The sequence below is a fragment of the Spermophilus citellus genome, assembly GCF_964194105.1.
Source record: "Spermophilus citellus genome assembly, chromosome: 2".
Taxonomy (NCBI): Eukaryota; Metazoa; Chordata; class Mammalia; order Rodentia; family Sciuridae; genus Spermophilus; species Spermophilus citellus.
Genome location: NC_138183.1, coordinates 194455340 through 194860503, shown reverse-complemented (window position 1 = coordinate 194860503; position 405164 = coordinate 194455340). Strand labels below are relative to the sequence as shown.

Below are 405164 nucleotides of genomic sequence, written 5' to 3'. Positions count from 1 at the left end.
TCATTCAATTGGGAAACTAAGGCTCAGAAATGTAAGAACTCATTCAGTCACAAAGCCAAGCAGTGGCAAGGCCAATACTAACCATTAGCCCTGAAGTTTCCCTGCAACCACCAATCCTGCCCTTGTTCTGTGCTTTTCTGTGTATTCTCCACTCTATCCCGGGTTGGGGAATGGGCTGGTTGGATCCTGGGGCTATATTCTGCTACTGCCATGTCTGTTTCCTGTTGCTGCTGCCTTTGGGGAGCTTGAAGCCCCCACATCAGAAGGCCTTGGTGAACATCCTCCTGACTCTACCCCTGCAGTTTCAAGAAGAGGAGAGGTCACTCAATTGGGGGTGCCCCTGAGCAGCGATACCAGAGCATCCCTGTGTGTGTGGCTGCCCGACTTCCTACTTGGGCTCAAGATGTCCTGGTAAGGGAGGAACTGGGCCACATGTGTGGGGGCCAATATGGGAGTGCAGGCACTAGGGGTGTCCCGAGCAGTCCAGGCAAGCAATACCCCCAGGACCAGCAGGAGTTTGTCTCCACAGGCCATGGTGGGAACTGCTCAGGCTCTTTACAATGGGGGCATAGACTGGAAAGGGAGATGGGAGGCTGAGAGAGTAGGTGGCCCAATGAGAGTGTTGGGAGGCTGCTTCAGGGGACCAGGCAGAAATGAAGATATTTGCTGGGGCTAAGTTTGAAAATCAGGATTTGGGCAGAGACCTGGGGTGTGGATACCAAGCCAGTAGCAGGCTGTATGTGTGCACAGGCACATTGAGAGTGAGCTTGTGAGGGGGCACAAACAAGCATATGTGGGGAAGGCCCGGGTCACCAACCTCCCCTTTCCTCACAGGATGCCCACCTTTCTGAGGTCAATGCTGTATGTTTTGGCCCTAACAGCAGTCTCCTGGCCACTGGTGGGGCTGACTGTCTTATCCACCTCTGGAATGTGGTAGGAGGTAAGGACCCCTCCCTGCAGCCCAACCCAGTACTTTCTCTAAAGATCTACTCTCAGCTTGCTCCTGGGTGGGCCTCTTTGTGTTTGCCTCTACCTGGAACATTCCTGTGAGCAATAGCTAGAGAACCCCTCGGCAGGAGCAGGACTCTGAGGATGCCTCTCCAAGGAAGGGAAGAACCCCTAGGCCTGCAAGATGGGGAGGGCTGAGTGCAGATGGGCCTCTGTTGGGGGAGGGGGAGGTCCCTTATCAGTCTTACAGGGACAAACCTTTGAGGAACAAGTCCTTGGGTTCACCAGGCCATCACCTCTTTTGGTATCACTCCACCTGCCAGAAGTCAGGAGACAAACATTGACTGTCCATCTTGTGCTAAGCTCTATGCTCTACAACTGGGTTAGGGACTCAGAGCCAACCCCTGGAGGCTTCCTAGAGGAGGCAAATCTCCAGCTGGTCTGGCCTGGCTTGCTATGTGACCTATGGACAGTCCCTTCTCTCTGGTTTTCTCTAGCCCTATCTGGGAAATGCCTAGCTTCCCCCTGAGGCCCCTGCAGTCCAGACTGTAACTGTCCTCGGTGATTCTGTGCTCTAACTTAAGAGAGACTCCTGTTCCCACTCTGGGTTCCAGTTCCTCTATTTTGTGAGTGACCTCATTTCACCTGTTCCTTTCTCTGCTCTCCCCCTGCCCTGCCAGGTCGTCTGGAGGCCAACCAGACCCTTGAGGGAGCTGGTGGCAGCATCACCAGTGTGGACTTCGACCCCTCGGTGAGGGGACTTTGCCCCAGTAGCATGGGATTATCCCCCCACACCCCAGTCTCTATACCAGTGGGCAGAGGCTCCCATCAGTAACAGTATCCAAAAGCTGGGTCCTTGGGCTCTTGCATATACCACTCCTGCTGGCCTGAGGCTCCTTTGTCTTCCTTGATGACTTGGGCCATGGGAACCTTTAAGGCCACCCCTACCATAGTTCACTGGACTGAAAGATGCTGCCTTTGGCCAGGCCTAGACTCAGACCTCTAACACTCCCCATCTCTCCAGGGCTCCCAGGTTTTGGCAGCTACTTACAATCAGGCTGCCCAGCTCTGGAAGGTGGGAGAGGCACGGTCCAAGGTGAGACCTGACTGGGAAGGCAGCCTAAGGGTCAAGGGTCCTTTTTCAGGATGAGGGAGGTGCTATTATGGGGTCTTGGCCATGCCTTTGATCCAGACTTGGGATGGGGGCAGGAAACACTGTCTGGACACAAGGACAAGGTGACAGCTGCCAAATTCAAGCTAACAAGACACCAGGCGGTGACTGGAAGCAGAGACCGGACAGTGAAGGAGTGGGACCTTGGCCGTGCCTACTGTGAGGATCAGCTCCAACTCCACCTCCCATCCCCCCCTTCCCTCAGATACAAGGGAACCTACCCTGCTTTCTGGGAGTGGCTCTGGGATTCAAAGACATTTTGGGTGAAACCTTCCAAGGTCATCCTTCTCTGTGCCCCATTGGTGTTCCCTATCTGATTTCTTCATGACTTTAAGCTTTGGGTAGATGAAGAAGAGATGGACTGAGTCCTGGGCTGGGAAGATCTGGGTTCTAGTCTTGGGAGAACACTGCCCCTTTTGGACCTCAGCATCTCTACATATCTACTGTGCTAGCTCCTGACAACCCTCTGAGACCCTGGGCTCTACCCCTTGGTCCCTAGGTTCCAGAACTATCAATGTCCTTTCCTATTGTAACGACGTGGTGTGCGGGGACCACATCATCATTAGTGGCCACAATGATCAGAAGATCCGGTTCTGGGATAGCAGGTGACAGGCAGACTGTGGGTGGCTGGTGGACCTGGGGTCAGAGTGCTGGAGTTCTTGCTCCTTGGCAGGAAGGGTCATGGTGGTTCCTTGGGGGAGTGAAGCTATGGGGCTGGCGCCACCAGCTGGTATCCTCTGTTGGGCACAGCTCCTTGAGGCATAGCGCCCCTGGGAAGCTGTGCCACTTTCCTTGTGACTTCTCAGTCCAGTACTGACTGCCTGGGCTTTACAACCAAGATGGACAAACAACTTTTTCCATTTTATTTCTACTTTTTTTCTGGTGCCAGAGATTGGACCCAGTGGTTCACTACCACTGAGCTACATCCCCAACCCTTCTTACTTTTATTTTGAGACTGAGTGTTGCTAAGTTGCCCAGGCTGGGATCTTCCTGCCACAGGCTCCTGTGCAGCTGCAGTTATAGGTATGTGCCTCCATGCCTGGCTACCACGCTTCAATAAAAAAACCAAGAAATGTTTTTAGTTGTTTTTTGAACAGAAGAGCCCATCATTGGGTGAATGGTTTACAAATGCAGAGCTGGAGCCAGTGCAGGGCCCATGTAGGCTGGTCTTGCTGGTGCACAGGGACTGCCCTTTGAAGCCCTTCCTTCTCTCAAGTTTTTCAAGACAGACTTTTCATTGCTTTTCTTCCAGTGTTTATTTTAGTGATCCAAGGGTTTCAAGGGCTCCTTCTCAAATCAAAGTCTGACCAAGTTCCTCAGTGGAGGGAGCTGGGTGTAGGGATAAGGGAGATTAGTTACTGGAGAGACCTGCCTCTGGACTTTGTTGGTTAGGAAGGGGACCATACCTAGTCCCTTCTTTTCAGGAATGGCTTGGGGGACTGTTCCTTACCCCTCTCTCCTCAGGGGTCCCCGCTGCACCCAGGTCATTCCTGTGCAGGGCCGGGTCACCTCCCTGAGCCTCAGCCATGACCAGCTGCACCTGCTCATCTGCTCCAGAGATAACACACTCAAGGTCATCGACCTCCGGGTCAGCAATATCCGCCAGGTATTCAGGTACTAGCCTCTGCCTGTTGACCCTGTGGCTTTTATTGGGGCAGCTGTGTTTCTCTTTTCCTGTAAAAGTTCTCTGCCTTTCTTGACCAGGACCTGCTGAGGTACCTGACACCTTATAGAGATGGGGCTCTCAAAGCCCCTGGTTAGGGACAGGACTGGCAGTGATTTCCATTCTGACCCCAGCCCTGTTTGTCTTTAGGGCTGATGGCTTCAAATGTGGTTCTGACTGGACCAAAGCTGTGTTCAGGTGTGTCTGTGAGAGCTTGCCCATCCTTGAGTACACCCCACCTGGTCCTTGTGTGTGTCTTTACCTGAGTCCCTTTCTCTTGTTCTGCTGTGGCCACTGCAGCCCTGACAGAAGCTATGCACTGGCAGGCTCCTCGAATGGAGCCCTTTACATCTGGGATGTTGACACTGGGAAACTGGAGAGCAGTCTTCAGGGCCCCCACTGGTGAGCAGACACTACCCTCCTACTAGTCCTGCCTGACACCAGGTTCTAACATCTCCCAGCCCCTGTCTCCAAACCTTCACCCCCCCAGCCCTTCACAGCACCCAGGTATCCTTCCACATGTGTTTTATAGATACCCACTTTACAGATGAGGAAATGGGCTCACAGAGGGCCTCAAACTATCTAGGTCCAATACTGGGGGGCAGAGCCAGGCTGCAGACCTGGCTCCTGCTGCCCCTTGAACCGTACTCTCCCTCTCCTCAGTGCTGCTATCAACGCTGTGGCCTGGTGCTGCTCCGGGAGCCACGTGGTGAGCGTGGACCAGGGCAGGAAGGTTGTGCTCTGGCGCTAGGACTACGCCCCCTCAGCCTGGGCTGGAGAACAGCTTCCCTCCGCTTCACAGGGCTCCAGAGCCCACAGGATGGGGGTGGCTTCCAAATTTAATGGGGAAGAAGGCCCAGAAGGACTTGGCCTGTTTGTTTAAAAACAGTGTTCTTGTTTAAAAAGTCTTTTTAAAATATGTATCTCCTCACTTTTCCTTTCTAAAGTTGGGGGGAGGGTGACTAACAAAATTGTCTGTTTGCATCTTTGCAGCATTTGTGGGGTACAGGGAGACCTGGGCTGGGGGCTCAGGGAAATCTGGTTTGGTCTCCTTCCTCCTCCTGCATAGAGCTGTTTTGGCAGAGCCAGCCCAGCCTCTGCCTAGGGACACAGGTTGCCCAGTTTAATCATGCAAACAGCATGAAGAACGGCTCAGGGTAGCCCAAATCAGTGCCTTTCAGAGCCATGGAAATGTAGCCTTGGGTCCAACCTGGCCCTGAGGCCAAACCAACACAGTGGGCTGAAAAGGGAGCAAGCAGCCCATGGGGTCCTGGTGGAAAGGGTCCTAACAAACAAGAGTGATATCAAAGTATTTGGTACACTGGGCAAGCCTTTACACTGGCCCACTTTCCTCCTCCAGAGGCAGGGCCCAGGTAGAGGAGGGCAGCTTAAGCCTGGGCCTTCATTTACCTTGGCATCAAATTTCACCCCCACAATATGCCTCAGTCCAGGCTGAGCTCACAGGGCAGAACCCAGCACCCCACTTCTTTCTGTAGCCTAGGGCTTGGCACAGGTCAGCGAAGACAGAAAGGTATTGACCAAATGGCAAAATCTACTCTCATTGCTCCCAGATTGCCTACTTCTCCTGGCATGGCAGTCCTGAACTCTGGATGCCATACCCAGCTGCCTCCTGTCATCTGTGCATGTGACCTCTGCCCCTCATAGTACCAGATCCTGAGGCTGCTGTGCCTCATGCTTCTCTCCATCCCTGCTGCCACTACAGGCCGCCTTCTAGACTCACTGTCTCCTCCCAGTCCCCTACTTGCCAGAGCCAGTGACTTTCTAAGTTGCCAACCCTTTGAATTTTCCCTGCTGCCTTCAGAAGAACCCCTCAGCTTGAAATCTAAGCCTTTGGAAGCCACCCTGTTGGCCTGCATCTTCATTCCCTTGCTATTCTGAATGTGACTTGCATGTGCTTTTCTCTATCCAGAATGTTCTTGTCCCTCCCAGCCCACAATTAAAATTCGTCCTTCAGGATTCCCCCACTGACAGCCCTTTCCTCATCTACCAGGCGTGGTCCTACCCTTTCTTGTTTGTTATCAGCCTCCCTCCATTATAAGCCATGGAGCTCTTGAAAGAGGCCAGGATGGGAACAGAATGTTCCCTGGGATTAGGCCTGGCTCAGAGAAACCTTAGGGAATGTTTATGAAGTCATTAAGTTCTCCTATGCAGGCACTCTGTGAGTTCAATAATCTAGCTCCCTTCACCCCTGCCCCAGCTCTACTGCTCTGGTCCCTAGTGGCCAGCAGGGGTCACCAGCTGTCTGGTCTCTGAGGAGTCCTTTCACCAGCCTCCCCCCAGAGACTGACAGCTGAAAAAACCAATGATGTCCCAGTGGCCACCATTACTAAGTACTTAACGTGTCAGCCTCCAGTGTACTTCCTGTAATTTCATTTGTTCCTCTCAACCAACTTGTGATATGGTTATCACCTATTTTACAGATGAGAAAAGATGAGGCTCAGAGGTTGAGTCAAGATCACACTTGCACACACCTGCATTGTGACTGCATTCATCATACAAATGTCAGACTTTAGGCTCCCTGGGCAGTGATGCACCGTGCCCCCCACCCCCTTCAGCCACCACAACTGCCACCACTACCAGAGTGGGGGTGATTCCAGCTTTGTGTCTAGCTGGGCTCCCTCCTTTCATCCTCTCTCTTCAATTCTGACCCTTAAAGCCAGGAGGGTTAGTGTCCTTCAAAGTGAGGGGCAGGCAGGAACACAGGGGAGAAGGAAACTTGCCGTTCAGATTAAGTGCCTCACTGGAAGGCACAGCTCAGCAGATCACAGACTGCTCAGACAGCCCAGGAGATGATGGGACTCGCTCTCTGGGACGGCAGTCTCCCTGACGCCAGCTTCCCTGAAGGCCTTCCTTCCACTTATGGGGGTAAGCCTGATCACACACTGTGGGATGGTGTGGTCTCATGGAGTACATGTCCACCTTAAATTTCTGTGCTTCCTGGAGGAGCAGATCTGAAAGGAGAGACAGGCTGGAGGGAGAGGCCACAGATGCCCAGGGCAGGTGCTCAAAGGGGCTAACGATAAAAACCTGTCTAGGCCTTTCAGAAGTCAGTGCTCAAGTTTTTTTTTTTTTTTTTTTTTAAATATTTTCTTAGTTGTCAATGGACTTTATTTGTGGTGCTCAGAATCGAACCCATTGCCTCACACATGCTAGGCAAGTGCTCTACCACTGAGTCACAACCCCAGCCCTTTTCTTTTTATTGGTAGCGCTGGGATGGAACCTAGAGCCTCATGCAGGCCAGGCAAGTACTCTATCACTGAGCCACACCCCCAACCCTAGTGCTTGGGTTTCTAGTACTCAGGCATTTGGGTGCTGTCTGCCTGAGTTTAGGTCCTTAGTCAAACTGGAACCACCTGTACACTTGCCATATACATGAACTGATGCCCAAGGGAGGGCAGGAGCTTGTTCTGGGTCACACAGCAGAACTGAGGCAAATCACAGTGGCTTCCAGGCTCTATATTGCCATCTGTGAAACTTCCTGTCCCAAGGCTCTCCCCACCCCATCAGCCAGGTGACATAGCTCTTCTGTAGGCCTAAGTGCCTCCAACTGCCCTGCCTACTCTGAGGCCTTAAATGACAGATGCCCTTGTTCTGGTACCTACTACCCCTTGGTCATCTCCTAGCCCTGGCTCCTCTGTTTTCTTGAGACTCCCCCACCTTATGTGAGCCTGTTTGTGACAGGGGCTGAACTCCTGTGCCCAGAACATAGCCTGGTACAGTAGTTTGCTGAATGGACAGAGTAACAGAGCTGGTTTCTGAAGGAATCTTGACACAAGGTATGGACCCACTTGTGAGAATGTGTGAATATTTCCATCTTCAGACACACGACCTCTGGTTTTAGGCTTTCTCTGAAATAATATCTTCAGCTCATCTGTACATTATCTTATTTGATCCTTTTGGACTTTAGGAAGTTTGCATTACCTTCTCACTCCTACCTTCAAAGATGAGGAAAATGAGGGCTAGAAAGGTGAAGGGCTGAGCCTCAGCCCCTCAGGGCAAATCTGAAATAGCTCAGGGCTTGCACATAGTCTGTTCCCCCCATTTCTTCCTGCCCCTCCCAGCAGCCAGCTGTGGCAAATGTTTGGTACAGTGTGGAAGGGGTGTGGACCCTACTCATGGGTTCATTTCTGCAATTCTTCAGGATAAAACACTTCAGGAAGATATTCCCAGATCAGAGTTCTCAGAAATAGACATGGCAGAAGGACTACGTGTGGTTTTTTTTTTGGCCACTGGGACCAAGGGAAAATAGTCCAGGAACAAGATGCTCTTTGGCATTCATATGGTTCTTGGCAGATCAGGCAGGAACAAAAGCAAACACAGGAAGAACCTAGGTGGAAACTCAATTGGTTGTGTCAAGTGGTGGGGTTTCAGGACAAACTTTAACTCTCTTCCTTTTAATCTAAAATTTCTATTATTTGGTTATATTTCTGTCAGGAAAAACTTTACAATGAACAAAACAAATGCAAAGGTTTCAGAGCTGCCAGATTTTGTCATAAAGCTACTTTAAGAGGGCTGGGCAGTAACTGGAACCAAAACCAAAAACTGTGGCTGGGTTCCCTCGGCAGGGACTAGTACAGCCTGGGATGTCATTACAACCTGGAGCACGACAGTTTGTCCCAGTGGATGAGTCCAATTGCTGGAATTTTCTTTTCAATTTCTTGTTATTCTAAGAAGTCTTCAGCCATGGCTGGACAGTGTTGGTGGTGGAGTGGTGAGCATGCTTGCCTTCCAAGAAGCCTATCTACATGGTCTGTTCTCAGCTACGGTGACCTGCTGTGTGATATTCTTACTTGTATCTTAGAATAACTGAACTGATCCAGAGTAAGAGTTGGATAAACTCTTGGAAATCACCTCATTCCATTCCTTTTAAAGTTGGGGTTGCAGCAGCTTGGAGGGAGGATCACTCATTTAACAGTGTCAGGGCTGAAGCCAGATGACATCACATGGATTCTGTGTGGCTCCTGGACGTGGGCTGGGTGGTGGGGTCAGAGAGGAAGTGCTGCAGATCATATGCTAGGAGTCTGGCTTGACTGCATCAAGCTTGTTCCTAAGATGAAGGAGGCCAACGGTTAGCTGTGACACTGGGATGGGGCAATTAGCTGAACTTTGCCCCTGGTCACAGACTAAGCCTCCAGTGCTAACAGCCGTCTCAAATGTGAGCAACCTGCACTGCAGGGAAAGCAGAAGATGGAAATATTCTGTGTCCCAGATTTATGGCTGGACACCTCACACATATCCCTTCACACAGGCCTCTTGAGGGACCTGTGTGTTCCTGTACAGCAGGAGACTATCGAGGATCTCAGTTATGAAGGTGAGGACCCAGGAGGTAGGAGAAATGATGTGAGGAGTTTGTGGAGACCACCCTGTGCTGCATACTTGATATATCCTTCTTGGGACCAATAAAATGTCCTTATACACTCAGTTCATTACTTCTTAGGATGTAGCTATGGGAAAGGGGAGAAGCATCCAGAATGACCACATCCAGGAAGCCAACGGTTACATCCTCCAGGCTCCCTCCTTAGCTCACCAGCATGCTGCTGCCCTTTCTTTCCAGCATGTCTCATAATATTGTCCTCATTGTATGTAGCCATCTTCTTTCCCCACTGGGAAAGAACCTCGAAAGCAAAGACCATTACTTATTTCTTTCCATCTTTAGGACCCAGGATATCATACCTGGCACAAAAGTGGTCTCAGGGTCTGTGTCCCACAGTGTATTTACTTGCTCTCTGAATTTGTTAAGTGCCGTAAAGGAGGGCCCAAGAGTATCTTTGTAAGAAACATGGTATTTTTGGAAAAGCCTGTTGAACCAAACCTTTTTAAAAGGAAACTTGGAAAACTTAATTCCATTTTTTATTATTCAATATTTTATACATAATAAATACAAATTTTTTACAGCCACTGTAAAGAAAGCGCATCTGCACAGAGACTCTTTCTGAGCCCTGCCCTGTGCATGGTGATGCTGGGTTACATGTCCTGGAGGGAGGGATTATTTTTTTAAAAAGGAGGCATATTTTTACAACTTTGTTTTTAAAAATAAAATTAGCAGCTCTTCCAAGAAACATTTTAAGATCTAACAAAAGACTTCAACAACTTTCTGAAGTTGTGAAAAATCCAAATTCAAGGATAATTTGGCTAGCTAAAGAAAGAGTAGAAGACTGGGTGGCAAGTTGAACTGCTCTATTTAATAAGCACTTTTTAGATTTGTAACATTTCAGCAAATTGTAAAATATTTAAAAAACCACCCTTTTAATTGCTCTTTTAAACTTAAGAATAAGTTTGATAAACATAAAAAGACCTCAAATAGATCAACAGCTTACAAAATGCAAAAAACCAAAACCATAGAGAACAGTCAAGGGTATCGTTACTGAAGTGATCAAATGAATAACTGAAAACTTCTTCGGTTCTGACCCTACATTTTGTCAAAAATCCCACGGGGGTGTTTGGTGAACATTTCAAGTTTCTAAAGATTCTTAAGAGGGATGGGATTTTCAAAGCATAATACAACTTTTGGATTAAATTCTAAAAAATCTGATTTCTTAGCAAAAACAGAAAAGCAACAGGCAAGCCTCCCTTAGTCCCTAGGTAATGCACTCCCTACCTTCCATGGGTGGAAAGCCAGAGCCCCACGCTGTTCCCAGTGCTGCAGACTGCTGAGCACCCCTCCCACCCCCAGCTCTCCTTGGACTCGAAGAAGGCTCCTCTTCCTCATCAGTCTGCACTTGTGTGGGATGTGCAGTCAGAGTCTTTTCTTGCTCAGGAAGCTAGTTTCCTCCACAGGCCCACAGGTTCTTCCTTCCTAGGAAGCATCAGGGAGGACCTGGAGGCTGTATTTTTCATGAGTGACAGCTTGTCTATACCAACAGCGACCAGGCTGTCTGGGTCAGTGCACTAGCCTGCGAACAAAATAGTGCTAGGGACCTCCCCGATAGAGAAGCTCAACAAGCAGGCATGTGTCCTTAATTTATCAGACACTCAGGTTCTAAAGATATTGGTCAGAAGAGTATATGCTGTAAAAACTGAGTTGAAAAATGTCCAAAGACAAAAAGAACATTAAACCGGCTCATTTCAGAACTGGAAGCTCCATCTCTGCTGTGGCCGTAGCCTCCTTTCTATTAGTCTATGTGATGGGCAAGATGTGGCTACTAGTTTAGCCCCCTCCAGGTTAGCCCCACTAATACTAAATGAATGGCATAAATATTAATACAAAGGACACTGTTATTATTTTAAATCTGTTAGTTGTGGAAGAGATGTGCGTTAATGCAACTGGCGCTAATGCAACGGGCAGTCCACTTTTTCCTGGTATGGTTTCACTCTTCATCTGGGGACGAACTTCGGGGAGGAGCCAGCCTCTCCTGAATCCCTCCTTCTGTTTCCTTTTGGAGCCAACAGAATCTGATTAATACTTAATCAGATGAGCAAAAGCCACTTGAAGAATGATGAGATCTTTGCCACATCCTTGTGGCCACAGTAATATACTGTACGAGCACACACATGATCAGAATTCTGTGACTATTCCCTGGAATGAGGCCTGGACTGGAATCTCCTATAAAAATGGACCACTGTTAGGCATGAGGGCTGCTCTCCTCTGCTTCTAGGGCCCACTAGGATTTGTGCTATGGTAGGAGAGATGACATAGAAAATGACAACAAAAAAAAGGCACAAAATATTCAAAACATGGGAGGAGTTCACCAGGCCACCCAGTCACAGAGAATCTGCCTTGGTTTTGCTCTGTTCAAGAGTCACCATCATGCAAAGGTGCCTAAACAACAGGATGGGCCAAACTCCAAGCCTGGCCTTGATTGTAGCGGTAACAAAGGGCAAGCCCATAGTCACACCAGTGTGATCTCCACATCCTCCATCTTCTCTGCTGGCCTTCGGTGGTTCTGTGTGGGTGGAGGGGGAGCCGCTCGGACCTGAGTAAGGAACAAAGTCTTGGTTTGTAAGTCAGCTTCCAGACTCAGGCTGGAGCATCTGCAAAGTCCAACCAGTCCTCTATCCAAGGACATGGGCACGTACTTTCAGTGTAAATTTCCCACCCCGAGAAGCAGGTACTGTTCTGGATGAAATGTCAAGCCTACAAATGAGACTGCTGCCTGGGCTAAAAGCCCTGGGCATAACAGTTACTGAAGCCCTAAAATCCTTCTCCAAAGCTAAAGCCTGGAAGTGAAGGCAAGAGCGCAATACTTAGGGAAATAAGACATCTCAGCATGTCTTGGGAGTCAGTTCTAAGAGAGAAGGCTGGAGAGGCAGGCTGGGGCAAGAAATGAAGGGCCTTGTTGAGACATGTTATAAGAAATCTGGGCTTGGGCTGGGATTGTAGCTCAGCGTAGAGCGCTCGCCTAGCATGGGTGGGACCCGGGTTTGATCCTCAGCACCACATAAAAATGAAGGCATTGTATTGTGTCCATCTACACCTAAAAAATAAATATTAAAAAAACCCCTATATTAAAAAAAAAAAGAAATCTGGGCTTTATTCTGTAGGCAGGGGAGTCTTTGGTGGATTGTAAGGCATATCAGATCCATGAAAAGATGTCTCAGATAATAGTTTGGAGAAGAGACTGGAAGTGGGCAACAGGACAAGTGAGCTGACAACATAGGAGACTTTTCAGTCATCAGAATGAAAGCTGATGTGAACTGAACTAGATACCAGGAATGGTGGAAGCAGAACAGTGAAGAGTTTTGAGACCTGTATCCAAGGTAAACCTGGCAAGACCTGGTGATGACTGGCAGGTAGGCCGGGAAGGTCTGAGGGATGCCGCCAGAGCACTGGTAGGATAGAGGATCCATTCACCAAGACAGGCAAAATGGAAGAAGGAGCATGTCTTGGAGGGAAGGTAATTCACTAATTTTTGCTGAGTTTTGGGCATTGGTCTCAGACATATAAGTTGAGATTACCACAAGTCTGAAGCTCACTGAGAGACATGATTCTGGGATTTGGTTCTCACAGTCATGGGAATAGATAACTTGGGGAGAATATGTTGAATGACTTCAAGAGAAGCAGTCTAGGGACAGGACCATGAAAAGTATCAGCAGAGATGGAGAGAGGAGGAGAAACCTGCTAAGGTCAATGAAAAGGAAGAGCTGGAGGTATAGAGCCAGCCAGCAAAGTGTGGTGGACAAGAAAATTATCCCCGATTTCTCCATTTCTACTCTTACCCACCAGCCCATGTTACTAATGCCTCTTGCTTGGACAACTGCTCCATCCTCCTAATGGCTCCTGTATCAGTTCTGCCACCTTTTATTGGTCTCCACTTGGTAGCCATAAATATGTGTTTAAAATACAAAACTAATCACAACACTGCCCTGCTTAATACCTCAACAATGGCTTCCAATCACATTTAGAATCAAGACCCAAGTCCCTGCCAGGTGTGGTGGCCCAGCCTGTAATCCCAATTACCCAGGAGGTTGAGGCATGAGTGTCACAAGTTTGAGGCCAGCCTGAGCAATTTAGTAAGACTCTGTCTGAAAAAATAAATAAATAAAAAGGGCTGGGGCTATAACTCAGTGGTATAGTACCCCTGGATTTATTCCCCAGTATAAAAAAAAAAAAAACTTATTAAGACCCAAGTCATTAATAAGGAACTCAAAGCACATCTGCTTAATGAATCAACCTAGTGGTTCAAGGAATGGTGATAAAGGGTCAAGGAAAACAGAATTGCAAAGGGTCCACTGGATTACCAGTATGAAAGCCATGACCCTGAAGAGGAGTGGTAGTGGAACTAAGATGGCAGTAAAGTGAAGGGTGAGCATAGGTAACTATTTGTCAGAATATATCCCTGAGAACAGGAGTTCTTTGAGGTCATTTAGTGTATTTCAATGCTCCTCAAAGAGGCAAATACAGGCCTGGAAAATAGATTCTTAATAAACACTTGCTAAAACAATTGTTTCAATATGTTACAATTATACTACTTCAATGTTCCTAGAGCTTGAAATACAATTGAAATACACCTGCACAGTGGTTATCTTGTGATCTTACCATGTCAGCGAGAAGTGTTCCAGTATAAACTAAATGATCCAAGATGAATTGACTTTAGAGCTGTAGAGGCCGTTCGAGGTGGGAAACAGTAGATCGAGGTGGGAAACAGTAGATACTTTTCTGGCACATAACCCACTTAGCCTTTTTAATCACCCTTTTTTAAAATTTATTTTTTAGTTATAGGTGGACACAATATTTTATTTTTATGTGGTGCTGAGGATTGAATCCAGTGACTCATGCATGCTAGGTGAGCGTTCTACCTCTGAGCCACAACCCCAGCCCCTCAATCACTCTTTTTACCTTCCCAAATTCATTTCATCCTTGTTTGGCAACACACAGGGGCTGATTTGGATTTGGAAGAACTATGCATTCTATAACCCTGCCAGCTAGGAGACTTACAGGCCGGAGTTTGCCATATGAGGTCTCAGGAGTATGCCTTGATGCCTGTGAGAATCCTGGTGACTCAGCATGGAGGCTGTTTTCTAAGGGAGAGAATTAAAAAGCTCAATTTATGTGGTGTTGTGCAATAAAATGCACTCAGACCCTGCCCAGAAGGACCCTTACCATTTGTTGAAGGAGACCGGGGGAAGAGCTGAGCACTCCTCTTATCCGGGCTGGGGTAAGGACTGCTGGGAGGCTGGTCATACAGTGGTAGTGGAGGCAGGGAGGTTTGCGGCTTGGGGGAAGGAGAGATCTGCATCGAAGAAGGCAAGGTTACCAGGTGCTCTTGGCCTCAGGAAAGAGAGCTGGCTGCTTCTCTGCTGCTCAACACACATTCCTTTTCTCTGGGACTAAATTATGACTGTTAAAGCTTGTCAGCCTTTTGCTTGTCAGCAAATGGACCTAAAATAACTACCCCAAACTGTTTCATGATGCATTTAACAGTTTCCTATCATAGATCTCATTATATTACTGATTTTAGTTTATCTTCAAACAGTTACCAAGTCAAACCATTCTCTAAGCTTTTCTTTTTTAATTGAAAATATGATAAATTAGTCAATTCAACAAAGCTAAGGAAGAACAAAAAAGGGGCAAATTGTACTGTTTTTACATATGAAGATACAATAATTGGCTGAGCTTCTTGTACGTGAGGCTAAGGTATTATCACGCAAACAAGATTGGCAAACACTTTCTTTATTCTTCTACCTGCCAGGCTGCTGTAACAGATCCCCAGAGAAAAACTGAACTGACTAAATTAGGACTTCCTGTAAATGCAAGTTTCCTACTGATGAGCAAAACCTTACAGCCCCTTTATTGTGGGACAGGGGCTCTGGCAGGCCCTAGGCTATGCGGTAGGGCTCTGAGTGTGATGGAACGAAGAGCCACCTTAGAGTTGTACCACATAAACTAACCATGGACATAACACATTCTCTCTCTGATTTGTTTTTTCTCTCTCCACCAAACCAACCTTTGATATGCTATATACAATTTACTATTTTGGTTAATGGATTTACAGAATGCAGAAGAATGAAGGCATAATAGGGTCATATCCCACAAGGGTCTGACCGTCAAGTCTCTGGTTTCTGAAATTTAGCTATATAGACATCTGGCAATTGAGGACTGGAACACGGAGGGTGAGGCAGAGAGACTACAACCCACTTTTGCCTGGTTCAAGAGACCCTAGGGAGTTATTTTCTTTAATCATGTTTTAAAGCAGCTGTTCTTTTCAGCAGTGCTGGGGATCAAACCTTGAACGTACTAGGTAAACATTCCACCACTGAGCCACACCTCCATCCCTTTAAACATTTTAAAATTCAGCTCTTCCCACTCTGGTACCTGAATCTCTTTCATCCATGGAGTATCACCATTTTCTGAGGCTGAAAGTTCTTCCACTAGCACCGATGGGAACACTCCAATCCGCCCATTGAATTCCCCTTCCCAGAAGCCATCGTCATCTTGGTTCTCTTTGTTCAAGATACGAATGATTGCTCCCTCAGGAAAAGATAGCTCATCATCTGTCTGGCCCTCATAATCATAAAGTGCTTTCACAAAACAGACTAGAAAGCAAGAGAGAGAGAGACAAATCTGGTTAAGAACAAAGACAGTCAAGGCTGCTTTTGCAACCACCCCTATGCTCACATGACAACTCAGAGAGCACCACTCAAAGTTGTAATTTTTTTACTCACTGTGATCAAAACAGGGAAACAAAAGACAGGAAGAAAGTGCTTTTTAACCTACTGAAGGCTTACTCCTAGGGTAATACAGTTTAGGTCAAATGTGACCAAATAAAGAGTGCCTTGTTTCAGTCTTTACCACTGGCATCTCCGTTGAGGCTGCCTGAAACGAGTTCTGCTTCCGTGGAATTGCTGGATGTGTGTGACCGACTGTCCAAAGCGGCCAAGGACTGCAGCATGCTCAGTAGGCTGTTCGAGGTGGGAAACTGTAGGTACTTTTCTGGCACATAACCCACTTGGCCAACTTTATTTCGAGCCTGGGTAAAAGACATGGTTACAAAACAGGTTTGCACACACAAAGGTTTGGACCGGACATAATAAGAACCAAAACAAACTCCTAAAAATGTCACAAGAGGGGCGATATGAGCAAAGGAATATACCTTTACCCAGTCTTCCATATCTCCATCTTCAATCACTTCTAACACCTCATGTTCCTCAATGGTCAACTCATCTGGTTGAGAAGCCTGCAATGGAGGATGGTCATGGACAAAATTAAAAAGGTTAGATAAAGAGCAGATGTGAGCTGGTCAGAACAAAAACTGGGGATCAAAATATTGAAATGATTTTGAGAAACATAAAAATTTTAATGCTGTAAAACTATCATAATGAGGTGAAGTTTTACTCTAAAAAAATGAAACAAAATAAAACTGCAACTAAAACTGGATCCTCAGGAGGCAATCAGGTCAGTGATCAGCACTGTGCTGGAAGTGAAGGATGTGGGTTCCAGCTTCAGCTCAGGTACCTAGTGGTAAGTTACTCAGCCTCCATTTCTTCAAAATGACAGTCCTGCCATTCTCTCGAGGATGGGGGAGTTAATGTAGGATGAATAAGCACAGAACCATGATGACTTGGGAAGCACAGGCAGAGGAGAAGGCACTGAAACGGAAGTGCTACCAAAGGCTACCATGCAGGTGCATGGAAAATGTAAAGGGCTATGTACATGGATTGGATGGAGGTTAAGCAATGCCGAGGGTTGATCTGGAATTGCTGTAAAATAGTGGCCCAAAGAGGAAAATTGTGGGACAGGCCATGATTGAGATCAGGCAAAATTTGGATTATGCTCCAATATTAGTATGGAGACTGGGTTGATCCTTGGAGGTTCTACACAATCTGATGGCTTTATTGTCCCTGATAGCACCAGTCACCAGATTTTCCCTTAGAACCACAAAACCTGAGAGGAGACTCTCAGAGGCTCCACAGAGGGGTTGGAGAGTCTGTTTGGCTTTGCTTCCTAAAGAGCCTTGTATGTCATATTAACAGGTGGGCTTGTGAGTATCTTCTGGCTCTCTAGTAAAAGCCTTAAAAGCTTCCCCCAAGTCCCAAGATCAGTTAAAATTGTCAACTGAGACCATATAGTTTTTCAAATCTCACAATTTCAAAGTGTAAAATATCTCCAAGTTACACAAGCAAAAATTGGGCAAGAAAGTCAGTCAGTTTCTAAGATTCACTTCACATTTCACAAGCTTTAAACATTTCATCAAAACCCAGATTCTGATGCTACCATAGCTCCTTAAGACAAAAACAGTTTTGAAAATGGATGATAAATCAGAGAATACTATAAGACTAGATTTTCTCCCCTCAGCATTAGGGTTTAAACCCAAAACCTCACACATGCTAGGCAAATACTCTACCACTGAGCTATATCCCCAGCCACTCCAAGACCAGATTTTAAGTAAATTACCTCTTATGTCAATATATGAAACCCACTTATTTACTTTTTTTTTAAGTGTAAAAGAGGATTTATTTAATTGAAAAGAAAAGAGACAGAACTCCCGCAGGATGAGAGGGGACCTGATAGAAATTGTCTCATTTACTCTTTTTAAAAATTTGTTCTTTATAGTTATACACGGCAGTAGAGTCAATTTTGGCCTCAATTATTCTTTTTTGAGGACAATAATTTAGTTCTTTATTATTTATTGGGTTGTGGACGTGCAGCATTCTTTGTAAAAAAGAAAAATCAGGCTTAATGCATCTCAAAATTGGAATTAAATGAGTTAAGTCTATATGATAAAGATTCTCTATTAAAAAAGAAGATGTTTTATAACATTTAGTCTGAAGAGTGATAGGTAAATTATTACTGTTCTTGAAATAAAAAAAGCCAAATAGCTTGGAGGATATTTTTTATATGATATTTTTTATATAATTAATTCAGCATATACAAAAACAGCATCCTACAAAAGACAGCATACGAGAAGGCCATGTGACACTGCCAAGATCATTAGTCAACAGGAGGTAAATATGGGCAATTTCAGGATTTAAGCATTGGATAAATTGTTGAATGAGATAATTAGTGTTGGTCCACATTTACTCTTGATAGCTTTTTCAATGGAATTTCTTTGCTACTCTGAAACCACACTGTGTCCTGAATATACCAGTAAAAGGTACTTCTGTAGTAAAGCCGTTTTCCTAAATTACATGCCAAGACTTAAAAAGTCTCAACACAACCAGACTAGTCTCTACCCTGTGTGAGAGCAAAGAGGATATGTTGCTGTCCTTGTGCAACAGCCATTGAGGCCCAGTGCAGCAGGAGTCTTCTAGCAGAAGCAGACACTAGCATGACCGTGCCAATGCCACACACCAATGACAACTGTTGCACAAGGTTGTCCTCTACATGGCAATCAAGACCTAGAGTCTGGTCCCCGTGAGCCTCGGGATACCCTGGACCAGCACACTCTTCCCTGTGGTCTAGGTGCACCATGTCTCTCTTGCTTCTATGCTTATACCCGGCTGCTCCTTTTGTCTGGCCTGCTCTGTTCCAGCTTTCCTGTCTGATGAATGGATTAGATTATTATAGGTATAAAAGTCTAGTTTCAGTCTTGTTTCTATGGGCAAGAGACCATCTGAGTCTCAGTTTTCTTTCTTTCTTTTTTTTCTACCAGAACATAAGTGCCATAAAGACAGATTTTTGTCTGTTTTGATCAGTGCTACATCACAGAGCCTAGAAAGTGCAAAGTATTTGTATACAGAGATGCTCAAGTAATTGTTTGTTGAATAAATGGTGTTTTCTGATAATATCTTCTTTGTAGGGTTATTGAAGAGATTGAAATGAACAAAGAAGCAGTAGCTTCTCATGACTTGTGGCCCAGCTCTCTTTCTCAGACCACTGGCAATGAGCCAGTTGCTTCTTCCTTTCATTAAGACTCCATGAGTCCATCTCACACTGACTACCATGGTGCTCTAGCTCGCTGCTAGTCCTTATGAGTTCCCTATTAGAATGACTTAAGGCGGGGACTGTATTTCTCACTTATTCCAACTACGGGCAGCAAGTGGTCCCTATTAAATATATGCAAGGTCTCACAATGTCTCCTTAAGTCCTAATATGTTTCAGTCTGTTACAGAACTCCATAGCAAACTGTGAGGTATTATAAAGTAGAAGATAATGAAAGAACACTTTTGTGTTGTTGCAGTACTGGGGATCAAACCTAGGGCCTCACACATTGCTAGGTAGGCACTCTACCACTGAACTATATCCCAAACCCTGAAAGAATATTTTGTATCTAAAACATTTTCTATATTGTGGCTCATTTCCTTAGGGTGGATATTAATAAGGTTAAAAGTTATGAATACTTTTAAAGCTTTTGAATCTGAATATTAAATATAGCTTTTCTGTGTTCTCACCAGGTTCATTTAGTCCTTTTTTATTGGTGTAGGCCACAGAAATCATGATTAGGCTCAAAGTCAGTCTCTTTCTCTTTTTTCCATTCATTGCAATGGAGTTTTGCTATGAGGATGGCCTTGAACACCTCGGTTTCAAGCCATCTTCCTCCTGCTTCAGCCATTCCAAGTAGTTGGGACTATGGGCCTGGGCCACTGTGCCCAGCTGATCTCTCTCTATTCTAATTTATCCTCCTGAGTGTCTACACAAAGTCCAGAGTTATCTCCTTAAAGTCCAGAATAAAAACCAAACTCCTGAGCCTAGTATACAAGGCCCTTTATTATCTGACAGCAAATGCCTTCAGATCTTCTGTTATTCCCCACCTCTCAGTGCTCCTACACATCCAAAAGTAAACTGTTCTCAACACCCTATCCTCTCATCCCAGTTTCCATATCTGCTTTTCCCTTTGCTTAGAAGGATCCTTCCTTTCCCTATCCTCTCTCTCTACCTAGAAAAGTCTAGATTATGATTTCATTTAAATGCCATCTTGTCTGTAAAATTTATTTAACTACTCCATAGTCTGTCTATTCCTGGAAGGCAGAGATAGTGTCATATTAATTCTTATATCACAAAAGTTATCACATATTGTGCACTCAGTTTTAGCTCAGTGATTAACTGACTAAATAGATTGTTTTGTTTTTTTTTTGTATTGAGGATTGAACCCAGGGGTGTTTAACTACTGAGCCACATCCCCAGCCCCTTTTTATATTTTGTTTAGAGATAGGGTCTCACTGAGTTGCTTAGGGCCTCGCTAATTACTGAGGATGGCTTTGAACTCATGATCCTCCTGCCTCAGTCTCCTGAATTGCTGGGATTACAGGCATGCACCACTGCACTCAGCCCTAAATAGATTCTGATAGTCTGGTTTCACAGAGACGTATCTGGGATAGATCAATGGAGGTACTGTGATAGATCAATGGATGAATGTGAGCTGTTTTTTTTTTTAATATTTATTTTTTAATTGTAGTTGGACACGATACCTTTATTTTATTGTTATCCCTTAGCATTAACCTTTTCCCCTTGCTTTCTCTATCAGTATAGGGGCCAGAGAAGGATTCATTTGCTCATGCCTTCCTTACGTCATTCATTTATTAATTTCACAATTATTAATCCAAGACCCACTGTGTGCCAGGCATTTTCCCAGGAGCTCATGACACAGAAAAGGTACAGACACAAAGTTTATACTTTCATAAGCCTTTAATGGGGAACCAGGCAAAGAAATATGAAGACAAGTAAGACTTAATCTGGCTGGCACTAAGAGCTATACAGTCATGTACCACATAATGACATTTTGGTCAACACTGGATCACACATATATGGTGGTCCCATAAAATTATAATGGAGATGAAAAATTAAAAAATAGCATTGTAGCCATCATGATGTCATAATATAACATATATTCATATGTCTATGGCATCACTAGTGTAAACAAATCCACCATATTATGTATAGTATATAATATTTGATAATGATAATAAACAACTAGGTATTAGTTTATATTTAATATACTTTTTTTTAAAAGAGAGAGGGAGAGAGAGAAAGAGAGAGAGAGAATTTTAATATTTATTTTTTAGTTATCGGCGGACACAACATCTTTGTTTGTATGTGGTGCTGAGAATCGAACCCGGGCCGCACGCATGCCAGGCGAGCGCGCTACCGCTTGAGCCATATCCCCAGCCCCTTTAATATACTTTTTAATCATTATTTTGGTGTGTAATCCTCTACTTACTAAAAGAAAAAGTTTACTGTAAAACAATTTATGCTGGCCAACAGTAGCCTTGTACATGTCATGTTTATTGCATCTCTGGATTGCATGAGTTTATCTTGTGCTTAATTTAATCTCATGTTGTTTTGTTTGTCATGGTCTGATGAACAGAAATAATATATCTCTACCACACAGGCTAGGTGTCTATTAGGCTATACCATCTAGATTTGTATAAGCTCACTCTACAATGTTTGAATGACGATAAAATCACCAAATGCTGCATTTCTCAGAACATATTTCCGTAGTTGAGTGACAGATGATGAACATCAGTATGATGAACAAAACAGTGTTATGGGATAGAGTAGTAAAGAGCTATGTGTTTAGGTGGCTGAGGTGACCTTTGGAGGTTATTTGAGTTGAACTACAATGAAGATAAGGGCAGTCAACAGAGATATGGGGAGACACAGTTCTAATCAGAGGGAACAACAAGTGCAAAGATGTGTACTCAGGAAGGAACCTGGTACTTTTGAAGCCAGAAAGGCAGCCAGAGTGACCAATGTACTGAGTGTGTGAAGTGGAGGAATGGCCTGACATAAAGCTGGGGAGAATGCCTGGAGTTCGATCAGGCTAGACATTACAGATCCCAGTGAAGAGTTCGGGCTGGGAAGGGTTTTTTAGGAAAAGGAATGGAATTAACATTTAAAGCTTAAAAAGGGTTTTTTTTTTTTTTTTTTTTTTTTTTAAGAAAAGGGAATGGAATTAACTCCTTTATGTGTCAAAGATAATTCTAGCTGGAAAATGGATTGTTGGAAAGCTAGTGTCAAAGAAGCCTAATTATGAGGGTTCATCCCCATCTTATAACAATGAAAGCAACGGCCTAGACAAAGATGAGAGCAGTAAATATGGTGAAAAGTGGATATTCAGGATATGTTTTGGAAGCGGGCACAACAGGACTGGCTGACAGACTGGATGTGGGAGTGAGGGAAAGAAAGGAACTGGAAAATTGAAACACCATTTACTTTGTGTTGAATATAAAGTAATTGGAAAAGCAGGAAAGGATGAGAGAGAGTAAGAACTCTTATACCAAACCAAGTTTGGAAATTCTGGCATCTGTTAATCCAGATTTCCTGCTCAATATGGACAAGAGGGAATTATATTAGGATGAGTAAAGGCAAAGTATTAAAAACTGCTTTGTGAAACAATTTTCTTTTGATATGAATTTTGAGGTTCATTCTAATGGAGGGGTTATGCCAAGCAGGCAATAAAGAGTAAGGGTAAGAGCTGTATTTACTGAATATACTGTATTTACTGAACTAGGTACTATGCCAAGTGCTTTGCTATAAAGGTAATCTCTCATTTAATCTTCACATTTATTTTACAATATTATCCCCATCATGTAGATAAGGAAACTGAGGCTCATAGAAATTAAGAGGCTGACTAGTGTAAGCTCATATAGTTCATAAGCAGTGAGACAGGATTTAACTCAATCTAATATCAGAGCTTAAACTCTTCATCATTACGTTTCGTTGCTTTAGATATTAACTGAATACTAACATTATGCTAGGCGTCCTGTGAGAAGCTGGGTAGACACAGTCACATGTATCTTTAGGTTTGTCACAATTTAATATCAGCAATATCTTAATACAAACCTTGTAGGAATAAACAACTTTGCAGGTGAGTGGATAATTTCTTAAGGTACCAGAAGGACTGGAACTGCTGTCATCAAAAACATCCATATTGTCTTCAAACTCTTCTCCTTCTTCTCTTTCATTATCTGCATTTAGCTAGAAAAAAATTAAAAACCATTAGCTAGTTTGCTTGCTTCAAGAAAATGTCTGGAAACAGGAAAAGCACCTAAAATTGAACTGTTTCAAAATGTTAATTTACTTATTCGATTATATAGGTCTGTTCATGCATGCATGTTATAAGATGGAGATCATTTTTACAATCAAAAGTAAAATATGTTTCAAATAGAGAAGAAATATTTATTAGTATCTTTCACTTTTTATTGTTAAATACTGACTGACAACAGGCAACAAAAGAATAAAATAGCTTTGCATGGTGGTGCATGCCTGTAATCCCAGTGGTCTGGGAGGCTGAGGAAGGAGGATCCTGAATTCAAAGCCAGCCTCAGCAACTTACTGAGGTTCTAGTGAGACTCTGTCTCAGAATAAAAAAATAAAAAAGGATGGGGATGTGGCTCAGTGGATAAGCACCCCTGGGTTTAATCACTGGTACCCAAAAAAATTTTTAAAAAGCTAAAATAAAATAAATTGGACCATCGAAATTAAAAATTGTTATGCATCAATGGACAATAAAATGACAGGATCCCACAGAATGAGAGAAAGTATTTGCAAATCATATATCTGATGTGGGATTAATATCCAGAATATATAAAGAACGCTTAAAACTCAACAATAAAAAACAACCCAATTAAAAAATAGGCAGCCAGGTGCAGGGTGCACACCTGAAATCCCAGTGGCTTGGGAGGCTGAGGCAGAAGGATTGTGGGTTCAAAGCTAGCCTCATCAATAGCAAGGGTGGTAAGCAACTTAGTGAGACCCTGTCTCTAAATAAAATACAAGGCTGGGGATGTGGCTCAGTGGTCAAGTGCCCCTAAGTTAAATCCCCAGGATCCTCCCAACCCTGCAACAACAAAACAACAACAACAAAAAAAGGGCAAAGAACCTGAATGGATATTTCTCTAAAGAAGATATATAAATGGACAAGAAGCACATGAAAAGATCCCAACATCTTTAATCATTGGGAAAGTACAAATCAAAAAACCATGATATACCATTTTATACTCATTAGGATGGCTATTTTCAAAAAGCTATTTTCATTAAGTGTTGATGAGGATGTGGAAAACTGGATCGTTGTGTACACTGTTAATGTTACTGTATATAGTACAGCTGGTGTGGAAAAACAGTAGTATGGTGTTTACTTAATAAATTAAACATAGAGTTACATATAATCCAACAATTCCATTTCTGGGTAGAAACCCCAAAGAATTAAAAGCATGGACTAGAATAGAAAATTGTAAACCAATGTTCACAGTAGTAGTATTTACAACAGCCAAAAGGTGGAAGCAACCCATGTGTCCAGTAACAGATGAAAAGACAAATAAAATCGGTACATACATACAATGGAATATTACTCAGTCTTAAAAAGGAAGGAAATTCCAACAATGTTACCACAAGAATAAACTTAGAGGACAGTATGCTAAGTGAAATAAGCCAGTCACAAAAAATAAACCCCATAATTCCACTTATATGAGATATCTAGAGGAGTCAAAATCATAGAGACAAAAAGTAGAAAGGTGATTGTCAGGAACTGCGGTGAGTAATGGGAAGTCATTTCTGCAAGATGAGATGGATACTGAGGACAGTGCCACAACACTGTGAAGTTTACTTAATGTCATAGAACTATATGCTAAATAATAAACAGGTATAACTAAATGATAAACAGGTATATTGACACAAAAGGAAAAGTCCCCTGTGCAGTGTTACACAGGAAAATATATATTTTTCTAATCTGAGTTTCAAGGTATATTACCCACCATAGCTAAAAGGCATATTAATTAAAGTAGTATTGGATGTTCAAAATGTATTTATCTACAGCACCATTTGTGCTATATTAAATATAAATAATATTTACACAAGCATAGTTGTCAGTCAAGGGAGTGCAGGACAAAGAAAACTGAGGGATGGACTGGGGTTGTGGCTCAGTGGCACATACAAGGCACTGGGTTCAATCCTCAGCACCACATAAAATAAATAAATAAAATAAAGGTAATGTGTCCACCTACAACTGAAGGACGGAGGAGGGGGGGAGGGGGAGGGGAGGGGGGGAGGGGAGGAGGAGGATCACTAATACTTTTAAACTGACTCCTCTTAAAAAATTCTAAGAATTCCTAAATTTTAAGAATACCTAAAAAATTCTAGAGACCCGCAGGGAATTCTAGAAGAATAAACGACATTTTTCCTGCCACATTTACTGCCACCACTTCAAACGTCCTGACATAGTTTCATTTATAATTATTACTGAAAATTCTCCACAGGTCAGTGAGGTAATCTTGTGCCTGATCTTATAGTTATTCATTTGTAATCCCTCAGGCCAGTGGCAAAATAAGTTTAGATCTTGACTTCTCAAATCTCAGACTTCAGATTCTATTGTTTTTTCCAACAGGGAATGGTGTCATACAAAAAATAAGGATGATGTTCTAGAAATTTCCATAACACTAACTTAAAAAAAATATTTCAACTACTATAAGACATTCCCTTCACACTCTAAGAAAGGTTATAAACATTTAAAAAATGTGGGTATTACATAAAATAAAAAAATGCTCATACATTTATAAAAATGAAGGTAGAACAAATTTCTAAAAAATATATATAAAATGTTAATATTGTACTGTGCTATGGCACTTGGAATCAATTCAAAACATTTTAACTTGGCAACAATGGTTGACACTAAACATTCTTTTCCCTGCTCTATTTTGAGTTCATTTTTTGGTTCTTATGGAAGGGAATGAAAGGCTGCAGTGACAGCAACACATGCTTCTGCACTGCTCCAGCACCTTCCGAAATCATATTATCTCAGAATAATTTCTTCCTTTTCCCCTCTTCTACCCTCACAAAAATATTTAGAAATTTTTTTTCTAAATATTTTTGTAGTTGTAGATGGACACAATACCTTTATTTTATTTGTTTATTGTATGTGGTGCCAGGGATCAAACCCAGTGCCTCACACATGCTAGGCAAGTATTCTACCACTGAGCCACAGCCCTGGCTCCAACCCCTCACCTTCCCACCCCGGCCCCGTGGTGGAGGAGATGGAAGTCAGGGTCTCCTACATGCTACCTCTGAGCTACACATCAGCCCCCTCCTCTACCCTCTTGACTCAGCATTTCTAAAATTACATTCTTCTTCTATTATCTAAAGAACTGCACTCAATTCTTTTTCTTCAGGTCACTTGACAGAACTTCAATCAAAATGATTTTTTTCTAGCTGTAATAGTATTTTTCCTTCCTTAGATGTTGTAAAATGCTTACTGTTATTGCCAGAACAGATAAGAAGAATCTTTTTGAGTTGGTTTTAGTAGCGGTCTTCTTGTACTCAGCAAAATAACCTCAGATGGGCACCATGGGCTTTGCAGTACTCTCTAGGAAGCAGTGGGCTCTGAGTCTGTTGGACTTGAGTGTGAGAGCTGACCATGTCACCTCCTGTGTGACCTTGGGCAAACTACTTAACTTCTCCATCTCAATTATCTCATATCTCTAATGAAGTTAATGACTGCTTCACAGGGTACCATAAGGATTAAATGAGGTAATACATTTAAAACCCTTAATGCATGCTTGCTGCACAGGAGGCACTTAATAAACCATTAGCTTTTATTGTTTCTATGAGGTAGGGAGAATCTAGATAAAGAATCTGATAATACCCAATACAGGGGAAGGCAGCTGCTTGTAGAAAATCAACAACAGAACCTCTGAACTCCATGTGGACAGAGAAGTGATCACAGTGAACATTATTCCAAATATGACACAAAAAGTTATGAAATATATGAAAAAGTATCAGGAAAATGGATTCCTGCTTCCAAGCAAGATGGAATATCAGGGACTAAACTAACTAAAAACTGTTCAAAATATATGGAAGAGGGCTGGGGTTGTAGCTCAGTGGTAAAGCGCTTCCTTAGCATGTGTGAGGCACTGGACTCAATCCTTAGCACCACATATAAATAAATAAATAAATAAATGTATTGTGTCCATTTACAACTAAAAATATTTAATAAATATGTATTTATAAATATATATGTGTGTGTGTATATGTGTGCGTGTATGTATGTATATATATAGTTTTAAGGAATTCAGGAAGGCCAAAGTGGCTGGAGTTGAGACTGCAGAGTGATGAAGAGGAGGGTGGCAGAGAGAGACAGAGATAGACAGATATCATGGGAAATCTGCAGAGGACACCTTCAAGTATTCAGCTGAGTACTGATCAGTACATGTTATGTGAAGAAAGTATGTGTGGCTAAGAATAGAACCACCCAAATAGATTAGAGAAAATGATCCACAGATGTTACACAGATTTGACAATAATTCCTGTTCTCTCCTAACAGAATAGAAAACCTCAGAAGGCTCAGGGCATCAGGTGGAGTTCTCAGAAAACCAGTAAGGATACAGAAGAACCAACTTGACTTAACTGACATTTATAGAACATAACACCTAACAGCAGCAAGTACATGAGAAACATTTACCAAGATATACCATATACTGGGTCACAAAACAATTTAGTAGGATTCAAGTATGTCAAGTATGTCGGACTACAACAGAAACAAATTAGGAATCACTAACAGCTGTGTGTGATGATGCAAGTAGACTGTAATCCCAAATACTTGGGAAGCTGAGGAAGAAGGATCACAAATTTGAGGCCAGCCTGTAAAACTTAGTGGTCCCTGTGTAAAAAAAAAAAAAAAAAAAAAGCTAGGTAGAGGATTTGCCTAGCATGCACAAGGTCCTGGGTTCAATACATAGTAAAACACATACACGTGCGCGCGCACGCGTGCGCACGCGCGAAAGGGGAAAAAAAAGAGATCAGTAACAAAAAATATCTGGAACTGGGCATGGTGGCATACCACACCTGTAATTCCAGTGATTCCAGCAGCTGAGGCAGGAGGATCAAGTCCAAGGTTAGCCCAGGCAACTTATTAATATATAAAATAAAAAGAGCTGGGGATATAGCTCAATGATAGTGTGCCCCTGTGTTCAATCTCCAGTACTGACAAAAAAATTATGTAAAAATGATTTAGAAAACCCAGAACAACTTTGAGAACATCTTTAAGAAGGTGGGGGAGCCAGGTGTGATGGCACACGCCTGTAAATGCAGCATTCAGGAGACCGAGGCAGAAAGATCGTGAATTCAAAGCCGGCCTCAGCAACTTAGTGAGACCCTGTCTCAAAATAAAAAATAAAAAGGGCTGGGATATGGCTCAGTGGTTAAGTGCCTCTGGGTTCAATCCTTGGTACAAAAAAAAGTTGGAGGACTTATCCTCCCTGACTTCAACATTTTATAAATTTTGGGGGGATGGTGTTTATTTCTACTCAACAAAATCCAACCTGTTACTTGGAATACCTTAAGACTCCTAAACAGTCTCCCTCTTCAAATCCTATCTTCACAGATAGTATAGGTTGATTCCAATCACAGTCATGCATTGCTTAGAGATGGGGGACTACATTCTGAGAATGCATTGTTAGATTGTTAGGGGTTTTTATCATGGTGTGAACATCACAGAGAATGCTTACACAAATTAAGAGGCCTATGTTACTACATGACAATTTTTTTTCTTTCTATATTAGATGACATAATTCTTAGGGGACCATCATCAGATGGGCACCCATTGTTACATCTTGGGAGCAAGTTTTTACCCCTCACACATCAGATCACACACTAATCTCTAAGGTATATAAAGAACTCAAAAAGCTAAACACCAAAACAAACAAACAAACAAACAAACAAACAAAACAACCCAATCAATAAATGGGCCAAGGACATGAACAGACACTTCTCAGAAGAGGATATTCAATCAATCAACAAATATATGAAAAAATATTCATCATCTCTAGCAATTAGAGAAATGCAAATCAAAACTACTCTAAGATACCATCTGACTCCAGTCAGAATGGCAGATATTATGAAGACAAACAACAATAGTGTTGGTGAGGATGTGGGGAAAAAGGCACACCCATACATTGCTGGTGGGACTGCAAATTGGGGCAGTCAATATGGAAAGCACTATGAGATTCCTTGGAAATCTGGGAATGGAACCACCATTTGACCCAGCTATCCCTCTCCTCAGACTATACCCAAAGGACTTAAAAACAGCATACTACAGGGACACAGCCACATCAATGTTTATAGCAGCACAATTCACAATAGCTAAACTGTGGAGCCAACCTAAATGCCCTTCAGTGGATGAATGGATTAAAACTGTGGTATATATACACAATGGAATATTACTCAGCACTAAAAGAGAATAAAATCATGGCATTTGCAGGTAAATGGATGCAGTTGGAGAAGATAATGCTAAGAGAAGTTAACCAATCCTCCCCAAAATTTTATAATTTTATAGGACTTAAGACAGTGGAGTACTGGCATCAAACTAGACAAAGAGATCCACCAATGAAACCAAACAAATGTTGAGAAATAAACACTAGTGGATTACTGGTTGACTAATGAGAGATGGGAAAGACAGATTACAAAGGAAATGAGGAAACCTCTGGGGGGTAATAGATACGTTCATCATTATAATGGTGGTGGTTTCATGGTGTATACATGTGTCTGTATGTATTAGACTGTGCACATTTAGATATGTGCAGATTATTGTATGTCAATTTTATGACAGTAAAGCTGTTAAAAATATTAATAAAACTTGGGAATTTTAATGTCATCTTTCATACAGTACTTGATGCTATAAAACCATTAACTACATTGGAAATGGGACATTCAATGATTATTCAACAAATGCTTCAGAAATGAAAAAATAATAAAAGAATGCACAGCTATTAAAACATCATAGAAGTTAGAGGAAGAAAGGGAACTCAGAGATGGTGAAAGAATTGATAAAGAGCAGGACTTCAGAGGGAGTTATATTTTGGTTCAAATGTCACCTCTCTTCATTTATATGATGTGTGCCTTCAGGAGGTATTTAATTCTCCCAAGTGTGTCTCCTCAACTGTAAATACACTCAGGATTTTTGTGCTCATTAATTAATTGTGCACATATATATAAAATGTATGATTGTATTTAGCAGAATACCTGGGTCATAATACACTCTATCAATGTGAACTCCCTCCGTTGAGTAGTAATGCACCTGTCAGAACTAGAGTAAATGGCTTATTCTGAGGTTCAGATAAATATTTTTAACATGTACTATGTATAAGAAACTGTGTCAGGCACTTTATTTTTTTCTTGTAAGAAAATAAGTTAATTCCTTTATTTCATAGAAATCATAATTGATGAGATAGTTTTAAGAACTTTGAATTAATAACTTAATTTCCTAAAAAAGTCATCATAAACAAAATAAAGTTGATAATAACAACACAGTATTCCACTATGTAGAGATAAATATCATTACTTTTTTTTTAAATTATGTTGCCTCTGCTGCTTTCAAATTTGCCTTTTCTGTCTCAGGAGTAACTGGGATTACAGGAGTTTGCCACTGCATTCAGCTCATTATCTTTTCTGATGGCTTTTCTTCTAGTAATAACATATATGTACATACATTTTTTATAATTTATTTATCCTCACATTTTTGTGGTAAGAGCATATGACATCTACTTTTGTTATATTTTTCATAAATAACATACCGTAATTAACTATAGCTACTTTGCTGTACAATAGATCTCCTCATTTATTCTTTTCTAACTATGATCATATTTTCTTTAACCATATACCTTCACCCAATCATCCCAACCTCTAGGAACCACCATTCAACTCTACTTCTGAGATAATTTTTTTAAGATTTCACATATAAGAGAGAACGTGCGATATTTATCTTTTTTGTGCCTGGATTATTTTACTTGACATAATGTCCTTTAGATTTATCCATGCTGTAATGAATGACAGGACTGCATTCTTTTTATGGCTCAACAACATTCATATATATATATATATATATATGCCATATTTTTAATTAATTAATTATTTGGTACTGGGGCACTTAACCACTGAACCATATTCCCAGAACTTTTTATTTTTAAATTTACAACAGGGTCTTGCTAAGTTACTTAGAGTTTCACTAAGTAACTGAGGCTGGCTTTGAACTTGTGATCCTTTTGCCTCAGCCTCCCAAGTTGCTGGAATTACAGATATGCACAATTGAGCCCAACTAAATGCCACAATTTAAAACCCCGAAATCTGATGATGGATGTTTAGGTTGATTCCATATCTTAGCCATTGTGAATAGCACTGTGATAAACATGGGAAAGTAGATAACCTCCTTCAACATACTGATTTCATTTCTTTTGAATATGTACCCATTAATGGGATTGCTAGATTGGCACTTGTTATTATGGCTATGCAGAAAGTCAAGGAACATAGTATACATCCCCTCAGAGTGAGATTCTGTACATCTTTTCGCCTACCTTTTGGCTGTAGCTGTCATTAAGTGAGACTGGTTCTCTTGATCTGTGGACACTAACTTAATAGACATATTCAATTTAGTAATTCTCAGTACCTAGTGAAGGGTCTCATAAGAAGGACTGGCTCAAGGCATACTTACTGAAGTAAGCTGTTCCTACTGAGGATTTGTTAGTTTCACTAAAAGAGTAGGCTCTTTTGAATATGGAGTTTAGTTAAATAAAAATCACGATTGCTCATTTGGAAATACTGTAAATGCAAAAGCAACTGAAGATTTTTGTAGGCACATTCTACAAACTGTTTCCAACAGTTTGCATTTATAAAAATCCGCTGTTTCTTTTCATTGGGATTAGCTTAAACGAAAAACAGATTTTCATATTCAAAAACAAAAACCTCTATACTGCAAGAACTATTAGGCAATACCTGGGCTGATGGAACTAAACTGCATCTCAATGGTTAAAAATATTTAATCTACTAATAAATTTGAGAGGTTTTCCATTACAAAAAAAGATTAATTTCCTTGCATTTCAATCATACTATTCAACATGGTCTTCATAATGACTGGAGTCAGAATTTCTATGTAACTTCTCATATTCAATCGTCATACTCTTAGGGAGGCTACACGACAAAGTTGATTGTTTGCTTTTGTTCAATATTTGGGGGAAGTGGCTAAAGATAGGGAAGACAAGTACACAGTATTAGCTATAATTAGAAAGTTTAAGAAAAAAATATTAAACAAGGACTACAAATCTCTGACCAACTAATCCCACTCTGAAAATCTGTACTACAGGAAAAATTCTCAATATGGAAAAATACAGTCACCTGTTGGTATCCAGGTTGGCTCCAGGACCTCTCATGGATACCAAAATCTATCAATGTCCAAATCTCTAATATAAAATGGCATAGCATTTGCATATTAAACAACACACATTCTCCCATGTATTTTAAATCATTGCTTACATTGCCTAATACAATGTAAATGCTATGTAAAAAGTTGTTACTGGGGCTGAGGTTGTAGCTCAGTGGGAGTGCTTGCCTAGCATGTGTGAGGCACTGGGTTAGAATCTTAAGAACCACATGTAAATAAATGAAATAAAAGTCCAGTGACAACTAAAAAAATATTTTTAAAAAAAGTTGCTATACTATTTTGTTCAGGGAATATTGATAAGAGGAAAAAAGTCTGTATATGTTCACAATTGAAGTGATTTTTCTCCCAATTTTTTTGATCAGTGGTTGGTTGAATCCATGGATGCAGAACTCAGGGATATGGAAAGCCAATTATATGTGTAAAAATGTTTTATATTATTTAAAATAGCAAAAATTTGGAGGCAGTCTAAATAATGAGCATGTTAGAGAACATTTAAGTGAATTTTATTATGCCTTCCTAATGTAATACTGTACAGGCACTGGAAGAATAATTATGAAGATCATCCAGTGACAAGGCATGTTAGGTTGGAAAAATACAAAATTAACTTAATTATGATAAATATATTAAAAATATATATATCAGTAATGAATATATTTCAAAACATGTTGTATACCATAAATATATATAATTTGTGCTTGCCAATTACATGAAAATGAAGAAAGAAAAGAGGAACAAAATATACCACATTGCTATCTGTAGTGTTATGGAACTGTTGGTCATTTGCCTCCCCATTCTGTTTTCTAATTTTTTTTTTGTAATATAGTTATGTGACTTTTCCTATCATAAAGTTAATATAATTTCAAAAGTTAGGTTGTAAATTGGTTGTGGATTTTGAGTAAGGGAAAACAAAGAAAAAAAAAGGAGGGATGAATGACATAAAGACAGACTGGGTCACTGGCAGCAATTCAAACACAGGAAGCTCTTCAGTTACCCACCAACTGAACATTTACACCAGCTGACTGTTCTCCTTTTAAACAGTGTTGCCATATTCTGAGATTCTTGTTTTTTCTTCCCAGTTTTATATTCTGTACCACGTATGAAGCAGAAGACAAAGAGTCAATACCCAAGTATAGTTCCTTCCTTATTCTATAAGGTAAATAGACTGTATATTGAAAAAACATATTTTATAAGGCAATTTTCAGTTATACTGTTAATGTCTACCAGTAGTATCAATCACATTTTCTAGATGACTAATGCTTTTGTTGGCATCTATAATGGAAGAAAATATTTGGATGCTAGAATGTGTGCTTCTGCTTTACATTTGTCAGCCAGCTAGCTGTCAGTGTGAAGAGATACAATCCTCTCTAAATTATTTTAGAGATGTTATTCAAAAGCAGGTTAAATAAATATTGGGACCTCATTAAACAATTTTGTGACTGAATCTCTCTTTAATTTATATTGTCAGTAGATCTTCTACAAAATATAATCCCTCAATGAAGAGGTAAGACATAGGATTCCCAAGACTGACTAGATAGAAGGAAAATGTGGGATGAGATTGCAAAATACTTCCTTCACCAGAGACTACGACATGTCTCTAGATGAGCTGATGTCTACATACCACTAGATGCACATCTCCTTCATTTCCCTCCTTTATACCCAGGAGCCCTTCTTCTTTATTTCTTGCTAAAATTCTTCAAGGACTACCTTCAAATGACATTTCCTGCATGAGGCAAACTTCTTCTAACTAGTATTGAGCTTTTCTGGCTGCATGTCACAGAACTATGAGATTTTAGAGCTGGAGATCTTAGAATCATTTAACTTAACATTCTCTCAGAAATCCAGAAAGAAGTGACCTTTCCCAAGGTGTGCTGATGATAGAGGTAAGCAATTTCAAGCGGCCACACAGTGGCCCAGTCACACACTGCTACGTATCACTAAGGTCTATGAAAGTCTTGTCTGCTCTCCCAGCTTGTAAGCTCTTTGAGGAGAGAAACAAATTTTATTTACCTCCAATTTGCCTGGAAGTAAGCACAATGTGAGGTGATATGGACCTGCTCAGGTGGTTTAGTCAGAAGAGGTGCTAGTCCAAGGATAGTCATGGGTTTGATTGGTTAGAAACAGTGCTGCTGCTGTAGAAGCCAAAAGCAAGTTTGTGCCCAGAATTTGCTGACATTATAAACCATACAACAAAGTAACCTAAAGCAGATAGGAATTAACATCTTTTAAAAGATGCAATAGGAAGAAATATTCCATGACATGAAGTAACTCTGTTCTAATGAAAACATGGCAAGCTCTTCTAACCCCAAAGTCATTGGGTGATGTGTGGTTTTTCCCCTGGACTGAATTACCATTAATAGTGAAATAAAAATAAACCTTCAATAGATCTTGTTTTCTTAAATGTATACCCAAACACAATACTTTTTAAAAGTGCAAGTGTATGCCCATTAAAAAAATCAGAATGTTATGTGAAAAAACTGACAAAACTTCTAAGAATGTTTTAAAACTTTGGCCAATTTCTCTATCAAGGACGCTTTATTTCTGAAGGACACAACATTACAAATACAGTAGAACTTGGGAGATTTTAGCTTTTAATTTGCTACTGTTCCACCCACCCACCTATGTATCCATCTTTTTCTCCATTTCTTCCTTCAACAAATATGAAGAATCTATTATGTGCCAGACATTTAGCTGTGCAGAGCAATGAACTAGGCAGATATGGCAATTATATTTCAGAGAGGAAGACAGACAATAAACAAAAGAAAACAAAGAAGAGAAGTACAAACTGTGATAACACCATTAAAGAAATAAACAGGATGAGAGAGAGTAATGGGTAACAAGGTGGCAGTAGGAATTAGGTCTGACTAGAATGCATCACATATCCACCTATGTAGTATTAGGGAAATCAATGAACTTTTCTGATACTTAGATCTTTAACATGACAAACCAAAGTTGAATGGATGACATCCAAGTGGAAAGACCTTTGGATGTGAAGTAAGAAAACTTAAGCTTGTGCCCCAGCCTTGACTGTCAAACCTCACCTGCAGTCTCCCTCTGAGACTGCAGGTGAGGTTTGAAATCAAGTATGAGAGCTTATGGGAGCTGGAGTTACCTTTACACTGAGCCTCCACACTGATGAAAATTTGTTTATTTTAATTTTGAGACAGGTATGGTTATGTTGTGCAGGCAAGGTGTGAACTCCTGGACTTGAGCGATTCTCTTGTCTCAGCCTCCTGTGTCACTGAGACTACAGCTGTTTGCCACCACACCTCACTCACACTTCTTTAAGATTTTACAACTCTGAATGTTTTTCATTTTCACTAAAGATGACCTCTGAAAACTTCAGAAAGACTAGGTTAAGTTTTCTATTCTACTACTTCTAGCTAAGAAGTACATTTACTTCATGAATAGAATAAATAATGAGATTGGTAGATAATCATTGATAACCCCATTAGTGACAATGTATTCTTTTTCTGCACATTAAAAAAAAATTAACAAACTGATTTTATCTTCTCTCTTCTTTTTCCTGTACTTCTTTTTCATCCTTTAGTGAAAGCCCATCATATCCAAGAAAAGAAACCATACCGAGTGTAGTGTGCCATTGCTGGTGGCTGCAGGAGTGCGGGCCCACCGCTCATTTTCCAGTTCTTCCATTACTTGGTTCATGGCACTCTTTAGCCATGTGTCCACAGAAACGCCAATCTGCTTTAGCAGGTCTAGCCGGGCTTCAGCTTTCAACTTAATTATCTAAGGAAACCAAGAAAATGATCAGAAATCAAGGCATTTTCCCCCTTTCATTATTAAATTATTTCCTATTTATTTATTTAGGACAATCTTGATATTCACAAGCAATTCTTCTTGGGTATAAAAGGTAATTTATCATTTGCAGAGAGGAGGAGAAAGGAAAAGAACATAAACACAAGAGCAGTCCCCTAAACATGGCAATAGCATACTTCTTCTTTCTATCTATCTATTGGGGGTGGGGGTATGTGCTGGAGATTGAAGCCAAGGTCTTGTGCTAGATAAGCATGTGCTCTACTACTGAGCTACACCTCCAGCCCTTGACTGACTGTATCTTCTCAAGAGCATAGTACTGATGACACATCAAATATAACTTATGAGGGGCTGGGGTTGTGGTCAGCTGTAGAGCGCTCGCCTAGCACATGCAAGGCCCTGGGTTCGATCCTCAGCACCACATAAAAATAAATAAAATAAAGGTATAAAAAATTAAAAAAATATATAACTTATGAATAGGAAAAATGCCATAAAGCCTGCTTTTTTTCCCCCCTGTTAATAAGGCTACCCCTCAGAACATCCTGAAATCCAGTATTTTCAGCCTTATAATCCAACTCCTGGTCTTTTTCTTTTCCTCTATAATCCATCTTTTACAGGCTGTGCATGGTCTCATCATGTCACTTCCCTGCTAAAAACTTCTACAACTCTGGAGTGCCTACTGAATATAGAATTACCTAAATTTTAACATGGAACAAGCCATCTTTCAAATTCAACTGATTTCTTCCACTACTTTCCATACATCCTGTGCTCCCACACTACTATGTGCTGTTCCTCTAATATATCATGTGCTCTCATGCCTCTGTTTATGACAGTCCCTCTGTGTATAATATCTTTTTATTGCTTTTTGATGTCTGGTGAGTTCCTACCTTTCAAGATTCATTTCAAATATTATCCTTTCTCTGAAGATCTTCATGACCACCCCACCTCCTTACTCCACACCCCTTTCTCTGCTCCCAAGGCAGGTTATACAGACCCACTCAAAATGTGGTAGCATACACATTACTTTATACTCATCTGTGCAACTGCTGACCTTTTAAATATAACTAGGCTCCTTTATGACTGGAGCACTGACATTCAGTGCTATTCTTCTGATAAGTGTTTGATAATTTTTTTGAATGAGTATCCTATATAAAGTAACTTCTATTGCTCTTCTAAGAAAAGATTTTACTTTGAAGAGATATACTACTTCAGTTGATATTAATCTTAAGACGCATTCAGTGCCACTGAGTTAAAAACTACTGTTTCCTTTCAATAACCACTTTTTAATAATAAATGATCTCACAAGCTTAAATAACTTATTTTTTAATATTTATTTTTTAATTTTTCAGTGGACACAACATCTTTGTTTTATTTTTATGTGGTGCTGAGGATCGAACCCAGCGTCCTGTGCATGCCAGGAGAGAGCGCTACCGCTTGAGCCACATCCCCAGCCCCAATAACTTCCCTTTTGATTTGGCTGCCTTTGGTGATTGTCTGTTGATTAATAGTCTTTTTGCTTTTAAGTTATGATGCAGCTGTCAGAAATAGTAGGGATTGGAAAAAAGTTCCTCTTCTACAAATTCAAGAAAGGGAATGACTGCCTCGTCTTTAGTCCTTGTTACAAAAAAAACTTACTAAACAAGTGACTATAAAACCAATTTTAAATCTGTCTGAAACAGTGACTGCTCTGCTACAACAGGCACGCCTCTGAAAGTCATCCTCCAATGACAGCTCCATGCTTCTCTGATTGACAATCATCTCCAGCCTCATCCAGTATTCAGGCCTTTACTTCTGCTTCAGGTAGTCTGCCATCTCCAAAAACCATGGCTGGGAGCAGGGGGTGAGGTGTGCAGCTCAGTGTAGAACACTTGCTTAGAATCAAGTTCTGGGTTCCATCTCCAGCAGCAAAAACACTGCTCCCTCCAACCCAACCAAACAACTGACCAAACAAACAAACCCCAAACAAAACCTCCACCCATGCTAGGAGTGAGTGAATCCCTAAAACATTCCCAGTCTGCCAATCCCTAAAATTCATGCTTTCCTAAATCCTACATATCAGCTCTTGCTTTGTTTAGAGAGAATGTTTTGTAAAGATCATTCTGTTCAATAAATGTAATTCATCATACATCAATAGACTTAAAGATAAGAATCATATGATCATCTCAATAGATGCAGAAAAAGCATTCAACAAAATACAGCACCGATGTTCAACACACTAGAAAAACTAGGTATAACAGGAACATATCTCAACATTCTAAAAGCTATCTATGCTAAGCCCCAGGCCAACATCATTCTAAATGAAGACAAATTGAAAACATTCCTTCTAAAAATGGGAACAAGACAGGGATGCCCTCTTTCACCACTTCTATTTAAAATAGTTCTTGAAACACTGGCTAGAGCAATTAGACAGACGAAAGAAATTAAAGGGATATGGATAGGAAAAGAAGAACTCAAATTAGCACTATTTGCCAACGATATGATTCTATACCGAGAAGACCCAAAAAATTCCACCAGAAAACATCTAGAACTAATGTTTGAATTCAGCAAAGTATGAGGATATAAAATCAACACTCATAAATCAAAGGCATTTCTGTATATCAGTGACAAATCCTCTGAAAGAAAAACTACCCCATTTACAATAGCCTGAAAAAAAAAAAAAAACCAAAAAAAAAAAAATCTTGGGAATCAACTTAACTAAAGAGGTGAAAGACCTCTACAATGAAAACTATAGAACACTAATGAAAGAAATTAAAGAAGACCTTAGAAGATGGAAAGATCTCCCTTGTTCTTGGATAGGCAGAATTAATATTGTCAAAATGACCATACTACCAAAAGTACTGTACAGATTTAATGCAATTCCAATCAAAATCCCAATGACATTCCCCATAGAAATAGAAAAAGCAGTTTCTTTTTTCTATTTTCTTTTCAGCAAAAGAAACATCAGTGAGGGGAATAGAGAGCCTAAAGAATGGGAGCAAATTTTTACCACATGCTCATCAGAGCACTAATCTCTAGGTTATATAAAGAACTCAAAACCTCTGACACCAAAAAAACCAAATAACCCAATCAGTAAATGGGCCAAGGAACTGAACAGATGATATACAATTAATGAACAAATATATGTAAAAATGTTCAACATCTCTAGCAATTAGAGAAATGAAAATCAAAACTAACTCTTAAGATTTTATCTCACTCTAGTCAGAATGGCAGCTATTAAGAATATAAACAGGGCTGGGGATGTGGCTCAAGCGGTAGTGCGCTCGCCTGGCATGTGTGTGGCCTGGGTTCGATCCTCAGCACCACATACAAACAAAGATGTTGTGTCCGCCGAAAACTAAAAAATAAACATTAAAAAATTCTCTCTCTCTCTCTCTCTCTCTCTCTCTCTCTCTCTCCAATAAGTGTTGGAGAGGATGTGGGGAAAAAGGCACACCCATACATTGCTGGTGGGACTGCAAATTGGTGCAGCCATCTGGAAAGCAGTATGGAGATTCCTTGGAAAACTGAGAATGGAATCACCATTTGACCCAGCTATCCTACTCCTCTATACCCAAAGGACTTACAAACAGCATACTACAGGGACACAGCCACATCAATGTTTATAGCAGCACAATTCACAATAGCTAAACTGTGGAACCAACCTAGATGTCCTTCAGTAGATGAATGGATAAAGAAACTGTATATGTATGTGTGTGTGTGTGTGTGTGTATGTGTGTATATATATACACACATACACACACACAATGGAATATTACTCAGCATTAAAAGAGAATAAAATCATGGTATTTGCAGGTAAATGGATGGAGTTGGAAAATATAATGCTAAGTGAAGAAAGCCAATCCCAAAAAACCAAATGCCAAATGTTTTCTCATATAAGAATGCTGATTCATAATGGGGATGAGGAGGGGAACATGGGAGGAATATACAAACTCTACATAAGGCAAAGGGAAGGTATAGGAAGGGAGGGGGCATGGGGGTAAGAAAGGAAATGGAATGAAATGGACATCATTATTCTAACTACATATATGAAGACATGAATGGCATGACTCTACATTGTGTACAACCATAGATATGAAAAATTGTGCTATATATGTAGTATGAATTGAAATGCATTCTGCCGTCATATATAACAAATTAGAATAAATTAAAAAACAAAAAGATCATTCTGTTATTTAGCAAGTAATAAATTCAGCTTAATTGGGCTGGAGATGTGGCTCAGCAGTAGCGCGCTCGCCTGGCATGCGTGTGGCCTGGGTTCGATCCTCAGCACCACATACAAACAAAGATGTTGTGTCCGCCGATAACCAAAAAATAAAATATTAAAATTCTCTCTCTCTCTCTCTCTCTCTCTCTCCCTCTCTCTTTAAAAAAAAATTCAGCTTAATTGTTTCACATATTAGAATGGTGGTCTCTTTCTTTTAACTTTGAAGTTTCCAATGAGAGAATTCTTTTTTTTTTAAATTTTATGTATGTATGTATGTGGTAGTGAGGATCAAACCCAGTGACTCATACATGCTAGGCAAGTGCTCTACCACTGAGCCACAACCCCAGCCCCCCAATGAGAGAATTCTGATGACCCTCTCTTGGTGGCTTTCTGTTCGACTCTCACAGATTCCACTCATAATACAATTTTAGTCGACCTCTTCTTGGGAAGTTGGTATCAAAAACAACCTGATCTCTGATTTGTTCAAGTGGGGTTTTATGGCTGAATTAATGTTGTTATCTTAAGAGATTTTAAAGCATATAATTTTTTTAAAATGGAGGCGAAATTCACCATCTTAACCATTTTAAAGTTCAAAATTGAATGGTTTGGGGTATCATATAGATTGTTATATAAAGTAATTAGAGTTTTGGCTTAAAGGCACATCACTTGGTAAATATTCTTGAAAAATTAGCTTTTTTGATCGCTCATCAAAAAATAAATTTAATATGTAATTAAAAGACAGAAAAAAAAGAATCTTTACCTTTCTTTTGTCTTCCCTCCCTCCCTTTTTTGGTAATAGCTTTATGGACATATAATTCATATACCATAAATTCACTCATTTAAAGACTATAATTCAATGGCTTATAGTACATTCATAGTGCACGCAATCATTTCTGTCAATTTTAGAACATTTTAATCATCCCTGAAATCAGCTCAGTATGATTGAGCTATTACTCATTCCCTGCTGCCCTGAGCAGCCACTAGTCTGCTTTCTGCCTGTATAGATTTGCCTCTTCTGGATATTTAATATAAATTAAATCATAAAATATGTGGATTTTTTGTGATTAGCTTCTTTTACTTAGCATGTTTAAAAAAAATTTTTTTTAGTTATACATGGACACAGTATCTTTATTTTGTTTATTTTTATGTGGTGCTGAGGATCGAACCCAGGGTCTCACATGTGCGAGGCGAGTGCTCTACCGCTGAGCTACAACCCCAACCCCTCACTTAGCATGTTTTTAAGATTAATCTCTGTTGTAACATATATCAGTACTTTCATCTTTTTAATGGCCAAATAATATTCTGTATTTGTCAACTAATGGACACTTGGGTTGTTTCTATTTTTCGACTATTATAATGTAGTTATAACAGTCATATACAACTTTTTCTGTGTGCATGTTTTCATTTCTCTAGGGTGTATAGATAGGAGTACATTGCTGGGTCATAAAGCAACAACCTCACTTGCAGAATCACTGTTGATCCCACCAGCAGCATATGGTTTCTCCATATCATGGCAAACAACTATTAATGTCTGCCTTTTTGGGGCTGGGGATATGGCTCAAGCGGTAGCGCGCTTGCCTGGCATGTGTGCGGCCTGGGTTCGATCCTCAGCACCACATATAAACAAAGATGTTGTGTCCGCCGAAAACTAACTAACTAACTAAATAAATAAATAAATAGATATTAAAAAAAAAAGTCTGCCTTTTTGATTCCAGTCATTCTAGTAGGTGTGAAACTCATGGCTTTGTTTGCATTTCCTTGATGACTAATGGTGTTAAGCATCTTTTCAAGTGCTTATTAGCCATCTGTACATCATTGGAGAATTATCTATTCAGAGTCTTTGCCCATTTTAAAATTGGGCTGATTGTCTTGTTATTTTTGTCTTTTTATGATGAGTTTTCATGTATTCGAGAAACAAGTCCCTTATCAAGTACATGATTTGCAACATTTTTTCCCATTCTGAGATGTTGTTCACCTTTTTGACTGCATCCTTTATTTTTATTTTTCTGGATTGAACCCAGGAGTACTTAACCACTGAGCCACATCCATAGCTCTCTCTTTTTTTTTTTTTTAGACAGGGTCTCACTAAGTTGCTGAGGGCCTCCATGAGATGCTGGGATTACAGGCGTGTTGCTACTACACTTGGCTTGGCATCCTTTAAAGTATGAAAGTTTTTAATTCTGACGAAGTTCAATTTATGTAGTTTTCCCCCCACATTTTTTGCTTGGGCTTTTGGTGTCAAATATAAGAAACTAATCCAAGGTCATGGAAGATTTACTCCATGGTTTCTTTTCAGAGTTTCATAATTTTACCTGTTACATTTAGATTACTTTGGAATTAATTTTTGATCTGATGTTAATTGTTAAAATAATTAATTGGTAGGCCATGAGACAAAGGTGGCTCCAGTGTCCTGGATTCCTATGTAAATAAATAGGAACCCAACTCAGTGTAAAGGGTAAAATGAAAAAAGCTTCACCAGTCAAAAACTGCCAACTACCTTCTAACAGGAAAGGATCTAAATAAGGCTACTGCTCCACATTAACCAATCAAATATTTTCTTTGTTTTGCTTTCTGGTTCATCCTACAAATCCTCCAAGCACATGCTTAATCCCAGTGGCTCGGGAGGCGAGACAGGAGGATCACTGTTCAAAGCTAACCTCAACAGCAAGGCTCTAAGTAACTCAGTGAGACCCTTTCTCTAAATAAAAATACAAAAAAGGGCTAGGGATATGGCTCAGTGGTTGAGTGTCCCTGAGTTAAACCCTCAGTATCCCATCCCCCAAATCATCAGTGTACCTATATGAGAGAAGATCATAAGACACCATTTCAGGAGGGGTCCTATCACATGCCAGTAAGAATGAATGCTGCATAGAGAGGCCAAGAAGAATCTGGATAGGCCTTGCTTGGTTTCCCCACTCAGTCTATTAGCACTAGATCATACTCTTTTGTCCAATAAATTTCTACGTGGTTGTCCATACTTCAATCATGTCTATGCGATGAAGTCTCCATAAAATGAGAAGGTTGGGAGAGCTCATGGACAGTTGCATGCATGGAGGCTTGCAGGAAGGTGAACAAAAGCTCATTTTCATGTTGGGATGGTGGTGTACAACTCCATGGGAATGGAAGCTTCTGGACTCAGGATTTTTCTAGATCTTGCCCTATATACGTCTTCATCTAGCTGTTTATTCATATCCTTTAAAATACCCATTATAATTGGTAAATGTGTTTCTCTGAGTTCTGTGAATGGCTCTAGCCAATTAATTTGACCTAAAGCAAGGGGGTTGTGGGAATCCCAACTTTTAGGCAGTTGGCAGAAGTTCTGGAAACCTGGGCTTGTGATTTGTATCTAAAGTGGGGGCAATCTGGGGCCAATCTATGGGATCTGATGCCATTTCCAGGTTGATAATGTCAGAGCCAAACTAAATCACTGCCAGGTGTCTATTGAAGAACTGAATGCTTGCTGGCTGGTGGGAAAAAAATTCCTGTATATTTTGGGATCATGAAAGTGATCTGTGTTGTGAGCATAGAGCAGGGGGAATTAGTTTGGTTTGCTTCCTCAAAATCCTCAAGAGATTCCAATTGTTTATTTATTTATATATTTGGTACCAGGGATTGAGTTTAGGGGCACTCAACCACTGAGCCACACCCCCAGTCCTATTTTGCATTTTATTTAAAGACAGGGTCTCACTGAGTTGATTAGCACCTTGCTTTTGCTCAGTCTCCCCAGCCATTGGGATTACAGGAGTGTGCCACCACACCCAGCTCCAATTGCTTATATTTTAACAATTGCTTATATACAGAATTTTCCAGTGTTTTCAAATCAATTTTGATGATATGCAAACTGATTACAAGCTTTGGAATATACCTTTCTGTAAATTTTATGGTATTCCAGATAATACTTAACCAAATCATTTTTAGAACCTTTAAAGCCTTTAAAATAATGTTTTAAAAAAATCTAGATCTTTTTGGATACATAATCTTATGGTATTAACACAGTCAAGTACCTTGATTTTAATACAAAATTTAAGTAAGTACAACCAAGTGTTAAACCACAGTTCAGTTTATGAAATTTTTGACAGTTTTATATCTAATTTTTACTTAGTTCTTTTGCTTTGAAATATAATTTCTTTAAGGACAAAAGATTATGGTCTACTGCAATCTTGCTATTTAGGATAGTGCCTTGTAGGAGGGAATCAGTAATGGTAGGTAGTAGTATTTGCCACTTTATATTTTCTATCTTAAAAAACTACTCCAAACACCATTTATTATATATACTAGGAATTATATGATCATATTTTTTTCATTTAATTCATAGATTAATTCTGAGGTGGGTACATTAAACTCCATTTAACAGATAAGAAAAATTATTTAACTGCGATCATACTGATTTTGGTAAATTTTTTTTACCAATGGTTCCTAATGAATCATGCCTTCTTGTCCAAGTGGTCCCCTCCCATACTAATTCTGGGCTTGTCCTTGTGATTTGGTTTGGCCAAATCCATTTGCTAGAAGCAGAAGCTCACTGATAAGGGCCATTCAACTTTGTTAGGGAGGCCAATTTTACCTATGTGAGGATGAAAGAACACACAGGAAAGATCCAGCCCTTCAGGCAACTCTATGGCTGAATGTAGTGCTTAAGTAATATCAGGAAAAACCAGTAAAAGAAATGCAGTTAACATCCAGCATAGTAAAAGGCAATAAAACACTGCTGCTTTTGCTATAAAGTTAGGGATGGTTTTTAAAGGCAACAACAAATTATTGTTTGAATAATTTAATTTTGGTATGTTTGGGTATTTTCCAGGTATCATTCTGTTACTGATTTTTAATTTAGTTCTGATGGGTCACAGAACTTACTTTGAATCTTTTTTTTCTTTCTTTCTTTTTTTTTTTTTTTTTTGTAGATGTAGAAGGACAGAATGCCCAGAGTCAGTGTGGGAGGGGACTGCTTAGATAAGGCGACATGTTTCATTAGGAACCACTGGTAAAACAATTTACCAAAATCATACCAAAATCAGTATGATCTCAGTTAAATCATCTTTCTCATCTGTGAGATGGAGTTAAATGTGTCCACCCCCAGAATTGTTCTATGGATTAAATAAAAAATATTTATGGTTATTTTATGTGGTGCTAAGGATTGAACCCAGTGCCTCACACACAGCCCTGTATGTGAATCTTTATAAACTTAGTGAGACTGATTAACAATCCAGTATATGATGCAGCTGAATGGTACATGTGTATTTTAAAAGACATACATTCTACTCTTGTGCATCAGAATAGTCTGTGAATGCCAATTAGGTAAAGTCGTGTAGTAGCGTATAGGGTGAAGTCTTTCCATAGTCTTACTGATTTTCCATCTCCTTGTTCTATTATTTGCTGAAAAGGGGTTATTAACTTTCCTAACTGTAGATTTGTCTTTTTCTTCTTTTAGTTCTGTCAGGGTTTGATTCATGTATTTTGAAGTTATATTGTTAGTTACACAAATATCCAAGATTATTGTTATCTTGATGAACTGACCCTTTCATCATTATGAATCATCTTTTTCTTGGCCTGAAATCCATTTTGTCTGACATTAATATACTCATTACTGGTTTCTAATGATCAGTGTTTGTTTGCCTGCAGTAAGCAATAGCTAAAATTTCTGCTTAGTTTTTTTCTTTCTTTCTTTCCTTTTTTTTTTTTTTTTTGCCTTTCAGCCAGTTATTTCCTGGCAAGCTCCTTAGAGTATGTTTCACATAAGGACTCAGGTTTTGGCCAAGGATTGGATGGTAATTTACATGCAAATTTTAGGGCTGCCTGATGTCCATCCTCAAGTCATTAAGAACAAGGATCTCTGCTTGTGCTCTAGTGTGCTGCCCTTCACAGTTTAAGAGCTGCTTAATGCAAATGTCACCAGTACAGGCCCATTCTTTGAAATGGCGATTCCTCTTTGGTTTTAACATGCTTTGGGTCATTTTCCAGCTCTGTCAAATGATTTTTGTTTTAATGTTTTTATCCCAGATTAATAACTGTTATACAAAACAGTGAGCCTTTTATAAGCTAATCCCTCTACTACAGTTTAAATCTAAAATGCTCCCTAAAGGCCCATGTGTTATAGGTTTAGTTCCCAGCCTGGTATGATTGGGAGGTGGTAGAAACTTGTAGGACCCAGTGGGAGGTCTTCCAGTCACAGGGGGTATGCCTTTGAAGGGGATAATGGGACCCTACCCCTTTTTCTTGCTGTCTTGTTTGTGGCTTGGTTATGAGGTAAGCAGCTTTGCTCCATCATGTGTTCCCCATCATGACGTGTTTCCTCACAACAGGCCCAAAGGCAGTGGGATGGGACAAATGAACTAAAACCTCAAAACTAGGAGCAGAAATAAAGCTTTTCTCTTTACCTTTATCTGGGCCCCCACCCCACCCCACTAGTGCTGGGAATCAAACCCTGGGCCTCAGAAATGCTAAGTGAGTGATCTGTCATTGAATTACAATGCCAGCCCCCAACCTTTTCTCTTTACAAGGAGATTATCTCTGGTATTTGTTACAGTAACAGAAAACTGTCTAATATACTCCCATTACAAAAAGCAAAAACTGGGGGCTGTGGCTGTGGCTTAATGGTAGAGCACTCACCTAGTGTGGGGGTGAGGCACTGGGTTAGATCCTCAGCACCACATATAAATAAGTAAAGCAAAGGTATTGTGTCCAACTACAACTAAAAAATACTTTTAAAAAGGCAGAAACTGCTATCGAGATATATTCTACATTCAAAAAGAGTTGCAAAGAAGTCTAAAAATTTTGTTCAGTTGTAGTTCTGATACTGCTTAATATGTATAAAAGGATAAAGCAGTTCCATAAAAAGAAAGAAAGGGGCTGGGGCTGTAGCTCAGTGGAAGACACCTGCTTCACATGTGTGAAGCACTGGGTTCAATCCTCAGCACCACACAAAAATAAATAAAGATAGTTAAAAAAAAAGGAGAGAAAAAAAGAACTGAGATTTTCAATGTAAACACGAAAAAAAAAATCAAAGAAATTTAATAAAATCCCTCTAACTTTAAATTTTAATTGGATATATCAAAATTAACTCATGATCATAAAACAATAATAAATGCATAGCACTAAATCTAAGAAAGAGGGGCTGGGATTGTGGCTCAATGGTAGAGCGCTTGTTTAGCATGGGCGGGATCCGGGTTCAATCCTCAGCACCACATAAAAATAAAGGCATTGTGTTGTGTCCATCTACATCTAAAAAACAAATATTAAAAAAAATAAATCTAAGAAAGAACAAAAAATAAATGATGCTCACAGTAATAAGCCCAGACCTTCATAGCCCAGACATTAGTGTCTAAATTTCATTCTCTATTAAAAGAAATCTGAGGGCTGGGATTATGGCTTAGTAGTGGAGTGCTTGCCTAGCACGTTCGAGGTGCTGGGTTCGATCCTCAGCACCACATAGAAATGAATGAATGAGATGGAGGTGTTGTGTCCAATTACAACTAAAGAAAAGAAAATGAAAAATAAAGAAAGAAAGAAAGAAAGAAAGAAAGAAAGAAAGAAAGAAAGAAAGAAAGGAAACAAAAACAAACAAACAAATAAATAAATCTGATCTCCTTGGAGCTAATTCTAAGTCTGGGCAGGGAAAATATAAGGTGAGCCTATGAAAGCTTGTTGTGCTTAAAAGAAAGTATTCAAACTATTGGGGGTAACATCAAAGGGACACAGAGACAGTCTGAATGGACTCCAACTTTAGATAATACAGGGCCAAATTTAGATAATATGGGATTTAGAAAATGACAACTGAATTAATCTAACAAAAAATGAACAAAAATTCATAAGCTGAAAATATATAGGGTAAGACTCCATGAAGAGACACAAGGATAACTACCAGGAAAAGAACACCTATAGCTGGGCGTGGTGGTACATACCAATAATCTCAGTCACTGGGAAGGCTGAGACAGGAGGATGGTAAATTCACAGCCAGGCTCAGTAACAGCAAGGTGTTAAGCAACTAGTAAGGCCCTGTGTCTAAATAAAATACAAAATAGGACTGGGGATATGGCTCAGTGGTCGAGTGCCCCCGAGTTCAATCCCCCATACCAAACCAAACCAACCAACCAACCAACCAAATAAACAAACAAAAATACCTATAATAGGGGCTGGGGCTGTAGCTCAGTGGAAGAATGCTTGCCTAGCATGTATGAGGCACTGGGTTTGATCCTTAGCACCACATAAAAATAAATAAATAAAATAAAAATAATTGAAAAAAAAAAAAAAAGAACACCTACAATTGAAGTAAGAACTAAAAATTCTTAGAGCTTGAACAAGGCTCAGAGATGTAGCAGTTCTGTCTAGACTGAATTAAGGCACCTTGTTTGATACTGGCATTGGTTTAGGACTAAACTAGCTCTATTGGAAAGGTGACTCAAGACCAGCCTAAATACAGCCTCCAAACAAGCCTCAAAGGGCAACTCTGATCTGCTGGTAACTGGTCAAGCAGTCAAAACAAATTCAATAGTTAGCAGGAGAAAAGAGAATCTGGACACTTAATAACCAAGCATTCACAATTTCTAGCATTCTGTAAAAAATTCTGGGCATTTGAAAAGCAGAAAAATGTAAGAGCTATACCCAAGAAAAAAATCCTTTAAAATTTAAGAAAGGAATAATACAAATCTTACACAAACTCCTTTAGAAAATAGGAGTTGTGAAAATTTACTAATTGATTTTATAAGAGCAGCACATTTTTTTTGGGGGGGGGAACAAAAATAAAGACCTATTATAGGCCAGTATTTGTCACGAATACAGATACAAAAATTCTTTTTTTTTTTTTTTTTTTGGTAGTGGGGATTGAACCCAGGGGCACTCAAACACTGAGCCACATCCCTAGCCCATTTTTGTATTTTTTAATTTAGAGACAGGGTCTCACTGAGTTGCTTAGGGCTGGCTTTGAACTTGTGATCCTCCAACTTCAGACTCCTGAGCCACCAGGATTATAGGCATGCACCACTGCGCTTGGCCAGATACAAAATTTTTTAGCAAATATTTGTCAACTGGATACATAAGTAGATAAAATGGATAACACATCATGATCAAAGGGATTTATTTTAGAAATTTAAGGCAGGTTTAACATAAGAAAATGAGTTGATATACTTGGCTGTTCAAAGAGAATAAAAGAGAAAATGAAATTAATCTCTTAAGTAGATGTTAAAAAAAAAAGATTTGGCAAAATTCAACTTTTGTATTCATGCCAAAAGGAAGAAAAAAAAATATACCCAAAACCTAAACCAAAACCTTCTCCTTAATTTGATTAAGGACACTCAGCAAAAAATCTAGAACTAATGTTACATCTAATGATGAAATTCTAGATGCTTCTCCTATCGTCAGGAAAAAGGCAAAGATGTTGGCACTTACCATTTCTATTCAATATCCTACTAGAAGGTCAACCCAGTATATCAAGGCAAGAAAAATAAAAGGCAAATATGTTGAATATGAAAAAACAAAACTATTATTGGTAGATAACACAATCATGAAGAGAGATTACCCTAAGCAATCTACTAAAAAGAACTAATAAGTAAATTAGGCAAGGTCAAAGAATACCAGGTTAGTAAATATAAAGTATCAATTTTATTATGACATACTAACAACCACCAATTATGAAAAATTTAAAAGAACAATTTATAACAGCATCAAAACCATAGACTTGGGGATTAAATCTGACAAAACATGCCTGAAACCTTTACATTAGAAACTATAAAATATTATGAAAGAAAAATAAAGACTTCTTAAACAAATGGAGATTTCTTCATTAATTGAAATCCTCAATATTACTGAGGGGTCAATTTTCATCAAATTGATTTATTCAGTACAATTCCAATCAAAATCCCAGCCATCTTTTTTTTTTTTTTTGTAGAAACTGATAAGCTGATGAAAATGAGAATAGTCCAAACAATTTGAAGACTTATAGTAACTGATCCCAGGACTTATTATTCTAAAGTCATTAAGACTGGACACCGTATAAGGATAGACATATAGATCAATGGAACTGAACACAATCAAAGGAAGATTCACACATACATAGTCAGTTGTATTCAGTAGAGTTGCAAAAGTAATGAGGCAAACTGCTGGGAAAACTGCATTTCTATGTTGAAAAGAAAAACCATGACTGTTAACTCAAACTGGACCTCAACAACTGAAATAATTCTTAGGATCATAGCCCAAACAGAACACTAAAACTACAACACTTTTTAGAAAACATAAGAGAATAAATATATTACAACTTTAGTGTGGGCCAAAAATGTCTTAAGATTTAACCATAAGAAAATACTGATAAATCAGAGATCTCACCCAAATTAAAAATTTACAATATAGAAAATGAAAAGCAAGCCAAAATCTGACAAAAACATTCACAATACATATATTTGAAAAATGATTAGTACATAGAATTAAGACTGACCCAAATTTTAAAAATGGGTAAAATACTAAAAAGGATATATGTTTGGCCAAAAAATTATAAGACTCAGCATCTTAGCAATCAAATGCAAATCAGAACCACAATGAAATATATCGTATATCCACTCAAATGGCCAAATATAAAAAAACCAATGATACTAAATGCTGGTGAAGGAACTGGAACTCCCATATCTTTTTAAAAAATATTTATTTATTTATTTTTTTAAGGTGTAGACGGACACAACACAATGCCTTTATTTTTATGTGGTGCTGAGGATTGAACCCGGGTCCCCATGCTAGGCGAGCGCTCTACCTCTGAGTCACAATCCCAGCCCCTGGAACTCCCATATCTTGGGAGTGTAATATGGTACAGTCACTTTGGAATACACGTTGGTAGTTTCTTATAAACACACACTTACAATATGATTTAGCAATTCCACTTTTAGAGAAATCAAAACATGTCCAATCTTGTGTATTACTTGTATACTCTTATAAATAAAGAGTAAAAATCTGGAAATAACCCAAATATATATGTACAGGTAAATGGGTAAGCAAATATATGTATCGAAAGGAAGACACTGGATACAAGAGTACATACTCTCTTTCATTTAAAGAAAATACAGAATAAGTAAAGTTAATCCATACGATAGAAAACACTTCCGTTGTTACCTGGTCACAAGAGAACTTTCTGAGATGACAGAAATATTTTATATTTTGATTGTGGTGGTGATTTAGGCTATATATTTGTCAAAGTTCATTGAATTATACATTTAATATGGTTATATTTTACTGTATATATAGTATATTTTGATAAAGTTGATTTTAAAAAACCCATCAGGTCAGAACAATACTCAAGGGAGAAAATACCTATTCACCCCACCAGAGATAATGAATACTTCGACAAACACAATGGGGTAAAAAAGAACCTTTACAGTAGAAAGACCCAGTAGCACCACCTTAATTAAGTGACCACTCATATCATTAACTGCAGACAACTTGATTCTATATGATTCCTGATGTTATGGAAAACATGGCATCACCACTGAAGCATTCCAGCCTAAAATCTAACCTGCCTCTAACTAGGCTGGTAGACCTAACTTCCACCTTACAGAACAAAAATAATGTGTCAGTCTAATAAACGTTTATACCAATATTGCAAAACATAATATAGATGTTAAATATAGATGTAAGTCCATGTTTATTATTCTCTTTTCTGTATGCTTGAAAATTTTTGCAACAAAAAATTTAAAAAATGATTAGTTCCCTGGTGTAGTGGCACACGCCTATAATCCCAGCATCTTGGGAGGCTGATCTCTAAATAAAATACAAAATAGGGCTGGGGATGTGGCCTATTTTAGTAGGCATTAGTGGTCGAATGCCCCGAGTTCAATTCCCCATACCAAAAAAAAAAAAAAAAAAAGTGATTAGTCAAGAGGTCTGCTAACATTAAGAGTACAGTGAAACTGCACAATAACAGGCTCTAACATAATGTAAGTTTGGACACAATGTGATTGGAAATTGTTTTTATAGTAGGTTCAAACTTGTCATTTCATTATCCTTGTAATAATGAGGCCTTACCTTTTTACATAACTGGACTTTTTTTATAACATTACATCAAGGGTCTTAACTATTTTTGAGTCACTGAGGGACAAGAGTAGCACAGTAATTTTAAATTACTCATGTATGATAACACTCTATGAGATGACAATTTAAGATAAAACAGGGCTGGGCATAGTGGCACACACTTGTAATCCCAGCAACTGAGGGAAGAGGATTGTGAGTTTGAGGCCAATTGCAGCAACTTAGCAAGACCCTATCTCAACATAAAAATAAAAAGGCTGGGAGCATGGCTCAGTGGTAGTGTGCCCCTGGGTTCAATATCTCAATCCCTAGTACCAGGTGTGGAGGGAACTTGTATCTATAAAAGTGTACTTATATAAAGAATAATTTGATATTTTTCTTTTGTTAATTCACTGATACTATATAACTGAACTCTGGATTTTTTTTTTTTTGTACTGGGGATTGAACTCAAAGGCACTTAACCACATCCCCAGTCCTATTTTGTATTTTTATCTAGAGACAGTATCTCACTGAGTTGCTTAGTGCCTAGCTTTTGCTGAGGTTGGCTTTGAACTCATGATCCTCCTGCCTTCGCCTCCAAAGTTGTTGGGATTACAGGTGTGCATCACTGTGCCTGGCTGGACTTTGGTTTTCAAATTCACATTTAATTCAGATCATAGAGTCTAGTGAACCTCTTGGACAAAGGATAATGTAGTCTATAGTTCCTCTTACAGATCTTACACCAAAGGAGGTTACTAAAAATGTCCTATTTTTGATTTCTCACATTAGTTTTCTCCTTGTTGTGTTAATCATTTCATTGTTCAAAAAAACAGAACTCGACCAACCCAGAAAAAAGGTATAATGTAAACTAAAAAACATTCTGAAACAATATAAGTCATGAACAGACTAGACTACTATTTAAAACTTTTGATTTCTTGACAAGCTACTTTAAAGAACACACACACCTTTTTTAAAAATATTTTTTTAGTTGCAGATGGACACAATACCTTTATTTTTATTTAAATTTATCCATCTATCTATTTATTTCTTTACTTTTAAAAATATTTTTAGTTGTAGATGGACAGAATAGCTTTATTTATTTATTTATTTATGTGGTGGTGAGAATCAAACCCAGTGCCTCACATGTGCTAGGCAAGTGCTCTACCACTGAGCCACAACCCCAGCCCTCATCTTCTTTTTATTTATTTATTTATTTATTTTTTGTGGGGGTACTAGGGATTGAACTCAGGAGCACTCACCACTGAGCCACATCCCCAGTCCTATATTGTATTTTATTTAGACACAGGGTTTCTTAGTGCCTCACCATTGCTGAGGTTGGCTTTGAACTCGTGATCCTCCCGTCTCAGCCTTAAGATTGGCTGGGATTACAGGTATGTGCCACTGCGCCTGGCTCACCTTTTTTATTGTAGTAAAGTATATGTAACATAAATTTTCCATGCTAACTAACCATTTGAAATGTATTGTTTAGTGGCATTAAGTACATTCATACTGATGTGCAGCCATTACCACTATCTTCCAGCTCTCTTTCATTTTGCAAAACGGAAAGCCTATACATTAAACAATAATTTCTTGGGAGTCTGAGGTAGGAGGACTGTGAGTTCAAAGCCAGCCTCAGCAACTTAGAGAGTTGCCCTAAAGCAACTCAGTAAGATGCTGTCTCTTAAAAAACAAAACAAAACAAAACAAAAAAATATATATATATGAATGAGAGCTGGGGATATGGCTCAGTGGCTGAGCACTCCTGGGTTCAATCCCCAGTACTAAAGAAAACAAAAAACAACAATTTGCCATTCTCCCTCTCCCAGCCCTTGGTAACCTCCATTCTACTTTTTGCCTATGAATCTGATTACTTTAGGTGCCTCATCCAGGTGAAATCACACAGTATTTGTCTTTCTGCAACCCTGATCTCTTCTGGTTCTTATTTGCATGGAATATCTTCTTCCACCCATTTATTTCAATCTGTCTGTGTCTTTGGATCTAAAGTTGAGTCTCCTATAGAAAGCAAATTTCTGCCAATTTCTAAGTTTTGACTGGACAATTTAATACATTTACACTTAAAGTAATTACTGATAAGGAAGGACTTCTGTCTTCCTGTTTGTTTCATATATGCTTTATAGCTTTTTAGTCCCTACTTCCTCCTGTATTATTGTCTTTTGTGTTTAGTTGATTTTTCAGTGTCATGTTTTAGTTCCCTTCTCATTTCTTTTTGTATATTCTATAGCCATTTTCATTGTAGTAACATGGGAATTATATTTAACATCATTATGTTTTAAGACTCTAAGCTATTACTTTTTAAATAGTTATGTAAAAAATAACATAAATGATGAATGTGTGTGTATATGACAAAAGGCATTTCAAAAAATTTGAATTCCTAAATACCATATTAAGAACATTATTGGCTGGGGATGTGGCTCAAGCGGTAGCGTGCTCGCCTGGCATGCGTGCGGCCCGGGTTCGATCCTCAGCACCACATACCAACAAAGATGTTGTGTCCGCCGAGAACTAAAAAATAAATATTAAAAATTCTCTCTCTCTCTCTCTCTCTCTCTCTCTCCTCTCTCACTCTCTCTTAAAATATTAAAAAAAAAAAAGAACATTATTATTAGCTGGGCATGGTGGTGCATGCCTATAATACCAGTGGCTTGGGAGGCCGAGGCAGGAGGATCGAAGCAAGTTTAAGGTCAGACTCAGCAACTCAGTGAGGCCCTAACCATCTGTTTCAAAATAAAAAATTAAAAGGGCTGGGGATGTGGCTTAGTGGTTAAGTGCCACTAGGTTCAATCTCTGGTATCAAAAAATAAAAATAAAATTAAAAAAATTAACGTTTCATTTAAACAGTTGTCTTATTTCAAATTCCTGAATTAGAGGCTGAAGACGTGATATAGCTCGTACAAATACTCCTGTGACAATCCAAAGATCATAACAGTAAAACAAGAGTTTGTCCGTCACTATTGGTATTATTTTTTGTTGTTGTTTTGTTTTTTGGTATCTGGGACTGAACCCAGAGAACTTAACTGAGTCACATCCTAAGCCCTTTTTATTTTATTTTATTTTATTTTGAGACAGGGTTTCGATAAGTTGCTTAGGACTTCATTAAGTTGCTGAGGCTGGCTTTGAACTTGTGATCCTCTTGCTTCAGCTTCCTGAGTCACTGGGATTACAGGTGTGTGCCACCATGCCCAGTGAGTATAGTATTTTCATCAGTATCTGGAACATAGCTGATGCAGTTGTTGAATTAATCAGTTAGTAAATCTGCCCCAAATTAACCAGACAAGAATTAAAGCTCTCTAGTCTTTGGAAAAGCATTTTTTATATTTTGAATTTCTTCTAATTGGAAGTTTCTTTAACCTATTACAAAAGACCACAAATGACTTTTATTCTAATTAGCAACACTGAATGGAGACATAATATAGGAAAGACTGGATAAAGCAGATTACTCAATAAGGCTCTTGTTAGCAGGAATTAAAAACCAAACATGAAAGCTATAATGCAATTTTAACCACCTTTCTCTCTCTTGTAACTGTTACTTATAATCAGGTAAAAAGCTATTGAGTAACTATGCAATTCAGAAAAACCAATGCAAAAGATATACAGGCAGAGAAAAGAAAAAGGGTATGTACAGAAACAATTAATGTCAATCTCTTTTGTTTTCTAGTCTATCAAAAAATTTCATTATGACAATCTTGTAAGCATTGCCCCAACACACATGCCCTCCTATTTGCCAGCTAATTTTAGCTGGGAATTTTTTTTTTTAATTCTCTAATATGAGGAAACTGAGAGATCATTTTAAGATAATAGAATTAATTACATTTTACAGACACTCAAAACTGAGATAATCTGACATTATAATTTTAGCATATTCCATATTTTGGAACGAAAATGATCTTTGAGAATGCAGACTTAAATGTATTAGGAGAGATGAGATATTCTGTTGTGGGAATCTCACTTTATATTTTTAGTTTTAAGCTAACAGTGTAGTTTAGCATACTCATACTCATGGAAATAAAAGGTCAACTGGCCTTTATTTAGACTGACGGCTATTAGTACTACTACTATAAAAGATGTGGTAGTACAGGCACTAGTGGAGTTAAGGTACTAGATAGTGATACCATGAATGGAGTCTGGAAATGGAAAATATAAGTACAACCCCTTCAGAAAACTTCTGAGACTTGTCCTAAGGTAATCACTTCTGTTCCACTAAGGTGGTAATACTGGCTTCATCCAGAGGGAAGAGAAACAAAACAATAGAATAATAATCTCTTCTACCACAAGCCAGTATTTCCCAAACCAGGCTAGGGCCCGCCAGCAGTACTTGGCCAGCACCAGAGGGTAGTGGTTTAGCCATGACTCTGAATTCAGAGAGGAAAATGGCTGCTCACTGCACACCCTGCCCTTCTCACTATGGAGGCTGTGGGTCAGACTATGCCAGGAATGAAGCAGAGGAGAGGTTACCGGAGCTTCTTTAGACCACGAAGATGGCAAACCCATTCTGGTTCAAATCACTTCCATGGGGCTCTGTCAAAACCACGCTCATATACCCTGTGTTTGCCTCTGTTGCCTCACCCTTACCCTACAACCACTGAAGCACTTTTTCAAAACCTCTAGAGCAATAAAGGGGTGTTTGAAAATCACTAGTTTAGATTACCTTCAGCCAATGCCAGAATTCCTTGTACAGAGTCCCTGACAGATGCTTGCCCAGAATCCTGAGCCCTTACAGTGTTGCATTATGTACTTATTCTGCCACTCAGAAGATCTGACTCTTAGAAAATATTTCCCAACATCAAACTGAAACCTGCCTCCTTCCTACCTTCATATTTTGGTTCAAGTTCTGTTTCTTGAGGTTGCAAGCCACAGATCTATGTTATTCCCTTTTCCCTGACTAATTAAATTAAACACTATTCACTGGCCAACACCATCCTAAGTCCTACCTCTGCTCTGACAACCCCTCCCCCAGTGCTCCCTGTGTCCTCCACTTCCTGAAGCATACTTGTATGGCCACTCTTTGGCACTTGTGCTTCACAGTCTTGGTTATCTTTGGCATTCTTTAGGCTTTCCTAATAAGAACATAATCTCTTGAGGGTTGTAAAGTCTTGGTCTTTTTTTTTTTTTTAAATGTCTACCTCCATATCCCTTCATCATGCTGTAGCAGAGTAGATGAATACACATGTGTGTCCTCTGTGAACTGGCCCTAACCACAATAGTTTACTTACTTTCTATCACATTTCCTTACAAAAATCTGTTATTCTAATCACTTTCAACTGCCAAACTCTACCCTGTGCCTACCCCCTTTTGCTAATACTTTCTTGTTCTCTCATTTTGACCTCTCCTCCTCTAGGGCAAGGAGTATTAGCCTGGGATTGATGAACTCTGATGCTGTACACAACATATACATTTCTTTTTTGTGGGAGAGGTTCCATAGTTTTTACGCAACTTTCAAAAGATCTCATGACTCAAAAAAAAAAAAAATTACTTTTATAATGCCCTATCGCTTCTCAACCAATTCTCTATTACTAAAGATCCAGTTCATTCCCCTGGATTCAGAAACCATCCATATAAGGGAGATTTTTTTAGGTTCTAAATATATACATATATAATTTTATATATAAACATAAATATCTCTACCATTAACATGATTATCATTTTACTTTGTGAAACTTTAATATCTTTATTGTGACTTAATTCTTTTGTTATGTAATTTTCATGATTATGAACTCTTCACAGCAGGTTCAAAGTCTGCTATATGTATACTTTCTACAAAGCAGGCACTCAATAATACTACTGTGGGCATAAATTAAGATGGTGATTCCCCTTCAACTTAAAAAGTGTAGGAACTCAGCTTCAAAGGTGTACATCACAGCTGTGACACTGACTGGAGTTGGGCAAAATGCCATAGTTAGCTGCCCCCTTACCTCTGCTTTACGAATATTTTCTCTAGCTTCATCTATTTTCTGTTCCAGTTCTGCTCGGCTTTGTTCTGATACAACAACTCCATGGCATTCAAGTTCATTTAGAACCTAAAGAGAAAACAGGTACAGAAAATAATTCTCCTTCTCATCTTTGTTCCTTGAGTGATTATTTGAAAGATTTAGTAACTAAAACCATGATTCCTTTTTTAACAAATTATTATCCTTTCTTTAACTTGTGATTTTGTTTCATTTATTTATTTAATTTAAAAAATCTGGATTATAGACTCTGTAAGTTGCAAAACTAGTACACACTCCCTTCACCCAACTTCCCCCAGTGGTAAAAATTTATATAACTTTACATTAGTAGTTTCCCTTTATCCTCAGGAGATTCTTTCCAAGACCCTCAATGGATGCTAAAAATGCTGGTAATACTGAATTCTAAAATTACTATGTATTTTTCTATAAGCCCTGCAACAATGCTTCTCGGTGGAAGAATTAATCTGTTTTATGTCATGATGCCTTCTTTGCATCGCTAGTCTTGTATTCTGTCGTTATTAAGTAAAATAAAAGGTTAAACAAAACACTCTGATATTATAACAGTTTTCCCTTCAGTTTTGAAGACTGAACCCAGGCCTCACTCATGCTAGGCAAATGATCTATCACTGAGCCAGATTCCTAACCTCAAAAAATTAATGATTTCTAAAAATATATTCTTGTATTTGTTCACTTTACTAAACCATCATTGTCAATTGGGTCTTGGTATTTTGGGTACACATATTATTAATAAATAATGATGGATGTACCTTTTCCTAATATTTAAATCTCTTAACTGGTTTTCTTTAATTAATACATTGGCTAATCCTATATGACACTGAAAAGTAGTGGTGATGATAGATGTTGTTTTCTTGTTTTATCACTGTAATAAGCAGCATGGCTTTGAAGATGTAAATACCTTGGTGTCTGAAACTGTGGGTATTTATGATGTAATTTGCAGAAGTATTAGAGTTAGGAACCTTAAAATAATGAGATCATCCTTGATTACCTAAGTGAGTCCAATATAATCATGTGATATCTTTCAAGCAAAGAATTTTCTCTGGCTAGAGTAAGATAAGAGATGGGTAGAAAGGAAATTAGAGATTCTAAGCAGAAGGATTCAGTGTGCCATTGCTGATTCTGAGATGTGGAAGCACAAGTGCAAGGACCAGGAAGAGTAGCTTCTAGGGGCTAAAGACAGCCTCCAGCTAATAGCTGGGAAGGAGACAGGGAACTCAATCTTGTCTTCTTCTTTTTAGTTGTAGATGGACACAGTACCTTTATTTTATTTATTTTTATGTGGTGCTAAGGATCAAACCCAGTATCTCACATGTGCAAGGCATGTTATTATATATATATATTTATCATTTTTACAAGTTTGTCATACCTTTGTCTAAAATCAACAGACCATATATGCGTGGGCCTACTTCTAGACTCTTCATTTTGTTCCATTCATCTGTAAGTATATCCTCATACCAATGCTAAAACATCTTGATTAGTATAGTTTTATGTCTTGAAACCAGGTGGAGAAAGCCCTCCAATCTAATCCTTCTTTTTCAAAATTGTTTTGGCTATCTTAGATGATTTGCATTTTTACATATCTTTGAGAATTAGCTTGTTAATTAAAAAAATGCTGGGTATTTAACCTGTATTACATTGAATATATGGAGAAAACTGGTATTTAAAAAATAGTCTTCATATACTGGGCGTAGTGGCGCAAGCCTATAATCCTAGCAGCTTGGGAGGCTGAGGCAGGAGGATCTCAAGTTCAAAGTCAGCCTCTGCAAAAGTGAGGTGCTAAGCAACTCAGTTGAGATCCTGCCTCTAAATAAAATACAAAACAGGGCTGAGGATGTGGCTCAGTGGCAGAGTGCCCCCGAGTTCAATCCCTAGTACCCATCCCTCCAAAATAAATAAAAATAGATTTCATATGTAGTTAAAGTCTATATATGTGTCTTTATGCCAGAACTGCACTACCTCAATCTCTGTAGTTTTATAAGCTTTGAAATCATGAAGTAGGAGCTCTCTAACCTTATTATTTTTCATGACTATTTTGGCTATTTGGGGTTTCTTGAGATCTCATATGAATTTTAAAATGGCTTTGTCTTTTCATGTAAATAACACTGTTCAGATTTTGAAGGGAACTACATTGAATTTGAAGAACATTTTGGTATTAAGTGCCATTTAACAATTTCTGCAGCTATCTGGGAGGTTGAGGCAGGAGTATTACAAGTTCAAAGCCAGCCTCAGCAACTTAATGAGATCCTGTCTCGAAATAAAGAAAAAGGGCTGTGGATGTGTCTCAGAGGCAAAGTGCCTTTGGGGTCAATCTCCAGTAACAAACAAAACAAAACAAACACATCAAAAGAAGCCCCCATAAAACAAACCCCAAACAATATCTGCCTTCAGTTCCATGAATACTGGATATGTTCCCAATGGGATTTTGATAGGAATTACATGGAATCTGGACATCATTCTGGGAGTTACTGTCATCTTATCAATACCTTCACTTAATGAACATGAACTGTCTTTCCATTTACTATGCCCTCTTTAATCTAACATCAATGTTTTTGTAGTGCCCAGTGTACAAGTCTTTTACCTTCTTGATATTTTCTTTTTGGTGTTACTAGAAATGAAACTGCTTTCTTAATTTCCTTTTTTTGTTGTTGCTGTGGTACTGGAGATGTATTAATTTCATTTTTTGCAGTGCTCATTGTTAGTATTTAGAAATGCAACTGATTTTTTTGTTTTTATTTTGCATCCTGCAACTTTGCTATAACTGCTCTGGCAACTTTGCTATAACTGCTCTAGAACGCCTATGTTGAGTAAACATGGTGAAAGTGAATATTCTTATCTTGTTCTTGATCTTGAAGGAAACATTTTTGATTTTTCATCATAGACAATCAATTACCACCACCCCCCATCCCAATATCTCATACTAGGATGGAACCTGGGGACTACTACTACAGAGCTACATCCCCAACCTTTTTTTTTTTTTTTTGTTAAATGGTCTCAATAAGTTGTCCAGGCAGGTCTTCAACTTGTGATTGCCTCCTCCCCAGCCTCCTGGGTAGTTGGGATTATAGGTGTATATAACCACACCTGACAACTGTTAAACATTCTTTGTATTTTAAAGCTGACTATGAAGCACTGTGGTTTGATTTTCTTTGTGTTTTACCTTCCTCAAGTTTACTGAGCTTTAGCTCTTGGTTTATAATTTTTATTAATTGTGGACAGATTTTAGAAAAAAAAAAAACAGGCTTTGGGGGATAAGAAGTGAGTGTATTTTGCATGTCAGAGGTATGTGAAGTTTTAACCATAACTTTTAACCATAAGGTATACTGTGGCAGACTATGTTTTTCAAAAAGTTGTTACTACATTTCTCATTCTGCATGTTTTTCCAACTTTGTTACTTCTCCACCAAGAAATAGAGTGTATGTCCTATCTCCTTGAACTATGGACAGGCCTTTGTGATTGTTTCAATAAAATATGATTCAACAATCCCAATGATGTTTCTGAGGCTAGGTCAGAAGAATACACAGGTTTTATTTTTTCACTCTTGGAACTTATATCTTTGGGGCTTTGTGCTACCATGTAAGCAGTATAGCCAACCTGAAGCCACCATGTTGGAGAGATCATGTGGAGAGACCACACAGAGACAGAAGTGTGTAAGAAGCCCTAGCATTCTAGTTCCCAACTGTTTAGATCTTCCCAGCCTAAGAACCAGTTATTTTGGGGGCTGGGGCTGGGGCTCAAGGGGCAGCATGCTCGCCTGGCATGCGCGCGACACTGAGTTCGATCCTCAGCACCACGTACAAATAAAGATGTTGTGTCCACCAAAAACTAAAAAGAAAATAAATATTAAAAATTCTCTCTTTCTCTTAAAAAAAAAAAAAAGAACCAGTTATTTCACATGAGATGACACCAGCACTGGCCATTATCTGATTATTATAAAGTGATAACTGCCAAGTTGAGACTACCAATACCCAGAATACTGAGAGACATTATTAAAAAAAATGCTTTTTAAATTTTTTTTTTTTTAAGCTGGGTATGGTGGCAGATGACTGTAATCCTGTGACTCAGGGGACTAAGGCAGGAAGATCCAAGTTTGAGGCCAGTCTCAGCAACTTAACAAGACTGTCAGCAACACAGTGAGAACCTATTTCAAAATAAGACACAAAGCTGGGTGTGGTGGCACACACCTGTAATCCCAGTGGCTCAGGAGGCTAAGATAAGGAGGATGGTGAGTTCAACATTGGCCTCAGCAACTGAGCAAGACCCTGTCTCTAAATAAAATATAAAAAAGATGGGTGGGGATGTGGCTCAGTGATTAAGTGCTCCTGGGTTCAATCCCAGGTACCAAATAAATAAATAAAATAAAATAAGGTTTGGGAATGCAATTCAGTGGTAAAGCACTCTTGGGTCCAATTCCCAGTTTAATAATCAAAAAACCAAAACCAAAACAACAACAACAACAAACTCAAAAAACCCAAAACACTGTCTTCTGTGAGACAAGTGAAATAAGATGTCAAAGTGGGCAAAAAAATACGTGGGATACAGCAGCAAGCAAGGCCCAATGTTGAAAATATTAGTTTATGATTAGGTTGAAAGTGAAAAAATAGCAGTGTATGAGATGGACCATAGGAGAGTAAAGAGTTAAAAAAAAAAAAAAGAGCCTAGTTCAGGAATCTAAGGAATTTAAATATTTAACCATCGGATAGAGAAAGAACAACCCATGAAAGAATCTAGACAGGGAAAACTGGAACAATGCTGAGTTACAGAGGGCTGAAGAGTGTTTTAAGAAGAAGGGTGTTGTTAGTTATGATGAAACTTGACTGGTTAAGAAAAACGAGAGATCAAGTGTCCACTTTGGATCTTGCAACAGACATCACTGGTTTATGATAAATTTAGAAGGAAAGGAATGATCAGAAGGAAAGCAAGGCAAAGCTTAAACACAATGAGCTGAAAAGTAGGAGGGAGGTCAGGATGTGTAAGTGTGGACAATTCTTTTAAGAAGTTGGACGTGAAGGCAAAGAAAGAGGATATAGATACTAAAAATCAAACTAAAAACAAACTACTATATTTAAAATAATTTTTTTGCACTTGGAGTTTAGTCTTGAAAATATATTTTCATGGAATTTACAATTGTGTCTTCAAAAAAACTTGTCTTGAGAGATGAAAGTCTACTTTAATTTATCATATGTATGCCTCTTCCCCTGCCCAACAAACTGTAATACACCATCAGTAGTCTTTCTTAGGCAATTTTATGGCAAACAGGTGAATTAATGTGTTGCTGCTACAAGGTTTACAGAATTTTTAAGATAAACAGATAAGACTATATTGTTGAGTTTGAGAAAGAACAGAAAACACAGATATGGGTGCTTTTCACATTAATAAAATTTAGCTCCTTAAATGGGTCTGACACTTGGCTTAAGCTGAATGTGACCAGGATTCTACTACACTTACCCGTTGTTGATGAACAATGTTTTTGTGCTCACGTGCCACACGTGTGGCCCATTTCCTAGCCTCTTTATTTAGACTGTGCTCCTCTGTGGTCCCAGTTTCTGATTCTAATTGTCGACTCTACAACACAAGAGAGAACAGAGAGAAAAATATTGTTATCCTGATTGCAACTATTAAACTCAGTAGTTAGACCAAAGGGCCTTCACTTAGCACTTAAAAAACAAGACATACTGAGTATACTGGCACACACCTATAATCCCAGCAACTGTGGAAGCTGAGGCAGGAGGATCCCAAGTTTGAGGTCAGCCTCAGCCTCCTGAGTAGCTGGGATTAAAGGTGTGTGTTACTGTTCCTGGCAAGAAAAAAAAAATTTTTTTTTTTTTTTGATACTAGTATTGAACACAGGGGTGTTTAACCACTGAGCCACATCCCCAGTCCTTTTTATTTCGAGACAGGGTCTCACTTAGTTGCTTAGGGCCTTGCTAAATTACTGAGGCTGGCTTTCAATTCACAGTCCTCCTGCCTCAAGCCTCCTGAGCCACTGGGATTACAGGCATGTTTCACTGTGTCCAGCTAAAAAATAATTTCCTAAATACAAACTGTCCAAAGAGGATTTTTAGAATAAAAAGAGGTATAATGAAATGGAAAGAATTTTATAGACTCACTTGCAATTTAATCTTTTCATGAATTCTGAAGTCAGGTCACAGAAGACATGTGAAAGCTCTTTATAACATATATCTTAATAAATAAAATATTATACAAAGCAAACACAGTCCAGGTGCTAAACAACACACAGAGCAATATTCTCAGCCATCGTCACTATCAAAAATCCTACCATCCAGGCACATGGTAATCCCAGCGAATCAGAAGGCTTTGAAAGGAGGATTCCAAGTTCAAAGCCAACCTCAGCAACAGTGAGGTACGAACCAACTCAGAGAGATGCTGTCTCTAAATAAAATACGACATAGGGCTGGGGGTGTGGCTCAGTGGTCAAGTGCTCCTGAGTTCAATCCCCGGAACTCCCCCAACCATCCCCCAAATCGTATCAGTTAGGCTATAGTGTAGATCACTATCTTTTGTTTTTAAAGATGGACATAATATCTTTATTTATTTTTATGTGGTGCTGAGGATCAAGCCCAGTGCCTCACAAGTGAGAAGCAAGCACTCTACCACTGAGTTATAACCTCAGCCCCTAGATCACTATCTTTTAGAGTGGTCATATTTACAGTGGTTGATTATAGTGAAGGAGCTGCAGGTGACTGCTTCTTTTTAAATGATGACTAATTTAATTTTTAGTTCATTTTTTAAATATTTTCCCTTTATTCTTTTAAAAATGTATTTGAAATATATAAAAGAATGGTAACATATAAGAGACATGAAGCACCTAATTTAAAGAACATTGGTATCTTTTTGAAGCAGAATATGAGAATTAAATAATTAAATAACAGCACTATAGCTTAGCTCTGGAAAAGCTCACTTACTCAATTTGCTTATTTGTAAAGAAGCATACATACAATCTCAGAATAACATACACATATACACACAAACAAATTAGAACTTGAAGAGGGATGCTATAAAAGGTTAGGTGTCAGTTTATGAATTCTGTTAAGGTACAGGAAGGTCAACTAAATTTGATTCTTGAGATCTTCAGAAATAGAATAATTTTAGAAATCATGAAATATTAGTAAAAATGTTTCAGAAGCACGTTGTTCTTTTCCTGCAAAATAAATGTCAATCTAAATACAAGCCTGTGCTTTTGAGTTCTATTTCCTTTGGTTGGAATTGTTTTCCTATTTATTTATTTATTGTGTTGTTCATAAACAAACTCCTAGTCTCATTTCAAGTGCTACCTTTTCAGGAAATCTTCCCTGACTTCTCCAGATGACTAAGGGGCTCTTTTACTTTGACTATACCCATTATATTAATTAATCAGTTTGTTAGAAGTCACTGAGTCTTCACTATCAGGCCAACATCAAGCCATGCCAGTGCTGCGCTGGCTTCAGTTTGCTCTTAGGCAATCTGAGGGCCTGAGCAGTGTTTCACCTAGTTTGGGGCCTCACACAAACACAGAAATGTCCTTAGTAAATGCTAGTTACGCAAATATAACTGAATGCCCTGATTCCAAAGTGAAGGCCAGGGTACTAGATTATTAGGACTGTGCCTTCAGAGACAAAAGAACAAACTTATTTTATTAGAATGAGTTTCTGACTGATGAGAGTCAAAATTATTCTATGTGGGTAAGAACAGAATGAAGAGGGGAGAAAGAGAACTAATTTACTGAGTGCCATGAATTTTAGCACAGGTTCTCAGAGCTGACTTTAGAATTGACATCTTTTCTCCACTCATCCAATTAAAGGTCATCTAATATAATCTGCTGTATGTTTAAATTTGCACTCTAAAATCCATTTAAACATGAATAAAGAAGGAATAAACCTGAATCTCCAAATTTAGTGACTTCTGCAAACTCTTACTTTATGGAACTTATTAGATATTTTAAGAAGCAGTCATTGAAATCTAAAATACATTTATGTGTCACCCTGGCTAACTTAATCCCGTTTCTCCAGGCCTTAGTTTCCTTACTTATAAATCAACATGTCTGGAGATGGAATCTCAGGTTGTCAGCAACCCAGCAATAAATTTTAGAATAAGTAGGATCATTTCTTGACCAGAGAGAATAATGTTCTCTGGATAACGGTCTCAAAAATTATGGAATAAAAAAATTATGTTCATAATGCTACTGTAGCAGGGTGCAGTGGTGCAGCCTATAATCCCAGCAGCTTGGGAGGCTGAGACAGTAGGATAGCGAGTTCAAAGCCAGCCTCAGCAATTTAGCAAGGCCCTAAGCAACTCAGTGAGACACTGTCTCTAAATAAAATAAAAAAAAGGTCTGGGGATATGGCTCAGTGGTTAAGTGCCCCTGAGTTCAATTCCTAGTACTAAAAAATAAAAAATAAAATAAAATAATGCTACTGCTCTGAGCTCCAGATATCTTTCTAGCATTATCTGGGAGTTTAGCCTAACCAAAGAGCAAAAGGGTCCCAATAAAAATTTAATAATATTCCTGAAATATAAATTTATTTGGAATTTAATGAGTGCTAGAGATTAAATTCAAGTTTGGTTAGTATAAATCTATTTATATGAAGTTGTGTATCCATATCTATATAATTTTACCAATGATTACTTTGAATGTTGAGAATTTGGGTGGAAACATAATTTCATTTAGTTCTCAAAACAATCCTAATACACAGAAATTATTATTTTCAACTTATCAGTATAGAAATCTAGGCTCAGAAAAGGTTATGTATCAGTTGGGCAAGATGGTACATGTCTGTAATCCCAGCTACTTGGGAAGTTAAGGTAGGAGGATCACAAGTTAGAGGCCAGTGTGGGCAATTTAGTAAGATCCTGTCTCAAAACAGTGAGTGTGTGTGTGTGTGGGGGGAGGGGGGAGAAGAGGAGAAGGGAAAGAAGGAATAGAAGAAAAGGGTTGTTTTTTCCCTAAAGCCACTCAACCACTAAGCAGTGGGTCTAGAGCCTGTATTGAGACCCTGCTGGCTCAGATTCCATGCTGTCTGTATATGCTTAAACTGTGTCACTAATTGTACTATTTGGTTAATACTAATATTGATAACACAGAGACAATAATATTAAAAAATACACTGCTAAAATATAAGTTTCCTTTGAATGAAATTTTGGAAAGGTTTTTAATTAGAGATAAGACATTTAACTGATTTTTCCTTAAGGAAAACAAAACAAAACAAAACAAAAAAACCCGAACTGGTTCAAATGAGTTTGAGAAGGCTTTAAAAACTAGCAATGTTAAGTTTTTAAAAATTTCCAGTCCATTTAGAATAAAATATTAAGATCTTTAAAAAATTATAAATTAAATAATTTTAAAGAACTAAATAAAGGAAATTAACATTCTAGTACTTTTGATAAATCAATTTTAATACATCTCAACTATTTTGTCCTCAGACACCTCTCAAGATTCATTCCCATCCTCTCCCTCCATTCCTTTTATTTGGGATTGAACCCAGGTTGTTCTACCATTGAGCTATATCCTTAGTTCTTTTTATTTTTTGAGACAAGGTCTTGCTATATTGGCCTTGAACTTGTGGTTCTCCTGCCTCTGTCTCCTGAGTAGGTGGGATTACAGGCATTTGCCATTGTACCAGCTTAATTTAAATTCATTTTAAAGTTACTATAAGGGCACAGAAGGTTCAGACAGATATCTGAGTCCTTACTTTTCAAATCTGTACCCAAAATGTGATCATCTGAAAGAGAAAAAGTGATGAATGAAAACCACTAGCACAGTAAAATACTATTTTTCCAACCAAATTTCGAAAAAAGATAAAATCAGGGTTGTTGTACCATGCCAGGAACAATCTCATTAATCCTCATTTAAGGCAAGTTCTTTACCACTGAATTACATCCCCAGCCCTCATTAACCTTCACTCAAAGTGTATGTACTAATTGTATTTTTCAGTTCATTGGTGGATATTATCAAGTTAATATCAATCCATCTTATTTAAAATTTTTTTTTCTTTTTGTTTTTAGTACTAGGGATTGAACCCAGGGATGCTACCACTGAGATACATCCCCAGTCCTTTTTATTTTTATTTTGAGACAGTCTTATTATGTTGTTGAAGCTGAACTTAACTTTCAATCTTCCTGCTTCAGCTTCCTGAGTTGCTGGCATTACAGCCCAATCTACTAATTCTTTTTGATGTTTTCTAATATATTCAATAAAGTTAACTTTTATTTATTCTCAAGAGGTCCCTTTTGTCAGGAATGCTGGTACGCTCCTGTAGTCCCTGCTACTCAGGAAGTTGAGGCAGGAGGACAGCATGACTCTATGAGTCCTGGACCGGCCAGGGCAACATAGGGAACAGAGTGAAATGCGCATCTCAAGAAAAAGGGGGGCAAAAAAAAGTAAAAAGACCTGGATCTCTGTAGGTTTGTGCTTGGAATGCAATAATAGGTTCAGAATCTATAATTCTGGAATTCAAAATGCTCTGAAAATTACAAAGATCTTTTTTTGTTTTTTTAAGTTTAGAACTCATTTGAAGCAAAGTGAGTTAGTCTTGAACTAAGGAGATGTTATTTATAGGCTTTTATTCATTTAACTTGGTATGAATATTGAAATGTTTTACTGCAAAAAAAAAATACTGTGTTATTTGATCATCGGGTGCTTCCTCATGTCCTATTCAGTGTGTAATGATGGTACAGGGATTGCTTCTGAAAATTTCTGAATTTTGAAACAGATTTGGCCCAAAGCCTTTTTTGGTAAGAGTCTGTAAAACCTAAAGTCACATATTTTAAACATTACACACACCTTGGAGAGGAGGTGGAGCAGTGTACTGTCAAAGACATGTCTTAAGCTTATTCTGATCAAGCTGGGACAGTAGCACCTTCACTGCAGAGAAAAGTGGCAGTTCAACTGCATAATTGGATTGTGTGCCTAGTCTTTCAGGTGAATAAACTAGATAATTAGTGTTGCGATCTGAGCCTTGAGGCAATTCTGGAAGACTGGACAACTAGGTAAAAGGATGTACAGTACAATTCCATTAACGCCGATGAGAACTCTGATAAAGGAGTACCATTCTCTTAGGTCAGAACAGTTAGAATAGCAAGGGCAAATCTAAGCAAAAATTATATCCCTGAAATTTCAGTGACTCGAGAGGCTGAAGCAGGAGGATTATAAGTTCAAGCAACTTAGTGAGACCCTATCTCAAAATTAAAAATAAAAAAGGAGAGCTGAGGGTATAGTTCAATGGCGAAGTGCCTTAGGGTCCAATACCCAATATAAACCAATACACACACAGAGACACACACAAAAAATCCCCAAACCCTGTATGTCAATACATCACCAAGGCATCTATTCAAAGCTCTCTGGATGCTTAGAGAAGGAACTAATCCAGGAGAAAGGTGACTAATCCAGCAGAGGGCCTATCACATAGATGGTAGGCTTTCTATGAGAATCAAATAAACCCTTTCTGGAAGGCTGAAGAAATGAGAACAACCCCTACTGAATGCCTACCTGTCAACACTGCTGATTCTACAAAGTAGCGCTCGTGTCTTTAGCTGCAGCTTTTCAGTTTTGGATGCCACCTGCCACATACACCTGGCACCTATTTACTGAATGGGAAGATTTTCCACAGAATCTCTATCATCATTTTTCCTGTTTATGAGACATTGCTATATAAATACAAAATTACCACCAGTGGAAAGAGCTACCCATAACTGAGATTTTTTTCCCCCTTTTGGTACTGGGAATTGAACCCAGGAGCATTCTATCTCTGAGCTATACCTCAAACCCTTTTTTAAAATTTTATTTTGAGACAGGGTCTCTTTAAGTTGCCCAGGCTGGCCTTCAACTTGCGAACCTCCTGCCTCCTTAGCCTGGCAAGGATCACAGGTGTTCACCAGTTACACCTGGCTTACGTAACTGAGAATTTCCAGGTAAATTTCCTACAAGATATATTAGCCCAATATGGTTCTTTATAGACAAGGGAAATTCTTGTTGAATATTTAATTTTAATAAATGCATAAAAAGCTCCACTTAAGGTTTAGGGATATAGCTCAGTTGGTAGAGTGCTTGCCTTGCATTTAAAAGCCCTGGGTTCAATCCCCAGCATCACTAAACAAAACAAAACAAACCAAAACAAAACAAACTCCACTTAAGCAAACCTTAAATATGCAGAAGTCCTCAAACAAGTGGACTTTTTACTTAATATAACTGTTAATCTAGAGAAGGAAGAGTTAAATATCTGGTGGCCAGAATAACAGGAAAATACCATGTATCAGAAATGTTATGTCAGCCTTTTTGCCACCATTATCTCTGAAGATCTTGTTAATTACAATTCAAGGAAAGTAAAGAGGAAAGGGTTTTCACATTCCCACCAGGAAACTTGAGAGAACATTTCCTTGTTTTCCTGCCTCTATAGATCATACTTATCCAAGTTTTATAGACGTGAGTTTTCCATATTTTTTTCTATCTCTGGTTGACCTTGTGCTTTTTCATAGGATGTGAGAAACACTTTGAAGGACTTATGTTACTGGTTCTGCTAACGGAAGGCGGGCACTTATGCAGGACAGAGATGCTGAAAAGTGCAGGTCATAGGGAGGTAACTGTCAGCTACTGCCTTTCAGGCTTATAAAATGCTAAGAAAGAGGTTAATAAGATTTACTTTGGGTAATACAATAAGAGAACAGAAGTCCCAAGGGACTTGCAGTAATCAGTTTAACAAGGAAGTTAAGTACTGCAAGATTTTGTAATCATTGTAATATCGTCTATATTTGATATTTTGATATTTCCTGAAGCAATGAGGGGCAAAACCTAAAACAAAAAGGAAAAACATAAAGATCCATCTAGCTCTTTACTATGTGCCAGGCATTGAGTCAAAAGTTTAATTTCATACCCAATAAAATAGTCATTTTATATACAAGGAGAATGAATCAAAAAATTTAAAAATATATAATATAAACAGCTAGTTTTAGATACTAAGACCTAGGACTTGTTCTTGTATAACACCTGTATGAATATCTAACACCAGTATGACCTGTGTGACAGCTGAAGGACTCTCCAACACTGATATTCTAATCAACGTACTTGTCAATTCTAAACAGAATACCTGTTATTTAGGGAGGTGTTTTAGGACATATTCCATATCCTCCTCAGAATAATTTTGTTTTTGTTTTTTTTTTTGAGTGCATATTAAATTTCTTTTTTTTAATTGTTGGTCGTTCAAAACATTACAAAGTTCTTAATATATCATATTTCACAATTTGATTCAAGTGGGTTATGAACTCCCATTTTTACCCCGTATACCGATTGCTGTTTCACATCAGTTACACTTCCATTGATTTACATATTGCCATTCTAGTGACTGATGTATTCTGCTGTTTATCCTATTCTCTACTATCCCCCTTCCCCTCCCCTCCCCTCCCCTTTTCTCTCTCTACCCCCTCTATTGTAAATCATTTCTTCACTTGTATTATTTTTCTCTTACATCTCCTTTCCTCTTATATGTAATTGTGTATGACCCTGAGGCTCACCTTCCAATTCCATGCGATTTCCCTTCTTTCTCCCTTTCCCTCCCCCCTATCATCCCTGTTTAATGTTAATCTTCTTCTCAAGCTCTTCGTCCCTACCCTGTCCTTGGTTACTCCCCTTATATCAAAGAAGTCATTTGGCATTTGTTTTTTAAGGATTGGCTAGCTTTGCTTAGCATAATCTGCTCTAATGCCATCCATTTCCCTCCAAATTCTATGATTTTGTCATTTCTTAATGCAGAGTAATACTCCATTGTGTATAAATGCCACATTTTTTTTATCCATTCGTCTATTGAAGGGCATCTAGGTTGGTTCCACAATCTTGCTATCGTTAATTGTGCTGCTATGAACATCGATGTAGCAGTGTCCCTGTAGCATGCTCTTATTAGGTCTTTAGGGAATAGACTGAGAAGGGGAATAGCTGGGTCAAATGGTGGTTCCATTCCCAGCTTTCCAAGAAATCTCCATACTGCTTTCCAAATTGGCTGCACCAATTTGCAGTCCCACCAACAATGAACAAGTGTTCCCTTTTCCCCACATCCTCTCCAGCACTTGTTGTTGTTGGACTTCATAATGGCTGCCAATCTTACTGGAGTGAGATGGTATCTTAGGGTGGTTTTGATTTGCATTTCTCTGACTGCTAGCGATGGTGAGCATTTTTTCATGTACTTGTTAATTGATTGTATGTCCTCCTCTGAGAAGTGTCTGTTCAGGTCCTTGGCCCATTTGTTGATTGGGTTGTTTGTTATCTTATTATCTAATTTTTTGAGTTCTTTGTATACTCTGGATATTAGGGCTCTATCTGAAGTGTGTGGGGTAATGATTTGTTCCCAGGATGCAGGCTCCCTGTTTATCTCTCTTATTGTTTCTTTTGCTGAGAAAAAACTTTTTAGTTTGAGTAAGTCCCATTTGTTGATTCTAGTTGTTAACTCTTGCGCTATGGGTGTCCTATTGAGGAATTTGGAGCCCGACCCCACAGTATGTAGATCATAGCCAACTTTTTCTTCTATCAGACGCCGTGTCTCTGATTTAATATTGAGCTCCTTAATCCATTTTGAGTTAACTTTTGATATGATTCTATACCTAACAGACCCAAAAGGGTCTACAAAGAAACTATTAGAGCTAATAAATGAATTCAGCAAAGTGGCAGGATATAAAATCAACACGCATAAATCAAATGCATTCTTGTATATCAGCGACAAATCCTCTGAAACGGAAATGAGGACAACTACTCCATTCACAATATCCCCCCCAAAAAATAAAATACTTGGGAATTAACCTATCAGAATAATTTTGCATTAAAAACTCATTTCTGCAAAGAAAGATGTACTCTGCTCATTTTTTAAAAAGAATTTTTGACCTGTTACTATCATCTGATAAATGGTAATGAGGTATAAAGAAAGGACACTTTAGAAATCAATAACACAATATGGAAATATAGACAATAGACAAGAAAACCTCCTTTCAATATTCTTTTTTCTTGGGGGGGGGGCTGAGGGGACCAGGGATTGAACCCAGGGGTGCTTAACCACTGAACCATATCTCCAGGTTTTTGGGTTTTTTTTTTTTTTGTATTTTATTTAGAGACAGGTCTCCCTGAGTTGCTTAGGCCCTTGCTAAGTTGCTGAGGCTGGCTTTGAACTCTTGATCCTCCTGCCTCAGCCTCCCAAGCCACTGGGATTATAGGTATGTGCCACCGTGCCTGGTTAGCTCCTTTCAATATTAACCACAAGATAGCTACTAGGTCACATCAAACAACACTTTCCTTTGGTCACTGTTACTTGTAATCATCTTATGGTTAATATTATAAATACCCCAGTCTATGGCTAGACAGACATGTGGCTTCATAAAACTATCTAGTCAGTTCCTTTTGGCATATCATTCTAAAGAATGAGTCAAAATAATCATATATTAAGATAACATGAAAGGGAATTCGATCAGTCAGAAATAAAAGATAAGCCAAATAAAAGGCATAATAATTCCAAGCCTTAAATAAATTCCTATGCTAATACTGTGACTATATGTTTTTAGTTGGATGTTTTGAACTTTTGTAGAACACTGCAATTTGAAGTGGATTATCTGAAAATTTTTTTCTCTTTAAGTTTTAACATAGTATATGATAATAAGTTATATTTTATTACAGTAGTAACATCCTATGACTTTCCTACATGTATCTTACCTAAATTTAGAGAAAATATTAGCAAATAAATATTCTTAATTCAAATTTTGATTAAGAACAATACTGTCCTACTTCTGCAATGGATCTCATCATATTTTGTCCTACTTGAAAATATTCCATAGTTCTCCATCTAACACTGTATATAGAATTACCAAACATAAAATCTGGTTGCAACATATGCCTATGGTATTTTAAGTTTCTCTTTCATCCCAAGACTATTTGCCTTCTCAGGAACAGGTCATATACTTACAAATGTTTTAGCTATAAACTTTCTAGTTGAGGGACCCTGATTAGGGGAGATGAAAAACAGCACCTAAGACATAGGGCTGTCATGAGGATTATATGAGTTAATATAGGTCATGTAATTAGAAAAATGTCTAGCATAAAATAAATGTTCAATGAATGCCACCTATTTTTTTGTTTGCTTGTTTTCAATTGCTGTCTTAACTTCCTGACATATTATTCCTCAATCTCTAAAAAATAAATCTCAATTCAACTCCAAAAATCTAATCCAATCAATCCAATAAAAAGAATGAACAAAAAAGTTTTGAATAGACATTTCCCAAAGTAGATATATAAATGGCTAATCAGCTCATGAAACATTCAACAATATTAGTCATGGGCAAATGCAAATAAAAACTACCATGAGATATTTCACAATCACGAGCAAGGCTATAACCAAAGAGACAGGGCTGGTGGGGGGAAGAAGCTCAATGGTGGAGTGTCAAATGAAAAAAAAAAAAAAAACCTACAAATAACAATCAATATTGTTGGCGATGTGGAGAAATGAGAATCCTCACCCAATACTGACGGAAATATGAAATTCTGCAGTTACTCTTGCAAACAGTTTGGCAGTTTGCTAAACACTTAAACAGAAATTTACTATGACCCAGTAACCCAAGAGAAATGAAAACACATTCATACAAAGACTGGCATAGCAATTAACATAGTAGCATTATTCATAAGAGCAAAAGTGAGAAACAACCTAAATGTTCACCAACTGATGAATAGATAAACAGATAAACAAAATGTGGTTTATTCATATGATGGAATACTAATCAGCAATAAAAAGGAACAAAACATACTGCTACATTCTACAACATGGATGAATCTCGAAAATATTATGTTAAATGAAAGCAGCAAAGCATACGAGACTACACATATTGTATGATTTAATTTATATGAAATGTCTAGAAAAAGCAAATCTAAAAAGAATAAAACTAGAAAGAGTGGTTGCCTATATCTGGGAGTGGTGATGTGGATTAACGATAAATAGACATGAAGGATCATATCAGGATCATGAAAATATTCTAGAACTTATTCATGATGATGAAACATAATTTGGTAAATTCATTAAAAATCATTGAACACACCTGAAATGGGTGAATTATATGATATGTAAATATGCCTCAATAAACTTATGAAAAGACAGCAAGCTCATCTAGCCTGAGGTCTATAGTTCAGCATGTCATAGCTATCCTCAGCATTTAGTTGAGTGACTGGAACGTACAGTAGGGGTTAAGTGTTTGTTGAACTGAGATATGTTTCAAAACAGAACCAACAAGAGCAATTTCAGAAACACACTGAAGATAGAGGTAAGTGGTACTTCCTACATGTCCAAGATTCAGCTGGCAGAAAAAATGAGTTAATGGACACTGACTTGTATTCTCTTCATTTCATGCCAAGCTTTGTGCTACCGGCTCCAAGAAGTAAAACCAGAGAAGCAAGTAAACAATGGCTCCATTCCCACAAGGAAAAATACTGGTCCATACTGAGTAAAAATACTTGCTTGGGAATTTGTTTGTTTGTTTGTTTACTTATTTATTGGCACTGGGAATTGACATGCAAGGCAAGCACTTTACCACTTAGCTATATCCCCAACCTTGTAAATTTGTTTTTTGTAAGCAATAAAAATGCTTAATTTATAACACAACAAAAATTATACATAAAATATTTTATAGTTAACGTTTTCAAAATCATTATAAGGATTTTTATAAAACCACAGGTATTTATTGTTTTCTATTATGAAAAAATTAATGGCTTCTAAAAGTTTCCAACATTTTTTTCATGAAACAACAGCATAACAGAAAGAGCATTAGAACTGCAATCAGAACAGCTATGTGTCATTCATTCCCCACATGACTGGGCAAATCTCTTTTCCTTCTTAGGATACAGTTCCCTCTTTATTACAGCCAAGATTAGCTCTTGGGTTCTTCCCACACTCCTGTTGGGAAAACTAAGGTGTTTCAGACAAAAGGAAAAATGAGAAGTTCAATCTATTTACTATACAAAGTAAAGGAAAATCCTAGGTTATAAGGGAAAATCAGAAAGCTACTGCTGATGCATTCAGGGGCCCTGTATACAGACAATTATGACTCAGTCCCACACCAGGTCCCACCCTTCATTAACATGCAACCCCAGACATTCCATCCCTCCCACCCTTGACCCATACCCCGATATACCTCAGCTATGGTCATTCTCAAAGCACAGACAGGGGAGAGCTCAATATCCACCAGTTGGGCAGCTCTTAAACTCTACCCAGTAAAGATTGCACAAGGATAGAAAACACAGCACAGAGTTAGAATTATAAGGAAAACAGGAACACAACAGCTAAGAACATTTAGCAGTGTTTAGAAACAAAGATAGAAGGGCTTAGGGCTACAATTGGCCTTTGAAAGTGAGATGATTGATTTTTATGTGGCAAATAGGCAAAAATAAAATACTCTCTAGTTAGTCACAATTTTAAGTAAAGTTTGATAAACTTGTCCGTGCTCTGTTTCTTCTAAGGCTCTACTTCATTCATCCCAAGCTTCAAAGAAGTCAAATTATAGGATAATATCACTGAGTTGTTAAGAAAAATCTGATTTGTTCAAAAGGTCACTAATATAAATGGCAAAAGCCATTATCTAAGAAGCAAATACTAATTTCCTATATTTCTTTTTTTCCCCTAAATATTTCTCTTATTTTATTCTATCCTTTTTGCAGTACTAGGGACTGAACCCAGGCTCTTGTACATGCCAGGCAAATGCTCTACCACTGAGCTACATTCCCCAGTCCTGTATTTCCTTATATAGCTATTAACAGGGCTATTCAAAATATAAGAAAAATAATGAGGATGTCACCAACAAATACATTTCTATTAAAGTGATATCATTAAACTCTGAAAATATATCATACACTCCCTTCAGATTCTAAATTTACTAAAAGAGTTTTTGAATATAATTTAACTTCCCTCTTGGTTCGCCTACTTTTAGAGAATGTATTAGAATGCCAATATTACTTCTCATTTTGTAGAAGCTAAATTTCATTATTTTATGTCAAAAAATTCATATGTTTTCATCATTTTAGAAATTCAAATAATGGCAAACATTTCTCGTAAACTTAAGAAAATGTATAATTAATGTAAGTTCTCTAAAAGTTGCCAATTTGGGGTTTATGTTAACATTCTAAAATCTTAAATGAATTATCAAAGGCCCATAATTGCTTTCTAAAGCCAGCTAAAATATCTCTATGCCCATATATATTATTACATTATTCATTCTACTCTGGTTAAACTTTAACCACTGGGTTCTTTGAGAGGTATAACATAAAAGAATTTCATGTACAGAAAGCATAATGTACATCTTAATAAATCTGTTGAATAATTTTTCTTCTTCCCTCAGTTTTCAGATTTTCATTACTTTTGTTTCATAACTTCATCTTATTCAGTAGGAAGTTGTTAGTATAAAGACACTGGGTGTGTTCCTTACATGGTAGACAGAAGAAATGTCATGGTTTCTCTACATCTTCATAGTGTTGTTACAAAATTAATGAGATACACTCAGCTCTCCCTGTGTATTCCAAGGATGATAACTATGTAAGCACAAATATAATTAAAAAAATGATAAGAGAATCTGAATTCCCCTTACAGTATCACTGTCACAGGGCTGGAACTGGAAGGGTTGAGGTTTGTGAAATACAGCATTCTCTTGTAAAAACAGCTGAAGATTATAGTCCCGTACCACCTAGAGAGAAAATAAGATATCTTTAAGTCTGGAATAAGGTTAAAATGTCCAGTAATTACATTCTAAAGTCTAAGATTTACTCAGCTGGTTTCTATACAAATGAGAAATCATCCAACACTATGTGATCAAAAGGAAATGATAATGTTATGCCTTTTTTTTTAGATAAGAACTATGTAATGTTTTGAACAACCAACAATAAAAATTAAAAAAAAGAGTTATTACTTCTGTGTCCTATTTTCTCAAGAATTTAAATTTGAAAGTACTAGTTTAGCAACTAGCCCAGATTTAAAGACTAAATAATATGCACTACTTTAAGAGAGCAAGATGACATGAAAAGCTACCCTGTGTAATGGGTGTGTATGTGTGTGAATAGGGAAGGGAGCATATTGGTTTCTTAGTTTCTCCCAACTCTGAAGTTTGATGGGCTCTCAGAAGTCTGTTTTACAAACTGCCATTCACTAGGAAACTGCAAGATAATCCTATCTATAGCACAAAATAATACTGCCAGAAAATTTCTTGTACTTTTTCCCAGTAGTTTGCATTCTAATCATGATCTTAAAATACACTCAGAAACCCTGTGCCTAATAGAAGAAAAAGTAGGCCCAAATATCCGCCACATCTGCTTAGGACCTGACTTCCTTAACAAGACTCCTAAAGTACAAGAAGTAAAATCAAGAATCAATAAATGGGATGGAATCAAACTTAAAAGCTTCTTCACATTCAAGCATGTGAAGAGAGAGCCTACAGAATGGAAAAAAGATCTATCAAACACACCTCCTCAGATAGAGCATTAATCTCCAGGATATATAAAGAACTCAAAAAACTTAACACACACACACAGAAACAAAAAAAATAACCCAATCAATAAATTGGCACACAAGTCACAGAAAAAGAAACACAATCAATCAACAAATATATGAAAAAATGTTCATCATCTCTAGTAATTAGAGAAATGCAAAACTGCACTGAGATTCCATCTTACTGGAGTAATCAGAATGGCAATCATCAAGAATATAAGCAACAATAAATGTTGGCGAGGATGTGGGGAAAAAGGTACACTTCATACATTGTTGGTGGGGCTGCAAATTGGTGCAACCACTATGGAAAGCAGTGTGGAAAGTGGAACAACCATTTGACCCAGTTATCCGACTCCTAGGTTTATACCCAAATGACTTAAAATCAGCATATTACAGTGATACAGCCACATCAATGTTTATAGCAGCTCAATTCACAATAGCTAAATTATGGAATCAACCTAGATGCCCTTCAACAGATAAAGGGATAAAGAAACTGGTATATATACCCAATGGAATATTACCAAGCCTTAAAGAATAAAAAAACTGTGATATTTGCCAGTAAATGGATGGAACTGGAGAACATCATGCTAAGTGAAATAAGCCAATCCCAAAGAACCAAAGGCCAAATGTTTTCTCTGATATATGGATAATAATTCACAATGGGGGAGGGGTAAGAATAGAGGTATTTTGGACTAGAAAGAGGGGAGTGAAAGGAGGGGAGAGGGCATGGGTATAGGAATGATATTAGAATGAATTGGACATTATTACCCTATGTGCATATATGATTACATGATCTATAATCATAACATCATGTACAACCAGATGAATAAGAAGTTATACTCCATTTATGTATGATATATCAAAATGTATTCTACTGTCATGTATAACTAATTAAAACAAATAATTCAGAAGACAGAATGAAAAGGAATATACATAGAACAGCAAAATAAACAGCATAGAAAGATGGTCTCGAAAGTGTGCTCTGGGAAAGAATGGAAATAAGCAACATTTGATTATGCAGAAACCCAAATTGCATTTTTCTGCACTGGTTACTCATCTTTCATGTGCAATGCATTACACCTCATTAGCAGTTCTGCCTGAGGATGGGCAGAAAGAAAAAAAAGTTCAAAAAAGTTCTGTAATTTTACCTTGGAAATCTGGGAAAAGGATGGACTACTTGAGAGAATAATGTAGTGTTTTGTATTTTATTTACAAGTGCAATCCCAGTTTTCCACTGCTTGCCTCCCCCCCATTCAATCATCCATTTATAGAGCTTACCAGGTCCAATGTTAAGTGTAGGAATGACAACAAACAGGGTTAGTATCTTCCAGTAATTTAGAATGTGGAAACTGGAAGAACCAAATAGATTACACAGTTCCAAATACACTATGGAAGTACACAGAAGGCACAGGGAGAGCAAAAGGGGCGATACTGAATTCAGACGGAAGAGGTGAGACGGGGTGAGGATGATGGGGAGGTTCTGGTCAAAGAATACTCACTGAGAAAACGTATTCTCAAAGGGAAATGTATTTTGTTCTTTTCGTGGGTTCTAATTTTAAGCTAGAATAACTGAAAGCTAATGATCTAGCCCTCAAAGCCTCACTCATTATCATGAAGAAAAGCTGGGAGGCTCACTAGCCAAACAAATCCTCAAGCACTATGATGGGTGGGGCAAGGGCAGACTGGACAGGTCAATTCTTACAGACTTTAAACTTTTTGTTATAGATAATTTCAAAACACATATAAAAGTAGAGACAATAGTAATATGTATCTCCATGTGCTCATGACCCAGTTTTCAAAAACATCCCCTCATGGACAATCTTGTTTCATCTATAAATTCATCTACTTCTTCTGTCACTAATTATATTGAAGTAAGTCTCAGACTTACTTCCATCTCATCTATAAACATTTCAATATCCTATCTAAAAGAATAGGGGTCTTAAGAAAACACATTCAGTTTAAAATTTACAAGACTAACATATCAATTAGTGTTCAAATTTCCCTATTCTTTAAAAGTTTTTTGAATTAGGATCCAAATAAAGTCAGTCCCCAGAGCACAACTGGATGTTGTTTATAATGTAGAAGCTGGGAGAACTAAATAGGTTACACAGCTAAAGCACACTATGGAAGCACATAAAGGGTACAGGGAGAGCAAAGAAGGTGATACTGAATCCTGACTGAAGAGGTGAGATGGGGTGAGGAGTGGTGGGGAGAATCTGGTGAGGGAAAGCTGATGTTGCTTAAGATGATGTTCTTTTCATACTTTGTAAATTTCTTTCTTCTTTTTCCTCTCTTGCAATCAATTCAATTGTTGAAGAAGCCCATGTTTTTGTTTGTTGAGTTTCTGAGTCTGAATTTTGTTGACTGCATCCTGGGAATATTTTACTTCCTGTTTTTCCTTAAATTGGCTTTTGAATCTAGAGGCTTAATTAGATTCAGGTTTGTGTTTGTTTGGGTCTGCTTTGTTTCTGTTTGTTTTGGCAAGGTGGGCTTTACTTTCATGAGAAAGTTTGCCCTGACTGGCCTCTTTTTATGATATTAACATTTATAGTGGGCTGAAGGTAATTTCCCAAAAGATATGCCCATGTCCTAATCCCTGAAATCTGTGGATGTTACCTCCTTTTGAAAAAGTGTTTTGGCAGAAGTAATTAAGAATTCTGAGATAAAAGCATGCTGGATTACCTAGGTGGGCCCTAAATCCAATGATAAGACATTAAGAGGGCTGGGGAATTGGCTCAAGTGGTAGCGCGCTCGCCTGGCATGCGCGGGGCGGTGGGTTCGATCCTCAGCACCACATAAAAATAAAATAAAGATGTTGTGTCCACTGAAAACTAAAAAATAAATATTAAAAAATTCTATCTCTCTCAAAAAACAAAAGACATTAAGAAAATTACACAGACAAAAGGAGAAGACAATGTGACCACTGAGGCAGAGAGTGAAGTGATGTGGTCACATCGCCTCAGACACCCGAAGAGGTAAGGAATTGCTTTTCCCTTAAAGCTTTTGGAGGAAGTACAGCTTGCTGACACTTAAGATTTCAGATTTCTAGTCAAGGAAATGGAAAAAAGTTGCAAAGGAGTCCTGCGTACTTAAGATCTTTCTCTTTCTTTCTTTCTTTTTCAGTTTTCGGTGGACACAACATCTTTATTTTATTTTATGTGATGCTGAGGATCGAACCCAGCGCCCCGCGCATGCCAGGCGAGCGCGTTACCGCTTGAGCCACATCCCAAGCCCTCCTGTGTACTTCTTACCGTCAGCATCCTGCATAGCTATCACACAATAAAAAGCTAGAAAATTGACATTGGTATACATATACATTGGTATACAACATAAAGGTTATTTAGATTCCACCAATTATTCACTTACTCCTTTGGGTGTGTTCATTTATATGGCTCTATGCACATGTGTAGCTGCATATAACCACAAACCATAGTCTAGATGCTAAACTGAACCATCACCACAAGACTCCCTTGTGCCCAAATATCTTCAAATTGGGTCTTCCAATTTGCAGCATGTGAGTTTCTGTTAATACATAGTTTTGCTAAGATTCATTCTTGTCTACATTTATTTTTGACAGGTTAAATGGAATCTCATGATGGTTTTAATTTTTATTTCCTTGATTATTATTATTTTTTAAAAATAGTTGTACACGATACTTTTATTTTGTTTATTTTTAAGTGGTGCTGAGGATTGAACCCAGGGCCTCGAATGTGCTAGGCAAGTGCACTACCACTGAGCCACAATCCCAGTCTTTCCTTGATTATTAACAAGGAAAGCATCTGCATTAAGTAGTTAGAGCTGCCACAACAAAGTACAACAGACTGGGGAGCTTAAATATCAGAAACAGATTTCTTCAGAGGTTAAGAGGAAAGAAGTTCAAGATCAAGATACTGGCAGGGTTGGTTTTTACTGTGGGCCATTCTCTATGGCTTAGAGCTGCCACCTTCTTTTGGTATCTTCATATGGTCTCTCTGTGCCTGTTTAATGTCCTATAATTCTCAACTTCTTATAAGGACATTAGTCATACTGGATTAGACCCACCCAAATGACTTTATTTTATTTTAATTATATCTTTAAAGGTCTATCTTCAAATATGGTCATACTATGAGGCACTAGGGGTTAGGATTTCAACATGAAATTTCCAAGGGCCACAATTCAGCCAATAACAATATCTTCTTATATTTTTTATGGTATTTTTTTCCCCAGTAATATTCATGCTGTTTGTTTTATTAGTAGTTCATTCCTTTATATGGGCAAAGAATTTTTCACTGCATGGATATACCATGCCATATTTTACTTATTCAACTACTAGTTGATAAACATTTGAGTTGTTTCCACTGTTTGACTATTATAAATAATGCTACTGTGAACACTCATGTACAATTTTTTGTTTTAATACTTTAAGTTTTCAATATTCTTAAGTGTATTCCTAGGAGTGGAAGTTGAGTCATATGATAACTATGTGTTTAACTTTTTTTAAAAAATTACTAAAGCCATCCTAGTGGGCAGAAAATAATATCTCACTGTGGTTTTAATTTGTGTGTTCATAATGACCAACAATTGCTGAACGTTTTTTCATGTGCTTATTGCCTGTACATCTTCTCAGAGGAAATGTCTACTCAAGTCTTTTGCCCATTTTTTAAAAAATATTTTTTTAGATGTTGATGGATCTTTATTTTATTCATTTATTTAAATTCGGTGCTGAGAATCAAACCCAGGGCCTCACAGATGCTAGGCAATGCTCTACCACTGAGCCACAACTCCAGCCCCAGGTCTTTTGCCCATTTTAAGAATTGTTATTTTGTTGTTGAGTTGTAAGAGTCCTTTATATAAATCTGTTTATAAAATCCTTAACAGATAAATTTAAATATCATATGTGCAAACATTTCTTCCATCTTTGGGTCTTTTTTTAAAAAAAATTCCTGAATAGTGTCCTTTAATGTGTTAGAGTTTTTAATTTGATAAGTACAATTATCTGTTTTTTTTTAATTTTTCTTTTTTTGTTTTTAGCTGTTGATGGACCTTTCTTTATTTATATGCGGTTGATAATTAAACCCAGTGTCTAGCCTCACGCATGCTGGACAAGTGCTCTACCACTGAGCTATAACTCCAGCCCGCCCGTCTTTCTTTTTCTTTCTTTCTTTCCTTTTCCTTTCTTTCCCCTCCCTCCCTCCCTCCCTCCCTCCCTTCCTTCCTTCCTTCCTTCCATGTTGGGGGATCAGACTCAGGGCCTTGCACATGCTAGGCAAGTGCTCCATCACTGTGCTATATTCCTAGCCCTATTTTTAGTCTTATGCTTTTGATGTCAAATCTAAGAATACACTATTAAATCCAAAGTAATAAAGACTTACTTCTATATTTTCTCCTATAGTTAGATCACTGATACACTTTGAGCTAATTTTTGTGCAGCAGAGGTTCGACTTATTTCAACTCTGTTCTTTTGCACTTGTCCCAGAACTTTTGTTGTAGATATTATTCTTTTTTCTTTGAATGGTCATAATACCCTTGTGGAAAAATCAATTGTCTACAGATACATGTGTTATTTTCTAGAATATCAATTTTATTTCATTAATTTATATGCCCATCTTTATGCTTCTACCACACTCTATTTGTAGTATGTTTTGAAATTTGGAAGTGTGAGTCCTCCAACTGTTTATCCTTTTCAATGTTGCTTTGGTTATTTAAAGTTCCTTACAGTTCCATGTAAATTTGAAGAGTGCCTTTTCCATTTCTGCAAAACAGGTCACTGGAATTTTGACAGGGATTGCATTAAATCTGTAGATCATTTTGGAAGATATTAAAAATTAGCGATATGAAAGCCTCAAATCTACAAACATTTATTATAATCCAATTATTCAGTTCTTTTTTCTGCATGCGTGCGGCCTGGGTTCAATCCTCAGTACCACATACAAACAAAGATGTTGTGTCTGCCGAAAAACTAAAAAATAAATATTAAAAAAAAATTCTCTCTCTAAAAAAATTTTTTTTCCTGTGTATTTTATTCTTTGGATACTATTGTAACTGCAATTGTTTTCTTAATTTTCTTTTTGGAAAAGAATTATCATTAGTAGCGTGTAGAAACACAATGGGTTATTCTGTTTGATTCTGTACCCACAAGATCAAACTTTGCTCAATTATTTTATTAGCTATAGTAGTAATTACATGAATTCTATAGTTTTCTACATATAATCATGTCATCTGAAAGCAGAGGTCATTTTAATCCTTCTTTTCCTTTTCCTTACTTAACTGCTCTAGCTAGGACTTCTAGTACAAAGGTGGATAGCAGGAGTGAAAGCAGGCATTCTCATTTTGTTCCTGATTTTAGGGTGGAAATCCTTTCAGTCTTTTATCATTCAGTATGATATTAAATATGGTTTTCCACAAAAACTATCAAGGTGTGGAAGTTCCCTTCTATTTCTAATTTGCTGAGTTTTTCAACCCACTAAAGGGGGTTGAATTTTGTTAAACGTTTTTTCTGTATCTACTAAAGTGATCAAGTGATTTTCACCTTATTTTATTAAATTTACTTTTTTGGTTAATCCTTAAGGTATTAAGATTAGTAATATTAGAGAATTTAACTTTCAAAAGAAATACAGAATAACATTGTTATTTTATGACTTGTTCAAAGAGCTATGTTATTCACCAGTAGGAGTTTCCTTATATAGACAGAAAACAATCACACATAAACTATTAGGGCCAGTAGAGCTAGTTTTAGAGTTATGATCCCAGAGAAAATAATCTATGACAACATCTGCTTCAGTTACATACAAAGCATCTCATAAAATATGAAGGAGAAAAGCAGGCTTCATAAATAATTAAAATTTAATAAAAGCTCCTAGACCCAGCTGTTTTCATTTAGAGGATGAAAGATATAGATAGCACCTTAACAATTATAGTGTGTTATGTCAGTATGACTTACCCCCCAAATATCTTTGGGAATATGTTACATTTTAGACATGTTGGAAAAATAGATTTTTACCTCAGAAGACAGAGTAATAATGATGTACAGTAAAAAACCTAAAGACTTTCAAACTTCCCAGTGGGTTATCAAATCATCTGGTTGCCTTCAGCAGTTTGACAAGAGCTCTTTATAACAGAAAAGCACAAGGCATAAAACTTGTAGGTGCAAGCTTTTCTCATTTGGAACAAAAGGGAGCCTCTCCCGGATATATCATTCTTGTTAAAATTTTATTCCCACCACTTTCACCCTAATCGTAAGAGCATCTCATTAATTGCTCATCCCTGGGGAACAAAACACTCACATTAGGAAAGGCACAAAATGAAAGCTTATCTCTTTATGTATCCAAACTAATTCATAAATTCTTAATATATTTTAAATTAAAGTAACAAACTACAGAAATAATATAGCATAGTATAACACAGTAGAAAAACATAGAGCACTATGTGCATGTGACCCTGGGCAAGTCATATAAACTACCTGAGTCTGTGTTCCTCTCCATCAGATAAGCATGTAAATACCAATGACATGGGTTTCACAGTATGAGATGTAGATGTGCTAAAGAAAATCCTAGGAAATTAGGTGTGTGTACAATATTAGTGACTTGTTATAACCATGTTTTCTAAACTACCAGTACTGTACCCAAGCTAACTTTTTCTTGGAAAAAGAAATTTCAAAAAAGTTTAAAAGTATAGAATAAAATTATGAATAAAAAATGTTTTCCAATAAAATTAGAAATGAAAAATGTCACCTTACCATATAGTTGCACTGAATGCAAACTGTAAAATTCACTTCTAAATAATTCATGGGTTAATATAGAAATAACAATAAAAGCCCTACATATCACAGAGGGAGAAATTTTTTAGCCTTAAATGGGTTTACTTGGAACTTGAAAACAGAAAGACTGAAAATAAAGGTCCTAAATAGGAAGATAAGCTTGAGAAAGACAAGAACATAAACTTTAAAAAAAGAAATAATGTAGATAAAGGTAAAACTTAGGGACATAGCATTGGGAAGCAGAACAAAAGCTGACTCTGACAAAGATGAATAAAAGACTGGTATGTCAGATCAAAATAAGAAAGCACAGGCAATATTTGAAATAAAAAGAGAAATAACCAGAGGCAAAAAAGCGTATGAGAAACTTATGCCATCAAGTCTGGTAACAACTGAAATAGACAACTGTTTAGAAAATGAGGGTTACCAAAATGTATTGAAAAAGAAGCAGAAAACCTGAATGGACCAATAATAAAAGGGATTTGGTAAATGGTCAGAAACTAAGCACTACATAGAAGGAATGAAGTTAAGATGCTTCCTTTAAGACTTAGAAAATGGAAAGATCGCCCATGTTCTTGGATAGGCAGAATAAATACTGTCAAAACGGTCATACCAAAAATGCTATAAGATTTAATGCAATTCCTTTTTTTAAAAATTATTGGTTGTTCAAAACATTACAAAGCTCTTGACATACCATATTTCATACATTTGATTCAAGTGGGTTATGAACTCCCATTTTTACCCCGTATACAGATTGCAGAATCACATTTTAATGCAATTCCTATTACAATTACAATGACATTCTGCATAGAAATAGAAAAAGCAGACATGAAATTCATTTGGAAAAATAAGAGGCCCAGAATAGCCAAAGCAATCCTTAGTTTGGTAAGATAGTGAAGCAGGAGGCATCACAATACCAGACCCTAAGTTATACTCAGACCTATAGTAACAAAAACAAATGGTGCTGGGAAAACTAGAAATACATATGTAGCAAAATTAAATTAAACCCCTACCTCTCACCCTGCATAAAACTCAACTCAAAGTGGATCAAAGACCTAGGCAAGACCCTGTGCCTACTGGAAGGAAAAACAGGCACAAATCTCCATCATGCTGGGTTAGGAACCGAATTCCTCAACAAGATTCCTAAAGCGCAAAAAATAAAATCAATACTAAATGGGATGCTGTCAAACCAAAAAGCTTCTTCACAGCAAAGGAAACAATAAAGAATGTGAAGAGAGAGCCTTCAGAATTGGAGAAAATCTTTACCATCTGCACCTCAGATAGAGCATTAATCTCTAGGATATATAAAGGACTCAAAAAACTTAACAAAAAAAAAAAAAAGAAAGAAAAGAAAAAAGAAACAAAAACAAATAAACAAATCATTAATGGGCTAAGAAACTGAACAGACACTTCACAGAAGAAACACAATCAATCAACAAATATAATTGTTAGAGATGTCAAACAAAAAATGTTCGACATCTCTAGCAATTAGAAAAAATGCAAATTAAAACTACACTGAGACTTCATCTCATTCCAGTCAGAATGGCAATTACCAAGAATATAAGTAACAATAAATGTTGGCAAGGATGTGGGGCAAACGGTATACTCATAGACTACAAATTGGTGCAACCACTCTGGAAAGCAGTATGGAGACTGCTCAGAAAACTCGGGAGTGCAACAACCATTTGACCCACCTATCCCACTCCTCTGCATATACCTAAAGGACTTAAAATCAGCATACTATAGTGATGTGGCCCCATTAATGGTTATAGCAGCTCAATTCACATTAGCTAAGATATGGAACCAACTTAGGTGCCTTCAACAGATGAATGGATACAGAAAATGTGGTATATATATACACAATGAATATTACTCAGTCATAAAGAAGAATGAAATTATGGCATTTTCCAGTAAATGGACGGAACTGGAGACTATCATACTAAGTGAAATAAGTCAACCACACACACACACAAAAGGCTGAATGTTCTAATATGTGGATGCTAACACACAATGGGGTGGGTGGGAGAATAGCTATTCATTGGATTAGATAAAGGGGAATGAAGGGAAGGGAGGGGGGCACGAGAATAGGAAAGACAGTAGAATGAATTAGACATAATTCCCTATGTCTATACATGAATATGAGACCAGTGTTAACTCCACATCACAAGAATGGGAAGTTATACTCCATGTATATATAATATGTCAAAATACAGTCTACTGTCATGTACAACTAAAAAGATCAAAAAGTATTTTTTTCCCTGGCCCCCACAACTTTACACATGCTAGGCAAGCATTCTCCCACTAAGCTATATCCCCAGCCTGGCCAAGATGCTTTTACAGACTTTTTTTTGACATCTTCTTGTGAAAAATTTAAAATATGCACATAGTAAAATAAAAAGAATTTGATAATGAACACCTAGATACCCATTTTGATTCTGCAATTAATATTTTACTTCATTTTCTTTCACATACTTTTATCTATCTATCCATCTATCCTTCTTTTTACATATGAATCCTTCTCTATTTTTTTTTTTTTTTTTGGATTCAGGGGGTTAAGAATATACAAAATAGATACTTGAAGATGGCGGCGGGAAGTGAGTAAGCCGCTCCGTGCTCCGCGCCACCGTGCCCGCAGCGTATGTTGCCGCGTCTTAAAAGATGAAGTAATGATCATTAAAGGAGATCTGTCGACAAAGACTCAGCACCGTGTCAAGAAAGGGGCCTACGTGGAGTGAATCCGCCACGACTCCAGCCAAGGTGGAGTGAGTCCATCACGACTTCAGCGCGAGCAGTAAGGCTGCAGCCCCCGAGCTGCCCGGCTCCCTCGGCCCCTTCTCCTTCTCCTCTCCGCCTTTCCGCTTTGCTTCTCCCCCGCCGTCTCTCCTCCCACGCTCAGTCCCTAAATCTAGATCTCAATTTCTTTCCCCCACCCCGCCCGCTCTCCCGCATGTCCAGTACCCGGCCCGTGCGGGCCCCGAGGCGCTGCCTCCCCTCCCCCAACCTGCACCCCCTCCCTGGGAGTCCCGAAGGCCATAGCTGGGCCTCCGCCACCACCGCCGCCACTGCCGCCGCCGCTTCCCGCGGAGCACCATAGAGCAGACTCTTCACCGTGCGAGTGAGCTGCCGAGTTAAATGGAACAGCTGATAAGATGAGTGACAATTTAAAATCTAAGTGATCCAACATGGCGGCGGACGCGGAGAGATCAAGTCTCTAACCCCTACAGCTGTGCGAGCATAGGGAGAAGTAAACTGTCAAAATACTGTTCGCTCAGGACCACTAGGCACTATTGAGCTGAAGGGGACCCCGGGCGAACAGTCTGCCCCTCTCAGAACACACCGAGCCCGGATTGGGCTGCATTCTAGTTCTGGTTCGCCTGCTTCTCGTGACTCTGCACTAATGATCCCGCTGAAATAACTAGTCGGCCCACCTGAACTCACAGAGGTAAAAGCCAACTGAGCACGATAGTCAGACCCAGGGTATCCCTCTGATGACAACAGAGGTCCCTTGCACCAGCTACCAGGGTAGTTGCTACCTGAGGGCAAACAAATTCGCTGGGGGTCCTCAGCCCCAAGCCTTACAAACTTAGGGTCTGAGGGAGGCAAACAGAAAGGGTGTGCCCAGGCATCCATGGAAACAGGGCTCCCAGGAGCAGCAGACCCGGCGTGTAGCCAGTATTGTGGTGAGCGTCACAGGTGAGCGGGGCCTGGCTTGAGGAACCACAAGAGAAGGCACTAGGCACTCAGGATTGGAGACCCGCACAGTCTGGGAAGAAGAGTTGAGGCACAGTGATTGGTTCCCACCCATCAAGAAGAGAAGCCTGGCCCAGTGGGCATAGCTCCACCTACTGGAAGAGAAGTTAATTGAGCTCTATGACTGCATTTATTATTATTATTATTATTATTTTTAAATGATTATTATTGGCATTTTTTTTAAATTTTATTTTCACTTTTTGTTGTTGATGTTGTTGTTGTTCTTCAACTTTCTTATTAATGGTTTCAATTTTTTAAATTCTTTTTATTCTATTATTATTACTATTATTTTTTAAACTTTAATTTCCATTTGTTTATTATCATTATAATTTTTTTTGTTTTAAATTTTTATTTTATGTTTTTTCTTTCTTTCTTTTCACTTTTTTCTTTTGTCTTTTCATTTCTTTTCAATTTTCTTATTCCCCCTTTCTTGAATTCTACCTGCCTACACTCACTCTCTTTAGTGACTTCTTCCCTTCCCTTCTAATACCTCTCCTCCCAAGCATCAAATAAATTTATAAGAGTAAACAGTAACTCAGCAGTCAAACAGAACAAGAAGTATCATGAGCATAAAAAAGCAAGGAAGAAAAGGAGTACAAACAATGAAGGACAGCCTAAATATTCAGGAGGACCTGGAGTCATCAGAAAAATGGCCATATAAAGACCTCAAGGAACACCTTAGACAGATGGAAAGGAACCTTAAAGATCACATTGAAAATGAGTTACATAAACAGATAAAAGAAGAAGTTAAGCATCTTTATCAGGAGATAGAGATTATAAAAAAAATCAAACAATAATTCTAGAAATGAAGGAAACGATAAACCAAATTAAAAACTCAATCAAGAGTATCACTAACAGAGTGGAGCAAGTAGAAGCCAGAACGTCAGATAATGAAGACAAAATATATCATCTTGAAAAGAGTGTAGCCAACTCAGATAGGCGGGTAAAAAATCACGAGAAAAACATCCAAGAGATTTGGGATAACTTAAAAAAAAACAAACTTATGAGTCATCGGGATAGAGGAAGGCACAGAGATTCATACCAAGGGAATGAGTAACCTGCTGAATGAAATAATTACAGAAAACTTTCCAGAAATAAAAAAGGAAACAGATATACAAATTGTAGATGCATACAGGACACCGAGCACACAAAATCACAGTAGACCAACGCCAAGACACATTGTTATGAAGATATCCAATATACAGAACAAAGAGAAAATATTAAAAGCTACAAGAGAAAAGAGGCAGATTACATTTAGGGGTAAACCAATAAAGTTAACAACGGATTTTTCATCACAGACGCTGAAAGCGAGAATATCCTGGAACAACGTATTTCAAACACTGAAAACCAATGGATGCCAACCAAGAATTCTGTATCCAGCAAAATTAAGCTTCAGATACAACAACGAAATAAAAATCTTTCATGATAAACAAAAACTAAAAGAATTTGTAGCCAGAAAACCAGCATTGCAAAGCGTCCTGAGCAAAACTCTACACGAGGAAGAAATGAAAAACAATAACCAAAACCATCAGCGGGAAGTGCCTCGGTAAAGACAGAGGACGGGGGGAAAGCTAATCATGGAGAAACAAACTAAATTAGAAAAAAAAAAAAAAGAGATAAATAATCAAACATGGCAGGAAGTACAAACCATATAGCAATAGTAACTCTAAATGTTAATGGCTTAAACTCTCCAATAAAGTGACATAGGCTGGTAACATGGATTAAAAAAACAAATCCAACAATATGCTGCCTCCAGGAGACACATCTGATTGGAAAAGACATACACAGGCTCAAGGTAAAAGGTTGGGAAAAAATATACCACGCACACGGTCCTCGTAAGCAAGCAGGGGTGGCCATTCTCATATCGAATAAAATCGACTTCAAGACTAAGTTAATCAAAAGGGATAAGGAAGGACATTATATACTGTTAAAAGGAACCATTCACCAACAAGACATAACAGTTATCAATATTTATGCACCAAATAATGGCACTGCGACGCTCATAAAACAAACTCTCCTCAAGTTCAAGAATCAAATAGACCACAACACAATAATCATGGGTGACTTCAACACACCTTTCTCACCATTGGACAGATCCTCCAAACAAAAGTTGAATAAAGAAACTACTGACCTCAATATCACAATCAATAACCTAGACTTAATTGACATATATAGAATATATCAACCACCACCAAGTGGATATACTTTTTTCTCAGCAGCACATGGATCCTTCTCAAAAATAGACCATATATTATGCCATAGGGCAACCCCTCAGTAAATATAAAGGGGTGGAGATAATACCATGCACTTTATCAGATCATAATGGAATGAAAGTGGAAATCAATGATAAAAGAAGGAAGGAAAAATCCTACATCACATGGACAATGAACAATACGTTACTGAATGATCAATGGGTTACAGAAGACATAAAGGAGGAAATCAAAAAATTCTTAGAGATAAATGAAAATACAGACACAACATATCGGAATCTATGGGACACAATGAAAGCAGTTTTAAGAGGGAAATTCATTGTCTGGAGGTCATTCCTCAAAAAAAGGAAAAACCAACAAATAAATGAGCTCACACTTCATCTCAAAGCCCTAGAAAAGGAAGACCAAAACAACAGCAAATGTAGCAGAAGGCAAGAAATAATTAAAATCAGAGCAGAAATCATGAAATTGAAACAAAAGAAACTATTGAAAAAATTAACAAAACAAAAAGTTGGTTCTTTGAAAAAAATAAACAAGATCAACAGACCCTTAGCCATGCTAACGAAGAGAAGAAGAGAGAGAACTCAAATTACTAACATACGAGATGAAAAAGGCAATATCACAACAGATGCTACAGAAATACAGAAGACAATTAGAAATTACTTTGAAAACCTATATTCCAATAAAATAGAAGATAGTGAAGACATTGATAAATTTCTTAAGTCATATGATTTGCCCAGACTGAGTCAGGAGGATACACACAATTTAAACAGACCAATATCAATGGATGAAATAGAAGAAGCCATCAAAAGACTACCAACCAAGAAAAGCCCAGGACCAGATGGGTACACAGCAGAGTTTTACAAAACCTTTAAAGAAGAATTAATACCAATACTTTTCAAATTATTTCAGGAAATAGAAAAAGAGGGAGCTCTACCAAATTCATTCTATGAGGCCAACATCACCCTGATTCCGAAACCAGACAAAGACACCTCAAAGAAAGAAAACTACAGACCAATATCTCTGATGAACCTAGATGCAAAAATCCTCAATAAAATTCTGGCGAATCGGATACAAAAACACATCAAAAAAATTATGCACCATGATCAAGTAGGATTCATCCCTGGGATGCAAGGATGGTTCAATATACGGAAATCAATAAATGTTATTCACCACATCAATAGACTTAAAGATAAGAACCATATGATCATCTCGATAGACGCTGAAAAAGCATTTGACAAAGTACAGCATCCCTTTATGTTCAAAACATTAGAAAAACTAGGGATAACAGGAACTTACCTCGACATTGTAAAAGCTATCTATGCTAAGCCTCAGGCTAGCATCATTCTGAATGGAGAAAAATTGAAGGCATTCCCTCTAAAATCTGGAACAAGACAGGGATGCCCCCTATCACCACTTCTATTCAATATAGTTCTCGAAACACTGGCCAGAGCAATTAGACAGACGAAAGAAATTAAAGGCATAAAAATAGGAAAAGAAGAACTTAAATTATCACTATTTGCAGATGACATGATTCTATACCTAGAAGACCCAAAAGGGTCTACAAAAAACTACTAGAACTAATAAATGAATTCAGCAAAGTGGCAGGATATAAAATCAACACACATAAATCAAAGGCATTTCTGTATATCAGCGACAAAACTTCTGAAACGGAAATGAGGAAAAACACTCCATTCACAATATCCTCAAAAAAAATAAAATACTTGGGAATCAACCTAACAAAAGAGGTGAAAGACTTATACAATGAAAACTACAGAACCCTAAAGAGAGAAATAGAAGAGGATCTTAGAAGATGGAAAAATATACCTTGTTCATGGATAGGCAGAACTAACATCATCAAAATGGCGATATTACCAAAAGTTCTCTATAGGTTTAATGCAATGCCAATCAAAATCCCAACGGCATTTCTTGTAGAAATAGATAAAGCAATCATGAAATTCATATGGAAAAATAAAAGACCCAGAATAGCAAAAACAATTCTAAGCAGGAAGTGTGAATCAGGTGGTATAGCGATACCAGATTTCAAACTATATTACAGAGCAATAGTAATAAAAACAGCATGGTACTGGTACCAGAACAGGCGGGTGGACCAATGGTACAGAATAAAGGACGCAGAGACTAATCCACAAAGCTACAACTATCTTATATTTGATAAAGGAGCTAAAAACATGCAATGGAGAAAGGATAGCATCTTCAACAAATGGTGTTGGGAAAACTGGAAATCCATATGCAACAAAATGAAACTGAATCCCCTCCTCTCGCCATGCACAAAAGTCAACTCAAAGTGGATCAACGAGCTAGATATTAAATCAGAGACTCTCCATCTGATAGAAGAAAAAGTTGGCTCCGATCTACATATTGTGGGGTCGGGCTCAAAATTCCTTAATAGGACACCCATAGCACAAGAGTTAATAACAAGAATCAACAAATGGAACTTTCTTAAACTGAAAAGTTTTTTCTCAGCAAGAGAAACAATAAGAGAGGTAAATAGGGAGCCTACATCATGGGAACAAATTTTTACTCCTCACACTTCAGATAGAGCCCTAATATCCAGAGTATACAAAGAACTCAAAAAATTAGACAATAAGAAAACAAATAACCCAATCAACAAATGGGCCAAGGACATGAACAAATACTTCACAGAGGAGGACATACAATCCATCAACAAGTACATGAAAAAATGCTCACCATCTCTAGCAGTCAAGGAAATGCAAATCAAAACCACCCTAAGATACCACCTCAGCCCAGTAAGATTGGCAGCCATGATGAAGTCAAACAACAATGAGTGCTGGCGAGGATGTGGGGAAAAGGGTACTCTTGTACACTGCTGGTGGGACTGCAAATTGGTGCGGCCAATTTGGAAAGCAGTTTGGAGATTCCTGGGAAAGATGGGAATGGAACCACCATTTGACCCTGCTATTGCCCTTCTCGTACTATTCCCTGAAGACCTTAAAAGAGCATGCTACAGGGATACTGCCACATCGATGTTCATAGCAGCACAATTCACAATTGCTAGACTGTGGAATCAACCCAGATGCCCTTCAATAGATGAATGGATAAAAAAAAAAACGTGGCATTTATACACCATGGAGTATTACGCAGCACTAAAAAAATGACAAAATCACGGAATTTGCAGGGAAATGGATGGCACTAGAGCAGATTATGCTTAGTGAAGCTAGCCAATCCCTAAAAAACAAATACCAAATGTCTTCTTTGATATAATGAGAGAAACTAAGAACAGAACAGGGAGGAAGAGCAGGAAGAAAAGATTAACATTAAACAGAGACATGAGGTGGGAGGGAAAGGGAGAAAAAAAGGGAAATCACATGGAAATAGAGGGAGACCCTCATTGTTATACAAAATTACATATAAGAGGTTATGAGGAGAATGGGATAACAAACATGGAGGGAAATGAATTACAGTAGATGGGGTAGAGAGAGAGGATGGGAGGGGAAGGGGATAGTAGAGGATAGGAAAGGTAGCAGAATACAACAGTCACTAATATGGCAGTATGTAAAAATGTGATGTGTAACCGATGTGATTCTGCAATCTGTATTTGGGGTAAAAATGGGAGTTCATAACCCACTTGATTCTAATGTATGAAATATGATATGTCAAGAGCTTTGTAATGTTGTGAACAACCAATAAAAAAAAAAAGAATATACAAAATAGACATATGACAAGACTTAAAGTACCAGGGTAGTAATGTTTATATTTCCCTATCACCTTTGCATTTCTAATGTTTTTCTAATAGATCATTAAAACTCTAGGATATTGAAAAGAATATATACATAAGGAGGATAAAAAGTGTGTGCCCCTTTTCTTTCCTGTCTTTGGAAACTGTCATGCAAAGATGGATACTCTGATCCCTTTACAAAAAAAAAAAAAAGATATAGTCAGTTCCCACTTCCCCTGCCAAAAAAAGAGAATTGAACAGGATCTTTTAAAGCAGCAGCTACAAAACGCATACATTTTTATAAATGTATGCACTCAGTCAGGAAACATTTACTATGTATTTCATTTATTAGGAAGAATATAACATTTACTAATCACAAGAATAATTAATCTTTCAAAAGAATAGTTTCAGTACAAAAAAATTTACTCTATCAGAACCTAAAGAAAAGAAATTACATATATTTTTTTCTACACACATTGGGACATGTGAGCAAAGTTGACAGATCAGTATTTTTAAATGAAAAGACTAGTGTTGAAGAATAACAGCATACAGAAGGTTTAATATGTCAAAAATCAAGATACTGTAGTATTCAATCTGAAGTAGGAGGATGTTTCTGTTCCCCTGTGGATGAGTTAGAAGGATGCTGTCTCCAGACAGTTGCCTTTAAGCATTCTTCTAGTATCATTAGTTTCTTTGTTTTGTTTGTAGCAAAAACACGTTGAATTCTAAAATGGTTAACACCACCCACTGCAGTGAAGGTACTTTACCTTGCTGGAGTTCTCTAACAAAAACTGGAATGTGTTCTGCACAGTTTGGCATGTTTCTAGCTCAGTCCGGCTGAAGGCTATTAAATAATCCTTGAGGTGATCATACACATTGCCATCGAGAGCCTAGAATAGAGGTGCAAACAAAAGCCAAAAAAAAAAAAAAAATTGTGATAAAGTTGACACATAATACCTCTATGTCTAGAAGAAAAGTATGAAAGTTCAGTTTAAAATCTATTAATAATAAATGCACAGGATATAGACTGTTGAGTAAGAATAATGTAAACAGTTAACAATCACTTGAGAAATGCTGAATCTCTCTAATAAAAAAGCAACTACAAAAGGTAAAATCCAGGGGCTAGTTTTGTGGCTCCTCAGCACCACATTAAATAAATAAATAAATAAATAAATAAATAAATAGATAGATAGATAGATAGATAAATGAATAAATAAATGTATGTATTGTGTCCATCTACAACTAAAAAAAGATATTTTAAAAAAGGTAAATTTCAACACTGCTAAAGCTGAAAGGAAAACAGAACATGACATGGAGACAAAAACTTCTGGTTTCTGATCTTTACTCATCTGCTTATTACAATTTCTCTAGATACTTTATGTCAGAGGAGGCACAGACATTTAATACAATAATAAAAGCAAAGAATCCAGGCACAACTCTTGGAACAGTTACTCAATAAAAAATCTCCTCCATTTTTCCTCATCCATTATTGGTAGAATTATAAATTAGCATATACTTACCAAAGGAAGGTCAGAGAAAAAATAATAAAAGTATTTTTTAAAAATGACTCAGATTCTATTTTGTTTTCTATCTCTATGACTATTTTGGACAGTTCACATAAATGAAATCATATAATATTTGGCCTGGCTCCTGTTACTTTGCATAATGTTTCAAGGTCCATCAATGTAATAGTATTTCATTCCTTTTTAGAGCTAAATAATACTCCACCATATGGATGTACTCTTTTGTTTATCCATTTCATCAGTTGATAAAAATTCATTCCCTTTCCACTATTATGAATAATGCTGCTATGAACATTCATGTACAAGTTTTTGTTTGAACACCTGTATGGAGATTGAGCACACAAATGAAAATGTTCTTGTCATTCATATCTAAAACAGAGTCCAGAGGTCATGGGAAACACTCAGGTTTCTAATGATTGTTCCAGGAACTTCCCTGGCAGGCTAATCCAGCGAAACCGCCTCCATTAAGTCTGCATTTTCATAGATTTCCTCTGTCCCAATGAAACCACTAACCTTTCCTTTGTTTTCTGGACATATCAAAGACCATCCTGGCCTGTGTACAGGTATCCTGGACTGCAATCCTATTTTTTTTTTATTACTCCTAATAAAACCTTTTTTTGTTTTGGAGATTCGTCTCTCCATTTAACTCTGACAGTATTTCTCCCGGGAATATACCTAGAAATGGAATTGCTGAGTTACAGGGTAATCCTCTATTTGTCTGTTTGAGAAACTGTTAAAACAATTTTTCACAGTGGCTACACCTGCCCACCAGTCCATGAGGATTCCCATTTCTCCAAATTCTTGCCAACAGTTTTTATTTCTAGTTTTGGTATTTTGTTTTTTAAAATTATGAAAACCATTCTAGTGGTTGGGAAATGGTATCTCACTGTGGCTTTGGTTTGTATTTCTCTAATGACCAATGATGTGCTTATTGGCCATTTATATGTCTTTTGGAGAAATGTCTATTCAAGCCCTTGACTCATTTTTTAATTGGGTTGTCTTTTTGATGTTGAATTTAAGCATTCTTTACATATTTTGGATACTAGACTCTTGCAAGATATGTAATTTTCAAATATTTTCTCCCATTCTGTAAGCTGTCTTTTCACTTTCTTGATTGGTGACTTTTGATAAATGAAGGCTTTAAATTGATACATTCTTGCTTAGCTATTTTTTTTCCTGAAGGTATTTTGGTGTTACATATAAGAATACTCAACAAAGGTTTTAAATTAAATTCCATTGGTATCTTATGTTTGGCTATTGCATTAACCTTTTTTTATAAAATTGATTTTTAATAAAAATTCTGTCCCCAAAGTAATAGCAAATATTCACCTTTTGAAGTGATCATACCACTAGATGGCACCATCGAGCACTTGAAATACAAGCAGCACAGATATCTTTAATACAATATCCATGTTGTTATGTAATATGACCAGAAACTGCTGGTGTTAAGTTGGAATAAAATTCCTACCTTAAGACATGCTTTTTTTAAAAAATATTTATTATTATTTTTTTTTAGTTCTCGGTGGACACAACATCTTTGTTGGTATGTGGTGCTGAGGATCGAACCCGGGCCGCACGCATGCCAGGCGAGCGCGCTACCGCTTGAGCCACATCCCCAGCTCTTAAGACATGCTTTTTACAAACTTTTTTTAAAAAAATAGAAACATTTAACTTCTGATGTAAAGGTTCTGGCTTAGAAATGCTGGTAGTGGGTATCGATAAAGTGTTTGCAGGAAACCACTGAAGTCTTTTTTTTTTTTTTTTTAACATACCGCAAATGATAAAACAAGCATTATGAGTTTTTAAAAGAATGACATGCATTTTAAGGTGAAACACACACACACACACACACACACACACACACACACACACACAGTTCTTGTGACCTCAATACTGAGTACCAACTATGCCTAGGTCTTGTGCTAGCTCTATGGGTCCAAGTGATAAGAAACTGGAAATTAAAAAAAAAAAGTTTTTTGTTTGTTTTTGCAGTGCCTAGAAATCAAACATAGGACTTCATACTTTCCAAAGCCTGTACTCTACTACTGAGCTAACCCCGCAGTCCTCAAAGTCCTTTTCTTACTTCTCATTTATACCACTATAACAATCTCCTGTGTCCCTTCTCACTAACCCACTTGCACACTAAAATCAGGAGGATGTTTTGAAACTACTTATTTTACTTGACTGCTCAACACTGTCCACTCGCTACCTATCACATTTAGGATGTTTTTTAAAAATTCTTTATCATGGACTACATGATTTGACTTGGTTTATGTCTTTTGCTTCCTCACTTATTACTCTCTAATTCTTTTCCTCATTACACTTTCTGTACAACACACATCTTTCAGCTCCACCAATACTCCTTGAGCTTTCACACAAGCTTTCCTCTGCCTTGATTACCCTCAGCCCTCCCTTTCTGGCTCACTCTTACTCATCTTGAAGAACTTCACTTGATCATTATCTACTCTGGATATCTCTGTTCTCTTTCTTAGCTATTTTTTTTTCCTGAAGGTATTTCTCTTTCTGCTTCATAGCATGTTACCTCATGCTTATAATATTTGTCTGTCTTTCCTTGGGATCTACATGGAAGAGAGATCATGCCTGTCTGTTCATCACTACATCTTCTGTGCTAATTATGGAGTCTGACATATTAGTACTGCTCAATAAATATTTGTTCTACAAATAACACATGGATCAAAATTCACAGGATTGAAGAAGAATGCACCCACACAGAACCTCATAACTGAAAATTTAAGCCTAATGATGTTATAATTAGCAAAATTTTAGAAAAGACACATAAGTAACTGATCTCACAAAATTCTAATGTAGTGTTTTCAAAACTTTATAGTATAGCATCTGATGTAGAATCCCATGGCATAATACATGACTTTGCATGCTTCCTTCTTCCCAGAACAGATTCTGCTTCCCTGAGCATAGGGGCAAGCTCCTAAGACCAAGCTGGTAATGCAAGGCAGAACTTAATATCCCTGCTCTCTGACTGCAGTTACTGGGCACAGGCAGGCACTTGATCTAAATTAGAGCATCCTGGGATAGAAGCCGCAACAAGTCCAAAATGGCCTATCTTTCACACCACATGACTATTCTCACCTTGTAGATATTTATTCATATTTGTCTAGGAGGGAATTAAAACAACTCATAAAGAAAAGCTGTGATGAGAAATCTGAGAGTAAAGATGGCAAGGGGGACTAGAGAGAGATCTGGGCAGTGTCCTGGGATAGGGTAGTTCCTAAAAGCAAGCTCTTCTGTGATTTGTTTACAGTAGCCAACACATTCCCATTTTTAAAGCTACTTTGAGTTGAGTCTTTGTTACCTGCAATCAAAAGAATCCTCACTAAAGATAAATGAATGACAACTGTAGCTTATATCAGCCATATCTAAATTGTATGTTTTGGTTGTATTAAAAGGAAAAAAAAACAAAAACCCTTGATTCACATAGATAATTGCAAATAAAATTAATAGTTTGCTTTTCAATATTCCTTTATCTAAGCGGATCTAATACCTTAAGGCAACAATTTTTTATTTCAGAGATGAATAAAATGTAATCCAAAAGCTGCATCTATTCTTATAAATTTGAAGGAAGAACTATTTAAAGCTTATGCTAAATGTAAAAGTATCACAACTATAAAAGTTTGATAAGGACATGCATAGTAAAGATGCATCTGTGTCTTGTCTAGCATTTAGACATTTAACTAAGACATAAGAATGTTCTCAAAGTATACTTGTTCAATTTAAAATTAAGCAGATGTGCACAAATTTTAGTTCAAAGAGACCTGTGTAAAGAGTCATAAAATTTTTTAAAAATGCTCAGAAATTGAAAGCATTCTTTCAAGGTTTATACAAATACTGAATTAACCTGACAATATCAGTTCCTTGGTTGTTTTCCATATGAAAAATTTGGTAGGTAACTTAACCAAATGTACATTTTAAAAAACAGTCAAACTGGGTACAGTGGTGCACATCTGTAATTCCATTGGCTCAAGAGGCTAAGGCTAGAGGACCACAAGTTCAAAGCCAGCCTCAGCAACTTGGTAAGCTACTCAGTAACTTAGTAAGACCTTGTTTCAAAAAATAAATAAATATATATTTTTTAAAAAGGACCAGAGATGTGGCACAGTGGTTAAGCATCCCTGGGTTCAATCCCTAGTACAAAACAAACAAACAAAAAACAGCCAAACTTGTGACTGACTACCTAATACAAATTCTTAAAAAAGGAGAATTCTGTAATATTTAGGCTGAGAAACAACGGGACCCGTAAACAGCAATATATTTTAATGGTCCAATGGTGTTTTTGAAAAACAAAACACCTGAATTTGAATGCCTTCAGTAGCCATGCTCTTTTCAGTTAGCTAGCTGCACATCACATGTTATCCATACACCTTAACTCTACCCTCTACTCATTCTATCTGCTTTATTTCTAAAATCAGTTGAGTTTAGAACCAAAACCCATAATGATAAATATGCAAAATAGTAAGAAAAATTGGGAATAGTCTAAAGACATATGAGAAACTTAGAATTCTACGATGTTTCACTGAACATTTAATTTATAGGAAAGTATAAATTCCCTGGAACTTATTTGAAGAGGAAAATTATGACGAGTTAGAAATTTGGAGAATTTTTTTTCTAAGCATTTGATGCAATTTCCCCTAATGTGAGAACAGTGGCCTCCTTATTTTCAGTTCAGAAAGGTCATAGAGTCTTTAGTCAGCATTATGCTAAAATCTCCTGAATCTCCTTAATGCAGCCTAGAAAAACAAACTCTTCTTTTCTGAGAGCCATGAGTATTTCTAAAATAGTCTTTGGTAAAAGTCAAGGAAATAAATATCAAAATGATAAATGTGAGCTGTCTTGAAATTCTACAGTCCTCCTTTGCTGATGTTGGAAGCAAACACTGATTGCCTGTATGCTTTTGTTTATCTTTCTCAGAAGATCCCAACTGTACCTGCAGAGAAAGTAGCTTCTTACCGATTAAAACAACAACAATAATAACAACAACAAAAAAATCAAAGCAAGTACTGGGCTGCTTTGCATTACTGTAAATATCTGAACATGTGGCTGAATTTGTCAATTGATATAAAGTAAAATTAAAAACACATCACCTAATTTTATACTTGGTTGTTTTGTTTTAGATCTCTGAGCTACATAAGAGTTCTGTGAAAGAGGAAGGAAATAGGAAAGTCTCTGTCTGTGACTTACAAAGTCAACAAAGAAAAAAATCAAAACTGCTTTTCTAAAGTCTGTGTTGTCCACTGTCACGCAAGTGAAGTCAGACGCCGAAAGATCTGCGGTACTGCTCATGGCCAGGCAGTCTGCATGTGCTACAACCACATGATGCTGAGGCAGCAACCCCAGTGCGGCACATCCAAGAGGAAGCCTGAACGACGCACACCTGCATTCAAATCCCAGTCCAGCTCCTACTAGCAGTATCACTCTACAAAGACTCTTTAAAAAAAAAAATGGGCCAAGGACCTTTATTTTATTTTTATGTGGTGCTGAGGACCGAACTCAGGGCCTCGCAAGTGCTAGGCGAGCGCTCTACCCCTGAGCCACAACTCCAACCCCTCTACAAAGACTCTTAACCTTGAGCTTTACACACCTGGTCCGATGGAATAATAAAACTTAACCATTTCTACCAGAGAATTTTACCAATTTTCCTATAAAACTATGTAAGGTTGGGGGCTTGGTTGTGACTCAGTGGTAGAGTGCTTGCCTAGCATGTATGAGACACTGGGTTCAATTCTCAGTACCACATAAAAATAAATAAAGTAAAGGTCCATTGACGACTAAAAGAAAAAAAAAAAAAAGACTGTGAGGAATTTTGGTGACAGGCTTGGTTTGAGTCTACTGTGTACTTGAATAGTATAACTTCTAAGTTTATTTCCTTATCTATAAAATAAAGAGAATAATAACAGTATCTTCTAATTAAGTCTCTTAAATAGGTATTTTCTATGCTGTATTTTAATTCTCTTATTTCTTTTACTATAATTTTGGAGCTGTATTTGTAGTGGTTGACAGGGATTATAATTAACATCTTCACTTAAAACAATCTGTTTGGATTAATACAAACTTAATTTAAATCCCATACAACAACTCTGCTCCCATACGACTCTATTCCCTCCCTTCTCTGTGCGATTTATTGTCATAGAAATATATCTTTATACATTATAAGCCCATCAAAAATGTTTAATAATTATTGTTTCATGCATTGTCCTGGGGACTGAACCTAGGGGCACTTAACCACTGAACCACATCCCCAGCCCTTTTTATATTTTATGTAGAAACAGGGTCTCGCTGAGTTGCTTAGGGCCTTGCCAAGTTGCTAAGGCTGGCTTTGAACTCACAATCCTCTTGCCTCAGACTTCTGAGCCACTGGGATAACAGGCGTGTGCCACTGCGCCTGACTCATGCATTTTCTTTTAAAGCAGACATTACATTATCCACTCTTTCTTGGTCTAGATAACCTCATTATGCTTGCCTTTAAGTTCACAGATTCTTTCTTCTGCCAGCTCAATTTTGTTGTCAAAAACATTCAGTATATTTTATTTCAGTTATTATACTTTTGTATGTGAGTGTGTGGTGCCGGGAGTCAAACTCAGGGCCTTACAAATGCTAGGCAAGCACTACCAGTGAGCTACACCCCCATCTCAGTGATTGTACTTTTTAACTTCAGAATTTCTATTTGGTTCCCTTTTAAAATTTGTATCTCTGTTAACATTTTATGTTTGGTGAGATTCATTTTTATAATTTCCTTTACTTCTTTAGATATGGTTTCCATTAGCTATTTGGCTATAATAAAAACAGGTGCTTTTAAATCTTCAAACTAATAAGTCCCCCGTAACTTCCGCAGGGACAGTTTCTATTGACTCCTTTTTTATCCTCTGTATGGGCCATACATCCTGTTTCTCTACATGTCTCATTTTTTTTTTTTTGTTAAAAATGAAACATTAAAATAGCAGCTCACCAACTGCATCACCCCAGCAGCAAAGAAATGCACTTCTTTAGCAGTAGTCCTGATGACCCATAGGTAGTGAGGATATGTGCACAGATGTGGAGCTGGAGCAAACAGACCTGGAGGGCAAAAAGACCTCATACAGTTTTGTTCAGGTCTTCAGGTGTCTGAACCAGAGAAATGTGAAGATAAGACAATAGGTAGAACTGATGCAAACAGAACTATTCTTGACATTCCAATTTAGTCATAGAATTTTCTCATATCTATCTTTTGACTGTATTATTTACATGGCATCCTTTCTGTGTATTTTTGACGATGAAGTACTGAAACTCCAGAAAGTACTTAGCATGAAGAATATCAAGTCTTGTTCATGAGGCAATATCACTGATGCTGATCTAAACGTTCCTTTTAAAAAAATTTATTATCTAATTATAGTTGGACACAATACCTTTATTTTATTTATTTTTATGTGGTGCTGAGGATTGAACCCAGGGCCTCGTAAGTGCTAGGCGAGTGCTCTACCACTGAGCCACAACCCCAGCTCAATCTAAATGTTCTTTACATTGAAATTCTAAAGAGTTAATATACGTTTCTTGGACATGTGGAATCATTAAAGGAAACAAACCTATCCTCTTATATGAAACAACAATTTCTGGTTGGTGGTCTGATTCTTTTTAGACCCACAACAGCCTCCATCCAACAGGAACAATATTAGGCAGATGGTGTACACATGACAGCTAAATTTCTTTGCATCTGCCAAATCTGTGCAATTTTGGGATACTATGACATAAAAGAACCTGTGATAAACACAATATTTAAGTAATTATACCCAGCAATTCAATTCAATAAAATATTTCTTGAGATCTTAACTGTGTGTCAAGAACTATGTTGAAACTGAATTTGTATTTGTTTTAAAATAAATAACCATGAGAAATGCTCCAAGTATTAAAAACAAGCATGTAATAGGATAACTTTAACTACCAGGGGTGACAGAAGAGAGGCATCTGGACAAATATTAATATTTAAGGAAGATTTTCTGGAGAAAATGATCCCTGAGTGCACTCAATATAGGTTGAGCATCCTTAATCCAAAACTCCCAAATCCAAACTACTATGAAATCTGAAATATTTTTAATGCCACGATACTAAAAAATTGTGGATTTGGGTGAACAATTCAGATTTCCAGATTAGAGATGCTCAATTGGGAAAATCTATGCAAATATTCCCCAAATCTGAAAAACTGCAAAATCTAAAATAGTCCTAAGCATTTCAGATAGGGCTTCTCAATCTGTGTCTTGCGAGGCACTATGGGAAATACAAAACATAAAACATGTGAAACAATTAAAGAATAATATAGGCTGTGCACAATGGCACATGCCTGTAATCCCCATGGCTCAGGAAGCTGAGGCAGGATAGTTAGTTCAAAGCCATCCTCAGCAACTTAGCAAGGTCCTAAGCAGCTCAGCGAGACCCTATCTCTAAAATATATAAAAAAAAAAAAAAAAGGGGCTGGGGATGTGGCTCAATGGTTAAGTGAGCCTGGATTCAATCCTTAATTATGCGGGGTAGGGAGGGGAGGTGTGGTGTCTGAGTTACTAAATATGTAATGTAAGGTATTTTAAATTTTAAATTTTACTTTTTTGATATTTAGTTATTTACAATACCAAATCTTTCAAGTTCAGAATCTATTAAAAAAAAAGAATTTGGTTTTTTTTATTATAAACGTTAACATGTCTATACTAAAGTCAATTCCAGTAAAAAAAAACTCTGCTTGCTAAACAGTATTTGGATCACAGAAAAAAAAACAACCATTAGCTAAGGACATTTATGAAAGAAGGTCAAGAAACACAGGATCCATTTCTCAGCACCAATGACAGTAATTCCTCCCTAAAAAAAAAAAAGAAAATCACAACTAAACATTTTATTTTTCCAATTAGTAAGACTGATGCTGCCATAGACTGTGTGTCTCAAATACTTTCTAAGGAATGGGCTTAAAATTCTAAAACAAAAAAAGTTCAATTCCTTATTCCAAAGTTTAAGGTATCTACAATTCTAACTTAATTTTGCTAAAAGAATTATGGAAGTTTATTTAGATGTTAAAAATTGCCTAATTGGTAAAAATCATTTCAGTTTCTCTGTTAGATTTTGATCTCTTAGAGAAATTTCCCTGACCTTTAGGAAATCTATGAAGCAGGCTGGTGGTTCTTTCTATAAGCAAGTAGTAAAGTTCCAGGGGGCTTCTCTGAGCACATCTGTGCCCTGCTTACACAGCCCCTCTGGCAGGAGCTCCTAGTGTGACAACATAACAGCCTCATGTAGAAAGTGTACAGATTCAAGCTGAAAAGGCATTTATGGCCTTACATAGATGATTTTTGGGCTCGAATTTCACAAAAGCAAGGGAAATAAGTTTCAGCTCTAACTAAGTAGGAAACTGCTTTGCCATTAGTGTTAGCCTTTTTTTTTTTTTTGAGAGAGAGAGAATGAGAAAGAATTTTTTTAATATTTATTTTTTAGTTTTTCGGTGGACACAATATCTTTATTTTATTTTTATGTGGTGCTGAGGATCAAACCCAGCACCCCGTGCATGACAGGCGAGCACGCTACTGCTTGAGCTATATCCCCAGCCCAAGTATTAGCCTTTTCAACTCATTACTATTTAAGATTTCAAAGACTGAAATCCTGGAACAATATTTATTTATTTATGGTACAGGGGATCGAACCCAGGGCCTCATACATGCTAGGCAAGCACTTTAATACTACTAAGCCACATCTCCAACCACTCCAATAATATTTAAATGGTGCTTTGTGTTTGTTTATGCTTATCAGAAAATGCACCACACTGTTAATACTAAAAAGAACTTTCATAAAGCATATTGATATTCCTGTTGATAAACAGGTTTAATCAGAAACATGTTGTTTATAAAATGCAGTTATACAAAATATCATTTTATTTGCTAATAGTCACTGTATCATCCATGTCTAAAATAGCATCTAAGAGAATATAAGTATTTAAAAATGACTTTAGAGGGCTGCAGATATAGCTCAGTTGGTAGAGTGCATTCCTTGTGTGCACAAGGCCCTGGGTTCAATCCCCAGCACCACACACACACACACACACACACATACACACTCACACACACACACAAAAACAACCCAACTTAAAAATGACTTTAAATGTCAATTTGCTTAGTATCATTACTATGTTTAGCATTAACTTTCAATAATCCATTCCCTTTCTCTCCTCTCATAATTGGTTAGAAGAGTTGTTTAAATATCCAAAATAAAAATGTTTAACTTATAAATAATCAAAAATTAAATCTTTATATTAAAATGTTAATAATAGCACATGTTCATTCAAATTGTCACACATACACTTTTTTTTTTTTTTTTTAATCCTAGGGACTGAACAAAAGACAAGAAAGGACATACCAAGGTGATAGAATCATTTACTGCTGTGCAGTGGGGTTATTTTCTGTACTCTGCAAATTTTCTTTTGTTACTTTAGTAACCAAGTGAAAAATATATCAAATGAAAAATACACCTTTTTAAAAAATTAAAGAAAATCAAATGATACTTTATTATTATTTTTTGCTATACAATAGTATGCTATATGATATGCTATTTGCTTTATTTTTATTGTAGTTATCCTAGTAAGTGAGAAAGAATAGTTAAAATGGAAGCAGCCAGTTAAGTTTTATCAAACCCAAGAAAAGGTAAGGTTTGAGAAAAAGAGAGTGGCTAATTACCAAATGCTGCTGTGAAGAATAATAACTGTAAAAGGTAATAATGCCATTACTACTGACACCGTGAGAACAGTTTTATTGGTACACTGGGAGTGGAAGCCAGCTTATTAAAGCAATCACAACCAACTTCATAAAGCCTAGCTAAGGGGCTGGCTCAGTGGTAGAGCACTTACCTTGCAAGAGTGAGGCACTGGGTTCGATCCCAGCACCACATAAAAACAAATAAAGGTGGGCTAGGGTTGTGGCTTGTGGTAGAGCACTTGCTTAATACGTGTGAGGCCCTGGGTTCGATTCTCAACACAAAAGGAAGGAAGGAAGGAAGGAAGGAAGGAAGGAAGGAAGGAAGGAATGAATTATGTCCATTTACAACTAAAAACATTAAAAAAAAAACAAAGGCATTGAGTCCATACACAACTAAAAAAAATATTTAAAAAAAAGCTAAGAAAGTGAATCAGAAGACAGAATCTTAAATAACACACATCCTTGTAGTCACACTTCCCAAGACACTGAGCTCAAGATACTTTTGGAGATGTTCAACCAAAAGTTCATGAACCAAGCAGATCATCCTAAGCTTATAAAAAATGATTACAGAAAACAGAAAGTGACTCCAGACTCATTTGGGGGATTTGCATGATTTTGGAACAATACAAAGTAGGCAAGGAAAATTAAAGATGAATTCTACTTATGAAGGTAGATATAAAAATCCAAAAGTGGGTCTAATTAATTAATTAATTAATTTTTGTGGTACTGTGGATTGAACTCAGAGCCTCACTTGTGCCAGGTAAGTGCTCTACCACTGAACTATAACCCCAGTCCCTGAAAAGTGAATTTTATTTTACTTATTTATTTTTCAGTACTGATACCTAATTCAGAGGCACTTTACTACTAAGCCACATCCCCATTCCATTTTTTTCTTTTTCTTTTTAGTTGTTGTTGGACCTTTATTTTATTTATTTATATGTGGTGCTGAGGGTCGAACCCAGTGCCTCACACATTAGAAAGCACACAACCCCACTGCCCCAATCCTTTTTATTTATTTGTTTGTTTGTTTAGAGAAAGGGTCTCACTAAGTTGCTAAGGCTGGCCTTGAACTTGTGATCTTCCTGTTTCAGCCTCCAAAGTTGCTGGGATTACAAGTGTGTGCCACTATGCCTGGCTGAAGAATGAATTTTACATCATTGTTTAGTAAGATTTATTCTAAGAATGAAATATTCTGATATAGTATGAAAAATAAAAATCACACGCTCTTTCTTAAAAATGCAAAAAACAAACGACTCTTACCCAAGGCTCCCAAACTCAACAACAATACATTATAATCAACTGATAACTATATACATAGAAAAATTAAACAGAATCTAAATATCTATTAGAACTAGAAAATTCAACAAAGATTGCATTTTAAAATAAATCTACTGAGGTGGGATTTCTGGCTTGGCAGAGTGAATAGGTTGGCATACCCTGCCCCCCAAAATGAAACCCTATAAAACTGGATAAAATTGTCAAAATCTGCCATTACAGGCTCTGGAAATCAACCAAAAACTGAAAACTGCTGAACTTTGTGTAAGAACAGAGACTATCTGTGGTATTCCTGCCTAGGGCAGTTCTCCTGTCTGTTCTATATGGAAACAGTCCTATCAGAATAAAGCTGGCAAAGAACTAGCAGGTTCATTGCCAAGAGGGACTGACTTGATTTGAAGCAGAGGGTGAAAACTCATTTCAAGCGAAATAATGAGGAGTACACCAGAAAAGGCAGTGGCTCTGCTGGACTAGGGCTGTGGTCCCAGTTGGGATGAACATCTGACCAACAGCTGGATTTAACACAAATCCAGGGAAATAAAAGCCATGTTTTCCACTAGACCCTAACTGACAGAAAGGCCACTTGTACCTGCAAGGGAGAAATGAGAGAACACAGCACAAAGTAAAGGCAGTAAAAATAAAACAACCTAAACTTGGAATGCAGTCCTCAACTAATAAATGGACCCATGAGTGAAAGAGGGCAAAGGCCTAGTGCACTGTTTGTGAGTGTTAAAAGTACAGTTTGGGACCAATCTCTGGCTGACTGCCAAGCAATGAAGCACAGGGAAAACCATGGGAATGAATACAAAACTCCAAAATAAAAACAATAAAAAAAGAGCAAAGATACTAGTGGCTGCACACTGCAGGATAAAGAGACTCTGAAAAATTAGCCTGGATAAGCAATAAAGTAACCAACTAAACAAAAACAACCTCAGGAAGGGGTGGGAAATACAGATATTCTAAAACATATAATCTCAGCCTGGCATGGTGATGCATGCCTGTAATACTAGTGACCTGGGAGGCTGAGGCAAGAAGATCACAAGTTTGAGGCCAGCCTCAACAACAAAGCAAAACCCTAAACAACTTAGTCTCAAAGTAAAAACTGAAAAGGCTAATAGTAACCAACTAAAGTAACCAACTAAACAAAAACAACCTCAGGAAGGGGTGGGAAATATAGATATTCAGTGGCTCAGTGGTTAAGCACCCCAGGGTTAGATCCCCAGTATCAAAAAATAAAAATAAAATTATCTCAAAACCCCCCCTTTTTTTAAATAAGAGCTATGCCAAGAAACAGTAAACTGTTATCCATACTCAGAGAATAAAGAAGTTAATAAAAATTGATATCTGTAATTGATATATTTGTTCTAAGGCACATAAAATATTGTAAACTGCCTCATTAAGTACATATGAAGATAAATATTCAGGCTTTAGTTGTTATTCACTGTGATGCTGACAACTCTAACTTCTAATTGCATGACAAAGAGTTAAACATAAACAACTATATAATCAAAACTTATTAGGCTCAAAATGTCAACATCTGACAATACCCTCTAATTCAAGTCACTGGAAATGGGTATTATGAAAATAGCATACTTTACATAAAAATATGATGGATGAACCCAGTAGTAGCTACCATTCACAGAATAGCTCTTCTGTGCCAGTATATTATCTCTAATTTTCACAAAATCCTGTAAGGTTGGTAACATTTTCATTTTACAGAGCAGGAAACTGAATCTTGAGAAGTTAGGCATAATAGCCAGAAGAACTTCTCAGGCTCAACTAAACATTTACACTCAGAAGACTAATCTACATAGAAAGATATAGGACAAAAATTATAGCCTGCCAGAAGGTAGCTCCAGGTATTCCTTTTTTTGTAGGAACAGTCTCTGCAGCAGTCTACGCAGTAGCTCACACAGCTACCCAGAGTTATTTTTTGCACCCCATCCCCATTTCCCCTGCCCCAGGTGAGGTTCAGGTCCAAGAAAATGAGACTTACATTAGTGGGTTTGGAAGTCATTCTAGTTTAATAGCCTCTTCTCCCACAGGGCCCAAAATCTCTTATAACAATGCTATAGGTATAGATTGCAGGTCTCTGCAAGGGACACGCTGTTACCAGAGTCAATGTCCTCAGGCAAACTCAATGATATGGTCTTTTAAATATTTACAGTTTTCCCATTAGATACAGTTTACTCAACAGGCATGATTTTTACCAAGCAATGTTGCCTAGTAACATTTTTGACATAGAACATATACCAAGCCTTTTCAGCAAACATTTTCAACAGGGGCAATGGGTCAAAAATTGGAGGGGCAAAAGAACCTTATATGTAACAAAGATCTGTGGTCCTCCAAAGGGTCATGATACATAAGCAGATACATGATCTATCTGTGGTACCAACATTTCAAATGGGGTGATGATAATTAGGGGAAAAGTTCTTAAGCTCTTTAGGGAGCAATAATATGCTTGGATAACAGATTTAAAACATTAACAAATGGCCAAATTACCAGGCAGAAGGGAAAAGGTTTTTTTAAACCTTTACTCATATTACTTGGTCAACACTACACAACTAGTAAGAAACTTACATTCAGGTTTTCATGATTATAAAGCCTGAGCATTTTCCATTGTATCTTATGCCTCAATCAAGAGCTTTAAACTTAGTAGAGGACCTAAATCCTATGTTTACATTTATTTAAATTTTCCATAGGTAAGAAATTCGATGTATCATAAGAGAGACTTGAACTCTTCTCTTCCATACATATACACAGGCACCAGTTCAGCCAAGAAAAGCAGATTTAAGAGGTTTTCCAGAGCTATGACTGAGCTGTAGAAATTTCTTTACAGGTTCCCATTTCATGCCACCCAAACTTTGATCTGTACTTAAGTGGTATGACTAGACCTAAAGCTAAATTAAATTAAATTAATTGTGCTCAATACAATTTTATGGTATCATTATGAATAATATCGTAAATTAACTACTGCTTCTTATAAAGTATTTCAATTACTTCTAATTATTGAATGTTTTCTTTTTTTAATATATGTTTTTTTAGTTGTCAATGGACCTTTATTTATTTATTTTTATGTGGTGCTGAGAATGAAACTCAGTGCCTTACACATGCTAGGCAAGTGCTCTACCACTAAGCCACTCCCAGGGCTTTGAATGTTTTATTTCTGAACATTTCAGTTGCTTTCAGTGATCCCATCTTGATTATACATGTAGACAAATAGTTTCACATACATTTATTTATATCCTTCAAATAAATTCCTAAGATATAATTACTGAAGCAAAGAATATGGTTTGTTTTTATTTAATGTTTTAACTGATACGTAAAAACAAAAATTATACATATTTATGGGATACCCTATGATGTTTTACTAAATGTATACATCATGTAATTTTTAAAATCAAGGTAAAAATATCTATCTCCTAAAACATTTATCACTTCTTCATGGTGAAAACTTTCAAAATCCTTTCTTCTAGCTTTTTGAAATGGTCATCCTACTATGCAAGAGCACACCAAAACTTCTTCCTATCTAATGATAACACAATATCTGTTGACCAAACCATTCCCCATTCCATTTCCTCTGTTCCCCTCAGAAAAATAGGATCCATTTTAAGGCATGTGACATGCAGTACCAACAGCGCCCCCGAAATGCTGTATCAATTTATACTCTCACAACAACAGAATATGAATGTATTAACAAATTTTTAACTTACCTTTTTAATAGAATTGATACTAACATTGTCATAATTTCCATTTCTTTGATTCTTGGGATAGAAGATTTTCAGTCATTAGTTTTTAAAAATTGTTTTTTTATTGAGATGTCCCATTTATCACTTCTTCATTTTAGTATCTTAAGTTGTACAACTACTGCCAGTATCTAATTCCAGAATGTTCTATCATCCCCAAAAGAAACCTCACACCCATTAGGTAGTGACTGTTATTTCCCCTTCCCCGAAGCTCCTGGCAATCACTAATCTACTTTCTCACTTTATAAATTTGCCCACTCTGAACATTTCATATACATGAAATGAGGCAACATGTGACCTTTGGTACCTGGTTGCTTTTATTTAACATGGTAATTTTAATGTCATCTATCTTGCAGCATAAATCAGTATTGCATTCCATTTTATGGCTAAGTAATATCAAATTATATGGATGTAACACATTTTGTTTATCAGTTATATAACACATTTATCAGTTAATGAATATTTTGGTTGTTTCTACTTTTTTGGAGGTGTGGTACTAGGGATTGAACCCAAGGGCGCTTTACCACTGAACTTCATCCCTGGCCCTTTTTATTTTTGAGACAGGGTCTTGCTAAGTTGCTGAGGCTGGCCTCAAACTTGCAATTCTCCTGTCTCAACCTCCTGAGACGCTGGGATTACAGGTGTGTGCCATCTTCATCTTGTCATCAACATTGTTGTTCTATTTTAATTCTATCCATTCTAGTGAGTGTGAAGTGGTATTTCATTATAGTTGGGTTTGCCTTTTCCTAATGACTAATGTTGTTAAACATCTTTTCATTATCTTTTTTGGGAAAAAAAATCTATTGAAATTTTTTGTCCATTTTAACAACTGGGTCATCCTTTCATTGTTTAGTTGTAAGGCTTTGTTATATATTCTAACATTAGACTCTTATCAGATATGTAATTTTTAAATAGTTTTTTCTGTTCTGTGGATTTTCTTTTCCCTTTCTTTACAGAGCTTTGATGCACCAAAGTTTTTAATTCTATAATCTGTTTATTTCTTCTTTGTTTGATTGAGCTTTTGGTGATATCTGAGAAAGTACATTCTAAGATCACATGGACTTACACTTTATTGAATTTTATAGTTTTAACATTATATTTCGGTCTTTCATCTTGAATTAATTTTTATGTATGGTATGAGGTAAAGGTCTAATTTCTGTTGAAAGAATATCCTTTCCCTCATTAAAATGCCTCTGTTAAAAATCAACCCACCATTGATATATAATCATTAGTCTTTTGAATTTTTTTTAAACCTGAATTTGTAGCTTTTCTTTGTTTTGGAATATTTTAATTTTTCTTATTGACTTATAGGAATATTTTAATTCCCACATTATCATGTGGTTTATCAGATTAAGAACATACATAGTGGATGTATAGAATCTCTTTATTGTTGTCCACCAAAATCTGTTCTTTCTTTCTTCCTGGGTACATGGTGGGACTGCATTTCCTAGCCTCCCTTGCTGTCAGGTACAGCAATCTATCTAAGTTCTCCAATACAATGTGAGCAGAGTAATATATGCCACTTTCCAGACTAGATCTTTAGAGAATAGATATTTGTTTATCTTTTCCTCTGTCAACTGGCTAGAACCCAAATAAGTCAGTGAACAAGATTTAGTCAGGGTAGTGATGAGGGAAAGTGGAAGAGCCACTCTGCTACCTGGGTTCTTGAATAGCTTCAGGAGGAAGAATCTAATCATATGAACTGCTAATCACCTAAACTACTGCATGAAAAATAATGAACATCTATGGTGTGTGAGCCACTGCAGTTTGCATCTCCATGTTTTAGCTGATCCTAATTAAAAGAGAAGTAGTATCTTGCAGTAGGATGTTGCTGTAACAAAAAACTAACATAGAACACATCTGCTAAGCGGCAGACTAGCAAGTGGTATACAGGTGCAACAAAAGATTGAGAAACTAGTAATACTTGTTATACCATGGCAAAACATCTGTCACAGTGTTGTCTATGATAACAGGGAAAAATAACCAGGGATATAGAGTGGCACGATAGGCCAGGTTTCTCAACCTTGGAACTTTAACTTGGATGTACTTATTGCAATGCTTAGCACTTACTTCAGTATATGTTAGATGTTGTTGTTACTATTGTGACACACTTTTATGATTCAGGATGTCAAATCTATTACCATTTTCCCATATATACTACCCTTTGCTAGAATTCTTAAAAATCTCATCCCCACACCAAGACCAAGTAAACATTCATGCATGTTTTTCTCTATTAAATTTATCTTCAACAATCCTATCACTTACTTTAGCCTGGTATGATAAAAAGACGAACATTTTTCTTTTTCTATAGAGTCTCGACATCATTTCTTTCATAATCTGTTATTATTGCAGGGATTTGAAATCTACCTTTTCACAGTCTCTAATAAATTCTTTTTAAAAAGGTTTTAAATTTTTTATTAGTGCATTATAGTTACAATATTGGGATTCATATAAATTCTATATCTTACAGCAATTGATCATGTTTGCTGTGGAAATGAGGTGAGAGTTCAGAACAGCAGATAAACGTCTTATTTTCATAAAGCTGATAAGAATACTAAAAGCCATAGGCTTCTTTCACTTAAACGATAACTTTTCAGGGTCCACATGTTGTTGATATTCTCAATATGTACACTTTAGAGCATTTTTATTTCAGGCAAGAACCAAAAAAATCCCCAAAGCTTCCCTTTATGTCTATATGAAGACAAAGATAGGAAGGAAGAGCAACCATGAGTCTACTGCTGGAAACTCCCCATGAACTGTCAACTTGTACTGGTTTTACTTGGTCACTCAAATGAGGCAACTCTTTCTTCTCTATTTTAATGCCAGAAATAAATACTTACACATATATAAACTCACTGAGGGAAAATACTAATCTAATATTAGCCTTTAGCACTTTTAGGGCAAAAACAATTCTATATTTTTTTGTTTAATTCTGTTCACCTTACACTATTTTGGTAAGAAAATTTGGTTAATATACATAAGAGCTTTTTGATATAGACAAGACATGAAGTTATGTTGATTAAGAAGATGGTGGAAGATGAGGGAAGGTAGAAAGAGAAATGAATAAAGAATCCCTACTATGCAGGAGGCACTTACACATATTTACAACTCATGAGAAGGATGTCATTAGCTGCATTTCCATGGATGAATACATGGTTTCACAGATTAAGAAGCATAATAAAGCATTGGAAGCCCATTCCTTTCTTCTAATTTTTTTTGAAATGTACAGTACAGTCTTGTTATCTATAGTCACCCTCCTATGCAACAGCACCAGAAATTCTTAACTCTTATCTAACTACAGTTTTGTGCCCAGGCAACAACTTTCCCCAACCCTGTCCCCTTCTCCAGCCTCTGATAACCTCCACTGTACTATCAACTTCTATGAAATCAACTCTTAGATTCCACATCAGTGAGATCATATGGTACTTGACTGCCAAGAGCCTACAATTTGTCACATTATCCTAGGTGCTAGAAATGCTGTGCAGAGAGAAAAAGACAGAAAGTCCTCCTCTGCATATTATGTCAGAGGTTGCCATAATGTAATAAACACAGTGAAGGGATAAAGCATGAAGATAAGATGCTATCTTATACTGATTAGTCAGGGGAGATCTTACTAATAAAGTCACATCTGAGAAATGGAGCTGAGTGGAGTAAGGGAGAAGTGAGTTATGTGGTATCTGAAAGAAGAGCTTGCTTAAGAAAACAGCAAGTTCAAAGGTCCTGAAGTGAGAGGCACTTGGTGTCAAACAGTCAGAAAGCCAATATTGAATTACACTGAAACAAAGAGTGGTTGACAAAATAGGACCCCGTAAAATTTTTAATTTTAAACTGAAGAGAAGAGAAGCTATTAGCAGGTTTTGAGCAAAGGAGTGACAAAATCTAGTTTAGGTTTTAAAATGATCACTTTGGCTATTGTGGAAGGAATACATATTGAAGGTAGGGGTGGAAGCAGAGAATCAAAGAGAAGACTTTAAGTATTTGCAGATATAATAATGGTGGCGGTAGTGGAGGTGAGGAAAAAAATGGTTCTACTTAAAAGAATTACCAATGGTATGATGTGGGGTTTGGAGGGGGGCAGCAGGATGATTTCTAGCCTAAGCACCTGCAAGGATATAGCTGCCTCTATTAAGAAAAGAATAAGAAGTTCCAACTTTCTAATTATGGTCGGTTCCCTGGACAACCATCTCGCCATCCAGGAGCCCACCAAGAATGGTCTCATTGGAACAAATGATGCTCCCATTACCTAAGAAAAAGATTTAGAAGTTCTGTGTCAGGAACTGGGGAAAAAGACCAAATACAAGAACAAAAGATTCTCCTAGTGCCCTTGTCTCAAGGGTTTTAAACACCTGGGTGGCATGTGTGCAGAGATCAAATATATATTTTATATCATAACATCACAGTGTGTACATAAATAATTTCCCAGAAATGGTACAAGAAAAGTACACAATAAGCCTGGAACATTTAGACCAGAAAGAAAGAATGATGGGAACACAGTAAAGGACAGAAGTCAGCTTAAAGAGATTCCTGTTGGTTGTGTATGGGACACTATGAACATAAATATAAATAATAAGACCAACAAATTTCAATCCATGAAAGAAAATAGAAATCCATGAACACAATGATTAAGAAATGAATGAATGCATGAAGGGATGAGAGGGGGAGAATAAGAAACTTCTACCTTATAGTAGAGTTCCAACTAAAAATTGTAGAAGGAATGATGAAAAATAGAAAATTACTATTTGGTAACCATCATAAAAGTGGTTGAGTTCAGGAGGGTTCACTTAAAGCATGCTAGGGCTGGTAGGTGGAGGTCTGATGAGGAATACAATTGGCATAGTTTCCTCACAAAATATTATTTCTTGGTCTGTTTGGATTGTGTAACCAATATCATTAACTGGAAGATTTATAGACAACAGAAATTTACTTCTCATCCTACTGGATGCTGGGAAGTCCAAGATGGAGGCATCAGCAGACTCAGTGTCTAGTGAGGGTCCACTCCCAGGTTCACAGACAACACCTTTTCACTGTGTCCTCACATGGTAGAAAGAGCGAGGGGTCTCTCTCTCAGGCCTTACAAAGGCATGAAAGCCACCATGAAGGCTGTGCCCTCATGACTTACTCACCTCCCCAAGACTACCTTCGAATACCATTACTTATGTATTTTTGTGAAACACATTCAGATATAACATGATTACATAGGAAAAAAGATGATTTTATAGTGGAAGAAAACACAGCAGATACCAAATTGACTAGGTGATCAAGAGTAACATCACCAGGAATGAGACAGGTGATTATATCATTTATACACCTCTAGATATGGTATACTGAGAAGACACAGTATCTTTTCTGAGATATTTTTGCCAAGAATGCATGGCCTGAGAGGCACCCAACAGAATTGGAGGCTGTATACTTTAAAACTGTCAAAGTTATGAAAGACAGGATAAAAACTAAAAAACTTAAAAAAAAAAACTCTTCCAGATGGAAGGAATCTAAAGAGCTACACAATTGAATTAACCAGAAAGAGATATTTTTGAACATTTGGTAGAATTTGGATTTGATATGTAAACTGGATGATATTTATATAATGATGCTGATTTCCTAATGTGGATGGTTAGGTAGAATAGCCTTGTTTGGAAGCGATAACATCTAGAGTATTTAGAGATGATGAGGCATCAAGTCTGCCATTTGCTCTCAGACAGCACATGCCTGTAATCCCAGTGACTTGAGAGGCAGAGGCAGGAGGATCACAAGTTCAAGGCCAACTTCAGAAATTTAACAAGACCCTGTCTTGTCTCAAAATAAAAAATAAAAAGGGCTGGGGAGGTATTTCAGTGGTATAGGGGCCTGGCATTCCACCCCCAGTAATGCCCTCCCCCTCAAAAAAAAAAAATCAATATAAAACAAAACTCCCACCATTCAGAGAATGGTCTCTTAAATCTTCCATGTTTTATGTATAATCACTTAAAAGTGACAAAATTTAAGTAAAACTATCTTCAACCAAATCTCCCTAAGGAATAAAGTTTTTAGTTGATTAAAAAAAGCAATTCAGAATCTTATTTTTATAAAAGAACATTCTAGCCTACTGAAACAACTAGCCTGGATGCCATCTATGAAAGTAAGAGTACTGGACTTGATTAGTCCAGTTATTTTTCTGCTTCAGCACATCTACAGGATATGATGCAGGCTCACAGTAACCCTTTGCATGTATGTACATGAGTTGTGAATCTTTCTACTATTAGAAGCTGGGACGCTCCAGCCACTTGAGATTCATAGGCCTAACTAGTCTGTAAAATTCTATCACTACTCTTCACTTATTTTTGAAATCTTAATCTTATTTTAATTGTTATTCTTCCATTTCATATATTCTACAGTCTTTATACATCAGAGAGACGCAGCCCATTCTGAGATTAACAATCAAGACTGTTAATTTAGATTTGCTCCCACGGTCACAGTCAGGGGCACACTAAACATGGGCTTGCTTGCAATAAACTGCACATAGCCATTTCAAAGAATCTGCTCCCAGTAACTTTCTGTGTTTCCTGAAAGGAGCAATCCAAGTCAGTCCCTGTTTCAACTGAGATCTACAGATTATGTAAATCACATGATGATCAACAGAAGCTAAGACCATGACTGCTAATGGGGCTGGCCTAGGAATCTCAGAATACTTCTTGGCCCAGTATACTAACAAGATGCCATTAATTTATTACAACAGGCACATAAACTAAAATCAATTTGCCATCCCTATTCCTTTAAAGCTGAAAAGATTTCCAATAAAAATATTATCCCCCATTCTGTAACCACCAAAAAAGTTCTGTCCTGATAATATTGAGGTAGGTGTGGGAGAAGAGCATAATATAAAGAAGAGGATAATAAAGAATCCCTGCTTTTGAAATATACTCTGATAATAAGAATTCCCAAGTTATATGAAGGCCAATCAGAAACATGGGGGTCAAAGCAGAGTAAAGTGTGCTTAGGGAGGGAGGTACAAGCACTTCTGTCATCATTTTTTCCTACCTTTGATCTAAAGCACTTTTGGCTGGTCGCACAGGGGATACAAGATGACCTAGGAATGGGGAGGTACTACACACATAAAGAAGGTGTCTTAGCACTGCTCATTTGGTGCTTCTCATCTTCAATACAATAACTTTGGACCCTTTTTTTCTTCTTTAATGTCCAGTTTAAATACAAAGCTTCTGCCTTTCTAATTTTTAGCTGCTCTATGGGTATATCATATCTAGGTGTTTCCAGGTCATTTTGAACTGTGCATTTAGTCCTGTTTTAAGTACAGGAAGTATGTGTAGTTGAGAAATAAACACTTTTGAGAACTGAATATTAAGAGACTTGAGGATAGCAATATTCTCTGCTCGCTATTTACCCAAATCTTTCCAGCAAGTTACTAAGTAAGCTACCCTAAACAAAATGCAAAGTTGATATCTCTAAATATGCTGTTGTTTTTGTTTAATCATATGTTAAGAGAATTACAAGCAGTCAAATATATCTTATGGTATTATGCAACTCAGTTTATAAATTGCAAGTGGTACTAAGGTAAGAGCATGTCACTTAACACTTTGTCCTCTGCATTTCAATTCAATGTGTAAATACTAAGCTCTCTGCAGTAAGAGGCTGATTCTGTTCCATCTCTAAAAGCATCTAAAGCATTTAGGTAGTCCTTAACAAGTACTATTATTGAAACATTCAATCAGATCTTCAATTTTAGTGTTAGGAGTTTCTTCCAGCTGAAGACAGTAATAACATTATTTAGTATATGGCAGAAGTTACCCAAGGTGAGAACAAGGGTCAGCTGGGAGAATGTGTAAGATCAGAATTATTTTCATAATAATACTAAGACATCATCTGCATTTTCCACTTTCATCCTCTCACAAGCATGTAGTGGAGTTTTACAGAGGCTAGAAAATAGGTGAGGACACATAGACACTCTGACAGCTAGTGAAATCTGTACCTAGGTATTCTTGTGTCTAAAAGATTTCTCAATTTAAATTTCAAACACATTGAGTATCATTAAGCAAACCCACATCTATAAAAGTTCCTTGGGTTCTCAATGATTTTTAGGAGTATAAAGAGGTCTGAGACAAAAAAAAAAAAAAAAAACAAACAAATAAAAAAACTTAATAATCACTGGTATAGGCTGTTGACAGTCAATGTAAAATTGGGAAAATGTACAGAATATATTTTATATAAGCTAAGTGATGACTCTATTTATACTTTGAGATTTTCTTCCTTCAACCATTGTCAACTAAGGACATAAACTTTAAGGTTTTCCCCTTACTTTTTTTAGTAAAAATGTGCCTTACATAAAAATGACAGAGATAACATGACTTCCTACCAACTTCTGGAAAAGATGGTTGAACAAATACCTTCACAATGTAAAAAGGTAGAGGTAATCACCAGGAGTCATCAGAGATTAAATAAAAGTCAAAACAAAATGAGACCATAATGGACCCTATCTATCTATCTATCTATCTATCTATCTATCTATCTATCTATCTATCTATTTTTGTGCTGGGGCCTAAACTCAGGGGCACTTAACCACTGAGCCACATCCATAATTCCACAATTATTTTAAACTTTTATTTTGAGACAGGGTCTTGCTAAGTTGATGGGGGTCTCATGGAGTTGCTGAGGCTGGCCTTGAACTTGCAATCCTTCAGCCTCAGCCTCCAGAGTCTCTAATATGACAAGCGTGTGCACTATGCCTGGCTTCATTTATTTTTTAAATATTTAGAGTTACTAGACTGTAGATCTGCCAAAGAAATGAAATATCCTCATTCATCAGGCATTAGTGGAAATGACCCTGGACAAAATGTAGTACTGCAAAGTGGTTAGAAGAAAGTACATGGGAGGTAGGCTGGTTTAATCCATGGTTCAGCTGTGTCACTGCCTGCCTGCCTGTGTAACCTGGGCAAGATACTTATCTTTTTTTGTTTCAATTACTTCTTTGATAAAATAGGGATAATGATAATAGTATCTATTCACAGAAAATTGGTAGTAAATAGTTTAGATGAGCACCTGACATATACAGAGTGATCCATGTGTACTTTTTATTAAGTCTGTCTTTGTTTCACTGGTATATCTTAAATATTCAGAAGAGTACCAGGTACTAGTAGACTCTCAACAAATTTTCTGAATTCATAAATGTCTAAGCACCTTATAATAATAATATTATAATAATAACTTTTACATTTATTGTGTGCTTACTGTATACTGGGTCGAGGTAGAAATGCTTACTATACTTTACCTCTCTGAATACTCCCAAAGCAACTAGGATACTTACTAGCAGCTTCATATTATATACTAGTTATCTGAGGCTTTCAGAAGGGAAATAATTTGCCTATGTTCACAAAACTATTTAAGTGATAAAATCAGGAATCAAACAAAACTTGCCTTGCTTTAAAACTTTTCTTCTTTAGGCAGTATGTTATATTTGATTGTGAACAAGATTTAACAGAATGTGGATTAGATGAAAACTCTGTACTGTTGATAGGTTTCACCACAAATAGATTCATGCATTAATATACTTAACAGATACATATGTTGGTACTATGCTAAGCTCAAGCAATACAGCTGTGAGCAGAAAACACACAATTTTGTTTTTAAGAATTTGTAGCATACTAAGGGCAGGAGGTAAAACAAAAAAAAAATAATCAAGTATACAATTACAAGTTAAGAAGAGTATTAAAAAACCTGATGCTAGGAGAATATAAAATAGAGGAATGTAATATAGTTTGAGGAAGGCTTTCCTACAGAAATAGGTTAGAACTATGTGTGAACCCTAAGACTTAAGAAAGTGTCCCTAGTGTATGTAAGGCCCTGGGTTAGATTCCCAGCACTACAGGAAAATGCAGGAGTTAAGAAAGTGAATGTGAATGACAGTAGAATGAATTGGACATTATTACCCTATGTGCACATATGATTACATGACCTGTGTGACTCTACATCATGCACAACAGACGAATGAGAAGTTATACTCCATTTATGTATGATGCATCAAAATGCATTATACTGTTATGTATGACTAATTAGAACAAATAAAAGTTAATTAAAAAAAAGTGAATGTGATAGCGAGGAGGCACTTGGTATAGGAAGGAGATTGGTATGGTTGAGAAACTAAAGAGAGTCACTCATTGAAGGGTAAAGAGTAAAGGGAGAGATCTGAGATGAGAATAAAGAGACAGATAGGTAATAGTTAATAAGTGAAAATAATCCAAATGTTAACCAACTAATGAATGGGTAAATAAAACGTGGTATATCATTATTCAATCATAAAAAGGAATAAATAGTAATACATGCTACAACATGAACTCTTGGGTTCAATTCCCATTACCAAAAAATACATGTGTGTGTGTGTGTTGTGTGTGTGTGTGTGTGTGTATAAAGAACTGAAAATCGGAACTCAAAATACGTATTCCATGTTCATACAGCATTTTTCACGATAGCTAAAAGGCAGAAGGAACACACATTTATCAGTGGATAAATAAACAACACATGGTATGTAAATACAATGGAATATTATTCAGCCTTATAAAACAATGAAATTCTGACATATACTACAACATGGATGAACCTTGAAAACATTACGCTAAGTGAAATAAGCCAGACACAAAAGGATAAATCATAATTCTACTTATATGAGATACTTAGAGTAGTCAGATTCACACAAAAAACATAGTGAATATGATGAGATATCATTCTTGTGATTGTGTTATCATAAATGGCAAGAAAAAAAAGATTATCTGGGTAGGTTAACATAATCACACTAGCCCTTTAAGAGCAGAGAGTTTTCTCTAGCTGGTAGTAACACAGGAAGTAAGAGATTCAAAGTGGGAATGCATGAAATGGATTTGACATACCATTGCATTTTATTGTATGTTAACTATACTTCCCCAAAACAGATTTTTTAAAACAAGTTAATTTCTTCAAAGTTCTTACTCTTGTCACCCTATATATTACTCTTTTTGATGGATACAATACCTTTAATTATTTTTATGCGGTGCTAAGGATTGAACCCAGTGCCTCACATGTGCTAGGCAAGTGCTCTGCCACTGAACTACAACCCCAGCTCTATATGCTTCTCTTAAATAGTTCTATGAATGCTCAGCTTCAGTATCCCTCACTCACTGTTGATTCTCCAGCAAAGATACTCAACTCAGAGTCAAGCTACAATGTCTAAGCCTGTTCTGATGAACTGGCCACTGCAGGGTATAGATTACTAGGTTCTAATTTACATTTTTAAAAGATTAATTGGTAAACTCTAGAATGAAGATCATCTAGATAAAACTTAAAATTTTACAAGAAATTTGTTAGTTGGAATATCCTTTTTTAGAACATTTGTTTCCAAACTATATTTCAAGGAACTGTAGTATTCAGCACAACACCTCAGGAACCACAGAAAGAAGTAAGGGAGGTGGCACAGGCAGGTGAGAGGAGTGGGAAACACACACAAAGAGGAACACGCTCTCAAGTTTTACAACCAAATAGCTTTCCCCTTCATCTGCTTTATGTATAAAGATTCCATATAGGAGTCTGAAAATATTTGACTCCTAAAAATATTTTAAAACAACTGTTTTTGAAGTTTGATAAGACTGGCAAAAGACTCTCTTTGTGTCACAGGGAGCCAAGCATAATATGATCAATATAGCAGGAAAAGGATCTACTGTGTCATATTCCATAAGCCCCTGGAGAGCTGCTCCAGAGAATCATAACCTTCTTATTTGTGGCTCACTGATGGCATGGATCATATTCAATTCATTTTTGTATCATCAAGCGCCTATCACCAAGTAAAAAGTCAAATGCAGAGTTGAGTGGTTACTACACAGAAACCTAAAATATATATTATCTGGCCCTTTATAGAAAATGTTTTCCAACTTCTGTTCTATTATAAGGTGTAAATAAAGGTCTAGAGTACAAGTGAAAATGGAATTACTCCTGAAATAACAGAATGTAATTATAGCTGTAGTTATCAAGAAAAATGGTCAGTAGGGTTGACAGTGGACAGAAGAAGTCACAATGGAAGAAAAACAAGTAAAAACTAAGCTCCAGAGCACTGTTGTCCAGTAGCGCTCTGAGACAATGAAAATACATCTGCACAGTCCAATATGGTAGTCACTAGCCACTTGGGTTTCTGAACACTTAAACTATGGCTACTGTGACAATAAAAAGAATTTTAAAATTTATTCTTTTTTTTCAGATTTTATATATTTATTCAGGAGATTCAAGTGTAGAATGAAGTTCTTTTGGCACCATGAAATCCAATGTTTCAAAATGTTTTTCCTCAGCAATTCTGTAACTTTTATAATCCTGAAGAGATTCTCTTATCAGAAGTTTTCATGCATTCAGGTATTTTGCATAATGATTAATTATAAAGGTGGCAATGGAGTAGTAGCTATGATCATAGCCCTCCTATCATCTACAAACAATAGAAATTTTCTTTTCTATATAGGCAGCTATGAAATTATCAGGGAGTAAATGTCCATCTAGAAGAAACTGGTCATTTTTCCCTTGTCCAACTGAGAACCTGGACAGGACTTCACAAGATGGGTTGCATCATATTCCTTTCCTTTATTTTGATCTGTTCCCAAATATTTACTAAAGGTTTTTGTGCTCTATGGACACAGCACTGGGTTGCAAACTGGAGCAAATGCTGACACAGTTTTGTATTTTCCAGGATTTTTCAAAGGACAAATTAGAGCTCCTTGACCTCCCATAAAGTGGCCAGAAATAGACAACCACTGGGGGTCCACTGAAAAACTGGTATTTATGAGTTGGGAAGCTTCTTCGTTACCTAAGAGTACATTCTATAGTTACTTTTCTAAGAATCTTCAGTGATATTCACATAAAACCCAGCCATCAGTGCAGATACCCCATCTCTCCATCTTCTCCTTTAGTATTACAGCTATGAGGGCTAGTATCTGGGAGCAAATGATAAGGCTGTGTTCTGAGGCAGCCTGATAATAATGAGATTTTGATATAAAATCGTTCTGTGCAAATTAAACCAGGCAACCAATGTAGTACAGGGCACTTTCCACTTTCTGCCTTTGGTGGTAAGTAGACAGAAAATTTCATTTTGCAGTTCAGATCAACACTGTCATGTTCAAAATGTTCTGCAATACCCCAAAGCACTTGTTGCTGGAAATCTGTTTCAACACCATTCTTCTCCTATTCAACTATTACTTGCTCTGTGTGTGTGTGTGTGTGTGTGTATGTGTGTGTGTCTGCAGCAAAGGGCAGACGATCCTCTGGTAGTGATAGCTGTAGAGATGGCAGGACTGAAGAGGCAAATGCCAAGAGACAGTAGGGCCTCAAAACAGCCACCTGGCCTCGTCCACTCTTGGGCCTGCCCCCTCAACCTAATCCCACAGCTTCACCCTCCTTGGGCCCAAAATTTATTCATTTTTAACTAACTTACATAGTCACAATGTACCTAAGGACTGCCATATTGGACATTACAGTTTCTAAGCCCTGGAAGCTAGATTGAGAGTACTCATCACCTGAACCCTAGGATGGGGTGATTACTGGTGGAAACCATGGGGAGAGGGGGGAGGAAATGAACTGCTTCTAATTTAGAAAAGTTTCTGCCACAGATGGATAAAGCATAATAAATATGGATAACGTTAAGGACAAGATTGCAGACAGATTTAAGAACTATATAGTATTAGCAGAAACTGGGCAAATGATTATTCTCCCTAAGAAAAGGGACTTTCAAAAAGGATGTAAAACAAGAGAAGCAGAAAGCCAAGTTTGAAATCTGGGGACTTCCATGCTAATTCATTAAGTGAAAAAGTATTACTAGATGAAAGAGAAGTATACCAGCTAGAGATGGCAGAGATACCAGAAAAGCCAGAACTCAAAAAAGATGAGAGCTATACAATCTAAATATGAATGAGGAAGACTTTTTGGAATAATTAATGCTTAGCTAGAAAAGCCAGAAAAGGGACTTGAACACCAATAATATTTTTCTCTTTATTGACTACTCCCCCCAAAAAGAGTCTGCAAAAGATACGCCAAATTATCATATTTTCTAGATATTATATGTCAGATAAAGTTTTTAATTACTTTGCCCAATTATCAACTAGTCCAGACATGTTTAACTTTCAATGAGAACAAAAAACATTTGTCTAGAAATAAGCTCCCAATATTATTAAGCTTTTAAAGTCTTTCATTAGATTGACTAATGCTATCTTTTCTACTCTGATGTACTGTGCCTTATTTTTCTTCATCCAAACCACAAAGAAAATATTGTATGAACTCTTAAAAAGAAAAATATTTTACAAGATCATGTTATTCAAAAGAACATTTAAGGAACAACTATCTCATTTTCCAGCAGCCAGTTAAGTTGCTCTCTATAGATCTGATTAAACTGGTTATCTCAGGTCCATGGTTTAGCAATAGATTTTTATTTATTTTAGTTTGAAGTTAAAAAAAAAAACACTAGCCTGACAATATACAGACACAAAGCAATATATATTTAGTATCTGTTCTAATCAATACTTGCTTAAGGAATAAAAAGTATGCCTTGGGGAAGCTGTCCAAATATTTACATTTAGATAGAGGCATGATCATCATTTTAAGAATAATTAGAACAGGAGAGAATGTGCAATGTTCAACAAATAATTTTATTCTATAATTCTCTCAGAATTCATGATATTCACTATATACTACTATATTCACTATATACTACTGCTTATTATATTATTTTTTACTAACAAGGAATGGTATGGGGGTAAGAAAACACCAGAGTGTCTAGGAAAGAACACCGAGACCTTAAGTCCTGGCTATAATATAATAACTGGATGTCACTGAGTCTCTGAGGTTGATCTGTTAAATAAGTTTAATAAATAAATTTATTAGGAAATATATTATAAAAACTAAATAAATAATGGTTTTTAAAGCACCTGTAGTATCTTATAATGCTAGGCACCTAAATAGTTGCTCCATTCTCACTCCCAAAGTATAGGTAAATGGGAGACAAGGTACTCATCATGTAGTCATAGATCTAAATAAACTGTAACTATACTAAGTGCTACAAAGATGAGATAAACCATTTTCATGGTTGGGAGGAGTAACCAGGTCAGGGAAGTGTTCTTCAGAAAACAACCCAAGGAAAGAGATCTGAAGAAGTGACTTCAGAAGACAGCACAGGGAGGGTGTGTATATTGGGCAGGGGGGTAGGGTGAAGTGGGAGTGGGGTGGGATGGAATGGGGTGGGATGGGGTGGGGTGAGGGGAGGGGGGTGAGGTGGGTGAAGGGGGGTGAAGGGGGTGTGAGGGGGTGGGGTGGGGTTTGACAAGTTCAAGAGGAACCAGCTAAGAATATCAATACTGGGGCTTCCCCCATAAATGGTCTACCAGATTACCTACAGTGAAGCTCCAATTTGACAAATCCTACCTCAAACTAAGACAGATACCATATAAGCATATACAAGCAGAAGTAACTTGAAAGTTAACTGTATTACTGATAGTACTGGAGTTAAAAAAGTCAATATATAGTCATATTCCTTAGAAACCTTGTATAAAAAAGGAAGATTTAGGGAACAAAAAGGAATAATTAGACAATAAAACTATTTTTAAAAAGTTAAACATTCAATAAAATAGTTGAAGAATTCTCTCAGGGATAGAGCATAATAACAAAAATGGAAAATAAGAGAGAAAAGAAATTTTAAAAACCAGACCAGGAGACTCAACATATTAATAGAAGGAGTTCCAGAAAGAGAAAAACTAAAGGAAGAAGTAATCCAAGAAATCCAAGGGTACACTAAGAATAGTCCATAATTTCTAAAAACGAAAAGCAAAAAATGAAATCGGATACAAGAATCCAAGAACCAGGATGGCTCTGAGTTCTCAAGCCATAGAGGAAACAGGAAAACAATGGATTATGGATTCCGACATTTGCAAAAACAGTTTTCAACCTTTAACTGTATACCCAACTATAAGCACAGAATAATGACATTTTCAGAGATACAGCACCTCAAAAAAGCTTACTTTCTATACCTTTCTCAAGAAGGTACTAAGAAAAAAGAAGACATATGATACAAAAAGCTGAAGATCCAGAGAGGAGACAGCAAAAGGAGATCTCAGGACAACTTGCTAGCATCAGACAGAGGGCAACTAGTGGCGTGTAACTCCAAGACAGACATGATGAGGTATCATCACCAAGATCCCAACAATTGTCAATATAGCAGCAGAATTTAAGAACTATATGGAGAAAATAGAATAATCAATTGTTTTGGTGCCTAAGAGGGCAGAAGGAGATGAAATATGTTCCAAAGCCAAGACCAAAGATCAGCTTTGCAATAGAAAAAACTCTTGTACTTAAGTCTTCAATACAAAATCCTCTACTTCTAAACTGTCCATATAATTTTAAAAAAGATTCTAACTAGGGCATTATCACCTTAACATCTACTCAGAACAATAAGCATTTCTAAATAAGGTACCCCAAAACTGTGGTCAATTCAGTGATGGAAGCCAATAGAGTGATGGATGGGAGTTTTCCAATACTGCAGATCCACAGAATTAGCCTGAGGAAGAAATAAGTTAGTCACACTACATTTTTAAGGATCTTCTGCCTCTATATTAAATCAATACTCTAAAATGTTTCATGAAACGAAAAATTAGAAGCATAATCTACCTAATGCTGATTAAAAACAAGCATGGGGACTTCAAAGGAAGTTCAAGAACACCTAATAATCTGACACTTGGTCAGGTTCATTAACTTTCTCTTTGTTTTTGGCAGAGCACAGGTCCCCCAAATAAGGTATTTTTTCCTGGTTTATTGAAGGACATCTTCTTTTGGTGTAGATTCAATTTTGAAAACATAGGATTTGGGTTAGAGATATAGCTCGGTAGTAAAGCACTTACCTAGCATGCATGGGACCATGGGTTTGATTCCCTATACCACAAAACAAAATGGGTTGTTTGTTTGCTTAAGTGGTGCTAGGATTCAACCCAGGGCTTTCTACATTCTTGGTGCACACTCTTATCACTGAAGCTACCCTCAGACTAAGATTTTAGTTTTGCTGCTGTTTAAGCTAATATTAGCTCATTTTAAAATTTTCATGGTAGGGGACACCTGTGCCATTATAAAAACTAAATGCTATCGATGAAGAAATCAGTCAGTAAAGCAAAACAGAAAGTGAAAAGAAGGCACAGAAATCTAGTCCAAACTGGGTCTTTGATAGGCTGGGTTATTAGAATGACTATCCAAAAATATCTAAGAATATCCTCTTTGTCATCACAAAACCAGATGTCTGTAAGAGTCCAGATCCAGATACCTATATAGTTTTTGGGAAAGCCAAGATTTAAGTTTTACCTTGGCAAGCACATTTAGCAGCTGCTGAGAAATTCACAGTTCAAGGTGAAGCTTTCTCAAACATTGAAGAAAACACACAGACTCCAACTGGTACAAGAAAAGAGTGAAGACGCAGAGGTTAATGAAACAAGTAAGGAAGCTAAGGATACAGAATTGGTCATGTCATAAGCAAATGTGTTAAGAGAAAATGCGGTCTGAGCCCTGGAGAATAACAGTTAAGAATATTATAAGTAAGGAAATGCTACAATAGAATTAACAATGTATATATCTGAAAGCCAGAACCTTTTTCTGGTGTTTCAAAAGGGTAACTACATCTTGGTTTGAAATTTGTACTGTTTCTATCATTTAAAAAGTCATGGCTTCTTTTGGATGAAAAATAAAAGCTGGAATTAAGCATATTAAATGTGACAGAGTTTAGCAACTAAATGCTGTCTATGTTTCTAACAACTCTGCTAATGTTTCTAAAGCCTTAAACAGCCTCCACTTACAAATCAATGGAACGTTAGATCCCACCTTTGCCAAGAGCCATCTATGAGCCATGGGTAAACTGAGCAGTGGTGGAGCCATTAGGCAGGGAAGCCTGGTATCAGGAACTCCCAGTAGAAATACACTGGTTTGAGAATGCTTGATTACATGGCCCCCTGCCTAAGCTACTGCTCAAGTTCTAACTCAGCTCTGGAGAGGGAAGTGACTTCCTGAAGCCAGACAGCCTCTGGAAGATAGGTGCAGATTGTCAAATACCAATCAACCTGTTTACTGCAAGACCTACCACACCAAGAAGAAAGCACCAAATAAGACTCCTCCCATTAAAACCTTATCCCTGCCCTTGATGTATTCCCCTTTTTCAGTTGTCCAGTTCCAGCTCCTATCAAGACTGGAAGACCCATCAGACGCTCCACTTTTTAAACTCTAACCTTTAGCTCTGTATTTCTTACTGATTACTTCAGACATTTTATTTTCCCAGGTGGCTCACATCTCCTGAGCAGGAATCTGCTTTGTCTGGGTGTAAGACACCTCAATACACCTTAAGGTTTAATGAGTTACTATCTTCATGGTTTTCAGAGATTGGCAGAAATACTAACTGCTTTTGTGCTAGTTGTTTACAAAAAAGTAATGCTTTGCTATCTTGTTTACTATTATCCTAGCATGATCCTACCCTATGTATACCTTGTCCAGTTACCCACCAATGGCAACCACGGACCTCTGGACTACCCTTAACTGTCCATGCCCCACCTGATAGAGAATAAAGATTTCAGGTCACTCCCCACCAACTTCTTCCTCTCTCAGAAAGAAGCAGTTGGAGATATCTTGTCCATTTTTTTTTCCACAGAAATGGAAAGTAGAAATTGTCAGAAGAAAAATGTAACAGGGGCCCATTTTGTGCTTTGAATATAACCCTTGCTGCTCTAAAAATAAATATTCACAGGGACAAAAAATCGTTTTACAGACTGAGCATCTCTAATCCAAAAATCTAAAATCTGAAACACTTCTGGTCCCAAGCATTTCAGATAAGGGATACTTAATTTGTAGATTTGTAGATTATCAGCTTTGATCTAATGGTAGACATATACAGGATATAGGGAATCAAATGCTGTGCAAAAAATCATCTTCAGTAAATGTATTGTTTGAAACAATACATTTTCCTAAAGCAGTCATGCTAGAATGAATGAGAGGCCAATTCTCAGATAAGTCTGAAGCACTATGAAACACCTAATAAGATGCTAACCTCTATGTCCAATACTCTTTGGGGAAAGGCACATAGAGTTCTCATCTGGATATAAAATAATTTCCTGTCTCATTATTCTAACCTATGTTCTAACCAGCAGAAGTTGCAACAGGACAAATGGCAGAAAAGGGGATTTTTCAGGCAATAAACAAAAAGGAAAGAAGAAATTTAAAAAAATTTTTTTTTTGTTTGTTTGAGATGGATACAATACCTTTATTTTGTTTATTTATTTTTATCGAACCCAGTGCCTCACAAGTGTTTGGCAAGCACTCTACCACTGAACTACAACCTCAGGCCCGGAAAGAAGAAATTTTGCAATAAGTTACTTCTTAGTCCAGTTTGACATCCTCCAACATTCCTGCCTTTTGCTAGAGGTCTCAGGAAATGTTCCATCTTTACTTTCAAATAAGGAACTTGTAATTTCTGGATAAAGCTGATCTCTTTTCCTAGAGCCTCTGTAGTAAAAAGACTGCGCCATTTGTAACCCCATTTTTAATTGTTGATTTCCTAAAACAAGCAATTTAACTATAGCAATACATGTGTTGAAGAGTCATTAAGAACTATACATTTCAGAGTGATGTGTTGAAAATATAAGAGAAAGATAGAATAATCCAATGTTTGGGTTCTTAAGAAAACAGGAAAGAAAGAGATGCAATCCAAAGTGGAGTCTGTCTGCCTGCAAGTAGAGGCAGTGGGTTAAAATGGTTTTCTTCTCCTCCCCTTCCCCCTTTCCTTTACTTCTGTGAAAGTTCAAAATAAATACAAAATAAATACATATCCTTTGATGAGGAAAGACCAGGATATACAAATTGTAATCCAATCTTCAGTATTTCAGAGTAAAACCCAGAGTAGAAGACATCTTCATATAACCACCAGCATTTTTTGTTTGTTCAACTCAAAAATCATCAAATATTAATGCATAATTTCACCTACTAAAGATAAAATCATGGCACTTGGAAAAAATCCAAGTGTTTTTAAAAACAAAAAATAGCCAAAATTCTGGTTAATAAGTAATTCAGACTTTCTTAAGCAATACACTATAAAAATATAAAACACACCTTTTTATAAAAATATTTTCATACTATATACTTTTTTTGTAAAACCTGTTTTTAAAAAACTATTTTGCAGAAAATAACAAATAACAGTACAACCTAACAAAAAATAAAACTATGCTGAAATACCAGCCTTTCTCTGATAATTCAGAAGGTACTTGAAGATTCTATCTAGCTTCAATATTTTACTGAGTCTAAAGACCTGAGTCTCAGGAAATAGCTCAGAAGCAGTTTCCCAGCTTAAGAATTATGTCACACTTTATATATCAATCTTATCTTTTATATATCAATAGTCACTATTTAGCAAATATCCTCTATGTCTAAGGAATAATGCAATCCTTTACTGTGAATTGGCTTTAAACATTAAAAATTAATTCCAAATTACTTGAAAACAAAGGTCAGTCACCAATACTGAGCACATTCTAATGAAATAGAAAGTAGCCTTGTTAGTATTCTATATTCAATCCTCTGTACACTACACCCAGCTCATGGGTTGTTTGTTTTTAATGAAACAAAATTATCACAGATATTAAAACTGTATTACCTTCATAATGTTAACTAAATCTGTTTGATAGTAGCGATCCTGATGTGCATTTGCTGCTGCTAGTGTAAGAAGATAATCATTCCTTGCATGGGTAGCTTTGGAATTACACTCAGATCGCCGGGCTTTTAACTAAAACATAATAATAAAAGGAAAAAAATCAGTGCAAACTGATACTGTATGGAAAAACAGCAATTAATGGCTCCCCACCAAGAGTAAAAATAACAATGTGGAGAAAACATTTACATGTATATAAAAATTATACTTCACTATTAAGAAATGAAATAGTACCTGAAAACATGGGGAGAACATTTTTAAACCTTTGTTATTTATACTTAACATAATTCCAAAGTTTTCTACAGAACTGAAAAATATTTTTTTGAGTTTATTGAGATGGGAAAATAACGGTTCTAAATAAAGGTTCCTTATTTTTGAAGACATGGGTAAATCTGGAGGTTTTAGATACTAGTATTTTAAAAATCAACAATCCAAATGTGTCAGAAGAACTTCCTGTTGGTGGGGAGCCTGGCAACAAACTCTGGTCTCTAAGCTTACTTGACAGGTACTCCAGTTTGAGGGCCCCTCAGAAAAACTCACTTGCACCAGCCCAGAAGACCTGGTCAGAGGTCTAAGTCTGAGTGAAATGATTCTACAGCGCTTCTGAAAGCCCCTGCACTTTGTCTCTTGGACTAAGAGTTAAATATACAGACTACGTGAGTTGTAATGCATCCAAACCTACCCCTCAAGCAGTCTTGGGAAGCAAGCTATGTCCAGTGTCCACACCTGGGTGAAAAATCCCATCACTGGGAAGGAAAGTTCCTCACTGGGTTAATGACTTTGAAATGCTTCTCTAAAGTAGAAAAACCCCACTTCCATTCTCAAAAGACCCAAACTTTTAAAATATAAGGTAAAGTTTCTCAATTGTGAAATACACCTTCCAAAAACTCACCTTTACACTTGCTTTCTGTAAACTGATTCTTGATTGAAAAAGACTAAGTTTAGACCTATATAAAAATAGAAAAGAATGTTTAATAAAATTATATCATAATAAGATTACTAAATGTTATAATTACTAAAAAAAATTAATAACCCTTTTCCAAGACACTGTTCTAAAGTGAATTTACAAATGAAAAGTCAAAAGTGATGCTTATTTGCCTTTATTTATATATTATATATATTTAATATTATAGGAAAATAAAAATACTGGGATTAACATATTTAAAATACCCTTAAAAATACAATTTGACCAAGAAAAAAATCAAAATATATTAGTATATTCTAATAAAAAAGAGTCATCAAACTATATGTTATTCCTAGTATCATATAATTCCACACACTTCAGTTCTTTTACAAAAGGTCAGAGAAACCCCAGGGCAACCAACCTGGGGAGACCAAGGCTCTCAGAGCTATGTGTGTCAGGTGGTACAACACCAGAATGCAATCTATAGGTTCTAGAAAGTCCTTCTTTTGTTACTCCCCTCATTAAAAATGATTTGTGTTTGGGTTCTTGCCTGCCTGTGTGCCCCCCTCCCTCCTAAAGCTAATCTGAACTTACTAAGAAGGCCCTTAAGACTCTCTGTCCTGTAAACTTTTGTTCTATTTAATCTTCTCCCACTCTGGTGTTCTTACCTATCTCCCTTGATGCCTAAGTTTTGGAGGGGAACCATAACTGTCAGTCAGCAGTAGTATGCTGCTTTTACTTAAAGGCTAGAGATAAGTATATAGACAAAGTCAACAAACAGATGCTAAGGAACAAGCAACACTCCCACAGCCATGATTTTTTTGAAGCTGAAATGTTTGTCTTAACTGCAGTGTCATGGTGATTGCCATGGGAGAGTTCAATGCATGCACTGGCAGCTATGCCTCTTAGTATGAAGCAGAGTTGCAGACCATTTGGGACTAGAAGGTGAAGCAGCCAGTCTGTGCACAGACACTGTGAAGAGGACAGCAAAAGTTGCCTCTTGCATTTCTAACAAGAGAGAAAATATTCAGGGATGAACATACAGTTTCCTAACTCCTCCCCACTGCTTTAAAAAAAAATGGGGTCTAAGATATTTCTGTTATTTCCTGCCTAATTGTATTCCTGTTTTATGAGAATTTTTTGTTTTTATTAATCATATTTCTATTCATTTTGATGTAGGAAAGCTAAGATTACCTATATTAAGATTTGAAAGTACCTGTCAGGGTAAGAAAGACTGTGCTTGAAGCACTGTCATTTCTCCTTTTTTAATAGTCATTATCCAAATAGGCTGACTTGCACATGGATTGTCCAACATAAATTATAGATTTAAACTTATGGCGTCTGCTTCATTTGCTAATCTGCATACACTTCTTGTATGGTATTTAGGTAGGTATTAACAATAGAATAAAATGTCCTTGAAGATGACAATTTAAAAAAAATAAGGATTTTTAAAAACCACATACTATACAAATAAGAAACTATACTGTGTACTAGTCTTTACCATCTATCCTTCAAATGTTTTTTTTTTTGCCACATTTTTTTATTTTTATTTTTATTTTTTATTTTTTTATTGGTTGTTCACAACATTACAAAGCTCTTGACATATCATATTTCATACATTAGATTGAAGTGGGTTATGAACTCCCAATTTTACCCCAAATGCAGATTGCAGAATCACGTCGGTTTATCCTTCAAATGTTAATGTTCCTTGGGTCTCCAAATTCAAATTCATATCTCATTGTATATATGACTGCATCCCTATAATTGATGGACATCCTATAACCTTCAGAATTCAATTCTCAGTGCCAAATTCTCACATAAGAACAGATATTTGATCACCTCCCAAATATATCCATGTAAGTGTCTCCCAGGCTCTTCAGAATTTACATATCCAAAATGGAACTTACCATCTCCTTCAGACTAACCCTCTTCCTCCTGTAGTCTCTCCTAATGGGCCTATCATAGCATCCATCAAAACTATGTTTACTTCAGTGCTCAGTCCCCTTCCTGATTTTCCTACCTCTGCTTAGAAAAAAACATACTCATTCTTCTTCCAAGAATCTGCCCAAGCATCATTTCTTCTATAAAGGTTCCTTTATCAACAGGCAATAGTAATCTCTCCATTTTCTATGCTTTCATAACAGTGTTTTCATATTACTACTCTAAGCAATTAGGGACTAGGTGAGTGTCTTTAGGTAGGTAATTTCTTTGAGTTTACTATGAATAGACAAATGATAAAGTTACTTTTTAAAATTATACGCTCTAAATTCCTTGAAGGCACAAAAGCGCACCTAACTTATCTGTGACCCATAGTGCCCAATACAATGACTAAATAAATATTAACTGAATTAAGACATAGAACCATTTTTTTACTCTGTAGTTGAATTAATTTTCCAGAGAAGTTATACACTGAAGTAAAATGTCTCACTTTGAATTTGGCCACATGAGAAGGCAGTTCCTCGTGATCAGTTCGTGAAATAGACCTAGTCAAATACACACTTCTCAGGAACAGTCCACCCATGGCTAAATTAGGCATTTGTAGATGCTCTACAAATCTGTCACTTCTCTGTTCTAGAATCCCAGAGAGTTTAAAAGACAAGTTCCTAAAAGCCAGAATGGCACAATAATCCCAACTGAGATCTGCTAACCTCCAGATCTTATTGGAAAGATGGATTTGGTGACTCCATGAATGCATGGGAAATATTTGAATGCTCAAAAAATAAAATAAAAACAATAAACTTAAATCAGAAAAATATTAAATGTTACACTGTAATATCAAGTATCCAGTGAGTATTCATTCATCAACCCATCATACTAAATAAACTTCCCAGGAACCCTGAATTTTCCCAAGATGCTGATGAAGTTGCTTAAATTTCTTGCAGATAAAAGCCATTTTAGGAAGCTAGCTGTGTTAGCACACACCTATAAATAATAGCTACTCAGGAAGCTGAGTCGGGAGGATAAATAGTTTGATCCCAGCCTGGGCAACATAGAGAGACCCTGTCTCAATAATGACAACAAAACAACATGTTAGAGGTAACCCCCTCCTTGCTGGACTATTTGTACAATTGTCCAAACCTTTCTGATTTCATGCCTAGGAGTCTGGACTCCTAGATTTTGCAACAATCAGCACTGTGAACAGAAGTCTTAGCTCTCCTGATCACAAGCCTCCTAAATTCAGTTCTATAACACAGGTTTCCCACCCCCCCACCAATATTTATCACACTTCCTCAAAGTGTCATTGCAAAAATCTCTATTGCTTGATTGGTATCTCCTATTACCAATTGCCAGTTCCTTCCTTTCCTTAATAGGCTCAGGCTAGGGTTGTGGCTCTAAGGTAGACCAATTGCCTAGTGTGCATGAGGCACTGGGTTCAATCCTCAGCACCACATAAAAATAAAATTTTAAAAAAAGTCTCAAAATAAAGGACTATAATTCACATATATTGAAAGTAATATTGACAAAATTGTTAAAGCATACTTTAAAAAGGAGAAATATGAGAATTATATGTACAATAAAAAACAGTGCTTGGTATAGGGTTTTAAAAGGAGGTCAGTGCTCTTGGTCACTTGATGTACCATTGTTCCTTCAATGACACCTTGAGATAGCATACGGATTTCAACTATAACTGAATTTTAGAGTCTAGCATGATAAAATGAGGCTCTTAAACCCTACTTTCAGATATCATCATGGCTTTTACTAGACTCTCCATAAGTTTTCAAGTCTGTAAGTACAATGTTCATTTATCTTGTCTAAATATTCAATTTAAAGGTCAGAGATTCCTACTTTGCCACTTTAACAGATAAAAACCAGTCGATATGAAATGAAAATGGGACCTAAAGTACATAACATATGTAGAACAAATGAAACCAACACAACCTAAGAACAAACTATATGCTATATAAACAGAGAACAAAGTATTAATTAGCAAAAATAACATTTAACTGCATAATAATTTTCTCAGAAATATTAAAATACATACTTTGCCTCAATGTCAGCTTTCTCTCGTACTGCATGAGCCATCTGCTCAGTCTCAAAGTACTTCTTTTTGCCTTTAGCTAAATCTTTCACTGTCTCTTGTAATTCAGTTTGGATCTTTGTCAACTGGTCCACACACTGTAAAATACAAAAGTGCAATTATTACAATTTTTAGTTTTCAGGCTGACAGAAATGAGTTTGTCCGAAGGACCATGCATTATTCCTTCAGGATGGAAACCCAAGAGAAAAATCAGCACTTTCAATGACTTTCAAATTGCAAATTAGAATTCCATGCACAGCTGGTACTTCCATCTCAAGTACTGTATCAAATAGTGTCACAGTTTGCCTAACAATCATGACTGACATTAAGGTAAGGCATAAGAAGAGCAATCATAAAAAGGCTTGCTGTTGCAGATATCATGGCAATAAAGAAAAAAAAGAATAAACCAATTCTGCTATTTCTTCATAATCAACAGTCTCCATTTTCTAAGTTCTAAGAAGATAAAATGATTAAGAGCTTAAGTAGTCTACTAAGGTAAAGGAGTTATATGTATTTTTCTGTAAAACTGTTTAAATATTAAATTTCAACCGTTTTTTGTTTATTTTTACTTATTTATTTTTTGAAATTCTGGGTTCAAATCTAAATCTCTTTAAATCTGATAACACTATAATGGATATGGTGGCAGTTTACAAATTCTAAATTATTAGACAAATATGAGTCACAATTCTTTCTTTTATTTTTGTGGCACTGGGGGCCAAGCAGAGATTTGTAGATGCTAATGATGTGCTGTACCACTGAGCTAAAACCCAAACCCCCAAATCACAGTTATTTCAAGGAGGGTAGATAAACTCTAGTATAAATGAGAAAAATATGGACAAAGGCACTACTAAGTAAAGAGAAGAATGGCAAAAAGCCTTATGTTACTGTGGATCTTGTTCTGATTTAAAAGCAAATATTCACATATAAAAAATGATCCAGAAGGGGCTGGGGTTGTAACTCAGTGGTAGAGCACTCACCTAGCACATGCAAGGCCCTAGTTTCAATCCTCAGTACCACATAAAAATAAATAAAATAAAAGCAATTGTGTCCAACTACACCTAAAAATAAATATTTTTAAAAAATGATCCAGAAAAGGTTATGGTATTATTCTAATTGTAATTTTCATTATAATCTTAAGTCCTTCATAATTATAATGTGTCTGTTTATCCCCAAGTATTACAAAAGAAAACTGCCAAAATAAAGAACATTATAAAAAGAACATAAACTTTAATGTTATAGAGGGAGAATATTAAGTTGAAACTGGTTCTCATGGTGACAGAATTTGAATTAGCCTATCTTCCTATAGTCTGGAAAGTGTGAAAATTGGACAAAGCATACCCTGGTCTTACAGAATTGAGACCTAGAAGAGGACCACACCTACATAACTCTCCACTCAACCTGACTTTCCCTCCTTTTAGGACATCTGTTGAATCATGGCACAGAAATAGAATATAAACAGAAAATAGTATTCTTACTCTATTCTGTGGAGATAGTCTGTAGTTCAGGGGATGATGAAAACATCAGGAATTTGTAAGGCAAAGATCTAGAAAGAAGGATATTACAGAGGAGCAAGTTCAAAACACTACATGTGATTTCCCCTTGAGTCATCTGTTGATTTCTAATAGGTATACGGAGAATGAAACGCCAAGAAATCCAGCAGATAAAAGTAGCTAATGACTGGTCAGAGATCAGAAGATCAGAGTTGCTGTATGATGCTGAGAAGAAAAGCTAGAGTTCAAGTCTTGTTAGAGTAGAAAGGTCTTGGAGTAAGCATCCCATACTTTAAGACCAAAGAAGTAAAATAGATCATCCCTAAAAAGACCCCCCCAAACCAGACCTTAACAGGACAAAGGTCTAGCATTCTATCTGCCTGCTAAATATCACCATATTTGGAAATAACATCTTCAAGAACCTTCACATGTTTGATCCACAATGTTCAGCATGGTGAGGCACACTAAAGCCATAGACCAAATAATGAAAAAAAAGAAGATCAGCATACAATAAAAAAAAAAAACAAAAACACATAGTGATTCATTTAGTGGAATTATGAAACAGATTAGGAGCACATGGAAAACAGGGAGAATTACAACTGAAAAATGGAATCTAACCTCCAAAAAGTCACATTAAAATTCTGTAACTGAAAAAATACATTAAGATTCCAAAAGATGAGTTTTTAAAATATTAGGAATAGAAGAACCGAGAATTAATAAATAGCCAAATATACCAATAGAAGTATAGAAAAAAGGGTAGAAATACAAAGTAGAAAAAGTATAAAAGAAATATGTACAGAGTCAAAAGGTCTAACAAAACAAAAGTCATAATAGGAAGATAAAAAGAACAACACTGCTGAATTTTTTTTTTTTTTTTTTTTTTTTTTTGGTACCAAGGATTGAACTCTAAGCCACATCCCCAGCCCTTTTTGTATTTTTTTTAAAGACAGTGTCTCGCTGAGTTGTTTAGCACCTCGATAAGTTGCTGAGACTGGCTTTGAACTTGCAATCCTCCTGCCTCAGCCTCCCAAGCCTCTGAGATTGTAGGTGTGTGCCACTGCACTGGGCTAGAGGATTTTTGTATTGTTCATGAGGTAGTAAAATATTAATTCAAGGTAGATTATGAAAGTTAATTTGGGACTAAGTTTGGGGAACAGTAAAATTACTAAATCAAGGTAATCTAATAAATTAGCATATTGAAATCTCTAAGGTAATTACCAAAAGAATTATAGTATTATAAAATTAGGAAGCTAACAGTGGAGGAAAAATTTATGATAAAAATATAAGAACACTCAACATCATTAACCATTATCAAAATTATAATCAATGAAATAGTACCTCACAACTGTGATGGTGATTAAAAAAAAAGTGGGGGACTGGATTTGTGGCTCAGCAGTAGAGCGCTCCCCTAGCACATGTGAGGCCCTGGATTCAATCCTCAGCACCACATTAAAAAAATAAAATAAAGGTATTGTGTCCAACTACAACTAAAAAAAAAAAAAAGACAAGTATCGGCAGGGTTGTGGAGAAACTGGAAGCTTCGTCATACATTGTTGGTAGGAGTGCAAAATGATGTAGCCAATATGAAGGGTAATTCTATTAGCTTTACTACAACTTTTGGAAAAATTGAAAATCTGGGATTGCTATCCAAAAGATTTCTAAATGTGGCATTCTGGGGACCAACAAGTGGAAGGAATTGCTAAAAGATGAAACCATTGGAGAATGCAGAGTTAATGGAAAGAAAGAGTGAGTTCTACTACCATCATCTGAGCCCGCCTTGGATTTGCCAATGCCTGAATAAGTCCCTCAGTATTCAGATATATAAAATAATACAATCTCATTTTGGCTTAAACCAGTTTGAAATAGGTTTTGTTATGTGCAATCCCAGGTTCATGATAGTTATGCCCATTGTATAACATTCAACAACTGCCTTGTAAACACAAATGCCATTATTATCATCTATATCATGATACAAGTTAATTCATAGATAAGAGAATTAGTTGTCAAATCTCAAACTTTTTTTTTTTTTTTTTTTTTTTGTCCAGGAATATTGTATAATTCAGGTCTGAATCTATCCACCAGTGGAAATGCAAAGAAGTAGCTAAATTTTTTTCAAGATATTCAGATTTGGGGGGCTGGGTTTGTGGCTCAGCGGCAGAGCGCTCTCCTAGCAAGTTCGAGGCACTGGGTTAGATGCCCAGCACCACATAAAAATTGGGACCCACTGAAGAAGCTGTGGCAAAAGCTGATAAAACTGGCTGAAGAGCATTCATCCTGAGAGATCCTCTTGCCAAATTTAAGTACTCATCCAGTGTATTTTCCCTCTCCTTGCCTTTAATCCTAAAAACCACAGTTTTCTGTGTAGGCTACACAAGAGCCTGATTGAAGATGATGTTCTGTTTGAAGAATATTTAAGGTTTCCAATAAAATGTACACCCCTCAGGGGAAAAAAAAGATTCAGATTTTGAAAAAGTAGAACTTTTCAGTAATTCAGTTAGATTTGATAAATACAATGGCAACTTGAACCACAATATTTCTGCCTGGTTAGCAAGTTAAATTGTATTATTTCTCTGTTCTTCCCTTCTACTCCTTTTTCTGCATAATCAGATACATATACATAAATAAATGTACATTTCATTCCAACTTAAGATCATTGATGAGTGGTCACATAGTTTAATCACATAGTCTACACTGAACAAGATAATTTTGGGCAAAGATAAGCATAAACATTTTTATACAAATGTGTTAAAAGTGTTCTACATGGGAGGAATAGATGAATTCTAGATGGGGAAGAGGGGTGGGAGGGAAAAGGAGGGGGCAGGGGATTAGAAGGATGGTGGAATGTGATAGACATCATTATCCAAAGTACATGTATGAAGACACAAATTAGGTGTCAAATACTTTATATTCAAACAGAGATATGAAAAATTGTGGTATATATGTGTAGTAAGAATTGTAATGCATTCCGCTGTCATTTATTTATTTTTTAAAATCAATTAAAAAAAGAACTATGAAAAAAGTGCTCTTTTTTAAGAGGTTAAAATTTTATATATAAACACATATGCATTTAACACTTATTTTATGCAACTGAAATCATCTTTGGCAAACAAGAAGATTAGTATTTTTACAAATGACAATCAGAATTGGAACAATGGATGGATTCTGAAATATTATTTCCTTAAATAATTGCTTTACTATTCTGAAGTATTAATACTTCTATTAAAAAACTTCAATAACTGGAACTGGGGTTGTGGCTCAGAGGTACAGTACTTGCCTACCATGTATGAGGCATTGGGTTCGATCCTCAGCACCACATAAAAATAAAAATAAAGATATTTTGTCTACCTATAACTTAAAAAAAAGGTTGATTTAAGACCTTCTTAAAAAAAACTTTAATTACTTATTAAGTATCATGATAATCTCCATTTTTATTACTCTCTTTCCAAAAAGGACACAATTCAAACATATACTTTCAACAGCATACTATAACAATCACATTAGACAATGATATTTTCCTATGAATTTTAAATTTCTGGATAATCAAATAAATAGGTCCTTTTGAAAAAAAATTTTTACTTATGTATATCCTACACAATTCAACTTTAGAGTGCACTAGACTTTTAAAAATAAGATTAATTATGCAAAATGGCACAAGTTGAAACTGAGGCTAATTAATACAAACTGTTCTCAAGATATAGTCGACTTAATAACAATTATTTTAATATACATCCAACTGTACCAATACTGTGAAACTATACAGGTGTATTTACTTGAGTTATATTTCTAAGGAATATTTACTGAACTTTCCCAATTTCCATGAATTCAAATTACACTCAGCTTTATCAGTTAATAAAACATGGTTGAGAAATTCTAGTAAAATGCCACCCCAAAACATTTGTGACCATATTTTTAAAACATTCAAATTTTTAAAAGCAATTTAGCATAATTTTACAGACTACAAATGTAGCAGTGAGGTATTAAAATACATAAAAGACACACAAAAAAGTGGGAACATACCCTTTTTAGTTGCTGTTCTTTTAAACTTCTCACAGTTCTGGCAGGCTCAGAAATGAAGTTTTTATAATTTTCACATATATTGATCCGAGACTGGGCTACCTGCATTGTTCCCTCGAGAAAGGATTTCCAAACAGGATACATGCTCCTAAATTCATAGAGGGATAGAGAAGTATTAGGCAGGAAAATGCAAGAAAATCTAATCTTTTGTTCACTGTCAAACACTGACAGAATAAATATCTTCTTCAGAACCATAAATGTTTATTTATATTGGCTTCAAGGCAATATTTCAGCATACAGAAAAGCATGGCATATACTCTACCCCACTACTATTCAGCAATGGGGAGTAAAGGAATAAAAAAGATTACAGTTTGAGACAGCAACACTATAAAAATAGTGAATAATATAGACTTTTCAGGACTTTCACTGTCACAGGGTCATCATTATGAATATCAGATTTTATTACTTCATCATGGTATTCTATTTTATAGACTCAGATTTACAGAGTAACTCTTGGTCATTCAACATGGCAGTATAGAAATAAAGATGAAGATTGGTTACCTCTAAATTACATTCTCTTTCAACTATACTGTCTTACATAAACCCATTTGGCTAGAAAAAATAAATGTCATGAACAACTAACTGCTTATATGCTTGAGAAAGTCCATTTTGTCAAACAAAAGGAATCTGTGATATTGTTGCTCTACATCAGTCTCCGTTGTAATGTGTTCAGCATCACACTGTGCTTTGAAGTCATTCCAAGCAAGTCCCACCACCTTGCTTGATAAATGTGCTCAGCAATCTCTTGGTAAAGTCAAAAAATTATTCATCTTTTGCTTTTGCTAGTCAATTTCCTTTTCAAACCTTCTCTCCTAATTTGTTAAATGCCTAGCTAATCCTCTTATTTTCCTCCATTAGCCATAATGTATCTTATAACTCACCATAACAATGGATGATACTTTGTATTTTAAAATGTGACACCTAGTGTAGTGAAATTTTAGTAATTTTAATATTCATCTCCTGAGATTTCCCTCCTAGTGTTCAAATGGATTTTCTACTATAGCAATGTGTGGGACCATATACTTCAAAAAATGCTAGCTATGGGTCAATAGAAGGCAGTGTAAAAAAAAGAAAAAGAAAAGTTGCCTGGTCCCTATACTAGTTAGAACTTAAAAACAAACAAACAAACAAAAAAACTTGATAAACTATAATTTTTAACCAAGGAGTCTTAGGGATCTGTCCATGTAATACACCAAATCAATAGAGAATAAAATATTTGTTTATTTTGGCAGATATATCACCATCCCTTTGGAAAAACTCATTATGTTGCATTAGCAAAACAAAACAAAACATCAGTATAAAAGCACTAATTGACTTAACAACAGCAAAACTAGTGTCCTCCTTGGCCTTTCACAGCAAATGACTTATGAGGTAAACTCCTAAACAGTCCAAATAATTGATTTTTCCCAGAGAGTGAAGTGAAAGAAAAGTTCAATACTATGAAAAGTTCAGCAACTATTAATCTATACTTAAAAATACATTTTTAGGGCTGGGACTATAGCTCAGTGGTAGAGTGCTTGCCTAGCATGAGTGAGGCACTGGGTTCGATCCTCAGGACCACACAAAAATAAACAAACAAGTTATGTGTCCTTCTACAACTTGTGTGTGTGTGTGTGTGTGTGTGTGTGTGTGTAATGCATTTTAAAATCAAAATAAAAATGAAAAGCTAACATTATGAATTCTAACAGAGGAAGGGAGGTCTTGACAAGGGAGGGAGCACCTTCTTCCCTTCACCCTTTCACTTGGGTAACTACTGTTCACTCTTCAAATCTTAGTTTAATTATACTTTCCTCTGAGAAGTCTTTCATAATCACCACCAGGCCAACCCCCAGACTCAAAGCAAAGTGTTCATAGGTAGAAGCACTTTTCCTGTAATTATAAAAATTTGTTATGTAAATGTTCAGTTAATGTCCTTCCCTCTCACTAAAGTGAAAACTCCATGAAGGCCAAGTGTATGTTTTGCTGACTATGGTATTTCTAGGGCCCAGTAAATATGGAATGATTATAATAATGTGTTGAATGAATAAAGGAATGAAGAGATGAATGTCTGAATCATGAAGATTATACAATAACAAGAGAAATCCTTTCATCATAAAGGGAGTTTAAAAAAAGACCTCTAGAGATTAGCAGATTAATAGCAAGTAAACATATCTGTAACAATGCAGTACCATGAAAAGCATGGAATTCAGTTACCAGGCAGAAGACCTGAAATCAAGTTTTTAGTTTAACCAATACAATCATATGTAGCTCACCTCACTATACTTTCATTTCCTTAAAATGCAAATGAGGGGGAAAAAAAGCTTGAGTTCCAGGACATTTTTCTCTCTTAGTCTACTTTTAACTCACTGGTTATTGTTGGTATGTTCTGGGGGTTCTTCTTCATCTCCTGGCCCTATAATGCTGGAGTGCTCCAGAGTCAGTCTCCAGCTTCTCGTCTTCTCACAGACTCTTGGATGAGCTCATCTAGCTCATGGCTTTACATACTATCACCATGCTGACCTGTCCTGAACTTTTAATTCCTGCCCACACATCTTCCCTAACCTTCAATTGCCTATTTAACATACCCACATTTATTATATCTTAAAACTAACATGTCCAAAACCAAATTATTAATGTCCCTAGACTCTGTTGTAGCAACATACTTCATCTCATTGACAGCTACTCAGACTTAGTTGCTCAAACTCAACCCCCAGAATTGTCAATGATTCTTCACTTTTCTCTCGCATCGCATATCTGCTTCTATCAAGAAATTTTGTTTTGGATGTGTAACCGACGTGATTCTGCAATCTGCATTTGGGGTAAAATTGGGGGTTCATAACCCACTTCAATCTAATGTATGAAATATGATATGTCAAGATCTTTGTAATGTTGTGAACAACCAATAAAAAAATTAAAAAAATTAAAAATTAAAAAAAAAAAGAAATTTTGTTTGCTCACAAAACATAATAGAAATTAATTACAGTTTATCTCTTCCACTGTGACCATCCTCAAGTCACCATCATTTTGTGCATGGATTACTGCAGCAGTTTCTGCCTCCGCCCCCTCCCCTAACCACCAGTGTTCTACACAGTGCAGTGACTGCAGAGCCACAGCTCCCTGGCACTCTATCCACCTCACTAAGCATACGTCCTTATCACCAACTGACATATGTATTTAATTATTCACTTGTTAACTGTCTTCCCTCACTAGAACATAGGCTCCAGCTGGCAGAAGGGTTGTTTAAGTCACCTTTATATTCTCAGCACCTAAAATGGGTATAGTGTTGCAGTCACAGGAGGAGGAGAGGAGGGAATGAAGGGTCCTAGATTAAAACCCACATTTGTCTGACTCCCAAACCTCACTATTCTGCTGACATAAGACTCTTTAATCTTAGTAACAAGGCTAATATTAAAGAGGACCTTTTCATTCCAATGAAGCTATACTGAGATCTATGTGTCTGAAATCTTTTGCATATGTCCTACACTATTTTTGGTGCATACCTTCTGCATAATTACTCATCTTTTTTGTAACTGACTTTACCTTTTAAGCTAAAATACACTTTTATATCACTTTTTACAACTGAAAAACAATACTTGCCATAATTAAGTTATAACTAGTAAAATACAAATACATTCACCCACTTATACCTGTAAACTATTGCCAAAGGTAGGAGAACTGAGGATCAAGGAGAAGAAATGCCCAGAGATAAGAAGAGACAGATTTTTCATGGATTTGAAAATCACAAAAAGAAATTTAAATTTCACCCTATTGGCAAAAAGAAACAAGATTTTCAACCAGGGGAGTGGGAGGAGGCCAATTTTACAAACACATAAAGACAATTATGATAAAAGGCAAAGAGAGTTTATTACCTTGTAGCAAACAAACAAACAATAACAACAACACAAATGTGAAAAGAAAAGATCCCAGCAGAGCAACAGCTACTTAGCATTCCAGATAGGAGAAGATGAGATCTAGAAAGAAAGTCAAGTTGCAGGCAGTTGATTTTTTATTCTCTAAGCTGAAAGTCAATAAAAGTATATGATCATTGTCAGTTTATAGACAATAGTTAAAGCCAGGAATATAGATAAGATTACTGAGAAGAGTCACTAGAGAGCTAAGGGAACTTTTAGAAACATTTACAGAGAAAAGTCTGAAAATATTTTCTCAAACATTTAAGGAAAAAGCAAGGGGGAGAGAAACTAGTGTTATAGAAGTCTAGTTTCCAGGAAAATGGGGTTTCATGGCATTAAATAATACATGTATCAACAGATTGGCAAACAATATAAAAGACTGATCACATGTACTGTTGGTAAGTAAATAAATTGGGTGATTTTTAAATAGTATTAGAAGAAATGTAAAATATATTGATAGAGTTTATGCTGGACAATTTCTACAATCAAGATTTTGAACATATAAACCCTTCACCTAAAATGTCCTCTCTAAAAATTTACCCTAAGAATATACTTTCACAGTGTATGAAGATATGTGAAAAAGGAAATTATTCACTGCAGCATTATTTATAATAGTCATAAACTAAATAACTACCAAATAGGGAAATGGATACGAAACTATAACTCATCCATATCGTGACACCAAAATGTACTGCTATGAAAGGGTGTCTGAAACACTGTTTACAGAAACATATGCACACAATAATTCCAGTTCTGTCAAAAAGGGCAAAACTGTGTATGTTCATGAATAAATCACACAGAAAAAAATTAAGGGAAAGAAAATACCATAGGCTTTTTATAGCAATAACTCCATGGAGTAGGAATGAGAATAGAGAGGCTTGGGAAAGGAGATGCCACACAACTGTTTTGTACTATTTACCTCCTTAACGAAAAGCATGAATAACTTGGATAAGAATTTTTAAACTGCCAACACAAATATAAACTTAAAAATTCAACAATTTAAAATGACTAAAACCATGTAAACTATGAAGAGCACCACATCCCCCAAAAAACTATGAAGAACACCACACTTCCCATGCTCACACTCAGTACTGATCTTTCTATTGTCTTTTTTTCCAGAACCCAGATACCTAAATTAAAAAACCTGGGAGTCATTGTACAATCCCTTCCTCCCATCCTCTTACTTCTTTCAGTCAGCCAGTCAGCAAATATTTATCAAGTGCCTTTTATATGCCAAGAGCTATTTTAGATACAAAGACAACTGTTTATAGTTTGTCCCAGAACAAATTTAACAAACTTAAAAAAACAAAACTGCCAAATCAACTGCAAGTCCTCTAGTGTTAGTCTCCTAAAGTATCTCTGAAATCCCCCCACATTCTAATTTTTACTATTATTTCCATAGTTTAAATAAGAGATGAGAAGGGATTAAATTCCTTTGAGTCTATGCTCCCTGAATTCCTTACACACCCTTCTAATCCACCTTCATACTGTGATTAATGGAAGTTGATCAAATCATTCCTGTTGTAGAAATTTTTCAATGTCATCATTATCTTTTAAATAAAAAGAGACACTCCATAATATAATACACAAAGTCCTTTATGATGCCACCTTAGATGTTCTCCATATCCACCACTCTGTCTATCCCCCAAGCTGTATACTTCACATACTGAACTGCTCACTGCTACCTAATATTCATATTTTCCCATATTCTATGCCTTAAAGATGTTACTTCTACGTAGAATTTCATTTACCAAACTGGTAAACTCTTGCCAGAGCTCAAGACTAAACTATCCAAGCTTAAGTTTTCCTTGATGGTCTCAATACACCTCTACTACTGCGACCTGATAGGACAACCATTTATAGTGGCTAACTCCTATAAGCTCTTAAAGGACAAACATCATATCTTTTAGTGTCTCTAATCCTGAAATCTCCTTTAGTAGCTGACATTAGTAGGTATTACATATGTACATCTTGAATTAAAGAAAAAAAAGAATGAATGCATGAGTGTATAAAGAGTCTGTTTTAATAGACCTTGAGTAAGGTATATAACCTAAGACCCAGTGTCCTAGTGTATAAAACAAGGATAATTAAATCTGCCTCAAGGTTATTTTTTTTTTAAAGTTTTTCTTTCTTTTTTTTTAATATTTATTTTTTAGTTCTCAGTGGACACAACATCTTTGTTGGTATGTGGTGCTGAGGATCGAACCCGGGCCGCACGCATGCCAGGCGAGCGCACTACCGTTTGAGCCACATCCCCAGCTCCTGCCTCAAGGTTATTTTAATAATCATGGGACACAAGTGAAAGGTCCTAGCAGTGTCTGATGTATACTGAATATTTAATAAATGTTTGCTTAAGCTTGCCTTAAGTGCAGCTTTTTTTTCCCTCTCTTTTTTTTTTTTTTTTTGTGTGTGTGTGTATGTGTTTTGTGTGGTTTGGAGATCAAATCAAGGGCCTCACACATACTAGGAAAAGTGCTCTACCACTGAGTTATCACCTTAACTCCCTATTTCTTTGGTAACTTGAATACTGAATTTCAAACTAAGTTGGAATATAGCTTATCCGTAAGTTGGACTCCTTTATTCCCTAACAAGCAATCCTTTTCTGAGTCAGGATGAATTCTTCATATCAGTAATTCTAAGCATGCTCAGCCTCACATCAAGATTTTGTTCTAATTGTCTTTTTTGCCTAGAATTTTATTTTCTGTTTTAATACTCTAAGTTGGAATTATACCATTCTATTATTTAAAGCTATCATGCTACCTTTTAAGTTAGTCACTGAGAGGAACTATTAGGGTTTCTTGTATATGCTTGAGCTTTCTAGCCCCATTATCACATACTTCAGAAATTCTGATAATTGCCAGTCTTTAGTGACAATTCAAAAGCTTGATTTCATATTCAGACTCTAAACCATACACTTCAATACTGAGTTCTTCATTACCATGGGTTCTCTATTATTGTTTCTTAATTCCAACCTCTAAGATCTTTGACTTCTGGGTCCTCCAATATTAAGAACAGCCTTGAGCACAAAAAGCAACACATACTACCAAATTAACCCCGCCAAAAGACATCGAATTCTAAACAAAATTACACATTCAATATGATAGGTTACTAAGGACAATTTATATCCCATCACAACATATCTTCTTTAAAATTATTAATTAATATTATTATTAATTATGTAGGATATTTCCAAGCCAGGTTCTGGATACCCTGTTTATATACACATATACACATTTCTAAAATAAGTATTGTGTTATACAAAGGAAGCTCTTTCCCTTAAAACATATTAGAAAATTTTTCCCCCTAGTACCACAAAATCTCATCTTTCCAAATTCAGAATTTACTTCAGAAATAAACAATCCATGATCATGACAGTATAGTACAAACTGCCTCATTATTGTTGCAATAATATGTTTTATCATAGGTCGGCAAGAAAACAAATTTGTGTTCCACTGCCATCTAGGTTCTTTATATCTCATATGTGGATATTAAAGAAATTATATGCAATCTCAGTGTAAGACATAGGAAAATGACCTAATTTATACAGAGTATCTACATATGTTAAAAATGTAAAAAATGAAAATTAAAAAATTTATAATTCTGAAATTGTGTCTAAAAACATAGCAAAGAAACAATTATTTCAAAAATTAGACTGTTATGTTAGCTGTATGTAATAAGGCTCTGAGTAAAACCATTTTTAAAGAAAACAAGAAAAAACCACTAGTTAAGTTACCTGTAATCATTCCGATCATCAGCTTTTATTCCAGGCCAATCTCTCTTCAGGTACTGACTAGCCAACTTCTGGATACCCTGTTAAAAAAAAATATATATATATATATATTTTTCTAAAATAAGTATTGTGTCATAAAGGAAGCTCTTTCCATTAAAACATATTAGTTAGAAAATCCCATTGTTCCAAATGAAAATTTAATTCAGAAGTAAAGAGCCAATGACAGAACATCACAAACTTCTCTCTTTATTGTCCAGTCCTCTCGTCTCCATTTTTAGGAAAAAGATGAGCCTGAGGATGAAGACACTGAAACTTAAGTGATATGCATTTCACTGCACCAGACCATTTGACTAACCATAGAACAAACTATCTCTGGTATGAAACAGGGAACACAGTTGTCCAACTCCAGAGCTTGGATCACACAGTTTGACATCTCAGTTTCCCACCATTCCTTAGCTGAGGTGTGGGCACATTTCTAAGTCCTAGCAACAAATTCTCACATTCAAGAGAAGGAAGACTGCATTTAATTTGGAGCAAACAGACAAACAATGGCTTAAGGATTAATGAGCAAACTTTGGTGGTGTATCATACTAGTAATTCTCCAGACAGATTCGAGATTTTTTTTCTTTAAAAAACAAAACAAAAAAAAAATAACACAAATCATTTCAAATCAAATAAATTAGTTCTACCAAAAAATAAACCCACTTACTATTATCCATGCAATATAAATCTGGACAAAATAATAACTATCTATAATATGGAGGAGCTATGGGACTCTTGAAGATTTTTTTTGTTGGGAAATGAAGTTAAAATACTCATTCCAATTATGTAACATATTACTTTTAGATAATAACAGCCATGGGCCTCTAACATTATAGCAGGGCCAACATAATTGGATTTTTAAACAAATCATTAATTTTGGGATATTGATTTCTACCTTGTAGGTGTAAAAAAAAATAAGAAGAAGAATACTATGCTGAAATGAAGAACAATCACAGAAATTCATAGACCATCTACTTTAAGCAAACATTGTTCGACTAAAAAATCAATGTTTCACTCTATACAAGGTAACTTTCTAATAAGATCTGCTAGCAAATCAATTTGGCTTAATTAAATTCATTATTGAGAGCCTTTGTTGAAATAGCATCATTTTATTCCAAAGTGTAGCAGGAACTGACGCACCTTAGAATCTCAAGTTCCTCCTGAACTTGGGAATAGTTTGGTTCCACTATTTCCAGGAATTGTATTCTACAATATATAATACTTTCACTTAACCTATCTCATACTTTGGGAAACCCAATTAATTACTAAGGTTTCCCTGAATATATGCAGTATTTTGTCACTTCTGTACCTTATTCCTACAATTCCCATGGCATGAAATATCTTCTCATCACTCCCATTCCTACTTGCTGAACTCTGTATCACTGCTTTTTAAACTGATACATATATTTCCTAACACAAAACACTCAAAAGTACATACAGTAAAATGTGAAAAGTTTCACTGCATAGGTATTTAATTTCATTTCAATCCAGCGTAACAATTTATCATTCTTCCTGCATTTATTAGCTATAATCCTACAAAGAATATCCATCCCTGAATTATTTTATTGCTTTGAGGTGCAGTTCTTAAGAGAAAAAAGATGGGATAAATATTTGATTGTTCAATTTTGTCCCACAGATGAGTAATGAATGTTAAAAGTAACATTTTAAACTCATGTATTTTAAACAATGATATGTTCCAATTAATTGCAGTCATTTTTCTTTAGATGCTCAAATTGTCCTCAAATTGTGCCTTTCAACTTGGCTTCTATATTGTAACCCAAGAATTTGTTTGCTTCTTTGTTTTCTCTAACAGATCCTTTCACAGACCTGCTTCTCTCTGTAATACCTGACTCCTTTCAGTAAGAAACCATATTTAGAGCACACAATCCAGGCACACTTTCGTTTTTTGTTTTGTTTTGTTTTGTTTTTGAGAGAGAGAGAGAGAGAGAGAGAGAGAGAGAGAGAGAGAGAATTTTTTTATTTTTTATTTATTTATTTATTTTTTTTATAATATTTATTTATTTCTTTAGTTCTCGGCGGACACAACATCTTTGTTGGTATGTGGTGCTGAGGATCGAACCCGGGCCCCACGCACGCCAGGCGAGCGCGCTACCGCTTGAGCCACATCCCCAGCCCGAGAATTTTTTAATATTTATTTTTAGTTATAGGTGGACACAACACCTTTGTTTGTATGTGGTGCTGAGGATCGAACCCAGGCCACACGCATGCCAGGCGAGCGCGCTACCGCTTGAGCCACATCCCTACCCCCAGGCACACTTTCATACTTCAGGTTTTTGTGTCTTTCTCTAAAATGAGTTTTCTAACCACTCTACATAAAGTATTTCACCCTCTATCCAGTTATTTTCTCTCATACAACACTACTCATTCATAATTCTTATAGATGGTTAGTATCTGATTAAATTATAGTTGTCTGGTTGATTACAAGCTCCATCGGGTAAAGATTTTCTCTCTTATTTATTTAAATCACTATAGCCGTAGGTTATAGTACAGAGACTAGCATTTAATTACTAATAACATTCACTGATTGTATAAATTAATGCCTCCTACATTACTGTTTCTAATGTATGACAGTAATCTCCTTTTGCATTTTTGACATTCTGAGTTAGAAATACTTGATTAAAACTTTTCCGGTTCCTGCTGGATACAGTAGTGCCTGTCTGTAATTCCAGGGACTCGGGAGACTAAGGCCAGAGGATTGCAAGTTCAAGACCAGCTGTAGCAACTTAATGAGACCCTGTCTCAAAATAAAAAATAAAAATGACTGAGGATATAGCTCAGTGGTTGTGTACCCCTGGGTGAAATCCCCTGTACTGCCAAAAAACAAAAAAACAACAACAACAACAAAAAAAACTTCTCTGATTCCTAATTTCTGTATACTCAAAGGAAAAAACATGCTGTACTAGATTTTTGAAATTATGAGTAGGTGCCTTAATAATAAATAAATTGATCAATAAAATTATAATCAAATTTGACCATTCTCACTATTGAAATGGAATATCCATACATATGTTCCACACGTATGCCGAGAAGGTATCACATGTTAATTTTTATGAAAGCTGAAATAAGTCAAGCTCCCTGAATTTCAAGGACTCATTACAAGAACTCATCTGTTAGAGAGGAATAAGAAGTATACAAAATAAAATGTTAGGCTTGGTTACTACCACATAGGTGGTACGATGTGGTAAAGTACCCAAATAAGGAAAAGATCAGGTGGCATTTTCTTTACAAATTACATATAAGTTACATATTCTGTTTGATTGCTGCTAACAAATTGTTTAGCAGATTAGGTCTTGAACAACGATCAAATGGCTCTTTAAGTATTTGCAGAACACTTCACACAGAACATAGATGTGACATGAACCTCTTCTCACTCATGAGCAGGACCAGAACACTGTGCAGAGTGACAGTACTCTCCATACAGAACAAGTGAACTAAATTACCAAGTCCTTTCACACATACATTTCTTTTACCTTGTTATAAATACAGAAAAATAGGACATTTGCTAAGATTCTTAAAGTCATAAAGATGACGCCTAGTTAAGTTTAAGCTAGAATTGCAAGTTATCAAAAAGTCTTTACAAAAGACATAATTTTAAAGCGGATTTTATCTAATTTTCAAAAAAGCATGAAATTATGTTAAAATTTTTTGTGCATTATAAATTACAACTTCAGTTTCTAGAACTCTAAACCACAAAGTTGAACTGTATTAAACTGAATGGGCCCTTCAAAGATGAGATGAGGGATTCATGAATCAGACAAAACAGTGCGATCTCTAGATGAAAGACTTTATTCAAGTTATTTCACAGAGACAGGAATCACAATTTCTGTGTGCTCTGCGCAGCTGTTCAAAACCTAATCTGCATGGAAGCTAAGAAATACATTGGGGCCACTACAGGAAAGGACCTAAACAATATTTAATGCCTCTAGTAGCATTCTACACTTAAATTAACTAGTTTCTCTCTTACATCATGCTTAAAGTTACATCTGATGAATGAAAGGTTTATTTATATAGAAAATTATCTACCCTAATTAATTTGCTAAGGAAAATAAACTATGGCTTACAATAAAAAATAAAATTCACTCCCCAGCCTATAGCATTACTCTCTGAAATTTGTTCACTAGACATACGTTTATTTATATTGACAGGAGTATCACTGATGCAGAATGTTGATTTCTACTATAGTTCATTCTGGAGCAGGGACTTCCATAAAGATGTAGTTCTATCAATATGCCCTTTAGAACATTCAGTGACATCCCATTCCAACTTTTTAAAAAGCTATCAGTGTCTGATGTGAGACTTGCTTTGTTTTACCTCTCAATAACTCTTGCTGTATTGCTTTAACAAATGAAGAAATACAAAGAAAGCCACTGTTGAGTAGAGACTGGGAAATGGACTGATGGTTTAACCTTTGGCCCATTCACCACAGCAAGCTAAGCAGGAGGATCCTCCATGGCTCTGGCACAGGTTATTTTGTATACTGTTCTTGACCCAGCATATACTGAAACTTAATGTTTTAAATAAAATTTAAAATAAAGGTTTACCATCATATGACTCTTTAAAATATTAGGAAACCATATTCTTTAATACTATGTTTAGGAATATTAGGAACCATAGTCTTTCTTTTTTATTGGTTGTTCACAACATTACAAAGCTCTTGACATATCATATTTCATACATTAGATTGAAGTGGGTTATGAACCCCCAATTTTACCCCAAATGCAGATTGCAGAATCGCGTCGGTTACACATCCACAATTTTACATAATGCCCTATTAGTAACTGTTGTATTCTGCTACCTTTCCTATCCCCTACTATCCCCCCTCCCCTTCTCTCACATCTTCTCTCTCTACCCCATCTACTGTAATTCATTTCTCTCCTTGTTTATTTTCCCATTCCCCTCACAACCTCTTATATGTAATTTTATATAGCAATGAGGGTCTCCCTTCATTTCCATGCAATTTCCCTTTTCTCTCCCTTTCCCTCCCACCTCATGTCTCTGTTTAATGTTAATCTTTTCTTCCTGCTCTTCCTCCCTGCTCTGTTCATAGTTGCTCTCATTATATCAAAGAAGACATTTGGTATTTGTTTTTTAGGGATTGGCTAGCTTCACTAAGCATAATCTGCTCTAGTGCCATCCATTTCCCTGCAAATTCTATGATTTTGTCATTTTTTATTGCTGCATAGTACTCCATTGTGTATAGATGCCACATTTTTTTTATCCATTCATCTATTGAAGGGCATCTGGGTTGGTTCCACAGTCTAACTATTGTGAATTGTGCTGCTATGAACATCGATGTGGCAGTATCCCTGTAGCATGCTCTTTTAAGGTCTTCAGGGAATAGTCCGAGAAGGGCAATAGCAGGGTCAAATGGTGGTTCCATTCCCATCTTTCCCAGGAATCTCCAAACTGCTTTCCAAATTGGCCGCACCAATTTGCAGTCCCACCAGCAATGTACAAGTGTACCCTTTTCTCCACATCCTCGCCAGCACTTGTTGTTTGACTTCATAATGGCTGCCAATCTTACTGGAGTGAGATGGTATCTTAGGGTGGTTTTGATTTGCATTTCTCTGACTGCTAGAGATGGAGAGCATTTTTTCATGTACTTGTTGATTGATTGTATATCCTCCTCTGAGAAGTGTCTGTTCAGGTCCTTGGCCCATTTGTTGATTGGGTTATTTGTTATCTTATTGTCTAATTTTTTGAGTTCTTTGTATACTCTGGATATTAGGGCTCTATCTGAAGTGTGAGGAGTAAAAATTTTAGGAACCATAGTCTTGACACACTACATTATTTTTTGAGAGAGAGAGAGAGAGAGAGAGAGAGAGAGAGAGAGAGAGAGAGAGAGAATTTTTTTAATATTTATTTTTTTAGTTTTCAGTGGACACAACATTTTTTTTTTTTTATGTGTGCTGAGGATCGAACCCAGCGCGCGCATGCCAGGCAAGTGCGTTACTGCTTGAGCAACATCCCCAGCCCCATACTACACTTTTTTGTCATGAATTTCCCAACATCAGGCAAAGTATCATTTAAAAATTAGGTTCACTACATAAGCTAAATACTTTCAAACTGATGGAATGATCAAATAATTGTCTTTGTTATATTCTTAAATCACATTTACAGTAAAAGATTAAGAACTTTATTCCTTAAGTTATGAAATATCTTTCATGGTTTTGTATAATACATAATTGGAAAAAAAAGTTAAGCAGTATATCTTTTAAATAACATAATAAATTACCTTTAATTACTTTTCTATTAATTTAATGATGAAATGAAATATTAATCTAATGTTGTTATGTGCTTAAACACTAAATATATATTTTAGTTTTTTTTGCTTTCATGAAAAATAAAGATTAATTTTATTTAATTATGTAAAAAATAAGAGCTATAGACATTTTAAATAACTTGTCTTGATTTAAAGATCAAACACAGAATAAGAAATGTATGAAATTTAACTCTAATTTATAATAAAAACTCAAAAAACTTCAAGTGGAAGGAAACCTCCTTAATCTAAATTTAAAAATCTACCAAAACCCTGCTACTAACATACTTTCGGAATAAGGTATGGATGTCCTCTCTTACTAATCCTTTTTGACATTTTCCCGGAAGTCCTATTTACCTAGTATGATAAGGCAAGAAAAAGAAAGAAAAGACTTACAGATTTAAAAGGAAGAAATAAAGCTATAAAGCTATCATTTTTCACATAGCATGATTTTTTATCTTAAAAAAACTCCTGGAACTAATAACTGAGTTATTTGCAAGATTGCAAGATACAAAGTCATTATACCAAAATTAACTGCTCTCCTATATAATTGCAGTGAGAAATTGGGATTTTTAAAAAATTATGATCATTATATTTCAGGTATAATTTGACAAATATGTACATGATCTGTATGTGGAAAACTCCAAAATACAGTTAAGAAATCAAAAATGAACAGAGAGATATGATGTTAATGGGCTGGAAGACTTCATATTACTGTCAGTTGTTTCCAATTTTTTATTTATATGGTATTGCAGTTGAGGATACATGACTGCATTTGTCAAATTCCCACAAAACTGCACTACCCAAAGTAGTGCCCAGATCTTGGTGTCAAATTCCATTCTCTACTAAAAGGAAGCAAGGTTCCTTACAGAAAAGTCTGATTCAAGGGCTAGGGTAGGGAATCTGCCAGAAGGTAAGAAAGTGTACCCTCCCCGCAAATGGGGACCCTGTCAAAGGGATCCAGGAATCAACCCAAAAGACCTCCCAAAGGCCAAGAATGAAACAATTTAAACCACAAAATAAAGTAGTATAGGATTATACTCAACCTAAAGTATGAAATGAGGGTTGGGGTTATAGCTCAGTGGTAGAGCGCTTGCCTTGCATGCACAAGGACCTGGGTTCGATCCTCAGCACCACATAAAAACAAATAAATAAAAATAAAGATATTGTGTTCATCTACAACTAAAAAAAATTTAAAAAAATAAAGTATGAAATGAATACTCACAAGTTCATTCTCATATTAAAAAATGATTGTAAATAAAAGGGGAAAAGAGACAAATCTCCCATATAGAATTCCAAATAACTTGAATAGCCATTTGCCACTCAAAGAAGTAGAGCTTAAATCCCTACCCCCTGAAGATGGCTTCACTGAGTACCTTAATAAGGAGGAAAGAAAGTAACTTAGAAACTTGTCAAATACTACTTTGGCCAAGTGATCAAAGTTAACATCATCGGTAATAAATCATACTGACAGCATGTACCCTTTCTAAAAAAAAAATGTTTTAAATTTGTTCTAATTAATTATACATGACAGTAGAATGCTCTTTGACACTTTGTACACAAATGGAGCATAACTTCTCATTCTTCTGGTTGTACATGATTCAGAGTCACTCCACTAGTGAAATCATACATGTATATAGGGTAATAATGTTGTCTAATTCTACCATCCTTCGCATCACCACAGCTCCTTGCCTCCTGCTCACTCCCCTCTGCACAATCCAAAGTTCCTTCATTCTTTCCTACCCACTTTCCAACTATGGATCAGTATCCGCTTATCAGAGAAAGCATTTGGCTTTTGGTTTTTTAGCAGTGGCTTATTTTGCTTAGCCTGATATTCTCTAGTTCCATCCATTTACCTGCAAATGCCATAATTTCATTGTTCTTTAAGGCTGAGTAATATTCATTGTGTGTGTGTATACCACATATTCTTTATCTATTCATCTGTTGAAAGAATCTAGGTTGGTTCCATAGTTTAGCTGTTGTGAATTGAGCTTTTATAAACATCAGTGTAGCTGCATCACTGTAGTATGCTGATTTTAAGTCTTTTGGGTATAAACCAAGGTATGGGGTAGCTGGGTCAAATGGTGGTTCCATTCCAAGTTTTCTGAGTAATTTCCATACCAGCATGTACCCTTCAAGTAATATGTTGAAAATGGTACTTCACCTCTGAGGTGTTCTTCCCTAAAACCTATAATTATAATGTAATCATGAGAAAAACCTAAGAAAGATGCAAGTTGAGGAACACTGTACAAAAAAAAACCTGACTGATACCCCTCAAAATTATCACGATCATCAAAAACAAGATGATCACAGACAGCCAGGTGTGGTGGTGCAGGCTGTAATCCCAGTGGCCCAGGAGACAGAGGCAGGAGAATCACAAGTTCAAAGCCAGCGTCAGCAACTTAGCAAGACCCTATCTCAAAATAAAAAATAAAAAGGGCTGGGGACGTCACTCAGTGGTTAAGTGCTCTTGGGTTCAATCTCTAGTATCAAAAAAGAAAAGAAAAAAAAAAGATGATCACAGACTAGTAGAACCTAAGGAGACCCAGAATTAAATATAATGTGGTATATTAGATAATCAGGGAAGGAGAAAGGGAAGACAGAGGGGAAAACTAGTGAAATCCAAGTAAGAAAAGTACACATGTTCATTAATAGAAATGTACCAATGTTAATACCTTGGTTGTGAGAAATGTACTAAAATGATGTTAATATAGTAATAGTAATAAGGGAAATCAGGAGAGGGACATATGGGAACCCTGTATTATCTTTGCAATTTGTCTGTAAATTAAAAGCTATCCTTAAAAAATGGAAATAAAACAGCTTTTGAATCTTATTTTAGAATTTTCTAATTTAACACTTAGGAAAATATTTTGTAATTTTTGTTGACTTCAAACAATAAGAGAAAACTTCAGAACATATGGATACATGCAGATTTATTGCCACTAAGTAAAAAGCCAAACTGAATTTAATAACTACCATATTTTTAAAATGTACTTGAAGACACTTTGATAGGCTAAGCAGGATTTTTGCCCCCTTTTCTAATAAAAAAAATTTAAATGTATAAAAATTTAAAGAAAGAAAAATAAATATTTACACGTGCAGTGCCTGGAGGCAATGGTTAACAAGGTAACATATTTAGTTTTGGGTTGTTTTGGGGGGCATTGGGGGTACCAGGGATTGAACTCAGTGGCACTCGGCCACTGAGCCACATCCCCAGCACTATTTTGTATTTGGAGACAGGGTCTGAGTTGCTTAGGGCCTCAACATTGCTTGAGGCTGGCTTTAAACTGGCAATCCTCCTGCCTCAGCCTCCTGAGTCTCTGAGATTACAAGCATGCACTACTGCACCTGGCAACATATTTGGTTTTGTTTAGATAATAATTGCAATAAATAATACTTAAGAATCAAACACAGATCATCTGGAATTAGTTTACAGAATTATAATTTTTATTGTGACTAAAGTTTATCTCTATCAGTATATCCTTACGATTAAGAATTTTTTAAAAAGCTAAATAGCCCCAAACCACATCTAAATGTGTTCTGCTAAATGATATATCAATTGAGTAACAATCTTCAGCTGTCTCAAAATCATTCTACAAGCTGTGTTCTCACTAAAAAAAAAAAAAAATCAAATAGATAAATACAATAATAGTACAGAGTCATATGAAAAGTAGATATGCAGTGCTCTAAGAATGAATGAAAAAAGGACCTGAGTAAGGGGAAATGGGTTGCATATCCAGATAGACTTAATTGACAAATGTGTACATAATTCAAGATCAAAAAGACAGATCAGAGTTAACTGGCTAAGAGAAGCAGGGCATGCAGCAATAAAAGTAGAGAGTCAGTCAAGGGATAAACTATGAACACCAGGAAGAACACTGTGCCCAAACACCCAACAACAACAACGAAAAAGAGGAAAAGTTTATTGGGGCTCATGGTTTCAGAAGTCTCAGTCCACAGATGGCTGGCTCCAGTGCTCTGGGCCCAAGGTGAAGGCTGAACTTCCTGGTAGAATGTGGTGGAGGAAAGCAGCTCATAACAATGCTACCAAGAAGGAAGGGGGAGGGAACAGGAGACAGGAAGAGAGAAGAGTTGCTCTCACTAGAGTCAAAGTAATATAGACAAGCCCCCCAGCAGCCTTCTTCCTCCAGCCACACACTATCTGCCTACAGTTAGTACTCAGTTAATCCATATCAGTGGATTAATGCACTTATTAGGTTAAGGTTCTCATAACCCAATCATTTCACCTCTAAACTTTCTTGCATTGTCTCACACATGAGCTTTTGGAGGACACCTCATGTCTAAATTATAACAGACATCTCAAGTATAACAGGATATACTAAAAACTATAAAAATGTCTTGTTTGTTTGGGTTTGTTTTTGTTTTTGTTTTGAGTAATCTAGAGATAAATAATGGTTTCTATGGAAATAAAAATAAATTTTTTAGCACAAATTACTACATTATTTCTAGAGTAACTCATCATGCTAATTATTTTTTATGCCTTTATATATGTACTTTGTTGTTTTTGTTTTGGGTTTTTTTTTTTTTTGCATTACAATTCTTAATACACATATATACCACAATTTTTGTATCTCTGTATATAAAGTATGCTGACACCCAATTCAAGTCTTCATACTTGTACTTTGTATAATGATGTCCATCACATTCCACCATCCTTGCTAATCCCCTGTCCCCTCCCTTTCCCTCCCACCCCTCTTCCCTATCTAGAATTCATCTATCCCATGCTCTCCCTCCCTACCCCACTATGAGTCAATCTCCTTATATCAGAGAAAACATTCAGCATTTGTTTTTTGGGGATTGGCTGACTTCACTTAGCATTATCTTCTCCAATGCCATCCATTTACCTGCAAATGCCATGATTTTGTTCTTTTTTAATGCTGAGTAATTCCATTGTGTATATATGCCACATTTTTTTTTTTATCCATTCATCCACTGAAGGATAATCTAGGTTGGCTCCGCAGTATAGCTATTGTGAATTGTGCTGCTATGAACATTGATGTGGCTGTGTCCCTGTAGAATGCTGTTTTTAAGTCCTTTGGGTATAGTCTGAGTAGAGGAATAGCTGGATCAAATGGTGGTTCCATTCCCACTTTTCCAAGGAATCTCTATACAGCTTTCCAAATTGGCTGTACCAATTTGCAGCCCAATCAGCAATGTATGAGTGGGACTCATCACATCCTTGCCAACACTTATTGCTGTTTGTCTTCATAGTAGCTGCCATTCTGACTGGAGTGAGATGATATCTTAGAGTAGTTTTGATTTGCATTTCTCTGATTGCTAGGATTGAACCCAGGGGTGCTTAATCACTGAGCCACATCCCAGCCCTTTTTATATTTTGAGATAGAGCCTCATTAAGTTGCTGAGGAAGGCTCTGAACTCATAATCCTCCTGCCTCAGCCTCAAGAACTATTAGGATTATAGGTATGTATATAAGAGGCTAGAAATCAGTTTTTGTTTGTGTGTATGGTGCCAGGCCTTTTGCATTGCAAGGCAGGCACTTTTATCTACTTTATCTATATCCCTAGCCCCTTCAATTTGTATTTTTGAAACATCATTTTCATAGTTAAGTGGAAATCAAAATTGGGATTAAGCAAAAATTATAGAAACCACTTAGAACATCACAGGAGAGGATTTGGGGAAACAAGCAGAGTAGAAGACACAGTAGGTCTCCCAATACGGACACTGACAGAATGTGTCAGATGCAATTATTTTGAAACTTTGAAGACTATTGAAGGCTTCTGTCAGGGTTTGGATATGAATGTCCCCTCAAAAGGCCAAGTATTAAAAGCATGGTCCCCAATGCAGCAAAATTCAGAGGTGGGGCTTTTAAGGATGGGGATTCTGATTTCATCAGTGAATTAATCCACTGATTAATTTGCTGGGAGGTGGGATCTAGTTTGAGGAAACAGATCACTGGGGGCACGCCCTGGAAGGGTTTAACTTCTCAAAGCCCTTTCTCCCCACTCTTTCCTGACTGCCAAATGAGCTGAGTAGTTTTCCTCTGCCATGACCTCCCACCAAGATAGTCAGCCTCACCTCTGGCCCAGAGCAATGAAGTTGGCCAACCATGGTCTGAAACTGTGAACCAAAATAAACTTTTCCTCCTCTAGTTTGTGCTTGCCAGGTACTTTGGTCACAGCAATAAAAAGCTGACTAACACAGCTTCCAACTTCCACAGAAGATCTGAACAGTAAATGGTGGACAATTTTGGTCAACTGCAGTCTTAGCTTAAGAGTGGCTATTCATTTTCTATCCCCAGCCCAGTAGCAAGTAGTCATACATGTAATGTTTCCATACAGTTAGGGAGAACCAGAGTAGCAAACAGTATCCTATGTTGTGCTATGATCACTGATTACTCATTATGATCATGAAGGCACAGACATAAAGTAGGAAGCCATTGTTGCACCTCTCCCCCCACTGTTTCAAGCACATCAGGCTCAGGCTGGAGTCATTTCCCAGGTGCTCAATGGACCAGTTCCCTTTTTCTCTCTTTAGTTTTTGCTCTGTCCCCTTTTGGGAGCTGGACATTCATGATTAGGATGTTCAGAAACAAGTGCATGGGTTGGGGTTGTGGCTCAGTGGCAGAGTGTTTATCTCGCACATGTGAGGCACTGGGTTCAATCCTCAGCACCACATAAAAATAAAACAAAATAAATATATTGTGTCCATCTATAAAAATAAAAAGATTTTTCTTAAAAAAAAGAAGCAAGTACATATTTGAGTAATAATTTGGCATAACTGAAAAAATGGTGATATAAAAAAATAGGAGAAAGTGGGATTGAGCTATTGGAACAAATTTTAACTTGTACACATCCAATTTGTTCTTTGAAGCTTTTCTTACTTACATAATGAATTCTTCTTTAGTGCCCAGGAAATCTCTGTCCTTAAAGTAGTTTTCCATAAAAATTGTTTTTTTTTAATTTTAAAAAGCCCTGCTAATGTCTTTCTTTTATTGAATTCAGATTAACAGCAACATTACTATTATCATTTTTAAAGTAGAATCATAAAAAAATTTTAGAAGACATTTCCTCAGATTCAATGCAATGCCAATCAAAATCCCAACGGCATTTCTTGTAGAAATAGATAAAGCAATCATGAAATTCATATGGAAAAATAAAAGACCCAGAATAGCAAAAGCAATTCTAAGCAGGAAGTGTGAATCAGGAGGTGTAGTGATACCAGATTTCAAACTGTACTACAGAGCAATAGTAACAAAAACAGCATGGTACTGGTACCAAAACAGGCAGGTGGACCAATGGTACAGAATAGAGGACACAGAGACCAATCCACAAAATTACAACTATCTTATATTCGATAAAGGGGCTAAAAGCATGCAATGAAGGAAGGATAGCATCTTCAACAAATGGTGCTGGAAAAACTGGAAATCCATATGCAACAAAATGAAACTGAATCCCCTTCTCTCGCCATGCACAAAAGTTAACTCAAAATGGATCAAGGACTTTGATATCAAATCAGAGACTATGCGTCTGACAGAAGAAAAGGTTGGCTCCGATCTATATATTGTGGGGTCAGGCTCCAAATTCCTTAATAGGACACCCATAGCACAAGAGTTAATAACTAGAATCAACTAATGGGACTTACTTAAACTAAAAAGTTTTTTCTCAGCAAGAGAAACAATAAGAGAGGTAAACAGGGAGCCTACATCATGGGAACAATTGTTTTCTCCTCACACTTCAGATAGAGCCCTAATATCCAGAGTATACAAAGAACTCAAAAAATTAGACAATAAGATAACAAATAACCCAATCAACAAATGGGCCAAAGACCTGAACAGACACTTCTCAGAGGAGGACATACAATCAATCAACAAGTACATGAAAAAATGCTCACCATCTCTAGCAGTCAGAGAAATGCAAATCAAAACCACCCTAAGATACCATCTCACTCCAGTAAGATTGGCAGCCATTATGAAGTCAAACAACAACAAGTGCTGGCGAGGATGTGGGGAAAAGGGTACTCTTGTACATTGCTGGTGGGAGTGCCAATTGGTGCGGCCAATATGGAAAGCAGTATGGAGATTCCTCGGAAAGCTGGGAATGGAACCACCATTTGACCCAGCTATTGCCCTTCTCGGACTATTCCCTGAAGACCTTAAAAGAGCGTACTACAAGGATACTGCCACATCGATGTTCATAGCAGCACAATTCACAATAGCTAGACTGTGGAACCAACCCCAATGCCCCTCAATAGATGAATGGATTAAAAATGTGGCATTTATACACAATGGAGTACTACGCAGCACTAAAAAATGACAAAATCATAGAATTTGCAGGGAAATGGCTGGCACTAGAGCAGATTATGCTTAGTGAAGCTAGCCAATCCCTAAAAAACAAATGCCAAATGTCTTCTTTGATATAATGAGAGCAACCAAGAACAGAGCAGGGAGGAAGAGCAGGAGGAAAAGATTAACATTAAATAGAGTCATGAGGTGGGAGGGAAAGGGAGAGAAAAGGGAAACTGCATGGAAATGGAAGGAGACCCTCATTGTTATACAAAATTACATATAAGAGGTTGTGAGGGGGATGGGATAAAAAAATAAGGAGAGAAATGAATTACAGTAGATGGGGTAGAGAGAGAAGATGGGAGGGGAGGAGAGGGGGGATAGTAGAGGATAGGAAAGGTAGCAGAATACAACAGTTACTATTATGGCATTATGTAAAAATGTGGATGTGTAACCGATGTGATTCTGTAATCTTTGTAGTGTTTTGAATAACCAATAAAAAAAAAATAAATAAAAAAGAAGACGGGGGGAAGATGGCGGCCAGCGAGGAAACAGCACTGTCAGTGCCTCTGCTGTAACGGGATCAGAAAGAATACACCCACAGGCGTCCTGCTGAGAAACCTCTAGCAAAATTCAGCTGAAAGGAGACCTGCCTGGAACTAGTAAGTTTAATTGGAGGTGGCAGCGTGTCCCAGACGCCTGAATCTCGGCAACTCAGAGCTGGGACACAGTCCCGCCGGCTGCCGCCAAATGGCTGCAGCCCACACGTTGCGGTAAACAGAGGAGCGGGCGCTGTCTGCCTGGTCCCACGCGGGCGGCTCTGGGAACCGGCCCCAGCCGCTGGTTGCTGCGACCTTGGGGGCGGGCGCTACCTGCCTGGACGCATGCCGGAGGCTCGGTGAACCGGCCTTGGCCGCTGGTTGCAGCGACCTTGGGAGCGGGCGCTTCCTGCTTGGACCCAAGCCGGCGGCTCTGGGAAACAGCCCGGCCGCTGGTTGCAGCGACCTAGGGGGCGGGCGCTACATGCCTGTACCCACGCCGGCGGCTCTGGGAACCGGCCCCTGCCGCTGCCCAGTTGCAGTGATCGTGGGAGCGGGCGCGGCCTGCCTGGACTCACGCTGGCGGCTCTGTGAACCTCCGCCAACAGCTGCTCACGCGTTGCAGCCAGCTTAGGAGCGGGCGATGTCTGCCTGGGCCCCCGCCCATTGGGCTCTGTGAGTGGTCGTCAGCTGACGCCAAACGCCCGCTGCCCACACGTTGCAGCGACAGTGGGGACGGGAGCTGCCTGCCTGAGCCCGAGCCCGTCCAGCTCTGTAAATTGACACCAGCCGCAGACAGGCGGCCGCTGCCCACATGCTGCAGTGAGTGGGGGAGAGGGCACTGCCTGCCCGGCTCCAGCAGGCCCAGATCTGTGAGGCCCCTCTGGCGGTGCTGGGCTACAGACGACCACATCCAAACTGCCAGCCCAGCGCCACAAACGACCCCCGCCGGGCTCGGCAGCAGGCCCCGCCCACAGGGCGAACAGCAGGAGTGGAGACCCGCCCAGTCCGGGTGGAAGATCTGCTGCACAGAGATTGAATCCCGACCACTGAGAGGAGGAACTTGGCCCGGTGGCCACAGCGCCATCTACTGGAAGAACAGTTAATCGCACTCTAGGACTGCATTTATAAATATTTTTTTTTTCTTGTTATTTTTTTTTTATTTTATTTTTTATTTTTATTTTTTTTATTAATTTTTATTATTATTATTATTATTTTTTTATTGTTGCTGTCTTTTTAAATGAGAATTCTAATCCATTTTATCTTATCTTATTTTATTCCATTTTTAAACTTCATCTCTCATTTCTATTATTATTATTTGTCCTTAAATTCTCTTTAATTCTCTATCCTTTTCTCTCTTTCCTTCTGTTCCTCTGTCTTTACATTTCTTTTCAATTTTCTTATTCCCTCTTCCTTGAATTCTACCTGCTTACTCTCATTCTCTTTAGTGACCTCCTCCCTTCCCTTCTAATACCTTTCATCCCAAGCATCAAATAAATTTATAGGAGTAAACAATAGCACAACAGTCAAACAGAACAAGAAGCAACATGAGCAGCTTCAAAAGGCAAGGAAGAAAAGGAGTACAAACAATGCAGGATAGCCTAAATATTCAGGAGGACCTAGAGTCATCAGAAAAATGGTCATACAAAGAGCTCAAGGAACACCTTAGACAGATGGAACGGAACCTTAAAGAGGATATGAGACAGCAAATTCAAGCAGCGAAAGAACACATTGAGAATGTATTACATAAACAGATAAAAGAAGAAGTTAAGCATCTGTATCAGGAGATAGAGATTATAAAAAAGAATCAAACGATAATCTTAGAAGTGAAGGAAACTATAAACCAAATTAAAAACTCAAATGAGAGTATCACTAATAGAATGGAGCAAGTAGAAGCCAGAACTTCAGATAATGAAGACAAAATATATCATCTTGAAAAGAGTCTAGCCAACATTGATAGGACGGTTAAAAACCACGAGAGAAACATCCAAGAGTTATGGGACAACATAAAAAAACCAAATTTAAGAGTGATCGGGATAGAGGAAGGGATAGAGAGTCAAACCAAGGGAATGAGTAACCTGCTAAAAGAAATAATTACAGAAAACTTTCCAGAAATAAAAAAGGAAACAGATATACAAATTGAAGATGCATACAGGACACCGAGCACACAAAATCACAGTAGACCAACGCCAAGACACATTGTTATGAAGATATCAAATATACAGAACAAAGAGAAAATATTAAAAGCTGCAAGAGAAAAGAGACAGATTACATTCAGGGGTAAACAAATAAGATTAACAACGGATTTTTCATCACAGACGCTGAAAGCGAGAAGATCCTGGAACAACATATTTCAAACACTGAAAGACAATGGATGCCAACCAAGAATTCTGTATCCAGCAAAATTAAGCTTCAGGTACGACAACGAAATAAAAATCTTTCATGATAAACAAAAGCTAAAAGAATTTGTAGCCAGAAAACCAGCATTGCAAAGCATCTTGAACAAAACACTACACGAGGAAGAAGTGAATAACAATAACCAAAGCCAACAATGGGAAGTACCTCAGTAAGGACAGATGGTGGGGGGAAAGCTAACCATGGAGAAACAAACTAAACTATAAAAAAAAAAAATAGAGATAAATAATCAAACATGGCTGGAAGTACAAAATGTACATCAATAGTAACTCTAAATGTTAATGGTTTAAACTCTCCAATAAAGCGACATAGGCTGGTAACATGGATTAAAAAAACAAATCCAACAATATGCTGCCTCCAGGAGACACATCTGACTGGAAAAGACGTACACAGGCTGAAGGTGAAAGGTTGGGAAAAAATATATCACGCACACGGTCCTCGCAAGCAAGCAGGCGTGGCCATCCTCATATCGAATAAAATCGACTTCAAGACTAAATCAATCCAAAGGGATAAGGAAGGACATTATATACTGTTAAAAGGAACCATTCACCAACAAGATATAACAATTATCAATATTTATGCACCAAATAATGGTGCTGCGACGTTCATAAAACAAATTCTCCTCAAGTTCAAGAATCAAATAGACCACAACACAATAATTATGGGTGACTTCAACACACCTCTCTCACCATTGGACAGATCCTCCAAACAAAAGTTGAATAAAGAAACTATAGAACTCAATATCACAATTAATAACCTAGACTTAACTGACATATATAGAATATATCAACCATCTTCTAGTGTATATACGTTTTTCTCTGCAGCACATGGATCCTTCTCAAAAATAGACCATATATTATGCCATAGGGCAACTCTTAGTAAATATAAAGGTGTGGAGATAATACCATGCACTTTATCCGACCATAGTGGAATGAAACTGGTAATTAATGATAAAAGAAGGAAGGGAAAATCCTATATCACATGGAAAATGAACAATATGTTACTTAATGATCAATGGGTTACAGAAGACATAAAGGAGGAAATCAAAAAATTCTTAGAGATAAATGATAACACAGATACAACATATCGAAATCTATGGGACACAATGAAAGCAGTTTTAAGAGGGAAATTCATCTCCTGGAGGTCATTCCTCAGAAAAAAGAAAAACCAACAAATAAATGAACTCACACTTCATCTCAAAGCCCTAGAAAAGGAAGAACAAAACAACAACAAATGCAGCAAAAGGCAAGAAATAATTAAAATCAGAGCAGAAATCAATGAAATTGAAACAAAAGAAACTATTGAAAAAATTAACAAAACTAAAAGTTGGTTCTTCGAAAAAATAAATAAGATTGACAGACCCTTAGCCATGCTAACGAAGAGAAGAAGAGAGAGAACTCAAATCACTAACATACGGGATGAAAAAGGCAATATCACAACAGATGCTACAGAAATACAGAAGATAATTAGAAATTATTTTGAAAACCTATATTCCTATAAAATTGAGGATAGTGAGGACATCGATAAATTTCTTAAGACATATGATTTGCCCAAACTGAGTCAGGAGGATACACACAATTTAAACAGACCAATATCAATGGATGAAATTGAAGAAGCCATCAAAAGACTACCAACCAAGAAAAGCCCAGGACCGGATGGGTATACAGCGGAGTTTTACAAAACCTTTAAAGAAGAATTAATACCAATACTTTTCAAGTTATTCCAGGAAATAGAAAAAGAGGGAGCTCTTCCAAACTCATTCTATGAGGCAAACATCACCCTGATTCCGAAACCAGACAAAGACACCTCAAAGAAAGAAAACTACAGACCAATATCTCTGATGAACCTAGATGCAAAAATCCTCAATAAAATAATGGCAAATCGGATACAAAGACACATTAAAAAAATTGTGCACCATGATCAAGTAGGATTCATCCCTGGGATGCAAGGATGGTTCAATATACGGAAATCAATAAATGTTATCCACCATATAAATAGACTTAAAGATAAGAACCATATGATCATCTCAATAGATGCAGAAAAAGCATTTGACAAAGTACAGCATCCCTTTATGTTCAAAACATTAGAAAAAATAGGGATAACGGGAACTTACCTCAACATTGTAAAAGCTATTTATGCTAAGCCCCAGGCTAGCATCATTCTGAATGGAGAAAAATTGAAGGCATTCCCTCTAAAATCTGGAACAAGACAAGGATGCCCGCTCTCACCACTTCTGTTCAACATAGTTCTAGAAACACTGGCCAGAGCAATTAGACAGACGAAAGAAATTAAAGGCATAAAAATTGGAAAAGAAGAACTTAAATTATCACTATTTGCAGATGACATGATTCTATACCTAGAAGACCCAAAAGGGTCTACAAAAAAACTACTAGAACTAATAAATGAATTCAGCAAAGTGGCAGGATATAAAATCAACACACATAAATCAAAGGCATTTCTGTATATCAGCGACAAAACTTCTGAAACGGAAATGAGGAAAAACACCCCATTCACAATATCCTCAAAAAAAATAAAATACTTGGGAATCAACCTAACAAAAGAGGTGAAAGACCTATACAATGAAAACTACAGAACCCTAAAGAAAGAAATAGAAGAGGATCTTAGAAGATGGAAAAATATACCCTGTTCATGGATAGGCAGAACTAACATCATCAAAATGGCGATATTACCAAAAGTTCTCTATAGGTTTAATGCAATGCCAATCAAAATCCCAATGGCACTTCTTGTAGAAATAGATAAAGCAATCATGAAATTCATATGGAAAAATAAAAGACCCAGAATAGCAAAAGCAATACTAAGCAGGAAGAGTGAATCAGGCGGTATTGCAATACCAGACTTCAAACTATATTACAGAGCAATAGTAACAAAAACAGCATGGTACTGGTACCAAAACCGGCGGGTGGACCAATGGTACAGAATAGAGGACACAGAGACTAACCCACAAAGTTACAACTACCTTATATTTGATAAAGGGGCTAAAAGCAAGCAATGGAGGAAGGATAGCATCTTCAACAAATGGTGTTGGGAAAACTGGAAATCCATATGCAACAAAATGAAACTAAACCCTCTCCTCTCACCATGTACAAAAGTTAACTCAAAATGGATCAAAGACCTTGATATCAAAACAGAGACTCTGCGTATGATAGAAGAAAAAGTTGGCTCCGATCTACATATTGTAGGGTCAGGCCCCAAATTCCTTAATAGGACACCCATAGCACAAGAGTTAATAACAAGAATCAACAATTGGGACTTACTTAAACTAAAAAGTTTTTTCTCAGCAAGAGAAACAATAAGAGAGGTAAATAGGGAGCCTACATCCTGGGAACAAATTTTTACTCCTCACACTTCAGATAGAGCCCTAATATCCAGAGTATACAAAGAACTCAAAAAATTAGACAACAAGATAACAAATAACCCAATCAACAAATGGGCCAAGGACCTAAACAGACACTTCTCAGAGGAGGACATACAATCAATCAACAAGTACATGAAAAAATGCTCACCATCTCTAGCAGTCAGAGAAATGCAAATCAAAACCACCCTAAGATACCAGCTCACTCCAGTAAGATTGGCAGCCATTATGAAGTCAAACAACAACAAATGCTGGAGAGGATGTGGGGAAAAGGGTACTCTTGTACATTGCTGGTGGGACTGCAAATTGGTTCGGCCACTTTGGAAAGCAGTATGGAGACTCCTGGGACAGCTGGGAATGGAACCACCATTTGACCCTGCTATTGCCCTTCTCGGACTATTCCCTGAAGACCTAAAAGGAGCGTGCTACAGGGATACTGCCACATCAATGTTCATAGCAGCACAATTCACAATAGCTAGACTGTGGAAACAACCCAGATGCCCTTCAATGGATGAATGGATTAAAAAAATGTGGCATCTATACACCATGGAGTATTACGCAGCACTAAAAAATGACAAAATCATGGAATTCGCAGGGAAATGGATGGCACTAGAGCAGATTATGCTTAGTGAAGCTAGCCAATCCCTAAAAAACAAATACAAAATGACTTCTTTGATATAATGAGAGCAATTAAGATTAGAGAAGGGAGGAAGAGCAGGAAGAAAAGACTAGCAATAAACAGAGACATGAAGGGGGAGGGAAAGGGAAAAAAAATGGGAATTACATGGAAATGGAGGGAGAGCCGCATTGTTATACAAAAATACATATAAGAGGCTGTGAGGGGAATGGGAAAATAAATAAGGAGAGAAATAAATTACAGTGGATGGGGTAGATAGAGAGGATGGGAGGGGAGGGGAGGGGAGGGGGGATAGTATAGGATAGGAAAGGTAGCAGAATACAACAGTTACTAATATGGCATTTTGTAAAAATGGGGATATGTAACTGATATGATTTTGAAATCTGCGTTGGGGGTAAAAATGGGAGCTCATAACTCACTCAAAGCTTATGTAAGAAATATGCTATGTCAAGAGCTTTGTAATGTTTTGAACAACCAATAAAAAAAAAATTTAGTTGTTTAAAAAAAAAAAAAAAAAAAAAAAAAAAGAAGACATTTCCTCAGAAAGTTACAGTTCTAATAATAACTCAGATGTATCATCTCAACTTACTCTGTTTACGCAAAACTCATAGTGTTGCCTTTAATATACAGAAAAGACACAGAAGTCATCTAACATATGCTCAGCTTTCCACCAAATGCTGGTATCATTCTGACAACTTCATGAAAGTATGTGTTAGGGCTGGGGATATAGTTCAGTTGGTAGAGTGCTTGCCTCACATGCACAAAATGTTGGGTTCAATCCCCAGCACCACATACATACATACATACATACATAAATAAATGGGTTACATTGGCATCAGTCTGAGAACATGTTCGCTGTCCTGTTTACATAATGCTGTTGTCAATATGAGTATATAACTTGGAAATTTATTTAATAAAAGGTGTCCTCCTGGGGTGGGGGCTGGGGTTATGGCTCAGCCGTAGAGAGCTTGCTTAGCATGTGCAAGGCCCTGGGTTCGATCCTCAGCACCTCAAAAATAAATAAATAAATAAATAAATAAATAAATAAATGAAATAATGGTATTGACAACTACAACTAAAAAATAAATATTTTTTTTAAAAAAAGGTATTCTCCTTTTAAGGAGGAGCAAGGCCAAATCTACCCAATGTTAAATAATAAATACTCAGTTTATTTTAAAGTTTTTAAACCATCTCCCCCAGGAAAAAAAAAATTTTTTTTTTGTCCTGTAGAGTTCCTCCATTTATTCTTAAAGCAATTTCCCATTAGAGACAAAATAGAATGTACTGACTTAGCCTCATTCTACAATTTCAATAATTTTAAATTTGTTTTCTATTTTTCTGTAGATTATCTAACCTAAAAGTGATAGTTACACCTTTGTAACTATTTCTTGTTTCCTTCTCTCTATATTTTGGGAAAAAGAAAAAGATACACAGTTACAGTCATTTTTCTATAAATAATCAAATTATTAGGTGTTAAAGACTGAATTTAGGGGAGTTTATTACAACATTAGAAAACAGAAAAATAACTTCTGGATTTTTAGAGTGAAATATCCACAGAGTTTTGGTTTATTTAGAACATTAATGAGTCAGAAAACATCCTTAAAATTGTAATTTTTGAAAAAAGTTTTTTCATTAAACTTATATTTCAAGGAAAAGATTATCTGATACCTATTCTTCAGGTCCCTGACATGTACATTATTATGGACATGAGCTGGTTTCTGTTGTTTTAAAATTATTTTTAAAAGTGTTATATTATCATAATTGGGCTGCCTGCTTGATCTGAAGACAGCTGTAAAAGCAATTCCTTTTCCAATGTAGAAACTAGAATGCATTAAATCAGCAAGCAAATAATAATTCCACATGCTTGACTGTAGTGATCTGGAAGTGGAGGTGGAAATCCAGGAAAAAAATAGCCAAAATGCTATTGAACATTCAAGGTAAACATTCAGATGAAAAAAATATATAACTAATCATTGAAAATAATATTTGAATGCTTACTTTGTGTAAGATGGTTCACATTTCTCAATGAACTTTTTATGACTACCACCTTATATAGCAGATACACAGGAAGTTTTAAAAGGTTAAGTAATTGGAATAAGATCACCTAATTAGTTAAGCCTACATCTAAATCCAGGTCTTTCAAAGATTAAAATAATTTCAGACCACTCAACTTACTCAGATATAATTATATGCTATCTCAAATCACTATTTGTTTTGACTAAGAGCTGTCTATAAGGGGGTTGGGGTTGTGGCTCAGTGGTAGAGTGCTTGCCTAGCACATGTGAGGAACTGGGTTCAATCCTCAGCACTACATTAAAATAAAATAAGGGTATTATGTGCATCTACAACTAAAAAAACTTTTTAAAAAAACTGTCTATAAGTTCTTTAAAGAATGGGGATATAAAAACCTAGTCGTTCACAGTGTTTGTTTAGTAAATAATTGCTAAACTGACCCATTTCCCATTTCAGTATTTAGTAAATAATTGCTGAGCTGACCCATTTTCCATTTCGGTGAACAATTATACAATACACTAGCGTATGTAACAATTACACAATACAATTGACTAGACCCTCCTACCAGTTTCCCTAAATACTAATATTTTTTACTAGTATGATACATTTATTATAATTAGTGTGATATGTTTGTTACAATTGATGAAATAATATTGGCACATTGTTAATTGGCACATTAAGATTCATTCTGTACTGTTCTATAAGGTTTTTCTAATATATATTTTTTAGTTATTGATGGACATTTATTTATTTATTTATTTGCAGTGCTGAGAATTGAACCCATTGCCTCACATATGCTAGGCAAGTCCTCTACCACTAAGCTACAACCCCATCCCTGTTTTATAAGTTTTGACAAATGCTCAATGTCATATCTCACCATTGAGTTATTATAACATATCACTGTACTGAAATTCTCCAATATTCCATATACTCAACCTTTCCTTCTCTACCTCCTCCCCACAATCTCTGACAATCACTGATATTTTCACTATCTCTATAGTTGTGCTTTTTCCCACACATATTTGGAATCATACAGTATATAGTCTTTTCATATTGGCTTTTCTCACTTAATATGCATTTTAAGGTCCCTTTATTTCTTTTAGTGGCTTGATACATTATCTGCCATTCACCCTACTAAAGGACATTTTGGTTGTGTCCATGTTTGGGTAATTAGGAATAAGGTGGCTTACAAACATTTGTGGGCAGATTTTTGTGTGAACATAAGTTTTTAACACATTTGGGTAAATGTCCAGGAACACAACTGCTTGATCATATGATAAGAATGTGTTTAGCTTCCAAAAATGGCTGTGTCATTTTGCATTTCTACTAGCAATGAAGAAGTCTTGTTGTTCAATATTCTAGCTTATATTGGTGGTGTCATTATTTTGAAATCTAGCCATTCAAACAGGTATGTACTGGTATCTCACTGTTAATTTCCTAAGATGATACCCAGCATCTTTCAAATGCTTTTTTGTCATCTGTGTATCTTTGCTGTTTGTGAAGGAGTCTTTAGTGATCAGACTGAAAAAAGAGTACACAGGTTTACACATAATGTTGAGTACTGCTTATGACATGAACATTCAGCACTGTTAGTCATTTGATTTTTTTATTTTTATAGTACTGGTAATTAAACTGAGGGATGCTCTCCCATTCAGGGTGCTACATCTCCAGCCCTTTTTTACTTCTTGAGACACTGTCTCACTAAGTTGCTGAAGCTGGTTGCAAACTTGTGATGCTCCTGCATATAACTATTGCCAAAAAAAAAAAAAAAAGAAATAACTGAAATTTAAAAAGCAATTATCAGGGGCTGGGGTTGTGACTCAGTTGGAGAACGCTTGCCTAGCACGTCTGAGGCCCTGGGTTCAATCCTCAGCACCACATAAAATACTCTATTTAAGGTATTGTGTCCGTTTATAACCAAAAAAATAAACATTAAAAAAAACAATTTATCATTATTAGCAAATATATTGCCTTTTTAAAGAGTTATTGCTTCCTTTTAGTTTTCTTTAACTACACTTACAGATAAGTTAAATCTAAAAAATTTTAAAGCCTTGTAAGAACTGCCTGTACCTACTTCAAAACACAAAGCTAAAATATGTCAAGTAGCTAAGGTGACTTTAATGGCACCAAAGATACAAATATTACTCTTCCTAAAGTAATTTCCAGCTATCTAAGCTTATAGCATAAATGAGTATCCTCCAAAAACTACTACCAATCTTAAAATTAGGTACCAGAGGCTAAGCTTGTATTAATAAGATACAGGCTTACAGTTCCCTACTCTTAAAAAAAAAATCTCAATTTAGGACTACATCAACAAAACATAACATCCTACAGTCAGATGGGGTGGCACACATCAACAATACCTAACTACTCAAGAGGCTGAGGCAAGAGAATCACAAGGACACCAAGGAGAATCACCCTGGACAACATAGTGAGAGCCTGTCTTAAAATATAAATTTTAAAATGGCTGTGGATGTAGTTCAGTGGTAGAACACCTGCTATTGTATGCAAGTCCCTGGGTGCAATCCCCAGTACAAAGGGGGAGAAAAACAAAATCTCTATTGGTGGATAAACTGCACTCAATGAAAAGGTAAAAGTAAGCTTCAACTATTTTGATACTACATTCCTTACAGTGCCAAAGTTTTTCCTTTCTTTTTAACTTCAATAAAGTGATTTGCAAAAAAATGAATTATTTGCAAATTTTCAAGTAAAATTAAGTATTTTAATTCATTTATCAAAGATCAGGTAAACTTTGACACAGAACTTCTAAGTAACAAAAGAGAATACCTATACACTAGGACTGAAAATCAGAACAAGCAAGACTTCTGTCGACAATACAAATACCAATGAAAATCCTTTGGGTACAAAGTACTACAAGAACTTTTGAAGCAAAATTTAAAAAATAACTTCACAGGGCCGCTAAGAATAAATGTCACCTGCTGAATGAGACTCCAGAAGTAGGGTTAAGACATTATTATTTTAACATACTTCACAAGTGATTTTGATGTGCAAGCACTATTAAGAAATCACTGGTATAGTGGTGAAGAACACATACTTGAGTTTAATTCCTGGACCTTAGTAAGTTAATTTGCTTGCCTTTATCTTGCATTTCTTTATCACAAAAATAAAGGCAACAATAGTATCTACTTCAGTGTTGCTAAGTTAGATGAAGAAACCAAAGGCTAACAGTGAACCAGCTTGGAGAGGGAAGAAAGTGAGCCAATAGCACAACTGGGATCAAAACAAGGGTCTTCCAAGCTTCCTGGAACTGAGTACGGGCAGGCTTTAAAGGTAAACATTAACACAACTGGAAACAGATGAATTATCATACAGAGTATTACCAATGCCCTAAAAAAAGTCCTCTATGCTCTATGCACTTGTCCCTTCTTCTCCTATCCCCTGGCAACCACTGACTTTGTAATTATTCCATAGTTTTGGCTATAATTTTTAACTCTGCATTTTTAATAAAATCCTTTCACTGGCCAAAAAGAATGCACTCCTACTCCATATCTATTCAATATACCTATGTTTTCTACCTATTCTAATCCCACATTTCATATCTTCCTACAAATTTAGGGCCTTTACACATTATGTCGTGAATGTGGCATTTAGTTATATAAATCTGATTAGCTCTAATGATATTATATAAATTTTAACTATTATGTATATCTATCTTATCAATTAGAATTTATATTCTGAATATAGGAGTCCTAATTTCCTTCTAGCTTTACAAAACTTGTTATGCACAGTGCAGACCCTCAGAAATAGTGACAGTCACCTTTCCAGCTGAAACATCATATACAATACCATGTATCACAAAGAAATTTTGATGACTGACTCTAAAAGGGACTTAGAATTTATCCAGTTGAACTTTCTTGGACTAAGGAAACAAATTACTTAAACAAGACTACTACTAAGTAAGAGGGACAGCATTCGTATACATTATGACAATGACTTCTACTTCAAAGTTCTTTTTCCAACACATAATTTTTTTGGCTTGCCGGGCGTGGTGGTGCATACCTGTAAACCCAGTGGCTGGGGAGGCTGAGACAGGAGGATCATGAGTTCAAAGCCAGCCTCAACAACTTAGCAAGGCCCAAAGCAACTCAGAGAGACTCTATCTCTAATAAAATACAAAAAAGGGTTGGGGATATGGCTCAGTGGTTAAGTCATCCTGGGTTCAATTCCCAGTACCAAAAATAATACTCATCTCATTACCTCTATCAAGTTATATCAACTTGGCATATCCCAAATAGATCTTCTTACTTCTTTCCAATGTTATTTGTCCTCATAATAATTTCAGAAACACTTTATTTTTATCCACAATCACTTTCAAGCTGTAATACCATTCTTCTCCAAATCCTATCTATTTCTCACAATCTAGTTTGCAACTGGCTCACTGGGAAGAAATAACTCCTTTACTTGGACTTGGTCTCCTGCTGATTCCTCACAAGCAGGTCTTACCTCCCTAATGGAGCCTAACTTTCTGCAGGGCCAGGTCTGAGACTTTGTGACTAGAACTGTGAGTTACTCATAATGTAATATTCATCATTAGATAAACATTTAGAAAATATTTACCCCATACCACAGAACCTACTGGACTCTGGAAAAAACAGAGGTAATTCTTGTGTATTGTCAGCCCTCAAAAAGTTCAGTGAGTATAGAATTTTTTAAAAATTTTTTTTAGTTGTTGATAGACCTTTATTTTATTTATTTATACACGGTGCTGAGAATCGAACCCAGTGCCTCACACATGCCAGACAAGTGCGCTACCACTGAGCCCTGAGTATAAATTTTCAAGTGGAAATAAAATATGAAGGGAAGGCAGAAGATTTAAAAGAGATATGTTTAAGGAAAGCGTTTATTGGTTAATTTAAAAAATGGAAGAAAAACTTATAGGCTGAGGAGAAGCTAATGGCAAAAGAGGGACTGAAATCCAGAAGAAAATGGGTGAGAGTAATAAAAACAAAGTCAACAAAACTGGAAAGTGTTAGGGTCAAAATCACAAAGGCAGAAGGCCTGGTCTTGGTTAGAAAGATGAATGAGTCGTTCACTAAAGGAAGGGAAGGTAACATATATCTACATAAATGTAAAAGAGAAAGGAAAGATATAACACTGAAATAACTCAGTTAAGTTGGCATGAAACTTTTCAAAATAGTACTAATACAGTTTAGAATATAGATCTCCAAATCTTTGTGACTATATAATTCATTAGTAAAAACAACTTTTGGATACATGCTCCTAAAATACATAAACAAGTATATTTAGTTATAAAACATATCCAGATACTTTGTGTATTTATTTTAGATCATAAAATATAACTTAAAATAAGATAAATATAAAACAATTTTTCCAATGTCTTTCTAATTGTAAAGGTTCATATATTACATATTGATGGTTACTCTCTCAAGAGACTTAAAAGTATAGGATACAGTTCGTCAGTACAAAAGTAGCTATAAATAAATCTATTTTTGAGTGGTCTTACAACTTATTTTTGCCTTACCCATTTCAGGTCTGTTTGGGCTATCTTTGTTTTTACATTATAATTAAGCTCATGAGCTTTTTGGAAAGAAGCCTCATCTCTGCTCTTTTCTCTGCTCTGTTTGCTTGTGCTTGCATTATCAGAATTATTTTCAATATATTCTTTATTATTTTTCAAGGAATAATCTACAGCTATTTGTGCAGTTTGCAAAAAAATTTAAACTTCAAAATATCATCATAAATCCACATAATCACATGAAAACTTTTATATACACTGCCAATACACAAAGGCAAACAAAAGTGCAGGTGCTGCTAAAAACCAATTCATGTATATAAAATCATCTTTTACTCACCAAATATGTGTGAACTTTCTACTTTTAGATTTAGATGATGGATTTTATTCTCAACTTCATATGAATTATATATGTGAATCTGGGCAATTTACTAGATCTCAGATTCAGTATCCTTAGTCATAAAATATGGACAGAATTTCAGTAAATGAAGGATAAACCATGGTACATCCACACTTCGGAGCATTATTCATCACTAAAAAGAAATTAGCTTCAAGTCCTGAAAAGACGTGTAAGAACCTTAAATGCATATTACTAAGTGAAAGAAGTCAATCTAAAATAGCTACATACTATATAATTATATATAATTATATTATATAACATTATAGAAAAGGCAAAACTGGAGACAGTAAAAAGATCAGTGATTGTGAGGGGTTCAAGGAAAAGAGGAACAAATAGCACAGAGAGGATAGTTCTTAGGGCAGTAAAATTACTATGTGTAAGTATTATGTATCACTATAATGGAGGACAGAAGTCCTTTTACATTTATCAAAATCCACAGAATGTTCACTAAGAGTGAACTCTAATCATGGTCTCAGGGTTATAATGTGTGTCAGGCTCATTGACAGTAACAAATATACCACAGGAGTGGGATGTTGACAGAGAAGAAAACTGTGCCTGAATGGAACAAGAGTATATGAGCCCACTTCTATAACTTTCTGCTCAATTTATTTATGAAACTAAAACTACTCTTGAAAATTAGTCTTATTATATAACAAGGACAATACCAATATATCTCAAAAGGCTGTTGGGTTAGTTAGCTTTCCATTGCTGTGACCAAAATACCTAACAATCAACCTAAAGGAGGAAAGATTTATTTTTGCTCCTGATTTCCCATGGTCAACTGGCTCTATCACTTTGGGCCTAAAGTAAAGCAGAATGTGATGACAGAAGAGTGTGGTAGAGGGAAGCTATCAGCTAGTGGCAGCCAGAAAGCAGAAATTGGGGGAGAGAAAGAGAACACAGGCAAGTAAGGAAGGGGCCAGGAACAAGATAAAACTCTTCCAGGGCAGGGACCCAGGGACTTATTTCCTCCAACTAGGCCTACCTCTTACATAGTTTACATCATCTCCCAGTAGTCCACTCAGCTATCAATGGATTAATTCACCAATTAGGTCAGAGCCCTCATGACCTAATCACTTTTCCACCTCTGAACACTGCTGCACTGGGGACTAAGCCTTTAACATATGAGACTTTTGGGGGGCATTCCAGATGCAAACCATAACAGCTATTGTAAAAATCAATAACTATGGATCTGGCCCCAATGCCTTATCAATAGAGGAATGGAAAAGGAAAGGCAGTATATATACATAATGGAGTTTTACTCAGCAATAAAAAAGAATGAAATCATAGCATTTAATGGAAAATGGATGGAACTGGGGAATGTAACACCAAGTGAAATGAGCCAATCAGAAAGTCAAAAGATGAATATTTTCTCTCATATGTGGAAGCTAGAACAAAATAAGGAGGGGGGTTCCCATGACATTAGAAGGGAGATCAGTGGAGTAGAGAAAGGGAACTGAGGAAGACTGAGGAGAGACAGGAAAAGGAAGAACTGTGGAATGAAGATGACCAAATTATAGTGCACATATTCTATATATATAGAATTCAGTGCACTGAATTCTACCATTTTATATATATATATATATTTTTATATAAAGCATCAATTAAAAAATAATAAATCGAAGGAAGACCAGGAGAGGAAGGGGAGCAGGGTTAGAGAGGATAATAAGAAAAGAGGAACTACTAGAGCCTAAAATGGAACAAATTAATTCCATGCATGTATGATTATGTCAAAATGAATGTAACACATTATTATGTATAATTATTATGCATTAATAAAAACATTTTTATATATCACATGTATTTACTACTACAGGTTGTTGACAATATCTCTTAGTGGCATTGGATCTTTCATTCACATTCAATAAATATTTAATGAAAACTTGGAGAAGTGATTACTATGATAAGCAAAACAAACTCAAGCAAGTAATTTTTAAAGCGTGTTTACTAACTCACTGAGCACTTATTTGACATTTGAATTTTGTTATATATGACTACAACAATTATAATTCTAACATATAAATTCGCTTCAGTTGATCATTATGTACAATAAAGGTCAATAGTATGTCACATGTAAGTCTATCATATGTAATTAAAAATAATCTCAATGTATATGTGTAATAACAGGCTAAAAGTAGATGATTAATAAAACTAGTTAACATAGTAATGTGTATGCTGTGAGGACAAAATCTTTCTAAATTCATGTATGAGTCATTGGATTGATTATCAGTGAAAAAGAATGATGAACTGGTTACTATTTCAAGACCTTAGATATTTCTTCTTTCTTTGTTTACTTTAAATGTTTAATTCATTATTCCACATGAGTGAAATGCTCTGCTAGAAAAATTAGACAACACTTAATTTATAATTTATATAAGGATAAATACAAATCATCTTCAAAGTTTCTTTTAAAATTCTCACAGCCCTAATTAATATTCATGAGGATAATTTCACAAAAACAATTACAAACTATGCCAGAAGAGCATGAAAACAGTTATGCCAGTTCAAGAAAGAGGAAATTTCTCTCTTTTCAAATGGAGGATTTAAATTCAACACAAACATTTCCTAAATAATAGTTTCATAATATTTTAATCAAATTATTCATTACTCAGAAGTGACACTGTGGAGAACCAGATAATACTGCACAAAGGCTGAGTTCATTTGTTTTGGACAGGTGGCCAGTCTGCAGCTCTGTGTCAGCAGCCCAAGCCCGCCCACAATAGCCCTAAAGACGATTATGCAAATGCCAGCAGCCCGAGTATTTTCCCAGGAACAGGAGAAGGGCTCCTAGTAGAAGCTGCAATTGTTCAGCAATCATGTGGAAAAACAAGCAGAGTTGAGTTGGTTTTTTTCTTTCTTTCTTTCTTTTTATTTTCATTAATTGCTGGAGGCAGAATGTTTTCATTAAGGGCACTACTTCAATATGTGTGAGACATATAAACACACACACACACACACACACACACACACACACACACACACACACGTTTGATGTATATTTCTCAAACACCATACACAGCTCCTTCCATCCTTGCCAGAAACTCCTGGCTGAAAAGCTCCACCTTCCTGTCCAGGCCAAGTCTCCTCTATTGGCTACACTTTCCTTTACCAATAAGATTCAAAAATGAATAAATGCTGGACCACTTTAACTTATAAGCATGAGTTAAATACTGCCCAGCCAAGCAGGGATACAAAGCATTCTCATTTCATATATGTAAAGCATTTTCTTTTCTATCCAAGGGCATAATGAAACAGGCTAAAGATAGAAATCCATCAGATTTTAAGTACAACACTGACAAGGGAACACTGTTTCGTAGCATTTATTAACTAACACTAAGTTATCAAAATTATTGGGGGTTTGTTTTTAAGTAAAGTCATCAGGTTACTCAGTTCCCAAATGGAAGTTTTTAGGTTACCTCCTCTAACACCTGATTTTACAATTTTCTCTAGAATTAAAGTTATTTCAAATATTTTTGCTGTAGATTTCTGATTCTACAACATTCAAAAACAATAATTTTAAAATTTTTTTTAACCTCTCTTTCCCTACTCATCCCTCAATTCCCTCTTCCATAGTAAAAAGGGACACTATCTGCTTTATTTGGTAAAGAGCATATGACATTATTTTTTCTCTGAATGTGGAACTCAACCGTTTCTAGGACTCTTATGCTATTAAATTTCACCAAGTTCTTCCTCCCTAAATTTATTTAACGGAGGATTTTTCTCAAATTCTCAGAAGTAGAAATTATGATAGTCTTCACAGATCTCAAATATATTATTTTAAAATAAGACATTACAATTTTTTTTTAATTTAGTTATTGGTAGACCTTTACTTATTTACTTATTTTTTATTTATATGTGGTGCTGAGAATCAAACCCAGTGCCTCATACATGCTAGACAAGTGCTCTACCACTAAGCCACAATCCCAACCCCAAGACATTACAATTTTTTTTTAATGTTGAATTAAGAACACATGTTCTGTGCTTGGCACTATGGTATATACCTACATCCCCAGGTACACAGGAGCCTGAGGGCAGGAGGATCACAACTTCTAGGCCAGCCCCAATTTTAAAATAAAATCAAAAGAGCTGGGGAGGGGCTGGGGTTATGGCTCAGTGGTAGAGTGCTCGCCTCGAATGTTCAAGGTCCTGGGTTTGATCCTCAGCACCACATATAAATAAACAGTTATTGTGTTCAACTACAAATATAAAAATAAATATTTTTTAAAAAAGAGCTGGGGATATAGCTCAGTGTGCACATTATGAAGATTATAGCCAACTATAAATAATTTCCTTAACCTCAAAAGTGGTACTGATGTGAGATTTAGTTAACTCCACTATTCATAAAACAGATTAATATGCCATTCAAAACTCTTTTAAAATGGTTGAGCTCCAGATGTGAAATTACTGTTTCTCATGGTAAACCCTCACAAAGTTCTTTTGTTATGTCTCTATATCATTTAACATGTCTTTAACATTCATTCGTTCGTTCATTCATTCATTCGTTCATTTGACCCTAAATTGAAACAGATGAGTGAGCTGGTCTCATCCATCAAAGAACTACCACTCTGATGAGAAAAATACTTGATTTTAAAAAATGTTTTTGCTGGATATAGTGGTATAGGCCTATAATCCCAGTGATTTGGGAGGCTGAGGTAGGAGGACTGCAAGTTCAAAGCCAGCCAGGACAACTTGGTGAGACCCTCTTCCAAAATAAAATTAAAAATAAATAAATAAAAGGCTGATGAGGTAGCTCAGAGGTAAAACACTCCTAGGTTCAATCCCTAGAACCAAAAACAACAACAACAAAAACAAAAACATTTTTAATACATTATTATTTAGGTATGGGCAGACAAGTTGAGTGTTGTACATTCTATTTGCTATCCAAAAATAAATATCTTCTACCACCTGACTAGGATGGCTAAAAAGTTAAGACAGGTAAACACCACATGTTAGCAAAGATGTAGAGAAACTGGAAGTCTCACATGTTGCCGCTAAAAATGCAAAATGGGGATCCACTTCAGAAAACAGTTTTGAAGTTCCTTTGAAAATGTTAAAAACTGAGTAACCAAAGGCCCATTCCTGGATTTATACATGAGAGAACTGAAAATATGTCCACTTAAAAACTTACACATGAATTGTTCATGCAGCACTATTCATAAAAACCAGCAATTCTAAGCAACAAAAATTATCTTAGCTGATGGACAGATTAATAAAATGATATATCCATAAGTATATGCATACAATGGTATATTTTTCAGCAATGAAAAGGAATGAAGCATTGATATATGCTACAACACAGATGAACTTAAAATCAGTATGCTAAGTAAAAGAAGCCAGTCACAAAAGATAATAATGATTCCATTTATATGAAGTGATAAGAGTAGGTAAGAAAGTAATTCAGTAGCTGCCCAGAACTGGGGAGACTGGTGGAAAATTAGGAATGTGACTGCTAATGGGTTTCTTTTATGGGTGATAAAAATGTTCTAAAATTGATAGCAGGAATGGTGGCACAACTGAATACACTAACTACACATTTTAAAAGGATGAACTGCAGCTGGGATTGAGGCTCAGTGATAGAATACTCATCTGTCATGTGTGAGGCACTGGGTTCAAGCCTCAGTACCACATAAAAATAGATAAATAGAATAATATTGTGTCCATCTACAACTAAAAAAAAAACAATTAAAAAAAAGGATGAACTGCACTACTGAATTCTTTCTCAATAAAGCTGATCTACATACACATGCACACACACACACACACACACACACACACACACACATTTTTTATTCTTAGCTGTTCTAGGGAAGAATTATGTGACTTGCTGTGGCTCATATAATATGAATGGAAATAATAGATAATACTTCTTCCAAGCAGAAGTTGTAATAATTAGGGTATGGTTGGCTGTGCTCTCTTTTCCACTTACAAACATCCCAGGGCTGGGGTTATATAGCTTAGTGGTAGAGCACTTCACTAGCATGTGTGAGGCATTGGGTTCAATTCTCAGTACTACATATAAATAAATACATTAAATAAAGGTACATCAACAACTTAAAAAAATTATATTAAAAAAAATTCCAAATAGAGGCCACTCCATCACATAGTCCAGATGAAAGCAATGTAATGACAATATTGGGCTAAGCCATTATCAACTCATAACAGACTTACAAAATGAACAAAATGAAAATATTTGTTTTTGTAAACCACTGAGATGTTAGATTTGTTTGCTATCACAAAGTCTTACCTACAATATATGTTAAACTTTTTATATATTAATGATAATATGCTACTGTGAGAATAAGCAAAACATTTCAAAATATTATTTATTTTATATTTTTTATTTTGTGCATACTTTCAATATGCACATTGTTATTATGAGGGGGTGGGTGTTTGAAAGATTTGGAAACTAATCTCTGATTGCTGAGAACCTATATTCAATCTATTATTTTGTTCAGTGTTCTGGTTCTGACAGTGGCACCATGAAGTTTGGTAGGGATTTAATAAATCTGATTCAAGTGAGTGAATATCTTTCTAGATGTCATCTACCATATATTATAATCAGGTCAGAAACTTATTGGCTAATAGGATTAAATAAACCAAGCAACATTCAGGCTGGGCAAATGCCTACACAAGGGGAAATAATACATGTTCCATCCATAACCTGAACAAAGATTAACTGATAGACAGAATGGCTATTTTCTAATTTAAAAATTAGAAATACCAAGCATTGGAGAAATATGGAACTACTTACATTCTACTGCTGAGTGTGAAACTGGACAACAACTTTGGGGAACTGGTCATATCTTCTAAAGGCAAAATGATACATCTCTTATGACCTGGTAATTCCTCTCCTAGGTAAGTATCTGAGAGATGTACTCAAATTTTTATCTACTCAAATGTTTAAAGCAATTATTTTTCACAATTATAAAAAAACTTGTTCATTAACAGAATAAGTAAGTAAATTGTAATGATTTATATAAAACAATACTTCTGGGCTGGGAATGTGGCTCAATAGAAGAGTGCTTACCTAATATGCATGAGGCCCTGGGTTCCATCCTCAGCCACACACACACACACACACACACACACACACACACACAGCACGTGCACATACACACATCCACAAGACTGTTGAATACCAAATCAAATTTAAGCCAGGCGTGGTGGCGCACACTTGTAAATACCAGTGGCTTGGGAGGCTGAGTAAGAGGATAGCAAGTTCAAAGCCAACTCAGCAATTTAGCAAGGCCCTAAGCAATTCAGTGAGACCCTGTCTCTAAATAAAATACAAAATAGGGCTGGGGATGTGGTTCAGTGGTCAAGCACCCCTGAGTTCAATTCCCAGTATTAAAAAAAAAAAAAAAAAAAAAAAAAAAAAAGAAAGAAAGAAAGAAAGAAAAAAGCAAGCACTCAACCACTGAGCCATAACCCCAGCCTTTGAACTTGCAATCTTGCCTCAGCATCCTGAGCTGATAGGATTATAGGTGTGTACCATTGAGCTTGGCAAAACTGGGTTTCTTTAAAAAAAAAAAAAAAAAAAAATCATAATAAAGGTCCACAACTCCAAAATCCAAAGTGAAGACAAGGTTTATGTCTAACTCATTTGACAGCAAAACCTCTCCTGAACTGAAGTAAAAGTATTTATAGTTTTCATGTAACACAAAAGGAATGATTACTTTTGTTTTTTACCAGGAAATGCTAATGTACAGGAAATACTACATGGACATCAGAGTCTGCCCCAGCTGTAATCATGCCTAACATTTCTAAAATGCAAGTTTTCAATTCTCAAACCACCTAGCTTAAAGGACTGCAGATTACAAAAAAAAAAAAGTTTTCCTGGAGCATTAAAAACCACAGTAAGTACCCCGGTCTAAATTTAACAAAAGTATTCAAACCTTCTACTAAGTAATTATAGAGTGCTTTTAAAATTTAAGAGATTTGTCAATTAAATGGACACCTTACATTACAAGAGTTGTCTATTTCTTCTAAACTAACCTATAAATAAATTGCAATCCCATCCCAACTAAAGTCCCAACTAGTCTTCAGCAAAAATTGATACATGATTCGAAAATTGGTGTGAAAGTGAAAAGGGCCTAAATGAGTCAAAACAAACAATGTAAAAGACTGGCTAAGTCAGATACCAAATTTTATTTGAAAACTGTATAAATTGATAGCATAGTATTTGTATAAGGGTGACAAATACTAATAAAAGAGAAAAAGACTTCGGAAAGAGACCCACAGATATATAGAGAATTAATGACACTGGCTCTGCAGATGAACACAAAAAGTGTTGTTTTTCCAATACACATTGGTAATATGGGTATAAATATGTGAAACTGAAATTGGAATTTTACTTCACACTATTCACTAAATCAAGTCCAGATCAATTATGAATCTAAAAATATCAAAAAAGTTTTCAGAAGAGAGTATTGGAGAATATCTTTTATGTTATAAAAAGTGACTAAAGAAAAATATTAATAAACTCACATATATTAAAATGATGAACTTGGGCTGAGGATATAGCTCAGTGGTAGAGCACTTCCCTAGCAATGTGTGAGGTCCTGAGTTTATTCCCCAGCCCACAAAAAATAAAAATTAATTATTAAAAATTACAATGAGGGGCTGGGATTGTGGCTCAGTGGTGGAGCGCTCGCCTAGCACGGGAGGGACCTGGGTTTGATCCTCAGCACCACATAAAAATAAATGCATTCTGTTGTGTCCATCTACACCAAAAAATAAATATTAGAAAAAAAAAATTACAATGATGGCTGGGGATGTGGCTCAAGCGGTAGCACGCTCGCCTGGCATGCATGCGGCCCGGGTTCGATCCTCAGCACCACATACCAACAAAGATGTTGTGTCCGCCGAGAACTAAAAAAAATAAATAAATGTTAAAAAATTCTCTCTCTCTCTCTCTCTCTCTCTCTCTCTCACTCTTTCTTCAAAAAAAATTACAATGAATAAAATGAAGAACTTCTGTATTTTTAAGCAAAGAACCTCAAAAAAATAGCTCTTAATACTCTAATAGTCTACTTTTACTTAAATATATGTGGTCAAATCATACTTAACAAATTCAAGAAGAAAACATTTTTTAAAAAATTAAAAGCAAATATTAAATTTCTCATCCTGTTAAGTAAAATATATTGCAAGCAAAATATAACCATACTTTTCACTTATGGTTGTTAATTTAAAATTACTTAAAGATCAAAGCTAAGGCAAACTACTCTAGGGATAGTAGAAGGAATTCCAGCCTGGCCAAGATAAGCTTTTTAGGAGCTCAGGTTGCTCATCTGAGTAGAAAAGGGGTTACAATGGCTATCTTCAAACTGTACCCCATCACAAATTTCCTCAATTTCAACCCATAGAGATTCAACCTTAGGGAACTAGTTCCCTTTGTTGTAAGAAATATAGTTGTTGTAAAAATTAAAATGAGCCCATGAAATGAGTGTACCACAATGACTAGAATACAGCAGATACTGAATAAATATTATTTCATTCAAATAAAAATACTATGGCCATTGCCTTATTACTGTTGAATTAATGAATTTAAAAAACCTTACAAACAATAATTGTAAAGTCATTTAAAAAACCCTAATTTAGAAAAAAGAAAAAATAATAATTCTGGGTATAGCTCAATGGAAAAGCATGTGCCTAGCATGTAAGAAAACCTGGGTTCAATTCACAGCATGGGGTTGGGAGGAATCCAGGCACAGTGGTACATGTCTGTCTATAATCCCAGCAACTTGGAAGGATGAAGCAGGAGGATCACAAATTCAAGGCCAGGGTTGGCAACATAGTGAGACCTGTCTCAAAAAGTAAAAAGGACTAAAGGATATAGCTCAGAGGTCTCTTCTATCATCCAGTTCCTAGCACCCCCCCATCTCCCCAAAATTCTTAATTTTAAAATTCTATGAACCTATAAAAACAGAATTCAAATATGTCCTTTAGGTGGCTAGGGTATAGCTCAGTGGTAAAGCGCTTGCCTCTCACGTGTGAGGCATTGGGTTCCATTCTCAGCACCACATAAAAGTAAATAAACAAAATAAACACACTGCGTCCATGTACAACTAAAAAATATTTTTTTAAAATGTCCTTTAGAAATTAAGCATATATGTGCTAGAGATTCAACATTAAAATTAGGCAAATGAAGCCAGGTGCAGTGGCATCACATCTGTAATTCCAGCATCTTGGGAGGCTGAGGTAGGAGGATCACAAGTTCAAGATAAGCCTTAGCAACTTGGTAAGACCCTGTTTCAAAGAAAAGAAAAAAAAATTTTTTTTTGAAGGAATAGGTTGTAGCTCAGTGGTATAGCACTTGCCTAACATGCACAAGGTCCTGGGTTCAATTCTCCATATCACACACAAAAAAAAAAAAAGGAGGAGGAGGAGGAGGAGGAGGGGAGGGGGAGAAGAAGAAAGGAAAGAAAGGAAAGAAAGGAAAGAAAGGAAAGAAAGAAAGAAAGAAAGAAAGGGCAAGGTGGGGAGGAAGACAAGACGCAGAATAATGAGAATGTAATTTACTTCTACCCCCTTCTTGAGAAACTAGGCATCCAACCCAGGGCTTTCTTTTGCTGGGCAAGCATTCTACCACTGAGCTATATCCTCCATCTTAATCTTGCTTTTTAAAAAAAGAAAATTGGCAATACACTGAGGATTGTACCCAGGGATGCTCTATCACTGAGCTACATTCCCAGACCTTTTGGTTTTGAGATATGGTCTCACTGAGTTTCCCAGGATGGACTTGAACTTGTGATCCTCCTGCCTCAGCCTCCTGAGTAGCTGAGAATACAGATGTGCACCACCACACCTGACCTAATCTTATTTTCTTATAAAGGAAAAAACTATAAATTAAAAAGAGTACACACATAAAAGTAAAAAATTATGCCAAATATAAGGGTAAATCTGGAAAAATATAAAGGAAACAATAAATTTTACTTACATAACTCTGCATTATTTTAACTGTTAGGACCAGTTTTAAAAATATTTTATGAAACACTGTCAAAATGTCTGGTAGGAGGTAAATGCCCAAATAATAGGAGACAAAAGTTGCTTCACTGTTCTTATTGCATCTTGTCCAAGGTTACAAGATTACAATTACTCATAATATTAAATGTCACGATATATAGTTGGATTTCTATTTCGAAAAAACTAATTGGAAGAGGAAACAAAGTATAAGCAATCTTATACTTTTAGACTCATATCCTCAAATAGAATAAAAATTACTGTCCATTGATATTATCTAGTCACTGCCAAGAATAATGCAAAAATAAGTCCCACAATAAAGTATTACACCATGGAATAATCTTACAGCTGTTCCACGATTTCTAGTGAAAAACACTTATGTTCCTTCTTCCATAAATGGGAATGGAACCCCCGTCTCTTTTCCTTTTACTTGATATCAATGTGACACTCTAGGATGATGATCATTAAAATGCTTTAAAATTCACTGACTTTTTAATAATGTGCAAAGTACTGCATCTCTCAGAATTTAGTCAGTAAATATTTACTAAATGACTATATGTACAAATGACACTGACTTATTTATCTCAACTTAGCAACAACTGCTAAGTTATCTATTAACCCCACTATGTGGAGGTGAACAGTTTAAGTAACATCTGTACAGTGACTGTATTAACAAATGTTAAAGCCAGAGTCAAAACTCTAATGCTCTTATTCTGTTATTTCTTTACATACTATATATTGTTTATGAAAACATGAGTTCTTTCCAAAAGGATAGGAAATTTAAAAAAAATTACAGCGACAAAGAGAAACAGGAAAACATAATAGAAAGTATGGATAACCTTGACGATGGCAGTAAGTCAAACTATAAAAAGCAAAGAACTGACCCAAAGCATCTAAGGCAGAGCTAGAGCAGCAGGATATAGCTGCATATCATGTTCAGCATTTATGGTTTCTTTCCCTCCCCTCCTGCCATATACCTCAGCACATATGAGACCCAAAATTTACATCTCTTCTCCCTTTATCCAAGGTTCATAATGGTACTGGCTTAATTGTTATTTACAAATTAAGAAATAGACATTTCAGAAAAAAATCCTCCAAAAAACAAAATGGCCTGGTTAACTATAATGGGTCAGCCACTGCTGAATTGTGCTATGTAACAAACAGCTCCAAAACACAAATGGATTACAGCAATCAATGCTAATTTCTTGCTCAAGAATCTGCAGTTTGGCTGAAGCATCTCCACTTCAAGAGGCAGGTCAAATCAGATCTCCTTCATGTACCTTTCATTCTAGGACCTAGTTTGAAGGGGAAGTAGTTAACTGGGCGAATCCTTTCTTATACCAAATGGCAGAAATATAAGAGAGCTGGAGAAACTTGTCAGGCATATTAAAAAGTCTCATTTTAATAATAGTGTACTGTCATTTCCATCTTCATTCTGTTTGCCCAAACACAACATATGACCAAGTCCAAAGCTGGTGATGCAGGGATGTATGTATACTTAACCTCAAGGGAAAGGGTGGGGAATATTTGCTAAGCAATAATCCAATTTACTGTAAACTCTAAGAGAAATACCCAGAATAATTTCGCTTGTGTTCAATAATGACCACAAAAACATAGCAAGGTGTTGATCAAGGAACTCTCTATCAAATTCTCACATGAAAAAAAGCTAAGAGGAACGGTAAATATGTGAAAGACAGAATCAAGATGCAAAATCTTGCTAACATATTGGCACAATGGGCTAATCCTAATACAATCTAATCTCATAGAAGCAAAAGTACTGCTATGGAATTACCATAAAATAAAAAAAATGGCAATATATAAGAGTGATTTTTGAGCTTCTGCTCCATAAGTCATTTATATGATACAGCTGCCTAAAAAACATAATGCAACTTAATTCATATTAACAGTAGTAATAAAGTTGAGTGCCTAGTAGGAAATACACAATAAAACTTTAAAGAGGGATACAACATGGTGGCGGGCGCAGAGAGATCAAGTCTCTGACCTCTTCAGCTGTGCAGATATAGGGAGTCGTAAATAACCTAAATCTGTTTGCTCAGGATCACTAGGCAATGCTGAGCTGACGTGCATCTGGGGCGAACAGCCTGGGCCTCTCAGAACACACACTGAGCCTGAATCCACTGAATTCAAGCTCCCGTTCGCCTGCTTCCCACAGACAAACAGCTGTGACTCAGCACTAATCCATCCGGCTGAAACAACTGGTCAGCCCTTCTCATCCTACGGAGGTAAATGCCTACCGAGCCTTCATAAGTAGTGGCCACAGGTTTGAAACAGGGCTTGGGAGAGACAGTAAGGACCCACCCGTTCCATTGGTCGCCCCGCAAAGGGAAACGAACTGTCGCCACTTGCAAGAGATACCACCATGGCAGAGAACTGAAGTCATCAGACTTCGGCGGAGGAGATAACTTCATTGAAACCTGCGGCTACAGGCGTGTAATTCCCTAGCCTTCCCTCTCCACACATCGGGGAAACCTTAAGGGCCCCTCCCAGCTCTCCCGTGAGGTCGACAGCCAGCCGGAGGGAATCAGAGGTGGCGCGGGACCCGCGCGCTGAACTACCGCTCCCACCAGGGCTGACTGCTGAGGCCTCTTGCACCAGCTACAGGGGGCGTGGCTACCAGAGGGCAAGTAAAAATCGCTGAGGATTCTCAGCCCCAAGCTCTACAAACTTAGGGTCTGAGGGAATGGCAAACAGGAAGAGTGTGCCCAGTCGTTCATGAAAACAGGGCTCCCGGGAGCAGCAGACCTGGCGTGTAGCCAGTATTGTGGTGAGCGGCACCCGTGAGAGGGGCCTGGCTAGAGGAAAAGTGGGAAGTGACTAGACACAAGAGGAGGCCCTAGGCACTCAGGATTGGAGACTCGCCCAGTCTGGGAGGAGCTGCTGCACAGTGATTGGTTCCCGCGTATTGACTGGAGAAACTTGGCCTGGTGGGCACAGCGCCACCTACTGGAAGAGAAGTTAATCAAACTCTAAGACTGCATTTATTAGTTTTTTTTTCTTTTTTTCTTTTCTCTCCTTTTTTTTTTTCATTTGGGTTTTTCTTTCATTTTCATTTTTATTTCTTGTTGTTTTTTTTAATTTTTTTTACAATTTTTTTTAATTTTTTTTCTTCTAATTTTAATCTTTTTATTATTTTTTTTAAATTTTTTTTCTTTTTATTTCCTATTTTTTTTTCTTTTGTCTTTTCATTTCTTTTCAATTATCTTATCCCCCCTTCCTTGAATTCTACCTGCTTACTCTCATTCTCTTTAGTGACTTCTTCCCTTCCCTTCTAATACCTTTCCTCCCAAGCATCTAATAAATTTATAGGAGTAAACAGTAACTCATCAGTCAAACAGAACAAGAAGTAACATGAGCAGATTCAAAAAGCAAGAAAGAAAAGGAGTACAAACAATGCAGGACAGCCTAAATATTCAGGAGGACCTAGAGTCATCAGAAAAATGGTCACATAAAGAACTCAAGGAACACCTTAGACAGATGGAATGGAACCTTAAAGAGGATACAAGACAGCAAATTCAAGCAGCGAAAGAACACATTGAGAATGAATTACATAAACAGATAAAGGAAGAAGTTAAGCATCTTTATCAGAAGATAGAGATTATAAAAAATAATCAAACAATAATTCTAGAAATGAAGGAAACGATAAACCAAATTAAAAACTCAATTGAGAGTATCACTAACAGAGTGGAGCAAGTAGAAGCCAGAACGTCAGATAATGAAGACAAAATATATCATCTTGAAAAGAGTCTAGCCAACTCAGAAAGGCTGGTAAAAAATCACGAGAAAAACATCCAAGAGTTATGGGATAACATAAAAAAACCAAACTTACGAGTCATCGGGATAGAAGAATGTACAGAGATTCAAACCAAAGGAATGAGTAACCTGCTGAATGAAATAATTACAGAAAACTTTCCAGAAATAAAAAAGGAAACAGATATACAAATTGAAGATGCATACAGGACACCGAGCAAGAAAAATTACAGTAGACCAACGCCAAGACACATTGTTATGAAGATATCCAATATACAGAACAAAGAAAAAATATTAAAAGCTACAAGAGAAAGGAGACAGATTACATTCAGGGGTAAACCAATAAGGTTAACAACGGATTTTTCATCACAGACACTGAAAGCAAGAAGGTCATGGAACAATGTATTTCAAACACTGAAAGACAATGGATGCCAACCAAGAATTCTGTATCCAGCAAAATTAAGCTTCAGGTACGACAACGAAATAAAAATCTTTCATGATAAACAAAAGTTAAAAGAATTTGCAGTCAGAAAACCAGCATTGCAAAGCATTTTGAGCAAAACACTACACGAGGAAGAAATGAAAAACAATAACCAAAACCATCAGTAGGAAGTACCTCGGTAAAGACAGAGGGCGAGGGGAAAGATAATCATGGAGAAACAAACTAAATTTTTTTAAAAAAAGGATAAATAATCAAACATGGATGGAAGTACAAACCATATATCAATAGTAACTATGAATGTTAATGGCTTAAACTCTCCAATAAGGCGACATAGGCCGGTATCATGGATTAAAAAAACAAATCCAACAATATGCTGCCTCCAGGAGACACATCTGATTGGAAAAGACATACACAGGCTGAAGGTGAAAGGATGGGAAAAAACATACCATGCACACGGTCCTCGTAAGCAAGCAGGGGTGGCCATACTCATATCGAATAAAATCGACTTCAAGACTAAGTTAATCAAAAGGGATAAAGAAGGACATTATATACTGTTAAAAGGAACCATTCACCAACAAGACATAACAATTATCAATATTTATGCACCAAATAATGGTGCTGCGACATTCATAAAACAAATTCTCCTCAAGTTCAAGAATCAAATAGACCACAACACAATAATCATGGGTGACTTCAACACACCTCTCTCACCATTGGACAGATCCTCCAAACAAAAGTTGAATAAAGAAACTATAGAACTCAACATCACAATCAATAACCTAGACTTAACTGACATATATAGAATATATCAACCATCATCAAATGGATATACTTTTTTCTCAGCAGCACATGGATCCTTCTCAAAAATAGACCATATATTATGCCATAGGGCAACCCTCAGTAAATATAAAGGAGTGGAGATAATACCATGCATTTTATCAGATCATAATGGAATGAAACTGAAAATCAATGATAAAAGAAGGAAGGAAAAATCCTACATCACATGGAAAATGAACAATATGTTACTGAATGATCAATGGGTTACAGAAGACATAAAGGAGGAAATCAAAAAATTCTTAGAGACAAATGAAAATACAGACACAACATATCGGAATCTATGGGACACAATGAAAGCAGTTTTAAGAGGAAAATTCATCGCCTGGTGGTCATTCCTCAAAAAAAGAAAAAACCCAACAAATAAATGAGCTCACACTTCATCTCAAAGCCCTAGAAAAGGAAGAGCAAAACAACAGCAAATGTAGCAGAAGGCAAGAAATAATTAAAATCAGAGCGGAAATCAATGAAATTGAAACAAAAGAAACTATTGAAAAAATTAACAAAACTAAAAGTTGGCTCTTCGAAAAAATAAATAAGATCGACAGACCCTTAGCCATGCTAACGAAGAGAAGAAGAGAGAGAACTCAAATTACTAACATACGGGATGAAAAAGGCAATATCACAACAGATGCTACAGAAATAGAGAAGATAATTAGAAATTATTTTGAAAACCTATATTCCAATAAAATAGAAGATAGTGAAGACATTGATAAATTTCTTAAGTCATATGATTTGCCCAGACTGAGTCAGGAGGATACACAAAATTTGAACAGACCAATATCAATGGATGAAATTGAAGAAGCCATCAAAAGACTACCAACCAAGAAAAGCCCAGGACCGGATGGGTATACAGCGGAGTTTTACAAAACCTTTAAAGAAGAATTAATACCAATACTTTTCAAGTTATTTCAGGAAATAGAAAAAGAGGGAGCTCTTCCAAATTCATTCTATGAGGCCAACATCACCCTGATTCTGAAACCAGACAAAGACACCTCAAAGAAAGAAAACTACAGACCAATATCTCTAATGAACCTAGATGCAAAAATCCTCAATAAAATTCTGGCGAATCGAATACAAAAACACATCAAAAAAATTGTGCACCATGATCAAGTAGGATTCATCCCTGGGATGCAAGGATGGTTCAATATACGGAAATCAATAAATGTTATTCACCACATCAATACACTTAAAGATAAGAACCATATGATCATCTCGATAGACACAGAGAAAGCATTCGACAAAGTACAGCATTCCTTTATGTTCAAAACATTAGAAAAACTAGGGATAACAGGAACTTACCTTGACATTGTAAAAGCTATCTATGCTAAGCCTCAGGCTAGCATCATTCTGAATGGAGAAAAATTGAAGGCATTCCCTCTAAAATCTGGAACAAGACAGGGATGCCCCCTATCACCACTTGTATTCAATATAGTTCTCGAAACACTGGCCAGAGCAATTAGACAGACGAAAGAAATTAAAGGCATAAAAATAGGAAAAGAAGAACTTAAATTATCACTATTTGCAGATGACATGATTCTATACCTAGAAGACCCAAAAGGGTCTACAAAGAAACTACTAGAACTAATAAATGAATTCAGCAAAGTGGCAGGATATAAAATCAACACGCATAAATCAAAGGCATTTCTGTATATCAGCGACAAAACTTCTGAAATGGAAATGAGGAAAACCACTCCATTCACAATATCCTCAAAGAAAATAAAATACTTGGGAATCAACCTAACAAAAGAGCTAAAAGATTCATACAATGAAAACTACAGAACCCTAAAGAGAGAAGTAGAAGAAGATCTTAGAAGATGGAAAAATATACCCTGTTCATGGATAGTCAGAATTAACATCATCAAAATGGCGACATTACCAAAAGTTCTCTATAGGTTTAATGCAATGCCAATCAAAATCCCAACGGCATTTCTTGTAGAAATAGATAAAGCAATCATGAAATTCATATGGAAAAATAAAAGACCCAGAATAGCAAAAGCAATTCTAAACAGGAAGTGTGAATCAGGTGGTATAGCGATACCAGATTTCAAACTATATTACAGAGCAATAGTGACAAAAACAGCATGGTACTGGTACCAAAACAGGCGGGTGGACCAATGGTATAGAATAGAGGACACAGAGACTAATCCACAAAGTTACAACTATCTTATATTTGATAAAGGGGCTAAAAGCATGCAATGGAGGAAGGATAGCATCTTCAACAAATGGTGTTGGGAAAACTGGAAATCCATATGCAACAAAATGAAACTGAATCCCTTTCTCTCGCCATGCACAAAAGTTAACTCAAAATGGATCAAGGAGCTTGATATCAAATCAGAGACTCTGCGTCTGATAGAAGAAAAAGTTGGCTCCGATCTACATATTGTGGGGTCGGGCTCCAAATTCCTTAATAGGACACCCATAGCACAAGAGTTAATAACAAGAATCAACAAATGGGACTTACTTAAACTAAAAAGTTTGTTCTCAGCAAGAGAAACAATAAGAGAGGTAAATAGGGAGCCTACATCCTGGGAACAAATTTTTACTCCTCACACTTCAGATAGAGCCCTAATATCCAGAGTATACAAAGAACTCAAAAAATTAGACAATAAGATAACAAATAACCCAATCAACAAATGGGCCAAGGACATGAACAAATACTTCACAGAGGAGGACATACAATCCATCAACAAGTACATGAAAAAATGCTAACCATCTCTAGCAGTCAGAGAAATGCAAATCAAAACCACCCTAAGATACCATCTCACTCCAGTAAGATTGGCAGCCACTATGAAGTCAAACAACAACAAGTGCTGGCGAGGATGTGGAGAAAAGGGTACACTTGTACATTGCTGGTGGGACTGCAAATTGGTGCGGCCAATTTGGAAAGCAGTTTGGAGATTCCTGGGAAAGATGGGAATGGAACCACCATTTGACCCTGCTATTGCCCTTCTCGGACTATTCCCTGAAGACCTTAAAAGAGCATGCTACAGGGATACTGCCACATCGATGTTCATAGCAGCACAATTCACAATAGCTAGACTGTGGAACCAACCCAGATGCCCTTCAATAGATGAATGGATTAAAAAAAATGTGGCATCTATACACAATGGAGTACTATGCAGCAATAAAAAATGACAAAATCATAGAATTTGCAGGGAAATGGCTGGCACTAGAGCAGATTATGCTTAGTGAAGCTAGCCAATCCCTAAAAAACAAATACCAAATGTCTTCTTTGTTACAATGAGAGCAACTATGAACAGAGCAGGGAGGAAAAGCAGGAAGAAAAGATTAACATTAAACAGAGACATGAGGTGGGAGGGAAAGGGAGAGAAAAGGGAAATTGCATGGAAATGAAGGGAGACCCTCATTGCTATACAAAATTACATATAAGAGGTTGTGAGGGGAATGGGAAAATAAACAAGGAGAGAAATGAATTACAGTAGATGGAGGTAGAGAGAGAAGATGGGAGGGGAGGGGAGGGGGGATAGTAGGGGATAGGAAAGGTAGCAGAATACAACAATTACTAATAGGGCATTATGTAAAATTGTGGATGTGTAACCGACGTGATTCTGCAATCTGCATTTGGGGTAAAATTGGGGGTTCATAACCCACTTCAATCTAATGTATGAAATATGATATGTCAAGAGCTTTGTAATGTTGTGAACAACCAATAAAAAAAATATTCTATTGAAAAAAAAAACTTTAAAGAAAAAAAACAGCAGACTCTGAGCCAATCACATCCACGAAAATTACACTGGATTCTGGAAACAGAGTAAGTAAGTAGTTTAAAACTGAGTTCACAGGACACTCAAGTATGAATTGAATAACTACAGATTTTTAGAACTGGGAAGGCAAGGAATGGAATATTGATTAATAGAAAGAGGAAACAAGCTTAAAAGTTATCTTTAAGGGCTGAGGTTGTGGCTCAGTGGTAGAGTGCTTGCCTAGTGTGTGTGAGGCACTGGGTTTGATTCTCAGCACCACATATAAATAAATAAAATAAATGTTCATTGACAACTAAAAAATATTTTTAAAAAGTTATGTTGGGGCTGGGGCTGGGGCTCAATGGTAGAGTTCTTGCCTTGCACATGTGAGGCACTGGGTTCAATCCTCAGCACCATATAAAAATAAACTAAATAAAGGTATGTGTCCATTTAAAACTAAACAAAACATTAAAAAAAAAAAAAAGTTACCTTCAAATTTCTAAAAGACCGGGCTAGGGATATAGCTAGTTGGTAGAGTGCTTGCCCGGCATGCACAAGGTCCTGCATTCAATCCCAGCACCACACACACACCAAAAAAAAAAAAAAAAAAAAATCCTAAAAGACTATCCTGTGGCCAGAACATTATTTAAAAGGGAAGATTTTAAATAGGAACTTCCTACCTAGAAGTTCAATGCTTTGAGAGATGGTGAAATACTGAATGAGTTCAATTAGAGGTGGCCTGTCTCTGCATCAGCAGTTGGTAACCTTTTTGTAAAGGGCCAGAGAGTAAAAATTTTTGGCTTTAGAGATCATAAGGTTTCCATGGAAACTATTCACTATATCAAAAAAGCAGTTATAGATAACATGTAGACAAATGGGAGTGATTGTGATCCAATAAAACTTTACTTACAAAAACAGGTGTCAGGCAGATAGCAATAGTTTGCCAATCTTCTCTATATATTGGAAAAAGAGAGTGAATGCAAAGAGTTGGACCATATGACCTTGTCGCCTAGTGCATACTAGGCAAGCACTGTACCATCAAGCTACACTCCCAGATTGAGAAACAAAATTTTAACTTTACTGAAAAAAAAAAAAAATTTTAAAGTTCAGCCCTAATGATTTAATAAAGTGAACTGGACAGTCACACATTTGTCTTATATATTTAACATTTTAATTTCAATGTCTTAAATATTAGCATTTTAATGGTCTTTATATATCCATATAAGACAGATATACAAGCATTTTTCAGTGGCCAATAAAATCAACAGCAAAAATGAAAGTTAAAAACATGAAAAGGGTAGAGTTTCTACACATACTTATGGACGCATTCGGTAATTTAGCAATTATTTTCCATGATATGTATAATTAGATATTGTATATTTGTTGACAGATTATCACTAAAACACCTTACAGAATTTGAGAGAATATTTAGAATCTTTTTTTCTATCAAAAGAACACCCATTGGGGCTGGGGATATAGCTCAGTTGGTAGAGTAACTGCCTTGCATTCATAAAGCCCTGGGTTCAAACCCCAGCACCACACACACACACACACACACACACACACACACACACCAAACAAAAAAAAAGCCCACATATAAGAAATGCATGGCCAGGTGCGGTGGCACCTACCTGTAATCCCAGTGGCTTTGGAGGCTGAGACAGGAGGATCATGAGTTCAAAACCAGCCTCAGCAACAGCGAGGCAATAAGTAGCTCAGAAACCCTGTCTCTAAATAAAATACAAAATAGGATGGGGATGTGGCTCAGTGGCCAAGTGCCCCTGAGTTCAATCCCTGGTACATCATCACCCCCCCCAAAAAAAAAATGCATGAACCCAAGATCTATTTCCTACACTGAGAATTTAAATTTAACTATAACCTCACAGAATAAATTGTTGGAACTGATAACTAATGAAAGATTACTAATGAATGATTGAAAATAAACACCTGCTTCATCTTGAAAAAAAAGTTTAGACATGAATATTGTGAGCTTCCTAAAATTTCTTTCAAATCTATTCTTCAATGAAGATTCCTCAGAAAACATGGAATGGAACTACCATTTGACCCATCTACCCCACTTCTCAGTTTATACCCAAAGGACTTAAAATCAGCATACTACAGTGATGCAGCCACATCAATGTTTATGGTAGCTCAACTCAAAATAGTTAAACTATGGAACCATCCTAGATGTCCTTCAACAGATGAATGGATATTTAAAATACGGTGTGTGTGTCTGTGTGTGTATGTCTATATATGTATGTATAAACAATGGAATATTACTCAGCCTGAAAGAATTATGAAATCATGGCATTTGCCAGCAAATGGATGGAGCTAGAGAATATCATGCTAAGCAGAATAAGCCAATCCCAAAAAACCAAATGCCAAATCTGTGTTCTCTGGTATGCAGATGCTAATTCATACTAGGGAAGAATGAAGTTACTTTAGATAAAAAGGAGTAAAGGAAAGGGAAGGGGATATGGAGTTAGGAAGCATAGTAAATGAAACAGACATTATTACCTTATGAACATATATGACTGCACAACTAATGTGACTCTACAACATGTACAATCAGAAAAATGAGAAATTACACTCCATTTATGTATGATTCGTCAAAGTACATACATGTATTCTACTGTCATGTATAAACTAATTAGAACAAATTTAAAAAATCTATTCTTCAATTCTCATCAACACATTTCTCAGTCTGGATTCTTTATAATGAATGTTGTTAAAACATAGAAACAGTTAACATACATACTACCTCTTGTGAGAAGCACTGCTGTCAACCCAAACTAAAATTTGATAAATTAATATCAAGCAGCAAATGTATGTCACATTAAAACTGTTAAGTATTGATAATACTGGTAGACACAGTGTTGCTTTACGTTTGTAGCAGCATTTAATAAATGGAGAGTTTCAAAGTCACTCAACTTTTTGTTTGGATAATACTGTAGAATGACAAAGTTATTGTGATAATAGCAATTTCTGTATTTATTAATAAATAGGCAAGAAGACACTATCAAGTAACAATATTTTACACATTCTAATTCTTTTTTCTTTGTTTGACTTCATTGAAATGAAATTTGTTGAATATATAATGTAAAAATTTTAAGCTGGTATGTCTTGTCTTTTTGTTGTTGTTGTTGTTGTTTATCCAATAATTCACTTTTATCGTATTTTACAAAAGTATTTATCCACAAATTACAGGGGGGGAAGGTCTTCACAATAAATAGTTTGAGTGCACCCAGGTTGGCAAATCACAGCCTGCTATCTATTTCATTCAACCAAGTTTGAATGAAACAGTCACATTCACTTGTTTGCCAACAGTCTATTGCTTTTATTCTACAATAGGAATGTTAGGTAATTTGTCAGAGACCATATGACACTCAAAGCAAAAGTATTGACTATCCGGTCTTTTAAAAAAAAAAATCAAATTTGACCGACCTCAGCTCTGGATAGTTAAATATAACCCATTAGGATGACTTTTCTATTTTCTTCCTCCAATCATTCAATAAGCTAAGACAACAGTGGATGTCAAAATCCTTAAGATGACTAAATATTCTGACCTTCAGATAGGGAGCAAGAAAAAGTAAAGTTTGGTTGTCAGTGCAGCCATGCTGCTGGTCAGGGTATGGCTCACCTTTAGCTGCCTTGTCTTAAGCACTTCCCTCAATTTCTGTTCCCAGGACTTTAACTAAGGTATAAAAACAGGATTTCCTAAAGCAATAAAAGACCAATGGTCCTGAGGTATAAAACACTCAAGAACAATGTTGAAAAGTTCAACAACTACACCTAGGACAGAGTTTTTCTTCAAGGAGTCTCACGTCAGCATAGCCCTGGTGGAGACATAAAATGCCTGAAACACATGTGGAGGTGGAATTTGGCAGACCCACCTGCAGGAGAATCAAGGACCCTTGTCTGAACAGTTGTGACTTCCAAACCAACTACACTGCAAAGTGGTCTTTGAATTGCTCCTCTGAGGTCTGGGCCATTCCCCAGCTCCTGAGGTTTGAGGAACCCGTTCTCCATTACCAATGACCACAGCTGAGACAAACATTTAATGCACGTTTTCTTCATTACCTTCAGCCCCAGCCCAATGACCACTAACCTTCTCAAGAGTAGACAGATGGAAGTGCCAAAGAGTATTTACACAGTAAATGGGACAGAACCTCATAACTAGATTAAATAAATATATTGTATCACATTTTCTTCTAAAGTTAACTAAAAGAATTAAAATAATAACAAATTTTCCAACTGTAGGAGAGAGCGTCTGTGTGTGTGCTCCCATGCACCGCTGCACAGGCATATGTGCCTGTGCTTATCAAGAGGGAGAAAAAAGACCTTCTCCTGTTATTAATCTAATTACTCTTTCAATTCCTTCAAAAATGATATCCTATATAGATTTCAAGAAGCAGCAATCAAAAGAGTACAAAAGATAATGTTAGTTTGATGTGCTTTTGAGTTTTACTTGCTACTTGGAATTGAATCTTAATACATTAAGTGTATTAATTATGGTAATCTAATTCAATCTCTTTAATAACTTTAAAATAAATTTATTTTTATAAAAATGTATAACCAAAGTCCTTACTGTCTTTTATAGGTTATAAATGCAAGCCTATAAAATGGAAGGATATCCTGTTATTTTGAGAACAATACCTCACTTATTAACACACTTCTTAAATAATTTCCTACTATGATTTTTTAAATTCCATTACAATATACATCATATACATAATGAATACAAATTCTTGAAAGCTGCTGGAAAAGTTGGGATTTGTTTTTTAAGATTTTAACTTTAGAACAATATTTTGAACACTAACATCAGGGAGTCAATCTATAAGCAAGCATTTGAGTTCTTTGCTTGAAGAAGTTATGAATTACAAAAAATTTATATTCAATCCCTGGTTGCAAAGAATTTAAAACCTAGTTGAAAAGTCTCCTAAGTAGTTTAAAAGCAGCTTCTTCTAATGTCTATAGTATGAAGGAATTTGCCTTCAAATTCCTATCAGTAATCAATTCTAAAGTATTTCAAATTATAGAAGAGAAATGCTATAATTATATTAACCAAGGTATAATCCAAAAATGAGCTAAAATTATTATGAAGCATCTGTTTTTAAATTTTTATTTATCTATTTATTTAAGTAGTGGGGATGGAAACCATGGTCTTGCACATACTAAGCATGCACTCTACCACTCAGCTATAGTACAACTCTAGTCAAGTACCTTTTTCTTTTTAAAAAAAATTCCAAATAAGAGAAAAATCATGGAGGAACTTTGGTTAAAGAGGAGGGAAGGATGGGGAGGGGTCATAGGGATAGGAAAGATGTTGGAATGAGATGAACATCATTACCCTAAGTACATAAATGACTGCACATATTGTGCACAATTGTGCTATAATCGTGTGCAATGAATCAGAATGCATTCTGCTGTCATATATACCTAATTAAAATTAATTAATTTAAAAAGAGAAAAAGCAAATGTAATTTTGAGTGTTAATGAGAAGGCTTGGGAGATCTAGTCTAAAATTAAATAAAACTTACAAATAAGTAGAAAAGAAAATGTATTAGCGCACTAACTCTGAGTGGAAAAAAAAAATAGTAGGGGAGGGGAACAGACCTTTCAAAAAAGTTGGGCAACTGCAGTCCCAACTTCCTGGGAGGCTGATTAGGAAGATTGCTTGAGCCCAGGAGTTCAGGTCCAGCATGGGCAATATAGTGACACCCTGACTCAAAAACAAAACAGTATGCTAGAGGTATTTAGAGCTAGTGTCCAGATTTTTGCAATTTGGTTTGAAATGCACCAAAAACAAAATGAATTAATGGATGGTAGAAAGACCAATAGATGGATAGATATGGGATAAAGCAAATATAATAAATGTTAGACTCTTGCTGGTATATGGGTATTAACTTTAATATTCTTTAAACTTTGCTATATCTTTGAAAATACTCAAAATAAATTTTTAGTATATGCACACACATCAGTGTTCAAATGATATACCGAGGGAGGTTAAAGTGTTAACATCCTTTATTCTCTTTTTATTTTGAATATTTATTTTTTAATACTGGATTCATGGAGAATCCAATGCTATATTTTTCCTTTCAAAAAATACAAATGAAAAAAAGCTGCATTTTGTAAACTAATGTGGATTATCAAATAAAATTATTTATGCACACATAAAACTTTTTCTATCCACAATTTTTAAAGCTTTACTTTTTTTTTTTTTTTTTTTTTTTTTTTTTTTTTTTTTTTTGGTACTAGGAATCAAACACATGAGCACTTAACCACTGACTCACATCTCCAGCCCTTTTTATTATTTTGAGACAGGGTTTTGCTAAATTGCTCAGGGCCTTGCTGAGGCTAGCTTTGAACTTGTAGTCCTCCTGCCTCAGCCTTCCAAGTCACTGGAATTATAGACACACGCCACCACACCCAGCTAAAAACTTTACTTTTAAAACATACTTGCAAATAATTTTATACCTTTCCCAAACCCAATTACAATGTTGCTTTTCATTGTCAATATAAAAATATTTCCAAAAGGAAGTAATCTAATTTTATTTTTGGTATCCTTACCATCTAACAGCGCCTGTTACATGATAAATGCTGAGTGTTAGCTAAACTATACTGCTAATAAACACTATTTAGATTGAAGCTTGGATGGAGAAGCTGGTATATGCTTTTGATCCCTGCAATGTTTCAATATTCATTCTGGAATGTCATAAACTCACCCAAAACATAAAACCATCATATTCAAAACTATCATCCCTCCCTCTTCTCCTCTACTACTAAGGATAGATAATAGGTCTAATTTTATTTCTGACCAACCATCACAAATGGAATGTAAGACCTTACCACTATAAAGACAGGAGACTTTATTGTCATTAACTTAATTTTCTGAGTGAACTTAAACAGAATTCATACAGTGATTGTTTTGCATAGTTTATTTGAAGCTATTAATAGGTAAGAATGGGTGTTCTCATCATACTGATATATATCCAGACATAATTCTAAAGTCCTTGGAACTCCCATGAGAAATTTTTGGCACTTCCTTAGTTTCAACTATTCACAATCCCAAAGGAATAGAATGACACAGTTTGGTTCTAGATTCTAGTCTCTGGTGGAAAATTTGAAATACAAATACTAAAGTTATACAGAAGTTAGGATTTAGAAAACGTAGGCACATGTAATGGGTGATCTTTTTTTTATTTGTTCAGAATTTACAGTTAAATTGTGAGGTAAAGAAGAAAAACTATAAATACCAGCTATTGACACTATCAGAAACTGACCTCTGAACAGTAACACAGCAAAGAAACACAAGCTTTTAGTCAGACACCAAGACTCAGACTATGTGAGGGTTACTCTTTCTGAGCCTTCATGTCTTCAATAAATAGGGGGCTGGGGCTGGGGCACAGTGGTAGTGCACTTGCTTCGCATGCATGAGGCACTGGGTTCAATCCTCAGCACCACATAAAAGTAAATTTAAAAAAATATTTAAAATGTTGTGTCCACCTACAACTAAAAATATATTAAAAAATTAATAAAAATATAAATAGTAGTCTATACCTTATGATGTTGGCCTAACTAGCATATGTTTAGTGTTCCAAAAACTGAACTATTATAATTCAGGAGGTAATACACTCTTCTTTTCAATCACACTGATACAAGTAGTCACACTGAGGCTCAAATTGATATCTGAATAGAAAAAAATATACTGAGTTACTACATTAGTTTCCCAGAGCTGCTGTAACAAAGTAATACAACTGGGTAGCTTAAGACAAGAGAAATTTATCCTTTCACAATTCTAGGAGCAAAAAGTCCAAAATCAAGATGTCAGTATGGCTGGTTCCTTCTTGGAGGTTCTGAGAGAGAATCAGTGCCCTGCATCTCTAGTATAATCTGGAGTTGGCCAGCAACCCTTAACATTCCTTGATTTATAGCTTCATCACTCCATTCTCTGCTCCCATATTCACATGCCATTCTCCTCTTCGTCTCTCTCTTCAAGTGCCCCTCTTCTCATAAAGACAGGAGTTACCAGATTAGGGCCTATTCCAACCAGTTTTACCACATCTTAACTTGATTATATCTACAAAGGTCCTGCTTCCACATTCGCAGATTCTGGTAGGCATGCTTTTAGGGAGAAAATATCCTATCCAGAATAGCTACAAAACTAGTTCCTAGAGAATAAATGAAAATAATGTCACCCCCTTCAACTGAAGGTTTTATATATTAATTACTGTTTGCTGAGAGAAAAGGTCTTATTCTACTTATTTCAGTATTTACTTTTAAACTTATTACTTAAATGACTTATAATGCTGGCCTAGGGTTGTGGCTCAGTGGTACAGCACTTGCCTAGCATGTTAGAGGCCCTGGGTTTGATTCTCAGCACCATATATAAATAAAATAAAGGTCCAACTAAAAATATATATACATATATATTTCTTAAAAAGACTTAATAATGTTTAGCAAATATACTAAAGGTATTGAATTTGCATCTTTAGAAAGAAAAATAGAATTTACACAACGATATTATTATTTATCTGGTCAGAGGCTGTAATGCCTCTACTTTTGTGATGAAATCCTAAAATAATCATAGCCATTAAGCAAGTCACTCAGGAAAAGGTGTTAGGTGACCAGATCATGACTTTAAGCCAGTGAAACTGCAGCAAATGTACCCCCATGAAGAGTATGCAAGCCAATTCATGTAGATATATAAAAAAAAAAAAAATTGAACTACCTACATAGGAAAGCAGAGAAGCTATATCACCACTTAAACAGAGATACATCCCACTCCTTCCCCTCACTTAGGCAGAATATCAGATAGTCCAAGGTCACAGGCATGTAGAAGGTATTTTGGAGAAGAAAAGATTCCTACAACACAGACTGGGTTCTGGGTTATGGCAGCACCTTCACTTTCAAACTATTCAGTCATGCTACAGTTTATATGTACCTGTTAAGTCCATCTGTGAATTAAGTATCACTATAATTGAATTCACCCTCACAAAAACGGATAAATGACTTCATACGATTCTGAAAAAGAAACATGGACTGAAGTAAATACTAACAATTCAAATATAAGCAAATGGCAGAGCTGAAATTTTCTATCCATCCAAAGATTTATCAGTACCAATAAAAAGAAAATATAACAAGAAATAAAACAATTAAAATTTTATATCTTGAAATAAAATCTAATGATAGCAGGAAGCCATCAAAACATTTTGACAATATATTTCAATAAGATTTATTTCATTCTTTTAAAAGTTTTATTCTTTAAGACTTATGCATATTTTATAGCATTTACAATATATTAGTACAGAAGATATAACTCAGAAATAAACATACACATCTATATCACTCAAAATTTTTCATAGATGGAATATACAATCAAAATAAATGTAAAGATCACTATTCAGACAATCCCTAGAGAGACAGAAATATCCTGTAAGAACACTAACTCCAAAAGGACAAATACTATGATTCCACTTATATGAAGTATCTAGAATGGGCAAATTCATAGACAACATAGATCAGACAGAGTGAAGAAGGAGACAACAGGGAATTATTGTACAATGAGTATAGAGTTTCTGTTTGGAGTGATGAAATGTTCTGGAAATAGTGATGACAGTACACTGGGCATGAAATTAATATAATTAAATTTTATACTTAAAAATGATTAAAATGGTAAATTTTATGTTACATATATATTATCATAGTAAAAAAAATCTGATCATGTGCTCCCCCTAAAAACGAAAACACCCAACTCACTTTCTCAGTTCAAATTAAATATTTACTAAATAGTCTTTTGATCCCTGAGCTTACTTTCTGGGTGCCTTAAGCTAATTATCCTAACCCAGCAGATCTCACATTATACATTAACAAATTATGTACCTTGTTAGTTTATTAGGACATTTCTTCCAGATAAACTAAAAAAAAAATTGAATTTCTGGACTTACAAGCCCAAGTATGGATAACCTTGAAACTTCCCAAAATAGAGATAGATGGTCTCTATCTTTAAAATCTCTTGAAGTATGTTATTGACCCATACTCATTATTTTTGACTACTAGGAAATCTAGACATTTATTAAAGAACATAGCTTATCCCCAAGTTAATCAATTTAACACTTCAAATGGAGTAAATCTCACCTAATTATTACCATTAGAAATTACAATTTTCAGAATCTGATATTGTACTTCTTCATTCATTCAACAAGTATTCACCAAGCACCAAAGACTAACACATACAAAGACTATCCAAAATGGGTTAGAAGAAACAAGCATAAGAGAACAATACATGACAGAAGCAAAAGGGCACTACTGAAGCATACTTGACTAAGCAGCAGCAGATGAGACAATAAAATCCTAAGAGAGGGTGACACTTGATCTGCATCTTGAAGACCATAATGAAGTTACTCAGGGAAAAAGAGAAGGAACTTTGTTATACATCAAAAAAGATAAAGGAGTAAGTGAAATAATGTCTTTAAGTAACTGGTTTACTATCTGCAACCAAGAGTGGGCACTGAGGTCACTCGGAGAAGCAAAGCAAAGCTGGAGAATCCAAAGGGAAGTAGGGAGGCCAGGTGAGTCACATGTTGCTTAAGGAGAGGGTTACATTCTGAGAAATGTGTTGTTTTGTTATTTAAATAACAGAATGTACCTACACGAACCCAGACGGTATAGTCTACTATACACCTAAGCTGTATGATATATAACACTGTATATAAAGTCAGACATTGGCTGATTTATTATATAGTACCTTAACTATAATTCTCTTCAGAAGAGAAACCTAAAGGAGGCAGGGTGGATGGCTAGGCAAGTTAAAATACAAAAGTTTCAAAACCACAGCTCTAGTTTGAATTCCCCCTTCCATCCATCTTTGTTTTGTCCTAGTCTAACCAATAAACTCATTAATAGAAACAGAGGGTTGGGGAAGAAGAGAATGGGGAGAAGCATAAATAATAATTTTTGCTTATTCTATTAAAAGGTGTACTACAGAACACCCATGAAAAGATGAAAATCTAGCAAATCTGTGTGCCCATGAGTACCAAATTTACCAAAATTTCCTTATATTCCCCCATTTCATGTTTTAATGAAACTATTAAACTTTAAAAATCAAATCAAGCATTTTGAGACAAAAATTACTCAGCACTTCTTTTCTTTTCAAAGGTATTTCTTCTTCTTCTTCTTCTTTTTTTTTTTTTTTTTTTTTAAGTGCTGGGTTCTGGATACAACCCAGAATCCTTGTACATACTAGGCAAACACTTCACACTAAGACACAATCCCAGCCCTTTTTTATTTTATTTTGAGACCAAGTCTTGCTAGTAGCCCAGGCTGGTCTTGAACTTGTGATCGTCCAGCCTCAGCCTCCCGAGTAGCTATTTCTAAATTCATTTATAACCACCACTGCAAGCCAAAGAAAAATAGAACAAAATAATAAATAAGATTTTTAAAAATATGTCCTGGGCTGGGGTTATGGCTCAGCGGTACAAGTGCTCGCCTCACACATGAGACCCAGGGTTCGATCCTCACCACTACCACATAAAAATAAATAAGTGAAATAAAGGTATTATGTCCAACTACAACTAAAAATAAATATTTAAAAAATAAATTAAAAAAAATAAGTCCTGATGGACTTTCTGCCCATGACATTATCCTGTCCACTTTAATGTTCTACAGGACAAAACTGTCAGAAAGCTTTAGGCATATAGTATACCATATCTCTCTAAAAGAAATGGACAGGCTGGGTGCACACCTATAATTCCATCAACTTGGGAGGCTAAAACAGGAGGATCACAAGTTTGAGACCAGCCTCAGAAACTTAGCAAGACCTTGTGCAACTTAACAAGATCCTGTCTCCAAATAAAAATTATTATTAAAAGGGGGGCTGGGATTGTGGATCAGCGGTAGAGCGCTTTTGCCTAGCACGTGCCACACCCTGGGTCCAATCCTCAGCACCACATAAAAATAAATAAAATAGGGCTGGGGATGTGGCTCAAGCGGTAGCGTGCTCGCCTGGCATGCGTGCGGCCCGGGTTCGATCCTCAGCACCACACACAAATGAAGATGTTGTGTCCGCCAAAAAACTAAGAAAAAATAAATAAATATTAAAAAATTCTCTCTCTTTAAAAAAAAAAAATAATAAAATAAAATAAAGGTATTGTGTCCAACTACAACTAAAAATAAATAAATAAATATTTATAAAAATGAGGGGGGGCGGTCCCTGGCTCTGTGACTCCCTGGGTTCATTCCCCAGTACCATTAGAAAATAATATAAAGAAAAAAACTAACTACCCAGGGGCTGGGATTGTGGCTCAGCAGTAGAGTGCTCACCTAGCTCATGTGAGGCCCTGGGTTCGATCCTCAGCACCACATAAAAATAAATAAATAAAATAAAGATATTTTTAAAAAACTAACTACCCACAACTAAATTAAAAAGAAGCTTCTTAAAGCTTTCATGCAGATGAAATTCCCCCAAAACAAACAAACAACACCTCCACACACAAACAACACACAACATGAACTTCTTGGGCAGTAAGTTCAATGCTTCATAAACTGCTTTTTAAACGAATAAAAACAGCAAAAAACTTTATGCGCAACAGTGATACCACAGGGTAACTGCCAGCATGTCCATGTTTACTCTGTTTGTTCTTAGGCCAGGAACCACCCTTAAAGTCCACAATATTTTCCTGCTCTCTCCAGCCACAGTACCCTTTTGTGTCCTTCCTTCACTAGCAGCATTCTGCCAGAAACTACAGGAAGTGCATTAATACACAGAACTTGCCTGCAGCAATCTGCCTGAGTATTGCAAATGATCTTACCAACACCTCTGTGGTTGGCTAACTACAGGCAGAAACCAGACTTGATTTTACCCTAGATTTAATGTTGTTCACTGATTTATATGTGGCTTCTGGTTTTCAGAGATCCATGTGTTCTGTTTATATAAATAGATATTTAATACATCTGTTATTTCTAGAGAATTACAAAGCAAAATTCACAAACCATGCTTAGAAATAAAACATTAATAATACTCTTGTAGGAAATTGAAACTGCCTAGCAACTTGAAAAAGTTCACTACTAAAATTCCCTTAAGTGTAAGTAAGGTTCTACAATATTTGTTTCTTTCTTTCTTCTAACATTCCCCTAAAGGTATATTAGAAGTTTACTTTGCATATGCTTGAGGTACCATTTTTTCAAATTGCTGTCATAATGAATCTTGAGTTCACCTAAACTCACTTCCTTTAAATAGTTTTCTATTGGGATGGTTCATCTGTATGTTCTCTGAATCTCACAGATACTCAATCTTTTTGACCAATCAATATTTTATGTAGAAACATACAACTTTGAGAGTCCCAAGATGGCCGCGAAGAGTGCATCACACCCCGTGTACCGCGCCACTGCGCGGGTGAATAACGAGTTAGAACGACAAAAAACTATCTTGTTAGGAACTTACAGCAAAATGGAGGTGCACTGAAACCTAGAGGAAGGATTTCCAGCACCCAGGTCCGGTAATTGAGTCTCATACATGAGCCAACTGTGCGACCGGAGATCCGGGCTGACTGATTCACGCGGCCTGCCCCGCGGCTACAGACGGCGGGGAGCCACCGAGAAGCGACCAGCAAGCAGGGAGATTGCTGCAGATTCTGTGGAATCCTGCCTCCTGAGCACTCACGGAGCCCCGGACTGAGTTCGGGATTTCAGACGGGGAAGGAAGCGGGACAGTTCTATCCCCCACAACGGAAACTTCACCAAGGAAACCAGCGGCCACCATCTTGGAGAGCTGAAGTAACCACCGCCACTCTCCGACAGATTGCAACAATAAAACAGGTGCGTGTTACTCAGCTCATCTCCCATACAGCGGCTCTCTGGGGGAGGGATTATCAGAGCAAGCCTGCATAAAGATGCGGGGAAAACTAGAGACACCCGACCTTCAACTCCCCCTCCCATCAGCGGGGAAAAGGAAACTTGTATTGCCAGCAGGTGGCGGGGGGGGGGGGGAGTGGAAAAAATCAAAACAATAGAGTGCGGGGGGGGCAGGGGGCGGGGGGGCGGGGGGGGGAGGCCGGAGGGGTCTCAATAGCCACCCTCCACGCCCAACAAACGGCAGGCCCAGAGTACAGTTTGAACTGCCAAGAGGCATCACTCAGGGGAAATCTGGTCTAGCAGGAGAAACCAGGGGACTAGAGGCCAGGCCCGTGCAACTGGACGGCTGGAGTCCGCCCCCGGCCGGCAACCAACCGCGTGACTGGGCAGCTAGAGATTGCCCGCCCACCAGCAACAGCCAGCCCATTGCCCCTGCGACTTGGTGGCTGGAGACCACACGCCCGCCTGCTACAGCCGGCCCATTGCCCCTGCGACTGAGCAGCTGGAAACCGCACGCCCGCCAGCGACCAATCGCCCGCCAGCTGCCCGCGCCACTGGGCAGCTGGGGACCGCCCGCCAGCCTGCGACAGCCGGCCCATTGCCTGGGCGACTGGGCAGCTGGAAACCGCCCGCCCACTGGCTACTGACCCCGTGACTGGGCGGATAGAGATCACCCGCCCGCCAGCGACAGCCCACCCACTGTGCGCGCGACTGGGCGGCTGGAGACCGCCTGCCAGCCGGCGACCAATAGCCCACCAGCTGCCCGTGCAACTGGGCAGCTGGAGTCTGCCCGCCCGCCGGCAACCGATCACCCACCGGCTGCCAGCGTGACTGGGCAGCTGGAGACCGCCCAGCCACTGGCGTCCAGGAGCTGAAACCAACCAGAGACAGTCCAGTCCCACCCCTCCATTTGGACACCCCAGTAAGGAGCCTGGGGCCCGCCATAGAAGAGAGGTGACGTCACTGGAGCTCGGCCGTCGGAATTCCTTCCCAGCAGAATCCACTTTAGCAAGCATAGTCTACCAACACAAAGGAGAGACAACAGAGATATAAAAAAACCAAAACAAATTTATAGAAGAGAGCAGAAACACGGCAATCAAATAGAGCTGGAAAGTAGCGTGAATATCATGAAAAAACAAGGGAAAAAAGTACAAACAATGCAGGACAACTTAAATCTACAGAAGAACCTAGAAACATCAGAAACAGGGATAGGGAAAGAACTCAAGGCATACCTAACTCATATGGAAAGGAATATTAGAGAAGACATGAGACAGCAAGTCCAAGCAATAAAAGTATATTTTGAAAATGAATTAAACAAACAAATTCAAATGGCAAAGAACGAGCTTTACCAGGAGATAGAGATCTTAAAAAAAAAAATCAAACAGTAATCCTAGAAATGCAGGAAACTAAAAACCAAATTAAAAACTCAAACGAGAATATTACAAATAGACTAGATCAAGTAGAAGTCAGAACATCAGATAATGAAGACAAAGTTTATCAACTTGAAAAGAATATAGTCAACACAGAAAAGATGCTTAAATCCCACGAGGAATCTATTCAAGAGATATGGGATGTCATAAAAAAACCAAATTTGAGAGATATCAGGATAGAAGAAGGCATAGAGAATCAAACCAAAGGAATGAAAAACCTATTAAATGAAATAATTCTAGAAAACTTCCCAGAGATGAAAGATGGAATGGATTCCCAAATCCTGGAAGCCTACAGGACCGCAAACATTCAAAACCGTAATAGACCAACTCCGAGACATATAATTATGAAGATAGCCAACATACAGAACAAGGAGAGAATATTAAAAGCTACGAGAGAAAGGAGGCAGATTACATTCAGGGGTAAACCAATTGGTTAACGACTGATTTTTCATCACAGACTTTGAAAGCGAGAAGATCCTGGAACAATGTATTTCAAACGCTGAAAAATAATGGATTCCAACCAAGAATACTGTATCCAGCAAAATTAAGCCTCAGATTTGACAATGAAATTAAAATCTTTCACGATAAACAAAAGCTAAAAGAATTTGCAGCCAGAAAACCAGCACTGCAAAGCATTTTGAGCAAAATACTACAAGAGGAGGAACTGAAAAATAGTGCCCAAAACTAAAAGCAGGAGGTATATCAGTAAAGGGGGAGGAAAATAACCAAAAAGTAAAAACTAGCCAAACTAAAATAAATAAATAAATAAACATGACTGGAAGTACAAATCATATTTCAATTGTAACCTTAAATGTTAATGGCCTAAACTCACCAATCAAGAGACATAGGCTAGTAACCTGGATCAAAAAAACAAATCCAACAATATGCTGCCTTCAGGAGACTCATATGATAGGAAAAGACATACACAGGCTGAAGGTAAAAGGTTGGGAAAAATCATATCACTCACATGGCCCTCAGAAGCAAGCAGGAGTGGCCATACTCATATCAAATAAAATCAACTTCAAACCTAAGTTAATCAAAAGGGATGAAGAAGGACACTATATACTGTTAAAAGGAACCATCCACCAACAAGACATAACAATTATCAATTTGTATGCACCAAACAATGGAGCTGCAACGTTCATAAAACAAACTCTCCTCAAGTTCAAGAGTCAAATAGACTACAACACAATAATTATGGGTGACTTCAACACACCGCTCTCACCATTAGACAGATCCTCTAGACAAAAGCTGAATAAAGAAACTATTGAACTCAAAAGCACAATCAATAACCTAGACTTAACCGACATATATAGAATATATCAACCATCATCAAGTAGATACACGTTCTTCTCAGCAGCTCATGGATCCTACTCAAAGATACACCATATATTATGCCATAGGGCAACTCTTAGTAAATATAAAGGCGTGGAGATAATACCATGCACCATATCTGATCATAATGGAATGAAACTGGAAATCAATGATAAAAAAAGGAAGGAAAAATTCTACATCACATGGAAAATGAACAATATGTTACTGAATGATCAATGGGTTACAGAAGACATAAAGGAGGAGATAAAAAAATTCATAGAGACAAATGACAATACAGACACAACATACCGGAATCTATGGGACACAATGAAAGCAGTTTTAAGAGGGAAATTCATTTCTTGGAGTTCTTTTCCCAAAAAAAGAAAAAAACGAACAAATAAATGAACTCACACTACACCTCAAAAACCTAGAAAAGGAAGAGCAAAACAACAGCAAATGTAGTAGAAGACAAGAAATAATTAAAATTATAGCACAAATCAACAAAATTGAAACAAAAAAAAACCATTGAAAAAATTGAAAAAACTAAAAGTTGGTTCTTTGAAAAACTAAATAAGATCGACAGGCCCTTAGCCATGCTAACGAAGAGAAGAAGAGAGAGAACTCAAATAACTAACATACGGGATGAAAAAGGCAATATCACAACAGACACTAAAGAAATACAGAAGATAATTAGAAAGTATTTTGAAACCCTATATTCCAATAAAATAGAAGATAGTGAAGATATCGATAAATTTCTTAAGTCATACGATCTGCCCAGATTGAGTCAGGAAGACACACACAATTTAAACAGACCAATAACAAAGGAAGAAATTTGAAGAAGCCATCAAAAGACTACCAACCAAAAAAAGCCCTGGACCGGATGGGTATACAGCGGAGTTTTACAAAACCTTCAAAGAAGAATTAATACCAATACTTTTCAAGCTATTTCAAGAAACAGAAAAAGAAGGAGCTCTTCCAAATTCATTCTATGAGGCCAACATCACCCTGATCCCAAAACCAGACAAAGACACTTCAAAGAAAGAAAACTACAGACCAATATCTCTAATGAACTTGGATGCAAAAATTCTTAATAAAATCCTGGCGAATCGAATACAAAAGCATATCAAAAAAATTGTGCACCATGATCAAGTAGGATTCATCCCTGGGATGCAAGGCTGGTTCAATATACGGAAATCAATAAATACTATACACCACATCAATAGACTTAAAGACAAGAACTACATGATCATCTCGATAGATGCAGAAAAAACATTTGACAAAGTACAGCATCCCTTTATGTTCAAAACACTAGAAAAACTAGGGATAACAGGAACTTACCTCAACATTGTAAAAGCTATATATGCTAAACCTCAGGCTAGCATCATCCTAAATGGAGAAAAACTGAAGGCATACCCTCTAAAATCTGGAACAAGACAGGGATGCCCTCTATCACCACTTCTATTCAATTTAGTTCTTGAAATACTAGCCAGAGCAAGTAGACAGACAAAAGAAATTAAAGGCATAAAAATAGGAAAAGGAGAACTTAAATTATCGCTATTTGCGGATGACATGATAATATATTTAACAGACCCAAAAGGGTCTACATAGAAACTGCTAGAGTTAATAAATGAATTCAGCAAAGTGGCAGGATATAAAATCAACATGCATAAATCAAAGGCATTCCTGTATATCAGCAACAAAACTTCTGAAATGGAAATGAGGAAAACCACTCCATTCACAATATCCTCAAAGAAAATAAAATACTTGGGAATCAACCTAACAAAAGAGCTGAAAGATTTATACAATGAAAACTACAGAACCCTAAAGAGAGAGATAGAAGAAGATCTTAGAAGATGGGAAAATATACCCTGTTCATGGATAGGCAGAACTAACATCATCAAAATGGCGATATTACCCAAAGTTCTCTACAGGTTTAATGCGATGCCAATTAAAATCCCAACGGCATATCTTGTAGAAATAGATAAAGCAATCATGAAATTCATATGGAAAAATAAAAGACCCAGAATAGCAAAAGCAATTCTAAGCAGGAAGTGTGAATCTGGAGGTATAGCGATAACAGAGTTCAAACTCTACTACATAGCAATAGTAACAAAAACAGCATGGTACTGGTACCAGAACAGGCGGGTGGACCAATGGTACAGAATAGAGGACACACAAAACAATCCACAAAATTACAACTTTCTTATATTTGATAAAGGGGCTAAAAGCATGCAATGGAGGAAGGATAGCATCTTCAACAAATGGTGCTGGGAAAATTGGAAATCCATATGCAACAAAATGAAACTGAATCCCTTTCTCTCGCCATGCACAAAACATAACTCAAAATGGATCAAGGAGCTAGATATCAAATCAGAGACACTGCGTCTTATAGAAGAAAAAGTTGGCTACGATCTACATACTGTGGGGTCGGGCTCCAAATTCCTTAATAGGACGCCCATAGCCGAAGAGTTAATAACAAGAAAAAACAAATGGGACTTACTTAAACTAAAAAGTTTGTTCTCAGCAAGAGAAACAATAAGAGAGGTAAATAGAGAGCCTACATCCTGGGAACAAATTTTTACCCCTCACACTTCAGATAGAGCCCTAATATCCAGAGTATACAAAGAACTCAAAAAATTAAACAATAAGATAACAAATAACCCAATCAACAAATGGGCCAAGGACCTGAACAGACACTTCACAGAGGAGGACATACAATCAATCAACAAGTACATGAAAAAATGCTCACCATCTCTAGCAGTCAGAGAAATGCAAATCAAAACCACTCTAAGATACCATCTCACTCCAGTAAGATTGGCAGCCATTATGAAGTCAAACAACAATAAGTGTTGGGGAGGATGTGGGGAGAAGGGTACACTTGTACACTGCTGGTGGGACTGCAAATTGGTAAGGCCAATTTGGAAAGCAGTATGGAGATACCTGAGAAAGCTGGGAATGAATCCACCATTTGACCCAGCTATCGCCCTCCTCGGACTATTCCCTGAGGATCTTAAAAGAGCGTAATATAGGGATACTGCCACATCAATGACCATAGCGGCACAATTCACAATAGCTAGACTGTGGAACCAACCTAGATGCCCTTCAATAGATGAATGGATAAAAAAAATGTGGCATCTATACACAATGGAGTACTACGCAGCAATTAAAAATGACAAAATCATAGAATTTGCAGGGAAATGAATGGCATTAGAGCAGATTATGCTAAGCGAAGCTAGCCAATCCTTAAAAAACAAATGCCAAATGTCTTCTTTGATATAAAGAGAGCAACTAAGAACAGAACAGGGAGGAAGAGCATGGGGAAAAGATTAACATTAAACAAAGACGAGTGGGGGGAGAGAAAGGGAGAGAGAAGGGAAAGTATATGGAAATGGTAGGGGACCCTCAATGCTACTCAAAATTACATAGAAGAGGATGTGAGGGGAAAGAGGGGGGAAACAAGGGAGAGAATTGAACAACAGCAGATGAGGTACAGAGGGATGATGGGAGGGGAGGGGAGGGGGGATAGTAGGGGATAGGAAAGGTAGCAGAATACAACAGTCACTAATATGGCATTATGTAAAAATGTGAGTGTGTAACTGATGTGATTCTGCAATTTGTATTTGGGGTAAAAATGGGAGTTCATAACCCAATTGAGTCAAATTTATGAAAGATGATATATCATGAGCTTTGTAATGTTTTGAACAACCAATAAAAAAATATAAAAAAAAGAAACATACAACTTTAATAATAATTCTATAAAGGCCATTCTTTGTCAATTGACCATAATGCCAAAAAGTGGCTTTGAAGAAAAATAACTAAAATGTTTAATTGGAAGACTACATACAACTATAGAATAGAAGCTCTGTTAAGTCCACAGACTCCTGCCACCTACTTTTTGAGCACTGCTATATATCTATGGTACCTAAAAGAGTACTCACCGGGAGTTGTGGCACACTCCTGTAATCTCAGCCTCTCAGGAGACTGAAGCAAGAAGACCACAAGCTCAAGGCCAGCCTGAGCAACTTAGTGAGACTCTGTTCTCAAAATAAAATAAAAAAGGGCTGAGGGTACAGCTTAGAGGTAGAGCACTTGTGTAGCATGCACAAGGCCCTGAGTTCAATGCCCAGTACCACACAAACACACACACACACACACACACACACACACAAAAAAAAAAAGACTATAACTCAGTAAATATTTTCTCAACATATGAGAACTGGCAGATCTTTAAATAAACTTCTACTTTCCCCATATGTTATCAAAAATAAAATGTGAGTATAGCACCACTCCCAGACAGCTGCACGCTATTTACTCCAATCCAGCAAAAATGTCCCACCTTATAGAAACTGAGGGGTACTGAGTCCCTGATTGCTATTTTCCAGAAGTGTATTAAAAAGGATGGGAATAGCTGCACTCTCTCCAAGAGAGAGTTCCTAAGCTCATGAATACAGAATTGGCTGCCTTCACCAAGAACCAGAAGGATTCTGGTGCCCTTGATTGCATAAAAAAATAAACCTCAACAGTGATGGACACCTAGATTTCCAAGAATATCTTATTCTTATTGGTGGTTTAGCCATGGCGTGTCATGAATCCTTATGAAAGCTACATATTGCCAGAAGTCTGCGGCCCCCAAAGGACCTGATCTCAAAACTTCCTTCTTCCCTTCAGCTACCCAGTCATTCCACCCCATGCATACCCTGAGTCCAGCACACGGTAGGGGGGGGTGGGGGGGGGAGATGGGGAATAAATGAGAGAATCTAAATATAAATATACATTAGGTGATATTATAAAATTATTATTATCTTGGGAATGATAATGACATTATAGTTATTCTAGAAAATATTTCTGTTTTCAGAAGATGCAAATTGAAGAATGCGGAAGTGAAGTATCAAGATAGTTACAACTTACTTTAAAACAATCCTGGGTTAAAAAAAATTGTGGCTAAAGTAAATGTGGCAAAATGTTAATAACCAACTAACAAAAAGGAAACGCACTAACTCTTTGGTACACTATTCTTTCAACATTTCTAAAGATTTGGGTTTTCCAAATAAAAAGTTGTACCAAAAAAAGTCATTAAGCAGGGCTGGGGTTGTGGCTAAGTGGTAGAGCACTTGCCTAGCATGTGTGAGGCACTGGGTTTGATTCTCAGCACCACATACAAACAAAGATGTTGTGTCCGCCAAAAACTAAAAAATAAATATTAAAAAAATTCTCTCTCTCTCTCTCTCTCTCTCTTTAAAAAAACAGAATCAATAAATGGGATGGACTCAAACTAAAGTGTCTTCCCAGCAAAAGAAACAATCTGTGAGGTAAATAGATAACCTACAGCATGGGAGCAAATCTTTACCCCTCACACACCAGATAGAGCACTAATCTCTAGGGTATATAAAAAACTCAAAAAGCTAAACACCAAAAAAACTAATAACCCAATCAATAAATGGGCCAAGGACCTGAACAGACACCTCTCAGAAGATGATATACAATCAATCAACAAATATATGAAAAAAATGTTCATCATCTCTAGCAATTAGAGAAATGCAAATCAAAACCACTCTAAGAATTCATCTCACTCCAGTCAGAATGGCAGCTATTATACATACAAACAACAATAAGTGTTGGCAAGGATGTGGGGAAAAAGGTTCACTCATACACTGCTGGTGGGACTGAAAATTGGTGTAGCCAATATGAAAAGCAGTATGGAGATTTCTTGGAAAACTGGGAATGGAACCACCATTTGACCCTCCATTCCCTCTCCTCAGTCTGTACCCAAAGGACTTAAAACAACATACTACAGGGACACAGCCACATCAACGTTTATAGCAGCATAATTCACAATAGCTAAACTATGGAACCAACCTAGGTGCCCTTCAATAGATAATGGATTAAAAAAAATGTGGCATATATACACAATGCAATATTACTCAGCAATTAAAGAGAATAAAATCATGGCATTTGCAGGTAAATGGATGGAGTTAGAGAAGATAATGCTAAGTGAAGTTAGCCAATCCCAAAAAAACAAATGCCTAATGTTTTCTCTGATATAGGGAGGCTGATTCATAGTGGGATAGGGAGAGGGAGCATGGAGGAATAGACAGAACTCTAGATAGGGCAGAGGGGTTGGAGGGGAAGGGAGAGGGCATGGGGTTAGAAATTATGGTGGAATGTGATGGTCATTATTATCCAAAATTCATGTATGAAAACATGAATTGGTGTGAATACACTTTGTATACAACCAGAGATGTAAAAAATTGTGTTCTATGTGTAATAAAAATTGTAATGCATTCCGCTGTCATATATAAATAAAAATTTTTAATAAAAAAAAGAAAATTTAAATAGTTATCCTAATAAAATGCTCATCAAAGCTGGGTGTGGTGACATACTCCTATAACCCCAGCTATTAGGGAGACAGAAGCAGGAGGATCAGGAGTTTGAGGCCAGTCTGGGAAACAAGACCCCAGCTCAAAAATAAAATACTAGGATTGGAGATATAGTCAGTTGGTGGAATGCTTGCCTCCCTGGCATGCACAAGGCCATGGGTTCAATCCCCAGCACCACAAATAAATAATTAATTAATTTAAAAAGCTAAATAAGCAGTCAATATTCTTGTGCTGGGAGCATTTTTACAGTGCTTACCCAAATTTAAGAAAATCCCCATGATCTAATGTCAAAATCCTTCTCAGAGAAATGTGACTTAGAATATCTAATACATGCCAAGGTCCTCAATTTCAACATGCCACTCTTTTTCCAATAGGGAAATATATTATCTAACAAAGCTAGGTTACAACAATTCAGAGACAAGGAAAACCAACACAGTAAAAACAATAAAGTTCATATCATGTATACACATAGATTAGGAAGTATCTTCATGTTCCTTAGTGCATCTGGTCTCCAAAGGTAGGCAGAGAAGAAGGTAGAAAAGAATGGTCAGTCTTCCCCTTTCAAAACTAAAAGAAAAAAAGGTCAAAGAAGTCAAGTAATTTTTCAACATCATCAATTTGATTTATTTCAAACTGAAAATTCATTCAATTTAAATTTAAAAAAGTAAAGTTAAATAGTTATCCTAATAAAAATGCTCATCAAAAAAGAACAGGCCCAGCTAGGTACAGTGGCTTGCACCTGAAATCCTAGTGACTCAGGAGTCCAAGGCAGAAGGATTGTTAAGTTTAAGGCCAGCAACTTAGCAAAACCCTGTCTCAAAAAAAAAAAAAAAAAAAAAATAGTATCCCATTTCATATCTTTAATTTTGAAAAATGTGTAGTCAGTGGATACTGCAGTAAGTACAAATAAGGCAATTAGATATTTATTCCCATTTAAAAAAAAAAAAAAAACTCGGGGCTGGGATTGTGGCTCAGTGGTAGAGCGCTTGCCTAACATGTGAGGCACTGAATTAGATCCTCAGCAACACATAAAAACAAATAAATAAGCAGTATTGAAGTCCATTACACCTCCAGCAGCAATTCGCGAAGCTGCCAAAGCCTTAGACAAGCACCAGGCCCATCTCTGTGTACTTGCATCCAAGTGTAATGAGCCTATGTATGTCAAATTGGTGGAGGCCCTTTGTGCTAAACACCAAATCAATCTAATTAAGGTCAATGACAACAAGAAACTAAGAAAATGGGTAGGCCTCTGTAAAACTGACTGAGAGGGAAAGCCCCGTAAAGTGGTTGGTTGCAGTTGTGTAGTTGTTAAGGATTATGGCAAAGAAACTCAGGTCAAGGATGTCATCGAAGAGTACTTCAAATGCAAGAAATGAGCAAATAAATTTTTCATTCACATTCCTCAAAAAGAAAAAAAAAGCCACAAATAAATAAAATAAAGGTTAAAAAAAATCTTTGGGTAAAAAATATTAAAACTGCCTTCTCCTTTCAAAGATCATTTAGTAAGTAATACTATATTTTTAAAAATGAAGAGTTCAATACTGGTCTAATTATTTTTCATCTCTTAAATATTATTTAATAGGGCTGTGGTTGTGGCTCAGTGGTAGTGTGCTTGCCTAGCATTCATGAGGCACTGGGTTCGATCCTTAGGACCACACAGAAATAAAATACTGATATTGTGTCTAACTAAAAAATAAATATTTAAAAAAAATTAAATATAGGTTATTACAAAATATTCCCACAAATACTTAAGACTGACTTGAAACATATTTTTAATTTTTTCAGTCTTTACTTAAAAATCAAGACTGATATGAATGCAAAATTGATACGAATCATTTCTTCCTGATAATGTTATAAAATTTTTATTTTAGAATACATTCTTCAGCCAGATGTGTAATCCCAGCAACTCCAGGGACTGCAGCAGGAGGATCACAGGTTCAACCTCAGCAACTCAGCAAGACCCCGTCTCAAAAAATTAAAAGGTGTGGTAGTAGAGCACCCTTGGGCTTAATTCCCAGTACTGCCAAAATTTAAAAAAAAAAAAAAAAACAAAAACAGAACATATTCTTCAATCTATGAAAAAAGATGCTATGTTTTTTAATGACCCCTCCCAAGTTTCAACTTTTCTATAACAGTGATATCAGAAAAAGTCTGAAATAGGAAATATATTCATCAATTCTATACATAAAAAAATAAAAAGGGGTGGTGATGTAGCTTAGTATTAGAATGCCACTGGATTCAACTCCCAGTTTAAAAAAAAAAAGAAAGAAAGAAAGAAAGAAAAAGAAAAAGACATCACTAGTACAAGAAGTAATACAGTGTAGGAAAATAAAGAAATTGATTCTAAATATCGAAACATTTTAATAATACCTTAGCTAACTTATCATACTTATATTTTCCTTTTTACATATACCCAAGATAAATAGCATTTAAGTAACATTTAAATTTTTTAATGCTGTCATCTAATAATAGCAACTACATGGGAAACAAAGCATTCTCATATACTGCTACTGAGAACATAAATATTTTATGTAGAATATTGCGTTGTGTAGTACTCAAGCCTTAAAAACATACATATCTTCTTACCTAGAGATTTCATTTATGGGAATTGGTACAAGGAAATAATCTGGGTTATATGCAAAGTGGTTCAACATACATTGTCTATATTTTAAAAAGCAAAAATCTAAATATCCAATTAAAGGTTAAATAAATGGTGGCATATCAAATAAAATAAAATATCCGAAATTGTAATAAGTAGGTAGTTCAGTAATGCTATAGAACAAAAAAATGTTCATTAAGTATTAATAATTTTGAACAAAAAAGTATATTTATAGTTTTTTTCTAAGAGATTGAGTCTCCCTATATTGCCAAGACTGGCCCCAAAGTGCCTCAGCATCCCAAGTATTAAGGACTACAGAAGTGTGCCACCATGCCCTATATATAAGTTTTTTTTTTTTGGGGGGGGGGTGAGGGGAGGGGGGAGGGGGAGAGACCAGGGATTGAACTCAGGGGCACTCGACCACTGAGCCACATCCCAGCCCTATTTTGCATTTTATTTAGAGAAAGGTTTTCACTGACTTGCTTAGCGCCTTGCTGTTGCTAAGGCTGGCTTTGAACTCACCATCCTCCTATCTCAGTCTCCTGAGCTACTGGGATTAGAGGCCTGCGCCACTGCGCCCAGCTAATTATAAATTTTATATAAATTCACTCGATACACTTAAATTATATAGATGTCCAAAGGAAAAAGCCATAAGGTTATATGATAAAACATTAATTAAACAATTAATGTTTATCTCTGCACAGTGAAGGGACAGATGATTTTCCTTCCTAATAATTTCCATAAAACCTTCACTTTTGATATTTCCATATGAAGGAAACTTATGTAACTCTTTGAAATCTATCAGACTTATAGTACAGTATATTCATAAACTGTTCTTCATAAAACATTACTAAATTACAGTGAAATCACAAGTATAAATTTTTTTTAGGAAATTCCTGCTTGAAATGCTTCAAAAAATAAGGTAATAAACTAAGAAGAAAAATAAGAACCCAAGAATTAATGAATCCAACCCAATAAAGAAAAATGTATTCAAGATAAGAGCTACATAGCAATCACAGATAACCCAGATAACCCAGATTGAAAAAAGACCTCTTACAAAAGGGAGGATTCAATGAACCAGTGTGTTTAAAATACTGGAATATTTGAAAAGAAAAAAAAAAAAGCACTAAACAAAAGATGGAGATTAAAAGACTCCATATTAAGATATTAGTTCCCCCCAAATTGATCTAAAGATTCAAAGCAATTCCAATCAAAATTCCAGGCATGCCAGGTGCAATGACACACACCTGTAATCGCCACAGCTTTGGGAGGCTGAGGCAGGAGGACAGCAAATTCAAAGCCAGCTTCAGCAAAAGCCAGGGGCTAAGCAACTCAGTGAGACTCTATCTCTAAATAAAATACAAAATAGGGCTGGGGATGTGTCTCAGTGGTTGAGTACCCTGAGTTCAATCCCTAGAACCAAAAAAGAAAAGAAATAAGGGGCCAAGAATAGTGAAAAGGTTCTTAAGCTCCCAGATATTAATATTTTTTAAAATACTTTTTAGTTGTCAACGGACCTCTATTTATTTTTATGCAGTGCTGAGAATCAAACCCAGTGCCTCGTACATGGTAGGCAGGTACCACCCCAGCCCAGATATTAATATTTATTATTATAAAGTCACAGTAATTAAAACAATGAAACAAAGTCAAACGTATTTTTAAAAAAAATAGATCAACATAACAGAATGAAGTCCAGAAATAGACTTATACAGATATAACTACTTATCAGGCCACAAAATATCACTTCCATACAATAGAGGGATGCAGGTAGAGTGGTAAGACTTTCCAGTACATGATGCTTCTTTAACTGGGCATCCATATAGAAAGTGAAATCCTGACTCCAATCCCACACCATACATAAAAGCTTATTTCAGACATACCACAACTAAATGTGAAAGATTAAACAATAAAATTTTTAGAACATTGAATGACACCTCAGAGTAGACCTTTGGGTAACAACAAACTTTTAAAAAAAAATATTTATTTTTGTTTATTTACTTTTTAATATAGTGCTGAGAATTGAACCCAGGGCCTCCCGCGTGAGGGACAAGCACTCTGCCAGTGAGATACAACTCCAGCCCCAACAACAAACAAATAGGGCATAAAGAGCATTACCTTTAAAAGAAAATAAACTACATTTCATGAAAATGAAGGAGTTGTTTTTAGCAAAAGAAACCATGTATAGATAAAAAGGTAAGCCACGGGGCTGGAGTTGTGGCTTGGAGGTGGAGCGTTTGCCTAGCATAAGTGAGGCACTGGATTCGATCCTCAGCAACACATAAAATAAAAATAAAGATATTATGTCCACCTGTAACTAAAAAATATTTTTTAAAAATTAGGCAAGCCACAAACCATGATATTTCTGCATGATATACCAATGTCTACAATGTATACAACATCTGACAAAGCAGCCATATCATAATATTTTTTGAAAAAGTACAAATCAATAAGAAAAAAATGACAAAACTTGACAGGAACTTCATAATACAGCATATCTAAATGCCCAAACAAAATATGAAAAAGTTACTCAACTTCATTAGACATCAGGAAAATGAAAATCAAATCTATAATATTTTTACCACCATATACTCACCAGAAAGGCTAAAATGAAAAAAAGAAAGTGTTGATGAGGACTTAGAGCAACTACAACTCTCAATGCTGTCCATAGGATTGTAAATTGCAACAATTACTTTAGAACACAATTTCTTTTATATCTTCCAAAGCCAGATACATAACCCATGATACAATTCCACTCCTTAGCATATCCCCAATAGAATACACATATATAATCACCTAAGACACATGTAAGAATGTATTAAGAAGGAAGACCAATACAGTAGAAAAGGGGCTAGATCAGGGAGACAGGAGAAAAAACGAGAAAGTACTGGAGATTGAGATGGAGCAAATAATGGTATATGCATTTGTGAATATGTCAAAATGAACCTTACTATTATATGTAACTATAAAAGCATTAATAAAAACATTTTTAAAAAGAAATGTACTAGTGACACCATTTCATAATGATTGTGACCACCACAATGACTATAATCAGAAAAGACAGACAATGACAAGGTACTGACTAGGATAGTACTGGAACTAAAACCTCTGTACACTGCTGGTGGGGACAAAAAATGATAGTCAAATTGGAAAACAATTTGGTCATGTATTAAAAATTTGTGGAGCTAGGTATGATGGTTATCATCCCAGTGATTTGGGAAGCTCAGGCAGGAGGTTTCCAAGTTCAAAACCAGCCTCAGCAACTTAGCCAGGCCCTAAGCTACTTAGTAAGACCCTGTCTCAAAATAAAAAATAAATAAATAAAAAGGGCTGAGAATGTGACTTAGTGGTTAAGTGTCTCTGGGTCCATTCCCTGGTACAAAAAAAAAAAAAATTGTGGAGCTATAATATACTTTTGCATACTTCTTTATGTATGTCAACTTTTACGCAGCTTATTAAGAAGAAAATAAAATTTACTTTATATTTATCAAAAGTCAGTCTTTCTTTGCCAGACGTGGTGGCACACACCTGTAATCCCAATGGCTCAGGAGGCTGAGGAGGAAGATCCCAAGTTCAAAAACAGCCTCAGCAACTTAACGAGGCCCTCAGCAACTTATATAGACCTTGTCATTAAATAAAAATAACAAGGTCTGGGGATGTGGCTCAGTGGTTAAGCACCCCTAGGTTCAATCCCTAGTATTATTTTATATATATATATTTTTTTAAAGGAAAAGAAATCAGCTGCTTTAATTTTAGAGAAAACCAAATATGGGCAAAGATATGGAGCAAACCCAACTCTCATAAATTGTTGGTGAGAATGTAAATTGGTACAATCACTTTGGAAAACTGCTTGGCTATATCTACTCAAGTAGGAGATACACATAAGCAATGACCCAGCAATTCTACTCCTAGGTTCCTACATAAACATCTAACAGAACTGTGTACATATATCTACCAAAACAATATGTAAAACCTTTGCTTAGAAGCATTAGTCAAAATCATTCAAAACATGAAACTAAGATTTTCATCATTAGTACACTACAAAAACAAATTGTGATATATTCATTCAGTGGGTACTATAAAGAAGAACAAACTGCCTACCCTTGCATGAAAAAACGTGTATGAAGCTTCAAAATGTAATGCCAAAAGAAAGAATCAGACACGGAAGAGTACGTATTTTGTGGAGTATGATCCATACTCCATGAAGTAAGAGCACATTTGCTTGATATACACCATTTAATTTAAGAAGCACAAGAAGTCTAAAGACAACAACTAATCCTTATAAAAGAGTACTAGTTACCACTGAAAGGTATGAGTATTGAATGCTTCTGGGGCACCTGTAAAGCTCTATATCTTAATTTGAGTAGTAGTTACATAACTGAAACTACTCACAAATTCACAAAAATGTATCAGACAGTACACTCAAGATCTGTCCAACCTTACTTACTATATACCTACTATACCAATTTTTAAAAATTTATCTTCCAAAATTTCAACTGTACACTGAACTTTAAAAAAAAAAAAAACAGAAAGAAATTTAATTAGTGCAACTATCACTCTCCTCTCTGACCGTGTACCAATAAGGGCACCAACAGGGCATGTTTTTAACACAGGGAATGCAAATTGGTCTGAAATAATTAGTACACACTGACAAAAGAAAGTATCAATTATTTTAGGAGTTTCTGTACTATTGATAAGAAGTAAATATTTAAGCAACCAAAAAATAAGAGACAATATTGCCTAACTTTTCAGAAAATAAATTTAAAAATTAATTGGGAAAACATCAGAAAATAAGAACTAAGAAAAATCATCTATAAGGCAAATATGATGATAAGTAAAAGAACAGTCAACAAACTGGCTCTATAAATGTACTTAACCTCCCTGGCAGACAGCAATGTAATATATTAATTCTGAATATAATTGCTTCAAGAGGTTTTAAAAGATACATTATTAAATACCTTATATAATTTACATATATTATTATTCAGACTTAACTAACTATAATCTACTTGACAGACATTTAAGGTAACTTCAAGGGTAAACCTGACTACTCTATAAAATGTAATTCTACTTACTGTGTAATACTTAAACATGTATGTGTGTGCATATATATATATAAAATATATGCACTTAATAGAAGAAAAGAAGCTTAAATACGATGGTAAAGTTACAAAACTAATAAAGACACTCAAGTAGTGTGACAGTTATATTAGAGATTTGTTTTGGGGAGTTTGTGAACACAGGCCTCAAGCGTTCTAGGCAAGCACTCTACTCCTGACGTACAACTCCAGTCTCACAATTATACTGAAAAGAGTAGGCTATAAAGGAATGGTTTAGTGTTTTCACTAAATTTTATTATTTTCTCACTTTATTATAAATAATCAAGCACTTTTGGGGGGAGGCGGGTGCAATGCTGGAAATGGAACCAATGGCCTTGTTAGGCAAGCATTCAACCACTGAGCTACAGCTCTGCCTGAGATAATGCTTAAAGCAGGTAAATAATCAGTCATGAGCACATTATTTAAAGATATGGAAATGATCAATGGGCAAACCAATATAGGTATTTGCTGTTAATCTTTTACCTGAAGAAAAGATTGACTGAGATTAGGGCTATCCTCAGCACAGTCTGGTACAAAGTAAGGATTCAATACATGTTACCTATCATTTCCAGTACTTACTATATGTGCACAGAAAAAAGGGCTCAAAATAAATATTAGAACTGATACTTTCATTATATGAAGCCTTGATCCATTCTAAGCACTCTACAATTACTAACTAATGAATTGAATTCTATCTACCTTAGGATAATTCTCTAAAACTCTTAATTCAAATATAGACAGACATTTACCTAATTAAATACATTGAAATAAAATTAAAACTAAAACCAGAAAAAGCACAGATAAAAAAGAAAATCATGGGCTGGGGATGTGGCTCAAGTGGTAGCACGCTTGCCTGGCATGCGTGCGGCCCAGGTTCGATCCTCAGCACCACATACAAACAAAGATGTTGTGTCCGCCGAAAACTAAAAAATAAATATTAAAATTTAAAAAAAAAAGAAAATCATACTCCCACTTCATTATTTTTAATGAACATCAACAGCAGCAGCAATAGTGGTTACAACATAGAACATTAACTCCATGTTACTTTTTTCTTCCAATGTTTTTTTGTACTTTTTCTCTTGTGTTTTAAATTGTTGCTGCAAATTTGAATTTTATTATTTGAGGGGGTGAGGGAAACTTTTGAGACTACTACTACATACAAAAAGTAACTGCTTAAAAGGCCCAAAATTCCAAATTATGTAAATTTATTTTTGTAAATGGAAAAATAGTTGTTTATATATAAACAACAATATGTTGTTTTTGATGCTCTGAGATTTTCCTTTGATTCTTTTCTATTGTTCCTATTTATCCAGTGACAAGTCCCATCTTTCCAAGCATAGAGAGCTTCTTTTCATTTTATAATTATTTTTATAGGTTACCTATAACCCATAAAATAGTTATAGGTTAAGTACATTTATGTGTGTAAAAACAGTTATTTTTAAATAATTATTAAGTATATTTAATAGTTATTAAGTACATATAAGTACTTAATAATAAATACCTAATAAGTACTTAACATATAAGTACTTAATAATAATTATTAAGTACAATAGTATATTAAGTACATTTATATGTGTAAAAATAGTGATTTTTACACATCCAAAAAATGATGGTCAACATAATTTTTTCTTGCAATATTCAGCTAACTGAGGCACAAATAAGGGTCTAATCAAAATTAAAGATGGAAATGCTTAAATTTTCCTACAAATAACTCCATACTGTACACTGAAAAGCGTACCACTCTCTATAAACAGGGCTGAATAAGAACTAAATGCTTGATTAAATAAATATAAAAATTAACCTTACATAAACTGCAGAGAATTAAGCATATAAAGGAAATGAATAAATGTATTTGTGAAATGTATTCATTATCATTCATATCTGTAAATACAAATACTGTAAATAATGTCTAACAAGTTCTTCTTTGTAATGAGGAACAACTTAGCTCCTCACTTGAAGATTCAAATATAGCAAAAGGGGGATCAAAGAAAGGTAGCCAGAAATGAGAAGACAAAGAAGAACACTAAGGTTCTCTCTTGACAACCATATTTGTCCTTAAGCCAAGGAAAAGAGGCATACCTAGAAAGGGGATCTCCAGCTCCAAGCTTACCTGTGCATACTCTCTTTCAATAGCAGCCTTCTTCTGACTGAATGTCCTAAAAATACAAACAAAAATTACCAAAAGCATAACTTAATAATTTCATACGAATTTACCAACACAAAATACTGCCTGGTAAGATATGCAGGAAAATACTGCTACAAGCATGATCATTGCAGTTACATTCAAAGCCCAGCTCTACCATTTACCAGAATGATCTTGGGCCAAGTCATGTGATTGATCTGTATCTCAGTTTCCTACTGATAAAATAGGAATACTAAAAGCACTCACTACATAAGGATACTTTAAAACTTAGTTATCTAAAATATAAAAAATACACTAAATAGTGTCTAGCACACAGTAAATCCTATATAAATGTTAGCTATTATTATAAGAATGACTTCGAAAGGGATGAAATTATTTACTGAATTTAACAACCAACATAGAGGGAACTACAGAAAAAGTGAAAATCAAATTTTGATCAAAGTACAAAATCATTACAAGTTGTAGTAAAAATGGAAGCATAGTTTCCATATGTGTGTAATTTCACAGATTTACTAAGATTCACAGTTTTATGTATTAATATTTATGGACAGGTACAGTAGAAAGCACCTGTAGTCTTGACTACTTGAGAGGTTGAAGCTGAAGGATCGCTTGAGCTCAACAGTTTGAGGCCAGACTGGGCAACAAAGTGAAACCCTGACTTTAAAAAAAAAAAATTTAAATTTATAATACTGAGATTTCCCTTTTAATTATGATTAGCAGTATTTTCTCCTATTTTAGTGGTACATAAAATAACCGTGTACTTTACAAATTGAGGCATTGAATGATAAATAAAATGCGATGATATTGACAATTTACCTTGAATATTCTGAGTTTTCTATTTCAACTCAAATTAATGAGTATATTTTTAATTGTGGGAGTCAGCACCTAAATAAAATATAAGAAAATCTGAAATACTAAACCTGGCTTATGTCAAATTTTGCTCTATACATAAAAGCTCTCAAAGAGTAAAACAAAATAAATAATCTTCATTGCACTAAGGCAGGGATATAAGAGTAGGCAGAGAAAAGAAAGTGAAAAGAACAAAAAAGAGGATGATAGTGAGCTAGAACATAAAAAAAAAAGAGCAAAAAGTCAAAACACCACTTGAAAAATTATTTCAATTTCCCTAATGACTGTTAAGAAATGTTAACTATTGGGGCTGGGGTTGTGGCTCAGTGGCAGACTGCACGTCTAGCATGCACAAGGCACTGGGTTCAATCCTCAGCACCAAGTAAATATAAAATAAAGATTGTGTCCGCCTAAAACTTAAAAAATAAATATTAAAAAAAAGAAAAGAAATAACTATTCAAAATCTTTCTATATTTGTTTTGAGTTAATAACCAATTTTTAATATTAAAAATAACAAAAGGAAAAGGTCTCCCTTTAACTAAACCTAAGGACTCATGAATTTTTATTATTATTAACTACCAATAATATTAGCAGGGTATGGTGAAACAAGTCTGTAACCCTAAGTACTCAGGAGGATTGCAAGTTTGAGGACAGCCTCAGCAATTTAGCAAGAATCCTATCTCAAAATTAGGCCCCAACCTCCTTAATAAGACTCCTATAGGGGCTGGGGATGTGGCTCAGCGGTAGCGCGCTCGCCTGGCATGCGTGCAGCCCAGGTTCGATCCTCAGCACCACACACAAAAATAAAGATGTTGTGTCCGCCAAAAACTAAAAAATAAATATTAAAATTCTCTCTCTCTCTCTCTCTCTCTCTCTCTCTCTCTCTCTCAAAAAAAAAAAAGACTCCTATAGCGCAAGAATTAAAACCAAGAATCAATAAATGGGATGGAATCAAACTAAAAAGTTTCTTCTCAGCAAAAGAAACAATCTGTGAGGTGAATAGATAGCCTACAGCTTGGGAGCAAATCTTTACCCCTCACACATCAGATACAGCACTAATCTCTAGGATATATAAAGAACTCAAAAAGCTAAACACCAAAAAAACTAATAACCCAATCAATAAATGGGCCAAGGACCTGAACAGATACTTCTCAGAAGAGGATATGCAATAAATCAACAATATTTAAAAAAAGGTTCATCATCTCTAGAAATTAGAGAAATGCAAATCAAAACTCCAGCAACTTCAACATAAGCAACTTCCAACATAAGCACCTGCTTTGATTATCAACTGTCTCTGACTTGACTGAGGAGCTAAAAGCAATGAATATACTTTGTATATTAGTATTTATATGTGTAGCACAGTGCCTGAACATTCCAGAAATTCAATGTCTGCTGAATTAATTAAAAAACAAAAACTATGTCATCAGGTTTCACAATCTTCATAAATTTGGATTAAAGAGTTCAATAGGGACAGGTACAGTGGTATGTGCCTGTAATCCCAGCAGCTCAGGAGGCAGGAGGATTCCAAGTTCGAAGCCAGCCTCAGCAACTCAGCAAGGCCTTGAGCAACTTAGTGAGACTCTATCTCTAAATTAAAATATTTAAAAAGGGCTGGGAATATGACTCAATGGTTAAGCACCATCGGGTTCAATGCCCAGTACCTAAATAAATAAATAGCTCAGTAGGTTAGCTCCAGAGACAGGCAGAGCAACAGCATGGACTGGGGATACAGCTCAATAGTAGAGCACTTGGCTGGCATGCACAAAACCCTGGGTTCAATCCCTGGTACTGACAAAATTTTTTATAAAAGAATCAAGATCCCAATCTATATCCACATGAGCCAGTTAAGTTTCTTAACTTAGTCACAGATTGTAACCATTTTAATTCAATCATTTTGCATATTTTAGCTTTAAAAAAACAAAGAGGATAGAAGAATGTGCAGTAAAAGATTAACTGTATCAAGAGAGGTCTGGCCTCTTTGTCTTTGGTTTCTGGAAGTAAGCTACAAATCCTTGGAATATACTGCCTGATAAGAGTGTTTTTTATTTACCTGGGGACCTTGGGCAATTCCAAATAGTCTATACTAACAATGTGATTTACTGGGGCTGTTGGGATGGCTTTGTGCCACACAGTATCAGCTCAACCTCTGGATAGACTAGAGACTAAAGTCAACAACATAAGCAGTCAATCATGTCTAGGAGACTGAACCCCAATATAAACTCTGCACACCATGGCTCAGATAAGCTTCTCTGACAATACTCTGCACATATTGTCATGCACTGTTGCTCAAGAAGTAAGCACTGTGTCAAGTCTACAGCAAGAGGACAACTGGAATCTGTGCCTGGACTCTTAGATCCTACATAAGGCACCTTTTCCCTTGGCTAATGTTAAACAGAATTCTTTCACTAAAATAAGACAAAATTGAGTAAATTTTCTGTAAGCTCTAAGAGTTCTAACAAATAATAAAATCTGAGAGTGATCTTAAGGCCTCCAAACTTCTAAGATATGTCAGAAGTAAAAGTGTTTTTTTTTGGGGGGGGGGCGGGGATTAGGGACTGAACTCAGGGGCATTCAGCCACTGAGTCACATCCAGCCCTATTTTGTATTTTATTTAGAGATAGGGTCTCACTGAGTTGCTTAGCGCCTGGCTTTTTTTGAGGGTGATTTTGAACCCATGATTCTCCTGCCTCAGCCTTCCGAGCCACTGGGATTACAGGTGTGCCCCACCACATCCAGAGTAAAAGCAGTTTTAAAGACTCCTAACCTGCAGTTGGTATCAGAGTGGTGAAGGGGCAGACTTAGGGACTAACAAATTTATACTTGGTGTCAGAATTGAGTACTCCCTAACTCTGTAATGAACCCATTAACTTCATTACCAAGATAAACAGCTAAGAATGTTCAAATTATGAGTGATAGTCGTAGATATGTGGTATCAATAATCATAATAATTAACATTAAAAATAAACATATCCACTAAAATTAAAGATTATAACTATTAAAAAAATCAGTGAAGATGAAGTGCAATAAAACCCTAACATGTCACTGTTAGGAATGTAAAAATGGCAAAACTGCTTTGGGGAAAAGTCTAGCACTTATTATATAATTAAACCTGTATCTATCTATGTACCTATTTGTTTATTTTACTGGGGACTGAATCCAAAGGTGCTTTAACATTAAGCCACATCCCCAGCCATTTTTGTTTTTTTATTCTGAAACAGGGTCTCACTAAGCTGCTTAAGGCCTTGCTAAATTGCTGAGGCTGGGCTCAAATTTGTGATCCTCCTGCCTTGGTCTCCTGAGTCGCTGGGATCACAGGCGTGCACCTATAATCAGTGAACCTGTATCTATCTTGACACAGCTATTCCAGTACCAGGTATTCCTAAGAGAAATAAAAACAGTATCCACACAAGCACTTGTACAAAAACATTTATAACACCTTTAATCATAAATAGTGCAGTTGTCCATCAAAGAGACAATGGATAAGCAGTGATATAATTTATAAAGGAATTAAACTTGGCAATAAAAACAAATGAAATACTACATGATGCTACACTGAGTTAGTTAACCTATTATTTTACAAATGACATTGATTAAATATTATAATCATGCTACATTGAGTTAGTTAACCTATTATTTTACAAATGACATTGATTAAATATTATAACACTTGGGCAGCAAGTAGAGATAAGGGAACTAGTGCTTATATATCACCACAGTGATAACACTTTCAAAAATAAATCTTTACAATTTTGTTCTAGAATACAGTGGCTATTTTTAAATGGCCATTAAAATGATTACCTGAAAAAAAATTTTTTTAAACAAAGCAAGCAGAATAAGCAACTAAAATTAAACAGGTTTGGAAGACAGCAAATTATTTGGCACTTAATTTAAAATATCTTAATTCACCGCCAACACCCACTGAATACCTTCTGGATTCCATCTATTTACAAATATGCACTGAGTCATACCTCAGAGATATTAGAGATTTGATTTCAGACCATTATAATAAACAAATATTGCAATAAAGCAAGTCATACACAACTTTTGTTTTTCCCAGTAAATAAGAAAATTGTGTTTACTGGATTCCAGTATGCTGGATTTCATCAAGTATGCAATAGCATTATGTCTCAAAAATAGACATACCTTTATTTTATTTTTTTTATTGGTTGTTCAAAACATTACATAGTTCTTGATATATCATATTTCACACTTTGATTCAAGTGGGTTATGAACTCCCATTTTTACCCCGTATACAGATTGCAGAGTCACATCAGTTACACTTCCACTGATTTACATATTGACATACTCATGTCTGTTGTATTTTGCTGCCTTTCCTATCCTCTACTATCCCCCCTCCCCTCCCCTCCCCTCCCCTCTTCTCTCTCTACCCCCTCTACTGTAATTCATTTCTCCCCCTTGTATTATTTTTCCCTTTCCCCTCACTTCCTCTTGTATGTAATTTTGTATAACCCTAAGGGTCTCCTTCCATTTCCAAGCAATTTCCCTTCTCTCTCCCTATCCCTCCCACCTCTCATCCCTGTTTAATGTTAGTCATCTTCTCATGCTCTTCTTCCATACTCTGTTCTTAGTTACTTTCCTTATATCAAAGAAGACATTTGGCATTTGTTTTTTAGGGATTGGCTAGCTTCACTTAGCATAATCTGCTCTAATGTCATCCATTTCCCTCCAAATTCTATAATTTTATCATTTTTTAATGCAGAGTAATACTCCATTGTGTATAAATGCCACATTTTTTTTATCCATTCGTCTATTCAAGGGCATCTAGGGTGCTTCCACAGTCTTGCTATTGTGAATTGTACTGCTATGAACATCGATGTAGCAGTGTCCCTGTAGCATGCTCTCTTTAGGTCTTTAGGGAATAGACCCAGAAGGGGAATAGCTGGATCAAATGGTGGTTCCATTCCCAGCTTTCCAAAAAATCTCCATACTGCTTTCCAAATTGGTTGCACCAATTTGCAGTCCCACCAACAATGTACAAGTGTACCCTTTTCCCCACATCCTCGCCAGCACTTGTTGTTGTTTGACTTCCTAATGGCTGCAAATCTTACTGGAGTGAGATGATATCTTAGGGTGGTTTTGATTTGCGTTTCTCTGACTGCTAGCGATGGTGAGCATTTTTCCATGTACTTGTTGATTGATTGTATGTCCTCCTCTGAGAAGTGTCTGTGTAGGTCCTTGGCCCATTTGTTGATTGGGTTATTTGTTATCTTATTGTCTAATTTTTTGAGTTCTTTATACACTCTGGATATTAGGGCTCTATCTGAAGTGTGAGGAGTAAAGATTTGTTCCCATGATGTAGGCTCCCTATTTACCTCTCTTATTGTTTCTTTTGCTGAGAAAAAACTTTTTAGTTTGAGCAAGTCCCATTTGTTGATTCTAGATACTAATTCTTGTGCTATGGGTGTCCTATTGAGGAATTTGGAGCCTGACCCCACAGTGTGTAGGTCGTAGCCAACTTTTTCTTCTATCAGATGCCTTGTCTCTGGTTTGATATCAAGCTCCTTGATCCATTTTGAGTTAGCTTTTGTGCATGGCGAGAGAAAGGGATTCAGTTTCATTTTGTTGCATATGGATTTCCAGTTTTCCCAGCACCATTTGTTGAAGATGCTATCCTTCCTCCCTTGCATGCTTTTAGCCCCTTTATCGAATATAAGATAGTTGTAGTTTTGTGGGTTGGTTTCTGTGTCCTCTATTCTGTACCATTGGTCCACCCGCCTGTTTTGGTACCAATACCATGCTGTTTTTGTTACTATTGCTCTGTAGTATAGTTTGAAGTCTGGTACCACCTGATTCACACTTCCTGCTTAGCATTGTTTTTGCTATTCTGGGTCTTTTATTTTTCCATATGAATTTCATGATTGCTTTCTCTATTTCTACAAGAAATGCCGTTGGGATTTTGATTGGCACTGCATTAAACCTATAGAGAACTTTTGGTAATATCGCCATTTTGATGATGTTAGTTCTGCCTATCCATGAACAGGGTATATTTTTCCATCTTCTAAGATCTTCTTCAATTTCTCTTTAGGGTTCTATAGTTTTCATTGTATAAGTCTTTTACCTCTTTTGTTAGGTTGATTCCCAAGTATTTTATTATTTTTGAGGATATTGTGAATGGAGTGGTTGTCCTCATTTCCATTTCAGAGGGTTTGTCGCTGATATATAGGAATGCCTTTGATTTATGCGTGTTGATTTTATATCCTGCCACTTTGCTGAATTCATTTATTAGCTCTAATAGTTTCTTTGTAGACCCTTTTAGGTCTGCTAGGGACATACCTTTATTTTAAATACTGTTAAAAAATTATAACAATCATTTGAGTGTCATAATCGATTGAGCAAGTCATAATTTTTTTGCCAAAAGAGGATCTTGCCTCAATATCAATACCCGCTGAGCAATCAGGATGGTGGCTCCTGAACTCTGCTATGGCTATGGCATTTTTTTTTCTTTTTTATGGTGATGCTGGGAGTCAAAGGCACTTTCTTAAAATAAGACAACAATGAAATTTGACATATCAATGGATTCTTCCTTCCATAGAAGATTTCTATAGCATGCAATGCTGTTTGATAACATTTTAACTACAGGAGAATTTCTTTCAAAATTAGAATAAAGCCTCTTAAACCCTATTGTTGCTTTATCAACCATATTTATGTATATTCTAAATTTGTTGTTGTGATTTCAACAATGTTCACAGCATCTTCACCAAGAGTAGATTCTACCTAAAAAACCACTTTCTCCGCTTATCATAACTCATTATTCATTAAAATTTTATCATGAGGTTGTAACAATTTAGTCACATCTTCAGGATGCACTTATAATCCTAGTTTTCATGCTATTTCCATCACTTTCCACTTACTTCCTCTTCTCCACTCAAGTTTTGAACCCCTTGAAGTAATTCATGAGGAACTGGAATCAATTTCTTCCAAGTTCCTGTTACTGTGGATATTTTTTACCTTCTCCCATAAATCACCCATGTTCTTAATGACATTTAGAATAGTGAATATTTTACAGGTTTTCAATTTACTTTGCCAAAATCCATCATCACAGGAATCACTGTCTATGGCATTGATAGCCTATGAAATGCATTTCTTAAATCATTAGCTGCAGAACAGATGATGTTAGCAGGCATGAAAAGAACATTAACCTTGTACATGTCCACCAGAGCTCTTGGGTGACCAGGAGCATTGTCAATGAGCAGTAATACTTTCAAAGAAGTGTTTTTTTATCTAAGCAGTAGGTCTCAACAATAGGCTTAAAATATTCAGTAAATCATGTTATAAAAAGCTGTGCTGTCAACCACGCTTCGCTGTTCCATTTATAAGAAACAGGCAGAGTAGATTAGTGTAAGAACCCAGGATTTTCAGAATGGTAAATGAGCACTGGCTTCAAGTTAAGGTCACCAGTTGCTTTAGTAAGCCTGTCCTCCACAGCCAGGAATTCAGGGATTGACTTCTCTTCTCTAGTTATTAAAGTACTAAATGGCAACTTCTTCCAATATAAGGCTGTTTTTTATATTAAAAATCTGCTGCTTGGGCGCTGGGCACTGGTGCACACCTGTAATCCCAACAACTCTATAGGCTGAGGCAGGAGGATCACAAATTCCAAACCAGCCTCAGAAACTTAGCAAGGCCCTAAGCAACTAAGTGAGACCCTGTCTCAAAATAAAAAATAAAAAAAGAGCTGGGAATATGGTTCAGTGGTAAAGATCTTCTGGGTTCAATCTTCAGCACACACACACACAAAAAAAAAAAAAAAAAAATCTGTTTTTTAGTGTAATCACTGCCATCAATTATCTTTAGCTAGTCTCCTGAATAACCTGCTGCAGCTTCTGCACTGGCACCCACTGCTTCACTTTGAACTTTTTTCCTTAAACCTCATGAATCAGCCTCTGCTATTTGTAAACTTTCCTTCTTCAGCTCCCTCACCTCTTGGCCCTAGCTGAATTGAGGACACTGAGGGCCTGGCTCTTAAAGCTTTAGCTTACAAGAATGTTGTGGCTGTTTTATCTTCTATCCAAATCACTGAAACTTTTCCCATATAAACAATAAGGCTGTTTCACTTCTTATGTGTGTTCACTGGAGTAGCAATTTTCAATTTCCTTCAAAAATTTTTCCTTTGGATTCACAATTTGGCTAACTGTTCAGCACAAGAGATCTATTTTCAGCCTATCTCAACTTTTGACATGCCTTCCTCACTAAGCTTAATCATTTCTTAATCATTTCACTTTTGATTCAAAGTGAGACACAGGGCTGGGGTGTAGCTCAGAAGTAGAGTATTTGCCTAGCATGCACAAAGCTCTGGGTTTGATACCTAGTACTGCAAAAAAAAAAAAAGCGAAACACATGCAACTCTTCCTTTCACTGAGAACTTAGAGGCCATTGAAGGATTAATAACTAGCTAATTTCAATATTGTTGTGTCTCAGAGTATAGGGAGTCCTGAAGAGTGGGAGAGAGGTGGGGCACTGGTTGGTCAGTGAAATAGTCAAAACCCACACAGCATTTATGTATTACGTTCTCCATCTTATATAGGTAGAGTTCACAGCACCTCAAACCAATTGCAATAATAATATCAATGACCACTATAACAGAAATAATGATACTCATGAAAAAGCTTGAAATATTTCAAGAATTACTAAAATGTGATCCAGAAACACAGAGTGAGCAAAAGATGTTAGAAATATGGCACTGACAGACTTACTTGATTTGACTTTCACAAACTTTCAAGTTATTAAAAATGCAATACTCTCCAAATGCAATAAAACATGGTATGCTTGGATAAAGATGAATAAGACAAGGACACTTCTTTTAAAGGATTCATTAGCACAAGGTATAAATAGATGATGACAAGATCAACAAATGCTCCTGTCATAAAATGAGTAGAAACTATTCTTATTTCTTAGATGCCCTCAGGCAAGTTAGTTTTCCTATCAATCAAATGGAAATGAAAAGAACATCTACTTCATAGAAAAATTATGAGAATTAAATGAGTACTTATTAATAAAGCGGTTGGAACACACTTGACACATGGCAAATGCTATTGAAGCATTTGTTAAATAGGTGAAAATATTATACTCTTGAAGTTTGTAATTACAAAGTTTAATCCAGCTTAAACATTTTCACTAAATGAACATACAAAGTACTAGCAAAAAAATACATTTTTAAAAAGCCAAGAGCAGTGGCATACACTTGTAATCCCAGTTACTCAATAGGCTAAAGGAAGATTATAAACCTGAGGCCGGACTCAGCAACTTAATGAGACCCTGCCTCAAAATAAGTAATAAAAAGTAAAAAGAGCTGGGGATGTAACAGTGGAAAAGTATCCATGGATTCATTCCCAGTATTAGTGGAAAGAAAAAAAAAATCATTTCAAGTACTTCTGATCTTAAAGGACAGAGAAAAGTGAGAATCCCCACCTTCTTCTCTGAGAAATCATCTCAAAACAACAGAGTAAGAAAGATGATCTCTAATAAAACTAGGAGACATATAACATAAGTGGGAAATATGCCAAAAGGAGAGAGAACCTGGAGAAGGAAGAAAAAGATAAGACATGAGGCCTCCAAAACCCCAAATGGAAAGGGGAAGTACATTTCTTCAAACACGTTTCCTGAGGTATATACCAAACTTAAATTTAGCATTTACAACAACAAATACAGGGAACATAGGCTGACACAGAGAGCTTCCCTGTTCACAGTTTGAAGAAGTAGAAGAGGCAAAACTAAATTAGGAATCACACAAACAAGCCAGGCTGGCACAAACTAGACTGCCAGTGGGACAAAAAGACAGAAACTGTGCTGTGAGCAACCCTGAAGCACCCATCTTCACAGATGGGCTGTGGAGTTTAAAACTCACATGTGTAACACTGTTCATAAAGAAAATTAGAGAGGGCTGGGCTGTAGCTCAGAGACAGAGCACTTGCCTAGCACATGGGAGGCCCTGGATTTGATCCTCAGCAACACCACTTAAAAATAAATAAATTAAATAAAGGCATTGTGCCCATCTAAAACTTTAAAACCTCCTCATTTAAGAAAAACCATCAAAAATAAGGAAGAAACTAGATCTACACAAATAAAAATTTTTAAAGAAGGAAAAAAAAAACAGGAAAACATGGTAGACAAAGGACATTCATGAGGAAAAAGCCACTGTGGAGCAGATAGAATAATGTGTAATCAAATATTTCAAATGATTTTTTTTTAATTTTGTTTTGTTTTGTTTTTAGTTGTTGATAGACCTTTATTTATTTATTTATTTATTTATGGTGCTGAGAATCGAACCCAGTGCCTCACACATGCCAGGCAAGTGCACTACCGCTGAGCCACAATACCAGCCCTCAAATGAATTTTTAAACTTAATTTTTAAAAATTAATGAAGCAAATACCACATTCAGATAGAACATCAAATCACAAGAGAATAGCAGTGAAAATGTACATCTTTGTAGTCTTCTTGATCTTGGAGGGAAAAACTCAGTCTGGGGGCCAGGGCTGTGGCTCAGTAGTAGAGCACTTGCCTAGCACGTGCGAGGCCCTGTGTTCGATCCTCAGCACCATATAAAAATAGGTAAATAAAATAAAGGCATTGTGTCCACCTACACCTAAAAAATAAATATTTTTTAAAAAGACTCATTGTCACCACTGAGTATAATAATATTTGTGGGCGTGTGTCCTTCAACATGCTAAGGAAGTTTCCTTCTATTTCTAGTTTGCTGACTCTCTTTATCATGAAAGAGTGCTTATTTGTTTTTAGTTTTTATTAGTTATTAATGGACTTTTATTCATTTATTTGTTTATATGTGGTGCTGAGAATTGAACCCAGTGCCCCACATATGCTAGGCAAGCACTCTACCATTAAGCCACAACCCCAACCCCAAGAGTGCTTATTTTATCAAATGCTTTCCCTGCCTCTATTAGGATAATCATGTGGGGTTTTTTTCCTTTATTCTATTAATATGGTAAATTTATTAACTAATTTTCTTATTCTGAACCTCCTTTGCATTCATAGAATAAACTTTACTTGGCTATGACATATGTCCTTTTAACCTGTTGTTGGATTTGGTTTCCTGGTACAGTACTTTATTAATTTTTGCATCTATATTCATAAAGGATATAGCCTATAGTTTTCTTCTCATATCTCTGTTGGACTTTGGTATCAGGGTAATAATGATGGCTTCATAGAACATGTTGGGAAGTATTCCCTCATTTTATTTTTTAGAAGTACTTGAGTAAGGTTGGTATTCATTCTTAAACTGTTTGGTAGAATACACCAGAGAAGCCATCTAGGATTAGACATGTCTTTCAAGGAAGGTTTTTTAAATTACAGATTCAATCTCTATTTCTTTTGTTTCAATTTGCATGTTTCTATGAAACTGTCCATTGCATCTAGATTATCTAACTTTCGAGAGGACACTGTCCTTTCAATTTCTGTCAGGTACCATCCCCACTTTTTTGTCTGATATTAGTTATTTGCATCTTCTCTCTCTTGCTAAATCTAGCTAAGGGTATTTCAATTTGGTGATCTTTTCAAAGAACCAAATCTGTTTTCACTGATTTTTTTTCATTGTTTTTCTGTTCTCTATCTCTGAGATTTTTCTATTCTCTATTTCATTCATCTCTAGTCTTTATTATTTTCTTCTTGCTGACTGGCTTGGGGTTTAGTTTGCTATTTTTCTTGTTTCTTAAGGCCTACAGTTAGATTGTTTTGAACTGAGTTTTTGGTTGGTTTGGTTTGGTTTTTTGGTACCAGGGATTGAACCCATAGGTGCTTAACCACTGAGCCACATCCTCAGTCCTTTTCATTTTGAGACAAGGTTTCTAAGTTGCTCAGAGCCATACTAAATTGCAAAAGGATCATCCTGCCTCAGCCTCTCATGTCACTCAGATTAGGGGGAGTATGCCACCACATCTGGTAATCCTTCTTCTTTCTTAACACAGGCATTTACAACTATAAAATTCCCCCCAGTACTGCTTTCACAGCATACCATAAGTTTGGTATGTTTTTATTTTCATTTGTCTTATTTTATAATTTGCCCAAGACTTCTTCTTTGACCCACTAGTTTAAGTGTGTGTTATTTACTTTCTTGAAAATTTCCAGTTTTCATTCTATTGATTTCTAGCTTCATCCATTATAGACAGAAAACATACTGTGTATAATTTTGATCTTTATAAATATATTGATAATTGTTTATAGCCTAACACATGATCTATTCTGGAAAATATTCTATATGTACTTGAAAATATATATACTGCTTTGCCAACCTGGGCAATTTATCAAGACCCTGTTTTAAAATAGAAAAACAAAAAGGGCTGGGAATATAGTTCAGTGGTAGACCATCCCTAGATTAAAACTCCAGTACCAACAACAACAACAAAAAATTACTCAACAATCTAAACACCCTCAACATATCAATGAATAAACAAGATGTAATATATCCATAAAATAAAATGGAATATTATTCAGCCATAAAAATAATAAACACTGGCCAAGCATGCCTGCAGCTCAGCTACATGGGAAGCTGAGACAGGAGCATTTCCTGAGTCCATGAATTTGAGATATGCCTAGGCAACATAGAGAGAGCCTTGTCTGAAAAAACAAACAGCTGGGTGCAGTGGCACATGCCTGTAATCCCAGCAGCTCAGGAGACTGAGACAGGAGGTTTGAGTTCAAACCCAGCCTCTGCAACAGCAAGGTGTTAAGCAAGTCAGTGAGACCCCTTCTCTAACTAAAATATTTAAAAAAGTTGTGGATGTGGCTCAGTGGCCAAGTGCCACTGGGTTCAATCCCCAGTACCCAAAAACAAACAAACAAAAGGAGCTAGATATGGTGGTGCACATCTCCAATCCCAGGAACTCAGAAGGCTGAGGCAGGAGGATCCCAAATTCAAAGCCACTCTCAGCAATTTAGTGAGGCCCTAAGCAAATTAGCAAGAAGAGTCTTCCTTAAGGGTCTCAAGACAAAAAATAAAAAGGACTGAGGATGTAGCTCGGTAGCGAAGTGCCTCTGGGCTCAATTCCCAGTACTGAAACAAATAGGCAAACACCCTTCTGAAACTAGAGAAAAAGGGAATTCCTCAACCACCACTCAATAAAGAGTATCTATGAAAAATTAATTTACAGTTGCCTGTGCAATGGTAAAAGGCTCAAGCTTTTTGCCTAAAATCAGGAAGGAAGCAAAAGAGAAAAAAGCAAAGATGTCCACTCTCACCACTTGTATTCACAATTATATTGGAAATCTTAGACAGTGAAAAAAGGCAAAAAAAAAAAAGTAATGATGCATTATAAATTAGAAAGGAAACAGTAATGCCAGGTGCAGTGGCACACACCTATAATCCCAACGGCTTGGGAGGCAGAGGCAGGAATATCACAAATTCAAAGCCAGCCTCAGCAATTTAGCAAGGGTCTAAACAACTTAGCAAGACCCTGTCTCAAAATAAAAAGGGCTGGAGATATGGCTTAGTGGTAAAGCACCCCTGGGTCCAATCTCCAGTACAAAAAAGAAAAAAGAAATGAAAAAAGTAAAACTGTCTTTTCACACGATTTGATCATACAGAGGGAAAACTACTTTAAAAAGTTATCAAACTAATGAAAGAATTTTAACAAGGTAACACAGGATATAAGATAATATTTTAAATTAATTGCATTCCCATATCACCAATCAACAACCAAAAAATGACTTTTGAATGTTCCATCTATAATAGCATCAAAAAATAAAATATGAGGCTAGGATTGTGGCTCAGAGGTAGAGCGCTCATTTCACAGGTGTGAGGCATTGGGTTCCATCCTCATATAAAATAAAGATATTGTGTCCGCCTATAAATAAAAAATAAATATGTTTTAAAAATGAAATAAGTAAAATAAAATACTTGCAAATAAGTTTAACAGAAAGATATGGAATACTTGTATACTAAAAACTATAATACTGCAAAGGGAAATTAAAGAAGACCAAAATAAATTGAGAATATATATATACCATGTTCATGAACTGGAAGCCTCAATATTGTTAAAATGACAATTTTACCTAAAATTGTTCTATAGATTCATACAATACTAATCAAAATTCTAGCAAACTTTTTGAAGAAGCTGACAAGCTAATACTAAAATTTATATTGAAAAACAAAATATCTAGAATAATTGAAACAACTCTGAAAAATAAGTACAAAATTAAAATTTCAAGACTTACTATAAGGCCACAGTACAAATAGTGTAGTAGTGGCATAAAGACAGATATATCATCCAATGAATCAAAAGGGAGTCCAAGCAAATAAACAGATACATGCCAGCTGACTTTCAACAAAAGTGAAAAAGCTAATTCAATGGGGAAAAGATTGTCATTCAGCTAACTGGAAATGAAAACCTAAGAGCTAAAATTAATTTTCTGAAAGAAAACAGGAAAAATCTTTGTGATGTTGTAATAATCGAAGTTCTAAAGTAAACCATTAAAAAGCACAAACCAAAGAAGAAAATTTTTATGAGAAGTTTCATCAAAGCCAGGAATAATGGCATAACCCTGTAATCCCACCTACTCAAGAAGCTGAAGCAGGAAGATCACAAGTTTGAGGCCAACCTGGGCAACTTAGCAAGCCCTGTCCCAAAATAAAATAAAAAAGCGTTGGGAATATGGCTCAGAGACAGAGAGCTTGCCTAGAATGAAAGATGCCCTAGGTTTAATCCCCAACAGTGCTAAAGAAAATAAATAGATAGATAGATAGATTTATTTCATCAAAACTGAAACTTTTACTTTTCAAAAACATAATTAATAAAACGATAAAGCAAGCCACAGACTAGGGGTGGGAGGGAATCTGAAAAAAAGGGCTTGTTTGGAATATATAAAAAAATCTTATAGCGCAAAAATAAGTCAAACAACCCCATGTTTAAATATGGGCAAAATATTTGAATATATACTTCACAAAAGAAATTATCTGATGGCTTATTAACAATAGAAAGGTGTTTACCATCACTAGTAATTATGGAAAAGCAAATTAAAACAAGATACCACTGAACACCCTCTAGAATGACTAAATTTTTTAAAAAACTAACAATACCCAGTGTTAATGAGAATGAGGCACAACTAGGATGCTCATACATTCCTGTCAGGAACGTAAAACTGTAAAGCCACTTTGGAAAATACTTTCTCAGTTTCTTTTAAAGTTCACAATTTTGTCAATGGACCCAGCAATCACACTCGTAGGTAATTACCCAAGAGACATGAAAACATGTCCACACAAAGATTTACACATAAATGTCTACAACAGCCTTACTTATAATAGCCCCAAACTGGAAAAAAATGAAATGCCCATCAACTGATGAAACAAACTGCAGCTGTACTCTACTATGGTCTGAATGTTTGCCCCCTCTCACCTCCAAAACTCGCTGAAATGTAAATGCTATTTTAACAGTATTAAGATGTGGGACCTTGGGGCTGAGGTTTGTGGCTCAATGGTAGAGTGCTCGCCTAGCATGCATGAGGCACCACATAAAAATAAGATATTGTGTCCACCTAAAACTAAAAAATAAATATTTAAAAAAAAAAAAAAAGATGTGGAACCTTTAAGAAGCCATTAGGCCATAAGGGCTCTGCACTCATGGATGGGACTAATACCACCATAAAAGGGTGCCTAGCCTGCACAGAGCCTTGGTTCAATCCCCATTACCGGGGGATTGGGTGGGGAATGCTGATAAAAAGGTGATTTGGGCCAACCTCCCTTGCTTTTTGCCCTTCTACCTTTTCACCATGAAATGCCACATCAAAAGGGCCCTCAGCACCATCAAAAGAAACTGCTAAAATCCTAAATTTGGCCTGAGTTAATCTCTCTGATCTGATCAATATTCTTTTGAAAAATGAATAAAATCCATATCCTGAGATGTGTACAGGCAAAGTTCACTGAGGATCCAAGATGGCACGCCAGAGGGAGGCAGCATTCTGGGTTGCTCAGTGACCTGGGACTCAGTATTAAGAATACTGCTTCTCTGCAAGTGATATTCCTGCTCCCATGCAGAAATCATGGCCACCAGGTTCCAGTCCACAGCATCAGAGTAGGTCTCCCAACTACTCACCCACGAAGGACTATGGGGTACCTGAGCCGGCACCATCAATACCTGCACAGAAATTTCGGCCACCCACACAAGCAGAAATCACCAAGGCCACTCCCATGCAGAATACCCGGCAGTTTCCCACATGCAGGAACTCCAGCTGCCTCTCCTGGGTGGACCCCCATCTACCCACATGGGGCTCCCAAGGTCGCCGCCATCTTGGGACTCTGCAGCAACAGAGATAGTCCCCTACATGCAGTAGCCTGCCTGCACCCAAGAACTTCACACAGGCTCTGAAGTCAGCCGACAGCCATACACTGCATGCCACAAAGCTCATCTATGAACTCATGGTCCAACACCATGGCTCAGCTCCCCCCACCTGACCCAACAGCCCACCGCTGAAAGCAGAGGCCTCCATCTTGGGCCACCTTCATCACCATCTTCTGTGGGGGCAACTCCCAGTTTGGAACTCCGGCTGGTCAGATACCCAGTTTCTAACTCCCCCCTCTGTAAGACAGCCCATACCCCTGCACAATGACACCCGGTTACCATCCTGAGGGCGGAGATACCAGCTAACAACAGACAACCCCACCTACTGGATGAGAAGGGAAGCAGGAAAGATACAGATCTCCAACCAAAACAATCCTTGTTTCTTCTTTCCAGACTTTTTTCCCCTCCTTCTTCCTCTCTATTCTCCCGCCCTCATATCCTCAATGTTTGTGAAACCAAGTACTTTGCATGAATAAGGATTTTTGAAGACTGGGATGTCTGAAGAGAATGACAGCTGTGTTGTATATTCCTTTTTTTTTTTTCCTTTTATCACACCAATTTCTACTATTTTAACTTTTTTTAAATTTTTTCTTAATAAATATGTGTTTATTTTATGTACTCTACTTACTGTCTTCCCACTTACTTGACTACCCAAAATTACTTCCTCTCCCTTCTCCTGCTACTAATCTTCCTCTTTAGATTTCTCTTTCACACTTTCTAAGGCATAACCACTCTATGTCCTCACCTCCTACCTCCTCAGCATATCCTTCTACTCCTCACTCCTGGTTCTTTGTCCACCATCAGAAACTGTAAACCCTTTTACAAACCTACTGAGTATATTGTAGATAATAATTGAATTCACCATTTCTGTACACTGTGACCAAACTATAAAAATCTTAATACCAAACATTTGTTTTTAGGGTGTATACTATTTATACACCCTAATAACATTGTCCTTCACCTCAAAGGAGAGGTATTGGATCCCTACATGGGCACTATAAGCCTATAAGGTAAAAACAGTAACACACCTTGGATCCACAGTGCTAGAAGGGAAGACATACAAGCAATATGAAAAGACAAAGGAAGAAAGTGCCCCAAACAAATCAAGATACCACATTATCAGAATCCATGGCAAGCACAGCAGAAGAAATTACAGAGAAGGAGTTCAGGATGTACATTAATTAAATTTTTCTTCAAATTAAAGGACAGCAAATACAGGCAGCAAAAGATCATTTTGACAAAGAGCTACATAAACAAATATAGGAAGCAAAAGATTGCTTCAATAGGGAGATAGAGGTTCTAAAAAAACCAAACAGATATCCTTGAATGAAAGAAACAATAAACCAAATTAAAAGTTCAATTGAAAACATCATCAACAGATTAGACCATTTGGAAGACAGGACCTCAGACAATGAAGACAAAATATATATAATCTTGAAAAGAATGTAGACAATACAGTAAAAATGTTAAGAAATCATGAACAGAACATTTAAGAAATACGGAATAGCATAAAAAGACCAAATTTAAGAGTTATTGGGATAGAGGAAGGAATAGATTTCCAAACCAAAGAAAGGAATGAGCAATCTATTCAATAAAATAATATCTGAAAACTTTCCAAACATGAAGAATAAGTTGGAAAACCAAATTCAAGAGACTTATAGGATGCCAAATGTATAAAACCACAACAAATCCACACCAAGGCACATTATAATGAAAATGCCTAACATACAGAATAAGGACAGAATATTAAAAGCAACGAGAGAAAGGAATCAGATTACATATAGGGGGAACCAATTAGATTATGTGCAGATTTTTCAACCCAGACCCTGAAAGCTAGATCCTGGAACAACATATATCAAGCTCTGAAAGAAAATGGATACCAACCAAGAATCTTATATCCAGCAAAATTAAGCTTTAGATTTGATGATGAAACAAAAACCTTCCATGATAAACAAAAGTTGAAAGAATTCACAACTCGAAAGCCTGCACTACAGAAAATCCTCAGCAAAATATTCCATGAAGAGGAATTGAAAAATAACAATGAAAATCAGCAAAGGGAGGTATTATACTAAAGGAAAAACTAATCAAAGGAGAAGCCAAGTCAAGTTAAATACGAAACATAAACAAAAATGGCTGGGAATACAAATCATGTCTCAATAGTAACCCTGAATGTTAATGGCCTAAACTCACCAATCAAAAGACATAGACTGGTGACTGGATTTTAAAAAAAGACACAACAATATGCTGCCTCCAAGAGATTCATCTTATAGGAAAAGACATCCACAGACTGAAGGTGAAAGGTTGGGAAAAATCATACCACTCTCATGGACTGCAGAAGCAAGAAGGAGTTTCCATCCTCATATTAAAATAGACTTCAAGTCAAAGTTAATCAAAAGGGATAAAAAAGGACATTTCATACCGCTTAAGGGAAACATTCATTAACAAGATGTAACAATAATAAATTTATATGCCTCAAACAATGGAGCATCTACATTCATCAAACAAATTTTTCTCAAGTTCAGGAATCAAACAGACCACAACACAATAATTCTGGGTAACTTTAACATACCTCTTTCACCACTGGATAGATCATCCAAACAAAAGCTGAACAAAGAAACTACAGAACTCAATAATAAAATCAATAACTTAAGACTTAACTGACATATATAGAATATTTCATCCTTCAATGAACAAATGTACTTTCTTCTCAGAAGCACATGAACCCTTCTCTAAAATAGACCATATATTATGCCACAAAGCAACTCCTAGCAAATATAGAAAAGTAAAGATACTATCCTGCATTCTATAAGATAATAATGGAATGAAATCAGAAATCAATGATAAGATAAAAAACAAAAGCCTGCTACTGAATGAACAATGGGCTGCAAAAGACATAAAGAAGGAGATTAACAAATTCTGAGAGGTGAATGAAAACACAGATACAAAATATCAAAATCTCTGGGACACCATAAAGGCTGTACTAAATGGAAAGTTCATTGCACGGAGTTCATTCCTTAAAAGAAGAAAAAGTCAACAAATAAATGACTTAACATTACATCATAAACCCTTGAAAAAGAAGAACAAATCAACACCAAAAGCAGTAGAAGACAGGAAATAATTAAAATCAGAGCTGAAATCAATGAAATCGAAACAAAAGAAACAACTAAAAAAACTGACAAAACAAAAAAGTTGGTTCTTTGAAAAAATAAATAAAATTGACAAACCCTTAGCCATGCTAACAAAGAGAAATAGAAAGAAAACTCAAATTACTAACATACGTGGTGAAAAAGGAAATATGATCACAACAGAAACTACAAAGACACAGAAGATAATTAGAAGTTATTTTGAAAATTTGTACTCCAGTAAAATAGAAAATACTGAAGGCATTGGCAAATTTCTAGAGTCATATTATTTGCCTAAATTAAATCAGGATGATATACACAATTTAAACAGATCAATTTCAAGCAATGAAATAGAAGATGCCTTCAGAAGCCTACCAAACAAGAAAAGCCCAGGACCAGATGGATACACAGCTGAGTTCTACAAGACCTTTTAAAAAGAACTAATACTCTTCAATTTATTTCAGGAAATAGAAAAAGAGGGAGCACTTCCAAACTCATTCTATGAGGCCAATATCTCCCTGATACCAAAACCAGACAAAGACACATTCTTAATTTTTTCAACATTTATTTTTTAGTTTTTTGGCGGACACAACATCTTTGTTTTGTATGTGGTGCTGAGGATCGAACCCGGGCCCCACGCACGCCAGGCGAGCGTGCTACCCCTTGAGCCACATCCCCAGCCCAAAGACACATTCAAGAAAGAAAACATCAGACCAATATTTCTAAGAACATAGATGCAAAAATTCTCAATAAAATTCTGGCAAATCAAATTCAAAAATTTATCAAAAAGATCGTGCACCACAATCAAGTGGGGTTCATCCCAGAGATGCAAGGTTGGTCCAACATAGGGAAATCAATAAATATAATTCATCACAACAATAGATTTAAAGAATCATATGATCATCTCAATACATACAGAAAAAGCATTTGACAAAATACAGCACCCCTTCATGTTCAAAACACTAGAAAAACTAGGGATAACAGGAACATAGCTCAACATTGTAAAAGCTATCTATGTTAAGCCCCAGGCCAACATCATTCTTTTTTTTTTTTTTTTAAAGAGAGAGTGAGAGAGGGGAGAGAGAGAGAGAGAGAGAGAGAGAGAATTTTTTTTAATATTTATTTTTTACTTCTCGGCAGACACAACATCTTTGTTGGTATGTGGTGCTGAGGATCGAACCCGGGCCACACGCATGCCTGGCGAGCGTGCTACCGCTTGAGCCACATCCCCAGCCCCCAACATCATTCTAAATGGAGAAAAATTAAAAGCATTCCCTCTAAAAACTGGAACAAGGCAGGGATGCCCTCTTTCACCGCTTCTATTTAACATAGTTCTTGAAACAATCGCCAGAGCAATTAGACAGATGAAAGAAATTAAAGGGATACAGATAGGAAAAGAAGAACTCCAATTATCACTATTTGCCGACAATATGTTTCTATACCTAGAAGACCCAAAAAAATTCCACCAGAAAACTTCTAAAACTAGTAAATGAATTCAGCAAAGTAGCAGGATACAAAATCAACACCTATAAATCAAAGGCATTTCTATATATCAATGACAAATCCTCTGAAAGGGAAATGAGGAAAACCACCCCATTTACAATAGCTTCAAAAAAAAAAAAAAAAAAAAAAAAAGAAATACTTGGAAATCAACCTAACAGAAGAAGTGAAAGATCTCTACAATGAAAACTACAGAACACTAAAGAAAGAAGATTTTTAGAAGATGGAAAGATCTCCCTTGTTCTTGGACAGGCAGAAAAAAATACTGTCAAAATGACAATACTACCCAAAAGCATTATACAAATTTAATGCAATTCCAATCAAAATCCCAATGACATTCCTCATAGAAATAGAAAAAACAGTCATGAAATTCATCTAGCAAAATAAGAGAGCCAGAATAGCTAAAACAATCCTTAGCAAGAAGAGTGAAGCAGGTAGCATCACTATACCAGACCTTAAACTATACTACACAGCAATAATAACAGCATGGTATTAGAACCAAAATAAACTGGTAGACCAACGGTACAGCATAGAGGACAGAGACAAACCCATGTAACTACAGTTATCTTACATTAAACAAAGGCGCCAAAAACATACATTGGAGAAAAGATAGCCTCTTCCAACAAATGGTGCTGGGAAAATTGGAAATCCATATGCAACAAAATTAAATTAAACCTCTATCTCTCACCATGCACAAAACTCAACTCAAAGTGGATCAAGGACCTAGGAATTAAACCAGAGATCTTGAATCTAATAGAAGAAAAAGTAGGTCCAAATCTCCATCATATCAGATCAGGCCCATACTTCCTTAATAAGACTCCTAAAGCACAAGAATTAATAAATGGGATGGAATCAAACTAAAAAGTTTCTTCTCAGCAAAAGAAACAATCAGTGAGGTAGAGAGCCTACAGCTTGGGAGCAAATTTTTACCACTTGTACATCAAATAGAGCATTAATCCCTAGGGTATATAAAGAACTCAAAAAGCTAAACACCAAAAAAACAAATAACCCAATCAATAAATGGGCCAAGGAACTGAACAGACAATTCTCAGAAGATGATTTACAATCAATCAACAAACATATGAAAAAAATGCTGAAAATTAGAGAAATGTAAATCAAATCTACTCTGAGATTTCATCTCACTCCAGTCAGAATGGCAGCTATTAAGAAGACAAACAACAATAAGTATTGGAGATGACGTGGGGGAAAAGGCACACTCATAATTGCTGGTGGGACTGCAAAATGGTGCAGCCAATATGAAAATTCCTTGGAAAACTGGGAATGACCTAGCTATCCCACTCCTCGGTCTGTACCCAAAGGACTTTAAAATAGATACTACAGGGACACAGTCACATCAATGTCTATAGCAGCATAATTCACAATAGCTAAACTGTGGAATCAATGTAGATGCCCTTCAGTAGATGAATGGATAAGAAAATGTGGTATATATACACAATGGAATATTATTCAGCAATAAAAGAGAATAAAATCATGGCATTTACAGGTAAATGGATGGAGTTGGAGAATATAATGCTAAGTGAAGTTAGCCAATCCCAAAAAAACAAATGCTGAATGTCTTCTCAGATATAAGGAGGCTGATTCATAGTGGGGTTGAGAGGGGGAGCATGGGAAGTTAAGATGAACTCTAGACAGGGCAAAAAGGAAGGAGGGAAAGGGAGGGAGCAAGTGGGTAAAAAAGATAGTGGAATGAAATGGACATCATTACCCTAGGTACATGTATGAAGACACGAATGGTGTGAATATACCTTGTATACCACCAGAGATATGAAAAATTGTGCTCTATGTAATATAAATTGTGATGCATTCTGCTGTCATATATAACAAATTAGAATAAAAAATTTTTAAAAAAAAGTTCACTGGCTTTCCCCCACCTGGCTATAACTGTTATTAGAACCTCTGGTATCTATACTTCTGCTCCTATTGCTCAGCCCTTGACATTTTTTAATTATTATTTTTTTATTTTTTAGTTATAGGTGAACACAATATCTTTAATTTTTTTTTAATGTGATAAGGATTGAATCCAGTGCCTCATGCATGCTAGGCAAGTGTTCTACCTCTGAGCCTCAACCCCAGCCCGTGCCCACGGCTTTTTAATCTCCCAGTAAAGTTTGTATCTTCCAGATTATAACAAAATCTTCCAGATTATAACAATTCCATGTTGAGGATGACCATACAAGAATTCTACATCATCCCCACAACTGAGACCACTATCTCCTTTAGACCAGTCAGGATGAGACACTTTTGATCCCTAACTAGGCAGGATCATGGCCCCTTCCCAACTGAAATAGCCACAGAAGATGGATCTTCAAGTTTTACCAACTCTTAAGATTAAGGATCAAAGTCTGAGAGAGGGAGGAATGAGATAGCGATTTAGGATAAAAAGAGAGATAAGAGTCTTCAAGGAGGGCTGGGGATGTGGCTCAAGCGGTAGCGCGCTCGCCTGGCATGCGTGCGGCCCGGGTTCGATCCTCAACACCACATACCAACAAAGATGTTGTGTCCACCGAGAACTAAAAAATAAATACTAAAAAAAAAAAATTAAAAAAAAAAAAAAAGAGTCTTCAAGGAAATGCCCACAAGCCACAAAGAAGCAGAAAGCACACTCGTAAATCTTGAGCAATGGTTCCCTTGGCCTCCACCCTTGTAAAATGAGGGAAATACGCAAGGGCAGGGAAAACTATCACATAATTGTGTGGCTCCATGTCTACTTCCTAAGTAAACCTGTCTATGTCTTTGTGAAAAAAAAAAAACAGTGGGGGGGGGGCACAGGAGAGTGGAAAAACAAAGAGCACCAAAAAAAAAAAAATTTCTTCAATGATGGAAATATTCTATATTGAGTGTGGTAGTAATTATTCAACTATGGCATACAATGTTTGCTTATTTATTTATTTACTTTGTAATCCAGAATTGAACTTAGGAGTGCTTAACCAAGGAGCCACATCCCCAGTCCTTTTTATTTTTTATTTTGAGACAGGATCTCATTTAGTTGCTGAGACTCACTTAAAACTTGCAATCCTCCTGCCTCAGCCTCCTGAGTCCCTGGGATTATAGATGTGTACCATCAGACCTGGATACAGTATACAATTATTAAAATATATCAAACTATATAAAATTAAGATGGATGGATTTTACTGCACGTACATTGTTACTCAATAAAGCTAGGAAAAAAGTAAAACAAAGTCAGGCATAGTGGTGCACTCCTGTAGTCCAGCTACTGAAACCAGAAGATCACTTGAGCCCAGGAACAAAGTGAGACTCTGTCTTAAAAAAAAAAAAAAAAAAAAAAAAAAAAAAAAAAATTATAATAAAATGGTAAATACCAAATAAGTAATATCCTTTACTTCTAAGTACTACTACTTCTGAACCTGCAAAGCACTGAAATAAAAAATATTCAGTTTATCATTTCTGAAATTTTAAACTGCTTCTATTTTTATAAGATTTAATTAAGCTTAATTTAGGTATCATCTCTTATAGAAATCATAACCTAAATCCTTGTTCTGGACCAAATATTAATCTTCTGCATTCCCAAAGGATGCATCTGTTTTAATAACTATATTACACTGAAAACATTTGCATCTCTATCTCTTAACACTTTTTAGCCCCAAGTATTAAGCTTCATCAGGCACACAGAAGTTCAATTAAACTGAAATGCATGTATACATAAAACCTTTACATAAAATATAGGTGCCAGCCGGGTGCGGTGGTATATACCTGTAATCCCAGGTCCCAACAGGCTGAGGAAGTAGGACTGCAAGTGCAAGGCCAGTCTCAGCAACTTAGCAAAATCCTGTCTCAAAATAAAAAATAAAAAGGGCTGGGGATGTGGATCAGTGCTAAGTGTTCCTGTGTTCAACTCCCAGTACCAAAAATAAAAAGCTTAGGCTGAGGTTATGGCTCAGCAGTAGAGCACTCACCTAGCACATGCAAGTCCATGGGTTTGATCCACCACACTACATAAAAAATGAATAAATAAAATAAAGGTACTGTGCCCAACTACAGCTAAAAAATAAATATTTTTTTTAAAAGTGTGTGTACTCATACATATATATCCCATTCCTACCAAGTTAAAATATGTATTTTTCCCAAAAAACTTAAGAAATGCCAAAAAAGGAGCTTATTAACATCAATATTCTTCACATCATTTTATATTTATGCAGATTTACTTTAGATATTCATTAAGTCTAATTATAATAAGCTAACAGTCCTAACAGACTGTAGGACTCCAACAGTACTAAGAACCAAGCAAATATTCCTCCATAGAAGGTTTATGGGTTTTGTTTTTGTTTTTGTTTTTTTTTTTTGGTGATACTAAGGATTGAATCCAAGGGCATTCTACCACTGAGTTATATCCCAGCCTTTTTCATTTTTTTTTTGCCAGGCAGTCCAAGAACTTGCAATCCTCCTGCCTCAGTCTCTTGAGTCACTGAGATTATAGGTGTGTGCCATCATACTGGGGACTAGGCTTTAAAATTTTTTAAAAATAGTCATATATCCGGGGCTGGGGATGTGGCTCAAGCGGTAGCGCGCTCGCTCGTCTGGCATGCGTGCGGCCCGGGTTCGATCCTCAGCACCACATACCAACAAAGATGTTGTGTCCGCCGAGAACTAAAATATAAATGTTAAAAAAAAAATTCTCTCTCTCTCTCTCCTCTCTCACTCTCTCTTTAAAAAAAAAAATAGTCGTATATCCTCTATTTTTGCAATGTCTGAAACACGGTGGTATTTACTAAGATCCTAGTAAATACCACTGATATAGATGCTAAACAAAAAAATACAAAGAAATGTCTTGTGTTACTTTAAACAACTCCCAAGGACCTGATAGTCACATTTCCCCACCGTGCACAAAATTCATCTTAAATGCAGGCTATAAGATAGGTGCTAGTGGCTAACAGTGTAATTCCAGTCCAGCTCACTTGGCCTGATGCTTGGTATTAGTGAGAAACACTATGTATACTTTACACCTGTAAACTGGATCTGAACCTGCAAACAGCACACATGGTTTATCACTTTACTCTGCTTCACTTTAACAGGAAAAACACACACACACACATACACACACACAAACATTACTAAATTAAAGCAAGAAAATTTGAGTACTCGATGGCAAAATTCAAAATTACATAACATAGCATAGTTTGACAAAATTTAAACAGATACATTTATTTGGAAGAGGCCTGACCCATACAGTTTGTCATGTAAAAACAGTAATAATCTCTCTGCCAGTGAAGCACTCCAGGTTATTTGATAAAGCAATTCTCCCAAACATCAGCTGCTACTTCAGAACTATCCTGTTCTTAGATCTGACTTTTACAAGTGAAATTTAGAATCAGTTTGATAAATTTGATGAGAAAAATTTGGATTGGAATCACACTGAATTAATAGGCTAGAGAATTGATACTTTAATACAAAGTCTTTTCATCCATGAACTCGGAATATATTTCTACATTAATTCAGATCCTCTTTTATGATCTTCAAAAAGTACTTTTTAATTTTCTCCATAAAGTTTTGACACAGCACTTATGTTTTGATCTCGGGTGTCCTTATTATTGAGTGTAAATGCATGGGGACATTTTCTTATTACTTTTATAATGGTAATTACTAGAATATACACACAGTATTGGTTTTATTATAACAAACAACTTCACCAAACTCTTATTAGTCTCACTTTTTGTTGTTGCTTGATGTTTTGTTTTGGTACTAAAGATTGACTCCAGGGACACTCTTCCACTGAGCTACACCCCCAGTATTTGAGACAGGGTCTCACTAAATTGCTAAAGATGGCCTCAAACTTGTGATCCTCTTGCCCCAATTTACTGAGTTGCTGGGATTATAGACATGCTCCACTGCTCCCAGCTGGTCTCACATTTTATGTCTGCTCTTAGATGAACCTACCTAGACAATCTTATTGTTTTTAAATGATGAGAATTTTTTTCTTGTGTCTTTTTCATCTTCTGGCATTGGGGATATATCAATCAAGATTCTTCAGAGTGTTGGGTGTGGTGACGCACACCTGTAATCCCAGCAGTTTAGGAGGCTGTGGTTGGAGGACTGTGAGTTCAAAAACAGCCTCAGCAACAGTGAGATGCTAAGCAACTCAGTAAGACCCTGTCTCTAAATAAAATACAAAATGGGGTTGAGGATGTGGCTCAGTGGGTGAATGCCCCTGAGTTCAATCCCCGGTATCAAAAAAAAAAAAAAAAATTCTTCAGAGTAATAGAAATAATAGGAGAGAAAAAGACAGGTAGGTAAACAGACACAGGCACATATAGGATTTCTCTTAAGATACTGGTCATGCAATTTTGGTGCTGACAAGTCTGAATTTTGTAGGGCATACCAGCAAGGTGGAAATTCAGGCAGGAGTTAACACTACCATTTTGAGGCGAAATTTCATCTTCTTCAGGAAACTTCAGTTTTGCTCCTGAAGCCTTTCAAATGAGGCACAACAACATTAATTGAGGGTAAATTTCCTTGAAGTTAACTGACTAGATGTTGAGCACATCCACAAAATACCTTCAAAGATAAACATGTGATTAAGTAACTGAATACTACAGCCTAGCCAAATCAACACATAATAAAAGTTACCATCACAAGAGGCACATTTGACTTATTCATGATTTTAATGAAAGGTCATTGTGAGTTTTTTGGCTTTTTTTGGGGAGGTGGGGGGGCCTACACTGATGACTGCAGATCTTTTTATTTTGAGACAGAGTCTCACTAAATTGCCCAGGCTGGCCTTGAACTTTGATCCTCCTGCCTCAATCTTCAGAGTAGTCGGGATTATAGGCATGCACCTTTTCCCAGGCTAAAGAAAGACCTTCTAAAACATTACCATGTGTAATGATTGAAGCAAGTTTTTGATACTATAAACACTACATAATAGCCTTTGATTTTTTATTATAACCCCTTTGTATTATTTTTAGGCATATTCTGCTATCTTTCTAGTTTGTTGAAATGAACGCTAAGCCTACTAATTTTCAATGTCTCCTATTTTAAAACAAATTTATTAAAAACTGTAAATTTCCTTGAATCATACTTTACACTTTTGTGCATGTATGCGTGTGTAACCATGTATATATATACACTAGGAATCAATCCCAGAACCTTGTGCATGCTAAGCAGATGCTCTACCACTGAGCTATATCCCCAGCCCTATACCCTATTAAGTTATATATATAATTTTTTTACCCTACAAGTTTTGTTATTCAGAGCATTTACTCTTATTGTGTGGTATTTAGAGCGTTTCAATTATGATTTCTACTTTAACTCATTTAGAAGTAGTTTTGTTTGGTTTTAGTTTCTAAATACAAGCAGGGACAGGATGGAAGTTTGAACAGTTGATTATGAAATTTTTCAAACATGTAACAAAAAATTTTACAGTTACACCCATATAGCCACCACCTAGATTCTGCCATAAATTTGATTATACTTGCTTTTTCACATATCTTTTTATCCATCTCTCTAGACATCCACCATTAATCCATCTTATATTTGGTGCCAAGCAAACTGTAGATATTGGTACATTTCCCCCTAAATATTTCAGCATGCACAGTAACTAAAGTCCAATATTTTCTTAATCTTTTTATGTAAAACTACATACAGCTAAATTCAAACACTTTATGTACACATTATCTGAGTTTTGACAAATGTGCAGACCTGTATAACCCAAACACTTATAAAGACATAGAAGGACGACTTCCCAAAAAGTTCCCTCATGCTGCTTCTTAATCAATTCCTGCCCTTAACCTGTAGGGGAAACCACAGTACTGCTTTCTTTTCCACCATAAATTAGTTTTGCCTAGTCTAGGATTTAATATACATGAAATCTAGTAAGCACTCATTGCTACCTATTTTCTTTTACTCAGCATGTTTCTAAGTTTCATTCACATTGTTGCAAATATCCTTAATTCATCCCAAATTGTTAAGAAGAATGTATAGTATGTATTTTTATCTCCTTTGAGGAGATAAAAAGGATATTTATCTCTTTATTATTGATTTCTATTTTCATTCCATTGCAATTAGAGAATATTATAATAATGATGATAAACATTTCCAGAGCCCTTACAAGCAAGGCATTGTTCTGAATTCTGCTCCTCTTAACAACTCTAAAAGAGCCCTGTTATCATCTCTATTTGACAGATGAGAAAATCTAAAGCAAAGAAGTTAAACAACTTAAAGTTATACAGGTAGGAATCAACCATAATCTGGCTTGTGAGCCCTCCCTTAACCACATACTACCCCAAAAGTATGGTACCATTTCAATAAAATGTTGAGACTTCCTTTTATGGAATTTTATGATCAATTTTCCTATCTGAGAATTCATTTTCTCTATATCAAATACAGAATTCTGTATGTATGTAACTAATTAAGCTTATTAGTCAAATCTTCTATATACTATTTAATTTTTATTTGATGTGTCAATATCAGAAATAGGTATGTAAAAGACAGGCATCGTAATATGTACCATAGTCCCAGATATGGAGGAGGCTGAGGCAGGAGGACCACCTGAGCCTAAGTTCAATGTCAACCTAGGCAACACAGAGAAGCAGTGTCTAAAAAAATAAAATAACCACAAAGAGGCATGTTAAAATCTCTCACTATAATTACAAATTTGTCAATTTCTCCCTACAATTTTGAAATTTGTACCTTTTGTATTTCAAACATGTTACTGGGTGAATAAATCCTTGAGCTTATTGAGTTTCTGGATTATTCCATTTATCTTTAAGTATTTTTTTCTTATTAATGATTATACTTTAATAATAATATAATATAATTTCATGTCCGAGTTATTTTATAGAACATTTTATTGTTTTATTTTCAATACTCAACATCATTATGTTTTTTATATTTACAAATATGTAGCAACCTATACTCACACTGTTGTTTCCTAAGTTTTGGAATTTTTGAAAAAAGCAAAGTTAAAAAACTGAGAAAAAGCACTCTGAAATAAAAGCTACAATCTCAAAATTAAAAAAAAAAAAACAGTTAGAAAACTAATATTCAAATCAACTAGGCAAGGAAAGATGACTACAAAATATGTAAAACTGACAAACATGCAAAAAATCCAACCTTGCTAGTAAACAAAAAACATAAGATTCAGGTAATAAAATTTTACCTATAATATTATAATGACCAATATTAGAATAATGATAATATAGGTCGAGCATGTCTAATCAGAAGTCAAAAAAAAAAAAATACTCCAAGATTCAAAACTTTTTGAGCGCAAATATGATGCCTCAAGTGAAAAACTCCACCTATGACCACATGTGATGAGTCACAATCAAAACTCAAGTACACTAAAAGGACTATATAAAATTACCTTCAGGCTATGCATGTAAGGTTTGTATGAAACATGATTGAATTGTGTGCTTAGACTTGGCTCTAATCCTCACAATATCTTAGTGTATGTGTGCATGTGCATGTGTATGTGTGTGTATATGCAAATATTCCAAAATCTGAAAAAAATGCAAATGCCTGTGGTTCCAAGCATTGCAGATAAGGATTACTGAACCTGTACAACATGCTACTGCCAAGCCTGGAAACAAAGTACCTACCTGTACAGACAGTGGTAGAGGAGCAGAGAGTATAGTTAGTGACAGAATGCTTATCTGGCATGCATAAGGCCGTAAATTCAATATCCAGCCACTTGAACAGTATATAATAAACAGCCACTTAAACAGTATATAATGTTTAGCCATCAATTATCCTTCTAGAAACATATCCTAAAAAGATGGTTATATAAATATACAAAAATGTGAATAAGGACATCAACCGCTATGCTACAACATTGGACAATAAAAAGTAATGAAGCCAGGGCTGGGGTTATGGCTCAGTGGTAAAGCACTTGCCTCACATGTGTGAGGTACTGGGTTCCATTCTCAGCACCATATATAAACAAATTAATGAAATATGGTTCATCAATAACTAAAAAAAAAATTTAAGTATCTTTATTTTATTTATTTTTATGTGGTGCTGAGGATCGAACCCAGCGCCTCGCACATGCTAGGCAAGAGCTCTACTGCTGAGCCACAACCCCAGCCCCTAAAAAAATGTTTTTAAAGTAAGAAAGCCAGGCATAGGGGTGCATACCTATAATTCCAGCTACTCCAGAGCCTGAGGCAAGAGGATCTCAAGTTTGAGGCCAGATTCCACAACTTAGCCAGACGCTATCTCAAAATTAAAAAGGGTTGTAGATGTAGCTTAATGTAGCATCCCTGGATTCAATCCCCAGTACTCCCTCCCAACACATACACACACACACACACACACACACACACACACACAGAAGATATAGCTCAATAGTAGAGCACTTGCAAGACTGTCAATTTCCAGCACCACCAAAAAAAAAAAAAAAAAAAGAAAAAAGAAGAAGGCAGTACACCTAAAAATGCATAAGAAAAAATAAAATGGAATACTAATAATATTCAACAATTCAATCTATAAACTACCTCTTAATAACAAATCAAATGTTAAATACCCCATGAAGAAAGTTGGCTAAAAATGTAAAATGCATTTTGCCACAGAAACAATGCTTTAAATGATGACAATGACAAAAATCTTAGGATAAATATAGCTAAATTTAAGGCTGGGCTGAGAGGATAGCTCAGTGATAGAATGCTTGCCTGGCATGCATAACGCCCTAAATTCAATATCCAGCACTGCACATACACATACATAAAATCTGAGATTATACAGGTATCTAACCTCCTTATATGTTTGCTTATTTGGGGACAAAAGAATTCCACAATACAGAAATAAAGGAACATAGTAGTACATAAAGCCTATTTCCCCAACTCTGGTTGTAACTTCCTGGAAAACAATCATTTTTATAAAGGGCAGTTTGTAAATCGAGTATTCTTATTATTTGCACATATTAGAAATAAATTTTAAAGTCTTATTAGAAATAAATTTTAAAGTAGCTGGGCATGATAGCATACACCTGTAATCCCAGCAATTTAGGAGGCTGAGGCAGAAGGACTGCAATTTTGAGGCCAGTCTCAGGAATTTAGTGAGACCCTAAGCAACTCAGGAAGACCCTGACTCAAAATAAAAATTAAAAAGGGCTGAAGATATAGCTCAGTGGTAAAGTGCCTCTGGGTTCAATTCCCAGTACCATAAAATGAAAGTCTACTAATAATGGAAATAACTTTACTGAAAACTAACTAAGAGCCAAAATGGTATTTAAGCATCAACTGAAGTTAAACTTTTATGGTATCTTATATTTAATAAACATGCAATAAAACATTGACTAATGTTATTGAATCACTTAATTTTAATTTGGAGAGTAAGCAATATTCACATAATTCAAAATTCAAAACATACAAAAAAGGGCATACATAGAAAGTCTCTGCCCCCTACCCTCATGAGAGGAAAAATAAATGCCACTAAAACATAACCCAGAGGACATATGTACTCCAATTGTTTCCTGTGGGACCACAGATGTGCTAACACTTTTCATCATACCAAAAATAACATATTCTTTTGAATTACAATTATTTCAAAATTCACAAAACAGACAACATCTGGATGACAAGACATTCACCATGAATACCAAAAAGGAATCAAATGGTAAAGCATGCCCAAGTAATACTCAAAGACATCATAAAAATGAAATAAACAAAAATATCAGCTTAGAGTCTATAAACTAATCCTGATGAACATATGGCAGCAGTGGAACAAACGACAGGGTTAAAAACTTCTGTGCCTAGTTCCCAAATCAGTCACTGAAAAGCAACAGCTCAACCCAAATTTACAAACCCCTGCTTATGCATCAGGTCCTTCTGAATACTGATACCACACACAGAATGTTGTCTGTGGGATTCAAATGAACATTCCAAGGGCATACAAAGAAAAATACCAACTTGCCACAGCATGCTTCCTCAGGTAAAAGGCCTCACACTTTTTACTCCCAACACCAAACTGCCACTCCTCAATTAGTAGGACAAACTATTCATACAGGGACAAGCTTAGCTGATATTTGTCTCTCCCTCCTTTTAGTTCAGCCACTTTACTAATGCTCTCGCCTGAGAAATAAAAGGAGATCAATAAAATACAATTGCCTGCAGGGCCCTTTGACAATCACTTCTCCAAATTATCAGATGACCAGAAGTGCAAGATTTTTAACCAGTCCTAAATTCCTGAGAGAAGAATCCTAACAGGCCACTGGCCTACTGGCCCACTACCTATGGTAAAACAAAAATCCTACTCCTGACCTAAGGTACTATATTCAAAAGTAGTTGAGAAATTGTGTTCCTTATTCACAATCTCTTGGGACAACTGGAATTTTAGCAACATCCCTCATATTCTAACCCTAACACATTTTTTAAGATTTTTATGGAAACCAATAGGAGTAAATTAGAAATAGGCCTTGTGGCAAACTGAGCAAAGCAGTTATGTAGCAAAAGCCCTATTACTGCCATCATTACCTTATGTCTTGGCAAAGATCCACCCCAAGAAGATAATCACATTCTCATCCTTCTTTGCAGCTCAACCCAAACTTACAAACTCCTGCTTATGCATCAGGCATGCATGGGATAAGAGGCAAACTCAGCAATAAGATAGCAAGAGAAAGTCTGTTGGGATAATTTCTGGTAAAAACTGACTTCCCTAATGGAAGGAAATAAGAGAATGAGGGAGAGAGAAATCAGATAAGGAGAAACTGTCCTTCCACCACAAACTGTTTCATGTTTTGGTGGTGTTGCTGTTTGGTTGGTTGGTTGGTTTTGCAGTACTGGGGACTGTACCCAGAGCTTTAAGCAATGCTGGGCAAGCGCTCTATCACTGAGCTATATATACCTTCAGTCCTATTTCATGAAAATATGATAAATGGAGCTGTAGAAACCACCCAGCAATGATGAGGAGAATCATTACCAACACTCAGAATGATGGAAAGTACCCAGAACTACTGACCTTGGTGAAAGAGATGCTTCAGTTTATCTGTGAGGTCCATTATATTTCTCAACCACAGGTTAATTCTTTAGGGAATAAGTCACAAACCATAATTTCTGAAGTGATTCTCTCAATTACTTAACAAAATTACAATCCACATGAATTTATAGAGCATCAATTACATTCCGCATACTGTGCAAGAGATATTATATATGAATTACTTTAATTATCAAAATAACACCATAATAGTTTTTCAATTTACAGATGAAAAACACCAGGTTCTGAGAAGTTTAAGTGACTTCATTAATAAAAGACTAACCACTAGTGTTCATATACTGCAGTGGTATTCCTCTAAGCAGTATTTGTTCACTGCACCCTACCACACAGATCACCTTTACTATCTATTGTATTTATGTAACTGCGTGTGGCTAAATATCAGGTCAGGGAAAAGTGCACACAAAATTTATTCAACACATCTATTTTTCCTTTTTTTTTTTTTTTTTTTGCAGTACTGGGGATTAAACCCAGGGCCTCTCACACGCGCTACACAAGCATCCTACCACTGAGCTACATGCCCAGGCCTTTTTATTTTATTTTTGAGATAGGATCTAAGTTGACCAGCCTGGTCTCAAATTTGTGATCTCCTGCCTGAGCCTCCCAAGGGGCTAAGGTTACAGGTGTGCACCACCACACCAGGCTTCAACATATCTATTCTTAACTCTAGTGGTAACTTCATTGGCCCTTAGTTTAAGTCCATTTGGCTCAGATGAGTACCTCCCACTCTAGTCTGTAAATCACAAAATAATTTCACCTGGAGTGGGCTGCAATGACTATTCCATTTAAAATTTAAAGAGGGCTGGGGAAGTGGCTCAAGTGGCAGCGCGCTCGCCTGGCATGCATGCGGCCCGGGTTCGATCCTCAGCACCACAAAGATGTTGTGTCCACCAAAAACTAAAAAAATAAATAAAAATTCTCTCTCTCTCTCTCTTTAAAAAAATAAAATAAAATTTAAAGAACCAAATCTTTAAATTTTAGCAGCAGATAAGGATCTATGAGTGATGGATAATAAGCTAATAAGCCATTAAATTAGCAACAGGAAGAAGTATTATTAAAACCTCAAGCTCAGCCGGGTATGGTGGCACGTGCTGGTAATTCCAGCAAAAGCAAGGCACTAAGCAACTCAGTGAGACCCTGTCTCTAAATAAAATACCAAATAGGGCTGGGAATGTGGCCAAGTGCCCCTGAATTCAATCCCTGGTACCCCCCCACCCCCCCCCCAAAAAAAAAAAAAAAAGAACTTGAATTCCTTCAAGCCAAGTAAGCAGTGATCAGAGACAAAAAGTTTTATTAAATAGACCCTCCCAAACTATATTTCCTCCTCTGCCTAGTTTGCATTTCCTTCTTAATCTCCCTCCTCTATAACTGACCATAATATGGAAGTATGTATTTAAATTTTAAATTCATTCAATTGAAATTCCACATAATTTTTTTTTTTTTTTTTTTTTTGGTACCAGGGATTGCACTAAGGGTCACTCGACCACTGAGCCACATTCCCAGCCCTATTTTGTATTTTATTTAGAGACAAGGTCTCAATGAGTTGCCTAGCACGTCACCTTTGCTGAGGCTGGCTTTGAACTTGCTATCTCCTGCCTCAGCCTCCCAAGCCTCTGGGATTATTGGCATGCACCACCATGCCCGGAAAAAAAAAAAATTAATATAGTTGTAGATGGACAGCAGGCCTTTATTTGAAAGAATTCCCCACACAAAGACACTTCGCCGGGAGAATTCCAATTTTATTGCAAAAGGCTGTGTGCTTATATAGAACTAAGGGGAGATGGTAGGGCTTAGATAAATGGCAGGCCACCCGTTTATTGGCAAGTTCTTCCAGATATCAGCTCCAGAGCTCAGGAATTAGTTCTTATTGGGGCTAAGGTTCCCCGCCAGCGAGATTTTAAATTGCTGGCGGGAGAGTTCACACAGGCGGGAACTTTTCCAGCCACTGCAGAAAAGGGGAAGATAGGAAGAAGAGATCGTTAGGCGCCATGTTGGGGTTTTTCTGTGGGGTGCGGCTGTCGTTTATACTTTTCCCAACATTATTTATTTTTTTATGTGGTGCTGAGGATCAAACCCAGGGCCTCACATATGCTAGGCAAGTGCTCTGCCACTGAGCTACAACCCCAGCCCTGGCAATTTTTTATTTTATATATATATATATATATATATATATATATATATATATACACACACACACACACACATATATACACACACACACACACACACACACACACACACACACACTTTTAGTTGTTGATGGACCTTTATTTTATTCATTTATTTATATGTGGTACTGAGAATTAAACCCAGGGCCTCACACATACTAGGCAAGCACTCTACCACTGAGCCACAACTCCAGCCCAAACACATAATTTTTCATTAATTTTAAACTCACTTTAATCTATTTTTCCACTCAAAGAAGTGTTAAGTATCATCCTACTTGATCTTTTATTTGCTGCCCTAAATTTTTAAAAATTCTCCCTCTCAAAGATTTATATCATTTTGGGTAGTTATAATATGAAAGAACACGAATTAAGAAGCAATAATGATTGATCAATCAATGAAAAAGGACTGTCCAGGAGCTGATATGCTATTCCCAGTTTTCATTACATCTAAAACATCACTGATGGTCTGGGGATATGGCCTAGCAATAAAGCATTTGCCTAGCATGGACAAGGATGTTGGTTTAATCACTAGCACAATATATAAATAAATAAGCAAGCAAGCAAGCAAACAAACAAACACCACTAATTGCAAAACAATTACTTTATGCCCCACTAAGAAAAAATACTGCCTACTAAATTGATATAACACCTTATCACTTAGAATTTTTATTCATTGTTACTAAAAGAACTCTTTTAAACTTATTTTATCAGATTTTTAGCACATATTTCTATTGTGCACAATAAAAGGATAAAATTAATTGGTGCATTAGTCATATTCAGAGGCAAACTCTTCTGAATCACTTTTTTGAATCAGTCATCTATATCAAAGTTTTTTCACACAATACCATCCTCTGTGCCATCAAATGCCCACGTGATCCAATGTTTGTATTACAACCATTGTCTGTGGGATTTTCTTCCAAAACAGCTGATACCTTTTCCGCAAGTTCAGTGCACCGAGAGCGCCAAAAGCAAATATAGATGCATCTCGATTTAAGCAATGTAAGAATGTCAAATAATGTGCTACTGATACTGCTTCTTTAATCTTTTTTACTTGTTTTTCTTTTTCTGGTTTTAGGGATTGTACCACTGAGCTACATTCCCAGCCCTTCTTTTGAGGCCAGAGTCTCAAAATTGCAGAGGCTAGCTTTGAACTTGCAAACCTCCTACTTCAGTCTCTAAGTCACTAGGATTACAGGAATATGCCATGGTGCCACACACATTTTTTTGTTTTGTTTTGGGTTGTTGTTGTTAACTCTTATTTTATTTATTTTATTTTATATGTGGTGCTGAGAATCAAACCCAGTGCCTCACATGTGCTAGGCAAGTGCTCTACCACTGAGCCACAACCCCAGGCCCACGCACGTTTTGTTTGTTTTGATAATAGTTTGTAGTTGTTGATGTCCTTTATTTTTTTTAGTTGTAGTTGGGCACAATATCTTTATTTATTTATTTTTATGTAGTCCTGAGGATCGAACCCAGCGTTCCAACGCTCGGACGTACTAGGCAAGCACTCTACCACTGAGCCACAACCCCAGCCCTTACATGCATGTTTGTTTTTTTTTAACAACTGATGAAACACAACTTCCTTTGTTACCTTGACTAAGACAACATTCTTCCCAGACTTCAATCCAATAACAATAGTAGCCAGCAATGCTGAATACCTACCAAACTTGGCATTTCACGAATCTCATTTAACTTCCACAGAAAAGCAAAAATGTAAACATTAAAATTTTCTTGTATCTATGAAATATGAGGCTCAGAAAAGCTTAGTAACTTATCGAAGCTAGTAAGTAGCAAAGCTGAGATTCAATCTCTGGTCCACATTCTTTCCACTACTTCAAGTGTTCTCAAAATCTAGTGCACTTAAGAATCACCTCTACAGGAATATAGCTCAGGGATAGAACATTTGCTAGGCATGGGTGAGGCCCTGGGTTTTATCCTAGTACCATTAAAAAAAAAAAAAAAAAAAGCAAAAGTTCACTGATAGCTCAATGTATGGAAAAAAAAAAATATATATATATATATGTATATATATATATATATAAATAAAACTATTACGCGGGCATGGTAGCACATGCTTTTAATCCCAGTGACTCAGGAGGCCGAGACAGGAGGATCACAAGTTCAAAGCCTGTCTCAACAATTTATGAAGGCCCTAAACAACTTAGTGAGACCCTCTAAATAAAATATAAAAAAAGGCTGGGGATGTGGCTCAGTGATTAAGCGCCTCTGGGTTCAATCCCTAGAAGGAAGGAAGGAAGGAAAAAAAGAAGAAAGGAAAGAAAATAAACTTTTAGTTAATATGAACATTTTCACAAGCAAAATATTTCAAAAGATAGGACTCATAATGAGTTCCTTGGTTAAAAGCTGGGGAAACAGATATGAGATAGAGTGCACTAGTATGTAAATTAGAGAAAATAGCTGAGAATCCTCACCATACTTCATCTCACTATGCCTCAGTTTCCACCTAAATCTATAAAATAAATATGATAATTTCATAACTTTTACACAGTATATAATGACCTCCTAAAAGTGTTTGTTAAGATGGTAGTTCTTTGTATTCTGAGTCCCAGTAAAGAATCTTTTTTACTTAGCACATCAAAAGGATAAACCATATTAAAAAGGAAATCAGATAGGGTCTAAATTTAGAAACTTGGTAAGAGGCCTTAGAGAACAAAAAGAGAAAAAAATAAGTAATGATAAACTAAAAAGAAAGTAAAATGTGTTTCTCTACTGCTGATAGCGAACATCAGTATAAAATGTGCATCAATATAAAATCTCCCCAAAAGCATGGAATGTCCCTGATTAACAACAAATAAATTATCTTTTTCTCTCATACTTCCCTCCCAACACACCAGCTTCCAAATGCATCCCTGGAAGAAATGAACTGAAGAAGGTGAAGACAGCAAAGGGGTGGGGATGAGGGGAAACAGTATCATAATTGGTCTCCTCCCTTCAAAATTCCAGAAGGAAAAAAGGTGGGGGTGAAAACTCACCATATCCAGCAGAAAACTCTCCTATTTACCACTTAATATGTTATGTGTTTGTTTATTAAACTCTTTTTTAAAAAAGTCATAAAACCTTTTTTCTAGCCAGGTAAGGTGGCACATGCCTATAATGCCAGCAATTCTGGAGGCTAAAGCAAGAGGATTGCAAGTTCAAAGTGAGCCTCAGCAATTTAACAAAATCCTAAGAAACTTAGTGAGAACCTGTCTCAAAATTTAAAAAATAAATTAAAAAATGCTGGGAATGTGGCTCAGTGCACCCCTGCATTCAATCCTTAATACCAAAAAAAGAAAAAAGTAAACAAACCTCCTTAGCTGACATTTCACTATCTACAAATGCTCTGAATGGAACTTGGGGCTTGAATGAAGGTAGGTATGTTAAAACTAAAGCACTCTGTACAGTGTATTTCTGCATAAGACATCTTTGGCCTTTATCATTTCTCTATCCACAAACAGCTGCTTGCTTATATTGCATCAATCTAGAATCAGTTTATTAATCTAGTTTTAATTGCAAAATATTTTAAATGTGAGGGTGTAGCCCAGTAGAACAGACCATGCTTATCATCTGCAAAGCCCTGGGTTCAATCCCCAGCACATAAAAATAAAATAAAATAGGAAAAATAAGTAGATGATTACTTGGGTATGTTTGAGATTAACATTGCTGCTCTTTTGGACATCAATTTCAAAAACTTTTCTTACAAATGCAAGCCAAAATTATGTATATATAACCAATATAGCATGTATACATAAAGTATTCCATTAATGATTTAAAATCCTAGTTGTCCGTAGTATAACAAAATGAGTAAATGCCTACCTAATGAAAATTTTTACAAGACAAACAACTGTCTTGCTTATTTGAAGTATATTTCATCGTTTATAGTTTGTTGGCAGCAAAAAATAATCATTTCTTAATTCCTTATTGTGGAGTTGAAACATTTCTATAAAATGTATATTTAAGGATATTCATGGGCACAGCTGTAACAGTCAATAAGGTGTAGTATTTCCACAAAAGGAAATATAGGGCTGGGGTTGTGGCTAAGTGGTAAAGTGCTCCCCTAGCACGCACGAGGCCCTGGGTTCGATCCTCAGCACCACATAAAAATAAATAAACAAAGTAAAGGTATTGTGTATAACTAAAAAATAAACATTTTTTTTTTAATTTTTAAAAGGGGCTGGGGATGTGGCTCAAGCGGTAGCGCGCTCGCCTGGCATGCGTGCGGCCCGGGTTCGATCCTCAGCACCACATACATACAAAGATGTTGTATCCGCCGAGAACTAAAAAATAAATATTAAAATTCATTCTCTCTCTCTCTCTCTCTCTCTCTCTCTCTCTCTCTCTCTCTCCCTCCCTCCCTTTAAAAAATAAAAATAAAAAATAAAAAATTTTTAAAAAAGGAAATATAGAGCCTTTCCCATCACATGAAACCATAGAAAAATTTCAGCATTTTCATTTGCTCTGTGTAATGGGGGGGATGGGGGGTGGCTTTTTTTTTTTTTTAACAAAGGGGCTTGTTTCTACAAAGCTGAATTATGTAGCTACATTTGATAACACATGGCATGGCCACCCTTATTTCACGATGTGTCAAACTATAAAGCATACTATAACATAGCAGACCCTAAGAATTAAAGTTCTTAAATCAATGGGACAAAAAGGAAGAGAGAGACCTATACTCATGCTTTAGTAGGTTAACACAGTATTCCATTCAAAACATTATGGGAAGCCAGGCATGGTGGCACATACCTACAATTCCAGACAAGAGGATCACAAATTCAAGGCCAGCCTCAGCAACTTAGCAAGACTGTCTCAAAATAAAAAGACTAGGGATATAATTCAGTGGTAAAATTGCCTCTGAGTTATATCCTAATATCCAAAAAAACTACATGAAAGAGCTAGGATGTAGTTCAGTCAGTGGTAGAGTGCTTGCCTGGTGTGCACAAGGCCCTGGTGTTGATCCCCAGTACCCTCTCCCCCCCACCCGCCCACACACACACACACACACACACACACACCCCTACATGGGAGTGTCAGGCACATTATTGCACACCTGTAATCCCAGCAATTCTGGAGGCTGAGGCAGGAGGATCACAAGCTCAAGCCCAGCCTTGGCAATTTAGCAAGACCCTGTCTCAAAATAAAATAAAAAGGGCTGGGGATATAGCTCAAAAATAGTGCCCCACTGGGTTCAATCCCCAGTACTACCAAAAAAAAAAAAAAAAACGGGAGTGAACTGAACAGAAAAACATATTTGACTCCTTTTAAAAAATTCTGCTAGTCCCTTAGAGTACCACCAATCTCTTAAATTTTTATTTTACTTATAAATACAGATACATTCTATATCAAATAGTACAGTATATTTACCATGCCCTCATGAATTAAAGTGTAACACAAACTCAACGATACCCTACTACAGTCCTCCACAAATGGCTTATAAAATATCCCACCTAAGAACAAATATGGTTTCTCCTGTATTGAGGACTGAACACAGGGGCACTTTACCACTTAGCTATACCCCAATCCTTTTTATTTTGAGACAAAGTCTAGGCTAAGTTGCTGAGGCTGGCCTCAAACTTGTGATCCTCCTGCCACAGCTTTCCAATTCACTGGGGTTACAGGTATGTGTCACCATTCAAGGCTGAATAAAGTACATTTAAATACAGTTATATTCACTTGACAATTCTGCCATTCCAAACTAAAGGTACAAAGACTAAAAATAAGCCAAGTGCAATGGGGCAAGCCTGTAATCCCAATGACTTGGGAAGCTGAGGCAGGATGATCACAAGTTCAAGACTATTCTCAGCAACTTAGCAAGGCCCTAAGCAACTTAATGAAACCCTGCCTCAATATAAAAAATAAAAAGGGCTGGGGACATAGCTCAGTGGGAAAGCACATCTGCCTTCAATCCCCAGTACAAAAAAAAAAAAAAAAAAAAGAATAAGATTTAACCTCTAACTTCAAAGAATTCACAAGGTGGGAGAAGCCAGAAACATGTGAAAAATCAAACTCCTTTGAGACCACAGAGAACAATTTACAGAGGTAGTAATAGCATTTGCCATGTGAAAAAGTGGGAGGAAGGGTATTAACAGGCAGAGGGAACAGCAAACAAAGACGTACACTTACAACACACAACTAGATTAGTAGATGTCTTAAAGAGCCAAAGTAGGAGGAATAAAAAAGAAGGCTGCATGGGCATGAAACATGCCCACGTAACTTAGTAAGGAAACCTTGCAGCTAGGTTGCTGAGCATCATGTATGTCATGACAAGGTGATGGGCCTTTATCCAGAAGTACACAGAGAGCTAATATATAATAAAATAACTGATGGCTAACTGATAACAATATGAAAGACATTAAAAAGGAGAGGTTGGGGGATGGAAGATATAAGGACACTGCTGGTAATTAGAATATTATTGTAATAATGTGGCCAAAATATCATGGATCAGCAATAATACAAACAACTAAACAGCAGCAGCAAGAGTGAAAATCTACCTCAACTTAGCTTAACATATACCACATCTACATGCAGTCATTTGATCTGGACCACCCTTCTGAATAAAGGCCACAACTGCCCCATTCTACAAATGGGGCAACATAAGTGTAGAAAAATGAAGACATTTTAGAAGTCAGAACACCTTAGTAGGTGACAGGGCCTAGAAACAAACCCAGAGCTGTCTGCCATGTCCATATTCTTGACTATAAGCTCCTACACCAAGGTACAGGCAATAGGAGAAAAGAGTAATCAGGAAGTTTTTAGAAGAGAAAATCAATAGGACTTAATGGCCATGACCACCCACACCCAACACAGGATCTTCACTTATACACTAAAGTTGCCTACCTGAAATGCTTCTGAAAATTGATTACTTCCTTCATCTAGAGATTTCAATTAAAGTATCTTCTTCATATACTTACTTAACAAATGTTTAAGACCATGATAAAACTTTAGGTATTTTTTTTTTGGGGGGGGGGCGGGTTTTACTGGGGATTGAACTGAGGGGCACTCAACCATTTTTGAGCCACATCCCCAGCCCTTTTATGTATTTTATTTAGAGATAGGGCCTCACTGTTGCTGAGGCTGACTATGAACTCACGATCTTAACCCTCCTGCCTCAGCCTCCTGAGCCACAAGGATTATAGGTATGGGCCACTGCACCCAGCTAGCTTCAGATATCTTACACAGGAATTTTTAAATTTAAAAATTTCCTTGTGAGCAGGTGTGGTAGCACATACCTGTAATCCCAACTAGTTGGGAGGCTGAGGCAAGAAAATCACAAGTTTGAGGCCAGCCTGGGCAACTCAGAAATAACTGTCTCAAAAAAAAAAAAAAAAAAAAACAGCTCTAGGACTATAGCTCAGTGGTAGAACGCCCCAGGTTCAATCCTCAGTACCACAAAATACAGTACTTTTCAGTTGGAAAAACAACAATATTGGTGAATCCAAGAGAGATGAGAATAGATTTTATATGCCTTAGTCAGAAACCCTAAAAGAACAGGTATATAGCTGAAATGTTCATAAACAGTACATAAGTATGGAAAAGGAAAAAATGAAACACCTTAAACTAAAATCTTTGGGCTATTAGCAATTCCAAACAAATATACTTTATCATAATATTATCTAGTTAGTATTTTTTTATGAAACCAACATAAAGTTAGGCAATTGATGAGGCTTATAGATCCAACTGCAATTTGATAATTATATTACTAAAGTGAAATAAGAACTGCAACAACCATTTCAATATGCAAATCATCTTCTATCCCTTACAAAAGTATCTGTCGAATTGTCGGTTTTAACTACAGGATTGTTAAAAAAAGGAGAGGGTTAGGTGCGTTTCTTTCAAAAAGTCATGCTTCACTCTGTATGGAAAGATACTAATTTTCACAATGTTAGTTAAGATGTCTTATTTATTAAATTAAAAGTTATCTTGATTATAAATATAAGTAACTTTAATTATAAAATAAAATGAAAACATAGTTCTCACTAAGTTTAACATTCAAAGACAGTTATATGTGTCATGTTTAACAAACAGTGCTAGTATCTAATCATCTGGGGTTGAGTGGTTCACCCCAGATATTAACCATTAACCATAGGAGTTGATTTAAAAATCTGTGTAAAATTATACAGTGAATAATTGTTACAATTCAGTGGAAAAACATAAGAATTTTTACTTCAATAATTATAATTTGACTGACAGACTTTTAAGGCCCTTTTTTTTCATAATAGTATGTGTACATTATAGGTTCCTACACTACAGGGAAAAAGTTTGTATTGTGTTAGTTCCAGTTATAATTTCCAGCTGAGTCAAAGTTCTAACAGCCTTAAAACAGGAAATCCAAAAGGAAATTCCATCAGTAGATCCAAACAGGGTTGGCAACTCAAAGGTTCTTTGAAAAAGAGATATGGAAGTTCTCAAACTAGGAGCTGGGGTTGTAGCTCAGTTGTAGAGCACTTGCCTAGCTCGTGTGAGGCACAGGGTTCGATCCTCAGCACCATATAAAATAAAGGTATTAAGCCCATCTACAACTAAAAATAATTTTTTTAAAGTTATCAAACTATTTACTACAACCTTACCTCATATCTTCAAGCAAATCACATTCTGCTTGATGTTTGGCTTGAAGTTTTGTCATCTGCTCAACTTGAATGTTTTTCAGTTCTTGTGTTACTTTCACCTAAAATACACCATATATTTATTAAGGCCATACTACAACTTGAACCAAAAAAAATTAGGAAAAACTCTAAAATTTGTCAGAATATATACACCTCTTACTTTTCTCTCCCTAAAGATACATAAACCCACTACTTGCCATCTAGTTTCATTATTAAACACATTTATTTAATAAAAAGGTAGTCAAATGACCTGTAACAGGCTGAATGAAAATACACTGGTATAAAAATTATAAAAAGATGAAAAATAAACTGCCATTCTATTTCATGCACAAGCTCAGTACATACCTAGGTCCTCTAACAGTTTTAAAAGAGCCAGTCTTCTATTTCTTCCAAAAAAGATTCAGACATTAACCACCAGGAGAAGTGAGCAGAGTGTAGATGGGAGAGGAGAGCATAAGAGTACCTAATACCTAATGACCGAAATTTATACAATCATGAAATAATAATATGAATGAATCAAACTACATAAATTATTCCATAATGGCTGCAAGAAAGCACACTGTCTCAGGATGATGCCCTCCACTCGCTGACAGCGCGTCAAATCACAATCTCACAAAGGAGAAAGCAAAAGTGACCTTCCAACATATGCAGTGCTTTTAAACTAACCCAGCAAGCCAGGCCGGGTGAAGGCTCGACTGTAAACAGCGAGAACCGCAAATGCCAGCGGGCCAGAGCCTCCAAGCCTGCCAGGCCGGACCTCAGGGTTCGAGGTTACAATCGTAGAATCCTGGCCGCTGGAGCGAGGCTACCCAGAGGAGCAGGAGTACATGTGCAAAAGAAAGGTCTCACTTAACTGATCCCGGATTAAGAAAGAGAAAGAAGACACGGATGAGTTAGGCATTCAGCAAATGTTTGCCCACGAGAGGAGGATAGAATGGCCTCCTCCACCCAGTGTCCACAGAAGACATTCAGTACCCATGTGCAGAATTTAAAAGACAAGGACACAGCCTCGGCCACTGGAAAAGCCAGAGAAGGGCGCAGCGGGAAGCTGCTGACAAGCCAAGAACACTCGTCACTCCCACCCTGACTATCCAAGGCCAGATCTAAGTGCACACGCCACGCACAGTGCACTGTCGAAGGGTTCGGTTCTTGCCTTCCTGGGGGCAGTGCCACCGCCTCCTTACCCCCTGGCTGGGGGCGGGGAAAGAACCTCGTGGAAAGGGTGGGGGTAGAAAAACAGGATCCATCAATTCTTAATTTGCTTTTCCCTAGAATGGGAGGGCTATGACTATTCCAACTTCTTTTCGGCAGCCCCGTGGGAAAACCAGGCCAAACCTTAGGACTAGGCTTGAAACAAATCCCCCGCAAATCTGCAAACGGGCGGGGGTGGCGACAAGCGGCTGGAGGGCTCAAACCTGGTGCAGACTAAACAATCACACACGCACAAGGCTCTGCAAATCTGCAGGGGCTCCCCCGCCTCCACTCATTGCAGCCCCGAGAATGCACTTTGCAGCGGGCAGCACTGCCATGCAGGCGCACACATACAAATGCACACCCGAAACTCCTGTAAAATGTCTGGGGGCATCTTCAGTGCAGTGAAGGAGATGAACCCCGGCAGTCCCTCGATTGGAAAGGCACCTCACACACGCCCTCCCACAAACACCCGCCTGGAACCAGCGGCAACTCCGTGACAAGCCGGAGGCGAAAGCGGTCACGGCCCCTTGCGGGGAGGGGGAGGGGGCGCAGCAGTCGCCCCAGCCGCATTCCTAGTACGCATACCCTCCCGAACCCCAAAGCTCCACGGCTGCGCCCTTACCTTTCTCGGCGGTGGCTGCATGATGCTGAAGGGACATCAATCCTCCCCCGACGGCGGCGTTAGCAAGAACGAGAGAAGTAGGGCTGGAGAGGAAGGGGTGGCCCAGAGAGCAAGGGCACGAGTGTGTGTGTGTGTGTATGAGAGAGAGAGAGAGAGAGAGAGAGAGAGAGAGAGAGAGAGAGAGAGAAAGGAGAGCCCAAGGAGGAGGACTCGCCCCAGAAGCAGCAAGGCCAGCAGGCAGCAAGAGGACCCCGGCCAGAGCGAGTATGAAGAGAGGGAGGAGGAGCGCCGGGAAGGCCTGGGGCCCGGGCGGCCCGGGGGGTGTGTGAGGCAAGGAGGCGGAGACCACGAGGGGGCGGAGGCCAGGAGCAGGGGCGCTAGGGTCTCCCGACTAGTCCAGCCGCTGGTAGGGTGCTGCCGCGTCGCCCGCTCTCCCCGCCTGCCGCCTGCTCCCGTGCTCCAGGCGGACGCGGCGGCCCCCAACCCCACCCACTCCGGCAACCCGTCCCTCGCGGTGCCCAACGCCCCCGCCCGGCCCCGGGAGGAGGGAGGCGGCGCCGCGCTCCCTGCTAGGGCTCCACCACTCAGGCCGCGGGAATTTCCGGCCCCACCGCGCGGCGCAGCGCCCCGCTCCGGCGGAGGAGGGAACCGCTTAGTCCAGCACCATCAGGTTAGCTGGCCCCGCCAGGCTGCAGCGGGGGCGCGAGGCCGCGGCGCGGGGCTCCGTATCCTGATGGGGGACGGGGGGAACTAACGGATTGGTCGGAGGATGGGAAAGGTAGAAACTCTACAGGAGCGCGAAAATTCCCCTATTTCTTTCCGTGAGTGGCACGTTCCAAACGCCTCCAGCCCCCTCCCCCACACCGGGAGTCAGCCGGGGGCTTCCCGCGCGCTTTCCCGCCAGCTCGCCGCGGCGCGCGCCTCCAGCTGGGGGCGCGCACGTGGGCGGGAGAGGGCCGTGCGCCGACGCACGCGCACAGGCCGCCCCCGCCTCCTGCCGGCTTTAGCTGAGCGTTTGTGTCCGGGTAAAGGAATGGTGGGGGGCGACGCTCGTAGGGAGGTTTTTACAATGGGAAGGGGCCGGGTATGCCCGTGGCAAGAGAGATCTATTTTTTTGCTTCCTCTCGGCTACTCACATCCCTCTTTACCTGCCAGCTAATTGTGCACAAGGGGTTGAGCATGGACAAATCCTTTTACAACTGGCTACAGGTGCCAGTCCGTTGCGATTTGGGGTGGGAAGTACAGAAGTAAGCGGTTTGCTCTGCAAAAGAGAAAACGCTGTCTACTACAAGACAATCGGGACTCTGCTGAAAGGGAGCAGAGCAGTCTAAAAGACATTGCTACCGTGTCACAATGTATCTGAAGAAAAGTGGAGACTCTCCGAAGGTCACAGCAGAAATAGAAATGAAGCACTGGGTTGGATCCTCAACACCACATAAAAGTAAAGATAGTGTCCATCTAAAACTAAAAAATGAATATTTAAAGAAAAAGATACAGGGGCTGAGAGTGTAGCTTGGTAGTAGAGCACTTGCCCTAATATGTTTGAGGCCTTAGGTTGATCTCCAAAAAGAAGGAAAGGGAGGGAAGGAAGAAGGAAAGAGGTGGTGGGTGAGCAACATAGGGTAAAGTAGAAGAGGCAGTAGGGTACATAAAAGAAACCCACGGCCCTTGTTTGGGAGTGAGGACCTCTGAGTGTCGTCAGTTCACTCTGCCTGCCCTTGACTGAGTGAACTTAGGGTGGCTCATCTACCAATGAGGATGCTTATCTAGGAAGTGTCCTCCCACACACCATCATGCTCTGCCCAGACTATCTGCAGGCCCTGGTGTCAGCCTTCTTGGGTCCTGAAAAGAGTGGAAATGCCTCTTCTCCTTGCTCTGAGCCACAGGGCTGAGTGGAGAATGAGCTGAATCACCCCCATGGTTTTTTCAGAAGTTGGAGTTGCAGGCAATTGTTCTCAGAAGTGCAGTTCAGGCAAAAGAGGAAAGTGAGGCCTGCATAGACCAGGGTAACTTGCCAGGCCGCCACGTGGTCAGAAATTGGGAAGGTGGAACTTGACCTCAGGTGGTTTACACTGAATCTAGAGTTTTAAGCAGGAAAGTGATAGAATCAGAGCTGTGCTTCAATAAGATTTATCTAGAGCTATGTATAAACTAGGAGACACACCCTGCTATTTCTGGTTTCCTTGAGGCTATTCAAAAATCAGCCCTCCACCACAGTCCTCAATTAGATCAGGGAAGGCCAAGGGCAAGGGAACAGGTGGGTGGGGCTCCTGAGCCCAGAGGACTATGGAGCAACAGCTACAGCCCTGACATGAGGTATAGAGGCTGGGATCCACTGGTTCAGTGTGAAGCCTTCAGGATAATCCATTCCCTTGTTTTAGCCTTTGTTTCCTCACTTATTAAATGGAGTTATATCATACCATCCTCACAAGCATGTGTTAATTAGAGTTTCTCCTACACAGAACCTAACACATACTCTGTACTCAAAAAATATTCATTGATTCATCATTGAGAAGGTATTTGCTGGGTCCTGCCTTTTGCCAAGATTTAATGCCAGGCATTGGGGGCGATAGGGGTAAGCAAGATAGAATCAACCTAGGCTTTACCGGGGCTAAGTCCCATATCAACCATCCATAAATGACACTTCACTAGTAAGGGAGGGGTATCAGCACTTGCCTAAATGCAATGTTCTGCAACAGCAGGTGCCTAACAAAGATTTGCTGAATCCTAGTCTTTAGTGCAACTGCTCTGACCCAGAGATCATCCTCTCTTTGGCTTCCTCCTTGGGAAGTGAATACTGGGGATATAAAGTTGATGGATATTGGGAGATTTAGGATCCAGCCTAGACCACTGATCTCTGAGACTTCTCTGGGCCTTTGTGCCCATCTAAGAATAAGGTAAATGAACTCTAGAATCTAATAGGCTCTTTACAGATGTAATCAGACCCTAGGAATTTATTTTATTTATTTAGGAGTCATACTTTGCCTGATTTGCCATCATTTAGAGTAGCAAATGACTTTCTGGAATGATTTCCCCTCAAGATTTGATAAAGAGCTAAGGGCAATATCAGCAGACTTACCTGTTGAATATGTTTTCAAAAATGTGATTTTTGAGGGTCTTGTGGTATGCCTCAGTGGTAGAGAGCTTACCCAGCATACTCGAGGCCCTGAGTTGGATCCTCAGCACCACAGTAAAAAAAAAAAAAAAAAGATTTCTTTCTTTTTTTCTTCCTTTTTTTTTTCTTTTTCCACATTCCTTGGGATTGAAACCTAGGGTGCTTTACCAATGAGCTACATCATCAGTACCACCATCACCCCTTTATTTTGGAGACATTTTTTTTAATGTTTTAACTAGGCATGGTAGCACATGTCTGTGACTTAGAAGTGAAATTACCTACCCAAGGTCACACAGCTAATAAAGGAGAGCCAGGCCTGGCCCCTGCCTCCCAGTAACTAGGGAGACTGAGGCAGGAGATTGAAAGTATGAGGCCAGCCTCAGCAATTGAGTGAGACTCTCAGTGTCTTAACAAGATCATATCTCCAAATAAAAAGGTATGAGGGGGCTGGGGCTGTAGCTCAGTGGTAGAGTGCCTGCCTTGCACGTGTGAGGCACTGGGTTCGATCCTCAGCACCACATGAAAATAAATAAATAAAGATATTGTGTCTTAAAAAAAAATGGTATGAGGATGCAGCTCAGTGGCAAAGCACCCCAGGTTCAATCCCCAGAACCAAAATATATATATTTAACATTTACAGGTGCTTTATTCAAATGCTAAGTTTTCATGATTTTTCTGAATTAATTTTCACTGTACCCCTATGAAATAGTATTATTTTCTTCATTTTTATGGAAGAGGAACTGGAAACTCAGTAAAGATAAGTGACTTGCCCTGAAGTGATGAATTTGGGAAAAAACCTGATTCTTCCATGAAAAATGGTCCTCTGTGAAGAATGTTTAAAAGAATTGGGAGCATTCATCCAGGAAAAATAAGACTGAAGACAATACAATTCATGTGTTCCAAACTCCATAGTACAGGGGAAGGAATTTCTGTGACCTGTGTAAGCCAACTTAAAATGTACCTCTTTGAACAAGGATGAGGACTTCCAGAGTCTTGCTTTTGCATTGTAGACGAGCACTGTGTTCCCAGGAAGACCTCTTAAGATTCTTTGGGGAAAGGGCTGCAGAGCAGAATGCACTGAGGTCCCAGTGACAGAACTGGGACAGGCCTCAACTGGGTCTCAGGAAGAAGATTTCTGAGCTGCCTCTGGAGGAGGTGAGCTGCCCATCCCTAGGGCTGGGCAAGCAGGTGCTGGCTTTCTTATATCAAAGAGGCCACAGATAGGATTCTCAATCTGGAAAAAAGTTAATAACACCTATGCTTTATTTTGCTTCTTCCATGTTTCAAGCATTGAAATAGCCACTTTATTTATATTGTTTCCAACCCTCATTATACATATGACCCCATTTGGGCATTCACAGACTATAGCTTAGTAGTGAAATGACCTACCTAAGGACACAGCTAATAAAGGAGAACCAGGTCTGGACCCTATCTCCCTCTGACTTTGAAGTTGTGCTCTCCCTCCAACGTCCCCCAATGTACACTTCTCCCAGAACGTGATTCTAAGATTAAGTCAGAGCCAGGATCAAAAGCATGCTTTGAACAGGTATGTAAGTGGGTATTAGAAGACCAGCTCTTCTGGTATTACACAGACCTTCTGGGAGAAACTGTAGGAAGACAAAAGTGTGCAGAAGCCCTTTACCAAAGCTAGTAGGAAAAACACCCCAAAACAGGCACAAAGCATGCATCCAGGTCAGATTTATACTCCATCCAAGGCCCTCTCCAGAAAATGTGGCCACCAGCCCACCTGTCCATACTATATACCAAGGCACCCCACACACACTCCCTGCAGCTGAGTTCCATGGCCCTCTCCACTCTGTCATTATCCCTGACACATTGGCACAGGCTACTCGGGAATGCTTGTCAGTACATCCAAATGGCAGCCATCCCTTCCTGAACCCCATCAAGCCCCCCTGGGGATGCTACCGCAGACTGTGGACCTCACTTCCATTCACCTACTTCAAACTTGGGTCTCCTTTCCCTACCCTCTACTGCCCAACACAGCCCTCTAGTCAGCCTGGGTGGGTGTGTCTGTCTCCTCCTCTAACCAACTTCAAAACAATCTCAGCACATTAGAGCCAGGCATGATGACATACACCTGAAATCCCAGCTAGTCAACAGGCTGAGGCAGGAGAATTGAAAGTTCAAAGCTACCGTAGGCAACTTAGTGAGAACCTATTTCAAAATAAAAGGGATGACGATGTAGCTCAGTGTTTAAAGTGTTGTGTATAAGTATGTATTTTATATGTATAAAGCCTTGGATTCAATCCCAGTACCATTTAAAAAAAAAAAACTGCAGTACTTGGGAAGAGACCTGAAGGTCAGTGCTGACAGAAGAGAGCAAGGGCTCACATTGAGTTCGTAGCAGAACTAGCCCTTGGGTTCCATTCAGTATCATTCAACAAGTCTCTTGTTCTGCTCAAAAAACTTAACACCAAAAAAACAAAGAACCCTATCAATAAATCAGCTAAGGAGATGAACAGACACTTCTTAGAAGAAGATATACAATCAGTCAACAAATATATGAAAAAAAATGTTCAACATCTCTAGTAATTAGAGAAATGCAAATCAAAACTACTCTAAGATTTCATCTCACTCCAGTCGGAATGGCACTTATCAAGAATACAAACAACAGTAAGTGTTGGCGAAGATGTGGAGGGAAAGGCACACTCATACATTGCTGATGGGACTGCAAATTGGTGCAATTAATCTGGAAAGCAGTATGGAGATTCCTTGGAAAACTTGGAATGGAACCACCATTTGACTGAGCTATCCAACTCCTCAGTCTATACCCAAAAATTTAAAATCAGCATACTATATAGTAATCCAGCTACATCAATGTTTATAGCAGCTCAATTCACAATAGCTGAAATATGGAACCATCCTAGATGCCCTTCAACAGATAAATGGGTAAAGAAACTATGGTGTATGTATGTGTGTGTGTATGTTATGTATGTGTGCATATATATATATATATATATATATATATATATATACACACACACATACACACAATGGAATATTATTAAGCATTTAAAAAGAATAAAATCATGGCATTTGCAGCTAAATTGATGGAGCTGAGAATATCATGCTAAGCTAAGTAAGCCAATCTCAAAAAACCAAAGGCTGAATGTTCTCTCTGATAAGTGGATGCTGATCCATAATGGCAGGAGGAGGCACGGGAAAAATGAAGAATTGTTAATTGGGCAAAGGGGAGGGGGGTAAGGGAAGGGAGTATGGGGAGCAGGAAAGATGATAGAATGAGATGGACATTATTATCCTAGGTACATCTATGACTACACATGTGGTGTGATGCTATATCGTACAGCCAGAGAAATGAAAAGTTGTGCTTCAGTTGTGTACAATGAATCAAAATGCATTCTGCTGTTATATATACCTTGTTAGAATAATAAATTAATTTTTTTAAAAGTCTCTTGTTCTGGGCTTAGTCAAGAGAAGGTCTATGGGGTGAGACTTGGGCCCTAACCTCCAAAAGCTCCAAGTCTTAACAAAATTGATTAAAGATCACAGCAGTGGAATGGGGGATATGTAAGGCCAGGAGAATCATAGGAATTCAGGGCCCCACTAGAAGGTAGCAGGAATCTAAGGCCAGAGGCAAGTCCCTAGGAAGCAGGCAATGGGGCAGGGAATGATCTGGTCAATTGGTATCCCTGCCAGGGAGTATATATTACAATTTAGAGGATGAGGGAGGATGAAGAGCTAGTCTCCAGGATGTGGTGGGAGCTGGCAGACACGTGACATCAAGAGACAGGAAACCAGACTTGTAGCCCTATCTTTGCCAAGCACTTTCTGAATGTGATCTCTGGCACATCACTGTCCTCAGCCTTGGTTTCTACATCTATAGAATGTCTTGTCTTCCTCCCAGGTGTGCTGTTGTGAAGATTAAATTAAATATCAAGCATATGATCTATAAAGGGCTGAGGAGCCATGTAAGCCAGAGACTGCCAACTGGGATGCAGCAGGGAAAGCTAAGTGATGCCTATGTGGGACGCTGACGGCAGCCTTCCACTGGGAGCTGCACTTTGATTACAGCTCTGAAAACCAGGCACGGATGAGTAGAACAGTCAGGTGTGGGTGGAAGGGTGAAGTTTCTGGGGTTTTCAGTCAGGCAACCCTGAGTTAGATGTCTGGTTCCTCCTCTGCCTAGCTTTGGATTCTTGATCAAGTCTTGAAACTTCTTTTCATCCAGGTTCCCTCGTCTATAAAAGGGGAAGAATGACTGTTTGCAGGTTTGTGGTGGGAATTAAGTGGGAATATTTATGTAAAGTGCCTGCAACCATGCCAGCCCTCATATGTGAGTTTTCCCTTGTGTGAGCATTCCTTCATTTTGTTCTGGTTTTGTTTGTCAATTTAAAAAATAAAAAGAGGAATTCCCATGGTGAGGGGAGATTGATCCTGATTATAGTTCCAGTTCTTCCCCTGACTCACTGTGAGGACTTGGGAAGTCCCTGCTTCTCCCTCAGCCACTGTTTCCTCATCTGTAACACCAGAGGTTCCACTAGGGACTTCTCCAAGGCCCAGCCTGGGAGGCATAGAGTACTTCCTACCAACCTGTGGGCCCCTTCCATGGGGACCCCCCCACACACACACTGAGACTGAGCTAGGGAGGGAGCTTCAGTCAGGAACCAGAGGAGAAAGATGGAGTTGTGGGCGAGGGAAAGCACAATGGGATGTGGCAGCCCTGCCACCACTGTGTGGGCTGACCTGTGAGGAGAACAAGCCCTGCTCAGTTTAGCCAACCTGCCTGCCTATTTTCCCACAGCCTGCCCAATTGATGCCTAAACAAAACAGCTTCCCTGCTCCCTACTAGAGGGAGGGAAGCCAAAACGAGTGTCCTGAAGGGCTGGCAGACACCCTGGCATCATGCCTGTCTTCCCTGGGCACCCGCCCTTCCCCTGTCTGCAGCACCACCCTCAGCCAAAGCAGGCCCAAGGCGTGGAGAGGAGCTTCCCAGGGTCTGCACTCCCCTCCTGTATCCAGCCTTCCTAAGTGGACACCCTCGGTCCCTAAACCTGCCTGTCCTCCCAGGCAAACTTTGGCTGTGAGACGTGATCTAATTCTCACTCAACTGCTGTGGGCAGATCATCTGGCATCAGAATGCCAGGAGCTGCTGTCAGTCGCCATGGGAGGGAATTCCCTGGCTCAGGAACAGGGAACAGGTGGCGAGTCTCCCTGAAGAGACAGATGCCACCCACGATGTAGGCAAAGCCAATTCTAGGGTGAGGAGCATCAAATCCACCACCCCCGGCCTTCTGTCTGATACTTGTCTACACTGGGCATATTAATACTAACTCAGCTTTATTATAGTTACTATCTGGCAGATACCACTCCAAGCATTTCATGCAAATAACTAATTTAATTCTCACAACCCAGGTACTATTATTGGCCCCATTTTATAAATAGGTCAGGTAACTTGCCCAAGTAACAGAGCCAATAAGTGGCAAACAGATTTGTACTCTGTTGATCAGGCCAGTCTGTTGCTGTTCACTGCTGTGTTGATCTGCCCCAGGAACACAGCATCCCCCATTAAACCCAATCTACACTTGGAACATATCAAGATGCTTGTCCTAGTATAGATCCCACACCTTTTCCCAGACTTGCTGAGACTAAGAATCGCCTCATATAAAGCATACCTCTCTTGGGGGCTGAGGGTATAGATCAGTGTTAGAGCACCAGGTTAGCATGTGTGAGGCCCTGGGTTTAATCCCCAGCACCAAGACGCAGCCCCCCACTTGAGAAAGGTATTCATTATATGAATGTATGCCCCCGACTTCCTGAGCCTCTGCCCATGTCTAAAATGGGGTTACAGTTCCCCGCCCTCCCCATTTGCAAGTGAGGCTGTGTGTTGAGCCAATGTGTGTGTCTGCACTAGCTCTGCTTGGGTGTCAGGAGTTGTTTACAAGCACACCCAGCTGGCTCCTTACAATAGCTATAATAATAATAGCTAACGTTTTTTGAATGTTTAGAGAGCACCAGGCACAGCTCTCAGGGCTTTGATGTTTTAACCCAGTGATTCTCTCAACCTCCATTATCTCAATTTTAAAGATGGGGTTAAGTAAGTTGCCCAAGATCACACAATTAGTAAGAAGCAGGACTACCAGGCGGCCCTGTTCCTGTGTCGTGTCCTGAAGTTAACCACTCCATTATAGTTGCTGGACTCACCAGCCCCTCCTCATGGGAACTGGACTGCCAAATTTAACTGAGGAAATAGGTACTGTATCAGTAGTGCTCAGGGAGGGGAGAATGAAAATGGATTAAACAGAGTTCTCATTGTAGATGAAGAGACAAGGTCTAGAAACCCCTTATTATTGTTTGAGGCTGAGTAAGAAGTTCCAAAGCACAGGATTAAGTGCTGTGGTAGTTCCAAATGGAGGAAGCCTTCCTCCAACCTAAAGGAGAGGACCCAGGAAAGCTGCACTGGGAGTGGGACCGGGAGCGAGGTACTCCCAACAGAGGAATCATGAAAGCACAAACCACAGGCTAGATGGGCCCAAGCTATGTCTGGGGACAGTCTTGAATCTTAGGAAATGAGCCTCCAGTGGTGAACTGTGGCCTTGGATTCCCCTCTTGGATGTTTGCTCTAAATTTTAAAAGCAGTGCCACTGTATGGTATTTATTATGCTCTGTAATAGTCATCCTAACAGTATCCCCACAAACACCCCACCCCATAGGCCTCTGGGAAATCTTATTTGTCACCCTGTTTCCAGAACCTAGGACAAGGTGTGGCACCCAGCAGGCATGCTGGATGAATGGATTTAAAGGCTTAAAGATGCAGAGGTTGACCAGGAGTATAGACAGCCAGGTCTGACAGGCTGAGGGAAGGTGTACTTGAGGGTCTACGTGGGCCTGTCTTCTGCTGGCTCATAGCCAGCCCTCTGTCCATCTGCTGCTTCTGTTGGGGAGAGGCTTATGAGCAAGTGACCCTTAAGAAGAGGATAGAATGGGTCTGAAGGACAGCATGCCTTGGCTGGGCCAAACTAATTCTAAAGTCTTTTCTCTCTGCCCATTGAGCACTCAGCCTGTGGTCTTGGCTAAAAGTGTGGGTCAAGTTCTAAGTCAGACTGACTAGTTTATTGCTTTTATAGCTACATAGACCTAACTGCATAATCCGGATATTGGTTCCTCTAGGAAACCATCTCACAACACCTCCTTCCACTGTGTTCCACTCTCAGTCACTGTGGGTATTGGGAAAGTCACCTTTGAGGCCATGTGGCTCCATCATTGACTAGTTATTTTTTGTTTGTTTATTGGCAATGCTGGGGAGAGAAATCAGGGTTTCGCCCAGGGCTAGGCAAGTCTTCTGCCACAGAGCCCCACAGTCCAAACTCTCTAGTTCTTAACCATCAAGACCAAAGAGTTCTTTATTTATTTATCATTTTTAATCATTTTGAGACAGGTCTCATTAGAGCCTTGCTAAATGCTAAGGCTAGCTTTGAACTTGCAATCCTTCTACCTACTTCAGCCTCCCAAGTCACTGGGATTACAGTTGTGTATCACCATGCCCAGGATGACCAGAGAGTTCTTTCTAGATGGTAGAAGAATAAATGTAAAAGTGAAGCTTCACCTTTCCCCTCTGGAGCAACTGGTAAAACCTCCTGCAATCCAGTGCTGATCACAGGTAGGCTACTTGTATCAAGGCCATTGGGTTATCCAGATATTCTGTCTAGGAGCTAATTTTCTAAAGACTGTTAAGTCTCCACTTGCACCCTCACCCAGCCCCGCAGTGTCTCAGGGGACTGACTCCTGGGGTCTGCACCACCAGGCCCCCTTGCCAACTGACTTCCACATGCGTTGATTCAGACAAGGAGGAAACTAGAGGATGAGAGAAGAGAGAGGTCAGGGTTTTCCCCACCTCCTCCCTCCTTGATCACACTTCCTGCCAGCAGCCCTACCTCTCACTGGGCTCCTGCAATGATTCCTGACCCCCTTCACTCCTAGGGGTAAGAGTTTCCCATTGTTGCCAGTGTCTGACTGTTGCCTTGCCCTCCTTTTGTTTGTCCCTTTAGTCTAGCCACACCTCAGTACAGTAGTCCCTTCATTGAAGCCTCTTCCTGACTAAAACAGGACATTCCACCCGAATCTGCTATTCACATGAGTCAGGTCAAGACTTTCCCCAGAAGAAAAACCACCTAGTCCATGAACTTCTATGTCCCCGTTCTAGGACAGGCACACATAATGCTGGCTCCTTTGGATGCTTCAGGGCCCTGATTCTGACTAATCTGTCACTCCCAAGTACTCTTGTGGGGGTGGGGGGAGCACCTGAAGCAAGATAACAGCCACTGAGGGTAGGAGGTGATTTTAAGCAAGACAACAGACCTCTGCCTGTGGCAGACAGTCACCGCTCAGGCTGCATAAACAGTAGGACTACAGGAAGCCCAGGAATGGCAGTGACTGGGGCAGGCTTTCTGGAGGACCTGGCAGAAACCCTGGGGTGCTGGAAAGGTAGGGGCGGGGCCAGAAAAAGGCTTATCTCAGGAGAACAAATTGAGCAAAAGCTAGGTAGAAGGAAGTAGGATTCTTTTTTTGGTGCTGGGGATTGAGGAAGTAGGATTCTTGAGGTCAGGAACAAGGGGCAGGGACTTGGGCACACTGCCCCTTGGCTTCCCTCAGAGCAAAGTCCCTCACCTTGTGACATGCTGAAACAGGACTCCAGCCTGAGGACCAGGTCTCTGCAATCCTCCACAAGCTACCCCCTACCAAGGTTAGGCTGCCAGTCATCCCAACCCTTTCACTTCCCTTGTTGACCACACCTGCCATAGCCACAGAAGGGCCAGGTTTCAGTTCTCATTTCCTCCATACCTCTGTAGACTCCTGAAAAGTTTCAATTTCTTGACAGGGGCTAGGCCTGACACCTGATACCCTCAGTCACTCCTGCCTCTGCCTCCCTACAGTCACTTCAAGCCAGCACTCCTGCCTTCTGCCCTCCTAGCAAGTAAAGCAAGCTCTCTCTCTATGTGCTCTTCTGCTGAGGACCCTTCCATGGCTCCCTGCTACCCTACAAATTAAACCCAAGGCTTTTAACATGACATTCAAGGCCTTTCACGGAGAGATGTCCGCAAACCTACCCAAGCTCTCTCAGGCCCATTTTGTTGTCCTTAACGTACTTTAACAGCAACTCATCAAGTTCTTTGTATTTGTTTTTTTTTTTTTTTTTTTTTTTTTTTTGTGGTGCAGGTAGGCAAGAGCTTTACCACTGAGCTAAACCCTGGGCCCTATTATTATTATTATTATTATTATTATTATTATTACTTAGAGAGAGGGGGAATTTTTTAATATTTATTTTTTAGTTTTTGGTGGACACAACATCTTTATTTTATTTTTATGTGGTGCTGAGGATCAAACTCAGCGCCCCGCGCATGCCAAACAAGCATGCTACCACTTGAGCCACATCCCTAGCCCCCTGGGCCCTTTTATATATATATATATATATATATATATATATATATATATATATATATATATAATTATTATTATTATTATTTTGAGACAGGGTCTTGCTAAGTTGCCCAGGCTGATCTCAGACTCATGATCCTCCTTCCTCAGCCTCCTGAGTTGTTGGGATTCCAGGTGTGAGCCACCACACTTAGCCGTAGCATGTGCTTTCATCAACTTCACACTTCTGAAGATGCTGTTCCCTCTCCTTTCAACACCTTTTCCCCTGTTCTTTGCCTGATAAGCTCACATTCATCCTTTAAATGCCAGCTAAAAACCCCTGCTTCTGTCCTTCCTCCTTTCCCTAACTCAGAATTAATCCCCGCAGGGTTCCAGAACCTTGTTCAAATCTTAATGATAGCACTAAGCATAAGATAAATGAACTTCTATTTAGCTACATCCTTTTCTGAATTCCTCTTTCTTTCCAGACCCTGTCCTCAGCTGGGACACTGATAGCTATGTGTTGGTGGCAAGCCACCCAATCCTCTCTGGAACTTTCCCTGAGCCCCTTGGCTCCATTAAATGCTCTATGTCCAAAGCTTTTTGGAACTGCACAGGCATGATTAACCCATGATCCCCTGTCACCAGGCTATGATTCCCTTGCCAATATGGTAACAGGCCAGGTTCCTTTTACTCAAACTGTCCCTGTATCCCCAGTACTCACCATTCCAGAAATCCTTATTGCCCAAACCATATCCATTTTTTTTTTTTTTTTTTTTTTTTGCAAATGGAAAATCGGGATCCCAAGAGGCACAGAAATTTGCTTAACACTGTGACCCAGCTTCAGGGTTTTCCCTTTGCCCTCCCCCAAAACTCTGAACCATTCTATTCTCCAAGGATGGCCCCTGGCCTAGACCAGGGCTATAGACCAGAGAGCGTTTCTGCACCAGACTTCATCTATCACTGTCCTATGGGCTTTCAGGCAAGAAGCTACCAGATGCCCAGTTTTACTTCCCTCCTGGCTTCGGAGACCATGCAGAGAGCAACCGTCAGACCTCAGGCACTTCCGTTTCCACCAGAGCCAGGCTTCCTTTTAACTTCTTCTGTAGCAATCAGACCATGGGCCACAGCCTCTGTACCAGCGTCTGGACAGTTTTGCTTTTCCTTGTGGGCCCAACCCAGGCAGCATTAGTGGGTTATATACTGCCTCCTGCCAAGGACAGACTCTACTCTTTGGGGTTTGTGGCAGGAAAACATTATTACCCAAAAACCCTGGAGACTGGGGTCTTGACCTTGATGAAACCTCATTTGATATATATGGTTGGGAACAGAGGTCTCCCATGAGGAAACTCCTGGAGAATCATGAGCCCTTATATCTCTTGATGAAAACTGTTCATTTTAAAGATAGGGAGACCTTGGCCGAGAAAGTGACTTGCCCAGAGCAGAATACAGTAATGTATCCAGGGACATTTATTTGTAAAGAGGCCTGACCCTGAACTAAATGGTCCCAACCTATGGTGCTCTGAAGTGCCAAAGTGCTTTCACCTGTGTGATATTGTACTTTCTTTTTGTCCTTGTGAGGTATTGGGGGATTGAACCTAGGTCCTCACATGTGCTAGGCAAGTGCTCTATCACTGAGCTATACTCCCAGACAAAATGTTATTTTATTTTGAAGTGGGCTCTCACTCTGTTGCCCAGGCTGGTTTGAACTTCTGTGCTCAATTGATTGTCCTGCCTTAGCCTCCCAAGTAGCTGGGACTGCAGATATGTACTACCACTCCTGACCATGCTTAATTTTTCTATCTCCCACTAGCAGCCTTCCAGGTGCCTCCCTTTCTGCAGCCCTGGTGAGCACTCCCTGCTCGCCTCTCTTCAGCAGCCGCTTCCTCCCCACACTGCCCACCACTTAACCTTTAAACCATTCCCAACCAGGTCACCGTAGGCTTAAATGTGTAAAGTACAAGTGAATGGGTTTATATCAAGGGCTGAGGAACATCTTCTGGATACCCAGGAAACTTTTATGCTAAGTCTGGTTTTTGCAGCCCTTCTTCAGCAGAGAGAAAAGTCCAGACACAAAAATGGAATTCAGGAATATATTTTCACTGCTCCTTATCAGTCCTTCTTACTAGCTCGCATTTAACCCACACATGCTTGAAGGGTGCTCTGGAAGGACTACAACTCGCCCCTCCACTTCTCTCACTTTGGTAATTTATCATCATCCTCAAGGCTAGGAGAGGCATTAAAAATCAGGCAGTTCAGAGCTGGGCATGGTGGCACATGACTATAATCCCAGCAACTCAGGAGACTGAGGCAGGAGGATCAAAAGTTCCAGACCAACCTCAGCAATTTAGCATAGACCTGTCTCAAAATACAAAATATAAAGGACTGGGGATATAATTCAGTGGGTGAGTGCCCTCTGGGTGCAATCCTAATACTGCAAAAAAAAAAAAAAAAAAAAAAAAAGCAGTTCAACTCCAAGTTGCATTCAGAAATCATTTCTTCCATCATTTCTTTCTCTCCAAGCATTTGTTGAACTCACACCAGATCCAGTGCTTAGTGCTTTGAGATCCAATAGGGTCTTGCCCTAGGGAACTCAGCACCTGAGCAAGGAGACAGACACATGAAGTAATCCTATAGTGAAGTGTGTACTGTGCCATCAGAGGGAGTGATCAGATTTCTCAGGGAAGGAGATGTCTGCCTGGGATCTTGAGGGATGAATTCACCAAGCAGAAAAACTGGGGAAGTGCTCCAAGCAGCAGTTGATATTCTTATGCCCAGAACTTGTCCTGTTAATCAGGTTGCTCCTGAATCAGACTCACTGACTTCTGCACACCCCTTTGCCTTTCTCCAGATTTTATTCACTCACTTTGTCCATCAACAAGCTTTCTCGAGCATTTTATTGTGAAGATACTGTATTGGGCCCTGAATCACCCCATCCCTTATTAAACATGCAACCTTGAGCAAGGCCCCTTGGGTAAGGCTCATGGCCTTGAAGAGACACCAACCTGGTAGAGGATGGATACATAGACAATGACCATGTAATGTGTGCATGAAGGAGAGAAGGACAGAACTAAAGAGCCATCAAAGGCACAATAGCTGCCATTCTGGGAGGTCAGAGAAGACTTTCTGCAGCAGATGATTTATGACCTGAAACCTGAGATATGAGATCCCCTTTGCCCTTATTTCTCTAAGGTAGATCTAATTGTCTCCATTTATTTTCATTTATTTATTTTTAATCTTTATAATTTTTTGGTTAAGGCAGGGGTTGAATCCAAGTCCATGCATGTATTAAGCAAGCACCCTACCTCTGACCTCTGTCCTCAGCCCTATTATCTCTATTTTAGAGGTGATGAAACTGAAGTTCAGCAAAGGGGCATTACCCAAGGTCGCATGTTCAATAAGGGATGGGTTGATTCACCCCTGGGAACCCAGTGGCAGAGACAGAGGTAGCACCACTGGGGGAGCTGGGCCTAGGGGCCAGGAACCAGGCCCTTAGAAAGTTAGGAAGTTAGGAAGCAGAGAGGGAAAAGCTGAGATCTGGGTGGAACCAGCAGGGTGTGCCAACTTCCTCACACACCAGGGAACAGAGGAAGGGACAGGAATACCTAACAAGGTATCAACTCATAGCCTTAAGACAATAGAGCTGGCTAGGTCCTAAGATACTATCTCATCCAGCTCCAATTCAACAGACTCATCCAGGGAAATTGATAGGGACACACAATGTCACAATGCCTACACCTAAACTAGAATCCAAAAGCTCTGTCCCCCAGCCTGACTCCATGCATGGCCCTGGCTACTACTACATAATTTAATCCAATCTACATTTGCTAATGTGTGCTCTGGATTGGACACTTCCAGGCACCATTGGAAACCTCCTGGGGACATCACTCTTGTTAGGAATTTACAGCTGTCATAGGGAAAGTCAGACTGAGCTCAGAAACCTGGACTCCTGGCAGCATGAGGGAAGTGAGGCAGCAGTAGGCATGAACTGAGTGCTGGGGAGTGGATGGGAGGATCTTAATGGTGCAAGTGCTCTAGGAAAGTCCTTGGATCTTGGTTTTCCCAAGCAGGGAGTGGAGTCAACAATCTCTGAGGCCTATCACTCAAGCAGCCAAGCCTCTGCCCTCCTTTGCTTTGCAAGGGTTCAGAAGTAGGGCTGAGCTCTTAGTAGGCGGTGAGTGGGAGGCAGAGGAAGTGGCTTTAGCTGCTTGAGCCACCCCAGCTGCCCATGTCTGGGCTGTCCCATTACCAGCCGGGAAATCACAGACTCAGCGCTCAGACATCTGGGAGGCACTAGGCAGCCCAGGTTATTTTTAGAAGGCTGGAAACAAATATGCCCAGAATCCTGGGCGTTGCTGAGCCAAAAAAGCTAGGAGGCTAGCAGAGAGCAAACAAAAAGAGGTGGCCTAGAGCCCTAGGGCTTTCTTTGACAAGGTCAGCTGGACTTGTCTTTTCCCCAGAGGCCAGTGCTCAAGCCTCCTGTGTGTAAACTCGCTGAATTTCCACCTGCTTTTGCTTCCTTCTGGAAAGTCAAGTGCAGAGGTGCTTCAAGGATTCAGGGAGAGGATGAGTTGTATCCAGAGCACTTGATCTCCACTGATTGGCTCTTTGGTGCTTTCTCTGGTTCAGGTCAACTGTTGAGTCCCAGGGATACAGGATAGAAAGGAGTCAACCCTCAGATCCTTTGGGAGTATTGGCAGGATACAAATAATAGCACTCTGAGATCACCATAAAGGAGAAGAAATATGGGCCTGAGAGTTCAGAGGGGGCCTCTCCCAAGGCTGCCACAGGACCAGATGATTATCTGTGGACAAAATGTTTGCTGTCAGCTGGGGGAGTAAATTCTATGTTGTAACTAAGGGGTGATTTTCGGTCCTTTTGAGACTCATGCCTTTTCTTCTTGCCTTATTTCAAAAAAATGTCTCAGAAGTAGAGAAAAGGATAAGATGATTCTTTTCAGCTCTTCTCAGAAAAACTACCCAGTTTGTAGTGGTGACCCCAGTGAATGGATGTGCTTGTCCCTTCTCTCCCATCCACCAATCTCTCCAAGCAAGTCCACTCCATCACATTACAGATAAGGACCCAAGGACGAGAAGGGGCACATCTAGCCCAGGTGGACTCTGAGCTATCTGGAACCTATAGGTTGCCATGTGATTAAGACCACAGGAAGGACACTCCCAGGCCTGCCCATCAGAGGGAGAGGGGTGGAGCATGGGGTAGGCAGAGGACAAGAGTCCAGTTCCACATTATGCCCCATCACAACAGAGTCTGCAGCTTCGACCTGGCCTGTTTCCACCCAATCCTCAGGACTTTGTCCTTCTGGCCCAGCTCTTTGGGGCTCAAACTGGACTTCTCAGGTTCCTGAGGCTTCACAGCATTACTCATGATTTCTACAAATTCTCTACCTGAATTTTTAATATTTGTACTTCTGTTAAGTTAAATAAACCTGTTTCCTGAAAATTCCTTGGGTGCCCAGCCTCATCCATCCTACATCACAATGATAAGCTAAACAAATTAATATGAGAATATTCTGGCCAAGCCAGAACACTAAGTATTTATATTTATATATATAAAGGCTACATTGTCAATGACCATGTAGAGGCTTATCAATAGACTGGTTCCAGAGACTATCCTAAGGTGACTACATTTAACGTCAATGCAGTATCTCAAGTCAACTTACCAAGTGACTCCCACAGCTCTAGCCAAAATGCTGGTTTCTTTCTTGCAAGGTCCTATGTAGAAAAACAACACTCTTGGTTGTTTGACCTCTGCTCCCAATTGACTGAATAGCCTTAGTCTCCCTCTCTATGTTCTTCATTGGTAAAATGGTTAAGTTTGGGTTAGATAATCCCATCGCCCCTTCTGGCTCTGGTTTGCCAGGATTCTAAATTGTGATGGAGCTGCACTCTTACCCTACTCCCTTTCTAAGTCCCCATGCTGCACCGAGCAGTGTGGTGGAGACTACAGGCAGAGAAGGGGTGCCCTAGGAGAATGGGTGTCAAGTATATGTAAAGGAAGCAGGCTATCAGGAAGAAAGTCACCAGGTCAGGGAGATCTCTTAACAACCAGCCAGGCTGCAAGCAAAGAACCACCCAGCAAGGCCCATGGGCTCTTCCCAGGGTGATAGGATTCACCTCCTCACTTCCTGGGAGCTCAAGGAGCCCTGAACTTACCTGTGTGGGATTCCTCTCTGAGGTTCCCTGACAGAATATTCCACCCCCATTCTTCAACCCTGCCAGGGACCAGCACCACACCCTTCCATAACTCTTCTCCCATCCCAGCTCACTCTAAACCCTTAAGGCACTGAGATCCCTAGACAGTGCCAGAGTCACCCCTTTTGACTAAATGACCCTCATCCACTTCCATCCTTGGGCCTGCCCAACTCCCATAGATGGCCTAAATTGCAAATTAGCAGTCTCCCTCTGTCAGGAAGTTCTCCCAGATGCCCATCCCCAGGCACAGTGAGGGCCTTCACCCAACTGGCATCCTGTAGTGACCTTGGTTCTTACAAGGATCTGCTGTCCTGTTTTTTGTCTTTCCCTCCTGACTCCCTGCTGTCTGTGCTAATCCAGACAGTGTGGAGATAACACCCTTGGAGTTAAGAGGTTTTTTTTTTCTTTTTTTTTTTTTGGGGGGGGGCGGCGTGGTACTGGGGGTTGAATTCAGGGGCACTCAACCACTGAGCCACATCCCTAGCCCTATTTTGTATTTTATTTAGAGACAAGGTCTCACTGAGTTGCTTAGCATCTTACTGTTGCTGAGGCTGTCTTTGAACTCGTAATCCTCCCAAGCCACTGGGATTACAGGCATGCACCACCACACCTACAAGAGTTTTTAATTTAACAAAATGAGCACTGCGGTGGGCACTGCTTTGTGATAATTACTCTAGAGGTTTTAACTCTGGCCCTCAGACATTTTCCATCAGAATTGCTCTAAGGGAAACTGGCCATTTGACTTTGGGGTTGAAAGTAGGGTTCTGTTAAATCTCTCACCGTCCCTCAGTCAGGGGATTTCAGCCTGAAAGAGCAACTGGGATAGGAGGAAATGTTTGTCCTGGGGGCCCCTCCTGACCTTGGGTCCTGGCATGCCTGCCCTCCAAATCAATGTTCACCAGTGCCTGAGCCAGGCTTGGCCTACATGTAACAGTTTACTGACCAGATAAAATAATCTGGGAACCACATGTCCTGGCCCATCAGTTATCTTGTTATTCTGTGCCCTGAAGGATCTCCTGGGGACATAGGCTAGGGAAGCAACTGACAGTGTCAGATGGGAGGAAGGGCAGGATGGGAGGTGGGGTGTGGGTAGGGAAATGCTTGGGGGAGGTGAGGCAGCACCTTGCTAGAAGTGTCTTCATCATCATTTGGGTATGGGACCATCCTAGCTTTCAGTGACCTGACCCCCGCCCTAGTCCAGTTGAAGAGGCTTCAGAGCCCAAGAGTCATAGGTCTTTGATTCTTCAGAGCCCAAGAGTCAGGGTTTCCTGGAGAAACCCTGCCTGCCCAAGGTGGTCCATTCTCAGTAGCCCAGCCCAAGACAGAAAGCACTGCACAGAGAGTCAAGAGAGTATGTGACTTTGGACAGATTACTTCCCTCCATTGTTTTCTCATCTGCACATGAAGACAGATTCTATAAACCCTAAAGGCCTCTCTGGCCAGGTCCATCCCCAAGCAGTATGGAGTAGATGGAGCAGTATGAAATTCCTTGTGTGCAGGGTTCTCCTGTCTCTCTCGCACCAGCTCATCTCGCAGCATGGAGTGAGAAAGCAATGCTGCTGCCACTGGAAATTGATGGAACTAACCACAGTTTCTTTGGCACCTTCAGATATCATACCTTTGGGATGCTGTGCACAGTGGTACACATTTGTAATCCCATCCACTGATGAGGCTGACACAGGAGGATCTTGTGTGAGGTCAGCCTCAGTGATTTAGTAAAGTCCTGTCACAAAAAATAAATAAATAAAGGGGGCTGGCAGAAAGGGCTTTTGAGCTGAGGTCCAGCTACCAAATCTCTGCATCTTTTCTAGGCAAAGAAAGGTGACTTGGATGTTTTGTGTGTGTATATGGTAAAAATATGCATGATAAAAAATCTACTGTTTTGCCAGGTGTGGTGGTGCATGCCTGTAATCCCAGCAGCTCAGGCGGCTGAGGAAGTTCAAAGCCAGCCTCAGCAATTTAGTAAGGCCCTAAGCAACTTGTCTCATAATAAAAAATAAAAAGGGCTGGGGATGTGGTTCTGTGATTAAATCCCCTGGGTTCAATCTCTGCTACCAAAAAATACAAATAAAATTTCACCATTTTAAACACTTTTAGATGTATAATTCAGTGTCATTAAGTGTATTCACAATGTTTTGCAACTTTCACCACTATCCATTTCCAAACTTTTTCATGGTTTTCCAATGAAGACTCCATAATCATTAAATAATAACTCCCATTCCCCTTCCCCCAGTCCATGAGTAGAGTCCTCTTACTCTACTTTCTATCTCTATGAATTTGCCTATTCTGGGTACCACATTGTCAAAAGACTTTAATTGGATTTATTTTTTATTATAGAATTGGGTAACACTTCATAAAATAGATTAAGCGTTCCAATGAGCTGAGTAGAGAAGTTTAGTTTTATAGATAGAAAAGGACTGAGAGCCTGGCACAGTGGCACACACCTGTAATCCTGGCAACTTGAGAGGCTGAGGCAGGAGGATCACAAGTTCAAGGCCAGCCTTAGCAACTTTTTTTTTTAACATTTATTTTTTTTTCAATTTCTTTTTTTTATTGGTTGTTCACAACATTACAAAGCTCTTGACATATCATATTTCATACATTAGATTGAAGTGGGTTATGAACCCCCAATTTTACCCCAAATGCAGATTGCAGAATCAGGTCGGTTACACATCCACAATTTTACATAATGCCCTATTAGTAATTGTTGTATTCTGCTACCTTTCCTATCCCCTACTATCCCCCCTCCCCTCCCCTCCCATCTTCTCTCTCTACCCCATCTACTGTAATTCATTTCTCTCCTTGTTTATTTACCCATTCCCCTCACAACCTCTTATATGTAATTTTGTATAGCAATGAGGGTCTCCCTTCATTTCCATGCAATTTCCCTTTTCTCTCCCTTTCCCTCCCATCTTATGTCTCTGTTTAATGTTAATCTTTTCTTCCTGCTCTTCCTCCCTGCTCTGTTCATAGTTGCTCTCATTATATCAAAGAAGACATTTGGTATTTGTTTTTTAGGGATTGGCTAGCTTCACTAAGCATAATCTGCTCTAGTGCCATCCATTTCCCTGCAAATTCTATGATTTTGTCATTTTTTATTGCTGCATAGTACTCCATTGTGTATAGATGCCACATTTTTTTTATCCATTCATCTATTGAAGGGCATCTGGGTTGGTTCCACAGTCTAGCTATTGTGAATTGTGCTGCTATGAACATCGATGTGGCAGTATCCCTGTAGCATGCTCTTTTAAGGTCTTCAGGGAATAGTCCAAGAAGGGCAATAGCAGGGTCAAATGGTGGTTCCATTCCCATCTTTCCCAGGAATCTCCAAACTGCTTTCCAAATTGGCCGCACCAATTTGCAGTCCCACCAGCAATGTACAAGTGTACCCTTTTCTCCACATCCTCGCCAGCACTTGTTGTTGTTTGACTTCATAGTCAGCCTTAGCAACTTTATAAAGCCCTAAACAATTTGGCATGGGCCCTGTATCAAAACTAAAAAAATATAAAAAGATCTTTAAGCACCCTGGGTTCAATCCCTGATACCAAAAAGGGAAGAAAAAAGGTGAGGGGCACTGAGAAGGCAGAAACAAAACGAAAAGTGGATTGGTCACTTCAAAGTCCCTGTTTCTGAGATGCAGGGACAGGCAGACAGAATAATGGAAAAATAACTGGTTAACATCAGATTACCTTTTTATGTGAAAGGACTAGAGCAGAGAGAACTTTATGATCTTGCCTGTTTGGGAAATGTGGCTGTTATCTCTCTAATCCTGATTTCTCAGAAGCTCAGATAAATAGCTCAGTTTTAGCCTGATGACTGGAACGTTAGCATGAATGGCTCCATTCTGATTTTTAGCCAGTTTCTTGGGGACTAGCATAGTAACTTAATCTAAGATAATGACTTCCTGAATTTTGTATTGAACATATGTAACAGGAATCATATATTTGTCATTTTCTGCCTGGTTTATTTCACTTAGTGGGGCATTTTCAAGATTCACCCATGTTGTAGCATGCATCAGAAATCCATTTTTTTTTTAAAGAGAGAGAGAGAGAGAGAGAGAGAGAGAATTTTAATATTTATGTTTTTTTAGTTTTCGGCGGACACAACATCTTTGTTTGTATGTGGTGCTGAGGATCGAACCTGGGCCGCACGCATGCCAGGCGAGCGCGCTACCGCTTGAGTCACATCCCCAGCCCAGAAATCCATTTTTTAAATGAAATTTTTTATTTTTTATTTATTGGTATATTATAATAGTGGGATTTATTATGTCATATTCATACATGCACACGACAGAAATGTATTTCTTTGTAAAGAATAAAAAATATTGCACTTTTTGGATATACAATATTTTGTTTATCCATTGATCCTTTGATGGACACTGAAGTTATTTATTTTTGGCTATTGTGAACAATGCCACTATGAACATTGGTATACAAATATCTGTTTGAGTTCCTGCTTTCAGTTCTTTTGGATATATACCAAAGTGAAATTATTAGATCATATGGTAACTCTATGCTCAATTTTTTGAGGAACCCCCAAACTGTTCCACAATGGCTGTACCATTTTACATTCCCACCAGTTGTCCAAGTTTTCTACATTCTTGACAATAACTTATTATTTTCCTTTAAATAATAATCATCCCAAACCGGATGCAGAGGTGTACACCTAAAATCCCAGTAACTAGGAAGGCTGAGGCAGGAGGATCAAAAGTTCCATGTCAACCTCAGCAACTTAGCAAGACCCTGTCTCAAATTTTTAAAACATGAAAAGGGCTGAGGACATCACTCAGTGGTAAAGCAAAGTTCAATTCCTAGTACCATAAAAATAAATTAATAAATAATAGGTGAAAGTAGTTTCTCATTGTGTTTTTTTAGGATTTTTTTAGGCACATACCTGTAATCCCAGTGCCTCAGCAGGCCAAGGCAGAAGGATTGCAAGTTTGAGACCAGCCTAAGCAATTTAGTGAGAACTTGTCTCAAAATAAAGAATGAAAAGGAAAGTATTTCACATTGATTTATTTTCATTTCTTATGACAGACATGGAGTATATTACATTTATTTAAAAGTTATAATAATCACCATGCCAGAAATTTTTATGAAAAGTAAAATTAGAGGGATATGTTAAAACAGAAATAATGTTATATCTATTTTGTTCTTTAATATGATAGAATTTTAATCAATGACCATACTGACTTTATATCTGTTTTGAGTTATGTATAATAAAATAAAATATTATTCTGGATATCTGTCAATTTAAGAAGAAAAAAAAAAAGAATGAAAAGGACTGTGGATGTAGTTCAGTGGCAGAGCACCCCTGAATTCAATCTCCAGGACCAAAACCAAAACAAACCCCCCAAAAAACACATTTTAGTTGCAGAGTCCTTTTAGCAAAGGAAAAGTTACCCCAAGGCTACATGAAGGTAGTAGAGGCCACTGCAGGCAAGGGTCTCTTGGGGCTGAGGTGTGTGTCCCAGGGTACTCATGTGTGAAGTCACTTTCTCTTGGTCTCCCTTTCCCTGTTCCATGCAGAGGTCCCTGAGGCCTTTCTAAAGAACTCTTGGCACAGTGTAGAATTCCTTGACTAGTGTACATTGATGTCACTTTCTTTCTGAGGTGCTAACCTGGAAGAGGCCAAGTGTAACAGGGGCAGAAAGCTGCTTATCCTTTGTCCTTGTGGGAGGATTTAGCAAGTCACCTTGGAAAAAGCCCTCTCAGCTTCAGCAGTCATTGGAGATTATCAAATGTAAAGAGGCCCTGAGAGAATCAACAGGGCCTTTAGCAGCTGACAAAGGCTACCTCTCCAAGATCTTATAAGATATAGATCCAGGGAGGAAGGTAACACATTTGCAGGGGACACTGAAGCTTCTGGGGGAACAAATGAACAGTCTAGCTTCTTCTCTTGTAAGGCCTCAAAGTTATTAAGCTCAGTTTTGTTTTTGTTTTTGTTTTTGTTTTTTGGTAAGGGGATTGAATACAGGAAGCTCTACCACTGAGCTACTTCCCTAACCCTTTTTATTTTTTAATTTTTTAGATAGGGCCTTGCTAAGTTACCAATGCTGGCCTTGAACCAAGTGGGTTATGAACTCCCATTTTTACCCCGTATACAGATTGCAGAATCACATTGGTTACACATCCATTTTTTTACATACTGTCATACTAGTGTCTGTTGTATTCAGCTGCCCTTCCTATCCCCTTCCTATCCCTCCTCCCCTCCCCTCCCCTCCCCTCCCCTCTCTCTACCCCATCTATAGTAACTAATTTCTCTCTCTTTTTTTCCCTTTCCCCTCACTTCCTCTTATATGTAATTTTGTATAACAATGAGGGTCTCCTTCCATTTCCATGCAATTTCCCTTCTCTCTCCCTTTCCCTCCCACCTCTCGTCCGTGTTTAATAGTGATCTTCTTCTCATGCTCTTCCTCCCAGTTCTGTTCTTAGTTGCCCTCCTTATATCAAAGAAGACATTTGGCATTTGTTTTTTAGGGATTGGCTAGCCTTACTTAGCATAATCTGCTCTAATGCCATCCATTTCCCTGCAAATGCCATGATTTTGTCATTTTTTAGTGCTGAGTAATACTCCATTGTGTATAAATGTCACATTTTTTTTATCCATTCATCTATTGAAGGGCATCTAGGTTGGTTCCACAGTCTATTTTGAATTGTGCTGCTATGAACATCAATGTAGCTGTATCCCTATAGTACGCTCTTTTAAGGTCTTTGGGGAATAGTCCAAGAAGGGGAATAGCTGGGTCAAATGGTAGTTCCATTCCCAGCTTTCCGAGGAATCTCCATACTGCTTTCCATATTGGCCGCACCAATTTGCAGTCCCACCAGCAATGTATAAGTGTACCATCCCTTTTGAGCCCCCCTGGTGAGCAATAAAGAACTCACTGGTATGGGAAAGGGGCTGTGGACTAATGATCAAGTTCAACTCTGGGGCTAAGAACCTAGAAGCCTCTCTGGAATTTTCTACTACTGAAAATTGCCTGAACTCAGAAGTGTGAATGAGGGCTTAGGCTTTGGGGTCTTATGTTTCTGGCTGCTGGGGCTCTATGCAGTGAGGTAGAGGAAGACTGGTGCTCAACAGTGACCCTGATTGAAATGAGCTAGTCCTTGGGGTTTTGAGCACTCCTCTGGTTCAGAGGAGAAGAACTCCAAAGGGTAAATTAGAATCCTTACTGATAGATCTTAATGGGGGGGCAGGGAGATTGACCATAGTTTGTACCTTAAGCTAGTGAAGTGACCTTACCTTTTACATACAGTTTTCAAGATCTTTGCTTCTGTAGCTTCTGGAGATGAGGCAGGGTGAGACAAACCAGACAATGTGTTATCTCTTTCTTTCTTTCTTTCTTTCTTTCTTTCTTTCTTTCTTTCTTTCTTTCTTTCTTTAATTTATTTTTAGTTTTCGGCAGACACAACATCTTTGTGTGTATGTGGTGCTGAGGATCGAACCCTGGCCGCACACATGCCAGGTGAGCACCCTACCGCTTGAGCCACATCCCCAGCCCCCTTTCTTTTTGTACTGAGAATTGAACCCAGGGTCGCTTTACCACTGAGCTAAGTCCTCAGCCCTTTTTATTTTTTATTTTGAGACAGATCTCCCTAAATTGCTTAGGCCTCACTAAGTTGCTGGTCTTTGAACTTGTGATTGTTTCTCCTCCCTCAACCTCCCTAATAGGTGGGGCTATAGGCAAATACTTCCACATCTTGCTTAGTTTAGGATCTTAGTTTTATTTTCTATTCTGGAATTAGGACATAAATAGGTTAAATGTTCCAGTGACCAAGAAGAAGGGTTAGCTTTCTTGCCTTATCTCTTCTTTTTTTTACTATTTATTTTTTAGTTTTAGATGAACATAATATCTTTATTTTATTTTTATGTGGTGCTGAGGATCAAACCCAGTGCCTCACACATGCCAGGCGAGCACGCTACCACTTGAGCCACATCCCGAGCCCAACCTTATCTCTTCTTTTGTTTGTTTTCTTCCTTACCTAAAAGTGCAGAGAATTGAACCCAGGACTTCACACATACTAGGCAAGTACTCTGCCACTGAGCTACACCCCCAGCCCTGAGAGGTTGATTTTATAGAGGAATAAGGGCTTGAAGGAAGCAGGAACAAAATCCAAAAAAATGAATCAGCATTCTTATATCAGAGAAAACATTTGGCATTTGGTTTTGGGGATTTGCTTGCTTCACTTGGCATTATATTCTCCAACTTCATCCATTTACCTGCAAATGCCATGATTTTGTTCTCTTTTGTTCTCTTTTAATGCTGAGTAATGTTCCATTGTGTATATATACCAAAGTTTCCCTCTCCATTCATCTACTGAAGGGCATCTAGGTTGGTTCCATAATTTAGCTATTGTGAATTGTGCTGCTATAAACATTGATATCGATGTGTCCCTGTAGTATGCTGTTTTTAAGTTCTTTGGGTATAAACTGAGGAGTGGGATAGCAGGTTCAGATGATGGTTCCATTCCCAGTTTTCCAAGGAATTTCCATACTGCTTTCCAGATTGGCTGCACCATTTTATAGTCCCACCAGTAATGTATGAGTGTGCCTTTTTCCTCACATCCTCTCCAACACTTATTGTTGTCTGTTTTGAGTGTATATCCTCTTCCAAGAGGTGTCTATTCAGTTCCTTGGCCCATTTATTGATTGGGTTATTTGTGGGTTTTTTTTTTTTAATTTTTTTTTTTTAAGTTTTCGGTGGACACAACATCTTTGTTGGTATGTGGTGCTGAGGATCGAACCCGGGCCCGCACACATGCCAGGCGAGCGCACTACTGCTTGAGCCACATCCCCAGCCCGATGTTAAGGTTTTTGAATGCTTTATATATCTTAGAGAGAATGTTTTCTCTGATATAAGGATGCTGATTCATAATGGGATTAGGGGGGTGAGCATGGGAGGATTAGACAAACTCTAGATAGAGCAAAGCAGAGGGAGGGGAAGGGAGGGGCATATGAGTAGGAAAGGAGATGGAATGAGAGGAACATCATTACCCTCCCTAAGTACAAGAATGAAGACACGAATGGTGTGACTCTAATTTGTGTATAACCAGGGATATGAAAAATTGTAATGTTTATGTATAATATGAATTGTAATGCATTCTGGTATCATATATAACAAATTAGAATAAAAATATTTTTTAAAGGGCTGGGGATGTGGCTCAAGTGGTGGCGAGCTCACCTGGCATGTGTGCGGCCCGGGTTCGATCCTCAGCACCACATACAAAGATGTTGTGTCCGCCAAAAACTAAAAAAATAAGTAAAAATTCTCTCTCTCTCTCTCTCTTTCTCTCTCTCTCTCTTAAAAAAAAAAAAGATTAAAAATTTTTTTAAAAAAAACAAAAAAGTGGACTGATCATTTCAAAAAGTTACTTTTTTTGAAAGGTAGCTACAGGAAAACAGATAGGAAGATAAGTGACTTGTTAACATCTGGTTATTTCAGATAACTTCTTTTGTGTAAGGATTAAAATACAGCTGAGTGCTGTGGCACACACCTGTCATCCCAGTCACTCAGGAAGCTAAGGCAAGAGGCTTGCAAGTTCATGGCTAGCCCAGGAAATTTAGGGAAACCTTGTCTTGAGATAAAAATAAAAGGGACTGAGGATGTAGCACAATGGTAGACAGCCCCTGAGTTCAATCTGCAGTATCAAATAATATAAATAAAAACATGATAATAGTAATAAAAATAAAATAAAAGGGAGGGAACCTCATTATAATGCTGCTTGAAACTGGCCAGTTTGAGAAACTTGACTGTTATTTCTGTAATCCTGATTTCATAGAATGCCAGATAACACATGAGGTTTGATTTGACTTTTAGTATGAGTGATTTCATTTTTATTCCTTTTTGTTTTTATCAAGTTAGTCAAGAGAAGTTTACTGGGGCTAGAGGTGTAGCTCAGTGGTAGAATACTTGCCCAGCATTTGCTGTGGCCTTGAATTTGATCCTAGCACTGGGGAAAAAGAATTACATTTATTTGGGGCTAATTAGGATTGTAATCTAGGAAAACGGAATCAAGAAGTCTTAAAACTTGCTCCCTGAGCTTTGGCCTGCTGCAGGAGCTTAATCCAAAACAATGGCCTCCTGTAATTTTTATTTAACAAAGCTGATGACAATCTGGTTAATTTAGCCACTAAGGGATTCATATGCATTCCTCCCCTGACTCCATTGCATTATACCAGTAATCTTACTTGCTCCAAAGGCAGAAGAGTCTGAACAAAAGATTTTTGAAACGTCACACCTCAACAGTCCTTCAGCTCTGTGGTGCAAAGGTGTAATTATATTGGTTGACTTGTAGGCATTCTGAAAAGATATTTGGAAAAAAATTTTTTTTTCTTTTCTTTTTCTTTTTTGGTACTGGGGATTGAACCCAGGGGTACTCTCCCACTGAGGTACATCCCCAGCCCTTTTTATTTTTTATTTCAAGACAGTCTCGATAAGTTGCTGAGGGTTCTGTTCCATTGCTGAGGCTGGTCTTGAAATTGTGATCCTCCTGCCTATCTCCTGAGTTGCTGGGATTACAAGCAAGGGCTACCCCGCCTAACTGGGAAAATATTTTCTTACCAAATGGGCACCCTTTGCTTACCCACAGAGAAGACAGCATTTTCTGCCTACACAGGAGAGAGCTCAGAAAAGGTGCAGGGCTCTGGGCCAAATGGACCCAGTTCCAGCTGTGACCTTCAGTTCCACTCCCTGGGCCAAGATGCTAAATTCAAATCTCCCATCTGTCCTGAAGCCAGTTAGTCCAGTCACTATGGGCACGTGCCTGGCAACTGGATTTGCTTAAGATGAAATCTTGATTATATAAAAGAATCTTTAGTCTGCAATGTTTTCCATACCCAGTACACAAATTAAAACATTTCTAGGCTAGGTGTGGTGGCTCTTGCCTGTAGTGCCAACAACCCGGGAGGCTGAGGCAGGATTGAAGGAGCCCAGGAGGAAGGCCAGCCTGGGCAACATGGAAAAACATCTAAAATTCTTAAGGAAGGAAGGATGGAAGGAGGGTCTGGCGATATAGCTCAGTGGTAGAGCACTTGCATAGTTCTGGGTTAAACCCTCAGCACTGAAAAAAAAATTTTTTTTCTTGATTATACTTGGAGAAAAGAAAGACAAGTAAGATAAAAAGAGAATAGAACTAGAACCAAGGAAAAAAATCCTGTTAGGCATCAAAACCATCATTCAAACAGCCAGTTTATTTACATTTACTAATTCATTCTTGCAACTAACCAATCACCCTTAATTCGACTAATCAAAAGTCTTCAATCAAATATCCTGTACTCGTTGGGATAATCAATCAAATTCCTTCCTTCGTTCATTTAGCTTCTTTAACAAATCAACCCTCATTCAACCAACAAAGCAATAAGTAGTTGTTTAATCCTTATTCACTCAACTAATTATTGCAAATATCAAAGTTCAGGGCTGAAAGAGACCTCAAAGGACTACTTCAAACACTTCAACCTTGTAGGAATTCTCTCGGATACAGCCTTCCCAGATAGAGAACTCACTATCTTCAAAGGTTGCCTGCCTGGAGGTAGATGTGGTAACACACACCTGTAATCCCAGAGACTCAGGAGGATGAGGTAGGAGGATCCTGAACTCGAGGCCAGCCTCAACAGCTTAGTGGGTCCATAAGCAACTTAGGGAGACCCTGTCTCAAAATAAAAAATAAAAAGGGCTGGGATGAAGCTCAGTGGTAAAGCGCCTCTGGAGCTCTGGCCTCAACCCCCAGTTCCAAAAAAAAAAAAAAAAAAAAAAAAAAGAAAGAAAGAAAGAAAGAAAAGGGAAAAAAAAAGTTGCTTGGAACATCTCTGATTGTGAGAGAACAATATTTCTAAAGCTAATCAGAAGCCTGCCGCTTCTGGTGCTGCCTTCCCGGTCACTGGAACAATACAGTTGCTATTCAAGAAGAGCCTGTCCAAGAAGAGCCTGCCAGCGAATCAAGATAGAGATTATGCCCTCTGTGGCCTCTCTCCTCACCTGTCCCTGCGGTTGATGTTCTCTTGATCTGGTCTCTCTCTCCTCTAGTTAGGTAGGCCTCACTCAATTCAGGGCTCTCTCCTGATTTGGGGTTTGGAACGAGAGTTCACATTCCAAGTATGATGTGACCAAGCTCCTGTTTGTTTGTCATACCTGCCATTTTGCCAGAGGGATTTCCCTGCAGCCTGTTCCTCAGGCCCCATCTCCTCTTGCTATTGTTGAGTGCCTTGAGGGCAAGTGGTCCAAGGGCTTGCTGGACACCTCAGTGATGGCCTGACCCAAAAAGCTCTCACCAAACTGGGGCAACAGGAATTAGGTGGGCCAGACATTTATTCCTCTGAGGAATTTGAACCTAAGATCTGAGGAAGAAACTGACCACTGGAAGCAGGACATGAGGTAAGTTTCAGAAAAAGGAATAGACAGATGGCCTAGTCAGTACAGGCCATGAGAAAGCAGAGGCTGGGGGCGGGGTTGTGGCTCCGTGGTACAGTGCTTGCCTAGTGTGTGTGAGGCATGGGGTTCAATTTTAGCACCACATATAAATAAATGAATAAAATAAAGGTCCTTCAACATCCAAAAAAAAAAAAAAAAAGAAAGAAATCAGAGGCTGGGCTGGGACAAGGGAGGCAGTGACTTACTGCTTTGATAGGGTTGTGGAAGCAAGTGACAGAATAAACTGAACAGTTTAAGTAGAAAAACAATTTGTTAAACAGATGGGCTTTTTTTGGGTTGCGGGGGCCTTGGAATTGAACACAGGGCCCCACACATTCTAGGCAAGCACTCTACTGTTGCGCCACTCCCACAGCCATGTGCAGGATTTTTGATGGGAATTTCAATTCTCAGCTGAATCTAGGTTTTAATCATTACCCTAAATACAGGAGTAAGCATGCACTCCCTTCTCTGCCAAAGTGCCAGGGCAGGCGGTTCCAGACAAAACAGAAATGGTCTTACAATATTACTTCAAAGCTGGTGCAGGTTCTGGCTGTAAGTTCAGCCTTCTGAGACTGAGAACGGATTTTGCAGAAGCTGTACAATAGGATTCTTTTGACTGCAAATCATGGAAATCCATCTCTCATGTATTAAGCAAATCAAACAAACAAAACCCAGAAACATAAAAGGGGAGGGTGAAATTGGGTCATATAAAAATGAAATCCACGAGTAGGGATTGCTTCAGGAATGGCTAGATCTAAGCACACAAGTCACCAAGAATCTGTCTCCATTTCATGACTTTGGCTCTCTCTGCGTTGGTTGTTTTTTCTCTCTCAGTTACTCTCCCAGTGATGTAGCAAGATAGCTCCCAAGAGTTCCCTCCCCCATCCCCACTTCTTTTTTTCTTTTCTTTTTCATTACAGGGCATTGAAGGCCACATGCATGCTAGGCACAAGTACTAGCATTGAGCTAAATCCCCAGTCCTTTCTATTTTTATTTTGAGACAGGGTCTCATTAAGTAGCCCAGGCCTGGCCTCAAACTTCTTATTCTCCTGCCTTAGCCTCCCTGAGCCCCTGGAATTTTGTACATGTTGTCATCTCACCAAGCTAAAAGTTCTATCTTAACATCATCAGCCTTCCTGGGAAGAGTTTACCTTCCCAATAGTTCTGGGGAAAGTACCAGGGCTGAGTTTCATGAGACTGTTTGAGTTATTTCCCCAGCTCTGGAGTTGAGAGGATGGGGTCAGTCATACAGGAACTTCTTGAACTAAGAGTAAAGACAGGGCAGAAAGCCTGGGTGCTGAGAGCAGAAACAAGAATTGTGAAATAGCAGTCAGTTATAAAAAGACACACACACACACACACACACATTTTAGTGAGTTCAGGAGACTAATGTCAAAAAACCCAAACTTTCTTATGTGATCCCAGGCTGGAAACTGATGTTTAATCCAGCCTAGAAGGACAAATGATATATTAAGAAACTAGAGTGTTTTCAGGAAGAGGCAAAGCAGACTGGGGCAGATACCTCTGGCTGATTTGGGTCCCCACTCCCTCCCCCTTTGGCTTTCGCTACGGAGACAGGATTTCCTGGAGCTGGAGCTGACTTCGTGGGGCTGGCTACCAGACAAGCACTGAGCCCTCTGGTCAAGGCCACAAGCTACCAGAAAGGACAGACATTTATAAGAATATAGCCCCAGGGACAAGAGAGGAGAGTACTGAATTGGGGTTAGGGTTTCCCACCTAAATATTACAGGATGGTGGTTGAAGAGGGACTGAAGAGAGAAAAAAATAAGGGGTTTTAGGCAATAGGAATCAACATGGATTTGAAAGCTAGAAATTGATGCCTCCATCCCTGTACAAGTATGAGAAAAGTTGCTTCAAGGAGTATTGTGTGATAAGAGGCCAGGATTATATACCTTCAAGATTCCTGGAGGGAGAAAAGCACTCCCCTCATACATTAAGATCTAAGAGATCTGTGCTGTAAACCATGAGCGACAGGACAAGATGTACTTGATGGCAGCCTGGAGAATCTGTCCCAGCCAAAGCACAACTGACAGGGAACTCTTACAGGGGGAAAAAAAAATCAGAATTCCGTGGAAACTGGAATCCCTGTGCTGGATATCTTCCACATCTGCCTTCCACTCTGCCCTAGGAAGCTAACCTTATAGATTCTTGTGCATCTATTTCAGCTTCAAGTTGGGTTTGACCAGTAGAAATATTACCTAACCAGGCCCGTTGTGCCCACCACACAGTGTGCCAATCACTGAAGCAATGAGTTTTGCAAAAGAGTGTATTCATGAGGTGGCCAAACATGAAGAGGTGGGATCCCCAAATCTCAAATTCACCTCCCCAAGGATTCGGATTAGGGAAATGTGAAATAAAGAAACAAGGTGGTCTGAGGCTTGGGGAAAGGTGATTGAAGGTGAGGAAAAGTGAAGTAAAACCTGAGCACATCTGTAATCCCAACTACTCAGAGGCTGAGGCAGGAGGATCTCAAATTCGAGACCTGCCTGGGCAATGTAGAGAGACCCTGCCTCAACAATCCATCAAGCAATCATTCAAGTGAAGTAATTGGTGGTGTGGGCATGTGTAATCAAACCTCATGGCTCTTTGTAGGGTACGTGTTCAGAAACTGACAGTGTTAAGGGTGTTTTCTGGCACTCTGATATCAAAAGGTACCCATCAGACACCTACACAGGCCCAAGTGAAGGGTGGGTGGTTTCAACTAGTTTGAGCTACCTCTAAATTCCTCAAAAACAACTTAGGCAATCATTATCATCGTGACACAAGTGTAAGGGTGTTATCTCTAGTAAAGCTAGTGGGAGTATTGGTTAGGTAGGTGAACTCTAAAATTGGTGATAAAAAACAAGTGAAACTAGAGGGTTTTATTTGGGTTTTTCCTCTATTTCAGAAAATCATACCTAGAGCAGGGCGTGGCGGTGCATATCTGTAATACCCAGAGACTTGGGAGGCTGAGGCAGGAGGATGGAAGGTTTGAGGCCCCAAGAAATTTAGTGAAATACTGTCTCAAAATTTGAAAATTTTTAAAAAGGGCTGGAAATGTGTCTCAGTGGTTAAGGGCCCCTGGGTTCAATCCCTGGTACCAAAAAATAAAAAAGGGTTAGGAATCAGAGGGAGGAAAGCGAGGTGATGAGGTCAGAGTATTTTTTCATGTTCTTGCCTATCTTCTTGTGGCATTATTTGGGCTCACTCTGTCCCTCAACTAAACATCACTGGTTCTTTCAAAGATTTTACATTAATCTTTCTCACTCCAGATTGTGGTAACTGTTCTCTCCCCCTGCCCAGTGCCAAGAGGTAGTGACAGCTTTGCTACTACTAACTCCAAGATATGGTACTTAAAGGTCCCCTACATTTTGTAAATAGTCCCTTTATAAACAAAACCATTTTCCATTTTCATCTGTTTCTTGTTGGGATCCTGAATGATACCGTCCCTAAAACCTAACCTTTCAGTTAAGGTAATTTGGTAGGAGCAAGCTGGGAGCTAGGCAGACCTCAGAGAATAAAAGCAAGTGGAAGAGAAGGAATGGGGATAGTACCAACTGGGGAGTAATGCAGGTGGGATAGACAGAAGGCCAATAAATGACTAAAATTTCTTCATATCCAACCTGAAGCCCTAAGCTTATACTTTTTTCCCTTTGGGTACCGGAATTAAGCCCAGGGGTACTCTAACACTGAGCTACCTCCCCAGCCCTTTTCATTTTTTATTTTGAGACTGAGTCTTACTAAGTTGCTGAGAGTCTTGCTAAGTTGCTGATGCTATCCTCAAACTTGAGATCCTCCTGCCTCAGCCTCCTGAGTGTCTAGGATTACAGGTATGCACCACTGCACTGAGCATGGGTTGACTCTCCTGATGGTATCTCACAGGTCTGTGGACATGCTGGTCAGATGAAGGACAAACTAAAAGAACTCCAAGTACTCATGGGTTTGACTGATTCAGGCAGGGATTTTCATCAGGACCAGAGAGGCCAATCTTGAGACAGCAGTACCTCTAAGGTAATAGTGCTGCAAGGATCAAAGGTGTGGATATCTAACTTGTCTCTAAGGGCCAAGGAAGAGAGAGAAAGAGGAATCTAGACCTGAAAAATCCCCAGCCTCCAAGCCTTTTAATGCTAATGCTTCTATATTTCAACCAACAGTGGCTGGAATTTTCTTCCTCATCAAAGTCAAGGTGGGTGTAGGGTGGGGGTTTGGGGGTGTATTGGGAGAGTGGAGGCATCCAAGAGACCCTTTGAAGAGACTGGGAGGGGCACCTGCAAGAAGGGGAGAAGGGCTTCTCGCAGTGGATGCTCACTGAGTTAGAATCCTGCAGGCTCCACTGGAATAAAGCAAGGAGAGAAAGCTGGCTGTGGGCAGGACAGGCCTGGGGATGTTTGTGGACTAGAGAGTTCTAAGGTAGGAGGCCCCACTTAGAGACCTATGTCAACAGAGCTTTGTCAGGACCAGGGTATGTGGGCCTGGAAGAAAAATTGGGACATTCTTCCCACTCTTCCCACTTCCCATGACCCCATGTGAAAGAGCATGGAGCTTAGAGGAGGGGCAGGAACCAGAGAAAGCAGTCACAGGACCACACAGTGGGAAACTACCCACACTAACACTTGGAGGAGGGATTAGAGTCGAACAGATGCCAGGACAAAAGGCCAGGCTGCCTGTATCTATAAGAATCCTTGGGCTGGGGATGTGGCTCAAGCAGTGGTGCACTCGCCTGGCATGGGTGACGCCCAGGTTCGATCCTCAGCACCACATACAAACAAAGATGTTGTGTCCGCCGAAAACTAAAAAATAAGTATTAAAAATTCTCTCTCTCTCTCTCTCTTTCTCTCTCTCTCTCTTTAAAAAAAAAAAAAAAAAAGAATCCTTGGCAATGTAGAGCTAAAGAGCCCCCCAAGAACTACACATATCACCTGTGTGAAGACAGTCACATCACAGAGGCCAAGGGCAGACAGAAACAGACAGCCAGAGTCCCCTGTCTGCCAGAGTGAAGTCACCAGCAGCAGATCTGCTAAGTTTCTTCCCTACCTCAGAGGAGTCAGCGATCAAATAGAGCAGTCTCCCTTTGGCATACCCAGCTCCCTCCCCATACCACGCCCCTAGAGTCACCTTTCCAGCTTGGGTTGGGCAAGAGGATTGCTATGAACTGGACCGGACCCTGAAATTTTAAACTGAACTGATCTAATTTTTTTTGTGTGTGTGTGTACCAGGGATTGAACCCAGGGGTCCTTAACCACTGAGCCACATCCCCAGCCCTTTTTAATATTTTATTAGAGACAGCATCTTTGAGCTCGTGATCCTCCTGCCTCAGCCTTCGGAGTCACTGGGATTACAGGTGTACACCACTGCGCTTAGCCTAAATTTTAAAAATCTAACAAGATTAGCAAGTCACATAAATTCTCCTATTATGTTAAAAAGAAGAGGAAAGAGAAAAGGCAGTGTCTATGGAGAAAATAATGAAAACAAAAAGTATCTCTGTGTCGACCTCAACAGGTTGAAATTCCTTGACAACCAGCTGCAGCAAGAACACAGCCACAACCTCGCGCAACACTGGGGCGCCTCCCAGCAACCCCAGCCAAAGGGCCATTTGTGAACCAGAATGCCAGCAAGTCTGAGATTCACTCTGATTGGACCATCTTGGGTCACAAGACCAGTCTTGAGCCAATCACTGTGGCTGAAGGGTGGGATGACCTGATTGGTCAAGACTAGGTTGTGGTGTTTTTATTTTTTATATTTTTGCCTCTGAAGCTGGTTTTCTTTAAGAAATATGGAGCTGAAGGGAAGAGGAAATGGGATAAATGTGGTGAAATGTGGCGTTGGGGATCTTCCCCATGCACTCATTTGAAAACACAAAGTTCTGTTCCAGGAGCCAGTGCATTCCTCATGTCTCCCCACTTTGGTCTGTGACAGGAGAAACCAACGTGCTTCTCCCATGCTAGGCAAGTGCCCCACCATTGAGCTACATCCTTAAGCCCTTTCTCAAATTTTGAGACAGGGTCTTGCAAAAGTTGCTCAGGTTGGTCTTGAACTTGCAATCCTCCAGCTTTAGGCTCCTGGCTAAATTAACTATTTGTTTATTTTTGTACTAGGGATTTAACCCAGGGGTGACCATATTTCCAGTCCTTTTATTTTATTTTTTATTTTGAGGCAGAGTCTCACTAATTGCTTAGGACCTTGCTACTAAATTGCTGAAGCTGCCTTGAGCTTGTGATCCTCCTGCCTCATTCTCCTGAGTCACTGGAATTACAGGCCTGTAACACCTTGTCTGGCTTAAATTGACTTTTTAAGTGATGTTTTCATATGGGCAATAGAGGAGAGGGTCAGGAGGACAGTGGGACTAAAACTAAACTTTCAGGTGTTTAGTAATTCCCAGAGGAGTAGCCATTAATGTTAAATGGTGGGTACAGAATGGCAAGGCAGGATTAAATACTCCTGCCTAAGAATGGGGAGCCAGCCCAGGTGCAATGGTGCATGCCTGTAATCCCAGCAATTTGACAAGTTCAGGGCCAGCAGAAAGAAAAGCGAGGAACCAGGAGACAGGCCAGCGGGAATGAAAGATGGAGATCAAGCAGAGATACTCAGAGAGATTATTTGTCAGAGCTGACAAAGAAAGGCCATCTCTTCATAGATGGAGAGAGGCAAAACAGGCTTGGGGTTCAGGACTTTTATGGGGCAGGGGCAGGGATTAGAGCCCCGTGGGTCTTAATGTGTGTGGGGTGGTGAAGGGTTGGGTTGGTATGAGGGAGTGGTGAGCCTTCCTCAGAAACACTCTTAGGATATGTCAAGAGCTTTGTAATGTTTTTAACAACTAATAATAATAATAATAATAATAAAAAGAAATGCTCTTAGGAGGGAAAGTGAAATGTTTCTTAAAATGGCTGCTGTCACTTAAGATGGCGGTTCAGATGCTAAGCAAGGACCTTACACCAGCCTCAGTAATTTAGTGAGGCCCTAAACAATTTATAAAGCACCCCCGGTTAAGTCCTAAGTATATATATAAAAAAAAGCCAAGGACAAAGAGGGGATGGGAAGGGGCTGGGGTTGTAGTTGGGGTAGAGCACTTGCCTAGCATGTGGGAGGCGTGGGGTTCTATTCTCAGCACTGCATATAAATAAGTAAATAAAAATAAAGGTCTATTGACAACTAAAAAATATTTTTAAAAAAAGGTGGGGGGGATAGGAAAGATTCCCTAAAGAGGGGTCCAAGGGCTTGAAAGCTGAATGGGAGCCTCAAGATACAGAGAGAGGCTGTTTGCAATGGTGCATGCCTGTAATCCCAGCAGCATGGGAGGCTGAGGCAGAAGGATCATAAGTTCAGAGCCAGCCTCTGCAATTTAGCAAGGCCCCAAGCAACTCAGCCAGATCCTATCTCTAAAATAAAATATAAAAAAGGGATGGGGATGTGCCCCTGAGTTCAATCCTAGCTAACAAACAAATAAACAAAAACAGGGAGAACCATACCAAGCATCTTTGAGAAAAAAATCCTGTCTGATGGGGATTTTCTGAAGAGGAATTGTCAAAGTGAAAATGAAGGAAGACACAACACACAGCCCTCTCCTCTAGTGCCCATATGAAAACATCACTTAAAAAGTCAATTTAAGCCAGACATGGTGATATAGGCCTGTAATTCTAGTGACTCAGGAGAATGAGGCAGGAGGATCACAAGCTCAAGGCCAGCCTCAGCAATTTAGTAGCAAGGTCCTAAGCAACTTAGTGAGCCCCTGCCTCAAAATAAAAAAATAAAATAAAAGGACTGGGGATATGGTTTAGTGATTAATCACCCCTGGGTTAAATCCCCAGTACCAAAATAAATAAATAAAGTTAATTTAGCCAGGGACCTAAAGCTGGAGGACTGCAAGTCCAAGACCAACCTGAGCAACTTCTGCAAGACCCTGTCTCAAAATTTGAGAAAGGGCTTAAGGATGTAGCTCAATGGTAGAGCACTTGCCTAGCATGGGAGAAGCACATTGGTTTCTCCTGTCACAGACCAGAGTGGGGAGACATGAGGAATAAGTGTGAGGTGGTACCTTGGATTGACTCCTGGAACAGAAAGAGGATATTACTAAAAAAAAAAAAAAAAAAAAGGATGAAATTCAATTAAAGTGTGGAGTTTAGTCTTTAGTTATGACAAAGCTATCATAGTAATGTCAAAGGTTGACAATGAGGGGGACTGGGTAAGGAGTATAATGGGGCCGAGGCTGCACAGGCTGGTATTTGCTGTTCTATCTTTGCAACTTTTACATCAATCTAAAATTATTTCAAAATAGTCTATTAAAAGAGGAGAGAGAGAGAGAGAGAGAGAGAGAGAGAGAGAGAGAGAGAGAGAGAGAATTCTCCCTGTCCCCTGTGATGCATATTCACTTTTCCTGTGTGGAAGAGCATTTTATCTGAGATTGTATATGTAAAAAAACACCTGTCTACCTCCAGATGACCTGGTGACACTGGCATGGAACCGAGGCAGTGGAAAGAGCCAAATCTTGACTCTAACTCCTTCAGAATCCTATGATCTGGAGGTAGGTGGATGTGATGGTCTGTGATTCACTAACAGGAATTATTCACCCTGTCTGTAGAGATTATTCACCCTATTTGTAGCTGGACATGTCATCATATGCCTGCCTTCTCCTTTGGGACCCCACAGCTCCAGGCCACTCCTCCCCATGACTGAACAATGAAGAGAGTAGTTCACCTTTTTGGAGGAACTTTTCCATAAGTCTGAGGACTCTGACGCTGAGGCTCCTGCATCTTTGGTGCTGGTTGGCTGTGCCTTACCACTTGCCCTGTGTGTGGACAATTGAGGTGACTCTATTCTGGGCTCTGGAATGACTCATTTCATTTAATTTTTACATCAATCTGGAAGGATAGAGATCATGGTCCCCATTTTACTGGTGGGGAAACTAAGTTCGCAGAGGATGCATTTGCTTTCTGTCAAAGCAGCCTTTGAAACAGATATGAACAGCACCAATAATTCTGGGGCTAGGAGGGCTGATAAATAGAAAAAAAACTGGAGAACTGGGGAACGTGGAGGGGAAAGGTCACTTTGATGTTCCACAGTCAGTGGACTTTGGAGCCAGGAGAGTCTCTAGGGAGAAGGAGATAAAGAGAATATCCCAAAGGAGGAAATAGTAAGAGGCTTGGCACTGAAATGTAAAACCTAGAAATCCAGCAGTTCACAGGCATCCATCTGGGTGGGCTGGGGCCCAGGATCCATGCAGAGAGTGGTTTGGAATCAGAAACTAAAGCATCAGGGTTTGGTAGGGCTCTTTCTATCCCACTCTACAGGGCCCTATTTCCCCTCGGGATCTGCCCCTGGGCTAACATTAGCATTCCATCTTTGGAGCCAAGGACTGCCCATTCTGAAGCCTCTTTGTTTCTGTTGGAAGGAGGTCCCTGCTAGGGCCCTCAAGGGTCAGGGCTGGGAAGACTCAAAATAGGGCATAGATTGGAGAAACTTTCAAGCACTGTATCTGTTTTGTGCCAAGTCCTAAAATGGGCCCTGGACATCAGGATGACTCATTGCTCTCTCCCTAGGAGCACTTGCACCAGGGAGTATGCTCACTGCCATGGATGATGTGATCATATGATCCATGAGGAACAGGGTCCAGGACTGGGGGTGCCCAGAGAAGGCCCCAGACCCTAGGGGACTCCTTGCCAGACCTCCTGAGCCTATCTCTGGTGGACAGGGCAGCCAATGTGATCTGCAGTCCCAGTGGAAAGAAAACCCCCAAGTTCTACCTCTGGCTGCCTCTTCAAGAGGAGAATCAGACCCGGGCTAGGAGTGATGTTGTTCAGGGGCCTGGCATGAGGGCCTTTCACTATCCAGGCGAACTCTGTAGTCCACATAATGGTATAATGTTGGGAACCTGCCATTTGGTAGCTAAGCAGGACCATACCAACCCAGCAGGCCTTATTGTGACCTTATGTGCTAGACACTTCAATAACTCTGGCTACTTCTCCAAGGGCATGCACTATGTTAAAGTCTTCTGGGCCTCACCTTTTTTTTTTTTTTTTAATATATATACACATATATTTTTAGTTTGTTGATAGACCTTTATTTTATTTATTTCTATGCGGTGCTGAAAATCAAACCCAGTACCTCACACATGCGAGGCAAGTGTGCTGCCACTAAGTCTCAACCCCAGCTCCTCTCCTGTTTTTGTTTTTTTTAAATTTTATTAGTTTTTGTTGGACCTTTGTTTTATGTACTTATTTATATGTGGTGCGGCACACATGCTAGGTTACACTGTAACTCTGAGCCACAACCCAGCCCCCAGGCCTTTCCTTTAATCTGCAGAGTTTCAAGGAAGAGGAAGTCTCAGAGGTGGTGGGGAAAGATGCAGATGGTGTGCTTTCCTCTGACAGTGTTCTCTTTCCCTCTCCCTCCCTCTTTCCCTTTTTTTTCCTTTACTTTCTTCTTTGTTGGTGCCGAAGATTGTACCCAGGGGCTCCTGCATGGCAGGCAAGCTCCGTACCACTGAAGTACATGCCTAGCATCCCACTTTCATTTCTAGTACTAGGGACTGAACCTGGGATCGCTCTACCACTAAGCTGCACCCAACTCTTTTTTTCTTTTTTCTCTTCTTTTTCTGGTATAGGGGATTGAATATGAGACAGGAGTTATCTGTGTGGTTCTTTGTCTCATGGATTTGAAGGATGGGATCCAGGGAAGTGCTAAGTAATAGGATTTATTCAAGTAATAGAAAGAAAGAAAGAAAGCAGAGCTCCTGCAGAGGGAGGGGTCCCCAGGAAGGTAGCACAGGGTAGCTGTTGTCTAGGGGTTTATGTAAGGTTAGAGGGAAGTTATGTGCTCTTGAAGACCATAGAGATTTTAAATAAGTGGGCCTTAGAGTTCAGTTACACTAGAGCACTTGGTGCCCTGTCCAATCAGGATGTTGAGCACATGCCATTTTGCCTCAGGGGCAGGCTTAGGTTCTGGTTAAAATCTTTAGACTCCACTGGAGTCACCATCTGTCTACTCCATTTGTAAACTCCAGAGCCACGAGCCTTAACCCTGTCTTCCTAACACATATGTGTCTCCTGCTCTCAAACCCATGGCCCTGCACATGCTAGGCAAGTGCTCTAACATAGGTTTATGTCCCCAGAATTTTTTAAATTTTTATTTATTTGTTTAGTGCTAAAAGGGATTGAATCCAGCCTTACCACTGAGTTATATCCCCAGCCCTTTTTATTTTTTATTTTATTTTGAGACAGGGTCTGGCTCAATTGCCTAAGCTGGCCTTGAACTTGGGATCCCTGTGCCTCAGTCTCCCAAGTAGCTGGGATTACAGGCATGTGCCACACTGCACCCAGCAGACAAATGCTCTTTTATTCTTTTTTTTAACCTGAATTTATTTATTTTTTATTTTTTTCCTTTTATTGGTACATTATAATTATATGTAACAGTGGGATTGTGTGTGTGTGTGTGTGTGTGTGTGTGTGTGTGTGTGTGTGTTGCTAGGGATTGAACCCAGGGCCTTGTGCATGCAAGGCAAGCACTCTACCAACTGAGCTATATCCCCAGCCTTAACAGTAGGATTTGTTATAATATATTCATATATGCATACAATAAAACAGTATAATCTGACTAATTTCATTCCCCAGTACCTTCCCTTTCTCTCCCCTCCCTCCCCCTAATCTCCTTCTTTTATTCTGCTGGTCTCCCTTCTATTTTTTTTAATTTGTTCTAATTAGTTATACATGACAGTAGAATGCATTTTGACACATTTACACAAATAGAGCACAACTTCTCATTTCTCTGGCTGTATGTGGTGCAGTCACACCAGTAGTGTAATCATACATGTGTATAGAGTAATAATGTCTGTCTCATTCTACCGTCCTTCCCATCCCCACAGCCCCACCACTCCCCTCACTCCCCTCTGCACAATCCAAAGTTCCTTTATTCTTTCCTATGCCTGCCCCCCCCCCCATTATGGATCAATATCTGCTGATCAGAGAAAACATTCAGTCTTTGGTTTTTTGGGATTGGCTTATTTCACTTATCATAATGTTCTCTAGTTTCATCCATTTACCTGCAAATGGTGTAATTTCATTTTTCTGTAAGGCTGAGTAATCATTCCATTGTGTATATGTACCACATTGTCTTTATCCATTCATCTGTTGAAGGGCATCTAGGTCGGTTCCATAGTTTAGCTATTGTGAATTGAGCCACTGCTCTTTGTATTCTTGTGAAATGAGTAAGAAGGGGTCAAGATAATTCCCTAGTGGAAGAAATCCCATATTTTCAGGGGAAGAGGTTCTGGAAAGGCACATGAGACCCTGAGTGCTGAGCAGGGAGCAGTGAGGGAGAAATGTCACTAGCTCTCAGAGTTGTGGATGAGATGAAGAAGGAATGACTGTGAGGCTGAAATGGGGGATTCTGCCAGGGAGAATAAAGGACCTGAAATGGCCGCTATAGGCAGGTAGATGGGGATTTTACTCACAGGGGCAGGCAGGGGAGCAAGGAGCGAGGGGGGACTTCCTGGGCCTACCTGATACCATCAGAATCACTGGTTCCTGGATCATCAGAGCAAAAGGGATCATAGAGCCCATAGCATCCAATCTATTACACAAATGGGAAGACTGAGGGGAAAGGGGCATATCCTAGGTCACCCTTGTGTCAGGGGCAGGGTCCAGTCTCCAAGAAGGGTCCTGCCTTCTAGATCAGACCATTTTCCACATATATTCAGGCAAGTCAAACCCAGTCAGAAAGTACCCTATCTTGTGACTAGGGAAAGGGAAGGGCCCCTAGGAAGATCATCTGCTCTTGCCTTATTTCTCAGATAATAAAATGAACATCAGAAAGGAGCAGAGTCTTGCCGGAGGTCTCACAACCAGCAAGCAACAAAACCCACCCACCAGGTCCAAGTATCCTGACCTCAAGCCCAGGACTTCCCACTGCACCAGTATCTCCTAAGGAGAGCAAAGAGCAGGGAGAAAGGAAGTCACATTTACTGAGCCTCCTATTATGCAATAGGTCCTTGTCACACATTCTTTCCAACCCCCACAATAGCCTTGGAGGCAGATGTTTTTGCCCACGTGTAATAAATTAGAGAACAGAGGTTCAGAGAGGCAAAGCATTTTTGCCCAAGGCCACACAGCTTGTAGAGTGTGATGTAGGAACTCAAGCCCAGGTCTGTCCAATTCTAAAGCCTGTGACCTTCTCCTTACCCAGGCTGAGTTGAATTTGGGCCCCAGGGCTGACAATGCACTGGTGTGGCAAGAGGAGGAAGCCAAGGACAAACTCCAGGCACTGCTATTCTGTTGTACCTGGAACAAAGATCAACAGGAGTGAACTTGGAACAGTAGGGCCCCACCTCCCACTGACAGGTTTTCTAAAAAAAAAAAAAGTATATTGATCCACACCCAGCAATAAAGTCACAGGGAACAAATGACCAATGCCAATGGCAAGGTCCCAAGCTTGCTGAGATACCACCAGGTGGTTTCAGGGCAAGGCACCATTGGTGTCAGAACCTCAGAACTGAGTCTAATTTAGGAGCTTAGACTCTCACTGCCCTAACATGGGGAGGCCTCCAGGATTTTGGGAGGATTCTCCCCACAGACTTCCCACCCCTGCTCTTATGTCAGCTCCAGAAGCACCCCCCTGCTGCTGGCAGTCACCTTTCTCATTCTGAGCTGAGACCAGCTTCTGATGACATCCCCATGGTCTCTGCTGGCACCCAAAGTCAGCTTCCCCGTGCCCCTGGAGTGGCTCTGTTAAACTGGGCGGGTAATGACTCTACCTGATCTGCTCCAGGTCTGCCACTGCCTGGACAGAACTGCAGAGCTGAAGCACAGAGCTCCAGAGAAGAACCAGTTGGTTGCCTTCACATTCTAGGCTTTCTGCTTCTGCTAAAGCGGCCTTTGTCCTGACCATGTCTCATTGTATTTCTGTCATCTCAGAGCCCCAACTTTTTTTTTTTTTTTAATTGATTGAAGCACAGGGTCTTGTATTTCTTTGTCAATGTCCACCTTGTACAGAGGTGCAGTGCTTTCTAGTCCACATACAGCCCCTTCGTGGGCATCATTGCTTTTCATGCTTGGGACGGTTGGCTGGACCACACAGAGATGGCTAATGTGAAGTGGCCCCTGTGGAGCCTGGCAATGGCACACATCCCAGGAACAGCCACTGTTCTACTTTTTTTTTTAGGTGGGCAGGAGCCCTGTCTCAAGGAGGGATTAACACAAGACCAAGGGAGTCCAGAGAAAGAGAACTGGGTGCAGTCCCCCAGGGTGTCCACAAGGACTTCCTGAGGGCTGGCCCAGAGCTGTTCAGGGCTCAGGCAGGGCGGTCAGAGCAAGTGGGATTGGAGCCGACAGGAGGCACAGAGACTGCTGACGGTCTGTCTGACTTGGTTAGGGTGGAGTCCTTCCTGAGGCCGAGGGTGGATCTGAGACTCTTGAAGTTCCCCACAGGGTCTTTGTCCCTACAAGTATTACCAGCCCTCCTTCCCATTCGATTGGCAGAGAAGGAGACAAAGACACATTCAAGGACCACAGCAGAGGTCTCCCAAATGAACTCCTAGCCAGGGTCTTCCAGAACCAGGTGGACCTCAGTCTGTCCTGAGCTCCCTGAGATGGCTTCAGGGAGAGTCCCCCAGGGCCTCCTGTCTGGTTGGGGCGATGGCTCTCAAGTTTTATGAGAGGTTATTTAGGCAAGGGATTCCAGGAAGGCGGATGGTGGAAATTCAGGCACTGGCAATGAGCTGGTGAGCATCACCCTGGGGCTGGACGGTGGCCCCGCCTCATACTCCTGTCTCTAGGCCCCAGGACAGGTCGTTCAGAAGCTGGGTCTGGTGGAAAACCAGAAAACAGGACCCACCCTAGAGCAGGGGCTGGGCCTGTGGGTGACTCCAAGCTAAATGTCCACACAAAGGTCCATTGTGGTCTCTGCCTGGCCCAGGGTTCTGCCAGCCCTTCCGGCTCCTGGAAAATGTTTCCCTTCTGGCAACTCCTGAAGCAGCCTGTCCTTGGCCAAGAGGCTGACTGGCCCCACACCCAGGTCTCTCCCACCCAGTGAGGATCCTGGGCTCCTGGCAGCTCCGAATTCTTGTGTCCATCCCGCATTTCACGCTCAGGGTCCCTGAGGCTCAGGGGAGTGGACACAGGCCAGAGCAGCACACCAGGAACAGAATTAGGACCAGAACTCAGCACTTTGGCTTTCACTACCTAGAGGAGGCAGCTGGGTTTGCACTCAGAGAGGGGAAGAGCTGTCCCTCTTACAGCCTTTGTGGCTGTCTGGAAGAAATGACTAGTGCTTAGGCGGCTGCTTGCCCACTCCACGCGTCTCAGGAGATCTAGCCCCCTCCTCTATGTGGCCTTGTGAGGGTCGCTCTTCCTCTCTGCGTCTGAGTACGGAGGGTCCCCACTGTTGATCCAGTTCTGACATCTTCAGCCTGTGAATCAGGCATGGACACTAGATGGGGCGAGGAGAAGCAGCCTTGGAATCTGGGGCATTGACAGCTCCACCTCATCCATATGCCAAGTTGCCAGGCACCAGAGGCTCTGGGGTCAGGGACTTTCCAACCTTTTCTTAGGCGGATAGCGCCACCTAGGGTCCAATCGGTGGGACTTGAATCCCGCTGGGGATTCCACCACTTTCACTGGAGGGTGGGACCTCTGCTGAGCCAGGCCCTGGGAATAAAAAAGGGATTCTGACCACAGACAGGAGGGGAGAAGGCTCACAGACAGTGACACCCATGATGAGGAGGCTGTGACAGCAGAAAGTCCAGGGCAGAGGAGGGTCTCTGAGCACCATCAGGCTGAGAAAGAGGTACTGCCATGGTTATAACTCTCATTGACTGTCTTCTAGGCCAGGTCCTGTTTAGGTCCTGGGGACCCTGGAAGAATCAATTATTGTCTTTTTTTTTTTCAATATTTTTTAGTTGTTGATGGACCTTTATTTTATTTATTTATAAATGCTTTATTTTAAATAAATGCTTCATTTTATTTATTTATAAGTGCTGGGAATCAAACCCAGTGTCTCACATATGTGAGGCAAGTGCTCTACCACTGGGCCACAACCCCAGTCTCTTTTTATTTTATTTTGTTTGGGTACTAGAAATGTAACCCAAGGGAGATTTACCCCTGAGCCACATCCCCTGCCCTTTTAAATTTTATTTTGAGATAGGGCCTCACTATGTTGCTGAGGCTGGTCTTGAACTTCTGATCTCTCTGCCTCAGCCTCTCCAGTAGATGAGATTACAGGTATGCCCCTATCATACTTCCCTCCCCTTGATTTTTAAAAATGTTGAAATAGAAAAAAGTACACAATGAGCAAATGAGCTCCTGCACGTTCTCCTAGACTCAACAGTTGATATTTAGCCTTATTTACTTCATCACATTTTCTCTTTTTAAAAAATCTGAACCTATTTTATTTTTTGGTACTAGGGTTTGAAACCAGGGGCGCTTAACAACTGAGCCACATCCCCAGCCCTTTTTTTTTTAAAAAATAGGGTCTCACTAAGTTGCTTAGGACCTCGCTAAATTGCTGAGACTGGCCTCAAACTTGCCATCCTCCTGCTTCAGCCTCCTGAGTTGCTGAGATTACAGGCATGCACCATCAAGCCTGACTGAACCACTTGAAAATACATTGCAGATATCCTGACACATAATGAACCCCCCTCAGCATGCAGCTCCTAAAATTTTTCCTATATAATCATAGTCACAATCCTAGGAAAAGTAACAATAATCCCATACTATAATATCTAGTCCCTAGTCGTATTTCCCAAAATGCATTTTTATAGCTAATTTTTGGAAGATGAGGGAGAGGAACAGGATCCAATTAATGTTCATTCATTGCATTTGGTTGTTGATATCTTTGTTCTTTTATTTTACATTTATTTATTTATTGCGCTGGTGATCAAACCCAGGGCCATATGCATGTTAGGCAAGCACTTTTTCACTGAGTCACATTCCTATCCCTTCTTTGTTCTTTTATTTATTTTTATTTATTTAAAAAAAATTTTTAAGCTGTAGATGAACACAATACCTTTATTTTACTTATTTTTATGTGGTGCTAAGGATCGAACCCAGAGCCTCACACATGCTAGGCAAGTGCTCTACCACTGAGCCACAACCTCAGCCCCTGTTCTTTTAGAATCTGAAACAGTTGCTCAACTTTTTCTCCAATTAAATTGGCCTTTTTTTACATTGAATTTTTTTCTTTGTTCACTGAAGAAAAGTTGTAAACATGGGGGAAAATGACAAAAGAAAATAATCTGTAATCCCAATCCATTGAGCTTCCCTCTGTTGGCATTTTGGTATGCAGCCAACCCTCTGTGTCTGAGGGTTCTTCCTCCACAGACTCACCCAACTCCCATAAAAATATTTTTTTAAGGTTGCATCTGTCCTGAGCATGTACAGACTTTTTTCTTGTCATTATTTCCTAAACAATGCAGTATAACAGCTACTTACATAGAGTTTACATTGCATTAGGTATTATAAGTAATCTAGAGATATTTTAAATTATACAGGGGGACAAGCTTAGGCTATATGCAAATATAATGCCAATTAGTATAAGGGACTTGAGCATCCAAGCCTTTCTGTATTTGTGGAAGTCCTGGAATTAATCCCTTAGGTATACTGAGGTACTATTGTATTTTCTTCTGGTCATTTATTTAAAAAAAACTGAGTAAATAATGATTTTTTAAAATAATTGGCCTAGTGGCTAAGGATGTGGCTCAGTGGTAGAGCACTTGCCTTCCATGTGCAAGGCACTGGGTTCGATCCTTAACACCTCATAACAATAAATAAATAAATAAAGGTATTTTGTCCATCTACAATTTATTGTTTTTTTTTTAAATTGGTCTAGGGCTGAGGGTGATAGTGCACAACTGTAATCCCTGAGACTCAGGAGGCTGAAGCAGGAGGATTGCAAGTTCCAGCCAGCCCCAGCAATTTAACAAGACCCTGTCTCAAACTAAATAAATAAAAAGAATTGGGGATGTGGCTTAGTGGGAGAGCACCCGAATTCAATCCCCAATATAGCAAAAATTATAATTTCTCTATTGAAACATAATTCACCAATTTATTTATTTTGTGGTACAGGGGATTGAACCCAGGGTCTTACACATGCTAGGCAAGTGCTCTACCTACTGAATTAAACCACTGGCTCTTTCTAAAAATTACTTTATTTTGAAGCAAAGTCTTGCTAAGTTGCCTAGAGGGGCCTCAACTTTTGATCCTCCTGCCTCATCCTCCTGTGTAGCTGGGATTACATGCCTGAGTCACCAATAAGTCACCAGTTTAAAGTGTGCAAGTCAGTGGATCCCTGCCTTGAGATGGGTCTTGTTATGTCACTCAGGCTAGTCTGGAACTCCTGGGCTCTAGAAATTCTCCTGCCTCAGTCTCCTGAGTATCGGTGACTATAGGTATGCTGTATTACACCTGGCCTCCAGTGTTTTTTAGAATGTTCATAGGTATATGCGACCATTGCTACGTTCAATTTTAGAATATTTTCATCACCTGAGGGGAAAACAAAGAAATCATACACCCTTTACCTATTACTCCTTTATTTCTGCCTCTCTCCCCAGCCCTAAGCAACCACAAATCTACTGTCTATCTCTACATATTTACCTATTCTGGGCACTTCATATAAATGGAGTCATATGTCTTTTGTGCCTTTTTCTTCACATAGCATGTTTTCAAGATTCAATTATGTTGAGCACTTTATTCCTTTTATGGCTAAATAATATTCCAGAGTATGATGTACTATATTTTGTTAATTTGTTTATCAGTCGATGGACATTTGTATGGTTTCCACCTTTTGATAATATGAATAAGGCCAGTATTTGTGTTCAAGTTTTTGTGTGAACGTGTGTTTTCCTGTCTCTTGGAATGCAGTTGGAGAGACTTATGGTAACTCTGTGTTTAACTGTTTAAGGAACTTTTAGATTCTTTCCCCAGAGTAGAGTAATTAATGCTTGTTTGTGCCAATCTGCAACCCTTGAGGATTCTGACTTCTACACATCCTTCCCAACATTTGTTAATATCTGATTGTGTTAGTCAGCTCTTTGCTGCTGTGAGCAAAATACCCTGACATAAACAAGATGAAGGAGGAAAGCTTTATTTTGGCTTGTTGCTTCAGAGGGTTCAGTCCATGGTACACCGGCTCTATTGTTTTGGGCCTGAGATGGGGCAGAACATCACGATAGAAGGATGTGGAAGCCCAAAGCTGTTCACCTCACAGCAGCTCGAGAACAAGAAGAAAGGGCCAGGGATAAGGTTTTGTTACCAAGAGCATACTCACAAGGACCTTCTCTTTCAGTTTCTACCACCTCCCAGTAATCTATTCAGATTATGAATTCATCAATTCACAAATGAGGTCGGAGTCCTCGGGATCCAATCACACCCCTGAAGCCCCACCTCTGGCCATTGTTACCTTGGGGATAAAGCCTTCAACATTTGAGTCTTTGGGGGACGCTCCAGACCCAAATCAAAACACTAACTTAAAAAAAAATTATGACCATTCGCATGGGTATGAAGTGGTTTCTATTGTGGTTTTGATTTGCGTTTACCATATGACTAATTATATCAAGCATCTTTTTATGTGTTTATTGCCCATTTGTATATCTTCTTCAGAAAACATCTAATCAGATCTTTTACCCATTTAAAAATTGGGTTGTTCATCCTTTTATTATTGAATTTTAATAGTTCTTTATGTCTTTTATTTTATTATTAGTTTTGGTACCAAAGATTGAACCCAGGGATGTTCAACCTCTGAACCATACCTAGTGCAGTTTTTATTATTTATTTATTTTAAACATTGTTTTTATAACTTTATTTAATTTTTTTTAATGTGGTGCTAAGGATTGAACCCAGTGTCTCACACATGCTAGGCAAGCACTCTACCACTGAGCCATAACCCCAGTCCCTCAGTTTTTATTTTGAGACAGGGGCCCAATAAGTTGCTCACTAAATTGCTGAGGCTGGCTTTGAACTTGAGATCCTCCTGCCTCAGCCTCCTGAATCACTGGAATTATTGACATGTGCTACCATGCCTAGCTATATATTTTATTTATTCATCTATTTATTTATTTATTTTGGTACCAAGGATTGAACCCAGGGTTATTAAACCACTGAACCACATCCCCAGCCCTTTTTAATTTTTTTTTTATTTTATTTTAACACAGGGTCTCACAAAGTTGCTTGGGCCTCACTAAATTGCTGAGGCTGCTCTTGAAACTGAAATCTTCCTGCCTCAGCCTCCCAAGGTGCCAAGATTACAGGTATGTGACAGCATGCCTGGCTCTATATATTTTAGGTACAAATCCTTCAGATAAATTATTTTAAATACTTTCTCCTTTTGTGGGTTGTCTTTTTTATGTTTCTGATCATATTCTTTGAAGCTTAAGGGTTTTTCTCTATTTTGATGAAGTCCAGTTTATATTGTTTTTGTTTTGTTTATTGGGCTTTTGGTGTCCTCAAAGTCCACTGTCAAAACCAATGTCATGGAGATTTACCCCTATGTTTTCATCTTCTTCTTTCTTCCTCTTCCTCCCCTCCCCTCTCCTTTTTTAGTATCCAGGATTGAACCCAAGGCACTCTACGAGCTATATCGCCGACCCTTTTATTTATTTATTTATTTATTTATTTAAAAGTTAGGGGAAAACCATTCTTTTTTTTTTTAAGAGAGAGAGAGAGAGAGAGAATTTTTAATATTTATTTTCTAGTTCTCGGCGGACACAACATCTTTGTTTTGTATGTGGTGCTGAGGATGGAACCCGGGCCGCACGCATGCCAGGCGAGCGCGCTACCGCTTGAGTCACATCCCCAGCCCCAATCCTTTTTATTTTGTATTTTGAAACAAGGTCTTGCTAAATTGCTCAGGTTGGGCTGGAAATTGTGATCTTCTTTAGCTTCATGAGTAGCTGGAATTATAGGCATGTGCCTCCACACCAAATTTCTTTCTTTGTTTTCTTATTTATTTGTTTATTTATTTATTTAATTTTTGGTGGTACTCAGGATTGGAACCCAGGACTTTGCTCATACTAAGCAAATGCTCTACCTCTGAGCCCCAGCCCCAGCCCCAGTACTCTTTAATGCCTTTTTGTCTCTCATAGTACTGACATCTTTAACGAGTTGAGGCTACTTGTTTTGAAGAATGTTTCTTTCTTTCTTTCTTTCTTTTTTTTTGGTACTGGGGCTTGAACTCAGGAGCACTTGACCACTGAGCCACATCCCCAGCCCTATTTTGTATTTTATTTAGAGACAGGGTCTCACTGAATTGCTTAGCACCTCATCATTGAGGAGGCTGGCTTTGAACTCTCCATCCTCCTGTCTCAGCCTATGTAAGTTAATGCAATAGTTTGATTAATAAAGCTAACACTAAAACTCACAGTAGCAGAGTCCAGTTTTGGAGACAGTATATAAGTTAGCATTTGATTATTTTTACTAATCCTTCTGCCTTGGCCTTCTGAGTAGCTGGGATTTACAGGCATGTGCCACCACATCCAGCCTCTTCTAAGAGTTTTAACTCTTAAATTCAGTTCTTTGATACTTTTTTTTTTCATGGTGCTGGGGATTAGAACCCAGGGCCTTGTGCATGCAAGGCAAGCACTCTACCAGCTGAGCTATATCCCCAGCCTTCTTTGATCCATTTTGAGTTGCATTTTGTGCATGTCCAGCTGCATTATTGTGCATGTCCAGTTGCATTATTGTGCATGTGGTTGACAATTGTCCCTGTAACAGGGAGTAGAGAGGATGAGAACTGCTGGTCTCTGCCCCACCCAAGGAGATGTTATAGCCTTTGATTGTGAGCTGGGAGCAGAAGAATCCTGTGTTCCAGCTGAAGTGGAGCTTCCATCATGCCAAGCTGGTGAGCTGGGGCACAGAAATGAGTTGTGGCTCAAATACTGCTGACACTGTTCTTACTGAGATTTCATAGATTTTCTTGAACATTTGCTGAATGCCCTTAGAGCAATTCCAAGGGAACATACATCCACATAGATATATAAGTATATATGTATAATTTTTAAATTTATAGTTGTTTCACTCCAGAGAGGGTCTAGTGGGTTTGCAGAGCTCCTCACACTGCCGTTCCAGAAACTGTCTAACAGTTTTTACCAAGTAATATTCTGTTGTGTGTTTCCACCATTTGTTTATTTATTTACCCATTGATGGACATTTGAGTTATTTCCCATCTTGGGCCACTACAAACAAAGTTGCTCTGCACATTTGTGTACAAGTCTTTGTTCAGTCATATTCTCTCATTTGTCTTGAGAAAATACCTAGAAGTGGAAGGGCTGAGTTACATGGTAGGTTTGTGTTTAATTTTTTAAGCAACTCCTAAACTGCTTTTCAAAGTGATTGCACTAGTTTACATTCACACCAGCAGCATATATGATTTCTAGTTGCTTTGTATCCTTACCAACACTTGGTGTGATAAGTCTTTTTAATTTTAGTCACTCTGACAGATGGGTAGTGGTTTTGCTTTGAGGTTTTAATTTTCATTTCCCTAATAGCTAATGATGTGTTTTTCATATGCTCATTTTCTATCCATGTATCTTTTTTGGTTGTAGATGGACACAATATCTTTTTTAAAAATTGTTTTTAGTTGTAGTTGGACACAATACCTTTATTTTATCTATTTATTTTTATATGGTGCTGAGGATCAAACCCAGTGTTTCACATGTGCTAGGCGAGCTCTCTACCACTGAGCCACAACCCTAGTCCCTAGACACAATATCTTTATTTTTTAATTAATTAATTTATTTTTATGTGATGCTGAGAACCCAGTGCCTCACACATGCTAGGCAAGCGCTCTACCCCTGAGCTACAACCCAGTCCTGAGTGATTTGTTTTCTTATTATTAAATTTTGAGAGGGAAATATAAATTCTTTTATAGATACGTGAATTGCAAGAGTTTCTCCCAGCTGATGGCTTGTCTTTCTGTTCTCCTAATTATGTCTTTCAAAGGGCACTGTTTGCTGACTTTGATGAGGTCAAATTTATCTATAGCTTTCATTTATAGATCATGTTTCTGATATTTTAATCTATGAAGTCTTTGCCTAACTCCAAGTCACAAAGATTTTATTACCTTTTTCCCCCCTTTTCTCTCTCTTCCTTCTTTCTTTCCTTTGTACTGGAGAGTGAACCTACACTGCACTACAACCCCAGCACCCCACAGTTTTTTGTTTGTTTTGTTTCGAGAGGGAGTACTAGTGATTGAGCTCAGGGGCACTTGACCACGGAGCCACATCCCCAGCCCTATTTTGTATTTTATTTAGAAACAGGATCTCACTGAGTTGCTTCATGCCTTGCTTTTGCTGGGGCTGGCTTTGAACTCTCCATCCTCCTGCCTCAGCCTCCTGAGCCACTGGGATTACAGGCATGGACCACCGTGCTTGGCCCCACTTTGTTTTGAGATGGGGTCTTGCTAACTTGTGGAGGATGGCTTGAAATGCTTTTGCCTTGACCTTCTGAGTCACTGGGATTACAGGCATGTACGATTGCACCCAGCACAAAAATTTTATTTTTTTGTTTGGTGTTCCCTCTTCCCATTTTTTTTTGTTTGCATTGGATACATGATTTTATATCTTGCTTCCCTCCAACCCCAAAAAATTCTTTAAAAATCTCAAATCTATGGGAAAATTGATGGCACTATGAACACCCATGTGCCCTTTGCCTTCATACATCAGTTGTTAACATTTTTCCATAATTGCTTTATCTCCTTGGAAACTTTTTCCTCAAACATTTAACAGTAAATTGCAGGATTTCGTAACACTGATTTTTTTTCCAGGTTTAAGCAAGCTGTCCTGGAAATGTCCTTTTTTTTTTTCTTTTAATTTTTTTTTTTTTTTAGTTGTATATGGACTCAATACCTTTATTTGTATTTATGTGGCACTAGGATCGAACCCAGTGCTTCACACTTGCGAGGCAAGTGCTCTGCCACTGAGCTACAACTGCAGCCCCTGGAAATGTTCTTTAAAAAGTAGTAACAAAACCAGGCACAGTGACACAAACCTATAATCCCAGAGTGAGGGAGAAGGATGGCAAGTTTGAGCCCAGCCTTGAAATTTAGAGAGACCCTGTCTCAAAATAAAAAAAATAAAAAAGGACTGGGGACATAGTTTATCACTAAAGTGTTTGCCTAGCCTGTGTGAGTTCAATGGGTTCAATCTCTAATACTACAAAACAAAAAAAACAAATAAAAACTGTTCCCTTTCCTTATTCCAACCCTCATGACCCGAGAGCCATTGCCTGAGAGGTGGACAGGGAAGAAACAGGGTTCAGATGCCCCTGGGAATTTAGGATATGAATCCCTGATTTCCCCAACTCCCAGTCCAGGGGTCACTTCCTGCCAAAGAGCCCTCTTCTGGGAAGCTGAGGCCAAGGTCTCGTGTGACCTTGAGGCAGCTGGGCCTACTCTGGGTTTAGCTGGTAGAGAAGCTAATGTGGCTGTTTGGCTTCTCTCCCAAAGACGGTTCATATCTTTCTGGTGGTGACTTCTCTGTTGTGAACAGGCTGGGTGCCCCTCCTTCTGACACCCAACCCTATCCCAGTGGCTTTGGCCTGGAACTTCTCTACCAGCCCTCCTTCCTTCTTCAAAGCCTAGTGAGTATCCCTCCACATCAAGTCTTCCCGCACCCGGTCCTGCCCTTGGAGTCAGGCTTGCCTTCCAGGCAAGGGAGGTCAACAGTGCCATTTCACAGATAAAAGACTCATCCTAGTGCACTGGGCAGAGTCAGTGTCCCGGAGTTAGGGCAGAGCCCGAATGGTTCAGACCCCTGTCTCCACCTACCAGGAGACATCAGAGCCCTGTCTGCAACTCTAGCAGCCTGTGTGCACAGAGGTCAGGTCTGCTGTCTGCTGTATCTGGGATCTGCATGCCCCCCAAACCCTATCTCCATGAGTCTAGATCCTCTCTTACTTCAGAGTCCAGCCTGCTGTGGAACTGCCTCCTCTAGGAAGCCATCCCGACTGCTGAGAGGGACTGTTCTTTTTCTGGATTCCCCCATGCCCTGGAGTCAGGAGCTGGACTCCTCTGCCTGCATTTGGCACCTCACTCCAAGTTCCTAGGCCGTGGTCCTGCACGCTGGTCCTTAATCAACTTCATGCATTACATTTAGTGTTTTGTGGTAATTTATTTATACTATATTTCTATTAACTTTTTTTGTTTTTCCTTTCTCTTCTTTCATAGTATTTTTTTTCTACTCATGGATGTCCACATTTTCAAAAACTTAGGAAGAATAAAAGTCATTAGGGGCTGGAGTTGTTGCTCAGTGGTAGAGCACTTGCCTAGCACGTGTGAGGTACTGGGTTCAATTCTCAGCACCACATATACCTAAATAAACAAAGGTATTGTGTCCACCTACAAACAAACAAACAAAAAAAGTCATTAACATTGCCACATATCATCACATTAACATGTTGATAGATTATGATTCTTCTTTAAAAAAATATAACAGCAATTGGATGTGGTGGCACATGCCTGTAATTCCAGGGACTTGGGAGACAGAGGCAGAAAGATCACATGTTGAAGGACAACCCTAACAATTTACCAAGGTCCTAAAAAACCTAGCAAGATCCTGTCTCAAAATAAAAAGGGCTAGGGCTGTGGATGTGGCTCAAGCCGTAGCGCGCTCGCCTGGCATGCGTGCAGCCCAGGTTCGATCCTCAGCACCACATACAAACAAAGATGTTGTGTCCGCTGAAAACTAAAAAATAAATATTAAAACTCTCTCTCTAAAATAAATAAATAAATAAATAAAAAGGGCTAGAGATGTAGGTCAGTGGCAAAGAGAGCCCACTGAACCAATTCAATCCCCAATACCCAAACAAACAAACAAAAAAACCCAACTTACATTACATCAACATTATTTTCCCATGTCATTAAAAATACATGGGACACACACACCTTCTAAGATGGCTAGAATCAAAAGGACAGATAATAACAAATATGGCAAAATGGAGCCTTCATACATTGCTGGTGGGGATGTAAAATGAAGCAACCCCTTTATGAAACAGGTTGGCAGTTCCTCAGATAACTGAGCATAGTGTTACCAAAGATCCAGAAATTTCACTGCTAGGTATATATTCAAGAGAAATGAAAACAAACATTCACATTAAAACATGTACATGAGCTGGGCACAGTGGTGCCTGTGATCCCAGAGGCTCAGGAGGCTGAGGCAGGAGGATTGTGAGTTCAAGACCACCCTCAGTACCTCAGTGATGCCTTAAGCCACTTAGCAAGACCCTGTCCCTAAATAAACTATTTAAAAGGGCTGGGGACATGGCTCAGTGGTTAAGTACCCCTGGGTTTAACAACAACAACTTGTACATGAAGCTGGGCCCAGTGGTCATGCCTGTAATTCCAGATAGTCTCAGGAGTATCTCAGGCAGGGGAATTGAAAGTTCAAGGTCACCTTGGGCAACTTAAGTGAAACCATATCTCGAAATAAAAACTAGCAAAAAAAGGACTGAGGGTGTAGCTCAGTGGTAGAATGCTACAAGTGTGAGGTTTGGGGTTCAATCCTTGGCACTGAAAAAAAAAAGTCAAATGTGAACAGTCATAAGAACATTGTTGGGGCTGGGGATGTGGCTCAAGCGGTAGCGCGCTCGCCTGGCATGCGTGCGGCCTGGGTTCGATCCTCAGCACCACATACCAACAAAGATGTTGTGTACGCCAAAAACTGAAAAATAAATATTGAAATTCTCTCTCTCTCTCCCCCCTCTAAAAAAAAGATAAAAAATAAAGAAAATATTTATTTCAAAAAAAAGAACATTGTTCAACCCAAATGTCCATCAACTAACGTATGAATAAATAAAATGTACATACAATGGGATGTTATTCAATCACAAAAAAGGAATGAAGTACTGGCACAGGCTACAATGTAGATGAATCTTGAAAAAAATTATGCCAAGAGGAAAAAAGCCACACACAGAAGATCATATGTGATATGATTCTATTTATATGAAATATCCAGAATAGACAAATCTATACAGACAGAAAATAGATTTATGGGTTGTGGATGAGGTTTGGGGACAAATGGGGAGTGACTGACAATGGTTGTAGAGTTTTTTGGGGGACAATGAAAATGCTATAAAATTGATTGTGGTGATGTTTGCAAAACATGGGAAATATAATAAAAACCATTGAGTTGTACACTTTAAATGAGTGAATTATATGGTATATGAATTGTATATATCAATAAAGCTGTTATAATTAAGAACAACAACAACAAAAAACACTCCATGTCCCTAAACATTATTCCTTTGCACAACTGCATCATAATTTATTTAGATTTCTATTGTTGGAGTTTTATGTTTTCTATTAGCTCCTTTGTTTCAAACATTTCCAAAATACACAAGAATGATTGAAACACTATAATGAACCCATATACCCATCACCCACTTCTACAATTATGAACACAATTTTTGCTTTTGTAAACATCGATTTAACGATCATTCTTGTGCATAAATCTTTGTCCACACTCCACACTGTTTCCTTCTATTTATATTGAATTCAATTCCGTTCAAACCATTTCCTCAAATCTTCACAATGCCTTCCCAGCATGCCCTAGGGGTGTGATGAATCAGATCAGCCCTCCCCATACTGTTGAGGAGTTCCAACTCTGGTGGGGGAGGTAGGTATCCCACTGGAGCGACCAGAGGGTTGGAGGCTGTGTAACTGCAGAGAAGGGAACCTCTTGGAGGAATCAACCCAGCCTGGCCTCCAACTTCTCTGCCCCAGCCCTGCCTTTCTCTCATGCTGCCACTGTGGGGCGCCAGAGCCAGTCTTTCACAGACTCTTCTGGAGCTCTCAGCAGCAGGGAGTCGGTGGTGGGGTTGGGTTCTCCGGCTCTTTGGGTGCCCCTGACATGGTGGTAGCCCTCTTTTAGCCTCATGTGGAAAATGAAGGAGACGGATCCACCAAAGCGCCAATCCAGATTCCCACAGTGAGCCCGCTCTCATCTGTGCAGGGCTTTGGGTGGCACTACCCAGCATCTGTTTCTGGAGGATCCAGGAGATCCTTCCCGGTGCCCCTCCACTCTGCGTCCCAGAAGAAACTAAGGTCCACCCAGGCACTTCCCACTTTTTACAGAAGCCTACAAGAGGCAGCTCATTACCTCCTAGAAGTGATTTGGGTAGCAAATTTTTCTGGCAACACATGGCCAAGGGTAAGGATGGGTAAGGAGCCTGCCCAGTGATGCCTCATGGCTGCCCACTCTGGGAGCGAACCAGGTGAGAACAGCCTCAGGGAGACCCACGTCCAGCAGCAAAGTCAAGACTGTGGGTGGAGGAAGAGCAAATGAATCAACAGGAACTTCCAAAGGCCCAGGCTGATATCCGGCCCAGCTTTGGTCCCCCAGGGGCAAGGCCTGGAGAATCACAAGGGCTGCTGTGTCCGGCATAGCTGAGGGCTGAGTCAGGGTGTCTGCTTTCCTGAGAGAGCTACTCCTGAACTGGGGTGTCTCCTGGCTCACTGCCTCTCCTATTGGCCCAGGCAGGGGGCCGGAGGCCAGGCTCTGTGCTCTGTTCAGAGGGCAGCTCCTCCTTGGGATGCTGTCTCAGCTATGACCCCAACACTACTCTGGGCCTTGTCTTTGCTTGTCCCTGGCCCTACCCAGGGTGCCTTCTCTTAACCTAGTGAGCTGACTGTAGCCAGCCAGGGCACCAGACACTCCCCAAATGTCAGTTAATTCACTTGGGGAAGGAAGGGCCATAAATCCTCATAAATCCACCCTAGCACCTACTGTGTGCCAGAAAGGCCCAGCCCAGGTGGGGCACTTTGCTCCTCCCTCCCTCCCTTCCTTCCTTCCTTCCTTCCTTCCTCCCTTCCTTCCTTCCTTCCTTCCTCCCCACTCCCATTCTCTCCCTCCCTCCCTTCATTTCTTTCTTTCTTTCTTGACTTAGGCCCAGGTCTATCTGATTTCTGTTTTCTCTTTCTATCTGTGTCTCCTTCCATCTTCTCACCCATGGAAAGCTCCCATTCTGAATCATCATGTCTGACTCTTAACTCGTCTGCTCTATCCACGCGGCTACTGTCTTCCTGCATCACCAGAGTCTATGGAATTGGACATATGCCCACAGCTCACATGTACCAAGGTGCATACACTGATAGATATGGGTGCAAATGTATATCTCAGCTATGACTGCAGCTTATCAGCTGTGTGACCTTGAGCAAATCACTTAACCTCTCTGAGATTCAATTTTCTCACCTTATTGGAGTTGTTAAAAGAATAAATAAGATGTCATGTATAAGGTGGGCATGGTGACACACACTTGTAATCCCAGTAGCTTGGGAGGCTGAGGCAGGAGGATGGAGAGTTCAAAGCCAGCCTCAGCAAAAGCGAGATGCTAAGCAATGCAGTGAGACCATGTCTCTAAATAAAATACAAAATAGGGATGGGGATGTGGCTCAGTGGTTGAGTGTCCCTGAGTTCAATACCTGGTACTCCTCCCCCTCCCAAAAAAGATATCATGTACAACATTCTTAGAACCTTGCCTAAGCATAGTGCTCAATAAAGATTAGATAATTTTTGTTTGTTCTTTTAATTCTTACTATGTTTCTTGGTTTAATCTCAGAACTTTCAATTGACTTTTTTTTAAGGGCTAGGTATTTTTCAGTTTTATTGATGTTTACTGTTATTGTACACCTTGTTTACATTTAACAAACCACATGCAATATATACAGAGGCACAAGGTTGGCATTCCCACCTACAAATACCTTGTTTGTGCTTGTGTCTGGTCCAGGCTAGGAAATGAGTTTCCTACTCAAAGTGTGGTCTGCAGATCATTCTGGGCTCTTGTTAGAATTTTTTTTTTTCCTTTTTCTTTTTTTGGTGGTGTTAAGGATTGAACTCAGAACATGCAGGCAAGTGCTCTGAGGTACATCCCCAGCTCACTTGTTAGAATCTTGAAGAATCCCACCCCCACCCCAGACTTTCTGAATCAGAATCTGCATTTTAATAAGATCCTTAGAGCATCCAGGCAGAGAAGAGGGAAGGGAACAGAGCTGCCATCCTTAAGTGGCTAGGTGGCCAGGAGGGAGCTGGCTTAGGTCCTGTTCTGGTGTCTCCAACCTGCTCCTGTACCAGGCTGATACACCTCCCAGCTCCTCCTCCACTCTTGGGAGTTGGTGCTAAGTGCAAGGCTATCCTTCTCCACCTTGGGTAGTCCCCTCAACCTGTCCTAGGAGGACATAAATAGCAAGGTCTCTCCCTGGTCCTTTCCAGAGTTCTGAAGAACTAGGGCTGGGAGCTACCTGAGGGCTCAAGCAACTGGAAGGGTGCCTCTTGCCCGTCATTGGCCCTCTGACATGTGTTTGTACAAGCCGGTGGCTCTCCCCACCCAGCATCATGACAGGTTACCCCAGAACTCTGGCTGACCTCGCCCATCTTGAGTGGGGTGTGGGCTAAGTCCCTTGGGGCTGTGAGAGCCCGAATCCTGGGCCGGATCCTTGCTCCCTTAGCCTTGGGGCTAATTTTAGTGCTGCCTTGACAGCTGCCTTGCCCCGGCCTGGGCCAGTTCCCAGCCACTCAGTGCTGGGGTCAGCTGGGGTGTCAGGGGAGTGGGCCAGGCCCGCCTCAGCTTTGGCTGCAGGAGATGAAACTAGAATCCTTGTCCCCCATCCACCCTCCCCACTGTCTGAAGAGTCCTCCCGCAGTGCTGACCAGTGCACTGGGATGGGAACCCGGCCTGCTCCTAGCCTGAAAGACAGACAAGTGCAATCCTCCAGAGATGCCAAAGATCAGAAAGCTTACGACAGAAAGGGCCCTGGAAATCCTTCCAGCTCAGCACCTTCCCTGCAGAAGGGGAAGGTCAGAGAGACCAAGATGTTGGCCCAGGTAACACAGTGAATGATGACAGAGCTGGTACTGGACCCTGGGCCTGGTGTCCAGCGGGGCTCTATGCAATGTGCCCTGTGGGTGAGAGTGTAGAAGGCCTGGCATCTCAAACAGCCCAGGAGGGCAAGCTCAGGCTTTGATGGCTGTCTGCCTGGAGGGGCAGAGAAGGGAGGCTCCTCCTCAGGTCCCTCCCAGAGGTCAACCCCATGCATGTTTCTTGAATCACCTGGCTGAGCCCTGCCCAGCAACAGGAGCGACACACCTGGGGTAGTTGACGGGGAGGATTTTAGTCTCTGTGGACTCAGAGATGGAAGCTTGCTCTATCACCCATATTTGGGTCCCTGGTTTCCTCCTCTATGAAATGGGTCTAGAGACGCATGTTCACAGACTGGATAGAGGGACGGAGGGGAGGAGAGCAGGCTTCCAGCTGGAACTCAGGGTGTGCTGTGCCCGCGCAGGTGGATATGCTGCCTCCTGGCTGGGCCTAGGATCCATTCCATGGAGAACCTAGAACCCTGGCAGCTCCCGTGGTCTTTACCCCTCCGCCACTCCCAGGTGATACTGCAGGAGGAAAGAGGAACAGATCTCGAAGCCAACCTGAGCAGAGGGAGGGGCAGCAGGGGTAGGGGAAGCCGTGGTTTGGTTCTTTCCCCTCCTCCAGCCTTTGTTCCCACTGATCCCCATCCGGCCTTTCTCACTGTCCTCTTCTTCCAAATCCTTCCCACCTTCCCATCCCTCATCCTGCCAACTCCAGATGTCCCCTGAGCTACCTCACCTGGGAGGGTGGAGCTGGGTGGAGCATTGAGCGCCAGGCAGTGAGCTTCATTTAATTTTCCAGAGCTTCCTCTCTGTTCCTGTTTTTGTCTCTGTTTCTCTGTCTGTCTGTCTGTCTCTATGCAGTACTGGTGATTGAACTCAGGGCCTTGCACATGCTAGGTAAGTGTTCTACCACTGAGCTACCTCCCCCAGCCTCTTAAAAAATTTTTATTTTGACCAGATACTAGGGAGGCTGAGGCAGGAGGATCGCAAATTCAAGGTCAGCATGGGCAATTTAGCAAGACCATGTCTCAAAATTTAAAAAAAGGTTGTAGAGTGTCCCTGGGTTCAATCTGCAGTAAATTATTTTGAGACAGAGCCTCACCAAGTTTCTGAGACTGGCCTTGAACATCAATCCTTCCTGCCTCAGCCTCTCTCAGCCTCCCAAGTAGCTGGGCCATAAGGCCCAGCCAAAGTCCCCTCTCTTCCAATCACCAGGAACTCCTGAAGGCAGGGCTGTGTTCAGTACTCTGGGGGCATCCCCTAGAAATTTGAGCTCAGAAAACCCTAGATTTGAACCCCCAACTCCACATCTATTGGTGTTACCCTGAGCCAGACAGAGTTCTCTCCATATCAGGTACCCTGTCCTAACTCACACGGGCCAAGCCAGGCATGGTGGTACATACTTGTAATCCCAGAATCTTGGGAGGCTGAAGCAGGAGGATTGCAAGTTTGAGGCCAGCCTCAGCAATTTAGCAAGGCTCTAAGCAACTTAGCAAGACCCTGTCTCAAAATAAAAAATAAAAATGGCTAGGGCTGTGTCTCAGTGTTAAAGTGCCCCTGAGTTAAATCCCTGGTACTAATAACCAAAAACTAAATCTAACTCATACTGGCCTTTAAAGTCCTTTATGGGATTCCATGAGTCCCACAATCCTCATGGTGCCCTGGTCCTGTGCGAGCAAGTGGAACTGTGGATGAGCGTGTGTGTGCACATACCGGGCTCTGCACATGGGTGTCACTCAATAAATATTTAACGGCACACCTCAAATCTTTTTGGAACAAGCCATGAGTACATGATTAAACAATTTTGACTCTCAAAACACATATGGGCACCCTGCAAAGTCTCGTTTGTCTGGCGTCGCTAGGCAACAATATGATTCCCACAGTGAATTCTCCAGATGATTGGAGAATCCTGAAGAGTGTCCAGAAGGAGGCATTACAGGTGTGTGTGTGTGTGTGTGTGTGTGTGTGTGTGTGTGTGTGTGTCTGCCTTGAGCCAACATGGGAGCTGGACAGGGCTTAGCCGTCAGCAGAGGGGTGATGTGAGGTGAAATGACAAGGCTGGCGAGGTCCCTGGTCATGAAGACCTTTGAATGCCAGGTCAAGGAGTTCTAGACTCTATCCTGAGGACAATGGGGAGCCATGGAAGGGTTTTGAGCCGGGGAATGATGAGGTTGGGTTGGCTGTGGTAGGATCCCTCCCTGCTGCTGCATGAAGTGTGGATGGAAGGCAAAGGGACAGGGGTCAAGAAGCCTGTGCTTCAGAGGTTCAGGTGGAGAAGATGAAATACGAATGGAGGCAAGATTTGGAAGGTGGGCAGGACACAATCTGCAGGACACCACAAGAAGGATCCAGGATTAGTCAGATAGGGGCAGGGAGGGAATGAGGGGAAGCTGGGTGATTCCTGGCCAGGTGATCAGCTGGCTGGAAGTGCCCTTGCTGAGGATGACAGAAGAGCAGATCCAGAGAAGATGAAGAGTTTGGCTCTGGACACACCTGGGAGAAGCATTCAAAAGGAGATAGCTGGACTGGTTAGGGACTGGGTCAAGGAAGTCAGGACAGATTTGCTCTGATTAACATTCTCTGGATGACTTTATAGTGTCCCAAGGACCCTGAGTATAGCCCCTTAGGCCCTGACCACCTCTGGTCCTCAAGACAGAGAGGACATGAACTTGGGCCCCAGAGAAGGACAGGAAAAAGAGAAAAGGATCTGACCAGGGTGAAAGGAAGGGTCTGGGGCACCACACTCCAGGTTGGGGAGGATTGGCTACACAGAGGTCTGGGGATGGAGAGGGAGGAGGAAGAAGCCCCAGCTGGGCTACACTGGTAGTCCTTAGAGATCAGGAGACCCACAGCTGCCATTGTACAGATATAGCCAGTCTCTAGGTGCATGGTGGGAAGCGTGTCTGAGCTGTGGGGACTGGGCATCGGGTAATCAGTCCACACAAGGTGAAAGGTGGTAAGGGCAATCTCGTTCAACAAGTGCTTATTAAGCCTCTCCTCATGCCAGGCACCGTTCTGTGATCCAGAGACAGTGATGAGGATTATGTTGTATGGAGACGGACAGTACACAAAGCAGTACCCAATGTGGTATCAAGGAGGGGAAAGTGAGGTGGAGAGACAGAGCAGGCTCGGAGTTGACCATCTCATCAGGGAATGAGGAATGGCACCTGAAGAAAGAGCCCCATGGGCCTTAATGGCTGTGTGATTTTGATCCAGCATCTCCCCACCCTGCCTCAGTTTCTCCATAGGGAGTCTGGCTGGGCCTTCTCTGAGCACCTCTATAGGCCTGGATCTTAAGGGAGCAGCACTGCCCTGCCCTGCCCTTGGCACCTCCCCAGAGCACAGTTAAGCAGAAGGAGCACCGGACCTTCTTTTGGCACTGCACCAGATCCACCCCAGCAGGTGAAGGAGGTGACTCACCTGAGGGTGTTAGGATCCGGGAAACAGCTCCAGGTGGGAGCGGGAACCTAGAGACTTCCCGCCTTGCCTCACTCAAATATGCCCCAAAGTGTTGGCTGGGCAGGCCCTGGCCCTTCCTTAGAAGGCCCCCACTGAGAGTCCTTCTGCGCTCTGGGAGGCTAAAGATGTAGAAAGGCCTTGTGCATGTGAGGCAAGCACTCTGCCAACTGAGCTACATCCCCAGCCCCCAACGCAGATAATTTATTAAGAGGTGCCCAAGGACTTGCCGGTGCCTGATCCTTCTGGGCCTCTCCCTCCGAGGGGGTAAACAGGGAGGGATGGGGCTAGAAATCTTCACTATTCCTTGCAGCTCTAAATTGCTGTTCTGGTGAGTAAATTGCAGCAGGCCCACAACCTCAAAGGTTTCCCTGGGGGCTCCAGGCAGGAGTGAGGCGAGATACTGAAGTGAGGAGTTGGGGGAAGGGTTGCAAGGTTTAGTAAGTGAAAATACAGGATGCTGTGTTAAATTTGAATTTCAGATAAGCTATGAATAATTTTTTAGAAGCATGTCCCAGTTATTACTTATGCAAAGGATTTATTCAGTTTATCTAAAATTCAGATTTCACTGGGTGTCTTATACTCTAGATGAGGAGGTGATCGGAGCTGAGGAAGGTCCTAGACTCTCAAATAGCATCTTGCCACCTACCTTGCTGCCTTCTGGATCCCTTAACCATGGACTTATCCTATGCTTTGTTGGAAGGTAGGGGAATGAGGGAAAGAGAACCTGGAGTTGGGGACAACAGAGCTGTGCAGACAAGCAGAGAGACTCCAAGGCCCCAGGAGACAGCACTTGAACTGCTCTTCAGGGCATCCAGCTAGCCTCATGGGCTCCTGCCCGCCCTTCCAGCAGGGCACTGACTCACACCACTCCACACCCTCCCCAGCCCTGCCCTCCCCTCCCATACAAACTCCAGCCACAGCCTCCTCCAGGAGCCCTTCCTTGGCTCTTCATTAAAGTCCTGACTGCCTCCTCTGAGTTCCCAGCATGCCATCAGTCAACCAATCCTGTCACAGAGCCATACAATTAACTGACCACCACCCCCTTCTATAACGGGCTCTGGACACTCACAATAGTGCCCAGGACTGACCCACCCTGCCCTCATAGAGTGCATAGTCTAGTGGGGAGACAGACACACAATCACAAAGTGGGGAGGTAGCCATCCTTTCACAGGGACTGACTGGCCACGTGACAAGGTCTCACGCGGGTGGGGACATGTTCTGTTTATTTGGGGCCCAGCACAGAGCAGGCTTCTGTGACTACTAGCTGAGTAAATGAAAGTTGAGATTGAACACAGCTAGAGGGCTTGCCAGAAAGCTGTCCCCAGGAGGGACAGGCACTGAAGAAGAAGGGCCTTCCTGATGGAGAGGGACAGTGCAGAAGAAGGCCTGGAGTGTGCTGTGAAAGACAGGGCAGAGGTATGGCTGGCATAGAGGAGGATTCTTGGGGATGAGGCTGAGAGGTCACCATGCAGAGGGCCTGAATTAAGCAGCTCTGGCTAGACACGGGAGGCGTGGCCTCCTGGCATACCATTGTTTGTGAGAACCTAGCTGCCCTGCAGATTCTGCATTTTCAGAGGCCAGGGTCTAGATCTTCCTCTCATCCCCACCAGCCCTGGGCTGAGAACTTGATGGGCTGATGGAGAGCCGGTGGACAGGAAGTAACACTTAGCTACACCCGAGATACCAGGAGGACCAGTCTCACCACATTGTTGTCACTTATGTCTGGATGTTGCTGAGGGCAATTTTATAGGTAATCACAGAAACTCTGCAATATTAGAAAAGGTGAGTGGCTTTCTACTCTATTTGGAAGTCCCTGTGGCTTGAGCATCTGTTTGTCCTGGCCCCTTTACCAGCCATGGTCTGGGACGGTGCAGGGACAGTGACAGGGCCATATCCACCTACCCTTCACTGAGTCCAGGTGAAGGTCCACTACAGACACCATCTCTAGTGCCCAAACGAAAGAAAAAACTGAGGCTCAGAGAATTTAGTTTGGGTGTTAAGAAGTGGCGAAGCAGGATTTTACCCAATTTGCCAATGTGGGAGTTTTTTCTGTGACACTGAGATACTCCTATTTTTTTTTAAAGTAATCTCTGAGATATTACTTATTTTCAACACTTAGAAACTCAACCCAGATTTATCTCATTTTGTTCTTTGTTGCTTCTGTTGCAGATGTCGTTAGAACTGTTACTTGTCTATAAACCTCTGCAGTGGCCTTTGTCCTAAAGCAGTAAACTGTGGAAGGAGGGAAGGAAACAGGAAGACAGGGATAAAACCAGCTCCTTTTGGACTTCACTGGCACTGTCCCCGGCCTCCCCACCCTTCCTGCAGCCCAACGCCCTGCTCTGAATCATGTGGCTCCTCAGCACTTTGGGGACAGCTGGGACTGCACGCACACACATCATTCCTCTGAAGCCAGGCCCACCCCTTCCCCACTCATCACCTCCACCTGGTCCTGGAAGCGCTTCGCTACCTCCAGGTACTCAAAAGCCCAAAGCCTAGGCTACCACAAGGCAAGATCCTCCCCGGGCTGGTGGTGTGCCATGTCTCTCTTGCTAGACTGTATCTCAGGATGGGGATCTTCATCCTCTCATTTGTGTGCCAGCTACAGTACTGGGCACCAGGGTACAATTAGGGCATGAGCACATAATGGTATAACTGTAGCTGCTCTGAGTCATCCAAGGACATCACCACACTGGCCTGAGTGAGCCACCAGGGCTCCTCACAGCTCTTCAACTAAAGGGCTAATGTCTAGCACACTGAGGCTCCAGGAACTCAGCACACATTGGCCCACATCTTGGGCCTCCTGGACTCCCCTGGCTTCTGTAGGTGTACGCCTGGAGCAGGGAAGGTCCTAGCTGGGATGGACATAGGTCATTTTAATTACCTTTGGGTACAGACATGCACAAGACCTTGACAGCCACTCTCTGAGTCTTCTTACCCATAACCTTCAGTGTGAAGTTTGTCACCTCTTCTTTATCTTCCATTGGTTCCAAGATCCAGCCAGTTCTTTCTCTTGTTTCTGGCTTCTGTGTCTAATAGCCACTAATAGACCTGTGGCTTTGGTGGCAGGTGCTACTTCCCTGAAACCTAAAGACTTCTCATCAGCTCTGTCCAAGAACCTTGACAGACACCGCAAGCCTGTTTAATTCTTGTCCTGGATACAGTCCAAGTTCATTCCCAGTTCTTAGCTCATGGGCAGAGTTGAGATCTTTGGCGTGCCTGGTTCCCAGCTCAGGTTCTCAGGTCTGCCCTCTGTGCAGGAAGCCTCACACATCAAGGATGGTCCTCTAGGGCTTGTCCTTGAATGTTAACAATAGCAAAAACAGGGGCTGAGGTTGTGGCTCAGTGGTAGAGCACTTGCCTGGCATATGTGGAGCCCTGGGTTCCATCCTCAGCCCCACATATAAATCAGTAAACTAAAGGTATTGGGTCCAACTGCAACCAAAAAATAAATATCAAAAAAACAATAGCAAAAACACAGCAACAAGAACAGATGCAAGGGGCTGGAGTTGTGGCTCAGTGGTAGAGCACATGCATGCATGTATGGGGCACTGGGTTCAATTCTCAGAACTTCCTATAAATAAATGAATAAAATAAAAGTCTACCAACATCTAAAGAATACTTTTTTTTTTTTAAAAAAAGAGCTGATGCAAATGTTTCTCAGAAGAAGGAAGGAAGAGTTTGTACTTCTGGACCATGGCTGGGCAGGACTATGTATTAAAAGCATGAACTAAGATGATTCAACTTAGGAGGCTGAGATAGGAGGATGGCAAGTTCAAGGCCAGCCAGTATAACTTTGTGAGACCCTGTCTCAAAATAAAAAGGATTGAGGATGTAGCTCTGTGGTAGAAAACCCCTGAATTTAATCCCCAGTACTGATAAAATAAATAAATAATTAGATTATGTATGGAAACAACTTATTTCAGTAGCTTTTATAAACTCAATAAATTGCAACTACCCAACTATCAGTAATGGCATTTTGATTTTTTCCCCACACTTTTTATTGGTACCTCATACTTGTATATAATGATGGCATTTGTTGTTATATACTCATACGTGAATATAATCTAATAATATAATTTGGCCACTTCACCCCTCCATTAAAGGCATTTTGAAGAGACCAGGTTTTGTTATGGTGGTCAATGGTATGCTGAAGTTGGTGATTCTTGATATTTACCAAGTTATCACTGACAACAGCAATGAGTGTTTTCCTTAACCAGGAAGTGATAGCTCTGGGAATACTCACAGCAGGTGTTATTTAAAGATTCCTTGGCCTCCGCCTTAACTTTGCTACACTTAAGAGAGTCAAGAAGAGGAGGAGGTAGGTCCTATGGGGAATTTACGGTTTAATTATGGAAACCAGATTCAGAGACACAATGGAATTCCGAAACAAGATCTCTCCTGCTTGATCTGGGAGTCAAGAGCTTGGGGAAGGGGGAACCACAGGGTTTTCTTACCACAGGGGTAAGAAAGCCAACATGAGTGAGGTACAGGCCTTCGTGGTCTTTCCCAACTGCTCCAGAAGAGTTTGGGGTTGAACTGCACTCCTGGGCACAAAAGAGCCCACTACTGTGCTGTCAGAGCCACTGTTGGAGATCTCTGAGGATTCACAGAGAACACCAGGAAATGGAGAGCCAGCCTCCAAAATGGTAAGCTAGGAAAACCACAGAGGAGAGGACTTGAGACCCTTCACTCATGTCATTTGCTTGAAGGTTTATGAACTCCCTAGGAGCTGGAAAAGATGCTGTGAGCAGGAGACACTTGCATGTGCCCAAATAGCTTCCTTTGCATTGTTTTTAATATATATATATATATTTTAGTTGTTGCTGGACCTTTATTTTATTTGTTTATTCACATGCGGTGCTGAGAATCGAACGCATTGCCTCACATGTGTACTCTACCACTGAGCCACAACCCCAGCCCTTCCTTTCTATTTTAATAGCACTCCTGAGGGGAGTTGTAAACCTTATTTTGGAGTATCATATCTGGGTGATTACTTGTCCTAAGTACCTTACACAAATTATCTCACTTAATCTTCCAATATTGCTATAAAATAGACATTATTATTATTATTATTATTATTATTACTATTATTATTACATTACTTAATATAATATTATATTATAACTATTACTATTTTATAGTCATGAAAACCAAGGGTTCCAGGTCTTAAGTAATAATCAGTGATAGAATCAGGATTTGAAGCCAGTGTTTTCTCTTGCAAACCATTCATCTTAACCACTACACTGCGCTGACCTGTAGGTATATTAAGGAAAGTCCCAGTCAAAGGCATCCGTGATGTTCTTACATACCAAATTTAGGAATTTTGCTGGGTAGTGAAGAAAATGATCCCCAACTAGTGGGCAGGAACATCTATGGATATTATACTGGATTAATATATTCTACTATTAACTTAGGACATACCCACTGGGTGACAGGTCCACATCTCTGGGCAGGTAGTGAAATGACTCATCTAAAGTTCTTCCTGGTAGAAGTTTCAGGCCCAGAAACAGAACTGTTCTGGGGTCCCAGAGCTAAGGAAGACAGACCCTGACTCTCTTGGTCTGGAACTTTAAAGGCATTGGCATTTTTATAAGGGTGCACCCAAGTCAGGAATCTGTTGAAAAGACGCAGCTCAGGGATTTGAAAGGGAGGGTGGCAAGCAGGCAAGGAGAATGAGACCTTAGACACCCCCCTGTTCAGTGGGTCACATCCTGCTGTTTCTTTCCCCATCTCATTTCTGTTTGAACAGCCTTTTTACAGCCCTTGCAAGAATTTTTAAAGGATGCAGGCTTTAAATATATTTTTAAATAAACTTCAAAAATAAAATAACCTTTTTTAAATAACAGGTTATGTTTACAGAAAAGTTGCAAAACAGAGGGTTTTTGCATATCCCCACCCAGCAGCCTCTATTGTTAATGTCTCATAGTCACCACAATGAATGGGCCAACACTAATACATTATTATTAACTAACTGAAGTCCATATTTGATTTGGATTTTCCTAGTTGGTTTTTTAATTTTGAGGGGGGAGGTGGGGCAGGATGCTTAACCATTAAACTACATCCCTAGCTCTTTTCAATTTTTTTATTTTAAGACAGGGTCTCACTAAGTTGCTGAGGCTGGCCTCAAACTTAGGATCCTCTCAGCCTCTCGAGTCGCTGGGATCCCAGGCATGGACCATCATGTCCAGTTTGGATGTCCTCAGCTTCTTCTTTGAATTTTTAATTTATTTATTCTAATTTATTATACATGATAGCAGAATGCATTTCAATTCATAGTACACACAAAGAGCACAATTTTTCATATCTCTGGTTGTACACAAAGTAGAGTCACTCCATTTGTGTCTTCATACATGTACTTAGGGTAATGATGTCCATCTCCTTCCACCGTCTTCCTAGCCCCATGCGCCCCCTTCCCCTCCCTCCCCTTTGCCCTATATAAAGTTCCTCCATTCTTCCCATGCTCCCCCCGGATTTCCTCAGTTTTTACCTAATGTCCTTTTCTGTCCCAGAATCCCATCCACGGTGCTGCTTTTCATTTAATCATCACGTCTCCTGTTTTCTGGTCTGGGGCAGCTGCTTGGACCTTCCTTGGTTTTGATGACCTTGACAGTTTTGAGGAGTATTGGTCAGGTCTTTTCTGAACTGTGGCTGAGTTTGGGTTTTCCTGATGCTTTCCTCATGACGGGAAGTTGGTTCTGGGTTCCTGGAGGGAGACAAGAGGTTAAATGCCTTCGTCAACACACTGCATCAAGGCTGTGTGCAATTGGCATGGCCCATCACTGTTAAAGCTTCATCACGTGGCTGAGGCAGTGATTGTCAGGTGTCCCCAGTCACTGAGAGGGACGGGGCAGTGCCCCTGGAAGTCTGCATGGTGATCATAATGGTAACCAGAGAGAACCCACAAGGAAGTGAATCTTGGAGGGTGGCCTTCAACTTCTGGCTTCCAGTGCCCCAACTTGGCTTCTGAGACTTTGGGCTCTTCTAGTCAGTAGAAACCAAGTCTGATTCACTTCATTGGCCCCAGTACCCAGCACAAGGCTACCTGCTAAATGCCTAATTGGACTTTTTTTTTTTTTTTGCAAATATATATTTTAAATTGAGGTGAAATTCATATAACAGAAAGCTAACCATTTTAAAGTATACAATTCAGTGGCATTTCCTGCACACACAGTGTTGCGTAACTACTACCTCTACCTAGTTCCAAAACATTTTCATCACCACAGCAGAAAAACCCACACCCATTGACAGTCATTCCCCTTGCCCTTTTTCTCTCAGCCCCTGGTGCCACCAATCTGCTTTCTGTCTCTGTGAATTATTTATTGTGAATATTGAATGTACATGGACCCATATAATATGTGACCTTTTGTGTCTGGCTTCTTTCACTTGACCTAATGCTTTTGAGGTTCATCTACACCATAGCATGTACCAGAACTTTATTCAACTTCATTCAACTAATGCTCCATTGTATGTACACCACATTTTGTTCACTCATTCAACTGTTAATGAACATTTAGGTTATTTCTACCTTTTGGCTCTTGTCAATAGATGCTGCTGTGAACATTCCTGTAAGTGTTACTTGCTTGAGTCTCTGATTTCAACTCTTCAGGTGTCTACTAATGCATGATTGGATTTTTAAAGAAGGTGATATTTTTCCCAGATTTATTTAACTTAATTTAATTTACTTATTTATTTGGTACCAGGGATTGAATCCAGGGGTGCTTAACCATAGAGCCACATCCCCAGCCCTTTATAAATTTCTGTATTTAGAAATAGGGTCATGCTAGGGGCTGGAGTTGTGGCTCATATGTAGTGCTTGCCTATCATGTGTGAGGCACTGGGTTTGATCCTCAGCACCACATAAAAATAAAATAAAGATATTATGTTGACCTACAACTAAAAAATAAATATTAAAAAAAAGAAATAGGGTCATGCTAAGTTGCTTAGGGCCTCCCTAAGTTGCTGAGGCTGGTTTTGAACTTGCAATCTCCTGTCTCAGCCTATGGAGCCACTGGGATTACAGGCATGTGACACCACACCCAGCTCTTCCCAGATTTTTAGGAAGCTAATTAAACAGGGCTCTGATTATAGACCGATATCTGGGAAGGGGATTCTGTCTTTTTTTTTATATATTTATTATTTTTTAGTTCTCGGCAGACACAACATCTTTGTTTGTATGTGGTGCTGAGGATCGTACCCAGGCCGCACGCATGCCAGGCAAGCGCGCTACCGCTTGAGCCACATCCCCAGCCCCAAGGGATTCTGTCTTGGGTCAGGTTCATGTTTAACATCAATAGGTTGGCTAGAGACCTGGTGTAATGTATCAAGTTCATCCATGACAAGAAGCCAGGAAAGAGAGCTAAATATCACAACACAAATACACAAAGAGGGCAAAGGATCAAGTTTTGCATATGGTTTCTTCAAAAGATTCTTCAAGCACAGGATATGGGAGAACTGGTTTACTAGCAATAACACAAGAAAGGGCTCAGAGTTCAACCCGAGCACAAGCTCTTCATAAGCCAAGGTGGTGGCTACCGCATAAATGTAGGCTGCATTAACAGAGGCATAGCAACCAGAACAGAGAAGGGGACTGTCTTAATCTTGCTCCACACTCCACCAGACCCACTTGGAGCTCTGGAGCCTCCCTAACATGCTAGGAGATGCTCTGAATCAAGAGATGGTAACCAGGTTACAAAGGTGTGGAAACTAGATCCTGTGACAAGTAGGCAGAGGACCCAAGTGGAAGCAGGGTAGCTGGGACAGGGTCTTTGCTGCCCAGGCCCTGTAGGGCTGGCCCTGGAGATGAAGACTTTTTTCCCAGCAGGGAGTGATTATCCTTCCCTTTAGGGTTGGGTGTGTGGCATAAACAGAGGGAAAGACTCTGGAAGAGATCAGGTGGGCCTGTGTGACCCTGGAAGTCATGTGACTGACCTGTGGCTTTTCAATATAAGAAACAGATTTTAAAAAAAAAATTTAGTTGTTGATTGACCTTTTTTAAAAATTTTATTCATTTATTTATATTCAGTGCTGAGGATCAAATCCAGTACCTCACACATGTGAGTCAATCGCTCTACCACTAAGCCACAGCCCCAGGCCTCTAAGAAACAAATTTTAACTGGAGGGGGAGGAAAGAGAGGCAGAGAGAACCAATGCTCGGTGCTGGTTTTGTCTCCTCCTCCTTCCCCTCCCTCCCGCTTCCTCCTCTTCCTCTCCTCCTCCTCTCTCCTCTTCCTCTATTCCAGTACCAGCATAATTCTAAGCTTGGAAGAGAAAGCCAAATCTCCACAAAGGTTAAGAATTTGTGTAGAATGATAAATTGAAATCAATGGGGTTAGAATTTAACTGGCTGGCTTGTAAAAACTCAGGAAAATTCTTGTATCATTACGATGGGGAAAAAAATAGCAGGACACAAAATTATACATACATTATACCTAGGTTAATATGCATAGACACCCCGCTTAACATCACTTACCTGTGTAAAGCATTTTGTTTTCCCTTTTTTCATATTTTTTTCAAATGCTGTACAACAAAGGGGCATTATTTCTAGAGTCAGACAAAAACAAAACACTTTGCTTAATACTTAAGGAATAGTGCCGTGCTGTGGCACATGCCTGTAATCTCAGGGACTAGGGAGGCTGAGGCAGGAGGATGACAAGCTTGAGGCCAACCTCAGCAACTTAGTGAGATTCTGTCTCAGTGGTAAAGTCCCTTTGGGTTCAAGTCCCCGAACCAAAACAACCAATCAAACAAAAAAACCCAAACAAACAAACAAACCTAAAATAATCCCCCCCACACACACAACCAAAATCCCAAAACCAAATAAACTTTGAGGTCTGGTTGAGCTGACATAGCTCTGGGCTACCAGGCAAGGCCACCAGGGCACTGATCCTGGCAGGCACTTGGGAAATTTGAGTAAACACAGAATATCTTGCTTAAAGAGCCATACAAATAAGTGACTGTGGAGCAGGAAGGAGAGCCCTGGCTCTCAGGTAGAAAAGACCTAAAGGGTGGGGGGCCACCAGATGGGGCAGCCAACAGAGTTGGGCAATCACCAGGACAGAGCAGGTGCTCCTCTCCCAGTGGCATGGTAGCCGTCTTTGGCCATCAGCCTGTGTGGCCCCAGCCCTGACAGGGAACACAGGTGCCCTGAAAGAGATCCTGAGGAGCCAGGGACGAGGTGTGCTGCATGAAATCGAGCAGAGGAGCCTCCGTGTACCCACTCAGGGATGTAACTATGGGCAGCTGGGCTATGAGCTAAGAATGACATGGGTGTTTGAGTGGCCCCAGGTCGGCTTTCTCCCCCTGGAGATGGGGGACACTATCCCTGAAGAGTCAGGGTGTGGTTCTCTCCAAACTAACTCAAGAAATATTTTCTATTTTGTTCTGGGGGAAATGCTGTCTAGGGTGGGGACACAGAGGATAATGGCCAGTCCCTGTCCTTGAATGAAGGTAGAGACCCAGACCTGGAAGCTTGATGCTGAGGCAGAGACACAGGAAACACAGGAGCCAGAGGAAGGGCCCCACCTCTGGGGACACATACTCAGGGACATTATTGCAGAGCTGGTTCTTCCTTCCCTACCAGTTCCAGGAAGGCCTCTAATAACCTGTGGGGTCCACGCTGGTGGCCCCAGAGCAGCCAGGGACATACTGAGCCTCCACAGCCCAGGCCCAAACACAGTGAGTCATGGCAGCACAGGGTTGGTTGCTGAGCATCAGGACAGCCATGGCTGCCTCATGCGTCCTGTTGGGTAACTTGGGAAGCGGCTGACAGTTTGTGGGCATTGAGTAACCACTGGACTTCCTGAAACTTTGAGTTTCTTTGTGAACTACTCCCCACCTTCCTCTTTCAAGGTCAGGGTGGAGACTGGGGAGCATCCACAGTTGGGTAACTTCTATTCATTCAATAGTTGCTTGCTTACCAATTTCTCTGCTTCTGTCTGCCCTGCCCTGGACGTTGGGAACCCAGAGAGACATAGGTTTTGCCTCCTAGATTGCCACCATCTATTTCCACAGCTGAAACAGAAATCAGCCTGGACTGCCCCTTCACACCCCCTCGAGTGCCCCCTCCTGTTCTCCTGTAGTGCCTGGGGCTTCTCCTCTTGTATTTTATTTATCATAAAGGATCCAAAGGCCCGTCTTTTTCTCCAGGCTCAGTGAAAGCAGAAGCTGTACCTATCTTGTTCCCTGCTATATCCCTGGCACCTGGTGCAGTGCCTGGTATTTAGATGCTTATTCAACATTAGTTGAATGCGTAAGTCCCTTTGATTCCATGTCCTTCATGTTCCTGGAATCCATACTCTCCACCACCTTTGCTCAGATCTTGTATTCTGCTTAACTATGGAGCAGTCTCAGGACCAAGCAGCCTGTTTCATCTCCACCACTCAATTTATTTTCTACATTTCAGCCACAGTGAACATTCTAAAGGGCCCATCTGCCCTACCCAGAAGCCTTCCTTGGTTCCTCAGGCCTCACAACAAGGAGCTTTTCAGGGTAGAAAAATGACAACCCAATCTGGATACTCTGTGAAAATGCTCAGGAAGGTGTGCAGAAATGCAAAAACTCGCAGCAATGCTATATAAACAGAGATAAGAGAAAGGCACAGGACAAAGTACAAGGGAGACATTGCACTAATTGGATGATGGATGGGAATGAACTGGGAAACATTCATGGATAGTACACCACCTCCTCCTCCCCCAAAATAGAACAGCAGGGTCATACTGTCATTAACTGACCAGGTACCATCCCACCCCCTTTACTACAAACTCCTTAAGGACAAGGATCATATCTACTTTATCTTGGTATTTTTGACACCTAGCACCAGACTTGTCACAAAATAAGCACATGATAAATATTTCTTAAATGAATAAATCAGAAAATTAAATGAATTAGTAAATGAAGAATCTGTGGTTTCAAAGAAGATAAAACAGACTAGTCCATACTGCCTACCGCTCTCTCAGGGACTCAGCAGCAGCACTGATCAGATGGGCTTTTGGCCAAACACTAATGACATAGGAACGTTTTCCCAGGCCAGTGGGAGTGATGGAGGGCATGGTTTCTGAGACCAGATACTGTAGGTACAGTCCAGACTTCAGTTAAGGTTGTGTGAGCTTGGCAAGTTGTATAACCTCTCTGTACCTTACCCTTGTCATCTGTAAAGGATAATGAATAGAGGGTTTTTATGAGAACTAGATTTTCATATGTGTAAATTTTGAATATATACATTTAGTGTGTGTGTGGTGTGTGTGTGTATATATATATGTGTGTATACATATCCATAAATATTAATAGATAAACTTACAAATCTATAGTCCTATTTAAAGGCTAGCTCTTCTTTTTTTTTTTTTAAGAGAGAGGAGAGAGAGAGAGACAGAATTTTTTAATATTCATTTTTTTAGTTCTCGGCGGACACAACATCTTTGTTGGTATGTGGTGCTGAGGATCGAACCCGGGCCGCACGCATGCCAGGTGAGCGCGCTACCGCTTGAGCCACATCCCCAGCCCCAAAGGCTAGCTCTTCTTGATGACAATGATAAATTGGGGTAAAAATGGGAGTTCATAACCCACTTGATTCTAATGTATGAAATATGATTTGTCAAGAGCTTTGTAATGTTGTGAACAACCAATAAAAAAATAAAAATTAAAAAAAGATAAAGATAACGGTGGCATATTTTTTTCCCTGCAGATGCTGGGATCGAACCCAGGACCTTGGGCATGCTGGACAGTGCTCCACCACCGAGCTACACCCCCAGCCCTGATGATAATTCCCCTATGCAATCCTCATCAGCTTCTCTTTTTCTGTGTCTACATTATCTAACAGTGGAATTGAGACATCTGCCGTTATTAAGCAACACAGCATAAAGTTGAGAGGGTCCGGAGGTAAGGCCTGGCCCGGCTTTATTTTGGCCTGATCAAGGGAAAGTGAACAAAACAACCAAAATGGAACCTGGGAAAAGAGCCGACAGCACAAGGAGGAAGAAAATTGTTCTGAAGGTTCACATGAAAAGCCTATTTTTTTTCGGACGTGACTTTTCTATAACAGAATAAAACTCTCCAAGTCATCTGATTGGCATTCTCAAGAACAAACAGACCAGGAAGCTTTGATGTGGTGATTATTTGCTGGGCACTTCCCAAGTGGGCAAGAGATATGAATAGGCTGTTCATAGAAATGGAAATGCAAATGGCTCTCCAACATGTAAGAGGATGCAAGGTCTCACCCATAAGAGAAATGCAAACCACAGCTACAGTGAGGCATGATTTTTCACCTATCAGATTGGCAAAAATCCTAGAGTTTAATATCAAGGGTTGCTAGACCATCAGGATTTTACCTTGAGGCGCTCACCCCCCCTCACTTTTGGCGATGGCATTCACAGAGATTTCCTCTCTGGAGCTCCCAGGGTGGCCCTGACAGGCTTAAGCCTGCTAAATTTCTCATCATGGTGTGTGTGTAGGGGGATGATCAGTAGATATTATGGGGTGACCTTGGAGCAAACCACTTAAGCACTTGGAGCTTTATTTTCCTCATCTGAAAAGCAGACAGTAATAGAGACTCGGGAAAAGCAGCCAGGGCCGCAATAAGTGGCGCCTTTTATTGACTTTGGTAATTGGATACATACGAGTTTAAATACATGTGCTTGACTAATCTGAAGATTTAGATAATTACAAACTTGATTTCCACTTTCTAAATCATTCTAGAAGATAATAAACAGGAAAAACCTAGAATGTGTAGCAAAGAACAAAAAAAGCAAAGCAATAAGGAAGCAAGAAATTTAAAAAATAGAAAAGTAAAATGAGACTACATCAGTTCTGAAATAGATATAAATAAATTAAGCTATGTTACTGAAAGCAAAGATTCTCATTCTCACGTTTAAAAACAAAATCCAACTACATGATATGTTGCTTAGGAGAAATAACACACTGGGGAGTCTGAGGCAGGAGGCCTGCAAGTTCTGCGCCACACTGGGTCACTTGGCAAGACCCTGTCTCAAAATAGAAAGAAAGACAGACAGACTTAATATAAAATATCCAAATATATTAAAAAAATATACATGTTAAACAGAGACAAAATATAGGAAAGATATCTTGGAGTAGAAAAAACCCTTCTAACTATGGCTTAAAATTTAGAAGCCATTAAAAAAATGGAAAAGCTGAACCTCAGAAAATAAAAACTTCTGCATTATAAAGTGTGTGTGTGGGGGAACCTGTAAGGTGTGATGACGCCTGCCTATAATTTCAGCAACTTGTGACAATGAGACATGAGGATCACAATTTTGTAGACACCCTGGCCAATTTAGCAAGACCCTGTCTCAAAAATTTAAATAAATAGAGAGAGAGAGAGAGAAAGAGAGAGAGAGAGAGAGAGAGAGAGAGAGAGAGAGAGAGAGAGAGAGAGAGATGGAAGAAGAAGGAGGAGGAGGAAGGGAGGGAGGGAGGAAGGGAAGGAAAGGAAAGAAGAAGGGAAGGAAGGGGAAAGGAGAGAGAAAAAACAAGTAAAGCTAAAGACAAATAATAAACTGGGAAAATTCATTTTCAATTCAGGTAGAAGACATAAGGTTAGATAATCTTTCTAAAATATAAAAAGCCAATAGGCATCAAGAAAACCAACACCCTAATAGAAAATGACTATAGGATATAATAGAATAAGAAATGCAAATGGATCTTAAATTATTATTATTATGAAAAGGTGCACTTATAACAAGAGTGCAAATTACAATTACACTGAGACATGATTTCTCACCTACCAGATTGGCCAAAATCCAATAATTCCATATCACAGCGTTGGCTAGGCTATGGGGGGACAGGCACTCTCATGTGCTGCCGAAGGGAGGATAAACTGGAACTAGTCATCAAATCTACAAATGCGCGGACCTTTTGATCTACTAATAGTATTTCTGTGCAATTTTCCTACATGTATTTGTACCTGAGCTGAAAGTATGTACAAAGTTATTCATTGCAGCAATTTCTGTACTAGCAAAAAATTGGCAACAACACAAATGTCCATCAATAAAGGATTGCTCAAATACATAATGGTACATCTATACAATGGGATCTGATGCAGCCCCTAAAAAGAAAATGGAAACTTCAAGTTCAGTGTTCAGAGATAAAATGCAAGGTTATAAGCAACACTTTATGAAAAAAAGAGAGAAGTAGAAACATTGTATTTGCACAAATAAATTCAGGGGTACACAAGAAACTAATAAAATCACTTTCTAGCTGGATTTTTTGGAGCACGCCTGTAATCCCAACAACCTGGGAACTGAGGTGGGAGGATTGCAAATTCCAGGGCAGCCTGGATAACTTGGTAAGACCCTGTCTCAATATAAAATTTACAAAGGGCTGGGGATGTAACTCAGGGCTAGAGCACCTGCCTAGCATGCAGAAGCCTTGGGTTCAATTCCCAGTACCACACACACAAAAATAATAATTAAAAGCAAAACAAAACATTTTCCAGGCTGGGTGAAAGGAAGAATGGAAACTGGGCAGATGAATGGTGGGAGATGGAGGGAGATGTTGGTCTGCATATCTTTTTTTTCTTCTGTTTTAAAAATTTCAGATCATTATAATACATTACTCATTTAAACTTTTAGTGAAAAAGTTAAGTGACATAGGACATTTACATAAAGAGGCACAAACAGAGTTAAGTTAGGTAAAAGCAAACGAAATAAAGTGGGTATGATAATACTGATGTAAGAAATAATAAAAATTGTGAATACATTAAATGAAACAAAAGAAGGTACTAAATGTATGTAATCTATAGAAAATAACTTTTATATATTGAATATTAGATTATCAGGATAGATGAAATAGAAAAAAAAGAAGTTGATATAGATAAAAAATTAGCAGGAGGGGCTGGGGTTGTAGCTCAGTGGTAGTGCCTAGCATGGGTGAGGCCCTGGGTTCGGTTCTATTCTCAGCATATAAATAAATAAAGTAAAGGTCCATTGACAACTAAAAAAATATTTTAAAAAATTAGTGGGTAACACATCACTATCATGAGATGGGTTATACAGGATAAAAGGAAAGGTGGATTTACATTATCTTAAAATATTATATATATATATATGTATATGTATGTGTGTATATATATATATATATATATATATATATATATATATATATGAATTAGATTAACAGAATAACAAGAGGCAATTTTTTTTGTTTTTGTTTTTATTTTGTGTGTGTGTGTGTGGGTGTGTGGTGCTGGGGATTGAACCCAGGGCCTATGCATGCAAGGCCAGCACTCTACCAACTGAGCTATATCCCCAGTCCCACAAGAGGTAGATCTTATAAAAAGAAAACACACATCTTTAAAAATATCCATGGAACACAAAAAAGTAAGTTAAAGAAATAAAATACAGGGGATTGGAGTTGTGGCTCAGTGGTAGAGTGCTCGCCTAGCATGTGCGAGGCCCTGGGTTCGATCCTCAGCACCACATATAAATAAAGGTATTGTGTACAACTACAACTAAAAAATAAATAAACATTAAAAAAAGAAATAAAATACACACAAACAACAGATTTTACTCCTTTTTTACAGTCCTCCTTCCCCCACGTGCCTACATGTTATAACTAGATAGTCATAACACATTTAAACAATACAAAGGCCTCTCCCCCACTCTGCTGCTTTAGCTATGCTCCCCACTTTGGCTAAACTGGTGCTGCACCCTCAGTTTCCTCCCGCTGTCCTCCCAGTCCTCTACCAGGACCACGACCCTGTCAGAGCTCTGAGACATTCTCAGACATTTACAAGATCTGCAAGATCAGGGACGGTTGTGCCTGGAGATCAGTAGGACAGAGGGTCACATTGATGACTCGCTCATTGGTGGAAACGCCTTTGCAAGGGCCAAGGTGCATCAAGCACAGTGATCACTGGGGTTGATAGTCAGGAACCATCACTTGCAGAAAACCAGCTTCACCAAAGAAGCCTACAGGAAGTACATTAAAGATGGCAGGAAATTGGGGCTGGGGGTGTAGCTCAGTTAAATAAAAATCCATGGAATCAATCAAATTTAAACAGACACCCAAAAGAATAAAGGCTTTTGTGATAGTTCTTTATTCGGGAAATCATGAATCGCTCACTGGACTACTGTGAGGACAGCGCGACCCCATACATGATTTTCTTTGAGGATGGCCTAGAAATGGGAAAATGTCAGAAAACAATCTGGCGATTACTTTGGATCTTTCACCTGTTTTCATAATTGCCTGCATTTTCATCCACACATCACTAGGTCACCAGGTCACCAGGACTTAAGACAAATGGGACTAATATCATCTTGAGCTCTTTATTTATTTTAATTGTGATTTATTTGAAGTAGAGGAATTGCTTTTGAGGGAAAAAAAATGTCCTGTAGACTTTCTAAAAATTAAATTCATTTAAACTGAAAAAGTAAAATAAAAAGATCTCCCAAACCTAAGTATTTCCCTAAAAAGAAGTTTGGGATGGGTCAAAGGGTGATTAAAACTTCAATTACCCACTAGTTATAAAATAATAATAAATAAACCTTTCTATATTCAAATAAATGTGATGCAGCCAAAGCTGAATTCAGAGGGAAATTATAACCTTAAAAGCTTATATTATTTTAAAAGATTATGTAGATAAATAAAATAGGCATTTGCTTCAATAAACTTGTAGAAAACGAACAGAAAAGCTACCTCAAGGTAACTAAGAGGAAGCAAATAATAAAGATAAAAGCAGAAATTAATTACCTGGTAAATCAGAGAACTGAGAAATAAATTTAGGTGTGTTTTAAACAAGACATAACAACATTTCCTCAGTATGGCATATAAAACCCTTCATGACTTGGTTCCTCAGAACCTGTTAACTTTTTATCCCCCAGGCAATGCCCCTGCACACCTGGCTCCTGCCCTTTTGGGCCACTTGCTATCAGTACTCAGGGTCTCGGCTCATTCAGAAAAAAATTTTGAGATAGGGCTGGCAACACTGCTTCTCAGCACTCTCGTTCCTTACTTTCCACTGCCTCCGACTAGCACAGAACGCCTGCCTGCAAAGCCCAGCTCAGTGTCCCCTGCCTTCCAGGCCAGCTTTGTGGATCCATAGGACTCCAACAGAAGTCGGCAGCAATGAGCACTGCAGACAGAGGAGCAGCCTAACATCTGTGGCAGAGTGGATTTTTTTTTGTAGTTGTAGATGGACAACATGCCTTTATTTTATTTGTTTATTTATGCAGTGCTAAGGATCAAACCTAGTGCCTCACACACAAGCACTCTGCCCCTGAGCTACAGCCCCAGCCCCTGTGGCAGAGTAGATGAACGTGTTAATGGGTAAAGTAAAAATCCAACTGTAGGGGTGGAGGAAAGCTGGCTGGTGGAGGTGGCATTGGACTAGCCCCTGAAGGAGAAATAGGGTTTCAGCCCACAATGGATCAGGGGAAAGAGCTTCGCAGGAAAAAGGAAAAGGATGAGCAAACACAGAGCTGTGTGTGTAAGGACGGAGCTGCCAGGTGCAGTGGCACATGCCTGTAATTCCAGTTGCTTGGGAGGCTGAGACAGGAGGATTGCGAGTTCAAAGCCTGCCTCAGCAATAGCGAGGTGCTAAGCAACTCACGGAGCCCCTGTCTCTAAATAAATACAGAAATAGGGCTGGGGATGTGGCTCAGTGGTTGAGTGTCCCTGAGTTCAATCCCCAGTACCAAATAAATAAATAAATAAATAAATAAATAAATAAATAAATAAATAAAAGAAGAAGGGCAGAGTCACCTGGTGGGATGTCACATGTTACTGTGGTATGGGAGACTGATGAGTATGGAAAGATCAGGCAGGTCACAAAGAAACTTGAATGACACATCAAGGGATTTATTTGTTATCCCTTGTGAGGTGATGGGGAGTGATCAGAAGCAAGATTGTGAGGTTGGGACTTTCAGATGGTCATCCCTGGGGGTGGGGTGTAACAGTGTAAGGCCGAGGCCCTGGAGTTGCTGGGGACAGGTGGGTGTGCAGCACGGCTCTGGAGGCCTGGGGCAGGGTGTAAGGGCCCCAGCCCTCAGTCTGGTTCTCTTCAGTGACCTATTTCCTGGCTCCTGCATGCCCCTCTGCCCCCCACCCCACACGTACACAGCTAGGGAGGGGCTGGAAGGCAGCTCCTGGCAGCTCCCCTGGTCGCCATGGATAGAGCTACATGGCTCCATCCATCTGTTTGGCCCAGCCCCTGTGGGGCCTCTGTGGTTAGGTCTTTGTGTTTACACAGTGGCCCTCTTTGTCCTGAGCAGCCTCCCTCCTACCCTCCCACCTCCCTCTTGCCCTTCTCCCTCTCCCTCTCTTCTCTCTCTCTTCTGTGTTACAAGAAGCACCAGCTTTGCTGAGAGACAGGCCAGGGCTCTGACCTTGGCTTTCCCCACTGAGTCTCTGCATAACCCTAAGCATCTTGCTTCTCTGAGCCCCTCCCTGGTTAAGTCCATGAAAAGGAGCCATTGTAAGGAACAAACTTGTGGTGCAAACTGGTCCAGTACCCAGGGCTAAGACCCAAACAATAAGTGATGTTCACGAGAACCCCTACCCAACCTTCACTCTGTTCCCTGGACTTTTCTTACTTTTCCACCTCATCCTTATCTTGTCTGGCCAAGAGGCTACCATTCTCCCATTTGACAGATGAGGAAACCAAGGCCTAAGGATAAGGCTGGCTTCACAGGCATATGGCCTATAGAATTACATGGGGTCCAAGCTTGGAAGGGCCTTGAATTTTGTTTAATATTCTGCTGTCACAATTTTGCAATTCTCAATAATTTTTGAAAAATAGTATCCACATTTTCATTTTGTCCTATGTCCCACAAATTATATAGCTGGTTCTGCTTGTAGGGGAAGTAGAGTGGAGGTTTTCCTAGGCCTGGACCAGGCTTCCTATTTCTCAGAGCTGCCTCCTTGGGGGCCTGCATTCTGGCCTGATTGAGAGCCAGAGCCACCAGGCTGCAGTCAGCATCCAAGCCCTGGCCCCTGCCTGGAAATCTGAGGAGCTCAGTTCCTGGCTTGCAGGCTGCTGTAGCAGTCCAGGGAGCAAGGAAGACCAGGCTGCTGGAGCCAGCCTAGCCCTGTGTGGGTCCCAATAGCTTGGTCTAGCCATTTCTATGGGAACTCAGCAGGGCCTTCCTTCCCACAGGGTGCCATTCCAGGGCCAGGAGACTCACTACAGGCCTACTGCATGATTTTGGACTTTTACTTCACCCTCCTTAGCCACAGTTCCCCTAAAATTAACACGAGAATGATAATATCCATCTCATGGGCGAAGGAGGGGGCTGCCTTAACCATGACTAGCACAAAGAATGTGATCACAAAATGGAGTCCTTCCTCCTTCACTCACAACAGATACTCATGGAGGCTGACAATGTGACAGGGACAGTTCAGGGTACTGGGCATTTATCTGTGTGCAGGAAGGACCCAGGCCCTACCCTCAAACACGTTCTCAATAAAGGAGGAGACAGGCACTGAGAGAGAGAGCAGTGTGGCAAGTGGCAGGGCACCTGAGCTAGGTCTTAGAGGAGCTATGGCTGGAAGCCAGGAGGAGGTCAAGAGCCGAGAGGGGATGTTGCAGGAAGAGGGAGCAGCAAGTACCAGGCAGGAGGTAAGCAAGGGCTCCGCTCTTTAGCCCAGCTGGCAGAAGGCAAAGCACAGAGGTGGGGCCCATAGTGCCAGTCTGGAGCTGGGCTTTGTCTTGAGGATGTCAGAGCCTCCAAGCAGTGTGAGGCAAGGATGGCAGTGAGGAGAGGCAGAGACACCCCTTAGTCTGCGACAGGATTAGAACCTGGGCCAGGCAAGGACTCCACCCCAGTATGCAGTTGCAGAAGTTTCTCTCAGGGGAGGTGAGAGAAGTGAAGAGAGGGAAGATGAGAAGGCCCCGGGTGAGCCAAGTGCCTCCACAGGGCTGGAGAGGCAGGAAGCCTCCTAATGCATGGTGGGAGCGGGGAGCCATGCTCTGTTCTGCCCCTCCTGACCCACTGCTGCTAATGGAGCCCTCCCCTGTGCCCCCATGGCTCCATTACCCACCTCGTGGGGACTATTACTGTGCCTGGGCCTTCACCATTAGACTGCTTGGTTCCAGAGAGACTCTCTTGTTGCTCTTCTACCCCTTTAGAAGGCACTTGCTGTGTGACTCACTGGGCCTCAATTTCCTGGTTGGATCAATGGTTCTAAATTCTTTTAGCCATAGAATCATCTATGCATTTTCAACAAATTACCAGGAAATGCAAGTAAGTAAAAATACAAAGCACAAATACATAAGTTGAAGTGGAATGGGAGGGTCCCAGACAGCCCTGGTAAGGGGGACTTTGCTGTGGAATGTGAAGCCCATTGGACTTGATGACTTCCAAAACTGCATGAAGGAAAAGTGTCAGGAGATCTCTACCCCCAGCTCTTCTTGGAAAGAATACAAATCCTTGAACTTGGATGGCTCAGGAAGATGGGCAAAACCCTGAAAAAAGAACTTTTAGACAGGCCAGCAAATAAGGTTATTATTAACACTCCATTTTACAGAAGAGGAGACTGAGGCTCAGAGAGAAGTCATAGGAGAAGTGAGGCCAGACAGGAATCTGAACCAGAGGAGGTGGGGTTCAAGGACAGGGCCCTTTACTATATCACCTGATGAGCAGGTCAGGTGTCAAAAGTCTCAGGGATGTAGTTCCTTTGGCTGTAGAGTAGGGGAGTTGGACCGTAGCAGAGGACGCACAGCCCTGGACTGAGTACTTTGTGGCGTGTCTGCTAGAAGCTGAGGCTGGGCTTGGGCCTTCATCTTGATATCAAAGGGGAAACAGCTGTGACAATAGTTTTGTTGTTGTTGTTTTGTTTTGTTTGTTCTGTTTGGGTATTGGGGATTGAACTCAGGGACACTCGACCACTAAGCTACATCCCCAGCCCTATTTTGTATTTTATTTAGACACAGGGTCTCACTGAGTTGCTTAGCACCTCACTTTTGCTGAGGCTGGCTTTGAGCTCACAATCCTCCTGCCTCAGCCTCCTGAGCTGCTGGGATTACAGGTGTGCACCACCACTCCTGGCACAATAGAAGTTTTGACAGCTTGAAAGGGAGAAGAGGGAGAGGGGATTGGAAGAGATTACAGTGCCCAAAAGGACTTACCCACACTGGGACCCTAAGGCCTCAGCCCCACAAGTTGGGGATGTGGGAATAGCTAGGCCTCTGGAAACTGCATGGATCAGCCTGGACAACAGGCAGAGGAGGAAGGACAAGGGGCCTTTGTGTCTCCCAAGCAAATCCCAGGGGACTGCAGATGCTTCTTAGCCACAGAGCCTTGAATGTCCTTCCTGCTCTTACTCCTGCAGGGATGCAGCCAGCATTCTTTGGGGCCCCTACTGGGCTTGGCAGCCAGGCCCCTGTCAGCTGACCTGCAGCCCAGTCAGGCCCCAGGACCCTGGGCAAACTCCTTGGCCACAGGAAGAAGCCTGTTCTGCACTTGTCCAGCCACTGGACCATCCAAAGAGCCAATAGATGGACAGTGGTAGGTGGGAGGATGAGTGGGATGGCTCCCTTTCACAGCAAAGAGGCCCTGAGAGGGACTGGAACAGTGGCTGAAAGTCCCTGAGTCAGTGCCAGAACCTACACTCCTGACTTCTAAACCAGAAATGAAGCTGGGTAGAGAGGCTCTCCTTCATTCATGCTTACACATAAGCCAGGACACAGCACCTCCCAGGACCTTTAGGATAGCAGTAGGGAGAAGGGCCACCTGGTCCCTGCCCTCCTGAGCTCAGACTGGAGAGGGACAGAAACACGGTCTATGATTACATAAGGCCATCAGAGTGGGGTTGAGGGCAGGGAAGGGAATTAAAGCAGCTAACGGTGAGAGACCAAAAAGAATGAGGAATCGGGTGACCTGCTGGTGGAATGAAGGAAGGGGAAGGAGAGCACAGGGACAGGGCCTCCCTTCACTGCTAGGGTCTGGAGAGAGAGGCAGAGACCTGAGTGTTCCCTGGGCTTTCCGGTCTCAGCGTGGTGACCTGAGTTGGTCCCATCAAGGAGAACAGGTGCTGGGGCAGGAACAGGATAGAGGCGGCGAATCGTCGCAAAGGTCCCTCAGTGGGTAATGACAGGAGCCAGGCCAGCTTGCAAACCTAGTAAAACTTTGGCGTCTCTCAGTATCTTTTCTCACAAGCTCCCTGCGCTCCCTGCTCCTCTGAGTGAGTCTGACGGCTTCCTCCTTCTGCCGGGCCAGGTCGTAGGACCGTCCGTCGCCGCCTGCGCTTCCTGCGCAGCACCCTTTGCGGGTGCGCTGACCCCACGACTGTGGGGCTGGGCGGCGTCCCCAGAGTGGTGACGGGTGGCGAGGTGGCGAGGTATCTACTCGGGCGTGTGGGGGCGGTGCCGGGGTCTGTCCAGAGTCCGCTCCGCCCCCGGGGGGCCAGGCCGCAGGGTAGGGAGCGAGGTGGGGCGGGGCGGGGGCCGCGGCGCTCCCGGGCACGTGGGACCCTGCGCAGCGGCAAGACGTCGGCACCGGCACCGGGGAATAGCGGCCACAGCACCTGGGGCGGACGAATTCAGCGTGGAGGCCACGGACAGGCCGCCTAGTGGGACCCTCGGAGAGGTTGGCGGGCGCTGCCCAGGGACGCTGCCGCTCCGACTGACGCGGGTGCGGATTCGGCGCTGGGCAAGAAATGGGCCGTGTGTGTCACTGCCCGACCAGGGCATGGTTCCGAGCCTGAGTATGGCGCGTAACTGGACGGCGGGACGCCCCGTGAATCCGTGATCTTTGTCTTCGCTGGCGCGTAGATCTCAGTGAGTGTGGATAGCCACCGCGGACTAGGGTGTGTATGTCCGCCTGTTGGGAAAGTCTGTGTGTCAGTGAGTGCCCCTGGGGAGATAGTATCTGAATTTCTGTGTGTGTGTGCGCTCTAAACTGTGTTCTTTGGTGTAGGAGCCCCTGGGGCAATGGGACCGGCCAGAGACCAGGCAGTTCCCAAGACTTGCTGCACTCCTGTCCTCCCCCCAGGATCGCTCTGGGTGGCTCCCACCCACCCCAATCCTGGGCGTTGATAAAACTGGGAAGGCAGTAGCACGGGCGGAGGAGGGCAGTGGTGAGGAAGAACAGTTAAGACTTTAATCTGTCCGCAGACTTTTAATCTGGCAGGTGGTGCCGTAGAAAGGGTCAGTCAGGAGAAAGGCAGTGCCCCCTCCCACTAGGACAGCCAGTGTCAGGCTTGGCCCCCACCCCCCACCCTCCAGGGCGTCCAGCCCAAGTACCAGGTCTTGCTAGAAACTAGCTCTGCCAGTTTGGGATTCATGGAGATGGGGGATCTCTATTCCTCTCAACATAGCATTGGAAGATTCCCTGGGTCCACAGTCTTGCTTTGGAGCTAGGCTAGAATATGATGAGCTTTTGAGGATCGGATTTGAACCCCAGGGAAGTCTCAGTTTTCTGTGGTGAGAATAGGAGAAAGGAGGTTCTTTGAGCAGCTACCCTCTAAAAGGACCAGTAAGGTCTTGCATGTGAGAGTGTGGGGTTAGGGGGTGAGGGAGAAGTCCTGGCACAAAAGGCCTGTCACTCTTTTTCCTCTCTGCCAGGGCTGTCCTGGGGCATAGACAGAGGGTTGGGGAGCACTGGGCAAACCTCAGAAATGGTTAATGAACTTGGCCTAAAGAGTGTGGCTGTGACCTCTCCATTCCTGTCCCCATTTGCACAGGATGCACAGGGCCCAGTTCCCCCAAAGACAGCTAAGAGAACATGAGGTCATCACCAAGATCTCATGAGCCCAACAAAAGCTTTGGTTTCATGGCTGTAACCCATTATGTAATTGTGCCTCTCTAAGTATCAGTTTGCCACCCATAAATTGGGAATGTTGATCCTTGCCTCTTTGAAGGAGATCAGACCTTTGAAGAGATTGGTGGGCACAGCACAGGGACGCTGCTGGTCCGACTGGCACTGGTGCAGACTTGGAGCTGGGCAAGAAGTGGGCTTAGAGGATTCTTAAGATAGAGGCCAGGAAAGGGCTTGTGTGTGTGTGTGTGTGTGTGTGTGTGTGTGTTATGGATTGAACCCAGGCCTTGTGTATGCTAAGGATGCACTTTACCACTGACCTACACTCCCAGCCCAGTAAAGGGCTTTGTCAACTCAATGCAGTGCATGGGAAGGAGCATGATACTCAAAGGTCTTTTGAAGAGCATAATAGATGCAACCGCAAGGGATTGTGTTGGTTATGGGAATTTAATTATTGTATGCCTTCCTCTCCCCATGACCCCCTCTACAAATTAGCTTGATAGTAATAGTTTTTTTTAAAAAACCCTCATTTTATCCTCCAATGGCCCTGTGAGAAAGAAATTATTATCTCCATGTTACAGATGAGGAAATAAAGAGATTTGGGGAGTATCTTCCCTGAGATCACAAAGCCCAGTGAAATCTGGGCCTCCTGCCTACCTGCCCCATCCAAGACAGAAGCCCCATCAGGGCAAGGCAAGTCCTCTACCTTCAAAGCCAAAAGGAGTTTGAATCCTCTCCTGGGAACCTGTTTTCATGGCTTACCCAGCTGCTGACAAGATAAGGCCAGCTCAGTTCTGCTCATAGGGCCAGGGGAGCCTTGCAGATCTGGTGAGGGGAGAGAGAGGTGCCCCTGATGGAATCCTTCTTCTCCTCTAACTACATTCTATAAGCCTTTTATCTCACACCTTCCTCTTGGGCTGCCCTTGGAATCTCAGGCCTGTTCTGTCCCTACCACTGGGTACTGATGGAGGAAAGCTGATGGAGGGAAGCTGGCTATGGGACTCTCCTTGACCTCTGTACCCATCCCTGAGAGAGGCCAGTTGCAGGTCGAGGCTGAGTCATCCCTGCTTTCTTACCCTGTCCCTATCACCTGGCACACAGAGGGTGTCCTTGAACAGAAGAGTTCTTACACTTCTTCATCACCCAGTCTCCTAGGCCTGAGTCATGTGTGTCCTGGGATAAATAGCAGGAATCCCTAGTGGGAGGGTGAGCAACCCAGGCCCTTCTGGATAGCTCTTGATCTTCCATCCTGGTACCCTGTCACTGTCACTGCAGTTCCTCAGAGAAGAGGTCTGTGCACTGGGGGCCTCCCTTAGACTTGTATTCCTATGGCTTCCTGGTGAGTGTCTAGCCTCCCAGCCCACTTTGTAGGAGGAAGACTTACCATGGTGGGTTGGGGTGCTGAGGAAGGATGCTCCCCATCTAGCAGGGAGTCCAGGGTCAAAGAACAGTTCTTCTTACCATATTCTTGTATGTCTCCTCCCTCATCTCCCTCCCTCCAAACCCTCTAGTTCTGTCTACCTTACATGTGGCACCATCTTTGTAAAGGTCAACTCTTACCATGACCTTCCCCTTTTAAGCCAGAATAGTGGCCCAGCTCCTCAGCCTGGTCTTTGAGCTCGGGCCCCTACACATTCCATGCCACCTAACGGTCCATGCCAGCCACACACAACCTGTGTTTCCTTAACAGGCTATACTCTTGCCCTCTGAGTCTCAGCACTTGCATCCTCTGCCTTCTGTGTCCTCCCACCTCTATGTCCACCTGACAAACTCCTAATCATCTACCAAGTGCCAGTTCTTCTGGGAAGTTCTCCCTGAGCACCTCTGGCTGGCTGGGAGTTCCTCTGGGCTCCATGGCCCCTTGATTGTGTCTTCATCACCCAGGTGGACTTGGTCCATGTCAGTGTCTCTTCCCTAGCCAGAATGGGCATTCCTCAAGGGCCCTATAGAGCATGATATGAGGCTGAGTTCACAGGATCCCTGTAAAGCAGGGCACACAAGGGCACTGGCGCGTGCTTGCTGGGACTTCATGGCTCCTGGGAATGTGACTTGTGATTACTCTGAGTGCAGACTCCTGTAGTTCTGCGGATCTCAAACCAAAGCCCATGAGAACCATTAGTAACAAGACTGAAGAAACAGCACTCACTCCCAGAAGAGCTGGACTCTGAGAACCAATGAACTTGGAATCCTGGAGCTGAGACCATCTCAGACACACAGCCTTGCATAGATCCTATTCTATGCTTTTGTCCTTTTCCACTTGGGGTCTCCCATCTCCTTTCCTCCCAAGCTGGACCTTCAAACCTGATCATACTCCTCTTCCAGGAGCCTCACTGACTGTTCTGACCATGACTTCTGCCCCTCTGGGGGCACTAGAGAGGGACCCAGTTGAGAAGTAACACAGGCTCCTGGAATTCGGTGTCTCCACTATGATGGGCAGATGCAGCCTCCACACCAGGACAATTTGCCAGCACCATGGAATGCCCACCTGCCTCTTGTCTAACTTGTTTCTCATGAGCTATTCCATGGAGCAGTGATTCTCCCCATTTGATCATCAAAGAGCACAAAGCTCAGAAAGGGAGACTGACTTGACCAAGAATGCACAGCATAGATATTCCAAGTTGGAGCCCAAACACAGGGTCTTGCCTCTTGAGTCTGACTGGCAGAGTTTTGTTGTGATGGATAGGAGAGGAGCCCAGGGCATTGTGTTTCTGAACCTGTTCAGTTCAGGAGCTGGTTTCCATAGCCCTGTGCAGGGCAGTGCTGGGCCTGGGTGGGAGGGGTGGTTTGGTCCCAGCCTGGTTGAAGAAGGCTCTGCCTCTTTAGCATCTAAGTTTCCTGATCTGTTCGCCTGGCTGATCTGAAACTCGCCCACTCACAAGCTTTGACCTCAGCCTCCGTGTGAGGTCCCCACACTCTGTGGGGGTTCCCAAGAGGACAAGAGTTTCAAGTGAGGTTTACAGAGCTCAGGGGAGGCTTCCTACTGCACCATGGGTCACCTGGGTCATCTGGGTCACCCATCATCTGTGTCCCCAGGCCAGCTCCTCCTACTGCAACATGCCAGGCAAGGTTGAGGAGCCTGCTGAACATTGACCCCTTGGAGGACATTTGGAAGGGTACAGGGTGACTTCTTATCTCCTAATCCCGTGCAACCCAGCCTTGTCCTCCACTGTTCCCAAACTACAAGGATGATGAACAGTTCTTGTCGTCTTTGCCCTGGTTTCTGCTCATTCTCTTCCACGCTAACGACCTGACACCTACTTATTTTGTAAAATGCAGGTAAGGGTCCTCGCCTCCAGGAAGCCTTCCCTGACCACCCTTTCTTCCCTGCTAGGGGAAGCTTCTGTTCTTCTATCAAGAGGAGGTTAAGGAGCTGGGACTGGGGCTCAGTGGCAGAACACTTGCCTAGCATTGGGTTCGATCCTTAGCACCACATTAAAAAAAAATAAAGTGACTATTAAATTATTTTTTTAAAAAGGAAGTTGAGATTTGAGTTTTGGAATTGCAAGACTTGTCCAGGACCTACAACTGGGAATGGCAGGATTTCCCATCTGCCCAGTACTCCCTCCTGCCCCCTTGATGCCATTCTAGGCCCATTGATTGTGTCTTCATCACAGCATCCTGCCCCTGGCAGCAGGGGTCTTCAGAGTAGTGACAGGACATTCTCCCCTGCCAGGCTGGACAGGGTCCACCAGTCAGGCGGGTGGCACATTCCAGAGCCACCCTAGTGGAGGAACTGGAATGTCGTCTAACCACCCTGGAAATTCCGCAGCCAGCCTGGGAACTGCCTCTGTCCCTCCTCCTGGCTTTGGGCTCACTAGCCTAGGACCACAGAAAGACCCAGATTAGGGTAGGGACAGAGCCAGGTCAGGAAGTAGGCTTACCCCCCATAGGCTTGGCTTGGCTCTTTACTTCCTGGTGACCTTGGCCAAGACCTTGAATTGCTCCTTTCTGGTCTTAGTTTTTCTATGTTCGAGATGAGTGCAGTAACCATCTGGCCACTTCACACTAGGGAAGTACTAAGAGGAAGAAACGTCAGTTGGGCACTCCTCTGCTGGAGACCTGACCAGACAGAGCCATGGGGCTCAAAGGGGAGTGATCAGCTTCCTGTAGATAGGGCCTAGACCTTGCCGGATAGGAGGCCATGGTCAGAGACATAGTTTCTGAAGACAGATCAGAGTTTTCTGCCATTGCTAGCTTTGTAATGGGGGGAGGGGTGTTATTTAGCCCTTCTAAGTCTCAGGATTAAATGAGAAGAGGTATATGAAGCTGTCTAATACAGAACTTGACACAGACAGCACTTCACTTGTGTTACAATAGAGTTGTTAGAAGATAAAGAAGGCTGTTCCCAAGCAAGATATGCCATATGACTGCTTCTGCTGTGCTGAGACTAGAGGATGAGGGTGGAGTTTTCTGGAGGGATGGCAGGAACCAGATCAGCCAGGTCCTTAAGTGCCAGGTTAAGGAGCTTGGACATTATCCTGAAGGACTTAGGGAGCCATGGAAGGATTTTGAGCTTTATAGCACATGGTCAGATTTGAGTTTTAGGAAACTCATGTGATTGCAGCATCAAGGCTGGACAGAGGGTCAGGGGTGGAGGCAAGGGGTCCTGTGAAGAGGCTGGTGGTGGTCTGGAAGAGAAGCACAGGGTTGTGGGTGTGCACAAAACACACAGGGCTTATCTGGAAGACTCTCTTGCTTGACTGACAGGACTTGGTGAGTGATGGGCTTCCAGTGGGATGAGGAGAGCGAAGGTGAATCCTGAAAGGCTGGTGGAGGCCCTTCTCAGAAATGGGGGAATGACCTTGAAGAAGTGCCTATGCTCCTCCACTGACTGAGTGGAGGCATCTCCTCAAAAGGAGAGAGGTGTGTGCCTGGGAGGAGTGGGGTGAAGAGATGAAGCTCTTCATCTTGTCACTGGATTCTAGAGCAGACAGGCAGATAATAATCAGCCTGCTGGCCCATGTCACACAGTGCCCAGAGGCACTTCCCTGGCTCCCTCCTTGCCCTACACCTGTAGCCACTCACCTCTCCACCTTCATTCTAGGGAAATGAAGCAGATGGGAAGAGATCTTTCCAGAAAGGCACATTCTTCTGCTGTGTCCTGTCTGAGGTCATGGGTGCTGGGACTTGCCCATACAGAGGAGTTCCTCCACTGCCAACCATCTCCTCCTGGAAGCCTGGGGTTTGGTGTGTATGAGGCTCCCAGGTGAGACAAGAAGGCCCAGGTTCTAATCTCAACTCTGTCCTTGATTTACCCTGAGGTCTTGGGACTGTTTCCTCCTCATCAAAAGCAAGTTTGGGGATTGGAGTTGTGGCTCAGTGGTAGAACACTTGCCTGGCATGTATGAGGCCCTGGATTTGATCCTCAGCACCACATATAAATAAATAAATATAAAAGATCCACTGACAACTAAAAAATATATATATTTTTTAAAGTGGATTTGCACACCTCCATGTATCTGTGTGTCTGTGCCTGTGTGTTCAGATGGACCGTATGTGTGTGTAACACCCATGAGAAATGCCTAGAGGCATGAGTGGGGAGGCGAGCTACTTAGAGACCCAGCAGCTTAGGCAAAAATGTGCTGGTACAAGTTTCACAGAGTGTGTACTAGGCAAGGAGAGTATTGACCATTTCCTGTCTAAAGCACAAAACCCAGATGGAGGGAGGGAACGATGGAGGCCTGGCTCAGCCCTGCAGGACATGGAAAGAGGTCTTCCATCCTGTGAAAGGGGGTCCCTGGGAAGGGGGCTGCAGACATGCTCCCTGGAGCGTGTGAGCTGGGGCTAGATAATGGGGTGTGTGTGGATGTGCATCCAGGATAAGCACATCCGATCACTTCTCTGTCTTTTGGGGTCCAAATTTAGAACTGAGGAGGGAGCCCTAGGGGTACTTGGCCTGGTTGGCTTCCCTTGTCAACTTTGTGTGTCTGCAGGAGCCCCTGCTGTAGCTGTCTGCCCTGAAAAATGCTGGAGGCTGGGCAAGGCCAGAGGCCGGGGAACCAGTTTATCCTGTTTGCCAGAAGAGCTCCCTGCGGCAGATCCAGGCCTGTGCATTCATGAGTGAGGAACCTGAGCAGCCTCTGAGCATCCTGAAGGTGAGAGCAGGGCCTGGTTAGGTACAGGTGTGTGAGGTGGGTCTGCTGGCTGGGAGGCTGGGCAGGTGCTGACATGTTGTCTAAGTGAATGAACTAAACCCTGGTTAGACTGAGGGAATCCTAAGGCCGCTGCCCTGCCCTGCTTCTTTGTTCCAGGGTGTGATGAATTCAGGCTTCAGTGTTGAGATTCAGCCCTTGGTGTTGAGATTAGTTTTTCCAATTCCTGGCAGTGTGACCTTGAACAAACAGCTTAACTTCTATAGCAGTATTTATCAAGGGGTGGGAGTGGGGGATTCGTGAAGATGCTTAATGGAAGCTGCTTGGCCTTGACTGGCTACAACAGAACAAGAAGAATAGCAGAGGGGACTCTAGGATGGGAAACTATGAATCAGAGATGGGCCAGGTAAAAGCATGTGACTCACCTTAGACAGCTGATCCACCTGTAGGATGCCTTCCTGGCCTGTCCAGAGAAGGGCAAGGTCTTCTGGGCTCCTGGGATAGTCCAGGGGCAGGAGAAGGCCCTGGGCAGGGTGGGCCACCAGAAGGGCCACACTGACCCCTGACCACCAAAGAGAAATCTTTATGTATCACTGTCCTCCTATAGGCCCTATGAGGAGAGAGAGAAAGGAGAGGCACCTCCATCAATCTCAGCTCCTCAGGGCTCTCACAACCTGTTGTGTTTCTTTAACTCATTGGCTCATTCATTCTCTTTCCTGCAATAGCTTCTGTGATCAGGTCTCTTGCTGGGTCATAGGGACAGAAACCAGCCCTCAAGGAGCACCTAGCATGTATTGAGGTAGAGCTGGAAGGACCAATTAATTACTAACAAGACCTGAGGAACAGCCTGAGGAGGTGCCTGAGAGGGGCAGAGCTCCAGTCATGTGGTGACATTAGAAGAACCTGGAGCATTGGGTAGGATGGGTGCAGTGTGTGTGGGTTCTGGAAAGAATTTCTAGACAGAAATTACAGCATGAATAAAAGCAGGGAAGCCTGGGAGGGCCCTCAAACAGCTCACATCTCTTTCCAGAATGGGAGCTCCTCAGGGTTGGGCCAGCCAGAACTGGGCCCAGTGGAGCCAATGAGTGGTGAGAGGGACCAGTGACAAAGTCTGGTGGAACAGTCCCTACAGAGCTCAGGGTGAGGGTCCAGGGCAGCAGGGATCAGGAGAGGCAAAGGGGAGGCCTGAGGGAGAGGGCTGGGGACATAGCTATCTTCCTAAAGTAGGGACTGGAGGCTAAGAAGATGGTCTCACAGTTGGTGAGTCAGCCTGTGGAGGGAGAGGGTGGGAAAGGTCAGTCTGGACCAGGGCCACAGTGATGGAGTCGCCAGCTGGCCTGGAGGGTGGAGGCCAGGATGTCTTAAAGCAGGTTGAAGGGGCAGCTCCCTCCGTTCATTGGGAGACAGGGAAGTCTCCACCCCTCCTCTCAGTGTCAGAGATTCCACCATTAGTTTCCAGCAGGAAATTTGGTGCAGGGCAATGGGCTGTTGACCAGGAAGGGATGCTGAGGGCCCTGACCCCGCCTCTGAGGGGAGACAAGGTGGTCAGCACTGGAGCAGGAGCAGAGCAGCAGCATGGGAAGGACCAGGTGAGGAGGGAAGTTTGGAGGCTGTATTTCTCCAAGGCTGGGGGATTTGACCCATGAGAGGGCTGAGGTTCAGGAGGGTCTTCCCATCAGGGGCTCCTGCAATGATTTCCATCCTGCCTTCTGGGACTTTGGGGGGCATATCTTTGCCTTTCGGACCAGGATATTTGTCCACTGCCTCCCAGCTGAGGGAGCTCTTACTGGTTACAGGGTGGGGTGGGGTGGGGTGGAAAGAAGAGGAAGGTGGCATCTGCCCTCCAGGCAAGTGGAGCTCAGACCCCATGGGTATGACCCACACCCACAAGGGACAGAGTAGGGGAATGTCAGGATTGTGATGGTATGTAAAGAGAAACTAGCTGTGCCCAGAAGAGGCTAGATTTGTTCCATGAAAAAAGTTCCATTCTCTATCCCCGTCTCTTCCCTGGACTCTTTAGGAAGGTCACTGTCCCATCTGGTAGCCCCACAGGCTGGGGATCAGGACTGCTGGGTATAGATGTAGAAAGTGCCAGAATATAGGAATACCTAAAAAATATGTTGAATGATTGAGGAAGGAAATATGTCGGCCTCCCCAGAGACTGGGAAGAGGAACCTAAGGAAGCCCTGGGATGCCTCCAAAGGAGCTGGGCTGCCCTGGCCAGAGACCCCTGAGCAGGCAGAGGGCACTTGGTGTGCACTGGATCCATACAGCCTTGAAGGCCCCTTCCCATGTACATGAAATGATCCCCCTCTGCAACCCCAGATCCTCATGTTCCAAAGCTCAGAATCCTAGGTTTCAAACCTTCTGATCTGGAGCTTGCAGAGCAGGAACAGTACTTTTTTTTTTTTTTTTTTAAGACATATGGCCTTTGTCACACCCACTCAACTCTGTAAACAGATGGGTATTGTTGTGTTCCAATAAAGCTAAAACTCTACTTCCAAAAAACAAAAAAACAAAAACGGTGGGCTACAGGCCATTTGCCAACTTTTGTTGTGAATTTTAGAATTACATGAGGCTGATATCCAAGGATCTGAAGCATTCTTGAGGTTTCAGGGTTTGGAGATTTGGAGTCCAGGGAGAGCTGCTAACCAGATAGGGGGGAAAAAAACGCCCTTGAACCTAGGCAAATCTTAACAAGGGAATCTGTGAGCCCTCTGTGTCTGTCCTGGCCCTGGTCAGGGGCGCCAGTCAGGCATTCCCACAGAGCCCGAGCCCTGACCCTGATGGCGGTCCTCTCAACCCTCCCTTCCTCGCAGGGTGATGGAGGTGGGCCTGGACCTCTGGAATGACACCGTCAATGGCACCTGGGATGGGGATGAGCTGGGCTACAGGTGCCGCTTCAACGAGGACTTCAAATACGTGCTGCTGCCTGTGTCCTACGGCGTAGTGTGCGTGCTCGGGCTGTGTCTGAACGTCGTGGCGCTCTACATCTTCTTGTGCCGCCTGAAGACCTGGAACGCCTCCACCACGTACATGTTCCACCTGGCTGTGTCCGACGCTCTGTACGCGGCTTCCCTGCCGCTGCTGGTTTATTACTACGCCCGCGGCGATCACTGGCCCTTCAGCACGGTGCTCTGCAAGCTGGTGCGCTTTCTCTTCTACACCAACCTCTACTGCAGCATCCTCTTCCTCACCTGCATCAGCATTCACCGGTGCTTGGGGGTCCTGCGCCCTCTACGCTCCCTGCGCTGGGGCCGGGCCCGCTACGCCCGCCGGGTGGCAGCGCTGGTGTGGGTGTTGGTGCTGGCCTGCCAGGCACCCGTGCTCTACTTTGTCACCACCAGCGCACGTGGGAGCCGCATCACCTGCCACGATACCTCGGCCCCTGAGCTCTTTAGCCACTTTGTGGCCTACAGCTCGGTCATGCTAGGTCTGCTCTTCGCCGTGCCCTTTGCCACCATCCTGGTCTGTTACGTGCTCATGGCACGGCGGCTGCTTCAGCCAGCTTATGGGAGCACAGGAGGCCTGCCGCGGGCCAAGCGCAAGTCGGTGCGCACCATTGCCCTGGTGCTGGCTGTCTTCGCCCTCTGCTTCCTGCCTTTCCACGTCACCCGCACCCTCTACTACTCCTTCCGCTCTCTTGACCTCAGCTGCCACACCCTCAATGCCATCAACATGGCATATAAGATTACCCGGCCGCTGGCCAGCGCCAACAGTTGCCTTGACCCTGTGCTCTACTTCCTGGCCGGGCAGAGGCTTGTCCGCTTTGCCCGAGATGCGAAGCCACCCACAGACCCCAACCCTACTACCCGGGCTCGGCGCAGGCTGGGCCTGCACAGGTCCGGCAGAACTGATGCCAAGAGGACAGATTTGTCAGCCAGCAGTGAGGACTCCAGGCGGACAGAGTCCACACCGGCTGGGAACGAGCACACTAAGGACGTCCGCCTCTAGGACCTGACCCCTCAGGCCTGTGCAAGTTTATATGGGGGGAGCTGTAAGGGACCAGGGCTTGTTCAAATGGGACAGTGTACCCAGAAATTGACCATCTGTGACTGACTGTCACTTGGCAGGGCCTCGGGATACTTTCCTTACGGTCCAGACAGTCAGCTGCCATCATTTGTATGTGTGAGTTGGGTAATAAGATTTCAAAACAGACACATGTTTAGGGCCAATGCCACTTGACTCCCATGCAGATAGCTGGCTGATCCTGTCAAGGTATCTAGACTGGAATCCAGCCTGATCAAGTCAAATGGAGAAGGCCCTGAGAGGAAGGGGATGTACCAGGGTCAAATAGCAGTCTAGACCTGAGCTAGCTACAGTGGAGCAGAGTCACAAGTTAATCAGAGGGCCCTGGTGAGTAGTCAGGGTCGAGCTCCCACAGCAGTCTGGGGTGGGACTGGGTCTTAGTGGACTCAGCTTAGAGGAGTACTCCTAGCCGGAGAGATGAACATCTGGGAACTGATGTGATAAACCCATCTGGAGGCTCCCGGCCTACAGCCTACACTTAGAGGCTGTAACTGAAACTAAAGATTATGCTGCTTGTTGAGCTGTGCTCTGTTGTTTGGTCAGAGGATGGGGATGCAGCCTGGGAGGGTTTCAACACCCCTTAAAAGCCTTTCTCCAGCCTGTTCTCTTCTGCCATCTGCCTTCCCACTGGCTGCTTCAGGGGAGTTCCACATCAGGGATCCCTCTGTAGGCCTCAGGTGCTCTCCCACTTTAAAGCCAGTTGGTTTCTGTGCCAAGAGTCAGGTGGGGTTCCAGTCCTTGGAGTTCCCCAATTTAGGTAACAACCAGTCATATGCTGGTTATTGTTAAACCTTTTAAGTGGGTCTCTGGCAGCAGGGAACCCCTTATTTGTAGCATTGCCAATGATACAAATATTCCTACCATGCACAATTTCAAATTACCAAAGCAATGGCAACCCCTTTGCAAAATTCCTGAAAATTTGACTGTTGACAGGTACAAGTTGCTCCAACATACTTCAGGATGATGCTGAGTGGTTGGGGCTGTGGGCCAGCAGGTCAGGGAAGGCTGGAGTGGTGAGTGCTCAAGCTGTGGCTTCTGAGAAAACAGTTCACTGAAACATCCAGGTACCAGACACATCCTAAGCAAAGATGTGCAGGTAGAGGGTGGGTGTGCAGGGACCATAGCAGGTTGGCAGGTGGCACTCAGGCTCAAGAGAGAGATAAGGCCAGGGGCCAGATCACAAGGAGGCCAAGCCAGTCTTCTTTCTTTTTCTGACCACAAAGCTTCCTTTGCACTGGCTAAGTGAGAGAGAGAGTCACGTCTCTTCCCATCTAGGCCTTGGCCTTCTGGGAAAATCCCAGCTACAGCTGATGGTTGATATTCAAGCTGGGTTAACATAGGGGGTAGGTCTCACTTGTGACGAGTGTTGGGTTCACTCTGAGCTGATTTATGGAGCTCAACTAGCCAGGGCCAGGGAAGAACAACAGGCTTCACTCTTGACCTCCAGGACAGAAACTCAGTTGTCTCCCTCTAGGAGAATCCTTGCCTTGTGAGCCCACTCTGCCCAAGAGAAGGGCCCTTTTTCTCACCCCATCTCTACCTGCCTCCTACAGTATCTCCACCCTTTCCACTCTGCTTTGCCAAAGGCAGGGCTTCCCCAGGGGTTGCTCTGTTTATGTTTGTTGTTTTGAGAGTCTCGCTACATTGCCCAGGCTGGCCTCAAACTCCTAGACTCAAGTGATCCTCCTGCCTCAGCTTTTGGAGTAGCTGGTACCATAGGCATGGGGTTGTTTTACTTAGAGCCCCATTCTACACCTCCCTCAGGTGACAGGGACTGGTTACAGGCCATGACCCAAGTGATTACTTTATATTGTGAAATCCTGGGTGACCTGCCCAGAAGAGTGTGAGATGTTCACCTGCCACATTCTAGGTTCTATATTTTTGTTAATGTAGCTAGAGCTTCTTGGATCTTTCTTGGTTACTACCTCACACAGACTTTCCTGGGTCTTTTTGGTAGGCCAGAGTCTATCTTTTCCTACTCACTGCTGTGCAGGCTGAACCCCATCAGTGTTTATATGGAGTCCCTCCGAAGCCAGAAGCTCTGATGGCCAAGAGTGTGAAGGCTGACTCTGACCCTCACCCCTGCTGAGACCTAGAGATGGGGAGTTGCACATCATGACTTTGGGACACTTTACTGTGCATCTGTGGTTGGCTGCCAGGACCCTGGATTCCCCTAGTCCCCATTCCTCTCATGTCCTGCCCACCTACCCCTCCTGTAGCTTCCCTAGAGACCCTGAGAGCCCAGTGCCCCAAGTGGAGGCAGGCAATGCTATGGTTTGGTCCTAGGAAGCTTTCCTTGAACAATTGCTTGCAGATTTCTAAGGGTCTGGGACTGGAGGGACGGGTGGCTCACCCACCATCTATTCCTGTGGCAGGCATGAGTGGGGTGAGAAATGGAGACCCTAGGGGACCCAAGGACAGGACCCAGGGTCCCACCTCCAGACCTCAACCAGACTGTCTGGCCCTCTATATGGACATCTGGCCTTGCTGCTCAGTGCCCAGTCCACACGCTTGGTGGCTGAGGTTCCTCTGATTCCTGTGCTATTTTCAGCCCAAGTAAGACCAAGATTTTCCACTCCTGGCCCCAGACCATTGTCCAACAGTGACATGGGGTGACCTGCCTACCCTTAAAATATCTCCCCTAACCTCTGGACCTCCCTGCCCTTTCCCTTTCTCCCCACCCTGACATCACTTCCTAGGGCTGTTGACTACTAAAGGACACTGTGAAAGGCCACATGAGTCGCCCAGCCGGCTAACAGGACCCCAGGGATTTTCCAGCCCAGCCACAGGCCTCAAGGCCAGAAAGGGGCGGGGCTTTGTCCAAGGTCACTGAGCAGGTCAGCGTGGCGCCTGGATGTGGGCCAGAGGCTCAGACTGCTCCTGCGGCTGTGCCACCCAGTCTGGAGCAGATCAGTGCCTGTGTAGGAATCCTGTGTCACCCATACTGCACAGCTCTTTCCCAGAGCCAAGGGGCAGAGGCCAGGGACATAGGCAGGGGGCCGGAGGGAGTGAGGTGAGAGTCAGGCTTGCTGGCCTCTCTGCAGCTGTTTTTTCAGTGACCTCTGTGTGACAGTGCATGGCCCCTGGCACATGGGAGTCTCTCCCCTGGGTGGCAGGCATCCCCTGACTCGCGTGGGATCCACAGGACAGTCCCACCTCCAAGATTAAGAAAGACCCTCTATGACATGCTCCCCACACATGGCTGTTCCAGTCTATAGTTCCCGGTCAAGCCACCAAAGCTGCCTTTCTGTCCACCTCATCATGGCAGATTTGGGCTGGTCTGTTTCACATCAGGCACACGGAGCATGGGGTGGGGCTGGGGACTCAGGTATTGACCCATGTCCCAAGCACCATGCAAGACTTTCCCAGGCATCATGTTGTTTATCCTTCATGCCCACCTCAAACAGTGGACATTAGTCTCTGCATTTAGCAGTGAGGACAGAGGAGAGGGGATCCAAGGGTTTGCTCCAGGTGACACACACAGCAGGTGAGACCAGGGCCCCCTGATGTTCCCATGATTCCCTTCCCAGTGTCCCACACCACTCAACCTCTGCAGGGAAGGAGGGTCTGGACACCACCCTTGGCATGATTCAGAACCAGGAAGCCCGTCCAGCAGGGATGGGATTAGGAGCCCAGATTCTGCACCAAGACCCACCTGGGTTGCAATGTCACCTTCCATTTTCCAGCCATGGCACCTTGGGTGAGTTAATCCTGTAGTGCCTCGATTTCTTTATTTAAGTGAGATGCTACCTCCCTTGCAGGGCTTTAGGAAGCTCACCTGAGTGACCCACGAAGTGCTTAGTGCAGTGCCTGGCATGTGGTATTTCCACACCTGACACTGAACTAGGAACCATGGAGGCAAGTGGGGGTGGGACGGTGGGGGGGCTGCCTTCCCGAGGTTGATGTAATTTAATAAATACACACATTGAGATAAATGTTGGAAGAAGAAGACAATGTGCCTGGCCAGCGAGCAGCCCCTGGGGGCCTGATGCCCAGTACCCCCGAGGCTCAGGTTTCCCCAGGCTGTGGCAGGAGGGAAGCAGGAACATCCTGGTTGAGGTGTGGCCCTCCCTCTGCCCTGCCTGGCCCTGGTGGCTTTCAGGCACACAAGCCTGTATATATTTCTAGAACTTTTTCCAGGTGCCTACCTGAAGGGCAACAGAGAGGGGACAGTGGAAGGCAGAAGCAACCGAGGAAAGTACCCCTAATTCAAGCTGCAGGAGCCAGCCCCTTTGGGGTAGAGAGCTCCGGCCCACTTGGCAGCAGACTTAGGTATTCCTTTCTCGCTGGCAGTGCCCACCATGGTGGTCTGCAGCCACACCTTGGTTCAACAAAGATCCAGGATGGGAGGAGTGGCCTGGAGTTGGTCCAGAGGGGGCAATGACTGTGCAGTTTTGCTGTGTGACCTGAAACCACCTGCCTCTCTCTCTGGGCTGCCGCTTCCCAATTCCAGTTTTCCCCACCTCAGGTAAGGCAACCACTGCTGCCTACACCTTCAGGGTCACTAACAACCAAGCCCACTGGGCTCTCAATTCAGGGGACTGGCAGTGAGCCCTCCCAGGCTCAAGTGACCAGAGAGACGGAGTGATCATGGCCACCACACAGTGCCACACAGTAGAAAGCTGGGCTGCTCCTGCCTCCAGTGAGCGGAGGGCGGAGCTGGATCAGGTGCGACTGGGCTACAGGGTGGGGGTTGTGTTGGGGTGAGGGGAAGTGTGGGAATCAAGCCCCCTAGGAAAATTCCTACCCTCCTCTGCCCTGCTGCTCTGTGCCTGGGCATGCCACTTCTCCTCTCTGGGCCTCAGGTGCCCATCCTGGATCACACTGGACTCTGCTCAGCTCCTCTTCCTTCTGGAAGGGCTTTCTGAGCTTGCCTATGTTGGATCCAGCTCAGCCAGGTGTCTGTCTCGGCCCTGTCCCAACCAGGAACAATGGGCCAGGAGGGGACAGTCACTCTTCAGTAGAACCATGTTCCATCCACTCCCCTAGACTATTTTCAGCCTTTGCAGAGGGAGTCAGAAAAGGATTTTCCACTCCCAGCACAATGACTGCCCTGGACCATTGTCCAGCATTGAGTGGGTGATCCACCAGCCCCAAAATATCCCCTACCCTACCCTCTGGACCTCCCTACGCTGCTGCTCATCCTGACATCATTTCCTTGAACTGTTAGCTCCTGAAGGCTACTATGGAACAGCAGGTGAGAACTCTGAGGCACATGACCAGTTGAAATGAGTTTCTTTCCTGGCAGGGACCTCAGGGATTGTTTGGCTGCTGAGTGAGACTATAGGTTCAAAGAGGGCTTTGCCTCATCCAAGGTCACATAGCAGTCAGGATGGAGCCTAGTGGGAGCCCAGCGCTCTGTGACTGCTCCTGCTTCCTCATTAACTCCAGTCTGTGTCCAGAGGAATTGAGTGCTTCCATCTTTGAAGGTCTAGGATGGGCCTCCAGGGAATAAACCTGAGTGGTATGGATAGCAGGGCTACTTCTTGGGTTCTGACAGTGGAACAATGAATTCAGTGCAGGGACCTGAGTTTAAAGTCTGTTATTCCCCATTTTGGTCTCATTTTTACCAAAAGTAGGTATTAAGGAGTAAATGCGTCCTTCACCTGTTGAAATCCAAATTGGAAAGTTGATGGTTTTAGGAGGTGGGGGCCTTGAGAAGTTAAATTAGGTCAAGAGAGTATAGTGCTCACAAATGGGATAAATGTCTATGTTGGTCAACTTTCTATTACTGTAACAAAATACCTGAGATAACCAATTTGTAGGGGAAAAAAGTTTATTTTGACTCACAGTTTTAGAGGTTTCAATCTATGATCTGTCGGTTTTGTAGTTTGGGCACTGCAGTGGTACATCATGGCAGGAATGCCTGGTGGAGCAAAACCATTTGCCTCATGTCAGGGAAGAGGAAGGGGAAGGGGGTGCCCCTTCAAAGATACACCCTCAGTAACCTATAATCTCCCAATAGGTCCTACCTCTTTTTTTAATATTTATTTTTTAGTTTTAGTTGGACACAATATCTTTATTTTATTTTTATGTGCTGCTGAGGATTGAACCCTGTGCCCCATGCATGCTAGGAGACGCTGTACCACTGAGCAACAACCCATACCGAGGTCCTACCTCTTAAAGATTTCTGCACTTAAGGCCGTTTGCCTGGCCTTCAGAGTCGCCGCAGCCATGGCCAGCCAGTCGCAGGGGATCCAGCAGCTGCTGCAGGCGGAGAAGCGGGCCGCAGAGAAGGTGTCGGAGGCCCGCAAGCGAAAGAATCGGAGGCTGAAGCAGGCCAAAGAAGAAGCTCAGAATCAAGTGGGTTATGAACTCCCATTTTTACCCCAAATACAGATTGCAGAATCACATCGGTTACACTTGATTCTAATGTATGAAATATGATTTGTCAAGAGCTTTGTAATGTTGTGAACAACCAATAAATAAATAAAAAAAAAGACAATGGGAAGGAAAAAAAAAAAAACAAAGAAGAAGCTCAGGCTGAAATTGAACAGTACCGCCTGCAGAGGGAGAAAGGAAGCTGCGGCACTGGGATCCCATGGCAGCTGCAGCACTGAAGTGGAAAAGGAGACCCAGGAAAAGATGACCATCCTGCAAACCTACTTCCGGCAGAACAGGGACGAAGTCTTGGATAATCTCTTGGCTTTTGTCTGCGACATCCGACCAGAAATCCATGAAAACTACCGCATAAATGGATAGGAGAAAGAAGCACCTGTTCCCTGGTTAGCACTTCAGAACGTGAAGTGCCTTGAGGAATGTGGAGCTTTAGCAAAGCCTGGGTTCTGTTCTTAGAAAGGCATTAAATTATTTCTCTGTGATATAGTAGGTCCCTTTGGAGAGTAGCAAATCTAGCTTCTTTGTACAGCCTTAGTCCTTATCCAAAGGTGTCATCTTTTACCTCATCCTTCTTAGGAATTTACTGAGTATGTCTTGTTGTTTTCCTATGCCTTCTAGCTCAAGCAATGGATGTATCAATATTGACTTTTTCTTTCTTAGATCTAGTAGGAAAAAAACAATTCTTTGAAGAAAGAAAGGGATTAAATATATTTTTTCCCTTATACTTTCTTGAAGGTCAGGGGCTTTATCTATGAAAAAGTAGTAAATAGTTATTTGTAACTTGTCAGAAGCAGCAGCCAGCCTTAAAGTCGTCCATTCTGACTAAGGATTAGAACAATGAATACTAACATACTTGTTTGGGCTGCTGTTAGTTTATTTTAATCAAAATTACTAGATGATAGGACTCAAGAATTTGTTACATGTTATTATTTGGTGTGATGATAATCATTTAAAAGTAAAGACTTTGCCATACATTTAAAAAAAAAAAGATTTCTGCACTTCCCAGTAGCACCACACTGGGGACCAAGCTTTAACACACAGGTTTTAGGGGACATTCTGGATCCAAATAATAGAAGAGCCCTTAGAAAGGGACCCTGGGAGCTCTCTTACCTTTTTCCACCATATGAGCTTATTGCAAGAATTTGACAGCTTGCAACCTGGAAGAGGGCCCACACCAGAACCCAACCATGCAGACACCCTGATCTCGGATTTCCAGCCTCCAGAGCTGTCAGAAATAAATGTCTGTTGTTTATAAACCACCTGGTGTTTTGTTACTGCAGCTTGAAAGAAGATGGCAGCTTTGGCTGGTACTGAGTTCAAAGTTCAAGTGTATTCAGCTCTGGGGAAAGAGGAGGGTGAGAGACATTGGATATCTGAGGCAGGGGGCAAGGTCAGGCCCAGGTCTGCCATGACCACTCCTGTGGCGACAAACCCAGTTTTTCCTTCTGTCAGATGTCATGAAGCCCTTTGCCCGGTTACCAAACAGGAGGGACACAGTAAGGCTCCGACACACAGCTGCTGTTTTCCTCCCATCCTGCCGCCTGCAATGGTGGTGGGAGTTTCCCCTTCCCACCCTTAAACTGAGCATTTGGCAAACTCCAGCATTTTGAGTCACTTGGGGTAACAAATAGAGTTCAGCTGAGTTTAAATTTTCAATTCGTACTAGATTTAATGCTCACCCTCTTCCCTGTGCCAGGAGGCCCTCCTCACTTCGGCTCTGGTCCCTCTCTCCTCCCATGTGGGAAGAACAAAGACTGCATATCTTCTCTGGTATTGCCACCATCCTCTCTCCCAGTCCCTGTCTGGCCATGACAACCTGGACAGTGATACCCGGTGACATAGAGCCCTTCAAATACCAGCCCCCCTTCTTGTAAAAAAGTCTCCAACTATTTCGGAGTGACTTGATTTGAGTGTGCCATGTCTTTCCTACTTCAAACCAGACTGATATCCCCAGTCTCCCCGAGGGGTTTTCCTAGAGCACCCCAACTGGCTTGAGGTAGGAAAGCTCTCATTGTCTTCTCATCCCACCCTCCCCACCAGGCTGAGACCTCAGAAGTGCAACGATGTCTTCAAATCCACAGAACCCAACATCCAGCATGAAGAGTGGATGTGGAGGGGTGTAGGAGGGTGAGGTAATGAACTCCAGGAAAGTATCAAACCCACTTGTTTTCAGGCTTCGTTAGAAAGTGGGGGTACTTCAGGGCTGGGATTGTGGCTCAGCAGTAGAGCGCTCTCCTAGTACGGGTGGAACCCGGGTTCTATCCTCAGCACCACATAAAAATAAAAGCATTGTGTTGTGTCCATCTACACCTAAAAAAAAAAATTTTTTTAAAGAAAGTGGGGTACTTCACCCAAACGTGTCTTCAGATATAGGTCCTGGGGTTAAATTTCAAATCAGCAGCTGCACCCCCTCATGGGATTAAACTGGTAGACCAGCTTTTATGCACAAAGCAATTGAAATGCAGGGGAGGAATCTAAAAGCCGCCGCATGGGTGGACACTGTGTGCTGTTGGGTGTGAGTGTGGGCATCAGTGTTTCTGGGTGTGCCGAGTGGGCACATCTGTGATGGAGAACAGAGAGGGGACGGGGCAGTCCTGACAGGTACCAAGTAGATACCTAGAGATCCAAGGGCACCGCTGGGCAGCCAGCCCGTTGGGAGGTCGGAGGGGCTGCCCAGAAGTCAAACTGAAATCCAGAGAGGAAAGAAGACAGGTTTAGGGAGGGCAGGGAGAGATGGGGAGTTGCAGAGAAAATCTGTGGAGCCTTATCTCCCTTATCTCTCCCCACTCCTCACTTCCTCTTACTTTCCATCCCCTGGGCCCAGAATTTCTGGTACCAAAGGGAAGAAGAAGGGGACAGCCCAGAGTTTTAACCCACCTGGTTCTTTCTTGGCGGAGGCTTCTACCTTCCTTGGTTGTGCTGTCTGAGCGTCCCAGGTTGGTTGATGCTGCACTGCTGCCCCCTGGTGGCTATAACTGGCTTCAACGGCAGGAGATGAAAAAGAAAATGATCCTGGTGGCAGCCAGGCTGTGGCTGGGAAAGGGATAGATTCAGGGACCGAGGATTGGAACAGAGAACACAGTGTGCATACTGTGACTTGCCAACATATCCCAACTTGCCAAACGGGCAACCATGCCTGACTGAACCATGTCTGTCTCCTGGGTACCCCCAAACTTAGTTGGGGAGGGAAATCATTCTGTCCTGGGCAATCCCTTTCCTATAGGAGACCCTCCTCACAGCTTAGCTTTAGGGCTCCTCAGCCCATGGTAGCCGTGCAAGGGTACAACCAGGACCCTTCTCTGGGCCCAGCACCCCAGGTCCCTTGCCCCACTCCAGAAACCCCATCCTCTCTATGCCCCCAGAAGTCCTTGTCCTCATACAGCGTGGCCTCTGAAGCTGCACTCCATTCCCTGAAAAGTGTGGCCAGCACAGTGTTCTCCTAGAAGCCCTCTGACTGCATCCAGGCAAAAGTTAGGGCTTATCCACCATCCATGAACTGCTTGTAATAGGGACCCCATCAGCACGTGGGTAGGTCAAATATATCTGACTCACATGGAGGGGAAGACCCAAGTGTTGGTCCCTTGGAATGAAGCCAAAAGCACAAAGATGAGGGGTGCATCAGCTGATGCTCCAGGCCCACCTCACTTGAGATCTGCACACTTCTCACCCACAAGCTTGTACTCCACCTAAAGCTAGCTGCCTCATCCACAACCCACAGAGAGAACACCGAAGCCCTGGGGGTCAATGGCATTCAAACCCCAGCTCTCACATCAAAGCCATTTCTCTTTTGGGGTCAGTAGCTTTCAGATACCTCACTAATCAGATAACCTTGAGCTTCTAAGTTTCCTCAAGCTGAGGAATCATTACAAAAGGAGTAATCATATGCATTTCATATTCGATTTTTAAATTTGTTATTTGTTTATTTCATTATTTATTTTCACCATCTGTCTTCTCCTGCCATAATGAGCATTCCCAGGAAGAAAAGGGGTCTCTGATTCAATCTCTGTGACGAGCACAGTACTTGACACATAGTAGGCACAATTACCTGCTGAATGAATGAATGAATACAGTTTGTAGTGAGGAATAAATGAGGTAGACTATATAAACACTTTTGCATAAAATCCAGTACCAATGGATACTGATTATATGTTAATTCCTTTCCTTACCAAGCAAATTGTTAATGATTTCATATAAGCCACACAATGGCCTTTTGAGGCAGAAACGTTATTATGATTGATCCATTCATTCATTTATTTGACAAATATTTAATAAGTGCCTACTATGGAGCAGATATGATTTGATATACTTGGTGAATAAATCATTGGTGAATTAAAAAGTCAAAGAAAGAAGTAATAAACAATAGACAAAATAAAATTTAAGCTATACAGTGTGTTGAAAGGCGACAAGTGCTATGGGGAAAAACAACAGAAAGGACCGGAGGCGGGGAGGTTGCCGTTTTAAAGAGAATGTTCAGTAAAGCCTCAGGAACCAGCGAATCTAGGAGGGCATCTGAGGGAACACTTGAAGGAGGGGTGGGAGTTAGCCAAGGAGGAAAAGCCTTCCCAAAAAATGGACCAGCAAGTGCGACGGCTCTAAGACCTGGCTTCCTGTGTAAGGAGGACTGTGGTGGAGTGAGCCCAGAAAAGAGGTCAGAGGTTCAGGAGATCTGGTTGGACACTGAGCAAGATGGAAAGCCTGGGAGAGGTTATAAGCAGGAGATCAGATCTGACTTCCATTTCAGGACTGTCCTTGCTACTGTATTGTGAATAGACCAGGGCTGGGGACATGGCTTAGTGGTAGAGCACTGGCCTAGAATGTGCAAGGGCTGGGTTCAATTTTTTAAAAAAATAGGCCACAGCGGGGCAAGGTCAGAAGCATCGAGAGCCGGGAGGAGCCATTGCTGAAATCCAGATGAAAGTGGAACCAGGTCTGGGACCAGGTCAGGGACTGGGAACCAATATCAGCTGTATTAAAGGAAGAGCCAACAGGATTCCTGATGGATCAGGCAAGGGTGAGGGCCAGAGAAAGGGAGGAATGGAGGGTGCTGCAAGGTTTTTGCACACAGTGACCCTGAGCTCCAGAGGACTAGTGACGGGCCAAAGAGCCGTTAGCAGGTGTGGGTGGAGGAATGGAGGACAGGATCAGGGTGGTGCAAGGGCCCCCAGGTCTAGGATGGTGTCTGGGAGAGGGCTGGGCAGAGTAGGGGTGCCAGTCACCAACCAGCTCCAGGGAAGCTGGGTGTTGATTTGAGCAACAGCATTTTCCTCTTCCCTTGAACTCCCCTATGATGGCCTTTTAATTGGGTCCATTTGTTCCAAGACCATGGGCTGAGCAGAGCAGACGCCAGATTATTAAATAGATTAGGAAATGACCTTCTGTCTTGAGTTGCCAGAAAAATCAGAGCAGCTCAACAGTGTCTCTGAGGAGTAACGCAAGCGATCCTCCATGCATTGCGGAGTCCATTCCAGACACCCTGCTCCCACCTCCCGCCTTCATCTGCAGTGTCCTCCCCACACCCCTCCCCTCCCCATCCTCCCAGAGCAATTTTTGTTCAAAGCAACATCTTCTATGATTACATTTTCCTTCTTGCATAACTTTTTGTTTTTCCTGGAATTAATTATTGCCTAAGAGGGATATATTCTAAGGACAAAGAGAACGATAAAGAAATCTTAATCACATTACTACTAATAATATTGGTGTTTTTACTTTGAAACTACTACACATAGTAGAATATAACGTACACGTGATTATGTTGATGTCATTGGAAAACAAGAGTTTCAACAGGAAAGAGATAGGAGTACGACATCAAAGGAGTTACAGAAAAGCTACTAAAGTCTTCAATTTAGGAATTGAAAAACATCAGTATGAACTCATGATGCATTTTTCTCTTAAAAAAAAAAAAGCAAGTATTTCCAAGCTGGCTGCCAGGGTACATGCCAGCAATCTCAGCTACTTGGGAATCTGAGGCAGGAGGAGAGCAAGTTCCAGACCGGCCTGAGCAACTGGGCTGTACAGCGCTTTCCTATCATGTACAAGGCCCTGGATTCAACCTCTAAAACCACCAAGGGGGAAAAGGTTAGGTATTTCCTAGCTAATCTTTCAGTTTTGAGACTGGAAATAATATAAGATGGGCATGGAACATTTTGTCATACAAAAAAGCATGTTGTCACCATTGCTAATGTTGTGTTTAAAGGACATAGGAACTAACCTGAATGTGTTCCACTAATCACAGATGGGGTATTTTAAGTATCAAAAATAAATAAATAAATAAAAACCAGGCATGGTGCTACCCACTTGTAATCCCAGCAACTCAGGAGGCTGAAAAAGGAGGATCCCAAGTTCTAGCCCAGCCTGAGCAACTATGTCAAAATAAAAAATAAAAAGGACGGATATAGCTCAGTGATAGAGCACCCCAGGATTCAATGCCCACGACCAAAAAAAAAAAAAATAGAAATAAAATAAAAAAGAATAAGATCTATAATAGATTGAGATAGATACCTATCTGAAACTTATGTTTCTTTTCCCCCCTGAATTTAGCATTCCTTTACTTTTTTTTTTAACACAATGCTTTTATTTCTATGTGGTGCTGAGGATCGAACCCAGTGCCCCATGAGCACTCTACCACTGAGCCACAACCCCAGCCCCAGCATTCCTTTACTTTTTAATAAATTTATTTTAAAACTCATAAATAAAACACAAAATTATAAATATTAATGTGATATTTTGATATATGTATACATTATACATATAAAGTCAGGTTAAACACATCTTTTTATTTAAATGTTTATCAATTTCTTAGAGTAAAAACTTAAAAAAATTTTTTTCAGTACTAGAGATTGAATCCAAAAGGGCTCTACCACTGAGTACATCCCCAGCTCTTTGAATTTTTTATTTTGAGACAGGGCTTTGTTAAGTTGCCCAGGCTGACCTCAAACTTGCAATCCTCCTCACTCAGCCTCCTGAGTAGCTGAGGTTACAGGCATGTACCACCTTCCCTGGCTTCTTCCAGCTTTTTGAAATGCGCAGTACATTATGGTTATCTATTGTGAAATTCACGTTTTGATCCAGAAGTTTATAATGATACTAAAAGTAGATAAGCAAGCAAACTCATAGGTCAATTTTGTGTGTTGCTAGTTTATCCATGCTTTACTCTGAAAAGTAATTTAGAAGGAAAATAATCTAACGTTTATCCTATCTTTCCTAATCAAACCATATTTCAGAGCGACCAAATGATTGATGAAAAATTCCTTACAGAACTTGAGCCAATAAATGAAGAAGGAATGATAGAATTAAACATTGCAATTTTGTATTCCTGATAAAGTACTATTCTAGGCCTGCTCTGTCCATTAGGGTGGTGACAACCCATAAATTGCTACTGAACTCTTGAAATGTAACTTGTTTGTACTGAGTTGTGATATAAATATAAAATGCACATTGGGTGTTGAAGACTTAGTAGACTTAGTACAAAAAAAAATTTTAAATATCTCAAAACTTTATATTAATTACATATTGAAATGCTAATATTTTGGATATAATGGATGACATATCATACATTATTAAAATTAATTTAAAATCATACATGTGCCTTGTGTTATGTTTCTATTGCACAGGCCTGGACGGTGATCATGAAGAGACGCTGTGGGTATAACCATTTGATAATACCTGAACCCAATGGCCAGTATTAACGTCAGAAAATAGAGAGAAATAAACGTTGTCTTGCTGATATGATTCAAAAGGAAGTACATTCCACCATTTATGAAAAATCCACGCCAAAAAGTAAACCTGAAGTTGATCACACCTCTAGATCTAACTACCAATTTTCAGGAAATATAAGGAATGGAGGAACAGATGGACGGCCCAGGGAGGCAACTAGCCAGATCCAGAATTTGAGAAGTTTTATCAGATAAACAACCTGGTTTATTTAATAAGCAAATGGCCAAAAAATGGAGGAGGAGAAACAGACATCAGAATGGAAGTCAAAGCCAGGATCCAGCTCTCCTCTCAGCCCCAACTTTCTAAATACCCAGAAGCCATCTTGAAGGGAAATGGGGAGGAAATGTGAAACTGATAAGAACAATATTCTGTGTCTATAAGGGAGTTTCTGGAAGAGGTGAGCATTTGAATTGGTAAACCAAGTAAAACAAATGACTTTTGCCAAAGCTGGCTGGCATCATGCAACCTGTGGAAGACCTCAACATAGGCAGAGGAAAGACAAATTCCCTCCCTCTGTTGAGGCTGGAACATCTGACCTGCTCTTGGTTCTCAGGCCTTCTGACTTGGGTTGAATTACTCCACCAGCTTTCCGGGTTCTTCAGCTTGCAGACAGTAGATCATAGGACTCCACAGCTTCCATGATCATTTTGAGCCAGTTCCCATACTAAATAAATAAATTACACTTACTATTTGTTCTGTTTCTCTGAAAAGCCTAATACAAGATCCAAATTTTAATTTCCTTGGTGTTTTGTCCCAGCAGGGTTTTGTTCCTGACTGTCTTCATTCTACCGATGGAGGAATGGCCAGTTCTCCTTCACTAGACTCTGCTACTGCTTCCCCCACAGGCATTCTTGGTTTGCTCTTTGCTTTGTTAACTCCTGAGCATCTCCTAAGCAGGTCTCACTGTGCTATTGTTTATATAGGGGACCTAGACACTTTCCCATTACGGTTTGGCACAACTCTGAGTCCTGATTTTTTTTCCAAAACCTGAATGCACACTGAGTTCATTCACATCACCTGGAGAATTGAATGTCATGGTTTGCTGCCTAAACCCAGGTGGGCCAGGTACTTTGGAAGGGTGCTCTTTCTTGTCAGTCCTATACCTGGAAGATGTAGAAGGATTCCAAAGAAATGCCTTCCAACAGTGTGCAGGCTCAGCATGGAGCCACAGACCTTGAGCTCATGATTTTGTGTTGTTGTCCTCAGTACACTTATCCCCTTTCTTATCCCCTCTGACACTACCTAAGAGCCTCTGCCAGCCACAGCCTCAAACAAGTGCCCCAGTTAGTAGTTATTTCATCTTTCCAGATTATTGTGCATATATTTACCATCCTATCTATCTATCTATCTATCTATCTATCTAGGCTAGACTTGAACTTGCCATCCTTCTGCCTCAGTCTCCCAAGTACCTAGGCTTAAAGGCATGTGCATCATGCCTGCAAGTTGTGTGTTTTTCTTTCTTCCTTTATAGATACACGAAAGGCTGTGTACTATCTGCATATTTCTAGGCCTAGCTTCTTACAAAGATTTTCTTTCTTCCTTCCTCCTTCTCCCCAACCCTCTCCCCCCTCCTCCCTCCCTCCCTCCCTCTCTCTCTCTCTCTCTCTCTCTCTCTCTCTCTCTCTCTCTCTCTCTCTCTCTCTCGGCTATATCCCTAGCCATTTTTATTTTTTATTTTTAGACAGGGTTTAAGTTGACCAGGAAAACCTTGAACTTATGGTCCTCCTGCCTCAGCCTCCAGAGTAGCTGGGACCGCAGCTGTGCACCATCACACCTGCCTATTCTGAAAATTTCTTGAAGGTGTTTCTACTCCAATACATAAAAGTCTTCCTTATTCTGTTCAAACAGCCATAATGTATTTAACCATTATTTAGCTACTTATTTACGTTGTTTCCAATTTTCCAGTATTGATTTGTTGATTTTCTAAAGAGGTGAAGTGAATGGAAACGTCAATTTTTTCTTTATTATGAAGCATAAACCATTTTACCAAATGATAATGTCTTGTCAAATCTCATATTCAATAAATCTGTTATAAAAGGGACAGGGATTTAGTTTTGACCATTCCACAGTGTACATATACCGCATAACATCATGTGTGTACAATAAAAACACAATATTAATTGATTTTTTAAAAATGGGCAGTAATCTACTGGTACCAAGTGAAAAATGTGCTCCTTTTCCTTCTTATCAACTTGGCTTCTTGCTCCACCTGTTGATTTTCTGGCCCTCTTTGTGGGCTTACATCCCAGGGGCGAGTGTTGTAGAGGTCAAGGGACTCCACAGAGTTGGAGAAGCAGACCTTTGAGGACTGTCACCTCCTTTATCATAGGCACTCTGCTCCTTTTAATGCCAGAGAGCATGCTGACTTTTGTGCCAGGAGGAGCTCTGGGCATGGGTCTGGTAAATGAGCTATATGGGGCCTCCTGTCAGTTTGAATAGAGCCAGGAAAGGAATCCAGAGCCCTAAGGAAGAGATATCAGGGCAGGGATTCCTGGGCTGTGAACTGCAAAGTAACACTTGGTTGGACAGCGGAATGTGGTGAGAATGGGAAAGAGGCAATTTCCAGGAATCGGTGCTCCCATACGGGATCCTGGCTGGCCGTGGCTGCCGGATTGACAGGCAGATGGGAGCCATTTGGGAGCTTCTGAGGAAAGGAAGTAAGAATCTTGGGGCTATAGCTGAAGGAGCAGCACTGGCCTGGAGAGGAGGCAGCAGGCGCCAAAGGCTGTGGGGACAACAGGGCAAGGGCTAGAAATACCAGACACAGCTCATCAAGCAGCCGGTCTTGCTGGATGCTGCCAGCTGCTCAGGCTTCTGAGGTCATGGGCTGAGGCTGGGAGGGGGAGGGGGGAAAGAAGAGGAAGAGGAGGAAGCAAGTTTGCTGCCAGACACAGCTGAACCAAGGGCTTCTTGACCATCCTGGGCCCAAGTGAATGGGACCTGGTTCTTGGGCCTGGTTCTGTGCCTGGAGCATTTCTCTGAGGCCCAGCTCCCTCGGCCTCAGTGACAGCACACTGCTCAGCTGCCTATATTACTGCTCTGGCTGAGGAGGACCTCAGTGCTATCCCCAGGCACCTCCTCTTGCCTCCTTTAACTGATGGCTCCATCCCAAAGAGTAGAAATGCCTTCACCCACCTTATGGCCTGGAGAACCAAGCTCTAAGCTGATAGATCCCAAATCTCTAGCTTGCTACTAATACTGAGGGACTGGATTTGATTTTATGAAAGAGACATCAAGTTTCTTTCTTTCTTCCTTCCTTTTTTTTTTTTTTGTTGTTGTTGTTCCTGGGGATTTAACCCCCAGGGGCACTTTACCACAGAGCTACATCCCCAGTGCCTTTCTTTTCTTTTTTGTTTTCTTTCTTTTTTTTCTTTTTTTTTTTTTTTTTTTGAGGCAGGGTCTTGCTCTCTTACTAAGTTTCCTTCCCAGAGTGGCCTCAAACTTGCAATTCTCCTGCCTCAGCCTCCCCGAGTCACTGGAATTACAGGCAGGTGCTTTCGCACACAGCACCACCAAGCTTCCGGGTGTGAGTTTGGAGATCAGACCACTCAGGTAAGCTAATTAGAGTGAGCATGTCCCAGGACTGGAGCAGTTTCCATGGAAATCAAAACAATGTTCTGCACAGGCAGGAGGACCTGGGGACAGTGGATGACCAGGCAAGAAAGGCTAAGACTGAGGGCAGAATACTGCATCCAGAGACGCCTCCCACTCTAACTCCTCAAGACCCCCTCTCCTGCTGCCTGGGAGCTCAGCCGGTGGGGATCAGATGGGGCTCCTTCGCCTCACAGCAGCCTTTGTGGCACCTTGAGCACTCACCATCCCAGCCATCTTCTCACAGAGGACCCCAGGCTCTGCCTGGCCTTAGCAGCACCCTTGGCCTCAAGTGAGGAAAGTTCAAGGATCAGCCAACTGATGACGCTGGAGTTGGCAGACAAATGCTCCAGCTTCCCTGCCCCTGGGAGAGACAGCTCCGGGCATGTTCTGCACAGCCTCCCGGAGGTTCCCAAGGGACTGACCCCCCAGTGCCAATCTGCTCTGCTCAACAACCACCCTGAATGGTTTCCTTTCTTCACTGGATCACCTACTTGTCCTTGGGCCTTCGCCTCAGGCCTGCCTCTGGAACCCAGGCCAGACACCCACTCCCGCTCTTCCACCTTCACATCCCCTCTGCTGAAGTCCTGCAATCCTACCTCCTCCAGAGCCCAGCTCCATCTTCTAATCATCTCCCCACTTATCAGCCCTCCTCCACCCCAACTGCCTTGGTCACTTGCCTGAACTACTGGCTCCTCCTCCTCACACAACCCCACCCCTGCCCCTTATTATGTGCAGCCAGCACAAGTCATCTTTCTAAAACACAGCTCGGAGCTTGTCCCACCCCCGCCTAAACCCTTCAAAGGCTCCCATGGCCCTCAGGATAAACTGAGCTTCCCAGCCTGACATTTGAGATCCTGCAGGACCTGGTCTCTGCCCTCTGGGGAGCCTTGTTCTGTCCCCTGCCTCCCTTCCACTGGACTGTCCAGTCTGACTGAACTTCATGAAGTTCCCAGAGTTTGCCCGGCTCAGCCCCACCTCCGGTCTTTACTGGATGCCTCCTTTCCCAGAAACGCCTTCCCCCTTCTTCCAGAGAATTCTAGTCGTCCTTGAACACCCAGCCCAGGCCACAGGTGGGCCTTGACCGCCCCCAGTCTCCAAACTCCTCTGGGTTCTTATGCCTCGGTGTAAGTCTTTCTGTCCCAGGATCTGCCACCTCCTGGTCTGTTGTCCCCTGATGCTGGGCACCAAGAGCATTCACTTTTGTGTCCCTGGTGCTCTGCAAAGCCCTGGGCATAGAACAGGCATCAGAGAACAGTGATGGTGGCTTTGGATAGAAGAGAACCCTGTGTCCATTCCTTCATTTACATATTTACAGACCACCAGTCAAGGGTGGGGGAAATAGGTCGATGAATCACAGACACAGATCCTGGAAGAACTCTGCTGGGGAGGGGAGAAAGGCAGCACTGGGCCAGAGTGACCAGGGCATCACAGAGGCCAACACTGAAGAGGCCCTCAGCCCTGCCAGATGGGGAGGGGGCCAGAGAAGGCTTCTGAGGAGAGGTGCCACCTCTCTGCACTGGCCCATTTATTTCATCTTCACAGAGCACGTGAAGAGTTGGAGAATCAGGAGAAAAAGAGAAGACATCATGTATCCCCAATAATCTTGCATCTCCTTTCCTTGAAGGTGACCACTACCTCTTAGTCACAAAATTCATGTCTTTGAATACTTTCTGTTTCAGTCACATGACGCTTGTGTGATTTTAGTCTTCTTGAGGTGGCATTCTAATTAATTTTTTCTCTGCTGTATAGAGTTCCATTATATGAATATAGAGTCACCCTTTACTATTAGAATATAATCTGTTCCTGATAGCACATTTGTATGTAGTGAAGACTCATACTATATATATATATATATATATATATATATATATATATATATATATATATATATATATATTTTTAGTACCAAGGATTGAACTCAGGGGCACTTAATCACTGAGCCACATCCAGCTCTATCTTTTTGTGTTTTATTTAGAGACAGGGTTTCATTGAGTTGTTTAGTACCTGGCTTTTCTGAGGCTGGCTTTGAACTCTTGATCCTCCTGCCTCAGCCTCCTGAGCCACTGGGATTACAGGTGTACAGCACTGCGCCTAGCCTCCTATCGCAGAGTTTTAATAAACAAAAAGGCTTCCAGTTTGGGCTGGGGATATAGCTCAGTTGGTAGAGTGCTTGCCTCACATGCACAAGGCCTGGGGTTCAATCTCCAGCACCATAAACAAACAAAAAACTGTAAAAAAAAAAAAGTTCCCAGTTCATCCAAAAATCCCAACTAACTTCCCACAAATATCATTAAAATTCTTGAAAACTAATAATAAATCCCGATGATCTGTGCATAATATAATATTGTACAGTCCAACATAGTCACAAAAGTCTATTTCTTTTTTTTTTAAAGAGAGAGAGAGAGAGAGAATTTTTTAATATTTATTTTTTAGTTTTCGGCGGACACAACATCTTTGTTTGTATGTGGTGCTGAGGATCGAACCCGGGCCGCACGCATGCCAAGCGAGCGCACTACCGCTTGAGCCACATCCCCAGCCCACACAAAAGTCTATTTCTATTTATTTATTTATTTGAAGTGCTGAGGGTTGAGATCAGGGTCTCCCACATGCTGGGCAAGTGCTCTGCCACTCAGCCACCCAGCCCACAAGTCATTTAAATTTAAACATAGCATGGGTGACGGTACACACCTGTCATCCCAGTGACTCGGGAGGTTGAAGCAGGAGGATTATATGTCTGAGACCAGCCTCAGTAACTTAATGAGAACCTCAGGAACTGAGCTAGGCCCTGTCTTTAAATAAATAAATAAATAAATAAATAAATAAAATAAAAGAAGCACCCTGGGTTCAATCTCCAATACAAAAAAAAAAATTGATGTTAAAAATTCAGTTCCTAGACTGGGGCTGGGGCTCAGCGGTAGAGCGCTAACCTAGTACATGTGAGGCACTGGGTTCGATCCTCAATACCACATATAAATAAATAGAATAAAGGTATTGTATCTTCCTACAACTAAGAAAAAAAGTAACTTTGTATTTTAAAAAAATTCAGTTCCTGGTTACCCTACATACATTAAATTTTTTTTTAATTTGGAATGCTTCATGAATTTTTGTGTCACCTTGCATAGGGGCCATGCTAATCTTCTCTTCATTGTTCACTGCTTTTGATATATTTTAAGTGCTCAAGAACAACAGAGGCCAAAGGCTACCATATTAGATAGCACATATAGGATATCTCCACCATCACAAAAGTTCTAAAGCATTGAAACCACTGATTACTTCATTCTGGGGCACTGAATGAGCTCTGCTTTCTCCCACACAGAAGTCCTCTTGCCTAGAGTGGATGAGGATGTGGCTTACGTCTTTCATGTAAGCCAAGCTTACGTCTAGCCCTCAGGATGAACTTGGTCACTTGCCCATTTTCTTCGAACATACGGCCTTTCTGAAGTCTCTCAGGATTACCTAGTTTCTCCTCAGGCTTTTCCACTTTCTTAAAAAACAATTTCTTTAAACAAGGAGGGAAGAGAGCAATTATGTCCCAAATAAGCTTAAAGACCATGAGCATGAGACGCGACCCCATCCTCCGGAGAGGAGGCTGAGCTGGATTGCAGTGCTCTCCGTGTCCTCTCCCCCAGGTTCAGGCTGGTGAGCATGTGCAGATTCACTGTTGGATTTTCTATTAGTAAAAATTTTGCAAGTCTCTGCCATAACAAATTTCAAAACAGGGAGAGTTCAGACAGCCAGAGATGGCCGCATAAGGATCTCTTTCTCCTTTCTTCTGTTGATGGGTATTAAGATTGCTCCCAGAGTCTTGCTGTTAGATCAACGCTGTGATGTATGTCAACACATGCATGAGTTTCTCCTAGTTCTCTGCAGTGACGTAGAATGTTCCTTCTTAGACTTAGGTGCATCTTCAACTCCACTAAGTATTGACAAAGTGTTCTTCAACTTGGCTCTGTTCAATTGCTTGTCCCATCAGCAGGGTATGAAAATTAAGGCTTTCTCTATACTCTTAACAAAATTTATCAAACTTTCCAATTTTTGCTAATCAGATATGTGTCATGGTGTTTCACTGTGGTTAGAATTTAAAATTCCCAGGTCAGGCGCGAGGTTGAACACCTTTTTGTACATGTATCAACCATATTTGCTGCTCTCTGTGAAATGCCTGCTCCTTTCTTTTGCTCATTTTTAATTAAGTTGTTTGACTTTTTCTCACCAATGTGTGGGAGTTCATTTATATGCTGAATAATAATCTTTGTTATTTTGTTGCAATGATCTCTCAGCCTGTAGTCTGTCTTTTTACTTTTGTTGTTGTTGTAGTTTTTAGTGTTTTTAGATGTTGAACAGAATTCTCTTTTCACTATACTGAGCTTACCAATGCTTTTTCCTTTATGGTGCTTTCATTGTTGGTGGTATTTTGTTCAATAAACCTTTCCTTAATCCTAGCACACACTAGGAATTCAGAATATGTTGAATAGCAGCTCTGAAGGGAGCCCAGAGGAGGGGCTGACATGAGTGCTGTAGGGCTCACAGGAGCTGATGGAGCTGTCACTGAGATGAGGACGTGGAAGGGACTACAGTAGGGAAGTGGGTACAGTGGTCCTCAAAGGGGATCTGTCCAGGGAGGAGTAGATCTTGGGCTCAGAAGAAAGACGGGGCTGGGAATGGAGAGCGTGAGTGTCCAGCAGACATGGGTAAGGAGAAAGGGTGCCCTTCCCCAGGGAGAAGCATAGAGCAGAGCAGAGGGTAGAACTGAGCCCTGGGAGGGCGAGGCAGTCTGGGGAGGAGTCTGGGAAGTAAAAGAACCGGGAAGAGTGCTGGACAGGCCACATGGAGTCATCGATAATGTCCATGGAATGACTGACAGCTGTACACATTGTTTCTGAGGCATGAAAGTCACTGATCCTTGGCAAAGTCATCCTGTAGGTGGTTTAGGGACAGAGACTACATGAGACAGACAGAGGAGACAACCCCCTCCCCACAGTGCTGACAGCAAGAGGAAGACTTTCCTCTCTTGTGACCTCGGTGCAGTTCCCTCTACCTGGGATATTCTCTCTCTCTCTCTCTCTCTCTTTGGTACCAGGGATTGAACTGAAGGGCACTTAACCACTGAGCCACATCCCCAGCCCATTTTTGTATTTTATCTAGAGACAGGGTCTCACTGAGTTGCTTAGGGCCTTGATAAACTGCTGAGGCTGTCTTTGAACTCTTGATCCTCCTGCCTCAGCCTCCTGAGCCACTGGGATTACAGGTGTGCACCACCAAATCCCACTTACCTGGGATTCTCTTCCCCTCACCTTCATCTGGCTGAGCACCTCTTCCTTCCTGTCTCAACTTTAATGTCACTTCTTGTTCTTCACCCTCAGTGCCTAGTGCACAACCTGGCACAAAGTCGGAACTCTAACTGTTGAATAAAACCTGCAATGGTAGCTGAGAGGAGGGGCTGGTTTATGTCTGGGAACTGCAGGTCATGAGAGGTTTCAGAGACAGAAGAACTGGAGGTCCCTGGCCATCAGTGGGATCTTAGGAGATAAAAGGGAAGCAGAGTGACAATCAGGAGGAATGTTGACCTTGGTGAGCACCAACATGCCAGGCACCCCATTACTCTCCTGACACTCACTGTCCCTCGCATCACTCCCATCCCTGCTCCCTCCCCACCCCCATCTTCAGTCTGCGGTTCCACTAACTAAGTGACTTAGAGCAAGCTAGTTTCTCTGAGTCTCAGTTTCCTAATCTGTAAAATGGGCTGATAACAATGAGCTCCTGGGTGGTTTTTTT

The 405164-nt window shown here is 39.6% G+C and overlaps 3 protein-coding genes, 2 long non-coding RNA genes and 2 pseudogenes across 10 annotated transcripts in view; 5 read left to right on the top strand and 2 right to left on the bottom strand.

The window, feature by feature from the left end:
• ATG16L2 (autophagy related 16 like 2) overlaps positions 1-4706 on the top strand; it is a 13037-nt gene extending 8331 nt beyond the window's left edge. Inside the window, exons 8-17 of one of the 2 annotated variants that reach the window (XM_081282335.1) lie at positions 303-411; positions 835-940; positions 1629-1699; positions 1973-2044; positions 2158-2278; positions 2619-2724; positions 3584-3733; positions 3933-3980; positions 4083-4184; positions 4446-4706. In XM_081282335.1, coding sequence (XP_081138461.1) covers positions 303-411; positions 835-940; positions 1629-1699; positions 1973-2044; positions 2158-2278; positions 2619-2724; positions 3584-3733; positions 3933-3980; positions 4083-4184; positions 4446-4533 — 973 coding nt within the window. In that variant the 3' untranslated portion in view covers positions 4534-4706. Of the gene's footprint in view, positions 1-302; positions 412-834; positions 941-1628; positions 1700-1972; positions 2045-2157; positions 2279-2618; positions 2725-3008; positions 3143-3583; positions 3734-3932; positions 3981-4082; positions 4185-4445 lie in introns of those variants that run through there. The other variant, XR_014020668.1, reaches the window with a different exon arrangement.
• Positions 4707-9451: 4745 nt separating this feature from the next.
• Positions 9452-282098, bottom strand: FCHSD2 (FCH and double SH3 domains 2). Of its 2 annotated transcripts, XM_081282330.1 has the most exons (20): positions 281502-282098; positions 279650-279747; positions 234146-234191; positions 152203-152279; positions 144523-144667; positions 138980-139113; positions 134986-135040; positions 134040-134168; positions 96889-97011; positions 77840-77935; positions 63701-63817; positions 58205-58309; positions 35903-36064; positions 22963-23097; positions 16334-16417; positions 16033-16210; positions 15556-15776; positions 14344-14473; positions 14179-14261; positions 9452-11716 (listed from the first exon to the last, which is right to left on the bottom strand). In XM_081282330.1, the coding sequence occupies exons 1-20, from the start codon at positions 281520-281522 to the stop codon at positions 11633-11635; spliced, it is 2223 nt and encodes a 740-aa protein (XP_081138456.1). In that variant the 5' UTR covers positions 281523-282098; the 3' UTR covers positions 9452-11632. The 2 variants fall into 2 exon arrangements, with proteins under 2 accessions (XP_081138456.1, XP_081138457.1); XM_081282331.1 differs by lacking the exons at positions 152203-152279; positions 279650-279747; positions 281502-282098 and having other exon boundaries at positions 9453-11716.
• On the bottom strand, positions 125738-126564 carry LOC308642945 (S-formylglutathione hydrolase-like; annotated as a pseudogene). Its single transcript has one exon. The product of its transcript is annotated as an S-formylglutathione hydrolase-like (transcript).
• LOC308642948 lies at positions 282034-321430 on the top strand. Its single transcript, XR_014020669.1, has 3 exons — positions 282034-282171; positions 321063-321148; positions 321274-321430. It is a non-coding gene; the product is annotated as an uncharacterized lncRNA (long non-coding RNA).
• A 21808-nt stretch (positions 321431-343238) lies between these two features.
• On the top strand, positions 343239-361197 carry LOC308638446. The gene is made up of 3 exons (XR_014019839.1): positions 343239-343420; positions 344321-344356; positions 359601-361197. It is a non-coding gene; the product is annotated as an uncharacterized lncRNA (long non-coding RNA).
• Positions 361198-370227: 9030 nt separating this feature from the next.
• Positions 370228-382266, top strand: P2RY2 (purinergic receptor P2Y2). 2 transcript variants are annotated; one of them, XM_081271327.1, is made up of 3 exons: positions 370228-370646; positions 377559-377720; positions 380537-382266. In XM_081271327.1, the coding sequence occupies exon 3, from the start codon at positions 380541-380543 to the stop codon at positions 381669-381671; it is 1131 nt and encodes a 376-aa protein (XP_081127453.1). In that variant the 5' UTR covers positions 370228-370646; positions 377559-377720; positions 380537-380540; the 3' UTR covers positions 381672-382266. The 2 variants fall into 2 exon arrangements, with proteins under 2 accessions (XP_081127453.1, XP_081127452.1); XM_081271326.1 differs by lacking the exons at positions 370228-370646; positions 377559-377720 and adding an exon at positions 379066-379306.
• Positions 382267-382411: 145 nt separating this feature from the next.
• On the top strand, positions 382412-389073 carry LOC308636165 (annotated as a pseudogene). The gene is made up of 4 exons (XR_014024392.1): positions 382412-385446; positions 386040-386214; positions 387821-388049; positions 388229-389073. The product of XR_014024392.1 is annotated as an uncharacterized misc_RNA (transcript).
• The last annotated feature ends 16091 nt before the right edge of the window (positions 389074-405164 follow it).

Coding starts and splice junctions, on each gene's coding strand:
- FCHSD2 (XM_081282330.1), bottom strand. CDS start 281,522: ATGCAGCCACCGCCGAGAAAG. Junction 134,169..134,985: donor TACAGAAAGCAAGTGTAAAG/GTGAGTTTTTGG, acceptor ATTATGTTTTAG/TTAAAAGCCCGGCGATCTGA. Junction 15,777..16,032: donor CCTCAACGGAGATGCCAGTG/GTAAAGACTGAA, acceptor CTTGCTTTCTAG/TCTGTTTTGTGAAAGCACTT.